At 37.7% G+C, this 529189-nt stretch overlaps 36 protein-coding genes, 2 long non-coding RNA genes, 1 other non-coding gene and 3 pseudogenes across 55 annotated transcripts; 18 read left to right on the plus strand and 24 right to left on the minus strand.

Annotated features, from left to right (window-relative positions):
- Window positions 1–5367, plus strand: part of LOC131779248 (uncharacterized) — an 8642-nt pseudogene extending 3275 nt beyond the window's left edge.
- Window positions 5368–8119: 2752 nt separating this feature from the next.
- LOC131779514 (ADP-ribosylation factor-like protein 6) lies at window positions 8120–12618 on the minus strand. Its single transcript, XM_059096079.2, has 8 exons — window positions 12458–12618; window positions 12309–12370; window positions 11651–11719; window positions 10968–11062; window positions 10615–10688; window positions 9846–9898; window positions 9433–9488; window positions 8120–8913 (listed from the first exon to the last, which is right to left on the minus strand). Exons 1-8 carry the CDS (start codon window positions 12578–12580, stop codon window positions 8858–8860), a joined length of 588 nt encoding a protein of 195 aa, XP_058952062.1. The 5' UTR covers window positions 12581–12618; the 3' UTR covers window positions 8120–8857.
- Window positions 12619–12665: 47 nt separating this feature from the next.
- LOC131779483 (AFG1-like ATPase) lies at window positions 12666–21149 on the plus strand. The gene is made up of 14 exons (XM_059096047.2): window positions 12666–12795; window positions 13483–13673; window positions 13930–13990; window positions 14737–14838; window positions 15205–15338; window positions 15474–15573; window positions 15780–15838; window positions 16282–16333; window positions 16969–16999; window positions 17194–17264; window positions 17951–18069; window positions 18695–18835; window positions 18921–19037; window positions 19456–21149. The coding sequence occupies exons 1-14, from the start codon at window positions 12705–12707 to the stop codon at window positions 19600–19602; spliced, it is 1416 nt and encodes a 471-aa protein (XP_058952030.1). The 5' UTR covers window positions 12666–12704; the 3' UTR covers window positions 19603–21149.
- An 8254-nt stretch (window positions 21150–29403) lies between these two features.
- LOC131780005 (pyruvate dehydrogenase E1 component subunit alpha, somatic form, mitochondrial) lies at window positions 29404–36223 on the minus strand. The gene is made up of 9 exons (XM_066172048.1): window positions 36056–36223; window positions 34578–34704; window positions 34118–34209; window positions 33323–33421; window positions 32649–32798; window positions 32443–32514; window positions 32010–32077; window positions 31255–31363; window positions 29404–30834 (listed from the first exon to the last, which is right to left on the minus strand). The coding sequence occupies exons 1-9, from the start codon at window positions 36143–36145 to the stop codon at window positions 30667–30669; spliced, it is 975 nt and encodes a 324-aa protein (XP_066028145.1). The 5' UTR covers window positions 36146–36223; the 3' UTR covers window positions 29404–30666.
- A 5636-nt stretch (window positions 36224–41859) lies between these two features.
- On the plus strand, window positions 41860–64709 carry LOC131780295 (uncharacterized). The gene is made up of 16 exons (XR_010718817.1): window positions 41860–42469; window positions 43646–43839; window positions 44147–44331; window positions 45078–45179; window positions 45714–45890; window positions 46508–46698; window positions 51560–51895; window positions 56857–56907; window positions 59793–60481; window positions 61116–61285; window positions 61441–61512; window positions 61838–62013; window positions 62353–62449; window positions 62916–63089; window positions 63848–63929; window positions 64144–64709. It is a non-coding gene; the product is annotated as an uncharacterized protein (transcript).
- Window positions 64709–72438, minus strand: LOC131780306 (transmembrane protein 121B-like). 3 transcript variants are annotated; one of them, XM_066172045.1, is made up of 3 exons: window positions 69897–72438; window positions 69722–69801; window positions 64709–69067 (listed from the first exon to the last, which is right to left on the minus strand). In XM_066172045.1, exon 3 carries the CDS (start codon window positions 68974–68976, stop codon window positions 67900–67902), a length of 1077 nt encoding a protein of 358 aa, XP_066028142.1. In that variant the 5' UTR covers window positions 68977–69067; window positions 69722–69801; window positions 69897–72438; the 3' UTR covers window positions 64709–67899. The 3 variants fall into 3 exon arrangements, with proteins under 3 accessions (XP_066028142.1, XP_066028141.1, XP_066028144.1); XM_066172044.1 differs by having other exon boundaries at window positions 64709–69250; window positions 69722–69788; window positions 69897–72437; XM_066172047.1 differs by having other exon boundaries at window positions 69722–72438.
- Window positions 72439–72451: 13 nt separating this feature from the next.
- LOC131779968 (transmembrane protein 121B) lies at window positions 72452–73854 on the plus strand. Its single transcript, XM_059096590.2, has one exon. The coding sequence runs from the start codon at window positions 72576–72578 to the stop codon at window positions 73584–73586; it is 1011 nt and encodes a 336-aa protein (XP_058952573.2). The 5' UTR covers window positions 72452–72575; the 3' UTR covers window positions 73587–73854.
- Window positions 73821–84047, minus strand: LOC131779975 (uncharacterized). The gene is made up of 14 exons (XM_059096598.2): window positions 83286–84047; window positions 82408–82446; window positions 81293–81445; window positions 80576–80782; window positions 80220–80258; window positions 80017–80138; window positions 79771–79896; window positions 78722–79246; window positions 77456–77929; window positions 76985–77204; window positions 76361–76690; window positions 75918–76170; window positions 75219–75370; window positions 73821–74442 (listed from the first exon to the last, which is right to left on the minus strand). Exons 1-14 carry the CDS (start codon window positions 83772–83774, stop codon window positions 74359–74361), a joined length of 3213 nt encoding a protein of 1070 aa, XP_058952581.2. The 5' UTR covers window positions 83775–84047; the 3' UTR covers window positions 73821–74358.
- Window positions 84048–85348: 1301 nt separating this feature from the next.
- LOC131779957 (peroxiredoxin-4) lies at window positions 85349–94298 on the plus strand. The gene is made up of 7 exons (XM_066172173.1): window positions 85349–85560; window positions 90758–90838; window positions 91386–91422; window positions 91640–91756; window positions 92408–92530; window positions 93465–93525; window positions 93969–94298. The coding sequence occupies exons 1-7, from the start codon at window positions 85389–85391 to the stop codon at window positions 94149–94151; spliced, it is 774 nt and encodes a 257-aa protein (XP_066028270.1). The 5' UTR covers window positions 85349–85388; the 3' UTR covers window positions 94152–94298.
- Window positions 94299–95277: 979 nt separating this feature from the next.
- On the minus strand, window positions 95278–135012 carry LOC131787490 (uncharacterized). Its single transcript, XM_066172492.1, has 49 exons — window positions 134894–135012; window positions 134386–134451; window positions 132653–132718; window positions 132373–132444; window positions 131610–131675; window positions 131157–131222; window positions 130396–130464; window positions 129727–129792; window positions 129296–129361; window positions 128836–128895; window positions 126769–126834; window positions 126412–126468; window positions 126208–126267; window positions 125996–126058; window positions 125070–125135; window positions 123717–123767; window positions 123165–123233; window positions 123017–123082; window positions 122816–122866; window positions 122390–122449; window positions 118931–118996; window positions 118585–118650; window positions 118384–118434; window positions 118180–118242; window positions 117227–117292; window positions 115798–115854; window positions 115252–115320; window positions 114598–114663; window positions 114397–114447; window positions 113970–114035; window positions 113442–113510; window positions 113194–113253; window positions 109713–109778; window positions 109380–109442; window positions 108091–108156; window positions 107326–107376; window positions 106959–107024; window positions 106432–106500; window positions 106065–106130; window positions 105863–105913; window positions 105325–105390; window positions 104683–104736; window positions 103197–103358; window positions 102607–102684; window positions 102353–102420; window positions 100085–100177; window positions 98837–99007; window positions 96267–98167; window positions 95278–95988 (listed from the first exon to the last, which is right to left on the minus strand). The coding sequence occupies exons 2-49, from the start codon at window positions 134447–134449 to the stop codon at window positions 95928–95930; spliced, it is 5106 nt and encodes a 1701-aa protein (XP_066028589.1). The 5' UTR covers window positions 134450–134451; window positions 134894–135012; the 3' UTR covers window positions 95278–95927.
- A 2226-nt stretch (window positions 135013–137238) lies between these two features.
- Window positions 137239–162745, plus strand: LOC131795944 (mitochondrial carrier homolog 2). Its single transcript, XM_066172179.1, has 14 exons — window positions 137239–137389; window positions 139763–139814; window positions 140557–140614; window positions 142084–142132; window positions 142275–142328; window positions 142443–142478; window positions 143119–143176; window positions 143384–143435; window positions 143947–144006; window positions 146293–146373; window positions 147865–147948; window positions 148714–148810; window positions 161768–162001; window positions 162572–162745. The coding sequence occupies exons 1-12, from the start codon at window positions 137246–137248 to the stop codon at window positions 148724–148726; spliced, it is 741 nt and encodes a 246-aa protein (XP_066028276.1). The 5' UTR covers window positions 137239–137245; the 3' UTR covers window positions 148727–148810; window positions 161768–162001; window positions 162572–162745.
- On the plus strand, window positions 151874–153133 carry LOC136283520 (uncharacterized protein KIAA1958-like). The gene has a single exon (XM_066172493.1). It carries the CDS (start codon window positions 151874–151876, stop codon window positions 153131–153133), a length of 1260 nt encoding a protein of 419 aa, XP_066028590.1.
- LOC131786354 (uncharacterized) lies at window positions 156589–161484 on the minus strand (annotated as a pseudogene).
- On the plus strand, window positions 161768–162789 carry LOC136283521 (uncharacterized). Its single transcript, XM_066172494.1, has 2 exons — window positions 161768–161897; window positions 162572–162789. Exons 1-2 carry the CDS (start codon window positions 161768–161770, stop codon window positions 162787–162789), a joined length of 348 nt encoding a protein of 115 aa, XP_066028591.1.
- Window positions 162790–174454: 11665 nt separating this feature from the next.
- On the minus strand, window positions 174455–187487 carry LOC136283522 (tetratricopeptide repeat protein 28-like). The gene is made up of 12 exons (XM_066172495.1): window positions 187391–187487; window positions 186988–187053; window positions 185489–185539; window positions 185291–185353; window positions 184314–184367; window positions 181553–181714; window positions 179767–179844; window positions 179527–179594; window positions 178623–178715; window positions 177020–177400; window positions 174804–176710; window positions 174455–174515 (listed from the first exon to the last, which is right to left on the minus strand). The coding sequence occupies exons 1-12, from the start codon at window positions 187485–187487 to the stop codon at window positions 174455–174457; spliced, it is 3081 nt and encodes a 1026-aa protein (XP_066028592.1).
- Window positions 187488–187591: 104 nt separating this feature from the next.
- Window positions 187592–190271, minus strand: LOC136283384 (uncharacterized). The gene is made up of 4 exons (XR_010718753.1): window positions 190211–190271; window positions 189719–189778; window positions 188123–188188; window positions 187592–187655 (listed from the first exon to the last, which is right to left on the minus strand). It is a non-coding gene; the product is annotated as an uncharacterized lncRNA (long non-coding RNA).
- Window positions 190272–190573: 302 nt separating this feature from the next.
- On the minus strand, window positions 190574–206818 carry LOC131795917 (dentin sialophosphoprotein-like). The gene is made up of 22 exons (XM_066172496.1): window positions 206755–206818; window positions 204910–204975; window positions 204629–204700; window positions 203713–203778; window positions 203260–203325; window positions 202898–202954; window positions 202499–202567; window positions 201828–201893; window positions 201385–201450; window positions 198790–198855; window positions 198432–198488; window positions 198231–198287; window positions 198019–198081; window positions 196909–196974; window positions 196750–196815; window positions 196404–196469; window positions 196203–196253; window positions 195999–196070; window positions 195040–195105; window positions 191491–191559; window positions 190819–190884; window positions 190574–190668 (listed from the first exon to the last, which is right to left on the minus strand). Exons 1-22 carry the CDS (start codon window positions 206816–206818, stop codon window positions 190574–190576), a joined length of 1452 nt encoding a protein of 483 aa, XP_066028593.1.
- A 7315-nt stretch (window positions 206819–214133) lies between these two features.
- On the plus strand, window positions 214134–228560 carry LOC136283383 (peroxiredoxin-4-like; annotated as a pseudogene).
- Window positions 228561–228800: 240 nt separating this feature from the next.
- On the minus strand, window positions 228801–240531 carry LOC136283382 (tetratricopeptide repeat protein 28-like). Its single transcript, XM_066172178.1, has 9 exons — window positions 240482–240531; window positions 239494–239547; window positions 236724–236885; window positions 236125–236202; window positions 235886–235953; window positions 234931–235023; window positions 231508–233876; window positions 229719–231156; window positions 228801–229370 (listed from the first exon to the last, which is right to left on the minus strand). Exons 1-8 carry the CDS (start codon window positions 240525–240527, stop codon window positions 229722–229724), a joined length of 4305 nt encoding a protein of 1434 aa, XP_066028275.1. The 5' UTR covers window positions 240528–240531; the 3' UTR covers window positions 228801–229370; window positions 229719–229721.
- Window positions 240532–240650: 119 nt separating this feature from the next.
- LOC136283523 (dentin sialophosphoprotein-like) lies at window positions 240651–258073 on the minus strand. Its single transcript, XM_066172497.1, has 25 exons — window positions 257976–258073; window positions 257462–257527; window positions 255834–255899; window positions 255563–255634; window positions 254694–254759; window positions 254237–254302; window positions 253898–253954; window positions 253516–253584; window positions 252952–253017; window positions 252769–252828; window positions 252284–252343; window positions 250337–250402; window positions 249978–250043; window positions 249779–249829; window positions 249581–249643; window positions 247222–247287; window positions 246691–246759; window positions 246010–246075; window positions 245819–245866; window positions 245421–245477; window positions 244932–244991; window positions 244071–244574; window positions 241214–241279; window positions 240856–240921; window positions 240651–240730 (listed from the first exon to the last, which is right to left on the minus strand). Exons 2-25 carry the CDS (start codon window positions 257523–257525, stop codon window positions 240651–240653), a joined length of 1974 nt encoding a protein of 657 aa, XP_066028594.1. The 5' UTR covers window positions 257526–257527; window positions 257976–258073.
- Window positions 258074–259757: 1684 nt separating this feature from the next.
- Window positions 259758–277359, plus strand: LOC136283363 (mitochondrial carrier homolog 2-like). Of its 3 annotated transcripts, XM_066172037.1 has the most exons (9): window positions 259758–259899; window positions 262661–262718; window positions 264317–264365; window positions 264677–264712; window positions 265410–265483; window positions 266010–266167; window positions 267080–267160; window positions 267911–268007; window positions 274229–277359. In XM_066172037.1, exons 1-6 carry the CDS (start codon window positions 259878–259880, stop codon window positions 266053–266055), a joined length of 285 nt encoding a protein of 94 aa, XP_066028134.1. In that variant the 5' UTR covers window positions 259758–259877; the 3' UTR covers window positions 266056–266167; window positions 267080–267160; window positions 267911–268007; window positions 274229–277359. The 3 variants fall into 3 exon arrangements, 1 of the variants encoding a protein (XP_066028134.1); XR_010718720.1 differs by lacking the exon at window positions 264317–264365; XR_010718719.1 differs by lacking the exon at window positions 264317–264365 and having other exon boundaries at window positions 264677–265483.
- LOC136283364 (uncharacterized) lies at window positions 277205–285731 on the minus strand. The gene is made up of 4 exons (XR_010718721.1): window positions 285424–285731; window positions 285008–285185; window positions 284237–284349; window positions 277205–277293 (listed from the first exon to the last, which is right to left on the minus strand). It is a non-coding gene; the product is annotated as an uncharacterized lncRNA (long non-coding RNA).
- A 1975-nt stretch (window positions 285732–287706) lies between these two features.
- LOC131778219 (aldo/keto reductase slr0942) lies at window positions 287707–296285 on the minus strand. The gene is made up of 9 exons (XM_066172036.1): window positions 296146–296285; window positions 294517–294572; window positions 293249–293431; window positions 292666–292753; window positions 292263–292364; window positions 291175–291292; window positions 290608–290664; window positions 288809–288942; window positions 287707–288357 (listed from the first exon to the last, which is right to left on the minus strand). Exons 1-9 carry the CDS (start codon window positions 296146–296148, stop codon window positions 288139–288141), a joined length of 960 nt encoding a protein of 319 aa, XP_066028133.1. The 5' UTR covers window positions 296149–296285; the 3' UTR covers window positions 287707–288138.
- A 594-nt stretch (window positions 296286–296879) lies between these two features.
- LOC131778215 (serine-protein kinase ATM) lies at window positions 296880–341083 on the minus strand. Of its 3 annotated transcripts, XM_059094599.2 has the most exons (69): window positions 340919–341083; window positions 339436–339621; window positions 339166–339211; window positions 338743–338904; window positions 338159–338330; window positions 337605–337773; window positions 336028–336132; window positions 335655–335731; window positions 335082–335145; window positions 334613–334676; window positions 333948–334035; window positions 333640–333747; window positions 332566–332764; window positions 332384–332448; window positions 331563–331769; window positions 330770–330862; window positions 330037–330124; window positions 328818–328967; window positions 328418–328582; window positions 327486–327614; window positions 327209–327307; window positions 325957–326152; window positions 325712–325851; window positions 325576–325611; window positions 325028–325110; window positions 324226–324381; window positions 323996–324068; window positions 323358–323394; window positions 323041–323261; window positions 322395–322565; window positions 321564–321724; window positions 320956–321223; window positions 320638–320744; window positions 319897–320020; window positions 319196–319519; window positions 318346–318423; window positions 317687–317839; window positions 317063–317192; window positions 316551–316739; window positions 315756–315852; window positions 315082–315229; window positions 314493–314684; window positions 313800–313989; window positions 312437–312644; window positions 311779–312023; window positions 311484–311542; window positions 311294–311377; window positions 310865–310929; window positions 310466–310573; window positions 309572–309691; window positions 308995–309232; window positions 308426–308617; window positions 307870–307992; window positions 307439–307492; window positions 306592–306699; window positions 305443–305613; window positions 305151–305234; window positions 304397–304510; window positions 304142–304303; window positions 303792–303930; window positions 303306–303385; window positions 301972–302112; window positions 301537–301653; window positions 300950–301108; window positions 300779–300820; window positions 300162–300282; window positions 299545–299631; window positions 298664–298842; window positions 296880–298134 (listed from the first exon to the last, which is right to left on the minus strand). In XM_059094599.2, exons 1-69 carry the CDS (start codon window positions 340997–340999, stop codon window positions 297808–297810), a joined length of 9318 nt encoding a protein of 3105 aa, XP_058950582.2. In that variant the 5' UTR covers window positions 341000–341083; the 3' UTR covers window positions 296880–297807. The 3 variants fall into 3 exon arrangements, 2 of the variants coding, with proteins under 2 accessions (XP_058950582.2, XP_066028150.1); XR_010718722.1 differs by lacking the exons at window positions 296880–298134; window positions 298664–298842; window positions 299545–299631; ... (5 more) ...; window positions 303306–303385; window positions 303792–303930 and having other exon boundaries at window positions 304268–304303; window positions 304397–304506; XM_066172053.1 differs by lacking the exons at window positions 296880–298134; window positions 298664–298842; window positions 299545–299631; ... (6 more) ...; window positions 303792–303930; window positions 304142–304303 and having other exon boundaries at window positions 304443–304533.
- Window positions 341084–341670: 587 nt separating this feature from the next.
- Window positions 341671–344866, plus strand: LOC131778257 (SUN domain-containing protein 2). Its single transcript, XM_059094655.2, has 4 exons — window positions 341671–342018; window positions 343049–343102; window positions 343337–343416; window positions 344068–344866. Exons 1-4 carry the CDS (start codon window positions 341852–341854, stop codon window positions 344706–344708), a joined length of 942 nt encoding a protein of 313 aa, XP_058950638.2. The 5' UTR covers window positions 341671–341851; the 3' UTR covers window positions 344709–344866.
- A 732-nt stretch (window positions 344867–345598) lies between these two features.
- LOC131778244 (uncharacterized) lies at window positions 345599–351742 on the plus strand. Of its 2 annotated transcripts, none has more exons than XM_059094641.2 (12): window positions 345599–345756; window positions 346092–346140; window positions 346269–346366; window positions 346474–346554; window positions 347216–347330; window positions 347830–347879; window positions 348436–348576; window positions 348793–348939; window positions 349432–349605; window positions 349942–350056; window positions 350794–350942; window positions 351523–351742. In XM_059094641.2, exons 1-12 carry the CDS (start codon window positions 345688–345690, stop codon window positions 351616–351618), a joined length of 1284 nt encoding a protein of 427 aa, XP_058950624.2. In that variant the 5' UTR covers window positions 345599–345687; the 3' UTR covers window positions 351619–351742. The 2 variants fall into 2 exon arrangements, with proteins under 2 accessions (XP_058950624.2, XP_066027891.1); XM_066171794.1 differs by having other exon boundaries at window positions 345627–345739.
- An 83-nt stretch (window positions 351743–351825) lies between these two features.
- Window positions 351826–362701, minus strand: LOC131778243 (splicing factor 3A subunit 3). The gene is made up of 20 exons (XM_059094640.2): window positions 362511–362701; window positions 362054–362101; window positions 361137–361189; window positions 360920–361025; window positions 360428–360500; window positions 360155–360246; window positions 359922–360004; window positions 357990–358062; window positions 357556–357621; window positions 357222–357290; window positions 356671–356738; window positions 356314–356354; window positions 355954–356087; window positions 355188–355253; window positions 354523–354621; window positions 354343–354422; window positions 353912–353942; window positions 353358–353448; window positions 352745–352800; window positions 351826–352120 (listed from the first exon to the last, which is right to left on the minus strand). The coding sequence occupies exons 1-20, from the start codon at window positions 362604–362606 to the stop codon at window positions 352043–352045; spliced, it is 1503 nt and encodes a 500-aa protein (XP_058950623.1). The 5' UTR covers window positions 362607–362701; the 3' UTR covers window positions 351826–352042.
- Window positions 362702–362825: 124 nt separating this feature from the next.
- Window positions 362826–369051, plus strand: LOC131778262 (MAP7 domain-containing protein 2). Of its 2 annotated transcripts, none has more exons than XM_059094661.2 (5): window positions 362826–363083; window positions 363166–364487; window positions 365173–365250; window positions 366198–366725; window positions 367237–369051. In XM_059094661.2, the coding sequence occupies exons 1-5, from the start codon at window positions 363029–363031 to the stop codon at window positions 367489–367491; spliced, it is 2238 nt and encodes a 745-aa protein (XP_058950644.2). In that variant the 5' UTR covers window positions 362826–363028; the 3' UTR covers window positions 367492–369051. The 2 variants fall into 2 exon arrangements, with proteins under 2 accessions (XP_058950644.2, XP_058950645.2); XM_059094662.2 differs by having other exon boundaries at window positions 363169–364487.
- Window positions 369052–372147: 3096 nt separating this feature from the next.
- Window positions 372148–373056, plus strand: LOC131778238 (cannabinoid receptor 2-like). The gene has a single exon (XM_059094633.2). The coding sequence runs from the start codon at window positions 372148–372150 to the stop codon at window positions 373054–373056; it is 909 nt and encodes a 302-aa protein (XP_058950616.2).
- A 2446-nt stretch (window positions 373057–375502) lies between these two features.
- LOC131778248 (syntaxin-binding protein 5-like) lies at window positions 375503–394837 on the minus strand. Its single transcript, XM_059094646.2, has 27 exons — window positions 394671–394837; window positions 394465–394562; window positions 393739–393820; window positions 392653–392753; window positions 391746–391880; window positions 390997–391060; window positions 390186–390269; window positions 389598–389721; window positions 389137–389203; window positions 388401–388546; window positions 387637–387715; window positions 386701–386863; window positions 385739–385809; window positions 384958–384998; window positions 384258–384517; window positions 383235–383500; window positions 382560–382648; window positions 381540–381866; window positions 380344–380463; window positions 379912–380031; window positions 379374–379444; window positions 378454–378559; window positions 377966–378077; window positions 377500–377595; window positions 376930–377051; window positions 376478–376596; window positions 375503–376128 (listed from the first exon to the last, which is right to left on the minus strand). The coding sequence occupies exons 1-27, from the start codon at window positions 394812–394814 to the stop codon at window positions 375991–375993; spliced, it is 3345 nt and encodes a 1114-aa protein (XP_058950629.2). The 5' UTR covers window positions 394815–394837; the 3' UTR covers window positions 375503–375990.
- A 1722-nt stretch (window positions 394838–396559) lies between these two features.
- On the minus strand, window positions 396560–407032 carry LOC131778225 (malonyl-CoA decarboxylase, mitochondrial). Of its 2 annotated transcripts, none has more exons than XM_059094619.2 (14): window positions 406958–407001; window positions 405974–406065; window positions 405353–405523; window positions 404919–404966; window positions 404615–404710; window positions 403882–404022; window positions 403559–403711; window positions 402040–402204; window positions 401739–401838; window positions 400789–400947; window positions 400329–400426; window positions 399606–399688; window positions 398565–398611; window positions 396560–398246 (listed from the first exon to the last, which is right to left on the minus strand). In XM_059094619.2, exons 3-14 carry the CDS (start codon window positions 405479–405481, stop codon window positions 398044–398046), a joined length of 1422 nt encoding a protein of 473 aa, XP_058950602.2. In that variant the 5' UTR covers window positions 405482–405523; window positions 405974–406065; window positions 406958–407001; the 3' UTR covers window positions 396560–398043. The 2 variants fall into 2 exon arrangements, with proteins under 2 accessions (XP_058950602.2, XP_058950601.2); XM_059094618.2 differs by having other exon boundaries at window positions 396561–398246; window positions 405966–406065; window positions 406958–407032.
- Window positions 407033–407566: 534 nt separating this feature from the next.
- LOC131778261 (uncharacterized) lies at window positions 407567–412407 on the minus strand. The gene is made up of 5 exons (XM_059094660.2): window positions 412194–412407; window positions 411872–412070; window positions 410368–410719; window positions 408832–408885; window positions 407567–408571 (listed from the first exon to the last, which is right to left on the minus strand). Exons 1-5 carry the CDS (start codon window positions 412334–412336, stop codon window positions 408249–408251), a joined length of 1071 nt encoding a protein of 356 aa, XP_058950643.2. The 5' UTR covers window positions 412337–412407; the 3' UTR covers window positions 407567–408248.
- A 1519-nt stretch (window positions 412408–413926) lies between these two features.
- Window positions 413927–419065, minus strand: LOC131778250 (24-hydroxycholesterol 7-alpha-hydroxylase-like). 2 transcript variants are annotated; one of them, XM_059094649.2, is made up of 4 exons: window positions 418844–419065; window positions 418582–418755; window positions 416365–416835; window positions 413927–415307 (listed from the first exon to the last, which is right to left on the minus strand). In XM_059094649.2, exons 1-4 carry the CDS (start codon window positions 418926–418928, stop codon window positions 414817–414819), a joined length of 1221 nt encoding a protein of 406 aa, XP_058950632.2. In that variant the 5' UTR covers window positions 418929–419065; the 3' UTR covers window positions 413927–414816. The 2 variants fall into 2 exon arrangements, with proteins under 2 accessions (XP_058950632.2, XP_058950631.2); XM_059094648.2 differs by having other exon boundaries at window positions 418582–419065.
- Window positions 419066–420265: 1200 nt separating this feature from the next.
- LOC131778237 (fibroblast growth factor 2-like) lies at window positions 420266–423805 on the plus strand. The gene is made up of 4 exons (XM_059094632.2): window positions 420266–420286; window positions 420408–420720; window positions 422730–422833; window positions 423581–423805. Exons 1-4 carry the CDS (start codon window positions 420266–420268, stop codon window positions 423803–423805), a joined length of 663 nt encoding a protein of 220 aa, XP_058950615.2.
- Window positions 423806–424731: 926 nt separating this feature from the next.
- LOC131778273 (putative fibroblast growth factor 1) lies at window positions 424732–429912 on the minus strand. The gene is made up of 4 exons (XM_059094674.2): window positions 429814–429912; window positions 428060–428363; window positions 427811–427914; window positions 424732–425820 (listed from the first exon to the last, which is right to left on the minus strand). Exons 1-4 carry the CDS (start codon window positions 429826–429828, stop codon window positions 425551–425553), a joined length of 693 nt encoding a protein of 230 aa, XP_058950657.1. The 5' UTR covers window positions 429829–429912; the 3' UTR covers window positions 424732–425550.
- Window positions 426389–436557, plus strand: LOC131778236 (fibroblast growth factor 1-like). The gene is made up of 5 exons (XM_059094631.2): window positions 426389–426428; window positions 426655–426692; window positions 433990–434362; window positions 435305–435408; window positions 435958–436557. Exons 3-5 carry the CDS (start codon window positions 433999–434001, stop codon window positions 436153–436155), a joined length of 666 nt encoding a protein of 221 aa, XP_058950614.2. The 5' UTR covers window positions 426389–426428; window positions 426655–426692; window positions 433990–433998; the 3' UTR covers window positions 436156–436557.
- Window positions 436558–438558: 2001 nt separating this feature from the next.
- LOC131778220 (AT-rich interactive domain-containing protein 1A) lies at window positions 438559–456203 on the minus strand. Of its 2 annotated transcripts, none has more exons than XM_059094609.2 (11): window positions 455079–456203; window positions 449987–450316; window positions 448623–449085; window positions 447712–448113; window positions 446568–446780; window positions 445978–446210; window positions 445329–445379; window positions 444443–444524; window positions 443802–443896; window positions 442189–443338; window positions 438559–441239 (listed from the first exon to the last, which is right to left on the minus strand). In XM_059094609.2, exons 1-11 carry the CDS (start codon window positions 456018–456020, stop codon window positions 439330–439332), a joined length of 5871 nt encoding a protein of 1956 aa, XP_058950592.2. In that variant the 5' UTR covers window positions 456021–456203; the 3' UTR covers window positions 438559–439329. The 2 variants fall into 2 exon arrangements, with proteins under 2 accessions (XP_058950592.2, XP_058950591.2); XM_059094608.2 differs by having other exon boundaries at window positions 449987–450319.
- A 3492-nt stretch (window positions 456204–459695) lies between these two features.
- On the plus strand, window positions 459696–474196 carry LOC131778221 (uncharacterized). 2 transcript variants are annotated; one of them, XM_059094611.2, is made up of 23 exons: window positions 459696–459786; window positions 459864–459976; window positions 461776–461948; window positions 462459–462521; window positions 462622–462656; window positions 463335–463463; window positions 464170–464235; window positions 464360–464480; window positions 464561–464653; window positions 465232–465392; window positions 465837–465922; window positions 466336–466419; window positions 466998–467060; window positions 467949–467990; window positions 468341–468376; window positions 469065–469156; window positions 469821–469857; window positions 470288–470349; window positions 471063–471149; window positions 471379–471441; window positions 472037–472118; window positions 472714–472798; window positions 473670–474196. In XM_059094611.2, the coding sequence occupies exons 3-23, from the start codon at window positions 461808–461810 to the stop codon at window positions 473863–473865; spliced, it is 1824 nt and encodes a 607-aa protein (XP_058950594.2). In that variant the 5' UTR covers window positions 459696–459786; window positions 459864–459976; window positions 461776–461807; the 3' UTR covers window positions 473866–474196. The 2 variants fall into 2 exon arrangements, with proteins under 2 accessions (XP_058950594.2, XP_058950593.2); XM_059094610.2 differs by having other exon boundaries at window positions 459710–459976.
- A 6164-nt stretch (window positions 474197–480360) lies between these two features.
- LOC131778253 (osteopetrosis-associated transmembrane protein 1) lies at window positions 480361–486638 on the minus strand. Its single transcript, XM_059094652.2, has 5 exons — window positions 486236–486638; window positions 484904–485013; window positions 484018–484179; window positions 483659–483818; window positions 480361–481485 (listed from the first exon to the last, which is right to left on the minus strand). The coding sequence occupies exons 1-5, from the start codon at window positions 486576–486578 to the stop codon at window positions 481460–481462; spliced, it is 801 nt and encodes a 266-aa protein (XP_058950635.1). The 5' UTR covers window positions 486579–486638; the 3' UTR covers window positions 480361–481459.
- A 1663-nt stretch (window positions 486639–488301) lies between these two features.
- Window positions 488302–495583, minus strand: LOC131778240 (cleavage stimulation factor subunit 2). The gene is made up of 11 exons (XM_059094636.2): window positions 495357–495583; window positions 494860–494938; window positions 493789–493958; window positions 493161–493297; window positions 492056–492175; window positions 491030–491366; window positions 490570–490917; window positions 489912–490022; window positions 489332–489553; window positions 488612–488679; window positions 488302–488511 (listed from the first exon to the last, which is right to left on the minus strand). Exons 1-11 carry the CDS (start codon window positions 495460–495462, stop codon window positions 488389–488391), a joined length of 1821 nt encoding a protein of 606 aa, XP_058950619.1. The 5' UTR covers window positions 495463–495583; the 3' UTR covers window positions 488302–488388.
- A 1574-nt stretch (window positions 495584–497157) lies between these two features.
- On the plus strand, window positions 497158–499065 carry LOC131778199 (polyubiquitin-C). The gene is given in 4 exon segments (XM_059094581.2): window positions 497158–498255; window positions 498258–498492; window positions 498494–498657; window positions 498660–499065. Coding segments are annotated over 4 exon segments (1623 nt in total). The 5' UTR covers window positions 497158–497246; the 3' UTR covers window positions 498875–499065.
- A 1042-nt stretch (window positions 499066–500107) lies between these two features.
- On the minus strand, window positions 500108–520566 carry LOC131778201 (cytochrome b-245 heavy chain-like). 5 transcript variants are annotated; one of them, XM_066171987.1, is made up of 20 exons: window positions 520500–520566; window positions 512503–512598; window positions 510379–510489; window positions 509375–509462; window positions 508827–508960; window positions 508349–508376; window positions 508178–508250; window positions 507776–507856; window positions 506547–506676; window positions 506259–506351; window positions 505886–505957; window positions 505691–505753; window positions 504821–504875; window positions 504419–504482; window positions 503947–503983; window positions 503577–503659; window positions 503166–503286; window positions 502949–503017; window positions 502381–502502; window positions 500108–502059 (listed from the first exon to the last, which is right to left on the minus strand). In XM_066171987.1, the coding sequence occupies exons 1-20, from the start codon at window positions 520539–520541 to the stop codon at window positions 501936–501938; spliced, it is 1686 nt and encodes a 561-aa protein (XP_066028084.1). In that variant the 5' UTR covers window positions 520542–520566; the 3' UTR covers window positions 500108–501935. The 5 variants fall into 5 exon arrangements, with proteins under 5 accessions (XP_066028084.1, XP_066028085.1, XP_066028087.1 ...); XM_066171988.1 differs by lacking the exon at window positions 520500–520566 and adding an exon at window positions 516949–517211; XM_066171990.1 differs by lacking the exons at window positions 512503–512598; window positions 520500–520566 and adding an exon at window positions 511127–511266.
- Window positions 520567–529189: the final 8623 nt, after the last annotated feature.

Below are 529189 nucleotides of genomic sequence, written 5' to 3' on the forward strand. Positions count from 1 at the left end.
GTTCTTGGACAGGACACTAAACCTTTTTACCCCTAAGAGTGAATAACATCTAATTTGTTTACCCGCCATATCCCCCCTGAATCACAAATGAAGGTCAAGAGAGTAGAGGAAATGATCACCAACTTAAGAAGCTCTTGATTGTTAGACAAGTTCTACATGTCCATAGGAAATGTAAAGAGAACAGTATAGATAACAGTATAGATAATACTTTATGCATGCTGTTGTTGGGGTGTGGAGGGTTACCTGTCAAAGGGTCTCTGCCTAGGAGTAGAAATGGGTACCTGTGATCTGTTAGAGAAACTTGACAAATTGCTGGGGAGTAGCTGCAATCAAAGGATTAGCATCCCTAGTGAGAGGAAAAGCAGTACTCCTAATTGCACTATGTTATGGAGACTTGAGCAAGCTGCAGACATGATAATGGCCACTGAACTTGTTTGTGATTTTTGAAAAGATCCTTGGTTGTTGAGTGCATGTGATTTCTGAAAAGACTTTTGATGTGCTAATTGGGTGTTTAGAGCTTGTAATACACAGAAATAGTCAAAAAATATACTTATATATATACTGATCTAAGCACATGAAAGCTAGCTGTCCTTAAATAACTTTTCCTGAATTTTTGGTTTAGATTATACAGGCTTCTATTTTTATCAATGATATGTTTAATTTTTGCAGGAAATTATATTATTTTTGCATTTTATGATTAACACTTTTACGAAGCTTGCACAATTGCAATAAGTTTGAATGCACTCAACATTTTAACATCCTGATGTTAAGGGTGGAGCAAAATCCTTGATTGTCCAAAGTGACGGAAGTGTTCATTGTTGTACAATTCATTTTTTGAAATACACGCGCAACAGAATGTTAGTGATAGTACCTCTCAAGGGTAAAAATTATATCAAACACACTAAAAAATAAACATTCTGGTACTTCATCAAAGAAGTTTCTTGTTCACTTTTAGGTGAAAGTCCATGCACTTCTAATTTCCAGATAAATACTGTTGATTAGATCTTGCGTTATCTTTGAACATTTCCTTTTTCAGGAAGAGAGAAGCTGTAGAGATGTGTCGTGAGCTTGTTGAGCGCAACTTTGGACATGGTGTCGAAAAAGGAAAGCACACGGAGTTTAAGGACGATAACAGCATTTATCGCCTCCTTGAAGATGATGAATCGACCGCACTGAACTCTGGGATGAGTTCTGTTTGTGAACCACGCCCAGCTCCTGAGGTCGCTGAAGAACTACGGCGCTTGATTCTTACCTTGTATAGCAAGTATTTGTCCAAGGATGGAAAGGTAACTTAGAAATAAATGTCACCATTAAAGGGCTCATTTAACTCATTTGCGCCCACTAAGTGTAAACGCGTACTTCATTGAGTAGAGAATAACTGTGAGAGTTTATCCTCTGTACCGACTCTTGAATCTGCCACGAAGACAAGTGCACAAATTTCTGTGTTTACTCTAAAACTGTGCAAAGCTCTCATATTCACAGCAGAGAGACAAACAGACAAGCAGACAGACAATTGAATAAAGGGGGTAGGTTTCCAAAGAAACTGTGGTGCTGTGTTGGCTTTGTTTTGATCAACTGAGTTGTCAACGTAAATTGGCCTCGGTAAAGAGTTTCTAAAGCTGATATTTCGAGCGTTAGTCCTTAGTCAGAGCGAATAGAAAGGATAGACAGACAGAAAGACAACGGAAAGACTGACAGACAGGCAGACCTACAGAAAGACAGACGGGCGGACAGACAGACAGACTGATACAAACCGCGAATGTAGAGTTAAAGCGTCTAATTATAATACGTGAAGATGGAGGTTCTTAGAACCCGCCCAACCTCTTTGAGGTTAATTTCGCTCTGCGTTGGCATTACTCTGATAATCATTCAGTACAGACCGAACACTTACTATACCATTACAAGAAATTTTTCTAATGTTAAACAGGGAGTGGACTATGAGTCCATGGAAAAGAGCACAGAATTCAAGGGTTATGTTAAGCATACAGCTGAACTTCAACGTGTTAAATTGGATGGAATGTCTAGAGAGGAAACTCTTGCTTTCTTCATTAATGTATACAACGCTTTGGTGATTCACGCTAACGTAGTCAGAGGACCACCCGTCAACCTGTGGCAGAGATATAAGGTATTAAATGGAATAGTTTTTTTTTTGCCTTTAAGCCAAAGAATTTCGGTAGCAGAACCTTTACATTAGCTAAGCAAGCTCCCTTTAAAATCAAATGATAAATTTTATTGCAGTTTTTCAACACCGTAAACTACATCATTGGTGGTCACTCGTTTGGCCTGAACCAGATTGAGAATGGCATCCTTCGTTCAAATCGCAAAGCTATTGGTGCCGGGACCAAGCCTTTCTCGAAGAGTGACCCTCGACTGAGAGTTGCGTTACCTGCTCCAGAGCCGAAGGTTCATTTTGCTCTGGTGTGTGGAGCCAAAAGTTGTCCACCGATAAAGACTTATACCGCGGCGGTAAGGTTTCAACTTCATTTTGACATGGTCTTATCTCTCATGTAAGCCTTTGACCTATAAGAGTGACTAACATCTATTTCTCCTCACAATATCACTCACGAATCACACATTAAGATCCCGATAATGAAGGAAATGATCACCAACAAAACAGTTTCTTGATTGTTAAAGAAGTTCTCCTTGTCAGCACCTTAGGAAACATAGCAAGTCTTGAGTGTTGCGATGCAGTGGTCACGTAATCTGAGTTCTTAGACCATGGACTCTAATTGAAATATTGTTTTAAAAAGCAGTTTTTCCTTAAAGTGTTTGTAGCAGATTTTGATATTTTTCCCTGGCTTCGTATTACAGACATGATAGCGACCTTTCTATTTGAACAGTGGACGTAGTTACTGTTGGCCCACTCATAACCAACGTGCAATAATGGAATTATTGTCAAATATAGGAATTTTCAATTGATTGTCGAAAGTAATCCGAGATTGCATTGGTTTCGCTTACTTCTTTCTGTGATTAATAATAGTAATAGGACTGAGTGGAGTCCAATTCTGTCTGTAATCATGCGAGCGATAAACAAAATCAGACGACCGCAAAGCAGGAGTCCGATTTGTCAATCACGAGTATGATTACAGACAGAATTGGACGACACAGTCCTGTTACCAATTAATCATAACCGTTACAATTTTCGTAAAAACAATACATCTAGGACAAAAATCTCCCGTAGAGAAAAAGGTTAAAGAACAAAATTCCTCCTTATCGGAAATTCTCCATTTTTTTTTCAGCATGAGTGTTGTTGCTATGGTTTATTTTGCTCCACCCTCAACGACACTCAATCGAAAGAACGTTTATTCAGGCATCACTGGAAATTTTATTATCAAAGGCACCTAGTTCTTTTTCGAAAATGTTTGTTGAATTAAGTGTATTTTAATTTTGCAGGAATAGACGAGGAGTTGTCCCTCGCAGCTGAGTCTTTCCTAGAAGGAGAGGATGGCTGCGTTCTTAACATGCCGAAAAGAGAGGTAAGACTCAATATGAGCTCACTTGTGTTTATCTTGAGCTGGATTCTCATCCACTGGAGACCACTCGGTGACAAAGTTTTATTTATCCGAAAACGGCGGGTTCAAGCCACGGAATAGGAGAAATTGGTGTGAAAAATTCGTGAGTTGTGTCCAAATGTTTTATTCTAACACTACAAGGAGAAAACCGGCTCTCGTGTCAAAATAGATAATATCGAAAGGTATCGGTCGTTCGCCGTATTTTGATTCTACAATTCGTCAAGTAAGTGTCGGCTTAAACAGTCGCGCTTTTATCACTTGAATTTTTCCTCGCCCCAGTTTACTCTCTTTTCCCTTAAGTTCTCATCAGGTTGCTTTTGCTATCCATCTTTGTTCTGACTGGCCGTTTTGATTACGTTTGGTTTGGTTTTTTCGACACTTACGAAATGTTGCTCTTTGAATCTTAGCTTATAACGACATAGTTTTTTTTAACGAAACAAATCCCAAGTTTTATGGTTCTTATAACGTGTTTTTACTTTTATAAATTGCTTTGCTCCATGCTCAAAACAAACTAAACTTTGTTTGAGAGGATTTTCAATGTGAGTAAATGTAATCTCGAAAGACGCATCTGAAACGAAAGATGTGTCGGTGATACTGAGTTGAAATTGGCTTCAATATGATACCTGTTTAAAATTTTTATTTTATCTTTAGATTTGCCTAAGCAAGATTATTTCAGTGGTAAACAGGGTAGATTTTGGCTCCAACACCGAGAGGTAAAATATTATTAGAATTAATTCCAATCAAAATTCGGAAATGGAGACGGGTAAAGACTGATGAACTCTTTGAACCTTTCAACTGAACGGAATAACACTGAACAAACGGAAAAAAAAGTCAGTGGAATTAACACACTAACAAACGAAAGCTCGCACGAACGAACGACAGCTCGTATGAACGAACGAAAGCTCGTATGATGAACGAAAGCTCGTACAAACGAAGAAAGCTCGTACGAACGAACGAATACAACACCGAATGGTACGAACGAACAAACAAGCAGTGAAAGGAACAAACTTTGGAATGAAAAAAAAACGACTAAGCTACTACGCAATGAATGAACGAACGAGCTAAATGCCGCCGAACGTATATGAACAATCGAACGGAACGATTGAACGAACGAATGAACGACTGAAGTACGAACGAAAAAACGAACGACCGAACTAATGAACGGAGGAACGATAGAACGTCAGCGAAAGAATGATAACATAAACGAACGACCGAACTTCTGAACGGGGGAACGATAGAGCGTACGAAAGAACGAGAAAACGAAACGAACGAGCCGAACTTATGGAACGGAGGAACGATAGAGCGTACGAATGAATCAGAAAAATACCAACGAACGACAAGGATTCAAGAACAAACGGACTAACTAAGGCACGAACGAATTGAAAACGACCAACCGAGCGAACGACGAGCAGCGAAAGAACGAATCGAACGAAATGAAGGACAAGCGAAAGAAGGAACAATTGACTGAGTACACCAAGAGTGCCTACTTGCAAAACGTTTATATTTCACGCCAATTTCCCTAGCCTTGATAAAAAGTGATTGGTCCCTAACAACAGTTTCAGATGTCCTGGTTCCCCTTGTACCTTGTATGTATCTTATTGACTGTTTTGTTTTCCGTCTGACTTTTTTTTTTTTTTTTTATAGGCTGGTTCAGTATTGTTCTGGCACATATGGTACAAAGGGTCAGAAGAAGGATCAGCTGTCAGGAATTACTGATTAGTGGCAACTTTAAAGTCTCTTTCATGAGATACTAACTGGGATTTGAATTCCAAACACTAAAACCTAAAGTACCAACCCGCTAATGTGTTAATTCTAGGAATTAAACTGCTAGAACGAAAGAATCAGTTTCAGAGTGCACCCCACCTGAAGGCTTCAATTATCTTACAATATCTTCTCTCAACCCATACCCTTCTAACGATCTCTTCTGTCCTTTGGAGATCCCAGAGGATTTAGAAAATAGCCAGTGGTGTGAAAGTGAAGCTTACACCCATGACTACATCGCGTTATCTATTAATTTTTTTTTCCAAAATAATCAAGTAATACATACAGTACATGGAAAATCCTATTGGCTGATTACCACACACCTTGAGTCTAAAATAACTTAACCAGGAATGGGGTTGTTATGTGGATTATCAGTCTCTTACTTATTTTCTCTTGACTGCAAATCAGCAATTTATGGCAAGTTATTTAGAATATCTACGTTCCTGACAATGGTAGCTTGTAAGTTGACCTTTAATGATAAGTTAATCCAAAGCATCCCCTCCAACAGTAAATTTACCAAATTTTAAAGTCTGTAGTTGCAAGCAGTCCTGTTGCGAGTTAGAAATAGGTTTACCTAGTATGTAATTGTTATTGGTATTAACTTCTAAAATATTCAAGTTGTAGATTTTTTGTAATGATCAAGGTGCATCCTGTAACAGGGATTTATGTAAACACAATAGTATGCTATTTAAATGTACAAGTCCTATAATGTATAATGGGTAATTGGCTTTCCCATGTCAGAGGGGGGCAAAGCAAAAAAAAAAAAAAAACAAATTTTGTCCCCTGTCCTAGGGAAATTTTAACCGCTGGAGTAATGTTTTTCTGAAAGTTTTGGTTAGGCTACCAACATGAACAAGGTGGGTCCTTTTAAGTTCCATGACTTTTTTTAGTTTTTTGGGATCTAGATAATAAATTTACTACTTTTTTTATTGTATTTAACACAACACAAGTGTTCCTATTTATTTATACTTTCAGTTTGACAAATTAAAACAATGAAAAAATGGTATTTAGTCAATGGTGTTTCACTTAAAAAAATTCTGTGCAACAAGTTCCTGTTCCAGAAAATAAGCATTGGAATTCTTCCATCCACGAGGGGATGAACAAAGATAATTGAGCGTGTCTCAAGTTATTTGTCTGACATCTCAGGGGAGATAGATCCTGGGTATGCTGCTATTTGTGTTGTGAGAATTCTAATAAAAGTATGAAGTACACACTTTATTACTGAAAATGTATTAAGAGTTGTTGTAAAGTTTTTCTCAAGTAGCTTCTACCTCACTTCAATGAAAGTTGTGATAATTTTTTTATGATGTATTTTTACACATCATTTCAAGTTCCATCATTGATTAAAATAGACATTCCTTATAATGCATCTTTTGGTAAGTAAACTTGCATTCTGAGTTTGAGTAGAAAGTTAAAAGCAGTATAACATCTCATCTGATGATGTGGAATCCTTGAAAGCACTAAGAGCACACCAATTTTGTAGAAACGCTGTTAATGAGATTTGTTATATCGTTTTGAAACCTTATCATGAACCAACTATGGAGAGTAAATCTTTAAATTTTTGTAACCAGTACCAGAAGTGTGAGGGTATACCTGTGATGAGGGAAGTTGCTTATGCAAAGAATATGACTTAAGTTTTCAAAAAGGTGTATTGCTTCAAAAGAGGGCCGAGAGCAAGTGTGGAACTTTCTTTTGATAAACACTTTCCACAAGATTGAGCCTCTTTTCAACTGAGTGTTTTAAAACAATAACTCATGAGAGTAGTCTTAACAGCTGACTCCATTAATGGTAATTTACTAAAGGAACAGATCACTACTTAAATCCAAATATGTAATTATATGATTATATAAGTAGACTTAGTCACAGGAAATTGTAAATGACCAAGTCTTGATTGGTTTTCAGTTTTCATATGATTGGTTGAGGTGGTGGTGTAAGTTTTCCCAAAATATTACAAAGGGAAGTAGAGCAAAACCAAAGAAAGCCCCAGATTACTTTTGGCACCAAGTTAAAAGTTACTTTCTGTGTCACTTCATACAATGTTGAGAAAGAGGAAAATTACTGAAATAGGAACAATAGACAACAACTGATCAAACATGTCCATTTAATGCAAGTTAAATGAACATGTTATATCTACTATCTCTTTGGTAGAAATTTAAGTGCTTAAGAGGAAAAACTGCTGCTGATTTTCATATTTCATTCAAAATACTTCTTTAATAACACTTATCCGCGACTACAAGTGTACAAGCACACCCTATCTCAAGGTTGATGTGTCACAAGTTAACAAGAGTCACAAGATAAAAAAAGGCTAAATGAAAAAGTGTACTAATGCCATACTAGCTGTGGGAGTGGGCCACTCTTTGATTTCATTTGATTGTGCACCGGACTAAGCTAGAAAAGAGGCTTTGCCCAAAAGGGTGAAATCATAATGCAATTTCCAGAAAATTGAAACTGAGGTGTCATTATTTCTCTTCAGCAAATAATAATTAGGGAGTTTTTGACATGATGTGTTTAAGCTCCTGTCATGCGGAGAGAACTAAGTTGGTTTTCTTGGTTTCACTGAAAGTTTTATTTTAATTTTCTCACATGTAAAGTGAATAAGAAAAACAAAAAGGTCTTTTTTTTTTGTTAAAAAGTGTCTAGTTTTGACTCTGCTTATCAATCAAGAGCTGCCATATTTTTGACATAGGACTGCATCAAGGTTAAGTTGCAAAGATGTTGATTGGCTGGGAGATAGAGTTACTAATGACCTACTGACATTGTATGCAGGATTATAACATTACTATAATTAAATGTACAATGTAGAGTGGGTACTTTGGACTATTGCTGGTAGTTTGATCAAGGACCAGTTTTACAAAAAGGAATTTATTTTAATGGAATGTACATTTACAGTCACTGGAAAATTCTACACAGTTTATGCATCTTAAGTTGAAAAATTCAGGCAAAACTTTTCATTCCCCAAGTGCAGTTCAGTATCTTTTTAGCAACTGATTTTAGTGACCCATAACATTCCCCATCTTTAGTGAACCTTTTTTCCTTCTGGATTTAATGCCTTGGTGCTTGTTCATTCAGAGAAACAATCAGTTACACAGCTAACATTTAAAAGCTAGGAAAACCCTAAAATATTGTTCCATGACTGCTTTTAAAATGATATCTATCATACTATGGGTATGTCCAACAGTGATTGCCAGCAACCATATGTGGAAGCCATTTTTTACAGGTCCTCAGATTGTAATGCTTCAATGCAATCACTTGTTATGACTATTCATGACTTAAGTAAACATGTTTTTTGCATTCACTGACAATTGCTATTGATAACCACTACCAGTAACAGTATGTACATACATAAAGCAATGAGAGCAGCTCTTCTGTTTCAGCCACTGAGAACCAATTGAAAATACATTAAGCATAATGGCTACATAACAATATAACAGGAGCTCTTCAAAGGACTACATATCCGTACCAAAAATGATAGGATCAACTATATGTATTTGTGCACTAACATATACAGTTAGTACAAGTAACTTAACTTCCTTTTTCCTAATTTGTAGAAGGTCTTGAAATCCTAGTGCTTAGATAGTGCAAGGTTAACGACCTTTGCGTTTCCCACTTTGATCTGAAAAGTTTCCTGAGCGAATCTGATCTGTAAAACAAAATGAAGCAGAAATCCACATGTTCACCCATGGCTAGTTCTTCATATTAGTTAGTTCTTCAAATAAGCCAAGTATCACCCTTCAAATCACAAGTAGTCTCTGGGATCACATAGATTTACTCCTAACAGTAACTCAACTTCAATTGTATGATTTTTTTCAGTTAGGGTTGAGTTGTTTCATGGAGGCATGATTAATCATTTGATCCAGTTTAATTTGCAAAAGCAAAGTTTACTTTTAAAATACACAGATATTCTTGGGTTTGGGAGGCTCATTGGCCTGGCAGTTTGAGTGCTCAACTTTGAATTGAGACACTTGTGTAAGAGTCTCAGCCAGGTCACTGTGTTATGGTGGAGACTCTTTCTTTCCCTTGACAGTCCCCCTCCCTCCACTTTGAAAAAACTACCAAGAGTTTAGAGTTCTACTGGAGGGGAAGGGGGGAAAGAGGTGTTATAATGCCCCCAATAGCACACATACCAAGGGTTTAAAAATAGCAGTAGTGTTGTAGTTACCTTCAAGCCACTCAACTCCATCAGAGAGTCCTTCTCCAGTGAGAGCATTACTTGCACTATGAATTCAACCAAAAAATACCATTGACAAATTAATGAAGAAACTAATGACATATAAATTGTACTGCAGCCATCTTAAGTTTGTATGATTAAATCAATAGTTTGATTATTGTTTTTTCCTTTGTTTCAAATGATAAATTTATAATGAATCTTCTCACAGGGAATTACAGATCAAACAAAATTTAAAACTTGAGAGCATTCTGGTCCGAAATTCATTAAAAACTACTGACAACATGTAATTGATAAATTTTAAGCCCCACCTCCCCTTCCTCTTAAAAAGCACCTTGCCAATTAAAATTAGCCCGTGGGTAAAAGAAAAACAGCTCCTTAAGAAATCAGTTAAATTAGCTGCTCACCATATATGCCAGGGCTTATTCCTTATAGAATCTAGGCCCATTGCTTGTGAACACTGAAAAGTAAATTTAACATTAAATTCACTCTTAATTTCCCAGAAAGAAAGATATAAACAATCTTACTTGTATGCTTACCTGTCATTACATGACAGTGTAGGTTACTGGGTGAATTCTACTAGAAATAATGATATCTCTGATGGCTTTACTTAATTACAACTGTCGCAGAACAACTTATTCTTGTTGATCAGCAACTTGTTAATACATTCAGTTATCTTCTCATGGTATTGTATCAATAACTGCCCAACAAGATGGAGTTAAGCAGCAATTGGAATCTAACTATGACTACATTACAGTCCCTGATAATTTGCGTCCAGTGGTATGATTCCTTTTGTATGTTCCTGGTTATAAATTTAGCACATATCCAGATGGAGGGTTGTTAAGGGCACAGATTGTGTTCTTTATGCAAACTGCAGTCACTCAACCCTTAACACCCCAACATCAGTATGCATAATCTCCATACTGTTCTCTATACATTTCTTAAGATGCTGACAAGGAGAATTTGTTTAACAGTCAAGAGCTTATTTAGCTGGTGATCATCTCCTTTATTCTCATGACCTTAGTGTGTGATTCAGAGGTGATATCAAAAGGAGAAATTAGATATTAGTCACTCCAAGAGGTCAAAGGATTAAGTTAAAAAGACTGTGAATTATTTCAGTGTTACCTGTCATGTACATTCATAAAACATCTCTACTAAAATTATTTAGCATCATACCTGCACTGGTGAGAGACCATTACAATCCATTTTATTAGCAAAAAATAAAATAGGTACTCTTCTTGAAGCAATTTCTGGAAATAAACAACTATATTACTTGAATATTTTGATACACAATCATAATAATCCAACCATAAGTTATATTTTAGAATAGATTGCTACAATTAGTTTTATTTGAAAATTGAAGATTCTATCTGGGCAAATTTTTGCGAATGTATAAACATTAAAGATTCATTAAGGATGCTCATTCAACCACCTAATCTTATACTAAACTTTAATTTGAGAAATATAATTATATTCCATTACATGCATATTTTAGCAGATGTTTAATAAATGTTCAGTATCAGTCTCACCTGGGTGTTGTAATAAAATATTTAACTCCTCTTTGGCTACCACAATTCTTAGCTGATCACTGCTGTCCAGCACAAATATTACTGCTTGTGCAGTTCTGAAATTTAACAAAATATAATGCTAAAGTTAGGAAGACAAATAAGGGATATAGGTAAGATCTCATCTCCCTTTCTTTTCAGCTCTCACTGTATGAGATGTAAAATGGCTCACTTCCAAATTTCAAATTCATGATATGTAAACAAGTTAGGACAACACTTGCACACTTTGAGGAATGAAACAAACAAACTTAACCCTTTAACTCATAATATCTGATTGTTAATTCTCCCCTCTAGCAGCTACACATTTCCTCGTAAATTGGTTATGAAAACTGGGTGTTCAATCAATATAATACCTTGTACCTGATAAGTTTGAGTATTCTCACTACCTCTCTGCTGGATATCATATGGATACTTTATGGAGAAGTTACATGTTAATCACTTCTGTGTGAAGCTTACAAGCCTTTGGGTCTTTTATTTTCTTTACCAATTGATGTAAATCATGGTAATATTATATGTATTCTAACCTATACTAGGGTCTCTTATATATTTCTGAATTTAAAAATATTTAAATCAGGCCATTTTTTACATGGTTATAAGCAGACAAAACTTACTATCAAGAAAAAAAAAATTGGCTATCATACACATACTTGTAATAGTGTTCCCATAGAGTCCTGTATCTTCCTTGACCAGACATATCAAAAACTGTAAAGGTGAGGCTGCAAAACAGGCACAACCAAACAAAAGAAAAGCAATTTACAATGTATGAATGATTTTAGATTTTGATACACGGAGAGAATTAATCTGTGTCGCTAACCAACAAAGTAAAATAAGAAAACACTAGTTTCTCAGAAAAATGAAAGTAGCTCGTCAGATTTTTTTCGTTGACTACCACAGGCATTAAAAAGGTATACAGAGGTATTCAAATGTGTGAAATCAGCAAGTTTCTGGAAAAAAGTTGGTAAAAAAAAAAGATTTGACTATGTTCCACACAGGAAAACCTTGCATATTTCATACTGTAATTTAACTGTAATTCTAGCGTGCAGTATCAGATGAACTTGCTCCACAAATAGAATTTACTTGAGTTCAGTATTTTAAGCCTCGACCGATAACACGATATGATTGAACGGGGTGCGAAAATTCCAGCTATAATTAAGGAAGCTGACACGTATAAATTAAAGTTGTGTTAAGAAATTGATTTTGCCTGTCGTCCGGTACCGGTGGCAGTATCCTAAGGCGTGCAAACCTCGCACTTACTAAATGAAGGCTACTAATTGTAGTTAAGAAAAGCGAATTTTATAGACTAACCTTTGTGACATAAACTTTTCCACTGTAAATCCTACAGTTGGAACAATGTCTTGCGCCTGAGACTGAAATAAGAGAAACAATTAGGGAAGTCCTTCGATCGATCAATTGACGTAACTTGTGATTCATTTAATGATCCAAGATCTCTTTACCGCGGCGGGTTTCAGTTTGTTGATTATCGTTGTTTTTCCACTGTTATCAAGACCGATGCAAAGGACATTAATTTCCTTCTTTCTGATGCCCATCCAGATCGCAAGCCTGTCGAATAATGCCATAATTAATTACAACGGCGCCTTCCAACATTTGTTTTAGAAACAAGTTCTTAGTAACCACGCAGCTTAGTTCAGTTGTCAGCTATCGTATGGTACTGGGAACTACTTTATTTACGTCATACGAGAAATGGCTGCCTCGAGATGTGGTTCTTCAAGAGATTTCCTTCGAATTTCAATCAGGATTCGCCGCCATTCCTCCGCTTTGAGTGGAACAGCAAGTAAGTGTATTTTTATTTGCATTTATGTGTGAGCATCTGATGGAACGAACAAGATCTGGATTAAATCTTGCGCTTGGTAATTTGATTTTCATATCAAATGCTGTTAGAATATTTTTACAAATTCAATTTCTTTGCCTTAGCAGGCCTCTCACAACAAATACGAAAAGTTCAAGGGTCAGTCGAGTTTATTAAAATAAAATTGAAATTCACACCCAGAGAGTGACTAGCATCTAATTTCTCCTCACATTATACCACTGAGTGAAGCACTCTTTATTCATAAGAATAAAGGAAACGATCACAGAATAAAAAATCTCATGATTGTTAAACAAATTCTCTTGTCAATACTAAGGAGAATGTATGGAGAACAGTATGGAGAATATACATACTGATATAAGGATGTCAAGGATTAAAAAGAAATCCTAGAGTTCTTGGACCAACTCAGGTATATGGCATCTTTGTAACACTGACTGATATGTTCCTTGTGATCAAGAGTCGTGTGCAATTGTTTGTTTTGTGGCCTCTCAGGATATCTTCTTGTGGAGCAGACACCTTTTTGGGCACTCACTTACTTGTAGGGAAAAGCTCAACTTAGTTACATTTCAGTACCATGTTAAAGTGGCCAAATTATTTACAAGGTTTTTTTCAATACCTGCAGCGCATATCTGTAATGTTATTTATTATTTTCAGATGACTTTCTTGGTGTACCAAACCCAAATGTTAATAACCAAGAGGCAGGCCCTTTGAAAAAATATGATGAAACAGTCAGAAGTGGAAAGTTAAAGCTTGATAGACATCAGAGGCAAATTGTTGAGCATCTACAAAGATTGTACAATGATGTAGTTAGTTATAAGCCCACAAGTGGTGGATTTTTTAGTAAGGTATGTTATCTCAAATTGAATGAAATGAATGCATTTTAATCTTCTCCATTCTCACAAACTTTTTATGACATTTCATATCAAAGTTTTAGTGCATACCTTTTTAATAAAATGAAGTCCAAGGTATTTACTGGGAAGGACAGCTTGTTTTTTTTCAAATTATAGAGCATTGATATTTTAAATTTCTTACTATCCTTAATTTAAATGTTTTCTGTTTTGAGCTCAGTTAGGCAATTGAGACTCTTACTTTATTTGACAGGTTTTTGGGCTGCAGAGTAATAAAGAAACTCCTGTGGGTCTTTATCTTCATGGAAGTGTAGGTAAGAAGTGGTCACTAAATACCTGATTCAGCTGGGGCTGGACAGCACTTGGTTTTATGATATATTTTAAAACAAATCTGTTATAATTACTATAGTTAGATTTAAGTTACTGTTTGTATATTTTTGTATCTTTTCAACCATAGTGCAACTTTTATTTGACTATCAAAAGCAATTGAGGATTGCTTTGGGTTAGGGTTATTTTTTTAGTTTTGTACACATTGAGATTGGTTTTGAAAAGTCTAACCCTTTTCTCTACTGATAACATGCAATACTAAAACCAGTTTCGATGTTTCACTTGTGCATTCCCAAGCTAGAGGTCATGAAGACATACGTTATGGTTGACATGACATAAAGCTCTCAAAAGCTCCTGATGACATTTATCTTTAATGGTTTTTATTCATTACTTTTGATTGGTTTGACCCTTTAACTCCCAAGATCTGATTGTTAATTCTCCCCTCCAGCTGCTACACATTTTCCTGTAAATTAGTTATGAGAACTTGATGTTAGATCAAGATAGCAGCTTCTACCTGATAAGTTTAATATTCTCATTATCTGTTTGCTGAATAACGTATAGATATAATAGAGAGAGTTTTCATGTCAATCACTTCTGGGCGTTAAAGAGTTAATGTACTTTTTAGTTTATTAGGTGTTCTCTGTCCAATAATCGGAAGTTGTTGTTTCGGGAGATGTTTCTGAGTATATCTTACATTGATCATGACTCTTTTAAAACAATGTATTTTTTTAAGGCTGTGGCAAGACAATGTTAATGGATTTATTTTATGATGAAGTTCCTGTTGAAAAGAAACAAAGAGTTCATTTTCACTCATTCATGTTGGATGTCCACTCAAGTATGTATTTATCTTTGCCCTGTGTTAGTAATTATTATAGACAGCCTGTTTCAATCAAGCCTCTATTACCCACCCTCTTTTTACAGCTTTTGCCATCTTCTTCAAATGTTATTGAAGCCCTTGCTTACGTTCATTATATTGATGACTGTACAGATTGTTTCTTACAGATATGTAAAATTTCCTTTTTCGGCTCTTACTTGGTGTAGAAGACACAGTATATGTCACACTATTGTTTTCATTGTTTTCTTATTTCTGGTTATGATGAAATTCCATCATGATGTACTCTGTGTCCTCTACACCAACTAAGAGCTGTTTTTTGCAGACTGACCATTTGATACATGTCCATACTTTGTCTGCACTATGTAGGTATTCACAAATTAAAAGCTAGTCTTCCTCCAAGAGACCCCAAGTCCATACGAGCACAGCCCTATGATCCTATCCCACCTGTTGCAGAGCAGATCAGTTTGAAGTGGTGGCTTTTGTGTTTTGATGAATTTCAGGTGACACTTCTTATTTTATAGCTATGTTTATTGATACCTTTCTTTCTTGCACAGGCTATTTTAACCCTTTAACTCCCATGAGTTAGAGATCATGTATTTTTGACAAATTTAAACAAACTTTCTTCTTGTTCACAGGTGACAGACATTGCAGATGCAATGATTTTAAAAAGACTATTCACAGCTCTGTTTGAACAAGGAGTTGTTGTGATTGCAACATCCAATAGACATCCAGATGGTATGCACCAGAATGTACTTATGCATTCAGTCAGTGTTTCAGAAAGATAAATGTGTTTCTTTTAAACTTATTTTCTTTAAAATTTAAAAAAAAAACAAATTGCCAGTAGATGTGAACCCATAGCCTTTTGCAAACTAGCACATAGTCAAGGGAAATGATGTCAGTGATGAATATTCACTTCTCTCCTTTTCACTCTCATTGGTTAGACTTGTACAAAAATGGCCTTCAAAGAAGCAACTTCATTCCTTTTATACCTATTCTCAAGGTGAGGAACTGGTCATCTGAACATTTGAATCTATTGCAGCTATATTAAAAGGACTGGAATCTTCAAGCTTTGCCTTTAGATTTGAAATAACTGGTTTACTGAGGCTGTAGATGATTTCCTAGATATAATTGTGGATTTGGAAAAATTTCCTATGATGATAATGTTGTTATTGAAGGAAATCTTGAACAAATCTTTTTGGAATTTCATCTTTCCTTCCTATCCTTAAAGACCCTCTGCTGCCCCCCCCCCCCCCTTCCCTATATAGCCCATGGCAATTTTGAATACAGAGTAGTCTCCAGGCCTCCTTTGTTTGACATCAGGATTCATGCACTTTTAAGAGATTTACATAGATAATTCTGTGAGTATGTATGCATTTCTTTTTGTTCAATAAAAGGATAGTTGACCCTTAAATGACTTTTTCCCTTTTTTTTTCTTTGCTATAGAAAAATTGCAAAGTTCTTTGTCTTGACTCTGGTATAGATTATCGCAGAACAGGTATGTGTGCTTTAACACTCTCTTGGAGAGTGTTTTTTTTTTTTTATAAAAATTCCTGTTTACATGCCTCCAAGGTAAGTTAATATTCTATAATACTTTAATGTTGAAGAGGTTAACAGGACTCTTACTGGAATGATAGATGTTATACACTTAATGTATGTTCCCAAGGGAAACAGTTAGTTTTGTTTTCCAGAGAGTCCTGATGTTTCCCTAGACAAAGTCTAGGGAAACATCAGGACTTGAGGGAAAACAAAACTAAATAGTTTCCCTTGGACCACACATTTAGTTCTTTGTTGCATATTTAGACTTTCCCTTAAACGATCATAAGGTAAAAACATGCTATAAATAATTGTAATCGGTGTGCAGGCAACAACTACACAATTGTATCCCAGTAGGGATACAATTGAATTTGATCAGGGGCATGTGACCAAGAATCAACCAATCTCAGTGCTCGTTTTGTTGAGTGAAAGTCTAGGTATATAGCAAAATAATTTGTATCAAATACAGATTACTTTGATTACTGGTGGTGATGTGGAAAGTGCGCGCTATAACATTTTTGCTCAGTCACGGTGGTGGGCTGAGGTCTATGGACTACTTGGTTTTAACAGTCTTTTTTCATCCTTTTTTATGTTCAGACATGTCCTTTATTGGAAAGGTATTTTTCAGGTTGGTAGATAACTTTTGCTACTTATTAACTGCATCAGGTTTCTCCAAATTTGTCCCACCAGTCCTTTGGTCATCAAGGACTGGAATGTTTTTTTTTTCTTTAGGAAGTAAAGTCGGTGGGTTGTTTGATATCGACGTAATGATTTATTTTTAGTGATTAACTTTTTATTTTTTTATTAATTCACTTTCGCTAGTTCTCTTGGAAAAGAGACAACCAATGAACTGGACTGGATATTCGCTAATTTAGCTCAGCAACAGAGAAACGGTACGTTACCTTAACACATGGAACATCTCTGATTCATAGAGTTATGCGCAAGAAAATTATTGTAGACATGTTAAGACGGCTAAGTTTTGTTCGCTAAATGTGATTAGTCAATGGCGTGTGCTAGGTTCTCGTAGAACGGTGATGGTCTAGGAAGGAAGCATAGCGGAGGATCGCTTAGTGTTTCAAATATCTCCGCGCTATTTCACTCTCGTGCCTTTCTCGTAGTCTTCATTTACTTGATTAGCTGCTCTTTATGTCAGTAAGTAGGCACTAGTACGTTGAAGGATGCTAATAGTAAGCCTGAACGTATGTTTTACGGGATAAACTTTTGCATTTGCTTCCCTTGATAAGCGCGCTTTTCGATTGAGTGTCGTGAAACCAAAACCAAAGTAATAACAACGGCCAATCAGAGGAGAGGAAAATATCTTAAGAACCAATGAAAGCTCCAAATAAAAACAACCAAGCTGCCTAAAGCGCGGGAACACTTGGGCGACTGAGTCATGATTGGCTTTAGTTTTGCTTTTGATTGGTTGAGAGAGGGGCGCAAGTTCTCTGGACCAATCACAGAGCGAAGTAAAGCAAAACCAATGTGATCCCGGATAACTTTCGACATTCAATTGGAAATTGCTTTGTAATTACGTTTTACTTCCACTCTCTAACGCAAAGTATGCGTTATTCCGATACAGAAAATGCTGAATGCAGCCCTGGTCCTACAACAATTCAAGTGCTTGGTACAAGGAAGTTGAACGCCCCACGCACTTGTGGAAGAGTCGCAGACTTTACATTTGAGGAACTTTGTGCGCAGGTATTGAAAATAAAACGTATTTTGAAGGGGAAATCCTTTGCTCTTAATGGTTCTTGCTGTGATATGAGGTTTTACCGCTAAAGATAGCTTACCTTTTGTTCAAGACGTCGGAAAAAATTTTACGTTTAAAGAGCGACGTAAGTGTATTTGGTTGCTTTTTTTAGACCGTTAAAAATTTTCATCATCCGAATCAGAAAAAAATACGACTGATATTTAAAATTAGGTGGACAACTTCCTATGTTTCTTAATTCCAAGCCTACCAAAGGAAACTAGGCCAAAAGGAAAGGAGACGGTTTGAATCGATTTTAATGTGCATCGAACTATTTGACACCTAAGAAGTGACAAGCAGCTTATTTCTCCTTACAATATCACCCCTGAATAAAAAATGAAGGTCACGAGAATAAAGGAAATGATCATCAACTAAAGAAGCTCTTGATTGTTAAACAAATTCTCCTTGTCAGCACCTTAGGAAATAGAGAGAACAGTATGGAGATATTGTATACTGATGTTAGAGTGTAAAGGGTTAATGCTATTTCATTCGATGTATTGTGTCCAGTTTCGATCAGTAGTGCATGGGTGGATTTTAAGATGACATTTAACTGTTTTTTCTTTTGTTTTGTTGTAGCCTTTGGGAGCTGCGGATTATTTAGCCCTGTGTGAACACTTTGATATTATTATTTTGCGCAACATTCCCAAAATGACAGTTTCTCAAAAAACTGAGGCAAGGAGGTTTATCACGCTCATTGATGCTCTTTATGATAACAGGGTAAGAAAAGAAAAACAAATCTTCCGGAAACCAAAAAACGAGCTTGTCCCTTTGACCTTAAGTTTGTTTCTTTTTCCCCCGCCAGGTTCGTCTTATATGCTCAGCGGCTACCCCAATCGGTCAGCTCTTTAACGCAACTCCACTGACCACAAATGACGATGAGTTTAAACGAAAGCTGATGGATGACCTCGACTTATCAGCTGTAAGGTTTTTGTTTGTTTTTCTGTATGCCGTGTAAACTACCGTGGAGATTGCATTTTTAAATAATGGGCTGTGCGTTACTCTATGCAAAGGAGTCGCTCGTTAAGGTTCCACATTATTTATATTTGTATTTAGTTGAACTAATTATGATGAATTTATAAAGCTTTTTACAACACTTTGCGGAGGACTTTATTTAGGCTGCATTGAGCAGATTACAGTTGCGATTAGACTGGTGTTTTGTTTGGCAAAATTAGGAAGAGACGTGGTCAACCACGTTTAAGAAATATTTTTACGTTTTGAAACACTTCTCTGCATCACACTGAACTTGCTTTCGTCGAAATTGTTCGTCTGCAAGACATGGATGAAGATCACACTAACTGTTCGTGTATGTAAGTGTTTCCTGCCGTTGTATTTTGCAGTCCGACGCAAACTCTAGCGCCATCTTTACGGCCGAGGAAGAAATCTTTGCGTTTGAACGCACCATTTCCAGACTCACTGAGATGCAGACCGAGCAGTACTGGAACTGGCAAGGTTTTCGTAAATCGTGGGACGTGTTTAGTAGTTGACATCACGGATTTTCTTAGCTTAGCTTAATGTAGCCACGTCACGGTTTTTCTTTCCGTTTTAATCTATCCCATCGTTGATCATCTTTGTTTATTAATGGTTGAATATTACCTTAAATTGTTTCCCTACCCTAACGAATCAGAATATCGTGACCTACCCCCTTTGATGTTCCAGTCCTTGCCTCTATTCCCTCGAGTCACGCAACGCTCTTGTTTTCTCCAGCTTGCTGTGTGACATGACCGAACAATGCCTTTCAAGGAGACTGAGAATAATGCTTTAACATTCGGACTTATCAGTGTGAATTACTTACCTCGTGCGCTCTAAGGGAGCATATAGACCTATCTCATTTATTACTCAATAAGAGGTGTTATTCTTATATTGAAATAATTTTTTTTACAATCCGTTAAATGAGGCAAGTTCCAAGTTACCCTTCAACATGGCCACGGCGTTGACGTCGCGGGAAAATGCCTTTTTGCATTTGTAAATACAGATAAATTATTAATCAAGACACGGGTAACGATGGTAATGGGAGTGTTTGTAAACAAAAAATGTTCCGTGCAATAGGTTTCAGGTTTTTAAGAATTAGAACTCGTATTTATAATTATAATTTATAAGTTATCAATAGCTGCGTTTTGCTGTACCGCGCAGGCTAGCTATTTTTATATCAAAATATTTCAGAGTTCTTGCATATCATTTTGCCTCTAAAATCAGTTTCCCTATGAAAATGGAAAAGGAGGTTTTTTATTCGTGGCATTGATGAAAAAATTGCTTAACCAGTTGGTGAAACTCATCAAGTGAGGCATGGGGCTTTTATCGTCACCCATGTTCTCATGCAACATTTTTAATCAGTATATTCAAGTCTTCGGCCGTGAAATTAAGTGATATTCACAGGAGGTTTTTTTACTTAATTTAGCGATCAATATATGATTCGCCAAAAACGTTGTTGTATTCATTGTTAAGGAACAATTTAATGGGTTATTTGGAAATGAAAAAAGAAAAACAGATCGCAGAAAGTTCAAATAACCGCGATAACGTTTCCGAGATTGGAGATGGATTCGGCATGAGCTGCTGTGGATCTGTTCAGTGAAAGACCCGTTAAATTGGGGGGGGGGGGGAGAAATAGGGAAACTTTGATATACAAATTTATACAGGTTTCCAATTCATTTTAGCGCCATTTTATCATGAATTCTTATTTAACCATTTTTAATTGGCAGAATTAAAACTATGAATTTTCAGCCCTGAGTTTTGAAATTTTTGAAGAGGGCACAATTATTTTCTTACTTTAAAGTCATGTTAATATCTATTTATCTTGTGATGTAAGAAGGGGGAAAATTATCTCGTATCCAGATCTTGCCATGTAACTATAACGACAATCGCTTGGTCATGGAAGGTCTGGGTATGAGACTTGGGAAAAGAGAGCGTTTGTTTCTTCTCCATGTAAGGTTTCACTCAATCTTTTATCAACCCAGGGAAAAGCTTCCCTTCTATCTGAAATATCTTGTAGTGGTGTTCTTGTTGAATGACATAACTAGCGCAGAATTAGGAAAATAAAAAAATATTATTTATTATCTTTACATGGGCTTTCTAATATTACCTAACTATCGACAGAGTTCAAATGTCAAACATTTCCCTCAACCGAAGCGCGATTACAGGGCTCCTGTCCCAGAAAGTGAGAACGTTCAGCAACCCACTCTGACAACCTTTTTCAGAAAGTTAGAGACCGAAGCGATTTGTTTTCGCTTGGATCCAAACTGAGTTTTTCCTGGAAAGATTGAAAATGTGTCTTATAAATGGAGTGTACTTTGAAAGATCCATGATCAAGCGCTAGACAGAGGAGGCCTGTCCTGTTACGGGACAAAAACCTGCGTATGCGTCGCGCGCTTTCCTTTGTTTCTACGCCGTGGTGAGCTCAGGCTGGGGTGACCTCACCGTCCACGATAAGTAAGTCCAGATCCTTTGAGCCGAGATGTAGAAGGCAGTAGCAGCTGACTTTTCTTGGTCAATCACAGAAGCAATCTCGGTTTACTTAGTTATTCGGACTTTCAATTGAAAATTATCTCGAGTAGCCTGCGTTCCATTTCTCCCGATAAATTCAGTTCACCCCGGGTTTTACCCGGCATGACCTGTAAATTTTAGCCGACAGATATCTTCTCAGGATCGAATGATATTTAGACGAGGAGAAAAGTGATGCTAATGATGGTAATAATTTTCAAATGTAGCTGTTTTGGCTGAAAAACATGCTCGTATTTTCACGATAGAATATTTCTATCCATTGCAGCGGAAGTTGTGCGGTTGATATCACCTGGAACTCTACTCGGAACTCTTGAAATTGGTGTAATTCCTTGAAGACTCTCCAACCTGAAAATTAACGCTCGCTTGTAGTATGTTGAGGATTTTTTTTTTAATGAAAACAGCGTTGATCCCTTGACAGCGTGCTTTTGATGCGCATAAGAAAACCTTTTCTATTCGTTTTAGAACTCTCGGCTCCCTAACACAATCATGAAGTTTTTAGCCTCTTTCTTCCTATACTCATTTAACGTTCTTCCGCACTTTTACTGTGTAGTATCTGAAGTAAGCGGATCTTAATTTCTAAGGATTTCTCGGAGTGTCCTCGAGCCGCCGAGAAAAGGTCCTCCCAGACAAAAATACCGCAAACTTACAAAGATGCTGTAACTAAAACTAAGCTTTGCGTGCGGATCAATTGTCGATTTGTTATCATCTTCGGACGAATTACTCGTAATCCCAATGAATCCAAGAATCATCGATCAAGTAAATTTCTTCATTTTCTTGACAAACTACGAAAATTGACCTGTGTTCCTTTCCTTTTTACTCTCCTACGCCTTGAACAGAAAATCACAAAAAAGTTAGTTGCTAGCAGAATTCTAGGTCATCTTGAATACATAGCGTTTGTTTCGTTATTGCTGCAGAGAAGCTTCAACATAGCGTCGCAAAAAAATAGTTCCTCGCGGGAATTTTGAACATTTCTGTCGAATCGAAAAAAAACTTGCTCTGTGGAACTCGAAAATCCATCAAATAAAACTCGCAAAATCTCTGTACTGAGTGGTATTAATTTTAAGCTGAGAATGTTGAAGAAATATTCACTGGTTGGGAAGGCACTTGCTCAATATTCAAATAAACCCTTTTGCTCATCATGTCTCTGATCTCATTAGTTTATTCCATATTTTTCTCTGTTATTATTGTGGATATTGTATTGTAATCATCTAATTACTTTTCTATCGGTACTATCCTTTGTTTTGTGGACACACTTTATCACTTAAGCTAATTAATATTCTTAATTGTGTTGGCGTTTTATTTTTGTTTTTTCATAAACGCAAGATTTCTGCGTTTACACAGGCTACGATAATTCCAGAAATCCGAGAAATGTAAAGCAATGCAAAATTTTATTTCTTCCGATTAGCTTTCAAAAAAGACTACGTGCGGTAAGACATTTGTGCGCTGTTTAGAGGAATCTTTTTTTTTCAACTGATTCTCACAAGGCAGATCAATTCTGCCAATTTGTGATGTCAAAGGCTTGCAAAGCGCAGAGGTCATCGCATTTAATTGAACTGAGGTTCTTTTTCTGATTAGGTTTGCCAGTGAACTTCCATATATTGCTGTTTCATTGTTAAAAATTTCACAAAACCAATATTAACTTTTATCCTTGGCCGATACCGGAGTACACTATTCGTTCTAAGAAACTGTGAATCTGAATCGAGTCCGGTCAAACCGTTGGCCGGGATATTACATGTGTGTTTTGTTGTCGTTTCGCTCCTACTAGAAAAAGTATGTGATCTCAGAGATACGTGTTTTTCTGGAATTAGGCTCCCCCAAAAATAGATAGTTTACTTTCCTGATAGTAATCGAAGTGAATGCTTAAAATAGATCTTAAGATTGCCAAATATGAAAAACCTGATATAATTTTGTGAGCCAAACATCATTTTACCTCTAATAAATTCTCTTGAATTTACCTCAGATATTAGCAGAAAATTTGATGAAATCTTTACTAAACCGATAAAATGGGATGAAAACCATTCTTAAATTCACCTTAACTTCTGATGGACTTATGCCTTGCAAAATGAATCTTTGTTAGATATTTGATTTCTGTTTTTTTTGGCGACAAAACAACAGTTCATGTCATTTCCGAAGCAGCGTGTGGTTTCACTTCATATCTGACGCGAATGCGAAAGCCAAGGTAGGTAATGACGTGACAAGTTCCAAAGATGATGATGTCGTCACTAACATGTTATCTTATTGTTATACTGGGTGTACAGTTCTTTGAACGATCTAGAAAGAATTAATTTAATTATGTAAAAAAGCGAACACGAAATGTAAAGGATTCGGTGAAACAATGACACGTTTCTAACATTTGCATATCCTGCAAATGAAAATGTCATATTTAACTACTACTAGTATCAGTGTGTACATGTGCTTCATCATTTCCATTGGGTTTCAATTTTAAATGATCACAGTTTGCGTTTTGATCTTTCGTTTAAGTTTTTTTTTTCAGCTGATATAAATGAAGGTTCAGAATTTAATTTATCCTGTGAAAATTAGAAATTGATAACAGGGAGAAAGGCGCGCAGATGTTCGTTTGAGAAAAAGAGCACGATAGTTCCCGAACATATAGGGACGTGTTAATTATTTTGCGTGGAATTAGGATGTTTTCGAAGCCAAAAATAGAGCAGATATTTCGATTAACCTGTATACCGTCAATAATAAAATTTGCGGTTTCTAAGTTCATTTGAGGACCGCGACAAATACAACCCATTTCACATGATAACACCTACTGTGAAATGTTTTTGTTTTTAACTGTTATGTCAAATGTCGTATTGCACCGCGCGTAGGTATTCTGTGATGTCTTGGTCTTTGCATATTTTGTATTTTATTTTTTCCTCCCTTGAGATATATTTAACTACACTTTCGCCAAGACACAAAATTTGGAATCGGAATCTGTCTTTCTTCACCCAAAAAGAAGAGAAAAAAATTGGGAGTGAAATTTACGTGTGAAAAAAAAACAAGTCGCAGATAAAATATTGGAAAGATTATTTCACGGAAAAGAGAGGGTTGTGGGCATGAAAACTGACCATTAAAAGGTAGTGCTTTGGTTCTTGATGAATTCAGTTTCGCATCGTATCTGTGTTTTCTTTCCTATCCATTTGATTAGAGCCATTTAATTGCCGAGCAAATTGCTTGACGCGACAAAGACGATTATATTTGCTTTCGAACCAAAATTTTGACGTGATTGCTTGAATGTCGTGTCGATCGACGGACTAAAACATGACGAAAATCCACAAACATGCCTCCCGACATGGATTTGCTGATGATGGAAACCCTTCACTCAAGCTGTATTTGCCTTCGTGTTTACCATTCACGTTATCAGTGAAATGGCTCCTCGAAAGCTTTCGGATTACGCCGAATGTTATGACGAACTCCGACAAAACAACGACCATAAGCTCGTTATGACATCTTATTAAAATTTTTAGATATAACTATTAAAATGTAAGGATGTGACGGTATTGATCAAACAACACGCCATCGGAACGTTCACCAATCGACTCAAGGTTTCTGTCGGTGTTTGTGCGTCTACGTCGACGTCACTCGGACCACTTACGTCACGACTTCGGGTGAGGTCGTCAAATGCTCGTGAATTTTCGTAAGTCCGCAGACAACTTCTGTTATGAATTCTAATTTGTATTATTCATGTTTATCATTATAAATAGAACTTCCACAATTCCAGTCATCAGTAGTAGCGAGTCTCTTTAGGGAAAAGTCTCCTCGACAAGCGGTCTTTAGATACATGTTATATTCTGTTGAACGGAGCGAGTTGAGTTGCTCGCCAGCAAATATCGGCCGAATATACACCTCAACGGCAATTTACGTTCGCGTGTAAAATTGAGAATGAAGAACTGATGCTTTGCTCATCTAAGAGTGAAGGGCAGATCCCGAATGCATTGAGGGAGAGCGAGATGACGGGGGAATTGAACAGCACAGCAAATGCGGGAAATATGAAGAGGAAAAACATGTCGTTTTTGACTCCAGAGATCTTGATCACCTACGAACGCGAGGGACAGCAGGCCAAAACGTACGAAGAGAGATATAAGGAAGCGGCCTTGGGAGTTTTTGGGACTAAAAGGTCCTTAACACATTTAACTGTGCCGACCACACTACTGCAAACAGACAAGCAGGCAGTTATAAGGCAATACCATTCAGACCCGTGCATAGCAAGCCTTGGAATTCTACAATGATAATGGAGAAACTTAAAAAAATTGTTGATTGTGATGACGACTGATCAAAGGCAAATATTTCAAGGCCGCTATTTATATGTTAATTGCACGTCCTTCCGCGAGCTTTAACACCACAGAACAAATCACATGTGGTATATTTACCATTGGATGCTAAGAAAAAATTAGAAACGTTTTTCTTGGCAATAACTAGTTTTAAGCGCTTGAACTCGTCAGTTTGCCTAATTCAATGGTGGCCATATGCTTTCAGAACTGTCATGCTAAAGAAGGCTTCCAGCCCACGCAGCCGTAATATAAACTGCAGTTTCAGACTGCTATTACATGCAATAAGTGTTACTCTACTTTAAATTATTTACCGACAATTGATTATGCTTTGGCTAGATTGAAAAACCTAGTTTACTTTTTAGTCATACAGTTTCCAAGCAAAATAAATGAAATGAAAAATGGAGCAAACATTCAAGATAAACATTTTTTTGTTTTCACAATTTTTTTTTTACGTATGCTCTTTTTAAGGTACGGTTTTGTATTCTGTTGGGTTTGGCTTCGGTCTTTCTTTCGGGCAGAGTAGAATTTGCATTTGCAATTTTAATTTTTTTTATTAAGAACATAATTTTTTTTATTTTATTTAATGCCAATAAGAATTTTTAACCTTTAAACCTTTTAAAACTAATCGCTGACCGACTCACTTTGTCATTGTGCCAACGTTCCGAAACATATCAATATTTACAACCATTTCAAAGCAAAATTTAGGGAACATTTACGGTACGTAATATGAAATAATTCGAAAGCAAATATATCCCTTCGAAACAAAACACGTGTAAAAGGGCTTCCAGTATTTTTTTCTTGTATTTCTTTCATTCTCCTTTTTTTCCATATTGTAAGGCCCGCGTTGTCCTTTGATTGAAGGAAAATCTTACAAATGCACAAAGAAGTAAATAAGAAAGATAAACTTGCAAAAAAAAGAGAAAAATTAATTGGAAAATCTTTCGATCAGTTTCTTATCTTTTTTAGTTTACTTTAATGTGATTTTAGGATGGAAACTCAATTTTATCGTTTGCAGATTATCTTTTGCTAATCCCTGTGGATACGCTAGGTATCTCGATCGATCTTTCCGACCTTTTTTTCATGAAGTTTCGATGCAGTTTATTATCTCGAATAAACACTATAATTTCTCAGTCCGATCGGAATGCTTACACGCATGACTAATAGTATTCTCTAAATTACATGTGTGTTTGAAGGCCTGACACGAAAGGAAATCATTTTGTCCACACATGCATCAATAGTTTAGGAAACCAGGATAACTTGACAAGCTCTTCTGATCGCTTATTTTGCAAACCAAAAGGAACGAAACTGAGGAATATTTGTCACGAAATATCTAATTGGTACAATGATTGTTTTTGGGCCTTAGAGTGCTCCTCAACCAGAAAATATCTAGCGTTATTGCACACGAATGAGCCACTCACACATGCTCGGAAATCCATGATAAGCATTGATAGTTTTTCATCCGATCACTGATGGCAATCTGAAAATTGTGGGGGAGGAGATACGATGGAACGAAATCGCCACAGGCGTCCTTAATACTCTTCGGGGCTCAAAATACTGATATATAAATTAGCCAAGATTAAATCGCAGATATTTATCGACCACGAACCATCTGTCCTATTTTCGTGGAGTGGGTATCATGCATTGTGAGGTACACTCAGCTGACAGCTCTATTTTTAGCTGGCCTAATCGCGTGAGTTTTGCCTTGACTTTTAGCGAACATTCAGGACTGAAACACTTTTCCTTTAACAATTTTACCGATCGTGCAGCTGTTCGAATTACTACAACGAACGAGGACCCTTAGTAATGGTGGTAAGCTCCATCGTTAGACTAAATTTTGCGGCATATACTGCTTTTCTTCAATCCGCAGGAGAAAAACAATTGTGTTGTTGATCTCCTCCGGTTTACGTAAAAACGATATGCAGTATGATTATCTGGTAGTAAGTCCATTTGCATTGATAAAACGGCCAAAATTGGCCAACTTATGACTGTGTTTGAAATAAAACGTTGTAAAGTAAACATTTTTATCAGATGGTAGCGATCTGCGTTTATCGGTTTTGACCTCAGTTTGATTTCGACAAGTAGACGATTTCCTTAAAGTAAAGGACAGAAAGGAAGTTTGCAAGAAGGCAAGAAGGCTCGATTTCCGTTTAAGCCTAGGCCTCCTTCCCCCTAAGCGCGGGCTCATTTTCCGAACAGCGGCTAATTACCGAACCCGCTGGTTTCAAAGCGACAGTTTAAAAAACGAATGGACAAGCACATTTTCCCAGGTGGTGGAGAGCCACCTTAACATTATTCTGCCAAACCTTAAATCGATTCTTCTCTTTAATAATCAGCTCCTTTCAACCCTATAACTCCCAGATCTGATTGTCAATTCTCCCCTCTAGCTGTCACATATTTCCTTGTGAATAAGTCACAAGAATTTGGTGTTAAATCAAGATGACAACTTCTAACTGATAAGTTCGAGTACTCTCTTTCCCCTTTTGCTGGATAATGTATGGATATTATAGGGAGAAGTTACATGTTAATCACTTCTGGGATTTAAAGGATTAAGTACACGGTAACTTGGGACTATCTCTTAAGAACAAATTTGATCATCAACTAATTTATTTTTGAGCTGTTAGCGCTCAAAATGAAACAAATTGCTGTCTTAATTAATATTTAAACGAAGAGATTATTGACTGAACAAAAGTAGTTGCAACGGCCGATGGAGAGAGATCTTATTAGGGGGCCAATGAGAACGATAAGTTAATTCGCGGGAAAGCGCGAGTGATCTATTCAGGAGTGGTTTTTTGTTTTGCCGCTGATTGGTTAACAAAGTGGCGCAAGTTTTCTACACTAATCACAGCAAAGCAATGCCAAAGTAACCTCGGCTTCCTCTTGACATTCAGTTTAAAATGGATGGCCCAATATCGTTACGTTGATGGTGAGGTTCTGTTGTTTAGGAGGGAATCGTTGCATATTTCCCAATGACCGAAAAGGAAACTATGATGGGAACTGAGAAAGATGTTTTTTCGCCTTGTCACGAGCGTGAGACAAAGAAAAAAATTCTGCGGAGTTTCCATGAGGAATCGAACGTCAGACCTTCGGATTCCAAGCTCCGATGCTTTACCACTGAGCCACAGAGACTCTGGTGAGCAAGTCTCATCACTACTAGGATCAGCAATGTCGATAGCGTCATGTTTTGTACATAGAACAAGAGAGATGGTAAGTTTTAAGCTCGGCAAAGAAATAGAGAAAGATGTTTTTCGTCTTGTCACGAGTGTGGAACAAAGAAAAATCTCTTCTTCTATTTCTTTGTCGAGCTTAAAACTTATCATCTTTCTTGTTTTGTTTACAAAATATGATGGAAACTGTTGCCAGTCAGTTTGGAATGGCTCACTTTCACTAATGCTGTTTAATTGTAAATATCATTTTCAGAGCACGTTTTCCAACTTGAGAAATCAACTCCTCGTACATAGCTTCTTTGGGGTCTTCTTTTACAAAAGTAAAAATGAACGTATTTTGAGATCGATGTCATACCATAGTTTGTTGCACTTTATTTGTGTGCCAAAACATACAGTTTGAAATAATATTTATTCATGAGCTACCCTTAATCAAAGTGTAATTTGAAAGATCAATGCATAGAGGACTCTTTGCATGGCTACTGCTAGTTCTTGTCAATGGTGCTAAGCTTCCTTTCAGTCTTACCCATGTGACCACTCTCACCACTTACCCTCCTCTCCTCCATACTGCTGGGATTCTCTTCCTAAAAGGGTAACAATTTTAGGGGGAGAGGTTCCCCCCTCCTTACCACTGGGATTCTCTACCTAGAAGGGCATCATTTTCAGGGGGAGAGGTATGCGAAAGGAAAGGGAGTTATATAGATTCTTCTAGGCGATAAGTTAAGAAAAAACAAAGTGCGATAGTTAAAAGCATGATAGTGGCGGAGGATTGAAAAATAGAGGGAGGTTTGAGTCGAACCGAGTGAAGCCTCTGTCATTTTTCTTGCTCTACCGTTATTATCACGCCGTTTCTACATCTCGCCTCGTTTAACTAAATGAACGCTTGCAACAGGCTCGGAGTTCTCGGGGTGAGATATAGAAATAAGCTAAATGAAAACAGAAGTTTGGTGTGTTTGTCACAACGGGTTAATCAAGATAAAACCTAGCTTCGAGTCACAGATCACTAGAAATAAATAAAACACACGATTCCTTTATTTAACTTCATCCTGATTCAAATCCTGTCAAAAAAACCTTCTTATTCATGATTTTGACCTTCTCCTTTTAGTTGACTCCTTTAAAGGACATAGATCGCAGTTTTCTCTTGCACATCAGAATCACTCTTTACACCGTTTGGCACAAAATTTGGTTACCTACATGCATTTTCAGATATTTAAACCACAAAATCATGTAAGTCTTCGTTTCAAATAATGTCTTTCAAGTCCTACCCTTTAATAAAGATTAACAAGCCTGCAACAAGCTTTCCAGTGAAAATTTTTGTTCAGTGTTTTGTTTTAAAGAATGCCAAAGAATGGCAAAGACAAAATATAACTTCCAAGTCGATATTACAAGTTTATGAGAATGCGATAACACCGCTTATTTTGTACCTTGGTTCAACAGATGCCGATCTCGTTAAGATTTCTCACATTTTTTAGATATGACACTTTCGAGGCTTTCAAACCTCAGGCACACCCACACAGTTGAAGAATAAAATCAAGTACTTTACAAACGATGTTAGATATCAAAATTTCGGATATACGTAGTCTTTAAAGATATTTCAACAACGTTACATTGCTCGTCTTTAATTCGTGGCGTGCCTTGACCAGTTGTCGCATCCACGAATCACATGACCTTCCATGTTATCATCCGCGTACACGTCCAAATAGAGATCATCCAGAGGAGGGTCAGGATCGCTCTCGGCTGCTTTAACAGCTTCTTCGATCAATTGTTTGGCCTCCTGCTCGATACCCTGCCACGGAATCAGCAAACAACTTGAAGATCAGTCATCTTTAACTTAAGGCGACTTTACATATCTTTGTGGCAGCCTCTTTAAAAAGGTGCTGTCAACTTTAACTTTAGATCCTTTACGCAGCGCTCATTTCCTCGTTAGGTTTGTGTTTGTTTCGCGCGGATCAATGTCAGTATCTAGGCAACTGCGCACTTACCTCTCCCCTAACCCAACATTAACCCTAACTTGCGATCAGTTGACTGTTGCTGGGTTGGGGGAGGAGGGGGGTAGGTGCCAGATACTGACTTTGATCCGTTTGGTTGTCAATGTGCCTGCTAACAATCCGTAAGGAGCTTTCCTGATGAGACTATGTTTCCAATTGGGTTTGCCATACTTACTGTTTTAACCTGGACAAAATACGCGTTATTGTTCAACAAGTACCTTAATTTCATCGGTGTCTGCCAGCCCTGAGTCCAGAAGTTTTTCTCTCAAACTTAGGATTGGATCACGCGTCTTACGTACGGCCTGTACTTCATCACGTGACCGGTAGCTGCCAGAAAGTAGAAATAAATAAGCAAGTAGGTTATTCGTTACTCTGAGTACCTCACTGGTGAGAATCACACACTCCATCACCCTTAGAGCTTCTACTTTAACCCTTTAACTCTCATGAGTGACCAAAACAGAATTTCTCCTTACAAGATCAATACAACATCAAGCAGAAAAGTGACGAGAATAGAGAAAACAATTAAATTAATAAGGGCCGGAATTACTAAATGATCCAATACACAATTTTCTGAACTGATATCACACGAATTGTATGGCAGACGAAAAAATAGATTATGAATAAGATCTTGGAAGTGAAAGGGTTACTAACTGCTCATCAAGATTAAATCTAGCGAGAGGATTGATTCAACGCTCAGGTTCAGAGTTGTGTAGTTGGGATTGTCTGGCGCTATACACATAACACCCTGTGAGATCTAAGAGTCTTGCCTGACTACATTACACCAAAACACCAAAAACCCACCCATATCTTAAACAAGACCATCTCGATAAGGAGGCCAGTTATGGTAACCAAAAAGCCACTGCAAATACTTTGCTCTGAAGAGAGGTTTATGCTCCAATAATCAGCGTTCCACAATTCAGGACCATGGCTGTCTACTTTTATCATTACTACAGTTCACAATCATCACATTTACCTTGTGCCAGGATCACTCATGCTGTGCCCATAATAACGATATGTAGCCAGCTCCAAAACAATTGGACCCTAGAGGAAAAAGAACGTTTACTTGAATTTTGACAACGTTATACTCACTAACTGTGAGCATCTCTTTGCACATGTGTCGCTAACATAATAAATTTCTCATTCAGGAAATCACCATTGTGCCAAAGGGCTACTGTAATTGCTACTTCATAATTCCCTTCATATCTTTTGCTCCTCACTTCCATGCATGTTTCACAATTAAAACATATGTGGCTGTCATGTCAACTAAGTGCCTGTCACAAAGCAGACAGGACTACCCAAGCAAAGGAAAAAACAACCCATTGTTCAGAGCAGGCAGATTTCCTGTCTGTACCAAGTTACACTGTTAGCTCTCTGGTGATCAAAGCACTACTTTCATAATGCACTACCTTTCCTGATCGTGCATAATCTGCAGCAAATTTTGTGACCTCTCTCACTGTTAGAACATCCATACCATAAACCTGTAAGGTGAAAAAAATAAATCATTGCTATTGCTGCAAAAGGTAGGTCCTTCAACAAAGAAAACATTATCATTGTCTACAAATCCACCACACAAAATTTTACTGCTGTTAAATTTCAGTTTAGTGTAACATACTTTAATTCCAGGAATGAAGTCTCCCCTTGTGTGGTATTCAGTGGTAGCAGCTGCTCTTTCAACTGATGTACCCATGCCATATCCATTATTCTCACACACAAAGATGCATGGCAGATTCCAGAGTTTAGCCATGTTATAGGTTTCAAACACCTTTGAGGTAAGCAAATGAATCAGGTACTTATCCATAATAGTGCCTAGTAGTTCTTAAACCTCTCTTGGAATCAAGAAGGAACACATTTCTTTCCTTTTGTTATAGAAATCCACTGGTTTGAGCTGCTCATACTGCACTTATGCAAAAGTTTTTATTTGCCAAAAGAAAATATACCCTAATAAAACAATTTTAAATCAGTTTATCATACAATAGAAATGGACAATAAAAATCGGTGAAGAAAATAACATGTACCATAATTATAATATGAAAATAAAGAGCTTTTAACAAGCAGATTCAAGCCTTGAAAAAAGTTAACAATTCCAAGGACAGTTAAAGAAAGAAAGTAAAAAAAAAAAACCCTTCAACTGCCATCATTCCTGTTAGGGGTCAACAAAGTACACTGTATTCTCTAAATTATCTAATCTTGTAAATTCATCATAGTTCTTAAGATGGACATTTGCACAAATTGGACATGTGCACCGATCCTTCAAGAGTCTAGTATGAACTAGTGTTATGTTCTAACCTGGCCCTGATTTGCAGCACCATCACCATATAATGTAACACATATTTGTCCATTTCCTCTGTACTGGTGAGCTAAGGCAATTCCTGCACCCAGTGGAACCTAAAGTAACACAACCATATTGCATGCAGTTTTATTGAGTGACACAAAACCAAACCCAATAAACAATCAGAGCACAGAAAAATACCACAAGGAGCCCACGAGCGTGGGAAACTTGAGTGACCACATTGTCAAGACCTGTCACTGGTTTCAGTTTGAATCTAAATGGTTGAGAAAGTGGGTTGAGTTTTCTGAACTATTAACTGAGGGAAGAAAAGCAAAACCAAAGCAATCCCCAATTACTTTTTATTAATAAGTTGAAATTGTGCTAAATGGTAAACCTATTAAGCAATGCTATTCCTGCACAAGCTTAACAATTTGCTTGACATTTTGAAGCTTATCTATAAATAATGCTGCATCACTTTGCTCAACCTCTGGATGGGTGTGAAACTTATTAAAAAATCCAAATATATACAATTTAGCAGAAGTGTTTTTATGTTTAAATGATACTATACAGTGATGTGACTAAAACTTGTCTAACCCAAGAACCCCTATGGGTGACTAGTTTCTCCTTACAATATCATCCCTAAATTACTCATTAAGGTCACAAAAGTAATAGGATGTGATAAGCAACTAAAGAACCTCTTGAATGTTGGACAAATTCTTCTTGACAGCACCTTAGGAAATGTATAGAGAACAGTATGGAGAATATGCATACCAACATTAAGGTGTAAAGTTTAACATCATGCATGTACAAACCTGTGCACCAACAATTCCATTTCCACCATAATACTCATAACCATACATGTGCATAGAGCCTCCTTTCCCCTTAGAACAACCTGTCTTACGACCTTAAGAGATAAAATTGTGTTAAATAAATAGAAACCATACCTGAATTCAAGGATTCATAATCAAAAATAATTTCATAGTTATTGTAAACTCATCCTTCACTTCTTCTAGGATGGACCTGCAATGCAGGTGTCTTATGAAGAACTGCATTAGATATAATGCAAATATGTATGCTTTAAGATATTCAGTGCCCAAAGAGTTGTTGTAAATCAAGAGGAACAACTCTGAACTAGATAGCAACCAATCGCAATTGTTGATCCTCTAAGTGCTAACTCAACAGCTTGGCATACGGCCATCTTTTCATCTTGACATTAGCAGAAAATTTTTTCAGGCATTACACAAAAAAGTGATGACCAATTGTATATATTACCAGCTAATTCACAGAGTATTTCTTTCACTGATATTCCTTTCAAGTAAGTCCAACCGTGACAACGATAAGCAGTGATTAGACTGTCATTCTTGTCCATAGCAGCATCCATTCCAATGCAGCATGCTTCCTAAGAGGAATGAGCAATAAGGCATCACAAAAAAAATATTGAAAAAACTTATCCACAGCATTTTATATCAGTTGAAAGGGCTAATGGCAACTGAATAAAATTATTTGTAAGCTCCTGAATGCATGGAGGTTGGTCATTCTAAGGTACTTTTTTGGTACTTAATTTCGTATTTTTCCATTTGTGAAAAAATTGCCAAATTAAAGACCTCCAAATAGAAATTCTTGCTGAATTTAGACACACACAATTAACATTTAAAAACAACAACACATACAGAACATGTCTTGACAAACAATTGAATTATTGACTGGTTTTACTGGTAAGTTTCATTTTGTACCTTATGTCGCGAAATAAAGTTAATTTTAACCCTTTAACTCTCAAGAGTGATTAACATGTAACTTCTCCCTGTAATATCCAAACATTATCTGGCAAACAGGTCATGAGAATACTCAAACTTATCAAGTAGAAGTTGTTATCTTGATCTAACACCAAATTCTTGTAACTTATTTACAAGGAAATATGTGGCAGCCAGAGGGGAGAATTGACAATCAGATCTTGGGAGTTAAAGAGTTAATGTTTTGCTTGTTTCAGTTTCTCTGGAAAATTTATAAATTCAGACATTTTGAAAATTAAATGAGGTCGAGAGCACTTGATTTGCAAAATTGAATTGCCTTTTTTCATATTTGCTTATTGAAATTGCGGAAATAAAACCTCTGCAAAATACTGTTGCACCAAAATTGCAATTAAGTACCTGCAAATTTAAGTACCAATAAGGTAGCCAATCTAAACTCCTCACTAGGAATTAACCCTTCAACCACTAAGAGTGACCAGCATATGATTTCTCTTTCAATATCACCCATGAAATCAAACATTAAGGGCTTAAGAATAATAAAAATGATCAACAACTACAGAAACTCTTGATTAATAAGCAAATTCTCCTTGGTAGCACCTTGGGAAATGTAACAAAAGTATGGAGAATATGCTTACTGATATTGACAGTGATAAACTTCAAACAGTCCCTCCTTTTTGGCAAAGTCCATTGCATGAGTCCATGGAGCTCCTGGAGCAATTGACATCACTCCGAGGACTCCCTGCTGCCAGCTAACATCAAGTTTTTTTGCACTGCATTTTGTTTTCCTCACACAGCACACTTTTCTGAAAAGGAGGGACTGCTTGAAGTCTAATTTCAGGGTTTAAAGAGTTCTTAAATGATATTACAATGAGAAATTTTTTTGTCTGAACCCAAATGATACTGGTTAGTTTTTAAAAATCCTATCCTACTAGCTATCATACCAATGGTTGTTGCAGTCTGAGGTAATGATACCCTTTGATTAGAGATCTTTGATAAACTCACCTGCCCTGAGTACAAATGACAGAAACCTCTGATGATTTTTGACTTATATAAAGTACTAGCAGCTGTCTCCATTCTCCGAATGATCTGCATCTCTTTGTAATAGTGTAGACCATCTTCTCTGGTCAGTACAGCTTTTTTGGGAGGACCACTATCTAAAAGATGGAGTGGAGAGTCCTGAAAAGAACGCATTTGGGAGATATTAGGTAAAGATAGGTTATCAGCTTTTATTGAACAAGAGATGTTTAAAGTTTATATAGTTTTCTTTATTTAACTTTTAAATCATTATTTTATATATTGATATATCTGTATGTTATTCATTTACTTATTTTATTCATTTATTTTTTGTTTTATTTTTATGGTTGGTTGGTTATCTTAACAATTTTACTGACCTAATATAAGTTAATGTATATGTATTAAATGAAGTATTTTCACACAGGTTAACAACTTATTCACAGAAGCACCAATGATGCCTTAATTTAACCTTTTAACCCTCTAACTCCCAGAGGTGATTCATATGTAACCCCTCCATAGATATCCATGCAAATATTATCTGACAAATTAATACTCCAACTTATCAGGAAGGAGTTACTGTCTTGATCTAACACTATTGTACTAACTTACAAGGAAATGTATAACAGCTAGAGAAGAGAATTGACGATCAGACCTCGGGAGTGAAAGGGTTAGGTAATTGTAGAAATCAAACACAATCAGATGCATTTACCAAATAGATTCCATGTCTGTTCAAAACAGAGTAACATGGAGTCTAATGCTCTTACATAATGAAAGAGCAAAAAGGTTGTTAAGGTGATGCAGTCTATACATCTTTCCTCTGATAGATCATGAGTAATGACCAATCAAAATACTTGTAGAATTCAGCTTAATAGGGAAGTTGTGTATGTTAGCTCGACTACTAGTATTAATAACTATTCTGTATGTACGTAGGTACATGTATGTTAGTTTAACTTCACAACCTTTTATAGGTAAATGTATGTTTGTGTTTGTAAAACATGCTTGAAATATGTGCGATTATTTGATCGATCTGTCAACTGATTACCTGTCTAGAGAAACTGTACAGTATTACTGTAATCTTTCCTTCCCAGTACAACAGTTGAACCGACTTGGCGGAAATGATACTTTAATGATCGCTCAAACTTCGGCTTCATCACTTGACTCTGCTAATCCTCTTGAGCCAGTAAGCCACCCTACAAACGGAAAGCCCATAAATCAACAAAGGTGCATATAACTTAATGTTGTATTAGGTTCGCCTGACTCCCTCATGTGATCTGTCGTAGAACCATAAGGGAAGACAGAAAACGAGCCAGTTTCTACGCTCACAATCAACCTTGATTATTCAAAATCTTAAAAACAATTCTGTAAATTTGATAAATGGACGAAAAGGTGAGAACGCCTTTGACTAGGCACAATTTAGAACAAGGCATTACACTGTTGGAATCAACACCAATATAGCAAAAGTAATGTCTACTCTAATGTCAGTGTCGGAGAGCAGCTTGCAGGTCACACTTTGTTACATCATATGGCAAGAGAGAGTTCTTGGCAAGCATTCAAAGCATCGCATACCGGTTTCTTTAGGAATTTACGGCTCTTAAGATGATGAAATCTTCTCCAAAGGCATGATAAGGCAAGCTTTTTTCGAGTAAAACGTAAAGCCAAATCTCCAGCCCTTATAGGAAACAAACACCAGCCGCTATTTTCAGTCCCAGACTGTCCGTGGCTTATGAGTGACCAGGGAGGGTGGGGGGACTCTACATAACCACTTCCTGGCCAAATTTTCACGTATAACTCTAGATCAGCCTTTTCTTCTGGACATTTCATTACATAAAATCCACCATTTTAATTTGCCACATGATGTAAGGCTTCATAAAAACTGGATAAAATAAATTGGGAAAGAAAAGAACTCTCTTGCGATTCATTAATTGCCTGTGTTACTGACAAAACTGTTTTTTACGTTACTCAATCACAGAAACGATCATGTTACGAGATTCCGAATAAATAAGGGACAACGACATTTTCCCTTCCCACCTATCCCCTCCAATTATTGGGCATGGTTGCATAGATTATGCACATAGTACACCTTATATATGATGATGAACAAGTTCAAACAATCGATTCGTAAACCCTTACGCTGGCGGTTGGTTGGATATTTAACAATTTTTTACACTTCCTCCCTGCAATGTGTGACGCATCCGTTGCTTGCACAATGTAAATTCAGCACGTGAGAAAGAAGGAATTATCCAATCTGCATACCGCACAAAATCCTAGGTGTTGCTCGTTTGACAGACTGATGAATCAAAGATTCAAACACATTAATATTTGCGAGCGTTTCAAAACTTTGGGTGCTCCATTTGTTCAGTGTATGCTGCCTCATTAATCATTATGTCGGACGATATTGATATCGACCGTAAACTACCTTACTGAAATCCCCAGAAAGGGATGCCCATTCTTCAGTACTTGCCAAGGACGAGGAACTTCGAAAACAGAGAAAAACGTCGTATAAGGTAAACTTTGCTGGTAATAATCAATGTTTGGTTTACATCTCACAGGCTGCACACTTTCATTCTTGTATAATAGTTTCATTTATACACGCAATATCCGCTCGTGGAGTTTATTCATTGTCATGCCGTAAGATTATTTTTGTTGTTGAATATGGCACCAACCGTTTACTTCTTGTAGTGTGTTAAAGAATGAACTCGATTGAAATAAAGAAGACGGGAGCGAGGTAAGAGGAACCTCGAATCATCTCGTGTTTGGTGCAAGATGTCGAGCACAGCTTGGCTTATTTTGTGAACAGTGGAGCCCTATGTCCCCAAAATGCGGCAAGCCGGAGTTTGTAAAGAATGTCGAAAAATGACCTACTGCTACGTGGCGTTGGTATTTTTGTGTGCAAAGATCAGGGTGATGTATTGAATAGTGACAATAATAGGCAACCAAAGGAATTAGGGGTCTTCCACTAGACATTGTTAAACACTTAAAATTTCTCAGAAATGATGCTTATTCGCCGATTAAGGTATTATCAATAGACGTAAGTTCAAATCATTTTTAACTAAATAAATACCGAAAGAGCGCTCCACCAGACAACAGTGTCTGCGTGAGATTGGTCCAGTGTAACTAATTGTTAATAAGTCAACGCACAATCGGTTATAGTCAGCGAGATATCTATACCCAGCGGGGCTGTCCGCCGTCAAGAAAAATCAACTTCCATGTTATCTCCAAGGGAATATTTAATTTGCCACTAAAAGCTAAATTAGTTGTAAACAGGGCTGTCACCACAAAAATTAAGAACAAGATAAAGTTTCATCACATCAATTGAGAAAAAAGAGATCACCGCGGATAAATTCGTGATGGTGTTTTACTTATTACTTTTCTGTATTATGACGTCCAACGGAAAATTATTTGTGAATTCCGCATTCCAGGCTGTTGCTTTGAGACATAACTTCTATTTAAAGATTGTTTTTCACCTTTGTCGTGTGTTATTACATTTCAATTAAATTGCTATTGCATGATTTAAGTCCAAGGCAAAATCAAGCCAGCATTTATGTATGGTATCTATGGTGACTCTTACGCTGATTTGAATGTTTGTTTATCCTGAAATGTGATAATAATAACTTCTTGTTGAAAAAGAAAAAAACTATTAACTCTGAATTTGTTGTAATTAGGAGTTCTTTTAAGGGGTTTGCACTGTCTGATATCTTCTATCTCAGGAGGATATTGTCGATTAATTAAATCTCTCAGTAAGTAGGTTTGCTATGATTGGTCAATTTAGCAGGCTGTATTTCACTATAAGGTCTGCTAAATTGAAAGGTTTATTTGAATTGAAATCCTCCCCTTCTATTTAAACCAAGTGATAATAAAATTTTACTAAACACATTCCCAGTATGTACTGTGAGTTACTGAACTTCAGTTTTCTTCTGGCCCATGCTCTTCCTACTTGGGCAATAAATCCAAGCGCAAAAAATAAAAAAGAACGTATAGTCTGTAACATACAGTGTGGATCTCAACCTTGGTTTGTGTGAGGTATTGATTTAATAATTAACTCACTTGTGCCTTGTGGTGGAATGAATAAAACAGCTCAGTAAATTACTTTCTCTTATTTACTCTATTTTGGCAAATTTCTGTTTGATATTTTAGGGAAGTAAGGGCTGAATCTGGTGCATGGTTTTTGAGCAAGAGAAGAGAAAAGGGGATAGCCACGGCTTTTTGGCTCAGCATTGGTGCGTGCATCCTTTAGGAGGGCAAAACCTCAACCCAGTCACTCAGTGGTAATTACTATACATTTCCATGTTTGATTCAGATTTAAAGACAATTATAAAATCTTGTTCCCAGAGTTGTCATTCCTTGCACAGCACTCTCACAGAGGGAGACTCTGACACAATACAAGTTACTGCTGTATCTAAGGGTGATGACAAATGGTATCAGTTTTCTGGAAATAAGAATTCAATGGGCTGGGGGAAAATGCTTACAACAAATGATATTCATACTTTGAACAAAAGTTTACTTTTTGCATTGTAAAATAGAAACCAGAAAATCTGGTTTTGGTTTGTCTTTTACCAGTGTCTCCCATGCCTATTCCCAATTGCCAGGTAACTGTTAAAGATGCAATTTTTTAAAGTCAGAGTGATTATCTTATGATTATTGAACAGTACAGAAAACATCTTTCATTAGATGTGTCAACTAGTGAACAATTGTTTTCCTGTTATTTTTAACATGATTGTGTAATATTGAAGATATTCAATTTTTCTTGTATGTGTTTATGTCAGAGGACCCAGGCTCTCCTCCTGTAATCTCATTGAACCTCAATAATCATGGCAAGCTTCATAGACCTGTCCCAGTACACATGTCACGTTTGCCAGAAAAAGATTTGGAAAAGAGGAAGAAAGGAAGAAATTGGCAGAGGTAAATCAAAACTACAGGCAATATGTGAAGGCTAACAGAGTTCAACGGAAACCAGAGGAGGATCAAAATGATACAGATGAACAAGAAAATTGTCAATCATCTCAGAGTTCTACACCAAGAGGTAAGAAAAAGTATTATACTCTTGTCAAGGTTACTGAGCCTGCAAATGGTATCATTTAATTTAATTTGTTTATATTAAATAATTATAAATTCTCTATATAGCAAAGATTAATTCCACTCAATTGTCAGTGAGTACTTTTTTGAACTTAAAAGAATAATTAGTAAATAATACAATCAGACCTTAATTCATTCTCATGTTGTTAGTGATTACATAAAGCTGTGGAACTTGTGAATCTCATTGCTGCACTTCTACTTGGTGGTGTGTTTTTCCTTTATTCGATTCCACCTTTTATGCTGCTGCATCTTCAAAAACTATGGGTACTGTAAACTACATGGTTGAGTAGCAGAGTTGATCTCACAAGGTGACAGTTCACCAATGTCAGTACTGTTGTGGAAGGTGTACGCAGTGTGGTGCCAGTGCTCTGTGGAGTTTCCGAATCAGAATTTGGGAAAGCAGACTGCATGTATCTGGGCCAATTTTCAGTCCATAGCCATTGTTTTATCATGTCCTAGTCAGAATTCACATGCCTTTCATTCCCCTAAGGAAATCTATTAAAAATTCTCTGTTGATGTGGCAAGGTGCTTTATGAGACTGAATGAAATCTGTCACAAGCACCTTGACCCATTATCTTCTTGCATATACTACATTTTAAAATCTCTGTCACTTGGATAGTATATCATTCAATATGCACCGCATGTCATCAGTCACTGACTCTTTAAGTAATGATGGAAAGCAGTCATCCATCTTAATGAAAGATTTTAATTACAGGCTCACCAGTCAATATTCTAGAGAATGGTGTTGTTGAAGTTGCTAATCAAGAAGAGACAGTCTTTGACAATATGAAAATGCAAGATGACAGTACTACCAGAGAGAATGAAGAAGAAGAAGATGAGTTGCAAGAACACTATGAGCCAGAAAATGACTGGAAGTGATGTAAAGGAAGATGACCTCAGTTGTAATGGACACCATGTGCAAAAACCTCAGGACTATGAAGAAAAAGTGAATGATTGGAACATCAATGGGGGTGAAGAGAGTCCTGCCCTTGATAGTGAACAGTCCAAAGATGATGCTGTTGTTGAAATTAAAACATCATGGCATGAGGTAGCACATGAGTGGGGTGGAATAGACCAGCCAGTATCAGACACCTATCTGCAGAACAAGTTCCTCAGTGTGAGATCAGCTTCACCTGATTCAGAGACCACTGGGAATTTTTTACTCCCCTTACCACTCCTCTACAATCAGGACCTGGGACACCTGCTCTCTCAGATTATGGAGCAAGTGAAGGGATGGGTTCAGGGTCCACATCTGATGTGTTTGAGGATGCTGGAGATGTCACACGATGCAAGGAGCCAGAACTCCTGTGTTAGAACTCTATGAGGATGGTAAGCAACTTCTGATGAGTAAATAATTTACTGTCAGTGCATTCAATGGAACATGAACAATTTATACCAGGGGCTGATTGTATTCACATGCTGTGACTTACAATACCTTATTGGTGCCAAGCTGAAAGTACTGATAGCTATTTTAAGACACTAAGCAGCAGAAGTGTTGATATGAGACCCACAGTAACATGCTGAGCTGCACCAATGATGATCTCTACTAGCATTTCATCCCTTAGGAAAAGACTGAAATACTACTTTGTAAAGTCATGCATTTTTAAGTTTTTTATGATTTTTCCTGCCTTTGGTAGACCTACTTATCTGGTCAACTTGTGTAAAATGGTGTTACCATGAATCAATTATGAGGCCAATGCTACTGTTGCATTGCAGAAAACATTTCCTGTTATTTTTCAAGATCTGTGTTAATATGGTTATAGCGCCTTGTATGCTACCTGTTTAGCTGATTGTTTGATTGATGGACTCACTGATTGAATTATAAACTGAATGAGTGATTGTTTCTATGTAAGAAAGGTTAAATGGTTCACTGATAGGTGAATATTAAGTCTACTATTTCAATTTTAGATTTTTAAGGAAGTGATTAATTTTCTATGTAGTTATTTGTGAGTCCCTATTAGATACCTGGCTACCTTTTCACCCCTGTCCTTCATATCTGGCTGACTTACTGACTGATAGAACTGACTGGCTGACTATGTGATGGCCAGCTGCCTGACAGATTGACTTTCTGACAGGCTGACTTATTACCTGCTTGACTGACTGACCAGCTGACTTGCTGACTGACCGGGTGGCTGACTTACTGACCAACTTGCTGACTGCTGGCCGATTTACTGGCTGGCTGACTCGCTGACTGACAGGCTGACTTACTGACTGACTGACTGGCTGACTGACAGGCCAACTTGCTGACAGACTGGCTGACTGACAGGCCGACTTAATAATTGATGGCTGACTGACTGGCCAACTTACTGACAGACTGGCAGGCTGGCTGACTGGCAGGCCAACAGACTGGCCAACTTACTGACTGACAGGCCAACTGACTGGCTGACTGACTGGCCAACTTACTAACTGGCTGGCTGACTGACCTAATCACTAACTTATTCCCAATTTCTTATGTTTCATCTATTCTCTGGTCGATATAAGGACGTGGTTTGTTTTTTAATGCAGACAACCCTGGGGATGTGGCTATTATCAACCCTGAGATCACATGCACAGATCCTGATGACGTTGTAGAGCCAGAAGAGGGTTACAGGACACCCACACAGGAGGATGACATTGATCAAGCTTTTGCAAGTTATGAACGAGAACACCCTAGTGGACAAACGAAAACACTGCAAGAGCAGCTTAACATTCTTGCTATGGTTAGTGAAACTACATGGATACTTGTATCTTAATCCTTTCACTCCGAAGATCTCAGCAGTAATTCTCCTTACTGTCTGCTGTATAATTTTTATGATGCTAGTGTGGGGAATTTGGTATATTGTCAACTGATAACCCCTTAGTGATATTTTTTTTTTCATTCTCATCACTTGTCTGCTTGATATTATATTGATTTTGTAATCACGTGTTTTTCACTGTCAAAAAAAAGTTTCCAGAGTGTTACCTAGCTTTTACCGTAGCAGATGATCTCATGTTCACATGAGAATACTAATTCTCTCTACCTTACAGGGCAGTCGAGAGAGTATAGTAAGTTACTACAGCGATGCAGGCGAGGGTCGGTTTGGCAACGTAACAGTCACAGGTGAGGTGCTGTTCGGATTGAAGTACAACAAACACAAACAGCAGCTGGAAATTCAGATTCACAGAGCTAAAGATATCGCAGCAGCAGACCTTAAGAGGGGACGGTCAGATCCGTAAGTAAATATGAAATGAAGCTCTGATGCATTGTTCTGCAATAAACAAGCTCCTCCTAATATTGCACTGTTGAGTTCCAGCGGACTTTTTTCGGAGCACATTCAGAATTCCATAGTCGTTAAAGTTTGAACTGTGTCTAAAACTGATACAAAAATGTTTCACATTTCGTTTTTTTAAGTACAGTAGGACCCCGCTAATTAGAACAAGATCCGATTTCCCTCAACTCCATTTTCTCAGTCATTTACTATCAGTTAACGTGAATCCCCGCTAACTCGATCCATTTTTTTGTTTTCCTTGGGAGTTCGAGTTAGATAGGTTCTACTGTTTATGTTAAAGGACAATACTTTTTTCCATAAGCGGCTGTCGATGATGTGATAGGCGGCTTTGCCCGAAAAGGGTCTGTAAGGCAAAACCCAAACAGGAGAGCCTGTGCGCAGGCTAGTCAGTCAGCGTTAAGAGGTCTTACAGGCGGCGGTAGACAGGAAACCCTTGTATATTCATCAAGGTTTAGCCTCGAAATGTTACCGAATTTTTCCTAACTTCCAACTGGTTCTTTACGCGGACAAATATAAATTTAAATCCAAGGATCTTTCATCTAGACAAGGACTAAGGCAAAGAGCAGAGATCAACCTTGTATCTTGGGCCTATATTACTCACTGCTGTCTCGTAACCAAGGATTGGCCGCTTACTTTTTTGATTTATTTTTCTCCTTTGAAGTTTCAAAATAAGTTTCATCTGTCCATAGGTATGCTAAAGTGTACCTTTACCTGATAAAACTAAGGGAGGCAAAAAGAAGACCAAGACAAGAAAAAATACATTGAATCCAGATTTCGACGAAATTTTAACGGTAAATATGTGAGAAGTTTTCGCTGGTCCTATTCAGGTATCCAACTTAAAAAGCGATAGATTAATATAAACCCAGAAGTAACAAAGATAAGGAGATTCACACAAGCAGGTTATGTGCACAATCGAATAACTTGAAAATACCATATATATGGGCGTGAAAAACCTTTATGTAACGTTATTGGCGACGACCACTTGGATTAGGCGGAAAAATAACGTAATGGTACATTTTCCGATTTATTAACCCTTTCACCGCCGATAGTGGTTCTCTTTACTGTCTGACGTACAATTTTTATGATGTTAGTTGGGAGAATTTGGTATTGGATCAAACCTTATCCCCTAATTAATAGTTTTCTTTATTCTCACCACTCGTCTGCTTGATATTGTAAGGAGAAATTCTGTCGTGGTCACTCCTTGGAGTCAAAGGGTTAATGTTAACAAAGCAAGCTAACAAGGCCCTTTTTTTAAATCTGTATTTAAAGAACTCTATGCAATGTTTAGCTTAATCTATTTTTGATTTTTATTCCCTTCATGATAGTTTAAGATTGGATTTGAGGAGATGTTGACACGTACCCTGTGGCTTGCATTGTGGAATCACGACACGTTTGGACATAATGATTTCCTGGGTGAAGTGATGTTGCCTCTTGATACTTATCAGGACTCAGGCTTCAGCTGGGATGATCCGTCACCCAACTGGTATCCATTACGAGAGAGAGTAAGTTCATCTAAACAATGGACTCGCTTTATCTCTCTCGGTTTCCTGGCATAATAACCCACTCGGCTAGTTGGGAGAACGAGATAAAAGTTTATGAATCAATGGAAGCCCATCGATCTTAAAGTTTTTGTCCAGTTGAGAAATGTCTTTTTTTTTTCCGTCTGTGGCCTTAACGATAAGAAAAACTATTTGTTTCTGATCAGTCTGAGTGCACGTACTGTCCCAGTAACGTTATTTTCCTGTCATACTATTCACGGGGGAGAAGTGGTGACCATAAGCGTTAATAAACAAAGATGTCAAACGAATGACTTATTCCGTAATTGTAATAGAAACTTGTTGAAAATTCAACGGGTGGGAATTTGACGAGGAGTCTTATCCAGAGTGGGTGAGTAAAAATTCATCCCGCGACATGGCGTGGAGTAGAATACAAGACTTCAGATTGCAAGTGCAGTCCCTTGACAGTAGGCCACACAGCTCTTATGTTAGAGGGAGTGGCACTGTTTCACAGTGTCTACAGCTGTTAAATCAGCCAAAAAGTGTTGGAGGATAACCTTGCGGTAGACATATCGTACAGGTATGTGACTTTGCTGCTTTTGTTTTTTTTTCCTGAACCATAGCGACCAGAACCGTCCCTAATGTCGTACTGTGGAGATCTGACGGTGTCACTGATGTTTGAACGACCGGAGGAGTCGTCTAAAGACAAGAAGAAAAAGAAGAAATCCGGCGGCAAATTACATATCAAGTTGAAGGAAGCACGGAACTTACCTGCCAAGGATGCCAATGGCTTCTCGGACCCCTTTTGTAAAAGGTACTTTTATGTTAAATATAACAACGAACATGTACATATCTTGAAACTAGCTTGCGTCAGGTTCTCGATCAGTGGAGAAGTTTGATAAAGGAGGTTAGCCAAAGAATCGGCAGCCGTTCCGGGAAAGTGAAAGACAAATCAACCTGTAAGCATTATTTTTAACACGTAATTTTTGGATTGTCGCCCTCTGGTGTATTCTCTGATTGGTAGATTTTGACATTTTACACCACCAGCTCATATTCATTCACGCGCACGCTTCATGCTGCCGATTCGAAATGTGACAAGCACGTGCCCATTCAGGCATTTCTATCTCTGCCTCTTTTCCAGCCCTGCGCTTATCTCCACTCCCCCGCTCTGTCGATTTTTTCCACAGAACCGTGTGACTTACACATACATTTTTTAAGTCGAGAACGGAGACTTATTATTATTGTTGTTGTTGTTGTTGTTTTAATCCAGGCGCCTAGCGTCAATTTGTCGTTAGTGGCGACGAGATTTTAATACTAAGACAAAACGCCCTACGTGAAGGGGTCCTTGTAAAGATCTTTATAACCTCATGTTACATCGCCCGCCCTCCATACAGAACAACTACTGATTTCCCCCCCCCCCCCCCCCACCTGCTTAGGTTAGTGCTGAATAATGCTTCCTCAAACCTGAAATTTTTGCCCCTAAGTTACACCTTGACCTACTAACTTGGTCCCTGCTTTCAGTAAACTGGAAAAAGTAAGGTAGTTTTAAGAGTGTTGAAAAGCAGACTCCTCCTCTTGCGTTAAGTACTTACACGTTTAAGCAATCAAGACTTACGATCATGTTCTTTCTTCTTACAACTTGCATACTTTGTGTCGATGTTGTTAAGAAAATTAAGATTCTCTTCACTTTCGGTTACTACTGACGGATCTGGGTAAAACTCTCTCCGGTGGATAGCTCAACACGTTTCGTCAACACTTATCCACTGGGTAGCGATTTATCTGTTGTGGGGCGTTATCTGCCCTTTGAAGAACTGGGTCCCGATGTTTAACTCGAACGGTCGCTTATAATTCGCATGTCGCTTGAAAAAGAGGAGAGCCTTGTCATAGACTTATTATGCAGGGGTTGATGCCCGATGTGAGTCGCAGATTAACAGACTTACCGTTGATCTAAAGTTGATAGCTTGACTACACGATTGACAGTGATTATGTCGTGACACGAACGGTTAATTTTTTTTATCCATCGCGATCACGATGAAAGAACACATCCGCACATCTTTATGTATGTGATCTGTCTCGCGGGACCTGATATGCCTTCTCTCTGCGTTTTGTAAGAGTATTGTCCATCTAAGTACCTTTGTGGCTGCGACATTGAATTAAAGGAGTCAAGTCGTTATATACTGTGACCTTTTATACTTTGCGTGGTATTACCTAAAACGTGAAGAAACTAAGTGAAGATCAATTTTTACTTAAGCTCTTTTGAAAAATTTTCTTTTGAGGTATTTTTTTTGGGTGTGTTTTGCTTCCATCGTATTGCATGATAAAAATCGTATTGTGCCACTCTATTAACCAGATAATGGTCAGTGCTAAGAGAGTAGTGTATATTGCCCAGCAAAACAGATTAGGCTACTGATTACTGTCAGACTAATTTAGAATTGCCATCTGCGCAGTGTAATTAATTCAACTTGGCAAAAGAGTTCGTCTCGTTTACATTTACATGTAGCTAGATTGAGAATTTTTGAAAGTCTTTTGTGGCAATAGCATTGATTGGATTTCTGGGAATTCTTTGTCTCCCAGATGAGCGTTTGCATCTGGACTCTGTAAAAACTAGCAAATATGCTTGGCTTTTAACGGACAGGTATTTTCGTTTAGTACACTGCAGTTGGTTTTCGATTGCTTTGATTTTACCTGCCTTTCCTGATGTGCGTTGAGTTACATTTTGTTTTGTTTTGTTTTGATGAAATTAGACCTTTACGTATTCCTTCGCCAAAACTTTTGCTCGGTTTTCGTTTAGTTCAAGACCAAAAAAATTCTGAATGAATAATTCTTGAAGATTAGAATTCGATCCAAAAGTTTTGATAACTATCAGAGTGGCGTCATTGACATTAAAGGGCCAGAAATGCATGAATACTTTCATAACTTGAATTAAGATTGTTGATTTTTTTCCGCTCTTTTCCTATCGGGTGGAGTGTCTAAATAATAACATTGTGTCGAATATTCCCGGTTTTATTCACCATTCTTGTTTTCTCTTAGCATATACCTTAAATTTTCACTTTCCTCTTTTAAGCATTGCCGGCATCGTCAAACCAGTCTCTACTAATATTTCGGTTGCCCTTGGATACCAAAAATGTTTTACTCTGTGGACTGAATGCGTCTATATTGTGGAGACTATGTTTTGGAAACAAAACATACCCAGCTTATTCTGTCTGGTAACTGTAAATATTAAAAAATTTGTGAACATCACAAATCGCTTCCGCTAATTTCCGCTACTGTGGTTCATTTGCATTGCTAAAACATCTGTGTATACAAGTTGTCGTTTATAAAAGCGAATTACTCAGACAAACAACAATCACTATAGTGTGATCTTATTTGGTTTACGGTCAATTCTATAAGCACTTTTCAAGGGGGAAACTGCCATTATTGTCACACATTTCGCAAAAGAGATTGAGTGGACGAGCTGTAAGTCGCTTCTTCGTTCATTTTTTTAATTGTCTTAGACTGTGGCTCTTTCTTATCCCCTTCATTTGTATTTACGACAATCTATCGCTCTTGCTCTACCAAATTTACGTTTAACTTCGTTTTGTCTTTTTGTCGTCGAACTTTATTTGTTAAATTGTCCTGAATTCTGCTGTCGCTTATGTTGACTGTCCAAAGTGTATCGAAAATATTTCAATATTTTCACCGAATTTTTGGTTTATTTTTGGATCTTTCTGACAAGTTGGCCAGCAAAGCGTCAAACAATGCAATTTTGTTTTCTTAGTTTCTGTTTTAGTCCGGAAGAATGGTCTCGTCGTACTTCCGTCGTAAATTGGTTGTTAAAAGTAGAGATAAAGCGGCTTTTCAGATCTGCGTCATATATGCTCGATCGACCTCACGCTACTGTATGATGCAGGATTCCGACAAAAAAGCGTAACAGGACAACTTCGGTAACATGCTGCCTGATAAACTTGCATATTTTACTTTTTTCTCCTTTTTTAATTTGATGTAACGAACAGAAAACGTTAGTTTTAAAGTATTGCTTGAACGTTAACTGTAACTGCTGGCCAAGGCTGTCTTGCACGTTTGTGTTTTTACTGTTACTTTATTGTTGTTCGAAATACCTCAATGCTATTGTTAGAATCATTTGCCTACAGATGTGCTTTTTAATACACCTCCTTGTGTTATTTCGCATTTTACCTGAAGTTTTCTCAAGAGTATTTTCCTTCCTTTTTTTGTGTCCTTTTTGAAGCAAAAAAAAAAGCCTTTCGCAAAGATTTTTTGAAAAGTGCTTGCTCGATATGAACGAGGTCAATGCTTGAAAAAATTTATTCATCGAATCGCAGCATCAATTATTCATAACTCGTGAGATAAACCGTGTTTCAACACCTGGTTTCCGTTTCTTGGTTTTTCTATTGGTACAATAGTTTATAATAGTATTACAGATCAAGCACTTTGTCACATTGAACCCTAACTGCATGTGGCAATATTTCATTCGTTGCTGTGTGTTTCTTTTCCAAATTCAAATTGATTTAAGCGATCAGTAACTCTTTGCTGTAGCTTTCTTGTGTCCACGAATCAGTGCTTTCACCGTAGAAAAGTTGGTGATTTGAACTTCATATCATAAAAATGTGTAGTGTTTTGTGGTGTACGATAAATATCCTGACATGGTTGGTTCAACAACCGTTGAATATGATTTTGATATCAAAATTTTGCCATCGACCAGGAGTGAAGAAAAAACCTGTGAATATTTAGTATAGATGCCGCAAGTTGTCGTGAAAGACTTCAAAAAGTGTGGAATAACAGCACGAATGCGATAAAAGATGTACCTTGGTGAATTATTACTAGTATTAGTATATATCACACTGGTGAATAGTGCTTTTCGCGCGCGCTGATTGGCTGGCTCAGAAGTGAATAGCAAGTGCTATTTAAAAAATTGAACCACCAATATTCACCTCCACTTTTGTGAATAATTTTTCATCATTTTTATCACTTTTACCGCCAGTATTACTCTTATTTTACCGATTACCACTGCTTTTATTATCACTATTCATATTTTTAAGGATTTAGCTGCTTGTGGTTGCAAAAAGCCAAATTCCTACTTTAACGAAAAATCAGTATCAAACCCCGTATCAAACCTACAGGAGCTTCTTTTGTTGTATTGACTTTTTGTAACACTCTTAACTCCGTAGCACTGTTTGTGATGGTACTTTTAGCATTTACTTGAGTGTCAACTATATTCATGAGGTCATGATAATCATGTACTTAACATACCCTCTTCACTGATGCTATGCCAAAAGGAACTCGTGTGCTACTAGAATGAGGGCAGTCCTTCTTTGTTGGCTTAGTCCGTCGCGTGAGGCGTAAGTAAATGACAAGTAAATTAAATTTTTCTGCGCGATTGACTAAGTTTGCCAAGAAGGACAGCAATTAGTCTAGTGTGCAACTCTACCGCCACACCTCTCCATCCTTAATCTCTTGCTACACCCCTTATCTACTTTCACCAGTTTCAGTTAAGTTTATTTCTCACCGCCCGACGCAACGCAATAACTTATAAATCTGTTACATCGTAAAGAATAGGTTTCCGTAACGAAGACTTACTGACAATACGTGGTTTGGAATGTTATACTTTTTTGTGAGTGACGGATTGTCATCAATGTTTAAGTTGCTTCACGTAAGCTTAACTTGCACATTGCCATCAGTTACCTCTTACCAGACCAAAGCAAAAAGACCAAACACAAAACTCAGGTGGTCAAAAAGAACCTCAACCCTGTGTGGAACCACGCCTTCTGTTATGAAAACTTGACGATTGACGAGCTGAGGAACCGTGTCCTAGAGCTGACCGTGTGGGACTACGACCGAGGTTCCAGTAATGATTTTCTCGGAGGTTTGAGATTGGGCCTTGGGAGTAAAATAGAGTCGTGGGACGACTCGCAAGGAATGGAACGAGAGGCGTGGCAGATGATGCTCGAACGACCCAATAGTTGGCACGAATACACCCTGAACCTGCGATCAAGCATGGATAGTCAAGTAGATTAAGCACGCATGCGCTCGATACTCGGAATTAAAGTTAAAATGAAGTAATACTTCCAAAACATATATATGGACCAAAGAATACAAAAAAAACAAAAACTTCCTGCACACACTGTTTTCGCGAACGTAAAGTATTTCATGATGTGAAACAGGGTTTCTTTTAGCGCATCGATGGAAATTTAAACACAAAACTTCGGCCATGGAAACGAATGGCGTGGCCAATATTATTGAATTCGTAATATTTCTGGCACGTAATGTAACGGAATATTATTTAACATTTTGAAAAGGCCTTAAATTTTGGCAGGTTGGTATTTTCAAAAAAGTTTTGCCGCAAATGGAATATATTTTTGTAAAACATTGTTGGACTTACATTTAAAGACGTTGTTGTTGTTGTTGTATATATTTTTAGCGAGTTTTCGTCGAACGAACGGGTTTCAATGTAAGTGTGCTCTGAATTTTTTTGACGTATCTCGTGGCACATTATTTTCATATAAAGGAGCCTTTTTCAACGTCAACTTAACATTTTTCGTTCGAGGTCAGTTATGAATGTTTTCTATCGAGAACACGTTAAAGGTACGTTATGCGAACAACTTCAGTTCTCTCAGCGTATCACAATCCCTCCTGTTACGAACTCGTACACAAGTCAAGCCTTCTCGTTTTTTTTTTTGGGAGTTACTCCACGAAAACGGGCGTTGATGCGCGAAAAAATGTTTCGCGTATCAACCTGAGATTGTTCAACTCGCGTTGTGACAAGTTCATGACCAAGTTGTTGCTCGCATAACTTATCTTCTAGAGCTTGCTGTTTTGACTCGGTGCTATTTCGAACTAACTTCATTCTATATTTTTGGTATTAAAATCCATGTAATCTTATTTGATAGTTGTGTTTTCTCTCCTGTTTTCTCAGTTCTTTTCATCATGGTAGCCAGAACAATTTCTCAGCTCGTATGGCTGTGCAGAGGAAATGTTATGTTCTTCTTGAAAGCCGAAATCAAAATAGTAAAGGCTTCTCTTTTACTCTGAAACAAGATTGCCCATAAGGGTATTCCACCATAAGAAAGGTCCTATGCTTTTCTTAAGGTGATCCTTTATGGATCAATATCAGTATCTGGGCAACTGCCCACCTACCCCTCCCCTAACTCAACAACAGTCAATTGACAACAACTTAAGGTTAATGTTGGGTTAGGGGAGGGGTAGTTAGGTAGTTGCCCAGATACTGATATTGATCCGGATTTATTTCATCAAGTGTCAATTGTAGAACTTGTTACTAATTCGATGATGTTCCTTAAAACCTAGAAGTATTTTATCTCCATCTTGTAAGGCTGTGAGCGACCTACTTATTTAATTATTTCTTTTCAGCGCTCATGTTTGCTCCTTCCTAATTAACACAGTGAGTGAAGTCTGATCAATAGTTTCTGTAAACCTTTAAACAGCTAACGTTAATGGTCAATGTAACAGTCCAAGATCCCATCTAAAATCAACATTTTCAAAGAGAAAAACCCTCGATTACTAATTCAATGCTATAGCAATATAAGCTTAAAACTTTGTGTTAGATTTAAAATCAGGTATTGGTTAGGTCGCACCTGTTAGTAATAATGATATTTGATCCTCAGAGCCATTGTCAATTTAACAGCTATCTATCCTGAAATGAAGTAGGTTTCAAAATAAATCCAGGTTAGTAGTTAATCTTGAATGCATTGTTAACTTTATAAAAATATTTCCAGATATGAATTGGACATGATATTGGTTTTTACTGAACTATCGCCAGTACTTAAATGATAATATTAACTGGCCGTGACTTATCCCACGTGTGTTAGTTTCCCACAAAGCCCCAACCAATGTCGTTCATGTAACTTATAAAAATGATATTGACCATTTAAGTTGACCATGAATGTCAACAGCTTACCAATGCAGCGTTAATTCTAGGGGGGAAAAGTAGAACTTCTGCTTAAATTGCAGCAAATTTAAAGCTATAAACATGCTCCTTTATAAATCCCCTTAAAACACGAAAAATAGCGTTTATTTACGTTATAAATGACATGTATGGAATACAGTAATTCATCCATATAACCCAATGACAATATTTCTCTTTACCAAATTTAAGGAGAGTACTTCTACATTATTTCATGTACCTTCATAACATTAACAAACGAAAAAACTAAAACTAAAATATGAAATACAATGTTCATTTACCCTATAAAGACTTGAATAGAATTCAATAATTCGACATCTTGAACCCTGCAATATTCCCATAACATATAACTACTTTCTTGTACCAAACTGTAGAGAGAGTATGTCGTCTCACTGGTATGTTATTTATAGTGGTAATAGGACCGAGTGGAGTCCAATTCGGTCTGTAATTATACGAGTGATTGACAAAATCGGACGAGCGCGAAGCGGGATCACGAGTGTGATTACAGACAGAATTGGACGACAAGAAGTCCTGTTATTAATTAATCATAACCATTTCAATTTCCGAAAAAACAACCTAAAACAAATATCTCTAGTGGAGACAATGTCTTTTGTTTAAAATATCTCCAGTGGAGGCAATGTCTTGTTTAAAATATGTCCAGTGGAGACAATGTCTTTTGTTTAAAATTCCCCAGTTTTTCTTTAGATAGGTGGTTGTTGCAATGGTTATTGTGATCATTTCTGTTATTGGTGGGTTAACTAAGTGGACTTAGTACGATTGGTGGCTTCAACTGTCCGATTACAGGTGTCCGATTACAGCAAACTGTCCGATTACATTGTCCCAGTACAACTGTACCGAATGATAAAGGGATGCACCAATAATATTTGAGGAATTGGTAATTATAATTAGCAGGGTAATCAATTTAAATTTTTTGACCAATCGACTTACAGTTGGGATATTTTTCTGAATAAATTCCTCCCTTCTTAGTCAGGTACTTGATATGATTGGCAACATCAGGGGCAAATTGTCGAAAGAGATGTATTGCTTTTTACGATAAACCAGCTCTGTCAAGGGGGTATTGAAGCTTTGTCAAAGGGTTTTTGTGCAAAATCCGTCGGTAGCGGTGTCCTATGCGTGTTCAGAATACTTTGAATGCTTTATATATCAGAGCTTAGGCCACTGCAGACCATCTCGTATCCAGGGTCTTCACTTCTCATTAAACCGGTAAGAAAGATCCATCAGAGCTGACTGCGATAAACAAAAAAACCTGAATACATAATGGTCTCAGAAGAAGCTTTTAAAGAGTTCGGTAGTAGACATTTTGGTTATTGAGTCAATAGTTTAAAAGCGTCATAGACGAACGACGCCAGCGGGCTATTTAACTGTTTTTTTGGCTTCGTTGAGACAGTTATTCTCTTTCTGCATTTCGTTTCCCCTTCTTTACCGGCTTAAGGGTCAGATTTTGTGTTTTGATCATGACTCCTCGTCAAGATAAAAAACATAGAGAAGAAAGTACATCTTTTAAAGACAAAAAAAATTGTCAACCTTCAAGGATGATGATGGACACCTTTCTATAAACACACCTTTGCGGAGACACGATTTAACATAGGTGTTTTGTTGACACGTACTTTTCCACTGGCAAGACGTTACCTCTGGAAGGGTAAACAGAAGTTCCTTCAATTTACTGCTAAAAAGAAAGAATTTTCTAATCAAACTTTATTATAACATGACAGGATTTTGTTCCTTGTTAATTACTCAAGAAATGGTCGACCTTTTGTCTTCTCGAAATTTCCTTGTCAAGTTCCATTTCGCACTAGACCCTGATATGCTGCTGGTTCAATTAGCAATCATATGAGATAATACTAAGGTCATTTAAACCTCATGAATAGTCAAAATAGATATTAATTATGTGGTCGCTCACTTTTCTGAACAGAAGGTAAAGTTCTGTTATCAAAAATGTTGGTCTGATAGTGGCATTGCGTTCTAAACAATATACGTATGATTTAAAGTTGGTGATGTTTTTTCAAAAGTCACGGCTCAACACCAGTTAGTCCAACATCAGTTTCTTTACGGCTAAGAAAGAAATTAATTAATTTTGGTGTCAATAATTTCACGTCTGTCGTGAACAACTTCGTGTTGAATATTCCCTCGTATTTCCAATTAATAATACGACTTACGCCTTTTCTCTAAATGACTAAAACTCCTATCCTTGTGGAGTTTCATGAGTTCTATAGGCCCTTAATCCCTGTGATACCTTTGAAGTTACTTGCTCGTATGGTCGTGATCTCGAATTGCGATTTATCTCCTACTAAATGTTGTCTCGGTTTTCAAGTTTAATTTTTTTAACAACTTACCGGCATAATGTATTCATCCGTCCTTAAATAATTAACATAACAATTAAAAGTGGCTTATTAATGAGGTGAAAGATCCGGCAAAATACAAAGTTTATGATGAACAGCCATTGCCAAGAGCTCAGTCATGAAGTCAATTATAATTTGACTATACACACGATTAACAGCGACCCATACGAAAATTCTGCTAGCGTTGAAAAGCTTCGAACTGTTGACGGTTATTCAAACGTTATAGAACACCAATATCTATCACTTTTTTCGCGTTGGAGCTTCTAAAATTGATTTAAATCAACCATTTTAAAGAGGATCTCATTTTATTTTTATTTTTCACATTGACACTCACAAACGATCGATTTTCACTTTTTTCAAGCTGATATCCTCTTGAGACCTACTGATTCCTGCCAAGTTTCGAGGAAGCGTGCAAAATAATTGGTTTCTAGACAACGCAAGTCCTCGTCAGAAATTGCAGGCATATTCAAATTTGATTGGTACGGTGAGACATTCAAATTTTGACGTTTGTTTTTTTTTGTTCCGTGCATACTTGTTTATTCATGAGACGGCCGGTCGCTATATGCAAGAATTACGCTGACTCGTTTGCTATTCATTGAGCAGCTCATTTTCCTTCTCTTACTCCCGTTTTGCACAGTTTGTTTGGCAGTTTTGATCAAATCTGTTTCACCAGTTGAAAGTGGAAGCCTGTTTGAAGCTGGTGGCCGGAAATATACTTCAATATGGACCACTTCACTCGCCTGCTACCGTGAGTTGCATTTTGTAATTGTAGACGCGCATTCGTTCGACATCAATATCCCTTCCTGTGCGGAGCGTTTCTTTTCTAAAATTTTCCGAATGAGCCTCCGACGACAAAAACTTGTGTTTTCTGAATTCGCAGTTTTCTGGAGCTAGTTTCCCAGTCGTTTTTTCGTCCAATCGACATTTTAGCGCGAGTTTAATTCCCGGCGTGAACACTTCATTTCAATTTCTTCAGGCGTGAGAGAGTTAAAGTTTCCGTTCTGACTTCATACATCTGCTTAGAAGAAACTATCACCGTAATTAAACTTTTGAACTGTAAAAGATGAACGCTTTCATATCGTCGGTGTAGCATTCGTCATCATAATTCGCCAAAAAGAGTTTCATAACAAACGCCAACAAACCACAGGAGTGGAGATTCACCAAATACTACTTGTTACTGTAATTTCGATGTCGTATCTGATACTAGTAATAAAGTATTCACGATGAGAAAGGACCAGAAACATTTTTCTTACGTTATTTTAGAATTCCTACCCTTGTATTACACACTAAATAAAAATGCCTTCTTTTTCCGACTATCTGATTCGAATCAAAACCAATTACGAAAGCTCCAGTGTCTATATGTAGATTTAGAATATATTATCTTGCGTGCGATTCGAGGCCGTCAACAAGTTAAATGCCCATAGGAAGTCTCCAGCCTTCTTTAACGGTGAAAATCTATTTTGAAAAACTTTAGCTTTAACGAGATGTTTAAGTGTAATTGCAAACCGCCAATTGCCATAATAAGATGGTTTTAACGGCTAGCTCAATAAAATACAGTAAAAGCGTTTCAACACTCTACTTGGAGGAAATTAGTAGACCTATTAAACTGCGGTGATAATACATTTTTTTTTACTGAAGTAAAAGGTAATTAGTTTTCATAATTCGTTTTGAAACAGTTTCTGGAAACAAGCGAAAAACGATTGAAATTCATGGCTCACCAAAGCCTAGACAAAATGTTTGGATCCTAACATTCTGGCCCAGGTTGACCGAAAGTTGGATAACGTTATCCACTGGATAAGTCTCTATCCAGTCAATAGCACATTGTTTAGATTGCACTCGCCCGCTGGATTGTGATTTATCCGTTGGATAGCGCGATACTCCCATTGAACAACTGGGCTCCGTATGATAAACATTTCAACAAAGTTACAGTTAAGATATTTTACCAATTCATTGTGAAACGACAGCAATAACTCATAGGTAATTCCAATTTATTCCTTGTAAAAACCTGATTAAATATTTGCTAGGCGTTCTCAAACTCTTTCGAGAAAATGTGTAAAGCCTTGATTGCGAAATAAATTTTTTCAGCAATCGAACTTGCTTTAACGATACGTGGTGTACATTTTCCATTCTGAGAATTAAATTGTGTGCGTTTGAAACATCTGATTCAGAAAAAATTGCCTTGAAATGGTTAGCTTTTTTCGGTTCTATTCAATTGGGAGCCATTCATTGGGTAATCTAACTACAGTTCTCCGTCCAAAACATTAAATGTGATCACAAAACAAGAGTGTCGCCAAATTATAAGTAAACCGAGAAAAAAGCCTAAACCTGCATCGATCACGAGATCGGTACTTAAATATTCTTTTAAAAAAAATTAAGTATCAAATGTAGAAATTAAAGAATAACAGGCTATGGCCTAAAGAGGAATATAATACGTTTGTGGAACTAATTTTTTAAAGTAGAATTTAATAGTTTTTAAGTTGTTGTTTTCTGTAAACGTTAAATAGTCAATAACTTATCAAATAGGACATGCGAAAAACTTTTTGGTTTGATTTTCTCGTTTTCTAAGGGCCTATTTACACGGTACGACTTTGTCGCATGCGACAAGCTTACGACAGGCTTACGACACGAATTGTTTCGTGTAAATCAAACCTACAACTCGCTTACGACTCTTAAGTCATGTCGTAGGCCTGTCGTAAGCTTGTCGCATGCGACAAAGTCGTGCCGTGTAAATAGGCCTTAACGATCCTCTCGTTTTGTGGAACAGTTCGCTGTCCATAGGTATGCGAAATCGATTGGTGATCACGAAAATATCAATTTATGACGAAACCGACGATCACGCCAGATAAGGCAAAGGACGCACTTTTGAAATATTGTGTCATCTTCTAATTGATGTCCCAATAAAGCGCAGATAAGGAATGTTCTAATATATTCATGTTTGCTACACTGTTTTTTGTTGTTTTGTTTGTTTGTTTCTTCGTTTGTTCGGCTTTTTTTTTTCAGTGTAACAAACAAATATCTTAACTTACCCAATTTATTGATGATCTGATGAACTTGGCACATAAATGAGATGAACTTATTTGACTTAAGTGATTGCAAATGCTTGAGTGTCTTTCAGTCGTTCAGGAATATTCCAACATGTTTTCAATCATTGATAGGATCCTTTTTAGTTAGGAGTTTTTAAGAGCAAAATTTTGAAAAATGTAGCTTGGATACTAAATTAAATATCAAATCTCCACGATGAAACCTTATTCTCTAGTCGTATTCATTCTCTAGCAAAAGTTTGAGGAGTTTCTCGAGTTAAGCCGCCATTTTCGAGTGGCACGCAAAATTTGTTTTCATGGAAGATTAGCATGGCAATGCAAGGTGAAACCCGACCACCATAACTGGAAGAGGAAACCAGAAAGAACCACAGGATAATTCGATTAAAAACTTGTAAAATTTAAGAGGGATGCGTACAGATCGACTCCAAGTTGTCTATGCTTTGGTAAAAATGTCCTTGGCTCTTAATTCTGCTCCCTTTACTTTTTATAAATGAAAATTAGAATTAAATATAGATCAAAACTCGGCTACAGAAAGAGTGTATTACGGTGGTTTCAACTGCAGCTTTTTTTTTCTACGTGTTTTAATTCAAAGGAGCTTCCCGAAATTATTTGACAACGATAAAAGTGAAACAAAGTCAGAGGCGAATCCAGAGACTGACCAGACCGACAATAAGACCCAGACTCCCGCGGAACAACAGCCTTTGGTGCCGTCACAAGAAAATCTTGCTTTTGAAGAAGACGAAAAACACTTGGAACCGAAAGATACCTCAGCTGACTCAGCCTCTTCTACATTAGAAACCACGGTGGAACCAATGGAGAGCGAAAAATCATCTGACACGAAAGAGCTGGAGAAAGTAGCAGACGACTCCGGGATTTCTGTTGATCACGTGAATGGAAACGACGTCATTTCAACAAAGGAAGAGACAAAGGAAGATGAACATGATCAGGGTCATAAAGTGAAGCCTGTTCTTGAATCCATAAGTACATTCGCCATGCAATTCATGGAAGCCAGCGCACCCGAAATCAAAGTGGATAAGCCCCAGACACTGTTCTCGGTTGCAACAGAAGATGCTGAGGATGCTCCACCAGGGAAACCTCCCCAGTCGCCTAGGAGACACACGGAACATAACATTAAAAATAGGCTACTCGATAAGAATTCGTTATTACCAGAGGCAGCTCTGACCAAGAGGCGACATAGTGATTTTGCTGTTTCGGCTCCTCGGCCCGTTAATGATGAGCTGGCTACACAAGACTTGAAGAAGCGCGGTTCAGTTGGAGCAGGTATTACTTAATTATATATATAGCGGAGCTCCTGCTTGCAGAGAATGCAAATGAAGCCCGACACTTAGGAAAAATATAGCAACCCATATTCATACGTCCCTTTGTTATCGGCTCAGTTCTTCAATTATTATTACTATTTTATTTTATGACTATTGTACTAAATAGATACACCCTTTGTTTCAGTTTGTTTGAACCATTTTGTTATAGTGTACCCGATTAGTAAGCTTCTTGTGGCTAGCTAGAAGACTTAGACTCTTAAATAAAGTCGTTAATTGATTGATTGATTCGGCTATATTTCTGTACTCTCTCGCACTTAACTTTAGGACTTATTACAAGGGATCTTCCGGGAAATATTACGATGAAGGTGATGCTTATCTTTCAGTCACCAGAGGAAACTCAAAAAGCTAAATCAAGTGTTTCCTTGAGAATCGAGAGGATAAACATAACAATTGAAGTTTTTAACCCATAGGAAGCAGTAATACTTTGAAACGAGCAAGATTGATAAGAATAAAAAATGACTAAATTGGAAGGCCATAGGTAAATTTCTGAGATGTGCCAATCATTCCATGATGCAGTTCCTTAATTACAGGAAAAGTCAAAAACCATCGGCTAAGTTGTTTTTTTTCTTTTTAAGGACAAACTACCGCAAGGAAAGGTTCTCATCCAGACGTTATCAGAGCTGGTCGGGGACCCCAATGGTCACCAAGTCTCGAAAGGAAACGTCTTGATGAGGCAAAGAAGGGGAAAAAGAAGGACGAAAGAAGGAAGACTTTAGCAGAATTAGCTTTAGAAGCTGGTTACACAGTAAGAACGATGTGAATTAAGCATTGTTACGATGATTTTGATGCCTTATTAAATTATCAATGGCTAATGAGCCCGAATGGGATGTTCTTCTCATCTCATTCCTCGACAACCTGATCTTGTTTCCCGTATTGACTATCATAAAAAAATTTTCACAGCCCAACATTGAGACAGAAACGCCTGTATATCACACTGGATCGTTGCAGGTCATCAAAGCAGATCCATCTAAGGTAACTTTGAATTTTTTGACAGATTTATCAAATCGAAATAGAAACTTTTTGACAAACTTTTAATCTTTCACTGAAACTTCACTCTCGTTTGGTCTTTCGCTTAAAGTTTTTTTTCATTCATCACGCTATTTAGAACATAAAACTCGAAACACCTCAAATATCAAGCACGTACACATCCAGGCTATATGCAAGGCCTGACCCCTTGATGGAGGAAGCACATGGGACCGAACAAATACCGCTTGTTTTTATGATTTGCATTTTCTAAATCAAACATCTCTGCCGCAGAATAATAATAATATTTTCACCTTGTCTAACGTTCGCTCAGGGAAGTTCAGAAAGCTTATTGAGTGAGCCTGGTGAAGAACATTTTAGCAGTGTGCCCGTGACTGGGGAAGTGTTTGTGAGCCTGCGATATGAGATGCCGTCCAAAAGGTTTGAAGTACATGTCCTCAGCGCTAACAATCTGTCTTCTGCTGATGCAAAAAGATCTTCCTCTGATCCGTGAGTATGGCTCCTCGTTCTGAAAGAAGTCTTAAACATCAGCAGTATGCTATAGGTTATAAAAATGTATTTTCGATAAAAAGAAACCAGACTTGGGACAACGAACTCTCTTGAGTTTCCACTGAAGGTTCTGATCATGCACAGCAAGTTAAAATTTCACTTTTAAAGAGATGTGGGGATGAATAAGGCCTACCACTTCAACGAGATTCCTTTTTGACAAGTAACTATTATGAAGTTATCATTAGTGCTATTAGTCACAGATCTCTCACCCTTAAAATCAAAATTGCATGTGTTCTTACCTCTGACCCGACATTTCTAAAGAGCTGTCTCTATTTTCAGTTATGTGAAGACATACCTCCTTCCGGACAGACGGAGCAAACGCAAGACAAAAACGAAAAAAGATACCTTAAATCCACACTTTGATGAAATTTTAGAGGTAAATTGATTGAGCACAACACTTGAGTATTCCCAGGCTTTTCCTTATTATGTTACTGGCAACAATTTTAGGATTCTAAAATTTTATCCTCTTATTAATCATTATCAACATTAGTCATTATTGTCACAATTATTAATACATAGTCATTATTTGGGTCGGAACCCATGTCACCAAAGATACATTCATCGGCATCGCAATGGGCAGCGTGCATGCCAGAAAAAAACTGGGTGTGACACACGAATTCGAACTCTCTGTGAAGAAACAAACTTGAAAAAAAAAAAAGAAAAAAAAGCGAAGTTGCAGAAGAAAACTGACGTTTTGTCTTCTTTTCCAGTGGAGTTTACCGGGGTGACCCTCAAATTTATTAATTCCATTCCTTTTCACTGGCTCGTTTCCAAAACATCCAACTAAATTAAATCTAATCTTATCTAATTTCTATGCTCAACCTTTTTATTTTTCTCTGCAGTATTTCATGGGATATGACGAGCTACTGACACGAACATTACATCTGAGTGTGTGGCATAAAATGATTGGACGAAACTGTTTCCTGGGTGAAATTAAGATCCCAATGAACAATTTTGTTGAAGCGGGAAATTCCCTCGAACAACCAGTAGCTAAATGGTTTAATCTGACCGAGAAGGTAAGAGTTTATTTCTCAAGTCCAGTCAAAAGAGAACCTCTCCATTCCTTGCAACATCAATTTGAGCCTGTTGTCTCTCTCAGTCGTGAACTGCACGTGCCAATATGAGTAATGATATAGTTACTGACCGTTGCTAATAATTCTCGTTGTCTCGACGCTTTGACAATTATTCACCTGAGTGGAGGTAAATATCCACCACTTTCATCGTCACTGAGGTGAATAATTCATTTAATACATTTAATATATACCACACTGATGCAAAAAAAATAGTTTATTTCTTTCAATACCGAAAATTGTTCGGAATTAAACTCTTGACGCGCGATTTTGTCTCAGCTGCTCTGAGGTGAATAGTGCTCTATTCACTTCTGAACTAGCCAATCAGCGCGCGTGAATAGTTTTATTCACTTGTGTGGTAAATACTAATGAAAATTATTTGATAAATTTTCCATCCTTGGAGCAAAGCGCTTCGAAACATGCCCTAACAACGGCAAGCAACTATCAGAAAACGAACGCGCAAAGACTGTAAGTTACATCACTTATTTGATAGATGGAAGTATGTTTAACACAGGCTTGCGAAGTGACTACATTACGTCCAGGAGTAAGGGAAGCTTAACTATGCGAATAGTCACGATCGATTAAGAGACTTGCATGTATGTGGTGTAGGGAGATATCTCGCAGAGATGAAGACTGAGGAAAGATTAAACGATGATAAGCCGTACAACCGCTTGAAAAGATGGGCGTTTCTTTTTCTTTAATAGACCGATGAGATGGATGGTCTGCCTTCAATTCCATGCGAATTAGTTTTGTCTTTGAAGTACGTTACTTGTGATCAAAGGTGGGGTTCAGGGTCCGTTTTATCACTGGCGTCTTGTGCTTAGTTTTACCTTTCTTGTCTGGTAATAAAAGACTGTGGCGAAAAGAAAATTGCAAGCGAATATCATGACAATTCAAGAGTTTAAAAAAGTTGCATTTTTATGAGTACAATTCCCCGTTATTACCAGAATTTATGCTATAGCATGAACTCCTGGACGGACATGACATTAGTCCATTCCAGAACTGGGCACCAGCTCTAACGAATGGGATGATTCAAACGAAGACGAAAGCCAAATATGGCATACGATGCTTAATCGGTCTAATGTCTGGATTCAGGTTGTTGTTCCCTTGAGGTCGACCATGGCTTACACGAAAAATATGTGAAACTATAACGAGGGGAACAGAATGTGAAATCCAAACACTAAAGCTTAGATGAATCACAAAGCACGCTGAATTATTCTAAACGAAAATGCTGACAGTAACTTTGCAATTCACTCAAAAACGAAAATGCGGTGATATATCCTAAGGTCTTAATTGAAATGTATATAGGACCATGGAAATGAAATTATATCATAGTCACTTTTCATCTCCAATAAAAACCAAGTTCATTTTGATAGTATTAAAATGAAAGAGAATATATCTTACGAATAAAACCGCATGTAGAGTATGAAAACGGCACAGTTGGAAGTTGTCAGCCTCTAGAACTTTTTGATCTCTCGAGTTGAACGATTTCCTTCCACATACTGTAATCAAGTCAGATGATTTCATGATGCAAGCTACCAGAATTTAATTAGGGAACGATAATAGTTTGAGAACTATTTGTGATCACTACTAATGATGAAAATGCGTGGGGGCTTTCGAGGAATATTTGTAAAAGGTGGATAGTTGTACTAGTTCGATTTATGATTGCATGCTAAAAATAAAAAAAATCGTCTTAAAAACTATATTTTCATGTCGCACTCACAACGACGAAGAAACAGTCCAATTCAAACACCACACTATTCCAAGTGTTACATATGAAATATCGTTCATTTTACCTACGTAAAATGAAATAACATACGACTTTGCCTTCACATAGCAGCAGCCAAGGTAATTGGGGCAAAAAAAAGTCTCAGCCTCAGTTCCGCGCGTCTTTTCCTACTATTTCAAGCCAGCATAAAACTCAAAAGAAAACGCTTTTTAGCAGTCTCTCGTTCATGGGAACTTGCTTTATACTAATTCGAAACCGCTCCTTTGATAAACTATTTGGATGTCTTAACTATGACAAACACAAACGATGTCGTCATTGCAATCAGTTACCCCGCAAACTCTTTTAAGTTATACCACTGTATAGTTTTGGAGGTGGATGCCGTGATAATTTGCGAATATTCGACAGGTTTCATCCGTTTTCCATTTAAGACTTCTATCATGCGAAACCATGCGTCAAAAAGGGATGGTTTATTCAGGGCGTCAATCGAAGATCTTCTGCAAAGGTTATTGGCCAGTGAGTGAGTGATGTCAAAGGTACCAGCACATGTGTAATGTAATCGTTGTCAACGCTTTTCAGAGACTCGGTCTTACGTCACTCCTTGACCCAGGTGACCCTTCGGTGAAAAAACTACTCAACTTTGCTGTTTGCTCAGAGAGATTTGTGAGTTGTATTTTATTTCTTGACTATTTTCCTAACAAATCGTCAAATACAATTCTTGCACAAGTCGTCTCTCAGTTGTCTAGATTGCTAATTCTTGCACAGTCATTCTCTTGCTCTCCTTCACCCAAGGAGAGAAAAGAAAACACGATCGCGTTATTATTGAGCTGCTAGTACTTTGTAAAAAATCGTGATTTCTTGAGGGGAGCGTTTAGTTGGAAGCAGAGGTTTTGGTGACTACGTTATTGTATAACGTATTTTTCAGTGCATGATTAAGATGGCTAAGGATTTTTTTAAAGTAACGATGTTGCAAAAGAAACGAATTAAAAACTGCATGCTTAGATATCGACTTTTAGCTTTTCTCTCTTACAAGCTGCCCTTCAAAAATAGGCTTCTTCATCGCATTACAACTCGTTGAGCCAAAATGCAAAACACTGGTAAAGATAGTTGCACTGCAGTGTACCATGTTAGTTGTACATGTGACCCGGTTAAGACGGGTTTATGCTCCAGCTGCAATATTTTCATTGACAAGACGTTGTAAATGCGGTCAGGTTCTTCCCCCTGATGAACTTACCTCATCTCTGACACTTTAGCCGTTACAATAAAAATCTCATAAGTCTGTACTCGAGCCCAGTAGCCCACTAAGCCGGAGCTTATACCAGTTTCCACAGTATGATGCGACAAAGGAGTATCACTGCTCCCCCACCTGGATGAGATTCCAGTATTTCGCAAGGTAAACCCCCCGCATTTCATCAGGTTTCTCTGACAATTTGGCGGTACCCCTTGATGCTCTTGGGTGGAGAGAGGCATGGGGAGAGTAAAGTGTTTTTCCCAAGAACACCACACATGTCCCGGCTAGGTCTCCACCCCGGAGTCCAGCGCACTAACCATCAGGTAGCAGCATCTCCAACAAGACAAATTAAAGAGGCTCAAAATAGTTTGTTTTCTTTTTAACCCTTTACACTCTATCATCAGCATTCATATTCTCCATACTGTTCTCTGTACATTTACTAAGGTGCTGACCAGGAGAATTTGTCTAACAATCAAGATTTTCTCTAGTTGGTGATCATTTCCTTTTTTCTCATGACATTTATGAGTGATTCAGGGGTGATATTGTAAGGAGAAATTAGATGCTGGTCTCTCTCAGGGGTTAAAGGGTTAAAACACCAATCGTTCGATGATTTGTACTTTACTCTTTCACGTGTTCTTTTGAAAATGGTATCATAAGGATGTCCAGGTATTTTTTAATATGTTGTAATTGTTTCCATTGCATTTAAAGTTACTATATCAACGCCACTCTTTTGAAACACCCTTGACCTGTATATTCTTGTATATTCCTGTAACTCGAAAACGAGCGCTGTGAGCTCAATTTTTTTGCTATTGAATTGTAATCAGCAGATCAATAATCCGTTTCTACCAAGTTCTTTTCAAAAAAAATATTTGTAGTACCGTTAGAGCCACCTTAAATTACCTAAAAATTTAAGTTAATGAAATGAACACATTTCAGAAATGACGTCCAGCTATCTTGAGCAAGCCAATTAGCTGACAAGCAAAACTAGTCAGCAGATGTTTCAACGCAGTGATGTTATCACCCGAATTTAAATTTTGTTCAGCCTGCAATCGAAAATTTGCCCATAGAAAGACAACGTGTTCATCCTATATAAACTATTTCCTCAGCATTTGGTCACTCTAAAGCGACTCCACAGCGTTTGAATTGACGTGAATTGACTCTTCGCAGCCAGTCTTCATAGTTTGGTTTGATAAAAAAAAACATTGTTAATTTTCGCAACCTTGATAATAAATCCATTTTTTTTAAATTCTATTTCATATTTAAATCATGGAAACTGCAGAGTGTATACTTTCCATTTTGATTTCTTGGACTCCAAGGAAAAATTGCCTTCAATTGTCCCTTAATTGTAAGGAAAGAAGACGAGACCGAAGCATGAAATCTCAGGCGCTAAGTTTTTGACCTTGTTTAATATTCAGTTGCAAATGAAACTGCGGATGTCTCGAGGATACTGAAAATTTTTCTTTCTTAAAAAAGTTTTCTTTCCTCTCGTCATTTCTGCTTCATCATTTTTATCGAATTTACAATGCGTTGCTTAAATTGAAAGTAAAATATTAAAATGTCGAGAGATTTCCTTAAGTCAATATTGCCCTAAGTAAATTATGAATATTCTTATTCTGCAGGATAGTTTTGACCTCTCTTTTACTTTAAACATAGTGGTATAGACTCTTACATTTTAAAAACAAGCTAACGTAACTCAGTATTTGAGCAGCAACGTTTTAATGTTTATATGGATTCGTTTTTCGCTTGTCCCTCCTTGGATTCTCAAACAGTTTCTATTTAATATTATTTTAACAGACGCCTCAAACATATGTTTTGATCGGCGAAAAGTTCTCAGCGACTTGAACATTGTGTACTGTTTTATCAAGATTACAGCGACTAGTTTTAGAATAATGACCGTCCAGCTCCAAATTTACCAAGTCATTTCCTATTTCATCTAGCTTGGTCTTTTTTGAATAATTCCCATTAACTGTGTAACACATCTTTAGATGTGACTTGAAAAAGGCTTTGGCGAAAGTCCTTGAGCATTGCTTGCACTTTCTCGGTCTTTGTTCGCCAAAGAACTCCATAATTTCAATAACTCCCATTACAATCGCCAGAGCATTTTTGGCCAACAGCACCGATACATCAAAGTGATACCCGTGCCATAATATCAGCCTTAAAACCAGAAAAGGAACATTGACAAAAAACATAAAACTGCATACATAGATGAATTTGAAGGATATCGGAGACGTTTCTCCACTTTCGTGAAACTTATTGAACTTCAACTCAAATAAGGCAAAGGTTGGAAGGAAAATATTCATGCAAGAAAAAGCAAGGATGGAATTTCTTAATTCGATTGGGATCTTTTCCTTATCGAAAAGATACTCCAACATCTCCATGCTGTCAAAGAGATCAAGAGTTACAGCTGCCGTCATCTTCTCCAGGTAGTATCTTCGTCGCGAATGTGATTTCGCATCGTGATGCGCGTAAATCAGAAACAGAAATAACATCGGTGTTAGGCACAAGTTCATTTTCAGCATGTTGGGTCCAAAGACCATTTTCTCGTCTAGTAACGAGGCTTTGAGCTCAAACAGAATAGCTACCTTTGGCACTAAATGGAGCGAATAGACTATCCAAGAGAGATAAGCCAACTTTATTTCATCTTTATTTTCTTCGCAGGGCAACTGAGGCAGTTTTCGGCTGTTCCTTTGTGATATTTTCATTGTTAACATCCAGGTGGATAAAACTACAGCATCTGCTACAATCCAAGCAAACCACCATGAAGATTCTTCTTTGACAATCAAATAATAGTCGAGGAGTGCCCCTTGAAGAACGAGCAAGATTACAGCAAAAATTCGAGAAAATGCTTGGCGATAAATCTTTGTTCTACACGCCATGAGTCAAAGGAAATAGTCTTCAGTTTATGACTTAAATCCTGCCGGCCAACAAATGCATCTGAGTCGTTTAGCGCCAACAGCGTTCTCATGCCTGTAAGATGGAAGTAACGAATTGTAAACATGTTGGTACCAAAGTCATTAACTTCATTTCAGAGAAAAAGAAACAAGAGTAATTTGAAATTAGTAAACGTCACTGACTTGCCTTTTAATTATATTCTTCTCATAGCTGATGTAGCCCTAACATGTTTTCAATGGAAGGTTTACGGATGATTCGCTAACGAAAGTAAATTTTGAACCAGTTAAAGTTTGATCATCTGTGTACTGCTTCCAGAGAATGATTGTTAAACGTTATTAAATCTTCTCTAATTTCCCCAGTCTTGAGAGTGCTTATTCATTTATCAGTAACTATATGGAATTTGAAATTTTAACCTTGAAAGGTAATTACTGATTTGGATCATTTCTACATTTTTTACATTTTATGACCACTTTCATACTTTAGCAAATAGAAGTTTGACTGAATAAAAACTGACTCAAAATGGATTTTTGATTCTCGACTACGGCATTGCCTTCAATGCCAAGGAATATATGTTGTGAATTTTACGAAATGCAAACCTTTATTAGCAGTGTGTCAGTGTAATTTTTCCTTCAAGCAGACTAAATGTCTTTAGAATTAACAGGACAAAAGGTTGTTAATCAATTTTGATTTGCATTTCATTTTAATCGCGGTATAAGTCGGAAAACTCACCTAAAGACCAGCCAAATCATTACTGAGTGAAATACATGTACACTTCTCTTCTCACATCTGGAAAACGCTGGAAAAAAAATCTGCATTGATCAAAGACATAAAAATCATTACTTATTAATTATGTGCGAGTGAATTCGAACAAACCTCCCCGCATTTGACTGTGAATTTCTCTAACCTTCCAGTGATCTTTTCTGTATCCTGCTGTTTGGACGACGACTCAATCAAATGTTTTCGAATAATTCCCTTTGTTATGAAAATGTTACAGTTTTCAGCAACTCATGCATTTGTGAATAGCGAAGCAGATCTTCCAAGCCGTTTAACCCGAGGGAAAAAAAAAATGTTCCCGCGCCAAGAAAGTCTCTCGGCAAGTCTCGTGAGCAGATGCAAAAGCTTTTACTCCAACAGAAATAAGGCTAGCCTCTTTGGAGCATTTTTGCACAATTCTGGCACTTAACCTCGATAGCACAAATGGATGCTGTGTACAGTTCCGGAAAGTAGCTGTTAGATTATGTTGCTTACAGTTCCGTTGGCCTGCTCTCATGAACAATACGCCCACACACAATTGCAAGATCATCAATTATTGCATTTTAAGGGGTACATCAATAATTTAAAATAGTATCTTTAATTCAAAATCTGAAAACGAAAATGATAAGAAAGAACAACCCCCGTCATGCTCTTGATATTCATTTCAACTTTCACTCAGTCACTTGGCGTTGTAATCATATCCTTCACTATGTTCATTAAGGCTCCGACTTAAACTTCCGTTTGACTTTTAGCTTAATTCCTCAGGAAGCCGAGACAAAAATATTAAATGATTAAAAGCGTTCTGGCCCTCGCCGGAAATACTCACTAATGCATCAGTAAACTACGCCCTAGTGAGAGGGTCTCAACTGGGTGATGGCTTTTACGGCTAACGGTTAACATCTTGTTAATTTTACGGATTACGGCTAATTTCTCTCCGCTGTGATTAACCAAATATTTTAAAAGTTAACTTATGCACGAAGAACGGTTAAAATTTGTCAATTTTTATGCCCAATGCCTAAATTTTTATGTCATTTTACGACCATATAATCCATTTGAGACCTTTTAGTGACACACGCTGGCTTCTCCGTTGTGGATTCACGCCTGCTTTATATTGTTCACCTGGGGTTAGCTTCCTTATATAGCACTGTAATAATTTAAGTGATCCTCTATGAGTAGGGTAATTCAAGACCCTATACAAAGGGGTTGAAATTTTTGAGATACCTAGCACAATCCTTTCAGTTTTATTGTTGTTTCAGCAATACCTTCAATTCTGGTCAAATGATCCTCGACGGATTCATAGATCTTCTTTGCAATATACCAACAGTCACTAGTGTCTTGATAAGATGTGCTATTAAAAGATATCAAAATATTCCTGGTGGTCTATATCAGATTTTTCAATTTTTTTCTAATAAGGTGATTGGAAAAGTGCGTGTTGTTATTTTCGTCGCTGTTACTTAGTCGAGTGCTGAACCGGAAGAGTCCAGTTTAGGCGACACTCTTTAAGAAATTTGACAAGTGATGCATCATTAAGTAAGTTGCACAGATGTGAGACTTAGTTCGGCCATTTGTTCATTTATTTTCTTTAATATCGTAATGTTAACCTTAATACACTGAATGGTTTGGATCCAAGTTTTAAATTTTTTAAAATTTTATCTCATAATAATATACCAGGAGCCCCTGAATATACCTATTACATCACAAAGCTGTGTCCTTACTTAGCTTACAAAATAAATGTTACTTGCTGGATGGGTTCGCATTTTCACGATCATATGGACTATAATAGGGTTGAATTTCCAATAGAGTCACTAGCATAAGATAGGAGGGCACTTTTTCGGTATTTCTGGGAAGATAAAATTCTGGTAAGAAGAGGACAAAAAATGAGGAGATTCGCAGTTAAAAGATGTTACCGTATTTCGTGCTGTTGTTTGGATATTTAACAATTGGTTCGCATTACAGGATGATCTTCTTAAAAGGGATATTAAATAAAAAGTGACTGAGTTGGGATCGCGAAAATAACATTTTCCCAAAAGTGACCAAAATGGGTCTTAAACGGAATAAGTTTCTTTTTCTTTCCATCATTTTTTTTACGAGAACTGTTTTCTTTAAGAACTTAAGGCTGATTAACCAAAATTTTACGAACATACGAAGAACCGTGACACTAGGCCGAGAGTCAGTTAAGAACGTCTTTATTTTGCTCATTTTTTATGTGAGAAATGTAAACAATGGTGAAAGAAATTTAAAACTGTGGTCTCACAGGACAATTAATTCCAATACTACAAGGGACATTTTGTAAATTTAACAATGCGGTTTTCTTATTGCGTGATACACTGGAGAACAATCGAGTTCGTAATCGAAACTTAGTCAGTACTAATAAAACTTCTAAAAAAAAATTTAAAAACGTTTTCAGGTTCAAATCGCAAAAAAAAGATAAGAACATGTAGCCTCAGCCGCAAATTTAGACTTTCTTACAAATAGAGAGGGTGTGCACAGCTTAATTTGTCTACGGCGTTTTATTCCTCGAGATTTTAAGTGACAGAACTAATTGAACCAAATTGGTGTCTTACTCCAAACGACACAGAAATCATTACAAAATGTCAACAAATGCTGACAGGTATTTTGCATAAATAATCAAAAATTTGGTTAGTGATTAATAGATTATAACTTTTTGAAACGATACAATGAAACAAAGAATTAATGTGGACGAACAACTGCGAACCAATTGGGAATCCGTGATGGACTGGTTGAAAGACTGCTTTCATTTTTCTGCCCCACTGCTCATTGGTTAATTATTCATGAAACGCAACAACGTGTTCATATGAGCGCTTAAGTCATGGCACGGAAAACAGGGATTTATCGCCGAGCGCTTGCTAGGATCCTTGCCGTCACCTTGCTGGTTCTTCAAGGTATAATCCTCGACTACTATTTAGTCGTCGAAGCGAATTCATGGTGGTTTGCGTGGATTGTTACAGACGTTATCGTCATAATCTCTTGGATTTTAACACTGTGGCTATCGCATCGAAAATCTCAGAGTACCACAACAGTCACGAAAGATGCGATTAAATTTGCCTATCAAGCCTGGATTATCTATGCAGTACACCTAGTGCCCCAATTAGCCACTCTCTTCAAGCTCAAATCGTCTTTATTCACGGATGAGAAACTTTTCTTTGGACCAAACACATTAAAAATGAACTTGTGCCTGACACCTATGTTATTTCTGTTTCTCATCTACGCGCATCACGATGCCAAATCACACACGCGGCGAAAATATTACTTGGAGAAAATGACGGCAGCTGTAACGCTTGATCTGTTCGACAGCGTGGAAATGTTGGAGTACCTTTTCGAGGAGGAAACAATCTCGATCTCACTGGAAAATTCTATCCTAGCTTTTTCTTGCATGAATGTTTTTCTTCCAACCTTTGCCTTATTTGAGCTGAAATTCAACAAGTTTCATGACAGTGGAGAAACTTCTCCGATCTCGTTTAAATTTATCTATATTTTCACTTTTATGTTTTTCGTTAATGTTCCTTTTTTGGTTTTAAGGCTGATATTATGGCATGCGTACAACTTAGATATATCGGTGCTGTTGGCCAAAAATGCTCTGGCGATTGTGATGGGAGTTATTGAAATAATGGAGTTCTTTGGAGAGCAGAGACCGAGAAAGTGCAAACATTGTTCAAGGACTTTTGCTAAAGACTTTTTCAAGCCTCACATGAAACTTTGTTCGCCTGCTGTAAATATGGAAATGATTCCCTTTGATAAGACAAGCAAGCTGGACGACTCTAAAGAAATTGCTTTAAATGCGTGTGACATTTCGCCTAATTCAACAGAAACATACGTCTAATTCATATCCCAAACAAAGCTTTGTAAAACTATTATTGATCAAGAATTACGATTGAATATGAAATGACGTATGTCAAGACATGGTTTGCACATTGTCATTCAACCCGCTTACAATTTGCTACGTAGTCTGAAAGGCTCTTCCACAGTGTTTAGTATTGTTTTCATTGTTGTTTTGTTCCGTTTCGGAAGGTGTTGAAAGTGCTCGTGTCACGCTGTTAACGGATGATTTTTGACAAAGTATTAGGAAACCACAATAGAATTATTAAAAAGCGGATTGTTTTGATTGACTACTGTGCTGTGGAAGAACTTTATTTATCTCAGCACAAGCCTGTCGAGCCATTAGTCCAACCTCCCGTCCACTTCAGGGATTTATTGGTAGGGGGTAACTTTGACAAACTACGTTAAGTTACGTTTTTCAAAGGAAGAGCGATAAAATTTCCCACGGATTCGACGAGAAAACACTTTTTTAGTCCGTCCATTTCGCTTGCTCGATCTAAGATGTTTCTGTCTTCTGTAGGAACCTCAATGGGAGACCATTTTCTGAGACAGTCAACTTGACTAAATGATGCCGGCACGAGGTACTATTTCGAAAAATTAAAAGCTACTATCAGTAGGGGAGTCGTTTTGAATCATTGGAGGAGCCTCGATAGCAAAAATTCCCGGCCACGTATCGAAACCTTGAAGATTACCCCACTCCCTCTCATCTCCCTGATAAATTTTCAATATAGCCTGTAACTTCCGTCCCACTTATACTAGCGAGATAAGCGATGCGATCACGGGTTGCAGGTTGAGCTATTCGGGATTAGGACGGGTGCGGAGTTAGCTGTCTCATGATAGTCTTCAGCGCACCAGTCCGCCTAGAAGAATACAAATTAATTAAAACGTTAATGAGGGTTCTATGGCAGTTTTCTTCGAACACTAATATACACCCTCAAATCTGGATAGGAAAAAGTCGATATTACTGTAAGCGTAATATACATTAGTGCCGTGGGTGCTGAAGGCTTTTCTTGTGTGGCACAAAATTCGTCGGATTCAGAGCTCGAGAAAATCTTCCCTTCCCTAGGATTATTACAATAGAAGCACCATAAAAGGTGAAAAAATGTAAACTTTATATCGATGAAATCAGTTTTTCTCAAGAGATTCTCACAATCTCTTATTTTGGATTATCTACTTAAACTGAACATAGCGTAGAGAGCCAACAAGGGCGTCTAAAGCTTGAGATGAAAACCATCTACAGACTTTACAACTGACGATGATGCCTCGATAATTGGATGACGGCGACGTGTTAAAAACTTGTACACCTTTTCAATGATTTGGACGAAAAGTAGCTTAAAAGAAATTCACGGGATGAAGCGGAACGAATTTCAAACGGCGAAGTGTTTCTTAAAATAGTTAACCCTTTAACTCCTAGATCAAATTTGTAATTCTCCTCATGGTCAACCCTACAATTCTTACAACGTTAGTTCAGAGAATTTAGTATTGGATCAACTAATTATCCACAAATTGATATTTGTCTTTATTCTCATCACTTATCTGGTTGATATTGTATTGATATTGTAGGGAAAAATTCTTTCTTGGTCACTCATGGGAGTTAAAGGGTTAACGTATTCTTTAGGTCCAGTTAATATCGCACGTTAAATTTCCGAAGAACTTTTAACACTTGGTCTTGAGACTTCCATTTCTGTCCAACTTCTTCCCAAATGTCAGTACAACCAGCTGATTTCTGACGCCTTTTGATTCTGCCATCGGCCGTCCTTGATTTCTTTCTGGCAATAACACGTACTCCTAATGTGTGTTTCAAAAAACAGAAAAAACTCCGGTCAGTGAGGATGGACGAGGAAATGATGATGTGAATGAGTAATCAGTGATTGAAACAAATTCTACCCGGGCAGATCTATTAGGTATCTCTTGCTGGTATGCCGGCTGTTTGTAGATGGAAATAAGAGGAGAGAGTTGTTCTTTTATCGAGGGTGGGAGACCGTATATGTAGAACCCGGATGAAACCCTTAGGGTAAGGACGAGACCAGGTCTGGGAATCGGAGGCAAGCAACAGCGATAAGAGGTAAGCGTTTTCACATCATCGCTTATGCCTGCTCGCTCTCTGTGCCGGCTCTTTTTGATGCAAAAGCGCGATAATAACGCATTTGTGAAGAAGACTACTTTGTATTCAAAGTGACGTGAATGGTCGAATGGAGAAAAAAAAACAGGGCATCTTTCCCCTCTAAACTCCTCGCTGGTAAAGAATCCTTCCCCTGTCAAGCCCTTAAACATAGCATTAGTCGAAAGTAACCTTAAATTAAACAAATACACGGAATTGATATTTCAAGCTGACCTCTTCTGAGAGTGAACATGGCGAGGGCTGCTTCATCTTTCACTACTCCCTCCTTGTATTGATGTAAAGCCATTATCAAGTTCATTCCTCCGTGAGCTAAGAACAACTGTTTTAAGGAAGCATCGTTGCCTACTAGGATTCTGATAACCACAATTCCTAGCGCCTGAATAGCTTCGTCATCTTCGTTACCCCGGATGTACTCAATTACTTCAGCAAAGCACCCAAGCTTGGCTAATTTTAGACGCGTGTCAGTCTGAAGTAAACGAAAAGAATCGAAAATAGAATAGCAATAAAATAATAACTTTCACTCAATTATCTTCTATCTTTAGGTGTTAGCCCCCCAAATCTAAGAGAAGTCAGTTTAGGAGAACCGAAACCAGCCATGATGGAAAACCATCGAGGACTTTAAACAGAACTTTACCTTTCGATTGATGCCATCTTACCTCTCCATTGACAACAGCTTCTCTCAAAACCATGAGCGTCGTCCTTCCTAGAGTAGACGGTACTGGAGGCGCTAAGGAATCTAGTAAATACCCCCCACAGTGCTGAATCACATGTCGAACACATGTCATTCCCAAATACTTGGATTTGTTCATGCTTTTACAAACAGGATCTGCTGAACTCGAAGACCGCTGACTAAGGGTGCTGCTTCGCGATGTTAAAGATGAAGGCGCTCTCGTGGTCCACGCTTCTTTCGGTGTAGGATGACCAGGAGATCTTGAGGATGCGTACTTGCTGTGTTGGAGGAATCTTATAGTTTTCAACACATTAACCTGGTCAACGGGGAAAAAAAAGCAAGTCACAAGGCGAAAGAAAATATAGAGATCCTCTATCAAAAAAACGCGGTTTCTAATGGTTACCTCCGAAATTTAAATGCTTTGTGTACTTGAGGGACCGGAAAACGCTCTTTGCAGTCCATCAATCAAAGAAAGCGATGCTTTTTATTGTAGAGCTTGTAATAAGCGCAACAGAACTAATAACTCGAATGTCCGATACAAAGTAATAAATGTGAATTTATGACAAGATAACCTTTTATTCATCAAAATTCATCGAACTACCAGTTGTACCTGAATCTCGTAAATTCCACACATTATCCACGGTGCCAAACAAGAAATAACCTTGGCATCAAGAAGACTTTGCTTGACGTAGTGCGTTGTCTCGCGCGAGTCTTGGGTACTAGTCACCTGAGTAGAAGTGCTGGGTCGTTCATGAAGTGAAGAGGATTGTAAGCTTTTTGATGACGTGACGGACGTAACACTTGTTTGAGATAGCGTGCGCGATAAAGATCTGATAATACAACCAAAAACATCTTAAATGAGCAAAACGTAATTCATTGGATTAAGGAACATTCTGAAGCCTGGGAGTTTCAAAGTTCGTGACTAATAATAACAGTATTTCTATTTCAAATTTTGCTGGGGTCTCTTTGAACGGGGATGTCCTGAAGTCACGGTGAACTGAGACTATCTTGATTTTTTTTACGATTCTAAATCGAAATTGTTTTATTTCTACGACCTCAGGTGAAGGACATGTATGCAAACCTTGAGCTTCCTCTTCGGATCATTCTACGACCTTCTGCTCCTTTGGTGATTTTCATAACGTTTTTTACCAGAATTGCAGACTTTTGGAAAGAGATGTGTCTCTTCGTCGTTTTGGCTCGTGAATCATCCAACATTTTCACGTCTTCTACAGACGGGTCAAATTCGGGTGCTGTGATTTTAGCAAACAAGCATAGCAAATTCACTGCTTCTTTAACAAAATCAATCTCATTCTGTTCAAATCTAAAATCTGGATAACTTTTGCAGGGTTCTCTTCTTTTACTTGTACTCTCAAATATTAGCTCTGTCCGTGCGTGCTTCAACGTTCTTGTGATTTCTTTCGGGGGAAGTGTTGAAGGGTCGATGTCATGGAAAGATGGAGGGTTCACTTTGAATAATCTGTCGCTGAGGAATTCAAGGTCGCGGATGAATTTTAGACCGCCATTTTGGATCATGTGTGCCACAAGGTTTAACCGTCTGTGAAAAAAATGAAGGATTTCTTAAAATGATATCAAACTATTTAAAAAATTATCATAGGGGACTAAATGCGATACGAAAAATTTGCTGATCATTTTCTAAGTTGATAAGGATTAAATGTCGAACTGCGGACTAACCGACTGACTCCCAGACTGATTTGGATAGCTAACTGCCTAAATGACTGAATGACTGGGTAATTTGGTATTACTGATCAACTGAGTTGATAACGTGGTTTAGCCACCGTAAAGAGTTTCAAAGCTGATATTTCAAGCGTTAGCTCTTCGCTGTGACGAAGGGCCAACGCTCCAAACGTCAGCTTTGAAACTCTTTTCGGTGGCCAAATTACGTTATCAACTCGGTTGATATATAGTACCAAATTACCCGGTCATACTCTCCCACCGGCGCAGCACCACATGCAGTTACTTAAGAAACTTCGTCGCTTTATTCATTTGACTGACTGACTGTTCGACGGACGATCAGTATTACCGACCAATCAACGAACTCAAGGAGTTACACAATCCTTTGCCACCCTGTTGCTTAACAACTATATATAAGTTAAAGTCCGGTGATAATTTAAACCGCAGGGGGCGAGTTTTGAAAACGCTAACTACTCGAGCGTTTCTCTTTGTCAGAGCAAACACCCAAAAGCCCGAACTACAGATGTGAATCAAGAAATGTTAAAAAGAGGGCGATTATCATTGAAATTGATAATGATTATGACGACAGAGACAATTACAATAATAGTGATGATAATGATGACCAAACGGTACTACTTGTACGAGTGATACGTACCTTTCTTCAACTGATTCACGCCCGCTTCGGTCATCCACTTCCTCGCTGATCAAAATTACATTTGACATAATCATCAAGCAGTTAGTAAGCACTTGTAAACTTCTCAGATATTTCTCTTTACCAGTAAAGGTATTTATCTTTCTCAGCCTTACTGATCCAAGATTATTAGAATTACTTGTCTTTGATATAAATTGTCTCTCGGAGCCGTTCCTCCAAAGCGCATCGTTTTCAAATACAAGCATTAGAAGAGACGTTAACTCTGAGATAGTTCTTTTGGTTTTGGAGCCAGAATCTCTGTCGGCGGAGATAAGATGATTTGAAGTCCCTGCTAAATGAGACCACGACTGCCTCTGTAAGTTGTCTTCACTTGATGAAAATATCCCAGAGCTGTCTGAATGCTGACTTAGTTCATCTTGCGAAGCAACTTTTCCAACAGTGACCTGGCTCAAAGCAGAGAATGCTGATGCCCTGTCCGGATTTTTAGAAATGTTTCTGAGTGCTATACTAGCCTGTTCCCTGACGCGTCTGTTGAGAAGATAAAATATGATATTTAGCTGCTGTTCGTGTGTGTACGTTCGGCTTGCGCTTATGGCAGGTACGCTGGACACGGGGTTGAACTCTCGCTGGTTCCATACCCAGAGGAGTTTTGATTAAAGTGGGGGCCTCTTGACTCGTGTGTAGACACTTTGATAACCTAAAATTAGCCTCGGAAGTGCAGGAAATATGCTTTTGTATACTTCGTTAGAGCATCATAATACAGAACCAAAGTTCTTTCTCAAGTTAATCAGGAAACACGAATACTAGCAACACAGCGAGCTGACAATCGAGGACAAGTTAAACAAATCGTAAGCTTACTAAACTGGAACCCTGAACGAGTATGCACAGCTGTATATGTCTGTTTTTGCGCGTAACACAGCAAAGAAAGGCATGTACAATTTCAGTCAGCTGCCGTGATGAAACGAAACATCTCGATCATGGTTCTAGGGCCACCGTGACATATTGAGAACTTTTCCAACTTTTCAGTTCTTTTCAATGCTTGTCTCACTTACCTACACTGAGAACAGGTAACGGCCCACAGTAGATGTTCTACAACATTGTGAGAGGCGATTACTGTTAGTCCTTGTTTGTAAAATGCCAAAATCCCTAAAAAACGTGCAGCCTTCTGCTGTTGACGACTAAAAGAGGAAAAAAGGTTGGAGAGATGAAATAAGTTCTCATTTCACCTGCAAATCTATACATCTATGATATGAACAAAACGTGTTCTCTAATGAAAGAATCAGAGAAGTAAGTCTCACCAAGGACTGAACTGCAACAGGTTCGTGACACCTATGATGACGTCATCATACTTAGAGAGAAACGTCTCGACCGTAGAGGAATCATGGGAAATCAAATTTGTCAGCACTTCAGTAACCAGGCCCTGTAGAAGACAGCAAATGCATCGCACTGAGAAAAAAAATTGTTGATAGACATTTTGGTATTTACAAAACGTTAATTTTACCTGCAGTTCAGGATTCTCAACGCACATTCGTCGTGGATTCTAGGCAAGAAAAAACAAAAAAACAAAGACTTACTGAAAGCGCTACAAAACCTAACTTTATCTTTAATGTGTAGGCTGCATATCACTTAGGTCATTTAGTGTTCTTCCGAGGCTGGATAATGCGCTTTCCCGGATAACCCGCCATGTAGTTTACCTGTGTCTGCAAAAAACATTACACAATGCACAGCAGATGGCAAGTCAAACGGTGGACAGTTTTATCCATAAAAAATGGAGCCATTTTTATAATATAAAAAGTGTCAAAAATTATCTGCGATATTCTATTGCCCTTTGAAAATAAAAATCGAACAGTTGTCCACCTTGCTCGGTGATAGCTGCGTAACACCTGCAAGTCCATACGCAATGAGGAGCTGTGCCATTTTGGGATGAGCAGCGAGATTCTTGATTGCTGTTAGGACCGTGTATTGCAAAGGATCGTGCGAGGAAAGCAGTCCAAACAGTGCTTCTGTTCCTGATTTGGTCATCACATCCAGCCAGAGTTCAGCGTGTTCCGTCTTCTCCACCACCTGTAGCAAAGCAAGATCGTACTTTTTTATATTTTTATGCTTGTTTGTCTGTGTCTAAACTTGTGTGGTGTTTCCCCGAAAGCTCGGAAGTTTCAAGTTTGTCATCTGAGGTTGGTTATATACTCGAGGACATCCACTCGACATCCACTCGTCATCAAGTGTGTGGCTTTTTCAAGTTTCGAAAGTTGTCTTTTTCGCAATGAGGCATCATGTTCAAAGCTTGTTAGTTTTAAAAATCTTACAATACACTCGCCTAGTATCATCAGGAGATCGCTTCGTGCGGCGCGGAACTAACAACTGAGGGGTCCACAAACCGTGAGTACAGCTTCCCGGCTAACCATTCGTGCTTCGCTTTGACATTCGTGCCTGGTTCTCATGTGATCGTTTTAAAGCATTCACTGGTCGAAAATGGAGTGAACGTACACGGGTGTCTCACAATAGCATTAATTTGTTTCATGGTGACAAATGATAGCCATATGTAATAACATTAACAAGAGACGTGTGACAAACCTTATTCAGGCAAGACACCGCTTCCTTCTTTATGCCGTCGTCTGCACTCAATAGCAGTAGGTCTACTAAGTCCTCAAACAGGCCTTTCTCCAAGAACTTTTTGACATTCAAGGTACTAGTGCACAGTTGACTTATCATTGAGAGGACGCTTTCCTGAAACAATAATTAAATAGCCTTTAAATAAAACTTGAGCTAAACTTGTACTGTAAACAATCTAGCCCGCGTCCGAGGTGGCCCATCAGGTCACATTTTTTCATTTTATTTCCTGGTGTTCATAACAATCCCGCGATTTTGAGTAATGTTATTGCTCTTTAATCATGACAGTGCTGATCCATTACAGCCTATAATAGACCAACATTGAGCAATTTTACCCACAGACTTTTCCCTTTACAGATTTCCTCGGCAGATAACTGATACCCATGTTAACTTCCAGGGAGTATTTTCTTCAGATCATTACCTTCATTCTTATCTGTCGGACCGTGTATTAAAATGACTACAAGAAGAGAAGTAACTGGTGTAACTGAAGAATTTTAAACGAGAGAGCACTGAGAGAGAACGGAGATTACTTGGATGCCATAGCAGATACGGGCAAAATTAAATTCCTTCCATTTATTTCATAAACCAAAGACAAATAGTGAAATTGCCAACATAGAGGAAAACCGTAACATGTGCCTCGGTTGAAGTATTTCAAAACTTAATTAATTGGGGGATGTTAATTATCATAAGCAATTAGTGGACACCTAGTTTGTGAACAAAGAACGTGACGTAAAAATGTTATCAGCCATAATACTCCTTGGTAGAATCCCTTGATCCTTTTAATTTTCGTTAAGCCGACACAATGAGGTTCGGCATGAGCAATATAGGACCCACAAAGGCCTCAGGGTGAGTAAAGTATGTTATTAGCTTTAAAACAAAGCAAAAAACTTTTAACCTTAAATAATGGCTAGTTAATTTTTTTTCTCGCAAACGTTAACATGTTGCTACTCATTACGTGATGAGCAACCATCTCACTATAAAATGTAACCCTAAATCCATGTTCCGTGTTAACAGTCGGACCTTGTTAACTTGGTATTTGTCGATAAATTTGATTCAATCGTAAGAACTGGTATACTCACCTTAAGTCCAGAGTCATCCGTATTAAGCAATTTCAGGACCTAAGTGGGTAAAATAATTCGTTTTATTAGCTTATTATTGACCAAAAACAATTATGCATTCGGAAAACAATGCCCTCCCGCGAGGGTCTTAAATTAATCGTAAATGTAAAATAGCAATTATCTATTATACGTGTTATTTAGCTTTGATATCCTTCGAGAATAAGCTGAGTCAAGTAAACTGCTATAATTGAAGTGCACTCAGAAACCATATTTCCTTCTTTGATCAAAATTACGGGAACTGAGAACTACAGTCCTACTCAAACAAGGCCTGCCAATATCTTTTGGGTTTGTGTACAGTCCAGGCAATCCCATATGTTACAGCGTCAATCATGCCTTGTTTCAAAACATATTGAATACTGTTGTTATGTCATTTGAGAAGGAAATGCATGCAGTGTAAAAGTTCAGCTAGAAGCCCTTGTAAGGCATTCTTCCCGTCACAGTATTTCCTGTGGGCAGATATCACAAAACACACGCCTATATTTCAAAGTCCATGGAGCCGTCCCCTATCTCTTCTTCATAACAATGATATGAAGATAGCCGCTTGTTTCCCCACGACCTTTTTCTGTGATTGGTAAGTGACATTGTACAACGAAAATAAAACGCACTTACATGAACGAAAAATAGAACTCTTACTGATTCTATAAATTTTTGAACGAATGGCGCTCTGTGTGTGAAACATCTGATGGTCTGTGAAAGTATTTGACTACCGTTAATGCGTCATAGCCAACAGATTATGAAGTGGCACAATTATTTAGTCCAATTGACACATTATCAGACAAACGTCTCAGAGAGAGCAAACGGATTAACACTGCTTCGATATGAGTAAAGTTGGAACATACCTGCACCATTTCGTCATCTGTTAAAATTTCACTCCCTTGAAATCCTTTTACGATGTTCCTGAAAGCCTTTGAAGATTCCTTCTTAGGACCTTTGCAGTATTTAAAAAATATAATCATCAGTTCATGAAATCCGATTTCCCCTACGTCGCCTTCTTGGTCTCTCGAAGCCTTTTCATGGCCATTCTGTTCTTCCTCGCATTTACACAGGTAATTCCTTTCAGGGACTTCGACTTCTCTCTTAGGCAACACAACTTTAATAGTGACGATATTTTCCTTTGGCGGCTTAACAGATGAGAGAGTTTGCCGCTTATCAGCAGAAGATCCAATTTTCGGCTGTACAACCTGCGACTGCTTTCTTTCAATGTTCCACTTTCGCGTTTCAACCTTAAGTCGAGGAATTCGTCCTCGAATCTCGGCCCAGTCGGGCGGACTTGAACATTTTGTGCCGACAACTTCCAAATGTTTGAAGTCCCATGGTGAAAGAGCCATCTTGAATCGAAGAAAGGCACAAGTTCATGGCAACTATATCGCTAATAAGTCAAACAATGCAGTGTGTATCTTTCCGCTGTGATCAAATTCCTTGTAGCAGATTGCATGACCAATAACTAATTATGTTCGTCATTTCCTCTTAATCTTTAGCAAGAGAGTGTCACTCTATAACTACATGTAAGGCAAACACGGTACTTCAAATATCAACAAACTTGCAAATAAAGGTCAAATCACTGTTCAATAGCGCGTTAGGTTCATTGCGGAGTTCATTTGAATCACAATAGACGAAATCGTTCGCGCAAATAATTAGGCGTGAGATAAGTGAAAGCTGAAATAGGACGTGACGTGGGGGGACCTAGTAAGGGTTTATTGGTTAAGTACGAAAACTTCAAACTCACGCTTGTCGACCAACTTGCCACCCCTGGAGGAAAAATATTAGCTGTTGTTCATATAACAGAGGGGAGAGTATTGGAGACGAGTTGCCTCGAACTTACACAGGAGTAACATAGGACATTTTACGAAAGTATTCGATATAGTTAGTCGTCTTTCGCGTGCGAGAGAGTCCCGCTCTACGAAATATTCTGACTCTTCAACAGAGGCCGGGTGTAAGTAGCGCTACTTCCGGCCGCTTTCAGGATCCGATCGTCAACAATGAATTCAGCCATGTGAAGAAAGTACGTTGTATGTAGTTTTAACTTTGGTCTATATTATCACTGACATTATCGCTTTCTATATAAATCTCTTTACTTTTTTATTCGGCTGGTATAAGGTTTTAATTCCTAATTCATGATCCGTCCTGCTCCAGAGGATGGCATTAAAGTCTAGAGAACATAGCATGCTAGGCCAGGAGGTCATTAGTGCTCCTGGTTGAGCGAAATCCATGGACCTATTGGCCTTCGTTGCTGTTTGTGAATGTTTTTAGCAACGAAGCCTTGGAGAGAAATTAAAGAGGCTCTGAGCTCTTCTCCTCGTTTTCGCAGCTCCATTGCATTTTTAAAAATTTTTACTTTTGGGCATTGAGCGCTCAAAAACCGCCGTTTTCGCAGGATATTCACCAATTTTCGTAATCTGCGTAACTTAGCAGTCTGCTACATTTCCCCCTGTGCTACCTATCGCCTTTTAGCCTGCCTATTAACCACGATTGGCGAGGAATTTTGCAGGTTTGAACAACTTTTTACGATCAGGTTTTCTTTCCAGCGTTTTTTGTGCTGCCCCCAAGTCCTTTCGCCTACACAGGATCACACAGGTTAGGCCGATTTAGGCAGCTGTATTCACATTAGCTGGAGTCAGCTGACATAAAAACTCGTCTTAACGGTTTGTTAGTGTATTTTTTCCTTTTCTCTACTTTTTTTGCTTTCATCACCGTATTGTGTCAAAACATGTCCAGATCGACATCTGCCCTCTGACGATGGCCTGCTGATTTGAGGTTAGTTTGCCTCTTAATTTAAAAAAAATATAAGTTTACACCATTACAATGGTCCTGCAGAGCTACATCCTTCAAAGCCTTTACTGTGAAAATTTTGACCGCAAATTTCATTGGTCCACGTCAGGGAATGCCCCACTCTATTGCGCACGCGTTAAAGATCAATCTGTTATTATCACTCGGTGATCAAAATGGCTCGTGGAGTCAACCTTGTTTTCTTATTTCTTCTGGTTTTTGTTTCTCCTTCAATTTTTGCCAACAAGGTAGACGAAGAGGAAAGTTGTAGGCGATATGCTGGTGGGCAAGTTTATCCGGAAAAGACTACGATTTCGGAGCATGCAGTTCACTGGAGCAAGGCACAAAGTACGTGAGTTCTATGTCCTAGACCCGCAAAACACGTGGATTTTAAATTTTCTGGGAATAAGAGAATTGTTTCTGCCTTTATCGTTCGCATATGAGAACTTCTTTGCAGAAAATCTGCTTTCAAGTTTCAAAATGTTGTTTTAACTCTTTTTTCCATACTTAAAAGAGAAATTATTGTGCACAATCGCGAAATATTTGCTGATAACTGCAGTTCAATTATTTTCTTTTTTTTTCTACGAGCCTTGAGGCTAATGTCTTTGAACGTAAGGAGTTGCTAAACAAAGATATCAATGCCAACATTGGTTGTTTATTCCGTTTTTAAGAAGCTCTTAACAATCAAAGGTACATATATCGACTGTTGTTGATGTTCGCTTTTATTTGCAAACCAGTGAATCGGAACGCAATGCGCTGAATATATTCACTACATTTCTTTTGTTTGTGTAACGCGCGGAGTTGATTTTATAGCTTGGAGCCATATTGATTGTTTTACTTCAGTGGATTATAAACTCAACCTTTGGCTAAACGGTGACTCGCCGATTGAGCAATTAATGGATGAGTTAATTCACCGGGCGATCGGAGAAGTTTGTAGGGTTTTGCTCGATGTTCTTGACTTGTTTGGCCCTGACATTGCATGAAAATTGAAGGAGTTTTGAAGATATATGTACTCTGAGAGACATGAAGCGGAGCTGATACAGTGCATTATGACTTCAGAGAACTGCTATTGCTTGAACAGTTTTCATTACATGAACGTGGAATGATCTTAAGCAGTATTTTTAATCGGAAACCGATAGTCTAACTTAGATTTGTACGCAAAGTACAAGCACACCAAAATATTTAGCTACTGTAGGTATAACAACTAATTTCTTGTGAATTCTTAAGTAAATTTGAGCTAAAAATGAGACCATTTTTGATGGAAATCAGAATATATGTATACACTTTGTGGAAAGTATAAGCATTATAATGATATATGTGCACAAATCCCAGCAGGATAATTGATTAGGCTCAAGTCAGTCAATTCATACCGAGCAGGGTTGAAAGTTAAAATTAAGTGTATGGTCAGTACAAAATGCAGATTACATGTAGACACAAAATGCAGACTTTAAACAAAAACATTTTTCTCTTGTCCAAATTGATCTCACACCTGACAAATATATAATTATAACTTCTTTATCAACTTGCTGAGGTCATATTCCATGTTGATGGAACCTTTGCCATCATCTACCTTTGGAAGAAAGGGGGTAAGTTTCTAGGGAAACTGTGGTGCTGCATTAGTGGGAGAGTATAACAGGGTAATTTTGTATTATCAACTGAGTTGATAACATAAATTGGCCACCATAAAGAGTTTTGAAGGTGAAGTTTTGAGCATTAGCCCTTTGTCAGAGAAATTGAGACTGTTACCTTTGGAATAGTCCACTTTGTGACATCACTGACCTGTACCTAGTTTTAAGCATAATCTCAAAACTTACCTTTTGAGCCGAGCTTTTTGTTTGTTGTCTCAGTAATGAAGTGTTTTTATCTTCTTTATCAAATTATAAGGTTTTGTTAACAGTTGCCTATATTTAACTTTAAGGTGATTTAACTTGGTTGCCATCATCATCAAAAAATTTAATTTATTTTCTATTATATTTTATTGAATTTTTACTTTCTGTGAAGCATATTTGATTATAGTTACATATATGTACACCATATAAATTTTAATTATCCTTATTATTATAATTATGTCCATTGCTAAAATATTCTCAGCCCAAGTCTGGAAATGTACTTTTAAACCCTTTACACCCTAACATCAGTATGCATATTCACCACACTGTTCTCTATACATTTCCTAAGGTGCTGACAAGGAGAATTTGTTGGAAAATCTAGAGCTTTTTTAGTTGGGGATCATATCCTTTATTCTCATGACCTTAAATATGTGATTCTGGAGTGATACTCAGGGTTCTCCCTAGTTTTCAGCAAAACAGGTAGGGTACCTTTTCAAACCGGTAAAGCTCATTTGCAGCTTCAGGCAGCTGGTCATTCTCAACTTTGTCATTTCCTAAAGCATACAGTACATCGTGCCTATCAAAAATTCTCCATCAAAAAATTCATAATGTGAACAATATACCTTTAGGTTCAGAGTTTGAACAAAACAAAGTAAAATTTTGTTTAAGAGCATTGTATTTGACTATGCCCTTTCCAAACTGCTTATAACATAAACTGGTATCCCTTCGATTTCAGGTGATATCTTTGGCATCACTTACATGGCATATTGCTGGAAAATCAGTGGTGTCAGCTACGAATCGCATTGCTATAAAAATGGAATCATATAGACTAGCTGAATTCGTGTTCAAATCATCTCAAATTCAGAACTTTTACGCTGTCGAGAGATTTTATTTTTAAGGCTTCTTTCAAACTGTTGTCTGAAACACATTTCAAGTAGAATTTCACGACAAAGACTAGCTTTGTCCCCACTTGTTCGTAGGGCAATTGTAGAGCTGTTAAGGTGGTTATTTCTGGCAATTGGCTGCTTTTCCATTGCTAGTACGTAACCTTTGTTTTGTTTACCCCTAAAATTCTTGTAAAGCTTACCAGCCACTCTTCATGACTTCTTGTTACTGGACAGAACCGACAGCATTGTTTGCTACTGTTTCATTGTGGAAACTAAAAAACTAAACAACACCACATTTGCATGTGCAGAGAACTGACAAATGTCATGAAATTTAGCAGAAAACCCACAAAAAATCACTCTTGCTTCAAAATTCGAAAGGTACCAGTCAGTGTTAGCTAACTAAAGCACACATAGATCTATAATAGTGGACACTGTCGGCTTGTTATTACACTTTCTTACCAGATTAGCTCACCATAAATGCATATTTTTTAGGGGTTCTGAGCGTTAGCAGGCGGTAATAAGTGCTCTTACAAGCTGTAAATTTTACCAGCTACTGCCTGACAAGGAGAACCCTGGATACTGTAAGGAGAAATTTCATGCCAGTCACTCTAGTTTGTTGAAAAGTCAAGAGCCCTTTTAGTTGGGGATCATTTCCTATATTCTCATGACCTTAAATGTGTGATTCTGGGGTGATATTGTAGGGAGAAATTTCATGTTAATCACTGTTAGGGGTCAAAGGGTTAAAGCATACCTACATTTTTCTGAAAATCATTGTTTAATGCCTTCTGAGCTAGGTATTTTCAGTGTTTTACCTAGCTCTTTAACTCCCATGAGTGACCAAGACATCTTATTTTCCTTACATTGTCAATACAGTATCAAGGAAAAAAGTCATGAGAATACAGTAAAGTATCATTTAGGGAATTATTGAAATTGATCCAATGACAAATTCTTCAAACTAGCATCATAAGAATTGTATGGCAGACAGTAAGGAGAATTACTGATTGAAATAAATTAGGGGAATGAGTTTTAATTATGACGCTCTAACATTTCTTCTGGGGAATAAGTGTTTAAACAGCATCTTAGACTAGTACATGCTGGTATGGCGTGTTTAGCGAGGGAGAAGTATTTTGGTGCAGCATGTACTTTGTACCTACTGTAGTCTACAGGCTGCATTCTCAACTTTGGTCTTAAAAAATCATCAATTGATTTTTTCATGGAATTTGAAATTTCCAAGCACTCAAAAATTTTTTAATGACTATTTTGTGAAAAATTTACAAATCTTCACTTTTCTTGCTCCTCTGATCAAAAGTCAAGGTGTTTAGTAGATTTTCAGCATTTGCATTGCAGCATTTACTCAAGGTTGTTATAAACTACAGGGTGGCATTTATTTCAAAATCATATTTCTCAATTCACTTATACAGATAACAGTAACTCTGTACTGAATATTATGTAAAACAGAAACATGTTTGAAGTTCCAAAGCCCCCTTTCTATATAGTAATGGTAATTTCCAAGAAAGGTAAATTTTAAGTTGTACAATGACTGTTATTTTTTCCTGTCATAAATGTTGAATAATTGTATTATTCCTTTAGTTGGGCTCAGAATTTATTCAAGGGCTGTGACTGTGCATGTGTTCATGTAGGCAATCAATTTATTTCACATGCCATAAATCAGTACAAGTAAATTTTTCAGTGGCTAACCTGAAACAAGCAATATAATTTGTAGTCTTTAAAAGATATAAGATTGCTGATTTATCCCAAATTGCTGGAGTTATATTTTGTGATCACTTAGTTATATACATGCAAAAATATGACTCTGTTTTCCCCTTAATAATGTTTACTGGGTAGATGTATTTTGGCTCACTGATTCTGCCCTCATTTAGGTTATTGACCAAAGAAAGACAAATTTTATGAACATGTCAGCACTTATGTGAACTTTGTTGCCAAAAATGTCCTCTTGATGGATAAGGATTAAGTTCTGGAAGCAGTAACCTTTAAAAAATTAACCCTCCAAAACAATTTACATTTTGTGGGCCTCAAACAGAAAAGAAGTTTGAAAAGACTGTCAATCTTGCTTGCCATTTCTGGTGACTTAGGGTGGTCATTAATTTGGGTATGGAGCTCAGTTTATTATTATATCAACAACAGGTGATGACAATTGAAAAACTTGTGACCTTGAGGGTATTATTTTGATATTATTCAGCTATAAGCCAACTGATTTTTACTTAAATTTAAGTTTAAGTTTTTTTATGCATGTGTTTTATGCAAGGGAACCTTTATTAACTTTCATACTTTATTTTCATTGCATAGCTTTTTTACAAGTTTCATTTGAGAGAAAAGCAGTTTTAAGTGTGAATTTATGCAAAATTGTTGGGTCTTTGTTACACATAAAGTCCAAGAATAGGTCTTGGCTCACTCATGTTGGTTCACCATTTAATTCCCAGAATCATCCCATTTTTCTTTCATTTTGTGAAAACCTAAAGATTTCCCAGCCTGGAACCTTGCACTTTAAAAGGGAGATTTGAAACCCCTTTTTGATGTGTGAAATGCTGTTTAAAATATTGGCGAAGCATTAATTTTTCTAAAATTAGTGTTTGAAATAGGATGGGAACCCCATTTGCTACCCAGCTCTTTGGTGTTAATTTGTTTAAGAGAAAGGGGTGGTGAAGTGTAGCAAAAAAGTCTTTAGTGTTTGGAAACGTCAATTCAGTCTCAGAATATCTGAGTTCTTCATAGGAAAATCTTTTTTGTGTTCCCTTTTTGTTTCTGATTTTGATATAAATATTGTCCTTTAGATGTAAAATGGTGACCTGTGAATCTTTTTCTGCATAGTTTCTAAACCAGCACCACATTGGGAAGGGACTGCTGTTGTTAATGGAGAATTCAAAGAGTTAAAGATTACTGATTTTAGAGGTAAGTTTTTTCTGTGAGCTCATAGATACAGCTGTAACTTGGAAAACTAAGAGCCTTATGTGAAGTCGAATCACAGGTTTGTAAAGATCTTGTATGCAGCTACTGGTAATTCTGCTAGAAGCAGTTTGACACTGTAATGCTCATAAATATTTTCCTTTTTGTGTGTGCTATTCTATAAACAGTAGCCTCTGCCTGGGCTTGATTGAACAGATATTTGTTAGTGGGCATTGCCTGTTGGGAGATGTGTGAGGCAGGTTCAGTCAAGTGACTTGTTGAGACCAAATGCATCTAATGAAACATTGTTTAAAAATATTATGCTCTCCTTTAAAAACCTTCACCTAGCTTAATTTTTGGCATGTTTACATGATGTTTTTCATCATCTGTTGACGATTTGTCTTTTCCTTCCAGTTTTTTCCTTCTGATTTGTGAAAAACCTTCCCCTTGCTCAATTTTTGGCATGTTTCTGTGATGTTTTGTCATCTGTTGATGATTTGCCATTTCCTTCCAGTTTATTCTAATTTTTGTTATATTACTTTTTCCTACACAGGAAAATATCTGGTTTTCTTTTTCTATCCCCTTGACTTGTGAGTATTAGATGTTAGTATACTCTTTGACTAAAAGTTTGCTGTACTTTGCTACCTTCATGCTATCCCCCTAAATTTAAGCCATCTCTTCACAATTGCTACAGTAGTCAACATTGTTCTCAAGATGACTGATATTAAAAGTTTCATTAATTGCATGCATATTATTTTAAATTGAATCATTACAAATAACACCTACTGTATTTGTTGTCATTTACAGCACTTTTGTTTGTCCAACGGAGATCATTGCCTTCAGTGACAGAATTGAAGAGTTCAGGGCAATCAACACTGAAGTTGTTGGTTGTTCAGTAGATTCAGTTTTTACCCATTTAGCTTGGTATGTTAATCCTTTACACCCTAACATCAGTATGTATATCCTCCATACTACTCTTTAGTCATTTCCAAGGGTTCTGACAAGGAGAATTTGTTCAACAATCAAGAGTTTCTTTAGTTGGTGATCATCTCCTTTATTCTCATGACCTAAATGTTTGATTTTGGGGTGATGTTGTAAGGAGAAATTAGATGTTAGTCACTCTCAGGGGTTTAAGGGTCAATCCTAAATTTTAACTGAATTTGTAACTTTAAAGGATTTGAGAGTTTTAAAAAAACAGAGAAAGGTATTTCCAATTTATATTGAAGATTTGTAGAATGTCAGAAATTAAAGTAAAAAGGAAAAATTTCCATTTTTGTTAAAAAAAATCTACCATAAAATGTATTCCAGTTTTAAGTTACATTCATTCTACATGTTTGTGTAAAGTGTTAGATTATTACAATATAGTCATCCAGGAGGGAACTTTTGAATGATTTCATGGGTAATGATAAAGATATATATTGCTACAGCAGTGTTCACCCTTATTTTAAGCATGATTGGTAATTTAAGGAATTCTTAAAACAGCTAGTAGAGCAATCCTTGTACCTATTGAATTGTTAAGAATTCCCAGAAGTACCAGAAGCAATAAATAAGTTCCTATATTCCTTTCAATTCTAGGATAAACACTCCAAGGAAAGAGGGTGGTCTGGGAAGGCTTAAATATCCTCTGTTATCTGACTTAAACCACCAAATTGCTAAAGATTATGGAGTACTGCTTGAGAATGAAGGTCACACCTTAAGGTGAGGATATCTGTGTTTTGTATTTCCTCATGTTTCTGACTTTTTGTGTCTGTAGGCCATTCTATTTAAACATGTGTTTAGTGTTTATCAGCTGTGATCCTCTTGGAATAATAAACATTATTCAACAAAGTGGAGATGAAATAGCTGGGGATATTAACCGAGCTGCAAAGCAGCTAGGTAAATATCTACCACTTTCACCTACACTGAGGTAAATAATTATATTAGCATGTACACTGTATATACCACACAGAAATAAAAAAAATCAGTACATTTCTGACAATATACAAAGAAATGGTTGGAAATTAAATTTTTGATGCATGATTCTGTTGCCTCGGCTGCTCGAAGGGGAAGAGTACTTGTTAATCACTTTCAAGCCAGCCAATCAGAGCACACAAAAAGTACTATTCATCTGTGTGGTATGTACCAAAAAAACTTATTAGATGTAATGATGATAATGATGATCATTTAATAGACCATATGTACTTGAACAAAGTATTTCATTATCTGCAATCTACCTATTCTTGATTTCTAAAAGCTGAACATTTCTTTGTTAGTGCTCCTACCCTGGATCAAGATATCCAGTTTTGAGCACCTGACTGGCATTATCTTGTTGCATTGTTGGCTGTCACACCACATAGTTAAGAAAAACTTAACTCATATACTGAAGAGTCTCTCTTGGTCGGATGGTTTTTTCCCCTTAATATTACTACTTTTGAGGGGGAGCTGGAGGGAGGGGGGGGGAGGGGTGTTCCCGTAATGGACATGACATCCATGGATTAAATACACTCTCAGACCAGGTCTGATCAGGTTGCTATACTTTGCTTCCTTCATGCTATATAACAGGTCTGATAGTTAGGCAGGGGAGATTTGGTGAAGGTGAGAATATTCTTACTTCTATGACCACTTTTATTACATGCCTGTTGTTCTATTTCAGGGGTTTATTTATAATCGATGACAAAGGAACTCTACGACAGATCACAATGAATGATCTACCGGTATGTTGTAACTGTACATGTATGACTGTAATTGTACCGTGAACTTCTACTGCGAGTTTTATGTAGCTGTTTGCTTCTACAGTTAATTGTTCTTGATACGCTGAGAAAATTTATCTGTCCATTCATATAATTTGATTCGAGTCTGGCCCTCGTCCACTGTCACGCGGTAAAAATCTCAAGCTCATTGTTTAAGTGTTAAGCAGTGGGGATCCCTTTCCTTTTATTTCGTGACGTTTTTATTATTTCATTTGAAAAATAGTGATATTTCGATTTTGATTTGGTCAAGGGAGAAAAAAAGCTTAGTAGATAGTATCAAAAAAAAGGCTCCTGGTGTCCAGTCTCCTGATTTTTTTGTGGTTCGCGGTCTTTGGCTTTATAAAGTGTGAAGTACTATTTATAACTTAGCTACTCAAAGAAGCTAATCTAAACTGGTTATTTCGCAGGTGGGCCGATCAGTCGACGAGACTTTACGTTTAGTCCAGGCTTTCCAATATACTGACAAACACGGGGAAGTTTGTCCGGCCGGTTGGAAGCCTGGTAAAGAGACGATCATACCTGATCCAACAGAAAAGAAGAAGTACTTTGCAAAACAGACTGAAGGAGAAGATGAGGAAGAGAAGAAATAAACCGAACAAACTTTGGAATTGGAAAAAAAAACTGAGAGTTGTCTTAATTTAGGTGGCATTGTTTTACTCTGCATCCAGAAAAGTTACCAACGATTTGTAAGAAAACTTTTGGCGAGAATCGAGAAACAAATCTAACTTAAAGATAGATCTAGTAGTAGTCTCTTTAGTTGTTTTGTAGTGACGTTAAAGGCCTGCAATTTTCTGTGCGCGTAGTATTGAGGTGGAGTAATGGTGAGGTGATCCCCTTGTTTTGTTCCTCCGATGAGTATGGCTATAGTGAATTATTGGACTTCTTGCTATTTAAAAATCACCTCACATATTCTGGTAAGTTACTCCACGAGTTCACTCTGAAACCAATTCTTCAACCCGCTCTCTTGCTATACATTTCCTACGGTGCTGACAACGAGGATTTTGGCGATCATTCTCTTAATTCTCATGACCTAAATACTTGGCTCGGCTTGATACTGAAGACAGACTTTACATGATAGTAGCTCCGAGGGGTTAAAGAGTTGAAATGTTTCCCTAAGTCTAGGTGAGCAAGTCAATAGAACAAATTGTCAGTAAACAATTTTCAGTTTGGAATCGAAAAGCATTCGCTGTTCAGGAAATGAGCCCGCGCCCCTACCCTGAAATTTCGATAAGTGTCGGAAATCTAGCCCCGCTTATTTGGTGTGAAACATGTGAACCAGTGGTGAGCAAAAATACTTGGCTGCAATTTAAAAGCACAGTCATGGTCGCTAGCGGAATGTATCCTATTTAACAGGGTGGTTGGAAAAACACGGAGATTTCGTTTTAGACTTAATGACCTTTTAAGCTGACCGTTCTTTCACTCGAACCAGCTCCCCTCCTCCAAGTGAAATAGACGTGTGGTGTGGGTCTTATCCTTGTTATTTAACAGCCTGTTTAATTAATTGGGCAAAAGGAAAGATTTAGAAAGAGTGAAGGGGTGTAACAGAATAAGAATTTCATAGTGTTCTAGTTTTCGTTCTTTCAGAAGTTCTTTTTACACTAAATTTGCAATATCAAGCAGAAGAGTGATAATCTAAAAACATCGCCTGCTTTTTCACTAAATTTTCCGAGCGTAAACTGCGTGAAGTAAGCAAAAACAGTAAGAAGAACTGAAACGAAGATCTGAAATGGATTTTAATTGGATTATGTACCAAGTAAATATCAATGGACTCCGTTTTTTCCACAGTTCATGATTTATGCCTGCTCTAGTCTCTTTGGATAGTACATTTCTTCCAAGCTGGCAAAGGCTTCAAGATTAACAAATTAAGTTATCAATCCAGTGAGTCAAAATGTATCAAATGCATGTCCAAATGCATATAAAAAAAGCAATCATATGTACAACGTACAACAAGTTAAAAATTCAAAGGTAAGATATGCCAAACACCAAAGGTTAAACTTGGTCTTAGGTGATGCTTGGAGCTATGAAATTGAAATACACAACTCACATGGCCATAAAGTTTCGTATTTAACTTATGATTTAGAAAACATCGCTGTATAATCCTAACGAAGACCATGTGAGATTAATTAAAAGGTTTTCTCGGCATAACTTGTCTTAAACATGGCCGCAACACCACTCAATCTCCGCAAAAAATCTCCTTTTAAAACTAAACCCTTTGACTTGGCAGTTTATTATTAAATGATATGGTAACAAATCGCTTATTTGATTATAGCCTCGATGCGGGTTATTTAATGATTCAACCAGTTCAATTCAACGCCGCGTAACATTAAATTTGTCACCCCGCATGCCTCTGTTGGTTTTGATTGTCATTAGTCAGTACCAAACGCCTGGGGTCTCCTCTTGTCTTCAAACAAATCCATCAGTGATGACCTACAAGAAAAGTATAAGAGCTGCAAAATTGAATGTTTTTCTTGAATTCCTCGAAAAATAAATTTAAGTGCCATGCTTTATTACAAAAGAAAAACTGAGAGTCTCGGCATGATTTTTCTGTTTTGTGTTATCCTTGCGCACCCTCTACCTCGGCTGCAGGAACGCAATGAAGATAAAAGACATGAAATTGAGTTTGACCTCAAGGAACAAAAAGGTGATAATTAACATCTCACTTTTCGTTGATTGAGCAAAATTAAAGGCATACTTACGATGGATACCTTTTAATTTCCGTTAATTCCAGTTTCACATCGTCCCCAATGAGTACAAATGGCGCCCAGTAATACCCTTTGCTGAACGTTTCAGACTCTCTCATGCACTTCATGGCTTGATTGACAGCTTCACTGGTACCCTTGCCTTCTTCCAGCGCTCCGTAGAAATGTTTCATGAACTCCTGAGTACCATCGTCATCAATGGCCCACAGGGATACCAGAACCGATCGAGCACCGGCACCTAAGAACGCTCGCGCAATGCCAACCACACCTTCGGCCATAACCTCACCGCAAGCGCTGTGACAGCAACTTAGCACAACCAGTTTCGCTCGCAGCCCGGCTCGTAGCACGTCTCTCATTGTCAGTAGATAGTCTTCCTCTTCAGCTTGACAGGTTGTCCTACTCGTGTTTGGTGCCAAGAGAATCTCTCCTGTTTCTTTTTTACCATGCGCTGCAATGTGAACCAACGCAACTGAAGAAATTCGTCTAAATACCTCTTCCTTTGTCGCCTCCCCTCCAACGAGAGGAGCAATACCGAGGATTCCTCCAATCATCTTCACCTCTTTCCTTGCACCCGGCAGCTGATTCAACAAATCACCCTGATAAAGGACTTGCTTGTAACATGGATCACCCACGAGCAGTGCACCGGTTTTATTGTGCAATTCTGTCGGGCAGTCTGAGATTGATTTTAAAATGGTTAGGGATGGAATTACTCGAATCCTGAAAGATTCGCACAGATACCTTGAATTCGAATCCACCAATGCTGCATAGGGCACCAAGCAAAGTGGACCTTCAGGAACAAATACAAGCTCATCTCCATCAATCAGATCTGCGATAGGAGCAACTATGATATCATAAAGCTTCCGCAGGGCATTTGTCGTCGCGTTTCGCGGAGAACCATCGCTCGTTCCTTTTTCATCTCGGCCCACTTGAGTTGAACTTTTTTCCCATTCAACAGCAGCCCTTGCACTAACTTGCAAGGAAGCAGCCTTATTCAAAGAGGTAATGTAAACTTCTAATTCACGTTGGTAAAGAAAGTTGTTCACATGCTTTATTCTCGATTGAACGACTTCCCCGTTCCGAATAGTCCACAAAGCAATGTAAGGTCCAGTAATTGCTAGGAAAACTACATCTGATGAAACGTTTCTTAATGAAAGACAATCAGAGCATTTCCTAGAGTTCGACCACGTAAAGGTTTGTCGAAAGCTATACTTTAAATCCACGAGATCTCTTAGATCTTGTGCACGTCCCTCCTCGGCAGCGAGAAGAGCTTTAACGTGTTCACCCTTCAGTAAAAGTACGCGCCAAACACCTTTGTATGCTGTTTTGTGAACATTTCGGTACGAAATCTTCCAGTGATGGTGCAAGCTAGCCCGAACGTTATTAAAAATCTCTCTACTAGAAATATAATAGTCGAGGGCGGTTTGGAGACATTCATGACTTTCAAAATTTGTAGCAAGACTACAAAGAGCCTGGGCAATCCCATGCTTGTCTCCCACTTCTTTAACAATTTCTAGATGACGTCTATGGTACTCGATGGCTGTTTTGAACTGTCCTAGACAATGATGAGCATTGCCAAGGTTGCCATAACTCACTCCTTCGCCAGCCTTGTCTCCCACTTCTTTGGCAATTTCTAGATTTTGTTTATGGTAGTCGATGGCTGTTTTGAACTGTCGTAGACGAAGATAAACACTGCCAAGGTTGCCATAACTCCCTCCTTCTCCAGCCCTGTCTCCCACTTCTTTGGCAATTTCTAGATCTTGTTTATGGTAGTCGATGGCTATTTTGAACTGTCCTAGACGACAATAAGCATTGCCAAGGTTGCCATAACTCCTTCCTTCTACAGCCGTGTCTCCCACTTCTTTGGCAATTTCTAGATGTTGTTTATGGTAGTCGATGGCTGTTTTGAACTGTCCTAGCCAATGATAAGCATTGCCAAGGTTGCCATAACTCGCTCCTTCTCCAGCCTTGTCTCCCACTTCTTTGGCAATTTCTAGATGTTGTTTATGGTAGTCGATGGCTGTTTTGAACTGTCCTAAACTACCATAATCACTGCCAAGGTTGCCATAACTCGTTCCTTCTCCAGCCTTGTCTCCCACTTCTTTGGCAATTTCTAGATGTTGTTTATGGTAGTCGATGGCTGTTTTGAACTGTCCTAGACCATTATAAGCATTGCCAAGGTTGCCATAACTCGCTCCTTCTCCAGCCTTGTCTCCCACTTCTTTGGCAATTTCTAGATGTTGTTTATGGTAGTCGATGGCTGTTTTGAACTGTCCTAAACTACCATAATCACTGCCAAGGTTGCCATAACTCGTTCCTTCTCCAGCCTTGTCTCCCACTTCTTTGGCAATTTCTAGATGTTGTTTATGGTAGTCGATGGCTGTTTTGAACTGTCCTAGCCGATGATAAGCATTGCCAAGGTTGCCATAACTCGCTCCTTCTCCAGCCTTGTCTCCCACTTCTTTGGCAATTTCTAGATGTTGTTTATGGTAGTCGATGGCTGTTTTGAACTGTCCTAGACCATTATAAGCATTGCCAAGGTTGCCATAACTCCTTCCTTCTCCAGCCTTGTCTCCCACTTCTTTGGCAATTTCTAGATGTTGTTTATAGTAGTCGATGGCTGTTTTGAACTGTCGTAGACGAAGATAAGCATTGCCAAGGTTGCCATAACTCCTTCCTTCTCCAGCCTTGTCTCCCACTTCTTTCGCAATTTCTAGATGTTGTTTATAGTAGTCGATGGCTGTTTTGAACTGTCGTAGACGAAGATAAACATTGCCATTTGTAGCACTCTAGTCGGCTGCTATTGGTGCATTTCGATCCTCATTATTATTCCGGTTGTTAGATGGTGTTCCCTCATAGGTCCTCTTTGATCGGCTATTGTGTTGTTTGATCGTGAGTATCCAAGCTTCGTGAATTTCGATTCCACTATCTCCACTGATGTTGTTGAGATGAAGTTTTATATGGATAACCTCTTTAACCCTACGTGTGTACCAGTGGGGGCATTCACCCACCAATCTCAGTCAGTGAAGCATGGTATTGTTAAGTGTCTATTCGACGATCAGACACCACAACAGCCGATTAATGAGGACCTATGGGGGAACACCATCTAACAACCGGAATAATAATGAGGATCGAAATGCACCAATAGCAACGAAGCAACGCGCTACAAATAGCGACACGTAAACAAACGACCCCACTGCCTGATGAAGACTAGCAGTATTGCAGTAGAAATGTCGCGATCAAACAAACGAATAAAGTTCATCTCCTTTCCTGGTTTGAGTTTCCCTTATGGTTTGGAAATGTGTCGCTAAGTTTTATTACGCACTTATTTAGACCCTAGGTTTTACGTTCGAACGAGGTCTTTAAAAAAGACCAGAGATAAGTATTTTCCCTATTACACCTCTGTAATTGGGCCATGAGAATCACTCGCACAGAATTCCTCTGAATTCCTTCCTGGATGTGGATTTTCAACGAGGTTCTTAAGTTTGTGAAAGTGACTAGACTCCAAAGAAAATACAGAGACAGAGAGCTAGGCTTTTGTTCTAGCCATAAGAATTTTTCGCTTTATAATCTTTAGAACGTACGTATATTTTAGAAGACTTCGGGATTTGGCTAACCCCGTTTTGATGATTTTATTTGAGTGAGTACTGGAAAAATATTGGCCCCTGCGGTCGTAACGATTAAGCAATATAATTTCGTGATTTTCGTTACTGGCCCCTCGACCAAGACCTGTGAACTCGAGATGCACGTTTTAACCTCTTTAGAGTTTCTGGTTGCCTAATCAGTTCTATTTAAAAAAAAATTCAGGTAATGGTTGTCAGATTTACCTTTTCTTGCTGTGGCTTTATCTCGCCGGATGCGATTGTCTCACTACCACACTTGTTTAATAGATGACGCAACCTTTTACTATTATCGTCCATCTTCAATGCGTTAAGTCAAATGACACTGCTGAGAGGAAAGGTGGAATGCTTAGGGAGGGTGTTTCATCCAGTTTTTAGGAGAAAGTCTATTAGACACTGCAGGACTTCTACCTGCAGAGTGCCTTTTCGGCCTTTGAGAACTCGACGAAAGCACCTTTCTTACAGAATTGTCAATCTTGATAACTTTGCTTTGCAGTTCACACAGTAATTCGATTAAGTCGCACACTTGTCAGATTTTTTAATTGTTCAGCCTTTTAACTCTTTACGGTGGCCAATTTACGTTTCCAACTCAGTTGTTAATACTAAATTACCTGCTATACTCTCCCACCGACGTAGCACCACAGTTTCTTTGGAAACTTACCCCCTTTTTTCATTTCTAATTGTTCGCCTTGCCTAAAATATCGGTCCCTTACTTGTTACTCCATGCTCTTTTACATTAATTTTAACGAAGTGAAACCGTATCCATTCACTTCAAGAAAAAAAACAACGTTCGTAAAAGAGCAGCGTTCCAAAGACTACTGAGTAAAAAAAAATTTTATCTACAAGGTTGAATAATTAAGGATTATGTTATGTTTCGGTGGGACACAAGGAAAAGGGCAATCATGACTGACAAGAAGTTTCAAAGTCTTTTCAATTTAAGAGCAATTAAGGGACCACCAATAACGAGCTCTGAAGGAAATAGAGTGGATTAGGGCTTTCATCGTCACACAGACTAAGAAAGACGATTAGATACAACCGTAATAGCCAGACAAAAAGGAAATAAATGTTGATGAAGGTTGGACCAAGCCGTTTAAGAGAGGAAGGAAAACAGCTGAGGAGGCTTTGGTTTTGGATAACATTCCTGAACAAATCATAAGATATTGCGATAAAACTGTGAAAACGCAAGAATCATGATGACAAGGAGATTAAAAGATCCTAATTACAAAGACGACCCAGTGTAACGCGTGTGCACGATCCAAAGGGAACCTTTTGATGTAGACGGGATAAGAGACCAGGAACGACAGAAGATCAAGAACTTAAAGAGCTGAGCAATAGCAACGAGGTGTATAGCCACGAAGAGGAGATCTACAGTGTCGAAATTGGAAAAAGGAGAAAAAGATTGCCTTTAATGGACCAGAGAGAGAGAGAGATCGAACAAAGCGTACAAGTCGTGACTCTGCGTAGACACATTTTTCCTTCAAGCTCACTTGGTTTTTCACTGAGTGTGATGACCTTTTGAAACAGTTGGATTTATACATTTCATTTGTAATTGATATCATTATTTATTCAGCAGCATCGTTTTTATCTCAAAATGGGGGAGGATACAGTGACTGGATAGTTAACTTGCTCGCTGTCTCTTTCCGAGACCTGGTGCCGAGTTAAGAGGGCAGATAAGATGATATTGGAAACGCCCCCGAAATAGCTATGTTCTCGAGGAACTAAAAGATTTCAAAACAATGAAAGTGAGCAAGATGCAATTTAATACAACGCATTACAATTACTGGTCACCAGAGGGAGAGGCTTGATTCCGTTAGGAGAGAGAGAGAGGGGAAAGGACAGATAATAATGATAATAATGAGCTCGAAACGCTGACTGCCTCTTCCTCGTGTACATTTGTAAAATACTGGGGAATTTGAAACGTCCGCTCGCAGGCTGTCAATTTGTTTGAATAACAAGTTCGGATCATTAACGTGTGAAAAACTGGACAAACATGAATCTTAGCGAGGCTGCTGATAAGATAGAATTTTCTTTCGCATGTCAGATTCTCAACGGCGACAAGCAGTGCCTTTCGTCGCGTTGCCTTTTGGAAAAGACATTAACAGCTGTCAGTGTTTGGCATCATTAATAGCTGCATCGTACGATCATATCCATTCTATAGTAATATATCATCTTGGGAAAGTCTTTTACTATTTGTCGTTAGTTATTTCGGGTTATATCGTTTGCGTTGTTAGCGGGAAATGGTGTAAGAACTGGTTTTAATGGCATTAACATAAATCATACTCATATTTCACCGAGAAAAGTGACTGAAACTGACAGCTAGAGACCACCGAAAATTCAGCTTTTAAATCAAAATTGAAAAATTTGAAAATCATTGGACGTCTTAAATTTGCACTAGATTTTCTTAAGTTAAGCTTAAAGTGGTAATCACTGGAGTTTTTTTACGTCTTAGAAACGAATGTATTTTTCAAAGGATACGGCCAATCCTTTATGACACCAGATCTTTGCTTCATCATACAACTTAAGCTGCACACAAGCTTCAGCTCCTATAAAAATAAGGATTTGTGATAAAGAGCTAAGTGCCTTCTTTGAGAAGCCAAAATATTGGCATTTTCAATTCACAAATGAAGATTTATGGTGCGTGACCGCGTAGATTTGAACCAGAAACATCTACTTCAACGTACGTAGCCAGGGAGCTATCGCCACTGAATGGCGACTAAAATTAAACTCACCTTTCTCCAAGGCTTTGATGAAAGTTGGCTCCAATTGTACAGCAACTGTGGCATCATCTAGGCTGTTTTCAAAGTTTTCTAAAGGAGGGATTTAGAGCTAACCGGTCATTTGCGTTCGATAGAATTGCAAAAAGAGTAACCGACTCCCTTTCAACAGGACTCTTTACAACTAATTCGAGGTTTTCTTTCACCTTGGAAAGACTTGGGCCCCCTCATATAACCTTCGATAACGCGGTTGGGGGAGGAGGGAGGGTTTGGCGGGGAGAATACACATGGGAAGTGCAGGTGATAACGGGATTGGTTTATTAATTTTCCCCTTTTTTACCATTAGGACCTAACACTTGAACTTGAACGCTCGAAGTTAAATTAAAGAGGGTCGTGAGTGATATAAAGCTCTTCTCGGGGATTTCGGTTCATTATAGGTCACAAGATTTGGAGTCTTTATCTTAAGTAGCCGTTATATTACTGGATGTCCTTTAACTCATTTGGAGTGATAGATAAACGACCAGAAAAATTAGCATAATTAGCATGACTCTTTGAAGAAGAACTTTTAAGTAAACTATAAATGATTGAACGTTGAAATTCCATACCTAAACGGAAATGAGCTGCTGCCCTGTTATTGTAGAGTCTGGCTGTCAGCCGATTATCTTTGCAGTTTAGTTGAAGTCCTTCAGTGTACAGTTGTAGCGCTCTATGAAAATCTCCTTGTCTGTATTCTTTGTTACCTTGCTGAAAACAATCCTTTGCTCTCACTAAAAATACAGGAAACACCGGAATATTACTCGTTATGACTAATTACTTATGACTAATTACTTACAATACCCGAACGATTAAAATTAATTGCAGGCGGTTTTTAGGCCGCTTGTCAACCAACGTAATGACATTATTGCTTATACAATTCATTCTTAAACCGATATTTTTCTGTCAACCGAAGTGATTTGAGAGAGAGAAAAGAGAGGATTAATAAGTTATTTATCGGCTTGAGGTAGTGACCGACGTCTTTGCTTCAAGTACTGCCCAGCTAGCAAAACGAGATATATTTATAAAAAATGGCAAGGAAAGTAGGAATGTACTCGGTGACTCGCGAAAGAGTAACCGTTGCCCCTGGGCAGAGCTAGGAAAATACTGACCGGGTAAAAAACCAATCAGATTGCAGGATTCGTTACCATGCCCTCTTTTGCCATTCTTGCAGATGCTGTTCATAGCGTTCCATCACATGAGTATTTCAAGGCGCGTGCGTCACTTTTCCAATAGATCTTTTTTTTTTAAGAAAGGCTAGTGCGACTATGTTTTCTCGCGCAGTAGAATGGTGATCAAAGTTACTCTCGGAAAAAGATTCACTTTCCTTTCAACAACTTCGTTCTATTAGAAGGGAGGTGGACAATTTACACCAAATCAGTTCAAACTCTTGATTCATCTTCAGCAACGTTCCGACAGAGAAATTTCCAACTGAATGTAGAGAATAACCTTGGATTGCTTTGATTTTCCTTTCGCTTAAGGATTGCTCAAAAACTCGCGCCTCTCACGCAGTCAGTCAGATTTCACACTAGAACTAGGTAATGTAGTATTATCAACTGAGTTGATAACGTAAATTGGCCACCATAGAGAGTTCAAAGCTGACTTTTGGAGCGTTAGCCCTTTGTCATTCTCTTTGACGAACTGGGCTGACGCTCGAAACGTCAGCTTTGAAACTTTTTGCGGTAGCAAATTTTACATTATCAACTCAGTTGATAAAACCAAATATTATATTGTTATATTCCCTCACCGACGCAGCACCACAGTTTCTTTAGAAACTTACCCTCCATAAAAAATATAACAAGTTGAATTGCGGCTGGGTCGCTCTTGTTTTCCTGCGCGTCAGGTATGCGCAGTTTCCTTGTTTCCACTTAAATTTCTCATCGGCTCCTTGTAGTAATTCCTTTTCGTGACTCGCTGCTTTAGTTTCGCTTTTACGACACTCAATCGTAAAGCGTTCTACTAGCTACGGTTGAATTGTTCCGAGTGTAAGAAGGACAGTAGATGACTACAGATTGTCTTATCTTACGTCTTGTGGAACACGTTAGTCTTCTCACTTACCTACTAAGGGGTCGTCGTCTAGATCCACATCTTTATCATCTGAAGTTTTGTTCTCTGAAATTATAACGAAGATATGTAAGATATCTTTTGCGCGTGTCACAACTGAACCAATTTTCCATTTTAGTGACCCATGATGAAGTGGAATATCTGTTTTGGCATCCCAATGAACAACCGTACCGATTTCTAATCTGTTAGAATCACCCTCTTTGTCATGGAAAAAGGCTTTATGAAATTGAACGCGCGAAGAAATTTTTCGACGTTTTGCTTAACTAAAATTTCGTCAATGGTTTTAAAAATGGTAATAAAATTTAAGCCCTTAGTGTGGACGGATTTCTAGCCCTAAGTCTGGATTGGTAACAACAGTTTTGAGACTTTCAAGTGATGAGTGAGGACCGATAAGTTGATCAAGTTTTTGGGCTTTAATTTGGTGCAAATGTTTAAAAACGCTTCATTTGGTGACGACATTGATTGGAATGAGAGAAAGAAGATGCATAAGGATTAGTGCGAAAACCCTTAGGGTTGGATGAAAAAGGTCTTAGTATGTTTAATGATATAATTTACCCTATTTGTTGACAAACTCTTCCAATGCAAGCTCTTGTGTTATGGCACATACAAAAAAGCTGAGCAACGATCGATTCTCACCTGATGAGTTGTTGAAAGGAAAGTCCTCGTTTCCTTCAGCTGCCTCAACTTGTGTCTCTTTGATAACTAAAATGAAACGGGTGATAATAATAATATAATGAGTTGTGACCTGTAATAAGTGGGGTAAGTTTCTAAAGGAACTGTAATGCTGCGTCGGTGGGAGAGTATAACAGGGTAATTTCACCGTTTCAAGAATTTAAAAGCCGACGTTTCGAGTGTTAGCCCTTCGTCAGAGCGACCGTGACCCGTCGTGATTTTTTTGTTCCACGCACTGATCGTTACAATCATAGAAAAATCTGATAAAGCCTCATTTTTTCCCTCAACTGGGGAACCGTTGTCAGCAGCAGCCACGTTTTCATCAGTTGCCATGTTGTCCTCTTTTCCAAATGAAATACCAATACATATTAATAATTAAAACACTCACGATCTATGATGACTTTTGTTTTTTCAACCTCTAATACATATACCAGGATTCGGATTTTGATTTAATTTCGGACTTACGCTTACATTTATTCAGTTTTACATTGATCTCTTGTACCTTTTGATTTGCTTCCATCGTCATCCGATTCCTTCTTGGATGTAAAATGATCTTGAAATAGCAGAGAACACAAATTTATTTGAACGAAGAACACTTTCAGAGTTCAGTTTGTTCGACGGTATGTTTGATTTTATCGCGCGTGTTGTATTCAGTGGTTACAAACTTAAATTACCACTATCACTTTTCTGTTTATTTCTCTCACCTGAAGAAAGTTTATCATCCAAATCCAGTTTTTCTTGGATTGCTTTAACTTTTTCTTCGGACGAACCTTAAAAAAATAGAAAATAATTAAACACATTGGGTTGTGCTTTGGAAACTGTTTGAAAACAATGAAGGATAATAAATTTTTAGAAAGCAACCACCAAATACGTTTATAAATACAATACGTCAAGAAAAATGAATGTAGCCTTTTTTGGCCCAAGGTTTTCCTATTGTTGCTTTTTATTGCTGTTAACCATTAAATTAGGTGCTGCTGAATTTTGATTTAAAGCAACCAAGACGCTCAATAAATCAGCCATTATAACAATAAACGCACATGTTTGATTTTAACCCAAGTCAGTCCTATCTACCTGCTACGGACAACGAAGCATAAAAATCCACTCCGTTATCGCTTGAGGAAGCTTCACTTTTGTCTGCCGCTGAAATTATAACCAAAAGTTGTATCTAATATAAGTTGGGTTAAATGCGTTCTTGGTTAAGTTTAATTTAATGCATCTGCAAGGTCTGTTGTCTATTTAAGTTTAGCTCAGGTTAGTTAAGTATAAGTTTTCGTTTAGGCGGGGGCACATAGAGGAAGGAGTGTTCATAGTTTAGTTGAGTATAAATTTACGTCTAGTTTGTCACAACACATCAAATAAAAGATATCTGGCGTATGATCAAGTACCCATATCAGACATGGAACCCATTGAAGTGGTATCCTATGCGCGGGGAAATTACAAACAAGTGAGGAGTGCCGCGAGTATTTAGACCTGCTGGACCAGGAAAAATTTCAGAATGATAAGTTAATTAACAATATATTCAATAATTTCTGTTCATCATCGGTGCAAAGTCTGCACAAGTGAACGATTTCTGAAAGGCATTTAACTGCTTTTCTCACCTAATGAACTGTTGTCAGTCAAGTCCTGGTTTCCTTCGGCTTCTTCAACTTGGGCCTCTTTGGTAACTAAAAAAAAACAAAGGATATCATTCGTCATAAAAACTGGAATATTTGAAATGCTTTTCTATTAATTTTCACCATCCTCTGATATTTTATTGGGGTTTTCCCCTTAGTAAATAAATTTCTCCGTTTTTGTGTAGCTTACGGCTCTGAAAGAATCTCTTGGTTATTTCTGTCTTAATATCAACCCATAGAAAACTACTCATTCTGTCAGTTTTCAATCTTTAAAACGCTCAATTGTCTTGAAACGTTTCATTTGAAATAACTAACTAATAAACTGTCTGAGTGTTACACTTATTACTTGTACCTATTAATTTGTTATCATTGCCATCTGATTCCTTCTTTAATGCAATTTGGCCTTGAATCATGAAACAAAAAGGAATCAGTTACCTTTAAACTAAGAACACTTTTGGTTAATGATCCATTGTTTGTTTATTTTAATGTTTGTTTCATGGCGTTTGTTGTAATCAATACTCACTGACTTCATTTATTGCTATTTACTTGGTGAAAACATTATTTAATTAAAAATATATAAAGATGCGGACTGGCCCTCTGAGGGAGCTCAGTTAGACTTTCTATCTTGATCAGACTATTCTAATCTAATAGAATCATCCTCTTTGTCATGAAAAAAAGGCCCTATGAAATTGAACGCGCAAAGGAATCTTTCGACGTCTTGCTTAGTTAAAAATTCGTCGGCGGTTTTAAAAATGGTAACAAAATTAAAGCTCTTACTGAGGACGGATTTTTAGCTCCGAGTCGGATAGTGGAAGATTTTCTGGAATGGTAACGACAGTTTTGAGGCTTTCAGGTGATGAGTGAGGACTGATAAGTTGGTCAAGTTTTTGGGCCATAATTTGGTGCAAATGGTAAAAACACTGACTTTGGTGACGATATTGATCGGAACGAGAGAAAGAATATGCATAAAAATTGGAGCGAAAACCCTTAGGATTGGATTAAGAAGGTTTTAACACGTTCAATGATATAAGTTACCCTGTTTGCTGAGAAACTCTTCCAAGGAGAGCTCTTGTGTCATGGTACATATAAAAAAGCTGATCAACAATCGATTTCTCACCTGATGAATTGTTGAAAGGAAAGTCCTCGTTTCCTTCAGCTGCCTCAACTTGTGTCGCTGTGATAACTAAAACGAAACGGGTGATGATAATAACATAATTAGTTATGACCTGTAATTAATGGGGAAAGTTTCTATAAGAATTATGGTGCTGCGTCAGTGGGAGAGTATAACAGAGTAATTTGGTATCATAAGCTGAGCTGATAACTTAAATTGACCAGCATTTAAAGAGTTTCAAAGCTGACGTTTCGAGCGTTAGCCCTTCGTCAGAGCAAACGCGACCTGTCATAGTTTTTTTGTGTTCCACTCACTCTCTTGATTTTTACTCTTCTGTTGAGAAGAATCTGCCTTAAATAGGTAATCTAGCTTCCGAAGGTCAGTCGTATAACTTAATTCATGCTATAGGTTAAGCATCTTGCAAAGTCCCAATCAATAATGTGGTTCTTTAGTCGACGATGTTCAGAAATTTGATTGTTGACATCACCATTTCTCATGGACGATCTTTTAAACTGCTCCTTGTTAGTTCTGTTCGTAATTAAATGTTCTCTTCAGTTTTTATGGGTTTCGCCTTCGCCTCGGTGCCGAAAATCTTGTTTAAGAACGCCTGCCTGTTTTTTGCAGAAAAAAGATCTGCGCATATTTTAGTTAAAACGGCGCAGCATCTTTTAGACTCAGTAGCCTTAATTTTGTCTTTTAAAGAAATGACAGGGGAAAAAATTCATACTTTTGAGTTTTGTCAAGTAATGTGTCTTCTATAATTTCCTCGTCTGCCCCTTTTTTTTTATATCGTGATAGGCAAAAAGCCATTGCATCTCTCACAGGTACAATTCTTGCTCTAAACTTGTGACAGTGGAATAGATAAATGGGCTGTTAGACTGTCGAAATACCAAGATGGAAGAAATGTAAAATGGTTTCCGTGTTTACATAGCCTGATGCAAACACGTGGTAGGTTGGGAGAACACGAGATAAGCGTATGAAACCACGACGCGAAGCGGAGTGGTTTCCAGCTTATCGAGTGTTCTCCCAACCTCCCAAGTGTTTACATCAGGCTATGTAAACACTGAAACCATTTTACATTTCTTTTATAAAATAACTAATGAGAGAGGAACGAAAACCGTGTGTACATACGCTCATGTAAAATGATTTTATGGCCAATCAGAGCGCGCGTACTATTTGAATTATTTTATAATATTCGGTTTGCTCATCATAGTTTTCAAAGCTCGGTTCGAATCGTAGTATCATATCGTTATAATCATAAAAAAAATCTGATGAAGCCTCATTTTTTCCCTCACCTGGGGAACCGTTGTCAGCAGCAGCCAGGTTTTTATCAGCTTCCATGTTGTCCTCTTTGCCAACTGAAATACCAATACATATTAATAGTTTAAAAACTCACGATCTGTGATGACTTTTGTTTTTCAACCTCTAATACATACCGAGATTTAGATTTACAAACCTAGATTGCTACTATCTCTTTTCTGTTTTATTTCTCTCACCTGAAGAATGTTTATCATTCAAATCAAGTTTTTCTTGGATTTCTTTAACTTTAACTGCTGACTTTTGATTTAAAGCAACCAACCAGCCATTATAACAAGAAATGCACACCTAGAGACGGGAAAATTCTGTACCTTTTGATTTCCCGATCTCTAAATCCTTTGATTTTCCAGAAGAGGGGACTTGACTTTTCTCCTGGTCTAAAAGTATAAAAAACAGATTGTTTAAATGATCATCCTCACCATTATCATTGTTGCTATTCGTCACTTGAGCTATCATTATCATCATTACTATTATCAGAATTGTTCTTGATAAATTTGACAGGATAATAAAAGTCATAGAATAATGAATGTTACAAAAGGAAACCATTTACGGTCAGTTAGAATTTTCATGATAACCTATTTGAAAACTTTCCTGTTAGACTATCAAAATAGATAAATATTTGCCCATTAAAAGAAAAAAGAAATTCCTTTTGCGAGTTGTGGTAAGAGATCGGCGCTAAACACATTTCACCAGTTTTTTTCTTTTGTTTGCAAATGATTTGTCTGCAAAGACCTGATTTTCTCCTGCTCCTAACTTAACTTGTGCCTCTTCAGTTAAACCAAACAGCAATTAGTATAACTGTTATCCAAATTACAAAATCCAGCACTTTTTTTATTATTCTTGATCCTCCTGTCTATTTGGGTTTTTTCTCCTATTTCAATTTCAAAGACAAAAATACATTTTGAAACTAAAAAAAAATGCACGAGCAAATGTTTTAAATAACAACTGCTATTATGAGTCTGGAAAATCATTCTCCTCTTATGTAGTTAGAAAATTGTTGGAGGCACAGTAATAGTTCTCTAATAGTGTACTTTGATCGTCCGGGTGAGTGTAGTCCTGAGATGTACTGTTGTCGGTAGTGGTGACTGACGTTTCGACATCCTGAGCGGAAGTCACCGTCAGAGTCAAGTGAATAGCTGTTGTCAGTCGAATGTTCTTAGTCCGGTTTGTATAAACTGATTGGTCAGTCTTGCCGTGATGTTATTGGCTGTAAGACTCAAGTGGCGAAGGTCGGTCGTGATTGGTCGGTCTCGATCCGTTAGTGGAGTTAGGTCGTTCTGTTCGTTCGTTTGTAATGTTAATGTCGTGAATGAGTCGTTTGTATGGTACCGGTAGTGATTGACGCCTGTTGAGGGGAGTCTGTTCCAAGTTGGTAAACCAGCTTTCTAGGTTCAGTCGTTAAAAGTAGTGAGTGCTGTAGGTTAGGCATTACGCAGAGTCCCAGTCAATAGTGTGGTTCGTACGTCGGTGACGTTAAGCAACGTAATTGGTGACATCACCTTTCCTCGTCGCTCGTTTGTGTTCGGTCAGTCTAGTTGTGAGGTTTCTGCCAGTCTCACCAATGTAGGAGGCGTGGCAGTCGGAGCAATTAATCTTATACACTGCTCTCTGTCTGTTCCCCGGTTCGTCTTTGTCTTTGACGTTCAAGTCAGTAACTGACGTAGTGTGGTGATAGGTTTGTGAGCGACGCGGATATTGAATGGTTGTAGGATGTGCGAGATGTTCTCAGATATGTCCTTAATGTACAGTATAGTTGCTGTAGTCGTACAAGATGTGTTATCGTTAGCTTCGGTAGTAGTAGGTCGGTGAGTGTTACGTTGCATGAAGTCTTCGTTGTAATTGTTCCTAGAAAAACACGGTCAAGGTACTTGTACGTCGGATAAGCTGTCTGTCGTGTTGCATACTAGTTGCGCTCGTCGCGTAAGAGTCCTGATAGTTGTGGCTTTGTGTGATGTCCAACTATAGGATGACTCGTCCAGTAATCTGTCGGTATGTGTCGGTTTCCTATAAACAGTTGTCTGAAGTGAGTTGTCGTCACGGCTTACCGGGCAGTTTTAGACAAGGTAGTTTGCCATTTTCTGCGACCTCTCTAGTAAACTGCATGTCAGTGTTTTATTCGTTAAGGAGGTCGTGGAATGCGTCGATTTCGTCGTGTCGTACGGCGGTGAAAGTATCGTCGGCGTAGCGTAACTAAAGCGGTATCGTTTGTCGGCAAGTCGAAAGGGCGCTTTCCTCAATGTTCTGCATCTCAATTTCTGCTACAAAAACAGAAACTGGAGACCCAATAGCTGTACCGTGTAACTGTTTGTAGTGTTTACCGTTGTACTGAAAATAAGTTGACGTAAGGCAAAGGTTTAGTAAGTCCATAATGTCCTCTGTCGGTAGCAGTAGAGGGTCGGTAGATTGTAGGATTGCAGTCTCAGTACATTGTAGTGCCAGTTGAAGTGGAATACTTGTAAAAAGCGATTTCACATTAAATGACACTATTTTGTAGTCGTCAGGTATCTGTACAGTCTTAGTGGCATTAATGAAGTCCTCGGTGGATTGTAGTTTACGTCTGGATTTGTCGGTGAGCGGTTGTAGTATTGTTGTCAGGTACTTGGACAGTTGGTATGTCGGAGAACCCTAGAAAGAAACAATGGTTCGAATTGGGAAACCAGGTTTGTGTAGTTTCGGCAGACCGTAAAGTTTCGGTGGCTGTGGTACTGAGTACCTGAGTCGATAGTAGTGTTGGGTGTCAATGGCGTTTGTCTTCTTGAGTGTCAGTAATGTGCTGTTAAGTTTGCGTTGAAGCGCAGGAGTCGGGTCACTTTTGAGTTCTTCGTAGGTTTTGTCCTTGTCGTTTTTCAGTCGTTTAAGGGCATGTTGTTCGTCTTTAGTCAAGTTGCTACCATTTTGTGACGCTGATTGTATAGTGGAAGCAATTCCACATCTGGTGTTATCCTTAGTAGACTCAGATAGCTCTCTTTGCCGAGACAGAGCTGCTTCAACAATAGCCTCGGTCGGTATCCCCTTCGGTGTAACTGAGTGTTTCAGTCCGTATGACAGTCCGCGAGTTTCATTCTTGTCTAAGGGACGGGAAGAGATGTTCCTTACCCAGTTGTCGTCCGGTCTACTTCGTCTCTATTCTTTGTTGCGTAAAAGTCGTGTCAGTTTCTGTTGATGCCCAGTACGGGAGCATTCAATCGCTTTGTTGGCTCGTTTGTCGGCAATAGTCGTAACAGTGTCAAGTAATTCAGAAGGTATCAGTTGTTTCAGTTTGTCGTGTAGTTGTTGTGTCTTTTTTTTTGTAGCGTTTGAGGCTTCTGTGGCAATCATTTATCCGCGCTTTGACCAGTCGTCTGCAGGTGGCCTTGACGATCTGGATGGCCTCCAATGTTTTCAACGGGGACTTAAGTTTCAGCCCGGCCGGAACAAGGCCGTGATCTTTACAGCGGTGATAAAACCAGAGCTTTTGTCGTATTCGTCTGACAGTGCTTGCGTAGGTGATGTAGTCGTTCGTAAGTCTTTCGCTCTGTCGTCCAAGTGAACGTAGTACAGTAAATGGTTTCAACCCAGGGGTGATATGTAATAGCGTTTGGTGCTCTTTTTTCTTTCGTTTTATAAATCTCGACTTCGTCTGGGTAACTCAATATTCAAAACTTTTCTTGGTCAAAATCCAGTCCGCCCAGTCACACTTCATACTTGGTGAAATACGCGCGCAAGTGATTTTCAGGAAATAATCTTTGTATTTTAAATTCCATTTAATTCAGTCTTTTAAGGATTTTGATATCTCTGTGTTTCCTAACTTACCTACTAAAGGAGCATCCTTCATATCCACTTTTTTCTCATCAGAAGTAGCTTTACTTTTGTCTGTCAATGAAATTACAACGCAATGGTTTTCATTCTTTTTTGTGTCATCAACTGATCGAGGGGACAACTCAACCCAACTTCCCAGCTAGGACCACCTGGGTCATGAAACAGTAAATTATAGGGAGTCCATTAGAGATATATTCTTATTATGAATATGTTTGATTTTAACCCAAGTCAGTCCTATTTACCTGCTATGAACAAAGAAGCACTACAACCCACTCCGTTATCGCTTGAGGAAGCTTCACTTTTGTCTGCCGCTGAAATTATGACCAAAAGTTGTATCTAATATAAGTTCAGTTAAATGCGTTCTTGGTTAAATTTAATTTAATGCATCTGCAAGGTCTGTTGTCTATTTAAGTTTAGCTCAGGTTAGTTAAGTATAAGTTTTCGTTTAGGCGGGGGCACATAGAGGAAGGAGTGTTATTAGTTTTGTTAAGTATAAATTTACGTCTAGTTTGTCACAACACATCAAATAAAAAGATATCTGGCGTATGGTCAAGTACCCATATCAGACATGGAACCCATTGAAGTGGTATCCTATGGGCGGGGAAATTACAAACAAGTGAGGAGTGCCGCGAGTATTTAGACCTGCTGGACCAGGAAAAATTTCAGAATGATAAGTTAATTAACAATATATTCAATAATTTCTGTCCATCATCGGCGCAAACTCTGCACAAGTTAACAATTTCTGAAAAGTATTTAACTGCTTTTCTCACCTAATGAACTGTTGTCAGTCAAGTCCTGGTTTCCTTCGGCTGCTTCAACTTGCGCCTCTTTGGTAACTCAAAAAAACAAAGAATATTAGTGGTCATAAAACTGGAATATTTGAAAAGCTTTTCTATTAACTTTCACCATCCTCTGATATTTTTGTTAGGGTTTTCCCCTTAGCATCGCAGTATGAAAGACTAAAATAACTTTAGAAACTGAAAAATATCAATTTCTCTGTTATTGTGTAGCTTACGACTCTGAAAGAATCTATCTTATATATTAATTATCTTTCTATCCTAAATATTAACCCCCCAAAAAAGGCATCAGTCCCTCCTCAATCTTCGAATAACTTTCTTGATTTGCAACGTGTTTCTCGGTGTTTAATTGACGCTTAACTTTTAACACGCACTCTGTGTTTGCTGTAATCACTTGTACCTGTTGATTTGCCATCATCGTCGTCTGACTCCTTCTTGAATCCAGATAGACCTTGGAATGGTAAAAAAGAACATTTTGCTTTAAGCAAGGAAAATTTTTAGCCGTAATGATTCAGTTGTTTGCGTTTAACTTATTTTCATAGGTCTTTTTTCACTCACAAACTTGAAAAAAGCCAGTCATTTACTGTTTTATCTCTCTCACCTGATAAAAGCTCATCCTCCAAATTCACCTTTTCTTGGTTTGCTGAATCTTTCCCTTCCGAAGTAGCTAAAAATTGGGAAAGAATCAAACATATTGGGTTGTGCTCTGGACTTTCCATTAAACAATGAAGAATAATACATTTATAAAAATTAACCTCCCTTCTTATCATAGAACGTCAAATATGATCAAGACAAGAAATTGCATCCCTTTTTTCACCCCTGTTTGTTTGTCATTATTTCTTTTCATTGCTGCCAAGTTCTCGAGCTTTAGATCATTGAATTAGATGTGGCTACTTATTAATTCTTTTCAAAACATAATTCAATCAATAAACCAGACTTATGATTACAATATACTTCTATACTATTTACGGCTTTATTCTGTACTCTAAATCTTTTATTTTTCCAAATGATGAAACTTGAATTTTCCTCAAGTCGAAAATTCCGAAAAAAAGAAGGGTATGAATGATCGTCATCACTGTCTTCACGGTCATCAACATCATCATATTAATGCCACTCTTTACGTTTTCATTGTCTTCAATTCTTTTACTTTTCCTAGGACCACTAGGGTCATGTAACAATTAATTATTTAGAGTCCATTAGAGATATTCTCCTCCTTTGAATGTGTTTGATTTCAAATCAAGTCAGTCCTACTTACCTGCTATGGAAAAAGAAGCATTTAAATCCACTCCGTTATCACTAGAGGTAACTTCGCTTTTGTCTGCCTCTGAAATTATAATCAAAAGTTGTATCTCATCTGAGTTGAGTTAAATGCGTTTTGGTACAGTTTAGTTTAGTGCATCTGAAAGGTCTGTTCTCTATTTTAGTTTAGCTCAGGTTAGCTAAGTATAAGTTTTCGTTTGGGCGGGGGCACGTAGAGGAAGGAGTGTTAATAGTTTAGTTGAGTATAAATTTACGTCTAGTTTGTCACCAAAAAGATATCTGGCCTATGATCAAGTACACATATCAGACATTGAACTTGTCACACCTATTCAAATGGTATCTTATGGGCGGAGAAATAACAACGACAAAACAAGTGAGGAGTGCCGCGAGTATTTCGACCTACTCGACCTTGAAAAATTTTACAATGATAAGTTGAATAACAACATATTGAATAATTTCTGTCCATCATCAGGGTAAGCTCTGTTCTGTTATTATTGCACAAGTCAACAATTTCTGAAAAGCATTTAACTGTTTTTCTCACCAAATGAACTGTTGTCAGGCAAGTCCTGGTTTCCTTCGGCTGCTTCAACTTGCGCCTCTTTGGTGAAAAAAACAAAGAATATCATTGATCATAAAAACTTGAATATTTGAAGAGCTTCTCTATTGATTTCCACCATCCTCTGATATTTTAATTGGGGTTTTTCCCTTAATATCGCAATATGAAAGAGTAAAATAACTTCAGAAACTGAAGAATATAAATTTTTTCCGTTATTGTGTATCTTACGACTGTGAAACAATCTCTTGGTTTTTTCTGTCTTAAAATTAACCCACAGAAAATTATTCAGTCAGTTTTCAATCTTTAAACGCTTAATTGCCTTAAAACGTTTCATTTGAAATAACTACACTGTCCTTTTGGTAAAAAGTTTTCTGGAGTGAATTTCCACACCACTTGTCTCTCAACGGCTTCTTAGCCGCGTAAACATTTAAGATCAAGTAACAAGGTGCGAGGAAAACGATGAAATTGTTTAATATAACGAGTACTTGTAAACAATCATAGATTGGTTTGAAGTTACGGAAACTGTGCAGACCAATGCCACAATTGAAATATGATTATTTTGCTCAGTTTTAAACAAAAACGATTCCAGGGTTTTTTTGGATAATCTTCCTACAGATGTAAGCTTTCAAACTGTCTGAGTGTTACACTTATTATTTATACCTATTAATTTGTTATCATTGCCATCTGATTCCTTCTTTAATGCAATTTGACCTCGAATTATGAAAGAAAAAACATTTCCCTTTGAACTAAGAACACTTTTAAAAAATGATCCATAGTTTGTTTATTTCAATGTTTATTTCATGACGTTTGTTGTACTCAATGCCCACTGACTTAATTTATTGCTATCTACTTGGTGAAAACATTATTTGATGAAAAAAACCTAAAGCTGCGGACTGGCCCTCTGGGGAAGCTCAGTTGGACTTTCTTAACTGATTAGACATCTCTAATTTGTTAGCATGTCTTTGTCATGGAAAACGGCTTTATGAAATTGAACGCGCGAAGGAATTTTTCGAAGTGTTGCTTGCCTAAAAATTTTTCGGTGGTTTTAAAAATGGAAACAGAATTCAAACCCTTACTGAGCACAGATTTCTGAATTAGATAGTGGAAGGTTTTTCTGGAATGGTGACGACAGTTTTGAGGCTTTCAGGTAATAAGTGAGGACCGGTAAGTTGGTCAAATTTTTGGGCCATAATTTGGTGCAAATGGTTAAAAACACTGACTTTTGGTGACGATATTGCTTGGAATGAGAGAAAGAGGATGTATAAAAAGTTAGAGTGAAAACCCTTAGGGTTGGATTAAGAAGATCTTAGTATGTTTAACGATATAATTTACTCCGTGTGTTGACAAACTCTTCCATTGCGAGCTCTTGTGTTATGGCACATACAGAAAAGCTGATCAACAATCAATTTTTTACCTGATGAGTTGTTGAAAGGAAAGTCCTCGTTTTCTTCAGCTGCCTCAGCTTGTGTCTCTATGATAACTAAAATGAAACGGGTGATGATGATAATATAATCAGTTGTGACCTGTAATTAATGGAGTAAGTTTCTAAAGGAACTGTGGTGCTACGTCGGTGCAAGAGTATAACAGGGTAATTTGGTATCATCAGCTGAGTTGATAACGTAAATTGACCACTGTTTCAAGAGTCAAAGCTGACGTTTCGAGAGTTGCGTTCGTCAGAGCAACCGTGACCTGTCATAGTTTTTTTGTGTTCCCCCCACTCTCTTGGTTTTTACTCTTCTGTTGGGAAGAATCAGCCTTAAGTAGGTAATCCAGCTTCCGAAAGAGTCTTGGAGAGTCCCAGGCAATATTGTGGTTCGTTAGTCGACGATGTTCAGAAGTGTGATTGTTGACATCACCATTTCTCACTGCCGATCTTTTAAACTGCTCCTTAATAGTTTTGTTCGTAAATAAATGTTCTCTTGAGTTTTTACGCATTTCGCCTCCGTTTTGGTGCCGAAAATCTTCGTTAAGAACGCCTACCAATCTTTTGCAGAAAAAAAAAGATCTGCGCATATTTTACTTAGAACGGCTCAGCATCTTTTAGACTTAGTAGCCTCAATTTTGTATGTTAAAGAAATGACAGGGGAAAAACTTCACACTTTTGAGTTTTGTCACGTATTGTGTCTTCTATAATTTCCTTGTCTGTCCTTTTTTCTATCGTGATAGACAAAAAGCCATTCCACCACTCACAGGTACAATTCTTGCTCTAAATTTGTGACAGTGCAATTGATAAATGGGCTGTTAGACTTTCTTAATACCAAAATTACTTGGTTTGCTCACCATCGTTTGCAAATCTCGGTTCGAGATGTAGTATCATATCGTTATATTCATATAAAAAATCTGATAAGGCCTCACTTTTTTCCTCACCTGGGGAACCGTTGTCAACAGCAGCCAGGTTTTCATCAGCTTCCATGTTGTCCTCTTTGCCAACTGAAATACCAACACACAGTAGTAGTTAAAACACTTACAACCTGTGATGATCTCTGATGATGACCAAGATTTATATTTAGATTTAGATTCAGACTTAAATTCAGGCATATATTCATTCAGTGTTATATTGATCTCTTGTACCTTTTGGTTTGCTTCCATCACTATCCAATTCCTTCTTGGATGTAAAATGATCTTGAAATAGCAACGAACACAAATTTACATGAGCAAAGAACACTTTCAGGGTTCAGTTTCTTCGACGGTGTGTTTGATTTTATCGCGCGTGGCGTACTCAGTGGTTACAAACTTAAATTACCCATCCCTTTTCTGTTTTATTTCTCTCACCTGAAGAATGTTTATCATCCAAAGCCAGATTTTCTTGGATTGCTTTAACTTTATCGTCTGACGTACCTAAAAAAATAGAAAATAGTTAAACATATTGGGTTGAGCTTTGGAAACTGTTTGAAGGATCATGATTTTCTAGAAAGCAACTAACAGACACGTTTATAAATACAATATCAAGAACAGTGAATGTAGTCTTTTTGGCCTAAGGCTTTCCTATTGTTGCTTTTTATTGCTGTTAAGCATTAAAATAGATGCTGCTGTTTATTGATTGAAGCAACCAGCGCTCACTCAATAAATCAGCCATTATAACCATAAATGCACACCAAGAGATGGTATAATCCTTTACCTGTTGAACTCTCGATCTCTAAATCCTTTGATTTTCCAGAGAAAAGGACTTGACTTTTCTCCTGGTCTAAAAGTATAATAAACAGATTGTTTAAATGCTCATCATCACAATTATCGTTGTTGCTATTCATCAGTTGTGCTATCATTATTATCATTAATATTATCAAAATTGTTCTTGATCAATTGACAGAACACAACTTGACAGGATAATAAAAGTCATAGAATAATGAATGTCACAAAAGAAAACCATGTACGGTCATTGGAATTTTCGTGATAGCCTAGTTGAAAACTTTCGTGTTAGACTATCAAAATAGATAAACAATTATCCATTAAAAGAAAAAAACTCCTCTTGCGAGTTGTGCTAAAAAGATCGGCGCTAACACATTTCACCATTTTTCTTTTGTTTGCCAATGGATAGTTGTCTGCAAAGGCCCTGGTTTTCTCCTGCTCCTAACTTTCATAACTGTATTTTAATTTCGAAGACAAAAATAAATTTTGAAACTTAAAAAAATGCAGGAGTAAATGTTTTAAATAACAACTGCTATTATGAGTCTCGGAAATCATTCTTCTCTCATGCCGTCAAAATATCGTTAGAGGTACAGTAATAGTTCTGTAATAGTGTAGTTCAATCGTCCGGGCGAGTGTAGTCCTGAGATATACTGTTGTCGGCAGTGGCGACTGACGTTTCGACAACCTGAGCGAAAGTCATCATCAGAGTCGAGTGAATAGTTGTTGTCAGTCGAATGTTCTTGGTCCGGTTTGTATTAACTGATTGGTCAGTTTTGCCGTGATGTTATTGACTGTAAGACTCAAGTGGCGTGGGTCGGTCGTGATTGGTCGGTCTCGATCCGTTAGTGAAGTTAAGTCGTTCTGTTCGTTCGTTTGTAATGTTGATGTCGTGAATGAGTCGTTTTTATAGTACCGGTAGTGATTGACATCTGTTGAGGGGAGTCTGTCCCAAGTTGGTAAACCAGCTTTCTAGGGTCAGCCGTGGAAAGTGGTCGGTGCTGTAGGCTAGGCATTGCGCAGAGTCCCAGTCAATAGTGTGGTTCGTAAGTCGGTGATGTTTAGCAATGTAATTGTTGACATCGCCTTTCCTCAACGCTTTTTTGTGTTCAGTCAGTCTAGTTGTGAGGTTTCGGCCAGTCTCACCGATGTAGGAGGCGTGGCAGTGGGAGCAATTGATCTTATACACTGCTCCCTATCTGTTCCTCGGTTCGTCTTTGTCTTTGACGTTAGTCAATAACTGACGTTATGAAGTGATAGGTTTGTGAGCGACGCGGATATTGAATGGTTGTTAAATGCGCGAGATGTTCTCAGATATGCCCTTTATGTACAGTATAGTTGCTGTAGTCGTATGAGATGTGGTCGTTAGCTTCGGTAGTAGTAGTAGGTCGGTGAGTGTTACGTTGGATGAAGTCTTTATTATAGTTGTTCTTAGAAAAAACACGGACAAGGTACTTGTTCTCGTCGGATAAGCTGTCCGTCGTGTTGCATACTAGTTGCGCTCGTCGCGTAAGAGTCCTGATAGTTGTGGCTTTGAGTGATGTCGGGGTATGTGGTGACTCGTCCAGTACTCTGTCTGTACGTGTCCTTTAAACAGTTGTCCGTAGTGAATTGTCGTCCCGGCTTACCAGGCAGTCTAGAAAAGGCAGTTTACCATTTTATACGACCTCTCTAGTAAACTGCATGTCAGTGTTTTGTTCGTTAAGGTGGTGGTGGAATGCGTCACTTTCGTCGTGTCGTACGGCGGTGAAAGTATCGTCAACCTAACGTAACCAAAGCGGTATCGTTTGTCGGCAGGTCGAAAGGGCGCTTTCCTCGATGTTGCATCACAATTTCTGCTACAACAACAGAAACTGGAGACCCAATAGCTGTACCGTGTAACTGTTTGTAGTGTTTACCGTTGTACTGAAACTAAGTTGACGTCAGGCAAAGGTTTAGTAAGTCCATAAAGTCCTCTGTCGGTAGAGGGTCGGTAGATTGTAAGATAGCAGTCTCAGTACATTGTAGCGCCAGTTGAAGTGGAATACTTGTAAAAAGCGACTTCACATCAAATGACACTAGTTTGTAGTCGTCAGGTATCTGTACAGTCTTAGTGGCGCTAATGAAGTCCTCGGTGGATTGTAGTTTACGTCTGGATTTGTCGGTGAGCGGCTGTAGTATTGTCGTCAGGTACTTGGACAGTTGGTATGTCGGAGAACCACAGAAAGAAACAATAGGTCGCATTGGGAAACCAGGTTTGTGTAGATTCGGCAGACTGTAAAGTTTCGGTGGCTGTGGTACTGAGTACCTGAGTCGATAGTAGCGTTGGGTGTCAATGGCGTTTGTTTTCTTGAGTGTCAGTAATGTGCTGTTAAGTTTGCGTTGAAGCGCAGGAGTCGGGTCACTTTTGAGTTCTTCGTAAGTTTGTTTGTCGTTAACTAGTGCGTCCATTTAGTCGTGACAGTCAGTCTTGTCCATGACAACAGTAACTCGTCCTCTGTCGGCTGGTAGAATAACTATGTCCTCGTCGTTTTTAAGTCGTTTAAGGGCATGTTGTTCGTCTTTAGTCGAGTTGCTGCCATGTTGTAACGCTGATTGTATTGTGGAAGCAATTCTACTTCTGATGTTATCCTTAGTAGACTCAGATAGCTTTTGTTGCCGAGAAAGAGCCGCTTCAACATCAGATACAATGCCCTCGGTTGGTATCCGTTTCGGTGTTACTGAGTGTTTCTGTCCGTATGACAGTACGCGAGTTTCATTCCTGCCTAAGGGACGGGAAGAGATATTCCCTACCCAGTTGTCATCCGGTTTACTTCGCCTCTGTTCTTTGTTGCGAAGACGTCCTGTCAGTTTCTGTTGATACCCAGTACGAGCACGTTCAGTCGCTTTGTTGTCTCGTTTGTCAGCAATAGTCGAAACAGTGTCAAGTAATTCAGGAAGTATCAGTTGTTTCAGTTTGTCGTGTAGTTGTTATGTCTTGTTTTTGTAGCGTTTGAGTCCTCTGTGGCAATCATTTAGCCGCGCTCTGACCAATCGTCTGCAGGTGGCTCTGACGATCTGGATGACCTCTTGTGTGTTCAACAGGGACTTAAGTTTGAGCCCGGCCGGAACAAGGCTGTGATCTTTACAGCAAAGTTATTGTCGTATTCGTCTGACATTGCTTGCGTAGGTGATGTAGTCGTTCGTAAGGCTTTCGCTCTCTCGTCCAAGCGAACGTAACACAGTAAACGGTTTGAACCCTGGGGTAACATGTAATAGCGTTTGAAGCTCTTTTCTCTTTCGTTTTATAAACCTTGACTTCGTCTCGGTAACTCAATATTCAAAAACTCCTTGGTCAAAATCCATTCCTCCCAGTCACACCACATACTTGGTGAAATACGCGCGCAAGTGATTTTTAGAAAATAACCTTTGTATATGAAATTCCACTTAACTCAGTCTTTTAAGGACTTAGATTTCTCTGTGCTTCCTAACTTACCTACTAAAGGAGCATCCTTCATATCCACTTTTTTCTCAGCAGGAGTAGCTTTACTTTTGTCTGTCGATGAAATTACAACGAAATGGTTTTCACCCTTTTTTGTGTCATCAACTGATCAAAGAGGCAACTCATGGACTAAACTTGTGATAATGTGATAGATAACTGGTCTGTCAGAATGTCGAGGTCCCCTAGAATATTCGCTTTACTAGTCATAGTTGACAAAATAATAAAGGGGATAATTTTCTAAAAAAAACTGTGGTGCTGCGTCGGTGGGAGAGTATAACCGGGTAATTAACTGAGTTGATAACGTAAATTAGCAACCGTAAATCAATCTTCGAAAAGCTGAATTGTTTGTCAACGTGTTTCCCAGTGTTTAATTGACGCTTAAGCTAACACACATTCTGCGTTTGCTCTAATTACTTGTACCTGTTGATTTTGCATCAACGTCGTCTGACTCCTTCTTGAATCCAAATTGACCTTGGAATGATAAAGAAAAGTATTTTATTTTAAGTGAAGGAAACATTTAGCCGTAATGATTCAGTTGTTTGTGTTTAACTTATTTTCATAGGTCTTTTTTCACTCACAAACTTGAGAAGTACAATTCATTTACTGTTTTATCTCTCTCACCTGATAAAAGCTCATCCTCCAAATTCACCTTTTCTTGGTTTACTGAATCTTTCCCTTCCGAAGTAGCTAAAAATTAGGAAATTCGTTTAAACAAGATTTTCTCCTATGATGAATATGTTTGATCTTAACCCAAGTCAGTCCTACTTGCCTGCTACGGACAACGAAGCTTTAAAACCCACTCCGTTATCACTTGAGGTAGGTTCACTTTTGGTTGCCCCTGAAATTATGACCAAAAGTTGTATCTCATCTAAAGCGTTCTTGGTTAAGCTTAGTTCAGTGCACCTAAAAGGTCGGTTGTCTATCTAAGTTTAGCTCAGTTTAGTTAAGTATAAGGTTTTGTTTAGGCGGGTGCAGATAAAGGAAGGAGTGTTAATAATTTAGTTGAGTAAAAATTTACGTCCATCAAATGAAAAGATATCTCGCCTATGATCAAGTACACATATAAGACATTGAACTTGTCACTCTTATTCAAATGATATCTTATGGGCGGGGAAATAACAACGACAACCAAGTGAGGAGTGCCGCGAGTATTTAGACCTAATGGACCAGGGAAAATTTTAGAAGGATAAGTTAATTAACAACATATTTAATAATTACTGTCTATCATCGGGGTAAACTCTGTTCTGTATTGTATTGTATTGTACAAGTCAACAATTTCTGAAAAGCATTTAACTGTTTTTGTCACCTAATGAACTGTTACCGGGCAAGTCCTGGTTTCCTTCGGCTGCTTCAACTTGTGCCTCTTTGGTAACTCAAAAAAAACAAAGAATATCAATGCTCATGAAAATGAAATACTTAAACAGCTTTTTTATTGATTTCCACCATCCTCTGATAATTTTATTGGGGTTTTTCCCTTAATATCGCAATATGAAAGACTAAAATAGCTTTAGAAACTGAAACATTTAACTTTCCCTGTAATTGTGTGGCTTACGACTATGAAAGAATCTCTTGGTTATTTCTGTCTTAATATAAACCCACAGAAAATTACTCATTCTGTCAGTTTTCAATCTTTAAACGCTCAATTGTCTTGAAACGTTTCATTTGAAATAACTACAACTGTCCTTTTGGTAAAAAGTTTCCTTAAGTGAATTTCTACAACACTTGTCTCTCAACGGCTTCTTAGCCGCGTAAACAGTTAAGATCAAGTAACAAGGTGCGAGGAAAACAATGAAATAGTTTAACGTTACAAGTTCTTGTAAACAATCATAGATTGCTCTGAAATTACGGAAACTGTGCAGACCAATGCCACAATTGAAATATAATTATTTTGCTCAGTTTTAAACAAAAACGATTCCAGGGGTTTTTTTGGATAATCTTCCTACAGATGTAGGCTTACAAACTGTCCGAGTGTTACACTTACTACTTATACCTATTAATTTGTTATCATTGCCATCTGATTCCTTCTTTAATGCAATTTGGCCTTGAGTTATGAAAGAAAAACATTTCCCTTTGAACTAAGAAAATTTTTAGTTAATGATCCTTTGTTTGTTTATTTCAATGTTTGTTTCATGAAGTTTGTTGTACTCAATGCTCACTGACTGACTACTGACAAACATTATTTGATGAAAAAAATCAATAAATGCGGACTGGCCCACTGGGGGAGTTCAGTTAAAATTTCTAATCTTATTGGACTTTTCTAATACGTTGGAATCATTCTCTTTTTAAAAATTTCGTCGGTGGTTTTAAAAATGGTAACAAAATTTAAGCTCTTACTGAGGACGGATTTCTAGCTCTGAGTCGGATAGTGGAAGATTTTCTGGAATGGCGACAGTTTTGAGGCTTTCAGGTGATGAGCGAGGACCCATAAGTTGGTCAAGTTTTTGGGCCATTATTTGGTGCCAATGGTTAAAAACACTGAATTTGGTGACAATATTGATTGGAATGAGAGAAAGAAGATCTATAAAAATTGGAAGCCAAAACCCTTAGAATTGGATTAAGAAAGTCTCAGTAAGTTTAATGAAATAATTTACCCTGTTTGTTGAGAAACTCTTCCAATGCGACCTCTTGTGTTATTGCAATTACAAAAAAAGCTGATCAACAATCAATTTCTCACCTGATGAGTTGTTGAAAGGAAAGACCTCGTCTCCTTCAGCTGCCTCAACTTGTGTCTCTGTGATAACTAAAATGAAACGGATGATGATAACAATATAATTAGTTGTGACCTGTAATTAAGGGGGTAGGTAGCCAAAAGAACTGTGGTGCTGCATCGGTGAGAGAGTATAACAGGGTAATTTGGTATCATGAGCTGAGTTAATAACGTAAATTGACCAGCGTTTCAAGAGTTAAAGCTGACGTTTCGAGCGTTAGCCCTTCGTCTTGATTTTTACTCCTCTGTTGGGAAGAATCTGCCTTAAGTAGGTAATTCAGCTTCCGAAAGTCAGTCGTATAACTTAATTCATGCTAAAGGTTAAACATCTTGCAAAGTCCCAATCAGTATCGTGGTTCGTTAGTGGACGATGTTCAGAAATGTGATTGTTGACATCACCACTTCTGACGGCCGATCTTTTAAACTGCTCTTTGTTAGTTTTGTACGTAAACAAATGTTCTCTTGAGTTTTTATGGGTTTCGCCTTCGTCTCGCTGCCGAAAATCTTGGTTAAGAACGCCTGCCAGTCTTTTGCAGAAAAAAGATCTGCTCATATTTTACTTAAAACGGCGCAGCATCTTTTAGACTTAGTAGCCTTAATTTTGTCTGTAAAGGAAATGACAGGGAAAAAATTCACACTTTTGAGTTTTGTCGCGTATTGTGTCTTTCGTATGGCCTTTTTTATATCGTGATAGATAAAAAGCCTTTCCAGCGCTCACAGGTACAATTCTTGCTCTAAACTTGTAATAGTGCGATTGATAACTGGGCTGTCAGGCTGTCGAAATACCAAGATTATTCGGTTTGCTTATTATACTTTACAAATCTCGGTTCGAGTTGTAGTATCATACTGTTATAATCATAAAAAAAATCTGATACGGCCTCACTTTTCCTCACCTAGAGAACTGTTGTCAGCAGCAGCAAGGTTTTCATCAGCTGCCATGTTGTCCTCTTTTCCAACTGAAATACCAAAACAAATTAACAGTTAAAACACTACCGATCTGTGATGACTTTTGTTTTTCAACCTCTAATACATACCAAGATTTAGATCTAGATTTAATCTCGGACTTAGGCTCACATTCATTCAGTTTTACATTGATCTCTTGTACCTTTTGGTTTGCTTCCATCATCATCATCATCAACTGATTCCTTCTTGGATGTAAAATGATCTTGAAATAGCAAGCAACACAAATGTTACTTGAGCAAAGAATACTTTCAGTGTTCAGTTTGTTCGTGTGTTTGATTTTATCGCGCGTGTTGTACTCAGTCAAACTAAAATCACCATTATCCCTTTCCTGTTTTATTTCTCTCACCTGAAGAAAGTTTATCATCCAAATCCAGTTTTTCTTGGATTGCTTTAACTTTATCATCTGACGTACCCAAAAAAATGGAAAATAATTAGACATATTGGGTTGTGCTTTGGAAACTGTTTGGAAAGAATGAAGGACAATAATTTTTAGAAAGCAACCACCAGACACGTTTATAAACACAATACATCAATAACAGTGAATGTAGTCTTTTTGGCCCAAGGTTTTCCTATTGTTACTTTTTATTTCTGTTAAGCATTAAAATAGATGTTCCTGTTTATTGATTTACAGTAACCAACGCTCACTCAATAAATCAGCCATTATGACAATAAATGCACACCAAGAGACGGTTTAATCCTGTACCCGTTGAACTCCCGATCTCTAAATCCTTTGACTTTCCAGAGGATAGAACTTGGCTTTTCTCCTGGTCTAAAAGTATAAAAAACAGATTGTTTAAATGCTCATCATCACAATTATCAGAATTGTTCTTGATAAATTTGACAGGATAATAAAAGTCATAGAATAATAAATGTCACAAAAGGAAACCATTTACGGTCGATTGGAATTTTCGTGATAGCCTAGTTGTAAACTTTCCTTTTAGACTATCAAAATAGATAAATATTTGCCCATTAAAAGAAAAAAGAAACCCCTGTTGCGAGTTGTGGTAAAAAGATCGGCGCTAAACACATTTCACCATTTTTTTTTGTTTGCTAATGCTTTGTCTGCAAAGAAATGGTTTTCTCCTGCTCCTAACTTAACTTGCGCCTCTTCAGTTAAACCAAACAGCAGTTAGTATTACTGGTATCCAAATTACAACATCCAGCACTTTTTCTTATTATTCTCGATCCTCCTGTCTATTTGGGAGTTTTTCCCTCCTGTATTTCAATTTCAAAGACAAAAATAAATTTTGAAACTAAAAAAAATGCACGAACAAATGTTTTAAGTAACAAGTGCTATTATGAGTCTGGGAAATCATTCTTTTCTTATATATGCAGTCAGAAAATTATTGGAGGTACAGTTCGTCCTGTTATATTAAAACAACACGCAGACTCATAGTCAACGGTGTGGTTCGTCATTCGTTGATTTTCAGCAGTTTGATTTCAGTCATTTTTTAGCGCCCTTTCGTATCTCCTTGTCTCTGATGTTGGTGATCGGCGCATTTGATCTAATAAACCGCACCTTGTCTGTTGTTTGGATCTTCTTTGTCGTTAATGCTAATTAAAGCTCTGTAATAGTGTAGTTTGATCGTCCGGGTGAGTGTAGTCCTGAGATGGACTGTTGTCGGTAGTGGTGACTGACGTTTCGACAACCTGAGCGGAAGTCATCATCAGAGTCAAATGAATAGTTTTTGTCGGTCGAATGTTCTTAGTTCGGTTTGCATAAACTGATTGATCAGTTTCTCCGTGATGTTATGGGCTCTAAGACTCAAGTGGCGTAGGTCAGTCGTGATTGGTCGGTCTCGATCCGTTGGTGAAGTTAGGTCGTTCTGCTCGGTTCGTTTGCAATATCAATGTCGTGAATGAGTCGTTTGTATGGTGCCGGTAGTGGTTGACACCTGTTGTGGGAAGTCTGTTCCAAGTTTGATAAACCAGCTTTCCAGGGTAAGTCGTTGAAAGTAGTTGGTGCCGTAGGTTAGGCATTGCGCAGAGTCCCAGTCAATAGTGTGGTTCGTAAGTCAGTGATGTTCAGCAATGTGATTGTTGACATCGACTGTGTTCAGTCACTAGTTGAGAGGTTTTCTGCCAGTCTCACCGGTGTAGGAGGCGTGACAGTCGGAGCAATTGATCTTATAGACTGCTCCTTGTCTGTTCCTCGGTTCGTCTTTTTCTCTGACGTTAGTCGGCGATAGTCGTAACAGTGTCAAGTAATTCAGTAGATATCAGTTGTTTCAGTTTGTCATTTAGTTGTCTTGTTTTGTTCCTATAGCGTTTGAGTCTTCTGTGGCAATCATTTATCCGCGCTTTGACCAGTCGTCTGCAGGTGGCTTTAACTATCTGGATGGCCTCCTGTGTGTTCAACGGGGACTTAAGTTTGAGCCCGACCGGAAAAAGGCCGTGAACTTTACAGCGGATATAAAACCAGAGTTGTTGTCGTATTTGTCTGACAGTGCTTGCGTAGGTGATGTAGTCGTTCATAAGTCTTTCGCTCTGTCGTCCAAGTGAACGTAAAAGTGAAGTAAATGGTTCGAACCCGGAGGTAACATGTAATAGTGTAGTTTGAAGCTCTTTTTGTTTTCGTTTTATAAACCTCGACTTTGTCTCGGTAACGCAATATTCAAAAACTCCTTGGTCAAAATCCAGTCCGCTCAGTCACCCCACAAACTTAGTGAAATACGCGCGCAAGTGATTTTCAGAAAATAATGTTTGTATATTAAATTCCATTTAACCCAGGCTTTTAAGGAATTTGATTTCTCTGTGCTTCCTAACTTACCTACTAAAGGAGCATCCTTCATATCCACTTTTTTCTCAACAGGAGTAGCTTCACTTTCGTCTGTCAATGAAATTACAACGAAAGGGTTTTCACTCGTTTTTGTGTCATCAACTGATCAAGGAGGCAACTCATGGACTAAACTTGTGATAATGCGATTGATAACTGGTCTGTTAGACTGTCGAGATACCAAGAATATTCACTTTGCTCATCATAGTTGACAAAATAATAAAGGGGATAAGTTTCTAAAAAAACTGTGGGGCTGCGTCGTTGGGAGAGTATAACAGAGTCATTAACTGAGTTGATAACGTAAATTAGCAACCGTAAATTAGCAACCGAGCATTAGCCCATGGTCAGAGTCAATGGCTCTGATTCACTATCAACTGACAAAATTTCAGTACTGGTTGTCTTGTTATTGTTAATTGTAAAAAGAAATCTAAAGATGCTTGTTTCTTTTTCTCACCTGATAAACCCTTATCAGCAAAGTCCAGGCTTCCAACAGCTGCTGTTGAGGAGGCCTGTTGACTAACTAAAGTACCAATACAATTGTAAGTGATTTTTTACAACTTTTGTTTTCTCCATCTCCTAATATATGCAAGGTTTTTCCCCTAAGTGTAAAAATATCTAAGACTCAAATCAGTTTCAATTGGAAAGTGAAAAATGTAAAACGGATGGTTATCGTGCCGGTTTAGGTTAAAAAATAATTTCTTCCTTATTCTATCCTAAATATTGACCCTCAAAAAGTGATCAGTTCCTCTTCAATATTCGAAAAGCTGACTGAAGTAAAGGAAACATTTAGCCGTAATGATTCAGTTGTTTGTGTTTCAATTATTTTCATAGGTCTTTTTTCACTCACAAACTTGTACAATTAATTTACTGTTTTATCTCTCTCACCTGATAAAAGCTCATCCTCCAAATTCACCTTTTCTTGGTTTGCTGAATCTTTTCCTTCCGAAGTAGCTAAGAATTAGAAAAGAATCAAACATATTGGGTTGTGCTTTGGACTTTTCTTGTAAACAATGAAGAATAATATATTTATAGAAATTAACCTCCCTACTTTATACAGAACGTCAAATATGATCAAGAATAATAATTGCACCCTCTTCACCCCTGTTTGTCCATGATTGTTACTTTTCATTGCTGCTGAGTTATCAAGCATTAGATCATTGAATTAGATGTGGCTGCCTATAAATTCATTTCAAACCAAAATTTAATTAATAAACCAGACTTAAGATTACAATATATTTCTATACTATTTACAGTTTTGTTCTGTACTTGCGGAACTGCCGATCGCTAAATCTTTTATTTTTTCAAATGATGAAACCTAAAATTTCCTCAAGTCGAAAATTCCCCAAAAAAAGGGTTTGAATGATCGTCATCACTGTCTTCACGGTCATCAACATCATCATATTATGGCTACTATTTATGTTTTTCAGTATCTTAGATTCTGTTTACTTTTCCCACGACCACCAGGGTCATGTAACCATTGATTACATGAAGTCCATTAGAGATATATTCCTATTATGAATATGTTTGATTTTAACCCAAGTCAGTCCAACTTACCTGCTACGGACAAAGAAGCATTAAAATCCACTCCGTTATCACTTGAGGTAGCGTCACTTTTGTCTGCCCCTGAAATTATAATGAAAAGTTGTATCTCATCGAAGTTGAGTTAAATGCAGTTTGTAAGCCTTCAGATGTAGGCTTTCAAACTGTCTGAGTGTTACACTCATTACCGACTTATGCCTATTAGTTTGTTATCATTGCCATCTGATTCCCTCGTCATTGCAATTTGGCCTTGAATTGTATGAAGAAAAAACATTTACCTTTGAACTAAGAACACTTGTAGTTAATGTGATCTATTGTTTGTTTATTTCAATGTTTTTTTCATAGCGTTTGTTGCACTCAATGCACACTGACTTAATTTATTGCTATCTCCTTTTTTTTCTTTGTTCCTCTCACCTGAAGAAAGCTCATCACCAAAATCCAGTTTTACTTGGATTCCTGAAATTTTATCTCCTGACGAGTCCAATACACAGAAATGAATCATTTAGCTTGGGTTGTGATTCGGAAAATGTTTCAAAATCAGGTTAGTGCGGAAGGATACTGAACTGGTAAAATGGAAACACCTGACCTCGCTTACAGCGTCTAATATACATTTTGGCCTTAGTTTTGTTTAGTTACTTTTGCTTTTGTTGAGTTCTCAAGCATTAAAGCATTAAACCAGATGCCACTGAGTGTTGACTCAAACTAGTATTTATTCAGACCGGCATCTATATAATTACAGTATCCTTCTGTACTATGCTCATTGTTCAATTCTGTACCTGTTGAAGTGCCAATCTCTGACTCCTTTACTTTTCCTGCTGATAAATCTTCACCTTTCTCCTCGTCTAAAAGTAACAAGAGAGGTGGCTTTAGTGATCATCATCACCATCGTGTCGTCGTCATTATTATCACTATGATGATTATTATTATAGTCACTGTCATTATCGGTACTGTTTCATCATCGTCATCATCATCATCTCGTCACTGTTATCATTAAACTATTATCAATTATTATCGTTATTATTGTTAGACATAAGATATCGGTCTCAGGGCGTCCCGGGTGGTGTTACCCCAGTTTATTGTGTGTGGTCTTTTACAGAAAACTTGATTGTTGGACTAACTAGATAATTAAGTACTTGTCCATCATAAGGACAAACCTCTGATGTGAGGTATAGTATAAAAATCCAAACCAAAAACCTAACAGACATCGAATTGTTCTTTTTCTCCTTTACCTGATGAACTTTGGTCAAGATAGTCTTGTTTTCCATCGGCTGCTTCAACTTTTGCTTCTTTGGTAACTTAAAATAACAAAAAATGTTGTAATGTAAAGTCATTTATAAAGAAAATTTCGGAAAATTTTTGTTTTCCTGCTTCTTTAAGATATTTGTGGGTTTTTCCCTGGACGTTTCCATTTTAATACTGAAATAATGAACAGACTGAAAAAAAGTCCTTTCAGTCCATTTCTGACGGTCTACTGACTTCTTTGCGTCGCAAAGTTTTTGACGCACCAGTCCAAGGTATTTTGCTGTTCAAAACTAGGCAGTGTCAAGTTCTGCTGCTCTCTTAACATTAGACTTGTACACTTTTCAAGAAATAGATAGATAGATAGATAGATGAAAACACAAGTGTTAGTGAAGTCTTGCTCTTTGAACGCTTAGTTGACAACTTGTTATTATTGAAAAAGTGCGAAAAATAATTTCCTAGCGCGATAAGACTGTAAATTTTTCGTTTTAATTAATAAAAAAAGCTTGCTGAACTATTTTTAGAACAGTTAGTTTGATTGTTTTGTTCATACCGTGAAAAAGGTAGAAGTAATTCATCATTCATTATGGTGAATGTTCTGAAGTATAATCATTTGTCTCACGATGTGGCCAGTTCAAATGCATATTATTTCTACAGTTGTTAAGAAACCCTCACTAATTTCGCGAAATTTATCAGAAAAAATTATCTATGATATAGCGTCATACACATTCAACTCACGCTTTCTACTTGTACCTGTTGATTTGTGACCAGCGACATCAGACTCCTTCTTGAATACAACTTGACATTTCTCTATGTCTAGGGATACTAAGCAGAATAATTTTTTCATTCTGAGTTCAGAGTGTAAAGTACACTAACTCGACTCGCTTACTGCGGTTTGATTGTTTCTTTTTGCTTCGTATTTAATGATCAGTTGTTTGTTTATTTTCATACGCTTCTTGTTCCAGGGCACTTTCCTTCTTAAAAATCTTGAAAACTTGAGAAGCGCAATTTATTTGCTGTTTTTTTCCCTTACCTGAAGAAAGCTCGTCAACCAAATCCAGTTTTTCTTGGATTTCCGGGACACTACTTTCTGACATACCTAAAATAGAAGTCACCTCAGTGTTAGTGTGACTCTTCTGCAAATGAAACTGTGAATGCGACTGCTTCAAGACTCTTTCGGCTCGAAAAACGAAGATGATCTGAAGGTCTAAAATGTTGCGAACTAGTTATTATTATTATCTTCGACGCGTTCCTCAAGGCACACACTGTTTTGGCAACTCAAATTTGGATTTTCAGACCTGTTTTTTTTTATTCGAGAGTCACCAACCGTTGTTGGTTTATTTAATTTTACCATTATTATTATTATTATTATTATTATTATTATTATTATCGCGGACTCCTCTGGAAATATAATCTGTCGTTCGTTTATCTCACATTCTTTACATGTCGCTGAAAATTTAAATCGATTTGGAATTTGGTGAATGAATAGAGGGGGTAACATTTTAAAGAAACTGTGGTGCTGCGTCGGTGGGAGAGTACAACAGGGTAATTTAGTATTATCAACCGAGTTGATAACGTAAATTAGCCACCGTAGTTATCAACTCGGTTGATAATACTAAATTACCCTGGAACTTGGTAAACCACTTTAATTGAAGAGGACAATACGGATTTTAGGTGGTTACTTTAACTTCAAGTGAAACAGGGAGTAAATAGAGAACAACACATGACAACAACAGAATTACCGTGAAAAGTTACTAGGAGATCAAAAGACATTCTCAAAATTCGAAAGAAATTTAAAACGAAAATTGTGACGTTACTGTTGAAAGTTCCATTTCATGAATCAAAGCTTTTTAATGCAGCTCATAAAGTTTGCAAAACTAATACTGGTTAAGTCCAATATTTTTATTTGTTTGTTTCATGGTTTTTTTTTTCCTGACTGAGTTTTGGAACTCTATCGATGATGAAACCTCACCGGTAGTTGCTGTTTATAATTTTCATGAAGATGGGTAAAACTAATTTAAAATGAATGGTACGCTTTCCAAATGCATCGGATAATTAACACTTAACTCCCAAGATCTCATTGGTAATTCTCCTTACTGTCTGCCATACAGTTCTTGTGATGTTAGTTTAGAGTATTTGGTATTGAATCAACCTTTAATCCCCTGACTGATATTTTACTTTATTCTCATCACTTTTCTGCTTGATGTTGTATTGATATTGTAAGGAGAAATTCTGTCTTGGTCACTCATGGGAGTTAAAGGGTTATATAAGCGAAGAAATTCCGCACGGTGTCAAGGCAGATTTATTTACCAGTTGGTTTTTATGTGATGTACATTGCCCGCCGTAATTTCAAATTAAAAACAAAACAAAACCGAAAAAAAACAAACAAAGACAATACTAGCACGCAAATATATCTTTCTGCGTTATTACTATCAAAATTAACATAATGGCCACTTAATTTATCGTCAGAGAAGTCAGTACCGTTGACCACAGATAATTTTCACCACGACCGTTTTTTTCATAAAAAAAGCCGCGAAGATGTCGGCTGGTTCTAAAGTTCAGTGGATAGCCTGCGCGTACTACCTCTAACATCGTAGCAAAGCAAGCGGTTAGGTCCGCAAGGTGTGAAACCTGTAATTTCTCTTCCATTTGTTGATGGTAACGCCGTGATAGGAATTCATTTTTATTCTCGTTAAAAATTAAATCTATTTGTCCGTCTTTCCACCAAGTGCATGCTAAAATTTGTTGAAATATGTTTTCTCTCACCTGAGGAACTCTCGCTCTTCAGACCTAGTTCTTCTTTTGATTGCAAAACTTTATCTTCAGCCATAACTAAGAATAAAACAGAACCAAACCGGTTTGCTTTGTGTCACTGATATTCGTTTGAAAACGATTCTGAATGAAAAGGTAAAACAGGAGAACATGTCACAGTCAAAAAAACCTTCGGGAAAATTTAAAATGTGTCCTTTAATGGTTGATTAACCTAAACCAACAAGGAAAATAATCAGGATAGATATAAAAATATTTTGTTGGACCCTCTGAGACTGAACATGTAGTCCTTAGCTTCATAATGATTCTGCGACTTCCAACAGTTTTCCAATAGCGCTCTAACTTGCGACCGTCTCGTTCGCCATGGTGAGTAGGATAAAGAACAACTTTAAATTGGGCACCCGAATTTGTACGTATGGTCGTCAATTTGTCTATTTGTGTTCCAACATATTTAACTTGTGTGTTGGATAACGCTAAAATCAATGTACTACAACTAAATTCTTACCTCAATCTCAAAGAAAAAATGCTTGGAAAAATATATCCGCGATCAAACTTGCTCTAGCAGCTGATTCTAGATGAAAACGTAATTGTCTCTAAAATGAACATGTAACATGCACAGTGTTCTTGTACAGACAGGCAGTTATATGGAGATTGCATGTCATTTGAAGAAAACAGAGCTGGAAACGGAAACCAGAATTTCTGGTTTCATTTTCGAATGTCATGATTTTATTACCAGAAAATTTTAAGCTTTGCTTTCAAGACGTGAAAGCCACTGAAAAGCGTGTGGATTTCAATACACGCGGGTAACGACGGTTGATCAACACGATCAAGATGCGCTGCAGCTGTGTGGTAAAGTCAAATGCAACTCCCCTGCTCCCTGTACCAGAATTACTTGCTACCTATATTACCCTTTTACACCCTTACATTAAAATTCTTATTCTCCACACTGTTCTCGATGTATTTCCTGTAACTGACAAGGAGAGTTTGTTTATTGATCAAGAACTTCTTAAGTCTGTGATTATTGATTACCTTAATCCGCGCTTTCAATCGGCTTCTGTCATCCTATGTCTGTACTGAAAATAATCAAATATCATTCAGGCCTTTTATCTGTGACATGCATGAAAAAGAAAATCGATGATTTACGCTGGCACTTCCACAGGGAAATTAACTGGTGGGATGCCAGTATTAGTCTTCCCCGAGTAACGAAAAAGCTCTGAGCTTCAAAGGAATTCAGGAAGGAGCAACGACAGAAATCGAGTAAACAACAGATCAAAAGCTTTCAGATTCCTCTACGAGAACGACGAATGCACCAAAATGTACCCTGCTCCCAAAATGTGGCTTCTTAGCTCAGTTGATAGTAGCGCCAAAACTTTATTGATTCACCATATCTTATTTGTCCATTTAGTAACTGAAATACCCTGCACATTTTAAAAACGATAACCTGGCGGAACAAAGTCGCTCTAAAAGTCTCTCAGACGATATTTGAATATTCAATAATATATATATTTTTTTAAATTCTTGAAATGATATACGATAGAAATAGTAGAAATAATTTTAACAACGACTATCAGCTCCTTTCTCGGCTCAGTTTAAAAAAAAAATATGTAAAACTGATTCAAATATGAATTATTTTCCTGTCCATTCAAATCAAAGGCTCACTTTTTATCAAAAAAATTTGACCATGTTGTAAACAGCCGTGCTCGTCGGTATGTTCAGATTGATCGCCGGCGGGCAAATTGAGTTTTCTACTGAGCACTTTAATTGAAGCTTTTTGAGAATTTTTCTCGTCGCAAAAATTAATTTCAATTCCGCCAAGACTAAAAAATCGTCCGCGTTCAGTCGCCATTTTGAACGCAATTTCGCCCCGGGGGACTTAACGTTTTTCAATGTTCCGGGTTTTTTTCGAAAACCGTGTGGACAACGCGTGCATGTCTGGAAATTGCAGGGGCTCTGATTACTCATTTTATTAAGGTTTGTTTTTTATTTAGGGCGTTCGGACGAATTTTGTTTTTTTCTGATCAATATTAGTTAATGAAATGCTCTATTTGGCGGGGACGAAATGGAGAAGTTTACCGATACTTGGATTAGAAAGATGTGTTTACATCTAGCCTGGTAAGACTTGCACTTTTGCTTTATAACAAAATGCAGGTTAAGAGCAATCTTACAGCTACATAAGCTTCCATTGAACTCACAAGGCTCCTTTACTTTTACGAATGCACAATTGGTGTGATGTTATTTTATAATTAATAATGTTAGCTTCAAACTCATCGTTGATGCAGGAACCTGTTAGAAAACAGGGAAGCCAGATCACTAAGCAGCTTAGGAAAATAACACTGACAAAACAGAAAATGTGTCACAGGTTCTTAAACCGAGATAACCAGCGGGAAAGTGGAGGAACATACCTTCCCTGGTTCAAACGTACTTTGAAATTATTGTAGCCAAGCTAGAATTGTGCGAGTCATGATGCTTCCTGATTAGCTTACTCACTTACCAACTGACAACACTCCTCGACACAGTCGTGAAAGTGACTACATCGGGTGTTTGGGCAAAAAAAAAAAAGAAAACTCCTAGTGGGGCCTGCACTCCATTATGTCACGCAGACTTCATTTTGGCATGTCACGCAAAATTTCTAATTTCAATTGACATGATCCGATTCATGATCCATGATCCGGTCCGTGATCCGATCCTTGATCTGATCCGTGATCCGACCCTTGCTCTGATCCGTGATCCGGTCCGTGATCTGATCTATAATACGGTCCGTGAACTGATCCGTGATCCGATCCGATCCGATCCGATCCAGATTTTATCGACGCTGGATGAATATAAAGCCTAGCCTCATTCTGACGAGCAACTCAACATGGCGGCTGCACGTGGGAGAAGTGGAAGTGGGCAAAGCCTGGAAGATCTCTTGGGTAACGAAGGCACAACAGCTACTCTCGTTTTCAACGCTATTATGACCGCAGCAGCTCAGCCACTAACATGTGTTCGACTTCTGGTGCAGGTAATGGACTATAAATGTCAAATGACACAGTGATATTTTACTTTGATACTTTACCGGTGTCCAAGCGGATATTTACCCTCCGGTCCAAATCCGCTGGCGGATTTAGACCCCCTTCCCTCAACAAAACAGTGTGAAAACATCATCCTTAACATTCTATTAGCAATAGATAATACTTTACGTTGCAGAGTATATTAAAGTTTGTTTTAATTCAAAACATGCGTATTTACATGTATGTTACCCTCTTCTCAGCATGCCGTCACAATCTAGGATTTTCGTTAACGAGAATGAAATGGCTTAAAAACGAGCCGTGAAACTTGAAAACGTTTGATTTTTGTTATTCTCTCGAAAAAGGTGGGAAATATGAAGTGATAGATATGCTAACACTAAGTGTGAAACTTCAGTGGAATCCCAATTGCTTGGGTCCTCGATTTGTCGATCGTAACCCTCGATAACTCGAACCAAAAGTCGTTCCCCTTCCCCAGTCAACCTAATTACTCCAACTGATTTTCATTTCCCATGGAGACTCGAAAAATCGGGAATCCACTGTTCGCATCCTACAACGAAATTCTGCTGCTCCACCCATTACTGTTACATTAAGTTTTTCAATTTTTCGTTAGCCGAGAACGCGCACTAAAATTTACATCCAGTTGTGTTTGTGTTACTTGTTGTATTCCTAATGATTGAAAATAAGTTAAACTAACAATCCTTTTAGGTTTTTTAGTCTAGTTAGTGTTCGGTCGAGTGGATGTTCAATAACCTACAATAGGCTTTACGAACGACTTGTAGTAAGAGTAGTTACTTCGTTCTTGTTCAGAAACTGTTTAAATATGTTATTTATAATACGAAAATCAGACGGAGTTATTTTTTAGACTGGATGCAATACTCTCCACTATTGTTATGACCATTCGTATCAATGTTGATTCACATCAGAAGAAGCAAGGATTTATTGCAACAATTTCAATAGTTCAAATGCTGTAGTTTGGTTGCATTTAATTCTTGCATATACTGTACAATTCGCTATAATGAATGCAGTAGAATTGGAATAAAATGGCTAATTATTTTTATCTCTACTGGAGAATTTTGTGTTGTGATTGAAAAGAACATAACAAAAAAGCTTGCACATAGAATAAGGTACCAAATGTGATACAAATGATGCTGAAAGGAAAGTTTGGGTCCAAATCTGCATCTGGGGGTCCATAACCGCTTTGACACTGGCACCCAAAGTTCAACTTAATGTTTGCATGACATCTCTCAGTATTCATATTTCTATCCTGTGGAACCTCCTTCCTTCATTTTAACAGGGAATTTTTTGGTACAAAAGTAGTATATTGGCTTCTTTCCACACCAATATTTAAATATTCATGAGAGGGAACAAATGCATTGGGCCAATAGGTGTTCACTGAACTTAAGGCTAGCTGAGGACAAATGTCCACAGGAGACAAAACTTCCTCTATAAACTAAAAACAAAACTCTCTCTTCTTGCTTGCTCTGAAAATATCATCAGGGGTAAAATACGTATAAATTCGAAGTGAGGGAGTGGTTGCTTTATCCCAATATAATGGGTTCCATGAAGTTGAGGGGGGGGGGGGTAGTGAGGGTAGTAGAGTGCACAGTAATGTGATCAACATGATCATAGCAAAAAGAACAGCTGGAGTTTGTTGATAACAAGGAGAAGTCTACTCCTCTGGTGGTCTTCATTTTGAATCAGTAAGGTCTCGCAGCTACAGCTGTAGGTAACTCAGGTCAGATATTACACCACTCATGGTCTTAGGCTTACAAATGAATTAGAGCATTGTTTTCATCAGTAAAATGTGGCAGGTTTGTTTGGTTTGGTGCTCAACATCAGATCAGCAGAGGCTGACTTATTTTCAGACATTAGATTGGTATTTTGGCAAACCTGATGATCTTCTCAAATACTGAACTTTATTACCCTTTACACTTTAACATCAGAATCCATATTCTCCATACCCTTCTTTATACATTTCCTTTGGTCCTGACAAGGAGAATTCATTTAACATGTAAAACTTCTTAGTTTGGCAATCATTTCCTCTTTTTTTTAACAAATCTCATTAAGTTAGTTTTGAGAGTTTGGTATTGAATCAACTAATATTCCTCTACATGTAACTGATACTTTTCTCTATTCTCATTGCTTTTCTGCTTGATATTGTATTGATACTGTAAGGAGAAATTCTGTCTTGGTCACTTATGGGAGTTAAAGGTTTAATTAGAGGAGGCTTAGAACTTGGGTGGCAAGGCATTGTAAGTGGAAAGCTATCTCCACAGGTCATTTTAACTGATCACCTGAATTGTATTTCACCTGATACTTTTAGTCACGGAGTGTTTAAAATGAAATTATTTTAAATTTGTGTTAAGGTTGGACATGAACCTATTTCTCCAACTGAGTTCACAGCATTTTACCAGTATGGTAAGGAATTTAAGAAGATTATTATTCATTATTTCTTCACACTAATTCATTAAAAGGCATATTAAAAAAAAATACAGCACCGTATTACCAGGACATAAAAAACTGCTTAAATGTAAGCTTTGAGGGGATTGATACATGGCTTGCCTTGTGTTTGCATTTAAAGGAATCAAATAGAGTAATTATCAATCAGATGTTGGAAGCAAACTTGGATTGTCTTTTTTTTTTTACTTTCCTGGTGGTTGGTCTGAAAAACCCCTGCCACCCTCTCAACAAATCAGATGCAAAACTGGAATTTTAAATTTCAACTTTCTCACATGTATTTTCCCACACTTCCAGCTGTGCTGTTTTCACTTCAAGTTCTGATTTGGCTCCATGTGATTCTTATTTTAATTTCTGATAAGCCATTTTCTGATCACTTATTGTATTTGGTTATATGTCTACAGTGAAAAAGCATTATAACTAAATTCAGATTAGTTTTCTGGCAAATGACTTACATTTGTCCTTTGCATTGTCTTGAAAACAATCATGATGGACAGTTTCTGTAATATAGATTTATACTTTTTTGATCAGCATGTGAAGATGACAACACAATTTCTAGTTGATAGTATGTATTTATATAGAGTGCAAAGGCACTCTAGAGCTATTGTTGAAAAAAAAAATAAACACCAAGATATTCATGGTAATCAAGAAAAGTAACCTATTTGTTCAGGTTTCTTTGTTTTTTTACCTCCTTATCCTGCAGCATGTCATGTAAAGAAGATAAATGGATGGCATGGACTTTACAGAGGATTGTTGCCAAGGTAAACTATATATGCTTTGGTTTCCAGAGGTTGTAACTTTTTTTGTCTTGGTGAGAAACCTTGTTGATTAATCAGCAAGAGATCAGAAATAAAAATGTTACAGGTTAAATACTGTAATGACAGGAGGCCTCAGTCCTTGTTACTAAGCAAAAACATCAAGTCATTTTAACTTGTTTGTATGGGATTAGTTTCTAGTAATTAAGACACCTAGTGTTTTAAAGTGATTCCTCAGGCACTGCACATCCCATCCTGTGTAATAAAGTCATGTCATCAGGGGAATTCCAAGATCATGATATTGTTTTTCAATAAATGGACCAGGTAAAGAGGTTCTCTTGTCTTTAGCTCTTAAACTAGCATGGTGACTTATATTTTTTGTTGCAGAATTTTGGTGAATAAATTATCCCCTTTTAATTAGAGAAATTAAAAAAGAAATCATTGAAGGGAAAAAAAGATGGTTAAAACCATACAAAAGGCCCATTACTCAATGATGAAAGTTATGACCTTTAAAGCAATCACTCAAGGAACGTTTTTTCATCTAAAATTGCATGATTTTTCCACAAATTATGTATCAAATTGTTTTATATTATGCATCAAATTGTTTCTAACTATCAAGTTTTTTTCAAGCTTTACTTTAAAACCCTTGCCTCCAACTACCTCAAAATGTATTTTGAACCAATGAAATGATGCATATGATTAGTGCCTGTACAGGCATTTGTGGAGTATAAATTTGGCTCATCATATCTCTTACACAAGCACTGAGTGATCTTTCTTTTGAAATGTTTTTTTTTTCAAACAAACATCGGTAGGAAGAATTTAAGGAAAGTTTAAAAGAAATTTTTTGATGAGTTTCTTTTTCTGAGGAATCACATTTATTAATTAATGGTTAGTGCGCTGGGCTCCGGTTGTAGAAGTCCACATTCAAAACCTGGCTGGGTCATTGTGTTGTGATCCTGGGCAAAACAATTCACTCTCACAGTACCTTTCTTTACCCAGGAGTATAAATAGGTGGTGGTTAATTGTCAGGAAAGCCTGATGAAATACAGGGGGTAACCTTGAGATGGACTTAAGCATCCCATTCAGGGGGAAGTAGTAATATTTCTTTTGGCTTCATGCTATGGAAACCAGGATAAGCTGCACCTGGATGGGCCTCATGGCTCTAGTAAAAAAAACTCTATAATGTGTAATTTCTGCCAAAAAAAGTGGGTTAAAAGTAAATAGGTTGATTTGAATGTTGATATTCTATAATAAAAGTGCTCTCACTTAATGTCTCCACATAAAAGGACCTTTAAGTTTGCTCATCAGTAGAGAAATATTTTGTGGGATTTATTTTTGTGTGTTGAAGTATCTGCTCTCTTCTTGGCTTAATTTTATGAGGTGTAAGTCCTTCTAATCTCCAAGGTAATTTTCATGATTTTTGGGAAACTTTATTTCTGGTATTACATTAATTGTTCCACTATAACTGTTGTTAGGGTCTACTCATCATTGATTGGAACTCTTGTAAACAATACAATGCTACAGGTATTACTATGGATTCACTTAAACTATAATTAGTTTACCACATTCCTTCTGTAGTTTGATTTTTCCAAAGTATAAAATGTGAATTTCTTACCTTACATCATGCAATTGTGATATAGTCTTATGTGAATTGTGTATTGAATAGGCTATGGATAAAAAAGACAATGCCCTTGTCCCCCTGGTTCCTCCAGAAAATAAGGTGGGGTTGCTCTTTTTTATTTTAATATGTTATAATTATCTTAATTACAATGATTTGAATGGTACAGCTCTGTACGTTAATTTGTTTTTCTTTGTTTCTTCTTGAAATTTTTAGAGCAGGCAAGAAGAATTGCTAGAGTTTTTTGAAGAGGTATTTTGACCAATTTTGCTCTTACTCCTTGCTTAAATGGGGGCGCTGGAATCTGACTTTTTAGAATATATATTATTTAGCACAATAGTTTGTACACCAAACTCTGGACTGAGGGGTATGGGTATGGGTATGGGTTTGAACTTTGAATAACTCTTTACACCCTAACATCAGTATGCATAATCTCCATATTGTTCTTTGTACATTTGCTAGGGTGCTGAATGGGAGAATTTGTTTGATAATCAATAGCTTCTTTAGTTGGTGATCATTTCCTTCATTCTTGTGACCTTGATATTTGATTCAGGGTGATATTGTAAGGAGAAATTAGATGCTAGTCACTCTTATGGGTCAACGGGTCAAGGTGGTGTCTGTCAGACTCTGACACACTTTGTTACCTCTTAGTCAATGCATGCATGTATCAGAGGAATAATTATAAATGGTTACCTGTAAACTGTCAGGAAAATGTGATGGAATGCAGGGTGGGGGGTTTATTGTGCAATGGATCAGGATCATATCCATAGGTCAAGTAGCCATACTCCTAGTGGATTTATGTGTTGAAAGAAAGGATAAGTACTGAAGGCCTGGTCTGGGTCACTTACCTCAGTGTTGATGTAAAGACTAACAAATTTTTTTTTCTATTAAGACCTGTGTACAGGCTGTGGCAAAATGCAGTGGTATCATTATCAGTCACCCATTTTATGGTAAAGTAACAACTGAACCTTAGATCATAATGGCTAGAATTTCAATTGAGGGTGAGACATGTAGGGCTATTAATTTCTAGGTAACAAAATTCAAGTAGATAAGTAGTCTATAATTTCTGTAATTTGTATTTTTATTTATTTATATATTTATATATGTTTTTAGCAAATATTGATTGACCAATGACACCTCTCTAATTTAATTTCAAGTGCTCTCAGTCAGAATGATGGTTCAGTTTGTTGGTCAAGAAACTATTTACAGGTCAGTTCTTTTTCCACATTCTGCTACATTAATTTTCATCTCCATTTGACAATTTTTAAATTTTAAGCATACTTCTTTCCTTGAATTGGCAGATTTTCTCAAAATTTACTCGCTTTTCAAATTCAACTTACTATTTGGAGATGTAACGGCACCTTTTTTATTGTTTTAACCTTTAACTCCCAACATTTGATTATTAAATCTCCCCTCCAGCTGCAACACATATCATTGGGAATTAGTTATGAGACTAATTTGGTGTTAGATTAAGATAATGACTTCTGCCCAATAAGTTTCAATATTCTCATTACATGTTTGGATAATGTATGGAAATTATAGAGAGAAGTTATGTGTTTATTACTTCTGGGAGTTAAAGAGTTAAGATATCCTACACACAGGGATGATAAATTGAATGTTCCTTTCTTTACTTGAATGTGCCAATCATGGACAAGACTTGTACATGTACATGTTAAATATCTTTATCTTATTGCCAGTGTGTTAATAAATCTGTTTTCAGTGGACTATGTGCATCAGTTAAAGAGATCTATAACAATGAAGGACTTGGTGGATTTTTTAGGTAGGAAATGAATGTTCTGTTACTGACTCATTATGGCATTAAAATTAAGAAAACTTTTATTTCATGTTTTTTATCCTTTGTGACTATGATTTGAATCGTTATGAAGTTTCTTGCAATAATCATCAGTTTTTTTTCTAAGTGGAATAATTGAAAAGTTGAATCAGCAATAGTTGCACTCTTGGCTGAAAATCAATCAAATGTAGCCAAGTGGTCCAGGCACAAAATGTAGCTTGAACAAAAGAAGTGTTACTTTTAATTAGAAATTTCTCATTCAGCAAGTACTTTGCTTAATTCAAAAGCAACTATTAACGATGATAGTGGCTTTGCAAAGAAGAGAGTTTTGTGGCTATTGGTTGAGAAATAATTCAACTAGGAATCACCTAACAATAGTATTTAATTTGTGTCCTGTTAAATGTCATCTATTGCTGTCAACAGTGGTATCATTCCTCGCCTTGTTGGAGAAGTCCTGTCCCTTTTGTTATATCGAGGAGCTTGCTTCTTGGTCAGCAAATATGCTATTGACAGTGAGGCAAGTCTTATCATATCAAAAATTAATATATATGATTTATTTGTACTTTTTCACCAGATGCATATTTGTCTGTAACCCAGTACTTAAAAATGATAAAATTAACTCACAGTCTTCACATGTTTTTCATGCTTTCATTGTATTTCACATCAACTTTTCACATGCATGCCAAATTTGCCATTTGGAAGGCAGGTTAAAGGCATTTGAAAAGCAAAAGAAAGATATTATACCTTCCACATAGTAATTCACACGCCTTTTAAACATTTCTTGAAGCCTACATCATAAAAAAACTGAGACTTGCAATGTGCATGTGCTTTAATTTACAACCTTGATGGTGATTTGTGATTCAAGATGAACAAACAGGTGGTAAACCTTAGTCCATCTCTAAAGCACTTGTTATTGATTTTGAAGACAAAAGATAAATTTCCTAAGTAGCATGATCATCCAACTGACTACAGCTGTCTAGTTTGATTCATGCTGTGAGATCAGTAGATAATATCACTTATTTGTATTCAGCTTTATCAGCAAGTTAATGTGATAATTAAGTAACAGTATGCCTTGACAAACCTGCCAATGAAGGAAAAACGATTTGTAAATTTGCAGGTCGGCAGAAGTAAAGAAGTACAAGTGTATAGATATGTACTTTTCCAGGTATAGTATACCTGATAGACATCTTTAATTTGCCCCCAAAAAAATTTCATCACCTTTTGAATCAAAGAAGAAGCACCAGTATTTGGAAAAAGTATGGATTTATTCTACATATTGATTCATTATCAAATTTAACAAAATCCACTTGGGCTAAGGATCTTACCACTTTTTCCCTCATAAGATAAGTTCTATGTAATATGTCATGTTTTAACTCAAGTTATCTGGTATAAGGGCATCACATGTACAGTAATTTGAAAGACCAGTCCCTACTAAACTTATAATAGAAGATGCATGTTTTGAATTATTTGGATACGTCGCTACTTTTAAATAATCATATTATTGTACAAACCAACCAGCTAACATGACTTATATTTTGCCATGATTATTATCATTATCATTGATATATTTTCTAAGTCTGATGAGGATTAATACATGACTGATGGGTGTTGCGCTCACAGCATGTCAAAATTAGATTTGTCGTAAACGCGCATGTAATTACTTCCCTGATTCCCAACCGTGCCTGTAGTGCAAAACCGGTGATTTTGAAAACGTTTTGAAGTAGAATGTGTTTAGGAAACCAGAGTAATTTAGTCTCCATCGAGTTAGTCACCAGATATCTCGAGCCTGCTCGAATCAGCCGAATCGAAAGGTCTTGGTTGAAACCTTGTGTTATGTGCTTTGGTGAGAAAATTCAACATTCACAATAACTCTCCGCCAGGTGTTTAAATAGTTACCGGTGAACTGTCAGAGAAATCTGACAAACTACTTAAGGGTGCCCCACCAGGAGAAGAAGAAGCGAGGCTCTTAGTACATGTGCCATAATACCACAGATACCGGAACATACGTTAATGGCTGTGGGAGTTATAATTAGTTTCGTGTGCGGGGAATAAATAGCCTTTATCTCAAATTGCTTTTCACTTTCTCGAAGGATGTTGAATGTAATGTTTCTTCTCTGTATTAGAATGTAAACTTTTATTATCTCCTGATGGAGTTCTTTCGATATAGATACCGTTCTTAAGCATTCATAGTAAACTGATGTGCATACTTAAAGAATGATGTGAACGTTTTAGAAATCAATTCATTTGTATCTCGAAGTTTGGTTCTCTCTTTAGAACAACATCAAGCATAGAATGTGAACTTCTCGAAGTAAGAAATTCGAGGGAGGAAAAAGAAACCGGACAACTTTTAACCTGGTTAGTAATTCAGTTAACCTCTTCCGCCCTAAAATCAGTATGCATATTCTCCAAACTGTTCCCTATACATTACCTAAGGTGCTGATGAGAAGAATTTGTTTCATAATCCGGAGCTTCTCTGGTTGACCATATCCTTTATTCTCATGACCTTAATGTGTGATTTGGGGATGATATTGTGAGGAGAAATTAGATGCTAGTCACTCTTAGGGGTTAACGGTTTACCCTTTTACTCCCAGATCTCACTAGCAATTCTCCTTACTGTCTGCCATATTCTTATTAACATCTCACTTTGTTATATTATTTATTGCATAATTTCATTTTATTTCTCATTGTACAACTGACAATGGATGATGCTTCATCCGAAACATGTCTTGGTTTCATTAAAATAAATATTTAAAAAATGAACTTCAAAAGCATCGTGTGGTTGATCAAAGCGATATAAACGTCTTTACTTGTCTTCACTAGGTGCTTTTTCTACCTTTATTGTTTTTTTTCATCAATTTGCCTTTGTTGTACTTCATTTTTTGTCAAGTATCTCAGCAACAGTTCGCAGCCGAATTCATCAAATTATGACCTGTATGGCCCCTCAGCTGCTCGTTCCTTTTACACTCGTATTAGAGTCTGACGCGATGGGGCGCTAGGGCCGGGAAAAGGTGTAAGGCGAAGCGAGAGGTGGTTTAATGAAAAACTGCTCTTTGCCCGAGTTAGGTGGGGCTGAACGTGAAATTATTTGGCTCTCTGCTAGGCCAAATAATTTCTCGTGCGGCCGCCCACACTGATGGACTAAGTGGTAGGACAATGATATTAGTTTGGAGATTTGACATTGGATCAACTAATGTTCCCCTAATTGACACGTTTTCTTTATTCTCATCACTCGTCTGCCAGATATGGTAGTAAGGAGAAGTTCTGTCTTGGTCACTATGCACCTGCTTGTTATGTGATGTACATTGCGCGCCATAGTTTCTTATAAAAAACAAAACGAAACAAAACAACCAAACAAAAACAATACTAGCATACAAATGTATGTACGACTGATGTGCTGTGAACGCGTAAATCTGGATTTAACGGACTGCAAGTAGAAACTAACCGGGTCGAAAGAAAAAAAAAAGAAATGACATATTCCCTTACTTTAGAGCGCTTTTGGTGTGATTAATCTTTTTCTTTGTTTCTGTTGATAATAAAACACTGGCGTCAAAGAGTTACGTAATGGTTATCGTACATGAAAATTCATCTAACCTATCTATTATAGCGATGTTTTAGCCTGACAAATATTCCCATAACTTCGACATATTTCTAGAGAATATCTTGAAGTTGATTAAAATGGCAAGCCTAAAACTATTATTGCTAGGATTAAGCTGATAAAAATTATCCGCTATTTTCCTTTTTTCGTTCGCAGCCGAAAAAAACGATACATTTTTGGATATTACGAAGCACTTATTTAAAGAAAGTCGTACATGTACTCTCATAACATTCTTTTTTCTTCAAGGGCAGGGTCAAGAATAGAATGAAAACAAAAATTTGGAAATCAAGAGATACAAGGGAGGAAAATGAAGATGGAGGGAAGCATCCAATAAGGTTTGTTATTTAGTTTGTGACGACTGATTAAGTTATGTATAGTTTATGGGGCTGGTTTGCGTCCAGTAAACTGAACATTTTATTTTGCTTAAAAACAAAAGTATTTCGTAGTTTTCTCCATTCCCCAATCTATTCGATGTCTGTTTGAAGGAGATGACTTACAGTACTGTTTGAAGAAGTGATATTACTGCAGGCAGATACTTTGTTGATGGTAAACATTGGTATTGAAGAAATTCTTTGTCATTGTCTGTAATGTTATAATTAAAAGAAACTTGCGCGTGAAATATGTTCATAGAAGAGGTGACTTAATATTGTCAATCAATCAAACATTGACGATGATGATAACTTTTTCAACCTAAAAAATTCTGTTCGTTTTGAAGGTTTTTTTGAGATCTTTTAATGTGATCTTTCAGTAAGGGGCGTCCTGAAAAGAAATTTGTCGTTATCAGTAATCGCTTTTTCGAAAAATTGAGCAGAATTTTTGATAACAGTCAAATAATTTTTTTTCCGAGAAATTGCCAAAAGTCTGGCAAGTTTTTCTGAAGATCATCGATCAACCCCCGAGCAATTATTAAGAGACGTTGCCCTTTACCGACAAGTTGCTTGAAGAATAATCCTTAATTTTTACACCACCTAAAGCTAGGCTCTAAGGACTCTAGTAAGACCAGTAGTGCTAGTTTAAACATACTAGATGGCTTATATGACGAAATAAAGCTAACCGTGTGTGTTTTATGTTACTGATGAATTTCTTTATTGGATTTGCAGAGTCGGAAGATGAGGATGAAAACAGGGACTCGAAGAGGATTGGAGAATTGGAATGGGAAATGCACAGAGAGATCAATGATGAAGAACTCGGCAAACTGTAAGTTGTTTGACTAACTTTACAGTACGAAATTAGAGAACGATGCCAAAATACTCATTAGCTTGACTATCCAAAATATTCTGATGATAACAGCGTTGTTACAAAAACTACAAAGGTAGAAAACAACAACCATTGTAAAGTATGTTTTCCGATGTACAGTAACAGAACTTTCAGGGAATGTTTTCTGCGCTGAATAAATTTAACGAAAAATCCTCCTAAGGTTAAAGAATGACGAATCACATTTTCCAGTCGAGAGGAAGTCCCAGCTCAACCTCGTAACTCCCATGAGTGACCAAGAAAGATTTTCTCCTTACAATATCTATACAATATCAAGCAGACAAGTGATGAGAATGAAGTAAAATGTCAATTGGGAGATTATAGTCGATCAAACACCAAATTATCCGAACTGACATCATGAGAATTGGTTGGCAGACAGTACGGAGATTTACTAATCAGATCTGGGGGTGAAAAGGTTAAATTGATTGAACGGCTGTTATTCGAGAGCTAGTGAACCAGTTAAAAGGTCATTTCAAATAAAAAAAAAGTTCCTAGACAGATAATTAGTCCCTAAATTTTGTAAATATTTTCAAGTCAAACATTTAAGACAAGTCACTGAAAACCGTTTCAACTCAGAAAATTTACTTTCTTAACCATTCACAGAACTCTTTGGATATCAGGTAGTCTCAGATCGACTGGGTTAATGTAGTTCTCTCTTAAGATAAAGTCTTTTAAGTGAGAGATCACATAGTTACAAAACGAACATATTTAATATTCTTTGACGAGCTTTTAACAGATAATGAAAACTGCCAAAAGATTTACCAACTTAAAATATCAACTCCCTATTGCTATGATTGGTTTTTTTAATATGTGGTGAACATAAGTTATTTTCATATTACTTGAACTCAATAACACTCAACCGCGATGGGTAAGCTAAATATTAATAAGCAAATGGCTGTGACAAATGAATTTTAACGCCGTATGGTTCCCAAGCGTAAACATTGTTGGTATGCACAAAATAGTTACCGTGATTTTTTTTCTTTGTTGCCGAAGATCATTCCCGTTGTCACAACTCTAATATTAAAAAATTAATTAAAGGTTATACTCCTTCACATTATCGAAGAGAATTTTTTCGGCTTGTGAGCTAATTCCGAGAATCATGATGGTTTTCGTAATTTGTTTACTGCGTTGATTGAATCAAGTTGAAGGCACGTGACTGGACGTGTGACTAAGGGAAATCATTCGCTTGAGATTCGTAGTGTTCTCGAAAACAATGAGTTGTTGACAACAACATTATTTCTCATTTTTGGTATTGTTTACCATCCCTTAAAAAATAGCTCCGGCCATCCGATGGAATATACTTTTACACAAATGTTTTGGCCGTTACCGGCTATACATTATGGCGATTCATGAATGTCTTGCGCGATTGTCGCAATTTGTCCGGCACTGGGTAACATATTTTGTGCTTCGACATGCCACAAACATCATTAAAAGTAAACTCTCCACATGGAAAAAGTAATTTGAGCGCCTGCTTTAAATCCTTGCAACTCGTTCGCGGCCAAATGTTTCAACTTTGTTTTTTCTGATCAGGAAGTTGAAAATTATAAACATCGATACGAGCTTTGGTTTTTACTTCAAGAATGAGAGTACATTGACTGAGTAATGATTACTCTAGCTTTACGTTCAGTTAACATGCCTGCTGCACACGAGGTTACATGCTGGTGTGCTGTGTCCGCTCGCACGCTAGCTTTTGTATTCGAAGGTTAACACGCTTTGCGTGTTTGCCTGCTCGTGCTTCATTTTTCAACAGCGCACGCTGTATTGGTTGTAGGGTGTTATATGAAACAAAAGTATATGCACATTTAAGTGTGCTCTAGCGTACTCAGCAAGCGTGTTCGAGCCAGTTTCTTCTTTTAAGTAGAAGTGCGTTGTGAGAATGCTATTGTCCCTACATTCGTCTGGAGGGTCATTTCATTGAAGGTATCCATTGTCGCATACAACTTCTCTCTTCCTAGAAACACTTTTGTGAGCGTATCACAGTACAAAAAAGAGAAGCGAGTCAAGTAAGATTGTGAACTATATCCTGAAAATTCTACAAAGCAGTAACTATGTGTTTTAGTTTATTTTTGCTTTTATCCGAAGAGTTTTTGCGGTTTGTTTAGAGAAAGTACTTAGCTTAGGAAAGCGGATTTTTCTAACCAACAAATGCAAACACGTCCTCCTCTAACAATGGATATGATACTTACACTGTAGGATCATACTTGTTACATTAAACTGTTGCTAAGAAAAATTAAGTCTAAATAGTTTAAAGAGGCCGGGAATGCAAAACAACAGACTGAGTCGAAAAAGCAGAACAATACCTTTGAGCTCTAAAGATAAACTTTACAATTTTTATGCATTGAGAATGTAACTTTTCATTCCAAGGCAGCCACTGTTTCGAGTAATGCATTTTTCATCAAAGGAAATAAAAAACGTTGCAGCAAGGCATGAGTGCACTGCTAAATAAAGCGAAGGAATGTAATCGACATCCAATATTTTTTTAGGATTTTTTGCGAACAAGACTCATTTCCTTCAATATTTTTCCTACATATAGAAGAATTTTGTTAAATTACTAATGCGTTCCTATAAATCTCTAAGGTCCCGAAGTGCACAAGCTTTCCACCCCTAATGATGGGTGGAAAGTATTTACCTCATTTATCTTTGTATGTTACAGCAATTGAGAGAAGAATTGTAGTGTTGAGAACCATTTCTTTAAATTTGGTGTCGAAAGGGGTACGGTGTCTAGCTTTGCAACAGAAGTGGCCAGTGATAAAATCCGAATAGTAACCGAATAGTCGCGAATTGTGACGAATAGTGAAAATAAATGAATTTATAATGAAATAAAAATAGTTATTGCTCTATTTCATAGATTTATTATATATTCAACAAAATATCGCGTTTCTGATTGGTCAATGATGAATGCATAAATAGGTTATAGAGTGCAGTAGAGGTTATAGAGTGCAATACGGAGAAGTTGCCATGGAAACACCGGGGAAGCGCCAAATTTGAACACCAAATTATAAAAAAATGGCTGACAGCCGGTTTGCTTTGTCAAATCAAAACATCGTTGAGCAACTTAAAGAAAATGCGAAAAACAAAAACACGTTGAAAGCTACACAGACCTGGTTAAATGTCCGGCAAACATGGGCGACTCAACGAAAATTAAACCCAAAAATAGAAGAATACGAGCACGAACAACTCGATAAAATGTTGCAAATCTTCTACACAGAAATACGCACAAAAGACGGGTGTGAGTACGAACCTGAGAGTTTAAAATCCATGCTGGCAGCCCTCGACCGCTATTTAAAAGAGCATGACTACAAGTACTCTATTGTACGAGACCGAGAGTTTCACCAGTCGAAGTTGGTACTCGAAGGAAAAGTGAAGTGTCTCCGTCAACAAGGAAAAGGCAAGAGACCCAACGCCGCGAACGCACTGACAGCCGAAGAAGAAAAAATGCTATGGAGTGAACAAAGTCTCGGCGACTGCAGTCCAAGAGTTCTTTCCCAGACGATGTGGTGGATCTTGACTCAACATTTTGGCCTGAGGGGAAGACAGGAACACCGTTCAATGGAAGTCGAGGACTTCAGTTTTTGTGTGGACGACAGCGGCACAGAGTACGTCACATTTAAAGAAAATCCTACAAAGACGAGGCAGGGAGGACTGAACACAAAACATCGTAGTATTCTGCCAAAAATGTTCGCTACTGGCGGTCAGAGATGTCCTGTTGAGTTACTGAAGCAATACCTCAGTAGGCGTCCTCAAGAGCTGCGCGACAAAGGTCCTTTTTACCTTGCCATAATCGAAAATCCCAAAACAAATGTTTGGTACAAGAAGCAGCGGTTCGGCGTAAACAGCATCGACAATATGATGAAGAGCGTCGTCAAGAACACAGCTCTGGAAACAAGCAAGAAGAAATTGACTAACCACACCGCAAGGAAGACAGTTGTGAAGAAACTCAGAGCAGCAAGCGTCGCGAGGCAGTCGATAATCCAGGTGACCGGCCACGCAATTGAAAAGTCTCTTAACGACTACGATGAAGGTAGCGAGAAGGAACAGCGACAGCTTTCAAACATTATCAGCAATGCTCCACAGTCAGCAGCCTCCAGCAGTTTTCCTGGTCTACCAATGTGGTCTTCTCCTGCAACGACTTCAACGTGTGAACAGGTGAAAACAAGCGGCCATGCTTTCACTGTGAACAACTTTCACAACTGTCAAGTCACATTTAACGTGATTCAGGGGCAATGCAGTTCCCCAAAGTCTACAAGTCAGAATGTTATTCCCTGAGGCCGATTGAGATCAAACATTTGAAAACAGTTTGGCGGGCTTAAGTACTCTTGCCGCTTTTAATAACTGAAATTTAGCTTTTGAGTTCGGCTTGTAATATTTTCTGAGAAACTTTCAAGAACTTCACGCTTGATTTACCCGTCACAACATTACATTTTTGATTGGTTCAAATAAAACATGTGAGCATTTTGGAACCCATTGAAGTGTTTTTTGTAAGGCGTGCAGAGTAGCACGATGGAGTAATTTTGTCGAGAATATAATAAATAAAAAATCGTATGAACCTGCTCGTGCATTTAGTGATTTATGGTCACTCGTGATGTTTTGAAAGTTCTCAAATTGCACTCGCCTACGGCTCGTGCAATTTTGAGAACTTTCAAAACATCACTCGTGCCCTTAAATCACGAAATGCACTCGCGTTCATACGATTTCCTATACTTATTGGATTCAAATGTGTGTATATAACGATTATATGACCAAAAAGGTATGGGGTAACATATGGACTAGATCATTGGACCCTTGGACTATTTTTTGGAGCATTTCTTGGAGCATTTTTTGGAGCATTTTTTGGACTATTTTTTTTGGACCATTTTATCGGGGGGGGGGGCGGGGGAGGCAGACCATTATTACTTTAACTTTTTGTCATGTGAATTCGAAACTGGCACCTAAACACTGGACTATAATTGTTATAGAAAATATCGCCAACTCCTGTTTTCGATCCTCCTCTGTGAAGTCATGCGTGTGCCTGTTTACTCGACTTGTGCCAGTGCTAAATGATACTCACAGGTTAGTATGAATCATATTTAAGTTGCCTCACGTTTTCCTTTTTGTATGTGCCAAAATAAGCGAGGAAAAAGCGCGATGATTTTATAAGTGGTTTCACATCATGGAGTGTAATCCAGCTGTCAATGAAACTCTCTTGACTTATCCAAGCTCCAGATAATAAAATTTCCCGGGCAGAATCGGTCACATTTACTGACTTCTACGTTTTGCCGACGAAAAATATCGGCAAGCAACAGTAGCCACCACAGTTCTACTTCGCAGGTTTCGTTGGTTTTTGGGCAAGAAGTGATTGGTAGCAGCCCAGGCAAATTGGAGAACAAACCTTGGGGAGTCGCGAGGAATCCCGGTGTCGGTGATTAACTCGTTTGTTTGCGAATCAGATAAGTAGTCCCTCTGTTTTATTTATTTCAGAATGATAGCATACATGATTGAAACACAATTTATATGTTACCCTATGCCTTTTTTGTCAAATAACCGGGATATACACACATTTGAATCCAATAAATCTACTAAACAGGGCAATAAATATTTTTATTTCATTATTAATTCATTTATTTTTACTATTCGCCACTATTCGCCATTATTCGCCACTATTCGCCACTATTCGTCACTATTCGTCACTATTCGTCACTATTCGTCACTATTCGTCACTATTCGTCACTATTCGTCACTATTCGTCACTATTCGTCACTATTCACCACTATTCGGTCACTATTCTGGTTTTCTCACTAGCCAACAGAAGTTCTTTTGAGAGAGATAACGATGTGTTTGTTTTCGGACTATACATTTTTCCCACCAAAGAATTTACCAGTACGGGTCAATAGAATTTCTTAATTTCTGAGCAGAGCCTTCGCCCTTTGTGCGAGGAAAAACCTTTTCTGTGTGAGAGGGGCTTTTTGTGATCAAGAAGGACAGGTTTTAACTCAAACACGGAATTTCTAAACATGGATGGTACGTGTCATTTGAATTTTTTTAATATTTAACTAGCTGTAGCTTAAAACCGTTGTCAAGCAAATGTATCCATAAATCAAAAAACGTTTTAAACGAGAGTCAAGATTAGGACCAAAAAACTCCTGTTACAGAATGTTTAGTTTGTTGCGTTTGTTTGTTTTCCATGGCGAAATCTATGTTAAGAATATGTAGTGTGTTCATTTCTGTTCCCATGACATTCCACTCCTTCGCACTAAGTGCGTCGAAGGTCAGTGCTCTAGAGTTTCGTTGCTGTAAATAATTCCCTTAACAAAACAAAAGCTAACTTTTTAATAAATAATCAGCTGTCCTTGTGGGATTGATTTTCGGAAACCTAGGTTAAGAGAATACACGGCCCCTTTGAGCTTGAGTTTATAACTGAGTATCCGCCTGAGGTTTCGCACTGTTCACACAACAGGATATCAGCCAGCTCAGGAAAGGGCTTGAACTTTATTACAAATGATGTACTTCTGTTATTAAAATGCGATGGAAACTACAACTGGTTCGATATTCATAAGATAAGAAAAGCGCAATCGAAGTCATGTGGAAAGACAAGGAATATGAGTACTTCTCAAACACATGAAATAAACAACAACAAGGACCGCACCATTCTTCGCTTGCGAATTGCAAACCGAAAAGAATGATAAACAATCATGTTCGGTGTGGGAACTGGCCGTTATTTACTGGCCTAAAATCTTGCACACAAGCACTACCGACTGGAAGAAATTACGCCGTTAGTTATTAGCGTAAAATCTTACACATAAACACTACCGACTGGAAGAAATTACGCCGTTAGTTACTGGCGTAAAATCTTACCGACTGGCGTTAAATATTACGGACTGGCCCTGCTTCTAATTCAGCTAACTGAACACCCACCGCGTTTAGTTTTCGCTGTTCTTCGGAAGTAGCTATTGTCGTGAGCAATATGAAAGCTAGATTCAATGAGTGATTCATATCGCTACACAGGAAGTGTGCAACCATTTGCATTTTGAGTGTTTATTTTCAGCTCAAAAGATTTGATCCGGTGAACTGACCGCACAAAAGCTGACAAGGGATAACGATTTACGCCTTCAGTTACGGCTTAAAACTTCATACGTACATTTACGACAAAAGTGCTGAAGACGGGCTCATTTTTAAAGCTAGTTTATTTCATAACAAACAGGTTGGTTCCTCGGTTTCTCCGATAAAAGCGGTATTATCCACTCACAATCAGTTGTACTATACTTCGTGTGACCACATCCAGAAACCCATGACCCAGTCATGCGTTCCCGTTCTTAAGATTTTTGGACATGGGATAAAACCAATTATGCTGGGGTTGTCATCCACAAACCAAGTGCACTCATTGTTGCCGAGATACACCTGTAAAGGTCTTACTTATCTTTGAAGCACTGACTTGCTAGACACCCTTATATTCTTAAATATGAAAGAGAGTATTCCATAAGGTTAGTTACATATTTTATAGCAAGCGTTGCAAATTGCATCGTTAAAACCTATTAGTTAAGTGTAGTTTTTGGCGGTGGATTCTCGTTACTTTCCTCAATGACACCTGCCAGGCTACGTGCCTCTCACTATTTCCCAGGAGAGCGTAACGCCTGTATGGCAATTACAGCCATTATGTTATCTAGTTCCAAAAGTGTGGCTTCAAGTGTTGTACATAGGTAGAGCAACTGTTCATTAGATGTTTTCAATGGCGTGGCTCGTCAGTTTCACTCAGCCAACAGACGGACATCTTTACCGTTAAAATCCTCAATCCAGTCTGACCACCCTTCAATGACTCTGCCATTGCTGTCAATTCAATCGGCAAAATTAACTAAGTATCCTTCATATTTTCTGTAGGCCACGATTTGGCCTTTTCGCCATCCCATTACTTTGTAACTACACCTGATTTGTCTTTCTCGTCGTATTCCACATCAATTAAACGGTTTATCAAGGCTCTTCTATTTTGTTTTCTTTTATTGCTTAATATATGTCTGCGCTTATCCGACGGACCTTCGTCACCACACTTGCCTTGACTTGTGCGCTTTCGTTTAGCCTTCTGCTTGCCAGGTGATGATTTGTAGGACATTGTCACGTTCTCTTTGCAAACTGCTGTCTTCACAGCGCAGAGGCGATTTTCCAGGTAAATGTTCTCCATCAAAGCATGAAGTATATTATCACCTTCCTGAAGTGACTGCCTGTTTAAAGACTCGACAGGATTGATAGTGCTTGGTCCCTGTTCTCAATCCTCGTCGTCCATTTCCTTAAAAGCCCTTGTAAACATGGTCAGGTGATTTACGCGGAATCACCATTTACTCCAATGCTCTAGCTTCGTCCAGTCTTTGTTGTGGTTGGTGTCAAATTGCGAGAATAGGTCGTTGCCAACAAATTGCCTTCCTTCTTGTAATTTTCTGGTGCCAGAGAGCGCATCGAAAAGCAACAAAACATTTCTTTTTCACACTCGTCTTCGATTTTGCTTGCTAGGGCTTTTAATATGCGAACTTCAGTGTCATTCCTGCAAACAAGCCTGCAGACTCTTTTAACTGATCGCTGCCAGTGAACCTTGCATCCCCTGATCACTTTCCGGGAAAGGTCTTCACCCAGACACTGTTGAAGTCCTTTGAATTGTCCATCATCAAAGTCAACCGTGATAGATTTCAAATTCTTGCCATTTGCGAAGCGGGCATGATCAAACGTCACTTTTTTAAAAATCGTGGCGATGGACTTAGCGTAACTCTCACTGTCTTGCCTACTACATATAACTATTGCTACCGCATTATACACGCACGTTTCGTCGTTAAAAGAAACAACGTTTAGGAGGTATGGGAAGAAGTCATTACCACTAGAAGTAACGTCCATGAATAAATTATCTGTTGTACTCAACAGTGCAGATTGAAATGGAGCCATGAAGAAGGCATACTTTCTGCAAGAAGTAAAGAGGTACTCGCTCCCTTTCATCTGATATTGACCCATCATCTGGTTGACTTATTCAATCACCATACAACTGGTTGCTTTTCACTTTTTTCCGAATTTTATCGAATCGGAGCACCTCGTCGAGTGGGCGTAGCTCTCTGTAAACAGACGTCCATTTGCCAAGGGCTATCTTCCTCTCTTTTTAAACGCAGTCGGCATTTGCTGCAGGCGAACTAGCTTCGGCTGGGACGTAACCAATTCCAAGGCCCTTCATACTGTCTTTTGTTTTTTTTTTAGCTGTCATCGGAAACCACTCTTTGGATGGCTTCTTTCACTCTGCTTGACATGCTGTGTGGAGCTGGCTTTTTGTGATTGTGTCGAGATCCCGGTACAAGACCAACCATCGCCTTCCATCGTCATTGCAAGGCCATATGTAGACCATCTGCACACTACATGGTGCAGATGAAAGAAGAGATTAATTTTCCCTTTGACGTAAGCATCGATTTATCTTGTGTCTGTTGGAGACCACATACTCACAGTCAGGGCCAGCACAAGTTTTCACGCCTTCACAAGGCCCCCGTCTCACGTACAAGGATGTCTTCTTACCTTCTAAAATTATGTTGTGCTTCTTTGTTTGCGAGCCTCTTATTGGCAGTTGGTTGTCATCCCAGATAAAATGTGGCCGAGTATTGGCTTCAAAAGGCAACCTGCGCTAATCTCTTAAGTTGGCCAATGGTTTCTGTGAGGACTGTAGGTCAGTCTCGAATCCGGGAAATTCGTATTGATCTTTGTCTGTCAGCTTGTGCCAAGTATCAGAATGCTTCAAAACTTCCTTTAACTTTGGTAGGTGATGGTGTCCACGTCCACTCCTTTTCTTGTAAGTTTGGGTTGTCCAATACACCCAAACTGAGTCCGATGGACCTAGGTCATGAACAACCAGACGCGCCGGAAGTCAGTTCGCGAGAGACTTAGTAAATATACAACAAAGTATAGAGTTGCGGACTGGATGGAAATACATGTCGGAAAACGGCCGGACTCCATCAAATCCGATGGAGACGGGTTGCCGTGGCAAGAGTATATCGAACTCGCCGCGTGTTAGTTCACGAGATACTTAGAAAACGTACAGCAAAGTAGAGTAGTGAAAGGGGTGAAAAATGTCGGTAACGGACTCCGTCGGATCCAATGGAGACGGATTGCCGTGGCAAGAGTCCATCGGACTCGCCGCATGTCAATTCGCGATAGTCTTAGAAAATATACAGCAAGGTAGAGTAGTGAAAGGGGTGGAAAATGTCGGCAAACGGACTCCGTCGGATCCGATAGAGACGGGTCGCTGTGGAAAGAGACCATCGGACATCGCCCCGTGTCAGTTCGCGAGACACTTAGAAATATATAGCAATGTTGAGTATAGTGAAAGGGATGGAAAATGTCGGCAAATGGCCTCCTTCGGATCCGATGGAGACGGGTTGCCCTGGCAGCATCTGCTCACTTTAATAATTTACCTGAACTTAAACTTTCACTAAATATCTCCGCCGATGAAATACGTCACAAATAAACTCCCAATCAACGAGTCAAAGTCTAAAGCCTTAACGATCACCGGAAAGCGCCTGGCGTCTAAGATCAATAATGAACTTGTTGTCACAGTTGAGGACAATAGGCTCGTAAATGGAAAAAGTCCAACACTTTTACGTTTAACAATCGATAGTTCACTCTCATTTGATTGTCATGTTGAAAATCTTTGCAATAAGCTTGCCTCGCGCATAGGTCTTTTGAGTATAATTAGGCCCTTTCTGTCACTTAAACAGCGACTGTTGCTCAACAATGTCATTATTCGCCTAGTAATGAGCTATGCTGACGTCATTTGGTCAACATGTGACAAGGAACCACTTTACAGAGTCTTGAAATTACAGAAACGTGCATCTAGAATCATTTCACATTCCGACCATCTAACACCCTCTCTGACACTTTCTATAAGCTGGGATGGATACCTTTTTATGAACAGTAAAATTAACAAATGTGTTATTTTTTAGAAGCGCGTAAATGGCTCTCTTCCGAACTATCTCAATGAACACTTGACGATTAACAATACACAACGTAACAGAAGCACGCGGTATGCTAGCTATAATTCTATCTGTCCTTATTATAAGCGTGACACTGAAGGAGGCCGTTCTTTTGCTGTATCAGCAACAAGACTTTGGAATAATGTGCCGCTAAATATCAGAAAGATAGACACTTAGATGATATTATGGTAACGTCGAGGATGTGGAGGGGTTGTAAAAAGAACGACTTTTTCATATTTAACGCGCTTGTTTCGCCTCATGGATGAGAGATATTTTTGCAAACTGACCTCGGGGGAGTTCGATCGACTCGTGCCAGGACGAACTGTCTCCATCGGATTGGCGTTAAGAACGAGGTATATTTCATTGTAGCGCGCTTGTTTCGCCTCATGGCTCAAAGAACGACGTAAATTTCATGTGTAGCGGCGTTTGGCTTAAAGAACGACGAATGTTACATGAGTAGCGCGCTTGTTTCGCCTCATGGCACTAAGAACGATTTATATTTCTTTGTAGGGCGCTTTTTCCCCCCTCATGGCTTAAAGAACGACGTATATTTCAAGTGTGGCGTTTGCCTCGCTTCATGGCTTAAAGAACGACGAATGTTACATGTGTAATGCGCTTGTTTTGCCTCATGGCTTAAGACGACGTATATTCCATTGTAGCGCGCTTGATTCGCCTCATGGCCTTAAGAACGACGCATATTTCATTGTAGCGTGCTTGTTTCGCCTCATGGCCCAAAAAACGACGTTTATTTCATGTGTAGCGTTTTTCTCGCCTCATGGCTTAAAGAACGACGGATGTTACAAGTGTAGCGCGCTTGTTTCGCCTTATGGCTCTAAGAACGACCAATGTTACATATGTAGCGCGCTTTTTTCGCGTCATGGCTTTAAGAATGACGTACATTTCAAGTGTAGCGCGATTGTCTCGCCTCATGGATGAGAGATATTTTTGCAAACTGACCTCGGGGGAGTTCGATCGACTCGTGCCAGGACGAACTGTCTCCATCGGATCCGATCGAGTCTGTTTGCCAATATCTTCAATCCCCCTCGCTCATGTTAACCTCTTACTTCCGGTACCACCAGTCAAGCGCCATACGGCCATTTCCGGTTCCGGTCGCAATAGGACTCAATCCGCCTGCGGGTGAAGGTAACCCGACTCAGGGCAGGTGTATTGGACATGTGTGAGTAAGTTTTGGCGGCTTTCTCTTTTTTTCCTCGTTAAAAGGATCGACCGCAGAATCGAGAACAAGGTCGTTGCGCGGACGGCGCAAAAATTCCTTACCTTCCTCGGAAACTTTATGTTGTCTCCACACCCTGTTAAACGAGTCGTATCTAGTTATGTTGAAGTTGATGTCTACATACTCTAGGTTTACTGACTTTCGTAACACTTTTGACCACCAATCATCGGAACATTTCAGCCTCATTAGCTCCGAACCGGTAGAATAGGTACGAGACTTTTCTAGAGGCGTCTGCATTTCTGGTGTCGAGAATTTATCTCTCTTACTTCCTTTAATCATACGATTAACTCTTCCTCTCTCACACCATTCTGATATTTTATCAGTTTTCCAAAGTAACTCGCATCAATTAAAACCGTAAGTCTGTCAAGTTTTCTAATTTGTACAAGGTTTATCAAAGCACTACTATGAAAAGTTTGAGTCATTCAAGCTTTCATTATACATTTAAAGTTTAAGAGATTCCACTGTTTTCAATTACAACTAGTTTTTCCATGTGTTCGCTGGAAGTGTCCTTTCAGTTTTATAAAAAACTTTTTTTGTTTTTTGTATTTCTCTAGTTAAGTTTAATTATTTACATCTCCTAGAATCATGATGTGTCAGTCTTAGCGTGCTATTCCTCGAAAGTCGAAAAAGGTCGGACAGTGTAAAATTATATAGTTGGTAAAAAATATTGGATGTACGTTGAATTATTTGGGTTCTGCCTTTCAGATGGCTGAAATCCATGATGCCATGGAGTTGCTCCGTATTGAAGTAGAGAGAGGGAAGAAGACCCAAGAGAGGAAGATAGAGAGAGGCGGAGAAGAGAAAGGGAGAGAAGCAGACAGGAGGACAGAGACAGGTTAAGGCAAGAGAGGAGGGTCGAGGACGAACGGCGCGGAGAGACAACTTTCCAACCGCGTCAACCCTTACGGTAACCTACACGTCAACCTCCACGTCGTCCCAGTTAGTAATCTAAACTGCTTCCTACCGTTGGATACATTTTTAACCGTTTAATTTGGTTTTCCCAAGTCTTATTCGCCTATTTTTCAAACTTAAAATACATGATATAGCATGGCGCATTAACATACGAAACATCCCTTCGAGTGTTGAATATGTCTCGGGAGTGCGAGCAGTGATCGAGAGAAATATTGTTTTTTCCTAAATTAAAATTAATTACAAGCTAACGGGCAAACAGAAAGGAAACGTAAAGGGAACACCGAACCATTTCATTTGCGTACGAATTACTTTGTAACCATAGCGTTGGCATTCACATGTAAAAATAACATGTTACACATGTCACATTTTTGCGGGAGGTCTTCTAGTGATTCACTCCTATTTGTTTAATGAAAAGGACATGGCCGCATGGAGATACAAGTGACCCTCTCTTAATGAAATGGCAATCCACTTTAATTTCGTTGCAAAAGACACAACTGTTATTCAATCGTAGAGACTATGTAATTTTCATGATTTCGCGCGAAGGGTCACATGGTTTTTACAGCTATTGTTATAACAAAAGTCTTTATTTCCTTGCAGAGAAATGTTACAACTGTGGAGCCGTAGGCCATATTCGGGCTCAATGCCGAAGGCCCAGGGGTCGAGATAGAAAAGAATACAAAAGGGACAGTGACGTGGTGGTATTCATTACCACTTTCACGGCACTGTCCAAAATCTTAAAACTTCTTAATAAAGAGTGTTTTAAATGTGAAATGTCGGATAGTGCATCATTTCTAAATTCACATGGCAAGGGATAATGTGGGTAGTGACTGGTCTTGAAATTGCGAACTGGAACGATAACACATCCTAACACATCCACACATACACACCCACGCTCACACAAAAAAAAGCAAGACAAGACATTCGAATTCAAACTAGACTGTGATAAATTTCTTAGTTTATCGTAGGAGCACATATACCACTCTACAGTGATAAAATTGTTATAAACGCTATGCCCGTAGAAGCTATCCATACCTTGTCACTTTTCAGGCTTGACTAAAAATTTGTCGCACCACTTACTAAAGTGGCCTCGCTAAAACATAATAGAAAAAAAGAATAAACACTTCCGCTACTTACATACTGTAAAATTGTACTCCTGTTAATAAACTAACGGCGTAATTTCTTCCAGTCGGTGATGTTTATATGTAAGATTTTACGGATTTTAAAATCCGGTCGGTGATATATGTAATGTAAATTTTACGGCAGTAATATAATTTAATTATACATTAATTTATTATAATTAATCTACCGACGCAGATAGTGGCGTAAAATCTTGCAGTATATAAACTGTTAGTCACATATCTCGCCGTTATATATATTCCCAAATGCAGATTGCATGTAGACACAGAAGGTAGACTTAGTTCAAGAACAATTTTCTTTTGTCCAAATTGATCTCACACCTGACAATTAACATCTTATAACTTCTTTATCAACTTTCTGAGGTCATATTCTATGGTGATGGAACCTTTGGAATAAAGGGGGTAAGTTTCTGCTGCGTCGGTGGGAGAGTATAACATGGTAATTTAGTATTATTGACTGAGTTGATAAGGTAAATTGGTCATTGTAAAGAGTTTAACAGCTGATGTTTCGAGTGTTGGCCCTTCGTCAGAGCGATTGAGACTGTTACCCTTAGGAATAGTCTACTAAATAAGTGACATCACCGACCTGTATCTGGCTTTAAGCGTAATCTCAAAATTTACCTTTTGAGCCAAGCTTTCAGTTTGTTGTCTTCAATAATGTAGTGTTTTTATCTTCTTTAGGGAATTGTAAGGTTTTGCTGACAATTATCTAAATGTAACTTTATAATGATTTTAGTTAGCTGCTATTATCATAAAAAATGTATATTTTTTATTTAATTTTAATTTTTTATTTTCTGTGCAGCATATTTGATCATGCATATATGTGCGCCCTATAAATTCCAATTATGCTTATTATTATTATAATAATGTCCATTGCTAAAATATTCTCAGCCCATGTCTGAAAATGTACTTTTAAAGCGTGACACCTACATTCTTCTAAAAGTTATTGTTTAATGCCTTCTGAGCTGGTATTTTCAGCGTTTTACATAACCCTTTAATTTAACTCTCATGAGTGACCAAGACATCATGTTTTCCTTACATTAACAATTCAATATCAATTAAGCAAAAAAGTGATGAGAATAAAGAAAAGTATCATTTAGGGGATTATTTAAATTGATCCAATAACAAATTCTTCGAACTAGCATTATAAGAATGGTATGGCAGACAGTAAGGAGAATTACTATTGGGAATTAGGGTCTGTTTACATGGAGGTGGGGGACCCTAGGCAGATGAGGTAACCTGTCAAAGTGGGGTATCACGTTTACATGATAGATGGGGTAACCCGCCAAGGTGGGCTGCCCGGTCTGCCAGGTAGGGTAACCCTGTCAACCGGGGTGACAATTTGCCATGTAAACGTCTAAAGGTAGGGGAACCCGCCAGCCGGGGTCGCATTCATGGCAAAAAGCTCAAAAGCTAAACATGTATGTTTTAAAACTTTTTACATTTCCCAGCCGTCTCATGGCAGAAATCACCAGAAACTGGAACGGACACACAGGGAGCGCAAAATGTTCACATTTCGGAATATTTAGCGTTGTAAATCGACCATATTTCGTTTCCCAAACTATTCCTTATAACGTAGAAGTCTACGATTCTTCGCGTATCACAACGCGTGACGCTTTCATGAATAACTACATACATGTCCGAGAATTAATCTTTCGTCTTTCTCGAGATGTGAGCTTGGGACGCCTCTGCTCAAACTCCCTAATTGCAAGCGCAACAACAACCTCAAGAAACCTCACCCCAGCACCCCGGGGTTGTAAGATTGCATGTAAAAGCGTTTTATTTTTCGACACCTCCACGTAAACAGGCCCTTAAAGGGTTAATTAAACTAATACATACTGGTATGACGTGTTTAACAAGGGAAAAATGTTTTGGTACAGCATGTACTTTGTGCCCAGTCTGCAGCCTGTAGTCTCAATTTTGGTCTTAACAAATCATCAATTGATTTTTCACGGAATTTGAAATTTTCAAGCACTACGCGCCCCTGCAAAAACAATCGTATTTTATTTATATTTTATGTCTATTTTAATGCCATCACATTAAGACTATTTTATTCTCTCAAACTTATATTTTATTCCTATTTACCTGATGGGGAAAATAGAGCCACTATTTTAATTGTGTTTTACCTTTTTTTTAAACCTATTTTAAAACAAGATTGAACAAGGTGGTGTATGTTGTTTCTAGTTTCTCAAAACAAATGGAAAAATAACCAACAAAACAGACTATTTTAATCCTATTTTCATTTCTTACATCAGTAAACCAGTGATAAAATAGGCTGTTTTATTTATATTTTCAGCTGATAGGACATGCTATGGCCATTTCCTTTGGAAAATATGAAAAAAGAGGCAATCACAATCCTATTTTATCAAAGAAAATGTTGAATAATTACAAAATGGGTTTAAAATAGACTGTTTTATTTCTATTTTTTTAGGTGGATTCCATCTCATTGCAAAATATGTATTAAATAGTCTATTTTGATTCTATTTTCTCCTAAGTATCCTAGACTACAATGATTAAAACAGCAACTAGACGTGTGGTGTAATAACCTGTCATATTTTATTCCTATTTTATTCGTGAATTCAAGCGTGACTAACAATGTATTGTTGTTCTATATTACAAAATATAAATTTAAGGCAGCTGTTTTGTACTTGCACCAATCATATCTTCACTAGATACACTGGAATTTAAAAGTCACAGTTTCTGTGTTAACAAGATAAAGACGGGTTCAAAATTGAAAACGTCAGACCGACGTTTTTCATCTGCGTTGTTGTAGCTTTCAAGTTTCCGATTGAGTTTCTTTCTTTGCCAAAGAGTTGAACGCCAAGGCTTGCCTTTAGCATCGAATCTCCACTTTTTACTGCCCGGATCGTTGCTTGGGTCATGTTTAAATGAAACTGATCAACAAATCGATCAGCACAGCAACCAAGCTTGCTCAGAGTGGGTTTTGAGTCTGTTTCCTCGACAACTTTCGGCCAGTGAGAGTGAGCTCACATCATTATTTATATCATCGTCTGAACATGGATCCAAGGTATCCATCGTCCAAAAGCAGACAACCAGTCAGAGAAGTCAGAATGAAGTTGTGCGCTTCTCTTGAAACTGCAATCTGGCAAGCCAGCGGATTCTCTTTGCTAACCAATGACTATTCTTAAAAGATCCACGTGATCATGCCCGTGATCGAAAACAAAGAAGACTCCATTTGGCGCCTGTCTTTGAATGAACTTTTCAACGGTTGATCGCTCGTGCGTCAAGTTATTTCTTTTCTCAACTATTTTGTTTAATATAACATTTCTAAAGATGGGTTTTATTGTGGTTCATTGGGAAAACGAGAACAGCGTGAATGTTGTAAATGAAAAGAAAGTCATTGGCGCCGTGGAATTAAGAGATGGGACAACAGTTGACATATCGACAGGTACAAACAAAGGTCGAGTGGCCATTTTTAATGCTACGATTTTGAAAGTTTGTGGTGAGTAAAAATTGCGATATTCGTTACGTGATCAAAATCTTACCAAAGAATAGATATAACGGCTTGAATTAAGCTTACATAACTCTCGGCGTAACCGAAACTCGAATAATTCTGAGAATCGAAACGGTCACTTGCATGCCGCAGTTTCTTAAGCTTACACTTTACAATGAAATAATTATAATATATATCAGTAAGGTTTAAAGATTACTTTAGTCACGTTTGGGAACATTCTAGATTCATAATACAAACTGTGATTAAACAAACCTGATTACATAAAGAAGCCCTCCTTTGATAAAAACAAAATAATGTATTCCGCCCTTTTTTTAGTAATATCTATGGAAGAGATGTGTTTACTCCAATATACAGTAAAAGTCATTTGATATAACAGAGATTTCCCAATCCCAATGCACTTTGTCAAATTAAGATTCCGATGAATGCCCTTTTCCTTATAGCTATCTAAGGCCTTGTCTGAGCTCATTCATTTTTTTATGTCATGGAATCCAGATACAAAATGGAAAGGCTTATTGTAGACAACTTGTCTGCAGTTTAGGGAAACTTTATTCTAAGTTACTGTTACAGTTACTACTAGATTTAATTCAAAAATCAATTTTATTTAATTGTAATTAATCTCTTCACTCCCAAGTGTGGTAAGTCAAAATTGGGAAGAAATCTTTGAATTTCAATGTGCAGAATCAACAAAAACAAACAGTAAAACATGAAAGTACTGCTTGACAGCTTACCTTTAATTTTTACACACGAGAGCTTTATCCAAAGAAGGTACAACCACATAAAACCAAGTTAAAGCTTGACTCTGGGAGCAAAAGGGTTAAATATCATTTGTATCATCATCCAAAATTAAATGATTCATTTAAAGACTATGTTTTGACTGATAGTATTTCTTGCAATAAATATAATTCAAGTTATTGTATTTTATGGAAAAGAATCAACAGATTTTATTCACAATTTGTGTCAAACCAAATTTAATAATTGATTAGGCCTATTTTATATGAATAGCAGTGACTGAGGATAATGCTTACAAAGTTTACAAGAAAAAAAAGAATTAAATTCCATCCTAATATTGCTACATGTTGATGTTAATATACAATCAAAAATATTTTACATGTAAACCAGAGTTAAGCATGTAAATAAATTTCACTGAATACTTGAATTTTTAGTTGGGATTTTTTAATTTTCTTGTATTTATTTCATGTTAGTTGCCTAAAATTCCCAGTAATTCTTAAACATTCTTAGAAATTCCTGAAAATTCCTAAGATTTTTTTGGCAAGTTTTAAGATTTACAGCCTTGCAGGGAAAGTTGTTGTTGCTCTGAGTTGGAATTCCTAGGAATTAATTGGAATTCCAAGTCTTGTTGGCTATTAACTTGGAATTTCTAGGTCTTTAGAACCAGAGTTGTTACAGTTGGGAATTCCTCAGTCTTTTATTCCTATTCCTATTTATTTCCTATTTTTCAAGTTTTTTTTTCTATTTTATCCCTGCTTTATGTCTACATGTATTTTATTTTTTAACGAATGTTTCATTAATGCTATTTTGATCCTATTTTATCATCAAATCGCATACACATTTTCTCTATTTTAAAGCTATCTTTACAGTACTTATGACTTGCCAACCAGACTATTTTTCTACTATTTTTTTGTTTCAAAATGATAGGTTTAAAATAGTTTAAAATAACTTTAAAATAGTCTGGAAAATTAGAGAAAAAATGCACAAAAAATAGGGGAAAATAGTTTAAAAAATAGATATAAAATAGGCACTGTTTTTGTAAGGGAGTCTGCTTGCACATTTTTTAATGACTACCACTATTTTGTGAAAAATTTACAAACCTTCACTTTTATTGCTCTTCTGATTAAAAGTCAAGGTTTTTTATTAGATTTTCAGCATTTGCATGGCAGCATTTACTCATGGTTGCCATAAACTGTAGGGTGGCATTTATTCAGGGTTGTAGATAAGAGCCAGCAGCCGGCGAAGTATGCCAGCTTCTCTGTAAGGTTTTGCTGGCTACTTTCATTGCTTCAAGAGCCCATACAGAGATGATGTCTATCAGGTCTAAACTTGGGCTCAATAAAAATATAAATTTGCACTGCCTATCTTTTCTGAAAACATAAAAAGACTTTCGACTCAAGGTTAGTTTAAAAGCATTCTGATGGGGACTGTCTTTTTGACAAATCTTTCTGTAATGGCAGGAAAGTACAAACAATATGACGTTTTGTCCGCCATATTGGATTTCAAGACCCACAACCATTTACCTTTAAAAAAGCTGTGGCTACTTAAAATCTTAAAGAAAACCCTGTTTAGTTCAAAATCATATTTCTCAATTCACTCATACAGATATAACAGTAACTCTGCATTGGATATTATGTAAAACTGAAGCATGTTTGAAGTTCTTTAGCCTCCCTGTGGTCTTCTCAATTCCCTAATCTATGCAATGTCTGTTTGAAGGAGATGATTTACAGTACTGTTTGATGAAGCAAGTAATACAGCAGAGCCTTTGTTGATGGTAAACATTGGTATCAAAGAAATTCTTCATCATGGTTTTCTTTATGTTATAATAAAAGAAACTTACACATGAAATGAAATATGTTCATAGAAGAGATGACTTAAGCTCGTAGATATTGCCATTGCTTAAGGAATAATTCTTCATTTTAGCACCACCTAAAGCTAGGCTATAAGGACTTTAACCCTTTAACTCCCAGATCAAATTTGTATTTCTCCTTTCTGTCAACCATACGATTGTTATCATTTTAGTTCAGATAATTAATTTAGTATTGAATCAACTAATTATCCCCAAATTGATATTTTTCTTTATGCTCATCACTTACCTGGTTGATATTGTATGGATATTGTAAGGAGAAATTCTGTCTTGGTCACTCATGGGAGTTAAAGGGTTAATAAGGCCACTAATGCTAGTTTAAACACAGTAGATGGCTTATCTGACAAAAAGAAAACTAACCATTTGTGTTTTATGTTATTAATCAATTATTTTATTGGATTTGCAGAGTTGAAAGATGAGGACAACAACAGGGATTCAAAGAGGATTGGATAATTGGAATGGAAAATGCACAGGAGATTGATGATGGAGAACTCTGCAAATAGTAAGTTGTTTGACTAACTTTACAGTAAGAAATTAGAGAATGTTGCTATAAATAATACACATTAGTTTGACTATCCAAAATGTTCTGATGACAACAAAAAGTAGAAAGTACAGTTACTGTCAGTAGCAACTATCGTAAAGTATGTTTTACAATGTACAGTAACATTAAACTTTCAGGGAACTATTTCTGCACTGAATGAATTTAACTAAAAGTCCTCTTAAGATTAAAAAATGACCAATCACATTTTCCAGCAGAGAAGAAGTCTCAGCTTATTACCCTCAACTCCCATGAGTGACCAAGAAACCAAGAATTTTCCTTACCATAGCAAATGAATACAACATCAAGGAGACAATTGAGAGATTATTAGTTGACACACTACCAAATTCTCCAAACTATTGTCATAAGAATTGGTTGGCAGACAATAAGGAGAATTACTAATTAGATCTGGGGATGAAAGGATTAAATGAATTGAGCAACTGTTATTCAAGAGCTGGTGAACCAGTTAAAAGGTTATTTTCAAATGAAACAAATTCCTACGACAGATAATTTCCTAGATTTCGTAAATATTTTCAGGTCAAACATTTAAAACAACTCATTGAAAACTGTTGTAACTCAAAATTAAAAATTTACTTTCTTCATCATTCACAAAACTCACTGGATATCATTTAGTCTGGTGGACTGGGTTAATGTAATTCTCCATTAAGGTAAAGTCTCTGAAGTGGAAATCACATACAAAATGTAAATATTTGAATTTTATAATTTTTATTGCAGCTTTTACCAGTCAATGAAAAATACCAAGAGATTTACCTACTTATATACTCCTCATACATGCAGATATATGATTAGTGTTTTTTTTTTTGTTTTTTTTTTTATATGAGTTGAACATTACCTATTTTCTCACAGATGAAATTTCACTTTCATTGATATATTTTATATTGAATGTATCCATGGACTAATACAAGTTCTTTCAAGTAACTTTTGGGATACCAAACTAATTTTCATTTCTTCTTTTTCTCTAAGAACAACAAAACTTTATTATTACAAAATGTTACTACAATAAATTATGAACCCAACGTCATTTTATAAAGTTTCCTTGAAATGATTTCATTTCTCTAACTACTCTCCTCCTAGAAAAAGCCCTAGATGTTTCCTAGAAATACTTCTGTGAGAATAGTACAAAAGATTACGAACTATATCCTGAAAATTCTACAAGGCAATAACTATCCTTTTATGCTCTTTGGAAGTTGTTTATTGGCAAATGCTTATCATATTTAATTTGATGAATGTAACTTGGACATCACCATAAAGATAAGCCATTTTTTAATTACACCCCTGTTGACGATGATAATATTTTGAAAGAGAAATTTTAAATCAGTTTTAGTTATGGAAGAAATATTTTCCAGGTGGAAAATTGAATATTTTTTCTTGACTGATTGGAGCAAACACAGTTAATTTGTTTTTCTTAGAGAGCAAGAGGTTGTTTTGTTGGCATATTTAATCTGGGTTAGAATTTCTCTTTGAAGAAAGTTCTTAGCTAAATGAAAGTGGATTTTTCTAACCTACAAATGCTATTATTCAAACTCCAAAATGTCCTCCTCTTACAATGGATGTTATACTTACACTGTAGGAGAATACTTACTGCACCAAACTGTTGCTGAGAAAATTAAGTGTAAATAGTTCAAAGAGGAACTTCTAAAGATAAGGAAACTGATCTTTTCTTTTATCTTCTTCTATTTACTGGTACATGTCAATAGAATTTCTTAATTTCTAAGCAGAGTCTTTGCCCTTTGTGCGAGAAAAAACATTTCCGTGTAAAAGGGGATTTTAGTGCTCAAGAGAGACAGGTTTAAACTCAAACATGGCATTTCTAAACATTGGATAGTACATGCAGTATGTGTCATTGGAATCTTCAATTTTTAACTGGTTATAGATGGAAACTATTGCAGAACAAATCCATCCATAACCAAAAAAACATTTTAAATGAGGGTCAAGATTAGAACAAAAAACTCCTGTTACTGACTTTATTCTCATGACCTTAATGTTTGATTTAGGGGTGATGTTGTTAGGAGAAATTAGATGTTAGTCACTCTCAGGGGTTTAAGGGCCAATCCTAAATTTTAACTGAATTTGTAACTTTAAAGGATTTGAGAGTTTTAAAAAAACAGAGAAAGGTATTTCCAATTTATATTGAAGATTTGTAGAATGCCAGATATTAATTAAAAGGAAAAAGGAAAAATTTCCATTTTTGGTAAAAAAATCTACCATAAAATGTATTCCAGTTTTAAGTTACATTCATTCTCCATGTTTGTGTAAAGTGTTAGATTATTACAATATAGTCATCCAGGAGAGAACTTTTGAATGATTCCATGGGTAATCACAAAGATATATAATTGCTACAGCAGTGTTCACCCTTATTTTAAGCATGATTGGTAATTTAAGGAATTCTCAAAACAGCTAATAGAGCAATCCTTGTACCTGTTGAATTGTTGAGAATTCCCAGAGGTACCAGAAGCAATAAATAAGTTCCTATATTCCTTTCAATTCTAGGATAAACACTCCAAAGAAAGAGGGTGGTCTGGGGAGGCTTAAATATCCGCTGTTATCTGACTTAAACCACCAAATTGCTAAAGATTACGGAGTACTGCTTGAGAATGAAGGTCACACCTTAAGGTGAAGATATCTGTGTTTTGTATTTTTTTTTGTAGTAGATAGTATCAAGAAAAAAGGCTCCTGGTTTCCAGTCTCCTGATTTTTTTGCGGTTAGCGGTCTTTGGCTTTATAAAGTGTGAAGTACTATTTATAACTTAGCTACTCAAAGAAGTAAATCTAAACTGGTTATTTCGCAGGTGGGCCGATCAGTCGACGAGACTTTACGGTTAGTCCAGGCTTTCTAATATACTGACAAACACGGGGAAGTTTGTCCGGTCGGTTGGAAGCCTGGTAAAGAGACGATATCCAAGAGAAAAGAAAAACAGACTGAAGGAGAAGATGAGGAAGAGAAGAAATGAACTGAACAAACTTTGGAATTGAAAAAAAAACTGAGAGTTGTCTTAATTTAGGTGGCTTTGTTTTATTTTGCATCCAGAAAAGTTACGAACGATTTGTAAGAAAACTTTAGGCGAGAATCGAGAAACAAGAGACATTACATGATAGTAGCACTAAGGGGTTAAAGAGTTGAAATGTTTCCCTAAGTCTAGGTGAGCAAGTCAATAGAACAAATAGTCCATTTTACAGTTGTGTGCTTGGTTACCAAGCCTTTGAACAGGAATGAGGCTAAGGGTGACCTTGTTATGATACAGACCTTGCTGCTTTTCAAATGCAAATTACTTTGTTATTATGCTAACTAGATACTAGTCTCTATCATAACAAGGTCACCTTCAGCCTCACTCCAAATCAGAGGCTTGGCAACTAAGTACACAACTGTAAAATGGCCTATTGTCAGTAAACAATTTTCAGTTTTGGATCGAAAAGCAGTTGCTGTGCATGAAATGAGCCCGCGCCCCTACCCTGAAATTTCGATAACCGTCGGAAATCTAGCCCCGCACATTTGGTGTGAAACATGTGAACCAGTGGTGAGAAATAATACTTAGCTGCATTTTAAAAGCACAGTCTTGGTCTCCAGCGGAATGTATCCTCTTTAACAGAGTAGTAGGAAAAACATGGATATTTCGTTTTAGACTTAATGACCTTTGAAGCTGACCGCCCTTTCACTCGAACCAGCTTCCCTTGTCCAAGTGAATTAGACGCGAGGTGTGGGTCTTATCCTTGTAATTCAACAGCTGTTTATTTAATTGGGCAAAAGGATAAGTTTAGACAGAGTGAAGAGGTGTAACAGAATATGAATTTCATGGTGTTCTAGTTTTTGTGTTTCGGAGGTTCTTTTTACACTAAATTTGCAATATCAAGCAGAAGAGTGATAATCTAAAACATCGCCTGCTTTTTCACTAAATTTCCGAGCGAAAATTGCGTCAAATATACAAAAACAGTAAGAACTGAAATGAAGATCTGAAATGGATTTTAATTGGATTATGTATCAAGTAATTACCAATGGACTCTCTGTTTTCCATAGTTCATGATTTATGCCTGCTCTAGTTTTTATGGATAGTACATTACTTCCAAGCTGGCAAAGGCTTTAAGATTAAAAACTAAAGTTATCAATTCAATGGGTCATAATGTATCAAATGCATGTCCAAATGCATGTAAAAAAAGCAGTCATATGTACAACCTACAACAAGTTAGAAATTCAAAGGTAAGATATGCCAAAACACCAAAGGTCAAACTTTCGTATTAAACTTATGATTTAGAAAAAATCGCTGTATAATCCTTACGAAGACCATGTGAAATTAATTAAAAGGTTTTCTCATCATAACTTGTCTTAAACATGGCCGCGACACTACTCAATCTCCGCAAATAATCTCTTTTTAAAAGTAAACCATCTGACTTTTATCAGTTTAAATCCACAAAGCTGAATTTAAAAGAAGTCGAAAAGAGTTTCAAATTGTACTTAAAAGTTATTAAATGATATGTTAACAAATCACTTATTTGATTATAGCCTCAATGCAGGTTATTTAACGATTCAACCGGTTCAATTCAATGCCGTGTAACATTAAATTTGTCAAATTGCACTTACACGTTATTATATGATATGGTAAGAAATCACTTATTTGATTATAGTCTCAATGCAGGTTAATTAACGATTCAACCGGTTCAATTCAACGCCGCGCAACATTAAATTTGTCACCCCGCATGCCTCTGTTGGTTTTGATTGTCATTAGTCAGTACCAAACGCCTTGGGTTCCCTCTTGTCTGCATACAAATCCATCAGTGATGACCTACAAGAAAAATATAAGAGCCGCAAAATTGAATGCTTTTCTTGAATTCCTCGAAAAATAAATTTAAGCGCGAGTCTCGGTATTAACAACAGGCAGTGCAATAACTCAACGAGAAACTTATTTCTCTGTTTTGTGTTATCCTTGTGCACCCTCTACCTCGGCTGCAGGAATGTAATGAAGATAAAAGACATGAAGACATAAAGGGTTAGTGGAAACAACTAAACATTCATAAAAAAGTTCCAAAGGGAACGAAGACGTGATAATTAACATCTCACTCTTCGTTGATACCTTTTAATTTCCGTTAATTCCAGTTTCACGTCGTCCCCAATGAGTACAAATGGCGCCCAGTAATACCCTTTGCTGAATATTTCAGACTCTCTCATGCACTTCATGGCTTGATTAACAGCTTCACTGGTACCCTTGCCTTCTTCCAGTGCTCCGTAGAAATGTTTCATGAACGCCTGAGTACCATCGTCAGCAATGGCCCACAGGGAAACCAGAACCGATCGAGCACCGGCACCTAAGAACGCTCGCGCAATGCCAACCACACCTTCGGCCATAACCTCACCGCAAGCGCTGTAACAGCAACTTAGCACAACCAGTCTCGCTCGCAGCCCGGCTCGTAACACGTCTCCCATTGTCAGTAGATAGTCTTCCTCTTTAGCTTGACAGCTTGTCCTGCTCGTATTTGGTGCCAAGAGAATCTCTCCTGTTTCTTTTATACCATGCGCTGCAACATGAACCAACGCAACTGAGGAAATTCGTCTTAATACCTCTTCCTTTGTCGCCTCCCATCCAATGAGAGGAGCAATGCCGAGGATTCCTCCAATCATCTTCACCTCTTTCCTTGCACCCGGCAGCTGACTCAACAATTTACCCTGATAAAGGACTTGCTTGTAACATGGATCACCCACGAGCAGTGCACCGGTTTTATTGTGCAATTCTGTCGGGCAGTCTGAGATTGATTTTAAAATGGTTAGGGATGGAATTACTCGAATCCTGAAAGATTCGCACAGATACCTTGAATTCGAATCCACCAATGCTGCATAGGGCACCAAGCAAAGTGGACCTTCAGGAACAAATACAAGCTCATCTCCATCAATCAGATCTGCGATAGGAGCAACTATGATATCATAAAGCTTCCGCAGGGCATTTGTCGTCGCGTTTCGCGGAGAACCATCGCTCGTTCCTTTTTCATCTCGGCCCACTTGAGTTGAACTTTTTTCCCATTCAACAGCAGCCCTTGCACTAACTTGCAAGGAAGCAGCCTTATTCAAAGAGGTAATGTAAACTTCTAATTCACGTTGGTAAAGAAAGTTGTTCACATGCTTTATTCTCGATTGAACGACTTCTCCGTTCCGAATAGTCCACGAAGCAATGCAAGGTCCAGTAATTGCTAGGAAAACTACATCTGATGAAACGTTTCTTAATGAAAGACAATCAGAGCATTTCCTAGAGTTCGACCACGTGAGGGTTTGTCGAAAGCTATACTTTAAATCCAACATATCTCTTAGAGCTTGTGCACGTCCCTCCTCGGCAGCGAGAAGAGCTTTGACATGTTCACCCTTCAGTAAAAGTACGCGCCAAACACCTTTGTATGCTATTGTGTGAACATTTCGATACGAAATCTTCCAATTATGATTCAACAGAAAACTAGCCAGAACGTCATTAAAAATCTTTCTACTAGAAACATAATAGTAGAGGGCGCTTTGGAGACATTCCTGCCTTTCAAAATTTTTAGCAAGACTACAAAGAGCATGGGCAATCCCATCCTTGTCTCCCACTTCTTTAACAATTTCTAGACAACGTCTATGGTACTCGATGGCTGTTTTGAACTGTCCTAGACTATCGTAAGCATTGCCAAGGTTGCCATAACTCGCTCCTTCTCTAGCCTTGTCTCCCACTTCTTTGGCATTTTCTAGATGACGTTTATAGTAACTGATGGCTGTATTGAACTGTCCTAAACAACCATAAGCATTGCCAAGGTTGCCATAACTCCTTCCTTCTCCAGCCTTATCTCCCACTTCTTTGGCAATTTCTAGACGACGGTTACTGTACTCGATGGCTGTTTTGAATTGTCTTAAATTACAATAAGCATTGCCAAGGTTGCCATAACTCCTTCCTTCTCCAGCCTTGTCTCCCACTTCTTTGGCAATTTCTAGATCTTGTTTAAGGTAGTCGATGGCTGTTTTGAACTGTCCTAGACTATCATAATCATTGCCAAGGTTGCCATAACTCACTCCTTCTCCAGCCTTGTCACCCACTTCTTTGGCAATTTCTAGATGACGTTTATGGTAGTCGATGGCTGTTTTGAACTCTCCTAGACAATGATAAGCACTGCCAAGGTTGCCATAACTCCTTCCTTCTCCAGCCTTGTCTCCCACTTCTTTGGCAATTTCTAGATCTTGTTTATGGTAGTCGATGGCTGTTTTGAACTGTCCTAGACAATGATAAGCATTGCCAAGGTTGCCATAACTCCCTCCTTCTCCAGCCTTGTCTCCCACTTCTTTGGCAATTTCTAGATCTTGTTTATGGTAGTCGATGGCTGTTTTGAACTGTCCTAGACAATGATAATCATTGCCAAGGTTGCCATAACTCTTTCCTTCTCCAGCCTTGTCTCCCACTTCTTTGGCAATTTCTAGATGACGTTTATGGTAGCTGATGGCTGTTTTGAACTGTCCTAAACTACCATAAGCACTGCCAAGGTTGCAATAACTCGCCCCTTCTCCAGCCTTGTCTCCCACTTCTTTGGCAATATCTAGATGACGTTTATGGTAGTCGATGGCTGTTTTGAACTGTCCTAGACGAAAATAAGCATTGCCAAGGTTGCCATAACTCCATCCTTCTCTAGCCTTGTCTCCCAGATCTTTGGCAATTTCTACGTCCTGGTTTGATGTAATAAAATAAGTTTTTTGTTCATCGTGGTGTAAGATAAAAGATGAAATTAATTCCTTTGTTTCACGATAGAGTCACTTTGGATGTTGAACGCGACGATTCCACTGTAATGCTGCTTGTCTTCATTGCTCTGACGCTCCGAACGTCTGCCTGAACTCTGTACGGTGGCCAACTTACCCCTTAAGCCATTTGTAGCACGTTAGTCGGCTGCTATTGGTGCATTTCGATCCTCACTAGTATTCCGGTTGTTAGATGGTGTTCCCTCATAGGTCCTCTTTGATCGGCTGTTGTGTTGTTTGATCGTGAGTATCCAAGCTTCGTGAATTTCGATTCCACTATCTCCACTGATGTTGTTGAGATGAAGTCTTATATGGATAGCCTCTTTAACCGTACGTGTGTACCAGTGGGGGGATTCACCAACCAACCTCAGTCAGTGAAGCGTTGTTGTTAAGTGTCTATTCGACGATCAGACACCACAACAGCCGATTAATGAGGACCTATGGGGGAACACCATCTAACAACCGGAATAATAATGAGGATCGAAATGCACCAATAGCAACGAAGCAACGCGCTTCAAATAGCGACACGTAAACAAGCGACCTCACTGCCTAATGAAGACTAGCAGTATTGCAGTAGAAATGTCGCGATCAAACAAACGAATAAAATTCATCTCCTTTCCTGGTTTGAGTTTCCCTTAAGGTTTGGAAATGTGTCGCTAAGTTTTATTACGCACTTATTTAGACCCTAAGTTTGAGGTTCGAACAAGGTCTTTAAAAAAGGCCAGAGATAAGTATTTCCCTATTAGACCTCTGTAATTGTGCCATGAGAACCACTCGCACAGAATTCCTCTGAATTCCTTCCTGGATGTGGATTTTCAACGAAGTAGACTCCAAAGAAAATACAGAGACAGAGAGGTAGGCTTTTGTTCTAGCCTTAAGAATTTGTCGATTTATAATCTTTAGAACGTACGTATATTTTAGAAGACTTCGGGATTTGGCTAACCCCGTTTTGATGTTTTTATTTGAGTGAGTACTGGAAAAATATTGGCCCCTGCGGTCGTAACGATTAAGCAATATAATTTCGTGATTTTCGTTACTGGCCCCTCGACAAAGACCTGTGAACTCGAGATGCACGTTTTAACCTCTTTAGAGTTTCTGGTTGCCTGATCAGTTTTATTGAAAGAAAAATTCAGGTGATGGTTGTCAGATTTACCTTTACTTGCTGAGGCTTTATCTCTCCGGATGCGATTGTCTCACTACCACACTTGTTTAATAGATGACGCAACCTTTCGCTATTATCGTCCATCTTCAATGCATTAAGTCAAATGACACTACTGAGAGGAAAGGTGGAATGCTTAGGGAGGGTGTTTCATCCAGTTTTTAGGAGAAAGTCTATTAGATACTGCAAGAATTCTACCTGCAGAGTGCCTTTTCGGCTTTTGAGAACTCAATGAAAGCACCTTTCTTACAAAATGTCAGACACTTGTCAGATTTTTAATTGTTCAGCCTTTTAACTCTTTACGGTGGCCAATTTACGTTTCTTACTCAGTTTTTAACACTAAATTACCTGCTATACTCTCCCACCGACTCAGCACCACAGTTTCTTTGGAAACTGACCCCCTTTTTTCATTTCTAATTGTTCGCCTTGCCTAAAATATCGGTCCCTTACTTGTTACCCTATGCTCATTTACATTAATTTTAACGAAGTGAAACCGTATCGATTTACTCCAAAAAAAAAAAGGCGTTCGTAAAAGAGCAGCCATGAATGACAAAAGCGTTCCAAAGACCATTAAGTGTAAAAAAAAAATGTAATCTACAAGGTTGAATAACTACGGATTACGTAATGTTTCGGTGGGACACAAGAAAAAGGGCAATTATGAATGACAAGAAGTTTCCAAGTCTTTTCAACTTAAGAGTAAATAAGGAACCACCAGTGATATGCAAATGACATAAATTTAGAAATATGGAACGAGCTCTGGAGGAAAACGAGTGGATTAGGGAAAATTTGAAAATCATTGGACGTCTTAAGTTTGCACTAGATTTCTTAAGTTAAGCTTAAAGTGGAAATTACTGGAGTTTTTTTACGTCTTATATGCAAATGTATTTTCAAAGGATACGGCCAATCCTTTATGACACCAGATCTTTGCTTCATCATACAACTTAAGCTGCACACAAGCTTCAGCTCCTGTAAAAACAACGATTAGTGAGAAAAATTTTAGTGCCAAAATATTAGTATTTTCAATTCACAAATGAAGATTTATGGTGCGTGACTGCGTAGATTTGAGCTAGAAACATCTACTTCAACGTACGTAGCCAGGGAGCTATCACTGCTGAATGGCGACTAAAATTAAACTCACCTTTCTCCAAGGCTTTGGTGAAAGTTGGCTCTAATTGTACAGCAACTGTGGCATCATTCAGGCTGTTTTCAAAGTTTTCTGAAAGAGAGAGTTAGGGCTAACCGGTCATTTGCGTTCGATAGAATTGCAAAAAGAGTAACAGATTCGCTTTCAACAGGCCTCTTTACAACTAATTCCCGGTTTTCTTTCACCTTAGAAAGACTTGGGCCCCCTCATATAACCTTCGATAACGCCGTTAGGGGAGGAGGGAGGGTTTGGTGGGGAGAATACATATGGGAAGTGCAGGTGATAACGTAATTGATTTATTAATTTTCCCTTTTTTAACGCGTGAATTACGCGCATGCGCAAGAGCGAGTTGTGGGAAATGGCACTTGCTCGCTCGCTCGATTGGTCGATCCCTGTAAACTTTTTTCGATTTTAGGCTTTTGAGCGCATTTGATAGTTTTTGGCGAGCAATAAACAAACGAAATAGCGACCTTTGTTGCTAAGAATAGTGGTGGGGTGAAAAAGAGGCCAATGATAGTCTTAAAAGAGTTTATTTTTTTTCGTTTTAGTTCAACAAGCGGCGCCAGCGACTGGCAGGCGTGCAAGGATTCACACTGAAATAACAGAACAACCTTCGTTTTTCATAAAATTGTCATTTACAATCCTTGAACTTGAAAACAATCCGAAGATTCATTGAAAATATCCATTACTGCGAAGCGCTCGGAGTTTACAGATGTTCAAAAGCTTTTTCTGTTATGGCGTGCGATTGATCATAACATTTCGTCGCGTGTGTTTTCCCTGTGTGAAGCAACGAAGGATGCCGGCGACTGACGAAATTACAAGTTAACACGAAAATCAAATAACACCTAAACAAACAATTTTAGCTACCGATTTTCAGTGAATTTTTAAAGAACCATTTTCTTCTAAGTTTCAAGACAATTTGAACATTCAACATACATACAAGGTACTAAAATGCGAAAGTTATACACCACAAAATTGATAAATAGGCCTGAAATGAAATTCTATCTTGTTATTGATTATGCGTTGCCTAGCACGTGACTTAAATCTACCCAGGCAGAGATCCAAAATGACGGTGGCAGGCTTGGCTTCGTTATATCACTCAAAACTCGTTCCCGTTTGTCTCATTTGATAAAGAGGGAATCGTTAATGTTTTCATTAAGACAGTATTGCCTTGATTTTCCAATATTTACAATAATAGACAGTAAATTTCACTTTTCACCCACATTTACTTCCAACCTTTTCTTTTAAACCAGAAACAAAAATGATAGACGTTTAAAACACATGACATCATCCACCCTTGTCAAATGTAATAGCATGATCATTTCAATTGTAATGCCTTCTTATCCCAACGTTACTTTGTTTCTTTGCTACATTAGCGAACACCGAACTACTGCTCGTACTCCAGATATGACAATCAACCACAAAATTCCCTAAACCAGATAACATTAAATATAATCTAAAAAATAATGTGTCAATTCACGAGTTTGCTCACAGAGCACTGTGATTTACCATTAGGACCTAACACTTGAACTTGAACGCTCGACGTGAAATTAAAGAGGTTCGTGAGTGATATAAAGCTCTTCTCGGGGATTTCGGTTCATTAAAGGTCGCAAGATTTGGAGTCTTTATCTTAAGTAGCCGTTATATTACTGGATGTCCTTTAACTCATTTGGAGTGATAGATAAACGACCAGAAAAATTAGCATAAAATGGGACCACATGACTCTTTGAAGATGAACTTTTTAGTAAATTATAAATAAATGAACGTTGAAATTCCATACCTAAACGGAAATGAGCTGCTGCCCTGTTATTGTAGAGTCTGGCTGTCAGACGATTATCTTTGCAGTTTAGTTGAAGTCCTTCAGTGTACAGTTGTAGCGCTCTATGAAAATCTCCTTGTCTGTATTCTTTGTTACCTTGTTGAAAACAATCCTTTGCTCTCACTAAAAATACAAGAAACACTGGAATATTACTCGTTATGACCAATTAATTACGATACCCCGCATACCCAGCATAGCAATAATCATATACAAAAAATATATAAGCCCACTTACTCAGTATTCACGTCTTATATCCTTAAGGAAGAATATAGATTTTTATGATTTCGAGAACATTTTAAGCAAGCTCTTTCTTATGGATGGGCAGTTGTTCTTGATCGGAAGTGGATCAAGAAAAGCAAATAGAAAAGACGACAACAACGAAACAACTATAACAAGAAACCCAAAGATATTAGAATAAGGGGGGTAATTTTCTATAGTAACTGTGGTGCTACGTCGGTGGGAGAGTATCGCAGGTAATTTAGTGTTAACAACTGAGTTGAAAAAGTAAATTGGTCACCGTAAAGAGTTAAAAGGCTGATGTTTCGAGCTTTAGCCCTTCGTCGGAGCGATTGGAGGAATTGTGGGTAGTGTGTGGGTTTATATGCAGAAAATGGAGCTACGCTATTGGTGTGAATATGGTGACGAGAAAACAAGAATAAATTAGTGAAATGAAAAGCGCTCATTTATACCTTGGGGATTAAGGGTGCCGATTTGGAAGATAAATTTTTGCTCTAATGTTTTGCAACATTCCGAACTGCCTATATGTAGGGAAAGGCCGCAAACTGCCATGCGTTGTTTAGAATAATTAGGGAGATTTAAGTGTCTAGCGACTGGTTTGGATGCGTCCTTGTCATTTCTTTCTAGGTCGCGAACGTATTCTCGGAATCGGTCACCTGGTCGTCTTCCTGTTTCACCAATATATAACTTATTGCAAAAAGTGCAAGTTATGCAATAAATGACATTGACGGAGGTACACGTAAAGTGATCAGTGATCTTAATGGATCTCTTGGGTCCCGATATTTTCTCCATGATCTTCCGGAAAGCATTATTCACTCTCATCGACAATTAATTCATGTACGAAGATTTACCTCTGTTCATTAGGTAAACGGCGGGGAAGTAATTGTACGTAAATTCCAATTTTTTTATTTTGAAGTTGTGAGAGTTTGCTCTTTTGTTTACTGCAATGGCGTGTGTAAATCTGGTCTTTCCTTCATAAAAACTAAATTCGAATGATACACTCCAACGAGACACAAGGGGATTTAATGCAGCCTTTTCTCATTGGATTCCTTCAGTTTCTGTTGTGCAATTTACGGTACAAATGTCCAATTGAACGGACTTGGAAAGACTCACCAAGAGTGTATATTTTTTGTACAACTGAAATTAAAACTTCGCTCGCCCTTTCACTACGAACGAATTGTTTGAGAAAACTCAGATATTAAATGAATGAAAGTTCCTTCAATTAATTCAATTGTAACCAGATACCTCACGTTTTAACTTTCTGGGTACTTTTTGTGAACGATTAAAATTGATTGCAGGAGGTTTTTAGGCCGCTTGTCAACCAAAGTAATGACACTATTGCTTATGCAACTCATTCTTAAACCGATATTTTTCTGTCAACCAAAGTGATTTGGGAGAGAGAAAAGAGAGGATTAATAAGTTATTTATTGGCTTGAGGTAGTGACCAACGTCTTTACTTCAAATACTGCCCAGCCGGAAAAACGAGATATATTTATAAAAAATGGCAACGAAAGTAGGGATGTACTCGGCGACTCACGAAAGCGTTACCGTTACCCGTGGGAAGAGTTAGGAAAATACTGAACGGGTAAAGAACCAATCAGATTGCAGGACTCGTTACCATGCCCTCTTTTTCCATTCTTGTACGATGCTGTTCATGGCGTTCCATCACATGAGCATTTCAAGACACGTGTATCAATTTTCAATAGATCTTTTTTTTTAAGAAAGGCTGGTGCGACTATGTTTTCTCGCGCAGTAGAATGGTAATCAAAGTTACTCCCGGAAAAAGATTATCACTTCACTTCGTTCTATTAGACGGGAGATGGACAATTTGCACCAAATCAGTTCAAACTCTTGGTTCATCTTCAGCGACGTTCCGAAAGAAAAAATTCCAACTGAATGTAGAGAATAACCTTGGATTGCTCATAAACTCGCGCCTCTAACACAGTCAGTCAGATTTCACACTAGAACTAGGTAATTTAATGTTATCAAATGAGTTGATAATGTAAATTGGCCACTGTAAAGAGTTTCAAAGCTGACTTTTGGAGCCCTTTGTCATTCTCTCTAACGAACTGGGCTAACGCTCGAAACGTCAGCTTTGAAACTTTTTTACGATGGCAAATTTACATTATGAACTTAGTTGATAAAGCCAAATGTTATCTTGTTATATTCCCCCACCGATGCAACACCACAGTTTCTTTAGAAACTTACCCTCCATAAAAAATATAACAAGTTGAATTGTGGCTGGGTCGCTCTTGTTTCCTGCGCGTCAGGTATGCGAAGTTTCCTTGTTTCCACTTAAATTTCTCATCGGCTCCTTGTAGTAATTCCTTTTCGTGACTTGCTGATTTAGTTTCGGTTTTACGACACTCAATCATAAAGCGCTCTACTAGCTACGGTTGAATTGTTCCGAGTGTAAGAGGGACAGTGGATGATTACAGATTGTCCTACCTTACGTCTTGTGGAACACGTTAGTCTTCTCACTTACCTACTAAGGGGTCGTTGTCTAGGTCCACATCTTTATCATCTGAAGTTTTGTTCGCTGAAATTATAGCGAAGATATGTAAGATATCTTTTGCGCGTGTCACAACTGAACCAATTTTCCATTTTAGTGACCCATGATGAAATGGAGTATCTGTTTTTGCATCCCAATGGACAACCGTACCGATTTCTAATCTGTCAGAATCACTCTCTTTGTCATGGAAAAGGCTTTATGAAATTGAACGCGCGAAGGAATTTTTCTACGTCTTGCTTAACTAAAAATTCGTCGGTGGTTTTAAAAATGGAAACTAAATGGAAGCCCTTATTGAGCACAGATTTCTAGCTCTGAGTTGGATAGTGGAAGATTTTCTGGAATAGTGACGACAGATTTGAGGCTCTCAGGTGATGAGTGAGGACCGATAAGCTGGTCAAGTTTTGGGCCTTAATTTGGTGAAAAACACTGCCTTTGGTGACGATATTGCTTGGAATGAGGGAAAGAGGATGCATAAAAATTAGAGCGAAAACAAATGTTCTCGTAGGTTTTAACGCGTTTCGCCTTCGTCTTGGTGTCGAAAATATTGGTTTAAGGACGCCCACCAGTCTTTTGCAGAAAAATATGATCTGCAAATATTTTATTTAAAACGGCGCAGCATCTTTTAGACTCAGTAGCCTTAATTTTTTCTCCTAAAGAAATGACAGGGGAAAAACTTCACACTTTTGAGTTTGGTCACGTATGGTGCTTCTATAATTTTCTTGCAGACACTTTTTTTTTTATATCGTGAGAGATAAAAAGCCATTCCATCACTCACAGGTACAATATACTCTAAACTTGTGACAGTGCGATTGATAACTGGGCTGTTAGACTGTCGAAATACCAAGATTACTCAATTTGCTCATCATCGGTAACAAATCTCGGTTCGAGTTGTAGTATCATATCGTTATAATCGTAAAAAAAATCTAATAAGGCCTCACTTTTTTCCTCACCTGGGGAACCGTTGTCAGCAGCAGCCAGGTTTTCATCAGCTTCCATGTTGTCCTCTTTGCCAACTGAAATACCAATACATATTAATAATTAAAACACTCCCCATCTATGATGATCTCTGATGATGACCAAGATTTATATTTCGACTTAATTTCGGACTTAAGCTTACATTCATTCAGTTTTATATTGATCTCTTGTACCTTTTGGCTTGCTTCCATCGTCATCTGATTCCTTCTTGGATGTAAAATGATCTTGAAATAGCGAAGAACACAAATTTACTTGAGCAAGGAACACTTTCAGGGTTCAGTTTGTTTAACGATGTGTTTGATTTGATTGCGCGTGTTGTACTCAGTGGTCCTGTTATAGTAAAATAACACGTAGACTCATAGTCAACGGTGTGGTTCGTCATTCGCTGACTTTTAGCAGTTTGATTGGTGACATCACCATTGATCGTTGCTAGCTTGTTTTAAATCAGTCATTTTTTAGCCCCCTTTCCTATCTCCTTTTCCGATGTTGGGAATCGGCGAACTTGATATAATGAACTGCAACTTGTATGTTGTTTGGATTTTCTCTCTGTAATAGTGTAGTTTGATCGTCCGGGAGAGTGTAGTCCTGAGAAGGACTGTTGTCGGTAGTGGCATCTGACGTTTCGACAACCTGAGCGGAAGTCATCATCTTGTATACACTGATTAGTCAGTTTTGCCATGATGTTATTGGCTGTAAGACTCAGGTGGCGTAAGTCGGTCGTGATTGGTCGGTCTCGATCCGTTAGTGAAGTCAGGTCGTTCTGTTCGTTCATTTGTACTGGTAATGTCGTGAATGAGTCGTTTGTATGGTGCCGGTAGTGGTTCACACTTGTTAAGGGGAGTCTGTTCCAAATTGGTAAACCAGCTTTCTAGGGTCAGTCGTTGAAAGTAGTTGGTGCTGTAGGTTGGGCATTGCGCGGAGCGCCAGTGAATAGAGTGGTTCGTAAGTCGGTGATCTTCAACAATGTGATTGTTGACATCGCCTTTCCTTGTCGCTCGTTTGTGTTCAGTTAGCTAGTTGTGAGGTTTCTGCCAGTCTAACCGATGTAGAAGGCGTGGCAGTGGGAGCAATTGATCTTATACAATGCTTCTTAGCTGTTCCTCGGTTCGTCTTTGTCTTTGACGTTAGTCAGTAACTGATGAAGTGTGGTATTAAGTTTGTGAGCGACGTGGATATTGAATGGTTGTAGGATGCACGAGATGTTCTCAGATATGCCTTTACGTACGGTATAGTTGCTGTAGTCGTAGGAGTTGTGTTGGCGTTAGCTTCGGTAGTAGTATTAGGTCGGTAAGTGTTACGTTTGATGAAGTCTTCGTTGTAGTTGTTCTTAGAAAAAACACGGTCAAGGTACTTGTTCTCGTCGGATAAGCTGTCTGTCGTGTCGCATCCTAGTTGCGCTCGTCGCGTAAGAGTCCTTCGCTCTCTCGTCCAAGCGAACGTAACACAGTAAATGGTTTGAACCCAGGGGTAACATATAATAGCGTTTGAAGCTCTTTTTTCTTTCGTTTTATAAACCTTGACTTCGTCTCGGTAACTCAATATTCAAAAACTCCGAGCGAATGGCTCTGATTCAATATCAACTCAGTTGATAGATGACAAAATTTCAGTTCTAGTTGTCTTGTTATGGTTAATTTTAAAAAGAAATCTAAAGATGCTTGTTTCTTTTTCTCACCTGATAAACCGTTATCAGCAAAGTCCAGGCTTCCAACAACTGCTGTTGAGGAGGCCTGTTGACCAACTGAAATACCAATACATGTAAATAGTAATAATACTCGTGACTTTTCACAACTTTTGTTTTCTTTATCTCCTAATATATGCAAGGTCTTTTCCCCTAGGTGTAAAAATATTTAAGACCCAAATCGGTTTGAAAAGTGAAAAATGTACAACGTATGGTTATCGTGCCGATTTAGGCTGTAAAATAATTTCTTCTTTAGTTCTATCCTAAATATTGACCCTCTAAAAGTGGTCATCTCTCTTCAATTTTCGAAAAGCTGACTTGTTTTGCAACGTGTTTCCCACTGTTTAATTGACGCTTTAGCTAAGACACACTCTGTGTTTGTTCTAATTATTTGTACCTGTTGATTTTCCATCATCGTCATCTGACTCCTTCTTGAATCCAAATTGACCTTGGAATGGTAGAGAAGAATATTTTATTTTAAGTAAAGGAAACATTTATCCGTAATAATTCAGTTGTCTGTGTTTTATATATTTTCATAGGTCTTTTTTCACTCACAAACTTGAGAAGTGCAATTAAATTACTGTTTTCTCTCTCACCTGATAAAAGCTTATCCTCCAAATTCACCTTTTCTTGGTTTGCTGAATCTTTCCCTTCCGAAGTAGCTAAAAATTAGGAAAGAATCAAACATAGTGGGTTGCACTTTGGACTTTTCCTTTAAACAATGAAGAATAATACATTCATAGAAATTAACTTCCCTACTTTGTATAGAACGTCAAATATGATCAAGAATAATAATTGCACCCTTTTCACGGGGGCACATAGAGGAAAGAGTGTTCATAGTTCAGTTGAGTATAAATTTACGTCTAGTTTGTGGCGACACATCAAATAAAAAGATATCTGGCGTATGATCAAGTGCCTATATTGGACATGGAACCCATTGAAGTGGTATCCTAAGGGCGGGGAAATTACAAACAAGTGAGGAGTGCCGCGAGTATTTAGACCTGCTGGACCAGGAAAAATTTCAGAATGATAAGTTGAATAACAACATATTGAATAATTTCTGTCCATCATCGGCGCAAACTCTGCATATGTGAACAATTTCTGAAAAGCATTTAACTGCTTTTCTCACCTAATGAACTTTTGTCAGTCAAGTCCTGGTTTCCTTCGGCTGCTTCAACTTGCGCCTCTTTGGTAACTAAAAAAAACAAAGAATATTAGTGGTCATAAAAACTGGAATATTTGAAAAGCTTTTCTATTAATTTCCACCATCCTCTGATATTTTTATTGGGGTTTTCCTCTTAGCATCACAGTATGAAAGACTAAAATAACTTTAGAAACTGAAAAATATAAATTTCTCTGTTACTGTATAGCTTACGGCTCTGAAAGAATCTCTTGGTTATTTCTGTCTTAATATCAACCCACAGAAAAGTACTCATTCTGTCACTTTTCAATCTTTAAAACACTCTATTGTCTTGAAACGTTTCATTTGAAGTAACTAAAACTGTGCTTTTGGTAAAAAGTTTCCTTAAGTGAATTTCCACAACACTTGTCTGTTAACGTCTTCTTAGCCGCGTAAACATTCAAGATCAAGTAACAAGGTGCGAGGAAAACAATGAAATTGTTTAACGTTACAAATACTTGTAAACAATAAGAGATTGCTTTGAAATTAAGGAAACTGTGCCAATCAATGTTGTGGTTCTTTAGTCGACGATGTTCAGAAATGTGATTGTTGACATCACCATTTCTCACGGCGATCTTTTAAACTGCTCCTTGTTAGTTCTGTTCGTAATTGAATATTCTCTGGAGTTTTTATGGGTTTTGCCCTCGTCTTGGTGCCGAAAATCTTGGTTAAGAACGCCTGGCAGTCTTTTGTAGAAAAAAGATCTGCGCATATTTTACTCAAAACGGCGCAGCCTCTTTTTTAGACTCAGTAGCCCTAATTTTGTCTGTTAAAGAAATGACAGGGAAAAAATTCACACTTTTAAGTTTTGTCACGTATTTGTGTCTTCTATAAATTCCTCGTGTGCTCCATATTTTTATATCGTGATTACGGATAAAAAGCCAGTCCATCATTCGCAGGTACAATTCTTGCTCTAAACTTGTGATAGTGCGATTGATAGCTGGGCGATTGATAACCAAGATTATTTGGTTTGCTCATTATAGTTTACAAATCTCGGTTCTAGTTGTTGTATCATATCGTTACAATCATAACGGTGTGCACGTGCTCTCTTATGCCGTCAGAAAATCACTGGAAGTACAGTTCGTGCTCTTATAGTGAAATAACACGTGGACTCTTAGTCAAAGCTGTGCACGTGGTTCGTCATTCGCTGATTTTCATTAGTTTGATAGTTGACATCACCATTGATCGTTGCTCGTTCGTCTTAAGTCAGTCATTTGTTCGCGCCCTTTCCTATCTCCCTGTCTCTGAAGTTGGGAATCGGCGCAGTTCATCTAATAAACTGCACCTTGTCTGTTGTTTGAATCTTCCTTATCTTTAATGTTAATTAGTAACAGAAGTTCTTTTTGCCTTCGTTTCATAAACCTCGACTTCGTCTCGGTAACGCAATATTCAAAAACTTCTTAGTCAAAATCCAGTCCGCTCAGTCACACCACATACTTGGTGAAATACACGTTCATGTGATTTTCAGAAAGTAATCTATGTATATTAAATTCCACCTAACTCAGTCTTTTAAGGACCTTCATTTCTCTGCGCTTATTTACTTACCTACTAAAGGAGCATCCTTCATATCCACTTTTTTCTCAACAGAAGTAGCTTCACTCTTGTCTGTCAATGAAATTACAACGAAATGGTTTTTACTCTTTTTTGTGTCATCAACTGATCAAAGAGGCAACTCATGGACTAAACTTGTGATAATGCGATTGATAACTGGTCTGATAGACTGTCGAGATACCAAGAATATTCGCTTTGCTCATCATGTAGTTGACAAATTAATGAAGGGGGTAAGTTTCTAAAAAAAAAAAAATGTGGTGCTGCGTCGGTGGGAGAGTATAACGGGGTAATAAACTGAGTTGATAACGTAAATAAGCAACCGTAAAGAGTTTTAAAGCTGACATTTCGAGCATTAGCCCATCGTCAGAGGGAATGGCTCTGATTCACTATCAACCCAGTTGATAGTTGAAAAAATTTCAGTACTAGTTGTCGTGTTATTGTTAACTCTAAAAGGAAACCTAAAGATGCTTGTTTCTTTTTTCTCACCTGATAAACTGTTATCAGCAAAGTCCAGGCTTCCAACAGCTGCTGTTGAGGAGGCCTGTTGACCAACTTAAATACCAATACATGTAAATAGTAGTAACACTCGTGATTTTTTAAAAATTCTTGTTTTCTTCATCTCCTAATATATTCAAGGTTTTTCTCCTAGGTGTAAAAATATCTAAGATAGAAATCGGTTTGGAGAGTGAAAAATGTAAAACGCATGGTTATCTTGCCGATTTAAGCTGTAAATAGTTTCTTATTTATTTTTATCCTAAATATTAACCCCCCAAAAAAGGCATCAGTCCCTCCTCAATCTTCGAAAAGCTCTCTTGATTTGCAACGTGTTTCTCGGTGTTTAATTGACGCTTAACTTTTAACACGCACTCCGTGTTTGCTATAATCACTTGTACCTGTTGATTTGCCATCATCGTCGTCTGACTCCTTCTTGAATCCAGATAGACCTTGGAATGGTAAAAAAGAATATTTTACTTTGAGCAAGGAAACTTTTTAGCCGTAATGATTCAGTTGTTTGTGTTTAACTAATTTTCATAGGTCTTTTTTCACTCACAAACTTGAAAAGTGCAATTCATTTACTGTTTTATCTCTCTCACCCGATGAAAGCTCATCCTCCAAATTCACCTTTTCTTGGTTTGCTGAATCTTTCCCTTCCGAAGTAGCTAAAAATTAGGAAAGAATCAAACATATTGGGCTGTGCTTTGGACTTTTCCTTTAAACAATGAAGAATAATACATTTATAAAAATTAACCTCTCTTCTTATCACAGAACGTCAAATATGATGAAGACAAGAAATTGCACCTTTTTTCACCCCTGTTTTTTTGTGATTATTTCTTTTCATTGCTGCCAAGTTCTCGAGCTTTAGATCATTGAATTAGATGGGGCTACCTATTAATTCTTTTCAAATCATAATTCAATCAATAAACCAGACTTATGATTACAATATACTTCTATACTATTTACGGCTTTTTTCTGTACTTGCGGAACTGCCGATCTCTAAATCTTTGATTTTTCCAAATGATGAAACTTGAATTTTCCTCAAGTCGAAAATTCCGAAAAAAAGAAGGGTATGAATGATCGTCATCACTGTCTTCACGATCATCAACGTCATCATATTATTGCCACTCTTTACTCTTTTCATTGTCTTAAATTCTTTTTTCTTTTCCTAGGACCACTATGGTCATGTAACAATTAATTATATAGAGTCCATTAGAGATATTTTCCTCCTTTGAATGTGTTTGATTTCAAATCAAGTCAGTCCTACTTACCTGCTATGGACAAAGAAGCATTAAAATCCATTCCGTTATCACTTGAGGTAACTTCGCTTTTGTCTGCCTCTGAAATTATAACCAAAAGTTGTATCTCATCTGAGTTGAGTTAAATGCGTTTTGGTACAGTTAACAAATAGAGAAGCCTTGACTGTGCTCTGTTCTGTTATAGAGCACGCAGGAAGCGGCTAGAGCACGAAAGAAGTGTAGGGAGAAACACGAGACGTAGTCGAGTGTTTCTTCCCACTTCTTGAGTGCTCTAGCCGCTTCCTAAGTGCTTTGTAACTGAACAGAGCACAGTAAAGGCTTCTCTATTTTTTTTTATAATAAAGAATCCATTAAATTACCCAAGCATTACTTTCAATTTTCAAAACAAACTTTATTTCCAAAGCGAACAACAATGTCATCAGCATACTCTATACTCTCATAAAGCACGCTACAATATGCCAATCAGAATCCTTGTTAGAATGGTTGAAATAATCTGATTGGCTGTACAAGACTAAAGCTGTCAAAAGTGTCAAACCATCAAAGTTCACATTCTACGATAGTTTACAAACTAAAATAGTTCGGCAAGTCCAATTTAACACTTTTGCCTGAAGTTTTTTAAGTCTCTAATACAGAATCTTAAAGTGAAATGTTCAGTGAACTTCAGCCGAATTATGGCTCATAAAAACACGCGAGTTTTTTCCACATGACACGGTAGAAAACAAACTCTTCAAGGCGAGTGTTTTTTGAATGAACGACAACCGAATTCACCGGAACATGAAGATCGCTCGTGATGACAGCGCCGCAAAACTCGGCTGCAGTGACTGATGTGAATTGCCACTCAACGTATCGGAAAGGATATCAGAGTAAGCTCTTATTTTTTCACTCGAAGGGCGGCCGATGTAGTTTCCGAGGCTTGCTTTACTCTGATGACCGGAGATCGCCATGATGAGCCGCGATGAACTTTAGCATGATCATATTCGTTCAGACACCGTCATGATTAGTATGAATTTTTAACAATTATTCCAGTTAGGTTATATTTTTCATCATTTCTGTTTTGTTCTGTTTTGTGTTTGAACACTGAACTTTATATACTTTACGAGTGTTAGCTGTTATATACTTTACGAGTGTTAGCTGCGTTTGATTTTTATTACCGTACGTAACTGCTTGCAATCTAACTGAGTGTGAAAATCTTTTGTTTTTCCTTTGAGGATTTTCGTATCTGCTCACGTTTTAATAACGTAAATCACGGCGCCTGGTATGTTTACAAACCTTTGTTTGATTCTTCTGTTGCTACTTGCCGGCTCGCTTCAGTTCCGAAATTTCACTTTCAATTATCGGAAAAAAGCTAAAAAGAAGTCCAGGAAAAGGTCGAACATAGTACTGGCGTGACAGCTTTAGCTCAGCTCTATGCTCTATTTAACAAATAGGTTCCAAGTTGCCGTGCGTCTGTTTAGTAATAGATCACACTGATGTTCTTACCACATTTTGACGTCCTCTGTGATCTATTACTAAACAGACGCACGGCAACTTGGAATCTATTTGTTTTATATAATAAAGAATTTTAAAAAGTTTTAATGATGAAGTCGTCTATACGTCTGTCCTCCAATAGATCATAAGTGAGAACCAATCAGAATGCGTGCATAACTGAGCTTACTACATAAACTCTCATAGAGCACGCTCTTTCAACCAATGACAGCGCGCGTTATATCCGAACTTTATTATAATTTAGTTTAGTGCATCTGAAAGGTCTGTTGTCTGTTTAAGTTTAGCTCAGGTTAGCTAAGTAAAAGTTTTCGTTTAGGCGGGGGCACAGAGGAAGGAGTGTTAATAGTTTAGTTGAGTATAAATTTACGTCTAGTTTGTCACCAAAAAGATATCTGGCCTATGATCAAGTACGCATATCAGACATTGAACTTGTCACACCTATTCAAATGGTATCTTATGGGCGGGGAAATAACAACGACAAACAAGTGAGGAGTGCCGCAAAAATTTAGACCTACTGGACCAGGAAAAATTTTACAATGATAAGTTGAATAATTCTGTCCATCATCAGGGTATGCTCTGTTCTGTTATTATTGCACAAGTCAACAATTTCTGAAAAGCATTTAACAGTTTTTCTCACCAAATGAACTGTTGTCAGGCAAGTCCTGGTTTCCTTCGGCTACTTCAACTTGCGCCTCTTTGGTGACTCAAAAAAACAAAGAATATCATTGATCATAAAAACTGGAATATTTGAAAAGCTTTCTTTTTATTTCCACCATCCTTTGATATTTTAATTGGGGTTTTTCCCTTAATATCGCAATATGAAAGAATAAAATAACTTAAGAAACTGAAAAATATAAATTTTTTTCCGTTATTGTGTAGCTTATGACTGTGAAACAATCTCTTGGTTTTTTCTGTCTTAATATTAACCCACAGAAAATTATTTAGTCAGTTTTCAATCTTTAAACGCTTAATTGCCTTGAAACGTTTCATTTGAAATAACTACAACTGTCCTTTCGGTAAAAAGTTTTCTGGAGTGAATTTCCACACCACTTGTCTCTCAACGGCTTCTTAGCCGCGTAAACATTTAAGATCAAGTAACAAGGTGCGAGGAAAACAATGAAATTTTTTAACATTGCAAGTACTTGTAAACAATCATAGATTGGTTTGAAGTTACGGAAACTGTGCAGACCAATGCCACAATTGAAATATGATTATTTTGCTCAGTTTTAAACAAAAACGATTCCAAGGTTTTTTTGGATAATCTTCCTACAGATGTAAGCTTTCAAACTGTCTGAGTGTTACACTTATTACTTATACCTATTAATTTGTTATCATTGCCATCTGATTCCTTCTTTAATGCAATTTGGCCTCGAATTATGAAAGAAAAAACATTTCCCTTTGAACTAAGAACACTTTTAGTTGATGATCCATTGTTTGTTTATTTCAATGTTTATTTCATAACGTTTGTTGTACTCAATGCCCATTGACTTAATTTATTGCTATCTACTTGGTGAAAACATTATTTGATGAAAAAAAACCTAAAACTGCGGACTGGCCCTCTGGGGAAGTTCAATTGGACTTTCTAATCTGATTAGACATATCTAATTTGTTAACATGTCTTTGTCATGGAAAACGGCTTTATGAAATTGAACGCGCGAAGGAATTTTTCGAAGTGTTGCTCGCCTAAAAATTTTTCGGTGGTTTTAAAAATGGAAACAGAATTTAAGCCCTTACTGAGCACAGATTTCTAGCTCTGAATTAGATAGTGGAAGATTTCTGAAATGGTGACGACAGTTTTGAGGCTTTCAGGTAATGAGTGAGGACCGGTAAGTTGGTCAAGTTTTTGGGCCATAATTTGGTGCAAATGGTTAAAAACACTGACTTTTGGTGACGATATTGCTTGGAATGAGAGAAAGAGGATATATAAAAAATTAGAGTGAAAACCCTTAGGGTTGGATTAAGAAGATCTTAGTATGTTTAATGATATAATTTACTCCGTGTGTTGACAAACTCTTCCATTGCGAGCTCTTGTGTTATGGCACATACAAAAAAGCTGATCAACAATCAATTTTTTACCTGATGAGTTGTTGAAAGGAAAGTCCTCGTTTTCTTCAGCTGCCTCAGCTTGTGTCTCTATGATAACTAAAACGAAACAGGTGATGATGATAATATAATCAGTTGTGACCTGTAATTAATGGGGTACGTTTCTAAAGGAACTGTGGTGCTACGTCGGTGGAAGAGTATAACAGGGTAATTTGGTATCATCAGCTGAATTGATAACGTAAATTGACCACTGTTTCAAGAGTCAAAGCTGACGTTTCGAGAGTTAGCCGTTCGTCAGAGCAACCGTGACCTGTCATAGTTTTTTTTGTGTTCCCCTCACTCTCTTGATTTTTACTCTTCTGTTGGGAAGAATCAGCCTTAAGTAGGTAATCCAGCTTCCGAAAGAGTCTTGGAGAGTCCCAGGCAATATTGTGGTTCATTAGTCGCCGATGTTCAGAAATGTGATTGTTGACATCACTATTTCTCACGGCCGATATTTAAAACAGCTATTTGATAGTTTTGTTCGTAAATACATGTTCTCTTGAGTTTTTACGCATTTCGCCTCCGTTTTGGTGCAGAAAATCTTGGTTAAGAATGCCTACTAGTCTTTTGCAGAAAAAAAAAAAAAGATCTGCGCATATTTTACTTAGAACGACTCAGCATCTTTTAGACTTAGTAGCCTTAATTTTGTATGTTAAAGAAATGACAGGGGAAAACTTCACACTTTTGAGTTTTGTCACGTATTGTGTCTTCTATAATTTCCTCGTCTGTCCTTTTTTCTATCGTGATAGACAAAAAGCCATTCCACCACTCACAGGTACAATTCTTGCTCTAAACTTGTGACAGTGGAATTGATAAATGGGCTGTTAGACTGTCTAAATACCAAGATTACTCGGTTTGCTCACCATTGTTTGCAAATCTCGGTTCGAGATGTAGTATCATATCGTTATATTCATATAAAAAATCTATTAAGGCCTCATGTTTTCCCTCACCTGGTGAACCGTTGTCAGCAGTAGCCAGGTTTTCATCAGCTTCCATGTTGTCCTCTTTTCCCACTGAAATACCTATACACAGTAATAGTTAAAACGCTCACTATCTGTGATGATCTCTGATGATGACCAAGATTTATATTTCGATCTGTATTCAGACTTAAATTCAGGCATATATTCATTCAGTGTTATATCGATCTCTTGTACCTTTTGGTTTGCTTCCATCACCATCTGATTCCTTCTTGGATATAAAATGATCTTGAAATAGCAACGAACACAAATTTACATGAGCAAAGAACACTTTCAGGGTTCAGTTTGTTCGACGGTGTGTTTGATTTTATCGCGCGTGTTGTATTCAGTGGTTACAAACTTAAATCACCCATCTCTTTTCTGTTTTATTTCTCTCACCTGAAGAATGTTTATCATCCAAAGCCAGATTTTCTTGGATTGCTTTAACTTTATCCTCTGACGTACCTAAAAAAATAGAAAATAGTTAAACATATTGGGGTGAGCTTTGGAAACTGTTTGAAGGATCATAATTTGCTAGAAAGCAACTAACAGATATGTTTATAAATACAATACATCAATGTAGTCTTGTAGTCTTTTTGGTCCAAGGTTTTCCTATTGTTGCTTTTTATTGCTGTTAAGCATTAAGATAGATGCTGCTGTTTATTGATTGAAGCAACCAACGCTCACTCAATAAATCAGCCATTATAACCATAAATGCACACCAAGAGATGGTATAATCCTTTACCTGTTGAACTCTCGATCTCTATATCCTTTGATTTTCCAGAGAAAAGGACTTGACTTTTCTCCTGGTCTAAAAGTATAATAAACAGATTGTTCAAATGCTCATCATCACAATTATCGTTGTTGCTATTCATCAGTTCATTTACTGTTTTATCTCTCTCACCTGATGAAAACTCATCCTCCAAATTCACCATTTCTTGGTTTGCTGAATCTTTCCCTCCCGAAGTATCTAAAAATTAGGAAAGAATCAAACATATTGGGTTGTGCTTTGGACTTTTCCTTTAAACAATGAAGAATAATACATTTATAGAAATTAACCTCCTTTGTATAGATCGTCAAATACGATCACCCCTGTTTGTTCGTGATTGTTACTTTTTATTGCTGATGAGTTCTCAAGCACTAGATCACTGAATTAGATGTGGCTGCCTATTAATTCATTTCAAATCAAAATTTAATTAATAAGCCAGATTTATGATTACAATATACTTCCATACCATGTACAGTTTTGTTCTGTACTTGGAACTGCCGATCTAAAATTTCCCCAAGTCGAAAATTCCAAAAAAAAAAGGGGTTTGAATGATCGTCATCACTGTCTTCACGGTCATCAACATCATCATATTATGGCTACTATTTATGCTTTCATCATCTTAGATTCTGTTTATTTTTCCCAGGTAGGACCACGTAGGTCATGTAACAATTAACTGTATGGAATCTATTAGATCAATCAGTATCGTGGTTCGTTAGTGGACGATGTTCAGAAATGTGATTGTTGACATCACCATTTCTCACGGCCGATCTTTCAAACTGCTCTTTGTTAGTTTTTTACGTAAAAAAATGTTCTCTTGAGTTTTTATGGGTTTCGCCTTCGTCTCGCTGCCGAAAATCTTGGTTAAGAACGCCTGCCAGTCTTTTGCAGAAAAAAGATCTGCCCATATTTTACTTAAAACGGCGCAGCATCTTTTAGACTTAGTAGCCTTAATTTTGTCTGTAAAGGAAATGACGAGGAAAAAACTTCACACTTTTGAGTTTTGTCGCGTATTGTGTCTTTCGTATGGCCTTTTTTATATCGAGATAGATAAAAAGCCTTTCCAGCGCTCGCAGGTACTATTCTTGCTCTAAACTTGTAGTAGTGCGATTGATAACTGGGCTGTGAGGCTGTCGAAATACCAAGATTATCCGGTTTGCTTATTATACTTTACAAATCTCGGTTCGAGTTGTAGTATCATACTGTTATAATCATAAAAAAATCTGATAAGGCCTCATTTTTCCTCACCCAGATAACTGTTATCATCAGCAGCAAGGTTTCCATCAGCTGCCATGTTGTCCTCTTTTCCAACTGAAATACCAAAACAAATTAACAGTTAAAACACTCCCGATCTGTGATGAATTTTGTTTTTCAACCTCGAATACATACCAAGATTTAGATCTAGATTTAATTTCGGACTTAGGCTCACATTCATTCAGTTTTACATTGATCTCTTGTACCTTTTGGTTTGCTTCCATCATCATCATCAACTGATTCCTTCTTGGATGTAAAATGATCTTGAAATAGCAAACAACACAAATGTTACTTGAGCAAAGAATACTTTTAGTGTTCAGTTTGTTCGTGTGTTTGATTTTATCGCGCGTGTTGTACTCAGTCAAACTAAAATCCCCATTGTCCCTTTTCTGTTTTATTTCTCTCACCTGAAGAAAGTTTATCATCCAAATCCAGTTTTTCTTGGATTGCTTTAACTTTATCATCTGACGTACCCAAGAAAATAGATAATAATTAGACATATTGGGTTGTGCTTTGGAAACTGTTTGGAAAGAATGAAGGATAATAAATTTTGAGAAAGCAATCAATAGACACGTTTATAAACACAATACATCAGTAACAGTGAATGTAGTCTTTTTGGCCCAAGGTTTTCCTATTGTTACTTTTTATTTCTGTTAAGCATTAAAATAGATGTTCCTGTTTATTGATTTACAGTAACCAAAGCTCACTCAATAAATCAGCCATTATGACAATAAATGCACACCAAGAGACGGTTTAATCCTGTACCTGTTGAACTCCCGATCTCTAAATCCTTTGATTTTCCAGAGGATAGAACTTGGCTTTTCTCCTGGTCTAAAAGTATAAAAAACAGATTGTTTAAATGCTCATCATCACAATTATCATTGTTGCTATTCATCACTTGTGCTATCATTATTATCATTACTGTTATCAGAATTGTTCTTGATAAATTTGACAGGATAATAAAAGTCATAGAATAATGAATGTCACAATAGGAAACTATTTACGGTCGATTGGAATTTTCGTGATAGCCTAGTTGTAAACTTTCCTGTTAGACTATCAAAATAGATAAATATTTGCCCATTAAAAGAAAAAAGAAACCCCTGTTGCGAGTTGTGGTAAAAAGATCGGCGCTAAACACATTTCACCATTTTTTTTGTTTGCTAATGCTTTGTCCGCAAAGAAATGGTTTTCTCCTGCTCCTAACTTAAGTTGCGCCTCTTCAGTTAAACCAAACAGCAGTTAGTATTACTGGTATCCAAATTACAACATCCAGCACTTTTTCTTATTATTCTCGATCCTCCTGTCTATTTGGGAGTTTTTCCCTCCTGTATTTCAATTTCAAAGACAAAAATAAATTTTGAAACTAAAAAAAAATGCACGAACAAATGTTTTAAGTAACAAGTGCTATTATGAGTCTGGGAAATCATTCTTTTCTTATATATGCAGTCAGAAAATTATTGGAGGTACAGTTCGTCCTGTTGTATTAAAACAACACGCAGACTCATAGTCAACGGTGTGGTTCGTCATTCGTTGATTTTCAGCAGTTTGATTTCAGTCTTTTTTTAGCGCCCTTTCCTATCTCTTTGTCTCTGATGTTGGTGATCGGCGCATTTGATCTAATAAACTGCACCTTGTCTGTTGTTTGGATCTTCTTTGTCGTTAATGCTAATTAAAGCTCTGTAATAGTGTGGTTTGATCGTCCGGGTGAGTGTAGTCCTGAGATGTACTGTTGTCTGTAGTGGTGACTAACGTTTCGACAACCTGAGCGGAAGTCATCATCAGAGTCAAGTGAATAGTTTTTGTCAGTCGAATGTTCTTAGTTCGGTTTGCATAAACTGAATGATCAGTTTCTCCGTGATGTTATGGGCTCTAAGACTCAAGTGGCGTAGGTCAGTCGTGATTGGTCGGTCTCGATCCGTTGGTGAAGTTAGGTCGTTCTGCTCGGTTCGTTTGTAATATCAATGTCGTGAATGAGTCGTTTGTATGGTGCCGGTAGTGGTTGACACCTGTTGTGGGAAGTCTGTTCCAAGTTGGTAAGCCAGCTTTCCAGGGTCAGTCGTTGAAGTAGTTAGTGTTGTAGGTTAGGCATTGCGCAGAGTCCCAGTCAATAGTGTGGTTCGTAAGTCAGTGATGTTCAGCAATGTGATTGTTGACATCGCCTTTCCTCGTCGCTCGTCTATGTTCAGTCAGTCTAGTTGTGAGGTTTTCTGCCGGTCTCACCGGTGTAGGAGGCGTGACAGTCGGAGCAATTGATCTTATACACTGCTCCCTGTCTGTTCCTCGGTTCGTCTTTTTCTCTGACGTTAGTCGGCGATAGTCGTAACAGTGTCAAGTAATTCAGTAGATATCAGTTGTTTCAGTTTGTCATGTAGTTGTTTTGTTTTGTTCCTATAGCATTTCAGTCTTCTGTGGCAATCATTTATCCGCGCTTTGACCAGTCGTCTGCAGGTGGCTTTAACTATCTGGATGGCCTCCTGTGTGTTCAACGGGGACTTAAGTTTGAGCCCGACCGGAACAAGGCCGTGAACTTTACAGCGGATATAAAACCAGAGTTGTTGTCGTATTTGTCTGACAGTGCTTGCGTAGGTGATGTAGTCGTTCATAAGTCTTTCGCTCTGTCGTCCAAGTGAACGTAAAAGTGAAGTAAATGGTTCGAACCCGGAGGTAACATGTAATAGTGTAGTTTGAAGCTCTTTTTGTTTTCGTTTTATAAACCTCGACTTCGTCTCGGTAACGCAATATTAAAAAACTCCTTGGTCAAAATCCAGTCCGCTCAGTCACCCCACAAACTTAGTGAAATACGCGCGCAAGTGATTTTCAGAAAATAATGTTTGTATATTAAATTCCATTTAACCCAGGCTTTTAAGGAATTTTATTTCTCTGTGCTTCCTAACTTCATATCCACTTTTTTCTCAACAGGAGTAGCTTCACTTTCGTCTGTCAATGAAATTACAACGAAATGGTTTTCACTCGTGTTTCTGTCATCAACTGATCAAGGAGGCAACTCATGGACTAAACTTGTGATAATGCGATTGATAACTGGTCTGTTAGACTGTCGAGATGCCAAGAATATTCACTTTGCTCATCATAGTTGACAAAATAATAAAGGGGATAAGTTTCTAAAAAACCGTGGGGCTGCGTCGTTGGGAGAGTATAACAGAGTCATTAACTGAGTTAATAACGTAAATTAGCAACCGTAAAGAGTTTAAAGCTGACATTTCGAGCACTAGCCCATCGTCAGAGCCAATGGCTCTGATTCACTATCAACTCAGTTAATAGTTGACAAAATTTCAGCACTAGTTGTCTTGTTATTGTTAATTCTAAAAAGAAAATCTAAAGATGCTTGTTTCTTTTTCTCACCTGATAAACCCTTATCAGCAAAGTCCAGGCTTCCAACAGCTGCTGTTGAGGAGCCCTGTTGACTAACTAAAATACCAATACATTTATAAGTGATAATACTCATGATTTTTTACAACTTTTGTTTTCTCCATCTCCTAATATATGCAAGGTTTTTCCCCCAAGTGTAAAAATATCTAAGACCCAAATCAGTTTCAATTGGAAAGTGAAAAATGTAAAACGCATGGTTATCGTGCCGGTTTAGGTTAAAAAATAATTTCTTCCTTATTCTATCCTAAATATTGACCCTCAAAAAGTGATCAGTTCCTCTTCAATATTCGAAAAGCTGACTTTAGTAAAGGAAACATTTAGCCGTAATGATTCAGTTGTTTGTGTTTCAATCATTTTCATAGGTCTTTTTTCACTCACAAACTTGTACAATTAATTTATTGTTTTATCTCTCTCACCTGATAAAAGCTCATCCTCCAAATTCACCTTTTCTTGGTTTGCTGAATCTTTTCCTTCCGAAGTAGCTAAGAATTAGAAAAGAATGAAACATATTGGGCTGTGCTTTGGACTTTTCTTTTAAACAATAAAGAATAAAATATTTATAGAAATTAACCTCCCTACTTTATACAGAACGTCAAATTTGATCAAGAATAATAATTGCACCCTCTTCACCCCTGTTTGTCCATGATTGTTACTTTTTATTGCTGCTGAGTTCTCAAGTATTAGATCATTGAATTAGATGTGGCTGCCTATTAATTCATTTCAAACCAAAATTTAATTAATAAACCAGACTTAAGATTACAATATATTTCTATACTATTTACAGTTTTGTTCTGTACTTGCGGAACTGCCGATCGCTAAATCTTTTATTTTTTCAAATGATGAAACCTAAAAATTTCCTCAAGTCGAAAATTCCCCAAAAAAAGGGGTTTGAATGATCGTCATCACTGTCTTCACGGTCATCAACATCATCATATTATGGCTACTATTTATGTTTTTCAGTATCTTAGATTCTGTTTACTTTTCCCACGACCACCAGGGTCATGTAGCCATTGATTACATGAAGTCCATTAGAGATATATTGCTATTATGAATATGTTTGATTTTAACCCAAGTCAGTCCAACTTACCTGCTACGGACAAAGAAGCATTAAAATCCACTCCGTTATCACTTGAGGTAGCGTCACTTTTGTCTGCCCCTGAAATTATAATGAAAAGTTGTATCTCATCGAAGTTGAGTTAAATGCAGTTTGTAAGCCTTCAGATATAGGCTTTCAAACTGTCTGAGTGTTACACTCATTACCGACTTATGCCTATTAATTTGTTATCATTGCCATCTGATTCCCTCGTCATTGCAATTTGGCCTTGAATTGTATGAAGAAAAAACATTTACCTTTGAACTAAGAACACTTGTAGTTAATGTGATCTATTGTTTGTTTATTTCAATGTTTTTTTCATAGCGTTTGCGGCACTCAATGCACACTGACTTAATTTATTGCTCTCTACTTTCTTTTCTTTGTTCCTCTCACCTGAAGAAAGCTCATCACCAAAATCCAGTTTTACTCGGATTCCTGAAATTTTATCTCCTGACGAGTCCAATACACAGAAATGAATCATTTAGCTTGGGTTGTGATTCGGAAAATGTTTCAAAATCAGGTTAGTGCGGAAGGATACTGAACTGATAAAATGGAAACACCTGACCTCGCTTACAGCGTCTAATATATATTTTGGCCTTAGTTTTGTTTAGTTACTTTTGCTTTTGTTGAGTTCTCAAGCATTAAAGCATTAAACCAGATGTGACTGAGTACTGATTCAAACAAGCATTTATTCAAACCGGCATCTATATAATTACAGTATCCTTCCATACTATCCTCATTGTTCAATTCTGTACCTGTTGAAGAGCCAATCTCTGACTCCTTTACTTTTCCTGCTGATAAATCTTCACCTTTCTCCTCGTCTAAAAGTAACAAGAGAGGTGGCTTTAGTGATCATCATCACCATCGTGTCGTCGTCATTATTATCACTATGATGATTATAATTATTATAGTCATTGTCATTATCGGTACTGTTGTCATCATCGTCATCATCATCTTCGTCACTGTTATCATTAACTATTATCAATTATTATGTTATTATTATTAGACATAAGATATCGGTCTCAGGACGTCCTGGGTGGTGTTACCCCAGTTTATTGTGTGTGGTCTTTTACAGAAAACTTGATTGTTGGACTGACAAGATAATTAAGTAGTTGCCCATCATAAGGACAAACCTCTGATGTGAGGTATAGTATAAAAATCCAAACCAAAAACCTAACAGACATCGAATTGTTCTTTTTGTCCTTTACCTGATGAACTTTGGTCAGGATGGTCTTGTTTTCCATCGGCTCCTTCAACTTTTGCTTCTTTGGTAACTTAAAATAACAAAAAGTGTTGTAATGTAAAGTCATTTGCAATGAAAATTCGGAAAATTTTTGTTTTCTTAGTCCTTTAAGATATTTGTGTGTTTTTCCCTTGACGTTTCCATTTTAATACTGAAATAATGAAACAGACTGAAAAACTTAAAATTTAAAAATTTTCCTTAACTCGTTTTTGCTATTTGGAGCTTACCAAATAATTCTTTTTCGAATTTTCGTATAAATATTGAATTAACAAAACTAACTCAGTCCTTTCAGTCCATTTCTGACGGTTTACCGACTTCTTTGCGTCGCAAAGTTTTTGACGCACCAGTCCAAGGCATTTTGCTATTCAGAACTAGACAGTGTCAAGTTCTGCTGCTCTCTTAACAATAGATTTGTATACTTTTCAAGAAATAGATAGATAGATAGATAGATAGCCGGATAGATAGATAGATAGATAGATAGATAGATAGATAGATAGATGAAAACACAAGTGTTAGTGAAGTCTACTTTGCTATTTGAACGCTTACTTGATAACTTGTTATCACTGAAGAAGTGCAAAAAAATAATTTCCTGGCGCGACAAGACCATAAATTTTTCGTTTTAATTAATAAAAAAAAGCTTGCTGAACTATTTTTAGAAAATTTAGTTTGATTGTTTTGTTCATATCGTGAAAAAGGTAGAATTCATCATTCATTATGGTGAATGCCCTGAGGTATAATCATTTGTCTCACGATGTGGCCAGTTCAAATGCATATTATTTCTACAGTTGTCAAGAAACCCTCACTAATTTCGCGAAATTTATCAGAAAAAACTATTTATGATATAGAGTCATACACATTCAACTCACGCTTGCTACTTGTACCTGTTGATTTGTGACCAGCGACATCAGACTCCTTCTTGAATACAACTTGACATTTCTCAATGTCTAGGGACACTAAGCAAAATAATTTTTTCATTCTGAGTTCAGAGTGTAAAGTACACTAACTCGACTCGCTTACTGCGATTTGAATTTTTCTTTTTGCTTCATATTCAGTGATCAGTTGATTATTTATTTTCATACGCTTCTTGTTCCAGGTCACTTTCCTTCTTAAACATCTTACAAACTTGAAAGGTGCGATTTATTTGCTGTTTTGTTTCCCTCACCTGAAGAAAGCTCGTCAACCAAATCCAGTTTTTCTTGGACTTCCGGGACGCTACTTTCTGACATACCTAAAATAGAAGTCACCTCAGTGTTAGCGTGACTCTTCTGCAAATGAAACTGTGAATGCGACTGCTTCAAGACTCTTTCGGCTCGAAAAAAAGGATGATCTGAAGGTCTAAAATGCTGCAACTAGTTATTATTATTATCTTCGACGCGTTCCCAAAGGTACACACTGTTTTCGCAACTCAAATTTGGATTTTCAAAATCGTTTTGTTTTTCGGGAATCACCAACCGTTGTTGGTTTATCTCATTTAATCAGTATTTTTATCTATTGCTCTTAGTGCGGACTCCTCCGTAAAAATCTAAATCTGTCGTTGGTTTGTCTCACATTCTTTACATGTAGCTGAAAATTTAAATCGATTTGGAATTTGGTAAATGAATAAAGGGGGTAACTTTCTAGAGAAACTGTGGTGCTGCGTTGGTGGGAGAGTATAACAGGGTAATTTAGTATTATCAACCGAGTCAATAACGTAAATTGGCCCCGTAGTTACAACTCGGTTGATAATACAAAATTACCCTGGAACTTGGTAAGTCACTTTGATTAAAGAGGACAATACGGATTTCAGGTGGTTACTTTAACTTCAAGTGAAACGGGGAGTAAACAGAGAACACCACACGACAACTACAGAATTATCATGGAAAGTCACAAGAAGATCAAAAGACATTCTCAAAATTTGAAAAAGAAATTTAAAACGAAAATTGTGACGTTACTGTTCAAAGTTACATTCTATGAATCAAAGCTTCTCAATGCAGCCCATAAATTTTGCAAAATTAATACTGGTTAAGTCCAATATTTTTATTTGTTTGATTCGTAGTTTTTTTTCTTGACTGAATAATGCCGAAGTGTGGTTCGTCGGCGGGCGTATCCATGAATTTTGGAACTCTGTCGATCATGAAACCTCATCGGTAGTTACTGTTTATGAATTTCATGAAGATGGGTAAAACAATGGAAATTAAAAATAAATGGAACAATTTCCAAATGCATCGGATAATTAACCTTTTAACTCCCAAAAGATCTCATTAGTGATTCTCCTTACTGTCTGCCATACAGTTCTTGTGATGTTAGTTTGGAGAATTTGCTATTGGATCAACTTGTAATCCCCTTACTGATATTTTTCTTTATTCTCATCACTTGTCTGCTTGATGTTGTATTGATATTGTAAGGAGAAATTCTGTCTTGGTCACTCATGGGAGTTAAAGGGTTATATAAGCGAAGAAATTCCGCACGGTGTCGAGGCAGATTTATTTACCAGTTGTTTTTTATGTGATGTACATTGCGCGCCGTAATTTCAAATTAAAAATAAAACAAAACCGAAGAAAAACAAACAAACAAAAACAATACTAGCGCACAAATGTACCTTTCTGCGTTATTACTATCATAATTAATCTAATGGCCGCTCAATTTATCGTCAGAGAAGTTAGTACCCTGAACCACAGATAATTTTCACCACGACCGTTTTTTCCCTTAATTTGTGAACGTTCATGTATTTCGCATAAAAAAAAGCTGCGAAGATGTCGACATTGTAGCGATAGACTTTGAGAGGGTAAATCCTCAGCACAAACTGGCTGGTTCCAAAGTTCAGGGGATAGCCTGCACGTACTACCTCTAACATCGCAGCAAAACAAGCGGTTAGGTCCGCAAGGTGTGAAACCTGTAATTTCTCTTCCATTTGTTGATGGCAACGCCATGATAGAAATTCATCTTTATCCTCATTTAAAATTAGATATATTTGTCCGTCTTTCCCCTGAGTGCATGCTACAATTTGTTGAAATATGTTTTCTCTCACCTGAGGAACTCTCGCTCTTCAGACCTAGTTCTTCTTTTGATTGCAAAACTTTATCTTCAGCCATAACTAAGAATAAAACAGAACCAAACCGGTTTGCTTTGAGTCACTGATATTCGTTTGAAAACGATTCTGAATGAAAAGGTAAAACAGGAGAACATGTCACAGTCAAAAAACCTTCGGGAAAATTTTAAATGTGTCCTTTAATGGTTGATTAACCTAATCAGGATAGATATCAAAATATTTTGTTGGACCCGCTGAGACTGAACATGTAGTCTTTAGCTTCAGAATAATGAATCTTCGACTTCCAGTCATGATTTTATTACCAGAAAATTTTAAGCTTTGCTTTCAAGACGTGAAAGCCACTGAAAAGCGTGTGGATTTCAATAAACGCGCGTAACGACGGTTGATCAACAAGATCAAGATGCGCTGCAGCTGTGTGGTAAAGTTAAATGCAACTCCCCTGCTCCCTGTATCAGAAGTACTTGCCACCTATATTACCCTTTTACACCCTGACATCAGAATTCATATTCTCCACACTGTTCTCAATGCATTTCCCGTGACTGACCAGGAGAATTAATCTATTGATCAAGAATTTCTTAAGTCTGAGATCATTAATTACCTTAATCCGCGCTTTCAATCGGCTTCCGTAATCCTATGTCTGTACTGAAAATAATTACATATCATTCAGGCCTTTTATTTTTGACATGCGTGAAAAAGAAATTCGATGATTTACGCTGGCACTTCCACAAGGAAATGAACTGGTGGGATACCAGCATTAGCTTCCTTCGAGTAAGGAAAAAGCTCTGAGCTTCAAAAGAATTCGGAAAGGAGCAACGACAGAAATAAAGTAAACAACGGATCAAAAATGTGCCTGGCTCCCAACATGTGACTTCTTAGCTCAGTTGATAGTAGCGCCAGAACTTTATCGATTCGCTATATTTCATCTGTCCATTTAGTAACTGAAATACCCTGCAAATTTTAAAACGATAACCTAGCGGTATGAAGTCGCTCTAAAAGTCACTCAGACGATTTTTGAACCTTCAGAAATCGTTTTTTTTTTAATTTTTGAAATGATATACGGAAGAAATGATAGAAATAATATAAACAACGACTAATTATTAGCTACTTTCTGGGCTCAGTTAAATGAAACTGATTTAAAAATGAATTATTTTCCTGTTCATTGAAATCAAGGGCTCACTTTTTTCAAAAAAATTTGTTCATGTTGTAAGCAGCCGTGCTTGCCGGTATGTTCAGATTGATGGCCAGTAGGAAAATTGAGTTCTCTAACGGGCACGGTTGAGTGAAGCTTTTTGAGAATTTTCCTCATCACAAAAATTGCTTTCAATTCTGTCAAGACTACCGGTAACAATCGGTCTGCATTCAGTGGCCAAGTTGAACGCAATTTCGCCCCCAGGGACTTAACGTTTTGAACCGTGAAGCCCCTGGGTACAAGATCTTGCCACATAAAACACAACGCATGCATGTCTGGAAATTGTGGGGGCTTTAGTTACACGTTTTATTGAGGTTTGCCTTTTATTTATAGCTTTCGAACGAGTTTGTTTCTTTCTGATCAATAATAGCTAATGAAATTTTTTTTCAGCAAGGGTGAAATGGAGAAGTTTACAGAAACTTGGATCAGAAGGATTTGTTTACATCCAACCTGGTAAGACATGCACTTTACTTTGTAACAAAATGCAGCTCAACGGGAATCTTACAGTTAAATAACCTTCCATTGAACTCACAAGGCTCTTTTGCTTTTACGAATGCACAAAAGGTGTGATATTATTTTTATATGAATGAACTTCGAAAATGATACCAGCTTCAAACTCATCGTTTGTGGAGGAACCTGTTAGAAAAGGTGGAAGTCACAACACTAAACGGCTTAGGAAAATAACACTGACAAAGCAGAAAAAATGGACAGGTTCTTACACCAAGATACCTAGCGGAAAAGTGGAGGAACATACCTTCCTTGGTCAAACGTACTTTGAAATTATTGTAGCCAAGGTAGAATTGTGCGAGTCATGAATTCCTGTTTAGCTAACTAGCTTACCAACTCACAGTCTGATTGTGCTCAGTGCTTAGTTCCAGTAAATATCTATGCCCCCAATGAATGGCTTTTCAGCTTAAACTCCCCTTCTTACCGTTTGAAGGAACATTTCTGTATAACCTCATCTTGTTCTTAAACAGAGCAGTAGTCCCAAGTGTAATCTATTGCTTTCCCATTGGTTTCTTTTATCCAAGTACAGTACTGTATTCTACAATTTCCCTTAGAAAATTTTCATGTAAAATGACTTAAATGATCCCTCTCCCCTGTAATATTCGATACAATAAACATGGAACTTCATCTTTCAAAAAGTTCCAGACAGTTCAGTACTTAGTTTTTCCCAGTTTTCATGTAGTGTGAAGCAACAAGGAGTATTACAACTACTTCCTGGATGGGATGTTAGTCCATAACAATGTGACCTCCCAACATTTCATCAGGCTTCCTTGTCAGTTCCCCTGTACCCATTTGTACTCCGGGTTGAAGAGAGGCACTATGAAAGTAATTAAAAGTCTCTTGCTTAAGAACTAACCTTCACCAACTAACCCTAACCCAAGGCAACACTTTGATTCAGCTAGGTCTTGAACCCAAACCTCTGGATGCAGAATCAGGTGCACTGATCATTAGGCTACTGTGTCCCCCACAGTCAGTAAAGTGGACTGACTAACAAATAATTACTTGTACAGAGTATTAATTAAATGATAAATAAATTTTAACTGTTAACCCTTAATACACCCCAACATCAATTTAACAAATAGATTCCAAGTTGCCATGCGTCTGTTCAGTAATAGATCACAGATGACGTCAAAATGCATGGCAACTTGGAATCTATTTGTTTTATATAATAAAGAATTAAAAAAAGTTTTAATGATAATGTCATCTATATGTCTGTCCTTCAATAGATCATAAGTGAGAACCAATCAGAATGCATGCATAACTGTTCCCTGTACATTTACTAGGGTGCTGACAAGGAGAATTTGTCTAACAATCAAGAATTTCTTTAGTTAGTAATCATTTTCTTTATTCTCATGACATTAAATGTGTGATTCAGTTGTAATATTGTAAGGAGATTTTGTATGCTAGTCAGTGAGGGGTGTCTTTAAAAGAGCTGTTGTTGTTATCAGTGATCGTTTTTTGAATACTTGATCAGAATGTTTTAATCACAGTCAAGAAATTTTTTTTCTTAACCAATTTCTAAAAGTAAGGCAGTTTTTCTGAAAATCATTGGGGAAACCTTGAGCAATTATTAAAGGAAGTGGCCCTTATACTGACAAGTTGCTTGACAATTAATTCTTTATTTTAACACCAACTAAAGCTATGCTATAAGGACTCTAATAAGACCAGTAGTGCTAGTTTAAACATACTAGATGGCCTAACTGACCAAAAGAAAACTAACCATGTGTGTTTTATGTTATTAATCAATTATTTTATTGGATTTGCAGAGTTGAAAGATGAGGATGAAAACGGGATTCAAAGAGGATTGGATAATTGGAATGGGAAACGCACAGGAGATTGATGACGGAGAACTCGGCAAATTGTAAGTTGTTTGACTAACTTTACAGTAACAAATCAGACTATCCAAAATATTCTCATGATAACAGTGTTGTTACAAAAATACAAAGTAGAAAATGTTATTACAAATATGCACCCTAAGTCATTATATAAAGTTTCCTTGAAGGATTGCATTTTTGTAACCACCTTCCGCGTAGAAAAAGCCTTAGATGTCTCCTAGAAATACTTCTGTGAAAATAGTACAAAAGATTATGAACTGATACCCTGAAAATTCTACAGGGCAATAACTATCCTTTTACGCTCTTTGGAAGTTGTTTAATGGCAAATGCATATCATATTTAATTTGATGAATGTAACTTGGACATCACCTTAAAGATAAGCCATTTTTTAATTACACCCATGTTGCTGATATTATTTTGAAAGAGAAATTTAAAATCTGTTTTAATTATGGAAGAAATACTTTCCAGGTGGAAAACTAGATATTTTTTTCTTGACTGATTGGAGCAAACACAGTTAATTTTCTTTTCTTAGAGAGCAAGAGGTTGTTTTGTTGGCATATTTAATCAGGGTGAAGGTGTTGTTTTAATTAGTATTAATCAATTGTTAAATCCAAATTTTACTTTCTCAGAATGAAATAACACTCTTCTGTCACAAATGACAGGTTCTGAATCTAGATGAGAGATAACCTGATGTGAGTGCTATTTTGATAGAGACTGAATTTTTTTTCCTAGAAATATAAAAGTTGTAACTCTAAGATTTTTATTAAGCCTAAGCAATTACAAATCAATTATCTTTTTAATATTACTTAATTTCTAAGGGATGAAACCTCAATCAAAAGAAGCAACCATTTCAAGTAATGATTAGGTCATCAAATAATTTTTAACGGGCAGAAAGTGTCCACAGAAAATTTTATGCGAATTTAGTGAAGTGAAGTAATTTCAATTGCTGAATTTTCTATTATTTGGAGGATTTGCTTGTGAACAAACCTTGATCAGTTTCCTTATCTTTTGAAGGTAGGAAAAAGTTACTGTAGAAATTATGGATATGTTCCTTAAAGTTCTCTCTTTGGTGAACATTAAAGGTTGATTTCTTCCAGCTGTTATCTTTCTCAGGAGGGCTGGAAACATTCCCATAGGTATCTCTCCTAGTGTTCTGTGTCGAAACAGAACATTTAAAACGAGTAAGATTGTTGACTATTGCTTCAGAATTCAGTAATGTTTTCATTGAATATCAGACAAATTCTACTATAGTTCTTGTTATGAGGTCTTCAAAAGGAGTTTTCATCTGGGAGATTGCAAGATGTTTCTTTTGGTATTTAACCTTTTCACCATCAAAAACAGAAGATTTACATGTCAACACTTTTGCAGGAAATCAAGGCCATTCTCAGTTCTTATACATTTAAATGCCTTGGTGAAATGATTTGAAGAAGTTCTTAGCTAAATGAAAGCAGATTTTTCTAATTAACCCACAAATGCTATTATTTAAACTCCAGAATGTCCTCCCCTTACAATGGATATTATACTTACACTGTAGGAGAATACTTACCACACCAAACTGTTGCTGAGAAAATTAAGTGTAAATAGTTCAAAGAGGAACTTCTAAAGATAAGAAAACTGATCTTTTCCTTTATCTTCTTCTATTTACTGGTACATGTCAATAGAATTTCTTAATTTCTAAGCAGAGCCTTTGCCCTTTGTATGAGAAAAAAACTTTTCTGTGTAAAAAGGAAAGACAGGTTTTAACTCAAACACGGCATTTCTAAACATGGGATAGTACATGCAGTATGTGTCATTTGAAATCTTTAATTTTTAACTAGTTATAGATCAAAACCATTGCTGAGCAAATCCATCCATAACCAAAAAATGTTTTAAATGAGGGTCAAGATTAGAACAAAAAAAAACTCCTGTTACTGAATGTTTAGTTTGTTGCATTTGCATTTTGATTTCTATGGCAAAATCCATGTTAAGAATATGTAGTGTGTTCAATCTGTTCCCATAACATTTCATTCCTTTGCACTAAGTGTGGCAAAGGTTTCCCTTAGTCAGTGCTCTAGAGCTTTGTTGTTGTAGAGTTATTCCCTTAGCAAACCAAGAGCTAACTTTTTACAAAAGAATCAGCTGTCATTGTGGGATGGATTTTCAGAAACCAAGGTTAGGAGAATACACAGCCCCTTTGAGCTTGTGTTTACACCAGTATCCACCTGAGGCTTTGCACTGTGCACGCACTTGATAATTAACTTCTTATGACCTCTTTATCAACTTGCTGAGGTCATATTCCATGGTGATGGAACCTTTAGAATAAAGGGGGTAAGTTTCTATTGAAACCGTGGTGCTATGTCAGTGGGAGAGATTATACCAGGGTAATTTAGTATTATCAACTGAATTGATAGGGTAAATTTGCCACTGTACAGAGTTTAACAGCTGATGTTTCGAGCATTAGCCCTTCGTCAGAGTGATTGAGACTGTTACCTTAGGAAAAGTCTACTAATAGTGACATCACTGACCTGTACCTAGTTTTAAGGGTAGTCTCAAAACTTACCTTTTGAGCCAAGCTTTTTGTTTGTTGCCTCCAGTAATGAAGTGTTTTTATCTTCTTAAGGGAATCATAGGGTTTTCTTTTCTTTCTATGTAACTTTATAGTAATTTTAGTTAGCTGCCATTATCATTGAAATTTTTTTATTTGTTTAAATTTTATTTTAATTTTTTTATATTTTTTATTTTACTTTAATTTTTTTATTTTCTGCAAAGGGTATTGGATCATTCATATCTGTGCATCATATAAATTCTAATTATGCTCATTATGTAATAAATTGTCCATTGCTAAAATATTCTCACTGCCCATGTCTGGAATTTTATAGCATGACACCTACAATCTTCTAAAAATAATTGTTTAATGCCTTCTGAGCTTGGTATTTTTAGTGTTTTACTTAGCTCTTTAACTCCCATGGGTGACAAGACAATATCAGTTCAGCAAAAAAGTGATGAGAATAAAGAAAAGTATCATTTAGGGGATTATTTGATCCAGTAACAAATTCTTTGAAGTAGCATCATAAGACTGGTATGGCAGACAGTAAGGAGAATTATTATTTGGAGTTAATTGATTTTTATGGATTTTCAAGACAGTAATAATTTTTTTAATGTTAATTTTGTGGAAAATTTACAAATGATCCACTTTCATTGCTGCTTTGATCAAGGTGTTTATTAGATTTTCAGCATTTGCATTGCAGCATTTACTCAAGGTTGCCATAAGCTGTAAGGTGACATTTATTTCAAAATCATGTTTCTCAATTCACTTAATAACAGTAACTCTGTATTGACAATATCAACAACAGCTTGGTGATAACAATTGAAAAACTTGTGACCTTGAGGGTATCATTTTGATATACTGTAATTATTCAGCTATAAGCCAAGTTATTTTCACTCAAAGTAAAGCTTCAGTTTTTTTGTGCATGTGTTTTATGCAGGGGAACCTTTGTTAACTTTCATCTTTTCATTGCATAGCTTTTTTACAAATTTCATTTGAGAGAAAAGCAGTTTTTAGTGTAAATTTATGCACAATTCTTGGGTCTTTGTTTTCATGTACATAAAGTCCAAGAATAGGTCTTGACTTATTCATGTTGGTTCACCCTTTAATTCCCAAAAGTGATGAATGTGTAATTTCTCTTTATAATGTTCATACATTATCCAGCAAATAGGTGATGAGAATGCTTCTCAATTAGAATTTGTTATCTTGATTTAACACCAAATTCTTGTTACTAATTTATAAGGAAATAAGTAGCAGCTAGAAGAGAGAATTAACAGCCATATCTTGGAATTTAAAGGGTTGAGTTAATTTTACACATTGGAAGTTTGGGGTCAGTTGGCTTATAGCCAAGGATATTGGTTACAGCCAAATACATTGTAAATGTGGTAACTCCAGATTCTCTGAGGTAATTGACATGGAATGATGTACATTTAACAGTTGGAGTGGCTCATAAAAAATCAAATGTTTGGAGAGGATGGCAAAAGGTTTATATGTACAGTAAACTCGTGATTAATGTCAAAATTAATTTGTGACATGTGAATTTTAAAGAAAGGCTAGCTCAATTTGTGAATTTATGGAGCATTTTGAAGCCTGATTTGCCTCCTATTATGAAACCAGCTTATTTTTTCTATCATTTTGTGAATACCTACAGATTTCCCTGCCTGGAACCTTACACTTAAAAAGAGTGATATGAAATTTCCCTTTTAAATTTTTGATGTATGAAATGCTGTTTAAAGTATTAGTGAAACATGAATTTTTCTAAAATCGATGTTTGAAACGGGATTGGGAACACCCTTTGCTTAAACTCAGCTCTTTGGAGTTATTGAGAAAGGGGTGGTGAAGTGTAGCAAAAAAGTCTTTGGTGTTTGGAAAGGGCAATTCAGTCCCAGAATATCTGAGTTCTTGATAGGAGAAATCTTTTTTGTGTTCCCTTTTTGTTTCTGATTTTGATGTAAATATTGTCCTTTAGATGTAAAATGGTGACCTTTGAGTCTTTTTCTGCACAGTTTCTAAACCAGAACCTTGATCATTGGGAAGGGACTGCAGTTGTTAATGGAGAGTTTAAATATTTGAAGATGACTGATTCTAGAGGTAAGTTTTTTTTCTGTGAGCTCATAGATACAGCTGTAACTTGGAAAACTGAGAGCCTTATGTGAAGTCCAGTCACAGGTTTGTAAAGATCTTGTATGTGGCTACTGGTAATTCTGCCAGGAGCAGTTTGAAACTGTAATGCTTATAAATATTTTCCTTTTTGTATGTGCTATTATATAAACAGAGGCCTCTGCCTGGGCTTGAATGAACACATATTGGTCAGTGCATGGGCATTGCCTGTTTGGAGATGCACGAGGCAGATTCAGTCAAGTGACCTGTTGTGACCAAATTCATCTAATGAAACATTGGTTAAAAATATTATTATCTCTTTCAAAAACCTTCCCCTTGCTCAATTTTTGGCATGTTTCTGTGATGTTTCTCATTATCTGTTAATGATTTGTCTTCTTCTTCCAGTTTTTTCTACAGATTTTTGATAAACCTTCCCCTTGCTCAAATTCTTGCATGTTCACTTGATGTTTTTGGTCATCTGTTGATGATTTGTCTTTTCTTTCCAGTTTATTCTAATTTGTGTTATATTTATTACTTTTTCCTACACAGGAAAATATCTGGTGTTCTTTTTCTATCCCCTTGACTTGTGAGTATTAGATGTTAGAATACTCTTTGACTAAAAGTTTGCAGTACTTTGCTACCTTCATGCTATCCTGCCAAATTAGTCATCTCTCTGCAATTGCTACCGAGTAGTCAACATTGTTCTCAAGGTGACTGATATTAAAAGTTTCATTAATTGCATGCATATTATTTTAAATTGAATCATTACAAATAACACCTATTTGTTGTCATTTGCAGCACTTTTGTTTGTCCAACGGAGATCATTGCCTTTAGTGACAGAATTGAGGAGTTCAGGGCAATCAACACCGATGTTGTTGGTTGTTCAGTAGATTCAGTTTTTACCCATTTAGCTTGGTATGTTAACCCTTTACACCCTAACATCAGTATGTATATTCTCCATTACTACTCTCTAGACATTTCCAAGGGTTCTGACAGGGAGAATTTGTTCAACAATCAAGAGTTTCTTTAGTTGGTGATCATCTCCTTTATTCTCATGACCTTAATGTTTGATTTAGGGGTGATGTTGTAAGGAGAAATTAGATGTTGGTCACTCTTAGGGGTTTAAGGGTCAATCCTAAATTTTAACTGAATTTGTAACTCTAAAGGATTTGAGAGTTTTAAAAAAACAAAAAAAGGTATTTCCAATTTATATTGAAGATTTGTAGAATGCCAGAAATTAAAGTAAAAAGGAAGAATTTCCATTTTTGGTAAAAAAATCTACCATAAAATGCATTCCAGTTTTAAGTTACATTCATTCGACATGTTTGTGTAAAGTGTTAGGTTATAACATTATAGTCATGCAGGAGAGAACTTTTGAATGACTCCATGGGTAATCACATTTTAGATATATATTGCTGCAGCAGTGTTCACCCTTATTTTAAGCATGATTGGTAATTTAAGGAATTCTCAAAACAGCTAATAGAGCAAGCCTTGTACCTGTTGAATTGTTAAGAATTCCCAGAGGTACCAGAGGCGGATCATGTGTACTATAGGTGGACTCGGTCGACATATCGGGCGACAGTCGACCGATATATCGGTCGACTATCGGTCGACAATCGACCGACTATCGGTCGACTGTCGACCGACTATCGGTCGACTGTCGACCGACTATCGGTCGACTGTCGACCGACTATCGGTCGATAGTCGACCGAAATATCGGCCGACAGTCGACCGATAAATGTGTCGACCGATATAGTCTTAAACCATCGATACTCGACCGATACATGACCGATACTTGACCGATACTTGACCGATACATGACCGATACTTGACCGATACTTGACCGATACATGACCGATACTTGACCGATACATGACCGATACTTGACCGATACTTGACCGATTCACGACCGGTACTTGACCGATACATGACCGATACATGACCGATACATGACCGACACTTGACCGACTCTTGACCGACACTTGACCGATACTTGACCGATACATGACCGATACATGACCGACACTTGACCGACTCTTGACCGACACTTGACCGATACTTGACCGATACTTGACCGATTCACGACCGATACTTGACCGATACATGACCGATACTTGAACGATACATGACCGATACTTCACCGGTACTTCACGGATACTTGACCGACACTTCACCGATACTTGACCGACACTTCACCGATACTTCACTGATACTTGGCCGATAATTCATTGCCCCCCGGGGGGGGAGGGTTTATTCCACGATAAAAGATATAAAACTCTAATAAGTAATGTGATTACCTCATAATTTAGATGTAAATTGCGTGTCTGGAATCCAGTTTTAAATTTCTCTTGTGCCGGCCATAGCGCGTATCGTCTCCGGCAGCGAATTCCAAGTCCTTACAGCGGCGAAGTAACGAAGAGACCTTAGACCATGTTTTGTACATCTTACTTTAGGTATCAAAGCATATTTGTGCCCCTTTAATTACGATGCGTGTTCTTTACTTGAAATGAATTAGCTGTAGTGGTGGGTGTCTTCTTTTGAAAACATCTGTCTATCGTAATTAACATATCTTGGGTGAGACGACCCTTTAATGTGTTTTGTAAACCAATCAAATTGAGCATTCTTTCTAAATGAAGGGTCTTTGCTATAAATACATGTCATACCTAAGTGCATGGTCCTTTACCCTCTCTAGTTTTTCAAGTATATTCAACCTATTGACTTTGCCTGTTACTTTTCCGGAGATAGATGTGGTGTGAGAATTAAGGATCTGTGTTCACTTACAGTAGATCAAAATTATGAGATCTACAACGCACGATGTTTATTGCGTTGGAGACTTACTACACCCTTTTCAAAGGTTAGGTTATATTTGGTTTTATTATCTGTGCTTTGGAAGCTTATTTCATTGGACAATGAATGGCATTTTAACTTTTTTTTCCACCGCCGCTGTCATTATTCTTTAAAAAAAAGTGTCACCGTCTGTCGATAAAGAGCACACAATTCGACTATTTAAAGGGTTAAAAACCTCCAGTTTGAGACATGACGGCAAACGGGACGTCAGTAGAGTGAACTCGCAATACTTCCAGCCGCACTCATAAAGTTTTAATTTCTACTTCATTCTATATCAAGGGCGTGTTTTTAGTAAGCGTCAAAACAATTCTAACAGTGTTTGTTCCCATTGGACCGCGAGTAAGGAAATTTCATTTTCCGATGATGTAGTCTTCAACGCTGGTGTACTAAATGGTGGTGACGGTTGAAAATATAGATCGTATTAGGTTCCGTAGCTTTGTAAATCCACTTTATAGGGATACAACTGTTTTGAGATATTTGTCCGACAAAATGGAGCAAAACAATGGCTGTGTGCAAGTTTTTTAAAAAACATTGGTTAATTTCCTTACTGTCCTCCGTAATACAAGATGTATACCGGTAACTGCAGTTTGTCATCCAAAAAAAAAATTTCATTCCAAAACTCAAATGGGAAATGGTTTTTGATCGCATGCATTTTAGCGAAAGCTTAATTGACTTTCTTTCCTTTGATTTGTAAAAACAAAGTAAAATACGAGAAATTGGACCTTTCTCGGAAACCTTCGATTTGTTTCTACTGCTCGGTGTATTCATTGGTTCAAATGATGTAGATATAGAATGTGAACCGCGAAGCACCTGTAATATAAATTATAATTTTTTTAAAATAAATGTTTGGGTGCTGGAAGAAGGCAATACTGCCGATACAATAAATCCCCCTGGGTTACTACCCTTTTAAAGTAAATTTGGGAGTCCTCACGGGGCAAAGAAAATTTTGCCAAGTGGGGATTGAAGCCACGACCTCCGAATTAGATCTACCGACTGAGCTACGAGACCAGCACGAGAGCAGGTCGGGGTAAATTAGGTAGTCAATCGCGATAAATGTGCAAATGATATCATATGTACAAAACGGGGTAGTGTGGGGAGAAATTAGCATTTAAGGGTGTGTTTGCGTGTGCTTCGTGTGAGCCTATTGCTGCATAAAATAGCAATAACATAAATTAATAATAAGAAATACAATGAAAATAAAAGAAATGAGAAATAATGAAATAATTATAAAAAATAATAAAATAATACATATCTCGTTTCGCCCCAGGAGTCTTTGTGTGGGTAGTTATTTGAAGTTGCCCAACCCCCTACCCACGGGAAAAACTGAAAACTTCAAACATTTTCCATCCTAGGGTCACAAGGGCCGATCTTGTCCCGGGTATTACCTCGGGAGGGTGGTAACCGTAGGAAATCAGCGTTGTTGTTCAGCCTACAGGATTGAATAGTATTTTAATTTATTATTAGTTTTGTTATTGCTATTTTATGCAGTAATAGGCTCACAGGAAGCATTAAGGAAGGTCTCTTCCCAGCCCCCCCACCCCCATCACACACACAGACACACACACCCTCAAATGCTAATTTCTCTCCATACCGAGCAGTTAAAAACATATCGACGATTTCCGTTAAAGGTCCAATTTCTTGTATTTTACTTTGCAGATTTCATGCGTATTACCCACATTTGACCGTATGTTATCTGTGTGTTACTCCACGTATTCGTATGTTACTCATGTATCTGTGTGCGCCCGTATGACTCGTAATTACTCGTATGTACTTGTATGTTACTCGTAGTGCTCGTGTGGTGTTTTAGTCACTATCCTTTGAAGATAAATTGAACAAATGTAAGCTTATCTGCACCTTATCTTCTTCTCGCGAATGGCTATAGCACGTTTTATTCTCTTCTCTTCCATCCCAGCAAGTCGATCTCACCGTAGCTTCAACAGAAAAAATAGCGCCATCCAAATTATTCCCAAAATCTTCGGCAAAACCTGTAGCCAGATTAGAGCCAAAATGCCAAAAACTGTGCGCATTTTACCTTGAAAATGTTAACAATTAATGTGTCATCAAGAAATGTGCCCATAAAGAGGTTCACCTCGATGCCTCGTATACATTATATTTCATTCAGGTCTTTTTTACAACTAAAATACATACGAAACATTACATCAACCGTATTTCAGTTTATAATACCAACTTATGTCCTGCACCAGCTAGGAAACAGTCTTTCTTATTTTTTTTCTATATATTCAACACGTTTTAATGAAATTTTTCTCTTCTTACGCACAGTTCCAAAGGGGACGTCGACCTCGAGGAGAGAGATGGGTTCTTGGGCTTTTTGACACACAGTATGACCCCGCTCGACCGTATTTACAGCTTGTGAGAAGGCGAGATGCGCGTACTCTTTTGACCATTATCCAAAGACACGTACAACCAGGCTCTTTGGTTTATACTGATGAATGGCCGGCATACAGGCAAATGCAAAGGGTCTTGGGTTTCAATCATTAAACGGTTAATCACTCGGTTAACTTTGTAGACCCAATCATCGGTGTCCACACACAACACGCAGAGAGCAATCGGTCTGCGGCAAAGGACAAATTTAAGAAGATGAAAGGGAACACAAATCCTAACTTCCTACAAGAATACCTTAAGGAATTCATGTGGAGAAAATGGCACGGTGAGCTTCACCCGAATGGCTGTTTTGGACGGTTGATGGAGGACATTGCAGAACAATATCCACCTTAAATACCCAGAGGTGGGGGTACTCCCATATACATGTATGTGCCGCGGGATAGGGTATGGTTTTGGCGGTTATCGTTTTGCCTCTGTTAGCATTGTGTTTCCGTTGTGATCTCTTGATAGGATATGTAAATTCTATCGGCTAAAATTGCAGTGTGTAAATGGCCAGCTAAACAAAAAGCAAATTCCGCTAAAATTGTCAACAAAGCGATTTTATCGAGATTTGTGTTTTGCCGCGCGGGGTTAGCCGTTGTTTGGTTATTGTTTTCCCTTGAATAGGGTGTCATATTTCGTGTTTGGACAATTCTCGTTTGTTTCATCCGTAAAGTGGGACAGGGTTCAAGACTCTTCGAGGCACACACTTATTCAAAATTTACGGGAGTACCCCCCTCCCCCGAAACGGGACAGTTCCTGTGACCTTAGTGCAACATTGGTGCAATTTGGTATTTTTTTCAATTTTAGACTCAGAAGCATATACGGTAAAAACCCGCTAATAGGAACCTAATTTTTTTCCAAGCAAGGCTAAGAAGGTTATTATAAAAGATGGTGATTAACTGGAAAATTTGGCTACTCAGGTTCTTTAACAGGTTCTTGTTTTCAAATAGACTGCGAGCAGTCTCTTTTGCTGTGAAATCCCACTGGAACGAACGGGGAAAAAGCGGACGTGATCGACGAGCGATGAGGGGCGAGGCCGTGATCTGCGAGAAGCAGGGGCGCCAGTCACAGCGAAAAGAGATCGCAGCTTGGCCGCTCGTCGATCGCGCCCTCTGCTCGCAGTCTAGTTTTCAAAAGAAATGAGTTGTTTGTCATTGGAGGGCGTGGCCTATTTTTGGTATTGTATGCATAATATGTTAAAAATCCAAGCATATATTTACCAAGTTTACAAAGCTATCCAAGATAAACAGAACAAAACGCAACATTAATACATGGAACTGTGTTGTTGCTTTGATTGAATTTCTCAAAAAAAAGAACCTGTTTCAAAGTTGTAGGCTAAAACAGGTTCTCGTGTAAAAGGAGTTTTAATGTACAATTTTTGTCTAACATTTTCAGTAAATCTATTTTTTCTTAAAATCTAGTTTTTTAAAAAAGGGTTTTTTACTGTACCTGTAATAAATTCAAACATTGCAATAGTCTAGCACACTCGAGTTATTTTACGCGAGGTATTTTTAGCATTTGACGTCATTTTCCCTAATTCTCAACCAGGCTATAATTGGAACGAGATAAAGAAATGGCGACTGCAACTTCTCGGAAATAAAAATACAAATAAAAAAAAGATTTCTGATGGTCGTAATGGATTGATATTTAGCAAGGTATTTTAGACAGTCATATTTTACACGAAATTATAAAAAATGGATATCGACAGTTTGATCGTAGTAGCACTTTAAAAACATTACTTTCCCCTACACTTCTAGAGGTGGAAGTCTACGAGAAGTTTCCATTTACTCACTCTTTGTTTAGCAATTTATTAAAGCTTTGAATATCTATCATCTTGAGGCCTCCTTTATCGTAATCATTGATCATTTGTGTCCTTTTAATTTTGTCCCATTTGCTCTCCCAGAGAAAGTCATATAGCAGGGTATTGATTTCCTTAAGTGCACCCTGATGCGTTGGAAGAGAGGTTAGAACATGTACAATTTGGGATACTGCCAAAACTTTTATTATCGTGATTTTGCCTAAAAGAGTAAGTCTCCTAGCAGACCAGCTGCTTAGGATGTTTTTTACTCTCTCAATTTTCTCTGAAAAAATGGCATCGAAAATTTGGAGCTATGCGATGTTTGGAGAATTTTTAATCCAAATGGCAAGAGGTATCTGGAGGCAAAGACAACCAGATATTCATTGCAGACTTGATTTCGTTTTAGTAAGTCAAACTACAGTATTTACCCGCTTATAAGAATCTGAGTTCTCAGTCCTAAATGTACTCATAGGGTGTACTCATGTGAATTCTAATTCAAAACCAACATGTACATACTACCGTTTTTCATACATTATTTATACCAAATTTAGAGATTTTTATAATTCATACATGTTTAAGTTCACTACTTTTGAGAGTCATGTCTTTTATCTTTGCCTGTAGATCTTTAAGGTTTATTTTCTAAAACAGGAACCTGTTTTAAATTTAATTTAGGCTAAATAGGTTCTTATGTAAAGGGGGTCTAAATTGATATTTTTAGGCTAACAGGTTCGTGAATTCTAGGTTCTTAGAAGCGGATTAATACTGTATTTCCGATAGGTGGGTGCCGCGGAGTTCCCTATTTAAGGATAAAAAAATTGATACCGTTGTTAAGGCCCAAACCCCCAAAAAGACGCCCTATTCTAGGTAAAATAACAATAATAAAAAAAACAAACAAACAACGGCTGACCTCGCACTGCAAAAAAAAAAGTCTTTATAAAATCGCTTTGGTTATGAGTTTAACCGCCTAGTTCAGTTTCAAAAGATCATTTACTTTTCGTTTAGCTGGGCAGTTACACACTGCAATTTTAGCTGATACAATTTAGGTGGATCCCATTACCGACATAAACTGGACAGTTAATATCGTTAACGTTGTACAAGCAATATAACGTTGAGGACCTGTTAGAGCTATAAGAGCTAAGGAATAATAATTATTTTAGGTATGTTGGATTAAGGGCAGGATGACATCAGGGATAAAGCATAAGCCGGGTAGTTTTAGGAATAATGGAAATACGTTAAGGTACAACATTAATTACACAAGAGCGACCAACTTTACAATGTATTTTTCCATTACCAAATGGGAACATATATCGAAAAAACCTCGCACTCTTTCTTAGTCTATTTTCTTCTGAGCAATATGGTCGGTAAGTGAACCTATACTTGGCCGATAATTGACCGATACTTGACCGATACTTGGCCGACACTTGACCGACACTTGACCGACACTTGACCGACACTTGACCGAAACTTGACCGATACTTGACCGATACTTGACCGATCCTCGACCGATACCTGACCGATACTTGACCGATACTTGACCGTTACTTGACCGATACTTGACCGATACTTGACCGCTACTTGACCGCTATTTGACCGATACTTGACCGCTACTTGACCGCTACTTGACCGATACTTGACCGATACTTGACCGATACTTGACCGCTACTTGACCGCTACTTGACCGATACTTATCGGCTACTTGACCGCTACTTGACCGATACTTGACCGCTACTTGACCGCTACTTGACCGCTACTTGACCGATACTTGACCGATACTTGATCGATACTTGACCGCTACTTGACCGCTATTTGACCGATACCTGACCGCTACTTGACCGCTACTTGACCGCTACTTGACCGATACTTGACCGATACTTGACCGATACTTGACCGCTACTTGACCGCTACTTGACCGCTACTTGACCGATACTTGACCGATACTTGACCGATACTTGACCGATACTTGACCGATATTTGACCGATACTTGACCGCTACTTGACCGCTACTTGACCGATACTTGACCGATACTTGACCGCTACTTGACCGATACTTGACCGCTACTTGACCGCTACTTGACCGCTACTTGACAGATACTTGACCGATACTTGACCGATACTTGACCGCTACTTGACCGCTATTTGACCGATACCTGACCGCAACTTGACCGCTACTTGACCGCTACTTGACCGATACTTGACCGATACTTGACCGATACTTGACCGCTACTTGACCGCTACTTGACCGCTACTTGACCGATACTTGACCGATACTTGACCGCTACTTGACCGATATTTGACCGATACTTGACCGCCACTTGACCGCTACTTGACCGCTACTTGACTGATACTTGACCGATACTTGACCGATACTTGACCGCTATTTGACCGCTATTTGACCGATACTTGACCGCTACTTGACCGCTATTTGACCGATACTTGACCGCTACTTGACCGCTACTTGACCGCTACTTGACCGATACTTGACCGATACTTGACCGCTACTTGACCGATACTTGACCGCTACTTGACCGCTACTTGACCGCTACTTGACCGATACTTGACCGATACTTGACCGCTACTTGACCGCTACTTGACCGCTATTTGACCGATACTTGACCGCTACTTGACCGCTATTTGACCGCTATTTGACCGATACTTGACCGATACTTGATCGATACTTGACCGCTACTTGACCGCTATTTGACCGCTATTTGACCGATACTTGACCGCTACTTGACCGCTACTTGACCGCTACTTGACCGATACTTGACCGCTACTTGACCACTACTTGACCGCTACTTGACCGATACTTGACCGCTACTTGACCGCTATTTGACCGATACTTGACCGCTATTTGACCGCTACTTGACCGATACTTGACCGCTACTTGACCGCTACTTGACCGCTACTTGACCGATACTTGACCGATACTTGACCGCTATTTGACCGCTATTTGACCGATACTTGACCGCTACTTGACCGCTATTTGACCGATACTTGACCGCTACTTGACCGATACTTGACCGCTACTTGACCGCTATTTGACCGATACTTGACCGCTACTTGACCGCTACTTGACCGATACTTGACCGCTACTTGACCGCTATTTGACCGATACTTGACCGCTACTTGACAGCTATTTGACCGATACCTGACCGCTACTTGACCGCTACTTGACCGATACTTGACCGCTACTTGACCGATACTTGACCGATACTTGACCGATACTTGACCGCTACTTGACCGCTATTTGACCGATACTTGACCGCTACTTGACCGCTATTTGACCGATACTTGACCGCTACTTGACCGCTACTTGACCGCTACTTGACCGCTACTTGACCGATACTTGACCGATACTTGACCGATACTTGACCGCTACTTGACCGATATTTGACCGATGCTTGACCGATACTTGACCGATACTTGACCGATACTTGACCGATACTTGACCGATACTTGACCGATACTTGACCGATACTTGACCGATACTTCACCGATACTTCACCGGCAGTTGATCGCTACATATCGGCCGTTGCATCGGCCGACAGTCGGTCGATATATCGGTTAACCATCGGTCGACTATCGGTCGACTATCGGTCGACTATCGGTCGATAATCGTTTGACTATCGGTCGACTATCGATCGACTATCGGTCGATAGTCGACCGATAGTCGACCGATCTATCGGTCGACGGTCGCCCGATATGTCGACCGAGTCCACCTATAGTACACATGATCCCCAGAGGCAATAAATAAGTTCCTATATTCCTTTCAATTCTAGGATAAACACTCCAAGGAAAGAGGGTGGTCTGGGAAGGCTTAAATATCCGCTGTTATCTGACTTAAACCACCAAATTGCTAAAGATTACGGAGTATTGCTTGAGAATGAAGGTCACACCTTAAGGTGAGGATATCTGTGTTTTGTATTTCCTCATGTTTCTGACTTTTGTGTCTGTAGGCCATTCTATTTAAACATGTGTTTAGTGTTTATCAGCTGTGATCCTCTTGGAATAATAAACATTATTCAACAAAGTGGAGATGAAATAGCTGGGGATATTAACCGAGCTGCAAAGCAGCTAGGTAAATATCTACCACTTTCACCTACACTGAGGTAAATAATTATATTAGCATGTACACTGTATATACCACACAGAAATTAAAAAAATCAGTACATTTCTGTCAATATACAAAGAAATGGTTGGAAATTATATTTTTGATGCATGATTCTGTTGCCTCAGCTGCTCAAAGGGGAAGAGTACTTGTTAATCACTTTCAAGCCAGCCAATCAGAGCACACGAAAAGCACTATTCATCTGTGTGGTATGTACCAAAAAAACTTATTTGATGTAATGATGATAATGATAATGATGATCATTTAATAGACCATATCTACTTGAACAAAGTATTTCATTATCTGCAATCTACCTATTCTTGATTTCTAAAAGCTGAACATTTCTTTGTTAGTGCTCCTACCCTGGATCAAGATATCCAGTTTTGAGCACCTGACTGGCATTATCTTGTTGCATTGTTGGCTGTCACACCACATAGTTAAGAAAAACTTAACTCATATACTGAAGAGTCTCTCTTGGTCGGATGGTTTTTTCCCCCTAATATTACTACTTTTGCGGGGAAGCTGGGGGGAGGGGGGAGGAGTTATGTCCCCGTAATAGACATAACATCTATGGATTAAAAACACACTCAGATCAGGTCTGATCAGGTTGCTATACTTTGCTTCCTTCATGCTATACAACAGGTCTGATAGTTAGGCAGGGGAGATTTGGTTAAGGTGAGAATATTCTTACTTTTATGACCACTTTTATTACATGCCTGTTGTTCTATTTCAGGGGTCTATTTATAATCGATGACAAAGGGACTCTACGACAGATCACAATGAATGACCTACCGGTATGTTGTAACTTTACTTGTATGACTGTAATTGTACCGTGAATTTCTACTGCGAGTTTTATGTAGCTGTTTGCTTCTACAGTTAATTGTTCTTGATACGCTGAGAAAATTTATCTGTCCATTCATATAATTTGATTCGAGTCTGGCCCTCGTCCACTGTCACGTGGTAAAAATCACAAGCTCATTGTTTAAGTGTTAAGCAGCGGGGATCCCTTTCCTTTTATTTCGTGACGTTTTTATTATTTCATTTGAAAAATATTGATATTCGATTTTGATTTGGACAAGGGAGAAAAAAAGCTGAGTAGATAGTATCAAGAAAAAAGACTCCTTGTGTCCAGTCTCCTGATTTTTTTGCGGTTTCGCGTTCTTTGGCTTTATAATGTGTGAAGTACTATTTATAACTTAGCTACTCAAAGAAGTTAATCTAAACTGGTTATTTCGCAGGTGGGCCGATCAGTCGACGAGACTTTACGTTTAGTCCAGGCTTTCTAATATACTGACAAACACGGGGAAGTTTGTCCGGCCGGTTGGAAGCCTGGTAAAGAGACGATATCCAACAGAAAAGAAGAAGTACTTTGCAAAACAGACTGAAGGAGAAGATGAGGAAGAGAAGAAATGAACTGAACAAACTTTGGAATTCAAAAAAAAACTGAGAGTTGTCTTAATTTAGGTGGCTTTGTTTTACTTTGCATCCAGAAAAGTTACGAACGTATGGCTGTAGTGAATTATTAGACTTCTTGCTATTTAAAAATCACCTCACATACTCTGATCAGTTACTCCACGAGTTCACTCTGAAACCAATTCTTCAACCCGCTCTCTTGCTATACATTTCCTACGGTGCTGACAACGAGGATTTTGGCGGTCATTCCCCTAATTCTCATGACCTTAATACTAAGCTCGGCTTGATACTGTAGGGAGACATTACATGATAGTAGCACTGAGGGGTTAAAGAGTTGAAATGTTTCCCTAAGTCTAGGTGAGTAAGTCAATAGAACAAATAGTCCATTTTACAGTTGTGTGCTTGGTTGCCAAGCCTTTGAACAGGAATGAGGCTAAGGGTGACCTTGTTATGATACAAACCTTGCTGCTTTTCAAATGCAAATTACTTTGTTATCATGCAAACTAGAAACTAGTGTCTATCATAACAAGGTCACCTTCAGCCTCACTCCAAATCAGAGGCTTGGCAACTAAGTACACAACTGCAAAATGGCCTATTGTCAGTAAACACTTTTCAGTTTTGGATCGAAAAGCAGTTGCTGTACAGAAAATGAGCCCGCGCCCCTACCCTGAAATTTCGATAACCGTCGGAAATCTAGCCCCGCGCATTTGGTGTGAAACATATGAACCAGTTGTGAGCAATAATACTTAGCTGCATTTTAAAAGCAGTCTTGGTCTCTAGCGGAATGTATCCTCTTTAACAGGATGGTAGGAAAAACATGGATATTTCGTTTTAGACTTAATGACCTTTGAAGCTGACCGTCCTTTCGCTCGAACCAGCTTCCCTTGTCCAAGTGAATTAGACGCGAGGTGTGGGTCTTATCCTTGTAATTCAACAGCTGTTTAATTAATTGGGCAAAAGGAAAAGTTTAGACAGAGTGAAGGGGTGTAACAGAATATGAATTTCATGGTGTTCTAGTTTTTGTATTTCGGAGGTTATTTTTAGACTAAATTTGCAATATCAAGCAGAAGAGTGATAATCTAAAAACATCGCCTGCTTTTTCGCTAATTTTCCGAGCGAAGACTGCGTGAAGTATACAAAAACAGTAAGAACTGAAATGAAGATCTGAAATGGATTTTAATTGGATTATGTATCAAGTAATTACCAATTATGTATCAAGTAATTACCAATGGACAATGGACCAATTCCACAGTTCATGATTTATGCCTGCTCTAGTTTTTATGGATAGTACATTACCTCCAAGCTGGCAAAGGCTTTAAGATTAAATAATTAAGCTATCAATCCAATGGGTCAAAATGTATCAAATGCATGCCCAAATGCATATAAAAAAAGCAGTCATATGTACAACCTACAACAAGTTAGAAATTCAAAGGTAAGATATGCCAAAACACCAAAGGTTAAACTTTCGTATTAAACTTATGATTTAGAAAACATCGCTGTTTAATCCTTACGAAGACCATGTGAAATTAATTAAAAGGTTTTCTCAGCATAACTTGTCTTAAACATGGCTGCGACACTACTCAATCTCCGCAAAAAATCTCTTTTTAAAAGTAAACCATCTGACTTATCAGTTTAAATCCACAAAGCGGAATTTAAAAGAAGTCAAAAAGAGTTTCAAATTGTACTTAAAAGTTATGGTGATGATATGGTAACAAATCACTTATTTGATTATAGCCTCAATGCTAGTTATTTCACGATTCAACCGGTTCAATTCAACGCCGCGTGACATTAAATTTGTATCGCGTGCCTCTGTTGGTTTTGATTGGCATTAGTCAGTACCAAACGCCTGGGCTCTACTCTTGCCTGCATACAGATCCATCAGTGATGACCTACAAGAAAAGTATAAGAGCCGCAAATTAAATATTTTTCTTGAATTCATCGAGAAATAGATTTAAGTGCCCTGCTTTATTACAAAAGAAAAACTGCGAGTCTCGGCATCAACAACAGGCAGTGCAATAACTCCACGAGAAACTTATTTCTCTGTTTTGTGTTATCCTTGTGCACCCTCTACCTCGGCTGCAGGAACGTAATGAAGATAAAAGACATGAAGACATAAAGGGTTATTGGAAACACAACTAAATATTCATGAAAAAGTTCCATAAGGAACAAAGAGGCGATAATTAACATCTCACTCTTCGTTGATTGAGCAAAATTAAAGGCGCACTTATTATGGATACCTTTTAAATTTCTGTTAATTCCAGTTTCACGTCGTCCCCAATGAGTACAAATGGCGCCCAGTAATTCCCTTTACTGAACATTTCAGACTTTCTCATGCACTTCATGGCTTGATTGACAGCTTCACTGGTACCCTTGCCTTCTTCCAGTGCTCCGTAGAAATGTTTCATGAACTCCTGAGTACCATCGTCATCAATGGCCCACAGGGATACCAGAACCGATCGAGCACCGGCACCTAAGAACGCTCGCGCAATGCCAACCACACCTTCGGCCATAACCTCACCGCAAGCGCTGTAACAGCAACTTAGCACAACCAGTTTCGCTCGCAGCCCGGCTCGTAACACGTCTCTCATTGTCAGTAGATAGTCTTCCTCTTCAGCTTGACAGGTTGTCCTACTCGTGTTTGGTGCCAAGAGAATCTCTCCTGTTTCTTTTTTACCATGCGCTGCAATGTGAACCAACGCAACTGAGGAAATTTGTCCTAATACCTCTTCCTTTGTCGCCTCCCCTCCAACGAGAGGAGCAATACCGAGGATTCCTCCAATCATCTTCACCTCTTTCCTTGCACCCGGCAGCTGATTCAACAAATTACCCTGATAAAGGACTTGCTTGTAACATGGATCACCCACGAGCAGTGCACCGGTTTTATTGTGCAATTCTGTCGGGCAGTCTGAGATTAATTTTAAAATGGTTAGGGATGGAATTACTCGAATCCTGAAAGATTCGCACAGATACCTTGAATTCGAATCCACCAATGCTGCATAGGGCACCAAGCAAAGTGGACCTTCGGGAACAAATACAAGCTCATTTCCATCAATCAGATCTGCGATAGGAGCAACTATGATATCATAAAGCTTCCGCAGGGCATTTGTCGTCGCGTTTCGCGGAGAACCATCGCTCGTTGCTTTTTCATCTCGGCCCACTTGAGTTGAACTTTTTTCCCATTCAACAGCAGCCCTTGCACTAACTTGCAAGGAAGCAGCCTTATTCAAAGAGGTAATGTAAACTTCTAATTCACGTTGGTAAAGAAAGTTGTTCACATGCTTTTTTCTCGATTGAACGACTTCCCCGTTCCGAATAACCCACAAAGCAATGTAAGGTCCAGTAATTGCTAGAAAAACTGCATCTGATGAAACGTTTCTTAATGAAAGACAATCAGAGCATTTTCTAGAGTTCCACCGCGGGAGGGTTTGTCGAAAGTTGTACTTTAAATCCACGATATCTCCTAGAGTTTGTGCACGTCCCTCCTCGGCAGCAAGAAGAGCTTTGACATGTTCACCCTTCAGTAAAAGTACGCGCCAAACACCATTGTATGCTGTTTTGTGAACATTTCGATACGATATCTTCCAGTTATGGTTCAACAGAAAACTAGCCCGAATGTTATTAAAAATCTTTCTACTAGAAACATAATAGTCGAGGGCGCTTTGGAGACATTCCTGCCTTTCAAAATTTGTAGCAAGACTACAAAGAGCCTGGGCAATCCCATTCTTGTCTCCCACTTCTTTGGCAATTTCTACATATTGTTTATGGTACTCAATGGCTGTTTTGAACTGTCCTAGACTAAGATAAGCATCGCCAAGGCTGCCATAACTCTTTCCTTCTCCAGCCCTGTCTCCCACTTCTTTGGCAATTTCTAGATGACGTTTATGGTACTCGATGGCTGTTTTGAACTGCCTTAGACCAAGATAAGTATTGCCATGGCTGCCATAACTATGTCCTTCTCCAGCCCTGTCTCCCACTTCTTTGGCAATTTCTAGATGACGTTTATGGTACTCAATGGCTGTTTTGAACTGTCCTAGACTAAGATAAGCATTGCCAAGGCTGCCATAACTCTTTCCTTCTCCAGCCCTGTCTCCCACTTCTTTGGCAATTTCTAGAACACGTTTAAAGTACTCGACGGCTGTTTTGAACTGTCCTAGACCAAGATAAGTATTGCCATGGCTGCCATAACTATGTCCTTCTCCAGCCCTGTCTCCCACTTCTTTGGCAATTTCTAGATGACGTTTATGGTACTCAATGGCTGTTTTGAACTGTCCTAGACTAAGATAAGCATTGCCAAGGCTGCCATAACTCTTTCCTTCTCCAGCCCTGTCTCCCACTTCTTTGGCAATTTCTAGATGACGTTTATGGTACTCGATGGCTGTTTTGAACTGTCCTAGACTAAGATAAGCATTTCCAAGGCTGCCATAACTCTTTCCTTCTCCAGCCCTGTCTCCCACTTCTTTGGCAATTTCTAGAACACGTTTAAAGTACTCGACGGCTGTTTTGAACTGTCCTAGACCAAGATAAGTATTGCCATGGCTGCCATAACTATGTCCTTCTCCAGCCCTGTCTCCCACTTCTTTGGCAATTTCTAGATGACGTTTATGGTACTCGATGGCTGTTTTGAACTGTCCTAGACTAAGATAAGCACAGCCAAGGTTGCCATAACTCGCTCCTTCTCCAGCCTTGTCTCCCACTTCTTTGGCAATTTCTAGATGACGTTTATGGTACTCGATGGCTGTTTTGAACTGTCCTAGTCTAAGATAAGCATTGCCAAGGTTGCCATAACTCTTTCCTTCTCCAGCCCTGTCTCCCACTTCTTTTGCAACTTCTAGACGACGTTTATGGTACTCGACGGCTGTTTTGAACTGCCCTAGACTAAGATAAGCATTTCCAAGGTTGCCATAACTCTTTCCTTCTCCAGCCCTGTCTCCCACTTCTTTGGCAATTTCTAGATGACGTTTATGGTACTCGATGGCTGTTTTGAACTGTCCTAGACTAAGATAAGCATTGCCAAGGCTGCCATAACTCCCTCCTTCTCCAGCCTTGTCTCCCACTTCTTTGGCAAATTTTAGATCTTGTTTATGGTACTCGATGGCTGTTTTGAACTGTCCTAGACCATGATAAGCATTGCCAAGGCTACCATAACTTTTTCCTTCTCCAGCCCTGTCTCCCACTTCTTTGGAAATTTCTAGAACACGTTTATAGTACTCAACGGCTGTTTTGAACTGTCCTAGACCAAGATAAGCATTGCCAAGGCTGCCATAACTCTTTCCTTCTCCAGCCCTGTCTCCCACTTCTTTGGAAATTTCTAGAACACGTTTATAGTACTCAACGGCTGTTTTGAACTGTCCTAGACCAAGATAAGCTCTGCCAAGGCTGCCATAACTCTTTCCTTCTCCAGCCCTGTCTCCCACTTCTTTGGAAATTTCTAGAACACGTTTATAGTACTCAACGGCTGTTTTGAACTGTCCTAGACCAAGATAAGCATTGCCAAGGCTGCCATAACTCTTTCCTTCTCCAGCCCTGTCTCCCACTTCTTTGGTAATTTCTAAAAGACGTTCATAATACTTCATGGCTGTTTTGAACTGCCCTAGACCAAGATAAGCATTTCCAAGGCTGCCATAAGTCGCTCCTTCTCCAGCCTTGTCTCCCACTTCTTTGGCAATTTCTTGATGACGTTTATGGTACTCGATGGCTGTTTTGAACTGTCCTAGACCACAATAAGCAATGCCAAGGCTGCCATAACTCCCTCCTTCTCCAGCCTTGTCTCCCACTTCTTTGGCAATTTCTAAAGCACGTTCATTATACTTCATGGCTGTTTTGAACTGCCCTAGACCAAGATAAGCATTGCCAAGGTTGCCATAACTCGCTCCTTCTCCAGCCTTGTCTCCCACTTCTTTGGCAATTTCTAGATGACGTTTATGGTGGTCGATGGCTGTTTTGAACTGTCCTAGACCAAGATAAGCATTTCCAAGGCTGCCATAACTCGCTCCTTCTCCAGCCTTGTCTCCCACTTCTTTGGCAATTTCTAAAGCACGTTCATTATACTTCATGGCTGTTTTGAACTGCCCTAGACCACGATAAGCAATGCCAAGGCTGCCATAACTCGCTCCTTCTCCAGCCTTGTCTCCCACTTCTTTGGCAATTTCTAAAAGACGTTCATAATACTTCATGGCTGTTTTGAACTGCCCTAGACCAAGATAAGCATTTCCAAGGTTGCCATAACTCGTTCCTTCTCCAGCCCTGTCTCCCACTTCTTTGGCAATTTCTAGATGACGTTTATGGTAGTCGATGGCTGTTTTGAACTGTCCTAGACCAAGATAAGCATTGCCAAGGTTGCCATAAGTCGCTCCTTCTCCAGCCTTGTCTCCCACTTCTTTGGCAATTTCTACTTCCTGGTTTGATGTAATAAAATAAATTTTTTTGTTCATCGTGGTATAAGATAGGAGATGAACTTTATTCCTTTGTCCCACGATAGACTGAGTCACTTTGGATGTTGATGGCGACGATTCCATTGCAATGCTGCTAGTCTTCATCGCTCTGACGCTCTAAACGTCAGCCTTAACTCTTTACAGTGGCCAACGTACCCCCTTAAGCCATTTGTAGCACATAAAGTCGGCTGCTATTGGTGCATTTCGATCCTAATTAGTATTCCGGTTGTTAGATGGTGTTCCCTCATAGGTCCTCATTGATCGGCTGTTGTGGTGTTTGATCGTCGTATAGACACTTAACAATACTACGCTTCACTGACTGAGATTGGTGTGTGAGCCCCCTTACTGGTACACACGTGGGGTCATAGCCGCTATCCATAAAAGACTTCATCTCAACAACATCAATGGAGATAGTGGAATCGAAATTCCCGAAGCTTGGATACTCACGATCAAACAACATTAACCGATTAATGAGGACCTATGAGGGAACACCATCTAACAACCGGAATAATAATGAGGATCGAAATGCACCAATAGTAGCGAACCAACGCGCTACAAATAGCGACACGTAAACAAGCGACCTCACTGCTTAATAAAGACTAGCAGTATTGCAGTCGAAATGTCACGATCAACATCCAAAATGACTCTATTATGAGACAAACGAATAAAGTTCATCTCCTTTCCTGGTTTGAGTTTCCCTTAAGGTTTGGAAATGTGTCGCTAAGTTTATTACGCACTTATTTAGACCCTAAGTTTTAGGTTCGAACGAGGTCTTTAAAAAAGGCCAGCGATAGGTATTTTTTCTAACCCCGTCTGGTGTTTTTATTTGAGTGAGTACTGGAAAATATTGGCCCTTGCGGTAGTAACGATTAAGCAATATAATTTCGTGATTTTCGTTACTGGCCCCTCGACCAAGACCTGTGAACTCGAGATGCACGTTTTAACCTCTTTAGAGTTTCTGGTTGCCTAATAAGTTCTATTTAAAAAAAGAAATTCAGGTAATGGTTGTCAGATTTACCTTTACTTGCTGTGGCTTTATCTCTCCGGATGCGATTGTCTCACTACCACACTTGTTTAATAGATGACGCAACCTTTCGCTATTATCGTCCATCTTCAATGCGTTAAGTCAAATGACACTGCTGAGAGGAAAGGTGGAATGCCAAGGGAGGGTGTTTCATCCAGTTTTTAGGAGAAAGTCTATTAGACACTGCAAGACTTCTACCTGCAGAGTGCCTTTTCGGCTTTTGAGAACTCGACGAAAGCACCTTTCTTACAAACTTGTCAATCTTGATAACTTTGCTTTGCAGTTCACACAGTAATTCGATTAAGTCGCACACTTGTCAGATTTTTTAATTGTTCAGCCTTTTAACTCTTTACGGTGGCCAATTTACGTTTCCAACTCAGTTGTTAACACTAAATTACCTGCTATACTCTCCCACCGACGCAGCACCACAGTTTCTTTGGAAACTTACCCCCTTTTTTCATTTCTAATTGTTCGCCTTGCCTAAAATATCGGTCGCTTACCTGTTACTCTATGCTCATTTACATTAATTTTAACGAAGAGAAACGTATCGATTCACTCCAAAAAAAAAAAAGCGTTCGTAAAAGAGCAGCCATGAATGACAAAAGCGTTCCAAAGACCACTGAGTATAAAATAAAAAATGTAATCTACAACGTTGAATAACTAAGGATTACGTAATATTTCGGTGGGACACAGGAAAAAAGGCAATTATGAACGACAAGAAGTTTCTAAGTCTTTTCAACTTAAGAGTAAATAAGGAACCACCAGTTAAATGCAAATGACATAAATTTAGAAATATGGAACGAGCTCTGAAGGAAAACGAGTGGATTAGGGAAAATTTGAAAATCATTGCACGTCTTAAGTTTACACCAGATTTCTTAAGTTAAGCTTAAAGTGGAAATTACTTGAGTTTTTTTACGTCTTATATGCAAATGTATTTTTCAAAGGATACGGCCAATCCTTTATGACACCAGATCTTTGCTTCATCATACAACTTAAGCTGCACACAAGCTTCAGCTCCTATAAAATAACGATTAGTGAGTAACATCTAAGTGCCAAAATATTAGTATTTTCAATTCACAAATGTAGATTTATGGTGCGTGACCGCGTAGATTTGAGCTAGAAACATCTACTTCAACGTATGTAGCCAGGGAGCTATCACTAATTAATGGCGACTAAAATTAAACTCACCTTTCTCCAAGGCTTTGGTGAAAGTTGGCTCCAATTGTACAGCAACTGTGGCATCATCTAGGCTGTTTTCAAAATTTTCTGAAAGAGAGAGTTAGAGCTAACCGGTCATTTGCGTTCAATAGAATTGCAAAAAGAGTAACAGATTCGCTTTCAACAGGACTCTTTACAACTAATTCGAGGTTTTCTTTCACCTTAAAAAGACTTGGGCTCCCTCATATAACCTTCGATAACGCGGTTGGGGGGGAGAAGGAGGGTTTGGCGGGGAGAATACATATGGGAAGTGCAGGTGATAACGGGATTAGTTTATTAATTTTCCCCTTTTTTACCATTAGGACCTAAAACTTGAACTTGAACGCACGACGTGAAATTAAAGAGGGTCGTGACTGATATAAAGCTCTTCTCGGGGATTTCGGTTCAATAGAGGTCACAAGATTTGGAGTCTTTATCTTAAGTAGCCGTTATATTACTGGAAGTCCTTTAAGTCATTCGGAGTGATAGATAAAGGATCAGAAAAATTAGCGTAAAATGGGACCACATGACTCTTTTTGAAGATGAACTTTTAAGTAAACTATAAATAATTGAACGTTGAAATTCCATACTTAAACGGAAATGAGCTGCTGCCCTGTTATTGTAGAGTCTGGCTGTCAGCCGATAATCTTTGCAATTTAGTTGAAGTCCTTCAGTGTACAGTCGTAGCGCTCTATGAAAATCTCCTTGTCTGTATTCTTTGTTACCTTGCTGAAAACAATCCTTTGCTCTCACTAAAAATACAGGAAACACCGGAATATTACTCGTTATGACCAATTACTTACAATACCCCGCATACCCAGCATAGCAATGATCATATCCAAAAATATATAAGCCCACTTACTCAGTATTCACGTCTTATATCCTTTAGGAAGAATATGGATTTTTATGATTTCGAGAACATTTTAAGCAAGATCTTTTTTATGGATGGGCAGTTGTTCTTGATTGGAAGCGGATCAAGAAAAGCAAATAGAAGAGACAACAACAATGAATCAATTACAACAAGAAACCCGAATATATTAGAATAAGGGGGGTAAGTTTCTATAGTAACTGTGGTGCTACGTCGGTGGGAGAGTATAGCAGGTAATTTAGTGTTAAAAACTGAGTTGAAAAAGTAAATTGGCCACCGTAAAGAGTTAAAAGGCTGATGTTTCGAGCGTTAGTCAGAACGACTGGAGGAATTGTTGGTTGTGCGTGGGTTTATTTTCAGAAAATGGAGCTACGCTATTGGTGGGAATATGGTGACGAGAAAACAAGAATAAATTAGTTAAGTGAAAAGCGCTCATTTATACCGTGGGGATTAAGGGTGCCGATTTGGAAGAAAATTTTTGTTCTAATGTTTTGCAGCATTCCGAACTGCCGAGATGTAGGGAAAGGCCACAAACTGCCATGTGTTGTTTAGAATGATTAGGGAGATTTAAGTGTCTAGCGACTGGTTTGGATGCGTCCTTGTCATTTCTTTCTACGTCGCGAACGTATTCTCGGAATCGTTCACCTAGTCGTCTTCCTCTTTCACCAATATATAACTTATTGCAAAAAGTGAAAGTTATGCAATAAATGACATTGACGGAGGTACACGTAAAGTGATCAGTTATCTTAATGGATCTCTTGGGTCCCGATATTTTCTCTATGATCTTCCGGAAAGTATTATTCACTCTCATCGACAATTAATTCATGTACGAAGATTTACCTCTGTTCATTAGGTAAACGGCGGGAAGTAATTTTAAGTAAATTCAATTTTTTTTTATTTTAAAGTTGAGAGAGTTTGCTAGTTTGTTTACTGCAATGGCGTGTGTAAATCTGGTCTTTGCTCCATAAAAACAGAATTCGAATGATACACTCCAACGAGACACAAGGGGATTTAATGCAGCCTTTTCTCATTGAATTCCTTCAGTTTCTGTTGTCCAATTTACGGTACAAATGTCCAAATGTAACGGACTTGGAAAGACTCACCGAGAGCGTATATTTGTTGTAGAATTGAAATTAAAAATTCGCTCACCCTTTCACTACGAACAAATTGTTTGAGAAAATTCAGATATTAAATGAATGAAAGTTTCCTCGATTAGTTCAACTGTAACCAAATACCTCACGTTTTAACTTTCTGGGTACTTTTTGTGAACGATTAAAATTAATTGCAGGCGGTTTTTAGGCCGCTTGTCAACCAATGTAATGACACTATTGCTTATACAAATTAATTCTCAAACCGATATTTTTCTGTCAACCAAAGTGATTTGAGAGAGAGAAAAGAGAGGATTAATAAGTTATTTATCAGCTTGAGATAGTGACCGAAGTCTTTGCTTCAAATACTCAGGCTGCTCAGCTGGAAAAACGAGATATATTTATAAAAAATGGCAACGAAAGTAGGGATGTTGTACTCGGCGACTCACGAAAGCGTTACCGTTGCCCGTGGGAAGAGTTAGGAAAATACTGACCGGGTAAAGAACCAATCAGATTGCAGGATTCGTTACCTTGCCCTCTTTTGCCATTCTAGCACGATGCTGTTCATAGCGTTCCATCACATGAGTATTTCAAGACACGTGCATCACTTTTTCAATAGATCTTTTTTTTTAAGAAAGGCTAGTGCGACTATGTTTTCTCGCGCAGTAGAATGGTAATCAGAGTTACTCCCGGAAAAAGATTATCACTTCACTTCGTTCTATTAGACGGGAGATGGACAATTTGCACCAAATCAGTTCAAACTCTTGGTTCCTCTTCAGCAACGTTCCGAAAGAGAAATTTCTAACTGAATGTAGAGAATAACCTTGGATTGCTCATAAACTCGCGCCTCTAACACAGTCAGTCAGATTTCACACTAGAACTAGGTAATTTAGTGTTATCAACTGAGTTGATAATGTAAATTGGCCACTGTAAAGAGTTTCAAAGCTGACTTTTAGAGCGTTTGCCCTTTGTCATTCTCTCTGACGAACTGGGCTAACGCTCGAAACGTCAGCTTTGAAACTTTTTTACGATGGCAAATTTACATTATGAACTCAGTTGATAAAGCCAAATGTTATCTTGTTATATTCCTCCACCGATGCAGCATCACAGTTTCTTTAGAAACTTACCCTCCATAAAAATATAACAAGTTGAATTGCGGCTCTGTCGCTATTGTTTTCCTGGGCGTCAGGTATGCGCAGTTTCCTTGTTTCCACTTAAATTTCTCATCGGCTCCTTGTAGTAATTCCTTCTCGTGACTTGCTGATTTAGTTTCGGTTTTACGACACTCAGTCATAAAGCGCTCTACTAGCTACGGTTGAATTGTTCCGAGTGTAAGAGGGACAGTGGATGACTACAGATTGTCCTACCTTACGTCTTGTGGAACACGTTAGTCTTCTCACTTACCTACTAAGGGGTCGTTGTCTAGGTCCACATCTTTATCATCTGAAGTTTTGTTCGCTGAAATTATAGCGAAGATATGTAAGATGTCTTTTGCGCGTGTCACAACTGAACCAAATTTTCCATTTTAGTGACCCATGATGAAATGGAATATCTGTTTTTGTATCCCAATGGCCAACCGTACCGATTTCTAATCTGTCAGAATCACTCTCTTTGTCATGGAAAAGGCTTTACGAAATTAAACGCGTGAAGGAATTTTTCGACGTCTTGCTTAACTAAAAATTCGTCGGTGGTTTTAAAAATGGAAACTAAATGGAAGCCCTTACTGAGCACGGATTTCTAGCTCTGAGTTGGATAGTGGAAGATTTTCTGGAATGGTGACGACAGATTTGAGGCTCTCAGGTGATGAGTGAGGACCGATAAGTTGGTCAAATTTTTTTGGGCCTTAATTTGGTGAAATGGTTAAAAACACTGCCTTTGGTGACGATATTGCTTGGAATGAGAGAAAGAGGATGCATAAAAATTAGAGCGAAAACAAATGTTCTCTTAGGTTTTAACGCGTTTCGCCTTCGTCTTGGTGCCGAAAACATTGGTTTAAGAACGCCCACCAGTCTTTTGCAGAAAAATATGATCTGCAAATATTTTATTTAAAACGGTACAGCATCTTTTAGACTCAGTAGCCTTAATTTTTTTCTTTTAAAGAAAAGACAGGGGAAAAACTTCACACTTTTGAGTTTGGTCACATATGGTGTCTTCTATAATTTTCTTGCATACACTTTTTTTATATCGTGATAGATAAAAAGCCATTCCATCACTCACAGGTACAATATACTCTAAACTTGTGACAGTGCGATTGATAACAGGGCTGTTAGACTGTCGAAATATCAAGATTACTCAGTTTGCTCATCATCGATTACAAATCTCGGTTCGAGTTGTAGTATCATATCGTTATAATCATAAAAAAAATCTAACAAGGCCTCACTTTTTTCCTCACCTGGGGAACCGTTGTCAGCAGCAGCCAGGTTTTCATCAGCTTCCATGTTGTCCTCTTTGCCAACTGAAATACCAATACATATTAATAATTAAAACACTCCCTATCTATGATGATCTCTGATGATGACCAAGATTTATATTTCGACTTAATTTCGGACTTAAGCTTACATTCATTCAGTTTTATATTGATCTCTTGTACCTTTTGGTTTGCTTCCATCGTCATCTGATTCCTTCTTGGATGTAAAATGATCTTGAGCAAGGAACACTTTCAGGGTTCAGTTTGTTCGACGATGTGTTTGATTTGATTGTGCGTGTTGTACTGAGTGGTTACAAACTTAAATTACCACTATCTTTTTTCTTTTTTATTTCTCTCACCTGAAGAAAGTTTATGCTCCAAATCAAGTTTTTCTTGGATTGCCTTAACTTTATCCTCTGACGTACCTAAAAAAATAGAAAATAATTAAACATATTGGGTTGCGCTTTGGAAAATGTTTTAAAACAATGAAGGATAATAAATTTTTAGAAAGCAACCAACAGACACGTTTATGAATACAATACATCAAGAACAGTGAATGTAGTCTTCTTGGCCCAAGGTTTTCCTATTGTTGCTTTTTATTGTTGTTGAGCATTAAAATAGATGCTGCTGGTTATTGATTTAAAGCAACCAACGCGCACTCAATAAATCAGCCCTTATAACAATGAATTCAAACAAACAGATGGTATAATTCTTTACCTGTTGAACTCCCGATCTCTAAATCCTTTGATTTTCCAGAGGAAAGGACTTGACTTTTCTCCTGGTCTAAAAGTTAAAAAACAGATTGTTTAAATGCTCATCATCACAATTATCATTTTTGCCATTCATCAGTTGTGCTATCATTATCATCATTACTATTATCAGAATTGTTCTTGATAAATTTTACAGGATAATAAAAGTCATAGAATAATAAATATTACTAAAGAAAAATAATTACGGCCAATTGGAATTTTCCTGACAGCCTTGTTGAAACCATTCCTGTTAGACTATCAAAATAGATAAATAATTATCCATTAGAAGAAAAAAAAGACTCCAGTTGCGAGTTGCGGTATAAAGATCGGCGCTAAACACATTTTAACATTTTTTTTGCTAATGATTTGTCTGCAAAGACCTGGTTTTCTCCTGCTCCTAACTTAACTTGCACCTCTTCAGTTAAACCAAACAGCAATTAGTATAACTGGTATCCAAATTACAACATCCAGCACTTTTCTTTTACTAGTCTTGATCCTCAAGTCTATTTGAGGGTTTTTCCTCATTTCAATTTCAAAGACAAAAATAAATTTTGAAACTAAAAAAAAATGCACGAGCAAATGTTTTAAATAACAACTGCTATTATGAGTCTGGGAAATCATTCTTCTCTTATGCAGTCAGAACATTTTTGGAGGTACAGTTTGTCCTGTTATAGTAAAACAACACGTGGACTCGTAGTCAAAAGTGTGGTTCGTCATTCGCTGACTTTTAGCAGTTTGATTGGTGACATCACCATTGATCGTTGCTAGCTTGTTTTAAGTCAGTCATTTTTTAGCCCCCTTTCCTATCTCCTTGTCTCCGATGTTGGGAATCGGCGAACTTGATCTAATAAACTGCAACTTGTATGTTGTTTGGATTTTCTCTCTGTAATAGTGTAGTTTGATCGTCCGGGAGAGTGTAGTCCTTAGAAGGAATGTTGTCGGTAGTGGCATCTGACGTTTCGACAACCTGAGCGGAAGTCATCATCTTGTATACACTGATTGGTCAGTTTTGCCATGATGTTATTGGCTGTAAGACTCAGGTGGCGTAAGTCGGTCGTGATTGGTCGGTCTCGATCCGTTAGTGAAGTCAGGTCGTTCTGTTCGTTCATTTGTAATGGTAATGTCGTGAATGAGTCGTTTGTATGGTGCCGGTAGTGGTTCACACTTGTTGAGGGGAGTCTGTTCCAAATTGGTAAACCAGCTTTCTAGGGTCAGTCGTTGAAAGTAGTTGGTGCTGTAGGTTGGGCATTGCGCGGAGCGCCAGTCAATAGAGTGGTTCGTTAGTCGGTGATGTTCAACAATGTGATTGTTGACATCGCCTTTCCTTGTCGCTCGTTTGTGTTCAGTTAGCTAGTTGTGAGGTTTCTGCCAGTCTAACCGATGTAGAAGGCGTGGCAGTGGGAGCAATTGATCTTATACAATGCTTCTTAGCTGTTCCTCGGTTCGTCTTTGTCTTTGACGTTAGTCAGTAACTGATGTAGTGTGGTATTAGGTTTGTGAGCGACGTGGATATTGAATGGTTGTAGGATGTGCGAGATGTTCTCAGATATGCCTTTACGTACGGTATAGTTGCTGTAGTCGTAGGAGTTGTGTTGGCGTTAGCTTCGGTAGTAGTAGTAGGTCGGTAAGTGTTACGTTTGATGAAGTCTTCGTTGTAGTTGTTCTTAGAAAAAACACGGTCAAGGTACTTGTTCTCGTCGGATAAGCTGTCTGTCGTGTCGCATCCTAGCTGCGTTCGTCGTGTAAGAGTCCTGATAGTTGTGGCTTTGAGTGATGTCGGGGTATGTGGTGACTCGTCCAGTAATCTGTCGGTATGTGTCGGTTTCCTTTAAACAGTTGTCCGTAGTGAATTGTCGTCACGGCTTACCAGGCAGTCTAGGAAAGGCAGTTTACCATTTTTTTCGACCTCTCTAGTAAACTGCATGTCAGTGTTTTGTTCGTTAGGGTGGTGGTGGAATGCGTCACTTTCGTCGTGTCGTGCGGCGGTGAAAGTATCGTCAACGTAGCGTAACCAAAGCGGTATCGTTTATCTGCAGGTCGAAAGGGCGCTTTCCTCGATGTTGCATCACAATTTCTGCTACGACAACAGAAACTGGAGACTCGATAGCTGTACCGTGTAACTGTTTGCAGTGTTTACCGTTGTACTGAAACTAAGTTGACGTCAGGCAAAGGTTTAGTAAGTCCATAAAGTCCTCTGTTGGTAGAGGGTCGGTAGATTGTAAGATAGCAGTCTCAGTACATTGTTGCGCCAGTTGAAGTGGAATACTTGTAAAAAGCGATTTCACATCAAATGACACTAGTTTGTAGTCGTCAGGTATTTGTACAGTCTTAGTGGCGCTAATGAAGTCCTCGGTGGATTGTAGTTTACGTCTGGATTTGTCGGTGATCGGCTGTAGTATTGTCGTCAGGTACTTGGACAGTTGGTATGTCGGAGAACCACAGAAAGGAACAATAGGTCGCATTGGGAAACGAGGCTTGTGTAGTTTCGGCAGACTGTAAAGTTTCGGTGGCTGTGGAACTTAGCACCTGAGTCGATAGTAGCGTTGGGTGTCAATGGCGTTTGTCTTCTTGAGTGTCAGTAATGTGCTGTTAAGTTTGCGTTGAAGCGCAGGAGTCGGTTCACGTTTGAGTTTTTGGTAGGTTTGTTTGTCGTTAACTAGTGCGTCCATTTAGTCGTGATAGTCAGTCTTGTCCATGACAACAGTAATTCGTCCTCTGTCGGCTGGTAGAATAACTATGTCCTCGTCGTTTTTAAGTCGTTTAAGGGCATGTTGTTCGTCTTTAGTCAAGTTGCTGCCATGATTGTATAGTGGAAGCAATTCTACTTCTGATGTTATCCTTAGTAGACTCCGATAGCTTTCGTTGCCGAGATAGAGCCGCTTCAACACCAGATACAATGCCCTCGGTTGGTATCCGTTTCGGTGTAACTGAGTGTTTCTGTCCGTATGACAGTACGCGAGTTTCATTCCTGTCTAAGGGACGGGAAGAGATATTCCTTACCCAGTTGTCGGCCGGTTTACTTCGCCTCTGTTCTTTGTTGCGTAGACGTCCTGTCAGTTTCTGTTGATGCCCAGTACGAGCACGTTCAGTCGCTTTGTTGTCTCGTTTGTCAGTAATAGTCGAAACAGTGTCAAGTAATTCAGTAGGTATCAGTTGTTTCAGTTTGTCCTGTAGTAGTTGTGTCTTGTTTTTGTAGCGTTTGAGTCTTCTGTGGCAATCATTTAGCCGCGCTTTGACCAGTCGTCTGCAGGTGGCTCTGATGATCAGGATGACCTCTTGTGTGTTCAACGGGGACTTAAGTTTGAGCCCGGCCGGAACAAGGTTGTGATCTTTACAGAAGTGATTATACAAAAGTTGTTGGGGTATTCGTCTGACAGTGCTTGCGTAGGTGATGTAGTCGTTCGTAAGTCTTTCGCTCTCTCGTCCAAGCGAACGTAACACAGTAAATGGTTTGGGTAACATGTAATAGCGTTTGAAGTTCTTTTTTCTTTCGTTTTACAAACCTTGACTTCGTCTCGGTAACTCAATATTCAAAAACTCCTTGGTCAAAATCCAGTCCGCCCAGTCACCCCATATACTTGGTGAAATACGCGCGCAAGTGATTTTCAGAAAATAACCTTTGTATATTAAATTCCACTTAACTCAGTCTTTTAAGGACTTTGATATCTCTGTGCTTCCTAACTTACCTACTAAAGGAGCATCCTTTATATCCGCTTTTTCCTCAACAAAGGTAGCTTTAGTTTTGTCTGTCGATAAAATTACAACGAAATGGTTTTCACTCTTTTTCGTGTCATCAACTGATCAAGGAGACAACTCATGGACTAAACTTGTGATAATGCGATTGATAACTGGTCTGTTAGACTGTCGAGATACCAAGAATATTCCCTTTGCTCATCATAGTTGACAAAATAATAAAGAGGATAAGTTTCTAAAAAAACAGTGGTGCTGCGTCGGTGGGAGAGTATAACAGGGTAATGAACTGAGTTGATAACGTAAATTAGCAACCGTAAAGAGTTCTAAAGCTGACATTTCGAGCATTATCCCATCATCAGAGCGAATGGCTCTGATTCACTATCAACTCAGTTGATAGTTGACAAAATTTCAGTACTAGTTGTCTCGTTACTGTTAATTCTAAAAAGAAATCTAAAGATGCTTGTTTCTTTTTTCTCACAAACCGTTATCAGCTAAGTCCAGACTTCCAACAGATGCTGTTGAGGAGGCCTGTTGACCAACTAAAATACCAATGCATGTAAATAGTAGTAATACTCGGGATTTTTCACAACTTTTTGTTTTCTTCATCTCCTAATATATGCAAGGTTTTCCCCCTAAGTGTAAAAATATCCAAGACCCAAATCAGTTTGGAAAATGAAAAATGTAAAACGCAAGGTTATCTTGCCGATCTGGCTGTAAAATAATTTCTTCTTTAGTTCTATCCTAAATATTGACCCTCAAAAACTGATCGGTCCCTCTTTAATCTTCGAAAAGCTGACTTACTCTGCAACGTGTTTCCCGGCCAGTGTTTAATTGACGCTTAAGCTAACACACACTCTGCGTTTGCTCTAATTACTTGTACCTGTTGATTTTCCATCATCGTCATCTGACTCCTTGAATCCAAATTGACCTTGGAATGGTAAAGAAGAATATTTTATTTTACGTAAAGGAAACTTTTAGCCGTAATGATTCAGTTGTTTGAGTTTCATTTTCAGTCTTTTTTCACTCACAAACTTGAGAAGTGCAATTCATTTGCTTTTTTATCTCTCTCACCTGATAAAAGCTCGTCCTCCAAATTCACCTTTTCTTGGTTTGCTGAACCTTTCCCTTCCGAAGTAGCTATAAATTAGAGAAGAATCAAACATATTGAGTTATGCTTTGGACTTTTCCTTTAAACAATGAAGAATAATACATTTATAGAAATTAACCTTCCTACTTTATACGGAACGTCAAATATGATACATCAAGAAAAATAATTGCACCCCTTTTCAACCCTGTTTGTTCGTCATTGTTACTTTTTATTGCTGATAGTTTATCAAGCATTAGATCACTGAATTAGATGTGGCTGCCTATTAATTCATTTCAAACCAAAATTTAATTAATAAACCAGATTTATTATTATGATATACTTCCATACTATTTACAGTTTTGTTCTGTACTTGCGGAACTGCCGATTTCTAAATCTTTTAATTTTTCAAATGATGAAACCTAAAATTTCCCCAAGTCGACAATTCAAAAAAAAAAAAAAAGGTTTGAATGATCGTCATCCCTGTCTTCACGGTCATCAACATCATCATCTTATGGCTACGATTTATGTTTTCATTATCTTAGATTCTGTTTACCTTTCCCAGCTAGGACTACCTGGATCATGTAACAATTAATTGTATGGAGTCCATTAGAGATTATTTACTATAATGAATATGTTTGATTTTAACCCAAGTCAGTCCTACTTGCCTGCTAAGGACAACGAAGCTTTAAAATCCACTCCGTTATCACTTGACGTAGCTTCACTTTTGTCTGCCCCTGAAATTATGACGAAAAGTTATATCTCATCTAATGCGTTCTTGGTTAAGTTTAGTTCAGTGCACCAAAAAGGTATGTTGTCCATTTAAGTTTACCTCAGTTTAGTTAAGTATAAGTTTTCGTTTAGGCGGGGGCAGATAGAGGAAGGAGTGTTAATAGTTTAGTTGAGTACAAATTTACGTCCATCAAATAAAAAGATATCTGGCCTATGATCAAGTACGCATATCAGACATTGAACTTGTCACACCCATTCAAATGGTATCTTATGGGCAGGGAAATAACAACGACAAACAAGTGAGGAGTGCCGCGAGTATTTAGACCTACTGGACCAGGAAAAATTTTACAACGATAAGTTGAATAACAACATATTGAATAATTTCTGTCCATCATCAGGGTAAGCTCTGTTCTGTTATTATTGCACAAGTCAACAATTTCTGAAAAGTACTTAACGACTTTTCGCACCTAATGAACTGTTGTCAGTCAACTCCTGGTTTCCTTCGGCTGCTTCAACTTGCGCCTCTTTGGTGACTCAAAAAAACAAAGAATATCATTGATCATAAAAACTGGAATATTGAAAAGCTTTTCTATTGATTTCCACCATCCTCTGATATTTTTATTGGGTTTTTCCCTTAATATCGCAATATGAAAGACTAAAATAACTTCAGAAACTGAAAAATATAAATTTCTCAGTTATTGTGCAGCTTACGACTGTGAAAAAATCCCTTGGTTTTTTCTGTCTTAAAATTAACTCATAAAAAATTACTCATTCTTTCAGTTTTCAAACTGTCCTCTAAACGGCTCCTTAGCCGCATAAACATTTAAGATCAAGTTACAAGGTGCGAAGAAAACAATAAAATTTTTTAACGTTACAAATACTTGTAAACAATTATAGATTGCTTTGAAATTACGGAAACTGTGCAGACCAATGCCACAATTGAAATATGATAATTTGCTCAGTTTTAAAAAAAAAAGATTCTAGGGTTTTTTTTTGGATCATCTTCCTACAGATGTCGGCTTTCAAACTGTCTGAGTGTTATACTTATTACTTATACTATACTTATTGTTATCTTTATCTTGAATATTATTCAAAAGCGCGATATTACCATTCCTCACGTACTGTCACCTAGTGTGGCATTTTTGTAAAGCGAGTGACACTCGAAAGCTTGAAAGACTACAAGAAAGAGGACTTAGAGCGGTTTTCAAGGATAATAATTCTAGTTATGAACAACTATTAGAGAAGGCAGATCTGCCAACACTACTAAATAGTCGCTTACAGGATCTGTGCATCCTTATGTATAAAGTAAAGCATAAACTGTGCCCTGCATATATAAGTAACATCTTTAAAGAACCAAATAGTAATTACAATCTGCGGCAAGCAGATTTCTCTATACCTAGGTATGAGACAGTCACCTATGGCAAGCACTCTATTAGATATTTAGGGCCTAGGCTATGGACAAAACTACCCAAGAGTATCAGGGACGTCACAACCCTAACGTCGTTTAAAAGCAAGATACGCCAACTCAATATAAGTGAACTTTTAGATGATGGCTGCGCAGGCTGTAGCCTTTGTTCATTTTGACTTCTGTGTATTTTTACTATAAATCTCTTAATGAGTTAACTATAGATATTTTACCTACTACTGTAAATAGTTTTTTTTAGTTTGTATATTCTCCCCTAATTGGTGTCCCCAAATTAGTAAGGGATTTGTTCCCTGGCTAGACGGTTTTTGACACTTTAATAAAGTTTCTATTCTATTCTATTTGCCATCTCATTCCTTCTCTAATGCAATTCGGCCTCGAATTATGAAAAAAAAAAACATTTCCCTTTGAACTAAGAACACTTTTAGTTAATGATCCATTGTTTGTTTATTTCAATGTTTGTTTCATGGCGTTTGTTGTATTCAATGCCCACTGACTTAATTTATTGCTATCTACTTGGTGAAAACATTATTTGATGAATAAAATCTAAAGATGCGGACTGGCCTTCTGGGGGAGTTCAGTTGGACTTTCTAATCTGATTAGACATTTCTAATTTGTTAGAACCATCCTCTTTGTCATGGTTAAAGGCTTTATGAAAGGAATTTTTCAAAGTCTTGCTTAAATAAAAATTCGTCGGTGGTTTTAAAAATGGTAACAAAATTTAAGCTCTTACTGAGCACGGATTTCTAGCGCTGAGTTGGATAGTGGAAGATTTTCTGGAATGATGACAACAGTTTTGAGGCTTTCAGGTGATGAGTGAGGAACGATAAGTTGATCAAGCTTTTGGGCCCTAATTTGGCGAAAATAGTTTAAAAACACTGACTTTGGTAACGATATTGCTTGGAATGAGAGAAAGAGGATGCCTAAAAATTAGAGCGAAAAAAAATGTTATCCTGAGTTTTTACGCGTTTCGCCTTCGTCTTGATGCGGAAAATATTGGTTTAAGAACGCCTACCAGTCTTTAGCTGAAAAAAAAAGATCTGCACATGTTTTATTTAAAACGGCCCAGCATCTTTTAGACTTGAAGCCTTAATTTTTTCTTTTAAAGAAATGACAGGAGGAAAACTTCACTCTTTTGAGTATGGTCACGTATGGTGTCTTCTATAATTTCCTTGTATGCACTTTTTTTATATATCGTGAGAGATAAAAAGTCTTTCCATCACTCACAGGTACAATATACTCTAAACTTGTGACAGTGCGATTGATAACTGGGCTGTTAGACTGTCGAAATACCAAGATTACTCGGTTTGCTCATTATCGTTTAGAAATCTCGGTGCGAGTTGTTATAGTTATCGTTGTAATCATAAAAACAATCTGACAAGGCCTCTCACTTTTTTCCTCACCTGGAGAACCGTTGTCAGCATCAGCCAGGTTTTCATCAGCTTCAATGTTGTCCTCTTTTCCAACTGAAATACCAATACACATTAATAGTTAAAACACTTACTATCAGTGATGATCTCTGATTATGTCTAAGATTTATATTTCAATTTAAATTCGGACTTAGGTTTACATTAAGTCAGTTTTGCATTGATATCTTGTACCTTTTGGTTTGCTTTCATCGTCATCTGATTCCTTCTTGGATGTAAAGTGATCTTGAAATAGAAAAGAAAACAAATTTACTTGAGCAAAGAGCATTTTCAGGGTTCAGTTTGTTCGTGTGTTTGATTTTATCGCGCGTGTTGTACTCAGTGGTTACAAACTTAGATTACTACCGTCTCTTTTCTGTTTTATTTCTCTCACCTGAAGAAAGTTTATCATCCAAATCCAGTTTTTCTTGGATTGCTTTAACTTCACCTTCTGCCGTACCTAAAAAAATAGAAAATAATTAAACATAATGGATTGTGCTTTGGAAACTGTTTGAAAACAATGAAGGATAATAAATTTTTAGAAAGCAACCACCAGACAAGTTTATAAATACAATGCATCAAGAACAGTGAATGTAGTCTTTTTTGGCCCAAGGTTTTCCTATTGTTGCTTTTTATTGCTGTTAAGCATTAAAATAGATGCTGCTGGTTATTGATTTAAAGCAATCAACGCTCACTCAATAAATCAGCCATTACAACAATAAATGCACACCAAGAGATGGTATAATTATTTACCTGTTGAACTCCCGATCTCTAAATCCTTTGATTTTCCAGAGGAAAGGACTTCACTTTTCTCTTGGTCTAAAAGTATAAAAAACAGATTGTTTAAATGCTCATCATCACCGTTATCATTGTTGCTATTCATCAGTTGTGCTATCATTATCATCATTACTATTATCAGAATTGTTCTTGATAAATTTGACAGGAAAATAAAAGTCATAGAATAATGAATGTCACAAAAGGAAACCATTTACAGTCAATTGGAATATTCGTGATTGCCTAGTTGACAACTTTCCTGTTAGACTATCAAAATAGATAAATAATTGTCTATGAAAAGGAAAAAAACTCCTGTTGCGAGTTGTGGTAAAAATATCGGCGCTAAACACAGTTCACCATTTTTCTTTTGTTTGCTAATTATTTGTCTACAAAGACCTGGTTTTCTCCTGCTCCTTACTTAACTTGCCCCTCCTCAGTTAACCAAGCAGCAATTATTATAACTGGTATCCAAATTACAAAATCCGGCACTTTTTTTTATTAGTCTTGATCCTCCTGTCTATTTGGGGGGTTTTCCCTATTTCGATTTCACAGACAAAAATAAATTTTGAAACTAAAAAAAAAAATGCACAAGCATTTTGGAGGTACAGTTCGTCCTGTTATAGTAAAATAACGCGTAGACTCATAGTCAACGGTGTGGTTCGTCATTCGCTGATTTTCAGCAGTTTTATAGGTGACATCATTATTGATCGTTGCTAGTTTGTTTTAAGTGAGTCATTTTTTAGCGCCCTTTCCTATCTCCCTGTCTCCAATGTTGGGAATCGGCGCACTTGATCTAATAAACTGCACCGTGTCTGTTGTTTGGATCTTCTTTGTCGTTAATACTAATGGAAGCTCTGTAATAGTGTAGTTTGATCGTTCGGGTAAGTGTAGTCCTGAGATGTACTGTTGTCGGAAGTGGTGACTGACGTTTCGACAACCTGAGCAGAAGTCATCATCAGAGTCCAGTGAATAGTTGTTGTCAGTCGAATGTTCCTACTTCGGTCTCTATAAACTGATGGATCAGTTTTTCCTTGATGTTATGGGCTGCAAGACTCAAGTGGCGTAGGTCAGTCGTGATTGGTCGGTCTGGATCCGTTGGTGAAGTTAGGCCGTTCTGTTCGATTCGTTTGTAATGTTAATGTCGTGAATGAGTCGTTCGTATGATGCCGGTATTGGTTGACACTTGTTGAGGGAAGTCTGTTCCAAGTTGGTAAACCAGCTTTCCAGGGTAAGTCGTCAGTCAGTCTGGTTGTGAGGTTGTAGGAAGCGTGACAGTTGGAGCAATTGATTTTATACACTGTTCTCTGTCTGTTCCTCGGTTCGTCTTTTTCTTTGACGTTAGATGGAAATAGTCGTAACAATGTCAAGTAATTCAATAGGTATCAGTTGTTTCAGTTTGTCGTGTAGTTGCTGTGTTTTTGTAGCGTTTGAGTCTTCTGTGGCAAATCATTTATCCGCGCTTTGACCAGTCGTGTGCAGGTGGCTTTGACGATCTGGATGGCCCCCTGTGTGTTCAACGGGGACTTAAGTTTAAGCCCGGCCGGAACCAGGCCGTAATCTTTACAGCGCTTATAAAAACAGAGTTGTTGTCGTATTCGTGTGACAGTGCTTGCGTAGGTGATGTAGTCGTTCTTAAGTCTTTCGCTCTGTCGTCCAAGTGAACGTAATACAGTAAATGGTTTCAACTCGGGGGTAACATGTAATAGTGTAGTTTGAATCTCATTTTGTTTTCGTTTTATAAACCTCGACTTCGTCTCGGTTACTCAATATTAAAAAATTCCTTGGTCAAAATCCAGTCCGCTTAGTCACCCCACAAACTTGGTGAAATACGCGCGCAAGTGATTTTCAGAAAATAATCTTTGTATTTTAAATCCCATTTAACTCAGTCTTTTAAGGACTTTGATATCTCTGTGCTTCCAAACTTACCTACTAAAGGAGCATCCTTTATATCCACTTTTTTCTCAACAGAAGTAGCTTCGCTTTTGTCTGTCGATGAAATTAGAACGAAATGGTTTTTTACTCTTTTTTGTGTCACCAACTGATCAAGGAGGCAACTCATGGGCTAAACTTGTGATAATGCGATTGACAACTGGTCTGTTAGACTGTCGAGATACCAAGAATATTCGCTTTGCTCATCATAGTTAACAAAATAATAAAGAGGATAAGTTTCTAAAAAAACTGTTGTTGTGCGTCGGTGGGAGAGTATAACAGGGTAATTAACTGAGTTGATAACGTAAATTAGCAACCGTAAAGAGTTTTAAAGCTGACATTTCGAGCATTATCCCATCGTCAAAGCGAATGGCTCTGATTCACTATTAACTCAGTTGATAGTTGACAAAATTTCAGTACTAGTTGTCTTGTTATTGTTAATTCTAAAAAGAAATCTAAAGATGCTTGTTTCTTTTTCTCACCTGATAAACCGTTATCAGCAAAGTCCAGGCTTCCAACAGCTGCTGTTGAGGATATTTTTCCTTTGAGCAAGGAAATTTTTTTGCCGCAATGATTCAGTTGTTTGTGTTTAACTTATTTTTATAGGTCTTTTTTCACGCACAAACTTGAAAAGTGCAATTCATTTACTGTTTTATCTCTCTCACCTGATAAAAGCTCATCCTCCAAATTCACCTTTTCTTGGTTTGCTGAATCTTTCCCTTCCGGAGTATCTAAAAGTTAGGAGAGAATCAAACATATTGGGTTGTGCTTTGGACTCTTCCTTTAAACAATGAAGGATAATACATTTATAGAAATTTACCTCCCTACTTTATACAGAACGTCAAATATGATCAAGAATAATAATTGCACCCTTTTCACCCCTGTTTGTCCATGATTTCTATACTATTTACAGTTTTGTTCTGTACTTGCGGAACTGCCGGTCGCTAAATCCTTTATTTTTTCAAATGACGAAACCTAAAATTCCCTAAGTCGACAATTCAAAAAAAAAAAAAAAAAAAAGGTTTGAATGATCGTCATCACTGTCTTAACGGTCATCAACATCATCATCTTATGGCTACGATTTATGTTTTTCAGTATCTTAGATTCTGTTTACTTTTCCCACGACCACCAGGGTCGTATAACCATTGATTACATGGAGTCCATTAGAGATATATTCCTATGTATGTGTCAAAATATGTTTGATTTTAACCCAAGTCAGTCCAACTTACCTGCTACGGACAAAGAAGCATTAAAATCCACTCCGTTATCACTTGAGGTAGCGTCACTTTTGTCTGCCCCTGATATTATGATGAAAAGTTGTATCTCATCGAAGTTGAGTTAAATGCAGTTTGTAAGCCTTCAGATGTAGGCTTGCAAACTGTCTGAGTGTTACACTTATTACCGACTTATACCTATTAATTTGTTATCATTGCCATCTGATTCCCTCGTCATTGTAATTTGGCCTTGAATTATATGAAGAAAAGACATTTACCTTTGAACTAAGAACACTTGTAGTTAATGTGATCTATTGTTTGTTTCATAGCGTTTGTTGTACTCAATGCCCACTGACTTTATTTTTTGCTATCTCCTTTTTTTCTTTGTTCCTCTCACCTGAAGAAAGCTCATCACCAAAATCCAGTTTTACTTGGATTCCTGAAACTTTATCTCCTGACGAGTCCAATGAAAAAAAAAAAAGGAAAATGTTTCCAAATCAGGTTAGTGCGGAAGGATACTGAACTGGTAAAATGGAAACACCCGACCTCGCTTACAGCGTCTAATATACATTTTGACCTTAGTTTTGTTAAGTTACTTTTGCTTTTGTTGAGTTCTCAAGCATTAAGGCATTAAACCAGTTGTGACTCAGTATTGACTCAAACAAGCATTTATTCAAACTGGCATCTATATAATTACAGTATCCTTCTGTACTATGCTCATTGTTTAATTCTGTACCTGTTGAAGAGTCAATCTCTGACTCCTTTATTATTCCTGCTGATAAATCTTCATCTTTTCCCTCGTCTAAAAATGACAAGAAAGGTGGCTTTAGTGATCGTCATCACCATCGTTATCGTCGTCATTATTATTATTATGATGATGATGATTATTATTATCATTGTCATTATCAGTACTGTTGTCATCATCGTCATCGTCATCTTCGTCACTGTTATCATAAACTATTATCATAATTGTTATCGTTATTATTTTTAGACTTAAGACATCGGTCCCAGGACCACCCAGGTGGTGTTACCCCAGTTTATTGTGTGTGGTCTTTTACAGAAAACTTGATTGTTGGACTAACAAGATAATTAAGTAGTTGTCCATCTCAAGGACAAACCTCTGATGTGAGGTATAGTATAAAAATCCAAACCAAAAACCTAACAGACATCGAATTGTTCTTTTTCTCCTTTACCTGATGAACTTTGGTCAGGATGGTCTTGTTTTCCATCGACTGCTTCAACGTTTGCTTCTTTGGTAACTTAAAATAACAAAGAGTGTTGTAATGTAAAGTCATTTGTAATGAAAATTCGGAAAATTTTTGTTTTCTTTGCTGAAGATATTTGTGGGTTTTTCCCTGGACGTTTCCATTTTAATACTCAAATAATGAAAGAGACTGAAAAACTAAAAATTTAAAAATTTTCCCTAACTCGTTTTTGCTATTTGGAGTTCACCGAATAATTCTTTTTCGAATTTTGGTACAAATATTGAACAAATAAAACTAACCCAGTCCTTTCAGTTCGTTTCTGACGGTCTACTGACTTCTTTGCATCGCAAAGTTTTTGATGAATCAATCCAAATAATGCAATTTGCTGTTCAAAACTGGACAGTGTCAAGTTCTGCTGCTCTCTTAACAATAGACTTGTATAGTTTTCAAGAAATAGATAGATAGATAGATGAAAACACAAGTGTTGGTGAAGTCTGCTTTGCTATTTGAACACTTAATTACCGGCAACTTGACATCATTGAAAAAGCGCAAAAAATAATTTCCTGGCGCGACAAGACTAAACATTTTTCGTTTTAATAAATTAAACAAAAACTTGCTGAGCTATTTTTAGAACAGTTAGTTAGTTTGTTTTGTTCATATCGTGAAAAAGGTAGAAGTAATTAATCATTGATCATGATGAATGCCATGAAGTGTAATCATATGTCTCACGATGTAGCCAGTTCCAATACAAATTATTTCTACAGTTGTAAGAAACGCTCACCAATTCGCGAAATTTATCAGAAAACTTATTTATGGTACAGATTCATACGTATTTAACTCACACTTGAAACTTGTACCTGTTGATTTGAAACCAGCGACATCAGACTCCTTCTTGAATACAACTTGACATTTCTCAATGTCTAAGGATACTAAGCAAAACAATTTTTTCATTTTGAGTTCAGAGTGTAAAGTACACTAACTCGACTCGCTTACTGCGGTTTGATTGTTTCTTTTTGCTTCTTAATCAATGTTCAGTTGTTTGTTTATTTCTTGCTCCAAGTCACTTTCCTTCTTAAAAATCTTACAAACTCGAGAAATGCAATTTATTTGCTGTTTTGTTTCCCTCACCTGAAGAAAGCTCGTCATCCAAATCCCGTTTTTCTTGGATTTCCGAGACGCTACTTTCTGACATACCTAAAATAGAAGTCACCTCAGTGTTAGCGTGACTCTTCTGCAAATGAAACTGTGAATGCAACTGCTTCAAGACTCTTTTGGCTCGAAAAACAAAGATGATCGGAAGGTTTAAAATGTTGCAGACTTATTATTATTATTATCTTCGACACGTTCCTCAAGGCACACACTGTTTAGGCAACTCAAATTTGTATTTTCAAAAACTTTTTTTTTTTTATTTGAGAGACATCAACCGTTGTTGGTTTATTTAATTTTACCAGTATTTTTATTATTCTTATTGCGGACTCCTCTGGAAAAATCTAAATCTGTCGTTGGTTTGTTTCACATTCTTTACATGTAGCTGAAATTTAAATCGATTTGGAATTTGGTAAATGAATAAAGTGGGTAACTTTCTAAAGAAACTGTGGTGCTGCGTCGGTGGGAGAGTATAACAGGGTAATTTAGTTTTATCAACCGAGTCAATAACGAAAACTGGCCACCGTAGTCATCAACTCGGTTGATAATACTAAATTACCCCGGAACTTGGTAAGTCACTTTAATTGAAGAGGACAATATGGATTTTAGGTGGTTACTTTAACTTCAAGTGAAACAGGGAGTAAATAGAGAACACCACACGACAACAACAGAATTACCGTGGAAAGTTACTAGGAAGATCAAAATACATTCTCAGGATTCGAAATAGAAATTTATAAAGAAAGTTGTGACGTCACTGTTCAAAGTTCTATTCTATGAATCAAAGCTTTTCAATGCAGCCCATAAATTTTGCAAAACTAATACTTGTTAAGTCCAATATTTTTATTTGTTTGTTTCATGGTTTTTTTTTTCTTAACTGAATAATGCCGAAGTGTGGTTCGCCGGCGGGCGTTACCATGAGTTTTTGAACTCTGTCGATAATGAAACCTCAGCGGTAGTTACTGTCCATGATTTTCACGAAGATAGGTAAAAAAATTAAAAATGAATGGTACGCTTTCCAAATGCATTGGATAATTAAGCGAAGAAATTCCGCACGGTGTCAAGGCAGATTTAATTACCATGCACCTGCTTTTTATGTAATGTACATTGCGCGTCGTAAATTCATATTAAAAAACAAAACAAAAAAACCAAACAAAAACAATACAGCAGACAAATGTATCTTTCTGCGATATTACTATCATGATTAAAATCGACTCTAATGGCCGCTTAATTTATTGTCAGAGAAGTCAATACCCTGAACCACAGATAGTTTTCACCACGACCGTTCTTTTTCCTTAATTTCTGGATGTCATGTATTTCCCACAAAAAAGCTGGGAAGATGTCGACTTTGTAGCAATGGACTTTCGGAGGATAAATCTCCGGCACAAACTGGCTGGTTCCAAAGTTCAATGGATAGCCACGCACGACTGACTCTAACATCGTAGCAAAAAAGCGGTTAGCTCCCTAAGGTGTGAAACCTATAATTTCCATTCCATTTGTCAATGGCTACGCCGTGGTAGAAATTCATCTTTATTCTCGTTAAAAATTAAATGAATTTGTCCGTCTTTCCACTAAGTGCATGCTGTAATTTGTTGAAATATGTTTTCTCTCACCTGAGGAACTCTCGCTCTTCAGACCAAGTTCTTCTTCTGATTGCAAAACTTTATCTTCAGCCATAACTAAGAATAAAACAGAACCAAACCGGTTTGCTTTGTGTTATTGATATTCGTTTCAAAACGATTCTTAATGCAAATGTAAAACTGGAAAACATATCACAGTCAAAAAAACCTTCGGCAAAATTTCAAATGTATCCTTTAATTGTTGATTAAACTAAACCTTCTGGGAAAATAATCAGGATAGATATCAAAATATTTCATTGGACCCGCTGAGACTGAACATGAAGTCCCTAGCTTCAGAATGGGGAATCTTCGAATTTCAACAGTTTCCCAGTAGCGCTCTAACTTGCGACCGTCTCGTTCGCCATGATGAGTTGGATAAAGAACAACTTTAAATCGGGTATCTGAATTTGCACGTATGGTCTTCAATTTGTCTATTTGTGTTCCAACATATTTAACGCACTTGTGTGTTGGTAACGCCAAAATCAATGCACTACAACTAAATTCTTACCTCAATCTCAAAGAAAAATGCTTGGAAAAATATATCCGCGATCAAACTTTCTCTAGCTGCTGATTCTAGATGAAAACGTGATTGTCTCTAAAATGAACATGTAACATGCACAGTGATCTTGTACAGACAGGCAGTTATATATATATATATATGGAGATTGTATGTCATTTGAAGAAAATAGAGCAGGACACGGAAACCAGAACTTCTCGTTTCATTTTCGTATGTCATGATTTTATTATCAAAAAACTTCAAGCTTTGCTTTCAAGAAGTGAAAGCCGCTGAAAAGTGTGAGGATTTCAATACACGCGGGTAACGACGGTTGATCAACACGATCGAGATGCGCTGTATGGCCGTCAATTTGTATATTTGTGTTCCAACATATTTAACGCACTTGTGTGTTGGATAACGCCGAAATCAATGCACTACAACTAAATTCTTACCTCAATCTCAAAGAAAAAATGCGTGGAAAAATATATTCGCGATCAAACTTTCTCTAGCTGCTGATTCTAGATGAAAACATGATTGTCTCTAGAATGAACATGTAACATGCACAGTGTTCTTGTACAGATAGGCAGTTAGATATATATAGAGAGATTGTGTGTCATTTGAAGAAAATAGAGCAGGACACAGAAACTTCTCGTTTCATTTTCGTATGTCATGATTTTATTATCAAAAAACTTCAAGCTTTGCTTTCAAGAAGTGAAAGCCACTGAAAAGTGTGAGGATTTCAATACACGCGGGTAACGACGGTTGATCATCACGATCGAGATGCGCTGCAGCTGTGTAGTTAAGTCAAATACGACTCACCTGCTCCCTGTGCTAGAGGTACTTGCTACCTATATCACCCCTTTATACCCTGACATCAGAATTCATATTCTCCACACTGTTCTCTATGCATTTCCTGTGACTGACAAGGAGAGTTTGTTTATTGATCAAGAGTTTTCTACCGAGCACGGTTAATTGAAGCTTTCTGAGAAATTTTCTCGTCGCAAAAATTTATTTCAATTCCGTCAAGATTAACAATCGTCCGCATTCAGTCGCCATGTTGAATGCAATTTCGTCCCCCGGGGACTTAACGGTTTTCAAAATCCCGGGTTTTTTTTCCAAAACCGTGAAGCCCCTGGGTACAAGATTCTGATACATGAAAGACAACGCATGCATGTCTGGAAATTGCGGGGGCTTTGATTACTCATTTTACTAAAGTTTGTTTTTTATTTAAGGCGTTCAGACGAATTTTGTTTCTTTCTGATCATTATTAGCTAACGAAATGCTCTATTTGGCAGGGATTAAATGGAGAAGTTTGCAGATACTAAGATCAGAAAAATTTATTTACATTTAACCTGGAAAGGCTTGGACTTAAACTCAACAAAATGCAGCTCAACGGGAATCTTACAGTTAAATAAGCTTCCATTAAACTCCCAAGGTTCTTTCACTTTTATGAATGCACAAAAGGTGTGACGTTATTTTATAATAAATAAACTTCGAAAATGATATCAGCTTCAAAATCATCGTTGGTGTAGGAACCTATTAGAAAACGGGAAGGTCAGAAAGAAAACTCTCTGTGGGGCCTGCGCTCCATTATGTCGCGGAGACTTAATTTTGGCCTGTCACGCAAAATTTCCAGTTTCAATTGACATGATCCAATCCATGATCCATGATCTGATCCATGATCCGATCATGATCCGATCCGCGATCCGGTCCGGTCCGGTCCGGTCCGATCGAGGATTTATCTACGCCAGATGATTGTAGGGATTAGCCTCATTCTGGCGAGCAACTCAACATGGCAGCTTCATGTGAGAGAAATGGAAGTGGGCAAAGCCTGGAAGATCTATTGGGTAACGAAGGCACAACAGCTGCTCTCGTTTTCAACGCTATAATGACCGCAGCAGCTCAGCCACTGACATGTGCTCGACTCCAGGCGCAGGTAATGGACTGTAAACGTCAAATGACACAGTGATATTTCACTTTGATACTTTACCGGCGCCCAAAGTTCAACTTAATGTTTGCGTGACCTCCTACCGTTATTTAACAAGGATTTTTTGGTACAAAAGTAGTATATTGCCTTTTTTTCCACACCAATGTTTAAATATTCATGAGAGGGAGCGAATGCATTGGGCCAATAGGTGTTCACTGAACTTAAGGCTGGATTAGGACAAATGTCGACTGTAATGATTAGCTATGATTCCACAATCGTCGACTAAGTAATTTCCGTTTTGAGTTAAGTGTCATAATTAAGTTCGATGAAATTAGAGAGTATGCTTTTGTCCTCGGACGCAGTCGATTACGATCAAAGTTACAAGATTTGAGGCAGAAAAATAATAAGAATTTTACCGGAGAAAAGAGGTATGATTTTGCTTTCGTGACTTTTATTTGCATGTTTTCGGATTATGTTTATTATCTCGGTTTATTAATTCTAAATAGTATTATCGTGTACGGTTTATGTGTACGAGTGATTGCAAAATAGCTCATGTTATGTGTAGTTTCTAGCCGCTCCTAATAGTATGTTATGCCGTAAATTACCTTTCAGTTTTTACGTTTTCAACTACCGTAATCAAGAATAAAGGATAATCAATTAAATACAAGGATGAGTGCTTGAAATCAGTAAATCTCTACCTCCGATCAGATATGTTTATGCCCTGAGAACCGAAACCCGCTACATCCACAGGAGACAAAACTTCCTCCATAAATTAAAAACAAAACCGTCTCTTCTTACTTGCTCTGAAAATATCATCAGGGGTAAAATACGTAAAAATTCGAAGTGAGGGAGTGGTTGCTTTATCCAAATATAATGGGTTCCATGAATCCGGAGCAGCAGGGTGGGGGGGGGGGGGGGGGGGTGTGGTAGTGAGGGCAGTAGAGTGCATAATAATGTCATCAACATGATCATAGCAAAAAGAACTGACAGAGTTGGTTGATAATAAGGAGAAGTCTACTCCTCTGGTGTTTCTCATTTGAATCAAAATGGTCTTTCAGTTACAGCTGTAGGTGACTCAGTTCAGATGTTGCACCACTCATGATCTTAGCCTTACTTATGAATTAGAGCGTCATTTTAATCAGTGTAATGTGGCAGGTTTGTTTGGTTTGGTGCTCAACATCAGATCAGCAGAGGCTGACTCATTTTCAGACAGTAGATTGGTATTTTAGCAAACATGATGATCTTCTCAAATACTGAACTTTGTTACCCTGTACACTCTAACATCAGAATCCATATTCTCCATACCCTTCTTTATACATTTCCTTTGGTACTGACAAGGAGAATTCATTTTAACATTTAAATATTCTTAGTTTGGCAATCATTTCCTGTATTCTCATATATTGGGTTTAAAAGGTTAAGTAAGCTTTGAATGCTCCTTTTAAATGACATATTTAGGAAGACATCATTTTTCTGTCTTTTGAGATTAACCTTTTAACTCCCAAGATCTCATTAGTGTCTGCTGTACAATTCATATGATGTTAGTTTGGAAAATTTGGAATTAGATCAAACAACAATCATGTAATTGATAATTTTCTTTATTCTCATTACTTGTCTGCTTGATATTGTATGGATAGTGTAAGGAGAAATTATGTCTAGGTCACTAGTGGAACTTAAAGGGTTGATGTAGTTGTACAATTTGTTTCAGTTTCCTTCCCAAAGGCAAAGCAAAAATGCCCTTAACCCTTTAACTCCCAAGATGGCATTAGTAATTCTCCTTACTGTCTGCCATACAGTTCTTGTGATGTTAGTAATTGGAAAATTTGGTATTAGATCTTAAATGGAAAGTTATCTCTACAGGTCATTTTAACTGATCACCTGAATTATATTTTACCTGATACTTTAAATCACTGAGACAGTGTTTGAAATGAAATTATTTTCAATTTGTGTTAAGGTTAGACATGAACCAGTTTCTCCAACTGAGTCCACTACATTTTTAGTAACTAAAGTCCTAAGATTACCAAGTTTTTTCCAGTATGTTAAGGAATTTGAGAAGATGATTGTTCATTCTTTTTTCATGATTCTTCATTAAAAGAGGTATCAAAAAATACAGCATTATTTCCAGTATATAAAAAATTACTTAAATGTAAGCTTTGAGGAGATTGTTACATGGCTTGCCTTGCGTTTGCAATTAGAGGAATCAAATAGAGCAATTATCAATCAGATGTTGGAAGCAAACTGGGATTGTCTTTTTTTTTACTTTCCTTGTGGTTGGTCTGAAAAACCCCTGCCACCCTCTCAACAAATCAGATGCAAAACTGGAACCTAAATTTCAACTTTCTCACATGCATTTTCCCACACTTCCAGCTGTTTGCTTTTTTCACTTCAAGGTCTGATTTGGCTCCATGTGATACTTATTTTAAGTTCTGGTAAGCCATTTTCAGATCACTTTAGTTTTGGTTATACAACTACAGTGAAAAAGCATCATAATGAAATTCTGATTTTTTTGCTGGCAAATGACTTACATTTGTCCTAATTACAATGTCTTGAAAACAATCAAGATTGACAGTTTCTGTGATATAAATTTATATTTTTTTGGTCAGCATGTGAAGATGATGTCAACACAATTTCTAGTTGATAATATGTATTTATTTAGAATGCAGAGGCACTTTAGAACTATTGTTGAAAAAAAATCAACAACAAGATACTGGTAATCAAGAAAAGTAACATACTTGTTTAGGTTTCTTTGTTTTTTTATCTCCTTATCCTGCAGCATGTCATGTAAAGAAGATAAATGGATGGAGTGGACTCTACAGAGGATTGTTACCAAGGTAAACTTTGTATGCTTTGATTTCCAGAGGTTGTAATATTTTTTGTCCTGGTGAGAAACCTAGTTGATCAATCAGAGAGAGAGAAATAAAAAAGGTTACAGGTTTAATACTGTAATGACTAGAGGCTTCTCCTTGTTACTGAGCAAAAACATTAAGTCATGCTAACTTGTCTGTGTAGGATAATTTTCTGGTAAGACACCAGCATTATTGCACTGTGTATCCTGTACTGTGCATCAAAGTCAGGTCATCAGGGGAATTGGACCAGGTAAAGAAGTTGTCTTGTCATTAGCTCTTAAACCAGCATGGTGACCTATATTTTAATTGCAGAATTTTGGTGTACAAATTATCCCCTTTAAATTGGAGAAATTAAAAAAATTCATCGAAGGGGAAAAAAAAATACAGCTAAAATCATACAAAAAGCCCATTACTCGATGATGCAAGGTATAACCTTGAAAACAATGACTCAAGGAGCATTTTGTCACTTAAAATTGCACAGTTTCAGTTTCCACATATTATCAAATTGTTCTATATGCTTGAGAATTTCCACCCAACAAATTTTTTTCAAGCTCTAATTTAAAACCTTCAGCTCCAGCTACCTCAAAATGTATTTTGATTTGTGCCTGTACAGGTATAAATGGGGTAAGTTTGGCTCATCATATCTCTTACACAAGCATAGTGACCTTTCTTTTGAAATCTATTTTTCCAAACAAACATTGGCGGGAAACATTTAAGGAAATTAAGGAAAAAAAGAAATTTTTTGATGACTTTCTTTTCTGAGGAATCACTTTAATTAATGGTTAGTGCCCTGGACTCCCGTCGTAGAAGTCCGAAACCTGGCTGGGTCATTGTGTTGCTATCTTGGGCAAAACAATTTGCTGTCACAGAGTTTCTCCACCCAGGGCTGGGTTGTTCAAAGTTGGGTTAAGATAACCTAGGGTTAGTGTGAAATTTGATATCAGTTCTGAAAGCTTGAGGAGCAAATTCAGTTTATTTCTCTTTGAGTACAATTTGATAATTGAATGCTCTAAAAGCAATGGGTAAATTATTCCAAAACTGCTTTTGAACTGAGAAATATAGAAACCTGGATTAAAATTTAACCCTGGGTTAGCACTAATTGGCCTTTGAACAACTGGGCCCAGGAGTATAAATGGGTGGTGGTTAATTGTCAGGGAATCTTGATGAAATACAGGGGGTAACCTTGAGATGGACTAGCTAACATCCCACTCAGGGGGAAGTAGTAATATTCCTTGTGGCTTCATGCTCTGAAAACTGGGATAAGCCGCACCTGGATGGGCCACTCGGCTCCAATACAAACCCTTTTAGTCTCTAAAGGGGTCAAAGGTTAATAGCTTGATTTGAATGTTGATATTCTAAAGTGCTCTTGCTGTGTCTCCACATGAAACCAAAGGACCCTAGTTTGTTCATCAGTAGAGAAATATTTTGCAGTGTGTGGGATGTATTTTTGTATGTTGAAGTATCTGCTCTGTTTTTGGTTTCTATGAGGTGTTAGTCCCTAAAATTGCCAAGGTAATTTTCATCATTTTTGAGAAACTTTATTTCTGGTATTACATTAATTGTTCTGCTATAACTGTTGTTAGGGTATGCTCATCTATGATTGGAATTCTTGTAAACAATACAATGCTACAGGTATTACCATGGATTCACTTAAATTATAATTTGTTGACCGCATTTCTTCTGTAGTTTGATTTTTCTGAAGTGTAATGTGAATTGCTTACCTAACATCAATTGTGATATAATCTTATGTGAATTGTGTATTGAATAGGTTATGGGTAAAAAAGACATTATGCCCTTGTCCCACTGGTTCTTCCAGAAAATATGGTGGAGTTGCTCTTTTTATTGTATGTTAGAAATTTTTTTTTTAACTTAATTAGAATGATTTGAGTGGTACAGCTCTGTATGTTTATTTTTTTTTCTCCATTTATTCTTGAAATTTTTAGAGCAAGCAAGAAGAATTGCTAGAGTTTGTTGAAGAGGTATTTTAACCAATTTTTCTCTTACTTTTCGCTTAAAAGGGGGGAATCTGACTTTTTAGAATGAATATTATTTAGCACAGTGGTTTGTACACCAAACTCTGGACTGAAGGGTATGGGTTTGACCTTTGAATAACTCTACACCCTAACATCAGTATGCATGGTCTCCATACTGTTCTCTATACATTTCCGAGGGTGCTGAATGGGAGAATATGTATAATAATCAATAGTTTCTTTTGTTGGTTATCATTTCCTTAATTCATGTGACCCTAATATTTGAACTAAAATATATTTTCACAAAAAAACTACACCACAATTATTTGGACATACTGGGCTACAAAATACGAAAGTAGGAGTGAAAGCAAATTTTGGGTGGCTTGCCACTGTTTAGCTGATGCATGCTGACATAAGTTCTTAAATACTTCATATAGAGACAGATCATTTGCAGTTGCAGAAAACAATCGTGTTGTGAAGCTGAAATGTTAACAGTTTACTTCGCGAAATAAAGTGTTAAGCAATATTTCAAAAGTGTTGATTAAACATACATCTTTTACTGCTGTAATAAACAACGGAGGTATCGGATGATGCACTAAGGAGAAAAATATGAGAAAATTCAGATTCCATCTTCAAAATTCGAGTGACTATCTCACTTTCCTAGTCTGGTTGCAGATTCCCTACCAATCTAACTCTTTTTCAACAGTTATTCGCAAATTTCATTCGACCACATCGACTGACGAAGACCAGCAATAAGACAGTGGAAAAGTCGCGATCTCAGTAAGTTGATAATGACTTCTAATCATAAGACAAACGATTCAAAGTTTATTTACTGTATTATAACCACGCTTTACAAACTCGTCTATGGCAGCAACTTTCCTTTCAAAACGAGAATTGATGTTACGAAAATTCGTTTTTCGCATGTTTTATGAAGGTCACACCTGGAAACTCAACTCCTTGAAGAATGATTTTCAAGGAATTTATATTTTTCATTTCTTCATTTCTTTCTTTGATGTATTTTTTATTTCATCCGAGTTCTGCTCAGTATTTTTATTACTTTGACAACAAATTCACCCTTCGAAGTTTAATACCAAGTTCAAAATTAGCTCTCAACTGGTCCTCCCATTTTGGAATATAATTGAACGACCGCGACCGAAGAGCCATTCGGTGCTTTCGGTCCGACTTTCAAAGTCAGAAAACTCATTTGAATTACAAATGTTTTTTGAAAGTTAATATTCATATTTGCGATCAGCTATACACGCGGAAAGAGCGTGAGGAGTTCAAGAAATTTCAACTTCTTTTGCAGCTTTTCTCGGGCCACAAAACACATCGCTTCCACGTTACAACCTTAGATTTCGTCCGCTCAGTCAAGTCCAGCTTGTGTTTCGTCGAAGTTGCTGATAAGGTGGCCCGAGTGCGACGTCGAGGATAAATGAATGTCATTTTGTCACGAGTTTCTTCAAGGTAAATAGCTCGTGTGTAATATAATCTTTAGAGAAGTGCAGTATCGGTGTCTCTCGCCGTTGTCCTCGTTCAAACTGGAGCTTTGGATATGAAAAGGAAAATCCAACCAAGCACAGCCGCCCGGACAGTTCTACATGTGCCACGTGATTTACGGGCAACAGTGAGAAATTTTTACTTAATGATTAGTTTATTGATAGCTAAATGTGCAGTAATTTATCTCTTCATTTCTATACTCGTTTCTTATTCTACATACAATCACTTGCGCTCACGGCATGTCAAAATTAGATTTGTCGTATACGCGCTTGTTACTTCTCTGACTCCCAACCATGCCCGCAAAGCAAAACCGGTGATTGAAGTAGAATGGGTTTAGGAAACCAGAGGAATTTAGTCTCCATGGAGTGAGTAAATACCGGATATCTCGCGCCAGCTCGAATCAGCCGAATCGAAAGATCTTGGTTGAAACCTTGTGTTATGTACTTTGGTAAGAAAATTCAACATTCACAGCAACTCTCCACCAGGAGTTTTAATAGTTGCCGGTGAACTGTCAGAGAAATTTGACAAACTACTTGAGGGTGCCCAACCAGAAGAAGAAGAAGCGAGGCTCTTAGTACATGTGTTATCATACCACAGATACCGGAATAAACTTTAATGGCTGTGGGACTTGTAATTAGTTTCGTGTGCAGGGAATAAATAGCCTTTATCTCAAATTGCTTTTCACTTTCTCGAAGGATGCTGAATGTAATGTTACTTCTCTGTATTAGAATGTAAGCTTTTATTATCTCCTGATGGAGTTCTTTCGATATAGATATCGTTGTTAATCATTCATAGTAAACTGATGTGTATACTTAAAGAATGATGTAAACATTTTAGAAATCAATTCATTTATATCTCGAAGTTTGGTTCTCTCCTTAGGAAAACATCAAGCATAGAATGTGAACTTCTCAAAGTAAGAAATTCGAGGGAGGAAAGAGAAACTGGACAACCTTTAACCTGGTTAGTAATTCAGTTAGCCCCTTCCGCCTTAAAACTAGTATGCATATTCTCTATACTGTTCCCAATACATTACCTAGGGTGCTGATGAGGAGAATTTGTTTCATAACCCAGATTTTCTCTAGTTGACCATATCCTTTATTCTCATGACCTTAATGTGTGAAAAAATATTTCGTAGTTTTCTCCATTCCCCAATCTATTCGATGTCTGTTTGAAGGAGATGACTTACAGTACTGTTTGATGAAGTGACAATACTGCAGGCAGATACTTTGTTGATGGTAAACATTAGCATTGAAGAAATTCTTTGTCATTGTTTTTGTAACTTTATGATTAAAAGAAATTTACACGTGAAATACATTCATAGAAGAGATGATTTAAGCTTGTAAATATTGTCAATCAATCAGACATTGAAGATGGTGTTAAACTCTTTCAACCTAAAATTCTGTATGTTTTGAAGGTTCTTTGAGATGTTTTAATGTGATCTTTCAGTGAGGGGTGTCTTGAAAACAACTGTTGTCGTTATCAGTAATCGCTTTTTCGAAAACTTGAGCAGAATTTTTGATAACAGTCAAGTAAATTTAATTTCCAATCAATTGCGAAAAGTCTGGGCAGTTTTTCTGAAGATCATCGATGAAACCTCGAACAATCATTAAGGGAAGTTTCCCTTTACCGAGATAGATAGCTTATCTGACGAAAATAAAGCTAACCGTGTGTGTTTTATGTTACTGATGAATTTCTTTATTGGATTTGCAGAGTCGAAAGATGAGGATGAAAACAGGGACTCGAAGAGGATTGGAGAATTGGAATGGGAAATGCACAGAGAGATCAATGATGGAGAACTCGGCAAACTGTAAGTTGTTTGATTAACTTTACAGTACGAAATTAGAGAACGATGCCAAAATATTCATTAGTTTGACTATTCAAAATATTCTGATGATAACCGCGTTGTTACAAAAACTACAAAGGTAGAAACAACAATTATTGTAACGTATGTTTTCCGATGTTCAGTAACAGAACTTTCAGGGAATGTTTTGTGCGCTGAATAAATTTAACGAAAAATCCTCTTAAGGTTAAAGAATGACCAATCACATTTTCCAGGCAAGAGGAAGTCCCTGCTTAACCTCTTAACTCCCGTGAGTCAGTGACCAAGAAAGATTTTCTCCTTACAATATCAATACAATTTCAAGCAGACAAGTGATGAGAATGAAGTAAAATGTCAATTGGGAGATTATTAGTCGATCCATTCCCAAATTCTCCCAACTGGCATCATAAGAATGGCTGGTAGAAAGTACGGAGAATAATTAACGAGATCTAGGAGTGAAAGGGTTAAATGAATAGAGCAACTGTTATTCGAGAGCTAGTGAACCAGTTAAAAGGTCATTTTCAAATAAAACAAGTTCCTACGACAGATAAGTCCATAAATTTTGTAAATATTTTCATGTCAAACATTTAATACAACTCATCGAAAACTGTTTCAACTCAGAAAATTTACAGAACTCTTTGGATATCATGTAGCTTCAGATCGACTGGGTTAATGTAGTTCTGTGTTGTGGTAAAGTCTTTTAATCGAGAAATTACATAGGTACAAAACGTAAATATTTAATTTTATTTGAATAACTTTTAACAGATAATGAAAACTACTAAAAGATTTACCAACTTAAAATATTCACTCCTTATAGCTATGAAAACTTTTTTAATATGAATTCAACGTTAGTTATTTTCTTATTACTTGAACTTAATAGCACTCAATCGTGATGGGTAACCTAAATATTGGTAATCAAATGGCTGTAACAAATGAATCTTAACGCCGTATAGTTCCCAAACATAAACATTGTTGATATGCACAAAATTTATACAGTTACCGTGTTTTTTTGTCTTTGTTGCCGAAGATCATTCGCGTTGTCGCATCTCCAATATTGAAAAATTAGGTAAAAGTTATACACCGTCACGTTATCGAAGAAAAGTTTCTGGCTTGTGCTAATTCCGAGAATCATGATGGTTTTCGTAATTTGTTTACTGCGTTGATTGAATCGAGTTGAAGGCATGTAATTGAGAGTGTGAGTAAGGGAAATTATTCGATTGAGATTCGCAGTGCTCTCGAAAACAACATTATTTCTCACTTTTGGTATTGTTTACCATCCCCTAAAAATCGCTCCGGCCATCCGATGGGATATGCTGTTACACAAACGTTTTGGCCGTTACCGGCTATACGTTATGGCGATTCATGAATGTCTTGCACGATTGTCGCAATTCGTCCGGCACTGGGTAAGATTTTGTGCTTCGACATGCCACAAACATCATCAAAAGTAAACTCCCCAGATGGAAAAGTGACACAAACAGACGCTCAAAGCTTAAAGCAGACACTCAAAAGTAATTTGAGCGTCAGAGAGGGAGTAAACGTTGTGTTTACATTTGATTAGGGGAAAGGTTTTGTTTAGTATTTATGAATCGTTAAATCCAAATTTTACTTTTTTTGACGTGAGATCAAACTCTTCTCTCAAAAATAGCAGGTTCTGAATTTAGATGAGAGATAACTTGATTTGAGTGCTATTTTGATAGAGACTAGAAATATAAAAGTTATAACTCTAAGATTTTTACTAAGCCTAAGCAATTACATATCAATTACCTTTTTGAATGTTACTTAATTTCCAAGGGATGAAACCTCACTCTAAAGAAGCCGGAAACATCACCATACGTATCTCTCCCAGCACTCTGTGTCGAAAACAGAACATTTAGAATGAGTAAGATTGTCAACTGTTGCTTTAGAATTCTGCAATGTTTTCACAGAATATCGGATGAATTTAACGATATCGTTATGAACTTTTCAAAAAGAGTTTTCTCTTGAGAGATTGCAAGATGTTTCTTTTGGCATTTAAGCCGTTTACTAGCAAAAACAGAAGATTTACGCGTCGACACTTGTGCAGCAAATTCAAGGCCATTCTTGGTTCTTACATTCAAATGCCTTAGTGAAACGATTTGAAGAAGGGATTTGTTAGTACAGGTTAATAGGATTTGATTGTGTTTTAGTTTATTTTTGTTTTTATTAGGCGAGTTTTTGCGCTTTGTTTAAAGAAAGTACTTGGCTAAATGAAAGCGGATTTTTCTTACCAACAAATGCTGGTATTAAACTAAAAAACATCCTCCTCTAACAATGGATATTATAATTACACTGTAGCAGCATACTTATTTCATTAAACTGTTGTTAAGAAAAATCAAGTCTAAATAGTTTAAAGAGGCCGGGAATGTAAAACAACAGACTGGGTCGAAAAAGCAGAACAATACCTTTGAGCTCCAAAGATAAATTTAACAATTTTTATGCATTGAGAATGTAACTTTTCATTCCAAGGCGGCCACTTTTTCGAGTAATGCATTTTTCATCAAAGAAAAAAAAAACGTTGCAACAAGGCATGAGTGCACTGAATAAAGCGAAGGAATGTTATCGACATCCAATTTTTTTTGCAGGATTTTTTTGGCGAACAAGACTCATTTCCTTCTCTATTTTTCTTACATATAGAAGAATTTAGAAGTAAAGAAAAATTTTATAAAATTACTTATGCGTTAACTATTTCTTTAAATTTCTATACTGAATGTCATGTGGTGTCGAAAGGGATACGGTTTCTGGCTTTGCTAAAGAAGTTCGTTAAAGAGAGAAAACGACGTGCTTGTTTTCATATTATATATTTTTCCCCAAAGAATTTACCAGTACAGGTCAATAAGCAGAGTCTTCGCTCTTTGTGCGAGAAAAAAAAATTTTCTGTGCGAAAGGGGATTCTTGTAATCAAGAAAGACAGCTTTTTATTGTTTTTTTAGAGGGCACGGTAACGAATCTTGCAATCTGATTGGTTCTTTACCCGGTCAGTATTTTCCTATCTCTGCCCACGGGCCACGGTAACGCTTTCGTGAGTCGCCGAGTACATCCCAACTTTCGTTGTCATTTTTCATAAATATACCTCGTTTTCCGTACATGAATGAATGGTCGATGAGAGTAAATAACACTTTCCGTTAGATCATTAACTGATTTTGAAGAAAACATTGTTGTGACAGTCCTTGCCAAACTAGTTCTGTTGGTTTTCAAATGTTCCTACGATTTTTTTTTTCTTGCGCGCTCTCATTGACAGGTGTCAGATTGTGACAGATACTTGTAAAAATAATGTTTCAAAGTTTGTTTGGAAGCCTTTTAAATCACCTTCATCGTTACGGAAATGAAAATGTTTCGCTGAGGCATCTCTCTTAAATTTGCATCACCTCTATTTTAACTACCATTTACTCACTCAAAAATTGTTAGTTAAATTAGTTTATGGAAGATCTTGCCGTATTTACGGCCATAAGTCATTCGGGTTCTTTCGGAAAGAATTTCGTCAAGTTTAAAAACAATAAATATGTTATTTACCGGCTAAGGGTCGGTCCGTATGGTGAAAAACTGTGACCTCGGTCTTGAAAATGCTGCCCTCGGCCTACGGCCTCGGACAGTATTTTCAAGACCTCGGTAACAGTTTTTCACCATACGGACCTCCCAGCCGGCAAATAACATGTATTTACTCAACCACGGCATTTCTAAACATGGATAGTACGTGCCATTTGAAGTCTTAAATATTTAACCAGTTGTAGCTTAAAACCGTTGCCGAGCAAATCATAACAAAGTCTTTTGAAGTGAAATATTTGCAAATAGTACATAACAGTTTTCATCCTTAGTATGCTTCTGATTTAAATAATATACCCATAATAAAAAAAACTTTTTAAGCGAACGAAAAACATGGGAGAAACAAATATATGAAAAGTAGTACAGCACAAATTTAACAGTTTTTATAAGTGAAATACCTTACAAAAAAAAATAACAAAAATTTAATTCGCTAATAGTTTCAAACGAAAAAAAGCTTTATCAACCTAGTATTCACTCCAAGATACCTTCTGTTTGAACTGAGCAACGAATCCAAAATCAAAGACCAGTGAAAAACTGTGTCATTTAGTTTTCGGAGTAAGTTTGGATGTCTTGATGTTCAGTAATCAGAATCTATTTGCGAGTAACTTGAATTTCCATTAGTATTTTTCGGGAAGTACAAAAAACTATTGCCGGAATTGGTTTTCCATAAACCAGTGTATTTGACGTTTCTGAAGGGTAGACTTTATCAACAATTACCTCTCTTAAAAAACCTTTAAATGCAAACGTACGCTTATAAGCATCCTTCAACAAAGCAAAGAGATTTTGGGAGTCATTTTTTGAGAAATGAAACTGAAGTTCTGCTACTTGCAAAAATTAGCCTCCAGTAAGAGTTGTATACGTAGAGGAAAAGTGTCTTGAGGATGTCAGAGTTCTTATCAAACAGATCACAATGCCTTTCTTTTCGCAAAATTAAATTTTTTTCCAGGATCATTTGATAAATCTCGATGGAACTTTATTGCGCAGAGAAATGGTAAAGGTGTAGCTTACTCTACAAAATAAATGCTCCGCTAGTGAAAGTGGATTTTTCCAAACTAAGAGATACGGGAACGCGAAGGACTTTCGGCAAACATATATTGTATCTTGCTAACGGATAGAGCGGATCATGGTGACTGGGCAATGGAACAACTAAAGATGTCTGAAAAGTTCTTTTCGCAAATGGGAAATTTGGCAAAAAACAAATAAACAAGTAATTGTTATCCGCGAACAACTGAGAAGAATTGACGTTTGTTTCCACTCAAACAATTCACTTTTATAGCACCATGACGATTTTTTTGTATTAAACAAGACGGAGTTGAATTCCACGATGAGAGATATTTTTAAGTTATGTATCCATCATCAAGGAAGTTATGAAACAAGATGAAAACCATGAAGAAAAGTCTAGGAATACAGTTATAAGAGAAATTTGATGGTTTCCTGGGAACAAAATCAGCTGCCTTTTCATTTCGTTCCGTTTGTGTCGTGCTTCATCATTTTAAGTCTTTCTATGGGGGGTTTTATTGGAAATATTTCGATGTGTTCCTTTGGTGCTGTAGCTACTTAGCAGCAAAAAGATAACATAATTTTGTTTCTTACAGCGCAGATTGGAAATAGTGACCTTTCGTAATTTAATCATTATTTTGTAAAAAAAGACAGAAATGTTTGACTAAAAAAAGGATTTAATCCCAAAGTTTGGCTGAACGGAGTTAAAATTTTTGTAACTGAAAAAATTTAATATTAGATAAAAATATCGATATTTCTTAAAACTTATAAAACAAACACACAAAAGATTTTATGACTGTTTCGTTCCAATCAAGTAATTGTTTAGATAATTTGACGATGTCTTATGGAAATTTGCTAATTTGATTTCTTGAGCATGAAATTTAAATATTACGGCAGATAAACGTGAAAATTAAGGGTTCATCATCAGAAATTTCCAACAAACGAAACTTCTCGAAGAATTTGTTAGGAATGCCATTGTAAGAGGGAATGCTCTGCATGTCTAATGTATGACTAGGATTACTTTTTTCGATAAACAATTTTTTTAGGGACAGTTATTCTTTTATTTTTGTTGTTATTATTCATGTTATTGTGTTTACTTTTGCTTTTGTGGTTGTAATGCACTTTGCTTGGCTAATTCAACGACCATGTCCTCTCCTCTTCGTTTAAATTGTAAATTGTAACTTCTTCCGATGAGCTTACAACCATGTCAGCCTGTTTTCATTTTAATCTTTAAAGAAGCAGAAAGCTAATTTGATTTTAAGGGCTTCGAGAATTTTTTTTCTGAGAAAAAAAAATTCGGATAAAAATTCTCGGAGCTTTTAAAATAAAATTAATTTCTGCTCCTTTAAAGATTAAAAGGAAAAAGAAAACCAACTAACAGGGCCTTACGCCCCTTGGAGATGCTTTAACAACTTAAATTAAACGACGGCGGGGATACCGCCGTCGTCTAATTTGAGGTGTTAAATGTGCACTACCGCTAGACCACAGAGGCTTTTGGTAAGAAGACACGGAAAAATTACACTAGAAGTAGGTTCGCTCTCATTGGTCATAGAAACAATAGCTTGTGAATTATGTTTGACTTTAGTTACCAGTCTCCTGAGACTTGTAGTCTTAATGTGTTCACCTTGCATTCTTGCTTTCTTTTTTTGCAGGTTGTTTGAATTTCATTGTTTAAGGAAGAAACGAGAGAAACTTTCCAAGTCTCTCTCTTTTTGTTAAAGTCAATAACAAAAATTGTCAAGTAAAGTAAGAAATTTGTACGTCCTATTTTAGCAGTAAGAGTGGTCAGATGTTGAAATTGAATTAAAGTGTCTATCAAACTTTAGAAGTAGTGTAAATAAAGAAGTTTTTCAATTAGTTTTAAAGTCTAACAGGAGAAGTGCAATTGAAATGTCGTTTTAAAGACTTTCAGTAGTTGTGCAAATAAAAATGTTCAAAAATCTGTCAAAGTCTAGTAGTAGTAATGCAAGTGAACGAGTCGTATTAAAAATCTTTCAAAGTGTAGTAGAAGTAATGCAAGTGAACGAGTCGTATTAAGAATCTGTCAGTCTAGTAGTAGTAATGCAAGGGATAGAGTCGTATTAAAAATCTGTCAAAGTTTAGTAGAAGTAATGCAAGGGATAGAGTCGTTTTGAAATTTTGTCAGTCTAGTAGAAGTAATGCAAGTGAACGAGTCGTATTGAAATTTTGTCAAAGTCTAGTAGAAGTAATACAAGTGATAGAGTCGTACTAAAAGTCTGTCAAAGTCTAGTAGAAGTAATACAAGTGATAGAGTCGTACTAAAAGTCTGTCAAAGTGTAGTAGAAGTAATGCAAGTGAAAAAGTCGTATTAAAATTCTGTGAAAGTGTAGTAGTAGTGATGCAAGTTCTAAGAGTCGTTCTAAAAGTCTGTCAAAGTCTAATAGAAGTAATGCAATAGAGTCGTTCTAAATGTCTGTCAAAGTCCAGTAGTAGTAATGCAAGTGAAAGAGTTGTATTAAGAATCTGTTTAAGTCTAGTAGAAGTAATGCAAGTGAAACAGTCGTATTAGAAACTGGACAAAGTCTACTAGAAGTAATACAAGTGAAAGAGTCGTTCTAAAAGTCTGTCAAAGTGTAGTGGAGGTAATGCAAGTGACAGAGTCGTATTAGAAATCTGTCAAAGTCTAGTAGTAGTAATGATAGTGACAGAGTCGAATTAGAAATCTGTCAAAATATCGTAGTAGTAATGCAAGTGACAGAGTCGTATTAAAATCTCTCAAAGTCTAGTAGTAGTAATAAACGTGAAATAGTCGCATTTAAAAATTGGTCAAAGTCTAGTAGTAGTTATACAAGTGAAAGAGTCGTAGTAAGAATCTGTCAAAGTCTAGTAGTAGTAATGATAGTGACAGAGTCGTATTAGAAATCTGTCAAAGTCTAGTATTAGTGATGATAGTGACAAAGTCAAATTAGAAACCTCTCAAAATATCTTAGTAGTAATGCAAGTGACAGAGTCGTATTGAAATCTGTCAAAGTCTAGTAGTAGTCATGATAGTGACAGAGTCGAATTAGAAATCTGTCAAAGTGTAGTGGTAGTAATGCAAGTGAAAGAGTCGTATTAGAAATCTGTCAAAGTCTAGTAGTAGTCATGCAAGTGAAAAAGTCGAATTAGAAATCTGTCAAAGTTTAGTGGTAGTCATGCAAGTGAAAGAGTCGTATTAGAAATCTGTCAAAGTGTAGTAGTAGTCATGCAAGTGAAAGAGTCGAATTAGAAATCTGTCAAAGTCTAGTAGTAGTCATGCAAGTGAAAAAGTCGAATTAGAAATCTGTCAAAGTCTAGTAGTAGTCATGCAAGTGACAGAGTCGTATTAAAATCTCTCAAAGTCTAGTAGTAGTAGTGCAATTGATAGAGTCGTTCTAAGAATCTGTCAAAGTGTAGTAGTGATGCAAGTGAAAGAGTCGTTCTAAAAATCTTTCAAAATATCGTAGTAGTAGTGCAATTGAAAGAGTCGTTCTAAGAATCTGTCAAAGTGTAGTTGTAGTAATGCAAGTGAGAGTCGTATTAGAAATCTCTCAAAGTCTAGTAGTAGTAATGATAGTGACAGAGTCGAATTAGAAATCTGTCAAAATATCATAGTAGTCATGCAAGTGACAGAGTCGTATTAAAATCTCTCAAAGTCTAGTAGTAGTAGTGCAATTGATAGAGTCGTTCTAAGAATCTGTCAAAGTGTAGTAGTAATCATGCAAGTGACAGAGTCGTATTAAAATCTCTCAAAGTCTAGTAGTAGTAATGCAAGTGACAGTCGTATTAGAAATCTGTCAAAGTCTAGAAGTAGTTGTGCAATTGACAGTCGTTCTAAAAATCTGTCAAAATATCGTAGTAGTAATGCAAGTGAAAGAGTCGTTCTAAGAATCTGTCAAAGTGTAGTAGTAGTCATGCAAGTGACAGAGTCGTATTAGAAATCTCTCAAAGTCTAGTTGTAGTAGTGCAATTGATAGTCGTTCTAAGAATCTGTCAAAGTCTAGTAGTAGTCATGCAAGTAAGAGTCGTATTAAGAATCTGTCAAAGTCTAGTAATAGTCATGATAGTGAAAGAGTCGTATTAAAAATCTGTCAATATCGTAGTAGTCATGCAAGTGACAGAGTCGTATTAAAATCTCTCAAAGACTAGTAGTAGTCATGATAATGAAAGAGTCGTTCTAAGAATCTGTCAAAATATCGTAGTAGTCATGCAAGTGAAAGAGTCGTAGTAAGAATCTCAAAGTTTTGTAGAAGTTATGCAAGTGAAAGAGTCGTATTAGACTTTTGTCAAAGTCTAGTAGTAGTTATACAAGTAGAAGAGTCGTATTAGAAATCTCTCAAAGGCTAGTAGTAGTAATGCAAGTGACAGAGTCGTATTAAAAATCTCTCAAAGTCTAGTAGTAGTGATGCAAGTGACAGAGTCGTATTAGAAATCTCTCAGTCTTGTAGTAGTGATGCAAGTGAAAGAGTCGTATTAGAAATCTGTCAAAGTAGCGCAATAGGAATGTGGTTTTTATTGGGAAAGCCTTGCATAGTGTTAGTCGTATAAAGTCCTTTTCAAATTTGCCAAAGTGTCATTGTATTTGAATTTCATTGAAAGAAAGGGAATTTTAGTGCAGCTTCAGTGACATTAAACAATACGACTAAAATCGACGTCTTAACTCAAAAGTTTATTCATATATATTCTTATAATTTTTGTAAATGTCTTGAAATTCCTCCTTGTCATGCAGGGCTCATACCTGAAAGAGATTACAAACGATCACCATTTTAAGTTGCATGCGGACTTTAATCTACAAATCTTTCATCGGTAAAAATAACACTTGAAAATGCAAAATAAAATCAATTTTGGTTTACACGATTTTTCTTGTTCCCTTGTGTAACTTTTGCGTTAAATGTGTAGGATTAATTGATTAGTTTGAGTTTTTATCGTGAGGGACTAGAAATATTTGGGCTGGAAAAGCTTACCTTGAAGTCAGATAAAAGTTATTTAGAGTAGAGCAGGACGATTATCAAACGGCGGTTAAAAATGTTTTGTACAAAGGTAGAAAATAAATTCAAGCTCATTAAAAATTCCTACAAGGGTGATACATGCACGGGGGGGGGGGGGGGGGAGCGGGAGCCTATTGTTCTGATTTACAATGGGAGCGAACCTACTTCTAGTGTAATTTTGCCGTGTTTACTTATCAAAAGCCTCTGTGGTCTAGCGGTAGTGCACATTTAACAACTCAAATTAAACGGCGGCTGGTTCCCCCCCAGCCGTCGTTTAATTTAATTGTTAAAGCACATAGGAGGGGTTCCGGCCCCGTTGGTCGCTTTTCTCTTTCTTTTTTATCTTTAAAGAAGCAGAGTTTTATTAAGTTTGAGATCACCGAGAATTTTCCGATAATTTGTTTTTTTCTCGTAAGGAAAAAGATTTTCAGGAAAAAATTCTTAGAGATTTAAAAAAAAGATTCTGCTTTAAAGAAAAAAATGCGCGGGGTAGTATGGCGCGTTAAGCGCCGAAGTCTTGCACAAAACCACAGAGGCAAACAGTATGTAAGAAATGCACGACAATATCTGGAGAACGAGAGGATCTTTGCATTATATCTGGTTAAAAGTAGTAAATGAGTGCTATCCTAAATAAAGTTGTGTTGGGATTTCCCTTGTGAAATATTGAGGAAAACTAGTGGCTCTGCAAAATGTGCACAATAGAAAATCTCTATAGCCCTTAAAAAATACATTTCCTAAGGTGCTGACTAAGAGAATTTGTTTAACAATCTAGAGCTTCTATCCTTGGTGATCATTTTCTTTCTTCTTGTGACCTTTATGTGTGATTTAGGGGTGATATTGTAAGGAGAAATTAGATGCTAATCACCCTCAGGGGTTAAAGGGTTAATGGAGTAGCTATGGTGAGTAACAAAAATCTAAAAAGGAATCATTTTGTTCGTGTAGAAAATGCAGAAAAACATATATTCAACGTATTACCTTTTCTCACTAAATGCACCAACAGCTTTTGCTCTGAGGTTTTTGGTTCATCCTAAATAACGTTCTTTTATGGTAAACATATCATTTGAAACAGAAGCAGCACCGCAAGAAAATTCCATCCTTATGAAATTGAATGACGCCTAATTCATCTCGAAGTCTCTGTTTAGTTCAAAAGTAAATTCCTCGTTACAGCTTTATTGGGAGTATGCGCGATTTTCAATTAATTCTATTTTGCATTTGATTTTTAGCTTGTAAAAAGTTTTTTCAACCTCCAAGTTACAATTGCACTTTCTTTCCAACTCATCATTTCTTTTTCTCTTAAAAGATATTTAACTTAAGAAATGGCTCTATTGAGTTCCGCTTTCAGTGTTGATTAATTAACTTCGGAAAAACTCTTAGTTATTGTACAAAAGAGATTGTTTGAGTTGTAAAGCTTTTGGTTCTCTTTAAATTTTGTTGTCGGAAAATAGTATATTTATAATAAACTCTAATTAGCACGAATCAGTTTTCTCCAAAACGCCCCTGTTTATAATTTTTTGTTCTTGTAGAACGCGCCATTTACATCGAATATATCCTACTTGAGTTCAAAACCTATACGTTGTTTGAACTTTTCCACTTTCATTGGTAAAATATGTATTTTTTTTTAACAGCGCAACGAATGGCACCTATGCTCCAAAAGTCTAATATTTTCATTACCCTGTACGTTAAAAGCTTTGATGATGGATGCGTTACTAAAAGTATTAGGAAATGAAATAATGTAAAATTTATCTCGATTATCTCGTCATAGTTTAATCACGAAATGAGTTTGAAATTTGTTCAGCGACACTTTCCCTGGGGAATTATTTCAGTTTTTAGAAGGAAAATATCATTCAGTCTCACAAGAAATACCAGGCTTGAGTTGAAAAGCGATATTTTTCTTAATCATTAAATCCCTTTACCTCCTGACAGGAAGCACATCATTTTTCTTGTACAGAAAGATATCAAAGAGCCGAAAAAACTTCTTTGCCCTGCCGAAAGCACTTAACATTTGTTCCTCTTTTTTCCATTTGCTCGAAAAATTCTCCATCGAGATTTTTGTCTGGAAAAAACGACGTCTTAGAGTACCACTTGATCAAGAGGAATTGAAAGTATGTTCCATTCTTACAAGAATATGTAATGACCTTAAAGTAAATTGTCAAAGGTCTACCCTGCATTCATTATTTTTGTTTGAAATTGTATCTAAAACATTTCACTTTCTATAAGAAAAGTATCATTTTGGCCGAATAATGTTTTTTGAGAATACAAACTTTTCTCAAGCAGAAAGTTTCTTTTTAATAACGAAAAGTATGTCGCTTGTAAACAAAGCCGAACCATTCCTTATTAAGTTCAGAGTTAGACTTTCACATCGACCTATACTAAAACGTATTTTTCAAAGCGTTACACTGAGAAATTTGATTTGCGAGTGTTTTCAATGTGTGTTTGTTGAATGAGGCTGATAAAATCACTTCTTTTTCAAAACTTTTCATCCAAAAAGTTAAATATTATTGTAAAATAAAATATTGCACCCTTAGCTTCAGAAGTTGAAACATTAATATCTTCTGTTTTTTCTTTTATATATGTACTGGCCACGAGTAACATTTTGTCACCTTTCATTCAAGACCTCTTCATGCAAGGGTTAAAGATTGATCCTAAACGCACACGAGATTTAAAGAAGACTACCAAGTTTACTGGTGAAATTTCATAGCGAAGGTTTAAAACTTTTTTCGCCTAAAAATGACTCTGAGTGTGCTGTTTTTGGTTTTGGTTTGTTTGCCTTTGCTTTTTGTGCCATGCTTGCAATTGCAAATATGCTCTTTCTAGGAAGAAAATCGTTCGAAAAATTTAACCTTCAAGGAAACTTAAGCTTATGAACATTAAGAGTGACTAGCATTTAATTTCTCCTTACAGTTTCACCCCTGAATCACGCATTAAGGTCACGAGCATGAAACAAATGATCACTAACTAAAAAAGGTCTTGATTGTTAAACAAATTCTCCTTTCAGCACCCTAAGAAATGTATGAGAACGGTATGGAGAATATGCCAACTGGTGTTAGGGTGTAAAGGTGCCTATTTTTTCAGCGTATTAAACGTCTTTTGCGCTTCAAGGAAACTGGAAATTGATATTGTCTGTGAATTAGTCCTTAAGAGCTACTACTCTAACTCCTTAGAGCTACCGATCTTTTAAGTTCCACCTTACCAAATGGAATGATAATATTTGCTTCTAGGTTTTCCGCTTTTTGAAAGCTTTTTATTATGAATAGATCAGAAGAGAAAGTTGCCACGCTGAAGTGTAATTTTATCCTTGAAAAAAATCAATAATTCTTGTCTTGATTTCTCTCTCAAAACTCACTATTGTTCCTTGCGGTGGATGTTTTACAATCGAAAGAGTTCGGTATCGCAGAGGTCATGGGTTCAAATCCCGTACAGGCCTGAATTTTTTTCAGGCCTTATTTTCACTACTGCCCAAGTAGTGCACATAACTGCGAGGATCACTTTCATTCACGAAAGAGTTCTATTAGGTTTTCATCATGGTTTGTTTGTTGGAGAGTGTTAACGTATTTTAACAATTCTATGTTTCGTACAAAATTTTTCTCTTGAAATTTTATAGGCCAGACACAGACCATAGACACATTCTGTAAAGGGTCGTGTTCACGTTTGTTTGAGAATGTTGACGAAGGTCAATTTTTTTTTTGTTTTGTATTGAATTTTAACATGTTGTTGCGCAAAATGTTAAAGTTACTTTAAATCCTAGCTCTTGTGCAAATATCGATTTCTGTTGACAAATTACCATTTAACCATCAAAACATTCCGTTATTAAGAAAAGGAAAGAAGGGTCATTTTATAGAATTTAAACTTCTATTTAATCATCTTTAATTTAACCATCTTCCAAAGATAAGTATTTACCCCTATGTTTTTTACATCTGTACATACAAAGTAACATTTTTCTGCCTTTCTCAGATGAAGTTGCTGGAAATATTCAATTCTTAACAAATAAAGCCCTCTGGAGAGCTCTGGGTGTAATTTTTGGAATTGCATGCGAAATATCTTTTTTTGGTACCTTAACCCTTTAACTCCCAGATCAAATTTGTAATTCTCGTTACCGTCAACCATACAATTCTTATGATGTTAGTTCGGCGCATTTAGTATTGGATCGACTGATTATCCCCAAATTGATATTTTTCTTTATTCTCATCACTTCTCTGATTGATATTGTATGGATATTGTAAGGAGAAATTCTCTCTTGGTCACTCATGTGAGTTAAAGGGTTAAGAAAATGAGGAAGTGAATTATCAAGAAAAACACAAGATTGAAAATATATTTCTTTGCCTTACTAAATGTAATCACAATTTTTGCTGCGAGGCTTTCTAGAAAGTCTTTGCTGATGAATTACTTAAGACAGTGACCGTCTCTGCGTAAAATTACCTTACATAATATTTACTTTGAAATACTCTTAGCACGTTATTGATAACGCATTTGAGATGAAAGAGTTTTAGATATTCGTCAGAATGTGTTTGTTAAATTATTGTACATGTATTTAAAATTTTTAAGCGTTGAATAAGCTCGTACGTTCTCTAAGCCAGAGCTGTTCTTCCTCCTGATTTAACAATTCATTTCCTATTGGAGTGGTTCGATTTAAGCTTAAAATTGTGGCTTTTGAGTTCAAGTCTCTTCTGATTAAAGTTCAGCTTCTTCCATGGAAAGTCTCTTTCTAATGGAGACATCCACACCTTTCTTTATAAAATCCACATCATAGTTTTAGAAGGCCATTTTGATTTTATTGAATTAAATTATTTTGCCTGAACGATATTTCAGTGCCCCAATTTCTTCAGCGACGTTTCAGTTCAACCCCTTATCTATTCTAGTTAGATATTTAATCATTTTGGATGATAATAACGACATAATATTTAAGTTAACCCTTAAAGTCCCACTAGTGACCAGAACAGAATTTCTCCTTACACTATCAGTACGATGTCAAGCAGACAAGTAATGAGAGTAGAGAAAAATATCAATTAGGGGATTATTGGTTGATCCAATTCCGAATTCTCCAAACTAACATCACATAAATTGTATGGCAGACAGTAAGGAGAATTACTAATTAAATCATGGGAGTTAAAGGGTTAACAAGGTATTTTTCCTTTTTGAACCAGTCATGTTGATTATTTTATATATTACAATCACACGAGACGTTCAATTTGAAGAGTTTATTTAGGATGAGTCAGTCAGCCACACTTGAAGTATATTTTCCATATACGTAAAATCCAGAAATTTCCATATACCGGAGGTAAATGTTTCTTCATTAAGACTTGATAGTGGATAAATTCCATCGTGTTTATTGAGAACTTTCACTCCATAGTCTTCCGTCAGCTAAGAACATGTTTGATGACAAATTAATTTATCTCATTAACCTGTTCGAAGATTTCCTTTAAAATGTTCCAAACAGTATCAAACAGACGAGTTATGAAAATAAAGAAAAATGTTAATTCGGGTATTATTGGTTGATCCAATACCAATAACATTATTTGAATCGTATTGCATACAGTTCTGGTGAGATCTTGGGATCGAAATGGCTAAAAGAGCTCAAGAGGAATCCTCCACTGCAGCTGTTGTTGTTGTTGTTATTTATTTATTTTATTCTACTTCAATTTCGAAGGAAGCTCTCAAAGGTATAGATGAGGAATATTTTAGATCCTTCCTTCATGGATAGGAGCAGTTACAAAGCAGCCATCCTTGAGGGACGCTAAATCGAGAGATTCATGGAACATATTTGTAATTCTAACAAAAAACGGAAATGTATCTTGTTCTCTAATACTATAAATTAATCAGCTATCACACGAATTCCTTTTCCTCGCTAAAAGCATTCACATTCAATATCAAAGTTTAAAAACTTAAGTTTTTTAAACTATTTTTTGGTTATGGAGCGAATAATTGAAAAAAAATAGATGCCTCCTGGTGAAATTTACAGAAATTGCAATTTGTCTAGATAAACTCCAAAAAGCTAATTATAGTTCAATATGTTCCTAGGTTATCTTCGATGTTCCATAGAGACTCAGCGAATATAGTTTCAATTTAAAAAAAAAACCGGTTTTCCACACAGAGACCTACCTTTAGCCAAACATTCACTCTGCACAATCTCAGACAGTCCATGTCTAGGTTTGTTATAAAAACGATCTGACTCAAAACGGTATTAAGTTATATGTAATGATAGATTGAAAATATTTACGAAAGTTAGCAATCTACCTCGTGTATGGACTTATTTCACATGGAAATTATGTCTACATTTTGTTCTACCACAAACTTTCGAGTAACGTCTGAGCGATTTTATTATAATACTATTTCCTATTTGGTTGAGAGAGATCCCCTCTCAACTCAAAACATTTTATCCAGTTTTTACCAATTTTTTAATTCCTTCGGCACTGCACTATATTTGTTTGAAAATATTTCTACCGAAAGAAAACGTAATTTATAATAGCTTTGATTTTGCAGTCTTTAAACTGTTGCTAATATCTGCAATATTCCTGGAACTTAGCAAGAAGGGGCAAAAGGCAAACGCAACACCTTAATGTGTTTATCCATTAATTCATTATTATATAATGCTTGAATCCATGCTAAAAATCGTTAAAGATTTTTGCCTCGTTCTCCAAGTTACATTGTAATGGATTTCTTTGATTTACCAGCAAAACATCAAATTGAAAAACTCACGTTTAGCCGAGTTCTTTACTTCTCACTGTTGGTTTCCCATTCTCAGTTTCCATTCCTCTTATCCAATAACAGTTTTCATCTCCGTCCATCCATTCTACAAATGAAATTAATGACTTGATGATTATTTAAGACACAAAACAAATAATCGAAAAATAAGAAACGAGAAAAGAAAAAAGGACAAAGTCGATTTTTTCTTTTTTTTTCATTTAATTTTTTCTTTTGTGAGGTAAGCTGTCTGATATGTTGTAAACTTATACCACCGGTGATTTATGTGACGTCAACTGGATGGATTATTCGAGAAGTCAACTATGGGTCAGTGTTTTCTGAAGCATCCTTGGTGGTCTCGTTTGAGATCTTCCGCAAAACTAACCAGGCTAACAACAATCAATTAACTGCAGCTTATTTATTAAATCAGATGAAGATTGCCACTCAAGTTATCAAAACGTCATTGTTATTGTCAACAGTTCATTTCAAAACTACCCACGTCCCGACCATCACACTAAAATCCCTCGACAAATCCTTGTTCTTGTTCAGAAGGTACATTTTTTAGCTTGAAGTGTTGTAAAGGGGGCTCTTCAAGGTTTTAATAATTGTAACTACCCTCAATATTTAGTAACATTTATCTTGTAGATAACAATGGCAGATCAACGAAATAGTGTTGAATAGTTCAAACAATAGCGGCATACAATGAAAACTTTGGCACCTCTCTTTCTGTTAAATTGTCATGAGTTATCTTGAGCTACCAGCAATACAAAACATTGAAGAACTCGCGTTTATCCAAGATCTTTTAAATCACTCCGCGCATTCCTCATTCCAGCCTTCCAATCCCCTTTTTCAATCTAAGTTTTCACTTCCTTCTCGCGATTCTGCAGATCTCTACACATTATATTCAATGATCAGTTTGTTGTCGCACCCCATGAAATGGCAGTCCGTGCTAAGAATATAGCCTCTAGGGAAAGGAATAACAGTGAAAGATGCTGAATAGTTGTACTCAACTTTCATTCTCACCAAAGCATTAATTGGTAAATTTCGTTACCCACTCCACCTTCCTTTTTTTCCTCTTTTTTTTTTTTTGCTCAAGGAGAGTAGTTCCTATGGTTAGTAATAGGGCCGACTTCTCACTTTTCACGAATTTCGCGGCGTAGGTACAAATTAGATTTTATAGTTCACATGATTCCGTGACTTACTCTCAACAACAAGTTCGCTGTCTGTGTGATTCCTGCCTCTTCCGTCATTAAATTACCGCAGTGCTAAAGGAAACAAACACGAACCAAACAAAGAAATCATTCAGAATGGAGAAAAAAAAATCCTCCTTCTCTTAGAGAATAGCAATAAAAAGCAAGGTGACCACGCCACTCATAAGTATTTTAAACATGGCTTTCTCGGTCTGATACATAACTTCCATCTCTGAAATCACTCACCACTGAAAACTGAAAAAATTGCAAATAAATGAGCCTAATTAAAAATCCGCGTACACAAATAAGTTTTAGTGTATCGCCACGCTATACGAGATGACTGTAATAAGCTGAATTCACCCTTGAAAGTGAGAGATAGTCGACATTCTCACCAAAAATCTGTAAAAAAAAACACTCGAGTGGTTCAAAGAGACTGACTCGTGTAAGGTAACTCGATAAGCCTAAAGAACAGAGGCACAAGCTACGTAAAATGCTTGACTGTGAACCAGAGGACAAACACAACTTTACGACGAGTTAAATTTTTAACGTAGAAGCTCTCTCTGGAAACTTTCAGAATCGGCATTTGAGATGAACTTTACTATGAAAGTAAAAGTACAAAAATAAAAAGCAAAGGCTAAGCAAATGACATGGAGATAGATTTTGACTGGACCTTCGAAGAAGAGAACACTGTAAAACGCATTTCTCTCTCACCTCATTTAAAGCTACTAGTATCCTGCAAAAGCACAACAGTATCTCCAATTTGGGCTTCTAAGTCTGAGGTAAGGAAGCACTCATTTCAAAATACCTTTCGACGCAGTTACAAGCGATGGAAGCAGAAGAGTACGTCGAGTTTCCGTTCAAAGCAGCAAAACACTGTAACTCCATGGACTGCATGTCACAGGGACTCAAGGTGTGAGACAAAAATGAATGAATAATTAATTTTTGAGGCAACGTTCATCTCTCCCTTTGCTCCCTGCATATATTAATCACTAAAAGTTCTGAGGGTTTCATATTCGCCACAGTAGTGTTTTCTAGGAGGAAGAGAAATTGTTTGAGTGGATATTTTGCTATAAATAAACATTTGAAATCAGTTTTGTAGTTGGGCTCAAAGTAAAATCGACGATGTCCATAAGGCTCTCTCCTCTCTCTTAGGGTACTGCCATTTTAAATCTTCGTTCGTTGCCAGTCTCCTTTCGTCAAAAACGCCAGAGGAACAACCCAAAAGTGAGCACGAGTCCGAGACAACAACGGATGCAAATTTCCAAAGAGAGACGAAATCGTCTGAAAACTGACGCAGGTGTCCAAAAATTTGACGAAAGTGTGAAAAAAAGTAGCGGATCTGTCCAAAAACGAAATTAAACGAAAGTAGACAAAGTATCCAGATTCGGAAGAGATCATCCGCAAGGAATATGTTTATCTCGTCAAACAAATAACTTCGAGCTTAACGATGTCATTAATAAAATTAGACAAGGTCATAACTATACAACGTCATGAAATTAACTTCGTCTTTTAAGTTAACGAAGTCATTAAGAAGCAAAACGAAATCCTCAAAATTAACGCACTAATTAATCAAAACTATGACAAAATTTGAGAAAGAAACCAACCATCGGTTATACGTTTTCATAAGAAACAACTCAGTGAAATGCACAACGGTGCGCGCATTTGACACGTAATGTCTAATTACACAGGCATGATGTCTACGCTGTCCAGTTAGTGCTCAAATCGGACTGATAATCAATCATGTCCGAGAATTCTGTTATAGTTTTGATTGGTTTGATAATAGCTTCGTTAAATTTTTATGACTTCATTAAGTTGATGACGTCAAATCACTAATTACAATGACTTCATAGTCACATAATGACGCATGACGTATATGCCCTACAACTGAGTTAACTTTTAAGGATTTTGTTTCCTTTTCGTCGAAAAGGACAATTCAGTGATCAAACAAGCGAAGAGGGAGGTTAACCATGACTTTCACGGCAAAAGACAAAGACAAAGATGACCAGGTGAACAATTTTTTTCAGCCATATTTGACGCCGTTTGCTCTCTGCCGTTTTCAACGTGAAGGAAGGAGGTTTCACGTTAATGAAAACCGTGAGTAAAAAGTGCGTTCTTTTAATGAGTTTGTAAAGCATTAGCTATCGTGTGCTTCGAGGCAAAGCTTCTTTACTTCTTCTAGGAGGTAAAACAAGTGTCTTGTCTTGACTTAAGCGGGAAATTATGTAGAAGGATAACATGTTACTTAATGGACAAAGTCTTGTTTTTGTAGGATAGTCATAAAAGTAAACTGCATCATAACCCTAATTTAATATATATTTGGTTACTCTTCATAAAATCCAAGGTGTTTATAATCTACCTTTCACTTTCTAGAAGGCAAATAACAAACACTAAATTGTTCTTCAAAAAGAAGAATGTTACAAACTTACTGCCAGCCCGGCAGTCCATAAGTAAACTCGTGGCGATTCGAGAGACTAGTTTCTTAAAAAAAAACCCTGTTGTTTGAATCATTTATAACATCTAGTGCCCTTAACCAATATCTACGAAGAAAGGTTGAAGTACGAGATATATTTTTTTCAAGCGCGAAAAGTCAATTTTCCTTCCAATAAATGAGAAAAATAACACATAAATTAATCGCTGCTCTAAAATTGAAAAACTCTCACAATAATTGCATGCTGTCCTATAAATTTCACTCATGAAGCTATCCGTAAGTTGTTGTTCAGTAGCCAATCATTCTTCGCCATCCCAGTAATTCTCAGGAACTTCCTCCGGCTTGAACATCCACGCCTGCATGAGATAACGGTGGCGTATTCCAATATTCTCAATCGCTTTCATGTCATCCTCATCTAAGTTTACATGAAGTGCTTCAAGGTTCTCTTTGATGTGGTTTTCAGAGACGGCTTTTGGGAGGACTGGAGTGTTACGCTTGATACCCCAGGCTAAAGCGATCTGTATTCCAAACAAATAAAGATAAGAACTTTTAAGTCTTGAAATCCCAAAAAAGCCCCCCTCCCCTCCCCCCACACACAAAAAAAACCCTTTAAAAAAGCTTAAAAACCTATACACCCCACACTATAATGCTCTGCTTCATGCCAGCTCTTGTTTTTATTTGGATTAGAAAATCTCAGAAAACCCTTCACGTTATAATATTTACATAAAACATATTCAAAAGGCAAGAGCGATCTAATAAAATGAATTTCTTCATCAATTTTTTCAGAGAATCAAAAACCAAGCATTTGGTAGAAAGTGTATTAAAAGTGTAAGGAGAAGTTCTATTTTAATCACATTTGAGAGATTAAGGTTTATGATACTGAATAATTGGGCCAATTATCCATAAGCCACAGCAAAGTAAAGTTTTATAGATTATACTTGTGAACAGCAGAAGAAGAGGCAAACTCACCAAAGCAGAAGTGGTGCCATGTTTTTCAGCGATTTTCTTCAACACAGGATTTTGCAGTATCACAGGTTCAGAATCTTTGTTGGCAAAAGGACGATCAGGAGAGCCCAGAGGAGAGTATGCCGTCACAACAATGCCTAAATGCACAAACAATAAAAATTATTCCTAATCATACCAAATAACATATCAGTATCCAGAGGGAAACTGGAAGAATTGGAGACTCACTGTACAGCAATCTATTAAGTATTTGTAACAGTAGTATACAAATGATACAAAACAGTGAACACGATGCATTAATATTTATAATTTGTGGCAGGCTAAATTCAGGACAATCTGTGCTCTGGAGATTATTGAGATGCGCACACTCTGATTAGTCATTGATTGCATCATATAACGCTATAATCACCTTACGCGAGGTGATTATAGTAGGGGAATAGTGGCGGGGGGAAGGCTAAATTTAAAAATGGCTGCCTCGCCTTTTACTGAGGAAGTGACTAAAGCAACAGAAAAAAAACAATTTTGAAGAGCACAAAAGATGCTACTAAGTTTGGCAAAATACTTTTCCAAAGAAAGATATGAAGTTTTCACTGATTGAATTTAGTAAACCTGTTAAATTCTAGTAGAAACTGGCTTCTTTTCTCAATACAGGTAATAAAAAAAAATTGTAACAGAATGGTTTCAACAACAAAAAAGTTTTCAACAGAATTCAAAAGCACCTAAGCAGTTATACTAAACCAATTATTCACCTCAGGTTTGATAAATATTGTTGAAAAATCCCTTCAACTTCGTCTTTGAGATAACTCAACAATATTCACTTCAACTTTGGTGAATAACTGTTAACTAAGGCCCAATATTTTATACACTCAAACAATCATCCCTGAAAGCCAAGTGATCACTGAGGAGCCTAGTGCCAGCACAACACAGAAAGAACGCCGCATATTTGTTCACACTTACATGTAAGATAATTTTGAAAAACTTTAATGCCCTTATTCCCTTACCAAACCTGGTGATATGGGCCATATACGGTCCAAGTATGGAAATGGTATGGCATAAACTATGGCCCATATATGGGTAGTATATGGCTTTAGTATGGGCTATTGATTCCATATCAAAACCATATATGCCACTGTCTTCATTCAGTTTTGATTCTATTGTATTTAACTATGGGATTGCTACGTATTTGGCACAGTTCCATAGATTTCCCATAGTATCTGGTATGGGAATGATATGGATCAGCCCCATACCAATACCATATGATCCCTGACCCTTTTGTATGGGAATGCTATGTATTTGGCACAGTTCCATATAATTCCCATATCATCCACGCATACTAGCATCTGATATGGGAATGTTACATATGTTTTGTGAAGTCTCATACAATTCCCATATCATTCATTGATGCTGCAGCATCTGATATGGGAATGCTACGAATTTCTAAAAGTTCCATACATTATTCCCATATCATCTAGTAATGATCGAGTTCATGCTTTTCTGATTACAATCCCATAGCAAAACCATATGATCAGTGCATCTCCCCAAAAACTATGGAGATTCTATGGCACAGATTTTTCCTTAAGGACGTACCCAGTGGTGCCTGCATGCTTATGGAATGTGGGGAGGAATGTATGTTCTTGTTTGTCTGATTATCAATTTTCCAAGATATTTCACTATACCAACAGTGTACTATGTTTAAATTGTAATGAGGTTAGAGATCAGGAAATCAGGCTTTTCTGTCTTTGAGGTTCAAGAAAAGGTAATCATAAGTCATCAAATAGACTTAATTCATTCAATTATTAACTAACCTTTGTCAGCACTAAACTTCAATAGTTGTGGCTGAGGTAAATATGGATGTAATTCCACTGTTAGACAAATCACAGAAGAGAAAAATCAAATTTTGGGCAAAGTACATAAGATGCATAAAAAATAAGGCAGACACCACCCATCTTGTACAAAAGATTGTATTCTTGAATTCCCAACACATATTTAAAAAAAAATTTAGAGAATTACCATACACTAAGACAGTTGCAATGATAGTGATTAACTGAACAAACTGAATTTTGCACATCTGACAGAAGAGTCACAAACTTTGAAAAAATGCACAGCTATGATTAACAAGCTCGCAATTTACTTTTTAGGGGGGTAGAGGGGGAACTTATTGAAGATAACAACTTAGAGACAGAATGACACTAATTCGAAACAGAGATTTCATTTGCCTTGCATTGGGAAAGTTATATCTGTTATTAGGGATGAATTCTTCCTTGAACAAAAACTGCCCAGTCAAACCTCCATCATACAAATGAGAAAATAAATGTAATTTAATCTTAAAAAACAGGCAAATTAATAAAAAAAAATATCAAACACCAGCATACCTTGATTACAAGCTGGAACTATTCTGGCTGTTTCCAAAAGAGTTTGTGTCTTCTTAATTGTAAAATTTGAGATGCCAATAGCTTTACAGAGACCTTTGTCCACCAGCTGCTCCATTGCCTTTTAAGTGGTAGAAAGGAAAAACATTTATTACATTATATTACTGGCCAAAGCATGTTATTTTCATCAAATTCCACAAGGCTACAACTTTGAACACCTCCTCCTTCAAAGGTTAAAAAGGCTCTACCATCTGAATATAAAATGGACCAGTCCTGAGAACTGACAGTACTGGTTCTGACCAAAGTGGCTGTGCTTTGTAACCCTTTACACCCTGACATCAGAATACATATTCTCCATACTGTTCTTTATACATTTCCTCTGGTGCTTATGAGGAGAATCTTATCAACAGTCCAGAGCTCCCATGCATAGTTGGTTTTATACTTATGACCTTGCTGTTTGATTTAGCAGTTACACTGGACAGAGAAATTAGCTGCTACTCACTCTTGGGGTTAAAGGCTAAACCTTTAACTCCCAAGAGTGACCAAGACATAATTTCTCCTCACAATATTAATAAAATATCAACCAGATAAACAATAAGAATAGAGAAAATTAAATATCAATTTGGAGATGATTAATTGATCCAATACTAAATTCTCTGAACAAACATCATAAGAATTGTGTGGTTGACAGTAACAAGAATTACAAATTTGATTGGGGAGTTAAAGGTTTAATATCAACTCCTGCTTGGGTTTTTTGCAGAATGCCTGGAGCATAGGGTACCAGATAGTTGTGGTGTTGTAATATTGTCACTTAGATCCTTACTGTGTTTAAATCCTATAATGCTGTTGTGATTAAAGAGAAGAAAGTTGTGCTTTAACAAGAGAATCTTCTAGAGACATGTCCTTCTCATACGATGTAAGAGAAAGCTCAATGTTGCACACACACATGCACTCACAAATAAAGGATATCACTCCTATTACAGTGTAGGTGGGATCATATAGTTTATATTTTCAGTTCAGCCAAACTTGGTCAAATCAAAGCATTGTTAGTAATGATACCAACACACTTATACTATTATGAGTAGCCTTACCTGCCAAGTCTTGGCCATGCCTTCAGGTGAGTAACCTATCACCCCTTCTGCCTTGGAGTGAGGAAAAGGGACATCTTTTTTGAAAGCAAGGGGGATGTGGATCTATTGAAAAATTGTTGAAATTAACACTGGAATATTAAATGGGGTGCCTCTTCAGAAATGCTCAAGAGCTTGTTCCACTGGGTTAGGGATTGATTTAATAAAATCTTACAAGTTTGAGACCAGACTAACATTTCATATTGAGATAAATAAAGATAGATACATGTAGATCTCTACTGAGTCTGGTATAAATTAGCATTTAGAAGGAAAATCCCTCGTAGCATTATACATGAAGATTTTCAAAAAACTTTACCAAGAAAAATGACAGGGAGGAAAGCATAGTCTGGATAAGTTTTATACTTACAAGATACAAATCCAAATACTTCAACTGCAGATTTTTCAGTGTTATCTCACATGCTGGTAAAACATCCTCAGGTGCCTGACTATTGCACCTAATTTTTAAACAAAATCAAGATAAAACTGCAGTACAAACCAGTAAAAGCCAGTTGAGACAGAATTAAACAGTAAAACATTTATTTTCTCATTTGGAAGTTATCCCTTTAAATCAAGCATTTGATCTCATGAACTGTGACACACCATATCTACAATAGTGAAATCTTACCCATGGGTTATTTGTGAAAGCTTTAAGAAGCATAAACAACACTCTAAGATAACTAATATCCATGACAAAAATCAAAACCATCAAATTCATGCAACATTACCATATGCCTTGCCAAACATTACAGCTACTTACAGCGAATAACAGAAATAAACATCAGAGCCCAGTTGTTCAAAGGATGGATAACTCTACCTGACTGATAAATTGTTATCCAGCAGAGAAGTGTTTACAAAACATACTGCACTATCTACCAGATAAAGATTTATCCAGCCGATAGTGAAATCCACCCATTGAACAAATAGTGAAAGTTTAGAAACTTATCATTTACCAGAGCTTTGATGTAATGAAGATATCTTCACGTTTCACTTTTCCTTCTTTAAACACCTCAGTAAGACTTTCCCCTATTTCATCTTCATTTTGATAAACATGTGCACAATCAATATGTCGGTACCCATACTGCAAAGCAAGCCTGACTGCCTGTCCTACTTCACCTTTCTTGGATTTCCATGTCCTGTAGGAGTACCCAGTAAAACCAATCATACAAAAACCTCACATTAAGTTAACATTTAACATACTCAATATTAATTTGTTGCAATAAGAAAGAGATAATTTGAAAAATCAAAAAAAAAATTGTGAAAACCCTGCCATGCTCCATTACCGAGAGAGGTGCTAGTTTGAGCCCCTCCCATTGCAAAAACTAATAGACCCTACAGGAAGGCAACTTCATTCAAATTGAAAACCAAGACATCAACAGTATTTCCTGCTTGCCTTGTCTCTAATAGCTTCCCTCCAACTTCAAAACTTACAAAACCCTGTTAACCCTTAAGGTTAAGGTTAAGCTTGTAGTTAGAGCATTACAGCTCATCACCAAAAGTAGCAAAGTTGAGTTAGCTTACTACTAAGCAGACAAACCCCATCATACTTGGACAATATTTATTTGGCAGAAATTACCCTCAGTAAGCCCTTATTTTCTGCATGATGAATATGCATGCTTTAATCTCATAAATTTAATTATTAGATTCCATGATTGTAAGCTTAAACCATACTTAATTTACATTTAAGTGGTAACTCAACACCTGGAGTTTCTGACCAGTCAAGTTGAAATAGGTGAGCTACAGGGCAAGAAACAAGTAAGCCATGCCAAAATTAAATTCCAGCTGAAGAATGACACAAGAAAGTTACCTACATCTGTTACCGAAAAACAGTTAAAGCTAAGCATATTCTGTTTATAACAGGCTGAACCTGGAAGTATGCATGCAACAAGGACACTTTCTGTGGAACCATTAAGGCTTAAAATAAAATCAACAAAAAGTGACTGTGTTTTGTGCCTTTCCTTATTTCAAAAGGGTTTTTAAACTTCAAAATTACATAAAAAAATTTCTCTATAGCTGTCTGAGAACCTATGCATGCTCTTTTTGGTTGATATATGTGTTAATCAAGACAGGAGTATGTAACATGGTTGTGAAATTTCAGATACCTGCATATTTTTTTCAACAATTTTTTTGATGAAATAATTTGAATCATGTAATTTTTCCTTTAACTTATTTGTTGCACTCAGTGCACTGAGAAACAAATCCCATCTGTAAGTAAACTTACCCCAAAGCAATTGAGGGCATTAATGCTCCATTATTCAATTTCACTGCTGCTGATGCCTGGAAAGAGACATTGTTCATTGCAATTATTAATACTGGTGAAATCCACTGAGGAACATTGGCCAGGGAAGGGGGAGGAGGGGGAGAAAGGGGGGTTCTGAAAACCACAAAGCAAAAAAGATTTAGAAAATACCATAATATTGCAAAATAATGGGCAAATACAGCAATACTTCAATACCGAATGGAACTTGATGTCTTATGAAAACCACTGCTCTGTAAGTTACATTTAGAGCAAAAAACACAGAAATAACAGTTAAGGATTGGTCAATGAAAAGTAAGTCACAAACAGGTAAATTTTAAATTTAGAAAAAAAAACTGTATGAGTTCCTATTATAGCCTGTTTCCAAAACAATCAGAAACTGGCAAAGGCTTTTAAAAAAGTGAAGGACCTGGGGGATGATTTTTAATACTGTTCAAAATGCTAAAAAACTGCATCCAGCAGGTTTGAAAAATACTGCAATATCGCAATCGATTCACAATAAAAATTACCAAAATGTTGCCAGGAAAATTGACCAATACGGCAAATCAAAACCCCAAAGCTCCCTCCAGTCTAATTTGAATAATCTTGAATGCTCAGTTATTCAAAGTTACTTAGCACATTTTTCTACATGCTTCAACAGTTTTTAACAACCATCCTGCAATTTACTCTTCCTTTTTATTTCTGCTCTTAATCATGTCAGTGAGTCCTCAAAAAAACTAAAGAGTTATCTTCTGAAGAGCTATTTTTCAGTGTTGAGTTATACCTTAACCCTTAAACTCTTGTGAGTGACCAAGACAGAATTTCCTTACAATATCAATCCAATATTAACCAGATAAGCGATGAGAATAAAGAAAAATATCAAATTGGGGATAATTAGTTGATCCAATACTAGATTCTCTGAACTACCATCCTAAGAATTGCATGGTTGACAGTGAGGAGAATTAAAAATTTGATCTGGGAGTTAAAGGGTTAAGGTCAGGAGAATAAAGGAAATGATCACCAACTTAAGAAGCATTTGGAGAATGGCATGGTGATGTCAGAGTGTAAGGGTTGAGTCAGTGCCCCTCTCACCCCACCCCTTACCCCGTTACATTTCTCTTCTCTTATAACGAGCGTTGCGTGACATACTACAATGCAACGCGGTGTCTTTCAGCACCTACATTTTTTTTAAATAAACGTCTAAAATTTTCAGTCGCGTCAAAATTTAATGAGAAATCCCCATTTTGGTCTGTATGCGATAACATTTAATCAAGTTAAGCATGGAAGGGCAAGCAAAGTCACATAGGCTTCCAGCACAGCTTAATTACTAAAAATGATGCAATGCAAGTCTGAGTCATGCTGCATCATCCCAAAATGCGAAGTGGAATTAGAGAATAGTTAACTTCCCAATGAAGATCGACCGAAACGTGAAGTGCCGACGAACGTGATCTACCTCCAGGTATCATTCCATTATTCTTCACTGAACGTTCCCATTTAATTTTAACTCAACTTTATCTTCCGCGATCGACCTCGGGGATTTAGTAGGGACCCAGATCACATGGAGAGAAGATACATGAGGCGTGTCACACAAGGAAAAAAAATTATAGTACTCACCATACTAAGCCAAATTTTACGAAATTACCATCGGCGACAAATAATAGAAATTAGATATAAGCAGTCTCAAGGGAAGATGTTACATGCACAGCTCGCCGACGCGAGATCAGCTGAGTGTTACTGCACCTCTGCAATTAGCGATCACTTTCGCAAGGCACTATGGACTTTCCTATAGTCGGCCGGCAATCGGACCATCTTCGTGATCTCATCGGAGCATGTCAGCCTCATTCCTTCCACGAACAGATAGTCATCGACCCGTCTCGTTAAACGATATGCGATGATGCGAGTTGGAAGGTAAGATCCAGATTTCCCGACTAAGCTTGAAATATTATTATACTTTGTCAATTTTTGTAATGGCCTCTAATATGGAATTCAAATTCTTTAACGTTTTCCTCCCCATTCCCTCTCCAAAACGAACATGAGACAGTCCCTTCTACGTAAAGAATAATTCTTTTTTTGTTTTGTTTTTTGTTAACTACCAGGTTTTTTCCAGACCCCGTTACAGTAAGCTCTCGTGTGATCCTCGAAAAAGAAAACTGTTGTGGAGCCACTGACATACTGTGAAAAGTGCTCCTATAACCAGTGACAGTGATAGACACATTTGGAAGCGCATGTACACGGGCAGAAACGCAAGTCTTGTGTGAGCGCACTTAACCTGGTTTAAAAATTTACTTTTTTATGTTCTTCTAATCCCCCCCCTCCCCAGTTGATTCAAATCATTCACGCACACGATAGAAAAGTAGAATACTTTAATTGGAAAAAAGACTAAATTTAATACTAAATCTTTTAATAAGGAGCAGAATCTTCGTCTATCTTTCGAAGAAATTCCAGAAGAGGGAGGAGTCTTTCCTAAGTTTTTCTGGAATAATTAAAGGAGAATATGCTCGCGCGCGGAATATGAATCTGCAAACTGACGAGGAAATATGTAATGAACAATAAATCTTCAGCAGAAGCATAAAATGAAAAATAAATCTTTAACAGAAGCATTTGCTTCTAGTGTTTAGTATAAATTTTCAATCACAACAGCGTTCAACCTGTGCGCATCTGTTATAAAATATCCACAATGGTTCAAATTTATCATCACATGTAAACTTCGCAGACCGTTAATTAACTGTAAAATTATGTTAGACAAAAAACAGATGGAACTCATCGCGTATCAACTTTGACGTAGAGATAGCTCACCAGTGTAAATAGTTGTCTCTTTCTCTAACAAGTATCTATGTTTTATGCTTACTTCGCTAGATACCAAGATCTCTCTCATATCTGCATCTCCGAAGGCTTCCCTATCGGTCTATGATGATTCTTCAAATACTCAACCGTATTTTAACCCTGAATGATAGACCAACAGGACATTAGCATTTTTCCTGTGTAGCTTAACATGCACAAGAAAAACCTGAATGGTGCACTAGGGTAAGTAATTCGTTGTCAGATTAAGTCTCAATATCAAATTGCTTTATCAAGAGAGTTGGGTCTAAATTTTCCCCTTGGCCTGAAACGTTTCTGTAAGAGTCAAACAAATTTGACCTTTCTAGTGATTTTCTTCCCTTACAAACAATTACTTTCAAGTTTCGTCGTATTTTAAGACCTATCCTTCGTTACAAATTCGACTCGAGGACTGCGACGTTGCTCAGAAGTCTCTTGGTCCACAAGAAGCGCCAGCGCCTAAACCCACGGCTGCCAGCCCGGAAACAGACGACATAAATTCTTAGGATCCATGGCTTCCCTTATCAAGTGATTAACTTGCCCTGATACACTCAAGTGCACCCCATCTTCGACACCATCCAGTTTCTGCTTGAGTCGTAACAGCACTCTCTTTGCCATTTTGTTCACATTATCCTCGGCGGCGATGTTCTCTATGCCTATTGTTGCGTCCAAGCAGTCACCAGTGACACTGACTGGGAACTGGTCGTCTTCCTCTGCCTTTTGCTGAAGGGCTTTTCTCTTTTCAGGGCTGAGCGTCCATGATGATAAAGGGTCGTAAAGCAAAACCTGGCGAGAGAGAAATTGACGATTTCAAACGCTGTGTAAGTGTCAAATTATCAAGTAACTACCATTCTACGACCTCAATGACAATAATGATAATTATTAGACAATCATAGCCAAATTTCGAGATTTGTCAGCTAAAAGACAACTCCCAAATCACTGTCTTTTTCGATAACCAAGTTCACTAAATATTCCAACGTCTGATTACTGAGTTTGCTGGTTAGAACAGGTCAGGGAGGCGATTTGCCATTCGCCACAGAATAGCGTGGACCCAACCTTGCAGGTTGAGGTCATTGTAAGGGGAATAACTGAACCCCGATGACTTTTTTCTGCTCTTCTCAAAGAGAATACAAAAGTGCAGGCGCGCATGCGTGCAAGCAAGGAGAAGGGAGAGGCTCTTTTGTGTCAAATGCCAAGCGCTAACCGGAGTAGGTCGTCTTTGCTCGCTGAAAGACCTTTTAATACTTTCACCCTCTTTCTGATCTAAAACATGGGAATGTATACATGAAACACTTCTATTATTAGCACAGCGCACCTCTACAACCGTCATAAGAGACTCTTGTGACGTTCTCATAACTTCCATTGTCTTTTCACAACAACGACGATACACTCCCTCCACCCCTGTCAGTCCCATCCCATCCACCATGTCACGTGTCAAGCGAAACGGTACAGTCTCTGGGGTTGGGAGAAATTTGCCTTGCTCAAAGGCCACACCTGCGAGAAAACGATAACCATGACGAAACATCATGAGTACAACTGCTTCAATAAATCAAATTAATTCTAAAATAAAGAAACTTCGCCAGGCAAACAAACTCTGAAGAAATGCCCAAGCGCTACAGTGATCCAGAGTCCCTTGGAACGTAACCATTTATATGAACGAAAATAGCGAAAAGACACAACTCTTTTTTTCGAAAAATCTGACTTCCATATGCTCTGTTTTTCACAGTGCCACTTCTGCTACCGGGATCACTTTAATAACATTAACCAATTATGATGTGTAAAACTGACCTAACCTCAACTAAATTCAATTGTGCCCACATGTGCTAAGGACTAAAGAAAGCAAAGACACTTAAGATCCAAATGCAATTTACTGTTGGATCAGTCTTGTAATCACATTGATCGGTTTTGTGGAAGTGACCTCAATAAAAAAAAGTCGCACAGTAAACTTTTAATAATTACAAAAAATTGACACTGCAAGGAGAGAATTAGTCTACGGTCAAAATAATGATGCATGCACCAGAAAGGTTACGTTTCACACAATATGTGTGTACGTAATTTAATTTCACGCATACTTTCTTTAATTTATTCTACTAATTTGAGGCTGGATCTAGAATAGTTATAGATTTGGCAAGGAGTAGGTGGGGGAAGACTTGTTGTTTCCTGGTGTTAGCATAGATGACACAGTTGTTGTCTTACCAAGATCGATGTGGACGAGTTCTGCTGTGTTGCAGTCAACGAGAATATTCTGTACGTGACGGTCACCTAGCCCGACCACGTAACCAACTGGAGGGAAAAAAAAGGAAGGAACATTTCAAGGACGTAGCTGTGTGTATATGTTAAGCTATGGGGAGGTGATGTACTTCACCTTAATCTGACAAAGTCGTGTCTAAAAACAATAATCTTTCGTTACACCTTAGTTTGGGAGACCTAACGCATTGATCATTTGGGGAAGTCAAATTATTACATGGCTAGGGAGAAAGTACATCAAAACCACTCGATCTTCTGATGAAGGCTGACAGTGGGCAGTTGAATGATATTACTTTAAAGGTTACCACCACAGTGGTACTATTTCGTTTCTTCGACTTCTCAACATCCATAGGACAAGTTAAGGTTTTGATAGTTTCCATCGTATCAGAGCGCCCTATCTCTTCGTGGTTAAAGGCAAAGTCATAAATTACCACAACAGGCTCATACTTGAGATTATGCCTCTTACCACCCAAGGATTAATCCTAAGATTTTTTGTTACGTGTTTTTCTGTTCCAAGAAAACGCGCTTTTCTGTTTACAAAGTGCCGCGCAAGTAATATGTTTTACCAATGGATGACGTAGCCACTCCGCGAGTGTAGGTCAGTCTTCTCTCAAACCAAACAGCGGGGTCTGGGAACCTCTCCAGAAAGAAGTGACGGAATACTGGATGAAAATGATCTATCAGTTCCTGTGGGATATAACAACTGATTGAAAGCTGACCGAGCTAAAATATGAAGGCGGTTGCGCAAGCGCAATTTCTATCCGCTTTCTAGCGTAGCCGTAGTTTCACCTGTTCAGCTTTACTTCAGCAAAGAAATGCTGTCCCTCTCGTCTTGTCAGAAAAACAAATTCCTTCGGTGGAGTTTTCTCTTATACCCTTTACAATCTCCTTTTCAAGTGTTCTGTTTGAGTCATCTACACTGGCAGGCAAATGTCGAAAGTACTTGAAGAGTGTCCTTAAACTAAGGTCAGTTTTTGAACAATAGGATTTCTAAAGAAAAAACAGTCATATTGTTTCGTCTCCTTTGCTTAAGGAGATTTGTCGAAGAAAACGTTTAAAGCAATTCCTGTCTCTGTAAGTGTGGAATAACGTTCCAACTCTACACCAAATCATAAATCTACCATTCCTGTCTAAAGTCAAGAGGTGGTTTTGTTTCTATAGTCAATGCAAAAATGGAGATTACCTGGTAAACTTCATCTCGTGATTTTCCACTGTTGTCTCCAGCCTAAAAGAATGACAATAACAGGCATTAAAGTTGCCTTCTTTATTTTATCACAAGTATGAACCTACCTGTTATTGCGGTTTAAAAATTAGTCTGAGCTACATGGACAATCGGTTACGTTTGCCGCTTTACCTGGACTTTTTTTCTACACTCAAGAGATGTCCAGTCCCCGGGATAGTACCGCGGGTGAGCACCAGTCTTGGTTCCAGGCCGCCCAATCAAATATTCTCCCAGGGGGACTGTGTCCTCGCACCATTCCACTATTCCACTGCGCTGCGATAGTGGGATAACCTGATGAGGGAACGAGACCTTAGAAAAGCAATATTTTAAAAATGATTCAGGAGAAATAATGTGGTACACGTGCTACTGGAAGGAGGTGAGCAAGTTTTTCAAAAACAAAGAATTGAATGGTGTGTTTCTACCGCTATGTTGTGCAGCGGAGGTTGTTTGCTATGCACTGCCTGGGTTAGGGCCAGCCAAACAAGGCTCAACATGCGATAGTCTTGACCGGAATAGGAAATCACTGGTAAAAATGTCCAGCAAAAGGTGCTCTATTCAGCTGTCAAAAATGAAATCAGAGAGGGAGTCAAGACGTTTTCTGAATCGCTTCTTACCAGTACTCATAACGAATGGAAAGATGACTGGGCCCTAGATATTTAACAGAACATATGGAATGTTCACACAATTCCAAGAAATGGTGAGGACCTTGAGTGACTTACCTTATAAGTTCTCATCTTCAATTTCCGTTTCCTTGTCTCAGAGTTCTTTATCAGTAGTTGATTGACCATACCAAACACTTGTTCCATGACAGCATCTTGACGTAAGTCATCTCTGCCCTACACTCCAAAAAAACAAAAACGAAAATACAAAACAAAAGAAAAAACTTAAGTGTGGCTCCAATACACCTTAACTCAAGTTTGCACCTTTAGGCCGGAGTGACTTCATAAGATAAACAAAAGAAAAAAATGTATTACGGCTCTGTTTTGCATACAGATCCCACCAGATAGCGAAGTTAGGCATATCATAATTTCTAGCTTACCACGTATTTTACGCGCTTGTTACTTGTAATTTGTTTTTTGTTAAACATATAAGTGTTGTAATCTTTTGCTGTGATTGGCTGACATGCTACCAACCCAGAATCTTACCCATCATACCTTCACCAGCTGCCTCCTCTTCACTCCATCAGATCCAACACAAAAGATGATCTTGGGAAGATTGACTCCTCCAGCCAGACAGAACTTAGAGTCAAATCCAGCCACATAAACAAGGTCATCATAACGGCACAGCGGATCCACCTGGAAAGCAAAGGAGGCATAGCGAAGAAAACATCTTCCATAACCCTTAACACCCTAATATTAGTAAGCAGATTCTCCATACTGTCCTATATACATTTCTAAGGGCGCTGACAAGGAGAAGTTGTTTAACAATTAAGAGTCTCTTAACCTTTTACCTCCCATGAGTGACTAAGAGAGAATTTCTCCTTACAATATCAATATAATATCAAGGATAGAAGTGATGAGAATCAAATGATTGACATTATAAGAATTGTATGGCAAACAGTAAGGAGAATTACTAATAAGATTTTGGGAGTTAAAGGGTTAAGTTGGTGATCATTTGCTTTATTCTCATGACCTTAAATGTTTGATTTATGGGTGATACTGTGGGGAGAAATTAGATGCTAGTCACTCCAAGGTGTTAAAGGGTTAAGTTGGTGATCATTTCCTTTATTCTCATGACCTTAAATGTTTGATTTATGTGTGATACTGTGGGGAGAAATTAGATGCTAGTCACTCCTAGGTGTTAAAGGGTTAAGTTGGTGATCATTTCCTTTATTCTCATGACCTTAAATGTTTGATTTATGTGTGATACTGTGGGGAGAAATTAGATGCTAGTCACTCTTAGGTGTTAAAGGGTTAAGTTGGTGATCATTTCCTTTATTCTCATGACCTTAAATGTTTGATTTATGTGTGATACTGTGGGGAGAAATTAGATGCTAGTCACTCTTAGGTGTTAAAGGGTTAAGTTGGTGATCATTTCCTTTATTCTCATGACCTTAAATGTTTGATTTATGGGTGATACTGTGGGGAGAAATTAGATGCTAGTCACTCTTAGGTGTTAAAGGGTTAAGTTGGTGATCATTTCCTTTATTTTCATGACCTTAATGTTTGATTTATGGGTGATACTGTGGGGAGAAATTAGATGCTAGTCACTCTTAGGTGTTAAAGGGTTAAGTTGGTGATCATTTCCTTTATTCTCATGACCTTAAATGTTTGATTTATGGGTGATACTGTGGGGAGAAATTAGATGCTAGTCACTCCAAGGTGTTAAAGGGTTAACGTATCCTTCAGTTTCACGAGGTCATGACGATGATGACAATGATGGCGACGGTTACGAGGACGACGATAACAGTGATGATGACAATGGTAATGATGATGATGACGAAGTATAAAAAATCACAGTCGTCAAGAGTTGACAATTTTATTCCTACTTTTACTTCCATAGTGGGAACTGGAACTTCTTTGAGGTTTTCGATTCTTTTTATCGTGACTTCTGGCAGGTTAAAGGGACCTAAAAGGCAACAATGAAAAAAACTTGTAAAAGTTGCAAGAGCTGCCCAGCAATGCTACGAAATCACTCAAAGTAAACTCTCTCCTGCATTATCACTTTTTCATTTTAAATTTACATATGTTTTGGAATCGGACGCCAAAAAAAAAAAAGGTTTTAACCTGGTTTACCTCCATTGGATGGCAGTTCTTTCCTGCGGCTTTAGTGTTCTTCCAGAGATTTGATTCATGCTTAATTGGAGTTAGCCGTTTGGAAAAAAGATTAAAATAAAAAGGAAGCATTTGCCATAGAGCGGGGCTTGAGAGAAATATGTAGTTACCGTCATAGTTATTCAATTTGAATTTCACACGGAACAAATACATAATGTGGAGAGCAATTGGCTGCTCAATACGCGCGGGTCTTATTGTACCTCTCTCATTCTTCAACTGCATGACATTCACGTAAGCCAGTTCAATGTAAGCTTCACACAACAATTGCATATTTTTGACAAGTTCTCCTCTGTGTTTACCAATCTTCTCTATCAAAGTGCAAGCTGTTTGAGTACGAGCCTAAAGAAAAGAAGCCGTGAATACAATAACATTGAAACAACATCCCACAAATAGCAATCATTTGGAGCTTTATTTGACACACTAACGCCAACCAAAAGCTATGGGGTGTTTTCCCTCGCGTGGATCAGATCTTTTGTCTCTACCATCCGTTTATAAGTGCTAAAACAAGAGCATTCCTCAAGATGCTATAGAATGAACACAAATAACTCACTTCGGTGAAGCATTTAGTTCCTTTAGAATGATTCCTGGCCAGCCTAGAAGTCCCGTTCCTCTTTCCTGTATTTATGTACTTCTCATCTTTCTCAGCGTTTGCGAGCGCGAGCAAGATGAACAGGGTGTGGTGCGGGTGATCCACTGCCGTTCGCTCAATGAGCTAAGGAAAAAAAATAAAACATCGTTTAATCGTTTCAACTAATGACATGTTTGAGTTAAGATTCTGTTAACGAGGTACAAAAGCTAGACATACCTCGTTAAGAGTGCGCTGGAACAATCGGTTGTCATGTGACTTTGTCCCTAGCCTGGCTGCCAATTGGTACATCAAAGGGAGAAACTTGCGGGACTGAATCTTTGTCAGCTCTTTCTAAAACAGAACAAAGATTATCCCTGTTCAAACGGGGATCAAAGGCATGAACTCGTTACTTTCTGGCAATCAGGTGCAAAAGTGTGATTCGAATCTACTCTGATTGGACGGATTCTTCACACTGATTACCCAACGTTTGCATGCAGGCAAAAAAACATCTAATAGATACTTAGGGGGCAGGTATTTTAAGCAAAGTTTAGCCGTTATTTCCAATTTAACCGAACCTTTTATTTGAACAAGTATTTTTGTGAACAGTGTCAAGAGAGCTCAAGCAGACCGTGGAAATAACATTTATTTCATTAAATCAACCCTTTTACAGAATATACCTGAGGCCCACTGCTCGCGTGAAACCGCGGTTTGGGTATGACCTCGTGTAAATGACCGATCCTTAGAGATGTCGCTGACCCTAAGATCGGGTTAGTCCAAAAAAGCGATACCCAGGTCCATATTTCAACAGCCATTTCTTCATTTGTGTCTCGCCAAAGAACAAATGGTGCATGTAACACAGGAAAGAGGATTTACCGCTCCGACGCACTAAACACACGGCCACTGTACGTAAGTTACTACACGATTGTAATTTTTGCCAGATTCGAATAGCATAAAAATATATTTTTTTGTTGTGTTATGCTTGTTGACATACCTTGATCATTTCGGAGACGAACTCTTCCTTAGCATTGTCAAACCACAGTGAACAAAGTCTAAACACTCTCATATCATACTTGTCCTACAAAACAGGAGAAAAATCAAATTAAAGTATCAAAATATAGGATAATAAAAGGACTACAACTTCGGTGCATGCATGAGGTTGGATCTTAAACCTACATTTTCCTTGGATTGTTTTCTGAGACGCTGCAGGTATTCAAAAGACGAAGGAAAGGATTACAACCTAACACGCAACTGTTAAGAGACTCTTCAGTCAGTTTATGACCTACCCCCGTTAGTAATGTTTTGATGTAGTTTTCCACAGCTGTCCGGAGGAACACGTGCCTGTCCCTAACCACCTGCTGTAGTTCCTTCTCATCCATCTGAGCCTGCAAGTTCAGTGTTCTTGTATACCTGTCTCTACCAGAGTCACACATACGCTGTAACTTTTCCGACTCCACCTTTCAGCAAAAGATGACATGCATTCTAATTAAGAGGGTAATTTAGCACTATCAACTGGGTTGATAACGTAAATTGGCCACCGTAAGGAGTTTAAAAGCTGACGTTTCGAGCGTTAGCCCTTCGTCAGAGCGATAGAAGAAGGGCTTACGCTCGAGGTTGATAATGCGAAACACCCTGTTATAATCTCTCACCAACGCAGCACCACAGTTTCTTTAGAAACTTACCCCCTTTATTCATGGAGAGAGCCACTGTTGAAGCCAGTAAAACTTAAGGTATATCCCGTTCCAAAGTTACGACTTCAAATTAATTTTGAGTTATCTATGACTTAACCGTTCGAATTCTGGTAACAATTGAGCCTAAATGTATGTCCTTTTTGCTCTTTTTTTCAGTTATAGGCTTCAATCACTCATCAGAAAACGAATACAATCATTCATAGTTGCCCTGGTTCAACCTCCAGAACGCTTGACCATTAATAGCAAACTGTCCCTTGCGACCCAAGAAATAATAGTCGATCGAGTGATGTTATGGTGACTTGGATGCTATGGATGAGGATGAGGTTTGTTCCCAAAAAGTTGCCGCTGACAATGTCTGCTTTTCATATCGTTGTCTATACGTCACTCATTTCCGCCGAAAACTACACACCACAGTGCGTGACCAAAACACCAAGCAAAACCATGTTGGAGTGGAAAATACAGACTCTATGATATTCATGGCACTTACGAACAGTTTCTGTTGTAAGAAATTGGTTCTTGTTTTGTGAAATTTTTTGCGTTTCAGTAAATTGAATTTTGTTTTGGGGATTTTTGTTTTGTTTTGAGGAATTAATTTTTGTTTTGGTAAATTGATTGGGTTTGACCACTTTTAGGCCATTGCAGGACCACAGACCTATCCAGGATTACCCTGACACTGACTTTCACCCTAAGCGGGCGACTTTTAGGCAAAATTTCTTATGTATTTATTAGTCTTTTTTTTCTAACCTTTGACTTCTTCATCAGCGCTTCTTTGTCTTCGTAAACACTCGAACTCATAAAATCTACTTTCTTTTGATATTGTGAATCAGCAAACCATGCGAGCGATAAGAAGGCCTGCAAAGAAATACCAGGAAATACAGGTTCACAAATTAATGGCATTAACACACTGACAAGAGTTTTCAAGAGTCTTGAAAACAACTACTAAGGGGCAGCAATTCATAAACTGGCAGACAGTGAATCAGATATTATGAAAATCAATATTTGACTGAGTCAACGCCTATTTGAAAATGCACTTCTTTCAATTAATTCAGTCTCATATGGATTACTTGCAATCAGTCCCACTTTCGGTTTCTAAGGACAGTTTTTGAATCAATTTTGCTTACAGTTCATTCCATCCTATCCTGCGTTTTCATTCGACTATTGTTTGTTTTCAGGATATTTCGGCTTTCTTGCAGTATCATCCAATCCAGTTTTCTATCCCGTCGGTTCTAATTCGGTCTCAGACTAGACGTAAACTCGCGAAGACCTGACGAACTTCAAAATTGTTCCGCTTTTCTTTGTCATGTACAAACGCCTCATGGTCGTCAAGACAAAGTTTGAATAACAAACCTCAACAGACCTAAGATAAACATGCATAACCTCCATACTGTTTTCTGTTAATTTCATAAGGTGCTGACAAGGAGAATTTGTTTAACAATCAAGAGCTTCTTTGGTTGGTCATCACATCCTTTATTCTCGAGAACTTTTAAAATGTGTCATTCAGAGGTGATATTGAAAGTAGAAATTAGGTGCTAGTCATTCTTAGCGGTTAACGAGCTAACATCCATAGTAAAGAAGATAATTTGACACAAACCTCGATCCTACAAGCTTGATTTCCGCCTATCGTACATTCCATAAGACTAGCGGCCTGAAAAGGGACGACACGAAGGTCAAGAACATCATTACCAAAAAAAGTGCTGACGGCTTTCGTAAAAATTACATCGGTGGGGGGGGGTTCCTCATGTTCGCATTCGCCAGGTTTGCTTAACAATTCACCGGATCCATTCATACTCTTCTGGGTTGTGAGAACCACTGTAAAGGTAAAGTGGTATGGCTGCAACTGTTATCCACCACGGCCTCTTATGCGCGACATGGAATTTTACCTCACATCTCTCAGGAGGCTTCAAGAACAGGCATAAGAAAAGTTCACAAAGTTCAATTTTCAACCAATCAAGGCGACCAATTATGGCGGAACGTTCTCTACTCCTAGATCAAAACGCTCTCTTTCTAATGAACACCACTGACCTTTTCTAAGTAATTTTCTATGATGGTGCTTGGATTCTCGGATTTTGACTCCGCCAGCCAGGTACCATAGAGTCCAAGTGTTTGTGGATATAGACTGCATGCCTCCAAGCTCTGCTCTTTTGCCTAAAATGTGAGAAGAGGACAAAAACAGATTCTTCGAATCATTTTTGGTGTGCTACAAGAGACTACTATCCCTGTCCTATTAAAAAAATGGCAGCGAAAAGGGCTCAACATCCGTGTTTTCATATTCCTTATACAATAAATTAAGCATTGAATGTACTTTCACCGGTCAATACAGCTGAAACCTTTGTCCAAGAACAAATCACAAAAAAGAAACCGTTTTTCAATCTTAAGCCCACCATACTTTGTCTTGCTCATATCAAATATTTTGAAAAAGTACCGGAAGTACAGACGACATCCAATTTTCCGTGTATTTAAAAAATTGAACCTAACAGGGCATACATGTTAGGTTTCCTTAGTTAAATTAAATTGTATTTTAAATCGCCCACTGAACTCTTACACAACAGTCAACTCGAGTCCTGATTAGAATTCGTACCTTTTCTAGGTGCCTCGTAAGAGATTTCAACAGATACATAGCTGTGTCTTGTTCTCCTCTCGCCCAACGTAATTTCGCTTCTTCCATTTTCCATGACCATGCAACACCAAGGTCCTCCGCTCCAAGTCGACTTTGTAAGTCTGTGATGTCACTTTGCAACTGTCGAATTCGGAACAAAGCCTTCTCGGCCACCTGCAGCGATACACAAGGAAAATGTAAGTTGTGAGATTTTTGGCACAACTCTGACCAATTTGGTGTTTAAAAACTAAATGTTGTTGCCCAATTTGTTCAATCTGTACTGAAACGGTATTTGCGAGAGTGCACCGGTTTTCCGCAGGACACAGGTTTCATTGGATGGTCATTCTACTATAATTATTCTAACTTAGCCTAATTATCAAAACTAAAAAGTGCAGCGACGAGAATGAAGAAGATTATGTTAGTCGGCTGTGTACACCCCAAATAACCTTGCCCACTTTCATATCACAGGGTCTGCCGCTTAGCTAAGATCGTCCAGTCAGCCTAATTACGCTAAAATGCTCCATAAAATTCCACTAGGTATTATATAGTACCTGTGGATTGTGGGACCGTCGAGCGAGTCTTGCTTGCATTTCTAAGTGTGTGGCGAGATCCTTGTATGACCGACCCAGGCGCATCAGGCCGCCTGCATCATTTCTTTTGCCATATCTTAGTTTGACAACGGTATGGAGCATTGTGGTTCGGAGAGCAAGCGAAGGCTCTAAGAACTCAAAATCATTGTCCGGGAGTGGAAATCGCTCATTCCAGATATCAACCATGTTGTCTTCCGTGCTGAAATCAACAAGAGAAAACTTCAACTTCTGTTTAAACGAAGTCGTATCAGGTTTGTCCCACATTCATGCCACAGTTGCCTGATTTGATTTTTGTGATAGGAATGACATGGACTGCGGAAATTGAATCTTGAAATGTGTTAAACAATAAGATGCAAAACTAAAACCAATCACGACTTCGTCACTCACATTTTTCCGCGCTTCAAGCAGCCGACCTGTTTTTACTTTGGGTTCTCACTGGTTAATGATGATGTCAACCTTTATTCTAATTTGTTGCTGTGATCACTTTGGTTTGTGTTTTAAGGAAACTCAAAGGTAACCGGCTCTAAAGCTGACAAACCTGTTCATCATGTTTCCAAAATTCTCCAGTTCGACAATGCACTGCAACCGTGTCAGTGAGGGGTACACACTGCGCACGCTCTCTAGACTGACATGCGCGATATCATCCATGAGACGTACCCTAGAAATACATGGAAATGATTTGACCCTTCCTTGGCTTGATAACTGGCTTCAAGACCCTTCTCTATTATAGCGACCGAAATAAAAGTTTTATTCATGGGAAAAAGTTTCCACAGAGTAATAGGACCTCTAGTCCCTTGCGCAGTTATCCTTGAGGATGAATAAAGGGGCGTTATTTCTAAAGAAGCTGTAACGCTGCGTCAATGGGGGAGTATAAAAAGACAATTTTGGTTTTATCAACTAAGTTGATAATGTAAATTGCTCACTGTAAAGAGTTTCAAAGCTAACGTTTCGAGCGTTAGCCCTTCGTCGGCATGCGCTAGCCCTTCGCTCTGACGAAAGGCTAGCGCTTGGAACGTAAGCTTTTCAACTCTTTACAGTGGCCAATTTACACTATCAACTCAGTTGATAAAACCAAATTATCTTTTTCTTTAAGATGTCACGCAACGCTCCCCCAACAGCGGAATGTTACGTAGAATCTCAAAGAACCCCTGCGAATGAGGTTATAGAGCCCAGACCTTCTGATTTTGCATTCCGATACTCAGCAACTGAGTTACAGACAACTTGATTGTGAGCTAAGTTATATAAAGAAACCAGGCTTTCCTAAATTATTCCTGCGCGACATTGTGCATTGCGACAATACAGTTACAGGCTCGGGAAGGCGTAACTCTGGGAAATCGTAGTAAAATGAAAGTGAAACAAAAAAGAGAACAGCACGATAAACATGCCTATTTCGCTAACGTAAGGTATTACATTTATCTTAATAAATAATTACTTTGTATTTTCCAGGGTGCACTGGAATAGTTCCCATTCTTCATCTTGTAAGGCACACAAGCAACTGTATAAGGACTGATGAAATCCTTGAGGAGTGTCCGAGCCAACACTAAGAAAACAAAAAATTTTTTTTCACAACACGTTGCAGTAATACCAGCTAATTCAACGACATGAATTGGAAAATTGAAAGGGAAAGAGGGAGAGGAAAACCAGGTGAAAAGTGGACAGCTGACATCAAGGTTTGTTCAGGGATGTCTGTAGTGAAGTGTAAAAGGAGGAACCATTTTATTTCCTCCCACACCCTTAGCTCCTTTCCCTGTCCACACTTCGTGTGTATTTTGGCAAAGTTTACGGCAGGTAAGAAAAGGACATTTGATCTAGTATTTAAAAAATAACATACCTTGAGCTTGTGTCTAAATCCCATAAGCAGTTCTGCCAAGCAGACTCAAACTGCAACTCCGTAACCTGAGGGAAGAATAGCGCACAGGTGAACGAACAAGCTTGTGAATCCACAGAGGTGCTTATTTATCCAAGAAAAAATGATACTCTTAAAAAATTGTAGAGGTTGAAATGAAAGATCTGGTGAGCAGAAATATAATAATAACAGAAGGAAAGGATTTATGGAGGTCGAGGAGTAAAGGGAGAATGCGAACGAAGAGGAAGAAGAAGGAGAAAGGAAGAGACTAAAAAAAAGGCAACACATACATCCTCAAGCGAAAATTGCTATGGCCATCCTTTGATACCCTAAGAAACTTCAAGGCAATTTGGAGTACATTAATAATCACCCCCCAAACTGTTACAGGTCAACTGTGCGAAAAATTATTCATACCTCAGGTGTCGTTTGTGGATTTTCCACTGACAGACCTTTCAAATAAATTCTCATAACATGGTCAAGACCAAAGTTCTTCATCGACTGTTAAATGGAAAACAAAAATTATTAAATAATGGCTACAAATTTCTGAGAAAATAAATGTTAACTGCAGAAACATGACATTCAATGAAGCCATTTTAGCACTAACTTGCAATAACCCAGCTTGTGACAAGTCGGGGATGTTCTGCATTCGAAGGTCGCAAGCACCTTTAAAAAAGAAACAGAGGAAAAAATAGATACAGGAATGTTTAACCGAGAACCCAATTTGAAAGACTCCTGATTAGATTAAAAGTCAGGTCTGTAAAAACGACAGTCAGGATTTGAGTATCTCGGAAAAAATTATCCTAAATTTTAAAATTTTTCATTGTTCTTTTTTTATTTTTTGCTTTTGTCGTTGAGCATTTACACCACACAACACCATTAAAGTATCATGTTCTTCCTACCAAGGGCCTTTTCCCAGGCGTGCTCATGCATGTATGTCCTGACACGGGAGTCAATATCAGCCAGTCTCCCAGCCCCAACGCCATACATGCTGTCCGGTTCATCAATAGCCGCATACGCCTCAAGAATTAGGGTCTGGTAGCTGTTGCTTATGCTTTCATCGCTGCTCTGACTTGTAGAAGTTTCCATCTCCAGATTTTGACTGTTGGTTGGTAAAGAAATAGACACCAAAGAGTCGGGCTTTGATCTGCAAATCAAATCAATTTGATATATCCATCAGTAATTAGCAAAGAAATTATTGACGGCATTATGGTCAAAGAGTTTGCTAACAAGACTCTTTGTGCCAGCAAGTTCTTTGTTAGTTCTAATTCCCTATGAACCATATTGGCGTAAATCCTTATGTTACACTCTCTGGGATCAGACAGAGAGGAAGATTCCAATTAAAAAAAAACTTTGTAATTAAGCGGGCCGTACAGTGAAATACGACCGCTTTATTGACCAATTATAGCGCACCTACTAACTGAGGGATATTACGATGTAACACAATCACTTTTTCACGCGAAAGTCAAATTTGATCGCGTGACAACGACAACACAATCGTAACTTGAACACCTATTTTGTACTGTCATTATATTTTGTACATTAAAATCGGTTACTTACTTTTGAATATCAGCCCATATTTCAGTGTAAAGAAGGGCCGTAAAATATGCAGAACACCTCTGAGCTGCTGAGGCAACTTCCAAGTAATCTAAGTCCAGCCAGAAGTTATTGTCCCATAAAGTGCTTTGGCCTCGTCCCTTTTTCGGCAAGTTCTGGGTTCGAAGATACGTAACAACGGCCAGCATTGTGCGAATACTCTCTTTCTTAACTATAAAGTACAAAATTCAGATAATCAATAGTTAAAAAAAACGAACCACTTGGAAGTCAGCTGATCACGAACTTCAACAGATGGGTACTGATAAGAAGGTGTTGAGCGCAAAGCACAGGATGGAACAAGAAGGTTTGTTCTTATTTTCCATATTGGAGCGAAGGGCTTATGAAGACTTAGAAATCACTGAAGGGACGTAGAAGCAGGGCGTCGCATTTCGTGTACGTAGGAAGGACAGTGATATGGATAAATTGAATGAGATTGTGTGAGACACTGGCGGTAACTTGACGATTAGAGCACTAGACTCCGGAACAAAACATCCAGGTTCAGCGCTGCCCGAGGCCATTGCGTTCTGTTCTCTGGCACCTCACTTTCCTCTACACAGAGAAGTGTAACGATTTTTTTTTTCAAGTAAATAAATCTAGGTTGTCATACAAATGACATTCAAGTGAAGAAAGGACCCTCGCAGGGGAGCGGTAACTCAAGAATCTTCAGAGAAGAAGCCTGGAAAAAAAATTTAGCTTCGACGGGATTCAAACCCGTATCTCTCACACTTCAGAGAAGAATTGTAAAAGAAGTGAAGAGAGAAGTATTCCAAGGAGTACCAATGAGTACCAGGACAATGAAAGAGAGAGATGATGAATTGCTGGAGGTTACTTGCGATTGACCATTGTCCTGTCCAGAAGGATTAGCGATATTCCACGTTGCTTCACGTTATGGAAACAAAACTGATATATCTCACGGAAGCTATGCAGACTTGTATAAGATGTGCGTGAGATACGTTTCGTTGAAATAAGAAGATGGAGAAGCATCACAATAAAAACAAAGAAAAAATGCACCAACGCGATTTATTACAACAGTCATATTGCGGTCATTCATTGCAATATAAACTCTTGTCGTGGGATATAATCGTTTGCTTCATGTTGTAGTGTCTTCCAATAGGGATCGCGACGTTTCGACAACATACTTCGAGTCTTCCTCAGGTAATAAAGGAGACTGAGTAAATGTCACAAAATGAACAATTCACAGTTATGATTGGCTGATATGCTGTTGAAACTTTTCGATCCACATCGGAAATATAAACACCACAAAACTTTACTACATGATTTTCATTTCGAAATACAATCTATTCACTAACAAGAACGTTTATCTCACCTTCGCTTTTGCTTGAGGATGGCTGATTCGGAGGTAAAGGAGAGTTGGGTCTGCTTGGGACAACACTTGTTCCATTACAAAAGGTGAAGAAGTTTCTGAACTGTTCCGACAACGTCGTCCTGATGGCATCATCTCCACATTCCAGTATGTTGTGTATCAAGTAGGGAAAAACGTGTTCAGCAAACTCTACCTGTCAATAAATAAGGGCAGGTAAATAAAGGACCATTAGCAGTGGAAATAACTAGAGCCTGCCAAAATGTCTAAGATATCATCAAATTACAGGTGTAAATCTCTTGCGGGATACATTTGCTAAATGCGACCAATGTCCTCGAAAAGTTTGAAGGTGTAAGGTTTATTCCTTTTGTATTTAAAAGTTTACGATGTATAAGGGAAAGTTGTCAAGCTTCAACGCGCTTTCGCCTGTTTGTTTTTTGTTTTTTCATCCTCTTGGTGGATCACAAAGCTCATTAAGTCTGTTCCCTTACGAAATAGTTGCTTCCTGATTGTCCTCTTATTTGAATTTCGAAAGTTATCAGGGATTACCTTGATTTCACTTTGTTTTAATCGCATTTTCGCGCGCTACGGGCAGTTTGGCTCCGTGTGAAAACCAAAGCAAATGTCTCCTAAGGGGAGCCCATTTAAAATTATAACTATCTGACCACACGCCTAAAATGAACATGCCAACCAAATTACCTTTACGTCGCAAATGGGGGATAACACAATAAGAACTTCATCTTTGACAAATCCACTTTTGATCAAGGTACAGGCCAGTCTTGTTAGCCACTGTTCATGGCTGTACTCCCGGACTTCACTTCCGGGTGTCCATAACTCTGTAGCTTCAAGACTGCTATTAGATATTTCACAACTTATGTCCATGGCTGAAGACTGCAAGAAGCAATATTATACAAATTTAAAACCAACTTCACTGCGCGCTTCAACAAGAAGAATTCACCTCTTATTATTTCTTAGCAATGCAATACAAACGAGTAAAAGACAGATGGCAAAAACTTAAATTCTTGACGTAATCCGTTCGAGGTTCTAAATCTCTGAAAGTACAACTCGATTCAACGTTGAAACTAAACGTAAACAAGCTACCCATTTTTTTCATCAACCAAGAGATTCTATAGAATTTCTTATTAACTGCTGAAAACGTGATACGCGAGCACAGCAATATTAAAAAAACTGCCATCTATTAACAATTAAAGCTACTACTGGAAAAAAGATTCAGTTGTGTATATTTATACAAAAAAAAAGAAAGAAAAAGAAATAAGAAAATACTTGCTCTTTTTTTCTTAGATGGTTTGAATGGCTCCAGGTAGCACAAAAACTGTTGTTGCTTAGACTCCTCGAAAGACTTCAAGAGATCGGCACCAGAGGATGTGGAAAGGATTTTCTTTAAACACGAAGCGGCAGCTGTGACGACGCCAACCCTTCAAGATAATTTACGATAGCGAGCTGCTATTCACTTTAAGGGTTAATGACAAACGGTCATTAGAATTCTGAGGCGAATGGGCACAACTTGTTCCAAGAACGAGAGTTGGTATGCAAAGTAGGTATTGTTTTGTAAGTTCGAAATCATTCCCTTTTTTCATTCTAATTCGTTCTGGTTTAAGGTCAAAGAGTGTAAGAAAGAAAATAATTCACATTTGAAAAGAGGATCTTTTAATCAGAACTAAGCGCAATATGACGAACAAGACAGGAAAAATTGTCGTAGGTCATAAGGATGACTGTACTTTTAGCCTGATCTTGAACATACTCCATAAAAAAACCGAAAACACTCAACCTGAAGTAGAAAGAAGACAGCTGGCCCCACTTGGAGAGAGAGAGTGCTCCAATTTCATTTGTCAGCTTAAGTATGTACTACCATATTTTGGCGAAGAAGAATATTGAAAACAAACTGTCTTTGTTGGTGTTGTTGGTAAGTAATAACTGTAGTTTATATTATGTATCACTTACTTTTTGTCGATGAGGTATGAGTTTAAGAGTATGACTATAGCAGCATTTCTCTGATTCACAGAATCTCCACATTTGCTAGCCACAGACGAAAATGAATCTAAAAGAAAGGAAAAACATTACCATCATTCAAATGCACACATTTTCAGACCATTTATTTTAAGAATAAATCAAAGTGCAGCCTAAAGAAAGAATTAAAAAGAAGCGGTTCGCTTATGGTTAACACATTGGACTATGCACCAAGAGGCCTGGGTTCGAGCTCTAGCTGGGTTCGAGGAGTAAGTTTCTGATGAAACTTTAGTGCTGCGTCGGTGGGGGAGTATAACAAGATAATTTTGGTTTCATCAACTGAGTTGATATTGTTAATTGGCCGCCGTAAAGAGTTTCAAAGCTTACGTTTCGAGCGTAAGCCCTTCGTCAGAGCGAATGGAGGAATTCTGGGTTGTGTGTGTCTATATGCAGAAAATTGAGCTACGCTATTGGTGAAAAGATGATGACGAGAAAACAAGAATAAATTAGTTGAGTAAAAAACATTCCTTGATACCGTGGAGACTAAGAATTCCTATTTAAAGGGTAAATTTTTATTCAAGTCTAGCTGTAAGGAGAGGACGTAAACTGCCATGTGCTTCTTAGAATTATTAGGGAGATTAACGTGTCTGGCAACTGTTTTGGATGCGTCCTCGCCATTCCTTTCTATGTCGCGAAGGTGTTCTCGGAATCGGTCACCTAGCCGTCTTCCTATTTCACCAATGTATATCTTTTTACATTAGTGCACTGTATGAAAACTGCCAGCATTACCTGTTCTAGTTTTGGACCCCAACGAAACAGTAGAGAGTTCCACAGCTCCAATGTCACCCAAACAATTTGCTACTTCGCATAGTACAACTTTGGCCTGATCTTCATCACAAGTTGTCAGTGCAGAGCCCAAACTGATGAGCCCACGAACGAGGTCAGCAACAGGGCTAGCGGTTGACTCTCCACAAGCATCTGGACAAAGAAAATAACTTATAGTGGAAGTCATACGAAAAAGAAAAATTTTTGTTGTAGGATTTCATACCTTAGAGAAAATGCATAAAAACCCTGGAACAAGGACTCCAATCAATAAAAACTAGGTCCACATCAGAGGGAGCGGAGTGCTTTTAACTCGGCACCATTTCTGCTCACCCCTAACCCCCTTCAAAAAAATGTTAACTGTAACCTTACTCCTCGGGTAAGAAGCATTGACCACCCTCTGAACACGGCGACCACAGACAAATTGACGCCGGCAGCCTCCAAATGAACTTGGAATACTAGAGTAACAATACTGTTACCTTCTGTCCTGTTCATAAGCTCCGCAAGTTGGTTTTTGTTTTTAACGATTGAATTCCTTAGTAGCCGGAGTCCTTCCAGTCTGCTCACTGGTGACGAGCTTGGGTCAGCCAGCAAAAAGTGGGCAATTTCCTGTCAAAAATGCAAAGATAACATACAAGGATTAGTGTGCAAATTTAGCTCGACTATCAGGTTGTATTTCGTTGCAGAACATTTCACTGTTTCATTCTCCATCACCCTTGTTCCTTCTTGGATTACTATTACCTCTTAAGACTTTCACTCTTAGGAGTGACCACAGCCTTCTTCAAATCAAATGTCATTATCAAAAAATAATCAGCCAGTTTGTAAGTGATATGCGATCCCGCCAATTCCAAATTTGCAGGTATGATGAGGAGGGAGGGTGGGGGGTTCCGGATCCCCCTGACCCTCCCTTGGGGTCTGCTACTGGTCTTTCTTCATCAGCCGGTGAACTGAGATAAAAGATGGCTATATCATCAACACATTTGTAAAGAGGTTGGAACTATCATATCATGTCCTCGCGTATTAAAATACTGATAAGGAATGCCCTTCCTCAGCGGAAGCAGTTATGCCATAATCATAATAAGAACCCGATGATCCTTCCCTACCTCACTCAAACATGTTCGGCTTTTTCGTATTTGCTGATAGCTTTGGTTGATTCTTTGAAACTTCACTGTATCCGGAAATGGGTCGAGATCGGCTATTGCATCTTCTAACTTCTTTCTAGAGTCCACTAGCAAGAAATTAAGTAATTCCAAGGCCTGTAAATGAAAGAACGAATGCAGTATACTTAATAACACTTCCCTTTAATCCAAAGAGGAATGTTTTTAACGAACAATGTTCGGAGTGACTGTGAATGTTGTCCATGCACTCAGTAACAGGAAGTATGGTTTGTCTTTTAACAATTCTTTCTTCTAGAGACAGTAAATAATGTTCAGCGACCCTAACTGATACGTTGTGTCGATAAACGATGTCTTGGGAAGGCTATTGACGTCTATCAAGGGGCAAAGGTGTCTAACGACATTAATGATATCTAATAACGGTGATTTGATGTCTGGCGACATGAGATAATGCATAGAAGCGGGAAATGATGTTTAGTGACCAGCAAAAGAAAGAATATTTTTAAAATATGAACCAGCGATTAAAAGAGAAACAGAAGTGAGCAGAAGTAGGCCCGGGAAATTAAGCTGAACTGTAATTACGGACACGAAATTTTTAAAAGTTACAATAAATAACTATTATCTATTTAAATAGAAACATTAGATACCTTTTCGGCTCTTTCATCATCGCCCAAGGCATAAGGAGTCAACGTACTTGTTATGACATGAAGATGGCTTTTAAATTCCTTTGCAAGGTAAACAAAAAACTCAGGCTACATCACAAAGAGAAAGACGAATCTTCGAAATTCTCATACCTTTCTAAAGAAGGGAATGCCATAAGGAATAACTAGACAAAATAATAGGAAAAATGACGAGGTTTTCTACCAAGTAAGAGAATTTGTTGTGCCAGTTGGACGTATTGAAAATAGTAAGACACTCAAACTGAGCCCGATTAGTCTTCTATTAAGGAGCCGAGTGAAACACTCCTAACTCCAAACAAGAGAAGATCAGGCTATGAGAAGTGACCCTTTATGGCCTCACAATGATTAAGAGGGTGGTGCAAATTTTCTAGACCAATAATAGAGCGTAGAAAAACAAATCAGAGAAATCCTAGATCACTTTCGAAACTCAAAGAAAAATGCGCTAGAGGTGTAGTTACCGTTAATGAGTAAAGTGACTTAAGGGCTCCAAGTTCCCTTTCAAAAAGTCGCCCTTTGACGACCTTCAGCTGTAAAATGGTCGCCATAGAGAATAATTTGGTCGCCGAAAAAAAAAATTGTCATATCAATAAGAGGACACTTCGTGTTGCATTACCGGCGTTTGCAAGTTTGATAATTCGACCAAACAAATATAGATTTTTTTGGACTTTTTTTTCCTTCAAATTTGTTCGTCGCCATTTGGCGACTTTCGCCGAAATTTTAGTCGAAATTATATTTTTTACCCGCCATGGCGACCAAGACGGTTGCAACTTAGAGTGCTGGGCTATTTGAAATACCCTTTTTAGGCCCTTTGTCTTACCTGGCTACAACAATCTACGGCAGCTTTGGAAACATGGTACATCAGATTGCAGCATGGCGAAAACAAGTCTTCATCCACCACGAGACAAAGTTTTCGTCGTTTCGAACGTGTTCTTACTTGTGTTTCGTCACTGATAATTCGTAGGAGGGAGTATATCACGTCACGGATGAAGAATGCCCATGTGTTTCCCAAACCTTCAGGAAGATCTTTTAAAAGGAGGAGAACAAAAAGTCTGTACATGGACAGAACCCTTCTCTTTTCGTGAATAATGTGAGTTCCAGCAATCCGAGAGGTCAGGGACAAGAGAATCTTTTGGATACTATCCTGTTGAAAGAATAATACTGTAGCTATTCAAAGTCAATTTAGAAGTAATCTTCCTTGCAGGAAAGTACGACGCTGTGACCAAAATGAGAACATAACATCACACTTGAAAAAATAAAAAAGGAAAAATAAAAAAGAACAACTCTTATTAACGTTCAAACATAACAAAATTGACCTGTCTGAGGAGGTTTAGAAAATACTGCGTCTCAATTCCATAGTAAACTTCAATAAGCAAAACTATTGAATTTAAATCATTTCCGTCTTGCGTCAATCTTACATAGAAACTCATTCAATATCTCCCCAAAACTATGAAATCGGTCAACAACACCAGCACACTTCAAAGCACTTACAATAACTCAGGTAGTACGGTTATCACATACCTTGCTGTTACAAAGCACAGACACCAATGACTTTCCTCCAGAGTGACAACGTGTTAGAAAGTCAAACGTGGCCTTGATGGCATGTGACGTGAAGTGAGGAGGATCAGGTTCTGGGTCAGTGTCCCTGTTATCGACAAGTTCAGTAATGTTTATATATCTTTTAGGGAAAAGACATACCTTATTTAATTTAAAATGGTAATAGGACTGAGTAGAGTCCCAATTTGGTCTGTAATCATACGAATGATTAACAAAATCGGACGACCGCGGAGCGGGGGCCCGATTTGTTAATCACTAGTATGATTACAGACCAAATTGGGCGACACAAAGTCCTGTTACAATTTCCTCAAATGTGATTGGTGCATTTGCTACTTTATTTTTCACTAATCATTCTGAAAAGCTGTAATTTGACAGTGTAATCGGACACCTGTAGCCGGACAGTTGAAGCAGCCAATTATACGGAGTCCACTTAGCTAAATCCACCAATCACAGAATTGATCACAATAACCACTTACCATGAAAAAGAACTGGGAAATTTCTAGAACATAGGAATTTTATACTTTACACATTGTCTCTACCGGAGCTGTTTGTCCTAAATGTATTCGTTGTTTTTCGGAAATTGTAACGGTTGATTAAATGAAAACAGTCACTACACATATGACCCAGTGTGAGGGACGGCAGTGGTGAAAGAAAACCATAAAAAAGCATGAAAATAACCCAATTTATTTGACTTTGATTACTTACCTTGAAAACTGGGATATATCTGAGCCCTCTGAAGTTGGGTCATACATCCTCAACAAAAGGCCCACTATCTGTTCGTCAAACTTCTTCGCCAAAATCTTGTCAAACCCCTTGGAAAGACAGTTTGTATTTATTGTGTTATCGTCGATCTATCATCTTCATCGTTAATATTTGCTCAACATAAAAAAAACAACAACAACACCAACAACAGCAGCACAAACGACAAAAACAATTTGACTTTCAACACGAATCTATCAGGAGTCCATAGAATAATACTGATTCTAAAAATTAGATTTCATAAAAGCTATAAACTGTACTCACGTCTTGAGTAAGAATGCTGATGAGGAAAGCGTGGCTTTTTGTTGCCTGAGCAACCTGTTTTCCGTTGGAGTCCCTAAAGTCAGATGGGTCTGTTCTGCTTTGTGCAGCAAACCATGGCAACAGGAATGAGGTAATGTCGCAGAAGCTCTGTGTGATGTAATCACTGCAATCACCGCTTGGGTTGACTTGATTTGCAAACAGCGGAATGGACTGATGAACAGTATCAGGTCTCGAGATGAGATTAGCGAGAATGGCCGGATGCTGGTACCTTGGGTTAGAAATGATAATAAATTTTATACAATTGAAAAAGATTTCCTACACATGATCACCGTAATTAGTATATACCACACAGGTGAATCATACTTTTCCTGCGCGCTGATTGGATGGGTTAGAGGTGATTAACAAGTACCATTCACCTTCGAGCAGCCGATGAGACAAATCACGTGTCAACAATTTAATTTCCGACCTTTTTTTGGTACATTGACGGAATTAAACCATTTTCTTTTATTTCTGTGTGGTATATACCAAAACAATAATTCATCCACGTGTCGGTGAAAGTAGTGAAAACCGCTCTGAGTTGTAATGACTGAGAAGTTAATAAGACGTACTGGAAAAAATCTGCAATTGTCGCGTAGTCCATCATCTGGCAAGGGAAATCAGTGATCTTGAAGCCATTATTTAGCCATTTATCTATGATGAATTTCAGATGACTCTCCAAGTAGGCAGCTCTTGTAGAGTAACCCAACTCCAGCGCTAACTGAGTAAGGACCTGGTCGACATAAAACAGTAAATGCAAGAAGTCTGTCAAAAGGACGTTTTAAACATAAGAATACATAATCTTTTGACTTCCAAAACGACAACAATTTCATTCTGCAAACAGGCTACAAGTTTTCTAAACACTTAGTCAGCGGGTAAAGGGGACAAGGCGCCCTATAGCTAACGCTATCAATTCTTACGACGAATCATTCGGTAATCAGAGTTATAGACTGCGTTGCTGGCGGTCTGAGGTTTTCCTCTCCGCCCCCAAAACTGCAGACCGCCAGCAACGTAGGCTATCAGAGTTGGTGTTTGTCTCACCACAAAGATACACAACAAGAAAGGCCAACGTAACAGAATCCAAGACAAAATGTGCTCTAATGCCTGTCCATAGCCTTACAGGGATTTTATTTAGGGGAGGGGTTAAGGAGAAAACCTCGTACACGTTCCAGCGCTAACTGAGTAACGACCTGGTATGTCAGTAGAATGAAACAGCTCCTGTTGAGAGTGACTGAAGGAAGAGGCTCATCAGTTATACGCAAACAAAAGGAATGATCAAAAGGTTGCAGTGACATAAGGTTCCATTCCGTATGAATGGAATACAAGCTCATTTAGACTGTTGTCAAGCCAATCAGTGAACACAGCCATCCAGCTTACATCTCTCGTTTTAATTATAGTCCTACCTTTTTTACTAAATCCTCGTCCAAATACTGTTCCTTAACTGCTTGGAAGAGAAGTGCAACTGCTCTTTTCTCACAGATCGGGCTTACAAGAGCAATATGCCTTATGCAAGCCAACATAGAGCTTGACCTGTTGACTCCTTCATCTTCACTCTCATCATCACTGAGCGATGGCTAAATTGAATTCAAAAGAAAATCCGTGAGGCTACTATTAATTTTTCAGTGTATCGGGTTAGGTGACCCAACAAAGCACTAAAGAGTTCAGCAAGGCCTGGATTGAGGTCGAAGCAAAAGTTAAGCAGTCATGGAGAGCTTGTTGGGTCCAACAAAACACGGCTAGCATGATGGATCGTTTGCTCTTACGTGCAAAAGATAAACATGATAGAAGAGTGCTGGACTTGTGCGCAAGTTGTTCTTCAAAGGGTGGGTAACACTGCCAATTGGATAAAGGGCTAGCCAGCAAATAGATGTGAACATAACGTACTGCATTGTCAACCGGATAAGGTTTAACCCAGTGAATACGGGTATCCACCCTTCGAAAAGCCAGAATAGGAACGGTAAAATCTTCTCTTATTTGTCCATAATCTGTCAAGATTATGGAGTACCTAAAATTCATTCACAGTCACACAGCCTATCGCCACTCACTTACCACCACTGTTTCAGTTAGTGACCGTACCAGTATCCGCGAAATATTATCAAAACATTTGTACTGGTGATCACGAGGAGCAGGCACAGCACTATTTCCTGAAACGTGTCTTACAAACAACACACTGATCGCAGACGCCATGTGCATTCTCAGCGCATGGCTAGAGTCACCAAGTAGCCTTGGGAATTCTTCGCACAGCGAGAGAGATGAAGAATCCTGTCCAGCTGTAAAAGGGAAGTAACAAAAATTTAAGCTTAAAAAGAAAATCCTCATGACAATCTGTTGAGCTCGTTCTTCCAAATGATACCACCATCGCTTACCTTGCTTTAAACCACACCAACTTTCTTCAGGATCTACCTGTTAAAGAAAGCTTGGAATTTAATCACAAACTCTACAGGGACACCGGGCCATGAATTTTTGGTTGCTCCCAACGTAACAAAAAAAATTGGAACACCAGTGATGATCTTTTTTTTCTTTCATAAACAAAGTTTGTTAACTAGGGGAATAGAGGTCCATCTAATTTACACTTCTACCTGGTGAACCATTTGCTTTAACACTGTCTGTAGCAAAGCGAACACTACCTTACAAGACTTGTGATTACGAGTACTGATGGCCCACAGGAAGCACTGTAAGCAAATTTTGTCTCACGGGTACAATTTTTAAGGGACTCGTAACACACTGGCACGTGTCAATGGTGAATCAAAAGGATCGAGTTGCGTTTCAATTGTACGGTTTATGTGATGTCCCGCACTCTGTAGTACTATCACACCTGTCTTTGTGGCTCAAATCATCTCAATGCAACTTTTAAGAAATAAACATGTTAAATAAACATGTTAAATAAACATCCACCTCGTTTCATCATTATTGGTCGATTGTGGTCACGATTAACTTTTCCAAAACATTTAATTTGAAGATGTGTTAGATACAACTGTTTAAGCAAAATATTTCAATAAAGTACCTTTAGAAAAGCTTCCATGCACTTGGCAAGCTGAAACCTCACAAACGGTGAATACTGCGTATTCTTCAGGTTCCTACAGAACAATTAAAAAGATGAAAACAAGGTGCATAACTTTAATTCTTTACTACCTTTCTCCCGTGGAAAAATAAAGTAAATTTTTTTTTTCCTTTGGAACAAGGAAATGTATGCAAACTGCATTGACATACAAACAGAATCTTTTCTCATCTTACCAAAACGCATTTAAAATGTGTTTTGAAATCCCCCTGGAATCCTGTAAACTTGTGTCACAGATTTCTCCATTACTTAGATGGCGAGTAAGCTGCCTCAACAGATTAAGTCCCTGACTGCACACTTTCTGGTCCTTTCTATACTTGGACATAGCTTTTCTGAAATTTGAGATATAGAGATTATTCCATGGAAAGTGCCCACGAACGTTTTTATTCATGAGTTGCGATGCATCAAAAGAAGGAACGAATGAGCGCAGCGAACGAGTCAGTTTTTTGATGCATCACAACAAGTGAATAAAAATTGTCCAAGCACTTTCCATGGTGTGATGTTTTTATTTCATATGCACTGAGATGTTTTCTTTCTGACCGAGAAATTTTTAAGATTGTAGGCAAACGACTGTGAAAATACATCGTTCGTCCAATCAGAGACACAAACGATATTACCTCACAGTGTAAATCTCAGCATGTATGAAATAAAAAAGAGTATGATAATAAATCAAGTTTATAACAAAAAAGCCACATCCTAACGAACACCACCTCTCACTTAAATGACTAACTTGCATCAAATTAAAGCATCGTGCTCTCTACTGAGTACATGCGCTTGACTTAGATTAAAATAGCTAAATCCCATTCACAGTCGTCTGTTTTAAATAATGGAAGCCGCCTTCCACAAATGAAAAATTATCTAAACACATTTTACTGTGAGTGATCGATATAGAAACGTATATCATTCGTCTTCAAATTCTAGTCATGGCCACAAATCAATTTTCGTCCCTTCACCATACCTGAACTTCGGAACAAATACCTGAATACTTCCAAGAGAACTTTCACATGTGGACCCGGTAAGAGACTGCTGCTAGATGCCAAGGCAAAAGCTACATTGAAAAACTGTACAAAACAAAGCAACGTTCAGAAGTAATAGGTGAGCACAAAGAAGTCAGGTGGGTAAATTCGTTCACCGGGGTTCGTACCCTATTTCAGAAACAAATTTCAAGGACTTTTCCAAGACTTTCCAAGGACTCAGACTGATTTTCCAGGGCTCCAAATTTCACCTTAAACTGTAAAATCTCACGACTACCCAGGTTATTCCAGACCTGTACAAATCCTATTCACAAGTAAATTGTTGTCAGCTACGCGTAGCGCAGGATGTTATGAAACCTTCATGAAAATTTCGGAACAATGTTCCCTCCCCTAACCCAACAAAAATCAAGTAATAACAAGTTAGTATTAACGTTGGTTTAGGGGAGGAGTGGGAACGTTGTTGCTCAGATATTCACATTTATACGAATTTTCAACTTGTAGTGAGGAGAGCTACGTCATGCAGGTTTAACTGTGGTACACCTGAACACTTACCAGCTTAAGGTCTCCTTCATCTGATACATTTAAGTCCTAATTTGAGAGGAAGAATCAAATCAGGTGAGAATAAAGTCTAGAGGTAAAAAAATCGTAACAAGATGATCTAAGTTTTTAAGAAAATTGAGACTTTTACCTCTGAACCCAAGAATTCCACAACCTTTTCTTTAACATCTTTCATGAGAGTGTCAGCAGAGCATTCGGCCAACACGTCAAACCCATGCAGGGACCAGCAACACAACAACTTTGCACAACAGTTTCGCAACGTTGAAAGCACTGTGAAAATGTTTCAAGGGTGACATCATGATCAATATACAGAACCAGAACACTACAGAAATGACAAGGAAAGCTTAGTGACCAGAAAGATGACTGAAAACTAACCAGATTTGACACTTTTCTTCTGCGGCTGACTATGAGTTTTCTGTGTTGCTTTGTTCTCTTCACTGGAAGAAACTTCAGACTCAAAATCATCAAGACCATCTACCTCTTCGAGTGAAGTCACACTTAAGCTTTGGTTAACGAAACTCTTCGCTGTGACATCCAGTCGAGAACAATTATCCAGCACAGAATATCCCCACTAGGGAAATAGGTGGTAAAAAAGTATCAGTTAACCTTGGACGTATCAATTAACTCTTTCACTCCCAAAAGTGACCAAGACAGAATTTCTCCCTACAATATCAATACAATATCAAGCAGGCAGGCGATGAGAATAGAGAAGAATATCAATTATGGGATTATTAGTTGATCCAATACCAAATTCTCTGAACTAACATCATAAAAATTGTATGGCAGATATTAAGGAGAATTACTGATTAGATCTTGAGAGTCAAAGGGTTAAGAAAGTATTCTTAATTCTCCCTTCTAACAGTGTTAAATTTTATCACTAATCACAGTAACACCCCCTAATTAATAATTTTCACCATCTCCTTATTGGATGATGTTTTGAAATCGAGAGAAGGTAAATAGCAATACTTCTGGCCCGTTGTCCGAGGGGCGGTTAACGCTATCCACTGGATAATTCTTTTTCAATACCGATGCTAGGATCCCAGCTAACCAGGCTGGCTCGGTTGTCATGTAATCACGAAGTTGATTTTTGTTGCGGCAAACCAAGAAAAAATAATGGGACAAACAAAAGTGCCGAGATCTCGGAAAAACCGAACCAGCCGGCCCATGAAATCAGGCCCTTAGATTGCAAAGTAAAGAAAATTAAGAAAGATCCAAAAAAAGTTGGTGACATCACGGTGACTTCAAAACAGAACTGAATAGTATCGCCTCAATAGGTTGGCCATCGATCTATTCTTTCCATATAATTTTGGTTTTATCAACTCGAAACGTCAGCTTTCAAACTCTTTACAGTGGCCAATTTACATGATCAACTCAGTTGATAAAACCAAGATTATCTTGTTATATTCCCCTACCGACGCAGCACCAAAGTTTCTTTAGAAACTTACCCCTTTATTCTTTCCATAACTTATGATTTAACTAACAAACAATTGTTAGCAATGGATATATCCCTGTCTATTCCTTCAATGCCTTCTTTCTATCGTTCTGAACAGTCGTCAAGTTTACCTAGCTGTAACCAACGCTTTATATTTACTGCAATTCTCTCATAAAAAAAAGTTCAACTCTTTACCTCTCCATTATAAATAGCTAGTAGTTCCCTTAGAAGCGATTCAGGCGTCTTCTCTCGTAACACGATTCCAACAAATTTTTCGGGGGAGTTATCATCTGCCTGCAAGCACAAAGAGACGCACATTTACAAGGCATTGGCACCTATATGAATAAATCAATGTACACTATGTGGCCCTGATCGCAATTTTGGCGTAAATGGACTACTGAATGACAGAGATCGCAACATTAATCCCTGGAAAGAAGTTGTAAAGGAATAAAGATATATTACGTTTAGTTACCTGTAAAGTGGTGAACATCTTTTCTACTTCAGAGACTACACCCTCGCAGACTTCCATTCTAGCTAACAAATCCACCTCATTGAATCCTAAAATTGCCCTGACACCGTGGGCAACCTTCCTCAACAAATTCTGTAAAATTACAATAACAAAGTTTGTAAAATTAATTTTCATACCAGACAGTCTTATGGGTATGGTATGGTTACGACTGAAGGAATAGAAAAATTTGACTGTCCTCTTTCTGTGACCACAAAGTCTATTGTAACCTTGGGCAGCAATGTTTGAAAAGTTTATGGAACATCAAGTTTTATCCTTAACTGACACAATAGGTTTCGGCACGCCACTTCTCTTTTAGGTGCTGGATATTACAAAAATGCACCCTCAGTCACATTAAATGGTTCGTTTAATTTGGTACAGGAGTGGGAAGGGGAAGAATTCACGAATAGCTAATTATTATAGCCCTTGTTACCAAAATTTGTAAGCCTTTTTCCCATTTTGTGCACGAACCCACTTGCCACTAGGTTGTTTTATTGATGATATTTGGCCGTTTTTCCTTTCACTTTTGTTTGTTGAATATGAATATTCTTTTGAAAACCGACGTTGTGCACCTTTTTGGCTAACTATCATCTATCAACATTTCCAACGTTAGCCCTTCGTCTATCGCTCTAACGAGGGGCTAACGTTCGAAACGTGAGCGTTTAAACTCTTTGGGGTTGCCAATTTACGTTATCAACTCAGTTGTAATTCTAAATTACCCTGTTACACTCTCCCACCGACGGAGCACCACAATTTCTTTAGAAACTAACCCCTTTTATCATCTCATATCTAACTGGTATTTAATGTTCTGGCTAAATAATCAGGAAAGATACCAAATGACTTGCAATAGAAAATGCTGTCCATTGCTCTCCACAGCAAAAAAATATTCTTATACTTACCCCAAATTCTCTCATCACAGGCAGACTTCTAACTTCATCTTGGCTCAAGGAGTTGCTCTTCAACGAAAAAACCATCACTTGGGATACAAAACTGCAGAACCTGATGACTACTTCGACTTTTCCACCAAATGACACCAACCGGTCTTTGTACATACCCCCTGAAGACTTTAGTCATATATAGACAAATTCAAAAATTATCAAATGACTTTGACAAACTTTTTAACATTTTAAGACCAAACCATAGATACATTGTGAATAAAAACCTTTGTAACTTTAACATGCAAAACATCTGAGTCTCAAAACAACATTCAAATGCTCACACTTTACATCATTAGGTTACAACCTCATAATTCATTATTCAATGTCCAGTTCATCTGAAAGAAAAACAATGTTCTCATACCTTAAATTCTAGTGTTTTACTCAGGAAAGAAGCTGTGTTGGCGAGGCGATCGCACAATAGTGTGCAGAGAGAATCGACTTTTCTCTTGTACTTGGGTTGTCTTGCTAATTTCTTTTCCACAACGTCTCCACTTTGCCAATATCGATTTCCCTTTTGAGAAATGTACAGATAAAAACATGAATGAAAGCAAGGGCAGGGGTCTGAGTGAAAGGAAGTTTACAGCCTGTTTGTAAAGATGTACATTAAAAGGATGATCACAATTTCCTTAGCTTGACTAAGGTGAAAAAGATGCAGAAAGGCAATGACCCACTTGGAGCCATTTGCAAGGGCCTTCTATGACTTCTACGGCCCTTGGGAATTTTATGGCCCACTATCAAGCTGTTAAGATAATATTTGAACTTGGTGAATGAAATAAATATGCATTTTGACCAAGCATGAGGTCAACATGGCTGGATATTGGCTAAGGCCTTTTTTTTAATGGACCAAGACAAAGAAAAAAATAACGAGTTATTATTCAAACATCTTGACCAAATAAATTTGGACAGTAAGAGATTTATTATATAGCAAAAAGATGTCACTTTAATAAGAATTAAGATTCCCTTGTTTGTTTCCGAGTGCTGGAAGAAAAAGCAGGTTTTTTGTGGAAAAATAACCTCACGAAGCTTGTTTCTGTTTTTTACTTTCTTCTGCCGCTCTTTGCGACTTCATTGCTGACATTGTCCAAACATTACTTAGCGTGCAAGTGAGCTCCACTAAAAGTTTTTTCCTTGTGAGTGGGCAAGATGGGCAAGCAAATTAAATAGTAGAGGGCTAAGGTCTCAAAAAGGTAAATACTTAGATTAAGTCAAACTTATATGAAACCCGAAATAAACTTTGCTGCATATTAACCAAAGGCTTCCCGGGTTTGAATTGAGTTCACCCTGACATTTCTTCTTTTATCCATCCAAATTGTCAGGTAAATCTAATAAAATGCTAGTGGGCTGGGGTGGGAGGGGGGTGAGGCTTACCCTGCAAGGGACTGGTATTACATTACCTGGGGACACACAAAACACTGAGTTGTTTTATGCTACTGCAACTCAGCTAACCATGGGTCGGCATTAATCAGATTTTGACAGCTCAATTATTGATGATGATGCAATCAAACTGACGATGATGCAATCAAAACATTCCTTATAACTTCTAATACCTCATGTGAACTGAAATGATATTTCATTATTACCTCATCAAATGTGGATTGCAGATAGACCTCTTGCATCTGTTTGAGCATTCCCTCTGTATCTTGACCACATGAATTATGTGACTGATCTCTGAGTGAAATGAAACATTGAATAACACAGTTTCAACTTCAGTCAATGATGAACATGAGTTTTCAGGAAGTTACAACACTGTTCCATTTAGTCTTGATACCTCTCCTCAACTGGTAAGAATATTTCCATAAGTATTATATACTTAATCACTTGTGTTATTGATGATAAAACTTGCAAAACTATTGACAGATTATTCAAACATGTAACAGCTGTGCTTTTGTTTGTTGAATATCCAAAATGGACCTTCTCATTACAGTAAAAATTCAACAAACTAGTCTTACATGACTTTAAAGCATACTTGCTGACTATATGCAGTGGTTACACACTGCTGTACATACTCACAAACAGAGAACTTAAGCACAACTTTATGGCACATCTTTACACATCAACCCCCCATCCATTAGTGCAACACTGAGAATTTTTCAGTAACTGGCTGCCTGGTATATCATTTTCATATTTTGTAAGACACACCACATTATAAGAGAAAGATTGCATAAAAAAATTTTTTTGTTCATACAAATGTTAAAAACACCTATCATTGCCAACTGGACACTTCTTTGCACAAGAGCTCTGGCTGAAATTTTTCCTTAGTTCCCTTTAAAAAGAAAGTTTAACATAATTGAAAACCTACAAATTATTACTTACACAGATGGTACCAGCCTAGTAATCTCTATAGCAGTGGAGAATTTTTGAGTCAAGGATACCACAACACCAGCTGCCATCTGAATATCTGGAAGTCTTTTGTACAAAACAGGCAAAAATACAAGATTGAAATGATAGACCAGCCCAAAATAAAAGAAGAGGAAAATTGAAGAGTGCAGGAAAGAGTATGTCTTGATTGATTGATCACAAATTGGTTGAATTTCTGTCATACACAATTCTTAAAATGTAGAATTTGACAACATAATATTACAATTATGTTAACCCTTTATACCCTAAATATGCATATTCTCTATAATGTTCTCCTTACATTTCCTAAGGAGAAAATTATGGAGAATTTGTTGAACTATCGTGAGCTTCTTTGCTTGGTGATCATTTCCTTTTTCTCATGACCTTGATGTGTGACTTGTGGGTAATAGTGTAATGAGAAATTAGATGTTAGTCACTCTTCGGGGTTAAGGGTTAATATCATCAATTTGGGCATGAAGCTTAGTTCTTAATCATAGAAAATACATTGGGTAATTCTTCCTTCTCCACATTTTCATCTGAATCATTGATTGAAATAGATTTCCCTTTTTGCAGAGTCACCTTAGCTTTGATGTGAGGGAATAACCATAGCTCTAAAAAAAGGCCTTTTTTTCCCTCAAAGGATATTTACTTTTGGAGATATAGACTAGACCTACAAACTATTACCAGTAATATATATTATATTTATTGGAGTCACCACAATGGTACATATTGATAAGGGGAACTCGTTAATCAAAATGGTTCTAAGTACCTGCTAGCTGATTTACCAGACAATAAAGTCAAGACTTCATTATAACTATCACCGTCCTCATAAACAGGTAATAGCCAGTTGAAAAGATGACGACGTAAGTGATATGTGCCTTGATTTGGATCAGGAAGTCCTAGTGGTGAAGGAGGTTGGTAATTTTCTGGCAAAGAATACAGCTGCAAATAGGTGGCCAGGAATTCCAGAGATGATCTGTGCAAAACCAAAACAAACAGTCAATGTTTCATTGGCAGTTAGTAAAGAGAGATGTTGTACCTATAGCACAAGACAGTGCAAAAAAACTATTGATTAGAGATGTGAACTCCCTTGATACTTGAGATATTGGCTAGAGAATGCATCTTCACAAAGTCTAACATTACATAGTATCATGTTTAGTAAACCCTATCTAACAAATGGTGCTAACACCTTTTACAAGTTCTACTTTTTTCATCTGTAATAATAAACAAGAAATACACTTGAAAGCTTAATGCAGTGATGTGCTGTATCCACTGATGAATTCCTTAACATTTAAATTGTACCAAGTAACCATTGTTACTATTGAAGGTGGCTGGAAACAGTTTTCCAAGACAACTAGCAACTTTATTCAAAGCACTTCAAATCCAACTTTCCCTCTTTGTGGTCAACCAATTTCACACATGTTGTCTTATGGATTGAAGTTTGAAATAGAGGATGTGGCAATCGCTATTATCATAGTTAAGTTTTGGGGTAATCCCATTTGACAGTATCTGGGGATGGTCTTGGACATTTTAAAGTTAATTTTTTGAGCACCTTGAATACATATTTAAAACACCTCTCTACATTTCTACCTTGATGGGGAACCACTTCCTAATATGGCTCCAAACATCTCTGGATCTGGTGGATTACCATATTCCTGAAGATAAAATTGATGAGAAATCATAAAATATTCAACACTCCAAAAGGCAATATGTCTAATACCTTTGCTGGGTAAAAAGGGATTTTAATCTTCAAAACTAACAGAATAATATACCTTAAGCAAAATAGTAAGTAGAGAAAACCCAGAATCAGTAAGCTGCTTGATTCCAACAACACGTAATGTTGTTGCCCATATCTTCTTCAGGACTGGATGAATTGATTCAACAAGCCTGCAGTCCAACTGCAATCTTCGTTGTGAATAACACTGCACAAGACTCTTAACACATTGCAGTATGGATAGGATGGTCTCCTGTCTGAGAGTGATGAAACAAAGCATTAAAGAATTAGAACTGTTTCCAAATACCATATTAAGCAACAACTAAACAAATCCAAGAAAAACCTTACAGAAAACATAGCATCTGAGTAAGTCTCATTTGTAAAGTAGAGCATTGTCTTGTGTCCTATTTTTCCAGACCAAGGGGTGTTAAATCTCCCACCATTGCTTCATGTTGAAATAAAGTAAAGGAATGATTCTCACAAGTATGCTACAATCCAAGCAACTGCAGAAAAGAAGCCTGGAAAAATTCATGTTTCAATGGGATTTAACCCTTTAACATCCATGAGTGACCAAGACAAAATTTCTCCTCACGATATCCATACAATCTCAAGCAGACAAGTGATAAGAATAGAGAGAAATATCAATTAGGGGATTATTAGTTGATGCAATAACAAATTCTAAAATCATAGGAATTGTATGGGAGTCATTGAGGAGAATTACTAATGAGATCTTGGGAGTGAAAGGGTTAAAACCGTGCCACCTAGATAGCAGTTGAGTGCTACTTCTAACTGAGCTACAAGCCAAAAATTGGGAGTGAGTATTGGCTTTATTCAAGATTTTCATCTTCAGGTAAAGTAACATTTATTTCACTCAATGGAATAAATCAAACTTGAAACATAAATGAGTAATATTTACTATAAATATAAAATTAATCGCACAAACAAGATGAAACACTACCATATGGCGATGGGAATGAACCCAACAATAAATGATGTAAAATATGTTCATATGAAGTGGAGGAGACAAAAGTATACTCGAGCAAAACAGCCCTTAAAAGGATAGAGATGGCAATAGGGTAACTTAATTTATTAACCAACAAAACCAGCAGTATAAAATAAAAGCTGTAATTACCTTTTATACTTAGTCTGCAACTGAAGTAAAGTTGAAAGGAAAGGGTGAAATTCATTAGCAGGGATACCTGAGGGGTGTTTTGCAAATAACACAGCTAAGATCTGTAACCTGAAAAAAAAACATACCATGTTACTAATAGCTACTTGGAATAACTGTCAATAACAGTTAGAGATTTGTTTGGCAAGCAGTTACATTTAAATGTATGTGTATACATGTACAGGAAGCACTCTTTACTAATGTTATACATCAGACATGTGTTGGATTTAATTAACATTCTTTGATTGGGTCTTACCTACAAGAGAACTTACCATGAAAGCAAAACCAAATTTTCAGAGCTCTTGTCTAAAGTTTCTCTTGCAACATTCCAGCCAACTTCAATCTTCTGCCGTTTTGCTCCTTAAACCAGACAGAATGTAGAACGAGGCAGATACAGGAATATATCACCTCAACTTTGATCACTAAATAACATGCACAGTTTAGACTTAGATGTCTGAAGCTCAAACAAGTCAAAGTACTGTACTGTAACTAGTGATCGAAATAAATTAGAACACTTCGCGAAAAGCACCGGAAGGTAGGTGTTACGAAATGGGCAACAGAGGAGGGTATCAATCCAATCAGCAGCCAGGGGGTGACCATAGCAACCAAGCTAGAGCCAATCTCCAGGCAGCTGTCAACACATCACCAATAAATAAGTGTGTGGAATGAATGCTTGCCAAAAAGAGAAGAGGGGTAGAAAAGGGAAACAAAGCAAGCAAATTACATTGTAGCAAAGCAGCTTTAGTGAAAGAACTGGGTTATGCCTCTACATAAACATATTATGTAAAAGCACTGTTAGTATCAATTTGCCATCAATCTTTCCTATTACTGACATTTAGCCTAAGCTGGACACACACACCAAAAAAAAATGTTTATACCATGTAGGACATGATAAATATATATTGCAAGATTCTAAATCAGATTGAATAGGCCAAACCTGGTTCAGATGAAACTTCTTGTACACGATTCACACTATGATAACTTGTTTTCCCCCAGAACACCTAATAATCAAAAATCACATTGTATAATGTTAACACAGACTCACAGTAAGTACTGAAGCAAGAAGCAAGAAGGAAATGTTTCTCTCCCAAACCTCAGGGCTGAGAGCCTAACTTTTTCCAAACCCACCATTTTCTGAGCAAAAATAATTTAATGTTCACTAGAAATACCCAACTTAGAGCAGCTTGCTGACAACTGAGATCAGCTCACCTGCAACTAAAAGACAAGTTTGCTGACATCTTACAAGCATACATATTTTGAACTACATTGTACTCATTGATGAAGGCCTCATTGTAGTGTCTTGTAGAGCTATTAAATGATTGTATATCATCCAAAAGAAAGACAAAGTCATGCAACTGGGATTTCAACATGCAGCAACCATATGTGATATAAAATTCTATATCCACCTGATGGAAGACATCAGCAGCAAGCTCAATAAATTGCAAAGTAAGACCAGGATCCAATTTGATACTGTGCAAGGAAATAAATTTTCTTTCAGATAATAAGCTAGTTACAGACTATATAATAAAAATATCACCAAAAACACACTTGACCTGGCTTCTCAACCTCTTTGCTCTAACCCATAGATAACCATATCTCAGCTAAATTCAAACAATCCTCATCACATGTAATCCTGTCTTTTCATCTCTGTGAGGTATTTGTCATCTTTTTCACTTTGCTGCTAAGTTCCGTCTCACTTAATCAATTTTTTTAGTATCACAGCGTTTTTTTCTAATGACAGTTTCATAAATATGTCATTTACATGCTCTGATAGGAGCAAAGATGCTGTGTTGGTGGGGAGTATTACAAGATAATTTTGGTATCATAACCTGAGTTGCTGAATAAATGTAAATTGGTCACCATAAAGAGTTTCTAAGCTGACGTTTTGAGCATTAGCCCCTTCATCAGAGTGCATGACAAAGTGCTAACCCTAGTAAGAGTAGCTGCACTAAAAACAGTTGGTGTAACTAAGTACATACCTAGAGGAACGTGACACTTTGTTCTTTAACTGATCTATATCAGCTATAACTGCTCCATACAATCTTTGGAGACATTCCTAGTCAGATAAAAGAAAAAAAAAGAGCAAAATGTCTCTCATACAGGCCCCAGTTATTTTATGACTGGATAACTTCTTATCTGCTAGATTAATCACTATCTAGCAGATAAATTTATCCTTTCTTGAACAAATGTGGCCTGATGTCCACTTAACATGAGATGACTGACCTTTTTTGAAGAAGAAAATTCTTAGTAATTTTACAACATTTAACAAAGCTTTAATTTTCTCCCTCACACTTCATCATTGGGACTTTGGACCACAAGATGATGTGATATAAACACATAAATAAAACAAACCTTCCAATGATTGACACTACTGCTCCAGCCCCCTTCACTATCTTCGTGAGCTCCAAAAGGATGATGTGCACAAATCTGTAGTCTCATAAACTGTATCAGGTGATCCTGCAATTTTGAAACATTTATTTTGTACAGATGTTCCATCTAAAACACAAATTTGTAATGCAAAAATATTTTACTTAATACCCTGCTGCTTGTTTGATCTGTCAACTGAAGGTTCTTTTCTAGAGAGCAGGACGAGAGAATTATTGCTTGCTCACTTATACAGATTGAATCTCTATTTTGAGAGCCATTATCTTTGACTTAACATTCTTTAGGACTGTCAGCTGTTCCGTGACTCCCTCATTTGTGCAATCTAGGTGTTACAGATAATTTTCAAAGTTCCTTATGAAAAAAGGGGATAAAGTAGTGACCTAATATAAACTGGAAAGCAATATCAAATAGGTTTGTACTCTTTAAAGTTAAAATCATACTCAAAGTTTTCAAAGACCTTTTTCAGGACTATTTTAAATAATTTCCACTTTCCATGACGAATTGCACCGTGTTCGCCCCCTATCGAGTTCGCCCCCACACTTTTCGAGTTCAACCCCATCAAGTCAAGTTCGCCCCTTGATTGAGTGATATCCAGATGAGTTGATTTGTGATGAAGGCACTAACAGAATGTGCCAAATGTCACGTCAGCGACGACCATTTTGCTTAGCTTATTATTCAGACTGGAAAAGATGTAAAACAACCTGGGTTTATCTAACGAACATGAAATGTGTCGATCGTAACAACCAGACTTGAGAAGATGCAAACCACGCTTTCATCGCGACAGCATTGCTTAAGTTGTTAGACTTGTACCTCATTTAGCTTTATTTATGAAATCAAGACTGAAGAATTTACGAAACCACGATTTGATCACGCTTTTGATTATTTAAGACTTCTTGAGAGAATGTGTTGCACACTTCATTGTGTTTTAAGGTCATAGCAACCAGACTTGAGAAAATGCAAACCAGGATCGCAAACCACGTTTTCGTCTCCCTAGCTCCCACACACATATAAACTTTCAAAATGGTTGTCAGTCAATTAAAATTCAAAACTTGTCTTGGTTCTAACTTGTTTGCAATGTTCGATAGCAACTAATTTAGACATGACTCAATCTGGGGGAGAACTCGACTTGGTGGGGTTGAACTCGAAAAGTGTGGGGGCGAACATGGTATAAGGTAGGGGCGAACTCGAAGGGGCGAACTTGATAGGGGGCGAAAGCGGCCGATACCTCCATGACCTTCAATCAACAAGTTGGTTTAAAAAAATTTTTAAATTAATTCTGTAATTTCCCAGGTTTCAATAACCCTTGCTAAGGCACCCTAATCAGTTTATGGAAATATTTGATACAATTAACCCTTTAACTCCCATAGGTGATCAAGAAATAATTTCTCCTTATAATTAATAACAAGCAGGCAAGTGATGAGAATAAAGAAAAATATCAAATAAAAGATTATCACTTGATCCAATATCAAATTCTCTTAACTAACATCAGAAGAATTGTAAGGCAGACAGTAAGGAGAATAACTAATGAGGTTAAGACACTGTACCTTCAAGGACGAGTTAACACCCCGAGTTCTTTTCCACATTGTGAGCAAGCAAGGAAACACACTTTCTCCAAGATGACAGACCTGGCCACGACAGTCATCTCCATTTGATTTAACAAAAGCATTCAGTGCAGCAAGGAAGTGTTCCACAATAACAATATTATTATCATTCCTTTAAGAAAAAGTTAAGAGAAAGAAACAAATGGTAACAGAAGTAAAATAAATGTTTAGGTGGTAAGTATCTTGAGAACTTATTAATCAAGAAGAGATAAAAATATCAGCATCAGTGGGAGGTATAACAAGATAATTTGGTTTTATTGACTGAGTTGATGACATGCATTGGCCACTGTAAAGAGTTTCTAAGACTGACATTTTGATCATTTTGCTGCTAAATTAATGTCAGCATTAGGAACTCTTTATAGTGGCGAGCTTACATTATCAACTGAGTAGATATTAAACCAGTAATACTAAGTTTGCTTCAAATCCAGTAACCAACATGCTGCCACTTTAAATCTTGAAGTAAAATTAACATTTACTCATCATGACAAATAACCTACCAAATCCCCTTTAAGATCTTTTCAAAAAATTTAAAGAGTTGGCTTCCCGTCAGTGTGTAAAGAGTTGCTGCTCCCTCAACCAAGAGATTAAGAATCTGTGCCACTGTTAGTTGTCCATTTGACAACCAAGAAGGTTTTTCCTCCATAAAGGACACAAATGTAGGAATCAATTCTAACAAGAGCACAAGGAAATAAATAGACTTGACAATAAATTTCTCAAAATTCAGTGACACTGAAACTCTACCAAGGGGGAAAACAATCACTTATAGCCAGTTACCAGTGCAAGCATAATGGTATTTTTAGAACTCTGATCTCATTAAAAAAAAATTCACAATTAGGACTGACCTACCAAAATAAAGTTGTGGTCTCTAAGGTGATTAAAAATTTCCTAGCAATATACAGAGAAATTTCTTGCTATTTTTTACCACTAATAATAGTTATTAACCCTGTCAGAAATGCAGTACTCCTACCCAAACTCTATTGCAACCCCATAGTCCCTTACCAATGTTTTGTAAGCTGATACTTTAAACTAAGATTTTAGATTACACTTTTGTCAAGAAACACTGTCCCAAGAATTCTCATACCTTTCCATGTCTTCATGGTAATGTCACGCTGATATAATGGAACAGCCAGGATGTTCTTTAATTGCTTGCAGTACTCAAGACCCATCTGGCTAGCATACCTAGGCTCTTTGAATATCTTCATAAAATGACATACTACATCTTCTGCCTTCAAACGAGGACCCCCTGAAAAGTTCATGATATGCATGTCTGGTCTCATTAATTCTCTGAAGGGCTGTAAAGTACAACTTACAAAAAAAGGGAGAACTGATTGAAAAGTAAAATAAATAAACTAAATGAACCTAATCTTCTATGCCTAATACATAGGCATACATATTACATCAAGATTCAGAGTCCAATACCAAACATATATCACAAGCTAAGAGACTCAACTTCTGGCACTTAAGACTACAAGAATGGTAACTTAACTGAAGAAAAGAAACTTACGCTCATCTGCTTTCTTCAAGAAACCTCGCACAAAAGTTACAATTTCCTATCAAAGAAAATAGAACCCTGATATTAACAGCTATTTAATTATACATTGTGTGCTATGAATTAAGGATGCTTCATTGCAGATTCTTTGTATGATAAGGTTCTCAAAAAAAAAAACGAAAAAGTCAACTGTCATACCTTTAACTAATGTTTTTATTCATGACTTGTAATTGCAGAGAGTATCCTGTTACATTTTTAGCACTAAATTACCACCTCTTATTTTACCTTTTGTCTCTTTTCAATAGTTTTTAGGTTCTTGATGTAATCCAACTCAGACACAACAAATATTCCAACATTCTTGAAAGCATTATCCCATGTCAAAGCTTTCTTCTTCTTTTGATCAGTGTTCTCATCAATGATACTCAAGACTTGTGATGAACGCAACTGCAGAAGGATGTTAGTTGCAGCATTCTAAAACCCAAACAGACAGTTATTTTAATTAACTTAAAACATGAAAGTCTTGCAATCTTCAATTGTAAACTGAAGACAGTTTTCATTAATGGTACATGATTCACTGCGCAGTGAAATCAGCAATACACAGGGAACAATGCTGGATGACCTTAAATGCAGTTTTCTTTTATAACAGAAAGGTAACTAATTTGTAACTCATGGAAAAAATAATTTTGTTTCTTATTGTTTTTATAAAGCCAAATAAGGATAATTCACCAATTCTTGAGAATTTTGCATCTCACAAGAAGTCCATCACCAGTTTCTTTTCTCTTCACCTATCTCCCAACCCTCTTCAATTCATTATGGTTGCATTTGTTAAATTTCCTGTGATTATTATTTTCCTCTACAAAAAAATCTCAGAAATTTGTATTTATCTTCTGGCATTCTATAACAAATGCTGTAATCCATTTGGCTACTGTACTCCCTATCTGTCACCTGATATATGGCATGATTGATTTATATCATCATGCACAAATAAAAATGAGCCTGTTGTGATGTTAATTCTTGAACAAATAGTAGAAATATGCTAAAACAATAGTCCATTTTATTGTTGGGTACTTGGTTGCCAAGCCTTTGAACAGGAGTGAGGCTAGGGGTGACCTTGTTATGATACAAACTTTGCTGCTTTTTAAATGTAAATTTCTCTGTTATTATGCTAACTACATACTGGTCTCTGTCATAACAAGGTCATCTTCAGCCTCACTCTTAATCAAAGGCTTGGAACTAAGTACATAACTGTAAAATGGCTTATTACATCATTCCCTTTCAACTTCCATATATCAAGTGCAATTCTTAATTCTGAGGTCGCCCTCATCAACTACCATGGGATAGAAATTTCGCATTCACAATCACATTGTTTCATAAAAGTTACGTCCAGATACGTACAGTATTTAAGTTACAACGTGGTATCAAGAAAGCTGAATACTTCGAAATCTTATCTCTATGGGAAGCGTTGAGTTAAGTTCTACGCATTAGATAGAATAAACAAGCAGTCTTCATATTGGAACTGAAACTTAAGAAAAAAAAACCCGGTTGAAGACCTCATATGAAATCAGAAGAAATTCTCACTGAATTGCAGCTTTTCACTAGACTGCGCACATACAATTGCTCGCTGAAAATGGGCCACTGTTATCAATGAAATTGTCACTTCGATGACCTACTCCTCACATGTAGTTTGATTGAACCGTTAGTTACGATATTCTTCGCCCTGACAGATAACATACAACATGAACTTGGAATTTTGTACATGAATTCCTACCCGTCTTTCCGTGCGAGTAGCTTCCAGAGATGCCACCAGAGTGAACTGATGAGAAATCTCCCGTATCGGATCTCCAGACATTCTTCAAGATGTTAACAACATGTTTACAAATCATCTGAGGGGCCATTTATACGTTACCTTCGTAGAAGTAACTCCAAATTCAGCCATAGCCAAACTTGCAAGGCGTAGATGTTTTGTAGTCCCCAGATCCTTTCTCACGAACTGCGCGAAATTTACCCGCGAAAAAAATGCCTTCACTGGGGGGGGGGGGGGTATGAGGTGACATTTGGTACTCTCGTTATTTCGTGACGAAGAAACAGTGGCAGCAGAAACTTTGTATCGTTTCATTACTGAGCATCAGGTTTTGTCTTTAACAGGGTTATCATACTAAGTTCTCAAGTACACCACTCCTTACAAGGCTCTACTCCGTACTCTCGAAAGTAAACATGTGCCTCAGAAAGTGTTGGTAGGATATGATGGGATTTCCCCACCCCTCCTTAAACTTCCAACACCGGTACACATTACAAATATATGCTGTGGCCACGATACCGGACAAAAATATAAGTTCGCAAAAGTTAGTTTTCTCCTGTTGAAGAATATTTTCTCCTACCCAATAACTCTGTAAAACTGTGATAAATTAATACTTCATCTATTCATTGCTGAAGGCGGACTTAGAAAGTAAGGGGGGAGGGGTAGGTAGGATACTTTGCTAATCTTGCTGTAAGCTGATTGGCGAGGGAAGAGTTACGTTTAGCGGTCAATTACATACTTTGAGGCAACGTGATATTACTCCGTGCAACTGAATTTAAATGAAATCTTTCGTGATCCACGTCGACAATGACATGAAGTGTTGACAAATTAAGGAGAACACCGGCGTTCGAACGGAGAGCTCTTGTGAAGAGTGCGAATTGACTGAATTCCTTGTTCGTGAAAATGAAACTTACCAAGACGGAACTAATTATATATTATTTATTGTCATGCTGTGCTCTTCACGGACTGTCTAATGGACAGGAAAATGCAGAAAACACAGCAGAAAACAACGCTCACTCAACACCGATAGAGGACACAGCTCAATTCCACAAACAAAATCAGGAGAGAAGGCGAGTTGAATGTGATTTTTTTTTAAAGAGCCATTAAACTTTCTTACTTAAATTTATGGTATGCGATACATACAACCTCAGGTTAAAGAAGTGCAACAATACTTACCTACATTACGATTGAAACCGTTGCTGATCTTTTTTCAGATACATCGATAACTAGACATTTTAACCTTGTTCAGTTCATTTGAGATGTAATCCACGGTAAAATTTCCGCACAGCTCCATCCAACATTATGCACTCAGTTCTTGGATAGAGAAAACAATGTCAAAAACAATACATTGCCAGTGGGAAAACAGATTTGTTTTACAAGGGTATGGGGCTGTGCGGAAATTTTATCAAATCCACTTCCTGTTCAATGATTACCAGGGCACTAGACACAAATCAAACCTGAATATTCTTGAAGTGAATTTCAACTTAAACAATGCGCCTTTTCATATAACATCCAAACTGTTCATTACCGAGTGTAAGAAAATTTTCAAAAGTAGTCCTTGAATAAGACCATTTTGTAAGATTTAAACAGCCTTCTTGAAATAAGAAGAATCACTCCTGTTAAAATTTTAAGAAAAAAATAATTTGTTTTTTAACATTTTCTTAGCAAAATAAAGATCAGTTTTTGAGTGATGATGATAAGATTATTGAAAAAAATTTGTTTAATCAGTAAATTATGTTGATACAAAGCTGACTGTTGAGAGCAGGTGTGTATAATATTCAAGTTAAATTGAATGAGGAATTAATTTTAGAAAAGTCTGTTTTCTTTCCCATATTTATTCTGTAAAACAGCTGCATAAATGATAATACACATATTCCACATTATGCCAGAGTACATAATTGGGGATCATGGAAAAAGAGCCATCAAAAACACACCCCAGGCATTTTAAGCAACCTCTCTCTACTCTTTTCAGAGTATTTAGAACTTGCTACTTCAATTTCAGAACTCTGATTGCTGTCAACAGTGATATGGCTGAACCATTTAGAAGCTGTCTTTTAAAAAAGTAATTATTTACTTAATTTATCAATTCCATCATTTTAGACATTTACTTGCTCATCTAGCTGACAGAATGGATCTGGATGGAGAAGGTTTGAGGTATTTCACTTTTATTTTTAGAATTTTTTTATATTGTTAAAGGCTCCTACACAAGAAAGCATTAAAATATACTTTGTAAATTAAAACTTGATTTGAAAAATATAGACTCAGTTGAAAATATATTTCCCAGGAAATATAATTGCCTTGTAGCATTTCAACAATAATTATTGTTTCATATTACCTTCCTTCCCTTTTGCGTCTTGTTTTCTCATACCTGCTGTTGTTATGTTGCAGACATATAAAAAAACACTTAGGGGTAGTAACTGGACAAGACCAAGAAATAAAAGATGTGCAAAATGGTGACAATTCTAAAGGTATTGTTGAGACCAAATTGTAACCCTTTACACCATAACAACAGTATTGATATTCTCTATACTCTTCTGTACACATTTCCATTGGCACTGATAAGGAGAATGTTTCTAATAATCAAAGCCTCATGGATTGACAACCATTCCCTTTATTCTCATGATCTTAATGAATGATTAAGAATTGTTACTGTAAGGAGAAACTGGATGCTGGTAATTACTATGTGGGTTTAAAGGATTCAGCAACATTGCATTAGAAAACTCTCCACAAGAAAACTTTTCCTACTTCCCTTGAGAACTATCTAGTTTATTGAAAGATGACTCTGAGTATTCCAAGTTCTTGTATGTTTTTTTGTTGTTGTTGTTTTTTGTTGTCTCTATTACACAGGAAATAAGGAATAGGTCCTTATCATGATACCCATTACTAAATCAATAAAAAAGAGAACCAGAATAAAGCACCAACAATGTTGAAGTGCATTAACCACAAGATACACCTGGAAGGATGCTCAAAATTTGAGATTATGAGTGAAAAAGTAAACCATGGATTTTAGCAGTGGGCATGATGGCAGATTTCCCTGAGTAATGCTTGTAATGCATGCATGTATGCAAAAAAGAGGAACAGCAAGGAAGGGTTAACATTATGATTATTATTGTCTGCAGGTATATTTTATTTCTTCAAGCTTCATGATTATGATGACAACCAAAAGCTAGATGGCTTAGAATGGATGAATGCACTGACAGATTTTCACACAGAAGATGATAGCAAAGGTGAATTCAAAGAAGGAGGGCGCATGTTCCTTGAGCATGAAGCAGAAACCATTGTAGATGAACTTCTGATGAAACACGACAGAGATGATGATGGTATGATTGATTTTATTGAGCTGATGAACTCAAAAGTAAACTCATTCATGACAGACCTGGACAAGCCTCAGGAGGGAGAACAAGAAACCCAGGAAGAGCAAGAACAGCAACAGGAACAATCATCTCTAGAGCAAGAATTTAATCAACGACAACAAAATCAACAGTCTTCAGAGCATAATCAGGCACAGGATGAAAATAAACCACAAGAAAACCAAGAACAAGATCAACAGCAACACCAACCTCAACAGGAAAACCAACAGAATGAACAACATGAACAGGAAGACCAACAGGAGCAACAAGAAGAACAACATCAAGAACAAAGCCAGCAAGAATCTAATTCTGAGGGTGTACAAGGAAATGAAGAACAAGTCAATCAGCAGAATGAACCTTCTTTAGAGGATGAATATAATCAACATCAACAACAGCAACAACAAAAATAGCAATTTAGGTATTTAGATAATAAACAGAACTGAAAACGAATTCAATAAATTGCAAGTCTGCAGCTTTTTTCTCATCATGAAAAACTTTTCCATGTCAGTGCCACATGTCTTTGATATTTGGTATGACATAAACTTTTTTATTCAATAAATAACACACTTTTTTTGCCAATTTTTCCTTTTTAATTGTTTGCCTTGCATGATTTTTATGATTGGTTACAGAAGTAGTCAATGGTGGAACCAGCCCCATAATGATAAAAAAAACCATCTCTGTCATGTCTTTGTCAACTTTGTTGCTTTTCGTTCCCCTTCCTTTAATTTATTTTTTTTCCTTCCCCTCCTCCCCAACCCCCAACAAGGATGATTATAATAAAGGTATCTGTCTGGTTATTTGAGCCTGAAAATGGTTCTCAGCCCCCTAAAAGACCCAGAGTCAGTAATCTCTTTACCCAACCCTGTGCTCTTAATTAAGAAGTTGACCTCAGTTGAAATTCAGGCCATAAAGCTAGCCACATTACAAAAGTGCTGCAAAGTAAGCAGATTAAATAATCAATTTTAGGATTTGACCTTACTATCTAGACTCTTCAAAATGTCCAACATGAATCTGAAGCCCCCATTGCCTTTCATTATCCATTACAATTCAAATGTGCCATGATAATTGGAGCCAAGAGAGCTCTGGGGCATTTGGGGGGAAGCGGAGAGCTGAGAACATTTCGCTTGTTGAAACAACGATATGAATACAATCATTTTGGGGGTGGGGAAAGGAAAGTGAGGGAAGAGGGAGGTAAACCTGAGTTATTTTGCAAAGACGTAATCCATGCATCCCTCGTACTCAGAGCCTACCCCAACTAAGAGAAACGATTGGCTCTGGGGACGAGAATGGCGCGTGAAGTGCAGAGTGTTAAACGAGAAGGAAAAAACCTCGCAAACTTTTCATTTTCACAGCTTACGTTTCTTCTTCAATGCTCAGAACGTTAGAGAGATGAAAACTGTGTTTCGAATATTTTGGCTCTGCTTTCTCTCACAAATACTAGGTAAAATTCATGTAGAGGTAAGCGGTAACGTGTAAGTTCATTTTTGTCCAAACAGCCGCTAACAATTAACACAGGCTAAGCTATATATGCTTTTGATTCAGAGGCCTATCTTTAATCGGAAAACTTCAGCTGGTGAAAGAATGAGATTATTTCATCGTTTTGGAAAGAAGTGAACTCCCAATTTCTGCAAATCGTGAATTTTGCGGTTTGGGTCTTCATTTATTGACATGATCCTTTATTGACATGATCACTGATGATTAACCATCGCCAGTTGCTTGAATTATTCCGTACCAGTAATACGGTTAATTTCCCCACCGAAAAATGTTTCTTATTATAGCAATTTTTTTTTCAGCGTTCGGGTATCTTTCCAGTAAATCCTAAAAGTTTTGGAATCCAATTCTGTAAGTAGCTACAAAACTGATCATGGCCTTACTTGCACAAAACGTCGAGTGACTCTGTTTCGTTTGCAATCCATTTGAAATGAGAGGAGATTTATCGCGATCATGTGATGTATCTTATTTCTCTTCAGACATAACACTTGCCAACGATGCGAAGAAAACGCTCACAATAACCCCGAAAAAACCGAGATGTTGTTGGCAAGTTGACAAAAACGACCTAGATTGTAAGGTTGGAATATTTTTATAAAACCTCTGAGAAAACCGTTTCTTTGATGAGTGATAGGATACAACTTCAAATATCTGTTAACTATTTTTCATTTATTTTTTTTTTATCAGTCCATGGAGCTTATAGGTGGCAATGAAATACAGCTTCCATCACTGAAACGCGAAAATATCTCGTATGTATTTCCAAACAAAGTAAGTTCCTCACTGATGAATGTTTACTTGTTCACTTGTTTTTTCTTATTCACACAGAAGGATCAAAAGTCGATTTTACAAATAATTCAATGTAGAGGTACATCAATCAGGTGTTGTGTGGCTTGGTGATAAGGGACACAAAGCACCGCACAAACACAAAATCATCCATGAACCCTTTAACTCCCACAAGTGACCAAGACAGAATTTCTCCTTACTATACCAATACAATATTAAGCAGGCAAGTGATGAGGATAAAGAAACATATATACTAGAAGATTATTAGTTGATCCAATACCAAATTCTCAGAACTAACATCATAAGAATTATGTGACAGATAGCAAAGAGAATCGCTAATGAGATCTTGGGAATGAAAGGGTCAGGCAAGACTTCACTCAATTTTTTGATATGTTTATTGGTTGAGAGTCTGCCCTAGGTTGACTTGAATTTTGTTGTTTTGATGTAAGTTATTGGCTTGGAATCGACCTCCCAATCAGAGAAAATTAGCTCTTTTAAGCCTTGTTCAGTATTTTAAGTGCCTTTAGAAGCAATGCTTGATAATAAAGTCACTGGAGATGGGAAGGTAACAATAAGCTCTACTGAAATATCTGAAGAAACTGCCCTGTACAATGTGATGAATACTCTTTGCCCTGTCTCACAACAGTACCCAATGGACAGAATTGGAAATTGTGACTTTACCTTCATGGCTGGGGAGAAACAGCTTCGACACAGAGTCAGATTTAATACCACAGAACCAAAGAAAAAATCTTGGTTAGATGGTAAATCTCTTCCTGATTTATTCATATGGTTAGAGTTAAACAGAATTTGAATTATTTGTTACCTAGAATCATGTTGGATAGAGCTCTTGTTTGAGTTTAGGTCTCCAAGGCAAAACTTTATGTTGACATTTTCCTGAAGTTCCTGTGTTAAACTCAGGGTCATATATTTCCCAAAAATTTGGATATCAGCATCAATTTGTAGTCATTGGTTAACACTATTCCACATTTGCCCTTTACCCATCAGTAAGTTGGTTAGTAAATAAAATGAGTTACAGGTCCTCAAATATGTTACAAAATAAGTTACAGTTCCCAACCAGTCACTGAACCATCACAGCAGAACGAATAAATAACATTCAATTAATTGAAAAATAGTTCACCTAAAATAGCAACACTCTAGCTGTATAGTGTTTTCAGACTCGGAAACCTTGTGTTTCAGGCAAAGAGGGAAGTAAATAAGAAGTATCAGATAAGTGAAAGAGAGTGCTTTTTTTCTTTACAGTTATCGGGTTTGGAGGTGACAGTTTCAGAAAATGCCGAGGAGTTGATAGGGTTAGTTTACAAGGATGTCCAGATTTTTCTAGTTGTGAAATATATAGTTTAGAAGCGCGTCCACTGAAAATACGAATCGAAAAATCTACCTATGGTCTCACTTATCTTTCTTCAAAGGTTAATGTAGGTCTAACGAAAAAGATGAAAATAACTCCCATTTACTAAAAATGTATTAATGTGTTTTACGACACACGTGATTAGTACATTTCGATAAAGTATTCCCTTTGTTGGACTGTTCTTTTGTTATGTTTCTTCATTACTTGCTTTCAAGCTCTTTTGAATTTTTCTAAAGCAGTCCTTGTCGATGACCGTCGAAAAAGTTCAAAAAGCGGAAAGTAAATGAACAGGTCTTGTCAATTTCTCTTCCTCCGGTACTATTAAATCCACCGGAATGACCGTACAGTTCTAATGATGGACTTTTTCTTGATGCTTTTTGAGTACGCAATGAGAAGAGGGAGGATTTAGCAGAATCTAGTCACCTTAATAGGAATAAGACCGTCTGAAACCTGCTGATTTAGAGGATAATTCCTAACATCGTGATGATTTTTGTTACCAGGACCCCAGGAAAAATTGTGAGCCTGTGGACTGCGTTGAGAAGTACAATGGATGGAGAAATTTCTTCAAAAACTCGACAGGAAAGTGTGAAGTTATTCATGAGTGCTACACAAAGGGCAAGGAAGGAGAGCTACCTGAAATTGTAAGTGCGTCATTTATGCAGTATTGCAGAGGAAAGGCGCAGTCCTTAAATCGTGCGAAAAACTAAAACTAAAACTAGAAAGCATTGGGAAACTTTTCCATCGCGTCAAGCCCACGACCACTCGCCCGGGTTGTTCAACGCATTTTGGGGAGGATTTAAGGGCGACTTAAAAGAAAGTGTGGCATAATTTGCTTGATATTGTGTACGTTGCAACAGGCATTTGACAAAGACTATAACGACTGCAAAAGTCTGGTAAGCCCTACGCTGACCAAAAAGCAGAAAAAGCAGATCTATGACAACATGGAGAGAAGCAAACTGGCGAAATTGAAGTTTACCTTAGAGGATATCAAAGAAATAAACCCGGTGAGCTGAAAATTTTAATTTTCTCAGAATGTCCAGTATATTTGAACCCCTTTATCTCACAAAGTAATCAGAGCGGTTGTTAAAGAAAAACGGTCAACGAAACAATGTCAACAACCTCGAGTGCAGAAAAACGCAGAGAAGCAAGTCCTGATGATCGGTTTGGTTTATGCATGCATGATTTCTTAAGAGGATGGCGGGATGACACGGATAACCGACTCGCGGTTGGTTGAGAGGCTAGCGCAAAATTTTGGGACCAATCACATAGCGTATTAAAAAAAGAAACCAATGCAGTCTGACCCGCAATCGAAAATTACTCTATCAAGGAGATAATGACTGGATATGGCCCGACTACAGGGCGTAGTCTGATCTTGAAGCCTTCAACCCATGTGTTTCCAAGACACTACTGAGTATTCTGTTTCCGATTTATCCTCCAAACTTAACTTCAAGACACGAGACAATCTATCAAAATGACAGTGTTTGTTTGATTGACAGGTGCCACTCAACTGTCATCACGGCCGGCGCGTTGGTTCGGTTTGTGTTTGCAACGAAGGCTGGAAGACAAAAACTAACAATGTGCCAAAGAAAGACTTGCGGTATATCTACGACTGGTGTAATGTAAAGATCGAGAAATCAAAGAGGGCTTATCAAAGAGCCCTCATGCAAGCTGTATCCTTCACCTTAAAACACTTCATTTCGACGGAATTTCTCACGACATTATTGTAAAAATCATCCAGATGGAGGGGAAATACTAAAAATCTAACATAACATTAGTTCGATACAGCGAAGGCCCGATTCACTTTCACTTAATCTGCGAGTTAGTCGATACAATTTGTCAAATTTAAGGGCCTGATTATTTCAGAGAATTAATCGTTACCTAGAATCAAATTGACTCCAAGATCAATTTTCACAGAAATTAATTGTTAATGCCTGCCTCCGAGACGAGATGAAGTAATCTTATCATCTCTTCACTGAGTAGAACTGGTTTCTTAACTGACCAATCAGGGTTTGGGGGTGATGGGTTTCACCCTTCTGATTGGCTGGCTGCTGATAATATGGAGTTGTTTCATTGCCGGGACTGGAAGTGTAGGGCGCGTGAGTCAAACGTTCAAAACACTTTGTAAGTATTGCAATAGACGCATACTCCTCTAAAAGACAAGGGACTGACATCCTCATAAAGCAATTTTCAATCGGGTGTCCAAAGTAATCCGAAATTGTATTGAGTTTGCTTCACTTCTTTGAACGATTGGCCTTAAAAATTTGAGATAATCTCTCACCTTTCCTATCCCGCGCTCGAGGCAGTTTCCTGAATTCTTCTTCGGGTTTCCATCGGCTCCTTACGCTAATTTTCTTTCTTCTAATTGGTTGTTATGATTACTTTTAGTTTGGTTCCACGACTCGCAATTGAAATGAGATATCTAGGTAGTATTCCTAAGGCGTTATCTTCAAGCTTTAAGAGAAATTTTCAATTGTGTCCAAAGTAATCCAAGATTTCATTGGTTTTGTTCCACTTCGCTCTGATTGTTCTAGGAAACTCGCGCCACTCTCTCAACCAATCAGATGCAATACTTTTTGTCTTCAGTGTCTAGTTCTTATTGCCTCTTTGAAGTATTTTTCCTGTCTTCTGATTGGCCGTTATTACTTTGTTGTAGGCTCTCTAGAGCTCACAGTATCTACGGGACTAAAATTAGCGACACGGGATCTGTTACTTCAGGCTCACTCGAACATCTCGTAACCCACAGTGATCTGGAAATAACTTGTGTCACAGGGCATCTTAGAGGCCCAGTCTCAAAGCTTTACTCTCTGCAGTTGAGCAAACAAATTCCCACTCATCTTAATTATTTTCTTGTTTTTCAGGGATCACTGTCGAAAGATTCTGGCGACGGAATTCTCATGGCTACATACATACATCTTATGAGCCAACCAATGACAACGAGCTTTGTTTAGCAAAGGGACAGATCGTGCAAGATATTGTTAGAGTCGACGACAAGGAGGGGTGGTACGAGGTAAAAAGTGGACAAACTGAAATGTTATCAAGTGCACTTTGCATTTACCTCCACCCAAGAGGTCTAGAAATTCCCATCATAAGCTCCCACACTGCAACAAATCGTTCCATGTCAGATCAGCATAAGCTGATTCAGCCAATGTCAGAAATCTGGAGGCACATTGATAAAGGAAAGAATCCGTCGGTCCAAGCAAGTTAGAAGCTTAAATTACCTTCCCAAAGTTACATTTTGATACTGGCATCCTATTACACGCGATCAATGCCTATTCTCGTCTTTCTTTTTTCATCGCCCACTAAGGAAAGATGCAAGCAAGCGGTAGAGAATTGCAAAGTTTTGTACGACAATTTTTTCTCTCGCTGACCTATTTTTTTTTCCAGCTTCATTAACATCAAGAAAGAGTAGTTGTAAACGTGTGTTCGTGTCCAGAAGGCATGGAATTTCATTTTGAAAGAAAGAAGACCAGAATGTTGGTGACTCGAGGAATGTCATCCAAAATTTTGCATAACTAGGGCGCGCAAAACCCTTCTTTAACAGCACCATCAATAATTCTTTTACACAAACTATCTTAATTTCTTCGTAGGGCACGTGTGACGGAGTGAGGGGACTTTTCCACCAAGACTATGTCATAATCAAGACGAGTGAATCCAAGAAGACCTCGAATTCGGCGCAAGATTAAAAGCATTTTCAGTAACGCTAAATAAGTAACTTTTTCTGAGATTCTAAACAAGTTTGAATAAATGTTTTGACCTTCGAGAGGGCGGCGCGAGTTTTCGAGAACATCGAAATGTTAAACCAAGGCAATCTCGTTTTACTTTGTAACACTGACTTAAAAGGTCTTGTGAGTGTTGTTTCAGACACAGTTTATGTAATCAGCACTTAAATGTAAGAATTGAAACTCTTTTTATCTTGCATCAGACCACGCAAAAGTGTTACATTTCACAGTCGTAATTTGTAAGTTACTTGACACATAAGATGAATTTCCATGAAATAAAGGTGTTTATCGCTATGCACACCAAACAACTAAGAGAATGACACTGCTTCGTTACGTTAAAAAATACAAATTTGGAGAATAGGAGAAATAAACGAGGACTGTGACATCTTCACAACAATCCTTGACGACTCAGATCTTCAAACGTCCGTTTGTTTACAACATTTCCGAGAGAATCTTCGTATTCTTCCTACAAACAGAATCAAAGTAAGGTGATTAAGACCTTGCAATCGCTCGTTATCACCAGTCCCCTTCGCTGTTGCTCTTTGAGATGTCACGGGCTAAGCGTTCCATAACATCTCAAAGGAAAGGTGGAAAGGAGACTATGTCATCACTCGATCATCTTCAAATAATCAAAAGTTACTTCATCGATACTTCACTCCGCCACAAAATTAAATACTCGCCACAAATAATATCTTCGAATGGGAACCACGAAGACTAGGTGAATTTAGTGGAGGCTTTCGGAAAACTTTCCAAGAGAAATAAGGTGAAAATTTCTTTTCTGACCAATGAATAAATAACTTCTCAAGTTCAATAATCACACAGATCACCCGGCGGAATCGGTCATGAAATACACGCCTAAACACTAGTTAGCATAAGGAGTCGTCGTATGACGCTTCAGAGTTCCTTTGCCACTGTGTGTGTCTTAGAAATAAAAATACCACAACTAAAAAAGACCATATGTAGGCATGTTATCAATACCAATTTCACGGAATCAAAACAGTGGTTGCATCTACCAAGAAAGGAGTTACCGTAACTAAACAACGGTACAGACAGGAAAGTAAGCAAAACTCGAAACTTTGGATGGATTTACCTCTTGATCAGGAAGCCAGCGTTCTTTGGCCTTCACAGCCTTCAACTTATGCCATACTGTGATAAAAAAAATAATAATAAATAAACGGTAATGAAAAAGAAACAATAATTAGTTGCGTTTACAGAAAAAGTAAGGGAAGAACATGTGGCACTTTTGGACAACTACAGCTTAGTGTTAATGAACAGTTCAGGCATTTGTGGTATAAGTAAGAAGAGCATGTGTCTTTCATAGTGATTCTTATCTCCAAGTTGACAAGCTAGAGAGCTGCGCCTTAGAGCTTCCGACAGTAAGTCCCATGAAGTTTATGTTTCACCATTACTAAAGCCCACAATATTAAAGGTCTGGTACGTTTTACTGTACTACGTTTGAGTGTACAGATAACAAAATACACTCTGCTGGATGCGGACGCTCACACTCTATGCCTCAATGTCTCGCTAGCATTTTTGCATTCCTGTATAAATGTTCCCCCATTCCCCACTCACTCCCGAGCACCACTCATAAACACGGTTTAAACGATGTAAACTGCGATGGACTCATCGCAACAAGCGTTCATGAGCACCCTACAAATAATTATGAATTATCATTAAAAACGACAGAAGAAATCGATCATTACATGCAACAGCATCTTCTATCAAAGTGACGTTGGCAAAATGCGCTGTATTTGGGATTCCAAGACATCTCATGCCGTGTGCGTGACGCCATTCCTATGTAATAAACAACAAATTTAAAATTATAAAACGCTATAGAGTCTTCAAGCTGGGCTCAATTTTCAAATTAGTGTCGAAAGTATAAATCATGGATTGTAATTATTTTTCCCCATCGTCTCTCTAATTGGTCGAGAAAACTCGCGCCATAATCTATAACAATAACATGTAAAACCAATCGTAATTTGATCACTCGCCTTTTCCCGTCGCGCGCTTCACGCGGGTTACTTATTTTCACTTTGAAATCTCATTGGCTTGACGTGACGTTGCCATCGTGTTCTGATAGGCCGTTGTGATTCATTTGGTTTTGGTTTTTAACGATAAATGCGCCTTAACCTTTCTTGCGACTTAACTTGGCGCGAACGTTGACATTACATAAAAAAATAAGAAATACCGCAAGACCGTCATAGAGCTCTAGTGCAAATATAAAGCTTGCAGTAACGCTAAAAGAGATTCATCATACCGCGAAATGCCTCTGGAACGCCTTTGGACCCCTGTAACGAACAAATATCATCATTAGCTACCTTAAAAATGCAACATCTATAACGACGAAATCCTAAATTCTAACTAAGCGAAAGACAAAAATTCTTATTCCAATATTGGTAAGTGACGCATGAGAAAGATATAGTAAACATGGGATAACTGCCGACAAACTTTGTTTTCACTCGAACAACTTGTGCACTCTTTAAGAAAAAAAGTTCAGCGGAAAACTCCTCTACGCATAAAATCAAAAATCAAAAATCAAAAATCAAAAATCAAAAATCAAAAATCAAAAATCAAAAATCAAAAATCAAAAATCAAAAATCAAAAATCAAAAATCAAAAATCAAAAATCAAAAATCAAAAATCAAAAATCAACGTCCACTGATTTTCAAATATTGTACGTTGCTCAAACCTGTAAGTGAAGTTGCCACATATCTCACAGCTGTAGCTTATATTCAGCCCGTGCAACTTATACAGCCAATATGGAATAGGCTAGAAAATAAAAACATTGAAAACACCACCGTCAGTACATCCATAGAGTAGTCTAGAGTTTAGCATCATGCATGAGCAAGATGTAAGGCAAAGGAGGTACCTTTCCATCCCATCCAAGAGGTAAATTTTTAGGATTATAAAGGACGGTTTCCTCATCATCAGAATCTGACTCGTGGCCCTCTTCATGCTCTTCTTCTTCCTGTTGAAAAACATTTAAGATGCTGTAAATTTGCGAAGAAATTTTATACTGAGCAGAATGTAATCTGGGTTGTGCTTGTTTTACTTCACTGTGCTCTGTTATTGGTCTACAAACGCCCTGTCAACCAATCAGATTCGAATAAATCATGACTTCGTGATCCACGTTTTAGTTCGAACATGCAAGGATAATCTTGGCCATTTCTAGCCGTGGTCATGACTAATTTGGACTGGCTTTCAGATCAGATGTAAAACGAAAACCAATGGTGACTTAATCACCCACGTTTTCTCGCGCTTCAATAGGCTCCCTTTTTTCTCTTCGAGTTCTCATTGGCTACTGGCTAGATTCTCCTTTTTCTTTTTGGTGAAGGTGTGACGACTTCGGTTTAGGTTTTTACGACACTCGGACCGAAAATCGCCAAACATTTTATTTATAAAGATGGCTTAATAAAGTTAAAACACAAATAAGAATGGTGTTATTTATTTTTTGGTTTTGTAGAAGAAGGACCCTAAATGGCAAGATTTTACTCGCATATAATGCAAAATCTATTTTTTAGCGCAAACATTTACCTCCAATTCATCGGACGTGCGTGCTTGCTTTCGCTCAACATTCTCCCTTGTGGCTTGTCTCTGTTCCTGTCATGAAAAATCGCAAGACATATCAATTATGCTAGCTTATGTATTAATATTTTAGCCATAGCATGAGGGTTTTATGCCAAAGCATTCAAAACCGAGCATAACTTTTTTAATCCTCAATTTGCATAAACCACCTTCTGTACCATTGGCCTGAGGCGTAGTGTTACTGAAACGGGTATATTATAGTGAAAAACCATGAGGCTGAAGTCGAAACTACTCTTTGTGTTGAAAATATGCCGGGCAAATAGGACTTGTGTTGACTTCATAGGCAGAAAACTTCATTTTTACAACCGGTAGACTTTAAGGAAAATCTGACGGAGTTACTTGTAAGTAAAAGGTACTACACTCGAGCCCAGTGACCCATCAAGCTGGAGCTCATCCCGGTTTCTGTGCCATGAAGCTCCTACGAGTATTTCTACCCCTCCCCCACCCCCCCCCCCCCATAGGATGGTAGTCCATTGCAAGGTCACCCCCAGCATTTCATCGGGATTCCTTGACAATTCACCGGTATCCATTTATACTCCTGGGTGGAGACAGGCACGGCATTTCCCACTAGTAGTTACCTGTTATGAGTTAAAAACCAATCCACAAGAGGGCATACTCCAATAAACTTTATATACTGTTGTAGGTCGCATGGCCTCTAAAATGTAACCCCGTAATAATCTATATGTATTCAATAAACGATAATTGTCACACTCACTCCAAGAAGCTCTGTTAAGTGGTAAACCTGAGCCTCAACAGCTGCGATGTCTTTTTGTTTCTGTGCATTATCACGTCCTTTGCCAGCTCTTGATTTCGCAAAAAATGATGGATCCAGTTGATCTAGTGGTACTCCTGATTAAAAAACAATAATAAACGCGTGTTGAGTCCATTTCAGATATAAAGCTGAGTTTAGCTTGCTATTGCAGAACAAGAGGGTTGGTTGTTTTACCACATCTACTGTATATGCTGTCAGGAATACTGCAGCATACTTACATTAAAGTTACTACTAGAAAATGAATCTTCACAAAAGACAGCTACCAGTAAATGTATGTAAAGCAGCTCTTAGAGAAATCTCTACCTTTTGTGCTAAACAGTCTTTGTGCTCTATCCTCGAGTGTCCTGTAACAAATTGAAAACAAATTAATAATACTAATAATAATAATGATAATAATAATAATAATAAACAAATGAATTGTTTAAATTTAGACTACATGTACATCGCAAGGAGCCAAACAGAATTCAAATTGTAATATTGCACAAGTAACCAAACTCTAGCCCAAGACAATGAAGGTAACCAGGCACAAGTCTTGTATATTACTAGTCAATTGGGTAAAAAGAGTTTACTAGACCAATGGCACAGAGAAAGAAAGCTGGACTACTTTTCCCTGCTAATGACATCAAGTATAACATCGTGTGACCAGTTAGCAATACTCACCCTCCACATTTCAAGCCTAAAGCTTGCAAAGCTTGTTTCAGTCGATCCAGTCCCAAGGAAGCCAGTTCCTTTTTGAATTGATATAAATACATTTTGATAAGTAACAGTAACTTACAGTTATTAGACTTTCTACCACACTATTGACAGTCTGGTGATTCCCCAAACTTCCTACATGTAAAATTCTTTACACTTTGTTGGACCTGTTCAGCGACACTTGCCAAGGCCACTGTTCACTCCCCCTTGCTCTGACATTCGGAATGCATTTCTGAATGTCAAAATGCATTTCTGAAAGAAGAGATGGATTTGAGGTCCATCAGAAACTGAACATACTCTCACTGTACCCTGGTCAAAAAAAGATTTAAAATGGCCTATGTGGCTCACTGTAGAGTCTCAGTGGCTCGATGATAGTCAGTGGGAGCATTAAATTCAATGGTTAGAGGTTCAATTCCTCTAGGGAACTCAGAGTAATTTCTTATTCCCACACTTGAGACATTTTTCCTTTAAGAGTTATGACTCCGTTTTGTTTTCAACTTTGATAACCATATATGTACCTCTGGAGATGAAAAGGCAGACAAGTCAAGATGGGCCCCAGAATGAGCTAAGGCACTGCTTGCATCTTTCTGTAAATGATAAAAAACAAAACTCACTGTTTGTAATAATCACATGGTTGTATATCAGTGCAATCCAAATGAACAGTATGTTGTAAAATATCTGATGAGGAAATCACAAATAAGAATTTGAAATTGAATCAGTTTTGGCCAAATGATGAGAGTTGAATGGAGTGAGTTGTTGGATAAGAGAAGCCTTGCTCACAAATTGTATATGTTCCATGAATCCCACTCATAGAAATATTAAAATTGTATAACATGGGTGCTTTATTCTTACCATCCATCCTGGAAAGTTTCCTTTTGACCATTGTTCTTCAAATGCTGACATAACTTTCTCCAGTTCCTAGAGAAGATCAAAATGTGAATTACCAGACAAATTGAAGGATTGCAAAAAGACTGTGTTAGTATTCAGGCAGCCAAGCAAGAAACTTTGGCCAAACCTCCCCTTCCTCCCCCCCTCAAAAAAAAAACTAAAACAAGGTGGGGGAAGGAGAAGGGGAAAGGCCCACAACACATTTTCATGCAGAAGATATTACAAGCACAGCATTGCAATTGGCTAGGTTTAATATTCAGTCTCTCAAATAATTTCATTGGGATTGTACTCGGTTAAATCACATCTAGGACTTCTTTTTAACAAATTTTAACTTATAAAGACATAAGTTTGCAATTATTATTAATTAACCTATACAAAAAGACTGACTAAGAACCTACCCCTTCCAGGTCATATAGAGGTAAAACCCTATGTGTATAATCATACAGATAGTCCAGGAGAGCTTCAATATACCTAAGAGACCAAACATCATATACCTAAGTTAAAATCACAAAATAACTTCCAGAAATGTACAGAAGGTGTCTTAATGGAACCACCTCTATAACTGTTATCAGTGTCATTTGCATCACCAGCAATTATTTTCATAGATCATTCACATGTATACTTGTGATAGAAGCAAACCCAAAAACTTAAATAAAATTCTTATGAGGAAGATTTTCATAGGTTGGGAAGTGGTTCCTGTGATTCTTCAGCCATACACTTTGAATAACAAAGTTTTCTTGAATATGTCAGTGGTTGAACAAAACACTAAAACAAAGGAATATCCTCTGGAAGGTGATCGAACTTGACACTATTTGTTTTCTACCCGCCTTGCTCCTCACAATACTTCATTGGATCTGAACCCATCGATATGTCCTTAATATAAAGTGGATATGGTTTGAAATTGATTCTCTTGTCTTCTCACTATGCAATTAATGAGGTATTCAGTCGCTGGCAGTTCAACTGGCCAAAGCCAACTCGCCGACGTGTGAAATCGAGTAGAGACGTCCGCAAGTTGGTCTTCAATCCAGTACAACTTATTAGAAGATAGACCTATAGAAAAGTAAATGATATTTTGTGAAGAAACAATTTTGTTTTTAGGAATTTCAAGGCGAACAAAGCAAGGTGAATATCGCCAATGACCAAAAAAGCTTTAGGCGCGAACAAGTTATTGTGTGACAACCATAACAACCAGGCAGAACAACATGTTTTTTTAACTTTAAAGAATGATTTATTTATGATCCAGAACATTTGATTTACGATAAGATTTGATATATTATAAAGATCAAGTGAACATGTGAAAGCTATGCATATCATGCAATTATTCTGAAGGTCCATTTAATCTTGACATTAATTCCAATAATTGAGCAGCTGTCTTTTCACCATTCTCATATTTCACACAACAACTCATTCACATCTAAAGCTTTTTTGGTCATTGGTGATGTTCACCTTGCTTTATTCACCTGGAGATCCTTATAAACTTTGTTGGAAATAAAAAGTTTTTTTTTGTCTAGAAAGCCAAGTTTTTTTTAAAAAAACTGACCGATTGACATGATGAGTCTCCACAGTGTTGTTGTCACACAACAACTTGTTCGCGTCTGAAGCTTTTATATTCATTGGCAATGTTTACTTTGCTTTATTCGCCATGAGATCCTTATAAACTTTGTTGAAAGAAAACAAAATTGTTTTTTTCACTAAATATCTTTTACTTTTCTATATGTCTACCTTCTAATAAGTTGTACTGGATTGAAGACCAACTCGCCAACATCTCTACTCGATTTTACATGTCGGCAAGTTGACATTGGCGAGTTGAACCATTGGCGACTTGACCATCATTAATGATAATTGTCTTTGTTTCTAAAGGCTACACTTTTCAGTCTTATTAACAGTCAGTATGGGGTGTAAATGAAAAAGAAATCAAGAAAGTCAAACATTTAAGGTTATCATAATCCTAACAGGCTAGGGCTAATCAGTTGGCTCTATTTAACCCTTCACAGCCTAACATCAGAATGCATATTCTCCATACTGCTCTCTAAACATTTCCTAAGGAGCTGACAAGGAGAATTTGTTTAATAATAAAAAGCTTCTTTGGTTGATAATCATTTACTTTATTCTCATGACCTTAATATATGATTCTAGGGCAATATTGTAAGGAGAAATTAGATGCTAGTCACTTGTGAGAGTCAAAGGCTTAAAACTCAACAAAGAAGTTTAACTTAGACCACTAAAAAACCAAATCTAAGTGGAGAGAGGATCTCCAAACATCAAATCCACAATGTGTAAACATTCTTAGAACCAGATTCATACATCAAAGATTCAAATGATCAACATACCTTCTATACTCTGGGTTTTTCTTTTCTTTTGCAATATCAAAAAGTCTGTCAAATGTTTCTAGGTAGGTTAGGTAATCGATGCGCTGTAGAATGCCAAAGAGTAGCATTAAAATGTCTTTAACAGATGTGGACAAAACATAAGTGTGCAAAAAAGACTCTTGATGCAAAATGCATATTCAAGATGTATACAGTGGTAACTGACTCTATGCTCTCTAATTGAATCACAAGCCCACCTCTACTCCTCTCAAGTTTAGAAACTTGTCATACAGTTCATGCAGGTCCAAGTATTTTCCATATCCTTCTTCATCTGTAAACTCTACAACATCTGGATAGAGAAAAATAGTAATTTAAAGAACCAAAATAAGCATGATAATAAAACAGATTTGACCATAGCTGATCACTGCTGTTAAAAACATGTAATTTAAAACCTATCTTACAATTTAGATTACTTTATTAAATTCTAAATTAGCAGAACACAAGTCACATTCATCATTAGTAACACTCACTTTGCATTTCATCTGTTGGATTATCACGTGCCTCCTTGAGCTTTATAAATTCCATCTGCATTGGTTCTGCAACCTGGAGAAAAAAATATGACAATTGACAGAGAAATGTTGCAGTTACCATAATTGAACTGCAGTTGAAATAAAAAAAATACTTGAAATTGCAGACTAAGATACTGCTAATGTACTCCTGAAAAAAAATCATCTCTAACACATTGTCTGTTTCTCAAGTGTTAGAGAAGAAACATTATTTGAATGAATTGAACCTGCTGTGTCCAGTTTAAGTATTTTGACGCTCGGATCTTTCTTCACTTCTTTGATTTGAAAACAGTAGAATTTATTGACATGTAGTTTTTCAAAAAGGAATTACATGTAAGCAGCAGCAGTACTCATGATTGCACTCTCTTGACAGAAATTAATGTGGTCCCAAAGGAATCTCTGGTTTCAAGAATTGACTCTACACATGCACATCAGGTAAACTTTATTGAAGTTTACCTCATTTGGGAATTTTCTGTGATATTCCTTTAGACTCCTGAGACGGGCATAAAACTCTGCAAACTCATTAGGTCCAGACAAAGCTGAAACTTCTTCTTTGCGTAAACTACAAATCAAAGGTGTCTCAAGTTTAATGTAAACATAATAAGTATTTCCTGGACAAAATTACAATATCACAGATTTGAAACAATGTCACTCTGCACTGGAATTAACTCACCCATCCTTATCCTCATAAAGGCTTGAAAGTGTCTCTGCATTTAAAGCTGATCGCTTTATACATGAAAAAAAAAAGGGAATCAATATAAGGGAGGGCATTTAAAAAAGTGAAGAAATTATCCTTATAGGCAAGCTGCAAAGTTGTAAAACAGATTCATGAGAATATTGGACATAATTACAATCACAATCACAATCCAAATTATCATCTGAAAACATACAACTACCCCTGTATCTACCGCGAAGAAGGCTGGACAATCCTATTGCAAGATACAATATCAAATGCACTTGATGTTTTCAAACTGCGCTATGCTAACTTGTCCCACACATTGAGATTTTGGAATAGATTTTTTCCTCTCTTTGATCATAAAAGTCAAATATATTCATGTATCATGTTATAAGCTAGTTTTGTAAAGCTTAGCTGCTAAATAACAATAATAATTATTAACTGGATGAATGAGTTATCCAACCATTGAACCAGAGAAGACATACAAGTGAAAATCAAGGTAAATGTCAAACAACAACAAAAATTTTAGTTAAAAAAAACTGTTAAAAAATAAAAATTAAGTACTTTGTTCTTATAAAAGGCATGATCTACATGTAAATATGCAAAATGAAACAAAACCCTCAAACCAGAATTTTGAGAAAAGACGAGCTTGGCAATTTGTGCTATTTTTGAAAATCTGTGTTGTTAAAAAAGTACATTAAAGCGCTGACCTAACACCCTAAGATGCTGACGCAAAACAAATGCCGACCTGGGAAAAATTTGTTACCTATCTCAAATGTGACTAATTAATATTCCTAGAAAAATGGGACCAGAGAAGCAATTCAGGAAAATTGAACAACAGATAATCGAGATTTGACAACTAAGCTATGATCCAACAAGTTCAGCTGTTACACTGTAGAAAAACTCTCATTTACCTCCAATAAAATCTTCACTTGATGATCAGAATTAATCTGTTCTTTTCCCTGCAAAGATAAAAAAGTTATATATTTTTAGGGTGTACAAGCGTGTTAGAATCGTTTTGTTTTGTTTTGAAACATTTTCCTCTCAGGATACCCGCAAAACACAAACCCTAGGATTAATGCTGGCAGTTCACCGTAATTCCTTATTTGTATCTCTGAGGGGAACAAATCAATTCAGAATCAATTACAAGCTCTGCAGGGCAACTAGATGTAGTGTTCCAAACATCGTATAGGATAGCACAGAAGCACTGTGAGGCTAAGTTAAATAACTTTACTCAGGGCTATTCCTTGAGTTACCAATCATTTCCCCTACAAAACTTATAATCCTTGCATAGTAAAGAGAAATTGTTTTCAACCGTAAGCAAATCAAAGCACGGTTATGGTAAACAAGTAATCGTAGGCGACTTTTTACCAATTGTTTCTTGTGCAAAACTTCATCTGCCATGGCATTTTCCAATCTTTCCCTTTCCTCGTGAAGTCTCCTTTGCTGCTCTAAGAGATTCTCCATAATTTTCTACTTAGATGTCACGTTTGACGAAATCAAACCTTCATAACTCCTGACAGAGCCTCCACATGTAGACAACTAACAAAATGGCGTCAATGATCACGAGCCGACAGAAAGAACTTTCAGCGGTATCACAGAAAACCACGTGTCTGAAATTCCTTACTGTGATTGGTTTGTTAAGGACCGAATTTTAAGTCTTACGTAAAAAATACAAAAGTAATCTATCAATATAATGGATTTTGTTTTTGGAGAACTTTGAACACATGGACTCGTGTGAACAGACGTAGTGTCTGGCTGATATGTACTCGATGCTTTCAAACTTTGTTTTCCTATCAATTATTTACCAATCAGTTGTTGCTGAAGGCACCAGTTAACTCTCAAGGAATTTGTATTGGATAGGCACACCTCACAACGTAGTAACCTCAATGGCTGAATCAAATCAAGATGCGTTGTCCATCGAGGCATTTCGAGCGAAGAAAGGTACGGAATTATTGTGTTTTTGATATATCTGAAAGATGCTCTTTGCGAAGATTAAAATGATATGCTGTTAATTTCTATTTAGCAGCCGGATCGCCGGGATCTGCCAGTAAATCAACAGACAGGCATCCACGCAAAGCTACTGCTAACTCATCAAATCCCCCCACTTCAAACTCAACATCGGCGCTATCAAGGTCAACAAGCGCAAGCAGAGCAAACTCAGCGAAGCGATCTGTGTCAACTGAAAATTTAAGTTTACAGGTAGGTAGAGATCCTCCTCCTTTGGATGAGAGACAGGAAAAGGTCAAGCTTCTCCGAGAAAAACAGGCCGAGGAGAGGCGGAGAAAGAACGAGGAACGGAGAGCGGCGTTTGAAGAAAGAAGGCGGAAAAAGGAGGAGGACGAGAAGGAAAGATGGACTACGATGAAGGACCAAGCAGCCAAACAAAAGACTAATTCAGCACCTCTAAAACCAGGCACTGGTAGAAAACTGCCAACTTTACCTCAAGAAGGTAGTGCTAAGCGACCAGGCAGTGCTGTAGAGCGCCCATCCTCTTTACCGAAGCCATTGGCGAGACCCTCAAGTGCTGTAACTGCTAAGAGTCCTTCTCGTAGTAGTACCAGCGCTGACAGCTTATCTAGTGGTTCAACACCTAAAGAATCTCCTGCCACCACCCCTAGTGGTTTGCAACCAAAAAAGCCTCTAGGGGTCAGTAAGTCTGTGTCGGCAAGTAATTTGAACAATGCATCTGTAGAGAATCGAAGGGGTAGCAGTGGCTCTTTACCTCAAAGGCCATCATCTGGCACAAAGCCCAGGACACGGTCAACATCAACACATTCTTCAGTCTTGACACTAGATAAGCAGAATGCTAAAAACAATAAAAGTCAGGAATCACTGTTGCCAGGAGGAAAGCTCACCAAATCTCACTCTACTAGTTCTATTCACAGGGTTGGTGCAAATAAAACTACTTCTGAGAAAAGCCAAAAGACTGAAACAAAGCCTAAAGCTGGTATCACAGATGAAGCAACTGCTAAACAGGCTTTGGCAGAGAGGAGAAAGAAGGCAAGAGAAGAAGCAGAAAGACAAGCTGCTTTGGATAAAGAGCGACAGGAAGCAGAGAGGCTGAGAAAAGAAGAAGAAGACAGGAAAAGAGCAGAGGAAGAAGCCAAAGAAGAAGCAAGGATGCGTGAACTAGCTGAGCTTTTACGCAAGCAGGAAGAAGAGAGACTGCGGATAGCAGCAGAGGAGAAAGAGAAGCATGATCAAGAAGAAGCAGAAAGGGCTGCTGCTGAGAAGAAACGTAAAGAAGAAGAGGAGCAGAAAGCAAAAGAAGAGGAAGAAAGGAAAGCACAAGAAGAAGAAGAAAGACGAAAAAAGGAGGAGGCTGCAAGACTGGAGAGAAAAAGGGTAAGAGGTGATCATATAAATTGAAAATTGAGGCATGTGAGTAAATTCAGTAAATTTTAGAGAGTCAATTTATTAGATTTTGTACATGCTGTTTTGCTTCCACATGCTCTGTATTTCCAAGTTAAAGAAGACTGACATGTCATTCTGTATGTATCACTTTTGGCCACAAGCTGATTACATGCACTGTTTCATTTGTAATTGCAAGTTTGAAATAGTACAATAATAGTACTTATGGTAGTGTGGTCATGATCTGGAAATGCTGGGCTTGCACAGCAGTGGTGCTGGTTTGATTTATTGAATGTGCCTGAAAATAACCAACTGATAGTGTTTCACACCAGACAAAGGTTTCATCCTTATGTTTAATTGTTTTTTCTGATGAACAAATATATTGTGAAGTGCATTTTTAGACAAATGTTGAATTTGTGCCATTTTTGTTCTCAAAATCATTCTTATGGAATAACTCTGCACATTTTTTAATTGCTATTACAAGAGAAACATACCTCACACTACACAGTGACTGACTGAGTGTGAAGGCTGGAAAGTACAGTGTGGCCCTCGATATGATGTTTAGTACTACAAGTGATACAAATCTTGTTTAATTCATGGTCCTTAGTGATTAATGTTGACTTTGGCTGATGTAATTCTTATCCACTACTGAAGCTTAAATGTGTTTTCTCTATTTCAGCGAGTAGAACAAATTATGAGCCGTACAAGACAAACAGCAAGTCCTGTCACAACGGAGGAAAGCAATACTTCTGCTGCAGTAAGTGTTGGTTTAATCCTTTAATCCTTTGACCCCCAAGAGTGACTAGGCAGGGCGTGAAATTGCGCCTAATACAGGCGCCAATGCGACTAAATTTTTCACTTTGGCGACCAAATCCTGAAAATTAGTCGTCAAATTGGCTACTAGGTAAAGTTCATCATGACCTTACCAAAAGATATAGTGAATTAAAAAGATTTGCAAAGATAAATCCGCAGCAAACTTCCTCGTCAAGTTTGTTTCCAAAATGCAGCACGTGCATCTTGATTGATAACAAGACACCATCTTGGATTTAGGTGAGCTTGAACGTTATATATCATCCATCCTAGTGTCCACTTTGTAGCACATTAAAGATCTTGTCCCTAACTTAATTTTGGAGGGTCTATTTATAACGCTGACAGCGTAAAAAAAAAGTTGTTTATCTTTGAAAATGGCAACCAACTTTTTTTGAATTGGCTACCACTTTAAAGAATTTAGGAGCCAAGTGGCTATCAGAAAAAAAAATTAATTTCACACCCTGTTGGGGAGTTTTGTTTTTGAAGGAATACTAATCTCAAGAGATTTTTGTCTCTGCCACTGAAAAATAATGTATATAGTAAACAGAAGTATAACACTGGCTGTGTTTTGAGATTCCAAAGGGTAAATTAGCCCTTTTAAAAATTACATGTAGCTTGATTACATGAATTTGCAAAAACTTCAACTTCAAAGAACACCATTTTGAATCTTGCAACAGCTATTTGGCCATATGTGATCTTGGCAAGCAGTTTAAACAACAAGGAGCTACACTAAAAGGAATTCTCAACTTGAAATACTTTATTTGCCCTAACCATACACTTGTGTAATCTCCATAACAAAAGCTCTCACCCTTTCTAATTTTGTTTGAATGTTAGTATTTTGATCACTGTAACTTTACTTCAATTCTCACCCCAATTTTTGTCATTGAATTTTAGCAAGAGGCAGTAGATCCAGAAGATACTAAAAGAAAAGTTAATGAAATCCTCCAGAAAGTCAAAAGTCAAAGTGCAATGCCCAATCAGATGGAAAACAGTTCTTCCTTGTTGGTTAACAGTGCTGAAGAACCATCACAAGAGGGCAATAACGAGTTGGATACTGTAGGAACAGTGAATGTTACATCAGACAATACATCAATGGATACATCAGGCAACTCCTCAGCTGAATCAACTTTTCAGCCTGTTCATGTCAATGGAGTCCATGCTTCTGGTTCAGATGATTTGCATAGTGTATTAACAAATGATGATGATAACGAGGAGCATGTGTCGTCTACACTTCCTTTGATAATAGTGGAACATGAGACTACGTATGCAATAACTACAAATAGAGTGACAAGTAATGAGCATGAAAAAGAGAACATTTCAAATCAAATTAATGATGGGTCATCAACAATACAGGAATGTACGATCAATGGGACACAACAAGTGTCTGAAAATGATGAACTATGCGACACAGAAAACACTGTGGTAAGTTGGGTGTCCTTGTAACAATTAAGTTTTAAATTTAACAAAAATGCTGGATAGCATACTTGGAATGCACAATTCTTGAAATAAATTATATATTTGTTAATTTGTTAATTATATCACCCAGCATACTTTATATTTGTGCAAAAATTTTATTTTATTTCATTACCTGTCAAGGCATGAATTAGCAGTTGGTAAGCTGTTTTGGCTTATATTTTTCTCTAATTTTTTTTAGAAAGATGAAGCATGTAAAATTTTATTGCACAGGGTTGCTATCATACTTAAAAGAAGTCCTCAAACTTCCAAGTTCTGAAAAGTATATATACTTCTCTTAGCTTTGTACCAAATCATTTGTTTGCTAATCAAGAGAATTTGTTTGGATATCTTAAAATAACATCCCTGCCTGTTTACATGATAGAGTAGTGCAGTGTACTCCAAGATTGAACTTGAGCTTGAATTAGTAAGTTTGCTTTAGACTGAGTAGATTTTTTTCTCTTTTTTTCGTGTCTACAAGAGGCATGTTCCTGAAACCAGACAAGAAATTACTTCAAGTAATTCAGGATCTTTAAGTAAAGATTTAAATGGTGTGGAGGATGAGGAGGTGCTCTGGCAGAAAATAGAGGCTACCATGAAAGCAAGGCAGTCCTATGCAGTCGAGACCCTTGAGAATCTGGGTGTGGTTGCTGAAGGTGATGAGGATGACGACAGTGAAGAAGGACAGCTATGGAAAATAGTTGAAGGAAAGGCAAAGCTAGCAGAGGTTGTGTGACAATAAGACTAGTAAATTAAGACTCTATAGTAATGATGGGATGCAAGATGTCCCAAGTTTTTTTTTTTTTTTTTTTTAATGTAACTTAAAGTAGCTCAGTTAATGAAGATATGGCGTGTACAAATTAATTTTAAAGCAAAAATTTGTGAATTCTTCAAGTTTATTTTAAGTTCTGTTCTTACAAAATGTTTTTACCAAAAAAGACACAAAATTTTGAGTGACAAATATGTGATGATATCGAACTGAGAGGTAAAATAGTGTGTTTTTATCAAACAGCAGATAAATACAAGGAGCAGGGAATTAAATTTATTATTTTAGCCATTTTTCCAGTTGTTGGCAAACACCTTTGTAAGCATAGAGGATTGTGGCATCATTTCTGAGACTTAGATCCCTGTTATTTCTTTTAAGTATTTCTTAATTTTTTAATTAGTTTTAGTGTCTTGTTACAGCTTGTTTGTGGTTTTATCTCATCTGAAACTCTTCAATTAATTCCAAGAATGATAAAGACTAGTTGAACAAAACTGAGCCTGTTAGACTTCAGACTCTATAGCATAAATGGAAAAAAATACTGGCAGAAGCACCAGCTATTATTTATGATAAAGAAGTATTTACAGTTAATGAAAGTAAACTTTAAGGTATTCAGTTATAATTAATCTGGGCGGAGACTAAAAAGTGCAACCAAGAATGTTTCAGTGAGTTTCTTTACTAGGGTTCGGTTTTTTTTCATTTGAAATTAGGAAGTGGGTTTGGCCCCAGTGTAATCTGAACCAACCAAAAAGTACTGGCCCCCTGTTGTTATTTTTGCCATGTCTATGATTTGCAACCTCACATGATTATTCTTGGATCTTAGTTAATTTACAGTAAAAGTATTTAAGAAGGCAAGTTGTGGTGTTGATTGTTGCTTTTCAAATAACACAACTTGGTTAAGGATATATTTTGATGAAAGAGGCAGAAAATGAGGTCTTCAGAGAAGTAGCAGTATGCTTCTTTCTCAACCAATGAATTGTGTAAATTGAAAGGCATCTAGCTAGTTTCATTGCAAGCATTTTTAAGACTCCTGAAAATCTTTTAGCTCATGCAGTTTTGATATCGTATTTATTGTGCTGCAGGCAGCAAGTTTTACAGAGCTATCATGTAGAAGTGTTCAAATGACATTGCTCCCTTTTGCACGGAGATTAATGTCAATGAGAAGAAGTTGACTCATTCTCTTAAGAATCACTTTAAAATTCGAAACCTTGTTGTGGGTTAATTTCTAAGAGTCTGCAATCTGCTCTTTGCTAGGAAACGAGAATGATTGACCCTGTGTAACTTTTCTTATGCCCAAACCTCGCATGAATTTTGTTGTTTTTTTAATTTGATTTGTTGGTTGTTAGTTTGTTGTCAGCTTGTTTTATTGTTTGTTTTTCTCATAAGCAGTTGTGTTGATGACAAAAAATTTAATTCCAATTAATAACAGTGAAGTCTTATGCTTTTTAAGGAAATTCTTTTATACAGTATTTTTCTTGTTGATAAATACAGCAGTAACATAGTCTTAGTTAGGAATGGTAAATAAAACAAATGAGAAAGTGATTGCTAATCTTTTTTTGGGTGTATTGCTCTGTGTTATCAGATAAAAGTGAAATCTAATTTGAATTAATTTTAGTTAATTTTACTTAAAAGTCTTGCATGAGAGTGAGTAGGAAATATCAAGGTGTAGACTGTCTCAAGGCTACGCTTCATCCTGCTTCCTAAATAACCCTATACAGGCTGATGGGGGGGGGGGGTTAATTTATCCATGTTATTCTCCCTAGGATATAAATCAGGCACATAGCTAGGATTTTTCAAAGGAGGAAAGGTCAAACTGTGACATCTAGGTACCTTCCCTATTGTCAAAAGCCATGCAGTGTTTTACTAAGAGTGATATTTGGTTGGAAGAGCAGTGATTCGTACTGTGCAGATTCTTTGAATCATGCAGTTTTTTTTTCTAATCTGTCAAAGGGTTGGAAGATCAAGGAAACTTTAGGGCCCCCTCCAAACAATGCTTCCCCCCCGTGAATTCTGCATAAAGATATGATAACAACTGAATGCCTTTCATTCACAAAGATTGATCTCCCTTACTGTGAGGGTATTTTTAAATTCGTTATTCCCTTAAACAGGAAAGTAACGTGAGTGTCTTATTGAAATTTTTTTTAAAGGTATTGCTTTTTTTCCTTTAACAGAAAAAGTTAACACCACTTACTCAAGGTATTCCAATTCAATCCATTCAACTCAAAAAGTAACTCTTGCATGCAAAACACGCCTTCTTCTGAGAGTTACCCTAACTAGTGACAACTAGTCTCTAGCGTGCGTATGCATGCGAATTGTCGGAAAAGGACGAGAAAAGCGGTTGAGCAGTTCAGGCGCAGCAGGGCTTAGGCTTAAGGATTAGGAATTCGGCAATCAGGTTGGGTTTCAGGGTTTGGGATACGGGATATGTTTGCAGGATTCAAGACTTGGCAATCAGGATAAGGGATTCGGAATTAAAGGGACGGGATGCGGATGCAGGATTAGAGATGCGAGAACAGGGCTGCGGAATGCAGAAATAGGGGTTTGGGTCTAGCTATTGGTTAGGGTTGGAGTTCGGTTTAAGGTTAAGATTTAGGGGAATAGGACTTAGTTTTAGAGTTTAGGGTAAAGAAGTGGGGATTTGCTTTAGGGATTCGGGATTAAACATTAGCTTAGTGTTGCAGTTTAGGATTAGGGACCCTAGCTTTTGTGCGCCACACTTCCAGAGGTCCGTGCGCGGCCGGCTAACATCAACATTTTTTCTCTAATTTTTTTTTTTTACTTCGGCGAAAGCAGGGACTGCTCGTATTCTAACTCGTTCCTCGTTGCGCCTGACTCGTTCCCAGTTTCTCACCGCTCGTTTCGGTGTAAGCAACAACAACAACACTATCGCGAGATAAATCGATCCCCATTTTAAACTTGACGTGAAAAATGCTCATAAAACTAAGTCCTCTGTGGAAAGGCAAGAAATATCACGAAAGTCATTTTCCAAAGGCTTGGATTTTCTAATCAATTCTCTCTTTTTTCTTTTCTATTTTTTTTTAGTTAAACACTACGCACTGCTCACTGCTCAACCACATCTGCAAGTGTGCACGTGGATAGAAACGTGACATTTCACAAGTTTTGAAGGTTCAAGGAATAAAATGTATTTCAGAAGCGTTTTAGTTGTAGAACTTCATCAGTTTACGGCGAGTGTATGAAAATTATTTTTTGTTGTTTTTGTTTTTGTTGTTTTTTTTTTTCTGCAGCATGTACAGGAGGCTGGGAGAATTCTCAAAATTTTTGCAAACCGAATGCGTTTCGCCGAATTCTCATAAAATAATTACATAACATGTTGTAGGCACGATCACAACGGCCTGAGAGCTGAACATATGTATCAGGCTCTTTGTTACTCTGCTCTTTCCTCGAGACATAACCCGATGTTTGTTGATATCACAATGCGTATATTTCTTTTCATACTTTTTTTCCTATTTCCTTTATGACATTAGAGGACATCTGTTCACATGATAATAGGCATTTTTATTTCCTATACTTTTTCAATTTTTTTTCGTGTCCTTGCACGCAATATTCAGTTATTCATTTCAATTATTCCGATGAAAATGTTATCGCAAATTTTTGCAATCGGGATTTATTGATTGATTTTGTCACTGATGATTAGAAGAGTAAAAGGGCAATTAAAAAATCTGATTCGCCGAAGTGATTCTGTAAACGAAGACGTGGAAGTTGAAAACTCACCAAGTATATTGGTAAATATTCAAATATCATTTTTTTTTAATTGACCAAACAAAACAAATGATGGTCTTCAGAATAGGTCCATCAACAATAATGGACCATTTGTTTGAAGTTTTCCTGTGTGACGCCTTCAGAAAACGCGTTCGGAGAATTCTTGAATTTTCAGACCCTATGTTAGACAAATATAAGGCAATTTCCTCACCCATTTTCAGATCAAGTCTCCAAACACCATTCCCCTCTCGCAGGATTAGTTTAAGAGAGTTTTTCGTCGTTTACAAGTCCTCAACAGTGAGGTAAATGATGGTTTTAATTATTTTGTTTTGTTGTTTGGTTTTTGTTGGAGTATACACCACCGGCAAGGTATTATTCTGGCAAATAAGTTTCAACACTCTGGTGGTTCCCTTTACAATCATACCCGACGTATGGTCAATGCAAACTCTCGAAAAAATGACTCAAAGACCATACCGTTCAAAACAGCGCTTAGAGGGAAATTTATAGCATTTTGAATGGAGCGTCCCCCCGGTTCTTTTTTGTTTTCTAGCAGTTCGTAAATAAATAGTAGGTATTAATAATCCCTTTTGAAGTTTATTTGAATTAGCTTACTTTTCTTCCAATCCGTTTGGAGGGGAAGGGTTGTTTCCTGGTCAAATACAATGCGCCTGAGGAAGGCAACTTAACGTCTAACCAAATTAGAAAAGTCTATTGTAATCTTTGCCCTCAATGAGTCAAGACGTACTTTCACTTCACTTGTGATATTGCCTTGAACGCGGTATATTTTCACTTCCCCAGGTATTAACTTCGCTACACGGCTTATCCCTTTATGCCAAGGTACCTTATCATTCCACGCGAACACACTTAACTTGGTCAACTCGTGGAATCGCACTAAAACTGGCATTCGAAATGCGCGTCGGACACGACACTTATAATACGTCGTTGGCAAAAAAGGGTGACTTTGACCACTATGGAATGACACTGATAGAAGTGATGTCCCTGACAGCATTCAGTTGCGTTATATGTATGATTGGAACGCTCTCGAATGTTCTCTTGACGATCGCTGTTCTTCTGACGAGAGAGCTGCGAAAGAGATATACGGCGGTTTTCTTGATCAGCATGTCGGTGACAGACACCATCATCTGTGCGGTTTACGAACCGATGTATATCTACGACATTAATCATGGATCTAGTGCTGTCATGGAGAAGGTCCGTTACAGACTTGGATTCTGTCTTCTCTTGGCATCGTTGAACGGTCAGTTGACCGTCACGCTGGACCGCTTCATCAACATCTTCTACCCTTACCAGTATATTGCCTTGACAAATACGAGGTTTGTCGTTCTGTCCGCGTTCTTTATTCAGTGGTTCAATGCAATACTGCTGACCCTGCTTAGCCTTCTGACAAGCAGGCCCGTTTTCAGTGTAGTTTACGTCGCAGTCATCGTCATTGGTCTCGCTTCTCTCCACATTTCCATGTATTGCGCCGCTCAGCAACATCAGCGGAGGATTGCCCGTCAGTATCCCGTTGTTAAGCAGCAAGTGTTGTTCGTCTGGAACAAGTCCACCACAGTGATTTCCATGACACTGGTAGCCACTCTGCTCTGTTGGGCGCCCATTATGATCCTACCTGCCGTAATGTCGCCGAGTTCGCCGTCTTTTAAGCGAGCCGTAAAAGTCACCCTAGCTTTCACGACGCTGAGTGCTGCTGTAAATCCTTTCATATTCTTCTGGAGGCTGAAGGATTTTCGTACCGCTCTCGTTGCCTGTTTGCGAGGACTGTACACGGTTTTTCATTGTGACCGTGCATCTAATCAATAGGGAGTTTAAGAAACGACGACGGCGACGCCGTGGACAACGTCGGTTAAGAAATGAACTTACATTTTACCTACGAATCTCGCAATACTCGTAAGTCATTTAGTTTTTTTTCTCGCCGTCAAAACTATCCCTAAAATGAATATGGAACACAGCATTAAATTAGAGATAGAAATTCAAAACGTTAGCCGTCGTCGTTCACATTCAACAGACAAGGCAAACTTTGGTCATTTCACATTGTTGTTGTTGTTGAGGACGCAAAGAAGTTTACAAAGATTTTTACGCACGTGCACAGTCATTGTTCTGCTCATGAAACGTTTTGTCGTTGCCGTCGTGGTTTTCTTTAACTCCCTAATGTCACCAAACTATCGACTTTCCCGTAAATGCTCTGATACCCTCTTGATCCCTACTCCCGAATTTCTAGTTCTTTCAGACGGGGAACTTACAATAGAAGGGGGAAAAAACCATAGGAGTTGTCTTGCTAAAACTCAGCCTAAATGTCGTCCAGCTTTTAAACGGTACAAGATTCTTTGGTTTAGGAACCCACAGAATTTACACAGGAAACTACTGAAGGCCTTCAAATACAAATATAATAATTTGCATGGAGTTTTTGTAACACAACTATTTTACCCAATGTTTTTGACTTAGATAAAGGGGGTAAGTCTCTAGAGAAACTGGTGCTGCGTCGGTGGGAGAGTATCACAGGTAATTTAGTGTTAACAACTGAGTTGAAGACGTACATTGGCCACCGTAAAGAGTGTAAAGGCCGACGTTTTGAGCGTTAGCCCTCCGTCAGAGCGATTGATTTAGAGTTTTAAGTCAGGGAAAGGGTGAAGGAGAGGGGGAGGGGAGGGGGGGAGGTAAGGGGAGGGGGGGAGGTATTTGAGTGTGTACGGAATTCGAGAACTCTGCCTCTGAGACACTTAAAGGAATTTATGCGTCATATTTATTCCTCATTTCGTTCCTGCTTGCCAAAGTGAGCTTAAATGATTTAAAAGCTTTTTCTATTATTATAAAACACAAGTTCTTTTGTATTGGGTTAAGCTTCACTTACTGACTCTAAAAAAAAGAGGGTAGTGCGGTCGGTATGGCTCGTATCCTCAGAGCAGAGATGGAAAGTTGGTTCAATTATGAGATTATATGATTGCAGTCTCTTTCACCGCCGTTTGGGAGACAAAAGAATGTGTAAATAATGTATAATTTTTTACCACAGATCTCATCGATTTCTTGTCAAAATATCGTTGTTCAATATCTCTTAGAAAAACAAGTTTGATCTGTATCGTTATAACGAATTACTATAATCCATAACTAGAACGAAATCATTTCTTTTCCTTACTGAAAAATTTTGCGCTTTTTAATGGCTAATAATAAAGTCATGTACATGTATATAACAATAAACAATGTTGTAAATTGTCGTAGGTACGTTCTGGTGCATGGAGCTTTTGCATCGGTGTAAAGATTAAAAGCTTTACAAAGAAATCACTTTGACAGCAGAAAGTTCGTTCTACATTTGTAGGTCCAGTTGACAAGGGAAGATAAGAGATTTTGATTTATGGCTAAATGTTACGTTAGAGTTCTGGAATTACAACACTTTGTCTTGTCGAGAAATGCAAGTTACAATATGTCCAGATGTACGTATGGTCGTCATGCACTTTAAGCATTATTAAATGCAACATTAAAAGGGTTAACAGTATTTAGATCTGCATCAAGGAGGGTACAATTTAGGATGTGTATGTCACGCTTAGGTTCTCTATCTTCCGCCCTAGTTTCGGATGAATTATAACAGAGCACCCACATAAACAGTGTAACTGTTTTTAGATTTGATTCTGAAGAAAGTGTATGCGAACTGAACACAAACAAAGCTGATATTTCATATTTCCCAACGTTAAATGCAAACTGAAGAAATATCCGATTAGGAGCTGTTTGTCCAGGAACTTCTAAGCCTGTATCTTTAATCTTCTGTCTTCTATCAATGGGAGTCGAAAGAAGCACGATGATTAGTTCGGTAATCGATCGGAACGCGGCGGAAAAACCACCAGACACAACGGATAACTTTCCATTGCAGGAAATTGAAGGAAATCAGGAAGATACAATAAACGGGTGGGAAATAATCTATCTTATGCATCGAAATTCTTTATCACGCCTCAAGAAAGCAGATAAGAAGGGATTTTTTTCGCAGGACTTTCTGGAAAGTATCTCAAGCCTCAATCCAGGAACGTATGCTTGCAAAACACAAAATCAATTACAGGCAGTTTCCACAAATGAATTCAAGTTCTTACAGAACAGTCTTCTTACATATCGAACATTGACCACTAAAATAAAAACTGCTCGAAACTGGCGTTGAAACTGTGATGCCAAGTACCGTAGATTGCAAAAACTGTCACAGACAAATGGCTTACAACTGGGGAAGACATTCCACCAATAATGTGGCAAAAACGAGGATTTCTTGCGCTAATCTTTGTTTACTTGTAATTTTGAATATCTGGTACTCTATTTCAACACCTATTCTCAGTTTTTCATACCAATGACAAAATTCGGACGATGCCCCAAGAAGTTTACTCTGTTGACTAGAAACTGATGAAAATGCTTACAACCCTTTTATATCTTTAAACACTACAAAAATACATGATTAATTATTCATTTAAATAATTTTCTTAATGGTTTGAATATTTTTAAAGCGAGTCTTCTGCTTCTCTCCTTGCCCGACAACTCGAAAGAAGTTAACAATTATTTACGCACGTGTGTAAATTCTATTTCAATCGAACTCTCCAGGCGCCGCAAAGAATTCGATTTCTCTGTATTCATGCAATCATCTATAAACATTTATGCCTCCAACATGCGCAGGGAAATAATTTCTAATGTCATCCAAAGGTCAGCATCACTGCTATGTAGCCACGTGACAAACACGGACGAGCGCGTGAAAAACACGCGAGGGCATTCTTAGACTTGATACCATTTCTTGTCCTTATATTTGAGTGACAGTTGGTGAGCAGCGTCCGCGAAGGCCTTAGCTCGCACATTCATCTCTGCAGTCTTCATCTCGAGATCAGAAAGCTTCTCACCCCGCTCTGTAAGAGCCTGGAAAATGGAAGGTATTAAAAACGGAGAAAGAGTCATCGTAAGAGAGTGGAGGGGATAAGAGCTTTCGCCTCTTGTCAGTGTCGCGAGGGAATCGATTTCCTAATGTGCAGTCATTAGGGGATTGCCTTACAACCGGATCTCATCCTATCTGCCACGATCTTTCAACAGGATCTCTTGGTTCCTTCCTCGTAAACGTACAACTTCTAATATCACTAAGAAGCGGGTGGAAGAATACACCCTATTTTCTCTGTACCTGTTCTTGTTTCAAGTGGTAAGTTACGTCTTTCCCAAATAAATTCCATGCTACAACTACTGATCCATCATTGCCTCCCTATCTCATACAAACCTGTTTGTTTTTAGCCAGAACACCAGCCAATCCACTAGACGTTTCCTGCAGTTTTTCCATTCCTGGCCCATGGAAGCGATTGGTCAAACTGCGGGACGCACTCCCGCTGGCTGTTCCAACTGGTGAGAAATAAAAAGTAGGTTCTCTTTCTCTATTACTCGTCTACAGAATCGACACTCCATATAAGGAAATTAAAGAGTTTAACGACATAATGTACGTCATGATCTCGAGCTAAATATCTCCCGTGTTGGCCTACCCACTCATTCAATAAGTGCATGATATAGCCCATAAGGCTACCGATCTCTAGTAGTAAAGTAACCAACCCGTAATATTGAGTTAACAGGTGCCATTGGAGAAACTCAAATGTTTTCTTCGTGTCACGCTTATGACCGATGAATTTTACATTCCTCAACATTCAACAACCTTGAATGTCGTGGATGTGAAATACTTACAGAGCTGTTCTCTATCAAGAGGTGATACAGCAGTGCTGAATAAGCTGCTGAAGAAACCTTTACTTGGGGGTTCGGGTGTCTCCATGGCACGGAACAACGAACCCTGATTTTCTGTTAACATTCTGGAAAAGATACAAAATGATTACTGAACTGGATTCACAGGAAGCCTATTCAAACTCCTACAATTGATCAATAAGTAGCCTCCAGTTACAATATCACCAAACTCCTGTTTTCCTCCTCACTTTCATCTGCAGTCGTGCGATTTTCGCATTGCATTAAACCAAATTTTAAATCAAGAAACTTACGTAGAGCTAACGACTATGAGACCCTCGGCTACGTCACTTGGCTTACTAACCCGTTGCCATTCACTAGGATCATTTTTTTCCCCAAACAAACAAGAAAGAGGAATATCAAAATGATATAGCTCCCACATCCAAGTATAGAATGGTTCTATACTAGCAGCTGCCACAACTCTTGTTCATGGACCACGAGAACCAAGGGCAAACACTTTGAGCCTAACTCAGCACTCAGGTTATAACCAGACTGATCTGTTCAAACCTTAACACTCACCCTGGTCTGGCAAACATCGAGAGCCTTTGAATTTCAAACGGGGAGCACAAAATCACTGCTTGAGCGTCCTCAGAGAACACAAGCGTCCTAAGAAATCTTGAAACAAAATAAAACAAGTGTAAGCTTGTATTTAAAATATTAAAAGAACATTCAATGGTACATTCTACTGTATACTACAGAAAAACTTGCGAGCCCGCGAAGAGTCCTGAAGCTTGACATGCTACAAAAAAAATTGCCCACAAGCGCACGCGTTGACACCTACCCTTAAATGAGTTCCTAGCACCAAATCTATTTTGTAGTCCATCATAGTGTTACATGGATGTTCTATCTCACTCGTAAATACGCAAGGTCACAGTGGTTCTGAACGCCAGGCCTGACCTGCAGTACTATACGAGGTAGCACGCTCGATTATACATCTGCAAGCATCCACGCACGCACGCACGCAGTCTTACAGCACCAGACCTACCTGTAATCTTTCATAAGAAACGAACACTCCACGTCCATAAGCGGTGACAGGTTGGGCAGACTCAGAGCAAGCAGCTTTCCAAGACTGTTCAGACACAATAAGCAGCTGCTACCTTTAATAAAAAAAAAGGTAGAGGGCGAAGACGTCAAGCCTCCTGCAGCTATGGTTTGATATGACGAACAGTTCGCTATATTCAAGGTTAAATAGCAGTGATACATTGAAACAAGTCCATGTAAAACCAGAAAAAAGTTGAAATATGCAGAGACGAAACGAGGTGAATTTGGAGGGGAAAGAAAAGTTCCTTTTCGCGGCAGCGAAGGCCTTATAACCACTGTCTTCTATTCAAGATTACAGAAAGGTATCCGAGGATCTATTGCTTCTCTCAAAAAGGCTTCAAAGCGCCACGTGTAACTACACCAGCAAGTAATAAGATTGAATAACCTGACTTGTATAAAGATAAAGCAACTTTGCACAAAACTCTCACTTACCTTGAACAACAACAGCCGCTGCTTTGAGTAACACTGCCAAGTCCTCGACTAGATTTGCCTCAGAGAAACTTTTTGGATTCGTATGTGACGTGGGTAAAGAGTAAACCTGAAGATTAAACAAAGGATAATATTTCCTCCCGCCAACAACTTATCCTAAGATACTGTGGCTTGGTTTCCTCCTTCGAAGACGTTACGAATATGGGTCCCTAAAAACTTCTACGCAGGCCACTAGGGAACATTGTGTGACAATAACTGCTAAGTGAAGTATCTACAAGCAGAAAACTAGGTAAAAATTGTTTTTGCTAGCCGATTCTCCTGCCCGCTGTCTCGCCCTTTTGATGCGCCACAACTGAGTTGCATTAAGCATAGTCCAGTTTAGCACTCTTAAGACAAAGCTTTTTTAGAACGTTTTTAAAGGAACAGGCATTGCTTGAGTCGGAATCAAGTTTCACTTCCCAAAACGTCTGCAGCAACACAGCAAACTTTTCACGAAATATCAATTGCAACTTTAGAGTAAGTGGTTGTTACTACGGTTGTTGTGATCAATTTTGTGATTAGTGAATTTAGCTGAGTGGACTTAGTAAGATTGGCTGCTTTGACTATCCGATTACAGCCCACGGTCCGATTACACTGTCCGATTACAACTCTGCAGAATAATAAGTGAAAAATAAAGCAGCTAATGCATCAATCAAATTTGGAAAAATTGTAACGGTTGGGATTAATATCTATATAATTGCGCCAATATTCGTATGAGGCCACATTGAATCATCTCCGCTAACATTAAAAGAAACGTGACATTCCTTGAATGATCTATAGTGGCAACCGCTTCAATATTACACTAAAAAAATGTAAGATGCAACTTCAAAGCGAAAGAGTCTACTGAACTGTTGACATTTTTTTTTAAATATACCAGTACTAACCTTGGCTTCTCTTTCTGTACAGATAGCAACAAAATGTCTATCGAAAACTTCTCTTGTTAACAAAGAGTTTCCTAGGGGTAAAGAAGAGTAATTACGGTAACTTTTGAAGTCCAGGCTTCATACACTTTTCTATACGAAAGATAAAACTTTCAAGATAGTGTGTTCCCAAACCAATAATGCATTCCTTCCATTTCCCACACTCAAAAGTAGCCACGATGCACTGCAACGAAACAATTACAGCGAAGTGGAACGCACTATAACTACTGTATGAATTAGGATAAAATGTTTCTAAGCACTAAAGCAGGCTTTGAAAAATCTCTTTTATGGATAAACTTTTAAACCCAATCGAATAACATCCGGAAAGTATAAGTGTTGCATACTGTAGCATTTCATTTTCCTTATGTTTTCAAATTTTGTAGTATATGTTGCGGGAGTACGCTGGAGAAAGGCTTATTAGAAAATCTGAAGCACTAGATAAGGAGCCTGTCAGAACGTCACGGTTTACGGAAGTAAAAAGCAGAATAATTCCAACTCTTACTCTTATTATGGTGTGAATCGTTTTCCTTCCAGAAATGAAATGGTGATGGAAAGAGATGTCCTTGGCCATCCAGTATATCTATGCTCAGGATCATACCGGCTTTAGGCTGACATAGCGTTCCTGCAGAAGAATGGAGAATGGTTAATAAGGACTACGCATGCGTATTGTAATCTCATCGCAATCTCAATGAAATAATTAGCTGATTGGTACACGCCTTGGTTCTTAAGAATGATCTATTGGAGAACTGACGCACAGATGAGGTCACCATTGTTCTTACCGCAGTGTAACGTCATTTGTGACCTGTTACTGAACAGACACACTTCAACGCGGAATCTTGTTGTTAAAATGGCAATGACGCCTGATGGCCAACGTATGGGCCACGTACGAGTGCATCCCTTTAGGCTTTTATTTCAGTACAGAATATTCTGTTACCTGTTGTAATTGTTAATACCGGCTGTGACTCTCTCTGATCTCCAACAGGCAAGTTCAAAACAACAACAAAAACATTTCCGAGGGCTGTTCCAACCCACAGACAGGGGCTGATCAAATTGTCTACAAAAACAAAAAAGAATATTAACGTATTTAAAATGGCCGAAAATACAGCACTCTTCATTATAACTGGTTCTTGTTACCTCGCTGTAAGCGAAAGTTTTCTCTCAGTCTCGAAGACACGATCGAGGCTAAGTCAACTATTATTTTAAACGAATAAAGGGGGTAAGTTTCTAAAGAAACTGTGGTGCTGCGTCAGTGGGAGAGTATAACAGATAATTTAGTGTTAACAACTGGGTAAATTGGCCACCGTAAAGAGTAAAAAAAACTGACGTTTCGGGCGTTAGCCCTTCGTCTGAGTGATTGACGTAGGGCTAATGCTCGAAACGTCAGCTAATACTCAGGCTGATGAGCTAATGCTCGAAACGTCAATCGCTCTGACGAAGGGATAACGCCCGAAACGTCAGCTTTTTTACTATTTACGGTGGTCAATTTACGCTTTCAACTCAGTTGTTAACACTAAATTACCAGCTATTTTTTTAAACGATTCTATTCCTTTTTTTTCCAGTTTCCTATCGCTAGGCAAAGCTTTAAACAACCTAGATTATTATCCCTTTGTCGGCCCTTGTGGCACATTTTGCGGGCTTTCATAGAAATTTGGCGGGCTAAAATACGCTCGCACGCTTTCGCAATTGTTCAGACTGTTTTGTCGTCATTTTTATCAGTTTTTATTTTTTAATGCCCTCCAAAGTGATAACAATAGCAATACAGTTTGTGTTCTTGGCACATATATTTTCTGGGGCCCGACCCGGAAATCATTTTAACCCTCGGTCAGCAGTTCCGCCTAAAATGACTTTGAGTTGGGCCCAAAAGAAATTATGACGCTTGCGAACATATACTCTATTGTTTCTGTATATCATCGTAGAGCAGGAATATGTTTCGTCAAAAATGAACCGTGCGTATATCTCGAAGTGCTAAGAAGGGACGGCAGGCGTCAAGAATTTCTGGCTAAACATTCGCAGTTTACCACAAAATGACCCTAGGAATGGCTCTTAAGAAGGCTCAATTAACCTCCACTCAGTCGTATTACCATTATAAATTTTTGTTTGAGAACCTTGTTCGTTTAGTTTTCTACTTACCATTCTTTCTGGTAAAAGTGCACGCAAAGCGCACACAGCTGATGCTGTCAGGGGGGCCACTATCCATGTTCGCAACACTACTTGATCTTTGTCGAATCCCATCGACAGCATCACTTTCGCCCTGTCCGTCACCACCCGCCTTGCTTAGCCGCCTCGCCAGGGGAGGTGGGCGAGGAGGACGGCTCTTCCTTCTCTCTGATTTTGAACTAAGATCTACGTGGAATTCCCCCCCTGAACCATCAGTGTTCATGGTAAATGTTATGGGGGTGCCAGTTGTCACAGGAGTTGTAACAGAATTGGCAGATGACGATGGCGATTCTGCCACAGCTGAAAAAAAAAAAAAAAAAAAAAAAAAGATAAGTATACATAGATGTTCATTAGCCCATGTAGCATGTCAGGCTGAGGAATATCGCCATTGGTAGTGTTAAGACAAACCAAAGCAGCATACTGTCCTCCCAAACCTGAATCTAATTTTCCCCTCACTGCGAGACGCGACCAAACCAGGCCTAAGAAGGAACTATAATGCAAGGGGCAAATAACATGTACTGAGCAGTAGACGGGTCTCCCAGTAGTTATGAGCTCGTAGCTTTCCCAACAACAGAAAAAATTAAAATAACTTTTACAAAAAGAAATGCAGTTCCGATCAAAGGTAAGCTGACAGTCTTATCTCGATACTCGATTCGTGACTTACGACGCTCAAGTTTCGAGAATGGAAAAGCGACTTTCGAGACGCTCCAAAAATTTTTCAAGGACCTCGATGCACAGTTGCGAGGAAACGACTTATTTCTCGAACGCAGAACAATAGCGAAGGACCAAGCGCTCGGCACGCGGCCTCCTCTCAGCGCATACAAGCTCGTAGCTTTTTTCGACAAACAAACAAAATATTGAAAAAATAAACAAACAAAACAAAAAAAAGGTGGGAAAAGACACAGACTGATAAAATCTTACCACAGGAAGTGAAAACCATTTTGTGTTCTCAATAATATCGTAAACATTATATGACTCAGAAGATTTCCTTACCAGACATGTCTTGAGCTGACAACAAAGTAATAAGTTTCTTTTGAACTGTGTCAACCAGTGCTAATGACGGCCCATTGCTGATGGATATGCTGTAAAGGATTCAAAACATATAGCAAAATTACAACACTATCCGTATTTTGAGATCTATCAACTGTCCCATTTAAAATGAAGACTTTCAAATCTGTAAAATTCAAAGTGAAATGTGACAAGCATTTAAAGGAGCTACACTATATTTCCGGTATTTTGTCCACTTCTCCTTTTTGGAAGTCATTGTTCGATCATGAGTTGGATTTCTTTCCGGCATATATATTTTGTCATATGTCGTGTGATAAAATGAGAAGAGTTTCCTTCACTCATTTTTTTCAAAATTACTTTTACAAACTTGAATATCTTTGTCGCATAAATTTGAAAGATTTTGCAGAAAATTTGATATCTCCTTATACTATTTCCACCCTCTAACAACCCCTCTGCCAGCTCTTACGCCTGTGGAGACTCAAACTGAATATGATAAAAGGAACACAATGATCAAGATGATATTTTTATGTGAGTGACAAATTAGAGTTGACTTAGAATCACTTATTTTCTACCTTAAGATAAAAATCGTTAATGAACGCATCAGACAATCACAAGATATTCATGAACTCTTACGTAAAGAAACAGTTTGTTTCAACTTACACTCCAAACTCTGAGCTAATTGCCATGTTGCTGAGAGGCACGATATCACAGCTCACTGATGGAATCATGCAACAGAGTGTGGGTTGGAATCCTGGCGATCTCTTGTACAAACCAGTTTTGCAAGTTAGGGTGGGACAGTTCACAGTCATAGAGAGTGGCGTAGGACTGTGTGCCTGTCCCTCTCCTTTATCTTCAGTAGGACTGAACAGGTCGGAGTCTGGTGACCCATCCATACCCGCGTCAAACAGAAGATTGACGTCAAGTTGCTAAAGCCATTTACAGAACATCGTATCAGAACATACAAAATACATAAGTCTAATTGCGCTGTCTTAATCAAATGCTAAGAATAATCTGTATGAAGTCTAATTTTGACAATTGAAATTAAGGGTGTTCTTTTCATTAATATTATTGCACCTTCATATAGAGTAATTATTCAAGGCCAAAAGTTTTGGCTGTCAATCTTGTAAAGTGATTGTAAACAGCTGAGGAAACAAATTAAGTCTCAAATTTGACTGTCTTCTGAGAAAGGGGCTACACGTTTTCACAATCAACACCCCCCCCCCTCCCCCTCCTTCAGGTGACAATAACACCGCAGAAAGGACTGTTCCTTGTGGATCTCGATGGGGTAACCGTTTGCAGTAAAACGGTCGAAATAATTTAGCTGTTGAGCCTAAAAATTGACTTATTATTTTAACCGTAAGTCGTAAAATAAGTTAACTATGAAAATTGTTCTTTAAACGATGTGTCATTTTGGGTTAATCGTAGAACCTCTTTCTTCCAGTTCTAACCATTTACTGTTGATTACCATCCCTTTCAATGCTAAATATAACCTGGAGTTCCGGGAATCTTGTAAAGTTTCTTGCTTTGCACAAACTTGACACTCAGTTTGCAATCCCTTACGCACTTTCTCGTCGTTTTCACCAAATAAGAAAAAGTCGATCAAAGTTGTGTGGCTTTTACACTGTTAAGTTAATCAACGTTTTAAAAGCTTATGTAAGCAAAGTAAATCAGACAAAACCTTACCACTAATTCTAATGTCTCTTCAACAAGGCTGAACTGATAAACTATAACATGGCTGGTGCCAGCCACTAGAAGTGTCCGACTTCGAACACACAGTTCTACCATGTTGACAGCATAGCAATCAATGTCGACCACGGAGGGTGGAGAATGTTCACCGCTACTACTGCTTTCAGAATGGCCATTGGCGTCACTGCTCTCGACTGCATTTGTGCTCTTTTCAAAAATTTTACTTGTTGAAAGTTTGTAGAGACATTTTAAGACCGCTGTTGGAGTAAATAGGACAGAAAGATGAGATCACTATTTGAAAGCTGACATGCAATGCATTGGCCATATATGTTTGTTCCCCCACTCTTTAACTTTCTTAGCACCTAAACCTGCTTCCTTTCATTAGTCAGCAAGAAAATTTTAAGGGGAGTGTTTCAAGTGATAGGGGATTGCAACAGTTTTTTCCTTACTTCATTCTAAGAATGACCAAGAAACTAGCGACAACCTTTCCACCAATCAGATAAAACAAAAAACAGAAACAGTCCTGCTTGGTCACTCCTGTTTCTTTAGCTTGTTTTTAAATGAGTTCTCATTGGCTCCTTGTCCTATTTTCTATGTTCTGATTGGCCGTTGCAATCACTTTGGTTTAACATAATTAATCCAGCCAAGCTATAGTGTATCATGACAATATTATACAGTTAAATTGAGTAAAACTAACCTGATGAACCTTCCCAGAACTTTACAGATCCATCAGAATGACTACAACAAATGAAGGTGGTTTTTTAATGATAAATAACTATGATGCTATAGAATGTGAATAACTGCAATTTCTTGGATGAAGTTTTGATTAATAGCAAGGGTTATCAGGGTTTGTCGCACTGTTTTTGTTGGAACAAAAACAGTGCCACAAAGAATTAATTACATACTTGTAACCATTTGCAATCGAGGGAGGGTCATGTGTAAATTTAATATCATATCATGATTACTCAAGTGATTTTAGACATTCTCTCAACTGATTGGTTGAGAATTCTGTCACATCTCTCTCTAATCACCCCACACAAAATAATAGAGGGGGGGGGGCTAAACTCTCCAGATTATAGTGGTGACAATTAGCTCCTCTTCAGACATTTAAACTCTGCTCAACACTTCCTTCCAACTGAAGTTGACACAAGCACTGCAACTATCTAGTTTCATTCAGTTTTTGCTTCTGTCATTCCCAGTTGACAGACCTGCTTGATATTTCTGCCAAACTATGTTTTTTTTTTTTGACAAATGACAAGTGCAATGAATAGAAAATTTCATAAAATTCACGTTTTTACACTATTTATCATGCGAACAATTACACTAAAAAAGTTAAGAGCCTCAGCTCAGGCCAAGTGAATGTTGTGAAATAATCTCCTCAACTTTGTCTCAGAGATTAGTCATCAACATTCAATTCATTTCTAGAAAAAATTAAGAATTTAATATAGTGTAATTTACAGAGAAAGTAAAATCCTCACCCAGTAATTATGAGCTCAGTGGTGCTCTTCTCTGGAGCTTCTCCCACAAGACCTCCAGCTATAGGCCAGGCCTTAACAAAAAAAAAATTTTAACATGTGGACTGATTTGATTAACTTCTTATTAACTGAGTGCAACAGTTGTTCTGGGGAATATTGGCCCAAAGTTGCGGCAGTACAGACCAAGTGCAGTGAAGTTTGTACAAAAACAACCAAGGACCAATCTTCCTCAATCGGCTCAAGCAAGCAAGGTTATTAAGCAATTTAGTGCATGGCAATCAGACCAAACATGTTTCTTTTGAATAAGCTAGCTTTCACAACCAAAATACATGGCTTATGACCGTTCCTGTGGAAACAGTCCATATGACAAATTATGGACTAAGTAAGAACCCATCAGAACAGTTAGATTTACCTCAGGAATACCTGGACATATAATATAAATACAGTTCCTATACACCTCGTTAAACATGCAAAGAGATAGCTGTAGAGAGTGTTTTAATTTCTTGCATGTTATAACTTTACAATTAAACTAAATGACGAAATAGACAAATATTATCTAACCAATCAGCTGAATAGTTAGTATTTTTCTTTATTAATTTACAGTCAAGACATTTTCAATATTGCTGATCCAAGAAGTATGAAAGATGCTTGCATGAACCTCAAATATGGCCTAGCTTAGAAAAAACCCTCTGTGGATCAGTGGTAAAGAGTATTGAACTGTATAAAGTACAAGTCCTTGTGGCGTTTGTCTTTGTCCCACACTTATGACAACTGAACAACATTTTTGCTTCTACAAACTACCATCTTTCATTATCTATTCACTATGATAGCTTCTGATCACTAAACCAAGATTCTGTCCACTGTCATTGTTACTTTCAGCAGCAACAGAGTGTGTAAAGTTGAAAGAAAACATAAGATATGATCAAAATGCAGGGCACTAGATTATCACAAAAACAGGTACAAACCTGAGTACTTTCTCCCCTTTGCAACTGTCTTTTTCGTGTGCGACTGCTAGCTGTTGACCCCAAAGCCACAATTAAGTCCCTTGGGCACTCATTGTAAAATTGTGTACAAGTGACTGGAGACTCATGGATGTTGAATGTGTAAGGTACTTCCATTGCAGCAGACCTGTAACATTTATTGTCCCAAAATCAAGTGAGAATTTCATTGCAACTTCAAGATACAAAAGGGCTGTCATCTTAAAAACCAACTTACCCACACAACAAGAGGGTAAAACCAGTTTAAATTTACATTAGTGGGAATGATTTATAACACATCTATACTGCCTATTAGAGCCATATGCCCAGTAAGAGAAATCAAGTTCTAAGAGCCTAGAATCTCCCCTATTATTTCTACATTGCTTTGCCACAAAAGGAAATTCAGTTTCTGACTAAGGAAAATTGGACCCAAAAAAATGTTGCATGTGATTGATCATTTTTCTAAAACAGTGTTAAATATTTTTTACCCTGAGAGAGGCAAGCATCTCCTTACTGTATCATTGCAGAGTCAAACATTAACCCTTTTAATTCCCACAAGTGATTAAAATGTAACTTCTCCCTTTAATATCATACAATATCCAGCTAACATGTAATGAGAATACTCAAACTTATCATGCAGAAGTTGTTTTCCCTTTCTAATGCCAAATTTTCATAACCAGTATACAAGGAAATGTGTAGCAGCTAAAAGGGACAAGGGCCACAAGAATAATTAAAAGGAAACAATCATCAACCAATTTGAAGCTCCAAGTAGCTGAACAAGTTCTCTCCTCATCAGTACCACAGGTAACGTATGCAGAGGAGTTTGGAGAAGGCATACTTATGTTAACGTGCAAAGGTTTAAGCCACTCCAAACTACTGACAGCAAGTTTCCATCCCAATTAATACTTAATGTGCATAACATACTTTGCAGAACTTGAGAGTAAGTCAAACACCATCAGCTTCACAGGAGTTAACACAACCACAGCTTTAGGATCTTGTACATCTGCAATAGAAAGAAGAAGGCACTAGGAGTGTAGGAGTTTTCTTGAAATGCTGAACTCAGAGCCTTAAAAAATGTATGCAGAATCTTATTTTAAAGGTTAGTAAAGTGGAAGGTGACCTCATGAGTGAAAGTCAGAATGATCACAGAAAAATATTGAATTTGTGTACAATGAAGCCTTCAAGCAGAAGCCACACCAGCTCTGCTGTAATTTTCTTGATATTATTTTCTTAAAAGGAAAGTTCAAGTGCTAATTTCAGCCAGTCTCTATTAAGACACTTTGTAACAATGTTCAATACTTTCATGCAGTTTTTGTGCAATCTTTGAAAAAGACCTGGCACTATCAGTACACATGTAATTGCTTTTATTAGTCTTTGAGACTGATCACAGAATTGGAATCAATCCATTGTGGTAATGGCTGGGGTATGGGTGGGAAGCTGTGTAATACTGAGTGACTAACTTAGGGTACTTTAGAAATGTTACATCTTTTAAGAAGGAAGCCTGAGTAACTTCTTTTAATTAGTACTGAAGAGATGGGAGTTAGTTTTTTTTGCTTTTAATTAACAGTTAGTTTTGTAGAAACATTTTGAAGGAAAAAAAAAACATGATCATGAATACTGTTGTTAGTATCAGTCATGTTTTGATGAATTTAATATTATCAATAATGCATGAAGCTTTGGCAAGTTACCTTCTCCCCATGGAGTAGAATTGATACAAACAAAGTCCACCACAGTGTCTGTGCACAGAACTTTTATGGAGCGACTTCCTTGCATTAATGTCAGTGCTTTCTTCTTGCTGCTACACGTCCCTCCTGAGAATATCATCAATGGATCTCTGCAAACAAATTTGAATTGAGCTGATATGATGCTAGAGACCTAAAAAATTAAAGGATATCAAAGGCACAAACTGTATTATAAATACAAACATTAAATATCTTCAATTTCAAAATGAAAATTCAACTTTTGAATGGATGGTAGGGAGACATCCAAGCCAAATTTGACAAAAAAATGCATAGCAAGTAGAACCAAAACACTACACAACCAGGTGAGAAAGAGTGCCTTCCAGTATAATATCTAGTAATTCTTAACAGAAATATAAAGTTTATTCTTGCTGAAAACCTTGTACTCGGACTACAGTGTTCTACTACATTTTTTCCAACATTGCGAAAAATTGAGACCACTGTTTGAACACTACCCATTTGTAGGCACATTCATTTAGAAAGGCACTTTACATATTACAATTCTATTATCATTTATAGTCTGATTTCACCATTTCACCTCAGCTTACGGCCACATATTTCATAATTGCATGTGAATAACTTTTTTTGTTCTAATCAACTGTCTGCTTACATTTTTATTGTCATTGTCAAGGACTGTTTCATATAGTCACTTTCTTAGAGCCAAAGGGTTAAATAAAGCACATACCCTGAACTGACTGCCAACCACTGCACCTTGAAAATGGGTTGACATGGTCTTCCTTTGTCACTCTTACCTTAGACAATAAATTTGTTTGGTTTAAAAGATGTCAGAACTTCTGTGCACAAACTATGACTTCAAATCTATTGTTAAGGCTTTGTTTATCAACATCTGAGAGCTCTCTCAGTGGACACTCTTGTAAGCAGTGAGCTTCTAACTTGCAGCTGGTTGGAACTTCATAACAAACTCTGAGCAAACTTACACATTCTTACACATGGACACTCTCATAGGTGGCTGCTCACATTTTCAGGGGGTATTTTGGATTTTTCCTCTGATTTTAAGCTTAAATAGGAGGGCAGGTTATCTTCTGGTACAGGATTGCAACAGTGAACAAGTGGGTTTTGTGGAAGTTGACTGATCTGCCCATTTAGAAGTTATTAAATGTGCCTGCTGGCTAAAACATTCCTTACCATGTGGAGTTAATGTCTCAACTGGTTTGTCACTGTTTTTGAGATTCCATACTGTTAAAGTACCATTACTGTGAGAGCAAATGAACTGTTTTCCATCATTCAACCAATATGCTGAGGTCATTGGCTATTTGGATTGAAGAAAAACATGCCATATTTCATGATAAATTAGTTAAAAAACTGCAGCAGTAGAGCAAAGCTTACAGTGTCGAGGAAAGCAAAGTGAAAAGGAATGGGAGAGAAAATCTTAAGTCTGTTTAGTGCGAGTGAGGTAGTCAGTGTCTGAGTGAGGTATCTGGTGTATATACAGCCTGAACCATTGCAGTTACATTCTCAACCTGACACATATGAAGGCAGAGATCTTCCTCTTCTAAAATATTATATTATCCCTTTGACTTGGCCCTACCAGTGATTAGGATCTAGTTTTTTCCTATAATATTATTCCTAAATCAAACATTAAGATCAAAAGTTAGTAACCACCCTCTAGCCAATGGTGAAACAAGGTGAAGAGGTATATGTCATTGATGTAATTTCCTCTAAATATCTACCCAACTGAAAACTCCTAACTTAGTTTCACCCTTAACAACTCACCTGAGAACAGACACATCTATGTTCTACAACCTTCCCTCTAAGGGACCAAACAACAACGGTGCCAGACTCAAAACCTAGAAGCAACTGAAAAATACACAAATTTCAAAAAGGGATCAATATTTGTAGCATGAATCTATCAAACAGTAAATATAAATGAACTAAACATAAAAACTTTAGATCCAGCATACAATCCATACACATGTACTACTAGTCCAGAACATTTGACAGAAATGTTTGAGACACTTGCTTGAAAGTAACCTACTATTGCAAATTAATTGAAAAATAAACCTTTCCTGCCCCCACTTCCCCACCATTACTATCTACAACTGGCAGCAAAATTGTTGACACATTGACCTTCTTGACCCCCAATTAGCTTACTGCCTCATTCCTCAAAACAATTGCACTGTGATTCCATGAACTTTTAGCTCCTACCGCACTCCACAGGTAACAGTGAGTGGGGTAGGAGGGGTCTCGTTGATGATTTAGAGTGTGATAGAAACAGGAGGGTTACTCTACACTTAAACTTACACTCGAAACACAAAGTGTCACCTAATTTTGATGCTGATTGTGGGTACATGAACAAAGTGCCACATCCCTTGATAAAGAATTAGTGCAATGGCAGGGGGGGAATTTCCAAAGATATCTTTTTGTTGAAGAGGAGGGGTGTTTTGTTGATGGAAGGATACCATAAACATTCTAATAGACTGTAGCTCCTTGAATAGAGTGAAATGATGAGAAGTATTACTTTCTTGACTACATGAATTCTGTGTTTTAGTAGGGCTGCAGAGAGTAACTGACCATTGGCTCCTACCTTATTTGGGTCCACTGGATTACCACTTATATGTACAACTGGACCTGGGTGGGACTTACATTTTCTACAAACGACATTCCAGAGAAAAAAATCAGATAAATCCCTAAAATGGGCTCTCTTTTATGTCAAAATCTGAAACAAGTTCGATTTGTTTCTTACTTTGTTCCATATAATTTGAAAATTAACGAAGCATGAGCAATTATGACATCACCCCTGAATCACACATTTAAGGTCTCCAATTCTCTACCACTGAGCCAGAAGGACTCAATGGTGAAGGAGGTCTGTAATGAGGTTCATATGACACACATCCTGCATACTGCTGGATTAGCAATGTCCATAGCGTCATGTTTGTAAACAGAATAGGAAAGATGGTAAGTTTTGAGCTCAGTAAGAAATAGTGAAAGATATTTTTCATCTTGTCACAAGTGTGGGACAGAAAAAAATAGAGTCCCCATGAAGACTAAGAATTCCAGTTCCTCATGAGGACTTAGAATTTTGTCTTTGTCCTATGCTTGTGACAAGACAAAAAATATCTTTCACTATTTCTTACCAAGCTTTAAAACATAATACCATCTTTTTTTATTCTATTTACAAGGGTGGTTTAAGTTCTTAAAACCAGCCAATGAACATAGTGAAACAAACCAATGAACCAAAACAGAAAACCAATTCAAAACTTGGAATTATAACCAACCTGAAATATTCAAGGTGCTATTGTTTCTGTAATTTTTTTAAAGTGTAACAGTACTCACATTTCAATTACTTTATTCCAATTTATTGTGTACCCTGATAGCTCAAAGCTCTCAATATTTACAACATGAATATTTCCCTTTTCTGTACCAACATACAGCCACTTTGAAGAAAATGGAAGGTGCATGCACGTTAATCTGAACATGGAAGAAACAACAAAATTAGCAACTGTTCTGAAATCACAACACAGGACATTTTGCACTTCAAGAACATTGTGGAAGGGTTACACTCTATTTAAACTTAGGCATGACGCTACAAGATTCCCATGTTTAACATTCAGGTTTAATTCTTTAACTCCCATGGGTGACCAAGAAAAAATTTCTCATCACAGTGTCAATACAATATCATGCAGACAAGTGATAACAATAAAGAAAAATATCAATTCAGGACTAGTTGATACAATACCACATTCTCAAGACAAACATCATAGGAATTTTGTGGAAGAGAGTAAGGAGAGTTAATGATAAGATCTTGGAAGTTAAGGGTTAAACAATTTAACATATAGGGGGTCATTTTACATACCATGACAACAGGTGCTTTCCACATCTCAAAATTACCTCCTTTTCCTCAAAATTCTGGCTAAATACATAATACATACCCCATTCTCTTCACATTTGTGGATGTACATGATTGTACAATGTATGCAAGCTTACTAATTCACCAGCAGATCCAAAAGTGCAAAGGGACCCTAAGTGTCCATGCTTGGTACTTAGGCCCAACCCTTGATCAAACTCTTGCCTCTTTGAGGCTATCATTACACAAGCATGTATGAGGTACATGATAAATTTTGACTACCATCTTTTCATGCAAAGAAAAACCAAGAGCCCATATTCTCCCTCTGTTCTACCATGCAAGCATAGATTTATTACAGAAATTGAAACTGTCTTTAACACAAGTTTGTAAACTTACTTCTCACGATTAAACCGCAAGGATTGCACAAGGGCAGGTTGGGCTTGTCGCAAATTCCACAAGTGAATGTAGTCATCTTCACAAAGACTTATCAAAGCTCCCTTGGAAAAAAAGAATATTAAGTCAAATACAAAAACAAAAAAAGTTCGTAATTAAATTAGATCTAGACAGTACAAATATATTGACTCAAATTTGGGATCCACATAGATTCCCATGGTGATGTTCATAGTTAAATCACCCATTCCACTCTCCTTACTATCTGCCATGTACATTTTTTATGTTGTTAGTTCAGAGAATTTGATATTGAATCAACTAGTAACCTCCTAATTGATATTTAACTTCATTCTCATTACTATTCTGCTTGATCTAAAGGGAAAATTCTGTCTTGGTCACTCATGGAAGTTATAGGGATAAAAATTAACATTTAGGAGAGGTGAGTGAAAAATGTAACTTCTCCCAACAATTTAATTACATAGTTAGGACAACAGATAGTTTGTATAGGTGAAAATTGGTGTTAATAAGTGCAAGTAATAAGGGCAAGTGCAATTTGAAGTCTTTAAAAGATTTACAAGTGCTTAATTACACAAGAAATCATGTTATTACTTGTTATCAATTTAAATGAAAAATGCATCACAGAGAGTCAAGACAAATGAAATTTTAGCAAATGTGCTAAAATTGAATCAATCTTGACTTTATTTGCACTGGTGTTAAAACTGCACTCATGTTACCTAAAAATGCATTTTTTTTTTTAGCCAATAAGATGCGTGAAATTTTTTTCATGCATATTAATGGAAATAAACAAACTTTCCTGTTAATTATTTTTAAGAGTGTAAGGATGAAATTCAATGTGCAGGACATTAGTATACAAGATGAAAAAGGACTGTCATCCTCGTTGAACCAAAATTCACTGCAAAATTTACTAAACTTGCTTAAAATGCAGAGCAGTAACGCATGCATGATGATACCTTTGTGTCTGAGACACATTATTTTAGATAATTATCTAAAGAATGTATGCAAGAGCATGATACTTTTAGGATAAAACGACAGTGTGTCATCGACAAATAAAGAAGAACAAGTATTTATCACCTCATTTATGAGGAATATAAGTTCTCTGACAGCGGCACTACTGTCATGTTGAACGTGGCATTCCACACCAGCTCGTCCCAATCTAATTCAGAAACAGTCAAGGACTAGCGATGAGTCTTTGGCCTCAGTTTTGGTAGTGTGTCTGTTGACTAGACCATAAAGTAGGAGACAAGCAACGTAACAAAAATAAATGAGAAACGTTCCAAAACTATAATGCAAGGCGCGAATCGATTCTTTGCCCTAATATTTAATCGGTGCATGGGATGAACAAGTTTAGCCTGAAAACATGGTCTATGCTTGATGAAAGAAAATTATCACACATAAGCATTGAGAAATCTATGCCTTGCCTCAGTTTAAAGCTACCAAGAAAAAATAATCATGAACTATATCACGACGTGCAGCATTCACAATGGCAACACAGATGAAAGCTTATATCCGGCTAGTAATTGTCGCAGAAGTCGACAACGTAACATCTTTTGAATATAAATAGAAACAAATAAACCAAAAAACAAACTCGTAAACTTGTTCTTTAAACATTGATTATACATGTAAACATTTGTAGTCTGGATAAGAAAAAGAGAAAACACACTTAGTAAACGTACTATTTATTACAGAGATGTACAAAGCCTTAAACCTCACAAGTTCAACTGAAGCGACGTACGTCAGCAAATTAATTAAGTCAAGCTAGCAAGCGTCCTGCAGATAAATTACAGTATATAAGGATACATGCGAAGAGAGCCATCGAAAGCTCCAAGAGCGAGAATACTCTGAACAGGATCGTATGCAATACAAGTTGGTTGATACGGAAAGCCATAACGAAAAGTCTGCAAAAATAAAAATCAAACACAAAGATGTGTTAAATTTGTTGAACTCTGCGTTCGTGCTCGACTGCTTATTAACAAACTATCGTGATCAGTGATACCGGTACAAACCTTTGTAAAAACAAAGTCCTCGGCCTTCAAACGATCTGTTATAACAGGCTCTTCCTTGGCACTGATGCTACCCATTCTCCCCCCATGCCCAGACCGAACTACTTTAGTTAATCTTTTCATGAATGTCCTTTTCCCGTCAGCCATCCATTTTCATTAATAGTTTCTTGTAATCCACTGGAATAACATACACAACTGACGCAAACGCTTCTGGGAGATATGTAAATACAGAACCCGGATGGCAATGGAGAAGTGGGGACCGCAAGGCGTACACAGGTTTTATTATCTTAGGCAGAATGCTCATTTCTTACTTTTTCCGTTTTCTTCCACCCTATTTGAAAGGAATGACGTAAATATAAAAAGAGTTATGTGTGTGTGTGTGTGTGTGTGTATATTGCATATATATATATATATATATATATATATATATATATAGGAAGTCTGCAAGTCGATTTTCGCGTGGAACAGTGCTCAATACGTTGAAGCAGAGCAGAATAAATATTATGAGAGGAAAAAAGGACGTAACTACATTTCCCTCAAGTGAAAATGTAGTTACGTCCTTTTTTCCTCTCATAATATTTATATATATATATATATATAGGAAGTCTGCAAGTCGATTTTCGCGTGGAACAGTGCTCAATACGTTGAAGCAGAACAGAATAAATATTATGAGAGGAAAAAAGGACGCAACTACATTTCCCGACAAGCCTGTTTCGTGAATCGCGTAGTTGCGTCCTTTTTTTCCTCTCATAAAATATATATATATATATATATATATATATATATATGTATGTATGTAAAGAGACTACTCTTTCATCCCGAGAAGCCAGTTTCGTAATTAACTCACTCTTCAGGGGATTTTAATGACAAGAATATTCGTAAACATCGTTGATACACTGTAAAATTTGCATAATTTACGTGGCTGTAAATTTAGATTTTCTGTTCAGCTGTCACGTAGCAACGTGACAGCTGAACGGAATTTAATTTTTTAATTTTTCTTTAACACAGAGGTTGCATTTTTTACTTGCGCTGCTGTAGGGTGAGCTTGATGAAAGGATGTACCATGATATTAAGTGGTCAACGTTACTGTCTTTAGAGTACAGATTTGTTTCATGGCACATCATTTCATCAAGCCAATCTCAATACATATCGCGCTCTACTTCTATGAAGCGAGCACTGTACTACGGAAAAATCGAAACACGGACTTCCTATATATACATATATACATATATACAAATAAATAAATTTTAGTAGTCAAATTAGTCTTCAGTTGGAGCGATTTTTATAGTCTCTCAAAAACAACAATAATTCAGGGTTTCAAGCTTGACCTTCAATAAAATATGGTCATCGGAAATAAAAATTTGAGGCCAAAAAAAGAAATAATTAATGCAATATTCCACGTGAGCGCTGACCACAATGTTTTTCGTTGGATTACGCAGTAAGGCTAACTTTTGTGGAGATTTAAGCGACATATCAAGACCACCAGGATGAAAAAGGCACATTATTATCAAAGAAAAACGACGGGGTATGAGTAACATTTCATTAAAATGCTAGGCCCACTTTTACTCCGGACCATAAAAATAAGTTGCGGAAAAAATTGAGAGTCACAGGTCATTAACTTAAGTTTTTCCGCATTCAAGGATTGCGTAAGTTGTTTGACGTGGAGCTCAAGTAGTAACACGGTTCCGCGCGAAAAGTTTGCCGACCTGCCAAAACCTAATTTTTTTAGTCTTAACACGGTTTGAAGGGTCAGTCCTATTTAGGATAGCGTTCAAAACCGTCATAAAGGCAAACAAATCTGTTTTGAACTTTGCCCATTTCTTAAAAGGTACTACTGCAATTTTTAAAACCCTTTAATATCCAGAAGTGATAAACCAGTAAATTCTCCCTATAATAATCCAGACCTTTTCCAGTAGAGGTAATTATAATACTTAGAACTGTCTGGTAAAACTTATCTTGATCTAACACCAAATTATTGTGATTGATTTTCAAGGAAATCAATCACAAGCGGGGAGAATTCACATCGGATCTTGGGAGTTAAAGGGTTAAGGTGGCTGATCATTGTATTTAAGTGCGCCGTGTCTAGTTGGTTGAAAGCAAGCACTACCATTCATTTGTTGAATCGCTTTCTTGAAGGGGGGGGGGGGGGTTTGAAATATAAGCCGTTTCTAGGGTAGCGCAAATGATTTGAAATAAAGTTAAAAAGTATTTTTGTCCTTCAGTGATATAGAACTGGCCTTCCACACTTCATGGCAACTTCATGTACCAACAGAAGTGAAATCAGTGTACGACTGCTGAATGATGTTTAAGTACTGTTGTCGGAGACTTGCATACTACCTTTTGAATGAAAGGGAGGTTGTAAGGAAAATCGAGTATCACTGGTTAATCATACCGGGAAAAAATGTGATGTGGGTAAGAAGCAATGCCACTCAATCTTGGTTAAATTGGTTAAAAAAAGCGTCAGGTAATTCTCACAAAAAGCGAGTGAAAGACTTAATTTCGATAAAAAAAAAATTATACAAGTATTCCTGGAGGTAAATCAGTTTAGTGACGGAGTAGAAAAAAAACTAAAAGGGAATTTCGGTCAACGTTCTCAAATTTCCCCTAGACATCGAATTCGTTCGCGAGTATTTTAAAATGACAGGGTTGTACAGGCCACCCATGACTGGTTGTTTAACTCATCTGAAATGGGCAAAGAAAAATCAAACTGATACAGGAAAGTGTTTTGATACCAAAGTACGATTACTAATTTCGTTGGTGTTGAAACATGTGAATGAACCACTACTATACAGAGGCACTGATGTGCTGCAACAATTTGAAAGCTGAAAAAACGAATTGAAATATCCGGCGCGCTGCAGCTCCGAACCAAGAAATCTGAAAGCTCATAGTTGTCTCGTTTTCACAACATGTGGCTTTGTAGCTCAGTTGGTAGTAGCGCCTGAAAAATATCTGGAAGCCCGTCGAAGCCTGAATTTTTTCATGCTTCTTTTGTGCAATTGCTTAAATAGTAGTCCTCTTGAGGGATTCATTCTTTGCTTGTCTTGTTTGCTATTTAAATAAAAATTAAAACATGAGAATCTTTTAAAGATAATTTAGTTATTATATGAAACCAAATCATGAATGCGCGCTTGTGGTGAAAGGACTTCCAACATAAGGGTTTCTGAACTCTTTCCATCTGTATCTCTAAGGAGCTAAATTGACAGAATGCAGGCCAGGCCAATCTCTAGTTTTTTCCTTATTTCATACTGGCTTGTTTCCAGTTACATGTAAGCGTTCCCACATGCACCATCCATTACTATGTCCATATATGCACTGCAAGTTTTAAGATGGTCTAGTCGGGGGACTTCTAAGTCACTCAAAGGTCAAGATGACCATGTCACGCCCGCAATGGCTCCAGAAACTGTGGCGATGCAGCAACAGTACCGTTCAGTAAATACTGTTGATTGTTCTTATCCACATCTTCTAGGACATATTTATAGTTCATCATCAGTCCAAAGGAATTATCCATTCCTCGTGCGCTCACATCCGCCAACCAGTTTAACCTCCACATCCACGCACCATTCCTGATGTGAAAATTACCTGACGGCGAAGAGACGACGAACACATTTTAGTTAAACTCATTTTGATACATAGCGCCTCATTTCTGCGCGTAACTTCACGCGCGAGGAGCACATTGCCAGCCTAGCGTCAGTACAATCTCTTTCACCTTGACATCAATATGCATATTCTCCATACCTCGGTAAGATGCTGGTTACTCTCAGGGGTTTTATGGTTAAATTGTCATTTTCGGCGAGAAATCGAGAAAACCCGGCAGTGATCAACCTTAAAGGTCAGAGATACATTGCAATAGTAAAAATTCTGCCATTTGAATTTGCTGATATCTCTTGAATCACTTACCAACTGGATCCATGACAAATCCTCGCCTTTTCTCTTTGTATAGATACCTGGAAAGATCAGAAATGGAGAAAAGTTTGATACATAACTATGTTAGAGGGCTATTCGAATGTACACGGGTACTTTCATGACAAATCCTCGCCTTTTCTCTTTGTATAAATACCTGGAAAGATCAGAAATGGATAAAAGTTTGATAACTTTGTAACTGTGTTAGAGGGTTCTTCGAATGTACACGGGTACTTTTTAGAGGGAGGAAGAGAGAGAAGCTTGGGAACGAGAATGGAGCGCCCGAAGACGCAAGAGACCAAATCAGGATTGGTCCAAGCTTAACCCTTTACACCCTAACATCAGTATGCATATTCTCCATACTGTTCTCTGTACATTTCCTATGGTGCTGACAAGGAGAATTAGCTTAACAATCCAGAGCTTCTGTAATTGTTGATCATTTCTATTATTCTCATAACCCTAATGTTTGATTCAGGGGAGATATTGTAAGGAGAAATTAGATGCTAGTCACCCTTGGGGATCCAAGAGTTAACATCTGGGCCGAGTTGTTCAAAGCTGGGTTGAGATAACTCAGGATTAGTGTGAAATCTGTTTTCAGATCTGTGAGCTTTTAAAGAATATCCATTTTAATTCCACTGTTCTACAATTTTATGATTTCATGCTCTAAAAACAATTTGGAAAATAATCCCAAAACGACTTTTGATCAGAGAAATGTAGAAACCTGGATTAAAATTTAACCCTGGGTTAGCGATAACCGGCTTTCGAACAATTGGGCCCTGATTGGTTGAAAGGGTGGCGCGATTTTTCTGGACCAATCACACAGCGCGTTGAGGCAAAATTCATCCAACCACGGACAACTTTCAATGACACCCAATTAAAATTTCATCGACATCTCCCAACTGAGAAATCACCGGTTGGTAACTGATAACGTAGGCGATAAACAAGCCCATGTCCTCAAGTAACCTTCCTCTTTGTTCCATCTTCCGATTACCATAATCCCTAAATAACCCACAATTTAAAAATAATAACGGTACGTACTTGGTACAGAGGCGTACTAATGGTTTCCTTAGACAGTCAGCTATACTTGGGTTAAGGTGCCAATCGCTGGTTTCTAAAAGGTTCTGACAACAGAAAAACAATGCATTTTTCAGAGAGTTGATTATCCGTTGCTTAAAGCTACTTTAACTTTCTAAAATGCCTGAGGACAATGGGCTGCAGAACTCTCTTCCGTCATTGCCAGATTACGATTTTTATACCTTCTAGAATAGAAATATTGGAAAGACTGAATTTTAAATGTTAAGACGCGAACTAAGAAAACTACGTCGAATATATCCCGTCGAAGCTTGCCGAAACAAATTTCTTCTCTTTAAACTGGTGCTTAAAAACAATATCTCTCGTGGGAAACTGATAACAACAACAATAATAATACTACTACTAATAATAATAATAATAATAATAATAATAATAATAGAAATAATAACAATTTTATTAGCCATTTTAATACCAGTAGTAAAAACAGTAACACTTGGATTCTTGCATTCTGGGCCATTTTCATTCAGTCACTATCCAAAACAAGAAAGACAAACTTTTCAAATTGGTGAGTCATACTTAAACAGATGTGTTTTGCCCTTGCGCACTCCTCTGCGAATCAATCGCTTGATAATTGCCATCGAAGCAGGCCACACGATTAATAGAATGAGAAGAAATCAAAATTTAATTATGTTTGGCGCTGAAGCCATCTAAATAACGGAATACACCAACCTTAAACAAGGAGAGCGGAGACAATTCCGAATTTGAGTGGCTGCCTTGGATAATTTCCTGTTCATCTTCCAAAAGTAGCGTTTGGGGAACGTCATTTGCTAGCAAGTAAAACGATAAAAATCAACAATCTCGACGAATACATCTGAACCTACTTTAATTATGAACCCATTCGCCAGCGAATTCTCTGTAGCTTAGATGGTAGCTTAGTTGATAGCACACCCTACGGATAGGCTAATTTTTCGCGGGCAACTGAAGAAAAGCTTTCAAATGGTCAACTGAGATTCAAACTTTTACTCGTCTTCACTGCCTTCTGTAAAGAAGAGAAATCCATTCAGAGAAAAGGCAAAAATTACTGAATGCCTAGTCTTCATTTAAATTATTTCTTCCTTCATTTTTCTTCCTAGTTGGGACATTTCCCCCCCTCCCATTAAGCTGGTATTTCCAAAGTAACGTTTCTTACCCTGCTGTTCCAGGGCGTGCGATAGCTGCAGCTTTAGCCACTGTTTGAAGCCAGGGATAGGGGACAGTGTCGAGTATTGCGTGATGTTTGGAAACTCGTGCCGTAACTCTTCCACGACGTGCTTAATAAGAAAATTGCCCAGATCCACGCCACTAAGTCCTACAAAAAGGGAAGAGAAATTATCAGTACTCATCCAAACCGTTTTCCAGTTGTTCACTAGTTGAATCTCCTTACGCATATTTGTCCATCACAGATAACACTTCCTAACCAACACCTCCGCTGTATTTAAAACAAAGTTTTTCCTTACAAAGCCAGGCGCTCTTGTCAACAACGCTAGATATAAGAATTATAATAAAATTCTTCGCCCATCTGAATGTCATGACAAGAGTATCAATGTGGCATATTATAAATGGAGAGGCAGAGAAACTCGGGACGAGAGAGACCTTTGGCCGGATCATAAGGCTATGTTCTTGAGCATAAAGCTTGACTATCATACGACCTCGCTCCACCCAAGAATACAAGTCGGTACCAACGAACAAGAAAACCCAACGAAAAGCTGGGGAGTAGACTGGGACTGAGTGGCATCCTATCCACGAGGAACAGTAATACTTCTAGTTACTTCATGCTACGTAAACCAGGTAAGGCTTGTGCAGCTACACTGTAAGCCACCTGGCTCGATTGCAGACTTACAATAACCTTCCTACCTTTAATCTAAATGACAGTGCAAGGCTGTGTTTCCAGCCTTTTTTGGACTTGTAGCCATTTAAATTCAGTTATTTATTTATTGAAAAAAAAAAAACCCTAGCCTACGCACATGCATCCATTTCTTCTTTGAAGGTTGGAGGTGGAAGGATTTGATTATACATAGAGCAGAGTTCTCCTTAACTCATGCAGAAAATAAAAGTATCAATGTTTCTGAGACACCTATCCTTCATTGCCTCAAAACACACCTTTTTGTGTCGAAGTGATAGAATAAAACACTGCTGCGGTTCTTTTCTCTAATTCATATTCACACGCGTCTCGATCCACCTCCGGTTCACTCAAGATAACCTGGATTGAAGAGAGACTGCAGTAAAATACTGACTAAGGAACAGAAATCAGTTGATTATCAAAATCATTTTGGGTTTTCAAGAAGTACCCTTAAGAATGAAAAGCTTCAGTCCTAGTCAGGTAGCTACATACAGAATCCTTTTGTATTTTTGTGAACAAAATTCAAACCATTTTCCAGATTTTTTCTGAATGACAACCCACCTGTATATTATCAGCAATTTCATATTCCAGTGCAGTGTGTAACACTACCACAGGTTCACCAGGCATGGAGCGATGTGTGTAAATATAACATCTCCTGTCAGGAGCAAGTCGCCGCTTCAGGTCTTCCCAGCCAGACATTGAATGCACTGCCTCATAACGCAACACCTGAGTTACAGAAAGTATAACATAGTTACCTCATCACCATACATCCCGAACAACCAGGAATGTTACAGTTTCTTTTCAATACAAATTTCAGGATCAGTCTTTTTGTAATTTACAGGGACACTGAGACCCTGCTCAAAACAATGAATCCCGACCTATCATACGTCAAGCTTAAGATAGAACAACATAGGCAATTTACCCCAACCAAGAAATGAAACCTCTCACTCAAGGTAAGGTTGAAATTCTACTCTAGGGGACAATTTCCCCTTTACTACATTTACAGGATTGTCAAAAAAGCCAGCTACCGGCGCAATTCACCGTCCACCCTGAAAAACACACCAGCTATTCTAATTATTTTTGGTTCAATTCTCAGCCTAGAAGCAGGGCTAAAAATTCCGGTACGGTCTAATACGGCGGTACGGTCGCCGGTCACAATGACCGGCAAAACAAAGTTTACCTCGGTCATTTCTGTAGCGCTTCTTCGAGCTTCTAGTTCGAAGTGCACTTTTTTCTATCTTCTGTTTCATTCTCCTCAGACAATATCTCGTTGAAAGATGGATTACACACTCTAGTCTTACTTTTTCCGTACATTTCGACTGATTAAGGAAATGAACGACGAACTTGTCACCGGCTTTTGTCAACCCTGCCCCATAATATGTTAACGAAACTTTTTTTTTCTGAATCATTCTACCGACTCTAATCGCGTCATTACTGTGCGGCCTAAGTGTCGAGCGGTATGGAAAGGCCTGCCCGCTGAGTATTCACGCCGAACTTAATTCAGTCTACCTGGAACTGAATCGTTTCAAACGCACTGCCACTACCTTCTAGGTGAGTCGGATCTAATTCCTGAGTTCGGCAGAGTAATGGCGCGACACTTCGCACCGCCTTTTTGAGTCAACGTATCGTTAGGGCATAGCATTTGAAATAAAGATAAACTTGTGAGGAAATTAAAAACTGTTCTATCGTAGCCTCTCGTTTAGTTTTTATGGCGTTGTGTTGTTGTTGCTGTTTGTTATTGTTGTTGTTCAGCTTCCTTTTTTTCGTTTGACTTTCAGTCATTTAATGTGACTGTTCAACATGACCGCCGAATCGAAACTTTGACCGGTCAAACCCCAATCAGGCCGGACATTGTCTGGTCACCGGCCGTTATTTTTACCCCTGGGAAGCATGATATTGTGTCACCTACTCATGGATTCACATGGGTTTATATGGGGAGATTTGAAGCTCAATCTTTCAATTGAAATCATCCAAATTTTTGCGAAAGAATGATGAGGTGAGATCTTAGAAACAGAGATACTCCTGTTGACTTGGTAATTATGTTAAAGGTATGAATTACGCGCTGCTTGCCAATAAACACCTTTTCTAGTATACTACCAGGTGATTCCCAGGTGACCTGTCTGAGATCCAGTAATCCAACAGCAAACCACTGAGCCAAGAGATTCTTGATGGATGAACTAAGAGCCTGGAGTTCCTGTCTGGCAAGTCGATCCTTCTCTTCATTCAGCCCTTCCTTGCAAGAAATTTATATCAAATACTTATGTCTACTTCTTTGCACATGTAAAATACCACAGTCAGAGTATTTTAACACACTACTATGCAAATAAAGGGCACTAACAAAATCAACATAATATTTTTAATGGAAACTGGCCATTTCCCATTCTGAAGACAGCTCTTACTCACCAACAAGTCACCTCTCATGTCAACAATGTCCTTCACACCTCCTGGTAGCTTACTGATCTGGGACAGTAATTGGGTATGAGCTGGTTCGAGAGCTTGCCGCAACTTTTCCTCTGCTTTTAAAATGGCTGGAAGTCCATTTTCCTATGAATAAAACATGAAAAATGGCAATTAGTAAAATTTAAAATTTGCCTGGAGGCAAAGGTTCTTCAGACTAACCAGTTATCTAGCCCTTTCACTTCAAGGATCTCCTTACTTCTGGCCCTTTCTTTTAATGTCCAGTCCAATAATTATTTTTTGACAAATCAAACAACAGCTCCAAGTTATAACTAGTTTTTAATTACAATCCTTTCTAATTGACCATAAACTGGTACTGTATGGACAATTAGTTTGTAGGTTACTAAAGAGAGGGACTGGCTTCAGACCAATTATTAATCCTGTTCAAAAGTAGAGATATAGCCAAGGTTCATTTATAGAAATATATCTGTCAATAGCAGGGTGGTTTGTCCAACTATTTAATACAAGAGGGATAAAAATGGCTCAACATTGCTATTGAAAAAAAATGTTATTCATTTCTTTAAAACTGTTCCAAATGTTGCCCTTTCATATCTCAAGGAAATATAAAAGAAATACAATCCACTTAAATTCTGACCACTCATGGCAGTTGCACAAATACCTCACACCATTAGTATTGAAAACCTGGGTTTAAATTGCATTAAAACATATTGTAGTCTACCTGAGAGTTTGCCAAGCTGTTAGCGACTTGTAGAACATCCTTGTGGTCTACACCAAGATCTCGTTCCAGAACCAAAAAAAATGCCAATTTCTCAGCCTTTCAAAAGAAAAAGGTTCTCATCATTTAACTAATGAAAACAAATCTCTGCTAATTCTCTGCTATAATTCCTACACAGCCAAGCTAGTTCACCTTGGAGTTAACAATTTGTAAAGCTGATAAAATAACATGCTTCCTTCTGTGTTTTCAAGCAAAAGAATTTCTCAGCTTGAGTAAATTTAAATAATCAGTTACATCACTAACTCACCTTTGTTGACAATCCACTGTAGAAGTGTTTGATTTCTTTGGCAACAGCCTACATTTCAATTGAATAAAAAAAACCTTAAACCCTTCTGCCAATAGCATATCACAGCATAGTGGAATTGCAGCTCTATATGTCCATCTATGCCTAAGGAAAATTTCTGGTAAAGCTAAAAATGAGAGTTGAGATCTAAATCATTGCAACATTTCAATTTTTTGCAACATCATGATAGGAAGAATAATTCTGAAATTGTTCCCTCCCCCTCCCCAACCTGAAAAGGCGACAGGAGGACTGGGGGTGGGGATATGCCAGGATGAACTAACATCCTTTTCAGGGGAGAGTAACAATAGTCCTGGCTCTGGCCTTAATAAGCCAGCTTGAACAGGCAGCATGCTTTCACAAGGCTTCATATGCTAGCTGAGTACTAGACAATTGTTTACATTTGGCATAAGATCACCCCCTGAGTCTGTTCTCCTCATTCTTGCTGCTTTACTCAGCATTTCACGTATTTGTGTCATCCTCATCTGGGATGGAAAATCCTCAACATGTGGTGGAGAGCTGTCAGCCATCTTAAATAACAGCCTGAGCCACTTGGACTCTACATTGTGAACCTGACAATAAAAAGAGACCCGCAAGCAAAAATTGGAAAATCATATTATAGAGAGCTAAATGTCTATATTCCATTGTGAAAGAAGACACTGTAGCTTATTTAACAATTCAATTATAAATGAACTGAAGTCATGTTGCATGACAATGGCTGAGGGCAAAGCCCAAAACAACTGTCACACAGAATTTGAGAGCCAATTATCAAATTTATTTTGGTATAAATCAAATGGTTCTTCAAAACTTAAAAACAAGGCAGGCTTATGTTCTAGAATGGATGAGCATAAGTTTGTACAAAAAAAAACAATAACAGCTTGATATTTTAGATTCACACACCTTATAGTGTATTGCTTAAGGGGGAAATTACAGTTGAGACAATTAAACCAATCCTATCTATCTTCTCTGAATTAAAATGTGCAAAACAGTTTATTAAGTGAAAATACAATTTACCACATTACTTGAGGATGTGCAATAACTTCTAGTCCTCCAATGTAAAACACAATGTTTGGATAGTTTATTTTGATTCCAGTTTTTGAATCCTGGAATGAATCTGAACAAATAAGAGAGTACAGAAAAGATGAAAAATGAAAATATTAGCATCAATTTCACCCAGAACAACAAAACTGAAACGAACTTCATAATTTGCAACCCTAATTAAAGAAAACATTTCCTGTAAGATTGTGAATCGGGATGGCATCGTAAGTGGTCAGGCAAGATAAAAGAGACCCTTTGTCCTGAGAGGTCATATGCTAACATGCAAGATCGGCTGGACTTATCTGTTGGGTATTGCATGCACTACATGAAGAAATAGGCAAATTATTTTTGTGCAATCTTTCAGGTTATATTAATTAGTGGATACTGGCCTCTTTCTTTTCTAACATGTACGTTTTTAAAAACAAACAGAATGAGGAAATAAAATGAGCAATATTAAGTCGTCTTGAAATCACTTGATCTGTAGCCAATATGTACATGTATATTGTAATTTCATCTATTCTCGTCTGAGTTCGTTCAGAAATTATAAACACATTTGAATTGCATACATACATATATTACTAACGAAATATTTTGACCATATCTAGTCATCTTGAAATCACACTTGATCTGCAACGGAGTATGTTGTAATTTGATCTTTCCTCGTCAATTTAAGAGTGATATTGGCTAATGACGTTTAAACCGTATTTTCAAAGTTTCTTCATAGGTAATGGCAACGCAAACAATACACTATAAAAATGTTTAACCTAGTGAGGTATTGCGTGCTCGTAAACTTTGAAATAAACGAAAGATAGGCTGTAAAATTAAAGACGAGCAGCACAAACATAAGCCTAACACAACAGGCGGTACACTAAAAAGAGTATTTGAGAGCAAAATTTAGACTTACGCGACAAAAATTTCACTGATATATCTTTAACCCATCAAAAATCTTTCTAAAAAGCTGCACTCACCTTAAGACCAGCACACGTTGCAGTATTTTCATGACACTTTCAGTTTCACTACGCTTCTTGGAAAGTTTGAGACGACTGAAGAGCTGTATAGTGACCAGCGGACTACCACCTAAGAATATTTTTACTTTGTTTAAGTACTTTGTATGTGTCCTGAGGAACTGCGCGGCCTTTGACGAAATGTAAGAGAATGGGTGTTGGGGGGTTAGCTTTTATTATGGCGAGTTAACGTAACAAATTCAGTTGTTTATTCAACCTACAATGCTTGATTGAACCCTTTACCTCCTATGAGCGACCAAGACAGAATTTCTCCTTACAATATCAATACAATATCAACCAGATGAGTGACAAGAATAAAGAAAAATATCAATTTGGAAGTAATAAGTTGATTCAATACTGAATTCTCTGAACTAACATTATAAGAATTGGTTGACAGTGAGGAGAATTACAAATGTGATCTGGGAGGTAAAGGGCTGAGGTGAAAGTGAACAGTGGTGGAAGGGGTGTCTGGACTAACTTGCAATTTGAAGCCATAAGAAATTAATGATAGACAGTATATATTTGTTATACAGCTTTACAAATCTTCATGTTAAATCTCATGGCATATATCTATGTAGGCCATGACAAACAATATTCTTGTCCTGTAATTTTTTACCTAACTTTGCTTGTAATGGTGAGCCCAAACATATACAGGGTTGTGGGTGTAAGTTTCTAAGAAACTGTGGTGCTGCATCAGTGGGGAGTATAACAAGATAATTTTGGTTTTATCAGCAAAGAAAAATTGGCAAAGAATTTCAAAGTTAACGTTTTGAGCATTAGCCCTTTGTCAGAGCGAATTTATCGACTCAGTTGATAAAACCAAAAGTATCCCCATATAGAAGGTTTATGTGTAGCAAGATCCTATAAACTGTTTGTTCAGCCCTGTAGCCTTTCACCATAACCAGATAATTTTTAATATAGATGGTTCAATAAATATCTTGTTAAAAGCTCTCTATAAGATCTCTATCATACAGTATTCACAGTCATATATACACATTTGAAAACTACAGTCAAACAATACAAAAAGACCATATTAAAGAACATGAAAGCAATAAGACCTATGTAGATGTAACAGCAATGCTTGTAAAAAAAATTGATCTTGTACAAGATAATTTTGAAATTAACAGTCTAAGTACTTCAACATCTTTTTGGTAAAAAAGAATAAAAAAAAAAGTTGACACTGGCTAAAAAATATATTGTTCTAGACATTTCAGTTACTACTTTAACATCTCTTTATAACTATCATGAAATGCACTCATGATGAGCCACAGTATTTGTCTGCCAGTCTGTTTTTTCCAAGACTTTGGAGTGCCACTGAAAGATGAGCAAATGTTGCAGTCTTTCCTTGGTCAATCCAGGCTAAAAGCATTTGAAAAGCTTTTTCCTTTATTCCAGGGTACTGAATATTGTCACCCTGGATCTCCTCTAGTTTGGCGTTTGGGATTTTCAGCTTTCGCCCCAAAGGCTTCCAGAAAGAGACAATTTCTTGAGATAAGTTTTCCAAGACTTCTTCTGATGGCTGTTTATGATTGCTGTGATCTTCTTGGTCCATCTTTATCTTTTTGGGTGAGGGACCAACTATTTTCCAATAAAACAGGCAAGATGTTCATGAACCAGTTAAACCTCACAATCTCAAGAGCAATCAAAACAAAGCTTCTCTTTACAATATCAATACAGTATCAGGCTGATCAGCATTGAGCATAAAGAAAATTAACAGCTGGCAAAATGTCATGAAATGACATTTAATTCTCAGGAAAATTGAAAAATAACCATAAATATATCACTAAAAGGAGAAATGATGGATGAACTTGAGGTTTTATTAAAAAAAGTTGTCTGACCTTCAAAGATCTCCTTGTCCTGACTGTCTGAGAAACTGTCACTGATTTTTGTATCTGCATTAAAAGGAAAAAAGCTCATTATTGTCCAACCAGTAGTAAAAAATTTCACAACAAAGGTAAAAATAACATGAAAGAGGGTGATGCTCAGGAGAGCTTCTTTTCCATGGGTTCAATCAATCACAAAAGATATGCCTGAGCAAGGATATAGCTTGAAAAGGGACATGCATAAATGTCATTCTTAAAAATGATTCTTTATCAGATTAATTAGCTCCATCAACTGAAGTTTTAGTCTAAAATTCTTGGTAACAATAAATATCCAAACAAATAACACCCTATCAAAGATTTCTTAAACCTTCCCAGCAGGACAAATATTAAGTATAGTCTGCATACGAGGGTCCCTTGGCTTTCTGAATCGTAATAGACTCTAATGATCATTTGTTTAATGCTAAATAAGGGCTTGTTTTGGTATATCAAAAAAAGTTTAGACAGTCAGAAATTTTACTGTTGTTCCCATAACAGACATTGATAGCTGATGGATACTAAAAATCAGATACATCCATACTTATTTAGGATGGTCAGAGATGAATCAGAAAAATCACAACCACTTCTTTTTTCCCCAACATGTTCCAGATTCTTGTCAGTATTCATTTAGAGTGTATAAAAGTTTCAGTTTTGGCTGTCAAGATTTTTGGTAATGTTAGTTTTTACTTCAAACAGCTTATACTATTTTGCAAAATGAAACAAAACAAAACAAAACAAAACGAGGTGACATATGACAAAACTAAAGGAATGCACATATATTTTGTAATAAGGTAAAGATAACTTTCACAAGGATTTTGGAGTAATCATGAATTAACAAGAAGGATTTCATTCATTTTGCAACATAGTTATTTAAGAAGAGGTACTACTTTGCAAATTGACTAATAGTCCATTTGGCAAAATAGTATCTCTCCTAAAATTATTGTTTGGCAAAAAGTACTTTAATATGGTTTAAGAAATAAGAGGAGCTCATAATCTTTGCTGATATATTAATTTGTAATGTTTAAATGTATTTTTGTGAAATGAAAGAGGTCAAGTTATCACCAAAGGGTGAAAATAGGCGATTTTGCAAAACAATAACTATTCTGAAATTACTACTTTGCAAAATGAATAAAAATCCTTCTCAGCAATTGATGATTACTCCAAAATCCTTATGAAAGTTATCCTTACCCTATTAGAAAATACATCTGCATTATTCCTTTAGTTTTGTTATATCTTGCTTGGTTTCGTTTAGTTTTGTTTCACAAAACAGAATAAGCCACTTCAAACACATTCTAAATTGCTTGGGTAGAGTCACACAAAGTTTAACCATTCAATCAGTAGAATTGGGGGCACATGTGTTTGCAATTTTCCTGATATACTGACACAGTCTGGGATGGTGAAGAAACAGTGAAATACACTATCATCCCAGATTGTTTTTTCCAACTAATGATAGCCAGCATTTCACTGTAATATCAATCTTGGTGAATGAAAAGGTACAATAAATAAGAAACATACAAGTTCCTTCCTGCAGATGCATCAGAATTTCACTGCTCAATGTTCCTTTATTGTAACTAAGTTCTCCACATCCTTTGTGATGAACAGCAATCAGTGCCAGTCCCTCAGAGGCCAGTACTGGTGAACCAGAGGAACCAGTCTCAGTATCGGCTTTATAGAAAACAAAGGGTTTCTCCACATTTGAAATTTTTTCTTGAGAGAAATGCTTGGGTCGTCCTTTTGGATGCTGAATTATCATGACATTCTCCCCCTTTTTCAATTCCGGCTCTGGTTCCATAAGTATGGGTTGAATGGTTAGGTTCAAACCATCAATATCTGCCTTGTCCACACCAACAAACGTATAGTCAAGCTCCTGACAACAACAAAATTAATCATGAGCACAATGTGAAATACCTAAAATGCTGACTATGGTAACTTTACAAGGTGATAACAGAGCATGTCAAGAGCTATAAAAATTTCAGAGAAATGGCTATGCCTCATTGCAAAGTTATGGTGCAAACAAGAAACTAATCCAGAGAGCATAGGATTAACTCCTGGGTTGGGTTGTTCAAAGCTGAGTCAAGATAACCCAGGATTAGGGAGAAATTTTATGTCAGATCTAAAAGCTTTCAAAGAATTTTTTTTTGTCAACAATGTTGTGATTGGATGTTCTCATGAGAATAGAGAAAATTATCCCAAACAGGCTTTTGAACAAAGGAATTAAGGAAACCCAGATTAAAATTTAACCTTGGGTTAGCACTAGTTGGCCATCAAAAACTGGGTCCCAAAGGAAAAAATTTTCAGATATCTTTTCACAGAAATAATTGTATCATCCATAAAACAATCAATTTCAAATTGTGGCACAATTGAAATATGTCAAAATGGAAGAGTCCAAGAAACCCACAAGCGAGGAAGGTTGAGAACAAATGATCAACAAACAAAATTAATGTTTATTCAAGGTTCTCTCCAATTAGCCATGGTAACCAAGCCTAGCACAAGATGGAAACCTTCTGTAATTGATTGGTCTAAGTTGGAGATGAAACTGTGAAATCAACTGGAAGGCCAAAATCCAAATTTATTGCATTACATCATTAGTGTACATTCTCCTTAGTCAAACTCATTAGATAAATCTCCTGTCACTATAAATTTGCATTTCATAGTCCTAATAGAGAACCTTTGTTATATTTTAAACTCCCAAACTCCCATATGGAAAGCAACCTTTAGGACATTGCCTACAGGAATATTTTCTCTAAGCCGACGAAATTTTGAAAATCCTCGAATGCAATTTCCAAATGGTGCAACAACCAAAATCGGTGTGGGGGAGGAGGGGGAACCCGATAAAAAAATGGAGTTTCAAATTTTATTTATTTCTTCAGTCCTGCATTAACAAAAAAGACACGTTTGTCTCAAAATAACTAGAATAGAGAGGAGACTGGCACGTCTGGCCTCCAAATTTTAAAATTGCCTAAGAAGCTTCATTGTAGAATTGGACGGCGCATTGTTCACATGCACATACTGCACTAACCTTGTTGGTACGAAACATTTTTTCTGGTTTTAATTTAACCTGCTGTCCTTCTTCTGATCCTTCATACCCGAACGTGGCGTGAGCTTTTTCAGCTTCGTTTATTGAGCCAAGCACGTGGTTATTAGTAAACACTCCATAAATTTCAACACAGCCTCTTTCACTTGGCATATTAAGCTTGGATAGGAAACCGGTACCTCGCCTATAATTTGAGAAGAATCGAGATAAAGTTAATATGCACAACTTAAAAGTCTTGGGAATAAAAGAGAGTAATGAAAAATACCACTAAGGAAACGATAATTATAACAATAAAACGAAATCCTACTTTAGTCGCTCTTTGCGGGAAATCGGGTCTTTGAGAACAGTCTCGATGTAACACACCGCGTTGATTTTATCCGTGAGAAGTTTGGTACTCTGAAGGCCATTACCTTCACTTAATATGACTTCATTTTGTTCCATGGCAGCCATGAAAATAATTTCAGCGAGGTAGCGAGGAGAAAATGCTAGAGTGAGCAAATTTTGTTTACGTTTTGCTTCCACCTGGTCGCCATTCTTATGCAAATAATCTCCCGCGCAAGTGAACTCTTCCCCAGTCTACTCCCAGGAAGGATAGAGAGGTCAGTCTGGGCCCTTCTGAAAGATTTGTCCCAGACAGACTCCCAGACATAGTTTTACCTGTATCAAATTTACTTTCCAAACCCATTTTCACTCAAAAAGAAGTTTCGTGACTTTAAGAGACCTTTATTAAGCGAATACCGACGGGATATTGGGTGTTTGTTCAACATAAGGTCTAGAAAGTCACGTTACGATGAGCAAACATGACTTTCTAAGAACGATCTCTGCGGAAATCCCGCCCGGTATCTCAAAGGGTGTCCCCCGGGAGCTCTCTCGGGATCTGGCGGATAATCTCGTCTGAATCCCGCACTGAATCCCGACGAGATCCTTAGCGACAGCGACAACAATTTACCCTTTAACTGGTGAGAGTGACTTGCATCTAATTTCTCCTTACAATATCACCCCTGAATCATGCAGTAAGGTGATGAGAGTAGAGAAAATTATCAGCAGCAAAGAAGCTGTAAATTGTTCCATAAATTCTCCTTGCCAGCACCTCAGGGAATGTATGGGGAACAGAATGGAGAATACTTTTACCGATGTTTGGGTATAAAGGGTAAAGAAAACAAACGACCGGTGAAAAGATAAATACATACATTACCAGGTAAAACGATTTATGTGCAGCCAAAGTTTAATCTTTAAGTATGGGGTGACCGAAAAATCCAAGTGTACAAGTAAGGTTGTAAATTAAGTCTAATAAATGAACAAGTAAATAAACAAATAAAATATCTGATGAAGTTAAATTTTAACCAAACAAGAACGTTCCTTTAGAGGGTTCAACTGAGTATTGTCCGCTGACTTTTGAAAACTTTTATATTTGGCCACTTCCAATACAATCAATTCTTATGTTACTGCATTTGATGCATTTCCTAAAAGAGCAGTTACTTGTAGTGAACGATATAATAAGCCCCAAGAGGTTTTCTAGGGCTCTTGCAAGTTCCCAATAGGAGTACTTTTAATAAGAACACGAAGGGATCCAAAATGAGATTGGGGATATCACCCTGCTTAAGGAATGCCGTTTAAAATATTGTATGCATTCCTTTGTTTGAGGAAGTAGGTTTCCATGATGCACTGAAACGCTATCTTGTCCAAATGAAAAGAAACAGAATGGTATAAACAACAATTATCACAGTATCATTTCGCTATGAGTTTTCACTGAAGCGTTCTATTTTAGAGGAGGTGAGAGAGGCAAGATGCAAACTTGAAGCTCTCGGCAAGGTACTTACTTGAGCATTTGGAGCTCAAGAAAAACATTTGCTGATAACTTAAACTTACGCAAGAAATCAAAATTCCCTCCGCCTTGCGTTCGCCTCGACTTCTATTTTAAAGTGATTCTGCCCTCACTGTCCTATGGTCTCGTCTTATGGGGATAGTACTGTAATAGTGAAATACTTCAGTCTCTGAAATGGCCCCATTGCAGAGCAGTAAGATTTATTTCAAACCTTCCCTACGATATTTAGTCATAATATTTAGTCATTACTTTCAAAGTAGCATTACATCCACATGTACTTTCAGATCAGAAGATTTTATTTACACATAACACCTATTAAGTTAATCCCTCGAAATACTGTAATTTGCATGAAAGTTAGTAAACTTTACCCTTCTCGAAATTGCTGTACATCTTTGGTTTTGGACAAATCGTAACCTTTCGTGAGTCCATTGACACACTAGATCTTTAAATAAACGACCCCACAAGCTTTACAGCTTTAACAATTATCGTTTCAAAATAAAAGGATTTGAACAACCGCAAAACATTTTTATCGCAGTATCATTTTGCCCACGAGCTTTTATGGGAGCGTTTTCATTTGGGGAAATTGGGAGAGGTAAGATCTAGTTTACTAGAAACTTGAAACTCTCGACATGGCACATACTAGAGCGTTTTCGGTAAAATATTTATAAGAATAGTTTTCATTAAAATGTCATTTTATGTAAGTCCTATGACAAGTAACGCGCCTGTTTTCAACCTTCCAAACGGGAGACTTTCTAGTCACACTTTGTATATTGTCCTGAAGTCGTTGTTAATTAGGCTTAAAGCGAAACAAGCTATTTCACTGGAGGGGAAAATGTAATGCCCCCAGACACCAAGAGAAGGTTCCCCTACCCTTACCCGTCCCAGCCCGATGAAAAACAAAACGACGACAAAAAATATGCATGAAACAAACACTTTTGACACTGGTCTGGGTGTAAAACAGGATGAATTGATATAAATACGTTAAAAAAATTAAGTTTTTCGCTTATAAAGTCTGGGTCAATTGGAGCATACAAAACCACGAACTTTCGCGAAAAGAAATGTTTTGTTTCTTTCCTATAAACAATAAACTGTCCATGAATAGTTATCAAACAGTTCTAACTCTCTTGTGCATCTTCACGTAACATGGCGATAAAGGGTGCGGAACGCCCACGACATGTCGCGGAGACGGCAAAGGAACCTCTTCCTTCACTAACTCTAGGTCAAAACTACAAAGAAGAAGAGATATAAACATTTGTATTTCCATCATGGCAAACCGACGACCTGGACACTGAAAGCGACCGCCGCCAAACGCAAAGAATTTGTCAGAGGGGGCAGATTTGTCTGAGCCTACAGTCTGATTCCAGCGTTCTGGAACGTAGGATCTTGCATCAGGATAGATGGCTTCGTTTTGATGCGCCCAATAAGGTGAAATCATAAGCATATCACCTGCTGGAATTGTAAATTCACGAACTTGCATGGGTCCTGTAAGTTTGCGAGCAATCATTCCTGCTGGACGCAGGCGAATGGCTTCCAAAATACAGTGCTCCACCTTACGCAATTTCTTAACTTCTTCCAGAGAAAGTTTCGCCAACGACCCTGCAAGACATGAACGAGTTGCATCACAGAGCTCTGTTGAGTTTCAAACAGAGATTAGTGATAATTTTACAGCTACCCTCTTTGTATTCAAGGAATTATCGTCCTTCGTCTTAATAAAGAATATTCAACAGCAAGTGTTGTTCTCAAGTACACAAATGCAACTTCGGGTGCAATGGGCACACAGCTGGGTTAATCCTTTAACTCCCATGAGTGACCAAGAGAGAATTTCTTCTTACAAATCAATACAATATAAAGCTGACAAGTAATGAGAATAAAGAAAAAGATTAATTGGGGGATTATTAGTTGATCTAATGCCAAATTCTCTGAACTAACATCATAAGAATTGAATGGATGACAGTAAGGAGAACAACTACTAAGATCTTGGGAATGAAAGGGTTAAAACAGTTAGTGAAAGAATTCATCTAGCTGCTACAGTTTTTTGATTAAAAGAGTCTGGATACAAACATAAATTCAAGTGACCCTATGGTGAACTTGTGGATATACTGTGCAGGATGCGACTATGATATGCTGTCTCAGGTGGCTAAATAAACTTATAAATGGGTGAGTTCTTAGACCTTGAGACTCTGCCCTCCAAGGCTCTGCCACTTAACCACAGACTCTCTAGTGAGCTAGGCCAGTATTACCTCATTAACCTTTTCACTCCCAGGAGTGACCAAGACAGAGTTTCTCCTTACAAATCAATACAATGTCAAGAAGGCAAGTGATAAGAATAAAAAGAAATATCATTTGGGCAATTGTTAGTTGATCCAATACCAAATTCTCTGGACTAACAGAATAAGGACTGTATGGCAGACAGTAAGGAGAATTGGAGGGCTCAGAGCAAGAACAATCCCTTGATTTTTCGGCCATTTTTGAAAGTGTTCAGAAGTAGTTGAATTTTGGCATGTGGACACTTTCAAAAATGGCCGAAAAATCAAGGGATCGTTCTTGCTCTGAGCCCTCCAATTACTTATAAGATACAGGAGTGAAAGGGTCAAGAATTCAGATAGGTATTGGAACACTTCAGGCAGGGACAACAAGAGTCTAGTGTACTTACCACTGTCAATGTATGGCCCTAGTACAAGATCAACCTCCTGTTGGAGATCCTTTTTAATACCTTGATCACTTAGTACAAAAGCCAAAGTCCAAAATGTGATTGGCACTGCATTTGCAAGGGATGCCCAGAGCAGTAGAGTTGCATAATTTGGTGCACAATCACCTTCCAGTGATTCAACCATGGCTTGAAGTAATGTGTCCTCTACATTTGCATAAGTCTTCTTTTGCAGTGCCTTGCCAAACACATCCAACAGAAAGTATTTTGATTTTGCCCATTCTTTTAACAAAAAATCTGGTAGCTTGGCACCATGCTCAAAATTACTATCAAACTGATCAAATTGTTTCTGAAAGTGTTTAAATTCTTGATGAGTTTGAGGAAGAATTCCCTCACCAAACAGGACAGGTACAACTGCACTGAACACAATGTCACGAGCCAAAGTCATCAAATCAACTTCAGAGCCAGTAATTTTTGCTAGGAGAATTAAATGAATGAACATGAGTAGAGGAAAACATAAATAAATAAAAATAAAAGTGTTTCACAAACATAGCATTTACCCCCCCCCTCACTGACTTGTCATGCAGCCATAGTTAGCCTTGCATGTGCAACATGACTGAATTTTGCAATTATTTACTGAACAGGAGAGCTGGGTGGGAAAGTATTTGACTTAAGGTCCTCACTTAATGACTGAAAGTCAAATATTTTTCCATCTGGCCCAAACTTACTCAGCTAATAAGCATTTCATCATATGACCAACAGTCTTCCTCTTTCTTACCTTCTACTTTCAGCTGATCTCACAAGGCTGTATAGTATTTCTGGCCTTGTGGCTTTCGGATAGTTTTTATTTTTTAAATGCCTTTTCAGTACAATAATTCCCAGGGCTGCATGCATCATCCAATAACAAGGAAACTTCTATAGAGTATGCTAAGTTCAGAGTAGTTCACTTCCCACTCCTGTGTCAGGTGTCCCAGATAATTCTATGGTACCCTTTCAAATCACCTGTAAGTCAGACACTTTTCAGTGTCATTTCAGCACCTCATAATTTGAAAATTGTTATTGTTATCACCCCATTTTAATTCTTAACAATCTGTCAGTGGTTTGACTTTTATTGTGCTGAAATAACCTGCTGAGAGCATAAAGCACGAGTCATGCAAGAAAAATTGAGTATAAACTAGTTATGCTTCTTCTCCACCTGCATAAATTGTGCCACCCCTCATAATTTCCAGTTCTTTAGTGAAAAGTGCAAAAAAGAGGAAAATTGTGTGTTCAGTGGGATAGTGCTGGAATGACAGACTTGACAAGGTTTAAAAGTGAAGCCAGTTCTAGTCTCCTTACTCACATGCACTGTAGCAACTTATGCCATGTTTCTATGTTGTAGAAAGGAGCCTTTTGACACTGTTTCTCTACAGAGTGGGAGGTTGGTCAATCTGGAGTCTATGGCCAGCATTTTTTAATTCATTGGTTTCCCTGACAATTTATTAGCACACATTTATACTCCTACAGGGAAAGGAACCATCTGATGAACATGATAAGTGACTTTGGTTTAAGTTGACACCTGATTTAACCTTTTGATCCAAAGTCAAGAGCACTACCCATTAAGGTCAACAAGTCTACAAAGGAGTATGTCAATAAGTTGGGAATTCAAACTGCAACTGTTCTAAAGGTTTCTTTGAGTGGTGTTAAAAACTTGAACACTTCCCGCCCTTCTAGACATACCAGTACAGCTTTTCATACGTTTTACTTCTACCAGTGACTAATAGCCACATTTATAGTGCACTGAATGCTTTTTGCCATGGAAACTGTAATTCATATGGTTATGGTTATTTGGCTTATAACCAAGGCTTCATGCTGGAAATCTCATCTAAACCTTTCAAGCGTTGAGTATGGAAAATTTTCCACGCTAATAGCTACTCAGATTATGGATTCCACAAAGTGTGTGAACCTGGGTTTTTTTTTAAATGTACATAACCTATGACCTCAAGCCTTGATTTGTAGCACGTCAATTCGTTTACGATAAATCTTTCAACCAAGTCATTTTGATGGCTCCATAGAATTGAGAGATCAGATCGTTGTCATTGGCACTAATCTGCCCCATAATTATCCAGCTGAGCCGAAGGTCTGTAATCAATATCACAGAAAATTTCACCTCGCAGCGGTAGGTTCGTCCTCTATAAAAAAAGAATAATTATAGCTTCAAATAAAAGATCCACACAAACTTACCACTTGTTGCATATTCTTCTAGTTTCCGACCAACTTTTGGAGTTAATTTGCTCAAGTTAGAAGAGGACAGCCTTCCTTTGACTAAATCATGAATTTTACGATGATTAGCAAAGAAATCCACCCTGTTGATTCCCGCCGTGTTCTTCACTGCATCTTCGACGGCTCGCTGGAAGTCTGCTTGAGGAGAGTTAAAAAATAAATGGAAATCTCGGACATCAGTCAAAAATGTCATTCGCTGACCAATTGCATAAAATGTGAAGACCTCGCCATGCTTTTCGCTGGATTCTTTGATGAAAGTCAGCGGTGCTTTTCCAAACTCGATCGCACATCCGAGCCAAGGAATCCATCCTTTGATAATCGGTGGGTATTTCACGTTCTTCGTACGCAACAAATTAAGTGTCAATAAAGAAATCACGAGTAAAGCTGCAAAAATGATGAATGATGAAAGCTTTAATAGTTCCGCAAATGCAGCCATGTTTGTTGTTCGAAGGAGTTTATGGGACAGAACGCCCCCTGGCGCGGGAGGCACCACGCGGGACCCTGTGTGTAATTTTCACGTGACACCTGATCTCATTACGGTGTTAAATTCCTAAATTAAGGTAATCAGATAAAAAAAGACCAAAAAAGAGACTAATGTTGCTTAATAAAATCTCAAGAACAAGGCTGATACGATAAAAAGATAAATAAGTAATTCCTAACAACCAACTATCTCAAGCTATTTTTGAAACTAGTTTCCGGCGCAAGAGACAAACTGCGAATATTTTGTGTCTAAGCGGGTGTTATAATCGTGTTACCATAATCCTTGATCCGTGATCTAAGTGACCATAATAGGGTACGGTCTAAGGGCCACCCTGTAATAGATATTGCTACAGATTTTACTTCTGTTTTCTTTTTGTTTTTGTTTTTTTGTTTTGATTAGGTAACAGGCTTAAGTTCTGATTCGACAAATTAAAAGAGTGTGATCAGCCAGCAAGGTATGCAGCTGAAACTGCTCCATTGCATGCATTGCATAATTGCAACGCCAAAGATTTTATTAGTGGATATGTGTTGCAGTTGGTCAAAAATTTTAGCCAAAGTGATCAAATTTATTGCACTGTGGAAAACAGCGTGACTTTTTGTAATTTAGAACATGGTTATTGTTAAGAAATTGTAGGAATGTCGAATGAAAGTGCACGCAATTTTGATACCTCAAGGTAACTTCCTCTCTTTTCCACCTTGTCTTGTGGGGGTAACTCTCATCCTTTGCGGGACTCATTGCTTATGTAGGCAGAAAGTGTGCCGTCATTGCAAGTTAAGAGCAAATGGGACAGAAAAGTTGCGGCATCCATCGATTTTAGATTCTTTCTTTTTTCGGATCAAACTGGGTGGCATCATTGAAACTACAGCCCCTAAAACGGATGTCGCTAATAATGCCAAAATAACGGGGGCGGAAGTGATCTTAATCTGCCTCCTCCAGTGACTAAACTGAGTTCAGTTTATTAAAAAACAAACAATGAACTTTTAGAAGGATCGTCATTTTAGGTATCAGTTTGCTGTTTTTCACTGTTTGACTGTGGTCTGAGTTGTCTGGTTACGACGAAATAGTATCTGAGCACGATGATGGGCCCACGGAGTGCTAACAGTAGGCACAAGATTTACACAATTATTTTCTGGAATTTTCCTTTTCTTTCCCACGTCGTTCGAGATGAGCAGTTTCCCTTTCATGGTAACGGCTCCAAATCTTCATCATATAAGTCACGATAAGGGCTTTCCATGGTTGTATATTTTTGCTTTTGATATTGAGAGACAAGAGTATTCTTCATCGTTCTGTTTACTCTTCATTCCAGGTAGTTTTAAGCATCGTATGTGTAATCACTCTTTTCCCGAGTAACGTGCCATCACATGATCTCGGGAACGAACGAAGATCCAACGAGACCAAGCCGAGCTTCAGGCAAAGTAGCCCCCTTCTACCCCGATTCCACAAGCATCGGATAAAGAATAACAAGCCAGCAGTTTACACCAAAGAAGCATCACCCATAACTTTAACCCAACGTCCAACGAACAGCAGGCGAATTCGTCTTTTTGGCCGAGTAGGACTGTTTCTTCATTGTAATGCAAACGGAACAGTTTCTGGTTCTTTGAATCGACACAGTTCATATGGTAAGTATTTTAGGCTTTCTGAGTTTATAATCTGTTTTTTATTTTTTTTAGTCTGGATACAATTGCAACGTGTATTGCCAGTGTCTGACCGATTATTAATGTACATTTGTTTCAATTAAGTCGAAAGATTGTTTTTATAAGTCATTAACAGTGAGCAAATTAAGTTCTAATTTCCTCCCGCATAAGTATCCTTCCCAGCTGTGGGTTAGAGAACTGAGAAACAACAACTTCACAATTTTTAATGCGGAATTTAACACGAAAACGCATTACTGATTCGTTAGTGCCGTCAGTTATTCACTAAGTGGAAATACGCCTCAAAGACGCTTAGCTTGAACTGCCAACCGAAGCTACCTGTACTGCGATTTCCCGCACAATTTTCCCGAAAACCCCTCTGTTTCTCAGAGAAAAAAAGTTGTGAAACTATTTCGGTTAGAGCATTCATCTTTACTTTAAGGAATGCATGAATGTATGGCGCAAAACTATGAGCTCCTTGAATCAATTTATTTTTTTTAAGGGAAATCTCGAACCTTGTGAACAATATTGTTTGATATCAATACCAAGGTCTCCAAACGAATTTTAAGTAACGGAAATAAACGATCACCGTGGGACCAATGATTAATACAAATTCTAGAAGTGTTCATCAGCCACTGCCATATTCATGACAACCTACACTGCGATCTTATTATCTCAAACAAAGTCATGACCAACATGACTGTGCTAAACATGATAAGAAAAGGTGTCTACTCATTCACGCAAAGAAGCAGGAGTAGCAAATATAACGGCATCGAACTCACACAGTTAAATTCAAGTTCCCACTGCAAAAGCCGCTTTTTAAGAAAACTTATTACCACACGCTACACGGAGGGATGGAGACATATTTCAATTAATGTTTTAATCACTATTTTAATGCACAAATACAGATCATACCGGTTTTTCTCACGAAATAGAATGATCTTTATTTAGAACTGACCCAAAAGGCGTTCAAGAGATCAAGGAATGAAAAGTGGTCGTAATCTCAAATCTTACACGTCTTTAAACGGTTGTTTGTCAATTCAAAAGAGCAATAATGAAGGATATAAACCCGTTTGAACTTGCATGGGGAGTTTTTGCTGTTCCCTTAAAGCCTTACAGGAGTCGCATAGGACACGTGGCAAACAACGAACAAAGAGCGAAGGGGGAGGAGAGGGGAGGGAGTTTTTTTTTTTCCTTTCATTTCGCTCCAATCTCGGCTTCACTCACGTAAATCCCACTTGGGTAAACGGAAATGGGAGCGACTGCTGTGCAGGCCAGTTAAGACATCCGGTTTCAAGCCGATTTTTCTGTTTTGTTTTTCCCTGATCCCCAGCGGTACTGCTGGTGGGAATAAATTATAACAAATACCAAGGTCCTTTGAAATCCCTTAACAAGAAATTCAAAATTAAATTCAAAATTTAAACGCTCTTTAAGCTATCGACAACTTTGAGTTTGTCCTTTATGTAGTTTGTTTTGTGCATGAACTAGTTTACTAGAGCAGTATGTTCTTTGGCTCAATCTCGAGCATGTAATCGAGATCCTCCTGTATAGACTGATACTCGAGTCATCCGTGCCCTTCGGTTTTGCCAAACCTCCCCCTTAATAGAAAGTGTCTACTTGAACGGAAAGTCGCTCGATACTCGCAAGCGTTCGGCAAACTTCGTCGGTACATCGTGTAAAAAGGACGGAAAAATTTTATTAAAAGGCAAAGTGTATCATGTAAGATTCGATTGGAGCTTATCCTAGAGTTGCCATTCTGAGCAGTGTGTTAGCCACTCCTGATGTATTTCAGCTTGTTCCACGCTACTGTCAATGATAAGAACGGAACTGCGACCGATCGATCTCCGCTGGTTTTCGCCCTTGCCCCTGCCCCTGCCCCCACACCCAACTCCGCCTTTTGGTCCGCCTCCTCCGATCGAGAGCTAAGACTGGATATAGATCGCGAATGAAGCAAGATTGATTCCTTAGACTAAAACTGAAGTATCTCTGTCTCGCAGTAAAATTTGAGCTCCAGTCGTTTGGTCCAAGTGTTGTTCGAATCCGAAGCATTGGAACTGGGAAGTTCTTCGCAATCAATTCTAAGGGAATCCTGCATACAATCGTAAGTAGAGGAAGTTTATTTTATGTAAGAAGCTCAGTTATGCACGCATTCTGATTGGTTCTCACTTATGATCTATTGGGAGGACAGATGTATAGGCGACGTCATCATTTAAACTTTTTAAAATTCTTTATTATATAAAACAAGTAGATTCCAAGTTGCCGTGCGTCTGTTCAGTAATAGATCACAGAGGACGTCAAAATGTGGTAAGAACATCAGTGACACACTCGGCTACGCCTCGTGTGCCACTTTTTTGTTCTTACCACATTTTGACGTCATCTGTGATCTATTACTGAACAGACGCACGGCAACTTGGAATCTATTTGTTAAATGAGGCATACCCATACCAAAGCACAACACAGACGATGTCGTTTATGAAACAATACGAAATTGTTGTTGTTATTCTGTTTTCTAATTTTTCCTCTTCTTCTCGTATATTTAATTGTGTACGATAAGCTGACTTACACACGCATTTTGACCGGTTTTTGTTTATGATCTATTGACGGTCAGAGTGTAGATGACGTCACTACATTTTGACGTCATCTGCGATCTTTTACTGAGTGGACGTACGGAAACACTTTCCATTTTTTAAGTTACTCATTTTTTTGTTTCATGTTATCCTCGTCCTCTGCCGCTTGACTACAAATTGCTTATTCTATTTTTATAGTATTTTTTCATTAGGTTTCAATTCCTTTGATGACCTTTTGGAACTATCCATATCAATTGTAGGTATCTCCTTTTCTTTTGCAGGGAGAAGCAACAGACGAATGTTTATTCTATCAAAACCACGAAGAGAACCTCTTTCTATCGTTCGCCTCTTTTAAGTATTACATGAAAGAACATTACGACATGTTTATCAGTATAAAACGAAACGGAGAAGTAAAACAAGCTACTTCCACTCTTCCCGGACAGGACAGTATTCAATTCATCGCTCTAAACAGCGACAGCTTGAGATTGGCTCGACTCCACAATTGAATTATTCTGACAAGCGAAGGGATTGCGAAGCGATTTGGTTTCAAAGAATTTTGGGCTTCAGTCAATTTCTTTTCTCCGTGTTACAAGCCGAAAGCGAGGACCTACACGCTCCAACTCGCTCCAGTCTCAGTCGCTATCTTCTATCCACGTTTTGTTTGACAAGATACCGCAAAAACGCGTGTGTTGGTTTTCGGTTTTGCTTCTGAACCAATGAAAGGGTATAATTCGCTCTGAACTCACACCTAACATTTGAATTTTTTTTGAAAATAGGGACGATTAACGCGACTGAAATCCTTCTTCCTCATGTTGTATGTATGGTTAATTCCTTTCCTAATCAAGTAACATAAAAAATTGTTGCATGTTAGGAGCTTGATACCGTTTTTATTTGCTCGTTTTGGATACTTATATCACTCATTCTCCGAAGGACTCACGGAAAAAAAATGCCGTGATGATATTAAGACTCGACAAAAAGGCAATACCATTCCCTTAACCCTTTGACTCGACAATATATAGTAAGTAATTCTCCACATTAATTCTCATAAAGTTTCCCTGAAATCAAACAAGAGAATTTGATTTATCCGAGCAAGAGAACGAATTTTCTTTTACTGGCGTGATAACCCACACAGGATGTTGCGAGAAAACGAGAAAATTTTGTAAATCAACTGCCCCCAGCTCGTGATTTACAACCATTTCGATTCGATTTTCTCGTGTTCACCTGACATTCTGTGTGGGTTATCACGCAGATAGTGCCGCCTATTGCTTTCTTTAAATAAGTTTTAATTTTCTATGGGTGTACCGATGCAATAAACGATAGATTTTTGACCAATCAGGGTGTTGATATCATCTCAGTTATTTTATAAAACAAGATAACACCAGGTAACTGATGAGCTTCTTTATTCTCCTAACCTGTTTGTAAGATAACATAGCAGAATCGCAAGGAGAAGATGCATGCTAATCATCTCTGAATACTCAAGAGTTAAACATGCAATACTTTACATTCGCCTCAAAATGAAAGGTATACATTGTTCAAAATATAAATTAAAAGACTCTACGACATTTCTAAGTCTGCGAAGATGCGTCGTGTCTTTTCGGGAAAACCAACAGTAAGGAAACTCGACTAGAATTTACTATTTTCTAAGAAAAGTTTACAATTGTTAAATTATCATACATGGATCTTCCATCAAGGGGATACTAACATCGTATATGCATTTATGAGATGAAGCCACTGATTTGTTGCACGGATTGTACTCTGATATTGGATAATCTGTGTAAAAATGGAAACATGGAAAATGCAAATGTTTGTCTCTGAGTGAAATTCCAGAGAATTGCTCCAAATTTGTACAAATGATTTAGGTAAGGTGCATTAACATGATTTATGGCCTCTGAATACCTATAAACATCTAAATGGAAAGAAGATTTCATATGTTAATACTAACTAATAATAGAGAATTTATTTTCCTTTTTTCCTTTCTTTTCGTTTGAATAATGCACTTTCCCGTATATGACGCATATAAGATCAGTTTGTCTCTTTCTTTCAATGGCTACAGACTTTCCGAACACCAAAAAAATGTTCGATATTGCCTTCTGATTTGCCAAACGCTCAAGTTTTTCAGGCAAGGGAAATTTAAACTTTCTTTTGGCAGCTGAAAAAGCGACAAAAGTAATGGTTTTTTAGTTCCGGCGGCACAAAATGGCTCTTTTATTCCCATGTAAAAATCGCAGTTTCTTCTGTCTGTGCTCTGTTGTTAACCCATGTCTCTCTTGCCTTGTTTCACGCGACTTTGTCTTGCAGGCGTTGCTATTCTCATTTTATCGGTGTTGTTGTTATGCAGCAACAGAAACTGAACTGAGATTTGTCCAGGGTATGTCAACTTTGGAGACTTACAGCGTCCATTTTGTTTGATTCCAAGGAACAGGTCATGTCGTTTGATCTTGAAATATTTGTGCGAAGTAAATGTATGGAAGTAGTTTTCCTCGTACATCGTCTTGAAAATGCTTTCATCCGAAATTTTAGACTGATAGAAGATAAAAGTCACAAAAGAGTTTAACCTCATAAAACTAAGCAACGATTTTAACTAAAAATCCTAAGCCGGGGACACGGGTGCAAATACTCATTCTTCACACTTTGTGCTTTCACAGTGGTTAAACTCCCTTTCCCTCCTTCCCTGATTCCTTCCCCAAAAAATTAAGATCGTCTTTGTACGAGGGTAGGGTGAAAGGATGGAAAGGGAAGGGAGAGAAGGAATGGGGCTGCATAGAGAAAGAGGCGCGCGTCCAACTTTACGAAGTTTTCCAAGACTCTTCGATGGTTTTTGATTGCGTTGGGTAAATGTGCTCAGTAAGAGAAAGAGAAAGAGTATAGTATTTCAACGCAGCAATTCCATGAGAAGTCCTTTCATAAAAATAGAAAAGTAATTATTCTGCGAGTGATTGTCACAAGTATGATAAAGATCGATGTGTCACTATTCTAAGGCCGTGTGCAGGGGTAAAAAAGTTTTTCAGCAACCATACGCAAACCACGCGGGGAATAGAAGAATATAAAAAGGCAAGTCCCAGTCAGTTTGCACCCTTGTTCACGTTGAATCCAATGGCCCCAAACTCGAAGATTTGCGCAACAGAAAAAGTAAGTAACTGATATCAGTGTTTTCTGTTGAAAATCTTGTTATTTTCTTTGCGTATTGGCTGTGCCAACATATAACATTATCTACAATACCACATGGTCTAATAGATTAATTAGGGCTTCATCTATTTAAAGATTTAAATGCATCATAACTTTTTTTTTAAATGAAACTTTATTTGTTAAGCTTGATATAAAATATGAGATTATTATTTTTTTTTTATCATTTAAGTTAAAAGAGACGGCAGCTCTTCAAGAAACGACATAAAGGTAAGATTTTAAACATTTCTGTAATTGTGGTACATCTTGCATGTTATCAGATCACTTTTACGATAGTTTATTAATATAGGAATAAAGGACATATGTCTAAAACACGTGAATAACACATTGTAATCAATGATTTGTACCTCGACCTCTAAGGTGGATACGTTATCAAAAGTTAATTAAAATGTGATATTTGAGAGCAGAATTTCGATAATTTGGTTTATTCTGGTTTATAATTTGGATCAATTCGCAATTTTTTTCGGTTTACTTCGGTTGCTATGTCAGGGTTCGCCTTAGTATACTTAATTTGTGCCGCAAATCTTTAAACTATGAATGTCTTCAGTGTCGTTCGAAGACTCTTCGGAAACGCACATTTGTGTTCGATGACTCTAAGTCTGTTTACGCCTGCGGTTATGAATGTTTTTTAAAGTATTACGTAATACTTAAAACTTACATAACTTACTTAATGTTGAATGAATGAACCAGAGCAAAATCTTAGCAAACATCAAAGTGAAAGTATCCGATTTCTAAGAAAGGGCTCTTACTTCTGTATTACAACTTGTGGGAAAACCTTTGAAGGGATGCCAACAATTTTGCGTTGAGATCCGTTCTCGATTCAAACCTGATCGACTGAGCTTCCATCATAGCGTTAAATAGTTTTGTAAACGTTTAATTAAAAAAGAAAACCAATTTTCGCAATTACAGAATGGGCCGCGCTACTGCTCACTGCACATCTCACAAGTGTAATGTATTTCTGAGAATGATATTTGTAAGTTGGTTTACAGTGATAAATATGACACTTTCCTATATGCGCGAACGTAAAATAATGCGGGATTGGAGCTTGGGCGAACAAAAAGTTATTTCCGGCAGGATGGGATGTCAGTCAATCACAAGTTACCCTCTTCCCAACCCCCTAAGGAATTCATAGTTTGATTTTCCTTTCTATCAGGTGTATATTGCGGTAGCCAGTCATACTTTAGGGTGAAGAGAGTCAGCGCAAGGTTAAGTATCTTGTTAAAAATAAATTGCATCGACTTGCCAGGACTCGAACCATGACCTCTCTTTCCAAAGTATTATCTATTCTAATCATTCTCGACAAAGGCAAGCTAGAAACCAAGTCATACCTGTGTAATAATCCTTCCCTTTGAATTGATCGCCAAAAATCGTCCGCTGGCAATATTTCGCAGCCTGACAATACTCGTTCCAAGGGACTGGGACTCGAAAAATGCTAAAAGTACAAAGTTCGTTAAAACAAGCTTTGTGTGTGTGTGTGTGTGTGTGAAGGTTAGAATAAACATCATGGTTACATAAATCGAAGGAGGGACATATGTTCTTGCCTCTGGGGTAGGGAAGGGACGGTAACAGCTACTTACTGCTTTCACTTGATTCATTGACGATTCCGACAACACGGTTCTTCCTTGCCGTAACATTTAGTGCCAGAAAATATCCCGTCTTGCAAAAGAGCTGTACAATCTGTACATGAGAGGGAGTTTTAGATGCAACTTTAAAGATCTGGTAATTTATTCGAATATTAGCCGACGATTCGTCGATTCCATCACTGTCATCTCCTTTGGTGTGAATACATCTCGGACGGCGTATGCGAGAGGGCCTGGATACCACATACGGGAATGGAGAAAGAGCTAGCACGGCCCAAATAAGGCACAATGAAACTCTAAGCTGCCAGGAAAAAAATGAAGGCAATATGTTAGCGAGAAGTTCCCCAAAGAAGAGCAGATCTTATAACTTTAAATAAATGAACGTCAACGCTCGTGTGAGAGAGGCATGAATAGTCAATTATAAAAACGCCCTTTTCAAAAAGTGAAAAAATTACTTCGTTCCAGGGGAAGTGGCAAAGTTATTTATGGCTTCGATGAATGGAAATTTCTTCAGTTTTCTTACTGCTTTGTCCCCCAGTTGAAATGGAAAGGTCTGCTCTGTTATCTGTAGTCGGGTAGGGGGTCGTGTGTTTCCATATTTAGCTACTTGGCTCGCTATTTTTGGTTCGTTTTAGTGCACTGTCATCAAACAATGTTTTGTTCTTTCATAGCAACCGGCACATCGCTAGAGTCACGAACGAACAAGGGCAGGTCAAAATCACCTCCAACAACAACAACGTGAAAAACGAGAACAATTTTGTTTGTTATTGCCTTTCTTTAATGGTTCTCGCGCTTCCTCAATCTTAATATTCTTTGAAAATTCGTGGGTTTAGAACAATACGTGAAAGACTTGCTTCTTCGGTATATTAGCCACTGACCGTAAAACTGGCGACCGGAACATTTAGCTCAAAACAGTGCCTAGAGCCAGCTTTCATTTCATTTCGTGCTTTCCTTTCCTTGTTTTACAATTATTGTTATTTCAGGGCTAATTAAGCACGCTATGTTCTGAAGGGTCCCGGAGAGAGAGGAGACAGATGGAAATAACTAGATTGCTTTTGAATACAAAGACTTTTGAAGAAAATTTAAAAAGGCTCAATTGTAATAATTGTAGCACATTTGTTTTTTTTATCAGGAAACATTACAGTACACCAGCATTTGTGAAATTTGATCGTTATTTTTAATCGCGCCAGTGAACGAGTAGCACCAGAAATATGGAAAAAACAAGTTTGTTTTTTCACCTCAAACTCTGCTAATGTGGTTTCGTCTGTGGTTGAATACAGTAGGTCTTTCTTTGAATACCCTCTCATGCTCGATAACACGAATGTGCGCGCCTTAACCAACGAATCACATGCTTTGATCAGCAATAAAATTTGCCGTCAGTCACCATCTTGAGCAGTTTTACATAGTCTTGCCGTTGAAAATAATCTAGAACGTGGCCTCTCAAGAGATATTCGAGAGATCGCTTTAATCATCAACGAAATGAAATTATGCTATCTAAGTTAGAAGGTTCACTGAACTTTGGTGGCAACAAATCAATGGAAACTGTAGTCATTAAATGTCACTCGAAACCGCCCGCCCGTGCTACGCTAATGCTCACCTGAAAGAAAGAAATTTTATCAAATATTCTTCCCACGCCTTTTATCGTGCGTGAGTCTGAACGTCGTAAAAGTGGGCCGGTTTGCCATTCAAATATCTCCACCACATACTGATTACGAAAAAAGATACTTGTATATCGTCATTCTAGGACTTACCATCGACGGAGCCATTAAGATCAATCGCAGGTTTCGCCAACGGGCGTAACCAGAACACAAGAGCCCTGCGTTCGAAACAGATATGGGCTGAGATGTAAAATATTCTTGCAAAAGGCAAATTCACCCAGACTTGTCTGAGAGGTAGAGACGTCTTGGTGAGTTGGTGATTAAGACCGGAAGCTTTTGAAGCCGGCAAACGCTGTGGAAAATGCAAACAACCTGAAAACGTACGGATCTGAATGGAGGTAGGTGTTTCAATCGAATTAAATAAACCACTGTTGAAATCACAGTGTGAAAGCAGCTTGAAGATTATTGAGGGAAACAAATAAGGATGCAAATCGCTGTAATCGTGCGGCCTTTGTTGGAAGCCAAACAAAACAATCTATTAGCCATCCCTGATGAGGGTAATGCGAAGAAAAGCAGGATATAACTCTCCTACTGATAGCGCGACAAGATCCAACGTTAATATGAACAAAGAGTTGACGTCTAGCTAGCGTATCCTTAACAGAACCTTCTAATCACTTTTGATATCTGTGCGAACTATTGTCAAGAGGTATATTGATTGTCGGGGTAAGTTAGGCATCAGAAGTCGGCCACACCAAAACTAGAGATTGACTTGTGCTTCATTTGCCATGATTCGACCAATACGATCGTGATATTTCAAACAAAAATGTGCCGACAGGGCTTGTTAATTACCTGATGGAGGGAGACCGCGCGTGAAATACATGGAAGTCGTTACACTTGAAGAGTGAAAACAGCCTGGTATCCTCACTTGATGTAACGAATTTGCTGGTCGAAAGCGCGAATATATGGCATTGAATCAGGTTGAAAAAAATGTTACGTCCAAAACGTTTCCTTACAGACAGTTCGTAATTCTGTACCTTATCGTCTTAATATTATGAACTGTTCATTTTAGTCGTTTCGAACTAAGATCCTGCGAGAAATTTAAGATTTACAAATTTTATGCAACCAAACACTAAGGATAACCATCAATAGCCTTTGGTTTGCCTTCCTGCGGTTGTTAATTACTTTGCAAAGACTTGGCTCTCAATGTTAAAGCCAGCCAAATTGAAAGTTTGATTTAAAGCATGAGTTGAAAAAATTTCGCTCATATTTTAGAAGAGGAAATACCATGATGAGTGCAACCACAAAGATCTTCTCTAATTCAGAGATCTTCTTTGTGCGTTTTATACAGATTGTCTCACTTTGAGAAAAGAGCGAATTAAACCCGGCGCGATTGGAACAAAAAACTGGTATAGGGGCTATAAATTTGATTTTAATAATAAATTACGGTGCTACGAACCTCAGATAGTGTACAAACTACCAAAAGGTAGTTTAAAAAGGCCTCCTTTACGTATCGAAAGGATATGATAGACCACTGAGTAAGCATGCAGACAGCATGCCTGATTAGAGAGGCAGATATGCCGGATTAAGTAAGATAATATGGGAGAGACTTTACAAGTGAGGTAAATGAAGTAATTTGTAACATCATCAGAAATAAAGGGTATTTTTCAGTGATGGAAAGGCATATTCATATACAAGAAAATTCTCTCGTGGCCATAGTCTCGACTTTAATAAAACACTAAAAATGATGGTTCATGATTACCTATCGACCGAAAAATCGGTTTCTCCGATTTGTCATGGATAGTGACTTCTGTTACCAACCGCCACTCCTTACCAAATTACCCTGAGTGCAGTCTTCTCCTGACAAAATTGACCATAAGAACAGACAGAAACATGGACAAGACCCAGAAAAAAAGGGAAGACCAAAACTTTATTTATCTTTAGGTGGTCAAAAGGCCGGACATGAATTATATCGCTTTGTCACTCTACCCCGCCTCTGTTGGTATTTATTACCTTTACAGCGAAAGAGGCAGGACTAATGTTCTACTGTAGAAAAACTTAACAATACGTCTTTTCCGCTGGGTGCCTAAAGGACAGGTCTTGTCATGGCACGTTGACCAAATTGAAAAGGAACAAAACCTACGCAAAGACAACACGTGAGGTCAAAAGAAAGCCGACTGCTTAAAATTCAGTGCAAATTAACTCTTGTTAGCGCTTATTTGGAGCAAAAGACAAAAACCAAAATTACACAGTCATGCAAACATTCATACAACGATATTTCACTTTAAAGCTAGTAGAATAAGTTTAAGAAAATACAAACAAACAATGAGCTGAGAATGAAGGATCGGAGAGCACCTTTGGGAGACGAAAAAATCTTGCGCATGTGAACAATTTCCTTTAAAGATTTTTTACTTTAGCTCAAAGACTATGGCGTTTTAAGGGAAACCGGCCTCGTTCCGGAAGTGATTTAGAATCAATTCAACTGGTTCCTTTGATTCATGAAGCTAAATGTGTTAATAACGTATATACTTTTCAATGTGTTGCTTTGTCACTAAGAGAAAAGCTATAATTCTAAGCCTGTTTCTTTGACTATAATGCCAAAGAAACACAATAGTCTACAAAACGAAGCTATGTAAAGAAGGCCTCGCGAATTTTTGCCTTTCAAATTAGCAAACCGCAAGTCTGCAAATAGCGAAATAAATAACAATTAGTAGCGTCCTAAAATATCTGTCCTGTTTATTAGAGGTTTTTGCTTTTCAGACCCGTTTTGTGCTTGATGTTACAATAGAGTGCTAACAACTTTGGAGTGTCTGGCAAGAGTGCTAATTATACTTATGTCATTACTGTATTTATTGAGATAAGAAAGCTCGTAGTTGCGAGAAAAAGATAAATTTATCATTTCGATTTCACTGCCGTGACTAAAGCCAAGAATTGCGCCATTTGCGAACAGTTGTGCCAGATTACCAGCAAATCCAGGTACGAGCTTAAAACAATCAATGAACCATCAAAGAAATGCATCGGCCAGAAGAATTTTAGCTGAATCAGTCGTTTCTTGACTACACTAAATCTTATTCTAAAATCAGTATATTGAAATGCCCCTCAAAGTTTTAATGAGTTTGCTGTGATCAGCTTATCTACCCGTAAAAAAAAAAAAGACTTAGACAGAACATGGCAAAGATTGGAAGTCATTTGAAATCTCACAGATACGGATTTGTGTATAGCATACATTCGTAACCAAATCCTGGTACGTTATTCTAGAAATCTTTTTTCCTTTTCTCTGTGTTGTTTTCAGCACCGAACGAAAAAAAAAGCTGAAACACTTCGAAAGTCGTTATTAAGCATTCTTGTGTCTTCAAAAACGTGTTTAACATCCTTACGTTCAGATCATAACCTATTTTGTCATTTAAACCTCAGTGCCTGTCAAAACAAAGACCGAGTAGTGTCTTCTGGGGGATTAATAAGCTTACTTCGGATTATCTAAAGTGGGGTGTTTTTTTTGTTAAAGAAAAAAGTAACGCTATACTCAGCTTTAAAAGTCGATAATTCAAATAAAGTTATAGGTTATGAAATAACTTAGGGGTCTGTGGGAAACCTTGAATGCTCTATAGATCATATAACATGTTTGATTATTGTGATCAATCAGAAATTACCAGATTACATCACACATTTTGTTTACTAAGCAAAGGGAATCTTGTATACTATCCAACGAATACCGCTTTTTTGTTATGTAATGTTAAATCTGTTGTAGTTTGATAAGAGTTCAGGTCTAAACTCAGGAAGTACAAAGACAGCAAAATCAGCAGCATAACTTGGAAAATCTGATTAGTCTCTAGAATTCCGAGCTGAGAGTTACCTGACGAAAAAGTTCCTTTTTCTTAAAAGTTGTCCGCCACTAGTTCTCTTTTCACTAGGGAAGAATTGCATCAGTTTCTAATAATCATCTGGTTGTTTCCGTCATGGCGGTTAAAGTAAAAAGCTAAAATTAAGCTGGCTATCACTGCACATTATCATCACAACAAGCAGATCTCTCACGCTTATAGATAAGCAAAAGCTTTTGGAGAGTAAAGGTGGCTGCTAGTTCTACATCTGCGATATATTTGTTCAGGGTTTCAAGGAATTGGGAAAACTGGTCTGCCAAATATTTGTTTCAAATCATACCAAAGATAGAATTAGTTGCACAGTTGAACACCTTTTTTAGCCCACGAAACTCTTTTAGTGGCTAGCCAATTGTCCAACGTTAATTGAGGATATTTTAAGGCATTTGATATAATTTGCTGAACTGTGTTTTTTTTATATTGTTCTGATTTTAATTCAATTTTTTTTCCATCCAAGCTGTCAACTATGAACTACATGTATCTGCTCTACGTTCATCTTCTACTCTCATATTTTACGGAGATACACTCGTCAGCCAAACCATATAAAGAGACAAAACCGCAAAAAAAAGAGCAAAAGCCACTCAAAGGACCTCACTCAACTTCAAGGAACGATGAAGACAACACCCAAAACCGGTTCCTAAGAACGTTCCTCCTCAATAGGCAGAAACGTCCACGATCTTCCATAGAAAACTCTTTTCGACGCGTCCGCAAGATAACGAAAAGACCAACAACGACCACAAACTGTAAAATATTCTGCCGCAGTGGTTATCACCTTCAAATTCTCCCCAGCGGGGTAGTGAGGGGTACGGTTGACCAGGACAGCGAGTACGGTAAGAATAAGTTGGTAAATATTACAATCATTAAGTGTTTGAAACCTCAGTGTATTCAAGAAAAATTCATTGCAGTCCATATTTGAACTTGAATGCGGCGTAAAACAAGACTGCTGAGATTACTCTAGAACCTCATAAGAATTACTCAAAGGCGAGTCGTTACAGTTTGGTACAACAATGGCAACAACCAACGAATGATGCCGAGAAATTGTTTCAAGTCGAATCGCGTTATTGCGGACACCATCGGGGGAAGATTTAGCGTCCGTAATAGCGAGAGTCTATAATAGCAGGGTACGAGAGAAAAAAATTTGTTTTGTGTCTAAACTTTTGAAATAATATGTAACTACGCAGACATTAAGTTTCTAACGTGGCCTCACGAACCTGAAAAAGATCCAGCCGTAAGCAGGAAATTCTCTTGTCCGCACCCAATTGAAGAATGGTTTCGCTGTAGCTTTATATTGTGCGAGTCAGGATTTTGGACGAAGTACTAAGTGTCCGCTATAGCGCGAGAAAAAACAAGTGAAATGTCGCGCTGGGGGACAAAAGTACCTGCATCAATAATAATAATCTGTTTCAGTCATTTTTTTAAGCGCAATGGCGGCGTGTCTGTACTAGCGAGGTGTCCGCAGGGAGAGAGTCGAATGAAGTAACAAATTTCTAACGAGCAATGCTAAAGGTCGCTTACACTTATTTTCTTTGAGTCCTCGTTGGTTCCCTTGTCTGTAATATAACCTTTGTCCAGACAAAGGTTTGTGGCATTCAATGGAAATGCGCTGTTTTACGACCTAGGGGCGGTCTCCAAGCGAAAACCTCCTTCGCAAAGGTTTTTGGTTTGGGCGTTTATCAAAATTGCGTGTGAAGCCGCCCCAAGAACATTTAGGCGGGAAACTTACGGCCAATGAAGAACCTGATCATTACCACTATGTGTTTTTCTGCTCCCAGTGTTGTTTGAGATGCAGTCATTCGGGCCCAGTCTCGTTAGGCTGATGAGTCCAGCGACGGGCAGGTATCTAACTATGAAAAGAGATGGAACACTTCGTGGGTTGGTAAGTGAATTAATTCTTAGCCTCAAGTCAGGAACTGATGTCACAAGAGTAACCTTTAACAAGGCGTAAGTGTAGAAAAAGTCAAGAACTGATGTCACAAGAGTAACTTTTAGCATGGAAAGGATACTGTTACATTCAAATCAGGAAGTAGAAATGACTTCTGGCAAGAAAAACTTCGCGAAGCTTTTTAAAAGTAAGGGTTGGATTCAATAAGTTTGTTCAAACGTGAATCAGCGTGGTTTATCTTACTGCTTTTGGATATCCTGCTTTTTTAACGTTTTTCAATCACGTGGTTATGATTCAAATTTTGTTTAGCTATTAAAATTATACATGCGGGACTAACAATCTATTGTAGTGAGAGTTTGACTGTTGTTTGAAAAAGAGAGAGGTTACCATACATTACTGACTGACTTGTGTAGGAAACCCAACTTTTCTCGGTTTCTATAGGATGAAGCCGGACTCTGGGTTATTGCTACTCCCATACTCGCGTACTGGTCCATTGCAGATTACCCCGTGTACCTCTAACTTCCACCTTTTGCTCTCTTTCAGAGAAGCCAAACCACCCGAGACTCGCTCTTCAAAGAGACTCACGAAGAGAACGCGTTTCACTCTTATGCGTCTTACAGATATTACAGAAAACAGCCACACGACATGTTGGTTGGAATCAAGAGGAACGGGCAAATAAAGCGCGCCACGAAGACTTTCCATGGACAAACTGCTACACAATTTCTTGTCATCAAATTTTGATCAAGGCTTAAGTTTTAATTGTTCTCATCCTCGAAGACCCAGGGGCTGTCAGTCGATTTCTAGTCAGGGCGTAACAGCTATGACTAGATGTCGACTCACTGCCCTTCAGTCTCCAAGGATGAATTATTCTTAGCTGTATAAACAGATCTTCCTTCAAAATGGCTGCCTAAATTTAAAGCTTTATATACGAAACTACTCTGGAAATTGTGACAAGGTGCATTCGGCGTCGAGTTGTTTCACCAATCCGCAAATGGAAGCAAAAGTGGGGAAAAGAAAAACCTGAGACTTAATTACGAGTATCAAACAACTTAATTTGACATTCATTCTATTCTTAATCAGCAGAAAAGACATCGTGGCCCTGAAATTACGTTGCCGAGCCGCCATTTTGGTCGTCTCTTAGCTGTTTCACCATTTTTTCAGACAGTCGATTTTTCAATAACGAGAGTTACACTGAGTCTATATCAGTTATAGGTACGCACAATCTGGACCAGGACGCTCTTTAGGGAATGTTTTTCATTTAATGTTTCACTTCGGTGGCTATTTTGAAGGAGTGTCTAGACAAAGCCGACGATCTGATTCAAGTTGTTAGGAAATATATTTAGCTAGGAAATAAACGCGTCCAACTCACGGACATGCAATTATGTTCTTTAGTAAAAAATAGTGTGATTAGCAGAAAGATCGCTCGCTTGTCTCATAGATTGAAATCATGCGATTATAAAAATTTTTACTTAATGACAAATTTAAGTTTATCAAAACCTCAGTCAGATGCAGGTACGCACAGGTAGATGCAGGTACGCACAGTCATATGCAGGTACGCACAGTCATATGCAGGTACGCACAATCTGGACCAGGACGCTCTTTAGGGAACGTTTTTCATTTAATGTTTCACTTCAGTGGCTATTTTGAAGGAGTGTCTAGACAAAGCCGACGATCTGATTCAAGTTGTTAGGAAATATATTTAGCTAGGCAATAAACGCGTCCAACTCACGGACATGCAATTATGTTCTTTAGTAAAAAATAGTGTGATTAGCAGAAAGATCGCTCGCTTGTCTCATAGATTGAAATCATGCGATTATAAAAATTTTTACTTTATGACAAATTTAATTTTATCAAAACCTCAGTCAAATGCAGGTACGCACAGTCAGATGTATGTACGCACAATCTGGACCAGGACGCTCTTTAGGGAATGTTTTTCATTTAATGTTTCACTTCAGTGGCTATTTTGAAGGAGTGTCTAGACAAAGCCGACGATCTGATTCAAGTTGTTAGGAAATATATTTAGCTAGGCAATAAACGCGTCCAACTCACGGACATGCAATTATGTTCTTTAGTAAAAAATAGTGTGATTAGCAGAAAGATCGCTCGCTTGTCTCATAGATTGAAATCATGCGATTATAAAAATTTTTACTTTATGACAAATTTAATTTTATCAAAGTCTCAGCCAGATGCCGAGTCATCTCCGAGAGGCGAGAATTTAATCTCTAGTTCTTTTAACTACCTCCATTGTGCCAGTCTCTCACAACAAGATCAACGTGTTTTTCCCCTTTTCTAATTACGAAATAAGTAAGCAGACACATCGCCTCTAAATTGCAGCCATCACAACAGCTTTAAAGATTTATCGTATTCAATATTTATTTATCCATCTATTTAAGAAAATTAAGGATATTGAATATCAACGCGCAGTTTTTCTAAAAAGCAATTCGAATTATTGTATTGCAAAACGACGATAGGTTAGGAGCTTCTTAACTAATCAGACATCTTGCCAAGAGTGAAATAAAGTCACTATTTCAATTCCAGTTGTTGTCAGGTGTTGCGTTTGTACCCGGTTTCCTCCTGTTTAGTTGATTTGCTTAACCGTGGAAGGTCTGGATTTAAGCCTGATGTCTTGTCAATCTCGTACCCAGACCTTAGTACAGAAGAGGTGCAGTTCACTAGGTATTGCGAACAAATGTTAAAGAATCAAACTAACATCAGCAATAACATCATCAACAACAACAACAAAAAGACATACCGGAACTAAGCAAACAAAAGTCAAACAAATTGTAAGCGAATAGAATAGAGGTACTTTTACCACAGTGATTGCTAAAGCGCCTAGCTAAGAACGGGGAAAACAACAAAATCCGAAGGATACTAGCTTCAGAATGAGGGTGGCTCTGGAAAGTAAAGCTATCTTGTCTGACTTGTCGTTAACTGACGTTTTGTTAACCTAAGCGAAGGTCCTTATTAGAGTCATGTGCGTCGCTAAAACTTGTAACAGCTCTCGTCGGGACTCCCTTCGTCTAAAAGATCACACTGCGCGAACTACTGTTACTTTTCGAGTTCAACATAAACTGTGTAACACAGAAGTGCTGATCTAAACAAACGCCTTGTACACGGGTGAATACTCAGAAAGACACACGAAACTGTGAAAAACTGTCATTTTAATATCTCCTTTCAACATATATTCTACCTAACGTAACACTTTTCTTACATACTTATCTTACGAGGCCCTTTTTACACGTAATTTTTTTTTTCATATCAAACAATACCTGGCCTCCTTTTACGTTATCTCTACAGGGATAGCAAAAATGTAAAATTTAGCTTCCTTGCTTTATTTGTCAAATCTACAAAAAGCTCTTTTTCCAGAAATACTTAATATATTGTGGACGGACTCAACTTTACATATCATACAATGGTTATACAGCTGGTTAATAATCAGTGATAGATGTCTGTATCGCACTCCTGTACTACCAATAATACTGTTGCCGCAAGACGAAAGTTGTCCTCATTATATGATGTACGAAACACGATTTTCAACGAAACAAAAACAAAAAAAAACATGGAAAACGGATAATTAAGTGAAAATTTGATTATTCCGCTTTCTTTCGAGTGAAGAATGCTTAAGTAGGGAACAAATATTAATGTCACAAGAGGGAGAGAGAGAAAAAAAATGAAACCATAATTTCAACATTGAGCGAATTATCGCCACGACGAGACAACTTTCGAGTCATTTTACAACACAGAAGTCAAACTTACACTGGCTTGGCCACAATTACATATACAAAACGACAACCGAAACTTCTCATACGTTCTTGGAGAACAAGAATTGTTTCTTATTGCTTCACCATAACGAAAAAAAAAAAAAGTGGAATTGAGGCCAACACCGCCAGGGACGGAGGGCGCACGCGCCGCATTTCATCTGGATAAATAGAAGAGAATCTCCGCCAAATGGTTGGTAATTGTACTGTCCAGAACCCGCAAAACAGAAAGCCTTAAGATCCGCTGTTGAAACGGTAAGAACAAGGCACGGTTGGAACGTATGCGTGCCAAGCACACTAGCGTCGAGGCAGCCCGACGTAACATGTCCACACTCGTACCGCAAAAGCTCTCCGAATGAAAGCCGGCCTGCGCCAGGGCACTACCTGATGAATATGCGCTCATGCTGGACGCTGCATCCTCGATAAATTCCAACAACATTGAAATACACGCCTTGCTGTCGCCGAAACCAACGAAGGAATTCTCTCCTTGTGCCAGGTTGGACAGCAAGACAAGAGCAAGTTCACGAGTCACCGGATTGTCTCTCTCGCCAACAAGTCGAACCAACATGGTGTACAATTCGTCCACCCGCGTCAACGGCGGAGTGGAAAGAATGATGTCAACATTAGACTCCAAGATGCTCATCTTCGCCAAGGCCTCAAGAACCAGCTGCCTCGGGGACAGGGAAGTACCTGGAGTAGCTGTGGGCATGGGATCCTGAGCGGCAGCCGACGGACAGATGAACCAGTGGAGAAGCCCGTCCAACAGAGGAAGACTAATGGCCTCAGGATACAGAGACAAGTCCAACTGACCGGCTACATTGGCTGTTATCACCAAAGCGTTCTCACGCAGACCTTCCAAGCAGTACCACCACCAGTCGTGACGATCGTCGCTGGGACACTCCACCTCGATCTCATCCTGCAGATAGGAATGCCTGTAGGGAACACGTTTGGAGTGTTTATGATGAAGAAGTAAAAGCCGCCCAACGATGAGTAACAATCCTGCGTGACGCGACATCTCAGCGTCGTTTCCCGGAACAAAGGAAAGTCCACGTAGAATGTTAGACACACAAAGGCAGCGCCGGGACACGGCGTCCTGGCTCTCAGTTCTTAGGCACAAAGGTGCATCTTCCTTGCCGCACGACTGCTCTTCAACAACTGCATCCTGTTTCACGTTTATTTTACTAACAACTGATCGAATATAAGCGTCCGATTCCGTATCCTCTTCATCAGAATCCAGGTCTAAGTCCAGTTCCTTTTTTAACCGCGCGGTAAACTGTTCTACTTCACTCTCTCTGTTGAACTTATCATTTTCCTGAGTTTTTAATTCCTCCTGTGATGGTTCTTTCTCTTTTTTAACAACAATGTCAGCTTTTGATTTGCCCTCCTCTACCACAGGAGAGGGCAGTTCGGTTTTCAGTTTACTAAAATTCCCATCACATTTCATTTCGTTTTCACAACAATTGTCATCTTTACACTCGGCTAATGATTTCTCATCGTCACTTTCAGTTTGATTTGTATTCTCGTTCTCAGCTTTTACCTCTCCTTCGCAATTCTCATCAGTTTCGGAAAGAATTACATCTTCACTGCACTCAGTTTCTTCTCTGCAATGAATTACCTTTGTCGAGTATTCTGGTCTCGTCTTGAAGCCAAGGTGTGTTTGAATATGACGCGTGGTGTCTCCACCTCCCATGAGCCAGTCGCCGGATCCGCTTTGAAATCCATCGTTTGGAATATCAAATGTGGATGCTACCAACAGAGCGGTAAAACTATTTTTTGCGGCTCTATTTAATTTTTCAATCTTTTCCTCGTTTTCCTCCTTTCGCGCAATTTGTAAAACCACCGAACCAACGCTGATCTCACTCTCGACAAATGTGTCGAAAATGTCAATCAAATAACGTCGGAAATGATCGATAAGGTTATCCAGGAGACCCGGCAGTTGCGATAACATGAAGTATAGCACCGTGTTGTCGTCATAGAGCAGGATGTTAAGGGTATCTAATGCCCAGGTCGCCTCTGATAACAAGCCGGATTTCAATGACATCATTACCCTCCATGCTTCAACAGGGCCTAGGAAAAAAATAAAAGCTTTAACAACAGTTCGAGTCAGCTTACGAACTTAAGGGCCAATCTGGCTGCGGTTTTCCCAGGTTTCCATAGCACAAAGAGACTGATCCCTTTATAACCCTACACGATGAAAGAATTGAGATAGATGGGGGTCTGGCACGAGAACTCAAACACAATGAGAGGACCAATTGAAACTCGCATTTTTGAATCCAGACTCCAAGAAAAGAAAGGATCCCTAACTTAAGAAGCTCTTGATTGTTAAACAAAATTCTCCTTGTCAGCACCTTAGGAAATGTAGAGAGAACATTTTGGAGAATATGATACTGAAGTTAGAATGTAAAGGATAAACCTTGCTACTCTTTGGTAACCGAACCATGTTGTTGTCAGTTGCTTTCACGGCATACCGTTTTAGCGCTTATAGGGATATGAAATGATCATCATCAAGAACAGAGGCGAGAGAAAAACATCAATTACTATTTCATTTCAATTAAAACAGTTTAAAAAAACATCAAAAAGTCTCGAAGCAAAACTGATATTTCCCGAGTTTTTTGAGACCTGTTTTTGTGAAAGACAATAACCAAAATAACCAATTGCGGATAGCCAAGACAATATGCTGTGAAAAGCAGTAACACCAAGAGTACGGTTAACACTGAAAAGCAGGCTAAACCCTTTAACCAAACATCAGTACGCAGATTCTCCACAATGTTATATTCTAAGGTGCTGACAAGGAGAATTTGTTTAGCAATCATGAGCTTCTTAAGTTGGTAATCATTTCCTTCGTTCTCATTACCTTAATATGAAATTTGAGGATGGTATTTTAAGGAGAAATTAGACGCTAGTCACTCTTAGAGGTCAAAGGGTGAAGAACATCAACAGTGACTTGCTCCTCTCCATCTTTTGATGTTTGCGTCAAGTAAGACTAAACAAACATACAAAAATAACAAAAACATACCCAAATCTCTGGAAGTGAGTTTGCGCTTCTTAGTGAACACAGGCCTTGTGGCCTCAACACAGTCGTTTGGAAAAGGCATCTCTCTCTTTATAGATGACGTGTGAGATTGTTGTTGGTGTGACTGCTGTTGTGATGGTGGATGTGCAGTTTGCTGTACAGGATACTTCATTTTTGGCAAAGCCTGGAGTGGCGGTGCCTGTGCCATGGGCTGTCTTGACGAAGGAGACGGCGAAGGACTGGGGCGATATGGTGGTGTTGCTGAATACTGGTTTTGGCGGCCTGGGTAAGAGCCATATGGCGGTGCAGGGGAGTACTGAGATTGAGGTCCGCTGGAGGAACGCGTAAGTCTGTTGTGTGCCCCAGGTGGGTAATCTACCATGTGCTCTGGCTCTGCTGATGGGCTGTATTGAGAACCCCATAACGAGTGCACCTTATCTTGAGAGCTTGCATTGGGCACCATGGAATGGGGTGATGCCAGAGATCCCATCAATGACGGGCTTGAACGCTGCTGGTACTGCGCATGCTGGTAGTTCGTCCCTGAATGGCCTGCTTGTGAGTTCGACTGCTGATAGAATTGTGACAGGGACGAAGGGCCCTGATACATGTTACGCTGAGACATCATGTAAGGAGGGAGCCCTCCACTTTGAGGGTGATTTGATAAACTGCTCCTTCTCTCTCCACCGTAAGGGTATTGGGGCATTCCAAACGGACTGGAAGGCGTGGGAGGGTTCATTGGAAAACTTCCAGAATTTTCTCTAAATTCTGGGTACATTTTGTTGGTGTCGTAGCTGGGCTCAGGGTATCCGTCCTTCCCGCTGTAGCTTGGAGGTAAATTGGGAACTGAGTCATTTGTCATCGAGCTGTAGGTTCCGTGAATCGGCGTGGAGTCAGGTGCTCTCGAGGTCTGCGTCAAACTGTTGGTTGGTATGATTGCCTCTGAGCAAGTGACTGTTGCATTAGGGGGCGGAATACCCGAACCTTCCAGAAGATTAATCTTAATGTCGTCAATGGAGTTACTTTTACTGAATTTCATCTCGTACGACAACAGATATCTGGAGTACTGATTACGAAGGTGGTTCACTACATTCGGGTTATCTGTTGGAAGGTTCATGGCCTCTAAAACTTCCTGCCAGAGTTTTCTTTTGACCACCTGATACAAAGATGAAGAACAAAAAAATAAAGTTTAGCATACTGTTACGTGGAAGAGCACTGATTCGAAAAAATGATACATGGAAATAAGGACTCTCAAAGAGAGAATGAGTATCGATTGTATTTAAAAGTATGATTTAAAAACGAGCAAACAAACAAAAAAAGGAAAGGTCGAACCCTTCAGCTCTTCGATTGGATGCTGCGGTTTATTGGATGTAGGACTGTCAATACACTATACACTCTGACGCAATTTATCTCCACAAAAAATTCGGAGGTTGACCTCCGAGCAGAGTGGTGTTCTAAGTTCTAAGTTCTAAGTTCTAAGTTCTAAGTTCTAAGTTCTAAGTTCTAAGTTCTAAGTTCTCGTCTCTATTACCACCATGGTATGGTGGTAATGACGTTAGCACGGCAGTAATAAATAACAAAAAAATGTCAGCAAAAAGCAGCGGTTTTACAAAACTTACTTCTTGTAAACCACCTCTTTCCTGGACAACAGTGTAGAACTTAAAAAGATCCAGCGGCTGCCTCATTACTACCGGAACTTGGGCGATCTGTGTACCTATTAACAATAAAATCAACATCAAAATCTTAACCAGAAGTCTAACCCCTACCAGCTAAGAGTGACTGGCTTCTCATTTCTCCTTTCGGTGTAATCCTCAAGTCAAATGTAAAGGTGATGGGAATAAAAGAAAATGGTCACCACCCGACGAAGCTTCCATTGTTAGACAAATAATCCTTGTACCAAGAAGAAGAGTAGGAAGAATATAGATACTGATGCTAGAGTGTAAAAGAATAAAGTAGTGAAGGACCTTGAGGAAACATTGCATGACACAATCTTCCTTCGAACTAAGTTTAAAATGAGTTTCTAAGAGCCCTCATATGGGATGCAGTTCATTTACATGATTTTCATATATTCACAGTCATTTATTATAAACTCAGTTGATAATACCCTTCACTGACACAGCACCAAAGTTTCTTTAGAAACTTACCCCCTTTACTCAAACTTCACTTCATTGTTCACTGATGATATAGAGGAACTAATAGTCAAGTTTTCCAAGAGTTTTCAAGAGTACATTTATACTAATGGTGACCACATATTCATTACCTTGACTGTTCATGAAAGCCTGATACTTATTGAGAAACTCTTTCCTCTCCGGTTCATCAGAGAGTTCATACAACTTGGAGAACTGAAAGAATTTAAGAAATCACACAACAGTTATCAAAGAAATGATAGGTAAAGTAAAGTATTTTATTTTGCTGACAAAGAGTGTTTACCCACTGTCTCACTTGCATGGAAGGAGGCTACCTGAGTTATTTAGGGAGCTTCCACTGTCTCTTGCCCACCCCCAGATAGGATACTGCTCACATGACTGAAAACCCTGACAGCCCAGCTATGAGCCTCCAATTGAGGCACCATTCAACACTGATAAGATAAGTGCAGGGATGTAGCTAAAGTTTTTAACAGGCAGGAATCTTGCAATGATAGGCGGGTATTTGGGCCAAAGGCCCACTCTAGCGTGCCTTTGGCATGCTATTCCTTGAACTGAAGGTGTAAACAAATGAAATAAATAAAAAACAATCTTCTGACAACATTTAAAAACATTTTAGAGAAAGAAGTAGTGCTTCACAGCCAGATAAATTGAGTTCACAGCCGGGTAATTTTCCCGGCTTCCGGCTATTATCTACATCCCTGAAGTGGGAGGAAAAATTAGAGGCTGAAGGGGGTGGGGGATTGCTCGACAAAATTGCAATGAACTGCTCAGGAGAGCACATTCACCACTACAACAACCAAGATCCAACCCACACAAAGTTTCGATGTTTCACAAGAGCCTGCAATTGTGACAATGATTGGTGAACAAGAATGACTGCCAAGCTCCTGGTGGAAAACTTTACTGAATAAATAAACATTCTGAAAAATTCCAATAGCACAGAAAATAGTGAACTTGAGTGAAATGTAATAGTGTAATAATGAACAGAAGTAAAATGCATACCTTCTCATATTGCTGTTGGTTCTGTCTGGATGATGGAAACTGGTATGATGACTAACAATTAAAACATACATTAGTCAAAATCAATTGGAATTGGGATCTTGAAGAGAAAATATGCAGATCTCAGCATGATGGCACATACTAAAGAACATTTTTCAACCAAGACTGTTAATCCGTTATCAAACAAACACACACACATGCACAAACACATCTCAAAAGGTAAGCAGGTGCATGACCAAATGTAATGGCAAGGAAAGTGTGAAGTGGCATTATATTCCCCGTGTCTACATAAAAACTAGCTCAGGCCATCAAAATTAGGTGCAGGATTCTGTGCAGAGGAAATTCTTCAGTCCTTGATGCTTCACAGACACCATGTTTTCAACAAAATGCTATCAACAGAATTTTTGAAAACTTTTAATGGTTCTGGTTAGTTTTCCTCACAAAATTTAACTGGAACAAGAAATGTATGTGGAACAAGTCTTCCCCTTTCTCAGAAAACCATTAAAAAATTTTTCATTTTGTTGACTTCAAACATGATCATTGTTAGTAACAAGAACAAAAGGAACTGAGCATCATTGTTCAGTAGCCACTTCCCTGTAAGGCTATCCACAAGATGGCAAACAAAGCAATAATATAACAAACATAAACTAACCATTGAGATGGAATTGTTTGGAAGTGAAGGGTTGATTTCATCCAAGTCAATCTCAGCGTTACCAAATGATGATGTAATGGAAACTCCTGAAGGAGACACTCCAGGGGAAAGGCCAGAAAAATTTGATAGAGGTGACGATGGGGCAGAGGGAGGGGAATCCCCTTTTTCTATAGCAGGGGTCAAGTCCATAGTGGAACCAGCAAGTTCACGAGAATCTGTGTTACTATTTGGGCCTAAAAAGCAATAAATAAATCATATGTTAAGCTGTTCTTACAAACATTGCTAAAATTATTAACAGTGTACATGCTCCTTCTAGGTTGGCTGTTGGCACACTGCAGATATTCCCCCCCCCCCCCCCCCCCCTCAGCTACAGCAAAATGCAGTGAGTCTGATGAAAGTGAAAGGGCAGTGTACTGGTAGCTTCATTCAAAATGATCTCTTCCAGAAGTATCAAATTAAAGCTGTTCCATTGGAGTAGGGTGCACAACAATTATGACTTGCTATGACGCCTTACAGTAGCTCCCAAGACAAAGGTCCTCTTCACTTAGGCCACCTAGGACACTAAAAATGCACAAAAATTTAAGTCTTACCATTTACAGGGGTTCCTTGTGGCTGTGATGGAGAGGATGCTACTGTTGTAGGCAGCGATGCCACAGATGGAGGAGCAGAACCTTGAGAGGGTGGCTGCTGTTGGTTGTCATTATCAGTTGGAAGTCCAGCTTCTTCTGCTCTCATTGATTCAATCATGGCTTCCACATCCTCTGCTGTTGGAAGTTCATTAAGTGTTGGAGATGGTACCCGGCCTACAGGAAGGCAAGATCAGAAGGTTTAGAAGACCACTTCACATATACTTCCATTAAAGTTATTTTTAAATCAGTGTAAATTCCATTGTAAAGCCCCTGCTAAATGATCAAACAATATCATTCAAAATTGTGATTATCAGATACTCTACATGTACTTCAATCAAAATTATTTTGAAATTAGTGTAAATTCAATTCTTAAGCCCCTGCTAATGATCAAACAATATCGTTCAACATTGTGTTTATCAGAAAAAATATGGGATGGCTACATGCGCAACAAATGTTGAATCAGACATCGAATAAAGTGAGCCCACATAATGCTTTCTGCTTAGAGTACTTTGTCACTAAACTAAAACTGAAGTAACCACAACCACAAATCAGAAGAAAAGAAGATACTTTTAACCCCTTAACTCCCATGAATGACTGAGACAGAATTTCTCCTTACAATATCAATACAATATCAACCAGAAAGTGATGAGAATAAAGAAAAATATCAATTTGGGGATAATTAGTTGATCCAATACTAAATTCTCTGAACTAACATTATAAGAATTGTATGATTGAAAGTAAGGAGAATTACAAATTTGATCTGGGAGTTAAAGGGTTAAGAGCCAGTGAGAACTAAACGTAAAAACAACCAAACTCCCAAAAGCATAAGAAAATACCAGTGACCAAGTTGTTATTGGTTTTACTTTTGTGGCTGATTGGTGGAGAAAATAGCCCAAGTTTTCTAGACCAATTGCAAAGCAATATAAAGTAAAAGTAATGCAACACAGGAATACTTTTGACACTCAATTGTAAATTGCTTTATTAACCCTGGAATTATGCTTTCATATTTTTTTCCTTCCCTGAGCTTGTTTTGATTTCAGAGATAGCTAACCAATCAGTTATTCAAACCAATTTCAATGCAAGGGGTCAAAACATTGAGGCTGACCTGTTTGAACATTTGCACCCATCATAGAACCCAATTGCATTGGGGACAACCCTGAAGCAGGCATGTTCTCTGATCCTTTACTACTCAACATCATCTCCTGAGGACTAACAAAGGGAGGACCAGGACCTTGTGCTGCTCCAGGGTATCTCGGTCCAGAGTTAGCAGCTTCAAGAACAGCTGCTGCAGCAGCTGCAGCAGCCGTTCCACCCACAGCTGATCCAGCTGTAGAGCCTCCCACACTCGCTGGAGGTAGGCTGTTACCAGATACTCCAGAGCCAGACATTGCAGTTCCTGCCATTCCAAAAGGAGGGGGCATTTTACTGCGAGGATAAGTGGGCAAACTTCCTGTAGATGTTGGGCTGTCTGTGCCAAAATTGGGCATACCAACTGATGGAGAAGTTCCTTCAAACCAAAATTGGGGGAAAATTAATCATTAGGTTGGCCATTCTCAGTGGAACAACTTGGGTTCGTGTTGTGTGCTCAAGTTCTAAAATCTCACTCTCATAACTATAGTAAAGTGAATTATATTCTGGGGAAACCTCTATTGCATTTATGTACTTACTGACATTAACATTAAGCAGACAACTCAATGAGAAAGTCTGAATTCCATTTTCATCACATTTCATTTCATGACTCCAATGTTCACTATCAACACTCATATTCAGGCAACTACAGCTGCAAGTGTTATTCTATCACTCAACATGGCCAGATTTGAAAGGTTGCTTATTATTATTATTCAGTATGTCCAATCTGGGGCTTGCACTTTGGACAACAAATTTCAGAAGTTCCTGATTGCCAATCAAAATCTCATCTGTACCATAGGAAATGTAAAGAGGACAGTGAGGAGAATGTAAATGCTCGATCAATGTTAGGATGGAGAGGGTTCGCTTAAATTGATACTTGATACTTACCATCTGCAACAACTCTCATGGGTGAACCCAAAGTAATGTTGGGAGAAGGTGTGTGTCGGGAATGAAGAGACACTGGAAAAGATTGAGGATTATTGCGCTGGTATGCCCCTTGACTACTTCCATATTTAGCCAACATCTCTGAAGAGGAGCCCATACGACCCATTGGTGTGTTGCCATATGATTGGGATGCTGATGGAATTCCATGCTGTTGTTGATCGGTCATTCTGCTGGAGGGAAAATCTGGACCTGGAAGATTGTCTCCTACATTACTGCTGGAGTATCTCATGCCGGCAGAGCTGCCAAACATGTCCCCTGAGGCTGGTTTGGGGAGGATTGGTTGTGGATGGGAGGATGGCATCCTTGGTATTCCAGTTGGAGGTTGAGGATATGATGGTTGATGCTGTTGCTGCAATTGTCTTTGTTGCTGTTGAGCCATGTAAGACATTTGTTGTTGAAACTGAGGCTGGGAGTGAGGAGCAAATGTCAGTAAAAGTTGAAAAGTAAATGCAATAGAAATTCACCACACAAATGTGGGAATTTCGGTCTTGTTTTTAACTATCTTGGCAAAAAAAAAAAGAGGAGAAAAGGCTATAAATTTGAATTATTTTCTGATTGTTCAACTCTTTAAACCCTCACAGTAACTATGCTGAACCACACCATTGAGATCACAAGAATAAAGCAAAAAATTCAATTGTTCAAAGAGTTCTTACTGTCAGAACCAAAAGAAATGTACTATGAAGAGTAAAGAGAATATGGATGCTGATGTTAGGGTGTATAGGATTAAGTAGGTTATCTTTCTGATAAGAGGTCCAGTCCACCAGCACAATCAGAATAGACCGTTAACAAAACAGGTAACTTTCTAAAGAAACAGTGCTACTGTATCATTGGGAGAGTATAACAGAGTAATTTGGTATTATCAACTGAGTTGATAATGCAAATTGGTTATAGTAAAGAGTTTTGAAGCTGATGTTTAGTGTGTCAGTCATTTGTTTGAGCAAATGGACCATCTGCCCAGACTTAAGGCTAACACTAAAAATGTCAGCTTCAAAACTATCTACCATAACCAATTTATGTTATAAACTCAGTTGACAAGTTGAGTTTTGAAGCTGATGTTTAGTGTGTTAGTCATTTGTTTGAGCAAATGGACCATCTGCCCAGACATAAGGCTAACACTAAAAATGTCAGCTTCAAAACTATCTACCATAACCAATTTATGTTATAAACTCAGTTGACAATACTAAATTACCCTGTTATACAATTAACAAGTTTCACTAGTTAATTTTAAGCTTTGAAAGATCAAACTTGCAACAGAAAATAACAATTTCATGAATAATGCTCCACTTATAGTATACATGCACACTTACTTGGGGAAATCTATGTTGCATTTGCTGTTGCTGAAAGCTTGAATAGTCTTGTGGAGGTGTCTGCATTTGATTAGCCATATGTTGTGGCTGTCCTGAGAGACTTGCCTGGCTGACAACCTGCCTGCCCAGGGGCATGTTGCCATAGTACTGCTGGGACTGTGGCAAAGCTCCTGCCTTCATTCCTCCTTGCTGCTGCTGCTGCTGCATCATATATGATGCATATGATTGTTGAGGACCAGCTTGTTGGGATTGTGGTTGATGTTGTTGTGGTTGTTGTTGTTGTGAACCACCCATGATCATGTAAGGAGACTGTTGCTGAGGAAGTCCTTGCTGCTGAAATATAGTGAAAAGGTCTAGGGTTATTAACCTCACTATCAGCGTACAAGCATAATGGTCAATTCTAAGGCCATATGAGAAATCACTACCAAATTATTACTCTACTTCAGGAAAAAGCAATTCTAAAATAGTAATAATTTTATAACAATGCATACATTGGACCAAATTCCATCATTCTTTTTTACCTTCATTTAAATTTAACCCTTTACACCCTAAAATTTGTATTTATATTCACTGCACTGTTCTCTTAACATTCCCTCTGGTAATAAAAAGGGGAATTTGTCAAGCAGTGAGGAACTTCTAAAGGAACCCTAAAGCAATTCTCATCACCTTTTTGTTTGATTCAAGGGTGGTATTGTTGGGAGAAATCACAAGTCAGTCACTCTTAGGAGTTAAAGGGTTGAAGGCACTCATACATCTTCACATTGAAGACAGCAAAGAGCTTGAAGTTGAACAGAGCCAATTAAAAGATGCCTTATTGCAAAAACACTGTCAAAATATAAATTGAAAAAAGAAGCAAACAGCACTGCAAGCAAATCTAGTTTTCCTTGGATGGCACCAAATCCAAATTACTGATGTAAATGTTGGTCTTTAAAAAAAAAGAAAAAAAAAGGCAAATGGAAGAAAATATTTGTAAATGAATTTAATTTTTAGGGCATATGTTCTTGCACTGCATTTTGAATGATAATGAGGATAATCCTTGTGCTGTGCCTAAATACCCCCTGACTGATTACAATCTTAACTGGACTTCAATGTAGCTCTCCTAGTCAGGACTTTTCCCAAAATTTCCACTGACTAGTTTCTTATGTGAAGAGTTTCTTCTTACATGCAAGGCAACTCCCAAATGATGTTGGTTCACTACTTGACAAAATATGTTAATTTAGGCATAATGTAAAGTTCTTCAATCGGAACTTGGAAAATTTATCCACTGGGCATTTCTCTGCCAAATTTAGTAATACTTAACAAACACTTAATACTCTGATTAGGTTTGCCTGAGGTTTGATGAGAGAATTCTATGAGCCAAAATTTTCTTAGTGTTGGGAACATACATTTTTTTCTTTCCAATTGCTTGACTTTTCAAAACAAACACTTGCCATTCGCAAGAGATTTTAAATGAAACCCATGGTGGGAATGCAGTAAAAGTAAAAGGAAGATGTATTCTCTGCCAATTTACAAAACATTTAGTGTTTTCTATACTTATTAGTTACTAGCCACCTACTGATGTATTCTTAGAGGTTTACAGGTAACATGATAGCATACAGAAATTTTCTTTAATGACAAATTCATCCTTTAAGAATAATCTTAGGAATCAGTTCAGATACTGAACCGAAATAATTTCTGATGCCGTGAAATAACTACATGGCTTGAAAAATATTATCAAAGAAATGCGATGGTTCTAAAGATAACCTCTCTTAAATCAATCCCAATTCATATTATTAAAATAAAATATTTTGCAATCAGGTTACTTGTTTGTTGTTAAGCTGTGTTTATTTTGGCTGATTCAGTCTGTCGTCTGAAACAAAACAAAACTGAAATAATTCTCAGTTCTGTGTCTGAATCAAACTCTCATCTTTTATGTAGCTCAGGTAAAACTACTTACTTTGCAGTAATAACCATGATTTGTCAAAAACCTATTGTAAACACATTGCTGAAAACTAGAAGTGAGGCACTTGATTTTCCTGAGCTCAGTTTTGTTTTCCTCGTGGAGTTAAACTTCTGGTTCAAAACAAGGAGTTTCTTTGATACATTCAAATTAAACTTAATTTGAATTTAGTATGGCTTATGGTTAACTCCTAGCCTAACATGGTTTTACCTGTCCAGGATATGGTCCACCTTGAAAACAGATGGAATAATGTGTTGCAGCACTTTCTTAAACCTCAAAATTGCATTGTCAGAGAACAAACAAGCCCACTCTTAGAAAATTTTATCATACTTTTACTGTCATCATCTTTAGCTACAAGCAATAAGAGCAACAGAAGTGCATTTAAAATTTCTAACAATGGACGCTATTTTTTCTCCCTATTGTACTTCAACTAATACATATCTGAATAAGGGGAGTGGTTTTCTAAAGGAACTGTGGTGCTACCTTGGTGGGTGGTATAACAAGATAATTTGGTTTTATCAACAGAGTTGATGATATAAATTGGCCATTGTGAAGAGTTCCAAAAGTTCACAAAACATATCTATTTTGGGGAATTTCAGGAACATTTTGCACAAACAAGACTGATGAACTTAAATTTCATTACATCCAAGAAGCAATTTACTGTCAACATTGTAATCTCAAACCCATGTTACAGCTACACCTCTAATGTTTTTAACGAACCCTTTTAAGAGGATATTTAGGTAGACACACTCTGTTCCCCATTTACAATACCTAAAATCATTTAGTCAAAGCCATACCTAGGCAAATTTTTACCCCTGTGGACTTAATTTACCCAATATACAGTGTATACTGAATGTCTACTTGATATTACAATCTCTTTTGGCCAGATTAACAAATTACTTAACATCAGTGAGTTTAAAACTTTATTGAGGGAAAGATGAATTTTAGACTAAAGTGCTATGCCTCAAGGTCATCGGAAATATTACTTAAAATCAATATTTGAGTTTTTGGCCAAAAAGAAAAAAATGGAAAATAGAAGTTACTGTATTTATATTAGTCTTCTACTCCTATCTAGCAGCCTGTTATGTGCAGTTTACAGTGCGAAGCTTCTCCTTCAGATAAAGCTGTGCCCAATTCAAAACACAGCTGGACAACTTCATGTATGAAAATCAGTGAAAGGATGCAAACATGTCACTTAGACAAAACAACTAAGTTGATGACACCAGGTGTTTGCTGCTCTAAAATTGGAATAACAAGTACTTAAGTTCTTAAATAGGTCCCGGTTCAAATTATAGCCAAATCAACAAATCGGAAGTCATATGCAGACAAAACTAAAGAGGAACTTCACTGAAACAGATGGTTTTTTTTTCTTTACAGAAAAATTAAGGAAAAATTTCAAGTTATTAGTACTGGTTGTTAAAGTGGAATATACTAAATACATTCATTTGTGACACTCAGTTATAGTATTTTGCAGGGTACCTTGAATGTTTCCAAGGAAAAAGTTTAGAAAGTTAAATTTTTTCTAAGTTTTTCAAAAAAAGTTTATTCTTGATTTTTGCACTGGGCTAACCATCATAATAAATCTGTCACAAGGAAACTAAAAGTAAGACTAGTTCAAAAAAATTTGTTCTGAGAAAAATTTTGGGTCAAACTACAAGCTTAGCAATAACCAACATCCTATAATAAAAAGTAACCCTGTATTTTAAAGCATGCAGTACTTAACAATACTAATTGGATTTTAAACAACATGAAAATTCTTCTCTTGATACTCAAAGATTCCAGAAGATTGAAAAACTAAACTTGCTCTTGGAAAAGGTAACCAATTAAAATACATAGCAATCTACATGTACATCACACCCCCTCAAATGCTAAATACATAGCCCTTTTTTGTCAGTTACTTGGAATTTTCAGCATCGAAGTAGACTAACTTAGCATAAAAACTACAGATCTTTGCAACAATATAACTAAAGGAAAAACTTTTGCAAGTGATTAGTAAATATTTTAAAGTAAAGAAAAAATCAAGCCACAATTAATGTGTAAACCATTCCCTTCTTTGCTATTACTTGAAATTGCTTCATGTGCTTCCTTTTCAATGGGACAATGCTGGAGAGTTCATTTATATCATGCATTTCAAATATAAAATATTGTACTTGTATATTGGCCTATGCATTAACAAAGACTACTGAGAGAAATGTTTAACATGCTAAAAGTGGTAACAGAGCACAAGATAGTTAAAAACACAGTAGTGCAAATTGTGGTTTGTGTGAAGGAAACTCAAGGATGAGAAAAAATTTTTGCAGTATTCAGTGGTACTTTAATACAACAACATAATTAAAATTCAGCAAAATAACTACCTATTTTGAAACTGGACTACTGTTTCGGAAACTGTGTAAATCACTAGATTGATCAAAAACCCAACAACTTAACAAGCCACCTAGACTGAAATTGAAACAGGTTCATTGCAAGGAGAAAAGAGCCAGAGGTTCAAATTACTGTAATCATGTGGTAGAGTAGTTATCAAAACAAGATACAACTGCTTTGAAATGAATTGCACTATTTAGAACAATAACTCAATTTCATTTTTTAGCTTTAAATGAAAATCAAACAAACCGAGATGTAACAATAGCACTTTAGACAGACAATAAAAGGCAACAGGACAAAGACACAGTAACCCTTCACATTTCTACAAAGAAAGGTCAATGAAATGTTCTCCAGATTAATCCACTGGAGGCCAATGAGTGATCTATGTCTGAAGCTGTCTGCAATTATTTATAAATTGACACTTTCACAGCCAATCAGACGAGCAGGTAGATAAATTTCACAGGTGGTGAACCAAGTTTAAATTGTATAGAAAACTGTACACAAAAAATATCTTCGCCGGCTCGAACTCGTACGTTATGGAATCGAAACTATCTCCCTTCTGAGCGCTACAGCTCGCTTCGAATCGGTTTTTATCCCGTTCATGAAATACGATCGCCCGCGCACAAAATTCAAGTCCGCCATTATGAATATTCTGATGATAAATATTTCAAACGTATGTCTGCTTTTACTGGGCGACTAGTTACCCCTACAATCTCCCCACAAATGAACGGCGAACGCCTTAAAATACCTAAAAATGTAAACAATCTCTGTATGGTAGTAATCCCCTCTTACCTGCAATTGTGCTCGACTCATCGGCGGGCCGGGTGAAGTATTTGTTGGTAAATTTGACGAACAATGGTTCGTCGTCTGCAGTCTGTTCGGCCACTGAAAATGCTGATTTGTGATCATGTTTCTCTCATCTGGTTGCGAGTTGGGCGCTCTTTGCCCAGCTTGAGGCGCGCTCGATTCCTGAGAGTAATAATTTGGATGATAAGCGCTTGTTGATTGGGAATTTAACCCTCTTTTATGTTGATTTTCACTCTGCGCAGACATGAACCTTTGTTGGGAGCCATATTGTTCGGTTGAGTTCGGCGCTCTAGGTGCGATGGGAACTTCGCGATAGTCTCGCAATAGCATTTCCTGTCTCGAGTTGAATTCATTGTACCGGGTTTGTGGTGATAAATTTGGTTGATTTGATGCCAGAAGTTTCATATTTGCGGGATTAGGGTTCGATTCACTGAGATTTCTAGACGGCACGGCCGGGCTTGCCGAGGTACTTCCTGGGTCGAGAATTGACGAAAGTTGATTGTTTAGATGAACGGAGGCGGGCATTCCCAAACCTAGCGGTCCGCTCTTGTTTGGTAGTCCCGAAGATGAATTCATGGACATTTGAAATCCATTAGCGTTCGCCGTTGGTTGGTTCGTTCCACTTGAGTTCGACGTCGCCATTTTGTTGGGCAAGGAATTTGCCTTATTATTGTTGTCAGTCGGATCTTCAGTACCCTGAATATAATCGTGTAACTCTTCCAAAATATCTTGATTTTGCGAGACTAGTGCACTAGCAGAACCATTCTCGCGGTATCTCGTTTCGGGGAAGAAATCTCCGCCCGTTGAGGGAAATTTAAAATGATGATTAGCGTGTTCCGTGTTCGATGTAGGCACCTTATTGGGATGTTGTAGGCGACTATCGCTTGTTCCACGGTTGCTTGCATGGACCCGGACAGTTTGCGCCATTCAACAGCGCCAAAACACTTTCTATGATACCATGCCGCCCTGGAGAAAAATTCTAAAGCCTCTGAGATTGTTTGTAAACTTCCACGTGTTGCTGGGGCTTGCCTGACGAAGTTTGACGTTGTAGAAAATTACCGCCTTTTCAGCTTGCCGACGGTCAATGCTTTTCACACACTAGCAGCCATCTATAGTCAGCACGTGTTTGAATGACAGGAGAGAGGACGTGACGTCATGAGGGCCCCTAACGATGCGCACGCAGCATACCGGCACATAAATGGCAGGCTTTTTGACGTGGTATTTCACAATGTGCTTTCCAATGATTTTACTTTATCGTGGTATTTATACCAGAAAAATCCTCTTACATGTTTTAAATTCGAAAATAAATCAATTTCCTTTGTTATCTTACGGAACAGTCGACAAAAAGTTAAAAATTTGAGGAAAAGCTACATTGCGGTCTTACTGCATGTAAACGGCCCCCCCAAAAAAGGCCTACTCTAAAAGGGCCCTGTATATCGAAACAGGGGTTTGTATCAAATTTTTCATCTTGTTTGCTTTTTTTCGATAAGCGCATAATATGTGTAACTCAAAACGCAAACGGCTAGTCTATGAGATTAGGTATTATATCGAATTTACTTTGTTAAATACAAGACTAACGATCAAGCGTTTTAATAAATGAAAAACACAGACAGACAACAATGATATTTCAGAACAAATTTAATCATTAAAATTATGCTGATGACGGCGCGGTGTGCATATAATGACATTGTCGATTAAGTGTCTGAAACCATTTTTTGTTTGTTTGTGAGAAGTAAAATTCATTTAATCGTTTATCGAAGTGACATGTTGATTATTTGCACAAAATATTTTGTGAATCATTGTTTCGTATCCCTCTTGTTTTGGCTATTTTTGACCTGCATTCATAAAGAACACATGCATAAATTATCTTTTACGGGAAGCTTAAAATTTGACGAGTACAGACTTTACAGATATTTTCTAGCTTTCGGTTTCGAGGGCGTTGCGTTAACGTAATATTCAAACTTCGCACACAAATGCCGTCATATTCAGAAAACCGTGGCACTGAGGTAATCGGAGATGTGGAATTGAAAACAAAAGTAGAGTTGTAAGTCACGTTTACGAAATTACTGTAACGCAGTAAACTTTCTCTTGCTGAACAGGTGCCGCTAACAAAGAAATTGCACATTCTCTATTTTGTTTCGTTGGGCTAAGTTAGGGAGAAATTAAACCTAAAAAAAATAAAGTGAAAAAAGAAAAAAACAGCAAAAAGGTTTGGAAACCTATCAAAAGCACAGCGCAAGTTTTGAAGTGTTTTTGTTTAAGAATGTCATATAGAAAAGTTTTGCAATGAAAATAAATACAAATGCGATAAACTTTCACTTTACTCCAGCTAAGCCTTATGGAGTGATACGGACGAAGGTCCCGTAAATGAATTCGCGTGACCATTGATATTTAAAACATCCTTATTCTTCAATTTCACTTTAAAAGTCACACGATCGTGTTCTGATCGACGGTGGGTAAATCACGAGAGTGGTACACTGTTTCCTTCAAAGACTTCAGACTCTCAAAACCAAAACTTTAGTTACAGAAAACCTAAATGATTTGTTCTAAAAGGTAAAGTACTTTAAAAAAAAACTGCCCAGGAAGAGGTTTTAAAAAGATAACGTTTATTTGAATTGAAGGTTAAATTTGCAAGGGTGAATGAAGAATTTTCTAGGTGGGGTCTTACAGTAAAGTGTTGCTAGCATTTGGAGAGTTGCCAAGAATTTTCATGATTGTAAATTATTCTTTCTTCCTTAATTATGGGTGTGGTCACTTTCTCTCCAAAACCTCATCAGCTACACCCTTGATCAATCATTCTTTTTGCTTCAGAACTACAAAAGCCAATCGTTTATTTGCCTGCATTAAAAATATACAAGGAATGGAAAAGTTACCAACTAAATAAGGCAATAAAAATTATTCAGAATAGTAAACACTGAACCAGCTTAGAAGCCTAGCAAAATAATAATTTCAGGGAAATTTTATAAGCTAGCATTGAAACATGAAACATCTTACAATCACAATTACAATGGCTCCTGTCAATATCTCCTCATCACACTGACTGTTACTTTTACTCAGAGAAAACAACCAAATGTCACAGGAAAGGGGGTCAGTTTTGAAAGAAACTGTGGTTGTGTGTCCGTGGGGGAGTATAACAAGGTAATTTTGGTTTCTTTGACTGAGTTGATGATGTAAATTGACCATTGTAAATAGTTTCAAGTTGACTTTTGTCAGAACTTTGTTGAAAGGCTAATGCTTGAAAGATCAGCTTTGAAACTGATCTCTATAATAGCCATTTTACATTATTATCTCAGTTGGTAAAAAGCAAAATTATCTTGCTAATGTCACTGTAGCCTTGCTCAAGGTGACAGAGATATTTTCAAACAAGCCTCTGGTTTCAAATGGTCATAGTAATGCTTGGAGCTCTGGTTTCTTTAAAAAATCCAAGAATTGGCTTTGAGAAAAAGAAAAGAAGAAAAAACTTAAACCCAAATTATTACTTTACAAAATCTGATCAACGTGGCTCGTGGTTCAATTCTTATTCAAACAGTAACAACACTAAAAAAATTAGGGAATCACATTTCACCTGTTCACAGACCTTCATTTTTCTCTTCAATCATTGTCCCATGCATGAGCAAAATAAGAGCAGAAAGTGAGAAAAAATCAATGTGATGGTAAGGGGTTCTTGCTCCTTTCCCTCACATGCAATACTCACAAAAAAAATTGGCTGTGGGTGGGTGATACTAGTAAGTCAGATTTGACTAACTTCCTGAAGGAAGGGAGGAGAATGCAATTGCATTCTTGGTAAGACTGGGTTAGAATTAATCCTAAACTCAAGCCTTAGTTTGAAAAGCTAATCTACTCAAGACTAGATCCTCTGCCTTGTTTAAGAAAAATCAATAATTTTCCATTAATCAGCCTATTTTGGGTTCTTTCTCTTAACTCTTTCACTCCCAGATCTCTTTAGTAATCCTCTTTACTCTTTGTAATACAATCCTTGTGATATAAGTTTGGACAATTTTAAATTAGATCAACTTAAAATCTCCAAATTAACATTTTTCTTTATTCCCAACTCTTGTCTTCTTGATATCATATTGATGCTGTAAGGAGAAATTCTGTCTTGGTCACTCATAAGGGTAAAAGGGTTAAGATACAAGCCTCAATTCCAAACACACACACTATTATTTCTACAACAGACACTAATTATATCTTATGGAAAATCCAGCCATAAACACACATGTTCGAGAGAAGACTTGAAATCACGAATTTTAAGAACCACTAGAATAAAAAAAACTTTGGTTTACATTTCAATCACGATTAGTTCAAAGGCGCGTAAGTGTTTTTCATTCAGTGGTTAAGTTCGTGAGTTATTCAACGATCTAGACACGTTAAAACTTGCAGTGGATGCCAAGAATGCGGCATTCTTCAGGCAGGTTTGGCAAGCAAGAACAGACAATCATGTAGTAGCTACTAACAGACAGACCAACAGACACTTCACTCTCTTGTTTCGCAAATTTAACAACAAATCACATGGAAAGTGAATGCGAAGCGGCTGACCGTGCGAGATAGTGAGGTTCAGGTGAAAGTGACACTCCAATTACCAGTCTCCTCTCGGTACACTTTGTTGTTTACTATTTTTGCGCGCGGCCACTGTGCTTAAAAATAAGTTTCGGGACAGAAGTTTTTTCGTGCAATTAGTTAGTTTAAGATTAAGGTGAGATTCCACCGTAAACATTTGTATTCCTGTTAACCTTATTTACCTGATTGCTTATTCTGTCGATGCTCGTCTAGGTTGATTGACATGGTTGATGATTAACCCTCAGGAGTTTGAACTTCCGCAGCATCACTAGTTTAGAGCGATTAGGGACAAAATCTATTTGAGTTCTCAAGATCAGACAGGCAAGGTAAGCTATATTGTCAAAGAATTTATAGGTATTATCAATGTTTTCTGAAATAACGTTTTTCAAAACTGGATGTGACCACATGAAGAAAGCGGCTTGGTCGGTGACCTTTTGCTACCGGCGGGTGAGAAACAGAAATTGTTGCACTGGTTTTCCCTAAGTTTGAGTTCGAATTTGTTTAAAAATTAGGACATATTCTGAATTAATGTTCTTTACTAGAATGTGCCGGTTCTGTATGGCGCTGGGAAGGAAAATAAAATTTTTGAGAATTTTTTTAGAGATGCCATACGTTAGTTCCAGGTTAGGGCTTTTTCATTACACATTACACTAAAGATCTACAATGCCATTGAACAGACAATTGATATAAGATTTTGAGTCCAATTCTTTCCCTTCCTTTTTTTGATTTAGTTGTGACATTGCTTCATTATCGCTATCTGTCTTTTGATAACAACTTTGGAACTTCAACACTGCTGGATATTCAGGGGCGGATCCAGAGAATTAGAAAAAAAAGGGGGGGGGGGTGGGGAGGAATAGGGTGATAAGGCTGGAACCTCACCCCACGTCCACAGCATATAAACAATCACTCCAGACACTTAAGGTTACAAGATTGAAACAAATCACATTGTTGCAATGGTAGCTTTGTTTACTAAAATTTCATCCTGTGGGATGAAGATGTTTTAGAGATCTATATCCTTAGTTTGATAATGGTAGATTAAATGCTGTTGCCTTATGGATGTCCTGCTTTCTAATTTGGGACAAAAATTTTCTTCCCTTTTCAGTTTGGCCATGTTTTCTCTTCTGTGGGATGAAAAATTGAAGCCTGAAATCAATTTAATTTGACCAAATTTCTTCACCTTTCCTTAGGCATAGACCTGTGTCAGCATTTCTTAGTATCAGTGTTTTTTTCATATTATATATTGTTTCAAATATGTTATTCCTCTCTGTGAGGATACCTGTAAAGGATATATTTGGTCCAAGAGGCTGTTGTTGGGAGATTCTCATTATGTGTCAGAAATTGATTGCATTCAGAAAGTTCTAGGAATGTTTACCACAATAACTTTTTGACAAAATGTGTAAAACCACCATGTGAAAGGGATTACTGATTTTTCACAAGCATTTCACATGCAAATGTTATTTTTAATTGAAAAATGGAGTGTGAAAACAGTCATTTTTTCGGATCGACCTAACCTCAGAAGCAGTACCTGCTCAGGTTCTACTAAAGTGCTTTTCATCTCAGACCTCAGACAAGATGGATTTTTCAAGCTGTGGGTGATGATTGTGGCCATGAACAATCATATAATAAGCCAAATTATCCATGCATTTTGATTAGTTTTTACTTACAATCTATTGGAAGATAGGCTCATTAAGATGACAGCATCATGAACAACATTTTGCCCTTTTTTATCATCACAAATATGTTTTTTTGATAAATGACAAAAAATGTCAAAATGTGGTTAGAACATTAGTGACACACTTGACTGCACTTCATGTGCCACTTCATTGTTCTTATAAAAGTTTGAGTTCATCAGTGACCTTAATTATTACTGTCTGAACAGACCCACAGCAACATGGAATCTATTTGTTAACCCTTTAACTTCCAAGATCTGATTGTTAATTCTCCTATGAGAACTTGGTGCTAGATCAAGATAGCAGCTTCTACCTGCTTATAAGTTTTAATATTCTCATTACCTGATTGCTGAATAATGACAGATATTGTAAGGAGAAGTTTTATGTTAATAACTTAATAACTTCTGGGAATTAAAGGGTTAACTAGATATATTAAAATTTTCTCTTTTTTCAAGGCGGTCTTGACACATTTTTACTGGTTAGGATTATGTTGGCCATACTATCAGGAGTTGTAGGATTATTGTTTTTGCTATGGATGTTCTATGACTTTTTATGGCCACCACCTGTATTTGTTGAGAGACAACTTGGTAAACCAGATCTGCCAATTGAGTACAATTTGGTACACACTGTAAGTTGTTAATTATTATTAAGAATGAATTATGCAGAATTGTTTTATTTTCTGGAAATAAATAAAGTCACTGGTACAAAGTCAGACTACCCCAATTTACCCTGGTCATGGGAAGAACTGCCATTTATGAGTAACATCATATATAATTAAGTGGGCCCCTCTGAGTGACCAGCATCTAACTTCTCCTGACAATTATACTGCTGAATCATTCATTAAGATCATGAGAATAAAGGACATGATCAGCAACTTAAGAAGCTTTGATTGCTAAACTAACTTCTCCTTGTCTGTACCAAAGGGAATGTATATAGAAGAGTGTGGAGAAAATGAATTCTAATATTAGAGTGTGAAGGGTTAACAAATCCAAGACTTTATCATTTAGGTTGTATGGAATTGCATAAGCCAGGAAACAACACTGAGCCATACACCTCTCAGATGTGATTGGATGAAAACATCTTTTGAACACAGCTTACTACTTTGATTCAGTTTTAAACTCTTTTGTTTTGCTTTCAGGCCAAAAATATTCCTAGGTTGGCCAGAAAACAATTGCTCTTCAGTAAATGGCTTGGGAGAACTGTACGTAAACAAAGCTAATTTTGATAGAAATGATTTTATCCATTAAATTAATATGATTATAAATAAGTTGTGATGATAAGTTATGTTATTAATTTTTCAGGGCCTGGGAAATGTTTTGAAAAAGATTGCATTTAGGTGTGTAATGACCAAGTGTGTAGTGTTGGTTTTAACGTCTTGATAATAGGTTGGTCCTGTATTGTTAGATCTTACCATAAGTGCTGTGACGGCTCGTTGCTTGAGGTAGATACAGACAGAGTTAGACAGACAGAGAGATAGACAGACAAACAAAACATCAGACAGAAGGTCAAACAGACAGCCAGGCAGACACACAGACAGACAGGAAGAGATTAACTACACATGAACTCTTTAGAAAGAAGATTGCCCAGCAGGGCTGTCCCTAAGTTTTGAAGCAGCCATTACTTTGGAGTTATCACCCATAGCAGTGTAATACACGGTTAAGTGAAACCTAACAGCAATCAAAATCCTTTACTGTAACATTGAGTGAACTCAGCCATAACAGGACTGATGGTATGCATTACAACCCTTACTGGCCTTTTTTAGTGAACAATTAACCCAACAGATATAGGGAAAGTAGAAAGTTTCTCTCCTTTGATTCCCTCTTTGTATGAAATTTTTGTCCAAGAATTATGACTGTTCAGATTTTATTATTAATAGCTAGAAATGATGCATACACACCAAGCTAAAACATAAGTAATGTGTGGAGAAGAATCAGAGAGTTTTCTGAAGTGATGAGTCCTGAACACAAAATTAAACTGACTTTACTGACAATGCTATTTTTTTTAACTCTTGTAGAAAAGCAGGGTTGGACTTGCTTATAAGAATCAAAATACCTGATACTCCAACATTATTTCCTTTGCCTGAGCCTCATCAACATAGAAAGAGCTATGAACCTGTTGACTTTGACAAATTGATTGAGGAAAGGTGCGAACCATAAATAATTTACTTTTATTAATTACCAGTACCAGTAATAGTACATGCAGATCAAAGTCAATGTTTGTACATTTTGAATCTCTTATATTTCAAAGTTATCAATTCTTGAACATTGTAAGGGTGGTGGTACCAGCCAGACAGATGCATGAAAGATATGTTTCTGGTTAAAATAAAAGGATTCAATGAAAGAATGTTTCCATGTCAAGGAATAAAATGAATTTATATAAAGGTTCAGCTTAGCCCAGCTAGAGCACCCTAGGCCCCAGTTGTTTGAAGGTGGGATAAATCTCTACCCAGTGGATAACACTATATGTTATGCTGTCACTTATCCACTGGATAGCAATATATTCATTGGATAGTGTTATCTGCCCTTTATACAACTGGGCCCAGGACTATAATCAGCTTCCTCTTTCCTCTTTCCTCTTACCTCTCCTTAATTATGACTTGGTATAAAGCTCTCAGGGAGTTCCTGCACGCCCTCCCCCTCTCCTAAATAAGCTCCCATCCAAAAACTCTGGAATTTGTTGATAGCCTTAGGGGGAAAGGGGAGGGGGGGGGGGGCTTTTTCGAGTCTTAAAGTTGACAGGCTAAGCAATCACAGTCTTTTTGATATTCATTTGGCTTAAGTAAACCAAATATTTGATGAATAGATATGAAGTTTTTTTTTTGGCTGATTTTGTTTCTTTAAAATCATTAGCATTGAAAAACCAAAAGAATCTTCCTTCAAGTTTGTAACCATTCCAAACCTCATAAAGGAATACAGGTAAACTGAATATTATTTAAATTTGCATTCGCTTGGTTTAAATTTTGTAGCACCATTTTGGAACGACTACATAAGGTACAAACTCCCATTTACACTTGCAGTTAAACTTGTTTTCTTGCCACAGGTCACACACAGTCACTCCAATGCAGATAGCAGAAAGAGTGATAGAGATCATTAGTGACACAGAAAAACAGAACCCCAAATTGAGAGCCATTGTCCAGCATGACAAAGATGAAATTTTGAAGGTAGTATCTCATACCAAGTTATTTTGCAGTTCTGAACATATCAGTGTATCAGAAGCCTTTTTTCATTTGAATTTGATCAGATGGCAGCAGCATCTACCAAACGATATGCTGAGGGTAATCCATTGTCTTTTGTGGATGGGATTCCTGTGGCTGTGAAAGGGGAGTATCATGTGGTAAGTTTCTCACAAGACTGTCTATTTTCACAGTGCATCTCTCTAGTAAGGTTTTTTAGAAAGTTACTGGGGAACTTAGCAAAATACAATCAGCCATAGACTTGTCTCCTGAAAAGAGGGAGTATCAATACTCCTAATTGCTTCAAGCTACAAAAACTGGTACACTCTTCAGCAATTTAAGTGAGTTGTGTTTGTAGATGTTACTGTAGCAGTTCTTTTGCTTCAAAATAATTAGTTGCTTAACAAATTGGGTAAATAAAGTACATTTTTGAATGAAAGGTATACCATTTGTGCATGTAAAAAGAAAAATAGGTGTTACTTAATGTTTACATTTTATGGCAAAATAACAGCAAATTGGAGCCAAACAGTGTATAGAGGGATAAGGTGATAAGATCCCTAGTGCCACACCTGATTTAATTCAACAGTAAAATGACTGAAGCCTTAAAAAATATCTCACTTAATGAAATGTATCTTCTGCATGGCAATTTCTTTGTTTTAGGGGGTTGGAGCATGAACATTATGATACAATTACTACTTGGATAAGAATATTGATTGTGATTTGCACTAAATGTTTCAAGGCGCCATACTATACTCGTTGTGGCACCACATTTATGGGGAAGACACCTTCAACAGAAGATGCTCACATAGTTAAGAAGCTGAGAGATGGAGGAGCAATCATTATTGGTATAGCTAACATGCATGAGTTGGGAATTGGGACTACAGGAAACAATCCAAACAGGTGACAATCTTGGACTCCATACCATAGTATGTGTAATCAGACAATTTATTATAATGAATCTCAAAACTATCTGTTTTATATTTCTTTTGGGTGGCCTTACAATGAGATATTAAAACATGATGTTCTTGTGACAACATATCACCTTTTTCTTGTACAAATGATAAATGGTGGATGACGAAAATTAAGTTTGAAAATATATGGGAATAAAAAAAATGTATGGAAATATGAGTACCAGAAAATCTACTTTCACTCTTTCATTTCTGTATATACTATCACTAACCATTTATTATTTGTATTTGATAATAGTGTTATGTTTTCATTGAAATGTCATGCTGCAGTATCCTTTATTTTCATTCTAAAAAAGAGGAATTTCTAGTTTATGATAATCAAGATTGTCCTGACTGACTCTGAGTCCAATTCCAATATCCTTATCTATTTGAACAGACTTCATGGAATTCCAAGAAATCCGTACAACGTGAATCATTACACAGGAGGGAGTTCAAGTGGGTCTGCTGTGGCAGTGGCTGCAGGTATACCAAAGAGTGAAATTAAGAATTTGTTCATGTTTAGCGTGCGTATATCGAGTTATGGATGTACGCGGGAAGTTTGGAGAGCACGAAAAATACGTAAGAGTAGCTCGAAGCGCAGCCGAGAGCAACTCTAGCTTTTGGAGTGCTCTCCAAACTTCCCAAGTGCATCCATAACTCGATATACGCACAGCTAAAAGCATGAGCAAATTCTTTTTTAAAAGAGTGACGATGAACAAAAATGCTCCCGTCATCTTATTTACGCACGGACGTGCGTAAATAAAGATTTTGTTCATAGCGGCTCAGTAGGGCTTACATAGGGCTAGCACGCACGCTATGTTATAAATGTTTTTTATCTCGCTTATCGTTGTTTTCAGTGGAATTCATTTTTGATAAGCACTTTGTTATCCATTCAGGCTTGTGCCCAATCGCTTTAGGAACAGACGGTGGAGGTTCTATTCGTATTCCAGCGGCAGCATGTGGAGTGGTTGGAATAAAAGGTTAGGTAGATATGTCTGATAAAAACAGCGGTCGAAGCTGTGATCAATTTGATCGCTATGGCGTGTGGAAAAAATATTTGTGAGACTGAAATTTCAGCAAAAGTTTCCAAATTGGTGATCAATGTTTGGCAGTCAAGTAGCAAGGTGTTAAGTTTTCGTTCTTTAATTTTTTATGAACTTAAGTTTAAGTGAAATAAACTTTTGTATTAGGTGTTAATAGTGCTCCTTTCCTGCAGTCATGCGATGTTTTGTTGCTTGTCATGCATCTGGCCTTTGTTTCTCGCTTTTAGACGTAAAAAAAGCAAAAAAATAAATAAAATAATTGGTCTTTCTCATACCATTGGTTACACTGTACCCCACAAATGTCTAAGTGTTTTGTTACGTAAGATGTTAAGTTGCGTCAACGAATTTTGTCAATACTTAATTAGCTCCAACACAAACTCAAGACCCTGGACGCAACGTTTCCAAACCACGTCCACCATGAAGTGTGGTTAGAGAGCCTCCTCGTAGATCTGGTATTCCGAAAAACGTATTTATTATTTTAGCGTTTAATAATCATTACTTGCTTATTTTTCTAGCATCTTGTGGCCGCATAAGCACCAGTGGAGAAGTTCCCCTGGCACATACCGTTAGTTATGTTGGTAAGTTGTGGTATTCATTGTTAAATTTTGAAAACCAACAATTACAAATGTAGGAATTAAATAAAACTGACAAATCTGAATTTTAACAGAAGTCGACACAGAGTTTCATTTGAACAAAAACTTTCCGAGGATCTTCAGCCCCAAAAAGAAAAGTTGAACTTCTTTGGGCAACACAATAAACAATGGCGTATCGAAGTATTCCGTAGAAACTTATTCAGTGACGGCAGACTACGCTTAGTGTTGCTGAAACACGTCCAGTGACAGTTAAATTCGTCTGATGACGGTAATGTGTATTTAGTGGCGGTGCAGTAGGTCCAGTGACGGTTTAAGACGTGTTGTAACGATGAAGTTAGCTTTTAATCAATGAAGGACTTTTAGTGACATGTAAATAGTTCAGGTAATTGTATTGTATGGTTAGTAATACTCAAGTGCTCTTAGTGACAGTTAAGTTCAATTCATCTTGTTATGTTAACGCACGTTTTTTACAGTCAAGTACTTCCAATGACAGATAGCCTCTTTCAGCGGGGATGAAATATAGTCTATCCTTTCCTATTGTCTATTCTTGAAGTACCCTTAGTGACGGATATGTTCGTCCAGTGACGCCGGAGCACGTACGGCTTCGAAAACGAACGCTTACTGGCGGTCGAATAGCCCCCGCTTCCCCCCCCCCCCCCCCTTCTCTTTGCTTTGAAAAATCCTTTTGGCGGAATCGATTCCGACGACCCATCCCCTTTGCATCGTCAAAAGGTTGTTGTTCTTCATCGTAGTGGACGTCACCGCGTAGTAGTATGTTTTTTCCATGATGCAGCACTTTCCGATGTTGATTGTACAATGGAAGTGACAAACGAGAAACTTATTTTTTGATCCCCTTACAACTTATTTTAACAGGACCTCTATGTGCCACTGTGAGCGATGCAGCCTTGGTGTATGGTAGGTGATCTAAAATTATTAAATTTTTTAACTTTTGAATTTCCTAATAGCCCTTATTTGTGTTAATGTCACGCTGTTCAATTTTACTACCAAGCCCCGCTTTCTGTCGAATTCCCAGAGCAGCAAAGATGAAAAGAATCCCCGTAAGTAGAACTGCATGAAGTTGGGGGAAGTAGGAATGATTTCGTACTTTATGTTCGAGACTTGGTGATAAATTTTGTGCATCTTGCATAAGGCGTCTTCCCGAACTTTTCACATTTACACTGCTGACAATGATTATAAAAATTTTTTCTGCTTTTTGTTTGCGTTGAGTTTGTTCAAACAAACCTTTACGTTTGAATTATTTTCAGCATTTTTAGCTGGCAAAGACGAAGAGGACCCCAAAAGTAAGTCTGAAGCGCGGATCTTTACTATCTTAAGGGCGAATTCACCGTGTTTACTTGTTTTCTGTCTACAGTGGTTTTCGGGTTGGGCCAAAACTTATTAGAAGGCCGTCCCCGTTTTGTTTGGGTTCATGTATATTTGGAGGGGGAACTTGTTGATCGAGTGTTGAGTGAGTAGGATTCCGTGATTGACCCGATTAGGTTCAAGTCCAGGCGAGAGTTGTTGTGTTGTGTTCTCGGGTAGGACTGGGGTCACTGTGCAGCACATAAGTGTCTATGCCCGAGGTAAGAATTTTCAGAGTACCTTGACAGAATTGCCAAGCGGCAAACTCTCAAGGATTTCTGGCTCAACTACGGCACTCAGGAGTCATTAGACTTATACAAAGACTTTAAACCGGGCTAGGTTATGATATTTCAGTTACAGTCGAGCGTATTGGCCTATGGGCGTTCAACAGGGAACTGCCAAGAAAAGAAAGAAATCCAACCATGAGTGGAAAAGTGAAGCATCTGAACTTGAGACCTCCAGATTTCTAATGAAGTGCCTCTAATCACTAAATCACTAAAAAAAAGCTTGCTGTGTTTTAGGTTCTTGTGTATCACAGGATTTTGCTTTAGGTTCTTGCGAGAAGTGCATACTTAAAATTCTCGAGCCTCAAATGTCACATGGCTAACAGTGAGTGATCATTTACAGCCCTTGGTCAGCCGGATGTGACTCTGGAAGGATTTGAAAACATCTCGACCCTCGAGGGAATAACACTTGGTATCGACTGGAAGTACTTTAGGGTATGTTGCTTTTAAGAAAGAGAGTCGTAACGACCACCTGTGGTTAGTTTGTAAGAGCAACTTGCTAACTGAGGTGGAGCCTTAATTTTTTCAGCACGCAGTCCACGCTGAAGTGACTTGTGGATTTGTTTACCTTGGTGAGGTCAGATCACGCGCGGCTAGCAAAATGCACATGTGCTTTTCATTTTGTAATACTATGAAACTTTCTAATTGCGCTTCTGTTCTAAGTCTTCAGGTGTTTGATTTGTTAATTGCGAGTCAAAACTACGTTGACAAATTTGAACTTTTTCTCAGAAAAAAAAGTACTTATATAGGTCTTATCAAACTCAGAGGGTTGGATTGTACATCGACTGTCTCTGTCTTAAGTATGATAAGACTTTATTTACATGGAAGGGTTTTTGTGAACAGAAAGCTTTCTGATGAAGGACCATGACGCTTAAAATGAATCACATGATCGTGGTTTTTCTCGTTTACATCAGACCACCAAGAGACATTTGTGGTGAATTTTTTGGATCGATTCTTCTGCTGGTTCATGCAACTTGTTTATCTGGTAATATAAACTACCTTCTTATTTGTGAATGACGAATAAAATTGTATGGTCACTATTGTGAATAAAAATTACAAAAAATAGGTCTTTGATCTTGATATTCATTTCACTTCTTAGGACTGCGATGAAGATGTTTACAAAGAGTGTGAAAAAGGTAGTAAATGTATCTCTTCTTTGCTCAGTGTCTTATGGTTTTATATTAGAAGATTTTTTTGATAAAGCTGATAATTTGGGACACCTTTATTCTCAGGGACAGCTCCACTCTAGGGACCCCTTTGGTAATCCCTTGGAAAATGTGCCAAAACCTCTACTCAAGGGACACTATCTTGTGTCAACGATGTGCCCTCAGAAGAAGACACTTCCCTTAAAGGAACCCAGACTGTAACTCGTAGGAAGTATGTCCCTATAACCGCTGGATCTGTTGCCCTCGCTGAAGGGACACCTCTCTTCATGGGACGCTTTCTTGTGCTAAGGATGTGCCCTTGGGAGAGATTCAACCGAACGGGGACTTAACAGCCGGTTTTGGTTGTCGTAGTTCCAATTGATCTTTTTTGACTAATACTACTTTCTCTTCTGGTTAACAGTTGTGAAGTATCTGGAGGATATAGGGGCGTCTGTGGTGGCAATTCAGATTCCTGAGTTGATGGTACTGGCCTCAGATTACATTCTGAATTTGTAAAATAGACTTTAATGTTACTACTAGCATCTAAATTCTCACTACAACATAACCTCTCAATTACACATTAAGGTCATGAGAATAAAGGAAATGATCACCAACTAAAGATGCTCTTGATTGTTAAACAAATTCTTCATGTGTGCACCCAAGGAAAAGTATAGAGAACAGTATGAAGAACATACCAACTGATAAGCGGAGTAAAAGTAGTCCATAATCCTCTCGTTGTAAGCTAAACTCTCTAGAAGAAGTATTGAATTTTTCGGACATGGTATCCGCCGTTTCGTTTTTCCTTTTTTTGTAATTTGATAGCGGTTTGGGATTTCTTGTTTTTGATATTTGCTTGCCCAGTTGATAGGCCTTGTTTATCAGTCATTTCACGTAAGTTTGAATTATTGTTGGAAGCCTTTTACAATCCAGTTTTCACCTGTGGTAGTAATATTGGCCTGTGTTCTGGCCACTGATACGCCACAGTGCACCCACGTACGACTAAGCCTATTTTTTTACTTGACCAAATCTAAGCATTTTTGTATTAATTACAAAGAAATGTCCCCTAACTTACTCAGTTTTTTTTAATTGTCACATGTTTCTGCCTTTCAAAGTTATACTTTATCAGCCAGGTATGAAAACGTAGTTATAACATGTATGATATAGTTTGATAATTTTTTGTCCATCTCCTCCTTTAGGAGACGGTAAGCGCTCACGGAATCAGCATCATTTCAGAAATGGCGGCTGGTTTGGAGGAAGAGTTTGACAAATATTATAATGAACTGGTAATTATTGGGATTCATAAAAGTTAATAGAACTGTTGAAGTCTTGAACAGAGAGAAACGGTTTCTTTCTCAGTACGACTGTTGTTGTTTTTTAAAGAGAGGTTGGGGCAAGAGGGGGGTCGTGAGAAGTGTTTTTCGGAATCCCCAAACACCCGAATAGGTGAGAATTCTTCCCGGCGTAGCTTAAACCTATGTTTTCAACTTTCAACGAATCTTTGATGATTCACAGAACCCGGAGACTGCATCTAATTTGGGTATGGCGCGACTTGTTACTGCTCGGCACTACTTCCAGGTGCGTTTTATTTAACATTTTTTCCAGTTTGTCTATCTGTACGTTCATCTGTGTGCCTCCTGTGTATCTCTCTGTTGCTATTTTGTTTGTTTGTTTTCTCTTTTCCGCTGATGCTTTCTGCTAGTCCGTCTGTCTGACACTTATCTGTCCGTTCGTGCGCCTGAAAGTCCATCTTCTTGTCACATTTCACTCTATTTGCTTGTTATAATTTAATAATTTAATAATTTATTTACTTCTATAGCGCCCTTTAACATTTATATGATCAAAGGCGCTTTACAATTAGTGTCTCTTCCACCCATCCCACCCCAGGGGAGGACATCCACCACACAGTAATCTCGTGCGTGGGAAATTAACGTCTCCTACCCCAACCCTGCAGGAGACGGGGCCTACGGTTTTACGTCCTATCCGAGAAGACATCTTGTTTTTCTTTCCATTTTGCTGTTCGACTGTCTTTTCCACTCACTGTCACTCTTCAGTTTGAGTCTCTGTCTGTCTGTCTGTCTCTTTATCTGTCTTAATCCGCTATAAGCGTTTACTTATTATGTTCCGGTTACCTATTACATACCTTAAAACTCAACTATTCTAATTTTAACAGGCCCTGAAGCAGCGAACAAGGTCCATGGCTTTCTTGAAAAAGATTTTTGATGAGGATGGTGTTGACTGTATTTTAACCCCAGGTGAAGTTCAAATCAAGAAGATCCAGGCAACTGGATTAGATGTGTGCACTACTCCCTGTTCTTGCCTTGTGGATGCCACAGGCTAACCACGCCATATCCCAGGCCACCTGATAGAAAACCAATTTTGGAACATCTTAATGTGTTACTTTTCAAACCCTCCACGCACCCTACCGAAATGAATTTAGGAGTGTTGCATATTGTCTTAATTCATTTCCAAATTCAACCAACGAATTAGAGGTAAAAGCAGCTTCAAAATATTTCTGCCAATTCGTAATCACATCACATCACATCACATCACATCACATTCGTAAAAACATCAGTTTGGCAATAGTAGTTAAGACCGACATTTTGAACTTGACATGTTCTGACACCGTAGTCGAGTGAATATCGCTGATCAATGAACAAGTAGAAATTGGATTTTTCTCTTCCGGACATTTGGTTGGATGGATTTGCAACAGATGTTACCAGTAATAGCAATAATAAAGGTAATAATAATAATAATAATAATAATAGTAATATTAATAATAATAATAATTATTATTATTACTATTGCTATCCTTTTTGTTCTAATTTAAGACAAACTCCTATGTTGCAGGACTTGGAATGAAAGTACCCAGAATCCCTGACGATGCTTTAGAATATGGTGAAGGAAACCTCATGACAACTACGCAAATGATGAGGTGAGGTGTATTAGCGGGAAAAGCATGTGACAAGTCACGTGAACTTGGGGGTGGGGAGGGCTGAGTGACATCGCATTGGACTGCTGCGTATGAGACTAAATTGCAGGAGCCAATGCTAACGTAAAGTAAACATGGATTAATGACATAAAGCGTAGGAAAATGCGTGTCACTAAGGCACGATTGGTGGAACCAATATAACTGATTGGTCGAGAGAGCAACGCGGTTTTTTTTTCAACCAATCACAGGTTGTAGTTACTTTAGGCCGGTCAACCAAAGATTATGTCAAACGCTAAATTCACAATCATTTTACCAATACGGCTACTAAAATGTAAATGTCAAAAATTAAAATTTTCCTACAGAACGTTCTCAAGTTAACCCTTTAACTCCTATGAGTGACCAAGACAGAATTTCTCCCTACAATATCGGATCACTATCAGTATCTGGGCAACTGCCCACCTACCCCTCCCCTAACCCAGCATTGACCCTAACTTGTTATCGATAGACAGTTGTTGGGTTAGGGGAGGGGTAGGTGGGCAGTTGCCCAGATACTGATATTGATCCACAATATCAATACAATACCAACCGGACAAGATATATGAATAAAGAAAAATATCAATTTAGGGGATAATTAGTTGATCCAATACTAAGTTCTCTGAACTAATATTATAAGAATTGTATGATTGACAGTAAGGAGAATATTAAATTTGATCTGGGAATTAAAGGGTTAAAGACAAAATCATTCGCCATTCAGTATCAAAATGGGAAGTTGGCTTATTGGCATGGAACTCATAAGTTTAGGTCGCGTAGTGTCCCATTTTAAGATTCTAGTTTAGCTTGAAGAATTTTTTTTTTGTTTGTCTGTTTGTTTCAGGTATATGGGAATCGGAAATTTTACCGGTGTTCCAGGGATGACCCTTCCAGTTGGTTACGATGATCAAGGCCTTCCGATCGCCTTGCAGATTATGAGTTCCTGGTGGAATGAACATACCATGTTGCGTGTGGCGCACGCTGCAGAGGGCTTTGTAACCAAAAAGAAACCACAGGTGTATTATAGCCTGCTGGAATAATGGACTCGAACAACGACTTTTTTTTTTAACTTTTCTCCTGAAGCGCTAAGCGTTATGTGATGCTTTTGTCACGAGAAATTACGCGACCTTGTTGTGTTTCTGTCCATCTTGAACCTGGGGATGTAGCTAATCAGAAATATTTTGTAATCTGTTCAGGGAACATAATTTTATACAGAATTGAATCATTTTTTTTTTGTTGCGGTATGGCTTAATTTTTGATAGGTATGACAATTTACAGACCTCATGGGATGAGATGGTTGTTTGTCTGAGTAACAGATGATCTTTCGGGCGCCTAATGAAAATAAAGGTGAAGAATCTACGAAATTCTCAATTTCGTCGTTCACATTCCTCTCACAGATTCGACACTCGAAACGTCCACCATACAGCCAATTTATGAATATTTGCTGGGACGCGCTGAAACCTGGGTGTGACTAGTCACAGCAAGTGCAAGTGACAAGTAATATGATTACTCCTGGAGAACGAGATTGCTTTTTCCATGCAGTAATGCGTTCCTTCCCTGACGAGAAGGCTTCTTGTATCAGAAAATCTCGGTTTCAGTCAATCACTGAAACTTAAACTAGGATTACTTGCCAAGTCAGACGGCTCGCCTACCTCACCCTTGTCGGTTTTTCTTCCAATCCGCAGCCTCCAATCCCCTCCTTTATTACACGCAACACAGTCATGTCTTGTGTTTTAGTATACATCCGACAGCGCCAATGGGGAAAATGTGGTGAATCCCGTGTTCTGATTGGCTACCCGAGCGTGTAAGACGGGCCCATCTTGTCCGCTCGATATCGCTCGCCTTGATCCCGCGCAGGAAAACGATCGCGTTGAATGGACTTACAAGGTTGGCAATTTTTTCACAATGTCGGCGATGGAGTAGGAAGAAAGCGAAGAACAAAGAAAACATTAAACAACTCTTATGGGTTTATTGTGTTCGAAACAAACGAGTCATTCTTGATTCTTATTACATCAAAGTCTTTTTGCTTTCTAATAAATCCTTTAGTTACCAAGCTTTTTCGGTCGAGATGATTGGACATTACCCTCGTTTTTTTTCTTTTTTTTTTGCGTTGCCAATGTCCAGCCATCTTGATCTCATGCATGTGTACTGCATCTTTGGATCAATGTTGCTGTCTGAGCAACTGCGCACCCTCTCCTTCCCTCCCCTGACCTAACAATAGTCAACTGATAACAATGTAAGGTTAATGTTTGTTTAAGCGGAGGGAGGGATAGGTGGGCAATGCTCAAACACTGACACTGATCCGCGTCTTTTTTCTTATTTTCGTGGTCGCTCAAGTTCACAATTTTTTCAGTACTGGACTGACACTCATTTTTTACGGTGAAATTTGGTTAGAATTTTTTTCCTGACTCGAAAAGAACCAGCAGTGTACTCAGGTTGTTACAATTTTATATTGTATTTAAAATCTAGAATGTGTTCAGTGACAAATCACAGTGACCTACAATAGCCACTCGCTCGCTACAAAATGCTCGGGCATAGCTGTCAGTAGCTGCGTGATTAAGCTTTAATAGAGATTTAGACCCTATACGTTTTGAGAGCAACTCGACGATGTCAAGAAAAACGGAGGGAAAAATAACATTTTAAAATTTGCAATGATTTTGTATAATTACCATTTGCGGTTAGCGCACCGCGCATTTCACTTTTGAGTGCGGTTCCTCGGTCGGTTGAATTTTCCCCTTTGTGATCAGATCATTATTTTCGGTTTCCTTCAAATTAAAGCAATCTCCTCGAAATCAAAGGAAACTCCGGGAAACAATGGCCATCAAAGAGCCTCTGACAGGCACACCCATCTTTTTCGCGCCCAGCGTTAACAGGATAAGTGGGTAAGCGTAAAGTACACGTGCAAACAACAATCAACGATAAATTTTTAATATATCGCGCTTCGAGTTACAGGTATGATACAAATAACGAACCGTGTTAGTGTCATATAGATAGGAAAGGCAACGCGAACAAGGCTAATGACTACATTTTGCTTTTCAGTTCTATCATATTCAGATAACTCTCTTACTGCTAAGAACTTCCAGTTATGTGCCGAAAAATCGTAACAGCCGCCGTATTAATACTCTACTCGGTCACAGTAGAAAAAAAGTGACAATAAACTTTACTTTAAAAATTTCAATCAGCTTGTTGCCTTCACTAGGCAAGAAATTTCCAACGACAACTCCTTGTATATTATGCAATTCTTCTACAGAGTTTAGTAGAAATAAACTATTTCCGGCTGGTTATGTATATATAGCGTCTACACATGATTATTAGACAAATAAACCTTCTTAACAGAGCATTTTTGTAAATATTTTTAAAAGATACAAAATGCGACTTGTTCGCGAAAAAAACTTAATATTTCCTTTAGTTTGGGCCTGTTTAGTGTGGCCAGAAAAAATCTTCCGAGTCTTCACGATAAACCGCCCTGCCCGTGTTCTACTTTAGCCGTGTCCTTCTTCGTTATTTCACCCGGAAATTGGAATGCATTTCTTGTTTAACCGTTATGCGGTGAAGTTCCCGCCAGGAATAACCTTTTCGTTCACATTCTATCCACGATCTCAGCGCTTAGTCCTAGATCGGGCAGTATATGAAGTTTGTCAAGTTCAAGTGCATAGCAGAGCCGCGTAATCATTTCTTCGTCGACAGCATCCATCTCTCGGCGACACGCGGACGTCAAAGTTGCTTCGTAATGCCGCCAATTGGGCTCTGTGTGTTTCCTCGCTCGCGGAAGGTAATGCAAAGTCGCTCGCTGGCTTGTAGGAGTGAAAGTTTTACTGACTGAGGAGTTGAAGTGTGAGAACTGCGGTTGTGGAACAAATATTTCTCCCATTGCTCTTGTGCTGTGGGAATCCATTTTTGCTTCTCAGGCGTGTCTAATTTTTTTTTCTACAAGCTCGCTGTGACTGAACTACCTGTTGATTTTGGTGTTGATCAATGAATCTTCCACCAGAATGAGTCCAAAATTAGAGATAGAGAAGCAGCAAGGCGCTGGTGAATCTTTGGAAAGCAAAGGCTCTGACAGAAACGCTTTTAAAATTCATAGCCGGCTTTGTGACGGGTAATGATCTATTGTATTTACTGTTTGGACAAAGCCAAGGGAAGGGAAACATGTTTAGCCTTTTGTCAAACCTTGTTCCCTCTGTATGCAAATCAACAAATATTCTCAGGTGCTATCTGAACAGAACAAATAAACACCAGACAAAATAAAAGCAAACATTGCTCTGAAACACCTGAGTTTCGTGTCTTTGGTTGCATGAATTCTACTGAAATATGCCTGCAGAAAATATGACTAAAACCATCAAGCACCGTAAGAAGTGCCTCTGTTATCCTTATTTCAAAAGTAGAACTTGAGAATGTAAGATCATCATAAGATTAACGTAGAAATTTAGTTTTTCTCGGTGAATTCCCTCCTTGCCCGGATACTTCTGACATAAAAATACTGAACAACAAAAGCGATTGCGCAAAAACTAAATTTTTATTCGTAAAAAACGATTAAAAAAAAACACTTTTCCTCCCTTTCGACAAAAAAATATTGTATTAAGGTTAAAATTTTAAGAAAAGAAACTGCAGAACTGGTAAAAGATTATTTTTTGCGTCGTGTTGAGAAATACTTTATGAGTATTAAGCACTAGAAACGGCAGACCAGATTGAGCTTTCGTACAATTTTCCTCAATCTACCTCGATGCGTTAGTTTTCCTTTTCATCTATCATTTTTCTTTTTCCATTTTATCAAGAGATAAAAGAAGAGAGGGTAAATTTATTAGAAGTTATCAGAAGAGCCACTTTCCTTGCGCTCGAATGATTTCATTTTTTCTTTTTTTTTTTTGGAAAAAAATTATACTTTTGCACGATTGTTTCCTCTAGACCTCAGTTCTGGATTCAGGAGCAGGATAATGGCGTATCTTTACATCAGGCCCGTGATCTCAGATCGAAGAAATAAAAATTCTTTATTTAAACATTAAATTTGATACAGCTGTAACTTACAATTGTTAGACATCTATAAGATCTCAACTTTCACACACCCAACAGAACTGAACGAGCGGTGAACTAAATGTTGTCGGTAAAACACACCACAAAATTTTACCTGCGCAATTCATTAATCTCAGATGAGTGATTTGTTGTATTTTAGTCCCTAAACTCGCTCGTGTATGTATTTCTCGAACTCAGGGCCTCTACAGCTAGAGAAACTACAAATTACAGATGTCAATAAACAAAAACATATTGCCCTTTGTCTTCGGTAGTGAAGTTAAGTGCATCTGTGTCATGGCCTATTTCTTTCTCTTTAAAATATTACTCTAGTGCTTATAGCGCTCAAAACTTTATCGTTTTACAGACGTATGATATTCAGTACAAATCTGTTCACAACGATATGTATGTAACCGGCAAAATACAAACGAAATGCCGAAAATGAGAATAGAAGCAGCGACGATTTCAGTAATTGTTTTTTTTTATTTTATTTTTTTTACATTTTTTTAAATCTTGTTTTTTTTTTTGTTTTCTAATGAGTTGCTGAAGCAAAATATCTTGAAAACAAGGCTTGGAACTAAAAGTATATTTTGCTAGTGAAGTTCATTTCCTTTTCGCAGAAGAAATTTACGATTCTAACATGAATATTTCCATTCATTAACAGAATAGGCCTTTTAATCTTTATGTTCACAAAGATTAATTATATAACTTTGATAGGAACATTTTTACATCGGGATCAAGAGCCTTAATAACTGAACTGCAAAAAGAAGAGATGTTTGTGAATTATGTAAAATTGCTCCGCTTGCATCAGTCAAACAATGATTGCACAAGATAATTTTTTCATTGCGTCCTATACAGGAAAAAAAATCGCCAAACACCCGTCCAGCCGCAATGTTTTCAACAAAGCAAATTTGCGAGAGTGATGAACGGAACATCACTCGACAACAAACAAACACGTTTTTCTTATTCACTTTAACGATTCAAAGTCTGGCAAAACATTCTTCAGCAAAGAAAACATCTGCTAGATTGTTGACGGCGTAACTCGCGTCATTGCTCCAGTCTACGGAGTTGAATTGAAAACACGTGCAGTTCGTGTGGGACACGCGCCATCGATGGCCATTGCCAGTTCATTGGTGAAACAATAGAGGTGTCAAGCGTGGTACTGGCACGTGCCTATTTGGAGTAAACCATTCAAAGTACAATACAGCAATTACATGGCTTATACCAGTGTTGAATGGATTGTTTTAACCCTTCAGGCTTGGGGAACATAAGTATCGAATTTTATGAACAATATTTGAGCAGCCAGTCTATTGTGCTGTTTAAAATGAGTTCATTTTGAGTAGAAAAAACAAACAATCGTGATTTACGATTGAGGAGAAAATTGCTCGACAAACGCGTTTAGTTCGCCTGTCCATTTACAAGTTTCCTGTTTATTTGAAATAAAAAAAGATGGATTTCTTCCAAACACGCCTGGAGAGAGAGGGGAATTGAAACACGTAAAAGGCGTGAACGTCATGTTTCCAAGCACGTGTTTTTTCCCGAAACAAAGAGACTCTCTTCACCTGCTCCTCTATTTATGGACGACCGGAAGAGGAGAAAGAATTTTACATCAAGCGCTAAGCATCGCTATAATCACCACAATAGTGTGGAGTTGTTTCCAAATAATCACTGCAATCGCATGGAACTAAATTTATCCCAGAAAACAATCTTAGGTTTTATTTCACTTTTGAAAAACAAGAGCGCCTGACCGGAAAGCGAAAGTCCACAGATTCAACAGCAGAAAAACATTACTGAATATTCAAAAAATCATCTCACTCCTGATTGGCCAATCACAATGCATGAACAGATTAATGAGGTTAAATGGGAATTCCGTGTTGGACTCTTCCCGAAGTAATGCTTTTGAGGATATACAAAAGCATACAGGACGCTTTTCGATCGAGTGTCTCGAAACCAAAAACAATCAGAAGTTTTCTGACCAATAATAACCTGGGTTACTTTCGACACTTTATTAAAAATTACTCTACCATGTCACAATTACAGTAAAAGATGATCAGTTGAAGGAGTACATATTTCGACTCAGGTGTAGAAAGGAAAAACAACGTGACAGTAGAAAATGATTTCTCGAGAATTCAATAAACTAAGAATCAAGTTCTCTTTGTCAAAACCAAAGGAAAAGTATTAAGAGCAGTGTGGAGAGAATAAATTCTGATCTTAGTAGGTATAGGGTTAATCACTAAAAATTGGACAAAAACCCAAAGAAAACTAATCATTTTGGATGGGTGGGGAGGGGGGGGGGTAAGTTTCAAACGGTGGTGCTACGTCGGTGGAAGGTATTACAAGATAATTTGGTTCTAATTTATCAACTGAGTTTATAACGTTGATTGGCAACCGTGAAAAGTTTCTAAAGCTAATGTTTCAAGCGTAAGCCCTTCGTCGGAGTGAACATTATCAACTCAGTTGACAAAACCAAATTATCATTTTAGAAGATTCCTTGTTGTCTAGTATCATCACACAATGCAAACCACAGCTGAGAAGTGAACCTGACATTCTATTCTTTGGTAGACATACCATGTTCTTCAATATTAATACAAGATACCTAGCTTCTATTTCAAATTCAAAACTTTGTGCAAACTTTAGTGATTGTTTAGAGTTTCTTCACAACAAACCAACAATCAAAGAAATAAAAATATCAAAGAAATAAAAATATTAAAGACATAAAAACTTCTTATGAGTGTCTTGGACCAAACAAAGGGTTGCTGCACAAATCAAGAAGCTTTATAACCTAGCCCCTATACTCCCAAGGTCAGATTTAAAATTTTTCCTTCCAGCTGCCATCCAGTTACTTGTGTACTAGTTGAGACAATTTTCGTGTTAAATCAAGTTGAAGCTTTCTATCCCTCACACCTGTTTGCCATAAAATATCTTGATATAGAATAGAAGGAGTCGTTTGTTACTCATTTCTGGAAGTCAGAGTTGGATGTTGAAGGCTAACGCCGATGATGTAAAATCCTTTATCAGTTTTTTACACCAATGTGACGTTTATTAATTTGAAGCTCATTTTTTGCTGGAGGTTGCAACATTGATAACCTCCTTTAGTTTAGATGAAGTTTCTCAGAGGCAATTTAATCAACAATTTCAAAGAAAACTGAACAGTAAGATTTTCAGCAAGAAGCCGACGTTCATAAATGTGAGCACACCAATCAGAAGAGAGGAGTTCACAGTTGTATACAAGGAAATTTTGGTGAGTTTTTAAGGTGTAGCATGCACATGCAAATGCATACTGTAGAAGTTATTTAATTCATTTATCAGTCATTTCAATTATTTTTCAGAGTCAACAATTAGATAGGGGGCTTTTCTACTCATTTCCACTTCTCTGAAAGATTAATTAAGTTTTCTCACTATTTTCCAACAAAGGTTCTTGCAAAGGTTCCTCAAGATTCAACTGGATGTGTTTCCAGTTAATACACTCATTTCTTTCCTCTGACTTATGTGGAATTTTCCCACTGGAATGTAAAGAGTGAAGCAACCTCAATGATCTTTACATTTGATCAAGTCAGCATTTGAGCAACTCTGAACACTTAACATGTTCAAAACCTGGATGACATGTTGCCCCTCAGTTGCAAACTTTCAGGTCAGAGGAGCCCTCATAGTTTCTGCAAAACAAAAAAAATCATTTGTGTGGTGCACAAAAAAAAACAAGTAATAACACAAATACTAACAACATGAAGCATTAAATTAAACAAACAAATAAATAACAGAATAAGGAGAATTTGCATTGTAGTTTAAATGCTTTTTTGAGCCAGTACTAAAATCAATTTCAATCAGAGAAAGCAATGTCATTACAACAAATAAAGACAATTTTAGCAAAAGAGAAACCTCATGACAGACAGCAGAGCTTTGCAGCAAATAAAGAATTAAGACAAAAAAACTTTGAAAACAAATACAGAAACAAAGTTAAGATAGAGAGATGTCCTCAAGAAAAAAAGCAAAAATCATAGCATAAGCAACCTTCAGAAAAGAGATATGATATTGAATTTGCAAACTTAGCATGGGAAAAAACAGCTTCTGTACCCACTCTCTTCTCTATACATTGTCTTTGGTACTGACAAGCAGAATTTGTTTAACAATCAAAGCAACTCAAGTAAGCAATCATTTCTCTAATTCTCATGATCTTAAGAGAAAGATTCAGTGTTACTGTAAGAAGATATTAGAGGCTGGTCACTCTGACAGCCAGTTATTAAAACAAAGTTTAACCCTTGTTCATCCAAACTGTGCTGTAAACAATCTTAAACTAAGCAGAAAATATCACCTAAACATCAAGGTTTTGCAAAACTGTTAACTGGGCTTATATTTGATCTAAAACAAAGATCTAGTGACTTCAAAAACTTCACCTATAGGGAACTGTCAAAGTCCATTGATTGCCAAAAACCTGGGCCTAAATTAAACCTTCTTTCACTAACCAACTTTTGGGATTTAACCTTTAACTCCCTTGATCTGATTGTTAATTCTCCCCCCTAGTTGCTATACATTTCCTTGTAAATAAGTTAGAAGAATTTGTTGTTAATCAAAACAGCAAATTTAACCTGATAAGTTTGAGTTTTCTCACTACCTGATTGCAGGATAGTGTAAAGATATTATTGGAAAAAGTTCATCACTTCTAGGAGTTAACCTTTTAAATCCCGAGATCTCATTAGTAATTCTCCTTACTGTCTGCCATATAGTTCTTGTGATGTTAATTTGGAGAATTTGGTGTTGGATCAACTAATAACCACCTTTTACATATTTTTTTCTTTTTTCTCATCACTTGTTAGTCTGTAGAGCAGGCATAATTTTGGCTAAGTAATTTCATAATGAATATTATGGCCACCATCTTTGATTTTAATGGCAGTGGAAGGCTGGGGAGAGTAAAATTTATACCAAGGGGGCAGTCGAGGGTCAAAACATTCATATGACTAAGCATCTCATGATCATATGAGAGGAGGAACTTCCCTCAATGGAGTCTTGCCAATCAGGGAACGAACACATACAGATTTTGATTTCCTCCATGGTGGACTAGCTTTATCTGGCGTGTCAAGGTTTCTTTTGCTAGTTTTCACTGGCGTAGACGTTGTTGTAGTTGCGTTCTTGACAAAGTGGTACAATTGGCCTAAATTTCAAATCTTATGGCTACATGGGTCGCAAACATGATCTGAAAATCTCAAGCTATCTTGCACCAAGGAAAATCCAACTTGACGAACAATTTCGCTCAAAACAACTCCAAAGCACTCCTTCTGTTTTGAAGGTTTGAAAATATTATCTGATGAAGAGTGGCTCTGCTTGGGGAGATTTCCGAACTGAATTTTGAAGGAAACTCCACAAAGCCTACAGTTGTCACTCGCACTCTTACTGGACATTATGCACTATATGTAGCTGGATATGACAGCTCGGCTCCACATGTGTTGGTTTTTGCTGGAAGTCATTGTCAACAACTTTTAAATAAACTCATTTTTATTGGTTACCTTCTTATTTCCGGAAATGCAGTGAAGCGCAACTAATCAGGGGGCATAGGGCATTTTAACAGCCTCTTCAGGCAGGCGTCTTTTCTCCCCTCCCCCACCCCCTACCCCCACCAACCACTCTAACTGCAAATCAAAAATGGCTGGTTGAACAAATGATCACAAGCTTTTAGCGTTAGTTTGCACTAACAAGACACCTGCACTGCACGCTAATCACTTGTCTGCTTAATATTGTATTGATATTGTAAGGAGGAATTATGCCATGGTCACTCGTGGGTGTTAAAGGGTTAAAGGGGTTTAAAGAGTTAAAGCATGGCCAGTATTTCTTTACCTGTTTTCCTGACTTCTGAGGCACCCTGCAGTCTAGCAGCAGAGTAAAATATGATGGGAAGGAAGCAAAAAAACACTGTAAGAGCCACCACAGAGACCAGATCATGGAAAATTTTGACACAGTGAAAACTTTTGCTCCAGTGCTGTCGTGTATAATTCATCTGTAATAAAATGGCAGATTTACTTAACAATTAAAAAAAAAACGATAAGAAGGGTTAGCAAAATCTCTCAGGTAAATTTCAGCACTCTCATTAAGTAGCTGCTAAAGGCTAACATACAGTCAATCTGGCAAAATCATACCAGCCCACCTAGTATCTCTTACTCAACAGCCAACAACATTTGTGAGGAAGTAACACTTACAGAAGCAGACACATCAGCACAAACTTTGAGATCATCAGAATTTGCTATACTCTTGTAGAATTCCTCCAGGGCAGAATATGGCTTTCTACAGTTATCACACACACTGTATACTCCTGATATGTTTTGATGTGACCCATTTACTGGCACAGGAATTGTGTGGTTCTAGAAATCAAAATTGACTTGTACACATTATCATTTAAGGGTGATTGGGCAATTCTATTTCTCATGAATTGCCATTTAAGTTTTTTTCATTTGTGAATCATGATAAAAGATTATAAGATCCTTTCATGTCCATGTAAATGAATTTCTTAATTTTAAAGTGACCTGTGAAATAGGAGTTGAATTAAAAATGATTTGTAAACCATTTTGATTTACGTGATGAATTTTGAGCTATTTAACTGTTTTGAAAATGAAAACATTGTTCTCCAACAGCCATAGTTAAGTTTAGACCAGGATTTTGGCAAGAGATGGACTTCATATGGATCGATAAAAGTCATATAACAGACTAATAATCTTTTGTAGCGTGAGGATGGCTAGAAAAAGTAAAATATCAATTGTCTTGAATTTTGCGTGAACATGAGAGAGTTTTGGATATTATTCGTAATGCCCAAAAAGGCCCAACATTTTTACATGACTGACTTTTACAAAGGGTATTGGTGACCCTTGATAAGTATTCACAAAAAAGCAACCGTGTTTTTAAAGAGAAACACTATAAAAATGTCTTAATAGGGTCAAATTTACTTGATTTCCCCTCTTTGAAGATTGAACAAATATCTAATAGTATACTCTTTTTATCTGAGAGATGAAGAAAACTTTTCCAGAAACTGCAAGATTAAGTATGTTTCCAGGAGAGTAGGTATATGAACACAGATGAGTGGAAGATTACCCTGGAATTGTTGAAGAAACAGTGCTCTACAGCTTCCCACTTTTCAAAAAATTCAGTAATCTTTGGTTTTACATACTCAGGTGTACCATCAACATCATTGTGAAAGCAATCTACAATAATAATAGAGAAACTAATTTGTGAAAAGTAAGAAATAAGGGAACCGTGTATCTTCTCTGATTTTGCATCCACACTGGCCCCCTTAACCCTCATATCAAATTTGTAATTCTCCTTACTGTCAACTATACAATTCTTGTAATGTTAGCTCTGAGAATTTAGTATTGGATCAACTAATTATTCCAAAATTGATATTTTTCTTTATTCTCATCACTTATCTGGTTGACATTGTATTGATATTGTAAGGAGAAATTCTGTCTTGGTCACTCGTGAGAGTTAAATGGTTAAGGTGGTACAGGAAGCTAACTTCACAATTTCACCCAACTTTTATTTTCTGGTAATTACATAATTACCCAATGAGACTGGTCTGTACTAAATTTTAAGTCTCAGAAGTGATTCATTTACAAGATATAGGTGAAGAAATTTTGTTTCTAAGATCTGTTTACCACAAAAACCAAGACTATATACTGATATGAAATGACAAGGAGTATTGATGAGTTGCTTGTCTATCACCAAGTTAACCCCTGCATCTTAGCAGATGCCCCTGAAAATTTGCCAGTTGTAATATTCCTGGGTGGAGAGAGGCTCCCTGAGGTAAAGTGTTTTGTCCAGGAACACAACACAATGGCCCAGCCATAATTTTACATGTGGAGCCATCAGTAGTCAATATTAGTGTTATCAATGCAAAACCCCAATTATTACCTGTCAATTTTGAAGAATATATCTTACAGGAAATAGCATTTGCTCCAGAGTTATTGACCTGTGACTCTAAATTATCCATTTTGAGTAACAAAGAAATTGTGTCCTAATACTCTTGTGTCTCCCTTGAAATGAAACCCTGTCTGACTTGAGATCACAATAAACTGAATCCAAACTAGTTTTTGGCCCAAAACATCTGGAGAATCCTACCCCTTTGGCTAACACATACCTTGCCACCCAATGTTGGACAGTATCCTCCTTCCTCCCCCCTCGGGTATTTTATCATGGGAGAGGTGGAAATAGCATATTTCATGACTAAGGGGATTTGCTGGGAAAGTGTTTTTTCCTTTTAAAGTTGATCAGGAAAGTTCGCTTTTGTCTCAGAGAACTTTTTTCTTTTCAAGATTGTAATCATAAACTCTATTAAGCAGCTCCCTCTGCCATTTAAATGCTGCTGGTCTGCTTACATTATTATCACAGTCATGAAACAACTCTTTGGGACGTTGTCCGCTTACCGACCTGGACAGTGAGAGCTTGTCCAGAGATTTACCACAAAATCATACGCAGATTCCACAATCTGATGCTGTTCCCCCATTACCAAGTCACCGTGGCAAGTGTCGTTATCTACAATAGTCCTGTGTATGTTAAGTACCGCGACATAGGCCTTATTACAACTGCAGCAAAAACGGAAAGGACGAGAATGCTGTATAGCACATGAAGTGAAGTTCGCCGCTGCGTGGGCAAAGTTCGTCAAATACTTGTGGCAGCTTACCCTTACTTGAATTTCTTGGGTCGAAGGGAGGAGAAGCAAGGGCCAAACTATAACAAACATGGACCAACGAAACACGACACAGGACGCCATTTCTTTCCTGAAAGTCACATCTTTGTCAGGCGGAACCTTTGCAACACTAGAGGAGGAATGGTCACGACACAAGCAATCACAAGCATGTCATGTGACGCAACACGCGCAACAGGAAGTCGGGAGGGGTTGGTAGCTGGTAGCTGAGGCTGACGTGAGACTAATACCTCTTTCACCGAGTAAACCGTTGCACAAACCGATTGAAATCGGCGAAAAAATATTCTAAAGTAGTCTGCAAAACAGGCCTAATTTGTTTTGGCGTTTTTCACGCGAGCGAAGGAAAGCTTGATTGGGGACACGGAAAACGCGAGGCCACGCGCGGGGAGCGCGCGTTGCGACTCGCACGCCTGATAAGCACTCCAGACAGACCTCACTTTACCAGTAACCTGCACTAAAAAGCAGATGTTACAGACTGAAAGACCGCTGTATTCTACTGCTGGGGTAATGTTGATGCTGAAGTTATATGAGGCAACAAACACCAGAATTGACTGCCCTTCGATTTCCGTAAGATAAAAAAGTGTCTGGAGGGAAGATAACATCAACTAGCATACATTTCACAAGATTCAGAAACTGTATGTTGAAATGTCCGTTGACTTCTCAGCATTCTGACTACACTCACAAGAGACATTCAATGTGAAAAGTTTATTTTGGATGAGTCAGTCTTCTAGTATACGCATTCTGATACAATCTTAACATTTGAACCTTCAACTAAGGGTTCTACAGAAAGAACCAGTGCTACACCAGATACGAAAACCACTCAAAAACCACCAAAAATACATCCTTTAGATGTGGCCAATAAATGTGTGGAAACGTACTCATCATCCCATGCAGCAGCACAATACCCCGAGGAAAGTGTAAACTAACCTGGTTGCACTACTAATCACAAAGAAAAATTAATGGTTGTAATGATATTCTACAGGGAGTTGAGAAACAATTCGTTCCCACGTCACTGAAACGTTAGAAATTATATAATTCCTTAGCGAGATTAAAATCTTGTATACGACATAGAATCCGATATCAACACGTTATCAGATCCACATACGTTGAAATAGACAGAAGAATGTGTTTTAAACCGGAATTTACATCGTCCACCGATACTGGCGCCAAATACTGATTCTCTGGAATGATTATTGTTATGTGGGCTTAGGTGAAACAACTTAAACGAGGGGTTGAAAGATTCCTAAATTAGTACTCTTGGAATAGCTTTTTTGGGTACATTCACGATGACGTTTATTCGTGTCGTCACAGAAAACGAGTCGGATATTGTGTCCTTGGCTCTTCAGTGACCTTTCTCGAAGTGGTTGAGTAATACTTTGATATAAACACACATATAGATTGTTTTTGTATTAGCTAACACCAATAAAACGCTATAGTTTTTATTTCAGGAAAATTTTCGAACCATCTATTACAGCTACATCGAAAGATACTGGCTGAAGCGATTCTAGCAATTGGTTTAGAATTTCTTACCCAAGTTGCTTTCGGCGAATAAAGTTCTCAAAATGTTGAGGACTGACATCTGCTGTAAAGGTCACCCAATGTTTTTCTTCTAAATTGTGAAAAGGGTTGAAAAAAGACTGGTGGGTACGGAGAGTCAGGTTCGTTAAGGTGGCCTCTCGATTCCCTTTGTTCTAACGCTAGGTGGTAGAGCATGCGAAGCCAAAACAAGTATTAGTTTGTTGATATCCCACGAATAGTCTTGAGCTAGAAACCTCCTTTCTGGACACAATTCTTACTTTCACTTTACAAAGTTTCTGAGAGTTTTAATGATTTTCAAAAACAAGAAGAGCAAATTAAATGGATATTGCTACATAAATCAATGAGGCTGCGTGCTGTGAGCTATCTGTTCCTTCAAAACCATAATACTCTGTCGTTGATCTTCAGGTAACAAAGCGATCTGCTGATCAGTGAGGCTCAACACTTGCATGATAAGAGCCGCCTGCAAAGGGAATGAACAATGAAGTTTAGACCTCGCATATAAAACTGCATGCTAGCAAATCTAAGGGGTCAAAACAAAATTGTGAAATCTCATTGGTTACCTTCTCTTGATCCTGAGTTGTGACGTCACCACCTTGCGCAACAGGCCCCGCCGGTCCAGGATTAAAACCTGTTAAAATACTGCAAGTTAGAATCACAAAATGGGGCGTGTTGGACAAAACGCGAAACAGTTCCATTTTGCTTTAGTTGCAAACTAGTGCTTATTTAAAGGAAATACAACGAAATATTTCAATTTGTGAGGCTACATTTCTAACTCACTAGAATTTCCAAAAACTGTCTCTTCTTATAAAATGAATCTATCATTTTAATCAACTATTTTGACCTTCTAACAGTGGTAAGTTCGTTCAAAAACTTGTAAAAAATCTGAATAGACGCTACATAAGCATAAAGAAATTTAGAATTGGAAATTTTTGACCTCTTAGTCAAATACTGTTATTGGGGTAAAACAAACAATTGAATCATTTCCAAACACACAAGGCCAGTCATCTTCACTAAGTCTAACCCAAACCACGGTCTTACGCAATTAGTGGGCCTCAGGATTTCTCTGTATGAGGGTTGATTTCATCAAATAAATGTCCTTCTGCTGTTAGCTTTCGGCTCTCTTTTCACTGATCACAAACACAAATTTCCAGCTAAGATGAGGATTGTTTAGGACGCGGGTTTTTTAAACAACGGCTAAACTTTGTTTAAATAACCAGTCCGTAGAGTTGACAAGCTAAATATACAGCTGTAATGTTAATTTTTAGGCAATTCGTTCAGACCTTGAGGACCTCTGGGAGGTGGTCCCCCTTGGTTAGGACCCCACTGTTGCTGTGGTGAGTGGACAGGTCCTGAAAAACGTCCATCGTTTTGGGGACCTGGGGGGCCACGTTCACCACGTGGATCCCTTGGCCCACTTGGTGGTCCGTATCTTTGTTCAGGAGGTGGACCTCTTGGGTCCCTGGGCTGGTCTCTGGGATCCATAGAGGGACCTCTTCTATCATCTGCAAAAGAGATTTAGACAGTAGCCAAGGTTACAGCATTATCTAATGACACAGTGACTCACATCACACAGAGGATAAGAATTGTTTACATGCTCTATAGCAATTTTATGAAGTGCACCATTGTTTACATCTATATTGGATGGAAAATTTATTACTGAACTTGATATATCCTTCTGTGCCCCATAGACATAAAATTAGTACAGAGTGATGCCTGCATTAATGATAGCACACTATGCAGATTTATGCAGAAGTTCCTGCTCCTTTAACCTTAAATAAAGTTCTTTTGTAGAGGGGCAAACAAATTAATATTACAAAAATAAATGAACAAATACATAAATAATTATATGTATAGTAATACCCCTTTGTGGCTCTCTGTTTCTTGGGTCTCTGGGGTCAAAGGGCATGCGTCGATCTCTTGGGTCTCCAAACTGGTCTTGGGGAGGACCTCTATAGTCAGGACCCTGTGAACCTGACAAAAACAAAAGCTTACATCAATAAGAAAAATAAGGGTCAATGATATTAGATTATTATTGTGCCACTCCTGGTTTTAAGTGAACCATGAATCACTGGAATACTCTTTTGTTAAGATCTCCTCAAATGAAGTGTAATGAAGTGTAATGAAGTGTAATGAAGAATCCCTCCAGCTAAAAGACTGTTGAAAGAAACAGGTGGGTGGCAGAGAGAGCTTCAAGGACAACATCATCCATCCAAGGGCATTATTCCACAATATTCCAGCATGCTATGAGTAAATAATTAATTTTTAACCCTTTGTAAATTGCCAATTTTTGTTCATTGTGTAACTTAAAGGCCACCTCAGAAATACAGTAGAGAAAAAAAACATGTTTATGGGGTAAAGAAAAGGTGTGTAATTTTAAGTACTTTTAATTTGATTATCTCGCTCTTTTGTTTAGTGATATGAGTTATTTTTCCCCCTCATGCTAAACTGTTAAATGGTAAGACATATCCCATAAGATCACACACAAAAAACTTGTCCAAGGGTTATCACATTCATATACCTCTGCCTTCAGGTCCTCTCATGTCTGAATGAGGGCCCCTGTAGTCCCTTGGATCTGGTCCAGGTCCACGCATGTCTCCAAGAAGGCTCCTTATTTCACCAGGACCTCTATCAGGTGGGCCTCTCATATCTCCAGGACCTCTTTCAGGTGGACCTCTCATATCTCCAGGACCTCTGTCAGGTGGACCTCTCATATCTCCAGGGCCTCTATCAGGTGGACCTCTCATATCTCCTGGGCCTCTATCCATGGGACCTCTCATGTCTCTGTTTGGGGGTCCCCTCATGTCTGGAGGGCCCCGCATGTCAGGGTGCATTCCCCTCATATCTGGTGGACCCCGACTATCAGGTCCTATGGAAATTAATAAATAAGTATTAGGATTCTTTTATATGTTAGTGGAGCTAGGAAAAGATCTAAAGCCACATCTGTTTTAACACTCTGTTGATGAAATTTCTTTTCATACCTGGTCCTCTCATATCTGGTGGACCTCTAACATCTGGAGGACCCCTCATGTCCGATGGCCCCCTCATATCTTGAGGGCCTCTCATATCTGAGGGGCCTCTCATGTCACCTGGGCCTCTCCCATCAGGTGGACCCCTTATGTCTGGAGGACCTCTCATGTCTAGAGGACCTCTCATTTCAGGTGCTGATCCAGGTGCTGAGTGGAAGGGTCCAGGAGGGCCTGCATTATTTGGACCTTTTCTTTCCCCTAAAGGTCCTGCACGCATAAGTGGCTGAGGCTGTTGTGCACCTGTTGGTTGTAAAGGTGCTAAAGGTTCCGTAGGTCTGTGCAAGATGCCCTAAAACAAGGAGGAATCTTATTCAGGAGCTCATTATGTGTACAGGATTGTAGCTGACAAAATTGGGCTACTGACTGAAATTTCAAGTGAGACAGCTAAAAGATTGCATGACTGCAAGTGTGTAACCTCATCTTTACCATGCAATTGCAGGCCAAAAATTCAGCCAAATTCAGGAAGGAGCTTATCCAAAGTTTAAGCATAAAGTCCCTGATCCCTATGGCATCGCATCCAGCATCCACAACATATTTAATGCTAGAGTGTAACATAGTCTAGAACCATACAACCCCACAGGGCTTCTACCTTTGCTTTTTACAGTCACATACACCTAGCTGCAAAAAAAAATGTCATAGAAGAATGCAAAAGTAAAAATGGAGACAGAAAAAAAAAAGCCAAAGAGAAAATATTTAGCATATGGATTATCTTTGGATAAGATATTGACGGTCCTGAAACACATGCTTTGAAAACCAACTTAAGCTGATTTAAATTGTTTTGTATACATTTCTTTCTATTTTTTTGATAATTCTTCAAATACATTAATTTACCATTTTGGTGATGACAAATAACAAATTTAGAAAAATACAAATTCAATTTCTTTGGCTTTTTTTCTCTTTCATTCTCACTGTTTGCTTTTTGCTAGAACGATGAGAGTGCAATTAATCGTAAAACAAAATTTGTTCCTTGACACCAACCTGTGCAATAACAGGATCAACAATCTTCATGACAACCTGAGCCTGCAATAGGGCATAGGCAAGCTGTGGGTTTTGAAGTAACATCTGTCTGGCTTCTTCAGGGTTGTTTTGAATGCAAATCTGGCAGAGCACAAAGCATAGAGCTAGTTAGCAATAATTACTGCAACACTACAGAAAAGGAAGCAGTTTGTTTCCACATTTAAATTCAAACCAAAATAAACCTTGAACTGAGAATTTCTCGTTGCTTTCATCTAATTAAAATTTTATTCTAAGAAAAAAATTTAAAATGAGTGTCAAGAGTTAACAGGAGTAAGAATGGTTTTTTACTTCTTTGGGTTGTGATTGATTTGGAAAACTCAAACTATCCTCTTAACCCTTTACACCCTCATGCCAGTACAGGGCTCGAAATTAGCACTCGCAAACTCGCAAAATGCGAGTGGTTTTTCGAAGTTGCGAGTCTAAAAAATATCCTCTAGCAAACATTTGCTAGTTAGGTTCCTTCTTTTGCTAGTAAAAAAAAATCTTACTAGCAAAACTTTGCTAGTAGACAAAAAAGTTAAGTTCGAGCCCTGCAGTATGCATATTCTCCCTACTGTTTGTTATACATTTCCTATGACGCTAACAAGGAGAATTTGTTAAACAATCAAGAGCTTCATTATTTAGTAAGTGATTGTTTCCTTTATTCTTGTGACCTTTATGTTTGACCAGAAATTAGTTGCTAGTCACTCTTAGGGCCAAAGGGTTCTATACTTTCCTCAGGTCCTATATTCTCATTACCCTAATGTGTGATTTGGGGCAGATATTGTAAGGAGAAATTAGATGCTAGTCACTCTTAGGGTCAAAGGGTTAACCTACCAGGTGTACAACTATGACTGATTGTTAATTGGTTTGTGCACTTTATTCAATATTTTAGACTACTTGCTTGTCTTCATCTTGATTTCTTAAGTACTCTTTCAGATATTTTTTGTTTTGTGTTCTGATTAGCCATTATGATTACTATTGTTTTCAATGCTTTTAAAATGTACTTAATTCCTGCAATAGTTCAGGAGCTAAAAAGTTTTGCAAGAAAGGATCTTTATTGCTACTGCCATTGTGAGTGATTTACCTTCATCTGTTTCATAAGTTCAAACATCTGCTCAGGAGGTAAACTTGCCACAGCTTGTGTAATGGCTTCAGGTGCCTCTTCAGGAGCAACTGGTGGTCCATAAGGGTTTACTTCTGGACGACTGCTTCCTTCTATACCTTGTAATGAGAAAGAAAGTTGTAAGGTAAATATTGGCTGGTCTTTACCTAAGCCAAGCAGCCCCAAGGTACAGCAGCTTATCACAATTTTTCAGCTGGACTTGAGCTGGTGAATTGCTTCTCCTCTTGGATGTGATGCAAGTCCACTGTAAGTTACCCCCCTCTCCACTGTGAATTCTGTTAGATTTCTCCCATAGTTTGAGGTACCCAAGTATATCTCTCCTAGGTGGAGAGAAGCACTTTGCATTTCCCCTATGAATGCAATATGACAACCTAGTGAGGTTTTGAACCAGCAAGTCTCACCTCCCAGTCCAGAGTGACAATCAATAACCTACTGTTTCTCCCATGGAATAAGGACAGAGTAAAAAGACAACAACCTCCAAAAAAAATATATATATATATATTTCTCTGACAAAACAATAATACCATGAGGAAAAGCATAGTGAAAACCTAACATTTATAATGAGTCAGACACACAGTAACTTGCTAACCTTTCATTTCCTCCCTGTTCTTTTCTGAAGCAGCACTGTCAACTCGCAAAGCTCTTCCATTCAGTTCATACCCATTTAGATTTCTAATAGCACTCAAGGCAGTTTCCTGGTCCTTATACTCACAGAACCCATATCCTTTAGGCTTTCCTGTTTCACGATCAAATACCAATCTAATGATAAAATTAAAGTTTAAAATAATCACTCCAAATTATTACTTATCCCTCTATTGTTCAAAAGTAGAAAAATACTATTACATGTTATGCCTCACAAGTTTACACATCAGGGCATTAAATTGCATGCATAATTTACTTAATTTTCTTTCAAGTTTTTTGATCAATATACCAGCTACAGTACCATTCAAAGGTAAGTTGACAGTCCCTCGAACCTCAATCCTCACTTCTTGATAACTTCATGGATCGAGGCTCAAGTTGAGTTTCGAGACATTCAAGTTGAGTTTCTAGATGTTCGAGTTGAGTATTGGGTCCCTTGAAACTCAGTTCAAGGCATGCAAAGTTAGGAAATAAAGGAGTTTTTTGGCTATTAGTTTTATGGTGATTTGAAGTTCCTTATCCTTACCTTAATTCTAATCTATAGAATGAAAATCCATATGGTGTGCATTGTTGCTGATAGGGAAAAACTTTGCTCAAAATATAATCATGTGTAGTTCTGTGTTTTTGACAATAACCTAGCAAAGATTATTATTTTACTGCATGTGTGACCCTCTTCATTATCTTGAGCAAAACTTTGATTGAAATTCATGTGTACTTCTAATGTTTTGGACAATAACCTCATTAATGTTATTATTTTTTACTGTATGCGTAACCCTCTCTGTCATCTCATGCCTGAAAGTTTTTATTTATCATAGTGTCAAAGACGCTCTATCATATCCAAAATTTCTCTCATAAAAGATTAAGACTTTTCCTCATTCATTGTTCAGGTAGTAGTGAGAGTATTTTCCTCATCCATTGTGGAAATGCAACACTCTTTACCATAAAAGCCACTTTTTCAAGTCATTTAAAAATTAATTTTTACTGTGCAAAATATATTTGTACAGTTTTTTTTTCAGCTGACCTAAAGCTAACAACTGGTCCAACTTCAGAGAAGATCTCTTTAAGTTGCTCCTCAGATGCTTCATAAGGAATATTCCCAACTGAAAAGATAAAAACACGTAGCTTTAATATCTGAAATTGTTTGAAACCACATATAATTAGTCCTACAAGACCTCCGTTTCGGTAATTTACAAGCAGGGTAATGGGGTAAGAAAGTGAGAAAGATCAAGCATGTGGTGGAATTAGTTGTGAAGGAGATTTTTAAACCTCAATTTCTTCCATCATCATTCGAATAAACTACTTATACGTCAAGTAAAAAAATAACTGGACGTTAAATAAATTTTCAGCAAAAATTTCAGCAATTCGAATCCATTAAGAATTTAAAGCAACAGATCTAGCCGAATCGCCAACATTTCTACCATGGTGTAAACGCGCTCAATCATGTGGTAAATATTCATTAATTGCCCCACTAGCGCCTCTGTTATTGAATAAAATTAAAATATTGGGCATATAACGCACCAAAAACTGAACGCAATGATCTATCTGAGGCAACACCGGCTTGCTGCTTCGCTTGATTTTGTGCTTGAGGAAGACCTGCCACTGAAGCCGCCATCTTAATGTTCATCTAATTGAATACCCATAAGCCAATGTAGGCATGAAATGCTAGTCTTAGTCTCTGAAATGATGACGACACACAGGGATACAAAACACGGTGACATCGACCGTCAGCAGAAGCCGTAAGCTGATCGTGAGAAGAATATTTTCATTCCACTATCTTTGCCAATTACTCAAATAGAAATTGAGTCAATGAAGGGACGTTATCAGGACGAAAATTTAAAATTTCTTCCCTAGTTGTTTCCGTTGTGTTCCAGTTCCATTGCGTCACAAACGTCAAGTTTCCTTTATAGAAATAAATAGCTACTTGAACTCACATTAAAATTTGGGGCCTGGGTGGGTCCCTAAAATTTATAATTTCTCGGCTCATCGGTGTGAAAACTTAGTTTTACGTCTTAGATACCAAAAATTATGATTAGCAATATCTACTACGACTGCTAAATATATCACCATCAAAATGGTAAACAGCAGCTCCGAGTGGTAGCCAGTTAATGTCGAAAACTCATTAGGGGAGATATATCTAACGGCTAATTCTTCCCCCTAAAGCTACATCGACATTTCCGTCATTGCCACAAATTTCCAATCTCCCTCCCCCAAGAAGTAAAACGCTTCGATGCAAAACTGAAATTTTTATCCTTAGGGAGAATGTCGCCGAAAGACCCAACCAAGGCTTAAACATCTTGAGATCATTTAGTGGCTTGTAAGGTGGCCGATAAATAAGACAAATTAAGATTGAGAGCCTTACAGGTGATTTCTTCCGTTAGAAAATATCCTGATGCTGCACTTTCTAACCCTGCTGTACTTTCTAACCCTAACCTAACCCTAAGCAATGCCACAGGGACCTTAGCTTAATTTACCCGTTGTTTATAGGCCCAATTAAGATTGGATACAATAATAAAAATTAATTTTCTGCTGTTTTTTTCCTTTGCAACGCTTGTAAAATTTTATTTCACGCTATTCTGACCCGAGGTGTGAATAATTCTGACTCAAATGAAGTACGGATAACTATAAATTTGATCGTTCTCTCGAAGTTTTTACAATTTTCCGGAGTGCGCCCGATATCTCTAGGATTTGTTATTAGATTAGCACGACTTTCTGTTGGCACTACCGTTAAAATTCACGTGAGCACAATATCCGTGAAAATCGCCTGAATATAGGTGACTAGAAACTGAAAACTGATCGAACTATGTATTTCGCTCTCTCAGCTCTATCGACTTCCGCTCTCAATCTTACGCTATTCAAAACATTATTTATTACTTTCGTAAATGGAATATTGTAAGCCCTAACATTGAAGTAGTCTTGAGACATATTGTGCAACTTAAAACAGCAGACGTCAACAGATAACATCACGTTTCCATGCGACCTTCGGAAGGCGCTAACACATGCTTATTCAGCACAAGAAATGGGGAAAATGAAGACGCTTAAAAATAGAACATCACCAGTTTGACTTTAAATCAGCATTTACACCAAATAATAAGATATTCATAGCTTCTGATCGTTAAGAATACCAACATTTATCTGAGTACATGCAAAAGAAAATCGAAGGACCGAAATACAAATGACAAATGACTAATTTAGTGATTGATGAATTGCAATCTTCTCATTGTGTATTATGACATCAGAAAATTTTAATCACGTGATGATGACGATGCAATTGCCAGCCAATCAGATGACGATACTGAAGCGTAAAGAAAGCGCCCATTTCCTTCGACGCCATTACTTTCTGAAATTTTAAGAGAAAGATTTTACGTCGCTTAACAGTGGAAAAATTGAAGTTAACCCTAAAAAATCGAAATGCAGATCTTTGTGAAGACCTTAACCGGGAAGACTATCACTCTGGAAGTTGAACCGAGCGATAGTATCGAAAATGTGAAGACGAAAATCCAAGACAAAGAAGGCATCCCGCCCGATCAACAGCGTCTCATTTTCGCTGGCAAGCAACTCGAAGACGGCCGAACCCTAAGTGATTACAACATCCAAAAAGAGTCTACTCTTCACCTGGTTCTTCGTCTGAGAGGTGGAATGCAGATATTTGTGAAAACTCTGACGGGAAAAACCATCACGCTTGAGGTCGAGCCGAGCGACTCCATTGAAAATGTGAAGACAAAGATTCAAGACAAAGAAGGAATCCCTCCTGATCAACAAAGGTTGATTTTCGCCGGCAAACAATTGGAAGATGGCCGCACTTTGAGTGACTACAACATCCAGAAAGAATCAACCCTTCATCTGGTGTTGCGTTTAAGAGGAGGAATGCAGATTTTCGTCAAAACCCTCACAGGCAAGACAATCACACTCGAAGTCGAACCCAGCGACTCCATCGAGAACGTCAAAACAAAGATCCAGGACAAAGAAGGCATTCCACCCGATCAGCAAAGATTGATATTTGCTGGCAAACAGTTAGAAGATGGCCGCACCCTGAGTGACTACAACATCCAGAAAGAATCAACCCTTCATTTGGTGTTGCGTCTAAGAGGAGGAATGCAGATTTTCGTCAAAACCCTCACAGGCAAGACAATCACGCTCGAAGTCGAGCCCAGCGACTCGATCGAAAATGTCAAGACAAAAATCCAGGACAAAGAGGGTATCCCACCCGACCAACAGAGGTTGATTTTCGCCGGTAAACAGTTGGAAGATGGCCGTACACTGAGTGACTACAATATCCAAAAAGAATCCACCCTCCATCTTGTTTTGCGTCTGCGTGGAGGCATGCAGATCTTCGTCAAGACCTTAACCGGAAAAACGATCACGCTTGAAGTAGAGCCCAGCGACTCGATTGAAAATGTCAAAACAAAGATCCAGGATAAAGAGGCATCCCACCAGATCAGCAGAGATTGATCTTTGCTGGAAAGCAGTTAGAAGATGGTCGTACCCTGAGCGACTACAATATACAGAAGGAATCCACTCTCCATCTTGTGCTGCGTCTGCGTGGTGGCATGCAGATCTTTGTCAAGACCCTAACAGGCAAAACCATCACCCTGGAGGTTGAACCCAGCGACTCCATTGAGAATGTTAAAACCAAGATTCAAGATAAAGAAGGCATCCCCAGACCAACAGAGGTTGATCTTTGCTGGAAAGCAGTTAGAAGATGGTCGTACCCTGAGTGACTACAACATCCAGAAGGAGTCAACCCTCCACCTTGTGTTGCGCCTGCGTGGTGGCATGCAGATCTTTGTCAAAACCTTGACAGGAAAAACCATCACCCTTGAGGTGAACCCAGCGACTCCATTGAGAATGTGAAGACCAAAATCCAGGATAAAGAGGGTATTCCTCCAGACCAGCAGAGATTGATTTTTGCTGGCAAGCAACTTGAAGATGGCCGCACTCTGAGCGACTACAACATACAAAAAGAGTCAACTCTTCATTTGGTGTTGCGTCTGAGAGGTGGAACAGTAACATCCCTGAACTTTGCTCTTACTATTTGATTGTTTTAAAAACTGCTTAAGGCAAAAAATTATCCACTTTTTTTTGTAGGGTAAGATTTTCTTTTTTGCATTGTTTCAGTTAATTATTATAAACAGGTTACAATAACATTTTTGCTTAGTCTAACTTTGGAGAGGTCCAAAAACTGTAAGAAGATTTAAGTCAATGCCTATTAAAGTTTTGTTGATGTGAACATGTGTAGTGTACCTTTAAGCATTAGGTGGTTGTATTGAAGCTTCACAGAGCTACAGGTTTTCCCAGTTAAAAAAATTCTACTTTTGAGAAGCAAGAATTTGCTGAGTGCAATTTATCAGACCTGGTCCATTAAGAAATCTCTCTCTGGTGAGGGCTTCCTTCAAGTATGCCGTTTCAGTTCCACTTAGTATGTTTGAGTTGGCACTGTAATTGTACCAGTACTTGTACATCAAGATCAAGTAAGGCTAACCTTCCAACTCGGTTGTTAACGATAAATTACCTGCTATACTCTCCTACCGATGTAGCACCACAGTTTTTCTAGAAACTTACCCCTTCATTAAGGTTAACCTTGCCTTACAAATCTATTAGGTCTTAGTCTTAGTCTGTTATTTTGAGCATCTGAGTGTGCAGGTGACCTTGAACTTGTCTTTAAATTTTGGAATGATGGCTTGGCTGGGTGTGCATAGTAAGTTTGTTTTCCAGTTCAGTTCATTTTTCAAAAGTTAACACTCAAGGCTCTGTTTGTACATTTTGCAGTTGCAAAGAGGAAGAACCCTGTTATGAATGGGAACCTTCCTCGAAGTAACCATGAGTGTGCTCCCCAGATGCTAACTCTATCTTCTTTATCTTGCAAATGACTTGAGGAAGAGCAACAGATTTGAACAACAATTTGAATGACCAGTTTGGAACATCTTTCATGGTATTTGTCCATGACTGTCGTGGACCCTTAAGATCAAGGATAAAGTGGGGGTGAATTGAGTCACTTAGAGAAAGCTTGGAAGGATGAAATTTTCCCACAGAGAAATTAGCTTTCAATTTTTTTTCAACAAAGATTTCAAAGGTATCAGTAAACTGTATTCAATGTTGCTTCTTGTATAGTTAAATATTTCCTTGGGATGTGATGGATTAGAGATTCTGTATGATTTTAGTTTTGTTTGAATTACATAGTAAGTGAAGGAATGAAAATGATCTGTTCATCAATTAAAAGTTGTCATGGTCTACTCTGCATCCAATACACAACATTAAAAGCACACCAGTCATGAGAATTATGAGCTACCGGTATACACCAGTGAGATATTGGTAGGTCTCATTTAATACACTTTCTGATTAACTTGTTTTAAGTTTTGGGGTTTGGCCAATATTTGTTACAACTTCTTCAAAAATTAATTATAAAGATTTAAAATCTTGCACCATTGTTTAGTAAAGTTTCCTTGCTACATCTAACAGCAGTGAAATTTCCTATTTGATATGACATTTTAATTTTTATGGTAACTGGCATATGGATTATTTAAATAGGGGTGTCTGTTCCAAATTCCGTTAGAGAAACAAATACCTTTACCGTAGAGGTGAGTGGCAAGGTAAATATCCACCAATTTTTGTACCAATGGGGTGAACAAGAAGCAATTATTGGATGAGTTTGAGAATGATATCATGTAAAGTCCAAATTTAATGATTGTTTTATGATAACATTTTTGAAACAATTTGCAAATGACACTTCTCTCTGACTTGGCAAAAGTTTGAGAACACTACAAAGACAAGGGGCTTAGAAACTAGGCATAATTTGAACTTGATAAAACAAAGGTAATATCTGCCGTAGATATTGCATTTATCAAGTCAACTTCACTGTCAGTACATCATTTGAATGCTCTCGACTAATCATGATTTTCATAATAAGTCTAATGTACATTAATAATAAATTATACTAGTGAATACCTAGCAGGTGAATGATGATTTTTTTTCATAAGCAGATTGGCTTCCTCAGAGGTGATTAGCAGGTACTATTCACCTCCAAGCAGCAGAATATTGAAGTGTCCATTAAGAGTTTCATTTCTGAATATTTTGTGGTATGTTGATAAAAATACTGCAAGTAATTTTCTGGTTCTCAAGTGATTTATTCACCTCAGTTTTAGGTGAAAGTGGTGGATATGTACTTCTACTTTCCTGAATAATTGCTAATCACTGCTTGTGTATATTCCAATTAAACATCAAATACATATTTTCTGTACCTAAAGTCCTACGCTCATTTTTTTACAAATATATATTTTCTATACCTTAAGTCCTAAACTAATTTTTTTACTTAAGTTAAAAGCCAATCAGTGTGCTCAAAAAGTCTTTTTCACTAAGTTTGTAAATTCTTAAAAAGGTGGCAATAATATGTCCTTGCTCAAAAAGTATTTTTTACTAGTTTTGGTTAATTTTAAAGTAGTGATGGTATCTCCCCTCTCAAAGTACATGGGGGCCTAAGGTGCCATAAATGTATATGGATTTCCTTATTCCTTTAAAAGAAATGACAAGAGTTTCCTTTTTTTTTAATACATCTAAATTCATCATAAACCCTTAAAACCTTAATGCACCAGTATGCTTTTTCTCTATACTGTGCTCTGTACGTTTCCTGAGATGGTGACAAGGAGAATTTGATGAATAATCAAAAGTTTCTTTAGTTAGTCATCATTTCCTTTATTCTCAGACCTAGCTTAATATTTGATTCAGGAGTGATATTGTAAGGAGAAATAAGATACTAGTCACAGTTGTTTATATTAACCCTTTAACTCCCAAGATCTAGTTGTTAATTCTCCTATCTGGCTGTAACACATTTCCTTGTAATTTAGTTACAATAGTTTAGTGTTACATCATGATTACAATCTCTAACTGATAAATTTGAGTTATCTCATTACCTGTTTGTTGGATAATGTATGGATATTGTTGGGAGAAGTTACGCAAATCACTTCTGGGGGTTAAAGGATTAATAATGTTGATTACCAGATAGTTTTGCAAGATAGAAATATATCAAGGTAGTTAATATTCAATTTAAGTGCTCAGTCAAATAAGAAGCTGACTACAAACTATAGTCTGCATTCTTCCAAAAAATTAGAAATTTTCTTTGTTGTAACAAAACTTGACTCCTGTACTTGGATTACTATACTGGTTGGCTTTTTTGTGTAACACATGTGATAAACCACTTGGTCCACAGAAAAAGACCCCAATTTCTGTCCTACAACAAAGAAGGAAATATTGTTACTATCAGTTCACCACTTCAGCTCTTTGGACTACAAAAAAAGTGGAGCTGTGCTTTTTCTAGTTAACAAGCTGGTTGAAGTAACTGATGTGCAATGAGACTAGAACAGAGTAATTTAGGTACTGTAAAACTTTAGTAGCTTATCTTAAGACAGCTATATCTGCCACCAACTCTTGATTTCCATAGCTCTTTTGCTTCACATTTCAGTTCACTGTTGTTGACATTTCAGTTAACTGTTGTTCACATTTCAGTTCACTGTTGCAGCCTACTCCTGAACTTCCCAATACTGTCACTCACCCTTTGTGTTTCTCCCCAATATTCTTAAATATCTTGCTCCACTCTGGTCTGCCATACTGTGTCTTAGCATCCAAATGTGTTATGTTGTCTTTTTCACCCTGATGTAGAATTGACTGAATTGCCTGAAATAAACAGGTAATTCATGATCGCTTTCTTTCTAAAACCCACATGATAGCTACATGTTAAATATTACATCTCAATCTTTTTTTGGGCCCTATGGGGAGGGAAAGAAAATGATGCAAAGTGTATATCATGTAAATAAAGTGTAAATCACTAGGAGGGAGGATGCCATAGACTCCATAAGGTTGTATTTGCCTTGAAAAAGACCTGAATAAGCTCAGCAGCATAAGATTAACATTAAACCTCAACTAAGTCCATTCTTCTAGTTGCAAAAATATACCTGGCAAAAACAGATTAACATATTCCTTAGACTCTACCTTCCCCTTAACAAAATTTTCAAAGCACGAAATAGCAAAGATAATTTATATCAACTAAATACCAAACCCTAGTTTAAATAATAATTACAATACATATTTCAAGCCTGCTCATTTATTTAAAGTTGTCTTACCAAGTTAGTATCCCATCCTGTGAGATATATGTGATGTTCCACAAAGTTCTTCCTATTCATTTCTTCCATCTGAAATTTAAGGTGAAGGAGTATCCATTTTGTAATTTACCTCAAAGGAGATCTTCTAACTCCAAATGTTTTGAATAATCTAAGTTTCACAAGCATGTATAGTCATCTATATGACAGGAGTGATTTAAATTATTTAAGTTTTCTTTACCTGAATTTCCAAATGCCTTAAAAGGTCTGTGAACCATTCAAAGGCCTTTTCATCTCTGCAGATCCAGAAAAAATATATCTTCTTGATCTTAAGGTCAGAATGACCTTTGTTTTCACGATACCTGTAGCAAGAAGAGACTAAATTTAATTTTAACAGTCACTGTTAAATAACTATATCCATAGTCAAAGAATGCATACTTTATGTAAAACAAAAGATGACCATTACTGTTTTTGAATGAAAAGAGTAGTTATACAATTGAATGATAAACAGAAACAGAAAACAGAAAAGACTGAACAAAACCAAGAGAGGATGTAATTAAACTAAGATGCATTGAGAGTTGGACAAAATTTATCAGCTGAATCAGAGAATAACAAAGGGTATAAAATCTTTCACCATTAAAAAGGTACTTACCATACTGATTTCAATATTGATGCAAAGGGAGTTACTCCAATACCAGCCCCAATACACATTACGACATCATATTTGAACACATCCTAAACAAATCCAAAAATAATAAAATAAACAAGGAGACAAGCATACAATTATATCTCAAATAAATGACAGCTGTTATAAAAAAAAAAGTGAAAAGGTGAAAAAATATTGTTCAATGTGTTCAGATGGCAGCCATTCCTTCTGCAGGGGTGGATCTACTGAAAGGGTACAAGGGGTTCCCCCTCTTCCTTGTAGTCAGCATCATTCCTCAGAGGTACACCTCATTCTAAGAAATAGCCTGGATCTACCTCTGCTATAACCAACATAACAAGAAATTAGAGCCTCTTACAGTGCTTGATGTTCCAAAAGGGCCATCAACAGCCAAACTAGAGGAAGAAAATATCAAACAGATTCTTCAGTTAATGGTCCCTCTTTGAGAAAACTTTGGCTCTTAACCCTTAACACCCTGACATCAGTTTGCATATTTTTCATACTGTTCTCTATACATTTCCTCAGGTGTTGATGAGGAGAATTTGTTTAATTAACAATCAAAAGCTTCAGTCTATAATTGGTGATATCTTCCTTTTGCTAGCGACCTTAATGTTTGATTCAGGATGAATTAGAGTCACTCTTAAGTGTTCAAAGGGTTAATTACTTATTTGGTGCCAGGGCAAGAAAAATCACAAATCAACTAACAGTAAGGATCCTAAAAAGATCAGATCTCATGCCAACCTTAATCATCAAGTATTAATGCATATAAAAAGTATGCACACTGTCAAATTTAAGATTCAAATACTTAAAAAAAAAGTTGCATTCATAACCTTGGACAGGAGCTTATATCTTTCATTCCACTGTCATTTGCTCCAAACTCCCTGTGTAGACTGTCTAAATAATACACAAATGTCAATTAAAAGAAGCACAGTATAAATAAAGAAAAGTGTACAAGAAAGTAAAAATGATTACTGACATTAAATTTGTAAACTAACCCAAAGATGCCAACCTTTGGAAATCTGAAGTCTGGAAAGGTGTCTAATTTTAGATTATATCTAATATCTCCATCAAGATTATTATTTGGTGGAGAAAGTAAAACCTGAAGTTGCCAAAATACATATTTATTACAAGAGATTGGGAGATTTATTTTGAATGTAGAAGAAAACATTCTGTGCAATGCCTTTTCATGCATTCTAACTAAAAGATAAAGGTTCTATTTTAATTGTATCTACCTGTCCAATCACCAGCATTTCTGATATGAACACTGAAGTAGGACTCCTCAGGGGCCTAGAAAAGAGATGTTATTTTGTGAAAACCTGACTCTAAGCTTAAAAAATATATATTTAAAACCTCGTCACTGAGTACCAAATGAATGTCACACATGTATGCATGCATTTAGACTCTTGAGAGTACATTAATAACCAATAAAAAATGATAAATATGACTGTCAAGGACAAGTTCCACAAAAAATGGTTGTCAGTGAATGAGTCAAACTTATTATTTGAAGCCAGAATCATTGTCATTCATTTGAATCTGACAATGAAACCCTCTGAGGTTGCCACAACGTCAGTAGCCATACCACTGTTAACAGTCCTTTCACAACAAATTCCTCATGATTATTTTCAATGATCAACTGTCAAATGATATATGAGCAGGGAAACCAAAGAAATTGCATGCAAATGGACTCAAGTGAAGGAGAGTTAAACCATAATGAGTTGATTTCAGATTAACATAAAAAATTGTGTATCAGACTGGTAGAGACAAAAGCAAATTTTTCTTTCTGACCAATCTCAGAGTGCAGTGAGACAAAAAAAATACAATCCTTTGTGACAATACACAATCACTTAACCCTTTCACTCCCACAAGTGACCAAGACAGAATTTCTCCTAACAATATCAATACAATATCAAGCAGGTAGGTGATGAGAATAGAGAAGAATATCAATCATGGGATTATTAGTTGATCCAATACCAAATTCTCTGAACTAACATCATAAGAATTGTATGGCAGATACCAAGGAGAATTACTAATTTGATCTTGGGAGTGAAAGAGTTAATTAAAGTTCTTGAAAAAGCAATCAAGTTCTGTAAATTCATACTTACAGATGTTAAAGTAAAAGGATGCCACTCCAGATGTGAGATCTTAGGACACTTCAGAAAAATGTACTAGAACAGAAATAAGTAGGGCATTAAATATAGCTCATTCCCTACAGAGTTAGTAGAATCAAAGGCTGGTTCAGAAGAAACTCATTAAGTCAAATCAAGTTGTTCATAATAAGTTCAAATGGCATCTCTTACCTGTCCTGCTTCACATCTAAATCCATCCTTCTTCATCTGAATTTCAAGCACCCTAGATGGATGTTTTATTACCTAACAAAATAAGAAATTATTTAGAAGAGAATATATCTTCAAAAAAGAATGGATACTAAATGATAGTAGAAAAGTTATAACTATATATCAAGAATCCTTACTACTTATTGTTGGACACATTACAACTCTAACTTTCAATTTCATTTTTCATTAAATGCATGATGTTGTACACCCGATATAGTTGAGCATTTTACATTTATTCATTAGACATGAGTCAAATGGTAAATAGTTCAAATGAATTGAATGGGTGCTAAAAGTAATCATCAAAAATAAAATTACATTCTTTGACATATGATCTCACCTTAAGAATTGTCACCTGCTGAAATGATCTGTATATTCTGAGTAACCGTTCAGCACCATACAGGATCATGGGGAAAATCACAAACTTACAAGTCTAAACAAATTCAAAATTGTCCATTATCACAAACTTATAATCAGTTCAGCATCACAAATTGGCCATTGTCTTGAGTACCAGTCAGATTATGTGGATTCATTAAATATAGTTAAAGAGAGCAGATTGCTGTTTTTAAGCTTCATGTAGAGGGTGTCAATTATGAGGTAAATAGTTTTAAAAAGGAAGTAATGGTACCATTGTTCCAGATGCTTTAAGCTGTGGTCTGAATTTGTAGCAGCTGGTTGAATGATTTTTCCAATAATTTACATTATCACAGATCTCTGGATCATGCTCATCCACGTTAGTTTGATAACGCAGAAGATCCCTACAAAAAAAAGTTCAAGTGATTCATGAGAACTATACATACTAAAAAGGCTCACTAATTAATTGAATATGAAAAAGATTTCAGTCAAATCTCTAAACCATCAAAGGGGAGTCTCCTAAAAATTCCTGTAGATATTATTCACAAGTAGCATCTCTGTTCTTTTAGTCCAATGAGCAGGATAAAAAGTAAGAGTTAGAGTTTAAGCCATGACTATGCCATGGTGTTGTGTTCTTAAGGAATTAGCATTCTACTTTTACAGTGCCTCTTGCCTTATAAGCAAGGGTATAAATGAGTAGTGCATTGCGAGACACCCACTAGGGGGGATGTTTAATTTCTCTGAAATAGCATCCCATCCAGGAAGGGTGAGTGATACTCAGAGTCAGTTGATAATACAGAACTTGAGATGAGCTTCTGGCTGTAACACCTTACTTGGTTCATAAAACTCACTCCCCCCCCTCCCCTCCCAAAGGCCCCTTTTAAATTTTTTAAAGGGAAACTAGGGGCACTATCATAATCTTCTACAACATTTTCCTCACTGAACTGAATAACTAGCAATTAACAGAGACCTACTTTTACTCCTTAACCATCTATTTGATGGAGGCCAACACATTTGAAGGATTTAATAAGGAAGACAACTAAATTTGAAGCTTCCCATACAGGAATTACTTTCTAAATCATAACTGGAACAGAGTGTCTTGAGCAAACAAGAGCCATCTACTTAATAAATTTTAAAGCTACTGGTAGGTAGACAATTTTGAGGTTTTAAAATCTCAGAAAATGTTAAGATTACTTCAGATCTGATAATAATTCCTTAAATTTTTCATTAATTATATAATTGCTACCAGCAATAAAATTAGTAACTACCCAGTGCTTAGCACTGGGTAATTACATACAGGAATTACTTTCTATATCATAACTGGAACAGAGTGTCTTGAGAAAACAAGAGCCATCTACTTAATAAATTTTAACGCTGATAGTAGGTGGACAATTTTGATTTTTTCAAAGCGCAGAAAATGTTAAGATTATTTCATATCTGATATTAATTCCTTAAATTTTTCATTGATTATATAATTACTGACACAATAAAATGAGTAATTACCCAGTGCCATGCACAACAAGGCAGCCAAAGAAGACAACAAACAAATGGTGAGTGAACCAAAAAGTCTCAAAGTAAGATCTCCTGCATAGAAGAATATAAACACCACATCAAACAGTGACACTTCCTGTTTACTTTATTAGAAAGAATTTGAATTTTTAATGATTATGCAACAGAACTTTTTGTAAAGACTTCAATTGATGTGACATAAATTTTTGAATCAATATATCTGATCAGAAGTAAACCACAGCTGCTCTTAAGGGGAAAATCCATGTCTATATAGGCCCACACAACAAATTGATGCACAATATAAAAAGCTGAGTTAAAAAAAAAACTGCTCCTTCATCAATACAAAAATTCTCAAAAAGCTTAAAAAAAGTCAATTTTAAATAATCAAAAGCAAACCTTATCAATTCAGTTGCTGATGACATCATGAGAATTAATGACAATGTCATCACCACACCTGTAATCCCAGCCACTGCATTAAAAAGGAAAACATTATTTTCAAGTGTTTTTCTTTTTCTTTTATTTCAATCTGATTAGTAAATTAATCTCACAACTAGCATTTTCTCATACCTGTCTGAAACAACCCTGATACAGGATCCTATGGATAAAAAAAACAATACCCTCAAAACATACCTTATTACAATTATTGAGATAAAAAAAATACTGAAATAATTCAACTTGCTTTTGTCAAATAACAAATGAAAACAATTAATGTATTAATCATATATTATGTTAATTGATCAAAGTGATTCCCATATTAGATGTAACTTCTCATTGCAATTCAAATACGTTATCTTGCAAACAAGTTATGAGAACAGACAAGCTCATCATAGGGTGCTACCTTGACAAAACATCAAATTCTCCTGTCTTATTTACAAGGGAATGTAAAGCAGCCAGTCAGGAGAATTACTAATTTTATTTTGGGATTAACGGATTAAAGCTCAATCATACCTTTGCCTTACATGATACAGCCATAATTTCATTTCAAAAAATTCATTATCTCCAATAGGTTGCAGATTTCAATATCAAATAATTGCTTTCAACTTACAACTCCAGATTCTCTGATAGGATTTAGCCAAGGGTCATCCAACTGACTCAGATGCTTTTCAATCTCTGTGTCTGCCTTTGATTGGCTCTCAACAAGGTTTGTCAAGTTGAAACAGTGGCCACATATGTGAACCACTGTAAACAAGAAACAAATTAAGCAAAAATATTTTAATAAATTTTTTAATGAAAGAGAAGGCATCATCATTTACAATAATATTCTCTTCCATAAAACAATTCTCTTCCAGTTATTCTTGCTTTCAGTTTCATTGACTTTTAGCAATGAAGTAACTAGATGCAATTTAGAAGTGCTCTTCAACTGAGTTTTGATAAAAACTAATGAAAACTAAAGCAATTGGACTTGATTATCACAATGAACATAGAATATACCAGCTCTGGGGAAAATACCCCTGACAAGAAACTATACCACATAAGGAAGTTATGATTAATCTCAGTCAATATTTGCCAACATATTCAATCTATAGACATTACACATAAATATCCCATGAATATCCTCTGGATAAAGGATTTGTTATCATACAATTCACTCACCAGTGAAAAAGCAGATTGTGTAAACACAGTACTTATGGAAAGTTATATTCTTGTCCAAAAGGCTAATGATACTTCCACACCAACCACACTAGGAAAATGAGAATTCTGTTTATGCTTTAACTCCCATGAGTAACCAAGACAGAATAATCTTCCTTAAAATGTCAACACAGTATCAAGTAGACAAGTAATGAGAATAAATATATCTTAATATGTTTTGGTGTGTAGAATCACTGAGTATTTTACAAGTTGGGCCATATTTTGATGAGCCCATAGGACCTGTCAAAATAGAAATGTTGATTAAAAATACCAAGCAATACTTTATACACACCAAAACTTCTAATAAGTCATTAATTATCCAATTGCTTCTTTTCCTGCCAAGTGTTTCTGCTCATTTTTCACAAGTTGGGAAAAGTAAAGTGAAGAGGGAAGCTTGGCCTGCTCAGCTCACCAGTGAAACAGTTTTTTTTACAGTACAAAATAACCACTGCACAATATGGTAGGATATTTATACTCTATTTCCGTATTATTTGTAATAACTTTGCACAGTTAGATAAAAAAGAGAAGTATCAATTAGATTGATTATAAGTTGATCCAATAAAAAATACTCTGACAGAACAGAAATATATACATCATAAGAATTGTAGAACTGAAGTCAAGACTGAGTCAGATTTCTTGGACAAACAAGATAAGTCAAACATGACACATAAACTCAATGGTAAGACTAATAACACATAAAACTGACCAATCACATAGCAGCAAAGCTTAACCCCTTAACTCCCATGAGTGACCAAGACAGAATTTCTCCTTACAATATCAATACAAAATCAAGGAGACAAGTGATGAGAACCAAGAAAAGTATCCATTAACAAATTCTCAGAGGTAACACCAAAAGAATTGTAAAGCAGACAGTAAGGAGAATTACTAATGAGATCTTAGGAGTTTAAGGTTAACCTCAGAATAAACACAAAAATTTGGATTGCATTATTATCTAGTAAACAACATACATCGAGATTACTTCTGAGAAGAGAGATGATATTACGGCACATGAATAGCAGGATTAACATGCAGTTGAAGTTCAACACCATTGCAGCACCTCGAGCAAAAGGGAGTCCACCCTAAGAACAAAAAAATCATAATTATTTAAAATTGAGATAATTGGTTTTTATTTTAACTTAGTGGATAATAACCGGACATTTCGCACAAGTCTCTTTGCACAAGTCTTTTTGCACAAGTTCTGGACCGTTCGCACAATTTTTAGTGGTCATTTCGCACAATAATTATAAGTGAAAAGCATCAGTATAAGAGTTATACTGATTGATACTGATAAGACATTTCACCTTCGCAAGATCCAGCGGCGAGAACGTAAACATTTATTTGCGTAATAACTTCAAATAGATCGAAATGCTCGTGAACACGATCATTATTCTTACTTGAAGAAAGGAAAGGTACAAATCTCTCTCTATGAAAATGTAAAGAATTCCCTATTCGAACGACTACATCCATAAATTTTCCTTTGTTGAACGAAAAACCTTTTAGTTTTGACAGTATCATCCACTACAAACATGCAAATATGACGACCCATACTGAGGACGCCATGTTGATTTCGAAAGTACTTGTCATTAGTCTTCCCTCCGTGTTCGATCGCCTTCAAACAGCATATCGATCTGTGAGAGTCTCAAATAAAGCTATAGAAAAACTTGCTTCTTATATCTTCGTTACATAATGAAAATAAGGCATACTGGTAATACGTACAGCAAAAACAGTTCAACGTTAATAACTCGATATTCAGAGAGTGCTTCACATCGAATGTCGGCATGTGCAAATGTTGTGATTTGACAACTTGAACGTGTCAATGTAGGTAGAAACTAATGATCTTGTAGAAAGACAAGTTCGATCTGTAATCTTTGTAAAGATCATAAAGTTTAATAAATCTATCAAGTAGTAACCTTTCAAATTATTCTAATGACAATTGCTTAAGCGATGGAGAGTTCAGTATCGATCGATAAGCGTCATAGCGACTGTGATGTAAACAAATGATTTCACGAAAGTTTCAAGAATTCAAAATAATTCAAAGATTATACGCTAGCCGTTCTATAAGTAATCATATAAGCTTAATATCAAAACAAATAAAGAAATCTATGTACTATAGATATAAATATGTACTATAGCTTAAATGAATGTGGGAAAGGTCTAAATTTCTATGAGTCTTGACCGAGTAGCCAGTTAAATATGCATGATTCGTCGGGCAACATGGCCGTGAACTTGAATTTTATATATTTACACAGATATTTTGTAAATAGGTCTTTTGTCCTTTTAAATAAAAAGTGAAACAGTTTGCAGGTTTTTACTTTGACTTCAGAGGAGGGAGGATTGGTGACAATAATTACTTTCGAAATCAACATGGCGTTCTTTGTAAGGGTCGTGTCGTCATGTTCGTATGTTTGTAGGGGATGGTGTAAGAGAAGAAGTAATCGTTCGATTAGGGAGTTCTTTACATTTTCTTAGAGAGAAAGATTTGTTCCTTTCTTCAAGTAAGAAATAGTGATCGTGTTCACAAGCGTTTCGATCTAGTTGAAGTTATTACGTAAATAAATGTCTACGTTCTCGCCGTTGGATCTTATCGAAAGTGACATGTGAAGGTGATATGTCTAATCGGTATCGATTAGTATACCTTTTATACTGATGTTTCTAACCTATAATTATTGTGCGAAATGACCACTAAGAATTGTGCGAACGGTCCAAAACTTGTGCTAAAAGACTTGTGCGAAAAGTCTTCTGTGCGAGATGTCCTGTATTGACCATTGTTAAGAGTTTCCAATGTTGATTTTTCTCATTAACCTGTTTGCTAAATGCAAATTTGATGCAAAAATTAACGTATTTATAAATATATCAAAAAAAGGAATTAATAACTGTGAAATGGCTCTTAAAAAAGTTATTTTGTTATACCAAAATCAAATTGCCTGTTAATCCTAGAGAGACTAATTAAATTGTCATATGTTCAGTTTGGAGTTTGAAAGTCGAACCCAAGGTTCACTTTGTGACTGAATGAAACAGCAGCAAGCAACATCCTGCCTAGACATCTTAAAATCTGTCGGTCAGAAAAATCAATAAATAAAATAGAACAGTACCTTGACAATAATCCTCAAATAATGATACTCTTTTGTTGTGCCATATTTCATGTATGTTGAGGCAAAGAGTGCAACATTTATAATCATCCAGATCATCTGAAAAAAATTGTTCAGTTATTTATAACAACCATGATTTATAATATTGAATTTAAAAAAAAGATTTTAGTCTGTGATAAAAAATGTATTGAAGTATGACTTTAAGCCACAGGACAGATCTTCTGCCAAAATCAAACAAAATTATAAAATAATTAAAGAATCCATCGCTAGCATTGCTTTTGAAGGGTACCAGCAATTTCAAATCTGTGCAGATTTTTGCAAAAAATATGCACACCACTCTGATGGTGAGAGGGTCATTGAAAGTTTATATGGAAAGAAGGGGGGAGAGTGGGGGTCTCTTTAAAGCTAAACTTTATGAAAGAATTAACTGGAAAAGAATGAAAATTATCCAGACTCCAGGGGGTAATAAAACAGACACAAACCTGTGCAGGAGGTGTATGGCAATTCTATTGAAACACAAATTTAAGACCAGACTTGCAATAATCATTTATACACATATTCTCATATTTAAAATTATAAATATCAATTGGGGTTTAATTCCCATAATCTACATTATAATTCATTATCTTTATCTTAAAATCCTTTCGAAAAAGATGATCAACTGATTAACACACCAAAAACTTAACAGAGCTATGATGTTCAGAAAAATTTGTCGCGCTTAGTCAGGAACAGAAATTATTTTAATATTATAGACTGCTGCATAGCATGCAGATTTCAGAGATTCTATCTGTGACTTGTTTAGTTTGCAGCAAACTATTTTCAATTAATAACTTTGTAAAGTTATATTTTCTTAGGCTGTAATTGATAAATTATGTTTTCTAGACCATTTTTTCATAGAAGACATATGCAATACTAAAAAATTAGGGACTATTTAACTTTTAATATGTTGAGGAATATTCAAGATATTTGACTTTCAGATTACAATTCCCAAATGATTCTTCTGTTCTTTTGAAGAGTACAATCTTCAATTCTTCATTGGACCAAGATGAAAGCATTTGACATACCAGTATTACTTGAACAAAATTCTTTAAGCATTCTGCCTGTAACAAAGTAAGGGTACTATGCTGGACAACCAAAGTTTTCTTTACAAAGATTGCTTTTTATTTAGACTCAGTAACAGAAAGATAATGTGTTTACTGAGTTAAATGTTTCCTTGTGCAATCTATAAAAGTAATCCTGTCCTGAACAATACCAAAACACAGAAAGCCCTAGAATAATTGGCTTGTTGAAATCAATGAGCTGTTATTGGAAGTAAAAAGCAGTTCATGTAATTTGTTGTATCACAGAAGCTCAAAGAAGATAGTGTAGATGAAAGTGAACCAAAAAAAACATTTTTCATGATTTACATGATTTTGTACATCTTGTACATGATTATTTTTAAAAATTTAAACTGTACCAAGCTTTGCATGTCTAAGCACAAAAGTTTAATCACAAACAATCAATCACTCAACATGCAAAAACACAATTCTAAAGTGTGGGTGTCTAGGAAAAAGTGATACTGTTTACCATATTGTACAAAAACCCTATGAAATAGTTAGTTAAATATATTCAAAGAAAATTTATATCATTAAATCTCATGGAATTTTAACAGGATTACTGAGCTCTATATAATTAATGCTGAATATAAACACCAATAATTAAAAAATACAACATCATGAAGCTTTCAAAAATCTTCACAAAGACTTTTAAAGATTTGTTGTTTGCAATGCATCATTAAATAAAAATATTGTGCACATTTCAATTGAACAACATTCACAATAGAAGTAAAGGTTTTTTTACGGGCCAGAAAGTTTAGATCAAGCATCTAAAGCTATCTTTTGATTACTTTATTGCATCCATTTTAAGATTACTGGACTCAGGTGATCCTTGTAACCTGATTGGCTCTCAGCAGAGTGATTAATTCACTCAACCCTGTCTGTTCTGATCTAGAAACTTAGCAAACAAATCTTGAATTGAATGATTGATTGCAATTTTCCACCCATGCAGCACTTTAAGTCAAGGGCTGTTAAAGCTCTATGACGTATGGTCTTTATTCTGATTGGCTGGAAATTAAGATTACTTCAGGTCTGGTCGTATCAAATGAAATTGATGAGAGTGCTATGAGGAAATATTCACAGTGATTCCTGTTGATTAAAGAAGATCACCATGGAAGACTTAAGGAAGCTCCATAGGGCTTTTGACCGCGCAAGATCTGAGTGCGAACATAGCGCGAGCTTCAAAAGAGTCAACGTGCAAATCAAACATGGCGGCTCGATACGATTGCACTAGCGACTAAATACATGAATGGCTCCGACCTGTAATTGGATGATAAAAATAGTAAAAGTTAATAAGTTATATCTTAACTCCTTGCTCGTGAGTATTGTTAACCGCGTGTCTCGAAGCGGAACAATGAAGTATCAATGCGAGTGAAAACACCGATGTGTCAAACAAGAAATGGTTACTCACGTGTAGCGAAGGGAAGGTAGCCTTTCTTGTTCAGAGAGGTCTTTCGACGATATTCCGGCGATGAAAAAGTCATCTGCTGACTAGCTCCGCTGACTAAACTCATTTAGTCAGTTCAGGCGAACGACCAGAGACTGGAGCCATTCCTGTATTTCACCACTGACAGGAATAGCTCCGACTCAAACGTTTATTAATATTTTTTTCAATAATTTTTTAATAATTTTTTAAACAAGGTTTAAAAAAATTTAAAACTAAACTAGTGGGCAGCGCTGTGCGAACAGTAGTTGTAAAACTTTTTTATTCTCAGACGCGGTTTGTCCAACTGTCGTAAACTTCTTCAGGGAGGTTTACAAGTTAACACTAAACGCCTAAATTTATAAGCCGTTGTTAACGGCTATTGCGGGGGCCAATGACCATAAGGGCTTGGCTGGACCTACGAGCAGAAATAGGCAAAGTTGTGAAAATTTGAAAATTTCTTTTGAAAATTTTTTAGGCAAGGTGAGAGATATTTTTTGGGTGCCGCGGTTTTAGCTGAAAAATTTCACATGAGAAAAAACTGAAGAGATTTTTTACAGATGATGCCTGGAAAGCAGTTGGCAAATGAGGTTAGGATGGTTCGTGTACTTTACAGAAAACGTGGTTTACGTTCTACCCATTCTTTCTTAAATTTAATTCATGAATTAATCATTGGCTTTTTCTCGTAGCGTGAGCTTGGGCCGCCTGTGACAAGACAATTGCGTAAACAATACTTCTCAAAATAACATCATACACAAAAAACACAGGATTTTGGATCATGTATTTTTTAAAAAAGAATATCCATACAACTACAATGAAAACGAACTTAAGATTCACCTTTCTGATCGTGAAATTAATACCATTCGCACTGTTATCGTAGCTACGTTCCCTGGCATCAAGTGAATCCAACATTGCATCTTTCTTCACAAGCAGTTTGCATTCATTAGAGTTTTGTTCTTCAGTCTTACAGTAGTAGTGTTGTTCAATAGATTACATAGAGTATATGCAGTTTGGTTTCAGATTTCAGATTTTGCTTTTTACAACAAGTATATGTTTTTCAACATTGACATACTTGGCATACAAGACATACAAGGCATTCAAGGCATTCAAGGCTTTCATGGCTTTCAAGTGTTCGCAACTCAATCCGTTCCAAAATTACCGCTCAATAACATCTTTTATTGTTTTTTTAGAGGGCACGGTAACGAATCTTGCAATCTGATTGGTTCTTTACCCGGTCAGTATTTTCCTATCTCTGCCCACGGGCCACGGTAACGCTTTCGTGAGTCGCCGAGTACATCCCAACTTTAGTTGTCATTTTTCATAAATATACCTCGTTTTCCGGCTGGGCAGTATTTTTAAGCAAACACGTCGGTCACTACCTCAAGCCGATAAATAACTTATGAATCCTCTCTTTTCTCTCTATCAAATCACTTTGGTTGACAGAAAAATATTGGTTTCAGAATGAATTTGTATAAACAATAGTGTCATTACGTTGGTTGACAAGCGGCCTAAAAACCGTCTGCAATTAATTTTAATCGTTCACAAAAAGTACCCAGAAAGTTGAAACGTGAGGTATTTGGTTACAGTTAAACTGAACGATGGAACTTTCATTCATTTAATATCTGAATTTTCTCGAGCAATTTGTCCATAGTGAAAGAGCGAGCGAAGTTTTAATTTAAGTTCTACAACAAATATACGCTCCTGGTGAGTCTTTCCAATTCCGTTCAATTTGGACATTTGTACCTTAAATTGCACAACAGAAATTGAAGGAATTTTTTGAGAAAAGGCCGCATTACATTCCCTCGTGTCTCGTTGGAGTGTGCCGTTCGAATTTAGTTTTTGTGAAGGAAAGATCAGAGTTAAACACGCCATTATAGCAAACAAACGAGCAAACTCTCACAACTTCAAAATAAAAAAATTGAATTTACTCACAATTACTTTCCTCGCCGTTTACTTAATGAACAGAGGTAAATCTTCGTACATGAATGAATGGTCGATGAGAGTGAATAATACTTTCCGTTAGATCATTAACTGTTTTGAAGAAAACATTATCGTGACAGTCCTTGCCAAACTAGTTCTGTTTGTTTTCAAATGTTCCTACGCTTTTTTTTTTCTTGCGCGCTCTCTAATTGACAGGTGTCAGATTGTGACAGATACTTGTAAAAATAATTTTTCAAAGTTTGTTTGGAAGCCTTTTAAATCACCTTTATCGTTACGGAAATTAAAATGTTTCGCTGAGGCATCTCTCTCAAATTTGCATCACCTCTATTTTAACTACCATTTACCCACTCGAAAATTGTTCAGTTTATGGAAGATCTTGGCGTATTTACGTCCATAAATCATTCGGGTTCTTTCGGAAAGAATTTCGTCAAGTTTAAAAACAATAAATATGTTATTTACCGGCTAAGGGTCGGTCCGTATGGTGAAAAACTGTGACCTCGGTCTTGAAAATGCTGCCCTCGGCCTACGGCCTCGGGCAGTATTTTCAAGACCTCGGTCACAGTTTTTCACCATACGGACCTCCCAGCCGGCAAATAACATATATTTATTGTGGATTGGCCGCGAACAATACGACTTACGTATGCGTCTGTAAGTATTTTGAGCGTTTGCGCCATAATGCTACAGGTGATCGTAGTCCAGACACGCTGAAATGCAAACCGACTGACAAAAGAGGCGTATGAGCAAAAATCTCGTGGTTCGTCATGTGACCCGGCCCTGTCCATGCATGACAACGTCACTCATCATCAAGATAACACGCGTGATCAGCATGTGAACACCTCATTGGATCACAGTTAGTTGTCATTGCGTTGAGGGCCCAATGACCAATGGGTACTATTGCGCAATTTTTTCATTTTGTGGCGGAGGAAAAAAAAAAGACAACAAAAAAACAAAGGCATTTTATGACTGGGCTACCACAGGTATCCCAGTAATCAGGGACCGCGCAGAGGGAGAGGCTTGGGGGGCTCAAGCCCCCCCCCCCCCCCCACTTATTTGCAAGAATAAAAATAAATTAAACAAAAAACAATTTAACAAAAAAAATTTCCCTCCCGCATTCTTCTTTAGCCCCCCACTCGAAAACTTGCTGCGCGGTCCCTGGTAATTACAGGTCGAAGCCATTCCTGTAGTTAGTCGGTTACGATTGCACGATTGTTACCTGAAAACGTATATTTAAAACAGTTTAACACGATACAGTCTTTATGTGATGGAATGTAGGGTTTCCAGAAACTGCACCCGTAATATTCATAGGCCTTCTACGCTTGAAAAAGAGGTCAACCGAAAAGAAAAACACAGCGTAAAAGATTACCAATAGGCGACAGATCGCAACAGATTCGAAAGTTTACGCATGCTCAGATATAGATCTCAGCGAAGTTCCATGCCATTACGTAATGTTTTGCGACAAAGAAAACAGGGATGTTTCGAGCAAGAATTTTCGCCTTTCCTTCGATGGAATTTCCTAAGATTTTCTGGACCGTAAAATATATTGGAAATGGGGCCATTTCTGTCAGCGGTAAAATACAGGAGTGGCTCCAGTCTCTGGTCGTCCGCCTAAACTGACTAAATGAGTTTTGTTAGCGGAGCTTGGCAGCGGATGAATTTTTCATCGCCGGAATATTGCTGAACGACCTCGCTGAGCAAGATAGACTCTGCCTTCTCTTCGTTTATAGTAGCCATTTCTTGTTTGACATACCGGCATTTTCACATTGATATTTCATTGTTCCGCTTCGAGACACGCGGTTAACAATGCTCACGAGCAAGGAGTTAAGATATAACTTATTAACTTTGCTATTTTTATCATCCAATTACAGGTCGGAGCCATTCCTGTAGTTAGTCGTTAGTTACGATTGCACGATTGTTACCTGAAAACGTATATTTAAAACAGTTTAACACGATACAGTCTTTATGTGATGGAATGTAGGGTTTCCAGAAACTGCACCCGTAATATTCATAGGCCTTCTACGCTTGAAAAAGAGGTCAACCGAAAAGAAAACCACAGCGGAAAAGATTACCAATAGGCGACAGATCGCAACAGATTCGAAAGTTTACGCATGCTCAGATATAGATCTCAGCAAAGTTCCATGCCATTACGTAATGTTTTGCGACAAAGAAAACAGGGATGTTTCGAGCAAGATTTTTCGCCTTTCCTTCGATGGAATTTCCTAAGATTTTCTGGACCGTAAAATATATTGGAAATGGAGCCATTTCTGTCAGCGGTAAAATACAGGAGTGGCTCCAGTCTCTGGTCGTCCGCCTAAACTGACTAAATGAGTTTTGTTAGCGGAGCTTGGCAGCGGATGAATTTTTCATCGCCGGAATATTGCTGAACGACCTCGCTGAGCAAGATAGACTCTGCCTTCTCTTCGTTTATAGTAGCCATTTCTTGTTTGACATACCGGCATTTTCACATTGATATTTCATTGTTCCGCTTCGAGACACGCGGTTAACAATACTCACGAGCAAGTAGTTAAGATATAACTTATTAACTTTGCTATTTTTATCATCCAATTACGGGTCGGAGCCATTCCTGCAGTTAGACGTTAGTTACGATTGCACGATTGTTACCTGAAAAGGTATATTTAAAACAGTTTAACGCAATACAGTTTTTATATGATGGAATGTAGGGTTTCCAGCAACTGCACCCGTAATATTCATAGGCCTTCTACGCCTGAAAAAGAGGTCAACGGAAAAGAAAACACAGCGGGAAAGATTGCCAATAGGCAACTCGAAAGTTTACGCATGCTTGGATATAGATTTCAGCGAAGTTCTATGCCATTACGTAATGTTTAACGGCAAAGAAATCAGGGATGTTTCGACCAAGATTTTTCGCCTTTCCTTCGATGGAATTTCCTAAGATTTTCTGGACCGAAAAAGATATTTGTACACTTCCTAGTGCCCGTTGATAAAAAAAATTCATACCACCAAATTTGAGCTAGACGAAGAAAACAGAAAATTGCAAATAGCGAGGAAACTGCCTTTGAAACCCCTATTTTTTTTGCCTCTAAATGATTGGCAGGATAAATTTCACACAATGTAAAAATTTTGAGAGAATTCACCGAAGCAAATTTAAGATAATCAAAGGCAAAGCTAAGAAGAAAAGCGAGAAAATAAAAATTCTTTTCTTGCATGTTTACAAGTTCCAATGAATCTGAAGGGCCTCTTGAAAGGTAGTCAAAGGCGAGCCTGAGGGATATGAAAGTTCTGCTTCTGTCTTTCTTGTTCGATTTTCTCTTAACGGAAAATGGTACCTGACCATCAAAATTAAAACCATTGCAGTAAAAAATTTTACACGAAAAACACAAATCTAAGCTGTAGCTAATCGATTTCCCCAAACAGAGTATTATAATTATAGCTTGCATTGTCGCTCGCAATCACGGAAACGTCTGCTTTGAATCGAAAACTGTGCATATTAATCCAATAAGATATGGAATAGATCCCATTTTCTTTTCAAACAAATCTAGAAAAACAGCTATAAAATCCACACATACCACAAAAAGGTATCTTGCAATGTCGTTTCTTGAAAAAGCCATTATGCTCAGTAGAATTGGCTCGTTTTGCCTTCCTGGCCCGTTACGTAACAACTCTGCAAGTGGAAACAAATTATAAAAACTTCTCTTTTGATAAAAAGAATTTCGTGTCAGTTTAAAAATAGACCGCATAGAACTTGTGACGAAAACATCGTTGTCATTTGACCTCGAGACAATGGTAGAATTCAAATCATATTTAAAAAAGATACTTACCCTCTGCCGATCTGTGAACAGACGCGGAATAATCATCTTACTTACACGATATCAACGCGGTTGTGATTAGCTGTTCTCTATATTTGACTTGCTGTCCCGCTTTTTTGACTGTCCTTGCATAACTGCACAAACGAGCAGAGGAAGGTGTCTGTGACAGCTGGGGGTTGCTATTGTGCAAGGCTCTGAGCCTGAGCATTTTTTTAACGAGCCGGAGCCATTTTTTGCGGTCCCCGAAAGTTCCCGCCAGAAATATCCAAATATGGACATAATGCCTTTTTATGGTCTTAATTACATGTGGTCTACATGTGTTCTGCAAAGTGCAAACATAGCGGAATCTTCTCACCTGGGTAAGCATTAGATTCCATCCACCAAAACCACCTCGGTCGGGAGGGACTGAGATGGAATATTTAATGAATTCCAAAACATAACCGAAGATTCTCAGAAATCCGCGAGTGATGTAGCCGAACATCTAAAGCTGTAAATCCCATGATTCTTGAGGAACAAACAGAAACAGCATGGCGGGAATTTTGAAGCGCGAACCATTGCTTGATGGTAGACATGAGGATAATTTAGGATACGTTAATTCTGTTGATAAGGCGTATGAACTTATTGCGGAGTTTGAAACAGGATTGACGACAAAGGTTTCGGGAACACTAGTATGTATATATATATATATATATATATATATATATATTGATATATATATATATATATATATATTGATATAGCTCTTTGGCATTACCACGCTTTGCTTTCATGTCCAAATTGAACACTCTCTCAAGGAGGAGTCATGTCTCGCTATTGTGCATTCTCACTAGTTTATCTAGTTCGAGTCCTCTGGCATGGCTTAGGAACGATAAGCAATGTCATTTGGCTACCACAATTGTGGAATCGTTTGGGTTAGTTAAATGCTTACACCTCCTTTCTCGGACAGAAGGCACAAAATACTCTGGGAAGATGCATGAGATATTTAAGGCTCAAAAATTCGTTTTTTACTGGTGTGCCTTTCCTAATTTTGAGAAGGAAAGTGTTTAATTGCCAGCACGGCCTAGATAGAACGGCTGCAGAGAAAAGGAAACGAAAAGATGCAGAAGAAGTACTCTACATAATATTTTCTTTTTATCCGTGACCTTTGTGTTACTACTGTCACCTATGGCTTGCTAATCCGAAAGGACAAATACACTCATGAATGGGTCATATGACGTTGATCTCGGAATACTTTTATGACAAACATGATAACAGTTCAATCTTGGCTAAATTGAAGATGGTTTAGAAGTTAACAATTATAAGAACTTTTCACTAATATATGCTGCGGACAAAAGAGAAAATATATGCAATTCTGCGTTTTTTGCTGTCTATCAAGCAATCATATGTTGGCTCCTTATCACGCTATGACACTTCCATTTTGTCACATTCCAAAAAATTAACTTGAGAAGTACACTATTGCTCATCTTACATTGTTATATTTACCTATTACAGAAGGCTGGAAACAAAGATTTTGTTTCCAAGAAAGGAAGATTTCTTGTTCAAGACACTAGGAAGTTTGACTGCAAAGCACAGATAAAAATGCGAGAAATTTTATTTTTTCAGAGAACAAGGTGGTTCCACTCATGTATACTGACAGAACGAATCCAGTTTAATAAATCAGATATGAGGCATGATTCCTTTTCTTCCATCCCCACTCAAAACAAGCGAACACACCGAGGTTCCAGTCTGGTCTGCAAATGAAAAGGAGGAAGGTGATCACTGCAAAATTAAGCAGTAGGGTTCTTTATTTATAAGACATTGATTATTGTATACTGATATCAAGAATGTTAGGTTGCGAGTAGCAGCCAGCTGAGTTATAGTTTAAGTTTTATCAAGTCCATTACTTTGTTAAATTTAGAGTTACCTTGTCTTGAGAGGGAAATTGAGGAGCTGTAATATACTTATCATCAATTAGAGACCACAAAGAAAAATTTGTTTATAGAGACTTTTGGAGGAGAGGGGTAAGACTTGTGACAAGCTGGCAGACATATAGATAAACTTTACTGCTTAATGGGTTACGATATAAAGTGCTCAGTATTTGGATTAGCTATGGCTCAACTTAAACTTTGCTTTTGCTTCAAGTTTAATCCTTTGTGATTCCTTTCTCTCTGTTTATTTTTCAAGTTATGTGACACAAAAGAACACCAAATGACATGGAATGCTTTTGAATATTAAGAGGCTGGAATAAGCAAGAAACCAAAACTGTATTTTAAACAGTACAAGATTAATTTGATCTTCCAATGTTATTTAATTTTAACCATTACCGGTAATAGAATTTGCTATTTAAATTTATCTCCTCCATTGCTTTGGATATTGTGAGCAAAAACAATCAAATAAACAAACAAACAAACATTTAGTAACGGCTGTCCTCTATTGTGGTCAATTATCACAAAATACATGGTATATAATGGTTTGATTCACCAATGAGGCAAAGGCCTTTCATTGTCTATCCATAAAAAGGGAAATAATTTGTAAAATGTAAGACATTCTGCATCTCGAGTGTATACTTATTCATCCATGTGAAATTAAAGGTTACTTGAAATAAATGTGGAAGATTTTCAGACCCCTGATAACAATTACTGATGTGCTGATTTGTAGTACTTAAAGGTTATGATTTTAGCAGAAATAGTGAAAGAAATTTCTGGATCTGGAATTTTGTTGCAAATATCTGTTTAAGTCAGTTAAAAACTCTCCTGTTTCAAGATTACATGATTGCCACACCAGAACCTTTTTATTCTATACTGTGCACCATGTTATGATTATGGTTTCAATAATAAAAGGTGCTGACTTAAGAACTTTGCAAAATATCTCTACATACAAAGAAATAGATTGTGGTTATGTACTCCAAATAGCGGGTCACTTCTTTTGTAAAAGAAGTAGTAGAAATTGCCATGGTGGTTTTGGTGGATGTTTCTCTCCATCCACCAAAACCACTGTGTAAATCATGTGTCTTTACTTCATAAACAAAAAACTCAACGGAACTTTAATCTGGAACAAAGCAATGCTACACGGCCATATTGTCAAAACGGCCAACAACAACTCGAGCACATGGTCGAACTAAATGTTGATTGGCTGATCTAGACAATTGACATATCGTCACACGTACCCTTTCTTGTTTAAGGGAAAGGAAACTAAGCACGGATGAATACAAACAATAGAACTAAATGATCGAGCAACAATATCCTCAGTTCTTGAAACGTAAAAGGAATGATAAGCAATGTCATTTGGCAACAACAAAGTCCTTAAGGTGACTCGATGGTCGAGTCTTTCGGCCACTTCGGGTAACTGGACGTACAACTGGTTTGGGGGGTGAAGACTGCTCCGACACTTTAACTGTCTGGGAGCTGCTCTCAGGTTCCTTGGAACAAGTTGTTTATCGAGATTCTTTAAGTGGTGGTACCTCAAAAGGAGCACTGGTTTTTGGAGGACTGACAGCAGGTTTGGGGATGGTGAGACTTTCGGACAGGTGAGTCTGTTCCGGCATGTGGATGGGCTCAGGGTTGCCCCTAGTGCATGCTGGCTCTTTACTGTTTCGGAGGTGTCTTCTATTTCTCCTGAAGATCTTTCCATCCTCGGTCCTGACTTCATATGATCTCACATCCACTTGCTGCTCTACACGAGCCTTGAACCATCTACCAGACCTGTCTGTAGGCTTTACACGCACAATTTCTCCTTTTCTCAGGGGCGGAAGTTCCTTGGCACTGATGTTGTAGTGCTTGGCTTGCAGTTGTTTTCTCTTCAAGAGCTTTCCTCGGACATTCTCAACTATTTTGGGTTTGAGGAGTTCATTAGTCGTAGGAATCAGTGTCCTAGTACGGCGACCAACCTTCTTTGTGATGGAGAACTTTCTAGGCCTTCAGAGGGTGTATTTCTCCAAGCCAATAGAGCTAGGTAGAGGTCTGTTCCAGCTGCCTTGGATTTCTTTAGCAGATTCTTAGCTGTCTTGATAGCATTTTTTGCCTTGCCATTGCTTTGTGGGTAACGTGGAGAGCTAGTAACATGTTCAATGTCATAGCTTGTCATAAACTGTTGGAACTCACGAAAACTATAGGGCGGACCATTGTCAGTCTGCAGCCTGTTGGGAATTCCATGTGTTGAGAAGTGTCGCTTCAGGGTTTCGATCACTTCATTGCCAGTCTTGTCTTTAAGTTGGTCGATTTCAAAGTAGCTGGAATAATAATCTACTGCGCAGAGGTAGTCTCTGTCTTCAAAATGGAAGATATCGCATCCACCTGTTTCCCACTGACGGTTTGGGATTTTGTGCGAGATAAGTGGTTCCTTCTGCTGATCTTTCTGGTACGTAGCACACACATCAAACTTGGCTAGTCGCGAAGGTCAGCATTCATGCCAGGCCAGTAGACTGTTTCACGCGCACGTCGCAGGCAGCCTTCAACTCCTGTGTGGACACCATGAAGTCGTTCGCGTATTTTGGGCCTCAAGGTAAGAGGTATTACACATCTTAAACCTTTGAAGAGGATTCCATCCTGTGCAGTAAGCTCACCTCTTACAATGAAGTAGGGATGTAATTCTGAGGGTAGGACTTCTTTCTGATCTGGCCAGCCTTGCAATATTACTTAAGTAAGGCACTGTAATACTGAGTCTGCTGCGGTTTCACGCTGGATCTCAACCAATTGTGGTTCTGAAATGGGCAAGAATTCAATTCCATGAATTCGTTCGGTCTCTTCTTGAGTTGGAAAAACACTTCTCCAAGCGCAAACCTCGAGTTCTAATAATGATGCTATTCAAGAGCTAAAGGAATTTGTTGCTAAGAAACCCGCCAAAGATCAATACGGCTTTCTTGTTCCTTGGCTGGAAAGGTGGGTAGTGTTCATGGAGGAACAGATCCTAGTGTGTTTACTGTTGCATTACGGAGCTCTCACGCTCAGAAGAATCGCGCAGAAATATACGTGAGGGATTGTATCTTGGAGACGAACCCTCTGACTTGTCCTCCCGGGCGGACGCTTTAAGCACCTACCAGGTTGATCCTCTATCGCACCGAGCAACAAAGCCTAAGAAGAAGAAGAAGAAGAAGACGACGACGACGAAGAACTTGAATAAGACGTGGAACTTGAGTGAATGTGAAGACAGCCTAGCGAGTACATCTGACGAAGAGCAACAACAACAAGAAGTACTTCAAGGCGATGTTGAGGACCTTTCCGCTGCAAAAAGAGGGGCCAGCCGCCGTGTGCGAAGCCGTCAGTTCAACATTACATTGAAACGAGCAACTCAGACCGACCGATACAGGATCAAGTTATTGCCTGTTTCAGAAGAAGGTAAATTGCTTCGCAAATACGAGGTATCAATTACACGTGATTGACTTGGCTATGGGACCCAACACTGTATCAATTGGCACAACTCCGAGTTGCACTTACGAAGATGTCATGAAGAGCCGAACGGTGAAGATCTGCAAGTACTTAATTTGGGTGTACGTAGTCGTCCTTGGAGTCAATGAAAAGGACGATACCCTTCAACAAGCAGCACTCACTGAGCAGGAATTCCGCTCCATTTTTCAACGCACACCACCTCCGTGTACTTAGCCAAAGCCCGCCTTAGGTAAGAAACGCTTAGTCACTAAGAGTAGCACAAATGATGCGCAGAGTAACGCTGACAGAGTTATTAGGAATGACTCGCGGAGTAATCACCCACAAGTGTGGCGTCCGGAGCGGTTAGCTCAGGAGGACATTGAAAGAGCATTCTCTATATGGCTAACAATTGAGTGAATGCAACCTCACAATGAACTCTGAAAGTAGAACGAAACATTTGTTGTTGTTGAGTGACATGTTTTAACTCGTATCGTTTAAGTTTAAAAAGGAAATCGTCCATAAAAGTTGTCAATGAACCTGTCGGCGATGAAGATATGTGACATGAATGTATTACACAGCTATTGCACGATAAAAAGGGGATCATTTTCGTTAAAATACGTATCTATTAGTTTCCGCTAGCTGCTTAGACGTTTTTGACAAAAGTCTCGACTAAGGACCGGCTCACATGTGCTACAAAGCATAAAAGACCTGACTTGCGAAGCGCCTGTTTCACAATATTCACTCGCCCAAATTGGAGATTTAAAATGAGATGTAAAGTCATCTTGCCTGATTAGTTTGCGAGCAATCATTTTGACTCTGTGCGTTTTGTTTAGTTATTACAGACCTAGGGTGAATGGCAGCGAATTCAGGAAGTTGTGCACCGCGAGAGGTGTGTTCAATTATTCCTTCACGTCTCGGTTTGACAACACAGTTTAAACAATTGAGTTCACAGTTTCAGTTGTATTTGAAGTTTCATATAATAGAACGTTCAGGTTAGGTTAACTGTATGCAGCTACATGTTACACGTAAGTTCATAAAGTTCAAGTTAGGCTGATTCTCTGGCAGAGATGGCTTTTCTTCCTGTGCTAATCCAGCTCTTTAGTGTCGCTGTAAAGGATGGACAGTTCACGGTTTTTGTTATAACGTACTGCTCGCTCCTCGAGCGGTAAGAGGTAGCAAAACCTGAAATCGTGTTTTCTGATTGACTACCTGGCCAGCAGTATGGGACTATCTTACCCGCTTGGGATTGCTTGTTTTGTTCCCGCAAGAAAACATTCTTAAGTCAATGAGCGATCTTCTGACCATGTTACTGCGAGTTTTCATTGGGAAGCGAAGTGCTACCGTTATTTACATTTATGACCGTTGAAATGACAATGGAAAACAGTCACTGAACTTTAGTTTTTCTCCGCAACATGTACAACAGCAACTAACGGTTTTGTCAAACGCCTAACAGTTTAGTTTGGACTACCCAAAATTGCATCACCAAAAATGCAAAGGCGCTACCTTCGGAAACTCGTTGTTAGACTTGGTAATAGGTTAGAACTTATAAACGCGTGTGATCCCCGTGAGGATGTCATCGATATTTGTTTGCATTTGTTTGGACCGAATACAATCGACTGAAAAGCAAAGATGAAATTGACATAAATGCGCACTATGGGCTCGCTGAATACTCGCTGAAGGTCTCATGACCTTCATAAATTGCTTCTTTGGCTACAGGTAATCACAACAGATCGGTAAAAACGATCAAAGACATAAAAAAGACTGCCAAACTTACCTGTTAAGATCTCTTTCCCCGAAACAACACAGCGGGCCGAATGTGAGTTTCATCGATTTTGAGGCAAATGCTGATTGGACATTGATAGAAGGAGGTCGCTAAATGGTTGAATTCCTGGTTTTCCCAGGAGCAGTCCGATGACTGGGTCGTAATATGGATATTTCTAATAGGCCGTTTCTTCATCGATCCAATGTACCAACAATTCTCAGATGCCGAAAAAAATTGCTGCTGCCTATGCTAATGCTTCGGCAGCAATAAATCCTTCCAGGTTGTAAATGAGCGCAGTAGTGCGTGAATAGGGTACATAGCACTTTCCATGCCATAGTTTATTTATTTAATATTTTTTCAGATTTTCGTCTTCAAATGCTTTTTGGAGAGGAGAAAAGACTGTCATAATGAAGGAAGGAGAGAAAATGGAAAGATATGGAAAAAAAGCAGTGGCTCGCAAGAAGAGGCTCGAGGCTCGCAAAAAACGGCTCCGGCTCGCAGGCCCGCACATTAGTTAAACTCTTCACTCTACCCTCCAAAGGTTATTTTGAGCTCGAGCCAGTTCACCTCCATTAAATGTAGGTAGCTTTTTGAGACGCCTGGTAGAGATCTACCGTCGCATGGTGATGAGACGCTCTGTAAATCTAATACTGAAGGTTCTCGGCGAAAGATCAGACAAATCGCTCAAAATTTCTCGATGAAACTGTTTTTTATTGGAAAAAAATCTTCCGCCAGCCTCTTTACGGCGTACCTTTTCTCCATGTCATGTCAATTATGTTCGTTGTTTGGCCTCAAAGCCACGAAACACGATTGAACTGACTGGAGTGACAGAAATCAAACGGAAAGGTGTCAGGAAGGAAAAGAAACATGATTCAGATGAAGAATTCATGCAGCTGTGGAGTACTACAGAGGGATATATACAAAATCTTTTTAAAGAAAGAAGAACAGGGATTAAGTCGACAAAGGAAAATTATAGAAATACGTTTGTGACTCCAAATGTCACCACCCTGCCCATTGCAAGTGAACTGACTAAGGAGGAAAGAGACGACCTGCTCGTCATCACCCTTGAGGTTGAACCCAGTGACTCCATTGACAATGTGAAGACCAAAATCCAGGATAAAGAGGCTATTCCTTCAGACCAGCAGAGGTTGATTTTCGCTGGCAAGCAACTTGAAGATGGCCACACTCTGAGCGACTACAACATACAAAAAGAGTCAACTCTTCATTTGGTGTTGCGCCTGAGAGGTGGACAGTAACATCCCTGAACTTTGCTCTTACTATTTGATTATTTTAAAAACTTCTTAAGGCAAAAATTATCCACTTTCTTTTTTAAGTGTAAAATGTTC

The sequence above is a fragment of the Pocillopora verrucosa genome, chromosome 9 (genome assembly GCF_036669915.1).
Source record: "Pocillopora verrucosa isolate sample1 chromosome 9, ASM3666991v2, whole genome shotgun sequence".
NCBI lineage: Eukaryota > Metazoa > Cnidaria > Anthozoa > Scleractinia > Pocilloporidae > Pocillopora > Pocillopora verrucosa.

Excerpts from the sequence above, each read along its gene's own strand:
- LOC131779514 (XM_059096079.2), bottom strand. The coding sequence starts at position 12,580 with ATGGCATTATTCGACAGGCTTGCGATCTGGATGGGCATCAGAAAGAAG. Across the intron at positions 12,371-12,457 it reads ACAAACTGAAACCCGCCGCG|TCTCAGGCGCAAGACATTGT; the intron begins GTAAAGAGATCT and ends CTCTTATTTCAG. Across the intron at positions 11,063-11,650 it reads CTATGGGAACACTATTACAA|AACTGCACAAGCAGTAATAT; the intron begins GTATGTGTATGA and ends GTTAAATTTCAG.
- LOC131779483 (XM_059096047.2), top strand. The coding sequence starts at position 12,705 with ATGGCTGCCTCGAGATGTGGTTCTTCAAGAGATTTCCTTCGAATTTCA. Across the intron at positions 15,574-15,779 it reads ATCCAATAGACATCCAGATG|ACTTGTACAAAAATGGCCTT; the intron begins GTATGCACCAGA and ends CTCATTGGTTAG. Across the intron at positions 16,334-16,968 it reads TATAGATTATCGCAGAACAG|ACATGTCCTTTATTGGAAAG; the intron begins GTATGTGTGCTT and ends TTTTATGTTCAG.
- LOC131780005 (XM_066172048.1), bottom strand. The coding sequence starts at position 36,145 with ATGCAGATCATTCGGAGAATGGAGACAGCTGCTAGTACTTTATATAAG. Across the intron at positions 34,210-34,577 it reads AATACTCTGTGAATTAGCTG|GTCGTAAGACAGGTTGTTCT; the intron begins GTAATATATACA and ends TTATCTCTTAAG. Across the intron at positions 32,078-32,442 it reads ATTATGCACGATCAGGAAAG|GGTCCAATTGTTTTGGAGCT; the intron begins GTAGTGCATTAT and ends TTTTTCCTCTAG.
- LOC131780306 (XM_066172045.1), bottom strand. The coding sequence starts at position 68,976 with ATGGCGTGTAGAACAAAGATTTATCGCCAAGCATTTTCTCGAATTTTT.
- LOC131779968 (XM_059096590.2), top strand. The coding sequence starts at position 72,576 with ATGGCACGGAAAACAGGGATTTATCGCCGAGCGCTTGCTAGGATCCTT.
- LOC131779975 (XM_059096598.2), bottom strand. The coding sequence starts at position 83,774 with ATGGCTCTTTCACCATGGGACTTCAAACATTTGGAAGTTGTCGGCACA. Across the intron at positions 82,447-83,285 it reads CAGATGACGAAATGGTGCAG|GTCCTGAAATTGCTTAATAC; the intron begins GTATGTTCCAAC and ends TTACCCACTTAG. Across the intron at positions 77,930-78,721 it reads CGTGAATCAGTTGAAGAAAG|ACGGTTAAACCTTGTGGCAC; the intron begins GTACGTATCACT and ends TTTTTTTCACAG.
- LOC131779957 (XM_066172173.1), top strand. The coding sequence starts at position 85,389 with ATGGCTCGTGGAGTCAACCTTGTTTTCTTATTTCTTCTGGTTTTTGTT. Across the intron at positions 92,531-93,464 it reads AATGAAGGTCACACCTTAAG|GGGTTTATTTATAATCGATG; the intron begins GTGAGGATATCT and ends GTTCTATTTCAG. Across the intron at positions 93,526-93,968 it reads TCACAATGAATGATCTACCG|GTGGGCCGATCAGTCGACGA; the intron begins GTATGTTGTAAC and ends GTTATTTCGCAG.
- LOC131787490 (XM_066172492.1), bottom strand. The coding sequence starts at position 134,449 with ATGGCTGAAGATAAAGTTTTGCAATCAAAAGAAGAACTAGGTCTGAAG. Across the intron at positions 122,450-122,815 it reads CGTTGATGCAAAATCAACAG|ACAAAAGTAAAGCTACTCCT; the intron begins GTACAAGTAATT and ends TTTCATCGACAG. Across the intron at positions 118,435-118,584 it reads GGATGATAAACATTCTTCAG|ATCATTTTACATCCAAGAAG; the intron begins GTGAGAGAAATA and ends TGCTATTTCAAG.
- LOC131795944 (XM_066172179.1), top strand. The coding sequence starts at position 137,246 with ATGGCGGCTGCACGTGGGAGAAGTGGAAGTGGGCAAAGCCTGGAAGAT. Across the intron at positions 139,815-140,556 it reads CACAGCATTTTACCAGTATG|CATGTCATGTAAAGAAGATA; the intron begins GTAAGGAATTTA and ends CTTATCCTGCAG. Across the intron at positions 144,007-146,292 it reads GGACTTGGTGGATTTTTTAG|AACAACATCAAGCATAGAAT; the intron begins GTAGGAAATGAA and ends TTCTCTCTTTAG.
- LOC136283520 (XM_066172493.1), top strand. The coding sequence starts at position 151,874 with ATGGCTGACAGCCGGTTTGCTTTGTCAAATCAAAACATCGTTGAGCAA.
- LOC136283521 (XM_066172494.1), top strand. The coding sequence starts at position 161,768 with ATGGCTGAAATCCATGATGCCATGGAGTTGCTCCGTATTGAAGTAGAG. Across the intron at positions 161,898-162,571 it reads AGACAGGAGGACAGAGACAG|AGAAATGTTACAACTGTGGA; the intron begins GTTAAGGCAAGA and ends ATTTCCTTGCAG.
- LOC136283522 (XM_066172495.1), bottom strand. The coding sequence starts at position 187,487 with ATGTTTCCTTTACTTAAAATAAAATATTCTTCTCTACCATTCCAAGGT. Across the intron at positions 187,054-187,390 it reads CGATGATGGAAAATCAACAG|TTGGTCAACAGGCCTCCTCA; the intron begins GTACAAATAATT and ends TTGGTATTTCAG. Across the intron at positions 179,595-179,766 it reads CACCAAAGCCTTGGAGAAAG|GAGCTGAAGCTTGTGTGCAG; the intron begins GTGAGTTTAATT and ends TTGTTTTTACAG.
- LOC131795917 (XM_066172496.1), bottom strand. The coding sequence starts at position 206,818 with ATGGCTGAAGATAAAGTTTTGCAATCAAAAGAAGAACTAGGTCTGAAG. Across the intron at positions 196,816-196,908 it reads GGAGGATGAGTTTTCATCAG|ACCAGGAGAAAAGTCAAGTC; the intron begins GTGAGAGAGATA and ends TTATACTTTTAG. Across the intron at positions 190,669-190,818 it reads GGAGGATGAGCTTTCATCGG|GTCTATCTGGATTCAAGAAG; the intron begins GTGAGAGAGATA and ends TACCATTCCAAG.
- LOC136283382 (XM_066172178.1), bottom strand. The coding sequence starts at position 240,527 with ATGGAAGCTGATGAAAACCTGGCTGCTGCTGACAACGGTTCCCCAG. Across the intron at positions 235,024-235,885 it reads GGTGTCATAAAGGATTGGCC|ATGGACGATAATAGCGAAAG; the intron begins GTATCCTTTGAA and ends AACGCATTGAAG. Across the intron at positions 233,877-234,930 it reads TAAAGCCACAGCAAGTAAAG|GAAGTAGAAATTGCCAAAGA; the intron begins GTAAATCTGACA and ends ACATCAAACCAG.
- LOC136283523 (XM_066172497.1), bottom strand. The coding sequence starts at position 257,525 with ATGGCTGAAGATAAAGTTTTGCAATCAGAAGAAGAACTTGGTCTGAAG. Across the intron at positions 252,829-252,951 it reads GGAGGATGAGCTTTTATCAG|GAAAAATATCCTCAACAGCA; the intron begins GTGAGAGAGATA and ends CCTTGCTCAAAG. Across the intron at positions 244,992-245,420 it reads TCTGGACTTAGCTGATAACG|ACAAAACTAAAGCTACCTTT; the intron begins GTTTGTGAGAAA and ends TTTTATCGACAG.
- LOC136283363 (XM_066172037.1), top strand. The coding sequence starts at position 259,878 with ATGTGCTCGACTCCAGGCGCAG. Across the intron at positions 264,366-264,676 it reads TAAACAATACAATGCTACAG|AGCAAGCAAGAAGAATTGCT; the intron begins GTATTACCATGG and ends TGAAATTTTTAG. Across the intron at positions 264,713-265,409 it reads TGCTAGAGTTTGTTGAAGAG|TTATTCGCAAATTTCATTCG; the intron begins GTATTTTAACCA and ends CTTTTTCAACAG.
- LOC131778219 (XM_066172036.1), bottom strand. Across the intron at positions 293,432-294,516 it reads ATGCCCTCAATTGCTTTGGG|GACATGGAAATCCAAGAAAG; the intron begins GTAAGTTTACTT and ends GTACTCCTACAG. Across the intron at positions 291,293-292,262 it reads GCATGGCCAAGACTTGGCAG|GCAATGGAGCAGCTGGTGGA; the intron begins GTAAGGCTACTC and ends ACCACTTAAAAG.
- LOC131778215 (XM_059094599.2), bottom strand. The coding sequence starts at position 340,999 with ATGTCTGGAGATCCGATACGGGAGATTTCTCATCAGTTCACTCTGGTG. Across the intron at positions 323,262-323,357 it reads TTGGTGTGGTTTAAAGCAAG|CTGGACAGGATTCTTCATCT; the intron begins GTAAGCGATGGT and ends TCCCTTTTACAG. Across the intron at positions 299,632-300,161 it reads AGTGGCTACGTCATCCATTG|TTGGTTACGTGGTCGGGCTA; the intron begins GTAAAACATATT and ends TTTTCCCTCCAG.
- LOC131778257 (XM_059094655.2), top strand. The coding sequence starts at position 341,852 with ATGAAACTTACCAAGACGGAACTAATTATATATTATTTATTGTCATGC. Across the intron at positions 343,103-343,336 it reads CTGGATGGAGAAGGTTTGAG|ACATATAAAAAAACACTTAG; the intron begins GTATTTCACTTT and ends GTTATGTTGCAG. Across the intron at positions 343,417-344,067 it reads AAATGGTGACAATTCTAAAG|GTATATTTTATTTCTTCAAG; the intron begins GTATTGTTGAGA and ends TATTGTCTGCAG.
- LOC131778244 (XM_059094641.2), top strand. The coding sequence starts at position 345,688 with ATGAAAACTGTGTTTCGAATATTTTGGCTCTGCTTTCTCTCACAAATA. Across the intron at positions 347,880-348,435 it reads AATGCCGAGGAGTTGATAGG|GACCCCAGGAAAAATTGTGA; the intron begins GTTAGTTTACAA and ends TTTTGTTACCAG. Across the intron at positions 350,943-351,522 it reads ACAAGGAGGGGTGGTACGAG|GGCACGTGTGACGGAGTGAG; the intron begins GTAAAAAGTGGA and ends ATTTCTTCGTAG.
- LOC131778243 (XM_059094640.2), bottom strand. The coding sequence starts at position 362,606 with ATGGAGAATCTCTTAGAGCAGCAAAGGAGACTTCACGAGGAAAGGGAA. Across the intron at positions 362,102-362,510 it reads TTTTGCACAAGAAACAATTG|GGAAAAGAACAGATTAATTC; the intron begins GTAAAAAGTCGC and ends TTATCTTTGCAG. Across the intron at positions 357,291-357,555 it reads GAAACTTTCCAGGATGGATG|AAAGATGCAAGCAGTGCCTT; the intron begins GTAAGAATAAAG and ends TATCATTTACAG.
- LOC131778262 (XM_059094661.2), top strand. The coding sequence starts at position 363,029 with ATGGCTGAATCAAATCAAGATGCGTTGTCCATCGAGGCATTTCGAGCG. Across the intron at positions 363,084-363,165 it reads GGCATTTCGAGCGAAGAAAG|CAGCCGGATCGCCGGGATCT; the intron begins GTACGGAATTAT and ends ATTTCTATTTAG. Across the intron at positions 364,488-365,172 it reads CAAGACTGGAGAGAAAAAGG|CGAGTAGAACAAATTATGAG; the intron begins GTAAGAGGTGAT and ends TCTCTATTTCAG.
- LOC131778238 (XM_059094633.2), top strand. The coding sequence starts at position 372,148 with ATGCGCGTCGGACACGACACTTATAATACGTCGTTGGCAAAAAAGGGT.
- LOC131778248 (XM_059094646.2), bottom strand. The coding sequence starts at position 394,814 with ATGGCTGACGGGAAAAGGACATTCATGAAAAGATTAACTAAAGTAGTT. Across the intron at positions 382,649-383,234 it reads ATTAGCTCAGAGTTTGGAGT|CATATCCATCAGCAATGGGC; the intron begins GTAAGTTGAAAC and ends AATCCTTTACAG. Across the intron at positions 379,445-379,911 it reads CGATTCACACCATAATAAGA|GAAACTCTTTGTTAACAAGA; the intron begins GTAAGAGTTGGA and ends CTTTACCCCTAG.
- LOC131778225 (XM_059094618.2), bottom strand. The coding sequence starts at position 406,989 with ATGAAAATACTGCAACGTGTGCTGGTCTTAAG. Across the intron at positions 404,023-404,614 it reads ACAGCTTGGCAAACTCTCAG|GAAAATGGACTTCCAGCCAT; the intron begins GTAGACTACAAT and ends TTTTATTCATAG. Across the intron at positions 400,427-400,788 it reads GCACGCCCTGGAACAGCAGG|CAAATGACGTTCCCCAAACG; the intron begins GTAAGAAACGTT and ends TTTACTTGCTAG.
- LOC131778261 (XM_059094660.2), bottom strand. The coding sequence starts at position 412,336 with ATGGCTGCCATGGAACAAAATGAAGTCATATTAAGTGAAGGTAATGGC. Across the intron at positions 412,071-412,193 it reads TCCCGCAAAGAGCGACTAAA|GCGAGGTACCGGTTTCCTAT; the intron begins GTAGGATTTCGT and ends CTCAAATTATAG. Across the intron at positions 408,886-410,367 it reads GCATCTGCAGGAAGGAACTT|ATACAAAAATCAGTGACAGT; the intron begins GTATGTTTCTTA and ends CTTTTAATGCAG.
- LOC131778250 (XM_059094648.2), bottom strand. The coding sequence starts at position 419,056 with ATGGCTGCATTTGCGGAACTATTAAAGCTTTCATCATTCATCATTTTT. Across the intron at positions 416,836-418,581 it reads AGAAGAATATGCAACAAGTG|CAAAAATTACTGGCTCTGAA; the intron begins GTAAGTTTGTGT and ends TAATTCTCCTAG. Across the intron at positions 415,308-416,364 it reads AGGGCCATACATTGACAGTG|GGTCGTTGGCGAAACTTTCT; the intron begins GTAAGTACACTA and ends CATGTCTTGCAG.
- LOC131778237 (XM_059094632.2), top strand. The coding sequence starts at position 420,266 with ATGAGCAGTTTCCCTTTCATG. Across the intron at positions 420,721-422,729 it reads GAATCGACACAGTTCATATG|TAAAATTTGAGCTCCAGTCG; the intron begins GTAAGTATTTTA and ends TCTGTCTCGCAG. Across the intron at positions 422,834-423,580 it reads AGGGAATCCTGCATACAATC|GGAGAAGCAACAGACGAATG; the intron begins GTAAGTAGAGGA and ends TTTCTTTTGCAG.
- LOC131778273 (XM_059094674.2), bottom strand. Across the intron at positions 427,915-428,059 it reads CAATGAATCAAGTGAAAGCA|CATTTTTCGAGTCCCAGTCC; the intron begins GTAAGTAGCTGT and ends TTGTACTTTTAG. Across the intron at positions 425,821-427,810 it reads AGGGAAGGATTATTACACAG|TCTAAAATTTCGGATGAAAG; the intron begins GTATGACTTGGT and ends ATCTTCTATCAG.
- LOC131778236 (XM_059094631.2), top strand. The coding sequence starts at position 433,999 with ATGAACTACATGTATCTGCTCTACGTTCATCTTCTACTCTCATATTTT. Across the intron at positions 434,363-435,304 it reads TGACCAGGACAGCGAGTACG|TGTTGTTTGAGATGCAGTCA; the intron begins GTAAGAATAAGT and ends TTCTGCTCCCAG. Across the intron at positions 435,409-435,957 it reads ATGGAACACTTCGTGGGTTG|AGAAGCCAAACCACCCGAGA; the intron begins GTAAGTGAATTA and ends GCTCTCTTTCAG.
- LOC131778220 (XM_059094608.2), bottom strand. The coding sequence starts at position 456,020 with ATGGCGCAAACTGTCCGGGTCCATGCAAGCAACCGTGGAACAAGCGAT. Across the intron at positions 446,211-446,567 it reads ACAAGGAACCCCTGTAAATG|GCCCAAATAGTAACACAGAT; the intron begins GTAAGACTTAAA and ends ATTGCTTTTTAG. Across the intron at positions 443,897-444,442 it reads GGCTTTCATGAACAGTCAAG|GTACACAGATCGCCCAAGTT; the intron begins GTAATGAATATG and ends TATTGTTAATAG.
- LOC131778221 (XM_059094611.2), top strand. The coding sequence starts at position 461,808 with ATGTTGGCCATACTATCAGGAGTTGTAGGATTATTGTTTTTGCTATGG. Across the intron at positions 465,923-466,335 it reads TGCTGTGGCAGTGGCTGCAG|GCTTGTGCCCAATCGCTTTA; the intron begins GTATACCAAAGA and ends TTATCCATTCAG. Across the intron at positions 471,150-471,378 it reads ACAAATATTATAATGAACTG|AACCCGGAGACTGCATCTAA; the intron begins GTAATTATTGGG and ends GATGATTCACAG.
- LOC131778253 (XM_059094652.2), bottom strand. The coding sequence starts at position 486,578 with ATGGCGTCCTGTGTCGTGTTTCGTTGGTCCATGTTTGTTATAGTTTGG. Across the intron at positions 484,180-484,903 it reads GTTTCTTCAACAATTCCAGG|AACCACACAATTCCTGTGCC; the intron begins GTAATCTTCCAC and ends TTTGATTTCTAG. Across the intron at positions 483,819-484,017 it reads GTGCTGATGTGTCTGCTTCT|ATGAATTATACACGACAGCA; the intron begins GTAAGTGTTACT and ends ATTTTATTACAG.
- LOC131778240 (XM_059094636.2), bottom strand. The coding sequence starts at position 495,462 with ATGAACATTAAGATGGCGGCTTCAGTGGCAGGTCTTCCTCAAGCACAA. Across the intron at positions 493,959-494,859 it reads GGACCAGTTGTTAGCTTTAG|ATTGGTATTTGATCGTGAAA; the intron begins GTCAGCTGAAAA and ends TTTTATCATTAG. Across the intron at positions 491,367-492,055 it reads TTGATCCTGTTATTGCACAG|GGCATCTTGCACAGACCTAC; the intron begins GTTGGTGTCAAG and ends TCCTTGTTTTAG.
- LOC131778201 (XM_066171987.1), bottom strand. The coding sequence starts at position 520,541 with ATGGCTTTTTCAAGAAACGACATTGCAAGATACCTTTTTGTG. Across the intron at positions 505,958-506,258 it reads AGCAGGTGACAATTCTTAAG|GTAATAAAACATCCATCTAG; the intron begins GTGAGATCATAT and ends TTATTTTGTTAG. Across the intron at positions 502,503-502,948 it reads CAGGATGGGATACTAACTTG|GCAATTCAGTCAATTCTACA; the intron begins GTAAGACAACTT and ends TGTTTATTTCAG.